The following is a 576,716-nucleotide window of genomic DNA, read 5'->3' on the forward strand; positions in this document are numbered from 1 at the left end:
GCTTCAGGGAATTCCTGCAGTGCATCTTCTGGACGGTTCACATTGCTGTCACTGTGTGTCCGTGGTGGATAGAGTGAATGTTTATGGATGGTGTGCTAATCAAGAGGACAGATTTGACCTGGTTGATGTCAAACGTCTTATTTGCCATTGGAGCTGCACTCATTCAGCCAAGTGAGGAGTATTCCATCACTCTTCTTGTAGATGGTGGACAGGCTTTTGTGAGTTAGGTGGTGAGTTACTCGCCCCAGGATGTCTAGCCTCTAACCTGCACTTGTAACCACAATATTTATATGTCTAATCGAGTTCAGTTTGGGTTCAATGGTTACCCCCAGGATGTTGAAGGAGGGACATTCAGTGATTGTCATGCCAATTCAATGTAAAGGTGCAATGTTTGGTCTCCCTCATGTTGCAGATCATCATTGTGTGACACTACTGTGACGCGAATGTTATTTGCCAGTTGTAAGCTCAAGCATGGGTATTGTCCAGGCCTTGTTGCATTTGGGCATGGACTCCTTCTCTCGTGTGGATAAGATAAAATGCATTCAGCAGTTGTCTGAGCGAACCAACTGTTTTTGGACCTATTAAACAACTTCCCATTGTGGTGATGGTGGTGGTGGGGGTGGGGTGGGGGGTTCGGGTGGCAGTTCCAATAGTGCATTTCATGAAAAAACAGTATCTGAGGCCTTACCCCGGCATTCACTCTATACCCACTGCTGGAGTACTGAGGCACAGCTCGGTGTCTCAGGGTGGAAGTTCAGCACAGAAAATACTGAGCAACAAACACACAAAGGGTGATAGTTGGATTACATTTGGTGGAATAAACTCGATAGCATATTTCAGGCTGAACACTTTCAGCTTTCAGGGGATGTGCTGCAACCTTTAATCAGACGTGTCTGAAAGATTCAAGCCGGAGATTAACATTGAAACACAATGTACCTTTCAGCGGATGATATCGAAGAGACCCCTGTACACAAATAGCAGGTGTACGGCTCACTGGCCGGTCATGCAGAGTGCGATTTTCAATGGGCAGGCCATTCCGCAACTGGCAGTATACCCATATGCCCGGTGTGAAACTTACCCCCTTGTCCCAGCAATAATCTGTCCATCTCACTAAAGGAAATTGGCTGTTCAATAGGAGGCCGACAAAGTATACCCTGGAATGGAGAGATGACTGACCCATATACAGTGGAATCTTGAAGAAAGGTCAAACTGACTCGAAATGCCAACTCTGTTTCTTTCTCCACAGATGAGTTTCTCAAGCATTTTTGTTTTTATTTCAGGTTTCCAGCATCAGCAACATTTTGCTTTTATCTTGTGTCTCCCAGTTAGCATTGTGGCTGTCAGCGTGGGGGAGATGAACGATGATGCATGGAGGAGGGTGTAGTGTTGGGTTTAGGGGTGTGGTGGGTGAGGGGATGTTGGTGGCTGGGGGTGGTAGGAAAGAGGGGTTGGGGTGGGGTCTATGAGGGGCTTTTGCTGGTTTGGGGTGTCGGGATGAGGGCCTTGTAGGTCGGGCCAGTGATGTGGTGTTGTTGCAGAGCAAGGAGAAGTAGGTGGGTGTGATGTGGGTGGGCATGTTTTTGTGGATGGTGGTGGTAAGTAGGACGGGATGAGGTGGGGTGGGCGTAGGGTTATTGGTGTGTGCGGTGTGCAGGGATCAAGCAGGATTGTTGGAGGGTTGGGGCAGGGAGATCGGAGTGGGTGAAGGCGTGTGAGGTTGATTTGGTGGGTTGGAGGGATATAGAGGAGGGCATCGGGGTGAGGTGCTTGAGGGGCCGTTGGTGGTTTGGGGTCAAGGAGGGTGGTGTGACTGGCGGTTTCTGGTGGGCGGGGTGCGTGGATAGTGGGGCTTTGGTAGATGTTGGAGGGTTGGCGAGGCAGCCTATAGGGGGTGGATTGTGTTGGGCACTTTTGCTTGGTGGGGGTTAGGAAGGTGAGTGTGTCTGTTCTCGGTTTGAAAGTTGTTAAAAAAATACTCTCGAAAAAACCACGAATAAATATCACTTTAGAAAATTGATTTCAACCATCGCAAACATTAGAAAATTAAGTTTTAATGTTCTGTGGTTGAAATCCAAATGATATTTAATCAGAACAGTCGTATCTTTTACAGGATTTTTTTCTGAACACCAATGTTCTTTTTAGATTCACACATGGGATGTGTGTGTCGCTGCCAAGGTCAGCATTTATTGCCAAATACAACTTATCCCTTGTTCATATGACACATAAGAGTCTAACCCATTGCAGTGGAACTGGATTCACACGTACACAAGATGAGGTAAGAACGTCAGACTTACTTCCCGAAAGGGGAGTAGGAAACCATTTTTCTTTTTTCGTAAATGGGCAGATGTTTCATGGTGATCATGAGGCTTTAAATTCAAATTTGTGTATCTGTCCTGCTATGCCGGATCCCAGGACATTACACTGTAATATTAGTTAGGGGAGATATCACTCTGCCACCTGTGTTGGGGGCTGGTGGGCGTGGGCAGCGAAGTGTTATTTCTACTGGCTACATGGGTGTGGTTGTGACGGGGTGCGGGTGCGGCTGTGGGGAACTTCCACTGTGCAGACTCATTATGATCCTTGAACTTTTGGATTACGCAGTTCATCTACAGTTTTGCAGTTTTCATTTCAGTGGGCTATCTCTTAATTTATCTTTTTTTTAAATTTAGATTATTTGCTTGTGATGGGGTTTGCAGGACAATACAGTATAGAGGAGAGGTTCCTTTGGGATTGATGCACAGCCAAATACAGAAGAGAAACAAATTCATACTGGAAAGCAGAGAAAACATAGATCACTTAAAGCACATAGGAGTAATGCATGACTGAATTGCATCTATTTTAACGCCAGGAGTCTTACAAGTAAAGTAGAAGAGTTAAGGGCATTGATTAAGATATGGGAATGTGATATTGTTGTTATCACAGAAACATGCTTGGGGGAAGTGCAGGACTGGCAACTCAATATTCAAGGTCATAGAATCTTCAGGTATGAAGGTCGGAGGTGGGGGAGGGCGGGGGGTGGATGTAAAGGGATAGGTGCTTTTCATTATTGACCAAGGGCTCAATTATTGCAGTAAGGAGGGATGGCAATTTAAAAGGTTCATCAAATGTGATCATAGGAGCAGAACCTAAAAGCAGAAAAGGGCCAATCACTTTCCTCGGAGTGCGTATTAGGGGTTCAAAAGTGTCTGTGTGAGATAGAGGAGCAGGTATCTAGGCACATCTCAGAGAACTGTATAAATAATAGGGTAATAGTAGTAAGGGATTTCAAATTACCCAATTTTAACTGGAATAGTCGTAGTGTGAAAAGCTTAGTGAGGGCTGAATGCTCAAAGTGCATCCAGGAGAGTTTTTTGAGCCAGCACGTAGAATCTCCTACAACAGAAGGGTTGGTGCTCCATCTAATCTTAGGAATAAAGGCAGGAATGTGGTAGAAGTTTCAATGCGGGAGCATTTCGGAGATAGTGACGATAACTCTGTAAGTTTTCATGTAACTTTGGAAAAGGACAATTATGGACCAGAGGAAAATCCCCTGAATTGTGGGAAGGCCGGTTAGAATATGACATGAAATGTTCAGGCCAAAGTGGACTGCGAGTAGCTGCTTGCGGGAAATTCTACGTCTGACCTGTGGGAGCCTCATTCAAAAAGACGTAGTGAGACTTCTGGGCCTAAAAGTTCTTGTAAAGATGAAAGAAAGGACCAACATGTCCAACGAAACATGGATGTAAAGGATTTGGCAAGGAAAGGAAGGAGGTCTAAAAACACATCCACAGTGAAGCAATGACTTTACATATAACATAATTGCAAAACCAAAGTATATCAAATTGGAAAGGTCAGTGGCAGTCTGGAATAGATGGATATATTTAAACATCAACAAAGTGTTACTGAAAAAAAAAAAAATAGCAAAGGTAATGTATGAAAGAAAACTTGGGCCAAGTGTAAAACTGATAGCAAAAGCTTCTACAAGTATATAAAAGGAAAGAGTAGAAAAAAAGTGAATTTTGTCCCTTGGAGAATGAGACTGGGGAGTTAATAGTGGGGAATGCAGAAATGACAAAGACGCTTACTCAATATTTGCTTTAGTTTTCACATTGGAGGACTTCAGAACCATCACAAAAGAAAGAGGAGTCAACAGGGAATAGAGAAGTAGGAAATTAGAACAATCACCAGCACTGCAAAAAAGGGCCGAGGAAATGATTCATATTAAAATGTGGAAGGTCCCCAAGACCTGATGGCCTACATCCCAGGGTGTTAAAGGATGTGGCAGTGGAGATCGTGAATGCATTAGGTATAACATTTTAAAAATCACTGGATTCTGAAAAGGTTCTGGTGGATTGGAAGCAATTAAATATCTCGCCCTTATTCAAAAAATGGGGGAGACAGATTGTAGGAAGCTATAGACCAGTTAGCTTAACGACTGTTGGGAAATTGTTGGAATCCATGATAAGGAATTAATAATGGGGCATTTGGAAATTCAACATGCAATCCATTCGAGTCAGCATGGTTTGATGAAGAGTAATTCATGATCGACTAATTTGCTACTGTTCCTTGAAGACTTTACAAGCAAAGCGGATAATTGAGATCCTGTAGATGTCATTTTTATGTACTTCCAGAAGGCATTTGATAGGGTGCCATATTAATTGGTGATACACAGTATTAAATTACTTGGAATTTTGGGTAATCTATTAGCTTGGATAGAGGAATGCCTAACCAAGAGAAAGCAGAGAGCTGGGAAAAGTCAGCATTTTTCAGGATGGCACACTGGATCTGGAAGGCTGTACAGGGTTTGGTTCTTGTGACCCAACGATTTTCACTCAATATCAATGTTTTGGGTTAACCAATAGAAGGTGTCATAGATAACTATGCAGCTGACAACTAAATAGGTGCGAAAGTAATTTGAAATGAAGAAATATGAAACTTACACATGGATATGGGCAATTTAGTTGAATGGGCTAAAATGTGACAGGTGGTTTTTAAAGTGGATTAATGGCAGGTTATCCATTTTGGTCAGAAGAATAAAAAGGTGACTTATTATTTAAATGAATAGAAACTTCATAATAATTCAGTGCAGAGGGACCTGGGTATCCTGGTGCATGAATCGCTGATAGCTAGAAAGCAGGTGCAGCATATAATAAGGAAGGCAAATAGAATATTAGCATTTATTGCTCAAAGAATAAGCTTAAAATTAGGGAAGTGTTATTGTAACTGTGCACCGCATTGGCAAAACGAAACCTGGAGCACTGTGCACAGTTTAGGTCCACTTACTTGAGGAAGGCTGAAGTTGCATTGGAGGCGCGTCAGAGGAGATTCACTAGATTGATTCCAGAGATGTATGTCTTGTCTTATGAGAAATGATTGAGCAGTTTAGGGCTAGCCTGGCTGGATATTGAAGGATGAGAGGATATTTAATTGAGGTGCATATGATGCTAAAAGGGGTATAAAAAGTAGATATGGATCAGATGTTTCCCCTTGTGGGGCATTCTAGAACAAAAGGCCAAAATGTTGAGGCTGAGGGGTACTAATTTTAAATGGAGATGAGGATGAGTTACTTTTCTCAAAGATACGTGACCCTTTGGAATTCACTACCTCAGAGTTCAGTCGATGCCCGGACGCTGAATACATTTAAGCAGAAAAATGACAGATTTTAAAATTGTAACGGGAAGAAAGGTTGTGGAGAGAGGGCAGGAAATTAAAGTTGAGGCCGAAATGAGAACAGCCATGATCGTATTTAATGGCGGGTCATGTTCGAGCAGCAGAATTGCCAACTCCTACTCCCACTTCTTATGTCCTTATACTTTTATTGTTAGGGCTCTGATTCTAATTCCCAAATCTTTTCTGGTGCAAGACGACTGGAGGACAGTGTATGCAGAACCAATAATCACCGAGTGGTGTATTGATGCAGAAGGCAATTGCATAGCAGTGAGTCAAACAACAGTGGTAGGGAAACTTGGAAAAATCTTTCTTTCTGAATGCAGCTCACCGCCGCCTTGCGACTTGCGCTAGCCTTATCCCATACAAGGCTGTTTCTTTTCCTAACTTTGCCCAAGCAGAAATCGAAGTCCCCAACCAGGCATGGGGGGATTTGAATTTCCTTCCTAGAGATTATGAATGGAGGACAACTGGTTACTAAGCAGTGATTTTTCTTTTTATCCCTGCAGATTCTGATCATATTGGCGTGTCTGAATAATTACATTCTTCACCAAACAACAAATTGTTAACACGACTATGAATCCTATGTAAACACACAGTCTAAACTGTTCTTCCCAAGCCTGTTATGCTACCCTTGGAGGCGAAACGGACAGCTTGAACTCTGGAGATTGTATTATAACTGGTTATGTGTCTGGGCCCATAATGATCTGTAACAGAAGATGCTTCATCGATGTCTCCTTTTATAATCACGCGGTGAATCCATCCACTGACTGGTCAAATGTCTTTTTAAATCCTGCCGGAGTTTAGATTATCAATGTCCTGGCACAGATACAGCCAAGGCGCGTTTTTTCTGTGCCGTTAATTTATAAAATAGACTGTGAAATAAATGTGCAATAGTGTCAACAGAACAAAAAGTCTGCTTCTGCGCTGTGTGTTTCTTGGGTTAGCCTCAACTGGCTGCTACCTTCGAGTTGTGGACTTTGCAATCTGGATTTTTTTTGGCAAATAATTTCATGAATGTGAGGGAGAGAGGATGGGGCTGGGAGGATGTTCAATATCTTACAAGCTGCTCTCATCTTCACTCTCTGGAATGAAAGAAGCACAGTTTTCTAAAATAACTGGCTGTGGTTATGGTTGCCTTTGAGAACGTGCGGAAAGTATTGCAATGCACAGGTCTAACCCAGGTAAAGTTTGTTTTTGGCAGAAGTCGATGCGTCAGGCATGCATTGCCAACTAGTATCTAATCCAAGATGGCCCGATTAACACATCATAGGTAGAGGGGCGAATATGAAAACAAGAAGCAACTGAGCAAAATTGGCTGTCTCTTGCAGTCATATACACTAGTTGGAAAAATATAGCTGTACAGGTGCATTTTCAACGTTATTCCCCCAGAATAAATATGAGTCATTATTATGAGCAGCAAACATCAAGACGAAAACTGCAGTCTGCTGTTAGCAGCAGAGTGATGAGAACACATTCAACTCTTGTTATTTTCTTTATGTAGTGTACAATGCTCAGCCACGATGCAGTTTTTTTTTTCAAGTTTTAGTTAGGATATGGGGCGGGCTAGTTTTCCCTGTCGCACTCTGCAGTTTCCCAGCAGAAAAATACTTGGTGCGCAAGGTGTGCCTGGAATTCGTGCCCTAAACTTAAGCAAAGGCGAATTCTAGACTAGTTCATGCAAATAGCGTTGTCTAATGTGACTATAGTCAACATGTAATCTTTAGAGAAGGATTGGCCGCCACTTAAAGAGATATATCACAACTTTGAGCAAGAAAATGTTGTACTGAGGAAGAAAGTCTCTTCGAGAGGGATTCGTTTTCCATTTGGTAAGGCAGGAGATTATGGATGACATCTCATTGAAATTAAAAATAATTGTAAAATGCTGCAAGAATTAATGGGAAACCAGAGGTCTTGAAAGTTAAGCAGCAATTGAGACAAATTACCAGGTAGAAATCGGGTTATGAAATTAAAAAGAACAGCGAGAAATATGAAACATGAACAATGGTGAAAAATTAAACATTTCAGCGCTTTTTGTATTGCATTCAGAAAAGGCACTTGACCACCATTTCAAAGGAGGGTGAAATAACAACTAATACTAATATAAAACAGACAGTGGAAGCGCCTGCAAGTATACATAAACAGAAAAGAGCAGCGTTGTTGAGCACTGGCAGTGCAGAGTGTGAGACTGGCGTGTTAAGGACGGGAAATGGCAGAGACTGAAACAATATTTGGTTTCTGTCTTCACGACGGTAGACATACAAACCATCCCAAGAAATAGAAGCGAGCAAGTGGAAAGAGAGAGGGAGGAATTTAAATATATCACTACAAATAGAGGAAATTTTACTAAGAAAACTGATGTAACTTAAGGCTTGCAGTTTCACTGTAAGTGATAATTTATATTCTGCGGTCTTTCAGAGAGTGTCTGCTGAGACAATGGTTCAATATGTTGCAAACTTCCAGAATCGCCTAACATTTACACATTTCCCAGGGATTTGGAAAGACGCAAAAATACCGACACTATTGAAAATAAAAAGGAGACTGAAAGCAGGAAACAAAAGGACAGTTAAGCAATTATCTCTGATTGGGTAAATGCTAGCACGCATTGTTATGGAGGTACTAGCAGGACATATACAAAAATTATATCAAAACCCGGCAGAGTCAACATGGATTGGTGAAGGGACAATCATGTTTGCGAAGTTTATTGAAGGACTTTGATGATATAACAAACATGCTGGATAAGGGGAAATGTGCTAATGCCGTGCATTTTCCTGATAATAAGATTTCCATTAAGTTACCAACTGAAAGGAACTATAGAAGATAAGAGCTAATGGTGTTAACATGGATTGAGTATAGTCCAACTGTGAGAAAACAGAATCGTAATAAATGGGTCATTTACATGGTGGCAAGCTGACACAAGAGATAGGCTGCCAGGTTCAGTGCTAGATATTCAGTTCTGCAGGATCTATGTCAATGACCTCCACGAAGCTGTCATGTAAATAATTATTCTGATTATATGAAGATAGCCAGGAAACAAAGATGTGAAGAAGATACAAGGATTCTGCAAAGGGATAGAATTGCATTAAGCGAATAGTCAGGAATTTTCCAGATGGATTATGGTGTGGAAACATAAGACTTTGGACACTGGCTGATAAAGAAAACTGAGTATACTGTTTCTATGGAGAGATTTTGCAGAATACTTTATTGATGTGGGACCTGGCTGCCCATTGTGCATGAATGTGCAGTACTTGGAGACTGTGGTGAACGTGTTTTGAACTGCCCGTCGATTTCGCACATTTCATGGGGTTTTGGGACTGTTTCTGAAGTTCATGTTTGTGTGTTGGGTGGCGGTAGACTGAACTGGATGGTGGTGAATTTCGCCGCCGAGACCTTGTGTAAGCGGGGCTGCCGAGGCTGGGCAAGACCGTGTTGTGGTAAAGTACAGCTATACATGGAAGGGTGAGGATGCTGAGGCCGGAAGGGTGAATGAAGCTACGTCCCCCTCCCCCGCCCTCGATTTACACCATGTCCGACTTGCCATGTCTTGCTTGGGTTTGCACGAACCAGTGCCTTGCAAGTGAAACCCATCGACCTAACTGTGTGAGAGTACCCCATCTCGGTTTTCAAGCGGCCTCACTGCAGAAGGGGAAGGAGATGGCTTGATAACGGAAGGGGTAGATGTACATGGACGACTGAGCATCTCGATATTTCGGCCAAAGGTGCCTTAGTTCAGTGGGAGAAGGAAATGTGTTAGGGGAGGGTATTAGACAGTGAGGGAAAAGGACACGGCAGCACATTACAAATTGTAATATGTTCAGCTATCATCCTTTGCAACGTGCGCGCAGTGAGCAATTAAACTAATGAGACTCGTACTTGTACAGCATTTTTGGCAGGATCCAGGGAGACGAGTCTGTTCTGCCTCAGCTGAAAGCTGGTGAAAATTGGACAACAAAGAGAGTGCAATTAACATTTATGGATATGGTCCATTTACACTGTCTACATTCATAACTGCCACAAATATGTCCTCTGGTGGATGCTGGCTAAATTTTACCGTGAATAACTTTGTTGATAGCACTTTAATGTTAAGAAATGCATTTGCCTCGCTAACCTGCCAACATGGAGGAGAGGTGGCAGGAGTTGATTGATGAAATACTCCATGAATTGCCTGCTCGCTGTTCACGTTCACCAAAGATGCTGTTAGCTGACACAGAGCTCTGTGACTTGACAGTGAAGGACTCTCTCAGTGATGTTCTGTGTTCGGACAAAGACAGTTGAGTGAAAAGACACTGGTCCCATGATTTGCTCTATCACTTTTTCTTAAAAATCTCTTCTTCAACCAGAGATTTTCGATTCAGGTCACAACGTGGTGTATCCCCTTTCTATATTTCGATCAAATAAGGTGGTTACATAATGTTTTTGCCACGGGACTGACATTCCAGAGACCGAGTGTAATACTCTGGGGAAGCGCGTTCGAATCCCTCCATGGCAGGTGGTGAAATTTGAAATAAGTAAAAATATGGAATATAAAAAATGTCTAATTATTACCAAGAAACCATTGTCCATTGTTGTGAAAACCAACCTGGTTCAGTGATTTCGATTAGTGAGGGAAATCTACCGTCCTTACACCTTCTGGTTTACATGTAACACCAAACACACAACAACGTGGTTGACTTCCAATATGGAGAAATTTTCACTTGGGCCTTGGCACATTCTGATCACTATGGCGTTAACAGCCCATTCCTGAACGCCCAACCTTCCCTTCGAATGCAGATCTGCCACTTGTGTACCACAGGCTTTCAGGTACCATGCGCTTCAAGGTGGAGCTCAAATTGGAAAGTTCACCAAATTGTTTTAAGGGCAGCCCAATGCATATTCAGATATTTTCTCTGATTACTGCATATGGTCAGGCAAATGTATTCAATGCATTTCACATCCTAAATTGTAAGTAACAAGTTGACTTTTGCCAAAAAAAGAGGCACGTTGAACCTTTCATCTTGTACTCATCAGATCACTTTGCAAGGCAACCAACTGGCCTGATGAGTGCAAGACGCAAAGTTTTAATATGTCCCTTTTTTCAGCAACACTCCAATTCTGTCCTACAAAATACTTCAAAGCATTTTTTGTTCCATGTAACAATTTGAGTCAACCAAATAAACTAAATTAACCAAATTAGTGACATCGTTAAAGGCTAGCCACATAAATTGGAACTGAAGAAACAAAGACAAAGTTTAAAGGCACGTTATAAACGTTAAAACAAAATATGATTAACAGGGTAAATAAAACACCCCAGTCCACGCGGTGCCCAACCGAGCGTGGAAGGCCTCCATAGAGCTGGCAGACAACGCATGCTTCTTCTCCAGGGATGCCAGGGCTAGCGGAATAGGGGCAGATAGTCGTGCAGCCGACACCCACGTTCGCCCATTGCCTGGACTTCTTAATGCCCAGCATAGATGTTGACGACGATTTTCCGTATTGACCTTTTTACACTGAAATGCCAAGTTGTACTTGAGCTGAGTTGTGCTCCTGCGCAGTTTACATATTGAATGCAGGGACAAAGTTTCAAATATTGTACTTCTGTTCAAAAGATATAACCGATTATTTATTTTTTTGTTTCGACTGACCTGTCGGCTCTTGTTTAACTGCTAAATACTTTTATGTCTCATCAGGTTGGTTTGTCACGTCAGGTTTTGCTGACACTCCATGCTTGATGCACCATTGCGTTTGTAAATTTGGATTAGAGAATGAATCCATTTGCCTGTAAATCTGTGTTCTGTTTTGCAAACAGAAGGAACACTGCCCATCAAGTTACTTTTAACAACTGATTATTCAATCTGCTTTCAACATAGTGGACACTTAGAACACAGGTGTCTTGATATGTGTTTAACATGAACAAGTTAATAATTTTCACATTGATACGGGTTATTTTATGTTAATTCTATAGACAGTGTAGCGTCCTCGATGAATAATGACAAGTGCATTAAATGGAAGCGATTGCAAGAAACACCATGACCTTCAAAACCCCTCCAATTACTCACCGTCCTGACTTGGAAGTACATCACAGTTCCGTCACTCTTGTTGCATCACAAATCTGCAGCTCCCTTTCTAACAGCAATGTGGGTGAACCTAGACTGCAGGAACTGCAGCAGTTCAATAATGCGGCTCACCACTACCATCTCAAGGGCAACAAGCGAGGGCCAATAAATGCCTACCCAACCAGGGACGCCCACATCTCGCAAAGCAGCAAAAAAAAACTACACCACGGTAAACTGGATTTTTAATGCAAAAACACACCCAGTACACTATTGAAACGTTGAATGTCGTCAGTAATGTAACACAAACACACTACTGTGCTTTGGATTATAAATCGTGTAATATAGTGACTATACCACTGTAGTCTATGCTACATGTCTAATAAAATAATCCGTACAGTACTGCACACTGGTTTATTAGTCCAGTAAAAATGTTCCCTACACTGTTGTACCCCGAATTATTAATCCAGTAACATAACCTTGCACTACAGTGAAATTGATTATATTTCCAGTAACATAACCCCAATACTACAGTTCCTGTGCTATTAATCCAGCAAAAGAATCCCTACACTACTATAGCCTGGATTATTAGCCCAATAGCATAATCCTTAAACGACTTTGCTTTTGATTATTAGTACAGCAACACAATGCCTACAATGCTGTACCCTGGATTGTTTTTGCACTAACACAAAACCAATACTACTGTAAGCTGGATTTTAAGTCCAGCACAATAACTTCTACACTACTGTATCCTGGATTATTAGACAATGACATAACCCAAATATTACTGTACCATGAATAATTTGCCCAGTAGCCTAATATCCAAACAACTCTATCCTGGATTATTGGTCAAGTAACATAACCTCTACGCTAATCTACCATGGACTATAATTCCAGCAGCATAAATCCCTACAATACTGCACTTTAGATTATTAGCCCTGTAACAGAGGCCCTACACTCCTGCAAACTAGATAATTAGTCCAATGACATAACCCCTGTACTCCTATACTCTGGGTTATCAGTCCACTGACATAACCTCCACACTATTTTCCCCTGGGTTATTACTTCAGCAACATAAAACCTAAACTCCTGTACCCTGGTTATTAGTCCAGTTACATAACCCCTAAACTACTGTGCCCTGGATTATTAGTCCAGTAACATAACTCTTAAACTAGTGTACCCTTGAATATTTGCTTAGTAATATAACCCCTATCCAACTGTACATTGGAGTATGAATCCTGTAATATAATACCTACTCTATTGCAGCCTGGATTGAAATCTAGTAAAATAAACCCTGAACCATTGCACCATATAAACTACTGCGTATCTTCCAGTCAAAATATTTCGGGAAAAATGTTCCTTCCTATGATGTTGTGTTTTGTGAGAATGTATGCCTTGACGTAGGAATTGTGCAATAAATAAACAAAACAATGGAACCTTGCCTTTCACGAAATATAATACGCCAAAAATAAGATACCGATATTGAATGATTTTTTTTTATGAAGTATTTATTCTTCTATAATGGGAAACATTTCTTCCAAGTTGCAAATATAATCCGTTGAGTGAAAGCAATTTTCTAAAGAATGATGGGGTTGAAGGAGGTTATAGGGATAGTGTGGCGCGAGGGTGGGGGGCGGTGTGTTTGTTTTCTTTTAGGATTGGCGGAGGTTACAGAGAGAAGAATGATTATGGGGTTTAGAGGAGGTTACAGAGATAGGGCGGGTTGTAGTGACATGATAATTTTACGGAATTTTGGAGGTTTGTAATGGATCAAGCAGGATACAGAGTTATTGGTTGTTGCAGGGGCTGGAGGATGTCATAGAAATAGGGAGCATTGCAGAAGCTGGAGGCATTTACAGAAAAAAAGAGATCTGTAGGGGTTTCAGGGGGTTGCAGAGATACAGAATGTTGTAGGGGATTTACAGTTAGGAATGTTTGTGGGGACTGAAGGAGGTTGCAGAGATAGGGGTGTTGTGTGGGTTTGAGATCTTTGCAGAGAAAGGGAGGTTTGCAGGGTTTAGAGCCGATTACCGAGATGGGAAAATGTATGGGTTGGAGGACGTTATAGAGATTGGGGCGCTGTAGGAGCAGTAGGACGTTACAGTGATATGAAGGGTTGCAGGAGATAGAGGGGGTAAGTTAGATAGGGAGGGTTATAGGCATTGTAGGGGTTTTGCAGAGATATTAATAGCTATGGGGCTGCAGGAGTTTACAGCGATAGAAGGGGAGATAGTTGCTGGAGGGCGATACTGAGTTACAGAATATTGAAGTGGCAGCTTAAGGTTTGAAGCAGTGGGATAGTTGTAGTGACTGGTGGAGGACACAGAGATTATTGGTCATTTTATGGAATGGAGGAGGTTACAGAAGCAGGACCTGTTGTAGGGCTAGAAAAAGTTACAAGCATTGGGAGAGCTGTAGCATTTGCAAAACAGTTCAGTGATACAGTGCCTTTTATGCGCTCTCTGAGGTTACAGAGATAAGGAGGTTATTAATGTGTGGCAGCTCTCATTGAGATCGGAAGTATTGTAGAGGCTAAATGACTATAAGTTAAAAGGCAAGGTTTTAATGCCCGAATAGGTTTCAAGAGATATGAAGGGCTTACGGATTTTAAAGTGGTAGGGATGGTTGTAGTTGCTGGAGGAGGTTAAAGTCATGTGATTTTTCTTGTGGCTGAGGTACTTTACACAGATAGGAAGGTTTTCAGCATTTGGGAGAGGTTTGGCGAAATGTTTGTTCGTATGGGCTTGAAAGGTGTACAAAGGTTGGGCCTGGGAGTGTGTACAATAGGGCAACGAGGCTAAATGAGGCTACAGACGCCGTGTGGGTTGTAGGAGCTGGAGGATTATACAGTGATGGAGAGGGTCGGAGGTGCTAGAGTTATTAAAAATGAGATAGACATAAATTTCTACCCTTGCATTTCATAGCCGCATCAAACTCTTCTCTTTGGTTCGAATTAATTATCTTCATTCACGTCAGAAACTTCTCTTTTTGGAAAAGAACGTCTGAAACTTTTGGGATGTTTTGCAATGTCTCTGAGGACCTGCTCAAAACTTGTACTTTTGTAAAAGACAGCAGAGGCAAGTGAATTCATATTCCAACATTGGACATTAAATTCCAATATGCCATCAGAAATTCAGCCTGTGTCTAGGGCTTAATAGCTCAGTGACAAAAAGACTGCTGTCTTGTGGCAACAGAAGCTTAAGCAATAGGATCATGGGTATGGACATGTCACCCATACAGCTCACTCTGCCATTCATGGCTCATCGAATTGTGGCCTTAACTCCACTTCCTGCCTGTTGAAGAGCCCGTATCCTTCCAAGATTAATGTATGATTACAACCAACATTAGGAAACCAAAACACAACAAGAACTCAGAGCAGCCCTGTTGCTGAGCATCCAAAATTCCTTGTCATCATTTAATGCAGGAAGGGGGTGTGGAGGGGTGGTGTGGGGGACGGGATATTCGATGTCACATGAAACCCCTCTCTCAGTGCAACAGGGACATTCTCAATTCCTAGCAATGGGTGCATCCAGAAAATATAAAATATCATCACTTTAACAGATTTAAATTTAGATTAGATTCCCTGTCAAATGCTAAAACATTGATCGAGTTTGCATGATAACAGCTCTCGTTATTTAATATTCTGAGGACAAGCTGAGTTAAAGAATTTATGGCATGGCATTACTCTCCTACCTGTCAAGTGGATCAATGCTGTTCATCTCATAATGGCTTTTTCTACAGTGAACAAGCCCTTATTTAATAAAGGAGTGGGCTACTGGGTCTGAAATTTAAAATGCACATCCAAGATATGACAGTGATCAAAATTAGGAACATCTTATTGCATCCAAATTACATTTGCCATAAGCAAAGTTTAAAAATGTATAGTCAGATGGTAGGTAGAAAGCGTGCGAAGATATTTCAACAGCAGTCTGGTAATTTCACCGCTATTTTTTCAATTTTGAAATCACAAACATGGATTGTTCCCGTTTCTGCCAAAGGAAAAGAGGGCGATGAGGATGGGCTGCTATTTAAATTGTGAAGGTGAGGCGAAATACCAGCTGCTGAAGGTCGAGGAACATTGGGAAGAATTAAGAATGTTCAGAGATAGGTGGCGAACTGAATAGCGTGGACCTGCTGTGTGACGAACAGTGAGTCCGAGTTCATCTGGACCTTCCATATCTGTGAGAGTGTTGCCGGAAGGCTAGTGTCAGTGAGCGTGGCCAGCTGGACGTAGGGGGCATGCCTTGGTGATTGATACCTGAGGTGCTCGGCGAATGGAGGTGGTGGAGTTGGGGCCTTCCTTGAAGGGAGGCTGTCACCGCAGTGTTCTGTGACCCAGTGCCACAGGCTGCAGCTTTCCTACAAGGAAGATTGTAAGCACAGACATATAACCTACAGAATTACTTGTGTAATAACTACAAATCCCCCATTTAATCTGACTTTCATCGACACAAACGGTGAGGCAAGTATTGCCAATGAAAACGCTGGAAGAACTGGCCACATTAACGTAGAGAGAAACAGAGTTAGCCTTTCTTGTCCCTTTGACTGTTCTTCATAGGGGAAGACACATCGATTTAACAGAATCCTGGCAAAGCACACCTTGGAAATTCGCATTCAAAGTCAGTTCTTTTTAGCTCTGGGCTCTTGCAGGCTGGCTTCAGTCTCACAGTCAACGCACCGACCATCATATTAAAACACTAGTACTCTGCAGACTGAGCTATCTGGGCTTTGATTAGGTGCTTTCACACAGCGCTATTCAGTGTTTCAAAACAGGCATTACATTTTTTTTACTTGTCGTTCAATTACAAACAAATCCGCACCCTGCAGAAGATTTCCAGCACCAGCGTTCCGAATCCCTCGCTTTGCCTTTGCTTCATCAATCCTCTAACTACCAGCGACTACTCACTATTTCAAAGTCTCCTAAGACATGACCACTCTCACACACCCACCATGAGTTTCTGCACCTGGTTCTGAATATGTTGAAAATTATGTTAATTAAGGAGCATGCACTGAGTTATAGAAATGACAGTGCCAGGATCCAAATTGATGCGGATGGGTTTGGAGTTTAAGCAATGATGTAATTTGCTCATGGCGATGGGAATGTTTGATATCACCCACTTTGAAAGTGAGAATGCCGATTTGGTTTAAATGACATCAATTTCTGTAGCCAAAATTCCAACTCCATATTCCTTTTGTGGAATGTGTCGTACATTTCCATCGAGCTAGTTTGTGTAAGAAGTGCATCCTCTCAAAAGTTTTAAAATGTTTTGTGTATCAATCTCCTCCCTTTCTTCTTAACTCTATATAATATATAATAAAAAAGTGGAATGCTCGAAATGCTCAGCGCGTTAGGCGTTATTTGTGGTGATAGAAGATGACTTTAATTGTCACCTCCCTGGCCCTTTCATTACCATAGTGTCAGGCACTCATGTACAGGGAGTGCAAAATATAACTTAGGATGACAGGGCATTAAGGGGTCTTAACTGGCGCAGCAGGGCGCGGTTTTGTCAATCCAGGAACGTGCCATTAAAAAAAATACCTGTTTGCAATTTTGAATGTCATACAATTGGTGGAATTGCGCATGATCCACTCTGTTGGCGGTGAATTGATCAGTTTTTGTGTGTGAGCTCCAATGCTTATTCCAATCATTCGTGTCATGAAGCTATTAATATATATTATTAGAAACTATTATTATTATTTTTAAATAGATGGTTATTCTGTCGGTGTGACTCAATTGGCTGAAAGCGAGCTCGTCTTTGGGCTTTGGCGTATACTAGTTTTGAGATATAAGAGAAGAAAAGTGCATTTCCATTTTGTTGCATATAGCATTGAAGACGGTGAGTTAAACATGGCATCTAGCTAGCAGAGAGCAAGCAATATGTTTATATTTCTAATAAAATTGGTGCTATGAAAGGGAATTTAATGTTAGGCATCGTGGCGTTCAAGGGGACTTGTAATACAATGAGAATTTACATTCAATGCGCTGGCTATAACAGACAATAATTTTGTGTCTGCAGGGCAGTGGCAAATCAAGATCAAAATCTGTAAGCCTGCCACTGTGCCTGCAAAGGAACCAATTTTAATAGAACTCATTTTGAATATGTAAGCTGAATATGCTTTCCTGGTGTCTGCTCAAAGCCAATGGGTTGCTGTTGCATTAATCGAGGTTAGTTTGGGAATTTCTTAAATGTTATGACAGCCGTAATTTGTTACCATGTATCCTTGTTTAATCTGTTGTAACTTAATGAAATGGTTCACTCAGTTTAGTATAAAAATCTCTCAAAAACTGATGTTCCGATTTCTCAACTTAGAGCAACCTCTCAAACATACCACATAAAATATAAGTTGTGACAGTTGTTTAAAGTTTCCCTCTGGGCGTTTAAATAACTCAGCTTTATTAACTGCTAAGACATATCATGCGCACTGCTAGAAAGCCCTCACCATGCGTCAACAATTCTAAGTGATGCATGTAGGAAAATTCGCTGATGCAATTTAGAGGATTGGATTTAAAAGTATCTCAGTGCTGTGAGCGCAGTGACTTAGTTGATTGAAGTGCTGGTTCACTAAACAGGAAATCGTAATTCTCAAAATATAAAAATCTATGTTCTCCAAGTGCCTCTCATTTGGGTCAAAATTATTTAAGATATTTTGCCCTTTTTACCTGTGAAACCGTTGCAAGTTCTGAAAATTCCTTGTCACTTCTAAACTTCCCTTTGAAAACCAGCAGCTGAAAAACCAAGTCTCCACTTATCTCATTAAATAAATGTTAAATCCAGCGTATTCATTTTTAAATCCAGACAGTCATAATAAATGCATGCACCGAACCATTTATGACGCCATCTTCACAGTCAAGTTGTTTTTACTAACCTCCCCCAATTTAATTAATCATGATTAAACACAAGCACAAACACACACACATCCTTCTGTACAGACTACCACCATATTTCCAAAATAACATTTACACAAAATCACACCCATCATCACAGCAGAGAAACTGTTTCCTCTGGTGCGAAGAATGGGAATATCTAGGCCAATCAAGAGCCAAGTCAGGAAACTTTGTAAAAAAAAAATCAAAAAGTCCATCTAGAAATATATTCTGAAAAATATAAGATTGAATGGAAGAAAATTTCCGCAAGATGCGATAATTCCGAAACTGAAAGTCAGGGCCAGTTGAAGTTTGCATTTATCAGCCGTCTCGCTGACCAACTGCTCGATATGTCACAGTGGTGGCGTGTAACGTGGCAACTGTTACAAATATTTGTTCGTGGGGTGTTGGCTGTAACTGTCTAGGCCTGCACTTATAGCCTACCCTTGTACAGGCTCCATCTTCACGAGTGAACCATATTTCGATCGTTAGTCTGGTCTCCACGCAGGGCAGAAAAGGTGAAGACAGCAGATTTGCTTCCTTAATGGGCATTAGTGCACCAGGTGGGTTATGGTGACAATGCCTTCATGGACATCGTTAGATTTTTAAGTCCTGCCATTCATTGAGTTGAAACTGCAGCATCTACTGTAGCCGGATTCGAAACCGGTTCCCCTGGGTTGGTGGATTATTGGTTTTCAGTCACAATGCGACAAGACCAGTGAAACCGCAGAATGCTCCACTGGGCCCTCAATGTTTGAAGGCGGACGTTCCTTCAGGAGCGACACAGATCAAGAATTGACTGCGGAAAGTTCCAAATCGAATGGGGTGTGGGGTGCATTTCGGGTGAAGACAACGAGTCAATTGCTCTTGGTGGCGAGAAATTGTGATTTCACCGACGTTTAAAGCAAGGAGATTAATTGGGTGTCACTCAATAAGTTGTGGCAATGAGATATTAAAGGGCAGTTAATCGATTTGGAAATACAAAGCCTCCATTTATTATCGCTCCCCCAAGCCTTTCCTGCCGGGTGTGCACCCAGACTGATCATTCAGTCCTTCCTTGTCGGGGGTTCACAGTTCCCGCCGCAATCTGCTCGTTCAATATAACTCCTTACACCTGAACATACGGAAGAATATTAAGCGTTTTTTTATTCACTCACGGGATGTTGGTTTCGCTGGCTGGACCAGCATTTATTACCCAACACTTGTTGCTTTTGAGAGGGTTGTGATGAGTTGCTTTCATGAACCACTATAGTCCACCTTGAGCGCTGGATTTTATAATGGGCCACTTTGATTTTTTACTTCTCTGCACTGAACGCACTGTCTTGAAGACTTCTTTCAGGTGAAACATTTCACTTTAACGACTGATACATTCCCCCTTGCTGGGACGTTGGAACTAATCAACAGGAGATAAATTGAAGGGCAGTTCTCGGCACTCCTGGCACTTTAACCAACTGATCCAGGTGGCTAACGTTGGGCTGAAGAATCTGAAAGTAATTTCATGCATTGTAGCATTTGATTTTTCTACACCAATCGTGGGGTGGAGAGGGGCGGGGTAGCAAGAGGGGTGGAGTTTGGGTGTGTTGGACGGGGAGGCGAAGAGGGGTAGAGGGGAAAGGGACTGGGGGAGTAGGAGGGTTGGAGATGTAGTTGATATGTATTTCAGCAAAGCCTTTGAAACGTCCCGCATGGGAAATTTATAAAGAGGACAATTCCACATGGGTACTGGTCAATTTGATAAGGTGGATTGAAAATTTGCTGAGTTGAAAGAGACAGAGTGTGACGACAGAATGATGCTTTAATGACTGCCAGACAGTGTCCAGTGACACACCTCAGGTATCAGCACTGGGTCTCCTATTATTCTTTGTTGATATATACGACATAGATGGCTATGTGGAGGGTAGATTTAGGTAAATTTGCAGATAATACAAAGATTGGCCAGTTGGTTCACATTGATGTTCAGTGTCTTGAGCTGGAGGAAGATAAAGACGCAATGATCAGGTAGCAAGGTAAGTGGCAGATGGAAATTAACTCTCAAAAGTCTGAGCTGTTTCACTTTGGAAGAAGTAATTTGTAAAGGAAGTTTTCAAAGAATGGCATACGCTATGAAGTTCTGAGGAACAAAGGCACGTTTGGGTGTGTGCCCATAGATCAATGAAGGCGGAGGGCATGTTAGTTGGGTCGTGAAAAAGGCTTATGGGGCACTGCTCTTTATTATTTGAGGCATAGGTTGGAAAAGCAGAGTGTTCCTTTGGGAGTTGTATCAAAATTTGGTGTAGCCACAGCTAGAGTACTGTTGTCGCAGAAATCGGAGTGAACACTCAGACCCAGGAGGTTTGTCTCGGAAGCCTTATACTAAAAAGTGATATCACGGAGAGCCCAGAAGCTTACAGTGGAGCTAGCTGACACTCTGGAGAAGTATCAGAGTACACAAATAGTTATAGTAAAAGTTGTACACATCAACGAGCCTGAAGGTGACAAAACTGTCTAACCTGCAATGATTAATTACAATGAGAATCATTGCTTACGGCACGCAGTATACAATCGATCTATTCTAGATTATGACTACCCAGGATCTTAGGAGGAGACCATCTGGTGATAAGAAGTGAGACAGAGAATAGATAACCTTGCTTGACCTTATCTATAGTGCTATGGGGTGAATATGCTACAACACAAACGACCATTGCTTGATTCTGTCCCTTTGTTTTGGGGCAGACATCCCACCCCTGCATCAAGGATTCCAGGCAGCTTGTTTACGATACTCCTTTCCTCCTTTCCTGCTCAATTAGCTGGCAGCTGCAGGTGTGCCTGAGGGAACAAAATTGAGAACTGTGCTGTAGTATTCCACTATGATTTTAACCGTTTAACCCTTAGTTGTCCTGTAGATGTATCTTATTCTTCCAAAACTGTGTGCAGTTCTGGTCGCCACATTAAGTGAAGAATGTGATTGCAGTGGAGATGGTGAAGTGGGGATTCACTAAGATGTTGCCTGGGATGATATATTTAAGTTTTGAAGAGATGTTGTTAAGTCTTCGGTTGTTTTCCTCGGAGGAGTGAAGACTGAAGAGCAACCTGATCAGGGTGTACAAGGTTATGAGTGGCATGGACAGCCTGGATAGTGAGCAGCTTTTCCACTTTGTCTAAGGGCTGTTCACAAGGGGAAACACGGTCAAGTTGAGGGGCAGTAGTTTTAGGGGGAATGTGAGGAAAACCTTTATTAACCAGAGTGTGGTGACGGTCTGGAATGCGCTGCCTGGGAAGGTGGAGTAGGCAGATTGACCCAATTCCTTTAAAAAGTACATGGATGAGCATTTGGCATGTCATAACATTCAAGGATATCGGCCAGTTGCTGGTAAATGGGATTAGGTAGGTAGGTCAGGGGTTTCTCATGTGTCGGTGCAGATTCAATTAGTCGAAGGGCCTCTTCTGCACTCTATGATTCTGTGAGGAGAAAGAGAGGAGAGGCGGTAGAGTAAGAGTGGGACGAGGCTGGGGGAGGGGGAAATTGAGGCGACAGGAGAAGGAAGAGGGAAGTGGGGTAGGGATGGGATGGAAGAAGGTGGGAGCAGTATTGAAGGAGGAGAGGCGAAGGAGAGGAGGAAGAGGGGAGGACATTTGCTCAATGACAATGTGAATTAGAACTTCGATTGAAGGAAGCTGTCCGAGTGTATAAATGCCTGTGAATCATTTGAATTCTGGATACAGGTGGACAGTAGTTGCCGGCAAAGTGTATTCAAGATTGAGAGCGATAATTGGTAGGGGCCTGTGAGAATCAAGGTATATAAGGACTATTCAGGAAATTGTGAGTCAGGTAGGAAATAAACTGCAGGCCCATTGATCATTGGAGCTGCTGAGATGGTCACAACCTGCTGCATCTGCCCCTGTTATTCAGACAGGCATCCTCCAGAATTATATATACCTCCGAGAGTCAGCAGGAACATATTAATTAGCGAGGTTCTGCGCTCCGAATGTTTAAATAGTGTAACATGTGAACACTGTGGCTCCCATTCTGTTCCCAGGCTTCATCAGATTTTATCCCCCACCCCATGCTCTCCATGATCTCAAAACAAATCCCTCGCCTCCTTATTTCCCCCAGTCATAATTCGCCCTCAATAGATCATTGCCAACACAAGCTAGTCCGACTGCCTCCCAGTATCTTGTCTTGCTCCCAGCCAACGACTGGCTCCTTAACAGCAACGTGAAATGTGAAAACCACTGTTTCTCCCACGTTATTGTTTGGGCCTCCAGAATATTGAAGACGATGTGAATCACGGGACGACATTAATGTTAGTGCGTGGGAAATCAGTGCCGTTACTGAGATTTTAGTTGGTTGTGATAAAGTTTGTTCCTGTCTCCCTGAAATTATGAAAGGGAATTCTGAGTAAATTACTAAATTGTGAAAACTGTAAGCTTTTTGATAAGATGTAGAATGGACACGGCAATGTGTATAATAAAAGGCTCGAATTTGTCCCATTCCCCGCACTTTCTTGAGCAGCGTGTTTAACAATATTGATCATTGAATGCTTCCACGTGGGAGCTCGCTCTCGCAGACCAATGTGATGCATTGAACCTGTTGGCCAGGAACAACATTAACCGACCAGGAGCACTCTGACACATGGGCTGAACGGCAGGTCAGACCTTCCTGTGGTTTGGTTTTTCCCTGTTTATCCGTAAATCGTTTTCACTGATTTGTGAATGGAAGAGACTGCTGCAGACTGCCTGGTGTTCAGAACACTGCTGGTTTAGAATGAAGCCCTCGGTGGGATATGTGGAAAAAGGCGCTACAGCAATTGGATTTTGGAGCCTGAATTGGATTGACAGACGCTGGTAAACCATGAACTCTAAATGTCACCCATGCTGAGGATCGGCCAGGTGCATTGTGGGAGCACATGCAAAGGAATGGCACAGGTGCTGGTTTATTTTTGCCTATGTATATAATTGAAGCAGCCGTTGATGAACACGGTCATTTAATGACAAAAAAGAAAGAAAGTTAAGCTTTGGATTCTAGGGAGACACGGTCAACTCAAAAGGGAAAAGAGAGGTCAGGAGGAATATGATATTCATTAGCATACCGCCCCCCAAGGCCTCATGACGTTGGAGATCCATTTACAGTGAGGGCCGGAGTTTGAAACACGTGCGGAGCAAGGACTTGATAGAGAAATGTGGGCAGATGGGTGAAGTGAAGAAAGAGTGGGAGGGGCGGGGTTAACGAGAGGTTTCCCCTGATATCATGTACCCTGGGTGTGGTTGGTACGAAGCAGTTTCTGCCAAGTGGCCTTCGCCAGAGTTTTGATGTATTTTTCGAACAAACCTCGTTTTAAAGTTGCAACACTTGAGAATTCGAACACGAGGATCAATGAAAGGCCGTGCGGAGGATGGGCCTCTGAGTCTGAGAAAGATGTAACAATGATGACAGGTGAAGACAAGCGGGTTCGGGGCTATACAGCCGCACTGGGCACCTGGGAGGGGAGGCATGTAAGTGCTAGATGGGAGAAAATGAAGAAGTGCTGAAAGGTATTATTGGAAATATATCACTGATTATTGAGATGTCAAGGTGGAGGAGGGGAGAATAAGAAGGTAAGAGGAGCGGTATGTACACTTGGGATAAGAGTGAAAGGGAAAGTGAGAAAACATTTATATACGGTTTGATAAACTGGCGAAAGGTGGTTCAATATTAGCCTCCAAATGTGCATTGATGAAATACTTGAGGACTTATGGGAAAATATCATGGGAACACTGATTAATTGTAGAGATCTTTCAAAGCGCCAGCGCAATAAGGATAACCTCATTCTTTCCTTTCAGATTCAGTTGGTCAGTTCCCCCATGTCTCTTTATTCTATTTATCACCCAAATTTCAGTCAGAAACGTGCATTCTTGGGCATTAAAGGCAACTGCAGTCATGGACTCTACTCGTTCGCGTAGGCGACAGATTTCCTCCCGCTGAACCTCCTGCTGTGCTAATGAACAATGGAGTAGAGCAGTGCAGGAGGTATCACATTGCGACATCTGGGCCCTAGAGTATGGCCCTTTGAGAGCCAATGTCCTGAAGAGTGAACTCATTAGGCAGCTGTGAATGAAAGTAGAATTGATGTCAGAGCATTGCATAAATGAGTCATTGAGTCACATAGGACAGACACAGTTCCTTTGGCCCATCGTGTGCGTGCCCATGACCAAGTACTTATTATCCTAATTCCATTTCCCAGCACTCATCCCATATGACTGTGTGCTATAACATTTCAAACGTGCATCTGAACACTTCTTCAATGTTGTGTGGGTTCCAGCCTCAACAGCACCGGTACCCCCCTCTCAAGCAGAGTTCCAGGTACTCCCGTCCTCTGGGTGAAATAAAAGGCCTAGTCTAAGCCCACTGACCCTTACCTTTAATCTATGCTCCCTGTTTATTAACACTTTTGCTCAGGGGAAACGTTTCTATCTGCCCTATTTATTCCGCTCACAACTTGGTATGTATCTATCAGTTCCCCCCTCAGCCTTCTCTGCTCTAAAGAAGATAACATCAGCCTATCTAGTGTCTCTTCAGAGCTGAAATGCTCCAGCTCTGCCAATACTCTATTGATTCTCCTCTGCACATTTTGGATTGCGATCACATCATTTCTGCAGTGTAGTGACCAGAATTGCATACAGATATCCAGATGGGGCCTAACTAGCGTTTTATACAGCTTCAACACAGCACCCCTGCCCTCAAACTCCAAGCCACGGCCAATGAAGGCAAGCATCCCATTTGCCTTCTTAATCAGCTTACCTTCCGGTGCTGCTGTCTTCAGGGATCTATGTGCACGTACACAGAGACCCCTCTGATCCCCTGTGCTTCCTAGGTGCAAAAAAAGGAAAATCACTCAAATGCTCATGATTTATTTTAAATTGGAATGGAATTTCGCAAAGCTTATTATTTCAGCCAGTTATATACTTGCCCCTATGAATATATATAATATATAGATATATGAAATCACATATCTATGTATCTATCTATCTCTCTCTATATATATATATATACATGCACTTTTCAGAATAGTAATTTTATATTGTCCTGCCGTATTCACCTTTCCAAGCATAATACTTACAAGGATTCAGGTCCATCTACAACGCCTCTTCCCATGTTGCTATTCTGTCTATGCCATCTTGAGTCACCAACCTCAGTCACCAATATGCACCAAATGACAAATTGTGTTTCAGCCACGACCTTTATCATGGTTTTTCCCTAGCCCAGCCTTTTGTTTGTTTATAGAAGTTAGGAAAGTGTATTTGATCTAAGAATGACCCTTGTGGAACGCTCTGGCATCTGAAAAGTATGCATCCTCTACAGCCATCCACAGATTCATGTCACGGAGACATTTCCATACCAAGTTATCACTTCTGCCTGCATTTCATGGATTTGATTATACAGACATGCAGAGAAGGAGCAGGAGTCGTCCAATCGGCCCCACGAACCTGCTGCACCATTCAATAAGTTCATGGCTGATTTGAATATAAACCCAAATCCACATTCCCACTGACACCCGATACCCTTTCAGTCCCCAGTTAATCAAGAAAGTATCTACCTCAGCCTTAAAAATGTTCAATAAACTGCTTTCACTACCTTTTGACGAATGGAATACCAAAGGCTTTCCACCCTCTGAGGGGAAATACTGCCACTTAGCTCTGTCCTAATGGGCGACCCCTTAATTTTAAGCAGTGGCCCTAATTCTAGATTCCCCGCAAGAAGGAACATACTCTCCACGTACACCCTATCAAGACATCTCAGACTCTACTACTTTTAAAATAAGTTTAAAATAAGACTTCTACATTCCATTGTATACAACCAAAACTGTCCAGCCTTTCCTCATAAGCAAACGTGCCATTCATGGTATTAATCTTGCAAACATTCTTTGAATTACTTCTAAAGCTTTTACATCTTACTTAACTAAGGGGACCAGCTCTGAATACAAAACTCCACCAGTGGCCTGTAGAACTGAAGCATACTATCCCTACTTCTGTATTCAATTCCTCTAACAATAAATGATAACATTATATTAGCTTTCCTAATTATTTGCTGCACTGCACAATAGCCTTTTGTGATTCATTAACTTGGACATCCAGATCCCTCTTAATTTTAGAGCTCTTGACGAAAACACACGTACATAAGCTAGTCATAATCAGACTGCTATTGATAAGACACTCCTTGAAAGAAGCTTTCTAATGTTCAGAAATGGTGCAGGGTACATTCCAGTCACTTGTTTCTCTTGAGATCAACACTGAATATTAACTGTTCCCATGTAAGTATTTACATTATTGACTTGTTTCTTCGAATTGCTGCACAGCGCCTCACATACGAAAGTGGAAACAGCGATTGATGTGGATATCTCCAACACTGCTAGGATACAGAGGACGACTCGGGGCTCGAAAGGAAATTCCTGTGCATCGGTGGCAAGAACATTTTAAGTGCAATCGATAATAAGCAGAAAGATCTCCGAATACGAAGATACTTGTGCCCACTGTGACAGCACAATTCATAGAGAAAATTAAAGTAGTGTATTGGGCAGAGAATTTAGTTACACATGGGGAAAGTAAACAGATCGGATGTAGCATTGTACTGAGCAACACTGTTTTTGGAGAGAGCTCTCGCCAGTTGCCATCGAATAGACCTCCATGTAAATTTAAATGTATGGGCGTTGTTTTGCTCGTACTATCTCATACTCTCAGGTGGCGGGATATTCTCGGGTACCTTTGGCAATGAGTGGACAGGATAGCGGATAAATAAAAAGTCAAGCAGCAGATGGGACGGGCTTTAAAAGCATCAGGCGGCTGACTGTGATCTATTTACACCAATGCCAAAGTCATCCATATATTCGGTTTACTTCGTAAAAAAATCATGAATGAATTGACCTCCAACAGCTAGTTCGAACAAGTTGGTTTCTGGAATTGCGAAGAAGGTGTTTGACAATGCATACAAGTGCGTAGGCTGGGGCCTTTCAACTAGAAAACAGAAGTCTGAGCAGTGAATATGGGAGGGATATTTCCAAATAAATAGAGATTTCAGCAGGTAGGCGCAGGGCAATTCATTCTCCACTTATTCAGTTAGTACAAAACGATAAATATGAGGTTGTCACGAGTCAAAGGCTGTTAAATGTCACGAGTGGAGGAGGGGGGAGGGGTGAGGAGGTGTTGTGACGGCGGTGGCACATCAGACTTATGGTGCTTAACATGTCCAATTTCTGTCTGTGTGCTTTTGAGTGGCAACTAGGTAGGTGGACATGAAAATTCTTATCAGTAACTGGTGTCTCGAGGTTCAACTATACTAATTCTCTCAGGACCCGCCTGCTCGATTTCATTCTTCCCTAAATTTCATTTCAAACAAAACACAGCTGCCCATTTGCCATATTGCACCAGTCAGCTCAGCAGCCATGCTCCCTAAGGTGCTCCTCAAGCCCATTTTTTTTAACACGTTTTTGGCTTCCTTGGCTTATGCCACCATTTGTTTCTGGGTGTGAGGTTGGTAAAACTTCTAAGAAGGACCTGAGTTTATCTGTGATAGGCAAACGCAAATTATTTTTCTTGCAAAGGAGGTTGGTATGGGACAGTAACACTGAGTGAGCCCCTTCTGTACTGCCCATTCTCAATAAGCCTATACCAAATAAAGCAAACAAATGCTGGAGCTGCCTTTGTCGATTTGCATAATTCGGCCGTGTGTGAATATTTTACTGTGTACTCACAGACAAGGCACAACGACCTGCTACACTTCCGAAAGCAGATAATTTTGTCCAAATGCCGATGTCGACGTGCAACACGAGCAAATCGAAGGCCAGCACACAGACACTGGTCAAATTCGCAACCAGACAGACCCACAGCTTCTGAGAGATAGCGGTAATTCATTTTCAGTTCTGTCCACCATGATATTTCACACACAGCCATTGAATGCTAGGCTGAAAATACATTTGGCGCACCCAGCCAAAGATATAGAAGTTCCAATCAACACGAATTGCAATTATTTTATTTCAAAACAACAACAGTTTGATTTGTCTGCAAGACATATCACAAAATGTGGCCCTTTATGTACTTGGGGAATAATCTGGAATGGAAATATGAGATCCCCTGTCAGCCTTGGGATCAGTTTCTCTGATGCCTCTATACATTTCTGCCCAGAACTATGAGCACGGATTCCAACTCTGGTTCTATCTACATTTAAACTGAATCTCTGATTTTGATGCTGTTCCTTTTGTGATACGAAATTGGAGAAATGTAACATGGTTTGCCAGTTCGCTATTGTTGCTTTTATACTATAAGACACGTAGCTGTTCTACCCCGTCATCTGAGGTACCACATGGCTTTACAATTTGGCATGAAGTTTTTTTTTTTTCGAATCCGCCCTAAACTGGCTAGTTACAAAAATAAACATTAAAGCAAAGTCCCTGGAATTAAAAATTTTTGATTCATCAAATTTCAATATTGATATACTCACAAGGCGTGCATTCCGTTCCTTTCCCAAAAAGTACCACGGGCTCCCACAAAACATAAACTGGAACAAAAAGTGAAAATATCCATTTCACTTGGTAGAGCATGTTTATAAGATAACAACTGCCATAAATTGTGAATATTTTTTATTTTCTTCTGCTTGATCATTCACTTGCTTTGATCAGAGTTGTCTCCTACTGATGTGTGTTGTGGTGACTGTTTTTGCCGGCATTTGGTGAAGGTTAGATGAAGGAATAGGGAGTCATACATACAAGTGCTCTGTCTTAGGTAAATGATGGGTGCAATGAGCAATGTGGACGAGAGATGAAAGTAGCAAAAAGCAAGAAGCAACTTGAGATCATATCATGCACTTAACACAGCAATATGTTCCAATGCAGCATGAGCAACCGGGTGAGACTTTAACATATGGAATTCACTGTTTGTCATTTGAGGGGACATTTATCCCGGATCTGAAAAGATGCAACACAACATCTTCCAGCCAGTTGCAAGCCCGAGAAGGTGTGGAAAAGAACGATTTAGGAATCGTTGTAAGGTTATCAATGAAATGTATTGGCGAGGTAACAAATTATCTCTGAAAATGAGATCAACGATTTGCACGTGTCACATTAGAGACCCTGTGGATGAATAGAAATTTGTGTTCATATTTAACATGGAAGCAGATTGCGGCAGAAATACAGGAAAGTAGTAATATACCTGAAAATCCGGTTTACAAATTAATTGCAGTTCAGTTTTGTGGGAAGTGGTACATTCTGGTCTGTGGAATAAGACTGTCACCAATATCCTAATAAGTTTACCGAGTGTAGAAATTCACATGTGATTGAAAGTAGCTATGAAGATTAACGAAATCCTAGAAGTGCAAACCAAATATTGGTGTTAATTTCTGGCGGACTGACATTGAAAGTCAAGCAGTTATGCTGTGGTGCATGAAAGGACGCACATTGTTCAACATTCTAACATGTTCAATTCGAACCCTCCGATTCCAACTCACAATAACTGCTCCACACCTCGACCTGAAACTTACCGATGTGCCGCTCAACCAGTGTGTTCTGTATATTCTTGATAAGGGCACTGGGCTGGATGCTATCGTTGTCCAATACAGAATAATCTAATAGGGAATGGACAGCGCTCCCAAGATAATCTGAATGACCTAAAAATAAAGCAAATACCACAGAGTTCACACAGCCAAAACATAACTCCAAGTGAGAGAGAGAGAACGAGGGAGACTGACAGAAATATAGAGACAAAGAGGGAGCTAGAGATAGACAGACAGTGGGATATGGCGGTGGTAGGAGAGATAGAGATGGAGGGAAAGAGTGGGAGAAGGAGATAGCTGGGGTAGGGTCGGTAGGAGAGAGAGAGAGAAAGCGGGAGTTGGCAGTGGGTGGGATAGATAGTGATGGATGGAGATACAGATAGGGAGACAGCAAGGCTTTGTGTGGGGAGGAGGGAGAGAGAGAAAGAGAGCGGGAGTTGGCGGTGTGTGGGAGAGATAAAGCTGGAGACAGTGAGAGCGACAAAGGAAGGATTTTGGTGGGGGGGGGAATGTGGAGAGAGAGAGGGACAGGGAGATGGCAGTGAGTGGGAGAGATAGAGATGCAGAGGTAGAGAGGGAGAGAGAGAGACAAACAGTGAGCAAGAGAAGGAAAGTGAGAGAAAGAGCTGGGAGAGAACGTGAGAAATATGTGGAAGGGAGAGATAGGGATAGAGGGCGAAATAGAGAGAGGGAGAGCAGGGGGAGGGAGGGGTAGCAGGGATGGAGATGGAGAAAGGGAGAGGTGGACAGAAGGGGTTGCCGATGGCTGGGAGTGATAGAGAGCAAGCACGGGACCTAGCGGTGGGTGGGAGATATGGAGATGGGGATGGAGAAGGAGAAAGGGAGAGCTGTGTGGGGGATTTGATAGATAGGGAGAAAGAAAACATGGGAGGCGAGGTTGGAGAGAAGGGGGACACGACAGAGGAGATAGAAGGGGAGAGAGGGAGAAAGAAATAAAAATATGTGGAGCAGGAGAAAAAAGAAAAGAGATTTGGGAAAAAATCGCATAAAACATCATGAACGTATTCATTAACAGAGATAGAGAGAGTAAAGAGGATGTTGGGGAGATACGTAGCTAGAGGAACTGACAGAGAGAGGGGTAGAGAGCAGTGGAGTTGGTCGGTAGAGGGAGGGAAATGAGGTAGTGAAGGGTAAGAATTGTAAGGAGAGGAAGAAGAGGGGGGAGTTAGGGAACAAATCTTGTAAAATATCCTTAGTTAGTCATTAATACATAGAGTTGTGACCGTTCAAACTATTACCCCTCCACCGCTGGTGGAATGTAGGATGCAGTGGGCTCCATCTGAGGATAAAATCTGTGAAGCCATCGAAGCATTTTGGACAGCACCTAAAAAACCCGCCAGAAGTACCAGCGAGGAGACTGTAGGAGTGTTAGCATCTCCAAAAGCCCATATAAATCAAACAACATTCTCACCTGTAAATAAGTGATCCTTCCCTCACATTCACTGGCTCAAAATCCTCCACTACTTCGCACTAACATTCTGGGAGCATCATCGCCACAGAGCCTGTGGCAGATCGAAACCAAAGACCAACACAGTGTTGTCAAGGTGAGAACTTTAAGTGAATATCAAATACAGAGCTTGTCAAGAATGCCCACAACCCGAGACTCACTTAAAAAAGTAAAGGTTCGAAATAGAATTGCACATTTGTTGAATTGTATTCCTATTGAAAGTATACACGCATTATTACTGTGGAGAAAGAAGGGAGCTAATGTTAACATCTATTTCATGCTGTTCTTACAGATAACCGCGAGGACCATTTTGCTCATTGTATATTGACTGTGCAACACGACCTGTTAAACTTTTAACCCATGTGAATATGTTGACTAAGATTAGAGTTTGAAAAGTGATTTAATCTTACACCCAGAGCTATTGGATGTTCCAGCGCAATCACTCGCTGGTTACTTCTCCGGTTATTGAATTAATCTGGCAGCCTCTGTGAGTCACCGGGTCTTCCGCTGGACCAGATTGTGTGTGTAAATGGTGACCGGTCGGCCCGGTTTCATTGCTGAGTGATTCAGCCATGTTTTACTTCAGGGAACAGCATATACCCTAAGTGAAAAAGTAATATTTCCGCAGAGATTAACTTGCGAGCATTTCACTTAGTAACGGCTGAACAATAATACTTCGCACATAATATGTTTCCTCACGGAATGTTTTGAGATTATAAATGGTATGGCGCCGAATGCATATATATATATATAATTTTTACCAGTTAACCAAGTTCGAATGTTGTGAAGCCAACATTTATGTCACGTGGGTGATGTTTGTGTTAATTTCAATCACTTTTTCGCGAACCAAAGTCTTGAATGTTTTGATAACTGAGCTCAATAGAACCCAAGACATTGCACCTCCAACGGGAACTTCCTTTCCCTGCTGAAGGAATCGATTTAGTGTCAATCGAAAGGTTTTCTTTATTCATTCATGCCCGAACTACTTTTTCTTCACTTGTCTGACAAGCGTCCTGAAATTGGAGGAATCTGCTATCTCCAATTAGAGTTTTGCTGCAATTGTCAACAGAACTAAAGTTCCCAGGACAGACCAATTTATTCGACCCATGCAGGCCATTGTAAATACTTAAACGGAAATTTATTTCTGTGCGTAATAATGATGATGGCAAGAATAATCATAATCATACAATCGTAAGGAGTATGGCTATTAAATTTGACGTTTCACTGTCCATTCTAGAAGAAAACATACAAATATATGCACGGATGGAACCTTGGCGCCTAATTTCATTCGACACTATACAGGATTAAATATTGTCCTAAATCAGTACTCTGTTAACTGCGAATATAATATCAATTGAAGTTACCTCCTTTGTTTCATAATGATGATGCTAATAGTAATCATAATAAAACAGTTATAACGGGTATAGTGATTTAATTTGACGTTGCCGTGGCCATTATAGAAAATAGAAAAATAATTGCACTGATGGAATTGTCATGTCTAATTTCATTTCAATATATTTGGGTTTAGATAGTGTCCTTCATCTGCATTCTGTTAACTGTAAATATAATAACCAGTTGCTGGAATTAATCTGAGAGGCAAGGCCCTATTTTTCGTGGAGCACGCAGAGATTTTCCTGAAATTTATTTTCCTTCCTTTATTTATTTCATAAATGGTCCCCTCACATCGCTCTATTTAAAGTAACAAATTGAGTGATAAACAGTCCGATTTCCTTTTGCAACTGATGCAACACGGGAATAAACGGCTGACATGTTGCAAATCAGTCACCAATTTACAACGAAGAACTGAATTAAAAAAAAATTTGCTTATCTGCTAGGCAACAATAAGGACTTTCCGTTCCAATATGTTCCAAAAAAAAAAATCCAAGCCGGGGCTATCTGCTCTAAAGCGGCCTGGATACTGAATAAAGTAAAAGGGATTCAAAAGGAATCCGCTCTCCCAAAACATGTTTTCCGTGCTGATTGTTTGAACCTGTTAAACTGCTGACAAATTCATTTTTTTGGGTATCATAAGGACACATAGAATCTCGATTGCCTTATAGCACCTATTGCCATCCCTAACCCCCATTAAAGGCGTCCCTCATAGTCATCTTTTCCCTCAGGCATTCCTGATTCTCCCGTGTGACATACGGAGGTGGACACATCTTCTGCAGAAAAGATAAATTACAGGCAACCGCACTCTGAGGAGCTGGTGAGAGAATGGACACTAACAGGCCAGGCTATGAAGAGGAGATTTAGTTTTCGGACAGTGTGTCGACCATGTAAATGTTATACATGTGACTTGGCTTGGAATGGAGAAGGGAAGTCAACATAACAGGTTAATTGTTGCTGTCTCGACACACATCGGCCTGAAGAATTTGCCTTGAAAATCCTGAAAATAAAATATTATCCGTCGATGTTATGACCTAAGTAAGAATAAAGCAATACCACACGTGTCTGCAACATACCTGCACCCGATTTTTTTGTTTACAACTGAGCCGCTGACTTGGTTTCTCTTCTTGTTGGTGCTGGGTAAGGGAGCGTCCCTCTCACTGGATCGTCGCTTCGATTGCGTTGTAACCTAATATGGCTGCTAGTGACGCACCACTGCTCTGACCAGTGCAGTGTCAAACATCCACATGAATACGGGTCACGTACCCTTCGTGAATAACAAGGCACTTTCACAGATGGCAACATGTCAACTTTTCGGTTCATTCCAAACGAGCCCGGCTCTATATGATAATATAGCTCAGTATTGCAATTTGAGACTTTATAAGCGAGTTACCACCACATCCACAATTATGTTATTTTTGGCCTGACTTTTATCCCTTTCAAAGCACATTTAAATGTAACGCTTTCCTGTCATTGAAACACACATCTTTCTCCAATGGTGGCCCGAAGACATAAGAAGGGAGGCTCTGGTGGCATTTTGTTAATGTTCCTGTTTAGTAAGAATGGAGTAACAGAATAATTATCACCGTGATATGGTTTAGAATCCCAATAATTGAATTGGAATTCGAATTCAATGATTAAAAATCAAAACTTTAGCTGCAATCGCACTGATGACCACGAAACCGTTAGGGAATCAATCTACTTACCTCTTCTGGCCGACAGAGCTGACTTTGAACAAGTACAATTAGGCATGAGCCTAATTGCTGACCTAGCCCACGTTCCATGAACGATTTTTTTTCCCCAAAAGTACCCTCCAATCCATCAGTATCTTATTTCATTGGCGACCTCCTGCATTCAATTTGACATTAGTCCGTTAATCTCAAACCCCTTTGTTTTTAATGTACGTTTCAATAAATCTATCAGCATGGTTAATGTGTCCGGTGGTTTATTTAACTTTACATTCCATCATATCGTCAGGAAAATCTCGCTCCTTAAGTTAAATCCAATTTGCTTTTATAAGAATGACTATTTAACATTATGAATGGATGCTGTTATACAACACATTGCATTAAATGAAATAGTTCCCCTTTGAACAATTCTGGATTATGTCGCTTGAATACCGAGATCGGAAGATATTTTTCGAATTTTACATTGTGTTACACGCAAGTTGACGAATCTGTATATTAGCTAAACTAGACTGGTTGTGCTCTCTCGCTTTGCAGAAAAGACACAGATGAACGTGCAAATAGCTCCACACATCTGAGTTACAAAACAGCGGATTAGCATCAAACATAAATTCAATTCGGACATGAAATACGCCATCATTGAGCAACCAGCAATAGGAAAATGAATTCACATTTTTCTTCTATTTATTCACTGGGTTTGTGTTTCGTTGGAATCTTTGCCTAACCCTGATTGCCCCTTGAGAAGGTGGTGGTGATCTGCCTTCTTAAACCGCTGCAGCACATGTAGTGGTAGAACACCCGCACTGCTCTTAGGAAAGGAGTTTCTGGATTTTCTCCAAACAACAATGATGGAATGGCCGATAGATTTCCAAGTTAGGATGGTGAGTGACTCGGAGGCGCACTTCCAGATGATGGTTTTCCAATCCATCTGCTGCTTTTGTTCGTCTATATGGTAGTTGTTGTGGGTTGAAGGCTGCTGCCTAAGGAGCCTCTTCTGGATAGTGTACACTGCTGTTACTATGTCTCGGTGATAGAGGGAGCGAACGGTTATGGATGTGATGCCATTCAAACCGGCTGATTTGACCTGGTTGGTGTCAAACGTCTTGTGTGTTGAGGGAGCTGCACTCTTTCAAGCAAGTGAGGAGTATTGCATCACACTCATTGTTGATGGTGGACAGGCTTTGGGGAATCAGGAGGTGAGTTACTCGCTGGAGGATTTTTAGCCTCTAACCTGCTCTTGAAACCAAATATTTATATGGCTAATCGAGTTCAGTTTGTGGAAAATTGTAACCCCCAGTATGTTGATGGTGAGGGATTCAGTGATGGTCATGCACTTCAATATAAAGGGGCGATGGTTGGACTCTGTCAGGTTGCAGATTTTCATCACGTGACACTTGTGTGGCGTGAATGACATTTGCTATTTTTTAGCTCAACCATGGGTATTGTTCAGGTCCTGCTGCATTTGGGCATGGGCTGCTTCTCTTGCGTGGAGAAGATTAATTGCATTCAGCAGATCAGTGAGCGAAACAACTGTTGTTGGGCATATTAACAAACCTCCCATGGTGTTGCGTTGGGTGGGGGGGGGGGGGGGTTGTTGGGGTGTGAAAAACTGATAGTGTATTATTTATGAAAGCAGTATCTGATGCCTTTCCCCAGGTTTCAGTACATACACACTTCTGGAGTATAGGGGCGCAGCTTGGAATCTCAGTGCGGAGATTCAGCACAGAAAATGCTGAGCAACCAAAACACACAGGGTCAGAGTTGGAATACAGTTGGTGGCATAAAATAGATTGTATATTTCATGCTGAAGACTTTGAGCAACCAGACGAGGTGCTGCAACATTTAATCACGTGTGTTTATCATATTCTATCCGGCTATTAACTTTGAAACACAATGTACCTCTCGGCGGGCGATAACAAATGGAGTCCTGTATGCACTCGGCAGGTGTTTGGGTCACTGGCAGTTCGTCCAGTTTGCGATGCTAAATTGACAGGTCATTCCCCAAACAGTCATGTACACAAATGCCCAGTGTGAAAATAATCTCCTTGGCCTCAGCAACAATCTCTCCATCTCTCTAATGGAAATTGGCTGTTTAATATAAGGCCAGCAACGTGTACCCGGATCGGAGAGATGACTGATCCGGACACTCTGACACCATGGAATCTCGCAGAAAGGTTAAATGGACACACAATTCCAAATCAGTTTCTCTCTCCTCAGAAGAGTTTCGCCAGCATTTTTTGCTTTTATTTCAGATTACCAGCATTTGCAGCATTTTTATTTTCTCTTCTGTCTTCCGGTTGACATTGTGGCTTCAAGAGTGGGGGTGGTGGACATTGTTGCATGGAGCAGGGGTGGGGTAGGGGGTGGTATGTATGAGGGCATGTTGGTGGTTTGGGGGTTTTAAGAATGAAGGGCTGGGATGTCGGGGGGGTGAGGTGGTGTTGTTGCTGAGCAGGCAGAAGGAGGTGGGTGTGATGTGAGTGGGGGTCATTTTGTTGGTGCAGGTTTTAGGTAAGAGGGGATGGGTGTAGTGAAGGGGTGGGGTTGTTGGTGTGTGTGTTGTGGATGGCCTTTGGGGGACTGTTGATGGGTTGGGGTCTGGGAGATGGGGGTTGGGGATGGCGGGTCTGGTCGATTTGGTGGGTTGGAATGATATGGAGGATGGTATCTGGGTACGGCCATTGTTGAGTCGGGGGGAAGGTGGGTGGTGAGGCTGTGGGTGGCTGGTGGGCGGGGTGGGTCGGAAGCAGGGATTGGTTGTGGAGTGTGTAGGTGGAACTTGGAGGTTTGGGGAAGGCAGGTTATATTGGAGGGACTGTGCTGGGAGATTATGATTGGTGTGGGTCAGGAATTTGAGTTTGTGCGTGGGGGGTTAGTTTTGGGGGTTGTTTTCTTTTGTGTGTGCAAAGAGATGGGGTTGGGTTGGGGTAGATGTGGCCTGGCTTTGGTTGGTGCTGGTGGTTTTGGTATATAATGGAAATATGCGACTGATTAGTGTCCCTCTTCTGTCCTATCCAAGAAATGTAGCCTCACTAGTCAGACTGGCCTGCTTAAATGCAGGGTTCTTTTGGATGACAATTATCTAAATTAGTGAGAATAATCGCTATATCCTCCCTGGAGCTCACCTGTCAATTTAATACAGCGGAGAACAACTGATATTTGAGATAAATATCGCGGCGAATCAGACTTGTTATATGAGTGCGGAAATTAGAATTAGCCCAACCACAACCCCTCCCTGTTCACTCTGTTTCTCTGTCCACACATACTGCCAGACCTGTTGAGTTTTACCAGTACTTCTGTTTACAATCCAAGGGCAGAATTTGAAAACCACACTAAAATCGGAAAACACATTTTCATATAAATGAGCCGAGATAAAAGCAGTGCTATTATGAGACTCGAAACCTTAAGTCTTCTTCTCTCCCCAGCGAAGCTATTAGAACTGCTGAGTGTTTCCAGTTTTTGTTTTGTTTTGTTTTAGATTTCCAGCTTTCGCAGGATTTTGCTTTTATTGTATAAATTAGGTTGGTGTTCACCACCTACTGTGTTCATTACTGCACTGCCTGTGACTCCATAAGGGCCTTATTACTCGATCATTTATTCAGTTAAAAGCATAAGGTTAAAAAAATCTCCAAAAAGCCCCGATAATTATCACTTTAAAAATGATTTTAAAAATTTCGATTTCAACGATTACACTCCATTAGAACATTAAGTTTTAATGTTCTGTGGTTAAAATCCAAATGATAGTTAATCAGTAAGTTGGCATTTTAAAGCTTTTGTTTCTGAATACACAGGTTATTTTATACTTGTGCATGGGATGTGGGCTCAGGTCAGCATTTATTGCCGAATACTCATTATCCATTGTTCCTTGGAGAGTTAAGGGTCTAACGCATTGCAATGTGCCTCGAGTCACTTGCAGAAAAGAGCAGGTAAGAACGTAAGATTTTTTTTTTCCTAAAGTATTTTAGGGAACCAAATGTTTTTTTTTCGAAAATAGGCAGCTGTTTCATGGTAATTGGGAGGCTTTGAACTCAAATTTCAATATCTGTCCTGGTATCCCGGTCCCCAAGTTATTACACTGTAATTTTAGTCAGGAGAGACAGCGCTCTGCCGCATATGTTGGTGGGTGCTGGGCGGGGAGGCGCCGAAGTGATAGTTTTTGCAGGCTGCATGGGATTGGTTGTGGCGGGGGTGGGTGTGGCCGTGGGGAATTCCACTGGTAGACTCAAACTGCTCCCTGATCTTTCTGATTACCCAGTTCATCGGCAGTGTTTCTAGTTTTCCTTTCAGTGGGCTGCCTTTTAAATTTTCTGAAGTTTTGCTGGTGTAAATTATTTGCTTGTGATGGGTTTTGCAGGGCGATGGGATACAGAGGAGAGGAGAGATCGGGGTTAATACACAGCCAATATAGAAGAGAAAAAAATAAGTCATACTAGAGGGCAGAGCAAGTATAGACTTGTTAAAGAAAAGGCAATAATGCAATGCTGTATTTAATCTATTTTAACACCAGGAGGATTACAAGGAAAATAGATGAATTGAGGGCATTGATTAACATAGGGGAATATGATATTGTTATAACAGAGACATGCGTGAGGAAAGTGGAGGACTGGCAGCTCAATATTCCAGTGCATAGAATTGTCAGAAAAGTAGTGGGGAGGTGGGCGGGGGTGTAAAATAATACTTGAATTTGCTTCATTGACTAAGGAGTCAATTATATCAGTTAGGAGGGATGGAAATTTAAAAGGTTCCTCAAAAGTGGTCATGTGAGTAGAACTTAGAAACAAAAAAAAGGGTCAATCACTTTCCTCGGAGTGTGCTATAGGGCTCCAAAGAGTCAGTGAGAGATAAAGAAGCAGGTACGTAGTCAAATCTCAAGAGAAGTATATAAAAAGATAGGGTATTTGCAGTAGGGGATTTCAACTTACCCAATATTAACTGGGATAGTCGTAGTCAGAAAACATTAGTGAGGGCCGAATTCTTAGATTGCACCCTTGACAGTTTTTTTAGCCAGCACGTAGAAAGTCCTACAAGAGACGGGATAGTGCTCTCCCTAAATTTGAGGATGAAGACAGGAAAGTGGTAGAAGTGTCATTGCTGGAACATTTCATAGATAGTGACCATAACTGTGCAAAACTTAAAGTCAATCCGGAAAAGGACACAGAGGATCCAGAGGTAAAGGCATTGAATTGTGAGAAGGCCGGTTAGAATATGAAGTGAAATGATCTGGCTAAAGTGGACTGTGAGTAGCTGCTTGTGGGAAATTCTATGTCAGACCTGTGGAAGCCACATTCAAAAGGACGTAATGAGACTTCAGGGCCAACAAGTTCCCGTAAAGATGAAGGGAAGGACCAACAGGTCCAGGGAAGCATGGCAAGGAAAGAATGGAGGTGGAAAAATGCATCCACGGTGAAGCAAAGAAATTAAAGTTATCATAACGCAAAACTAATGTAAACCTAATTGGCAGTGGCAGGCTGGATGATTGAGATACGATTAACGATCAACAAAGGGTTTCTAAAACAAATAAAAGGAGCAAAGGTCATTTATGAAAGAAAATGTGCTCAAAAGCCTCGACCAGTATATGAAAGGAAAGAATAGTTAGAGTGAATATTGATCCGTTGGAGGAGGAGACTGGGGAGTTAATAGTGTGGAACTCAAAAATGACAGAGCCGTTAAATCAATATTTTGCTTTAGTTTTCAAGGTGGATGCCTTCAGTACCATGGCAATAGAAATAGGAGTCAGCAGGGTTTGGAGAGTAGGGATCTTAGAACAATTACCATCACTACAAAAAATGTACTGAGCAAACATTGGAATTAAAATGTGAAAAGTCTGCAGGACTTGATGGCCTACAACCAATGTTCTAAAAGGATGTGGCAGTGGATATCGTGAATGCATTAACTGTAATATTCCAAAAATAACTGTATGCTGAAAGGGTTCTAGTGGATTGGAAAAAAGGTAATATAACACAGTTATTCAAAAATTGGGGAAACAGAATGTATGAAGCTATCCACCAGTTTGCTAAACGTCTGTAATGAAATTGTTGGAATCCATTATTAAGGAAGTAGGGGTGAGGCATTTGGAAAGTCAAAATGCAATCCTTTAGAATCAGAATGGTTTTATGAAGGTTAATTTGTGTTTGACTAATTTGCTACAGTTCATTGAAGCTGTGACAAGCAAATCGGATGATGGGGATCCCGTAGTTGTAGTATATCTGGACTTGCAGAAGACGTTTTTAAGGGTGCCACATTAATTGTTAATATACAATATTAAATTACACATAATTAGGGGTAATATATTAGTTTGGATAGTGGATTGGCTAACGACCAGAAAGAAGAGAGTCACGATAAGTCAGTATTTTTCTGGATGGCAAGCTGGAACTGGTGGGCTGCACAGGGTTCGTTCCTTTTGGTCCAACTATTTTCAATCTATGTTTATGATTTGGATTTACCAATAGAAGGTACCATCGCAGAATTTGCAGATGACACCAAAATTGTTTGGAAATAAGTTGCAATGAATAAATAAGAAATTTACAAATCGATATGGGCAATTTTGCTGAAAGGGCCAAGATTTGGCAGTTGGGGTTTAACGTGGATAAGTGTGAGGTTCTCCATTTTGAACGGAAGAATAAAAAGGCGACTAATTATTTAAATGGAGAGAAACTTGAGAATAATTCAGCACAGAGGGATTTGGGTATCCTCGTGCATGAGTCACTGAAAGCTAGCAAGCAGGTCCAGCATGTAGTAAAGAAAGCAAATGGAAATTTGGCATTTATTCCTAAAGGAATAAGCACAAATATAGGGACGTGTTGTTGCAACTATACGACGCATTGGGGAAAAGTTACCAGGAGCACTGTGCAAAGATTTGATCCACTTACTTGTGGAAGGATATAGTTGCATTGTAGGCAGTTCAGTGGAGGTGCACTTGATTGATTCCAGAGACGCAGGTCTTGTCTTTTGAGAAGGGATTTAACAGTATAGGTCTATACTCGCTGGAGTTCGTAAAGATGAGTGGATATCTAAGTGAGGCACATATGACGCTAAGAGGGAAGAAAAAGTAAGCATGGATCTTCCCATTGTGGTGCATTCTAGAACAAAAGGCCACAGTTTTGGGCTGAGGAGACGCTAGGCTTATATAAGAGAAGAGGAGGAAATACTTTTTCTCAAAGGGTCGTGAACATTTGGAATTCATTCCCTTAGAGTGCAGTGGATGCCAAGACGCTGAGTAAATTTAAAGAGGAGATAAACAGATTTGTAAATAGTAACCGGTAGAAATGTTGTGGGGTTTAGTGGGAAATAAGAGTTGACCCCAAATGAGATCAGCCCTAATCGGATTGAATGGTGGGTCAGGTTCGAGCGGCTGAATTGCCAACTCCTGCTCCCACTTCTTATGTTCTTACATTCTTATCATAGGCGTTCTGACACTAATTCACAAATCCTCTCTGGTGCCAGCTGAATCGAAGACAGCGTCTGTGGAACCATTATTCACGTAGGGGGTTCGGGATAAAGAAGGTAATTGAAGACCAGTGAGTCGATCAACAGTGGTAGTGAAACTTGGAAAAAGCTTTGTTTCTGAATGCAGCTCACCGCCGGCTTGCGCCTTGCCCTACCCTTATCCCAGAAAAGGCTGCCTCTTTTCCTTTAGACATGCAGAAATAAAAGTTCCCAACCAGGCGTGGGGGGATTTGAAATTCCTTCCTAGAGATTATGATGGTGGGCAGTTGGTTACTAAAAAGTTTTTTTCCCCCTGCAGAATGTGGTCAAATCGGCGGGTCTGAATTGTTGCATTCTTCCCGAAATAATAAAGCTCGTGGCCAACATCTGCCACGACTCTGAATCCTTTGTAAACACAAATTATAAACCTGTTCTTCAGAAGCCTGTTCTCGTATCCCTGGGGGCGAAAGGGGCAGCGTGAACTCTGCAAATTGTATTATAACTGGTTATGTATCAGGGCCTATAATGATCTGGAAAAGAAACTGGTTCTTCTTAATGTCTCCATTTATAATCGCGCGGGGAATCCATCAACTGACTGGCCTTTTGCACTCTAACTAATACCGGAATTCAGGTGATCAATATACCGGCACAGATACTGGAAAGGCGTGTTCATATCGTGCCGTTAATTTATGAAAAACTGTTATATTAGTGTGAGCACGGGGTCAACGGACCAAAAAGTTTACTTTTGTGCTGTGTGTTTCTTGGGTTAGAGTCAGCTGGCTTCTAGCTTCGAGCTGTGGATTTAGCAATCTGGATATTGATGGCAAATAATTTCACGAATGCGAGGGACAGAGTGTGGGAATGGGGGTGGGGGGTTGGTGATGTTCATTACCTAAAAAACTGTTCTCATTAACACTCCCTCGAATGAAAGATGTGATTTTTTCTAACATATCTGGGTGTTGTTATGGTTGTTATTGAGAGCGTGCGGACAGTATTGCAATACACAGGTCTAATCCAGGTAACGATATTTTTTTTTGCAGAAGTGGATGTCTCATGCTCGCATTGCCGTTTAGTCTCTTTAACCGAGATGGTCCCATTGACTCATCATAGCTGCAGGGACGAATGTGAAAACAGGAAGCAAAAGATGAACATTGGCTCTCTCTTGCAGTCATGGACGTTGCATAGAAAAAAATATACCTGCTCCCGTGCACTTACAATGTAATTCCCCCAGGATAAATATGAGTCTTTGTTATGAGCAGCAAACAGAAACGCGAAAACCACAACCTGCTGCCAACATCAGAGTGCTTAAAACCGTTTCAACTCTTGTTACTGACTTTCTGCAGAGAACAATACTCAGCCACGATGCAGTTCTTTTTCCCACCCTTGAGTTAATGTATGGGACGGGCTAGTTTTCCCTGTCGCACTCTGCGGCTTCCCAGTAGAAAAATACTTGGAGAGAAAGTTGTGTCTGGAATTAGTGCCTTAAATTAAGCGAACACAATTACTAGTTGATGAAAATAGATTTGTCTAAAGTGACTAAAGTCAAAATGTGAGACATCAGAGAAGGAATGGCCGCCATTTAAGAAGATATATGACAACTTTCAGTAAGAATATGTTGCACTGATGAAAAAAATGCTCTTCGATAGGGATTCACCATCCATGGGTAAGGCAGTACATTATCGATGACAGCTTTTTGAAATTAAAAATAAATCTAAGTGCTGTAATCATTAGTATTAGGATAGAGGGTTGGAAAGGTAAGCAGCAAAGGAGACAAATGACCTGTTAGAAATTGGGTTACAAGATAAAAATAAATACACTGCGAGAAATATGGAACATGAGCATTGATTTAAAAAAATGGACATTTCAAAGCTTTTTGTCTTGCACTCATCGGGGCACTGGCAACCATTTCAAATGAAGGGAAAACAACAACTACTACTATTTAAAACAGGCAGTGAAAGCTTCTGCAAGCGTATATAAAAGGGAAAGAGCAGCGATTGTGACTGCTGGCCCTACAGAGAGTGAGACTGCAGTGTTAATAAGGGAAAATGGCAGAGTCTTTGAGAAGATATTTCCTTTCTGTTTTCATGGCGGAGGAAGTACCAATCACCACGAGAAAAAACAAAGAGGCTGGGGGAAAGAGGAATTTAAATATATCACTATAATTAGAGGAAATAATACGAAGAAAACTGATGGGACTTCATGGCTAGCAGCTTCACTGGATCTGAGAGTTTGTATTCTAGGGTCTTTCGATGAGTGGCTGCTGAGACAGTGGTTAAATGTTTTGCACTGTTCCAGAATCCCCTAACATTTACAAATATCCCAGCGATTTGAGAAGCCGCAAAAAAATAACGCCACTAATGAAAACAAAAAGGAGACTGAAAGTGCGAAACAAAAGGACGGTTAGGCAAATATCTCTCATTGGGATAATGCTAGGAAAGATTATTATGGAGGTACTAGCCGGGCATATGCAATCATTATGTCAAAACCTGGCAAATCCAGCATGGCTTGATGAAGGGAAAATCGTGTTTGGGAATTTTATTAGAGCCCTTTGATGATATAACAAACAGGTTGGATAAAGAAGAATGTGCTGATGTCGAACATTTGCCCGATAAAAATACTTCCATTAACTTGCCGACTAAAAGGAACTGCACAAGATAAGAGCTCATTCTGTTAACAGGGATTGAGGATAGTCCAACTGTAAGGAACAGACAATCGGAATAAATGGGTAATTAACAGGGTGGTAAACTGAAACAAGAGATAGGCTGCCAGTGCTAGATATTAAGCTCTGTAGGATCTATGTCAATCACCAGCATGAAGGGACCGGTTGTCATGTTTTTACGTATTTTGATTATACATAGTTAGGTAGGAAACAAAAGTGAGGAGGATACAATGATTCGGCTAAGTGACAGAATTGGCTTATGCAATTCGCAAAAAATTACCAGATGGTGTATAATGTTGATAAATAAAAGTTTGGCAACTTTGGCTGGAAAATAAAACTCAAAATACTGTTTGCTTGGATAGACGCTGCTAAAGTTGCCATGATTTTGGATGTGTCTGCCCTCGTGCATTAATGTACAGAACTTGGAGACGTTTGCGACATGTAATTTGCACTGCCCGTCGATTTCCCCTATTTATTGGGGTTTTGGGACTGTTTCTAAAGTTCATGGTTGTGTGTGGGATGGCGGGAGGACCAGACTGATCAGCAGTGAACGTCATTGCTGAAGCCTAAGGGAAGCGGAGCTGCCAAGGCTGGGTAAGACAATTTTGGGGCAAACTACAGCTAGACGGGGGAAGGGTGAGGCTGCGGAGGCCGGCGGGTAATTGAAGCTACGCCCTACCCCCGCCCCCGTATTACACTATGTCCGTCTTGCCATGTGTTGCTTGGGTTTGCGCCAACAAGCTCCGTGAAAGTGAAACTCGTCGACTTGCCGGTGCGAAAGTTGCTGAAGTCGGTGTCCAAGCGGCCTCACTGCAGACGGGGAAGGAGATAGCAAGAGAACAGAAGGGGGCGACGGACATCGACAAAGCGCTACTCGATATTTGGTCCGAAGTGGCCTTAGTTCAAGTGGAAAAGGAAAGGGGGTAGGGAAAGGCCTTAGAGATTGAGGGAAAAGGAGACAGCAGCTCATTGCGAAGTGTAATAGCCCCACTGATTACACTTAGCAATGTGCGGACTGTGAGCAAGTAAACTAATGAGACTTGAAATTGCACAGGATGTGTGTCAGGATTCAGAGAGGCAAGTGTGCTCTGCTTCAGCTGAAGTCTGGCGAAATTCGGACATCCCAGAGAGCGCAATTAACACTTATGCATTTGTTCTTTTTCGCCAGACTAGGTTTCGATACTCCACAGATTCATTTCCAGGTGTATGCTGGAGAAATATTAAGGTGAATAGACTTTGATGAAAACACGGTAATGTTAAGAAACGCATTTGCCTCGCTAACGTGCCAATACGGAGGAGAAGCAGAGGGGGTTGATGATGAAACTGTCCATGAATTGCCTGCTCCCTCTCCACATTCACCAAACATGTTCTTAGCTGACACAAACCACTGAAACTTGGCCTTGAAGGACACTCTAAGGAACTTTCTGTGTTTGCACAAAGCCACTTCATTGAAAAGGCACTGGGCCCATGTTTTTTGCTCTATCACTGAATCTTAGAAGTCTCTACTTTAACTAGAGATAGGAGATTCCGATCACAGTGTGGTGTATCTACTCCCTAAAATTGTGCTGCATAATCACTATACTACTGTACTCTGGATTACTAACCCAGTAAAATAGGCCGCATAATAGTACACACTGGATTATTTGTCCAGTAAAAAATATCCCTACATTATTGTAACCTAGTTGTTTTGTCCAATAACTAGTGCACTACAGTACCCTTGATATTAGTCCAGCAACATAACCCCAAAACTACTTTACACTGGGTTATTAGTCCAGTAAAATAATCCTAACACTATTCTACCCTTTATTATTAGTCCAGTAGTTTAACCAATAAAACACTGTACCCTGGATTATTAGTTCAGCCAATTTACCACTATAATATTGTACCCTGGATTATATGTCCATAACATAACCATGAAACAACGTTGCCATTGATTATTAGTACAGTAACAACATCACTACAATGCTGTACCCTGCATTATTGTGGTAACACAAACCCAATACGACTGTATCCTAGAACAGTAGCCCAAAGTATAACCTCTACAATACTGTATCCAGGATTATTAGTCCAGTAACATGAAACCCAATGCTACTATGCCATGGATTATTAGCCCAGTAACATAACATCTACACAACTTTACCCAGGATTATTAGTGCATCAACACAATCTCTAGACAACTTTACTCTGGATTACTATCCCAGTAACATAGGACCTATGCTCCAGTAATGTGGATACATGCCCAACGACATAATCCCTGCATTCATATACCCTTCGTTATTAGTTAAGCAACATAGCCTCCACACTCCTGTACCCTGGATTATTTGCACAATAACATAACCCCTAAACTACAGTATCTTGGATTTTTAGTTCAGTAACATAGCCCTTAAACAACTGTACCCTGGAATATTCTCACAGCAACATAACCCCAACACTCCTGTACTTTGGATTATTAGTCCTCTTACACAATCCCTTCACTATTGAGACCTGAATTATTAGTCCAGTAACATAACCCCTAAACAATTGTGCCTTACTGACTACTGCATATCGTCCAATCTAAATAATTGTGGAAAAATGCTCCTTCCTGTGATTTTGTGTTTTGTGAGAACTTATGCCTTGAGGGAGCAATGGTGCAATAAATAAGGGAAAATTGCATTTTCACAAAATATAATATACCATAAATAAGATACCACAACTGATGACTTTTATACAAAAATGTCGTCAGTATTGTAATATGAAAACGTTACAGCAAAGTTGCATGTAGCATCCTTTCAGTAAAAGCCAATGTGTAATGAATGAGTAGTTGATGTAGGTTACAGTGTTAAGGGGGGGCTAAAGGGGCAGGAGGAGGTAACAGAGATAAGAAGGTTTGTGGGTGCTACAGGAGGTTTTAGAGATATTGAGGGATGTTGGAGCTTTATTAGGTTACGGAGCCAGGAAAGGTTGTAGTCACTGGAGATAATTGAAGAGATAGGGAGGGTTGCAGTATCTGAAGGAGGTTGCATAGGTCAGGACGTTTGGAGAGGCTGGAGGATATTACAGAAATAAGGGGGTTTTGGAGGAGCGTGCACAGATTGGGAGTGTCCTTTGGGATGGACGAACTTACAGAGACAGGAAGGGTTGTGGGGGGGGGGGGCGTAGCTGGATGCTACAGAGTTCTGGAGCATTGTTGGAGCTGTACGAGGTTACAGAGATAGAGATAATTGTGGGGGCAGAAGGTGCTTACAGGGATAGAGGGATTGTGGGGGCTACAGGTGGTAACAGAGAGAGGGAGGATTGCAGGGGCTGCAGGAGATAGAGAACTAGAGTATGATTATGAGGGGGATTACAGCGATAGGGGCGTTGTAGGAACTATAGGATGTTATCGAGATAGGTAGCGTTGCATGAACTGGAGGTGGTAAATTATTTAGAGTGGAATATAGCGGGTGGTGGGATTTGATTTACAGAAATATTCATGGTTAGGGGCTGATGGAGGTCACAGAACCAGTAAGGTGGTCGTTGCTGGATGACATCATCGAATTATGGAGAATCGTATTGGCAGCTGAATTTTTAACATGGAGGAGCAGTTGCAAGTGCTGTAGGAGGTTACAGAGATAAATGGGCACTTTAGGGATTGGAGGAGGTTACAGAGGCAGAAAGTGTTGTCGGGCTAGAAGATGTTACAGGCATTGGGGGCGCTGCAGCAGTTGGGGAGCGATTCATATTTAGGGAGGATTTTTTGTGCTGCAGGTGGTTACAACAATAGGGATTATCCATTATTGTCTGGGGGATATTATAGACTTAGGAAGCATTGTACAGGCTGAATGACTATGCTGTTATAGATCAGATTTTTGGAACTGTACCAGTTTCAAGAGATAGGGAGGGGATAACTGTTTTTTAAAGCAGTAGGGGAGTTTGGAGGTGCGAGTGGAAGTTAAGGACATAGTGAAGGTTTTTGGGTTGGTTGATGTTAAAGAGATAAGAAGGGTTTCAGCATTTGGGAGATTCTTGAGGAAAAGTCTGTTTATATGGCTTTGATCAGTATGCAAATGTAGCGCCTGGGAGGTTTCACCATTGGCTGTTGTGGCTAAATAAAGGCACCAGCAGGTTTGTGGGCTGCAGGAGTTGGAGGAATTTATAGACAGAGAGAGGATTGCAGGGGCTATAGGAGTTGAAAAGGAGATGGAAATCAAATTCTGTCCGTGCTTGTCATACCTTCATTAAACTCAGCTTTTATTTAGAATTGATTGTCTTCTTTCAATTAAGAAGGAATTATTTTTGAATAACATTATTTTTGAATGTTTTTGGATGTTTTGCTTTGTTTCATAGAACTAGATCAAAATTTATACTATTGCACCAGGCAGCATAAGCAAGTTTATTGAAATTCCACTGCCTGCCATTAAATTCCACCATAACCCCAGACAATGAGCCTGGGTCTCTGGATTACGAGTTCAGTGACATCAACATCACACCACCATCGTATGGAAAAAAAAGATTTAGCAATATGACCAGGCGTAAGGGCATTTGACCCATGGAGCCCGCTCTGCAACTCATGGCTGACCTGATTGTGGCCTGAAATCCCACTTTGCTGCCTGTTCAAAAGCCCTCATCCCTCCAACCTGAATCAGTGCTTATTAACAACAGCATGGAACCAAAAGGCAACATGAACTCCAAGCGCCCCGTTGCTGATTGTCTGAATTTCCTTCTCATCAATTAATGCAGGCAGGGCGGATAACTGCAAATTCGAGGTAACCTGAAACCCCTCTCTCAGTGCAATAGGCTCATTCTCAATTTGTAGCAGCGCGGTGGTCCGGAAAATATAAAATGTCATCATTGTAACCGATTTAAAGTTAAAGTAGTTTTTCTCGCAAATGCTAATAAATTGATCTACTTTTCAAGATAACAGTAATCTAATTAACATTCTGTGGACAACCTGAATTAAAGATATAATGGCATGACATTGCTCCCCAGCTGTCAGGTGGATCAATCCAATTCCTCTCATGCTGTCTGTTCTACTGTAAACAATCTCTTCTTTAGTTGAGGAGGTAGCTACTGGGTGTGAAACTTAAAATGCACATCTAAAATACGAAAGTCATCCAAATTTACAGAATCGTATTTTATCCAAATTAAATTTCAAGTAATCCATATTTAAAATGGTGTAAGTAGATGATAGAGAGAATGCGTGTGAAAAGATTGCAACAGCACTTTGTTAATTGCACACCTATTGTATTTAATGGTGGAATACACAAGCATGGCCTGTTCTATTTTCCTTTGGGAATGACGGGGAATTTGAGGAGCTACTATTTAAATTGTGTGCGTAAGGTGAAGCATGATCTTCTGATGTAGAAGGAACATTTGTAACAATGAACAAAGTTCGGACATAGGCTGCAATTGAAAATCACTGAGTTGCTAATTGTTGAATGGGTGACTCTGAGTTCATCAAGACCCCCTATCTCTCTCACGGTGTTGCCACAATGGTTGCGTTAGTGGGCCGGGTCGGCTGAGGGGCGGGTCTTGTTGATTGACACCCCAGGTACTGCCTGTGTTGTTGGGCGAAAGGCATTCGCGGAGGTATGATCTCCGGGGAAGTGAGGTTGTCATTGCAGCGTTCTGCAATGCCCTCATGCTGCGGCCTTCCACAGTGGAGAGTGAAATAATTGAGCAGCACTGATGGCGAGAGGACCCGGGTGGTCGTGGTGGAAGGGAAGGAACAGCTTGTGGGGCGAGGTGGACAGACCATCCCTCACCTACCCCAGCCTCACACTGTTGCTTCAGGCAAACTCCAAGGTTGACCTTTCACCGCACACTGCTCCCCTTCCCCACATGTCTCCTTTGGGACGTATTGTGGTGGCGGAGGGGTAGAAGCGCCGTAGATTTGATAGAGAAGAGGGCCAGGGCTCTGTGTACAATATTGGTCAACATATTTAAGGAAGTTTGTAAAAGCGTTGGGAGCATTTCAACAAGGTTTTATCAGACTAACATTTGTAATGGATGGGTTCTCTTAAGAAGAATGATTTGGCAGGTTTGTGTCCACTAGAGTTTAGAAGAGTAAGAGACGACTTTATTGAGGTGCTGAATATTACTTCAACATCGCCCATTATACCTGCACATCAAGAAGTAAGCCAGCGGCATTCAGGCCTGGGTGCCAAAAGGCAAATTTGACACTCGTGTGTCGGGACCACTTTTGTGAAGGTTTGTAAACATTGAGAACATAACTGTCTGAGGACACAATCTTACTCAGGAGTTTTAAACACGCCAACTTGTGAAAAGTGTTAAGTTTGAAGATGAGTCATGGAGTTACGTAGGGCTATAAACCGATAGGTTCTAAGTCTTTTATAATTCTTTTATGTTGGCATCGCTGGCTAGGCAAGCATTTATTGCACATCCAAAATTGTCCATTGAGAAGGTGGTGGAGCTGCCTTGTTGAACCGATATGGTTCTTGTGGTGCAGGTACACCCACAAGGAGGTTAGGGAGAGACTTCCGGTTTTTGTCCCAGTGACAGTGAATGAACGGCCAATATATTTACAGGTCAGCATGGTGAAAGGCTTGGACGGGCAATTATCAGTGATGGCTTTCCCAAGTATCTGCTACCCTTATCCTTCTAGGTGGACGTGATCTTGGGTTTGGAATGTGCTGCTGAATTCCTGCCATTGCCTCAATTCCTCATATTCCTAGCCCATGAATGACAAGTGGCTGAAAGGTCTCTTTCTCTGCAACCAAAACACGAGTTCAGGAAACTCGGTGGAAGATGGTAAAAAGTCCAATGTTTGAAGGAAGATCGCCACCTGTTAAAGTCTCATAACTGCTCGCAAATGATGTGATTCGTTACACTGACAACGAGTTGCTTTCAAAGTGAGTGATATCGGACTTTCCCAGGACCAACAACACTTTACATCGTTTTATTGGCCCTAATCACATAATCTGTCAATTTGTAACGTCGGGGCTCCCCCTTCTGCAACGTCTTGGTCTCTCAGTTAACTTCATCTTTAAAATATTTAGGGCACCAGAGAGCAACATTGGGAAAAAGCATTTGCTAGATCACATAGCAGCGTGTAAGATTGAGATTTGCGGACAGAAAGAATATCTCTGATGAGAAGGGTTTGGGTCTGCGTGTGCTGGAGATGACTTTTTGAGGGAAGATTTTTAGGAATAACATGCATTATATGGGGAGGATGTGATATCTTTCGAGGCAACGAATCTCAGTGCCTCGGCAAAATGATGGCTTGCTTTCTGGAGGATTCGAATTTACATTTGAGTGTTCTGGGTTCAAAATGCTTTCTGATTGACTCATGAAGCTCCAGTATTCAAGTCGTTGAATCGCAGCAGTGTAAGTGGTGGTCGCCGTGTTTTTTGCTGTCTGCTTGAAATAGGCTGTGATGTGTTTCAGAAAGTATTTAAAAGTGCATATATCCACCAAGCCTTCATAGCTTTGATCATTTTTTAGAGAATCGTATTGAATATTTCCGTAGCATCTTTCTGTCAGATGGAATTGCATCCTGGCTTGGCCAATGATTGGCCTAGATCTTCCCATTCTTCAGGACATACGAATTAGGAACAGGAGTAGAGCTATCTGCCCCATGAGCCTGCTCCACCATTCCATACAATCATGGCTCTGATGGGCTTGTGCTTTGAGTTCCACAATCTCATCTACCCTGGCGTCTTCCTCATAACTGTTGATTTCCTTCCTCACAAGAGCCTATCTGCTTAGGAGAAGAGTCATACGGAGTCAAAACTTTAACTTTTTTTTCCTCTAAGGTGCTCTTAGATCTGCTGGGTTTGTCCAGCAATTTGTGTTATTGTTTCCAATTTCAGCATCTGCAGTGCTTTGCTTTTATGCAATCATCTATCTATATCCCTCTGCCATAAAAAATATTCAGTGACCCCCCACTTCAAGCGCCTTCTGAGGCATAGTGTTCCATGGTTGCATAACCCTCAAAGAGAAAAAATAATCCTACTCAGCTCTGTCTTTAAATGGGCGACCCCAAATTTCACCAAACTGAAATAGTGTCTCCATGTTTAAAGGTCTCAACAATATGGATATCTCCATCGGCCTACCCTTCATTTTGAGATACTGGGGACAACAGCAGGCCACGTTTTGCTAACTGTATGGCGAATTGACAGAATACCCAGCGGAAAGTTGCTTCTGAACATAACTTCCTTCCACGCGAGCTCAACATAATCCCACATTTTGCTCTGACGAGTGCCTATAAGTATATCAGAAGTTGGAGCAGCAGTAGAAGTTCCTGGTCTTCAGGACTACCCTCACATTCAATAGGTTCATGAATCACCCTCTCAGTCAATTTCGCCTCCTTGATCAGTATTCATATCCCTCTGTTCTGACAGACACTCGGGAAATACCCTAACTGACTTGAATATAAATAAACTCACCCCCACAGTTCTCCTGTGCCCTGAAATCAGAAGCTTCAGCGCCTTCAGAATGTAGACTGGATAGCTCAGTCGGTAGAGCATCAGACTTTTCGTCTGAGGGTCCAGTGTTCAAGTTCCCATTCGGTTGATGTTTCACCTCAGTTGTTTGCTGGAGCCCGAAGAAGCTGATTCTGGTGTTTCCTACAGCCTCAACGTGCGTGCTTGTGTGTCCACCAAATATTGGCCGAACTGTTTCTGCCATTAATGTATTTCTGGTGAATTCACAGCGAGATTTTATTGTAAACACTGCACCTTGTTTGGAGTAGAACTTTCTGTCCGACAGGACAGGCTGAATAAGTTTATCCCCACATCACAACTTTAAAACCAAAGACATCGCCATTGGTCCACTCATACTTTTAACACATTAACGAACATCGGAGCTAGCGGTTTGCAAATTGAATTCCGGATTCAGCCATTAAAATTTTGAATTTGCTCTCCTTCCTTTCTGAGGTCAATGTCACCTGTGCGTTATTCTGGCCCGTGTCTGTAAGAATTTCAGCAATAGAAGCAGTAGCAGCATCTACTGCCAAAACAGGACCACTCCAAAATTTAATATGGTCATAGTGCATCTGCCATCCAATGTGACCTTCCTCAACTTTCCTTTTGTCCCTTTTGTTCTGACAGAAGACCAGGAATTATCGACATCAGCTTCAATTGTAATCAGCGAGCATGTGCAGTTCTCCCCTGTCCAGAATTCAGAAGGTTCACAAGACTACGAATGAAAACATTTCCTCCTCTCGGTGATAATGGCTGACGCCTTGTTCTGATAATCTGACAGTCAGCACTACAGTCTCCAGCGACTGTACTTTCATTATCGTACCATCCAAAGTCATTTTATCTAAGGGCTTTTGTAGATTTTGAATTTCAAACACAGGGCGACTGCGCTTATTGTATTCAGGACAGGTTTGGATATTTCTCTGTGTTCTAGCAGAAGGAAGGGACTTAGCTACAGCTCAGGAAGGTAGCCTTTAGAAACAAGATGAGCCATGACCATCTGGAACGTTGGAAAAGTCCCTTAAGCCAGTGGATGTTGCTGGTGCCCCTGTTCGTGACCTTCTAAAAGACAGTCAACAGAGAAACACCAATATTTTATTGGCCTGGGGTGGAAGCTGCTTCAATCATATTTTTAATGGTTAATAAAGAGCACAATTCGCATCATTCCTTCTCCTATTGCCTTTACCGCAAGGGGATGATGATTGGACGTATCGCAGTCATTTTATTACATTAAAGGTTATATATGAAGAAAGCTCCCTTTCTCGAGCCTGAAAAATCAGAATATCTCGGCCAATCAAGAGCCAAGCATAACAGCAGTAAAAAAAATGCTAGTGGGAAATGTGGAACAACATTCTGAATTCAGGGTCAGGGTCAGGAAGAAAACTCGGCGGCAATGATTTGCTTTTCAGCATCTCACGGGTGGCAGGAACTTTGGCCAATTATTATGGCACAGCCGATGGTAAACGCTGAGTTCCTCAAGCACAGAGGAAAACTTGAATCTAATGTCATAATATGTATTTTTATTTTTTTTTTGTAACTTCAAGATACATGCTTTCATTTCAGAGATAATAAGAAAACCCGGTCTCAAGAGGTTTTTATTCAAGTTAAATCAAACATCTATTGCCATGAGAAAGATTGTAAACGGTTATAATCCTCTACAAGATTACTATTGTGATAACTACAAACACCACCTACTTAATCTGAATCTTATCTACACCCTGGGTAGGACAGCAATAAAGCACATAGCCAAAGAAAACACTGGAGAAACTGATCAGGTCTGGTGACAGCTGCGGAGAGAGAAAGATGGTTAACGTTTTGAATCCCTGTGACCGTTCTTCAGAGCAGAAGACACCTAAATTTTACAAATGTCTGGCAAGTCACACACTATACAGGTGCAGTCAAGGTGAGTCCATTTCAGCTCCGAATTCTTTCGATAGAGTTGACGTTCGGGACGAATCAGCAATGCCTGAGCCTGCACTTGAATCCTGGACTCTCAAATTAAAAGCCTGAAGCATTACCGGCAGACCTATTCGGTCTCCGAAAGTTTGCTTTCACACAGCTCTCTTCAAAGTCTCACAACAGATATTGGAGCCTCTTTCCTTTATTTTTCATTCCATTGCAAAGAAATCCGCCCTCTAGAGAACATTTCCAACACCCGCTGGCCGTAATCCTCACTATGCCTCCTCCTCATCAATCTTCTCACTGCCAACAACCACTCGCTATTTTGCAGTGTCATAAGATGTAACCACTCTCCATTTTGTCAGCACGGAAATGTGCCATTAAAAATGATACCCGTGTCCAGTTTGGAAAGGTATCCAATTGGCGGCACTGCGCGCGCTCTGTCCTGAGGCGCTGAAATGAATAGATTTTGTGTGTGGTCTCAGCCGCTGTTTTGAATCATTCATGTTATGAAGGTATTAATTTATATAACTGGAAATTATTTTATTTAAATGAAAGCTTAGACTGTGGGTGTGCCTGAATTGGATTCAAGCAGGTTAGTTTGGGTTCTTTGATGTGCAATAGTTTTGCGATTTAAGACCGTTAGAGTGCATTTGCATTTTGTTGAACAGAGCATTCAAGGAGAGTGAAATCTGCATATAGCTACAAGATACCAAGCAATATGCTTCTATTGCTTGATGTATTTGATTTTTCTGATCTTTTCATTGAAAACTGTCGGCGTGGCATTATTCATCTCAATCTCTCTGCTGCACTCGCCCACTCTAAGCCTGCCTCTCTCTGAAATTGCTGCAATCCGTTCTGTCAGGTGCAACCCTGAAGTTGTCATCCAACCTGCTGACAAGTGCGGTGCTGTTGTTGTCTGGCGCAATGACCTCTACTTCGCTGAGGCTGAGCACCAACTCGCAGACATTTCCTACTACTACCCCCCCTGGACCATGTTCCGCCAGTGAACATCAAGCCATTGTTTCCAGGACAGTTACTAACCTCATGTCCTCTGGAGATCTTCCTTCCACAGCTTCAAACCTTATAGTCTCCCAGCCTCGGATGGCCCGCTTCTATCTCCTACCCAAAATCCACAAAAAGGACTGTGCTGGAAGGCCGATCGTGTCAGGCTGTTCCCAATGGAACACATTTCCTGCTATCTTGATTCCCTTCACTGTCCCCATTGCATCTTCGAATCCCAGCCTAGGCCGGGTATTCACAATAACCCCCTGGACACCCGTTCTCTGATGCTGGAAGTTCAGTGTTCAGCAAAGGAATCAGTTTCAAATCTATTAGCCCTCATCTCAATGAATTTCGGGCTCGGCAGAATGCTGAGCACTTCTTCCACCACCTTCGTCTCTGTGCTCACTTCTTTGGGCAGGAGTCCTCTCACCATTTACCAGATGCTTTTACCCGCCTCCAATATTCTCCCCCAACCTGGGCCGCTCACTCTGGAATCTTACCTTCTCTTGATCATATTATTGAGAATTGTCGAAGTGACAACAGTGGTCTCAATTACTCTGCTTATCTCACCCTCTCTACCATGTCTCTCTCCGAACTTGCTGCACTCCGCTCTCTCAGTTCAACCCTGACATTGTCATCAAACATGCTGACAAGGTTATTGCCTAGCGCATTGGCCTAACCTCTCAGAGGCTGAGCGTCAAGTCACAGACACTTCCTCCTACCTTCCCCTGGACCATGACCCAACCAATGAACAACAAGCCATTGTTTAAAGGACTGTAACTGACCTCATATCCTCTGGAGATCTTCCTTCCACAGGTTCCAACGTCATTATCTCCCAACTTGGACAGCCCACTTCTAACTCCTACCCAATATCCACATATAAGACTGTCCAGGCAGCCAGTTTGTGTCAGCATGTTGCTGTCCCACGGAACACATATCTTGCTTTCATGACTCCCTTCTCTCTCTGCTTGTCCATGCCTTGCCAAATAAATCTGTGATTCCTCTGACACACTACAACATATCAACAATTTCCATGTCCTTGTCCCCAACCACCCCCTCTTCACCATGGACGTCCAATCCCTCTACACCTCCATTCCCCACCAGGATGATCAGAGAGCTCTATGAATCTCCATCGAACAGAGGCCCGAACAATCTTCATCCATCACTACTTTCCTCCACTCCGTGTGCCAGAATTTGTTCACTCTGTGAAATTTTTTTCCTTAATCTCCTCTCACGTCCTCCTAAGAAATTATGTGGCTACGGATACCCACATGGGTCGCAGTTATGCCTTGTCTATTATGGGGTATGTGGCTCATGCCTTCTACAGTGCAACTCTGGACCCCTCCCTGAACTCTTTCTCCGATACATCAATGACTGCTTCGATGCACCCTCTTGCTCTCGCCTGGACCTGGAAAAAAATATGAATTTTGCTTCTAATTATTATCCCTCTAAAATTTGCACATGGCACATCGCTGACGCTTTCCTTCACTTCTTTGCCCTCTCCGTCTCAATTTCTGGTGATAGACTGTCAACCAATATATAGTTACAAGTCTACCGACACCCACAGTTATCTTGCGTACAGCTCCATAAACCTTGCTTCCTGTAAGGTCTCCATTCCTTTCTCTCATTTCCTTCACCTCTGTTGCATCTGTTCCGATGATTCCACTTTCAACAACAGTTTCACTGACATGTCTTCCTTCTTCCTTAACAGAGTTTTTCCGTCCTTGGTGGTTGACTAAGCCCTCAACCGTGTCCAGCCCATCTCCAGCGCATCCAGCCTCACACCTTCCTCTCCCTCCCAGAAGCATGATAGGGTCCCACTTGCCCTTACTTATCACCCCAACAAACTCTGCAGTCAAAGCAACATTCTCCACTATTTCTGCCAACTCCAGCATGATGCCAACATGAAACACATCTACGCTTATGCAGCTCTGGAGTCATTCCACAGGGATCGTCCCTCTGGCACACCCTGGTCCCATCCTGCATCACCCACTAAACATCAACCCCCTAACATGGCACATTCAGATTCAACCGCAGAAGGTGCAACACCTATCCCTTTAATTCCTCTCTCCTCACCATCCAAGGCCCCAAATACTGCTTTCAAGTGAAGCAGCATTTCCCTTGCACTTCCTTCAATTTAGTCTACTGCATTCATTGCTCCGACAGCGGTTTCCACTACGTTGGAGAGACCAAAAGCAGATTGGTTGACTGTTTTGCTGAACACCTTTGGTCTGTCCACAAGCATGACCCAGGCCTCCCTGTCGCTTGCCACTTCCACACTCCACCCTGCTGTCATGCCCACATATCCGTCCTTGGCTTGCTTCAATGTTCCTGTGAAGCTCAAAGGAAACTGGGCAAACAGCACTTCCTCTTCCGACTAGGCACTTTACAGCATTCCATACTGAATATTGAGTTCACCTCCTCTCAACTGAATGGGCTATTTAACCAATTGAGCCGAGGGCGCTAACATCGGGCTGGAGCATCTGAATATAACCTCATCCAACGTATCCATGAATTTCACTGCACAGACCGTGGGGTGAGGTGGCAAGGTGGAGGGTTTGTTTGGGAAGAGGAAGGAGGAGGAGAGTTGCAGAGTGGGAGGGGAAGGTGAGAGGAGTAAATTGGAATGGAAAGTGGAGAGAGGGGTAACATGGAAAGGGAGTGGGAGAGGGAAGTGCAGAGTGACAGAGGGAGGGGAGGGGTGAGAAGGGTAGGGGAGGAGGAACGGTTGAGGGAGTGTGCTCAATGACAATGTAAATGAGAATTTTGATTTGAGGTGGCTGTTCCAGCACACAGATGCCTCTGAGTCGTTTGATATCTGGATAAGGGAGGATGGTGTACTGGAGGTGGAGACTGATAATTTCTCGGGTTCCTGTGATAATCAAGGTGCATGAGGAAAATTCAGGTATTTGCGAATCAGGTGTGAAATGAACTGTGGAGTCACTGAGCCTTTGAGCAGCAGAGATGGTCACTACATGCTACACCTGTCCCTGTTATTCCGATGGATACCAGTCAGTACACTATCCAGAATTATATTTAACTCCGGGAGTCAACAGGAACAGATTAACGAGGCAGCTTCTGCGTTCCAGTGCTCTTTAAGTAGAGTAAAATGTGAATACTGTGGCCCTCAATCTGTTGAGTGTAGAAGGTGGGAATGGTATTCTGATTGGTGTATCTATGGTCTTTTATCTATTGAGTTTGTTACAGGAGGAATATTTTAGACTGGCATGTGCCAATCTCAGCCTTTGCTGAAGGAGCAGAAAATGCACCAGGAACTGTGTCTAATCTTATCTTAGGCGGTGGAAAAAGCAGAACCCTTGCCCTAAACTCTCAGATGCAATGTCAGTAAAAGGTAGCGACTCAGCTACCCTGGGCCCGCTCGGATTGCTTACCCCTCTGCATTCTCCAGGGTCTCAAAATAGACCCCACAACCCACTGATTTACTCCAGTCAGAAGCCGCCCTCTACAGATCATTAACCTCATAAGCAGCCCGAATCCGCCCTCTATCTGGTCTTGCTCCCAACCAAAGACTTGATACATCACTTCAGCGTGAATTGTGCTACCTAGTGTTTATGTTTAGGCTGCTAGAATATTGAAGGCGATGTGAATCACGGAAAGGCATTAAGTTAGCGAGGGGGTAATCAATATCATTTTTTGTTCTTCGTTTGTTGTGAGAAAGTGTGTTTCAGTCTCCCTGAAAGGATGAAAGTGAACCCCTGTAGATCTCTACATTGTGAGAGCTGTAAACTTCTGAGTGATAAACAGAACAACGTGTCTATTAAAAGGTTCAATATTGTCCCCTTCCTGCGCTTTCCAGGGCAGCGTGTTTAATAATATTAGTCATTCAATCTATTCATGTGGAAGCTTGCTGTCACAGCCCAGTGTAGTTTCTGGGGCCAGTAGGTTAGGGTCAAGCTTAAATACCCCACGAGCAGTCAGATAAATGGGCTGAAAGGTAGCTAAGAAATTCCTGCGGTTTGCATTTTTCCAATTTGGCTGGACTTCATTTTCTCTGATTTCTGAATGGAAGCAATTGAGCCAGACTGCCTTGTGTTCAGAGCTCTGGTGTTTCAGATTGAAGTACTGGCTGGGATTAGGGGTAAAGGCCTGGCAGAGATTGCTTTTTGGATTGTCAGGCGCATTTAACCGAAGAACTCTAAATATCACCTATGGCGATGTTGGCAGAGGCGCATTGAGGGAGAAGATGGAAGGAAACAATTCAAGGGAGAAATGGCACAGGTGCCAGTTTATTTTACCCATATAAAGAATTGATGTGTTTGTGGATGCACAGGGTAGTTTTAATCACAGAAAATGATGGAAGCCAAGCTATGTATTCCATTTCAATTCAAAGGGGAAACGAGAAGTCAGCAGCAATATCATTTTCATTAACATGTCGCTTTCCACGTCCTCACGGTGTTGTAGAAAATTATACAGTGAAGGGTGAGTTTAAAACACGGGCGAATCGTGGAATTTATAGAAAAATGAGGGCAGATGGGGCAAGGAATGAGAACCTGAGAGGGAGAGGGGTGTGCAAGGGGTTCTCCCCTGTTCCTATGTACCTTGGGCGTGGTTGGTATCGATCAGTTTCTTTGAAGTGGCCTTTCCCAGAGTGTTGATGTATGTTTCTAACAATCCTCATTTTAAAATTGCAGCACGTGGAAATTACAACATCAATGAAAGACCGTGCGGTTGATGGGTTTATGGGAGCGAGCAAATGGGAGGGTAACAATGGGAAGATTTGATGACAAGTCGGTGCATGGCTAGACACTGGCATTGAAACAGGATGGAAAGATAAACATAACAAATTAGAATTACCTGGAAAAACTCAGCAGGTCAGGCAGCATCAGCGGAGAAGAAAAGAGTTGATGTTTCGAGTCCTCATGAACCTTCAACAGAACTAGGTGAATCCAAGGAAGGGGTGAAATATAAGCTGCTTTAAGGTGTTTGGGGGGGAGGGGGCGGGGAGGATGTTGGGGGTGGGGAGAGAAGTGGAGGGGGGGTTGTGTGATTGTAGGGACAAGCAAGCAGTGATAGAAGCAGATCATCAAAAGATGTAACAGACAAAAGAACAAAAGGACACATAGGTGTTGAAGTTGGAATATTATCTAAACGAATGTGCTAAATAAGAATGGATGGTAGGGCACTCAAGGTATAGCTCTAGTGGGGGTGGGGGGAGCATAAAAGATTTAAGATATTTAAAAATAATGGCAATAGGTGGGAAAAGAATAATCTATATAATTTATTAGAAAAAACAAAAAAAGGGTGAAGAAACAGAAAGGGGGTGGGGATGGAGGAGGGAGTTGAAGACCTAAAGTTGTTGAATTCAATATTCAGTCTGGAAGGCTGTGAAGTGCCTAGTCGAAAGAAGAGGTGCTGTTCCTCCAGTTTGCATTGGGCTTCACTGTAACAATGCAGCAAGCCAAGGACAGACATGTGGGCAAGAGAGTAGGGTGGAGTGTTAAAATGGCAAGCGACTGGGAGGTTTGGGTCATTCTTGTGAACAGACCGCAGCTGTTCTGCAAAACCCATGTCTTCTTTTGTTCTTTTGTCTCTGACATCCTTTGATGATCTGCTTCTATCACTGCTTGCTTGTCCCTACAACCACACAACCCCCCCTCCACTTCTCTCCCCACCCCCAACATCCTTGCCCGCCGCCCCCCCCCCCCCCGCCCCCCCCGCCGCCCCCACCCCCACCTCCTTAAATGAGCTTATATTTCACCCCTTCCTTGTATTCACCTAGTTCTGTTGATGGGTCATAAGGACTCGAAACATCAACTCTGTTCTTCTCCACCAATGCTGCCAGACCTGCTGAGTTTTTCCAGGTAATTCTGTTTTTTGTTTTGGATTTCCAGCATCTGCAGATTTTTGTTTTTATCTGGAAAGATAAACATGTTAGCGATAGATGGGAGAAAATGAAGGAGAGCAGGAAGCCATTATTGGAAATACGTCAATGTTTAGAGAGGTGGAAAGGCGCAGGAGGGTAGAATGAAATAGGAGAGGGGTGGGATGTCCACTTGGGATACAAGTCAAACGAGTAGTGGGCAAACTTTCTATATGGTTTGAAATACTGGCGGAAGAAGGCTCAATATTTAATTTCAAATGTGCATTGATTAAACCGTTCATTGGCTATCAGAAACTAACTTGGGAACACTGATTAATTGTAGAGATCATTCAAAGAACCAACACAATAATGCAGGGAGTAATAGCCTCATACTATCCTTTTAGGTTCGGTTGGTCAGTTCCCTTACTTCTCTTTATTGTGTTTATCACTTTGCTTTAGTTCAGTCAGCAACATGCATTCTTGGACAATAAAAGCAACGTCAGTCATGGATTGGACTCGTTCATGACGGCATCAGATTTCCTCCGGTCGCTCTCCTGCTGTGCCAATGAACAGCAGATTGGAGCAGTTCTGGTGGCGGCACATCGCGACAGGCACGGCCCTGGCGTACGGGCGTTTGAGAGCTGATGTCCCGAAGAGTGGATTGTTAGGGCGGCTGTGAAAAGAAAACAGATTTGACGTCAAAACAGTAAACAGAAAAAAACATAGAACCATAGAGTTATAAAGCAAGAAAAGGCGATTTGGCTCATCATGTCCTTGCCAGCCATCAAACACCTATCTATTCTAATCCCATATCCCAGCACTTGGCCAGTAGCCCTGTGTGCTATGACATTTCAAGTGCTCATCTAAATACTTCTTAAATGCCGTGAGCGTTCCTGCCTCTACCACCCCCTCAGCCAGTGATTTAAGTGTAGCCACCACATGCCAGCCCAATCTGGTTAAAAAAATAATCCTCAAATCTCCTCTAAGACTCCTCCCTCTTACCTTCAATGAATACCCGCTGGTTACTGATGCCTCCGCTATGGTGAAAATCTTTTTTCCCACCTGCCCTATCTATCTCCCTCATAATTTTTATTACATCAATCACGTCCCCTCCAAGGCTTCTCTGCTCTAAGGAATTCCAAATCAGCCGGTCCAGTCTCAATTCAAAGCTGAAATGCTCCAGCACAGACAAGATCCCGGTGAATGTCCTCTGCACCCTGAAGGGTCCAGTCACTTCCTTTCTAAATGGACGCGACGAAAACTGCAAACAGTACACCAGATGCGGCCCAACTGAATTTCCACATGACTCCAACATAACCCCCCTGCTCTTATAATATATGCCTCGGCTAAGAAAGGCAAGTATCTCATATTCCGTCATAACCACTAAATGGAGCTGTGCTGCTGCATTCTTGGATCTATGGATATGCACACCATGTCCTTCTGGTCCATTTTACATCCTAGTTGCAAACAAGGAAAGTCATTTAGATAAAAACAAAAAAACTGCGGATGCTGGAAATCCAAAACAAAAACAGAATTACCTGGAAAAACTCAGCAGGTCTGGCAGCATCGGCGGAGAAGAAAAGAGTTGACATTTCGAGTCCTCATGACCCTTCGACAGAGCTTGAGTTCGAGTCCAGGAAAGAGCTGAAATATAAGCTGGTTTAAGGTGTGTGTGGGGGGGGCAGAGAGATAGAGAGACAGAGAGGTGGGGGGGGGGGTGGTGTGGTTGTAGGGACAAACAAGCAGTGATAGAAGCAGATCATCAAAAGATGTCAACGACAATAGTACAATAGAACACATAGGTGTTGAAGTTAAAGTTGGCGATTTTATCTAAACGAATGTGCTAATTAAGAATGGATGGTAGGGCACTCAAGGTATAGCTCTAGTGGGTTTTTTTTATATAATGGAAATAGGTGGGAAAAGGAAAATCTTTATAATTTATTGGAAAAAAAAGGAAGGGGGAAACAGAAAGGGGGTGGGGATGGGGGAGGGAGCTCATGACCTAAAGTTGTTGAATTCAGTATTCAGTCCAGAAGGCTGTAAAGTCCCTAGTCGGAAGATGAGGTGCTGTTCCTCCAGTTTGCGTTGGGCCTCACTGGAACAATGCAGCAAGCCAAGGACAGACATGTGGGCAAGAGAGCAGGGTGGAGTGTTAAAAGGGCAAGCGACAGGGAGGTTTGGGTCATTCTTGCAGACAGACCGCAGGTGTTCTGCAAAGCGGTCGCCCAGTTTACGTTTGGTCTCTCCAATGTAGAGGAGACCACATTGGGAGCAACAAATGCAGTAGAGTAAGTTGGGGGAAATGCAAGTGAAATGCTGCTTCACTTGAAAGGAGTGTTTGGGTCCTTGGACGGTGAGGAGAGAGGAAGTGAAGGGGCAGGTGTTGCATCTTTTGCGTGGGCATGGGGTTGTGCCATAGGAGGGGGTTGAGGAGTGGGGGGTGATGGAGGAGTGGACCAGGGTGTCCTGGAGGGAGCGATCCCTACGGAATGCCGATAAGGGGGGTGAAGGGAAGATGTGTTTGGTGGTGACATCATGCTGGAGTTGGCGGAAATGGCGGAGGATGATCCTTTGAATGCGGAGGCTGGTGGGGTGATAAGTGAGGACAAGGGGGACCCTATCATGTTTCTGGGAGGGAGGAGAAGGCGTGAGGGCGGATGCGCGGGAGATGGGCCGGACACGGTTGAGGGCCCTGTCAACGACCGTGGGTGGAAAACCTCGGTTAAGGAAGAAGGAGGACATGTCAGAGGAACTGTTTTTGAATGTAGCATCATCGGAACAGATGCGACGGAGGCGAAGGAACTGAGAGAATGGGATGGAGTCCCTACAGGAAGCGGGGTGTGAGGAGATGTTGTCTTGATAGCTGTGGGAGTCGGTGGGTTTGTAATGGATATTGGTGGACAGTCTATCACCCGAGATTGAGACAGAGAGGTCAAGGAAGGGCAGGGAAGTGTCAGAGATGGACCACGTGAAAATGATGGAGGGGTGGAGATTGGAAGCAAAATTAATAATTTTTTCCAAGTCCTGATGAGAGCATGAAGCGGCACCGAAGTAATCATCGATGTACCGGAGAAAGAGTTGTGGAAGGGGGCCGGAGTAGGACTGCAACAAAGAATGTTCCACATACCCCATAAAGAGACAGGCATAGCTGGGGCCCATGCGGGTACCCATAGCCACACCTTTTATTTGGAGGAAGTGAGAGGAGTTGAAGGAGAAATTGTTCAGCGTGAGAACAAGTTCAGCCAGATGGAGGAGAGTAGTGGTGGATGGGATTGTTCGGGCCTCTGTTCGAGGAAGAAGCTAAGGGCCCTCAGGCCATCCTGGTGGGGGATGGAGGTGTAGAGTGATTGGACGTCCATGGTGAAGAGGAAGCGGTAGGGGCCAGGGAACTGGAAATTCTTGATGTGACGTAAGGTGTCAGAGGAATCACGGATGTAGGTGGGAAGGGACTGGACAAGGGGAGAGAGAAGGGAGTCAAGATAACGAGAATTGAGTTCTGTGGGGCAGGAGCAAGCTGAGACGATCGGTCTACCGGGGCAGTTCTGTTTGTGGATTTTGGGTAGGAGATAGAAGCGGGCCCGAGGTTGGGCGACTATCAGGTTGGAAGCTGTGTCATTTAGATGGTAGTGATTTATTTTGAGAATGGATGGAATAGCTGGAAAATTATTAATTCAACGAGTTTTTGTACAATATATGTATTTATGTGCCTACGATCTTATAGGTATGAATCCATCTATATATGACATTCTGTTAGAGAAGTGAACACCATTTTCTCAAATTTGGTCATAAACGTAAGGTGCTGGTAGCCAACTCGTCCTGAGTCAGAAAGTAAGCAAAACTCAATAAATTAGTAAAGACTATGCAAAATCCTGAGCCCAGAAGTAGACGTTCCACACACTGGTTAATTTATTTTAAAAAAGACTACCAAAGTAGTAATTTTATTATAAACAGCAATAAAATTGTCATAATATGAATAGTTAGCGATTATATCTCCTGTCTAGCCTGAAATTGAGCTGACCGGAGCCGAAATTTATGCAAAAATCTGGGTGTCTCGAGGATCCACTTCCTCTCCCCGCCAATAACACTGGCTACCAGATGTCTCATGACGCAATGGTGCTGTGACCGAATGACATTCAGCCTTCTATTGGCCTGGAAAGTACACTATTGTCCTCTACCTGCTGCTATCCGTGCGTGTCTGGCTTCTATATTGACAGCACATCTGCCCATCCTCTGCATGCTGGCCTGTTGAAGCAGCACAGCGATGCTATGTCCTACATCTGCTCCCCAACCTTTAGCTTCGGAAGCCTGTAAATTTTTGATTCTCAACGAGCTGCCCTATTTCCATGTAAAATTATTCCTGTAAGCAATTTCCAGAAACTCTTTTCTTCTTATTCAGGTACAACGTCCCAGATTCAGACAACTTTGTGTGAATTTAATGAGCTTTATTTTCTTCCAAGCTAAAAGCAATAATGTTAAATCTATGCCCATTGGTTGTCCGCACAGTTGCCAGAGGGAGTGCCGTTCCCTGTCTCATCAATTAAATCCTCCCAGCAACTTCAAAAGCATTATTAAGTCACCTCCAAAATATATTTTTTTTTGCGAATTAGTAGCGACTTCGCCATAATTTAACCTCTCCTTATAGCTGAGATCTATTTGCTGTTTAACAAGCCTGGACACTTCACCCGTACCACTTTTCAAGTTCGAAGTGTACTGTGTGATGAATTGTCCAGAAAACCTCCAAATGACTCAGAACCAGGTATTTATAAAGTTGCCGCACATTAGGCTGATTTCAGGCTGTATAACTCCATTTAGGGGTGGTGGAATAGTGGTATTGTCACTGACTAGTATTCCAAAGACCCAGGGCAATGTTCTGCGTAGCTGAATTCTGCACGGCAGATGGTGAAATACAAATTCAATTAAAGTCAGGAATTAAAATACTGCTCATGAGAATGGGACAATCATAGCCAATTGTTTTAAAACCCCATATAATTCACTAATGCCATTTAGGGAAGGAATTATGCCATCCTCGCCTGGTCTGGCCTACATGTGGCTATCTCTTAAAATCCACCTGACCAATAGTTTGGAAACAAATATTGGCTCCAAGCCAACGTCCACCACATCCCATGAACGGAGAAAAAAAGTTATGATTGATCTGTGTGAACAGGAAGCATTCTTCTCACCTGCTCTTTTCAGAATGGTAATCAAACTTTGTCCTGCCATATTCGCTTTTTCAAACATTCTACATGTCAGAATTCAGCACCATCTACCAAGCTCCTGCCCATTTCCCTATTCTGTCTATGCCATTAAAAGTCAACCACTGCACTCACCAATACGTACCAAATTATGAAGCTGTGTTCCGGTCGCAAACTTTATCATGTTGGTTCTTGCACCATACCCTAGTTCTTTTATAAAAGTTAGGAGAGAGTAATTGATGCAAAAATGACACTTGGGAACACGTTAGCATTTGAAAAGCATTCATCCTTCACTTCCACCCACAGCTTCACATCACAGCGACCATTCTTTAACAAGTTAACACTTTACTCTTGTATTCGTTTGCTTGACCGTACGAACAGACGACCTAGGAGCAGGAGTACAGCCCCTCGAGCCTCTTCCTCCATTCAACATGACCATGGCTGATTTGAATGCTACCTCAGTTCCACATTTCCAAGGACCCCCGATATCATTTGACACCCTTTTTAATCAGGAATATAACTACCTCTGCCTTAAACATATTTAAAGAACCTGTTTCAACTATGTTTTCACAAATGGGTTTCCAAAGTCGCACCACTCCCCGATGGAAAGTTATTCCCCTGAGCTCTGCCTCAAAGGAGTGACCCCGTTATTTTAATCATTGACTACTAGTTCTAGGTTTTCCCACAGGAAGAAACATGATCTCCTCATGCAACCTATCAATATCCCTCAGGCTCATATATGTTACAAAACAGTAATCTCTTTATGTTCTACATTCCAATGGATCCTACCCTTATCTGCCCAACCTTTCCTTGTAAGATAACCAGTCCATTCCTGAAGTTTGTCTTGTAAATCTTTTCGGAACTGCTTCTAATACTTTTATATCTTCCTTCATTAAGGGTACCAGTACCGTATTCAAAACTCAAGATGTGTTCTCTACAGTGCCCTGTACAATTGAAGCATAATCTCCCTACGTTTGTATTCAATTCCCCTCACTATAAATTATAACATTCTATTAATTTTCCTAATCACTTGCTGTACCTGCACACTAGACTTTTGTGATTCATGCACTGCGCCAACCAGATCACTCTGAATCTCAGAACTCTTGACCAACACCCACGAAATATCAGTTAGCCATCGTTATATTCCTATTGAGAGGAGACTATTTCTCTCCCTGTAAGACACTTTCTAATGGTCAGAAAATGTGCGTTGGAGATGCAAGTATCGTGTTTCTCTTCAGATAAACACCTACTATTATCTGGTCCCGTTGAATTAATTAAATTATGAACATGTATCTTCGAATTGCTGCCCTGCGCCTCCATTATGCAAAGGGAAACAGCTATTGATATGGATATCTCCAACAGCACTAGGAACCGGAGGACGACTAGGAATTTGAAAGGGTATCCCTGTTCATCAGTGGCAAGAATATCTTAAGGACAATCTGAAATAAGCAAAATGACTTCTGGCCACGAGGATGCTTGCGCCCTCTTTAAAAGCACAATTCAAAAAGGAACTTAATCCAGAGAATTGGGCAGAGAACCTGAAGAAAGCAAACTGATGGGATGGGGCATTGTTGTGGGGCAACAATATATTTTTTGGAGACAGCTCTCGCCATTTCCCATCCAATGGGCCTCAATGGAAAGTTAAATATATGGGCCTTATTTGTCTCACTATCTCAGATGGCGGGATATTTGATTGTCCTGTTGGCAATGTGTGGACAGATGAGTGGATAAATGAAAAGTCATACAACAGATAAATCGAGCTTTCAACCCATCAGGCGTCTGGCTGGGATCTATTTACACCCACCCCGAAATAATCCATGTATACACTACCTTGCCTGGAAAAAAAAAGCACAAACGAGTTGGCCTCCAACAGGCACATCAACAAAGCTGCTTTAGGGGATTCTGAAGAAGGGGGTTGACAGTCCATACAGGTGAGCAGTCTGGGGCCTTTCCACTAGAAAACCAGAGTCTGAGTGGTGAATACGAGAAGATGTTTACAGATGAGTAGAGACTGCAGCAGGTAGACGCAGGGCAAAAAATTCCCACGTATTGGTTCAATCCATAACGAGAAATATGCAGTTGTCGTGAGCAAAAGGCTGTGAAATATCCAGGAGGGAGGTGGCGGGAAGCAAGCGTTGACGTGGGGTTGGCTCTTTAGGCTTGGAGTTCTTAGCATTTCCAATGTGTTTCCATAGGCCTTTGAGTGACAATTAGGCAGCTGGATGGGAATAGACTCTTCAGTACCAGGCTTCCGGAGTCTCGACTATTCCCATGCTAACTTACTCCACCTGCTAGATTTCACTCTTCGCTAAAATTGAAGAAAAACAAAACACCGCTGCCAACATGCTATCTTGCACCAGTCTGCTTAGCAGCCATGAACCCTAAGGTGCTCCTCCCAACTATGTTAACACCTTTTTTTTTGCTTTGTAAACTTCTACCGCCCCCTATGTCTAGGTGTGAATTTTGGCTTGTAACCCTCCTGTGAAGCAGCGGAGAATGTTTAACGAGGTTATGAGTGTCAGACAAAAGCAAGTTGCTTTTCTTCGTTCGCTAGACTTAGGTGGTAAGGTGGAAATCGTTTGGTGTGGGACAGTAACACGGGGGCAAGCCCCGTTAGAATTGTCCATTTTCAACAGGTCTATATAAAATAAAGTTAACAGGTGCTGGAGCTGCTTCTTTGGTTTTGCATAATTCGACCATATGTGAAGAATTTATTCTGTACTGACAGGTTCTGTACAATGAACTCCAACGCTTCCGGAAGAACATGATCTTGGTCAGGGCAAGTGTCAATGTCAGAATGAATCACGAACACATCCACCACCACCACAAAGACACTGGTCAATTTCGCCACCAGAGAGGCCCACAACTTCGGAGAGAAAGCAGTAATTCATTTTGATATCTGTCCGTCGTGAAATTTTACACAAAGCCATTGGTGCCTGGCCGATAGTACATTCGAGGCACCCAGCCAAATACATACAAAATTCCATTCAATGCAATTTGCAATCATTTTCTTCTAAATAATTTGTTTAATTTGTGTGCAGGGTTTTGGGCAAACTTTGGTCGTTTATATACTTGGTAGTGAATCTATAATCGAAAAATTAGTTACCCTGTCAGTCTTGGATCACTTTCCCCGATGCCTCTATACAATCCTGCACATAACTGTGCACAGAGACTTCAATTGTGGTTCCATCTATATTTAACCTGCATATCTGCTTTTGACTGTTTTGCTTTATTGATATGAATTTGGAGAAGTGTTAAACGTGTTTGCCAGTTCACAATCATTTATTTTACACAATAACAGAGTACAGGGACTAACCCATCACCAGAGCTACCTTGTGAGTGAACATTGTAGCATCAAGGCTACTTGCCAAATCCACACCAAATCGGCTGGTAGTAGAATTTAATGTAAAAACATTTTTCCTGCAATTGAATTTTTTTTGCTTCAACGAATTCAAGTATGGATATACTCACTAGACGTGAATCTGGCAGCGATCCTAAAAAGTACCAGAGGGTCCCACAAAAGATAAACGGGAAACAATGTGGAAATACCTTTTTCACTTGATAAGTCATGTTTTTAATGATAATAACTTTAAACTACGACGTTCTTCTTTTTCCTCTGTTGAATTAATCACGTGCATTGACCATAGTTGTCTCCCGCCAATCTATGTTGGGATATCACCTTTCCCCAGCGTTTGTCGAGGGTTAGACGAAGGGCTAGGGTGCCATATGTACAAGTTTCCTGGCTACAGTATGTTACAGGCACAATGAGAAATGTGGATGAGAACTGAATGTTGCAAACAGCAAACAAACATCTGCAGCTGGTATCGCGCCCGCAACACAGCAACACATTCCAAAGCAGCATGATTGTTTGGTTGAGACAGTGATAGGTGGCATTCAGTTCCTTTCATCTTAGAGGACGTTCATTCCGTACCTAAAATGATGCAACAAACTATCTTCCAGTCAGTGGGAAGCCAATGGCCATGCGGAGCAGAGCGATTTATCATGTCATGTAAGGGAACCAGTGAAATATACTGGTGAGGTACAGGATTTACTCTGACAATGACAGAAACGATTTGGTCATGGCCCATTGGAAGTTTCAGAGATTGTGAATGAATAAAAATTAGGGATTGCATTTAAAACTGAGGGAGACTGTGGCAGAAATACAGAAAGGCAGAAACACATCTGAACACCCGTTTTGTAAATTTATTTGTGCAGTTTTGTGGCATGGTCTGTGGGATAGGAAGATCGCTATTTTCCTTCTACGTTGACCGACGGGTGCATATTCACATGTGCTTCAAGGTACCTACGGAGATTAATAGATTTGTAGAAGTACAGGCATAATTTCTGATCGGATGACATTGAACATCATTCAGTTATTCGTTGGTGCAAGAAAACACTAACATTATTCAACCGTCTAATATTTTCAACTCTAATTATTACACTCTTTATCGCACCAGACCTCAATTTGAAACTTATCCACAGACCACTAACCCAGTCTGTTCTGCTTGTTCTTGAAAAATGTGTTCGTAGCTATTGTTCTCCAATAGAGAATAATACGATTGAGAATAAAAATCCTGCCAAAGACAATCTGAGTGACACAAATATAATATATTCCACAATGTGCACAAAGGGAAAACAGAGCAAAACACATAAAACATAACTGCATGTTAGAGAGAGAGCTAGACAGCGAGAGAGACAGGGGCAAGCAGAGAATGAGAGGAATAAAGAGAATGTGCGGTAGATGGTGGTGGTGCGACAGATAGTGTTGAAGAGAGAGAGAAGGATGGGTTGATAGCTAGGGGATTTATGGGTAGGAAGTGAAGAAATAGAGAGTTGGAGGGGGATAGGCATGGAGAGCAAGGGAGACGGAGAGATATACAAGCACAGTGAGAGACAGAAAGAGAGAGAGGGAGAGAAAGATAGACCGGGAGATGGCTTTGGGTGCGAGATATCAGGAAGGAGAGAGTGTGAGAGAGAGGGAGAGGGCAGGGCGAGTGGTTGGGTGCTAGAGACAGAAATGGGCAGAATTGAAAAGCAATGGTTGGGGGTGCTTGAGAGAAATAGAGAGTAAGAGCGGGAGGTGGCGGGGGGTGGGGGAGATAAGTAGATGGCGATCCTGCGAGGGAGAGAGAAGGAGAGACCTTGGAGGAGGATGTAACAGATAGGGACAAAGAGTGAATAGAAGAGAGAGGGGGTTGGGGGCAGGTTGCAGAGAAGGGGAGACAATGGAGATAGATGGGGAGATGGAAGATATATGTTGAAGTAGAGGAAGAGCATAAAAGAAAGAATGGTTGATTAAGGAACAGCTCGCATAAAACGCCCTGGTTTAATTAATTAACGAAGAGACAGAGAGAGAGAGAGAGAGAGAGAGAGAGAGGGAAGCAGTGTCAAAGCGTAATACAGAGGGAGTGACCGAGAAAGCAGTAGTGGTTGGGAAAGAGGGAGAGGGAGGTGAAAGAGAGAGAGGGAGAAGCAGTGCAAGAGGAGGAAGAAAGAGGGGGCGGATTCAGGGAACAAATCTCATAAAACATCCTGAGTTACGTCATTATCATCTACTGACGTGAACACTTCAAACAGTCCCTCATCCAGCACCGCTGGACTATAAAATACATTGGGCTCCGCCGTGAAGGGTTCACTCTGGGAAGCCATCGATGCATTGTTGTCAGCACGTACCAAACCCGCATCTTTTATGCCGAGAAGGGCAAAGGGCAGCCTGTCTGGGAGTTTCATAACCTCAAGGGCCCATGTACATCACCCAAGAGCCTCACTTGTCAATAAATGCTCCTTCCCTCAGCCTCACTGGGCTCTAAATCATCCGCTCCTTCTCCACTAACAGTCTGGGAGCATCATCACCACAGAGCCTGTGATGGTTATCAAAGTGTAAATTTTAAATGAACATTAAATACATAGCTTGTCAGGGACGCCCACGCATCGTGACAGACCTTAAAAAAAACTTTGAAATATAATCACATGTTTGTTGAATTGTATTTCTACTGGAATTATACACGTGATATTACCGTGAATAACGAAGCAAACTAAAGTTAGGATTATTTCATGCTCTTCTTACAGATACCTGTGAGCACCATTTTGCTCATTGATTATCGGCTGTGCAACATTATCTTTTAAAAGTTGAAACCAGTTGAAAAGGATTAAATTTTTAATTTAAAAAAATGAATTAATTTTCCACCCAGAACGTTCGATTGTTCCAGCGTAATTACACAGCTGGTTAATCCTCTGTCTGCTGAATGAATCATGGAGTCTCAGTAACTCACCAGGTCTTCTGCTGTAGCGGATTGTGAATTTATCTGGCGAAAGGAGGGTCCGGTTTCAGTGCTCAGTGGTTCAGCCATGTTTCAAATCATGGATCAACAAAATACCGTAAATGAAAATAGGAGAGTTCAAAGAGTTTAGCATTTGAACATTTCGCTTGGTAACAACTCAGCAATATTTCGTATGATATGTTAGGTTGCTAATGGAATTTTGTGAGCCTCTCAACGAGATAGCACCAAAACCACAAATATAATTTGTGGCAGTTAAATAAGTTCGAACGTTGTGAATCCGACAGTTAAGTCATGTGGGTAATATTTGTGCTTGTTTCAGTCACTTTTTCACGAATCAGGTGTTGAAGCTTTTGATAATTCAGTACAATAGAACCCAGGACACTACACCTCCAAAGGAAATGGTCTTTCCCAGTCGGAGGAATCGATTTGGCGTGAAGAGAGAGCTTTTTTAAATTCATTCATTTCCGAAGTGCTTTTTCTTCATTTGCCTGTCATGCGTCCTAAAGTTGGAGGAATCTGATATCATCATTCTGATGTTTTACTCAATAGTCAACAGAAATAAATTTTCCAGGACAGTTCAAATTATTCTACCAATGCAGCCCAGTAAATGTTCCACCGGAAGTTGTATTATTTCTTTCATAATGGTGATGGCAAGAATCATCATACTAATCCAATCTTAAACAGTATGGCTATTCAATTTGACGTTGCACTCTGCGTTGCAAAGGAAAGACAAATAATTGCAATGAAATAAATGTTGAAGTCTAATTTCGTTTGAAATCATAGAGGATATGATATTATCCCAAATCTGCATTCTGTTAGTATTCAGCTCCTGGAAATAATCACAGCAGGCAAGCTCCTAATGTCTGTCGAGCACATAGAATTTTCCCTGCAAATAGCTTTCCTCCCTTAATTTATTTCGTAACTGCTCCCCTCAATCGTTCTGCTGTATGCACGAAATGTATTCATGAGCTGCATGATTTCCTTTTGCAACTCATGCAACAAGCTTTAATGGAATAACCTTCTGACTTGTTGTAAAACGATCACCGAACATTGAGATGCAGCAATATGAACGTGTAGATTATCTGCTGTGTACCAGTAAGGATTCCCTGTTCCAGCATGTAGGCACAAGAGTTCCAAGCAGTGGTTAACTGCTCTAAACTGGCCTGGATACTGAATATAGGTAAGAGGGTTTGAAAGGGAGCCCGCTCTCCCAAGACATGCTTCCAGTTCTGATTGCCTGGTCTTTTTAAACCGTGATAAATTCATCATATTTTCACTACCATAAGGACACATGAAATCTCTATTGCCTTATAACACCTATTGTCATACCTAAAGCCCCATTACAAGCAGCTCTATCAATGCATCTTTTCACTCAGGCATTACGAGGTCTTCCTTGGTATATGGAGATGGACACAATTTCTGCATAAAATATAACTTTATCACATGTACCTGGAGGAACAGAATTCGGAACCATTTGATAAAAAAATAGTGAAGCTGAAAATGTGCTGATGACCACAAAAACTTTAATAAACCTAACCATTTACTACTCCTGGCCTGCATATTACTCCATGTCCCCAGTAATGGCTGATCCTTAAATGCCTTTTGAACAAGATCAGTTAAGGCGGAGCAATGCATGTTGAGCTATCCTACGTTCCATGAACAATTTCTCTTTATTTTTTAACAAAAATACCCTCAAATCGATTAGTATCTTATTTTTTTTCTGATCTTCTTCTATCAGAATGACATTCGTCCGCTAATATGATGGCCATTTGTTTTGAAGGTACATTTCAGTACATCTATTAGCATAGTTAATATGTGCCATGGTTTATTTAACTTCACCTTTCATCACATCTTCATTGAAATATCTCACCTTAAGTTAAATTCCATTTGCCTTAATAACGTTGTGGTCATGAGTTTGGGTGATGCTGCATAAGGGGCCTTATAAATACCTGCAGTGCATGTTAAGGATGGTACATACTGCTGCTGCAGTGTGTCGGTAGTGGAGGGAGTGAATGTTTGTGGATGGTGTGCCAATCAAGCGAGCTGAATTATTAGGTTTGTTGGCATTCTTCTGGGTTGTTTTGGGACCTGCACTCTTTCAGGCTTCACCGGATTATTCCATCACACTCCCGACTTGTGCCTTGTAGATGGAGGACAGACTCTGGGGAGTCAGTCGGTGAGTTAGACGCCGCGTGTTGCCTATCCTCTGACCAGCCCTTGTAGCCACAATATCGACACGGCTAGTAGAATTCACCTTCTGGTCAATGGAATCCACAGCATATTGATAGTCTGGGATTAATTGATAGTAATGCCATTGAAAGTCAAGGGGCAATGGTTGTATTATCAGTTGTTGGAGACTGTCATTGCCTGACACTTGAGTGGCACGAATGTTTATTGCCACTTTTCAGCCAAAGCATGGGAAATGTCTGCGTATTGCTGCATTTGGACATGGATTGCTTCTCTCATGTGGAGATGATCAATTGCATCCAGTAGTTCACTGTGCAAAGCCAATTTTGCTGGACCTCTTAACCGATCTCCAATTGGCGGAAATGTACAGATATTTCACGTTGTATGAAATCAGGATCTGAAACCGATCCCCAGGAGTCAGTCTATGGCCACTGTTGGAGTATTGAGGCAGAGCGGGAAGTCTCAGTTTGGAAGTTCAGAACAGAAAATACTGAGCAACACATCCACACGGGAGGTATTCATGGTAGGATTACATTTGGTGGCATGAACACGATTGAAACTTTCAGGCTGAACACTTCCAGCAATTGGAGGAGTTACTAAAACATTTAAGCGCATTTATTCATCACATTCAGTTAGGTTTTTTACTTTGAAAGACTATGTGCCTTTCAGTAGACAAAATCAAAGAAAGCCCTGTCCGCACACGGTAGGTGTTTGGGTCAGTAGAAGGTCAGATAGGCTATGATGTTGTTTGGACAGCTCATTCCAAAACCAGCAGCTTTCACAAATTCCCGGTGTGAAAATTTGTCCCTTGGCCCAAACAAGAATCTGTCGACATCAATAAAGAGAATTGATTCTTTAATGGGAAGCCCCTAATTATTCCCTGGATTAGAGAGATGACTGATCCGTACACAGTAGAACATAGAAGAACGGTCATATGGGCTAGAAAAGTCAACACTGCTTCCCTTTCCACATATGCAGCTGGACCTGCTGATGATTTTCAGCACTTACTGACTTTTTTTTTCAGATTTTCATCATCTGCAGCATTTTCCTTTTCTATTGGGCCTAACGTCTGATGTTGAGTGTGGGGGCTTGGGGGAGCTGACTTATGTGTATGGAGAAGTGGGTGAGGGTAGTATGGGGATTGTGAGGGGATGTTGGACGATTGGGGGTGGTAGGATCGGCGGTGTTGGAGGTGGGGTGGGTGAGTTGGTGTTGATAGGGGGAAGGCAAATGGAGGTGGGCGTCGGGTGGTTCGGGGTGTGTTGATGGGCGAGTGTGGTAAAGAAGAGGAAATGTGGAATGGCTACAAGGGGGGATGTTCGTGGGTGACTTGTGTACTGAGCAGGGTCTGCGTATGAGGTGCCTGGGTGTTGATGGTGGTTGGGGCGGATGGGGGGCGTGTAATTGGTTATTATGGGTTTGGTCGGCAGGAAGAATTGGGTGGGTGTGGAGTGGGTGAGTGCGATTAGATGAGTTGGCGAGGCAGTGAGGAGGGATTGGACTGTGTGAGTGGGTTGTTTCTAGGCCCAGTGGGCAGGGAGGAGAGGCTGGGTGTCTAGTGAGTGAGGTGGTGTTGGTGAGCTGGCCAGCCAGGGATTAGGAGGTGGGCTGGTTAGAGATGTTGACAGGTGATGCATAGATAGGATGGGATGGGTTTGGGGTAGGTGTTGTGTTGTTGGCGTGCTTGGGAAGGCAGGGAGGGGTGGATTGTGGTGGGTAGGGGTTGGTGTTGGTGGGTGGGCGTCTGTTGTTGGTGAAGTGGGCAGGGCACTTAATGGAAATAAGCAACTGTCTAGTGACCCTGTTCTCTCCTGTGCACTTATGTGGCCTCGTTGGACAGGCTGTCCTGCTTTAATGCAGGGTTCTGTTGAGTGAATTGTTGAGCCCAATCGCTGTTTCCGCTTTGGAGCTCATCTGTTAGTTGCATCCAGTGAAGAACAATCGATGTTTCAAAGAAATATTGTGGCGACTGTGCCCCGTAATGTGAGTGGCAAAATGATTGCTGCCAAACCATTACCCCGCCTCCGACTCTTCTGGAGAAGCACTTTGTTGTGTTGACATTTTATGCGGAGTTCAACCAACTCAAATATTATAGGACAGGCTCGGGGTACAGGGCTATCGATTAACTGAACACGTGATCTGACTCCTCTCAACCTTCCCGCTGAAATATAGCCTCATGAGCTTCATGATACTAGGATCAGGATTAATTTCTTCAAAGATTATAGACCTTCAAGTGTAGAGTCCTTGGGTTTTGAAACATTCACTCCATTTCTCTGTTCGCACATGCTGTCAAGCGTACTGAGATTTACCAGCACTATCTGTTTTCCCTTCAAGAGTAGAATTTGACGCTCGGACTAAAATTGGGGGATTCATTTTCATATAAGTGAATGAAGAGAAACACAGGGTTATCGTCGCCCTTAACTTTATTTTTCACTCTGCCGATGCTGTAAGACTGCTGTTTGTTTCCAGAATTTTGTGCTTTTGTTTCAGGTTTCCAGCTTCTACAGCATTTTGCGTTTTTCTTATAAATGGGTCTGGGGTTCACCCCCGATTGCCTGAGTAACAGCACTGGCTGTTTCGTTTTTTTTCTGCTCGTGATTGCGTGATGGAGCACAGGTTGATCGGATACTTGGGCAGTTACAGCAGGCGTTGAGGCACAGCCAAACATAGAAGAAAAATTATGTCAGTCTGGACAGCATAGTAAATATAGACCCGTTAAGTCACCAGGGAATAATGCAAGGATGGATTTCAACTATTTTAACGCAATGAGCCTTACCAGTAAATCAGAAGAATTGAGAGCGTTGATTAACGTATGGAAATATGGAATTTTTGTCATCAAAGAGACAGGGTGGAGGGAAGGGCAGGACCGGAAGCTCAATATTCCAGAGCATTGGATCTTCAGAAGTGAAGGTGCAAGGGCTGGGGTGTGTAAAAGACTAGGTATCCTTACATTAATGATAAAGGAGTCATTTACAGCAGTAAAGGGCGAAGGTACCATTTAAGTTTCATCAAATGAGGCCATTTCAGTAGTAATTCAAAACAAAATTGGGGTAATCACTTTGCTGGGATTGTTCGATAGGACAGTCAGTGGGATATAGAGGAGCAGTTGTTTAGGCAAATCTCAGAGAAGTATAAAAATTATAGTGTAGTAAGAGTAGAGAATATCATCTTCACCAATATTAACTTGTCTTAGATTGAAAGGCTTAGAGAGACCCGAATACTTCATGTCCTTCGAGGATTGCTTTTGAGCAATGACCTAGAAAATCCTACAAGAGAAGGGTCGGCACTCTGCCAAATCTGAGGGAATAAAGAAAGGAAAATGTTAGAAGTGTCAATAGGGTATCATTTTGGGTATAGTGACGAAAACTCTGAAAGATTAAAAGTCATTATGGGAAAGGATAAAGAAAGACCAGAAATAAAGGTTCTGAATTGAGGGAAGGCCGATTTCAATATGTTAAGGCAGGATCTGCCCAAAGTGGTTTGTGGGTAGCTACTTGCAGGAAAGTCCACATCAGGCCAGTGGGCGAGTGATTCAAAATGACATAGTGAGGCTTCAAGTGCCTGTAAAGGTGAAGGGAATGACCAACAAATGCAGGGAACACTGGATGTCAAGGATTGAGCGTGCAATGAAAGGAAGCTTATGGTCGGGTCTCAGACACTAATTTTCATATCCTCTCTGGCAACAGCAGAGGTGCTAGAGGACTGGGGTCAGTCTATGTGAAACCATTATTCAAGGAGGGTAGAAGGGATAAAGGAGGTAATTACAGGCCAGTGAGTCAAACATCTGCGGTATGAAAAATAATTGCAAGAGGCTGTTCCTGAAATCACCGTAGCCTTGTGCTTTGCTGTATCCATATCACATAAAAAGGTATTTAAGTTCCAAACATTTTCACAAACATAAATTGAAATAACCAACCAGCCATGGGGGTATTTGAATTTCCGTCCTAGACCTTATGAATGCCGGGGAACTCATTATTAATCGAAAGATTTATACACCTTTAGTGTTTGGCCAAATGGGGGGTCTGACTTAATACATTTTTCATGAAACAACAAAGCACGTGGCCAATTTTTGCCACGTCTATGAACCCTCTTTAAACACAAACTCTAAACTTGTTCTTCAAAAACATGTTTTTGGTTCCCTAAAGGTATAATCTGGCAGCATATATTCTGGAGATTGTAATATAACTTACTAAGTGCCTGGGCCCATAATGATCTGGAGCAGAAGCTGATTGTTCGGAGTCTCCATTTCGAAGTGCACAGGCAACTTATCTCCCAGTTGGACGCCGAATGCCTTGTAACTAATGCCGGAGTTCCGTTGATCAGCAGCTGGGAGCCAATGCAGCAATGGCGCGTCTATTTTGCGCACTAAGTTTGTAACAAACTGTGAGATTAATGCGGACACAGGGTCTCGGACTAAATGTTATGCTTCTGTGCTGTCTATTTCTAGAATTAGCCTCAACTGGTTCCAGCCTTCGAGCTATGGACTTTGCAATCTGGGTATTTATGGCAAATTATTATTGTGCGAAAGGGAGACAGATGGTAGGTGTGTCTGCAAAGCAAATTGGCAGAAATTTGGAAGATGGAGTATAAAGTGGGGATATACAAGTTCGATCACTTTGGCTTTAAAAAAATAGTAAACTATTCATATAGAGAGAGGCTGCGGAATGCTGCATGGAAGACGGATCTGGCTGCCGTTGTACCTGAATAAACAGCCCTAAGGAGATCGTGATGCCACGGGTTTTGCACTACTCATTGCTTTCGCCTCATTCTTGGGATCTTGGGACTGTTTCTGAAGTTCATTGTTGTGTGTGCGGCGGCGAGAGTGGGCGGTGGTGAACTTTGCTACCGAGGCGTTGGGGAAGCGGGGCTGCCAAGGCTGGAGAGCACCAGTGGTGCGGCTAATAATAACTAAGCGTGGTAGGGCGAGAACGCGCGAGGCCGGGGGTGATTGAAATTGCAACACATATCCCCCCAGCGCATTACACCATATCTGCCTTGCCATGCTTTGCATTGACTTGCGCCCACCAACGCCTTGCAAGTGAAATTCGTCGATCTGCCAGTGCAGGAGGAGCCCATCTCGGTTTCCAAGTGGCTTCAATGCAAGTGGGGTAAGAAATGGGAAGTGATCAGAAGGAGGCGACGTTCATAGACAAGGGTCGAATCGACAATTGGGCCTCAGTTGAGGTGGAGAAGAAAAGTGGGGTAAGGTTTATTCGGCGAGGGAAAAGGAGGTCAGCGCCCATCACGTCCAGTCATTGCTCTTAGCAACATGCGGTCAGTCAGCAAGTAAACTGATGAGACTCAACCTTGCACAGAATTTTTGGAAGGATTCAGGGAGTCGAGTGTGCTCTTCCTCTACCGAATGTAGGCAAAATTCTGACATCCCAGAGAGCGCAATTAATATGTATGCATTTGATCTATTTCACCAGACAAGAATCCAGCTGCTACAAATACTTCAGCCAGGCGGGTGCTGCAGATTAATGCACGTGGGTGAACTTTAGTTAAAGAATTTTAAATTTAAGAAACGCAATTTCCTTGCTAACATTTATCTACTGTACATGCCTCCCAGCCCCTTCCTCCCTACCCTGCGAACTTAAATACGCACACATTATTCTGATTTATGTTCCATTGGGTGCAAATGCAGGGGTGAAGCGTCGGGTGTTGATCATGAATGGTCCAAGAATTGCCTGCCCCCTCTCCACGTTCAACACTGAGTTGACATGAATTACTGTGACTTGGCTTTGAAAGAGATCCTCTGTAACTCAATGTGTTTGAACAGGCCAACTTGCTGGAAAAGGCAATAAGTCCACTCTTTGCTCTGTCGCTGATGCTTACGAGTCCCTGCTTCAACCAGAGATCGGAGTTTGAGATCAGTGTGCAATACCTCCTCGCCAAATATCGAAAACACTAAAACCTAAAACTTCAAAGCCTCTCAGGAAAGTGGTTAAAGTTTGGGATTATATGAAATTTAACCATCTGCAAACTTCAATTAACAACGCGAGTTGAGATATTTTTAAGGAGTTTGTAGTCATTAATACGAGAGCAGATATTTAGTGGGAAGGGGAATTGAGATTGTGGAAGATGTGGCTTTGGGTACGACTGTAGGTTCGTTGGTGTGCAAGTTGTGATGGGGGCAGAAGGGATCTGCAAGTGGGTACAGACAATTTGGCTGAGTTGGCAAGAATGTGTCATGCGGAGTTTAACGTAGGAAATCGTGATATCATGCAGTTTGGAAGGAAGAATCAAAAGGCAGAATATTATATATGTTTAGTGACACTACGAAAAAGGGCTGCAAAGAGGGAGCTGGGTGTTCTTGTTCATGCAACACAAAAAGTTAGCAAGCAGGTGCAGCAATTAAATACGAAGGCTAATGAAATGTTGGCCTGTATTGCTAGGTGGTTGGAGTTTAGTAATAAGTAAGACTTGTTTCAACTCTACAGGGGCTTGGTGAGGCCGCACCAGGAGTACTGTGCACAGTTTTTGTCCCCGTATTTAAGAGAGGATATGCTGGCATTGGAGGCTGTTGATAAGAGATTCAATCGGCTAATTCTTGGGATGAAGGAGTTGACATATCAAGAAAGGCTAAACAGGTTAGGCCTTTTTCGTTAGCCTTTAGAAGAATGATGTGTCAACATATTGAAACCTACAAGGTTTTGAAGGGTTGTTACAGGTAGATGTTGAGAAGATGTTGCCATTGGTGGGGGAATCTTGAACAAGGGGTCACATTTACAGCATAAGGGGACACTCATTTAAAACTGAGAATCTAGTAAATGTCTGGAATTCTCTTCCTTCGAGGGTTGTGGAGGCTAGATCACAAAGTATTCAAACAGAAGGTAGATAGGCTTTTGAAATATCGGGGATTTGAGGGCTATTAGGGGCTGGCACAAAAGTGGAGCAGGTCAGCCACGATCTTATTTAATGTCGGGGCAGGCCTCAGGGCCTGAATGGCTTACGCCTGTTCTTATTTCTTATGTTATTACTGGCTTTAGAAAAAAAAAATCCCTGATGTGCATGGAAAAAAGAATCTAATTTGACTAATGTTCCATGTTTCCTCCATACTTGACAATGCTTGTGATGTGGCAAATTAAGCGAACTGTTTTTTTTTCAGCTGATTCAAAAGTATGAACTCAATGAATATTTGATTATGCATGAGGATTTACTTCCTGATTTAAAGTGGTTTTGTGTTCCAATCAATAAGTGGCCACTGGTTTAACGATTCAAGGGATTGAATCTGGAGAAAGTCTACAGCCTAGTTCAGTTCGCTAAACATATTCTGAAGATATCTGTTCAGCAGGAGGCAGCTTCTTTCCCTCTGCTCTTTCGGAAATCGTTTCCCTTAATTCATTCACGGGATGTGGGTTTCGCTGCCTTGGACAGCATTTATTGCCCAGCACTAATTGCCTCTTTAGAAGCTGGTGGTGAACTTCCTTCTTAAACCACTGCAGTCCATGTGGTTTGAGAACACCCACAGCGCTGTGTGGGAAGGAGTCCCAGGATTTTGACCGAGCGACAGTAAAGGAACAGCTGATATGTCTTTAAAATTGACTGGTCAGAGAGTTGGAGCGGCACATCCATGTGATGGTTTTCCAATATATCTGCTGCTCTGGTCCTTCTAGATGGCCGTGATCGGGGTATGGAAAGTGCTGTCTTAGTAGCTTTGGTGAATTCCTGATATGCATACTGTTTCTCAGTGCTGAAAATTAGGAATTCATCTTCTGGTGGTTCAGAATCCAAATACAGTGGACCTTAAAGATTTGCGAGCTGTAGCTCTTAAGCCAATATTCTGGTGTGTAACAAGTTGTGTCAAAGCGCCTTTCCGATCCTCTTGCTCCAAACAGTGAATAGTCACAGTTTGCTTATCACCCTCAGGAGTTGCTCTTGCCGCGATCCATTTGACTCAACTTCACATAGATACATAAGGCAACTTATAAAGCACAGTGCATTGTTTATACTTATATAGAGCATTCTCAACTTGCCATGTCATTTTCCACGATTTATGTATTTATGTTCCAAAGTATTTTCGCCCCATGCACATACCAACTGAAGGGGTCTTATTTGTTTTTAAGATTGAGTTGCATTCTCACGCTATTCTTGCCAAAGTGCACCTCTTTCCATTTGTCTGCATTAATTGTTTTCTGACGCTTGTCTCCCCAGCCCTCCAGTCTCCTGAACCTTGTTATACCATTTTCCTTCCGGACAATTTTGCTTCAAAATTACTTCTTATTTAAGCGTTCAAAAATGGATCCCTGTGCACACAGGCAAAAGTCGTAAATAAATACTCTAGAAGAAAAGGGGCCCTCGTAGATGGCCCAGGGACGTTCAGGATGCTGGCCTTGCCAGCGTCTGCCACACCCCATAAATGAATAAACACAAGCACACACGGAGTGAGTGCAATTGACCTGGGACAGGATAGCCAAGCGAGAGACCTCCTGCGTTAAATGAAGTGGAAGACCAAGAGTATACAACAACCAGTCACAAATGGCATTTTTTTTTTGCAAAAATATACTTTATTGCTAAAATATCTGAAAGTACATTACAAAATATTTCAAAATGGCCACCACAAAAAGTGCAATCATATTTTTTTCCACATAGACCATGTCACACTGTGAGGTGCTTCAGTACAATCAAGGAAAATTACAGCATTGATATTGGTCAAAACAGTTAGACCATGCAATGGTATTTATTTCTCTACCTGAATCTATCTGCTTTCTGAGGTGCTTCAGTAAAATTATGATAAATTTGGTATTCACTGCATATTCATTATGAACCATACAGCCAGAGGGGTCCATACAATTCCCAGCCCCTTGGTGCACTATGACAGAAATGTCTTAGACAATGGCCTTTCCCCATTGCACCATTCCGGCAGTGGCTGCAAGCTTAAGGGCATTCCCAGCACGTGGTTCTGGGATTTCTCATGTGCCAGTCAATAATACTCGTCCCCGTACAACTCTTTGCACTGCAAGACCAACAGATTTCTGTCAGAACGAAGAGCATCTTTCACCGAGTTGATTATCCACCAGCTGAAGTTGATGTTTATCTTGGTGTGCGCTTTGGGGAACAGACCCGAGGGCACAGAGTCCTATGTCATGGAGCTACTTGGGATAAATCTCGTCAAATAAAACCATGGCGCCTCTCTCCAGACCTTCTCTGCAAAACCACATTCCACAAGAAGGGGTCAATGGTTTCTTCCCCACCACATCCACCTCGAGGGCAACTTGAAGAGCGGGTGAAACCCTGGGTTCTGCCTGTTTAAACTCACATATCGAGTTTCAGCTCTAGCCTGTCAATCATTTGGTGTGACTAAAAGGGATTTGCAAGCTCACAGTACAGGTCACTTTTACTATGGTGTTCATTTCAGTTGGATTAAATGCTGATTCCCCCCTGGGTTGAACAGATGAAGAAATTCCAGTGTGGTAAAAGCGATTGGACTCACTACCTGAGATGCCAGTGACCCAGAGGTGTACAATGAAATCTGATTCGCTCCAAAGGTGAATGGAGACTAAAGCGACCCTGATGGCAAACAAATCGCCTTTCTATCCCAGCCACAATTGCTCAGGGAAACTGGCGTGGACAGCCGACTGGTTTGTTTTAAAGCATGGTTAGCTTTGATAATATGACAGAATGTTTACGGCACAGCGAGAAACTTTTTGTCCATCGCACCTGAATCCGGATCTGCAAATTAGCATTATTATCTAATTCCATTAAGCTCCCTTTTCCCCTAGAATCCTGCACATTGTCTCCGTTCAAGTAATCATTTAATGCCCCCTTGAATGCCTCGATTGTACACGCTTCCACCACAATTCAAGACAGGGCCTTCCAGCCCTGAACCATACGTTATGTAAAGAAAGATTCCTCAATCATATATGGGGAGGCAGTGGCATTCGACTAATGCAAGTGCATTGGGATCCCAGAGGCTAAATCACTGGGCACTGGGAACCCAGGTTCAAATCTTTTCGTGGCAAATGGTGAAATTTGAATTCAATACAAATCTCAAATAAAAATGAAGCCTAATGATGGCCATGCATCGAATTTTGATTATAAGCTCACCTGGTTCACGGATTCCCTTTTGGGCAGAATAGCTGCCGACCTTTCCTGGTCTGACCGACATGCGACTCAAGATCCAAAGCAATGTGCTTGACTCTGATCTGCCCTCTGAACAATAATATTTTGGGAGGGCAATAGATGCCGGCCTAGCCAGTGATGCCCACATCCCATTGAGCAAATTAGAAAAAAATATGCTGCATCTTGTGCAAATTATTTTGCAAATATTATGTACACAATTCTCAATATCTAAGAAGCGTGTGTCTTCTCGGGAACAAGGGGGCAATTGTCAGGTTGGGCGTTGGCGATATCTGATCACTACTGAGTTAACAGGCCATTCCTGGAAGCCCAGCCTTCCCATCCGGTGCAGACCTGGCGTTTGTGCACCACTACCTTTCTGATACCATGTCCTTTAATGTGGAGCACAAATTTATAAGCACACCACATTTTAGAAGAGCATCTTCAATGCGTATTCAGACATTATCTCTGATTGTTGGAAATGGCCAGCCCAACAATTTCAGTGATATTAAAGCCGAAAATGTAAGTAACAACTTGAGTGTTGCTGAGAAAAGAGACAAGTTGAAGCTTTTAATTTTGCACTTATCAGGTCACTTCACAAGACTACCAAAGAAGTGCAAGGCGAAAAGCTTGGACATGTCTCTTTTTTCAGCAGAACTCAAAGTCTCTGATACAAAATGACTGAAATAACAATTATTTACGTCTTTTTTTGTTCCATGTAACTCTTTTCAGTCAACCAAATAAAATAAACTAACAAAATTATGGACAATGTAACGGGGAGTCTCTTAAAGGGAAACTGGAAAATGAAGGCAGGCTTTAAGGTAAAGTTACAAATATTAAACCGAAATATGATTAACAGGGTCAATAAATAAAAAAAAAACAGTCCCCACAGTGCCGCTGATCAAGGAAGGCCTGGAAAATCCCTCTCCAGGTGCGTCTGTCAGCGAACATAGATGCGAAAGAGGTGCAGACAATCGGGTCAGACGATACCTTCGATCGCCCGCTGGCTGGACTTGTTAATGGCCAACTTGGGCCGTTGTTGAAGGTTTTCCGTGGTGTTGTGAAAATCCAAGTTGTACTTGAGGCAAGTTGTTCTCCAGCGCTGGTTACTTACTGAATGCAGGGACAATGTCTCAAATGTTGCACTTCTGTTCAAAATGTTTCTTCTTTTTGCTTCGACTGAGCGTTTGGCTTTAGCTTAACTGGTAAATAAGTTTATGTCTAATGAGGTTTGTAGATGATTGTCAGGTGTAGCTGAGTCTCTATGTTTGGTGCATCTTTGCGTTTGGAATTTAACTAAAAGGATCAATCAAATTACGAGGAAGTTGGTGTTCTGTTTGGCCAGCAGAAGGAATACAACCCATCAGGTAATGTTTAATAACTTATTATTCAATCTGCTTTTAATACAATTTAAAGCTTACAAATATTACTGCCTTGGTATGAGTTTATTATGAATATAAATTAATATTTTTCGTGTTGAAGAGGCTTCATTTATTTTAGTTAAATACACAGTGTAGCACCATTGATTAATGATGGCAAGTGGTTTAAATGTTAACGAAATGCAAGAAACACCATGCCCTGAAAGTTCCCCTCCAACCACTCACCAGCCTGACTTGGAAATTTATCGCTGATCCTTCGGTGTCGCTGGGTCAGTATCCTTGTCTTGCCTTTCTAATATCACTTTGAGTGCACATGCACTGCAGGGACTGCAGCCATTCATAAAAGCATATCACCACTACCTTCACAAGGTCGACTAAAGATGGAGAAAAATGCTGACCCAGCCAGCGATGCCCACATCCCGTAGGATTTTTTTTTTAAAAAGCAACAAACACTATTGTCAGGTGGACCATTAGTCCAGTAAGAGAGCCTTCACACTAAAGAATCTTGGATTATAAATCCAGGAAATAACAACCACACTACTGCACCCATGATTATTAGTCCAGTAACATAACCTCAACAGCACTGCAGCCTGGTTTATTAGTGCTGTAATTAATCCCTGAACAACTGTACCGTGGATTATTAGTCTAGTAAAATATTCCCCAAATTATTGCATTGTGCATTTTTAGTCCAGTAACATAAACTCAACTGCACTGTTCCCTGGATTATTAGTCCTAGAAAATAATCCCCGAACTACTGTAATCTGGATTATTAGTCCAGCAACACAACCCCGACACTGCTCTTCCCTCGATTATTAATCCAGTAACTTAAACTTTAAACCATTGTACTCTGGATTATTAGTGCAGTAACATAACCCTTAAACCACAGTACCCAGTATTATTTGGACAGTAGCATAACCTCTCTGTTCTGTACCCTGGATTGACAGTCCAGTAACATAAAACTGACACTACGGAACCCTGGATTATTAGCAGATTAACATAACACAAACAGTCCTGTACCCTGGATTTCGAGACGAGTAACATCATTCCTACACAAACGTACGCCGGATTATTAGTCCAAAAATATAAAAGCTACACTGCTGTTCCCTGGATTATTAATCCAGTAATTTAACCCCAACAGCCGTGTACCCAGGATTAGTAGTCCAGTGACATAATCCCTACGCTCCTGTACTCTGGATTTTTTGTTGCAGTTATATAATCACTTCGCAACTGTACCACGGGTAATTAGTTAAGTAACATAAAAACTATAAGAATCTTCATTGGATAATTAGTTCAGTAACATAACCCATGCACCACTGTCCCCTGGATTATTCATACAGCATCATAACCACTGAACCTCTGGACGTTGGATTATTAGCCCAGTAACATGGGCTAATTAGTGTACATAGTGCTGTCCAAATAACTGTGAAAAGTATTCCTCCAATTGGTTTTGTATTTTTTGAGAATCTCTGTTTTGAGGGATTAATTGTGCAACAGAAAAATAAGAAAAACTTGCATTTCATGAAATATAATATGCCAATAAATAAAATATCGATATTAATGACTTCTTCTAAAATAAAGTTATTGTTCAAATATAGAAAACGTTGCAGCCAAGTCACATTAAAAAAAAACTGCCACTAAAAGCATATTTGTAATGATTGACAAGTTTGAAGTTGTTTCCAGAGATGGGAAGGGTTGTAGGAACTGGAGGAGGTTACATAGATGGGGTGGATATATGAGCTGGAGAAGTCTACTGAGAACGGTACGGTTATAGGCACTGGAGGAGGTTACAGAGTTAGAAAGGATTGTAGGAGCTGGAGGACGCTGCATTTAGGGAGTGGAAAATAGGCTGGAGGAAGTTATAGAGATAGAGAGGGTTTGAGGAGCTTTAGCGGGTTACAGAGTGACGGAAAGCAGCAGGTTTTGGAAGAAGTTACAGAGTTCAGGAGGTGTACGATCTGGTGGATGTTACAGTGACAGGGAGGGCTGTAGGGGCTAGTGGAGGCTGCAGAGCTAGGGAGGGTTGAAGTGGCAGGAGGAGGTATGAGAGATGGGGGGGAGGTTAGGGGCTATAGGAGGTTGCACAGATAGGCAGTGTTGTATGCGCTGGAGTTGTCTGCACATTTAGGGAAGTTTGCAGTGGCTGGAGGAGATTATGAACAGAGGGAGAACTGTAGGATTTGGAGGAGGTTACGGACTTTGCGGAGCATAGGAGATGAACAAGGTGACAGAGATTGCGAGGGAATTAGGGCCTGGAGGAGTTTACAGAAACAGAGAATTTTGCATGGGTCGGACTTGATAACACGGATGGGGAGTGTTGTGGGACTATTCGATGTTACATTGGTAGGAGATGTTTTGGATAACGAAGGAAGTTACAGAGATGGAGACAGCTGTGGCGGCTGTAGGAGGGACAATGATATAGGTGTGTGGGCTTTAGGAAGTTAAACTGATAGGAGCTCTGTAGTTGACAGTTGACAGTGTTAGGACGGATTGGAGGAGCAAGAGGTGGGGAGGGATGTAGGGTCTGGAGGGGTTTACAGAGATAGAATATTTCCTGGGGCTGGAGGATGTAATAGATTGGAAGAATGGTAGTTGCTGTTGTAGATATACCGAGTTACGGAGAGTTGTATTGGCAGCAGACTTTTTCAGACAGCGGGACAGTTGTAGGAGATGGTGGAGGTGACAGAGTTATGGGCGTTGTAGGGGCTGGAGTAGGTTACATATATAGGGATGGTTGTAGGGGCTGGAGTAGGCCACAGATGTAGGAAGGATCGTAGCGGCTTGAGGAGGTGACAGAGATAAGAAGGGTTTATGAGGCTGAAGGAGATTCCAGAATTAAAAAATGTTTAATGGCTGGAGGAGTTTAGAGAGATACCGAATGTTCAATGCCAGGAGATTGTTACAGGGAATCATAGATCTTCAAGAGTTTGGATGAGTGGTATATAGGGTTTCAGGGTATGAAGGAGGTGACAGAGATAAGTGGTGTGGTAAGTGGATCAGTTTTCAGAGAATGCTCTGGTTAGAGGTGCTTTTGGTAGGTACAGAGATAGTGCTATTTTTAAGATGTGGATGAATTTACAAACAGTGATTGCTATGGAGGGCATTGCAGGTAACAGAGGTAGGGAGGTTATTTAGAACTGAAATGTATTAATTAGATGAGGAGTGTTGGAAGGTGCCGAAGAATTTACTGCGATAGGGAGGATTGGTGGAACTAGGAGAGATTACAGAGTTAGGGAGTGATGTAAGAGATCTGGAAGTCTAAAACTTTAAGGAAGTTGTGGGGCTGGAAAGATTACAGAGATGGTGAAATACAGTTTTAGGGCATCAGGGAATTGTAGGTTTGAAGGTGCTGGAGGAGCTTACAGAAATAACAAGACATTTTGAGAATGGAAGGGTTACAGAGACTGGTAGGGTTGATGTGCCAGCAGAAGTTATAGGCTTTGGGAGCGCGGTAGCAGCTGGAGATGATTCATAATTGTGGAAAATATTATGTGCTAGTGGAGGATACAGAGATAGGGAGGTTATTAGTAGCTGGAGGATGTTGTAGTCTATGAAGGATTGCGGAGGGTGAATTAATATAAGGTTAGAGGACTGATTTTAGGGCCTGAAGACGTTTCCAAAGATAAGGAGGAGTTGACGGATTGGAAAGCGGCAGGGAGGGTTGTAGCTGCTAGATGAAGCTCAAGGCATAAGGAGGGTTTTTGTGGCTCGGGGATTTATAGGGTGAGGAAGGAATTCAGCGCTTGGGAGAGGATTGCAGAAAGCCACATTTATACTAAGATAGGGCCTGGGAGTGTTTAAATAAATAGCGCAGGTTGCAGAGGCGAAATAAGTCTACAGCTGCATTGTGGGTGATAAGGCGTGGAAGATTTTACAGAGACAGGGAGGTTTGATTGTCTTCATTCACGTAAGAAGCGTTTATTTTTGAATAAGGACATTCTGAATCTTTGTAGTTTTGGGATGTTATGCGAAATCTCAAAGAACCAATCAAAATCAGAACTGCTGCACATGGCAGCATCGGCAACTGACTATAAATTCCACCGCAGGACATTCAATTCCACCATGTGCGCAATACATTAGCCTGGGTCTCGGCATTAATAGCTTAGCGACATTGGCACAAAACTGCTGCCCAATGGCAACAAAACCTTAAGCAATTGGAGCAGGGGTAAGGCTATTTGGCCCATCGATTATTGTCTGCAAATCATAGCTGATCTGATTGTGGGCTTAACTACACCTTCCTGCCTACTGAAGTGTCCCCATCCATCGAAGGTTAAAGTGTGATTATGACAAACATCATGGAACAAAAAGCCAACAATAACTCAGAGCTCCCTGTTGCTGAGTCTCTGAATAAACTTGTCATCAATTAATGCAGGGTGGGAGTGAGGAATTGATTGGGGAGGAGATATACTCCAACGTCACATGAAACCCCTCCCTCATGGCAACAGGGTCATTCTCAAATCATAGTTGCGGTGGGAGGGGAAGGGGCCGGGAGAATATACAAAATCATCTATGTATCCGCTTTATCCTCAAACTAGATTTTCTCGTAAATGATATTAAATTCGGTTTGATTTCATGATAACAACAATTACTTTTTAATATTACGTGGAAAACCTGAACTAAAGAGGCCTTAGCCTGGCATTGGTTCCCTACCTATCCGGTGAATCAGTCCAATTCATCTCCCAATGTTCCACTGTTAACCAATCCTTCTTTAATTGAGCAGGGGGTGACATTGTCATCAATTCAAAATGAACGCCTGAGATATAGTAGTGATCCAGATTGAGAGTGTCTCACTTTATCCAAATTAAAGTTGACGTAATATTGGTTAGAACAGGTTTTAGGAGATTACAGATCAAAAGCGTGTGAACAGATTGCAGCAATATTTTGGCAACTTTACCTCTATTACTTTAAATAGTGGAAACCACAAACGTGGACTGTTCCTTTTTCCGCCATGGGACAGAGGGGATTCTAATTAAATGTTATTAAAATTGCGAATATCTTGCGAAAGACGAGCTGCTGAATCTGGAAGAAAATTCGGTAGAATTAAGATTGCCAACTGGAAAGCTTTGAGTTGCTAATTGTTGAACGGGTCAGCCAGTGATCATCAAGGCACCTCATGGTGTTGTCGGTGTTCGTAGGCGATGCGGCCGACTGGGGTGGGGGGGGGGGGGTTGTGGGGGGGGGGGTGCTGTGGTGGTGGTGGGGGGGGGGGCGGGTCTTTGTGATTGACGGCCTGGGTACTGCATGAGTCACTGGGCAAGTGTCGGTGTCGAAGTTGGGATCTCTGTGGTAAAGGAGAGTAATACCAATGTGTTCCACAAATCCCCCAGCACCACCCCACCGCCCCCACCCCCCAATGGCTGCGGCTTTCCGCAGTTTAGAGAGGGGTTGGAGTGAAATAACAACCTCACGAATGGCGAGTGCACTGGTGTGGTGTTGATGGAAGAGAAGGAGGTGGGGCAGACGCTCCCTCACCTGCACGGTTCTCACTCCTGTTGATAGGGAAACCTCACTGGTTCACATTTCACCCAACCGGCTCCCCTCCCCTACTTGGCCTCTTTGAAAATTGTTTGTGGGGAGTGTTAAGGTTTACAGTTGACATTACAGGGAGGAGGGCATGGACCAGTTTAATCTATTGTTCACCTTATTTAAGACAAGATTAAAGTGCTTTGGGAACAGTTCAGTGAGGGTTTACCAGGCTAAAACCTGGATTGGGCCAGTTGTCTCCTGAGGAACGAATGGACAGGTTAGGCTTGCAGCCACTGAAGTTCAGAAGACAAAGATGCGACCTGATTGAAACCTGAAAGATCATGAGAGGCCTTGACAGGGTGGATGTCTAGAAGATGTTTCCTCTTCAGTGAGATTCTGAAACAAGGGTTTGCTCTTTTTTTTAACGAGTTGTTAACTGAAAATGGAGATGAGTCGATTTTATTTCTCAGAGAGTTCTGAGTTCATTGGAACTCTGTTACAGTAATGGCGGTGGCAGCAAAGTATTTGAATACTTTGAAGGCAATGGTGGATAGATTAATTGCAAGCAAGGGGATGAAGTGTTATCGGGGGTGGCCGCAGTACAGATTTGAGGTTCATATCAGGCCAGCCATGATCTAACTGAATATTGGAGGGGGCTCGAGCGGCAGAATGGAATACTCATGCTCGTTGTTTGTATGCTCATATGTCATGGTGGGGACAGCAGCACTTCCTACTGGTGCAGTTGGGGAGGAGGTGAACGGGTTCAGAAGTCTGTTCTCATACTCCCTGTTTGCTTCTCATATTTGGATTTTCACTTCCCCTTTGGACTTTCTGAATTCAGCCCTCTTCCTTGTCACAGTACTCAACTGACTGCTGACATAATCACACTTTCTCCAATTCTTCTCAATCTCTATCTCTTTTGCATAGAAACAAACTTTATGTTTATTAGACATGCCTTTCCCCTTCATGGGAATGTACCTTGATTGTGCTTGGAATATCTCATCCTTAAATGAAGACGATTGTTTTATTACCATTTGGACAAGTAATTGTTGATTTATATGTATCCGGGCAAACGACATTCTTACATCATATCAGTTGGCTTTCCCCCAGTGATTTAATAGTGCATCACATTGCTATTTGTCTCTTTCCATGGAGAACCTAAATGTTAAGAGGTCAGTATAGTTGCCCTCTGAATTATTAATTACTGTTTCTTGATCCATTTTGCTCATCTCAATCCCAAGATCGAGGCTGAGAATTCATCATTTACCATCAGACGATAAACAATAAAATTCTATCCCGAGTACATCCGAGGAGTTGTTGCCTCTCTCTGCCATTTTCACCAGTATTATCTCAGTGTATTTTAGGATAATTACATCATCTGTTGAAACTGCTTTGTAATTCTCATCTTCTCTATCGTTTCCTCTCAAAATTGGTTTCTACATTCTTTCCAATTTTTGCTGGCCTGTACACTACACTGGGACATGTCAGTGCTAATTTTTGTTCCCTAACTCTTGCTAAATAAAAACTGTCCTTAAAGACTCTGTTACATCCTTTATCTCCACCAGTGCAACGATCTCCTTATTGAGCACTGCCACCTGCCCTCGTTTCCTTATTTTCCTATCACCCAGAGTCATACAGTTAGTATCCCCAGGCATAGTAAATACCCTTCAAAAATCTAGCCTGTCAAGTTCCCTGAAATGTTATGCACTTCAGTGAGTTAACCTGTCATTCTGCTCAACTCTCTGTAATATCGAATTTGAAAGAGAAAATGGACGAATTACTCAGGCCGTGTGTCAGCTGCAGAGAGTAACTGAGGCCTTTAACTGAATTGGCATTCAGAATCTCGGAATAGAAGAAATAGGTGCACTGGCAGGAATTCACCAAGACTTATTCGACAGCATTTTACAAACCCACGAGCAATGCCATCTGCAAGGAGAAAGGCAGCAGATATATAAGGACACCACTCATGGTTCCCCCCTCCAATTAACTCAGCACACTGACTCTGAAGTATGGTGGCCGTGATGTCACTGTCGCTGGATCAAAATCATGAAACTCCCGTCCAAATAGCACTGTGGCTGTACCTACGCTTCAGCATAGGTTCAACAACACAGCTGAGCGCCACGTTCTCCCGGGTTAACTACGGATGGGCAACAAATGCTGGCGCAGCCAGCAGAGCCCACATCTCATAAGCGAATTGTAAAAGTGTGCAGAACCTATTGGTTTTGATTCGTACATCAAGATTCACAAACTTCGTGGCTCTTCTTCTAACGTTACATTCATCCCAGGGTGGACAGTTTTGAACCTCTTGAGTAAGGATCTGTCCCCTGACGGTTATCCTTTCGCTGTTTACGAAGATTTACGAATGAAGTCCTAACGAATGAGGATCTAACGTGCCTTTCTGCACCTTGGCCTTCATGCCGCTAGTTCATTCCTGATATTCAGGTACAATAGTTGATATTGAGCTACCATGTCGCGCTGTGACCTTAGAGCGAAATCCGCAAGCAAGGATGGAGTTATCTATAGGAGTTCAAGAAACGCGGGGCAAGATGGTAAAACTTGCAATGTTTGAAGGAAGATATCGCTCTGCTAAAATCTAATGACTGCCCTGAAATGATGTGATTCGCTCAAGTGACAAACGCTTTAAAAGTGAATGATATCGCACTTTCCCAGGCCTAACTACACATTATATTATTCACCAATTCTAAATACATCATCCGTCAGTTTCCAACGTCCCGGCTGAGCTTGTTGCAAATTCGTGCTATTTTAATGAACGTGATCTTCAAAAGATTGGGGGACCCATAACGGAAACTAGGGAGATAGCAGTTGTCACATCACGCGGCAGTGTGGAACAGCGAGGATTCGGGACAGGCAGAAAATATTTGTAGACGAATATGGGTCTGCGTGTGCTGGAATTGGTCAGTGGCGGGCGGATTTCTGGGAAGGAAATGCCATAGGTGGTGAAGATGTGATATCTTTTGACATACGTTGAAGCTCTGTGGCCGAGCTAAAAGACTGCTAGGTTGCGAAAGGATCCAAACCTACATTTGAGTGTTCTGGCTTCAAATTCATTTTGACTTATTCGTTCAGCTCCATGTATTCAACTCGTGTGAACCGCAGCAGTGGAAGCTGTAGACGCCGAAATTCTAGCTGTCTGAATGCAACAGATTGTCATTCGGTTCAGAATGTATTTAGAAGCGCTCATATCCGCCAAATCTTCAAACGTTTAACCCTTTTTTGGAGAATCGTATTGATTATTTCCAGCGAGCCTTTCTGCCAGATAAAGTACATCCTGACTTGGCGCTTGTTTGTCCTAGATCTTCCTATTCGTCCGGCCCCTCGAGCCTGCACCCACTTTCAAGACGTGCATGGCTCTGATCTGTTTGTGTTTTAAGTTCCACAATCACCTTTACCTTCGCAGCTCCCGTAACTATTGATTCCCTTCCGAACAAGAATCTCTACTCAGAAGAAGAGTTATACGGCCTCCAAACTTCAATTATTTTTTATCCTTCCACAGATGCCTTTTGGCCAGCTTACTTTTACAAGCATTTGCTGTTCTTGTTTCGGATTTCCAGCATCCGTAGCGTTTTGCTTTCCTACAAAGAACCACCTCCCTCCGCCATAAATATATTCAAAGACCCACCCACCACCACCCCCCGCCCCCCCCCCACCCGCCTCCGCCACCTGCTGAGGTAGAGTTCCAATGTTGCACAACCCTCAGAGAGAGGAAAACTCACTTCTCTGTTCTCATATGGGCGAAACCCAATTTTAAAAAAGCTGTTTTTTTTTCTATGTATAACAGTTTTAACACTGTGAGTATCTCCAACAGCCTACTCTTCATTCTAGCATACTGGAGACAACAGAAGGCCGCGGTTCGCAATCCGTACGACGAATTAACCGATTACAAAGCGGAAAGCTGCTAGTGAAACTGAACACCTACCACGCCAGCTCAACATAATGCAGCTTGACGCTCTGATGAGTGTCCCTAAGAATATCAGAAATGGGAGGACGAGTAGCTCCTCCCGGCCTTCACGACTGCTGCTCCATTCAATATCTTAGTCAATTATCGTCTCTCCCAATTGTACCTTCTTGATCAGTCTTGAAATCCCTCTGATCTCACAGAACCCAGGGAAATGCACTCACTGACTTGAATATAATCAAGGAGTACCGCATTTCACCTGCGACCTGAATTCAGATGATTTAGTAGCCTTTGCATATAGCCCGAATAGCTCATTGGACAGAGCTTTTAATCCGAGGTTCGAGTGTTCAAGTCCTTGTTCGGACGATAGTCCACCTCATTTAAAATAAGGAACTTTAAACAACTGATGCTGCATTTCCCTCTAGCCGCAAAGTGCCTTAATGCAGTAATCTTTAAAATGTCGGCCGAATGATGTTAAAGTATTTCTGCCGTTGATTAATTTCCACCAATTTATTGCAAATTTATAGCATGATTTTTTTTCTAAACACTGCGCTCTGAAAGGAGAATTGCATGTACTAGAACATTCTGTTCTACATCACAGGCTGAAGAGGTTTTTCCCGATTTCACAACTGTAAGACCAAATATATCTCCATCAGTCTGCTCTTAATTTAACACATTCGAAGGCCATTGGAACCTGCAGCTTGCAAATTGTATTCCCGAATAACTGATTAAAAAAAGGAATTTGCACACCTTCCGCTCGGAGGCAAACGTAACCTGCCTGTTGCTCTGATCCTTATCAGGAACAGAAGCATGATCTGCTGCCGTTCAGGAGTGCTCCAACGTTCAACATGGTCCTGGCTCATCTCCTATCTCAATGTCACCTTCCTGAACTGTCCTCATACCCCTTTGTTCTGCCAGGAGACCGGGAAATATCGACCTCAGTCCCGATTATAATCAGCGATCATGCACAGTTCTGCCCAGTTTAGAATTCAGAACATTCACAGGAATTGGATGAAAAACGTTTTCCTTGTTTTAGTGATAATGGTCGACGGCTTGTTCTGAGAATCTGACAGTCCTCAGCGACTGTCCATTCATCAAGTTACCTCTCAAAATCTCTTCAATTTCACGTTTTGAACTTTTGACACGGTGGAACTGCGCTCATACTAGTCAGGGCACGAAGACTAATCAGGAAGGTAACAATTACATACGAGATAAGCCCTGAACATATTGAATGCTGGGGCATTCATAACAGTGGGTGCTACTCCTGCCCCTGTTTATGATATTCTTGCAGACAGTCCTCAGAGCAGCACCTGTATTATTTTAAAATTAGGTTGAAGAATTGCAGATTCAACAGCATCTTTCCGCTTTTTATTTGGTTAATTAGGAGCAACATGTGCACAATGCTTCTTCCTGTTGACCTCAGACGGATTATTATTGGACGTACCACAGTCTTTTTAGTGTAAAACATCATAACATACTGAGAAAGCTCCATTCTCCCGAACCTGAAGAACTGGCATAACACGGCCAATCAAGAGCCAAGTCTAAAGGCAGTAAAATGGCGCAAGAGCGAAATGCCTTACAACATTCTGATAGAGAGAGAAAACCATTGAAGATGCTGATACTAAAACATGGTCTAAAGAATGTGACTCTGAAGCCACTTCTGATTCAGTTCAGGTCAGAAAGAAAACTCAGAGGGAAATATTTGGTTTTCAGCGTTTCACGTGCTTTCAAAACTTTCTCCAATTATTTTGACACAGCCGATGGAAAATACTGAGTTGTTCAAATCCCAGAGGGAATCTTCTAACAACTGTGACAATGCATTATTGCAATTTCGAGATACAGGCTTTCATTTCATTATTAATACGACCACGAAGACTCAAGAGTTTTTCTTCTATAAAACTAAGATTAAACATATTCCACCACTGGAATGATTGCAAGCTGAAATTTCTAGTATAATAACTACGATAATCCAGTAAAAAATCTGACCCTCAGTTACACCGCCGATGAGGCAAGAATAGCACTCATTCCAACCAAACAGAAAATGCTGGTAAAACTCAGCACGTCCAGCACTTATCTGCGGAGTGTGAAACAGAGTTAACAATTCGAGTTCCTGTGACCATTCGAAAGAGGGAAAAACAAATTATTTTAACAGGAGTCTGGTCAGAGCACACACTGGGAAGTCACATTCCTAATGAATTCCTTTCATCTCTGGGATATTTCCGACAGCCTTGAGGCTCACAGGTTAAGCAATGACTCCTGAGCAGGTCATTGAACCCAGGGCACTCATATCAAAAGTCTGATGCGCTACAGACTGACCTACCCGTGCTTTAGGTGCTGGTTTCCACGCAGTGTTCTTCATGGTCTAACAAAAGGCATTACAATCTCGGTGTCTTTTATTTTTCATTCCATTCCAAACAATTCTGCCCTCTGCAGAACTTCTGCAAACTCTGTAGCCCCATTCCCTCTCTTTGGCTTCTCGTTCATGAATTTTCTCGCTGCACCAATTACTCAATCTGTCATTGTTATCGCGTGTGATGTGGCAACTGATTTTAGGATTTGTTCCTGGGATGATAGCTAGCGCTGGCTAGGTCATCATTTAGAACATATACTTCTTCAGGAGGCATTTGTAAGAGTCAACAACATTTCTACTGTGAGCATGGAGACACTCGTAAGCCAGGCCAGATGAGGACAGCAGATTTATGTCCCTAAATGGCATCAGGGCACCAGCTGTGCCTTTTTGGCACTGGTTTCATGGTCACTAGCCGCGTAAGAATAGCATGAACCCAACGCCTCACCGGAATTTTGCGTTGGAGCCTTCATGTTTTGAACGTTGAGGTTAGATCAGGAGCGACATACATGTGCAGAATTAACATCGGGAAATTAGAAATCGGGGAGGGGTGAATTTCGGGTGAGGACAAATACGTCACTTGTTCTTGGTGGTGGGGAAGTGCAATGTCACCGACCTTTAAATTTAAAATGCTATTTGTGTGTCACTCTCTTAGTTGCAGCAATGACATGTTGCAAACCAGTTAACCGATTTGCAAATACGAGACCTTCACCTGTTATTGTTTCTACCCATCACCCTCCTGCCGAATTTTCCAAAGGTTATTTACTCATATTGACCAGTTCGTCCATCCTTTTGGGAGGTACGGTCTGAGTTCACGCCACCAACTTGTCATTCAATATAACTCCTCACATCTGTACATCAGGAACAATATTAAGTTTCTGTTATTCATTCACGGGATGTGGGCTTCGCTGGCTGAGCAAGCATTTATTGCCCATTTCTAGTCGCTCTTGAGAAGGTCGGTGGTGAGCTGCCTTATTGAACCATTGCAGGCAAACAGGTATATTGTGCGCAAAAATTTACTGTGGGTCATTTTTAGTTATTTCCTTGCACTGAACACACAGCCTTATAGGTTTCGCTCAGATGGAAGTTTACAGTTCAACTGCTGATGCTCTCCCGTTTGCAGGGATATTGAAAGCGATAAACCTGAGATAAGTTGAGCGGCAGTCACTCGCATCGCGTGTGTACTGAAAAGTCTCTTTAAAAAACTGATATATTGTATCCATCAATTTCGCTGCACTGAACGTGGGCTGGAGGGGGGGTGTGTTGGTGGTGGAGAGGAGCATTAAGGAGCAAGTGTTGGGTTTGGGAAGAGGGCGAGAGTGGTGGGGGCAGGGGATATTGTGAAAGGATGGGGGAGGGGGAGAGGTGGTGCTAGAAGTTGGAGATGGAGAGGAAGGGTGGATGGGCTGAGATGCATTGGGAGGTGGAGAGGTGGCCGTGGAGCAGGTTTGGAGGTTTTGGAGGGGGAGAGTGCAAGGAGGCGGTGGGTGAGGTCGGGTATTCAGAATGTGAAAGGGCGAGGGCTAGGAGAGGGGATGGTGGAGGGGAGGGTGCTGGGGTGGGGTAGAGTGTATATTGGGGGAGGGAAAGCGGAGGGGAGGGGATAGGACAAAGAGAGGAGGAGGCGTGCTCGATGACAATGTGAATGAGAAGTTTGATTCAAGTCGGATGTCCAAGCGCACAGGTGCCTGTGGATCATTTGAATTCTTAACAAGGGATGACAGTGAGTCCCGGCTCAGTTTATTCGGAATTGAGGCCAATAATTTCTCGGGATCATGTGAGAATCAACGGATATGTAGACAAGTAGGGAATGTGAGAGTCAAGTTGGAAATTAAAAGTGGTCTTAATGAACATTGGAAAAGCCGTGATGGCCAGCACCTGCTCCACGTGCATTTATTATTCTAATAAATATCAGTTAGTGCGCCCGTCAGATTGATATTTGCCTCCAATAGTCATCAGGATCAGTTTAACCAAGGGACATTCTGCGCTTATGAATAGACTAAAATGTGAATACTAGCACTCCCATTCTTTTGAGTGTAGAAGCAGGACTGATGCTGTCATCGAGGTACCTCTGGTATTTAAACGTTTTCTGAAGGGCGGATTCTTATAATGTGCCATGACTCAATCTCAGCCATTGTTTGGTGAACAGCAGAATGCAGCAGGAGATGCGTCCCATCGCCTCATGGGCAGTGCAAAGGCAGCACACAAACCCTGCATTATTAGATTCAATGTCAGATAATGTCTGACTAAGCTCCCTGAGGATCCCTCAGTTTCTCTCTGTCTGTGCTCTCCAGGGCCTCACAACAAAACCAGACGCCGTCCTCACTTTCTATAGTCACAATCCGCCCTCTACAAATCATTACCCTCCCACGCAGCCCGACTGCCTCCCTTTATCTTTCACCCAAAACACGGGTGGCACCATCATAGGAGCAAGATATGTGACAACTACTGTCTCTCTCACTTTCCTGATTTGAGCCTTTAGAATGTTGGAGATGATGTGAATCATGCAAATATTTTATGTTTAGTGAGTGGGAAAACTATGTCATTTTTTTGTTGTTAGTTGATTGTGAAAAAGTGTGTTCCCATCTCACTGAAAGGATGAAAGCGAATTCCGAGAAATTTTGTAAATTCTGAGAACTGTAAACTGTATAATAAATAGACTGCACAGGACAACATGTCCATTAAAAGGCTTGGCATTTTCCCCTTCCCCGCGCTTTGATGAGCAGTATGTTTAACATTATAAATCATTCATTCCTTCCATGTGGGGGCTCACTCACGCAGCCCAATGTGGTTCCTTGGGCCTGCAGGTCAGGAACAGGATTAAACAAACCAGTGGCATTTTGGCGCATTGGCTGAAAGATAACTCAGATATTCAAATTGTTTTTTTTTTCTGTTTGTCCATACCTCGTTTCAACTGTTCACTGAATGGAAGAGACTGCACCAGACTGCCTGGAGTTCTGAACATTGCTGGTTTAAAGCGAAGCTCATAATGAGATATGGGGATAGCGGACCGGTGGAGATTGGCTTTCAGTATCTCAATTGTGTCCACTGGCGCTTTTAATCCTTAAAATCTAAATGTCTCAAATGGCATGGTTCGGAGAGCTGCCTTGAGGGAGCAGATGGAATGATACAATTCAGTACAGAATTGGCACAGGTACGGGTTTATTTTTAAACGTGCAAAGAATTGACATGTTTGTTGTTGGATGCGGTGGTTTTAATCACTGAATTAGAATGGAAGCCAAACTCCAGTATTCCAGGGAGACGGGGTCAACTCAGAGGATTAAAGCGAGGTCAGTAGGAATATGATCTTCATTAACAGATTGCACCCCCCATGGCCTCACAACAATGGAGATCATTTACCGTGAATGACGTAGATTGATTCATGGGCATAGTGTGGAATTGATGGAGAAATGGGGGTACACGGTTAAAGAGGAGAGAACCTGCGAGGGGGAGAGTTGAGCAATGGGTTTCAACTGTTGCCAAGTATCCTGGGCGTGGTTGGTACGAAGCGGTTTCTGCCAAGTGTCCTCCCCCAGGGTTTTGATGTAGTTTTCTAACAAACCTCGATTTAAAAGTGAAACACGTGATAATTCGAACTCGAGAATGTCCTCGAGGAGGATGGGGATATAAATGTGCACAAGGAGGTGGGTAACAATGAGGAGAGGTGAAGACAAGCGAGTGCAGTGCTAGACACTGACATTGGCCAGATGATGGAAGGAGAGGCCTGTTAGTGATAGATGGGAGAAAATGAAAGACCACAGAATGGAATCTTTCGAAAAAGGGAGGGGAAATGAAAGAGGGGAGGGGAAGAATTTGCACTTTGGTTAAAAGTGAAATGGAAAACGGGAAAGCATTTTTAAATGGTTTGAAATGCTGGTGGAAGAAGTTTCAATATTACCCTTCAAAGCTGCATTGATTAAATATTTGAGGGGCTAAGGGAAAATACTTTGGGTGCAGTGTTCAATTGCAGAGATATTTTAAAGAGCCAGCACTGCAACGAAGGGAATGTTGACCTCCCCTTATCCTTTCATGTTCAGTTGCTGAGCTCCACTTTGTTTCTATATTCTGTTGGTCACGTTGCTTTAGTTTCAGTCAGCAACTTGCATTCTTGGACATTAAAAGCAACCTCAGCCATGAACTGGACTCGATCTCGACGGCGGCAAATTTCCTCGTGCTGGACCTCCTGCTGTGCTGATGAACAGCGGACTAGAGTAGTGCTGCTGGCGTCACATTGCAACTGACCGGGCCCTGGGGTACAGGTGTTTGAGAACTGATGTCCTGAAGAACGGACTCAATGGGTGGCTGTGAATGAAATCGGAACTGATGTCAAAATGGTGCACAAAAACTGTCATCGGGTCTTAGAATTATGCAGCACAGAACCTGGCACTTCGGCCCTTCACGAGCCGTCTTTCAAGCACCTGTCTATTCTAATCCCCTCTGCCAGCTCCAGGCCCGTAGCCCCGTGTGCAAACACATTTCCAGTTCTCAACTAAATACTTATTAAATTCTGTGAGAGTTCTTGCATCTACTATGCCCTCAGAAAGTGAGTTTCCAATAATCCCCACCTTCAAGGTTGAAAATAAATCCGCAAATCTACGCTAAACCTCCTGACCCTTACCATAAGTCTATGCCCCATGATATTGACACCTCTGCTAATGGGGAATGTTTTATCTTATCTAGGATATCTATGCCCCTCATAATTTTGTATAACTTGCTTAGGTTCCACCTCAGCCTTCTCTGCTCTAAGGAAGACAAGCAAAACCTTTCTAAGCTCCCTTCATGGTTGAAACTTTCCAGGCCAGGCAACATTCTGGTGAATATCATTTGCAACATCTCCAGTGCAATCACATCCTTCCTTTTGCGTGACGGCCAGAATAGCACACAGCAATCCACGTGGGGCTTAACTGGCGTTTGATACAGCTCCAACATACATTGCCTGCTGTGACATTCTATGCCTCAGACTATAAAGGAAAGTCAGCCCTCTGCTTTCTTCACCACCTTAACCACGTGTGCTGCTGCCTTCGGGGATCTATGCACATGTAAACTAAGGTAACTTTGATCCTCCGTTCTTCTGAGTAGCCAGGAAGGAAAGTCACTCAAATAATAGTGATTAATTACAGTATGAATGGAATTTCGCAAAAAAAATATTAATTGCACCAGTGTTTATATAAGATATGTGCGAATGTGTATCGGAGTATAATATAGATACATATGTATAAATCCATTTTAGAGAAGTGAATACCATGTTCAGAATTATGAAAGTATCTCTAGGATGTTGGTAAAAGTCTCACCCTGAGTAAGTAAATAAATGTAACCCATTTAACGAGTCAAGGTTTTGCAAAATCCCGAGTCCTGAAGATGACATTCCACACAAAAGGTTATTTTATTCATACGAGCATTGAAGTAAACTGAGTGGCCATTTTTTTTAACAAAAATGTCAGAATGTGAAAAGTAGGAAATTATATCACTTGTCTCGCCTGGATCACCAGCTGATGGGAGCCGGCATTCAAGCTGAAATGTGGGTGCACTTAGCAGCCGCAGCCAACCCCCGCCGCACTAATAATACTGGCTACCAGATCCCTCATTACCCCCTGGTGCTGTGTCCTAATGATATTCAACCTAGCCTTTGCCCGGGAAATATTCAAATACCTCTACCAGCTGCTACCTGTGCGTGCCTGGATCCGACATGGGCAGCATATCCGCCTTTCCTCCTTGTGCTAAACTCTTGAAGGAACAAAGTGATTGTGTGTCCCACATCTCCTGCTCATCCTTTTAATCTGTAAACCTGTCAGCTTTTCATTCTCGACGACCTGTCTTGTTCCCATTGAAAATAATTTCTGAAAGCAACTTCCAGATTCTCCTTTTTTCATTTGCAATGTCCCGGGATCAGAAACAAATGAGACTTATTTCCCCTCAACCTTCTTCCAAAGATGTTCAATCCATGCAACTTGTTTATCTGACTAGCTGCTAGAGGGAGCTGCCGTTCTCTGTCTCTTCCATAAAATCCACCCAGCACCACGTTAATAAATCTCCTCCAAATATTTTTCTACCAATTACAAGCATTTTCGCTATAATATAGCCTCTCCTTACAACTGAGGTCCATTGCCCACGAACAAGCCTGGACACTTCCCCTGGACCAGTTTTAATGCCATCCGGTATTTGAACAGCATTGTGTGCAATTGTCCACAAAAGCTGCAGCTGATACAGAGGCAGCTATTTATAAAGTTGTAGCACATTCAGCTGATTTCATACTGTATAACTCCATTTAGAGATGGTGCATTGTGGTATTGCCACTGATCAATATTCCAGAGAACCAAGCTGATGTTCTGGGGACACGGAATCTGCTCAGCAACTGGTGCAATTTGAATTCAATAAAAGTCTGGAATTAAAATTCTGATGCTGATGACATTGAATCCATTGCCGATTGTCGTAAACCTCAACCTGGTTCACTAGTGTCCTTCAGGGAAGGCAATCTGCCGTCCTTTCCTGGCCTGGCCTACATTTGGTTGACAATTTAATGCCCTTTGATCAAGGACGGGCCTTAAATATTGGCCCCGATCAGCACGACGCCAAGATCGAACAAAAATAAACATATGATTGACCAGTGTGGACAGGAAGACTTTTCTTCACACCTGGACTTTTAAAAATGGTAAATGTACATTGACCTGACATATTTGCCTTTTCAAGCGTTATACTTACCAGCATTCAGATCTATCCACCAAGTTTCAACTCATTTGCCTGTTCGGTCTATGCCATCTGGAGTCAACAACCCCGGTCACCCATATCTACCAAGTTATCAAGTTGTGTACTGGCCACAAATTTTATCAAGTTTCTCCCGAGACCATACTCTCGTTGGTTCATAGAACTTAGGAATGAGTAATTGACCCAGAATTGACACTTGGGGAACACATACCTATCTGAAAAACATTCAGCATCTGCCGACACTGCTTTGTATCACAGGGAACATTCCATACCAAGTTAACACTTTACACTTGATCTCATGGATTTGACCATAGGAACATATGAACAACGAATAGGAGTCGCCACGTGGCCCCAGCTTTCGGTTGCACCATTCAATAAGATCATGGCTGACCTGATTATAACCTCAAACGCAAATTAAAAACGATCCCGATAACCGTTAAGTCCATCCTTATTAAAGAATCAATCCAGCTCTACCTTCTAAAATGTTCAAAGATTCTGCTTTCACCACCTCTTGAGGAAAAGCGTGCCAAAGCCTCACAACCCTCTCAGCCATGTTTTACCCATCACTGTCCTAAATGAGCGAGGGCTTATTGTTAAACAGTGACCCCCGACTTCTAGATTATCCCACAATAGAAAACATCCGCTCCACATCTACTGTGTCAAGGCCCCTCAGTATCTTCAAGCTTTCAATCAACTTATGTCTCATTCTTACTGCATTCCAGTGGATTCAAGCCTAACCTGTCCAACCTTTCCACATGAGATAACGCATCCACTCCTGGCATTCGTCTTGCAAACCCTCTCTGAACTGCCTCTAATACATTTACATATTTCCTTAAATATGTTGACCAATGCTCTACCAAGTACCGCAGTTCTGGTCTCACCAATGCTTTGAATATCTGAAACATGTTTTTGTAATCAATTACCCGGGTAAAAAAAAATATCATTCTATTAGCTTTCCATTTTAATTGTTGTACCATTTGTGATTCATGCACGAGGACACCCTCTGAACCTCTGCACTCTTACCCAACAAACAGGAATTATCAGCTTGTGATAAACACGCTCCTATTAGTAGGTTAATGTTTTGTTCCATGTAAGGGCCTTTCTAATGGTCAGAAATGGTGCTGCGTAGATTCATGTCGCTTCCTTTTCTCCAGAACAAAGCTAAATATTAACAGGTCGCATATAATCACTGACCTGATAGACGTGAGTCTTTGAATTTCTGCCCAGAGCCGTCCAGCCAATAATGGAAACAGCGATTGCTATGAATATCTCCAACAGCACTAGGATCCAAAGGATGATTAGGAGCTCGTAAGGATACCCCTGGGCATCAATGGCAAGAACATGTTAATGACAGTCAGAAAGAAGGAAATGGACTTCGGTCACGAGATTTCTGGTGAACACTTCGAGGGCACAATTCACAAAGAAACTTAACACAGAGTATTGGACAGAGAATATAGTCACAATTGTGGAAAGTAAATAGATGGGATTGGGCATTGGCCTGGGGCAACACTGTATTGGGAGAGAGCTATTGCCATTTGCCATTCAATGGGCCTCCATGGGAAGTTAAATATATGGGCGTCATTTTACTAGTTTTGCCTCACTATTTGACAATGGGTGGATAGGGGAGCAGATACACACATGACAAGCGGAAAACATGTCTACTGTTCTAAACATCAGCCAGCTGACTGCTATCTATTTACACCGACGCCTATATCATCCATATATACAGACCCTCAGCGTAATAAATAAATCACGAAAGAATTGGCCTCCAACAGGCAATTCAACGAAGCAGGTTTTGAGCAATCCGAAGAAGATATTTAATAATGCATACAAGTGATTAGGCTGGTGCCTCTCCGCTAGACAACAGAAGTCTCAGCGGCGAATATAAGAGATATTTCCGAAATAGTCACGATTTCAGCAGGCAGATGCAGGGCAATGCATTTTGAACCTATTGGTTGAATCCAAAACGATAAATATGAGATTGTCACCGGTAAATGGCTGTGAAATGTTCTTGGGGCGCGGGATTTTGGGGACAGGTAGTGGTGGGAGTTATTTATGCTTGCAATGCTTCGCATGTCTAATTGGTATCTGTGTTTCTTTGACTGGCAACTATGTAGCTGGACGGGAAAAATCTCATCAGTGCCTCGTGTCTCGACTCTTGACTATTCCAATTGCCTCTTGGCCCGCCTGCTTGATTTCCCTCTTTACTAAATTTGAAACCGCTGACATATAGCAACTTGCAGCAAACTGCTCAGCAGCCATGCACCCGAAGGTGCTCCTCCAGTCCATTTACTTTTCCAATTGTTTGGATCCCTAAGCTTATAATGCTATCTGTGTACAGGTCTGAGCGTTGCCTGTTAACAGTCCTCTGTAGCAGCAGAGGATGCTTCACGAGGTTAAGCGTTTCAGGCAAACGGAAATTGCTTTTCTTCTATTGCCAGTTTCAGCTAGTTTGGTGGAAGGAGGTTGGTTTGGGACATTAACACGTGAGCGAGATCCCTCCGTACTGTCCATTCAGATTCGGTCTATATAAAATAACGCAACCACGTTCTGGACCTGCCTTTTGCCGATTCACATAATTCAGCCACGTTTGAGGATTTTATTCTGTAGTCACATGAACGGCACAATAAGGTCGAACACCTCCGGAAGTGTACAGTTTTAGTCCGGGCCAAATGCAGACATCGAAGTGTAACTGGTACAGATCCGCCGCCAAAACAAAGAAACTGGTCAAATTCGCCACCAAACAGGCCCAGAGCTTCGGGGAGTAAGCAGTAATTAATTTTGATATCTGTCCATGATATTTCACACAAAGCCATTGGACTGTTGGCCAAAAATACATTCGGTGCGCACAGCGAAAGACATGGAAATTCTAGTCAATGCGAATTGCACAGTGTTAAACATAAAACTTTGTGTTTTTCTTTGTGTTCACGGAATATGAAAAAATGTGACCATTTATATATTTTGGAAAAATATCTTGAAACGATAAATGATTTCCCGTATCAGCCTCCAAATCACTTCTCCGATGCCTCTATACATTTCCTCCCAGGCCTGTGCGCAGGGAATCAAATTGTGGTTTCATCTGCATTACAGAATTCAACATAAAAACAGTACTACTGGAGCTGAAAAGTTTTGATTCAGCGAATTACAATAAGTATATACTCACACGGCGTCTATTCATTTCCGCTCCAATAATGAACCGCACACTCCCACAAATCATAAACTGGAAGAAAAATTATAGTTATCCATTTTGCTTACTATATTGTGTTTATAATAATAACAAATTTCTTAAACCATCAATCCCTTTTTAATTATCCTGTTTGATTCTTCACGGGATTTGCCCTGATAGATCTCCAATTTATGTGCGATGATGTGTTGTCAGCTTGCTGCAGCATTTGTCGAGGGTGCGGTAATTGGATAGGACACCATATGTACAGGTTTTCTGACTGCGGTACGTTCCGGGTGCAAATGGGTAGTGTGGACGAGAGTTGAATGTTACAAACAGCAAGAAGCAACTTAGCTGATAGCTCGCACTTAACACCGCATGAACTCCTGGCTGAGACTGTGAAAGATGGAATTCACTGCCTGTCATGTGAGGGGACTTTAGTCCCGCATCGAAATTAATGGAACAGACCATTTCCAGTCAGTTGGAAGGCCGTGATAACGAGGAGGGTAGCTATTTAGGATTCCATGCAGGGAAATCACTGAAATGCGTTGGGGAGATATAGCGTCTGCTCTGAAAATTACAAAAAGGATTTGGATGTGGCCCGTCCGAAGCACAGTTTCAGAGCATGTGGTTTTTAAAAAAAAAACAGTGGTTATAGTTAACACTGGAGGAAACTGCGGCAGAAATACAGAAAGGATTTAGCACATCTTAAAATCCGGTTTGCAAGTTAATTTCTTTTCAGCTTTGTGGGAAATGGCGATTACTGGTCTGTGGGAAAAGAAAATCGCCATTATTCTTCTAAGTTGACCGATTGGTACAGGTTCACATGTGCTTCTAAGTAGCGATGGGGAATATCAACATCCTATGCTGCAAGCGAAAGATTGGCGTTAATTTCTGGAAGGATGACATTGAAAAACCATCGGTTAGGCTGTGCTACATGAATGCACGGTCACTATTCACCATTCTAATCTGCTCAATTCGAACCCTCCCATTCCTTCTCACATTGCCTGCTCCAGTCCTTAACCAGAAACTTACCGACAGGCCGCTCAGCCAATGTGTTCTGTATATTCTTGATAAGGGCACTGGGCTCGGAGCTATTGTTGTCCAAAAGATAAAAATCCGGTAGAGAATAAACAGCACTCCCAAGGCAATCTGAATCACCTAAAAGATAGTAAGTACCACACTGTGCACACAGATAAAACATATCAAATCTAGGAAAACATAACGGGAATGACGGAGAGAGAGGGAGAGGAAGAGAGGCAGGGAGAGAGAGAGAGAGAGAGGCAAGCAGAGAGCGAGAGATAGATAGAGAGAGAGAAGGAGTGGGCGGTGGTGGCAACGATAGAGATGGAAAGAGAGGGAGTGTGTGAAAGCAGTGCGCAGCGCTGGAAGGAGAGAGAGATGGAGAGGGATGGAGACAGTGAGCGAGCGACATACTGACAGTCAGAGAGGAAGAGAGACAGAGAGAGGGAGTCGGAAGTGAGTGGGAAGGTTTGGTACAAAGCTAGATAGACGGAGAGGGATAGAGAGAGAAATAGAAGGAACATGAGAGAGAAAGAGAGGGAGTGCGGGAGGAGTATGTGGGTGGGAGGGATACGGACAGAGATTGAGAGGCAGAGTCAGAGACAACTGGGGAAGGTGTCGGTGTTGGGAGAAGGGATTGAGAGAAAGAGGAGGAGGAGGCGCTGTGTGGGAGATATCGAGATGAGGAGCGAGAGAGAGCAAGGTAAAGATTTGTACGGGGGATGTGATAGATAGAGAGAAAGAAAGAGCAGGAGAGAGATTGGGGGGTTTGGGGTGGGGCGGGGGTGGGGCTGTTGAATTCCAGGGGACAGAGCGGGTAAGTAGATGGGGAGGGGGTAGAAAATATAAGAAGTATTGGAGGAAGATGGAAAAGGAAACAATGATTGATTAGGGATCAAATCAACTAAAGCATCCCAAATTAATTTATTAACACAAAGAGAGGGAGAGAGTGGAAGGGTGGGGAGAGGAGAGAGAAAGAGGGGTAGGAAGGTGCAGTGGAGACAGATGGGGGATCATGGAACCAATCTAATAAAATATTCTGAGTTATTGCATTAACACATCGATTCGGGATCAGTTCAAACAAAATCTCGTCCACCACGGTTGGACAGGAGAGCACAGTGGGCTCCGTCTGCAGGGTTCACTCTAGGAAGCCATCCATACATTATGGACAGCACCTAAAAAACACGCAAACTCTACCTCCGAGAAGATCTAGGGCAGCCTGTCTCTGCGATTGTGAGCATATGGAAGAGCCCATCCAAATCACACAACACCGTCACTTGTAAATAAAATATCTTTTCCCCACCTTCGCTGGCTCGAACTTCTCCACTCCATTCACGCTAATACTTTGGGAGCATCATTGCAGCGGAGCCTGTGACGGATCGGGATGGAAGCCCAGCTCAATGTTGTCAATGGGGGAAACTTTAAATGAACATTGAATACAAAGCTTGTCAGCCCTCGTCCCAAGACTGACTTAAGAAATAAAAACTTCGAAATATAATCGTATAATTGTCGTTTTGAATCCCTACTGAAATTATACACGTGATATTACTGTGTAGAACGAAGCGAACTAATGTTAACATCTATTTCATGATTCTTTTACAAGTAGCCGATGGCGCCATTTAATTCATTGTACATTGATGTGCAACATTATCTGTTAAAATTTTACCCCATCTGAATGGGATTAAATTTAGAATTATAAAATATATATCTTACGCAGAGAGTTTTCGTAAGATGCAACTTCATTCCTCGGCTGGTTACTTCTCTGACTGCTGAAAAAATCTGACAGCCTCGGTAACTCACCGGTTCTTCCGTTGTAGTGGACTGCGTGTGTATGTGGTGAATGGGTGGTCCGGATGCACTGCTCCTTAATTCAGCCATGTTTCAAATCATGGATAAACAATATATCCTAAGATATAAAAATATTTCCTCAAAGTTTAGCTTGTGAACGTTTCGCTTAATATTGATTGAGCAGTATTCCTTATGATATCATAGGTTCCTAACAGAATTTTGTGAGATTATAAACAATATGGCACCGAATGCATAAACATAATTGATAGCAGTTAACCAAGCTCGAGTGTTGTGAATCCGACATTTATCACAGACGGGCAATGTTTCTGTTGCTTTTAATCATTTTTCACGAATCACGTGTTGAAAGTTTTGATAGTTCAGTTCAACAGTATCCAAGACACGACACCTCCAACGGAAAAATTCCATTCCCAGTCGGGGGAATGGACTTGGTGACAATCAATATCTTATTTTTTTGGTGATTCATTTCCAAAAAGCTTTTTTTTTCACTTGTCTGACATGCGCCCTGAAATTGCAAGAATTTACTCTCTCCAATTAGAATTTTGCCGCAATTGTCAACAGAACAGCAGTTCCTACGGCAGCCAATTTATGCTAACAATGCAGCCCTGTGCAAATGTTCCACAGGAATTTGCATCCTATGTTTAATAATGATGATGGCAATATTAATTGTAATAATCTAATCCTAAGGAGTAATTTGATGTTGTGCGTTCCATTGATCTGAAAAAAAAGGCAAATAATTGTACTGATGAAATCTTGATGTCTAATATCGTTTGGAAATACGCTTGATAACATATTCTCCTCAATCTCTATTCTGTTAACTGAAATTGTAACGATCAGTTGAAGTTTCATTCTCTGTGTAATACCGATGATGGCAACAGTAATCATAATAATACTCCCTTATCTAGTATGGTTAGTCAATTTGTCATTGCACTGCACATTATAGGAAAAAAAACAAAAATAATTGTACTGATGCAGTTTTGTCGTCTAATTTCCTTTGAAACCTCACTGGATAAGGTATTGTCCTAAATTTGTTTTCTGCTAACTGCTTTTATACCAGTAAGTTGCTGGAAATAATCAGGCCAGGCAAGCTTCTCCGGTTCATCGAGCACATACAGCTTTCCGTTCGGCTGACTTTCTTCCCTCAATTTATTTCATAAACACTTTCCTCACATTATTCTCCTTAATATAAGAAATCGAGTTATAAGCTGCAGGATTTCATTTTGCAAATTTTGTAATAAGCATTCACTGAACCCCTGGCTTCTTGTAAAACAATCATCTAACAATGAGAAACAGACAAATAAATGTGTTGAATACATGCTGTGTGCGAGTACGGATTTCCTGTTCCAATATGTAGGCACAAAAATTCCAAGCCGTGGTTAACTGCTCTAAAGTGGCCTGGACACTGAATACAGATAAGTGGGTTTCAACAGGAGTAAGCTCTCCCAAAACATGCCTTCTGTCCTGATTGTTTGGATCTTTTAAAACTCTGATAAAGTAATCATCGTTTCAATATCACAAATACACATGAAAGACTCGTCTCATAACGCCTATTGCCAAACCAATCTCCCATTACAGGCGCACTTATTAATGCATCTTTTTCCCTGAGGCATGCCTGGTTCTCCCATAAGACACAGCTTCTACAGAAAATATAAAGTCCTGGCATCCGCACTCTGGGGATCCAGTGAGGGAATACAGAAAAGGCCCATCAGGCTGTGAAGAGAAGTTTTAGATATCTGACACTATTGTGACGATATAAAAATTAAACAAGTGATTTCACTCGGAATGGAGAGGGGAAGTCAATTTAAAGAGGGTGATTATTGATTCGCATACACACATCGACCAGGGCGATTTTCCTGGAGTATCCTGATTATAAAGTACTATCTGTTGAAATTGTGACTGAAGAAAGAATATAGCAATGAGGCAAGTGTCTGTAACTTACCTGTTTACATGTGAGTCCCTGACTTGGTTTCACTTATTATTAGTGATGGGTGTGGCAGCATCCCGTTCACTGGATCTTCACTTACACTGCGTCGTAGTCTAATTGAGGGGCTGATGATGCACCCCTGCTGTGACCAGTGCAGTGTCGAACATCGACATGAAGATGAGCCACGTCTCCATTACCAAATAATAAGGCACCTTCACAGATGTCTACATGGTAACATTTCGCTTAAATGTAAATGAGCCATGCTCTATCTTATAATGTAGCTCAGGATTGCAACTCATGAGGTTCTAAGCGAGTTAGCAACATATCCACAATGATTTTTTTTCCTGATTTTTGTAAAATCTATCTTATTTGCTTTGTGACCTCATAATTTCAGTTTGACATTCGACCGTGAATCTCAAGCACTTTTGTTGTGAAGGTTCATTTCAGTTCAACTATCAGAAAATTTAATGTTCCCCGGTGCGTATTTAACTTTATATTCCATAAGATCTTCATGAAAATCGCTCCCCATAATTTAAATTCCATTTGATGGAATACGAATTACGACTGAACATTATGAAAGGATGCTTTTACACATTTCATTGTATTAAATGAAAATGTTTCACTGTGAATATTTTGGGTTATTCTGTTTGAACACATTGAAGTCATGATATTGTTCGAATTTGGCATTGCTTTCCTAACAACTTGACTGATTAGTGCTTTAAGAAAAAAAAAACTTGGTGTGTTCCCTATCTTTGCGAAACAGTAAATAGCATGGTGCAAATAGTTCCACACAGCTGAGTTACAAAACAAGAGAACAGCAACAAACTTTCATGTCAGGTCACATCGGACTTGAAACACAAATATGATCGACATACCAGGGATAGAAATACAGGCTCATTTATTTTAAATGAAATCAATTATGGGATGTAGATTTAGCCGGCTGGGACGACATTTATTGCCAATCCCTCATTGCACATAGAGAAGGTGGTGGTGAGCTATTTTCGTGAACCGCTGCAGCCCATGTGGTGTAGGTTCACCACTGTGCTGTTAGGTAGCTAAATCCAGGATTTTACCCCAGCCACGGTGAAGGGACTGCCATTATATTTCCAAGTCAAGTGGAGAGTTATACTAGGTTGGGGTTGGGGTGTGGGGTGGGGGTTGCTCAAGGTAGTGGTTTGCCTAACTATCTGCTGCCCTTGTCCTTCTATATGGTAGTAGTTGTGTGATTGTAATGAGCTGTCGATGTAGACTTGGTGAATTCTGGATTATAGACTGCAGGTTGCTAATATGCTTCGGTCGTGGAGGCATTGGGCCTTTATGGATGGGGTGCCAATCAAGTTGCTGCTTTGACCAGGTTCGTATCAAGCGTCTTGTGCGTTGTGGGGTTTGCACCCTTCCAGTCAAATGGGGAGCATTCCATCGCACTCCTGGCTTCTGCCTTGTAGAGGGTGGACAGAGGAGTAAGGGCGTCGATTTTTCGCCACAGGATTCCTAGCCTCTGAACTGCTGTTGTAGCCATTGTGTTTATATGGGTAATCCAGTTCAGTTTCTGATCAATGGTAACCCCTGGGATGTTGATAATGGGGGATTCAGCGATGGTAATTTGTTTGAATGTCAAGGAGCGATGGTTGGATTATTGCCTGCGGAACATGGTTATTAACTGACACTTCTGTGGCACAAAAGTAATTTGCCACTTGTTAACCCAACCCCGGGTCTTTTCCAGATCTTTGCTACATTTGAACATGGACTGGCTCTCACTCGTGGAAAAGATAAAATGCGCTGAGCGAACCAGATGTTGCTGGAATACCTAACTGAACTCCTATTGGTAGGCAAAAAAACGATATTGCATTTTATACTAAAGCAGGAGCTGATAAATTTCCCCGACATTCTGTCTATGAGTGTTCATGGAGTATTGAGGCACAATGTGGAGACTCAGTGTGCACATTTAGCACATACATTAAAGAACAAACACAGACAGGGGATAGGCAAGTCAGAGTTGGATTTCAATTGGTGGCATGAAATCTATTCTGCATGAACAGCCTTTCAGGATGAACACCTTCAGCAACAGATGAGAAGTTGCAATACTTTCTCACATGCATTTACTGCATCCAAGTAGACTTTTAACTTTGAAAAACAAGTTACCTTTCAGCAGCGATATCAAGTAGAGTCCTGTATGCAGGCAGCAGACATTTGGGCCAATGGAACATCAGATATGGGGTGATGTTGAATGAACAGCTCATTCAACAACCAGCCACTTACACAGATGTGCGGTGAGAATCGTGCCCCCTTGGCCCCAACAAGAATCTCTCCACCTCACAAAAGGGAATTGACTGTTCACTAGGAAGTCCACAAAGTGTACCCCGGAGTAGAGAGATGACTGATCCTTACACTGCAGAAACTCGAAGAAAGGTCATACGGACTCGAAAAGTCAACTCTGTTTTATTACCTCCAAGATTTGCTGAGATTTTTCTGTTTTTAATTCAGATTTCCAGCATCCCCAATATTTTGCTTATTTTATATAAATGGTCCTGGGTTTCAGCCCCTATTGCCTAAATAACCGTGCTACTTGTTCTGCATGTGACTCCATACTTTCCCCATTATTGGATCATAAACATCGCAAAAGAGCACAAGTTAAAAAAAAATCCACAAAGAAACCTGAATAAATTTCACTTTAAAAATGTTTACACAATTATGAATTCAAGGGTTGCACGCCAATTCAACATTATGTTTTAGAGTCATGTTGTTTTGCAAACTTTCTGAATCCCTTCACAGTTAAAAACCAAATTATGCATAATTGCAAAAGTGATGACTTCTTCAGGTATTTAAAACTCACGATGAAATTTCCTAATTTGATGATGGGATGTGGGCGTCGCTGGCCAGGTCCAGCATTCATTGCCCATCGCTAATTGGCCCTTGTTCAAAAGGACAATTAGTAGTCAACGACATTGTTGTGGGTCTGGAACCACATGTAGACCAGGCCAGGTAAGGATGGAAGATTTCCTTCACTAAAGGGGAGTAGTTAACCAGATGGGCTTTCAACGAAAATCAACAATGGTTTACAGGTCAACATGTGAATATTTATTCAAGATTCACCATCTGTTCTGACTCCTGCGCCCTCAAGGCATTACACTGTTATATTGCACAGGTGTAGTTCTACTTTTCTAGCGGTGATGCGGGAGGGCGGCTTAGCGATATTTGCTTTGAGTTCATGGGATTGGATGGGGACGGGTGGAAGTGGTGGGAAAGTCCACTGCGCAGCCTCAGTTGGAGCACTGACTTTGGGGTTCCGCTGTTCATTTATAGTTTTGTAGTGTTCCTTTCAAGGGGATGACTTTTCCTTCATCCCTGGTTTTGTTAAATTAGATTATTTTCTTGTGACGTGGGATGCAGGATGATCGGATGTAGAGGTGAAATACAGGCGGGGGTCATGCACAGCCTCACATAGAAGAGGAACCAAGTCAGTCTGGAAGGCCAAATATCGACCCATTAATGCACAAGGAACGAATACAAGGCTGGATTGCATCTATTTGACAAAAGGCTTCCAACAAGTAAAGCAGAAGAATTGGGGACATTGATTAACATTTGGGAATATGATATTTTTGCTCAAACAGGAACGCTGATGAGGAAAGGGAAGGATAGGCTGGCTGATCAATTTCCCAAGACATAGAATCTTCAGATATGACGATGGGAGGGTTGTCCGGGGTGTAAAAGCATAGGTGACACTGTTCTATTGACCAAGGACGACAATTGCATCAGTGAGCGGAGCCGGTATCATACAAGGTTCCTCTATTGAGGCCTTATGTGTAGAACATCAAAATGCAAAGGGGGAATACATTTTGCTGGGCGTGTACAATAGGACTCCAAACAGTCAGTGAGAGTTGCAGGAGAAGGTACGTGGGCAAATCTCAGAGAAGTGTAATAATAATTGGACAATTATAGCAGGGTGTTTCAAGGTCCCCAAAATTAACAGGCATATTCTTATTGTGAAAGGCTTAGATGGGGCTGAATTCTAAAAGTGCATCCACAAAAATACCTTGAGCCAGCACGTAGAAAGAATGGGCGGTACTCTCCCTAATCATAGGGCATGAAGCCAGGTAAATGGTAGAAGAAGGTTTCTGGGGGGTGGGGGGAAGAGGTCTGTGGGTCTGGCATTTCGGCTATAGTCACCATAACAATTTAAGTTTCAAAGTAGTTATGGAAATGGACAGAGAAGGCCCGGAAATGAAGGTCTTGAATTGGGGAAAGGGCGCTTTCAATAAAATAAGACAAGATCTGTCCAAAGTTGATTGCGAACAGCTGTTTGATGGAATGTCTATATCAGACCAGTAGATAGGCATTCGAAAGTAATTAGTGAGAGTTGAGGAACAACAAGTGCATGTAAAGGTGAAGGGTAGGTCAAGCAAATCTAGGGATCCGTGGATGTCAAGGGATATGGAGGATCGGATGAGGCAAAAAAAAAAGCCGATGTTAGCAGTCCTGACACTAATTTTCAAATTCTGTCTGGCCACAGGAGATGTGCCACATGATTGGAGGACCGTGAGTTTGGAAACGTTATTCAAGGAAACAACAAGAGAACAAGCAGGCAATTTCAGGCCACTGATTCGAACTTCAGTGGTCGAGAAACTATTGTCAAAAGGTCTGAGGGACAGGATTAATCTCCACTTAGATAGTTAGGTATTACTCATGGATAGTCAGCATGGCTTGGTCAGGGGGAGATCATGGCTAAGAAATTTAATTGAATGATTCCAGGAGGTGACTAGGGATGTGCATGAGGGTAGTAACGTTCATGTAGTCCACGTAGACTTCAGCAAGTCTTCTGACAAGGTCACACAAGGGCGAATGTTCAAGAAGGGAGGGGCTCATTGGATATAAAACAGTGTTTCAAATTGGAGCAAAAATTGGCTTTGTTGAAGTAGGCAGAGGTTGATGCTCGAATCTTGATTTTACAGGTTGAAGCCTCTGATAAATGATGTCGCTAAGGGATCGGTGCTGGGACCCTTGCTGTTTGTAGTTTACATTAATGATTTAAACATGATTATAAGAGGTTCAATCAGTTAGTTCGCACATGACACGGGAATTGGTGTTGTCGCCAATGGTGAGTGGGAAAGCCTTAGAAAACAAAGCAATATAGATGGGATGGTAAGGTGGAAGGAGCAGTGCAAAATGGAATTCAATCTTGAGAAGTGTAAGGTGTTGCATTTTGGCAGCACTGACATGGAAAGGGCATACACGATGAATAGGGTGACAGAAGGAATTACAGAGGATCAGAAGGGTATGGTAGACACGTCCATAGATCGCTGAAGGTAGCCACACAGGTAGATAAAGTTCTTAAGAAATCCTATGGGATACTTGCCTTTATTTGCTGAGGCATAGAATTTAAGAGCAGCGAGATTATATTGGAGATCAATAAAATGCTCATTACGCCACAGCAAGATCACTGTATGCGGTTTTGGTTACCAATTCATTAGAAGGATGAGATTATACTGGAGAGAGTGCAGAGGAAATTCACTAGGATGATGCCTGGTCTTGAGCGTTTCAGCTTGGAAGGGAGACTGGGCAGATTGGCATTGTTTTTGTCAGAGCAGAGAAGGCTGAAAGGCGACCTCATAAATGTTTCCAAAGATATGAGCGATACAGATAGGATAAATGGGAAGAAAGTTTTCCCCTTAGCGGTGTTGTCAATAAATAGGGGCAATTGATTTAAATTAAGCGACAGGAGGTTTGGAGAGGATTTGAAGACAATCTCCCAGAGGATGGCAGGAAGCTGGAACACACTGTTTGTGGGGCTGGTAGAGGCAGGAACTTTCAGAACACAACGCGGATTTAGATGAGAACTTGAAAAGCCATAGCATCCAGGGCCACATGGCCAATTGCTGGAAACTGGGATGAGAGTATGTACAGGTTTGATGGCCAGCACTGACACAAGTGTCTGAATGTCCTTTTTGTGTGCTGAGTAACTCTATGACTCTACAGGTTAATTATTCCGGTCTTCCTGAATGTGTTGGCCTGTTTCATGGCTCTACTGATTGTAAAGCGGACACTTCTGGCTCCAAACGGCCATTAATTTCTTCATTCTCCTGCATTCATTTCATATTTGTCCTCCATGTTTTCTTGAGACAAGCAAAAGGCTCACCAGGACAGCATAGTGGAAAGCTAAAGTCAAGATGGCGCTGGTGTGCGACTGAAGTTTTATACCTGCCGCACCAGTTAAGGACAGGAGTGGCATGTGGTTAATAGTGACAAGCTAAAACCGTGATCTGTCCTCTATAAAGTGCCATTTTTTCTGGTGCATTCAAATCATTGCGTAGGTGACCCTGAGGCCATAGCAGAATGGCTTCCAATCTGATCATGGCAGCAGTTGGAATCCAGATTCAATGAATAAGCTCAGGGGTTAAAAAGTTCGTCTACAAGCTATTGATTGATGTTCGGAAAAGCAAAACCATCTGAATCAGTGATGCGCCATTTAGGGAAGGACATTCTGTTGCCTAACATTTCCTGGTCTCCATGTGAATCGAGCCATAAATGGCAATGTGCTTGGCTCTATTGTACCCTTTGAAATGGACCCACCGAAGCCCCAGCAGAACCATGGAGCATCTTATCCCGGTGCATGAGAGCGGATTCTGAATGCAGCTCACCGCCGCCTTGGTCCTTGTGGTACCCATGCCCCATAAAATGCTTTTCATTTTCATATCATTTCAGAAACAGAAGTCGAAATCTTCAAAGAGACGTGGGAGATTTGAATTTCCTTTCTAGAGATTATGAATGGCGGGCACCTGCTAAGTAATCCAGTGATTTTCTATCGCTGCAGAATCTGGTCAAATCGGGAGGTCTGACTTCTAATATGCTTCACGAAACAATAGAGCTCATGGCCAATCTTTGCCACGACCATGAAACCTGTGTAAACACAAGCTCTAAACCCGTTCCCCACAAGCTGGTTATAGGTCGCGAGGAGAAGTAAGGGGCAGCAAAATCTCTGGGGAATGTTTTACAACTTGTTATGTGCTTGGGCTCTTAATGATCTGGAGCAGAAGCCGATTGTTCGGAGTCTTCATTTACCATCGTGCGGTCAACCCATCAACCGACTTGTTGAATACCTAGTAACTAATTTAGGAGTTCGGATGATCAGCATTCCGGCACCAATACAGCAATGACACCTACATCTCGGGCCTTAAGTATCTAACAAACTGCGATGTTAATTGGGACACAAGGTCAACTGACATAAGGGTCTGCTCTTGTGATTTGTGTTTGTTGGATTAGCCTCAATTGTCGACAGGCTTCGAGCTGTGGCCTTTAAAATCTGGATATTTATGGCAAGTAATTTCATGAAAGCAAGGGAGAGAGCAGGGGTGGTGGTGGGGGTGGGGGTGGGGTGGGGGGTTGGGGGCTGGGGTTAATGTTCAATACCTCACAAATTGTTCTCATGTTCACTCTTTGCAAATTAATTTTTGCAGCTTCCTGGAAGTACTGGCTGTGGTTCGGTTGCTATTGACAACGTGCGGAAAGTATTGAAATGCAAATGTTTGGACCTGCTAACATATTTCTGCAGAAGTGCAAGCGCACCTATCCGATTCTACCTAAACCAAAATAGCCCTATTAACTCGTCAGAGGTACTGAGATGAATGGGAAAACAGGTAGCAACTGAGGAACATTGGCTCATAGTTGCGGTCATAAACATTAGTTAGAAAAATATAAATGTTCACGAGCATTTTGAACAGTACTTCCCCAAAATAAATATGAAACATTGTTATGAGCAGCAAACCACAACAACAAAAAAAAAAACTCCAGTCTGCTATCCGTGTCAGAGTGTTGAAAGCCGTTTGAACACTGGTTATTGTCTCTCTGCAGAGAACAATGCTCAGCCCGAATGCAGTATTTTAAAATAAGTTTTGGATCTGGTGTTGGGAGGGCCTGTTTTCTCTGTCGCCCACTTTGATTCCGCAGCAAACAATCCGTTTAAAGGTTTGAAAGTCATGCCTGGAATTAATGCATTAGACGTAAGTGAAGGCCATAACTAGGTTATGAAAACAGACTTGGCAAAAGAGACTAAAGTTAAAATGTAAGACATCAAAGAAGCAATGGCCGCCTTTTTAGCAGATATATTACCACCTTCAGCAAGAATATGTTGCATTGAGGAAAATGGGCTCTGCAGGAGGGATTCACCATCTGTGGGTAAGGCGGGACATCATGGATGGCATTTCACTAAATGTAAGATGCGGCAAAAATTAGTCATTGGAATGGTATTAGATAGGAGCAAAGGAGTCCAATGTCCAGCCAGAAATTGGGCTATGAGAAAAAATAACAGAGAGAAATATGAAAAATGAGCATTGCTGAAAAAGAGACATGTTGAAGCTTTTTGTCTTGCATTGCCCTGAGCACTTTGCAACAACAAAATAAGGGAAATGCAACAACGAATACTAATGTAAAACCGTCAGTGAAAGCTTCTGCAAGTATATATAAAAGGAAAAGAGCAGCGATGGTGATCGCTCTTCCGACAGACAGTGAGACTTAACATTTATAATTGGAAATGCCAGAGATTTAGAGACGGTATTTGGTTTATGTCTTCACTGTGCAGGACGTAAATTCATCCCAGTAAAATGAGAACAGCTTTGGGAAATAGGGTGAGTGAAACTTAGAAATAACACTTTAATTAGAGGAAGTAATACTATGAAAATCTTGGGAATAAATGCTGACATTTCCAAGCAACTGATCGTCTGCTTTCCAGGGTCTTTGAAGAAGTGGCTGCTGAGATAGTCGTTAAATTGGGTTGCAACCTTCCAGAATTCAATAACGTTTTGCAAATGTCCGACGGATTTGGGAAGCAGCAAACACAACGCCACTATGAGAAAAACAAGGTGACTGAAAGCTGGAAACTATAGGGCAGTTAATCCAATATCTATCATTGCGAAAATGCAGGAAACATTTTTAAAGAATTACTAGCAGGACATTGACAAAAATCGCATTGAAATCCGGCAGAGTCAAAGTTGTTTGGTGAAGGGAAAATCGTGCTTCAGAAGTTTATTCCAGTCTTTTGATGATAATGCAATAGGGCTTGATAAAGGGGAATGTGCAGATGTCGTGTATTTGCCTGATAAAAAGGCGTCCAGTAAGTTGTCATTTAAAAAGTGCTGCAGAAGGTAAGAGCTTAGGATGTTAACATGAATAGATGATGGTCTAACTCAAAGGAAACTGAGAATCGGTACAAATGGGTCATTTATAGGTTGACAAGCTGTAACTAGAGAAACGCTGCAAGGGTCAGTACTAGTTCTTAAACTCGACAGCACAGATATCAATGTCTTGCATGAAGGAATCGACTCTAATGTAGGCTAATTTGCTAATTATACAAAGAAAGAGGGGAACAATGGCGTGAGGAGGAGTCACATATGCTGAAAAGGGTTAGAAGTGGGTTAAGAGAATTGGCAGAAATTTGGCAAATGTGGGGGAATAAAAGTTTGTCACTTTTTTTTGAAGAATAAAAAATAGGCAGTGTACTATTTATATGGAGAGAAGTGTCAGAATGCTGCAGTGCAAGGAGATCTAACTGTTTTTGTACATGAATGGACAACCATAAGTATTTATGACGGCACGGATTCTGCAATGCTCATCGGTTTAGACTATTTATTTGGGTTTTTGGGCTGTTTCCGGGTTCATTTTTGTGTGTGGGGAGGCGAGAGGGCCCGGTGAGCGTCGCTGCCGAGGCCTGGGGGAAGCGGGGCTGCCGAGTCGGGACCACAGCGTGGCGTGGCAAATAACAACTACCCTGGATAGGGCGAGGCCGGGTGAGGCCGAGAGCTAATTTAAACTGCACCCTTCCCGCACCCCATTACACCATGTCTGACTTGCCATGTCTTTTTTGGGCTTGCACCAACCAAACCTTTGGAAGGGAAACTCTTCGACTTGCCAGTTCGAGTGGAGCCAAAATCGTTTCCAATTGGCCTCAATGAGCACCGGGACGAAGATGGCAAGCCTTAGAAACGTGTGGCCAGTTGGCAATTAAACTGATGATGGGAATTTTGTCAGAATTCAAGGAGGCGAGTTTGCTCTGCCTCATCCGATAGCTGGTGAAATTCAGACATCCCAGAGAGCCCAATTTTAATTTCTGGATTTGATCTGTTTCTCCACACTAGAACCCCAACTGCTAGAAATAAATCGCAAGGACGGTGCTGCAGATGATTTTAGGTAAATTGACGTTGATGAAAGCACTTTAAATTTAAGAAACACATTTGACTCTCTAACATTGACCTACTGTGCCTGGCTCCTTCACCCTTCCAAAATTTGAGCTGAATGAAGCACAAGTTGTTGTGATATACCTACCACTGACTGCCGATACGGGGGAGAGGCAGCGGGAGTTGATGATGAAGCAGTCATGGAAGATGGCTGCTCCCTTTCCACATTCACCAAATATGTTGTTCAATGACTTGAGCCACTGCGACTTGGCTGTGAAGGGCATTCTCTAACTCAATCTGTTTCGAGAGACCAACTGGCAGGAAAAGGCACTGTTTCCATGTTTTTGCTCTATCACTAATTCTTTCAAGCCTCTGCTTCAACCAGAGATTTGAGATTCAGTTCACAAAGCGGTGTATCTCCTCCCTTAATAGTGAGAAAAAAAAAAACCTGCAAAACCTGTCAAGAAAGTTTTTAAGTTTTGGGATTATATGACAATTCAGCATCTGCAAATATAATTTGACAAGACGAGTTGAGATATTTGTCAGGCAAATGAAGTCTTAAATTGAAGGAAATTATCTTAATGGATTATATTGCTGAGAAAAAAGTTTTTGATGAAGCTCCTTTTCCAGCAATACTCAATTTCTTTACTGCCAAAGAGCAAAAGGATGAGGGCATCTTCTGCGAACATATTATATCCAATTTAGAATGATCATAATAAGTCCAAGTGATCAACCCAGCATTAGAACTTAATTAAAAGTAACAGTGAAGGAAAAACCAATTGCTTTTATCATTTCAGACTCAGAAAAAAAAGATGGATCAAAAGCAAAGTGAGAAACGGAATTCAGCTGTTGAATGATACACCAATAGTGACAACTGCACATAAGTGGAGGGAGATGTTCTGATGAGGACTTAAGTAATCTGCAAGTGGGTAGAGACAGGTTGAGTCAGTTGTCAAAAAAATTGCAGATCGTGCTTAATGTAAGGAAGTGTGAGACCATGTGTTTTGGTAGGAAGAATCAAAAGGCAGACTACTATTTAAATGGCAAGAGGCTGCAAAAAATATGCAGCACAGAGGGACCTGGTTGTTCTTGTGCAGGAAACACAAAAATTTGCATGAAGGTGCAGCAATCAATTAAGGAGGCAAATGGACTTTTGGCCTGTATTGCCAGGGGGTTGCAGTTTAAAAAAAAAAGTGGAGCCTTATTACAACTGAATAGGGTGTTGGTGAGGCCACACCTGGAGTACATTGAACAGTTCAGGTCTCCGTATTTAAGAAAGCGTATAAAGGCATTAGTGGATGTTCAACAGAGGTTCACGCAGATGATTCCTGGGATGAAGGAGTTGACTTATCAAGAATGGCTAAGCAGATTAGGCCTTTATTTGTGAAAGTATGGAAGAATGTGGGCGATGTTATTGGGCCGTAAAATACCTTTAGTTGCCTTGAGAGGTAGGTGCTGAGGAGCTGTTGCCGTTATTGGGCGAAGCTTGAACAAAGGAACACAGTTACAGAATAAGGAGAGACTCATTGAAATTGCGGTGTAAATGAATTTCTTCTCTCAGAGGGCTGTGGATGTCTGGAATTCTCTTCCTTAGAAAGCGGTGGTGGCGATTTAAAGAGGATGTGGATAGGTTTTTGAAATGATAGGGAGTTGGGAGCCATGAGGGTCTGACATGATAGAGCAGTTCAGGCGTGGGGAAGATAAGCCATGATCTTATGAAATGGCGGGGCAGGATTGAGGGGCCGAATGACCCACTCCTGCTCCTAATTCTTATGTCCTTATAGTCTTAGGGCAGGTAATATATGAAGCGCATGCTTCACATCGGATAATAAATACATATTTGCCTAAAGATCCGTATTTGATCCACATTTGATCAGAGACAAAGCCTGTGATGTTGCTCATTACTCGAGCTGTTTTTTGTTTCTTTAGTTTATTTGTAAATGATGAATTATAGAAACATTTGAATGTGCATCTGGCTTTACTTCCTGATTTAAAGGGGTTTCGTGTTCCGATCAATAAATGGCCACTGGAGAAGCAATTCATGCGTTTGAGTCTGGAGAAATTTTGCTGTCGAGGTCAGGTCGGTTGATGCATTCTTAAGGAAAGTTCTCGTCATGACGCAGCTTATTTCCCTCTGTTCTTTCTCAAATCGTTTATTTTAAGCCATTAACGGCAAGTGGGCTTCGCTGGCTTGGCCAGCATTTATTGCCCATCCCTAATTGCCCTTTGAGAAGGTGGTGTTCAGCTACATTCTTATGTGGCTAAAAAGCTTGTAGTGTACAGTGCTGTACCCGCAGTGCTGTTATGGAGGTAGTTACAATATATTGAGACAGGGACGGTGAAGGAACAGTGATATATTCCCAAGTCAGGATGGTGAGTTACTTGGATCGGAATTCCCAGGTGCTGGTGTTCCATTCTATTAGTCGTATTGGTCCTTCAATATTCTAGTTATCGTTGATTTGAAAGGAACTCTCTAAGGGCCCTTGGTGAATTACTGACATGCATAATGTTCCTCATTGTTGGAAATCAGCCATTCTTGTTCCGGTTGCTCACAAGCCAAAGCCTGTGGATAAGAAATCATAGTGACCAGTTGTGCAAACACTAATATTCAGCTGTGTAACAAGTGGCCTCGAAATGCAATTTCCATCCCCTTGTTCCAGATAGTGATGAGATAGAGTTAGCTTCACACGCCAGGAGTCCATGCATGATGTTGCTATGATCTCGGTCCATTTGACCCGGCTAAGCATGTGTATATTAGGTAGTCTGTAAAGCACAATACCTAATTGTTTTTAAAGAGCTTTCACAAATTGACATGTTATTTTCTAGGATCAATGCCCAATGCCTTTCAGTCCCATTCACATTCCTTTGCAGACTTCTTATTTGGTTTGAAGTTTAAATTACATTTCCTTGTTATTCTTATCAAATCTCACCTCTTCCCACTTATCTGCGTGAAGTGTTTTCTGATTCTTGTCTCCACAGCTCAGGAGCCTCTTGAACCTGGTTATACATTTTTTGTTCCGGGCTATTTACTTCAAAATGTCTTATCATTTGAACATTTGAACATTTGAAAATGCAACCTGGGCACTCAGATCAAAGTCGTAAAAAATATTCTGAAGAAAATGGGCCCTCATACAAAGCCCAGTACATTTGTGGATGCTGACCAAAGCCAGCATCGCCCGCACACCGTAAATCATTAAAGAAAACAAGGGCACATGGAGGGAGTTCAATTGGCCAGGGTCGTGATGGCCAATTGAGTGACCTCCTACGTTTAATGGAACTGAATTCACAAGGCTACCAAACAGCCTAATGAGTGCATGTTGAAAAGCTTCGACATATCTCTTATTTCAGCAGCACTCAATTCTCCCCCAGTAAATGACTGAAATAAGATTTTCTTAACAGTTTTTTTTCCTGTTCCGTGTAAAATCTTCTGAGTCAATCAAATAAATTAAGTTAACAAAATTACACAAAAAGTAAAGCGCAGCCTCTTAAAGGCAAGCTGCAAAATCAAGACTTAAGTTAATGGAAAGGTACAAACGTTAAATCTAAATATGCTTAACAGGGTCAATAAAACACCCCAGTCCCCACGGTTCCCAGCAAGCAAGGAAGGCCTGGACAATGCCGGGAGACAGCGTGTGTTCCCTCACGAGGGACACCCGACCATGAACATAGCCATGAAGATGCGTAGACAGTGTGGTCAAACGACTCCCTCGATTGTCCGCTGCCTGAAATTGTTAATAGTCATCTTGGACTTTTGATGAGGGTTTTCTGTCCTGATGTTTCTACACTGAAAGGCTGATTTGTGCTTGAGGCAAATTATACTCCAGCGTTGGTTTTATACTAAATGCAGTGACATAATCTCAAATATTGTAATTCTGTTCAAATGTGTTTTTTTCTGCTTTGATTGAGCATTTGGCTGTAGTTTAACTGCTAAATGCCTTATGCCTAATCAGTTTGGTAGATGATTGTTGTTTGCCACTTAAGGTGTAACTGAATCTGCATGCTTGATGCGTCATTGTGTTTGAAATTTAAATAAAACCGGTGAATCTATTTGCATGATATTCTGTGTTCTGTTTGGCAATCTGATGGAACATAACCCATCAGGTTAATTTTAAGAACTGATTATTTAATCTGCGCTCAACACAATGATTGTATTAATATAACACGTACACTGCTGCTCCCTATAATACCTGTCCATGAACATTAAACTTACACGACTGTACCCTGGATTAATAGTCCAGCAACGTAACATTGACACCCCTGCAACCTGGATAATTAGTCAAATGACATAGTCCCTACGCTCCTGTTCACTGGATATTTGGTTTTGTGACATAACATCTATACACCCGCATCGTAGATTCTCAGTCCAGTAACATAACCCCTAAACTTCTGTACCCTGAAATAAATCGCCCAGTAACATAACCCCTAAACCATTGTCATACGTACAACTGGACATAGTGCAGTATAAATAATTGGAAAAAAATACTCATTCCAGTTATTTTATATTTTGTGAGCATTTATGTCTTGAGGGAGTAATTACACAACAGATATATTATATAAAATTACTTTTCGCGAATTATAACATGCCAATTGTAAAATAGCAATATTAAATTACTTCTATAAAAATCTTTTTATTGTTGTATTATCGAACACATTTCAGACAAGTTGCATTGAGAAAGTTGCTAGTAAAAGCATAGTTGTAATGATGCACAGAGTTAATCGAGGTTACAGAGTTGGGAGGATTGTAAGGGCTTGAGGAGGCACAGAGATGGGAAGGCTTGTGGGGCTGGAGGAGATTACAGAGATAGGGAGGATTTTTGGCTCCAGAGCAGCTTATAGAACTAGGGAGCGCTGCAGGGTTTTGAGGTTGTTACATATATAGAAATCGTAAGATGGGATGGAGGCCATTACAGATATAGAGGCAGATATATGTGCTGGAGAAGGCTGAAGAGATGGGGCTGGTTGTAGGCACTGCAGAAGGTTACAGAGTTAGAGAGTGTTGTAGGCGCTGGAGGTGGCAGCACAGGTAGGGACGTTTGCAGGGTCTGGAGGAGGTTCTGGAGATGGAGAGGTTTGCAAGGCTCAGGAGATTACACCAATAGGGATAACTGCAGAGATTGGAGGATGTTGAGGAGTCAGGGGGCTGTAGGATTTGAAGAAGGTCACAGGTATTGAGAGGCTTGTAGGGGTTGGAGGTAGTTACTGAAAAGGAAAGTGAAGTAGGAGCTGGAGGAGAATAGTGGAATAGGGATTGTTGTAGGACAGGAGGAAGTTACAGAGGTAAGGAGCATTGTCGGGCCGGGGGACGGAAGAGATAACAGTGATAAGCGTGCAGTGTGACCTGCAGGAAGTTACGGGATTGTGGGGTTGCAGGGTCTGGATGGAAGTACAGAGCTAGGAATTGTTATGAGGCTGGAGGATGTAACAGAGGTGGAAAGAGTGGTAGCTGTGAGAGGAGGTTTTGTGTTACGGGGAGTTGTAATGATTTCAGAAGTTTTCAGTCAGTGGAACAATGGTAGGAGCTGTTGGAGGTTCTGAGATAGGAGAGTTTTGTTGGGGCTGGAGAAGGTTACTGATAAAGGGAGTATTGTTGGTGCTGGAGAAGTTAACAGTCATAGGCAGGATTGATGAAGCTTGCGGGGATTCCATAGTTAAGAAGTGTCTTATGGCTGGAGGAGGTTACAGAGATAGGGAACATTGAAGGGCAGGAGATTGTTGCAGGGAGACAAAGTCGCATAAGGTGTTCAAAGAGTGGTAGAGATGGTTTAAGGGTCTAAATGAAATGCCCGAGATAGGCAGTGTGGTGACTTGGTCAGCTTTCAGAGAAGGCTGATTTTTATAGGGGCTTATGATTGGTTCAGAGATAGGTAGAGCAAAATGAATTTATTGATAAGGTGTTATATGACAGCGTTGAAAGTAACAGAGGTAGGGAGCTTATTAGGAAGTGAAAGATGTAAAAAAGAAACGGAGGGTTGGAAGGTGCTGCAGAAGGTTACTGAGATAGGGAGGTTTGTAGGGACAAAGGGATGTTATTGACATAGGGAGTGTTGTGAGAGATGGAGAAGTTTACCAATATAAGGAGGCTGTAGGGGCTGGAAAGGTTACAGAGATTTTGACAAAATGCCCCTGCTGATAAAGTGCAGGTTGATTTTTGCTTTCTTAACCAGTCTCAATTACACCTCCATATCTAGACCATAGCACATATACTGCCAGATCCCCCTGTTCGTGCAAACCCTTCAGGATTCCACCATTTGTTTTATATTGCTTCTCTACATTCTTCTGATCAAAATGAGTCACTTTACTCTTCTCTCAACAAACTTTGACCTGCCGCTAGTCTGGCCCTTTTGCCAACATGTCAACGTCCTCTGGAAGGGCTACAATATCCTGCGCGTGTTTCAACATTTTTCCAGTTGTCGCATCTTGTTCAAATTTTGAAATTGGGCCATGTCCAAATAGACCTATGTCTTTAACATATTTTGCAGAAGAACGAGCGTTCATGAGACCCATGCCTAAGAAATGCCAATGTAAACTTTCCTCCAGAAAACAATAAACATTCACCACTACTCTTTGTTTTCTTCCACTCAGCCAACTCCATATGTATGTTGCAGCTGGCCCTTTTCCTTCCATGAGCTCTAACTTTGCTCACAAGTCTATTGTGGACGACTTTATGAAATGCATTCCTTTTGGTTCATGTGCATGACATCAAGTTCATTAACCTTATTAAAGCTTTCTGTTACCTTTAAAAAAGTCAGGAAAGTTCTTTAAACAATTAAGTGTTTTCCTTATCAAATCTGAGTTGTTTTTCTCAAAAAAACCACATTTGCCACAGTGACATTTCATGTTGTCTCGAATTATCATTTCTAAAATCTTCCACGCAGCTGAGCTTAAACTGACTTGCCTGTAAATGCTGGGGCTGATCTAGGCGCCCAATTTTGAAAAGAAAACATGAGTAGCATTTGAAATTCTCGAGTCCTCTGGAACCACCACAGGGGGATTGCAAAATTCGGATCAGTGCCTTTGCAATTTCTAGTCTCGCTTCCTTCATTATCCTTGGATACAGCTCATCCTGTCCTCTTTCATTCAGAACTTTAGGTAGAGAAATTGTATTTAATGTCTCCTCTTTAAAAATGTCAAAATCTTTCCCTTCAAGTGTTTTAAACGCCCCTTTTTTCACAATACCTGGAAATAATCTTCTCCCTTGCTATAGAGTAATGCAAAGTATTCCTTGAAAACCTGTTATCCATGGCACTTTTTCTATGTATATATCAACAATTCGACGCCACTCGTTCATTTACTGACCTTTTCATCCCTATAAGCCTACAGTGGAATTTGAATTCAGATTTATGTTAGCTGCTACTCTCTTCTCATACTCCCTGTTTACTTCATGAATTTACTTCTTCAAATTCCCCTTGGAACCTCATGCATTCAGCTTGATTCCTGGACATGCTATCAACCTAACTGCTAACATAAGCACGATGTTTCTACTTCCTGTCAATCTCTCCATCTTTCACATTCAAGGAACGATAAGTATGTTTTCCCCCTCTTTCCTTTTGGTGGGAATGTGCTTTTATTGCAATTGGATTATCTCATCTTTAAAAGCAGACCATTGTTGAGTTGCCATTTGGCAGCTAATTGTTGGTTTCTATTTATCTGCGATATATCCATTCTTACCCCATTTCAGTTGGCTTTCTCCCAGTGATTTAATAATAATTTTGATTGGCCTTTCTCTCCCTTCGAAGCCAATCTAAGCCTTAAAGGGGGCAGAATCGTTGCCTCTGAATGATTACCTACTAATGCTGATCCACTTGACGCATCTCATTCTCCAGAAACAGGCTGCAAACTGCATCATTTGTCATTGGACAGTAAACATTTCGCAATAGATAACTACACTGTTTACATATTAGGAATTGTTTCCTCTCTCTGTCATTTAAACCACTATATCTCAATCTATGTTCGGGTAATTACACCCCCTATTATAAAAACTTGATAATTCTTCATCATGTCCATTATTTCACCGCAAAATTATTTTCCACATACTTTGCAGTGGTTGGTGGCCTTCAGGCGACACCGAAAATATGATTTTACATTTTCGTACCTTACCTCTGGCTAACAACATTCCACACTTGAAACGTCAGCCACATCCATCCTCTCCAACACTGCAATGAACTCTTTAGCAACACTGCCACCTGTCCTCCCTTTCTTCTTTTCCTATCACCCTGAATATGCAGTTAGAATCCCCAGGTACAGGGGGCATACTTCAAACATCAGCCCTGTCAAGTTCTTGAAATGCTATGTACTTCGATGCGATCACCTGTCACTCTTTTCAACTTTATGGAATAACAAATTGAAAGGAACAATGCAGGAACTATTCACGTTGGGTGTCAGTGGTAGAGCGAGAGAGAGAGGCCTTTAAGTGAATTGTCATTCAGGCGCTCTCAATAGGAGACATGGGGCACTGGCAGGTTTTCACCACGTCTCATTCGACAGCACCTTCCAAAAACATGACCACTACCATCCAGATGTATAATGGCAGCAGATAGACGGGAAAACCACGGCCAAGAAGTTCCCCTCCAAATCACGCACCACTCTGACTTGGAAATATATCGACCATTCCTTCTCTGTCGCTCGGTCCACATCCTGCAACTCTCTCCCTAACTGCACTGTGGGTTTTCTTATACCACATGGAAAGTAAAGGTACAAGAAGGGACGTGATACTGGAGACAACAGAAGGCCACAATTTGCAAACTATCCGGCGATTCAACCGATTACAAAGTGGAAAGTTGCTGAATCTGCACTCCTTCCACCCCAGCTGAACATCATCCGGCTTGTGGCTCTGATCAGTGCCTATAGTAATGTCAGAAATGTGGGCAGAAAAAAAACCTCTCCTGGCCTTCAGTACTGCTCCTACATTCAAAATCATCAGGAAATATCCTCTGTCTCAATTGTGCTTTCTGGATTAGTGTTAAAATCCCTCTGATCTGATAGAACCCCGGTAAATACCGTCACAGAATTGAACACTTTCAGCGAGCATCTGCAGTTCCCATGTGTCCAGCATTCAGAAAGGTTAGCAGTGGCTCTCGAAGCACTAGCTCAGTTGGTATGTCATCGGGTTTTTATTGTCCTGGATTCAAGTCCCTGTTTGGACTGTAATCTTTCTCATTTGAAAGACAGAACTCTAGCAACTTATGCTGGATTCCCCTACAGCCTCAAAATACATGAACGGAGTGTGCTTTAAAATGTCTACAGAATGGTGTCAATGTATTGCTTCCATTTATTTATTTCGGCGAATTGTTGTAAATATAGACCGATTTTTTTTTTTTGTTACTGGAGCCTTGATTGTGTTTAGAACTTCCTGTTCTACAGGGCAGGCTAAATAAGTTTCTTCTGATGTCACAACTTTAACACAAAATACATCTCCATCAGTCTACTTTTAATTTTAAGAAATTACATAAAATCGGAGCTCACAGTTTGCAAATTATTTTCCCGATGAACCGAACAAAAATCGGTATCTGCACTCCTTCCACTCCAAGGTCAATTTACACCTTCTTGTTGCTCTGATCCATGTATGTAATAACTTCAGAATCAGGAGCAAGAGCAGCATCGGTGCTGCCCTTCAGGACTGCTCCAACATTAATATGGTCATGCTTCTCCTCCTATTAAAATTTCAGCTTCTTCTGCTTTCCTTATATCTCTTTGCTCTGAAATATCAAAATCAGTCTCGATTATAAAAAGCGAGCATGCGCAGTTCTCCCCTGACTAGAATTCTGTAGGTTCACGAGAATTTGAAGACAGCCTTTTTCCTTGTCTCGGTGATAACATCCGACACCATGTTCTGAGACACTGACAGGCAGAGCTACAGTCCACAGCGACTGTCCATTCATCAACTTACATATTAAAATCAGTTCACGCAGTGGCTTTTGTAGATTTTGAATTCTAGTCAATGGCGGGGGCGGGGCGGGGGGGTGGGGGGGAAGGGGGGAGGGGGGGTTGGTGGGGGGGGGGGGGGTGCAACTGCACTGATCCTGTTCAATGCAGATTTAGATATTAACCACTTTTGTAACATATCCGGACGGTGACATTTAAAGTCAAGATGAGACATGACCATATTTAACGTTGAAACAGTCCTGAAGGCCATTGGAAGCTAACCCTGACCCTGTTTCTGATATTATTACAGACAGTCATCAGAGCAACATAAGGAGTATGTTGGCCTTGGGTGGTACAATTGCAGATTCAGTAGAACCACTCTGCTTTTTAATGGGTTAATACCGAGCGTAATTTTCAATAATGCATCTTCCTGTTGACCTCACGCGAATGGTGATTAGACCTATCATGTTACTTTTAGTATAATAAAGGTTAAATGCCGAGAAAGCTCCCTTTCTCCCAGCCTGAACAATTGAGATATCTCGGCCAGTCAAGAGCCAAGTCTAAAAACAGCACGAAATGCCCACAGAAAGGTCTGACAACATTATGAAAGAGAGAGAAATCCATTGAAGCTACTAAAACCAAGACAAGTTTTAAAGATTGTGACTCTGAAGACACTTCTCAATCAATTCGGGTCAGGAAGGGAACTCGGCGGGAAATGATTACTTTTCAGCTTCTCACGGGTGGCCAAAAGCTTGAACAATTATTTAAGCACAGGCAATGGTAAATGCTAAGTTGCTCAAATCCCAGAAAGAATAATGAAATAACTGTCATAATGCATTATGCAATTTTGAGATGCAGGTTTTCATTTTAATGGAAATAATACCACCGAACCTCAGTCGCTTTTTACTTTATAAAATTATATATATTTTACCACAAGAAAGGTAAAACTACCACTGTAATAAATAAAATAATCCCCAAACTAATCTGACTCTCAGTTACACCCCCGGTCAGGCTACGGTAAAACTCATAGCCAACAAAATCAGTAAATGTTGCTAAAACTCAGCCATTCTTGAACTTCATTGCAGAGAGAGGAACAGAGTTAACGTTTCAAATCCATGTGACTCTTCTTCAATGCCGAAAACTCATAGATTTAACATAACTGTGGCAACACATACAGTCACAGTAACAATCAGCTCCTTTCAGCTCTGGGGTCCTTTCAGACAGACTTGAGGATCAGAAGCAAAACAGTGACGCACAAACAGGGTGTTGAACCCTGGGCCCGCACATTAAAAGGCTGATGCTCTACCAACTGAGTTATCCAGGAATCCAATGCTTCCTTTCACAGAGCAGTCTTCAATGTCTTTTTTTTCTAATTTATCATTCCAATTCAAACAAATCCGCCCTCTATAGAACATTTCCAACACCCGCAGGCCGACTCCCTCACTTTGCCTCCTCTTCATCAATCTTCCCACTTCCTTCCAACTAATCTCTCTTTCGCAGTGTTGTATAACATCATCATTCCTCCCCACCCACTAGTTTCTGCATTGTGTCCTGAATATCTTTAAGATAATGCAAATTAATGAGCGTGCATTGAGTTGCAGAAATGGCAGTGGGAGGTTCCAATTTGATGGTGACGGATTTAGGCTTCAGGAAATGATCTTATCTGTTTCTGTTCTTGCGAAAGAGTGATGTCAACCATTTTGAAAGCAAGAATGCGGATTCGATGTAACTGACATCATTTTCTGTAGCCAAAAATGCAACTCCAGTTTATATTTGTGAATTGTGTTTTGCATTTCCAAGCGAGTATTTTTTTGTAAAAAGCGTATCCTCTCAGGCACCTGGAAATGTTATGCGTTTCATTCTCGTCTCATTCTTCTTACCCCAATGGAATGTACATTTTCAAAGGGAAATTACCAATATCTTCAGTGCAATAGGCGTCATTTATGGTAACAGAGGGTGACGTTACATGTCACTCTCTGGCCATTATTTGCCCGCTTATCAAGGGGGTACGCACTTGTGGTGGAGAATATCTGGGCAAGTGACTGGGCGTTGAGGGGTGTGAACTGGTGCAGCAGGGCTCCTTTTCCTCAATACCGAAATGTGCATTTAAAAATGATACCCGTGAGCAACTTTGAAAAGTGTTCATTTGGCGACACTGTGCATGCTCTGTCCTGGCAGAAGAAAATTGAATGGTTTTCTTGTGTTGTCATGGAAGCTATTTATGCATATCATTGTATTTTTTGTTTAAGTAAAGTGTTGGTCTATGGGTATATCTCAATTGGCCTAAAGCCAGCTAGCCTGGATGTGTTGATCTACACCAGTTATGAGATATAAGAGATGTTGAGTGAATTTGTGTTTTGTTCAAAAGAGCATTCAAGATTGGAAATGAAATATGGCACATAGCTAGCAGAGACCAAGAAAAATATTTAAAATACTAATAAAACAGAAAATATGAAACAGATTTTATTGTTAGAAGAGGTGGAATTCAAAGGTCAGGTGATGCAAAAATTATTTACGTTTATTGAAATGTGCTGGTTACAACAGGCAACAGTTTTGTGTGTGAAGGGCAGAGGCAACGTAAGCTTAAAGCCTGTAAGCCTACCAATTTGTCTGAAATGGAACCAAAATGTAGTACCCCTCATTTTGGATTTGTAAGGTGAAAATGCTTTGCCTGGTTTTGGCTTAAAGTCTAAGGGTTGCTGTTTCCTTAATGGAGATTGGTCTGGGATTTTTTAAAAAGTTCTAGCGGTAATTTGTAGCCATGGGTATGTGCTTAAATGTGTTGTTACTAAATAAGATGTTTCATTTGGTGTAATATAAAAAAAATCTCGACAACAGGTCGTCTGATTCCTGAATTTAAAGCTGCCTCTCAAACATAACACAAAGATATTAATTATGACATATTTTTCGTTTTCTACAATGGGATTTTAAATACTTCAGCAGTATAAACTGCTGGGACAAACCTTTGCAGTGTTACAAAGTCCTCACCATGTCTCAACAACTCCAATCGATGCGTGTAGGAAAATCCACAGGTGCAACTGACAGTATTGGATTTAGGAGTGCCTCTTTGCTGTCAATGCAGTGACTTAGTTCGTTAAAGTGTCTGTCTTCAAAACACAAAATCCCAATTTTGACAATATTAAAAGCTACGATCTCCACATGACTCAAAATAATTGAGTACAACTTCCTTTTTTTACATGTGAAATCTTTGCAAGTTCTAAAAGTTCCTTGTTAATTCTCAAATTCCCTTTGAAAGTCAGTAGCTGAATATACCACGTCTCCACTTATCTAATGAAGTATATTTTAAAGTCAACCTCATGACTTGTAAAACCAAATTCACCAGAATCTCTCATTACACATGCATGAAGAAAACCCCTTTAAACATTTATCCCTCTGTCCGCACAGACATGCTCTCTGTATTAATCTACCCCAGTTTATTTGATCATGGGCTGAGACCCACACTCACAGACGCACACACACACACACACACACAGCCTCCTTTACATAATGCCACCATTTTCCCAACATCATTTAAACAAAACAACACCCATCATCAGAACAGAGAAATGATTTCCCCACGCTCAAACAATGCGAATATCGAGGCAAATCAAGAACCACGTCCCAAAAACGGTTTTGTTTTAAATCAACAGCATAGCTGGAAATGTGCATGAACATTATTGAAGCAACTAAAGTTGTGGCAAGGCGATCTCGAAACTGAAAGGCAATCATGATGAGTTGGGCTCTGCGAGAAGGCTCATTACAAATGCCTTCCTCATCTGATGACACTGAGCGCCCGAGCACGGACATAAATTCTGGACCGTCAGATTCAAATTTGATGATCTACTGTCTGACGTGTACGGGTTTTGAAAATGCACTCTCACACAGCGATCTTCAAAGTCTTACAATAATATAGTCTTTATGTAATTTGTACTTTATAACTTGCTTTGTTAGTAATATGCTTTATTCATAAGATATCTGAAAGAACATTACAAATCATTTCAAATTGGCCATTAGAAAAATTGCGACCAAATTCCAGTTTTCTCCATAGATTATGAGTTGCTTCAACACAATTAATGAACATTACGGACATTTCACCATGGTCCTTATGGAAAGACAAACAGTTGAAAGGCATTTAATTTAACCACATGGATCAATTTGCACCCTGAGGTACTTCAAGGCATTTGTGATAAATGTAGAATTCACAGAATATTTTCAATTGAATAGTGATCTCCATACCCTGCCTTATAAATCCGCCCCCTACAGAATATTTAAGACAAAGACTGCCCCATTCACTCCCAATTGTCCACTTTCATAAATATTCTCGCTGCAACACTCGATTTGTCACAGTGGTAGCGTTTGATTTGGCAACTGTTTTTAAAATGTGTTCCTGTGATGTTAGCTGTCACTGGTTATGTCAGCACTTACAGCCCATTCTTGTTCAGGAGTCATTATTATGTGTTAACCACATTTGCATTGTGGGACTTGAGTCACATGTAGGATGGACCAGATGAGGACAGCAGACCTTCTTCCCTATAGGACATCAGTGAATCATATATGTGTTTTTGGTACTGGTTTGATGGTACTTAAAAGATTTTAATTTAAAGATTTTTAGTGAATTAAAATTCTGACATCTATGATGGTGGGGTTCGCACACGTGTCCCAAAAATCATCGATCTGGGTTGTCCGATTACCAGCCTAAAATCAAAAACACGTGAACACGGCCTCCCTGAAGTTTGGCATTCGGCCATCAACGTCTTCAAGGCTGACGTTGATTCAGGAGCGGTATTCAGCTGCAGAAATATCAGTGGAAAGTTACAAAACAACGGGGGAACATTTGTTGGTGAAGATACCGACTTACTTTGTTCTTGGAGGTGGGAAAGTCTGATGTCACCCACCTTGAAATCAAGAAGGCAAATTCGGTTACACTTTCTAACTTGTGGCAATGACATATTGTAGGGCAGTCAATCGATTTGGAAATACAAGACCTTCATTTCTTATCATTCCCTCGCACCGCACCCCCCCTGCCGCCGCATTTCCTGACAGGTCCACATTCATATTGATTATTCAGTTCTTACTTCTGCGGGGGTTCGTTCGCAGTTCCCGTCACAACCTGGTCGTTCAATATGACACCTTAGACATGTACATTAAGAAGACATAAGTTTTTGTATTCATTCACGGGATGTGGGCTAGGCTGCCTGGGTCAGCATTTATTGTTCATCCCCAGTTGCCCTTGAGAATGTGGTGGTGAGCTGACTTCTTGAACCGCTGCAGACCACCAGGTACATTTAGTGCAGAAATATGTCCTGGATCACTTTGAGTTTTTATTTTCCTGTGCTGACCACACAGTCTCGAAGTTTGCAATCGGGTGGAAATTTACACCTGAACTGCAAATACTTTCTCCATTGTTGGGACCTTGAAACCGATCATTCATTGATAAGTTGAGAGGCAGCTGTTGGCATCTCCAGTTGATGGAATTTGTTCGCTATGCAACTGAGACACGGGCGCTGGCGTGGGTTGAAGCTTCTGAAATTAATCTCTTTCATTCTATCCATGAATTTCGCTGCAACAATTGCGGAGTGGAGGGGGAGAGGGTGAGCAGCATAGTTGGAGGTTCAGAGCGGGAGTGGAATTGGTTGGAGAGAGGAACGGGACATTGTGAAAGGAAGGGATGAGGTTTGCAGGGGGAGCAGGAGATGTAGAGAGGGAGAGGGGAGTAGGGGGAGGTTGAGGGAAGGTATGCAGAAATGGAGAAGGGGAAGGGAGAGGGATGAGTGCCACTGAAGTTGAGACGGGGAGGGGACGGTGTTAGAGGGGAGGTGAGTGTGGGAAGAGGTGTGGAGGTGTGCTCGATGACAATGTCAATGAAAGTGCTGATTAAAGGGGGCTGTCCGAGGGCACAGATGCCTGTGAATCTTTTGAATTTTGAACACGGGCGGACGGTAGGAGCCAGCTCAGTATATTCGAGATCGAGGCCAATAACCTCTCAGGTTCCTACAGAATCAAGGGATATGAGGACAATTCAGGAAGGTGCGAGTCAGGTAGGAAATGAACTGTGGACTCTCTGAACAATTTAGCAACCGAGACGGTCACCACCTGCTCCACCTGCCACTGTTATTCTGCCGTATACAAGTCATTGCATCCTCCAGAATTATATCGACTTCCGAGAGCAGCAACAGTCGACCAGGGATGTTCCAGCTCCTGTGTGTTTAAATAGAGTAAAATGTGATTAGTGTGGCTCCCATTTTGATGAGTGCAGAAACAGGAATGGTGTTCTGATCGAGGTTTCTCTGGTTCTTAAACGGTTTGTTATGGGCGGAATATTTCAGCATGGCATGTCTCAATATCAGTCTTTGTTGAAGGAGCAGGAGAATGCAGCAGGAATTGTGTTTAATCATATAATGGGCAGCGGAAAAAAGCAGCGCCCGAACCTGAATTCTCAGATTCAATATCAGGTAATGTGTGTAATAAGCTATTCACCCCGCCCCTGCTCTCTCACAATAGATCCTACCACCCCCGTCACCTTGTCCAGACGGAATCCACCCTCGACAGATGATTCCCCTCCCACACACACCGACTGCTTTCCTTTATCCTGTCTTGCTCCCAATCTCGGACTGGCTCCGTCATAGCAGCGTGAGATGTGACAACGGTTTCTCTCATGTTCCTGCTTTGGGGCTTCAGATTATTGGCGATTATGTGAACCACAGGAAGACATTAAAGTTAGTGAATGGGAATTCACTGTCATTTTCAGATGTTAGTTGGTTGTGAGAAGGTGTGTTCCCGTCTCCCTGAAATGATGAAAACGAATTATGGGTAACTTCCTAAATTTTGAGAGTTTTAACCTTCTGGGTAATGAATAGAGTGGACAGGACAACGTGTCAATTAAAAGTTTCGACATTTTCCCCTTCCCCACGTTTTCCTGAGCAGTGCATTCAGTAATATTATTCATTCAATACTTCCATGTTGGAGCTCGCCCTCGCAGCCTGATATGCCTCCTTGGGCCTGTAGGTCACAGACAGGGTTAAACCCACCAAAGCATCTTGGCACATGGGCTGAATCTTAACTCAGGACGTCCTGCAGAGGTTTTTTTGCTATATGTCTGCACCTCGTTATCACTGGTTTCTGAATGGAAGATACTGCACCAGGATGCCTGGTGTTAGGAACATTGGCTTTTGAGTAAAACACTCGGTGTGAAATGGGGAAACGGATCTGCAGAGATTTGCTTTCAGGTCCTCAATTGAACTGACAGGCGCTTTCAAACCATGAACTCGAAATATCTCCCATGGCAAATTTGGGAGAGGTGCATTGAGGGAGCATATGGAAGGAAACAAGTCAAGAGAGAAATGGTAAAGTTACAGGTTTTATTTTTAACCGTGTTAGGAACTGACATGTTTGTGGATGAACACCGTGGTTTTAATCACAGAAAGATACAGGAAGTCATGCTGCTGTAGCCCAGGGAGGCGAGGCCTTTTCAACGCAGTAAAAGAGGTCTATAGGAATATGATCTTCATTAACACATTGCCCCACACGTCCTCACGATGTTGAAGAACCCTTAACCGTGAAGGTCGGAGATTCAAACACATGCGTGGTGTGTTATTGATAGAGAAATGAGGGCAGACGCAGTATGGGGTGAAAGCCTGCGAGGGGAAGGAGTAATTAAGGGTTTCTGCCTGCTCCCATGTATCCTGGGCGTGGTTGGTACAACGCAGTTTCTGCAAAGTTGGCTTCCCAAGTGGTTTGATGTGTTGTCCTCACGAGCCTTGTTTTAAAAGTGTAACGCGTGGGAATTCAAACACGAGAATCAATACAAGGCCGTGTGGAGGATGGGTCTGTGAGTGTGAGCAAGGGGTTGTGTAACAATGAGAAGAGGTGAAGACAAGAGTGGGCGGGGCAAGACACTGACAATAGGGAGAGGATGGAAAGATCGGCATGGGTGTAAATGCAGAAGCGCAGAAATACACTACTAATAATATATCAGTAATTAGAGAAATGGTAAGGCTGTGGAGGGGAGAATGAAAGAGGAAAAGGGAGGGATTTGCACTTTGGTTAAGAGTGAATCGAAAAGTGAGCAAACATTTATTTACGATTTGAAAAGGTGCCGAAGGATGCTCAATCTTAACTTCCAAATGTGCATTGCTATAGTACTTGAGGGGCGATTGGAAAATAACTTGGGAACTCTAATTTATTGTAGATATATTTCAAAGAGCCAGCACAATAACGAAGGCAGGAATCGCCGTCCCCTATTGTTTTAGTTTCAGTTGGTCAGTTCCCACATGCCTCTTTATTCCGTTTATCATTTTGATTTAGTTTCAGACAGAAAATTGTGTTCTTGTACCTAAAAGCATCCACCATCATGTACTGAACACATTGAGGATGGCAGCAGATTGGCTCCCACTGAAACTACTGCTGTGCAAATTAAGAGCGGACTAGAGCGGCGCTAGAGGTGGCACTTTGCGGCAGGTCTGGCCGTAGGATACGGGCGTTTGAGTGCTGATCTCTTGAAGAGCGAAATCATTGGGTGTCTGTGGAAGAAATCGGGATTGATGTCAAAACAGTGCACAATAACTTTCATAGGCCCTAGAGTACTACGGTACAGAAATAGGCCCTTCAGCCCATCATTTACATGTCAGCCATCAAGCCCCAATCGTTCCTTATCCCAATTCCCAGTCGGTGGCCCATTCCCAATCTTGCAAATGCAATTAAAATGTTCATGGAAATAGATATTAAATTGATTTGACGATACGAACATACCAACAAAGAGCACGAACCGGGCAATCGGCCCCACGAACCTGCTGCATGCATCAATAAGATCAAGGCTGATGTGAATGTAACATCAAACCCATATTCCCGCCTCCCCCCAATAACCTTTCACTCCCTTGTAAATCAAGAGTTTATCTGCCTCTGCCTTAAATATATTCAAAGAACCTGCTTCCACTGTTTTATGAGGAAGGCAGTACCAAAGACTCAACACCCCCGAGGAAAAATAATTCCACTAAACACTGTCCTAAATGTGTGAACGGTGAATTTTAAACAGGGACCCCTAGTTCTAGATTCTCCCACAAGAGAAAGCATTCTCTCCACAGTCAAACACTCAAAATCCCACAGTCTTTTATATGTTTCACTTAAGTTATCTATTTCTCTTCCACAGTCCATTGCATACAAGTGGCTAGAAGCCTATCCTGCCTAACCAGTCCTCATCAGGTGACCCGCCCATTCCTGGACCTGTAAAGCTTCTATGAACTGCTTCTAATGTTTTTACATCTTCCTTAACGAAGGGAACAAGCTATGTACACAAAACCCCTGAAGTGGTCCTGCCAGTACAACTGAAGCCTAATCCCTCCACTTTTTTAATTCAATTCCCCTCATAAGAAATGTTAACGTTATATTAGCTCCTCTCATTACTTGCTGTACCCGCACACTAGACTTTTTGTGATTCATGCACCAGGACACACAAATCCCTCTGATTTTTAGAGCTCATGGAGGACACACACGAAATGTCAGCTAGTCATAATCACACTCGCATTGATAGGACACAGTTTCTCTCCCCATAAGACGCACTGTAATGTTGAAAAAAGGTGCTGCGGACATTAAAGTTACTTGTTTCTCCTCAGAGGAACGCTAAATATTGACTGTCCCCATACAATTACTTAACTTATTTACTTATATCTTCGAATTTCTGCACAGCACCTCACTAATGTAAATGAAACAGCGAGAGATATGTGTACCTCCTACAGCATTATTATACAGGGGACGAAATGGAACTCCAAAGGAAATTCCTGTGCATCAGTGTCAATAACATGTTAAGTGCAATCGAAAATAATAAAAAATAAAATGAATTCTGGCCACGAGGCTTTTCCTGCCCACTATTACAGCACAACTCACAAATAAACTTAACCAAGAGTATTGGGCAGAGAATATAGCCACACCTGCTGAATGTAAACAGCTGGGATTGGTCATTGTTATTTGGCAAATCTGTACTGTAAGTAAGCTCTCGCTGTCTGCCATCTAATGCAACTCCATGGAAAGTTAAATATACTCCTCTCAATCTATCAGGTGGAGGAATATTCGAGGGTCGCGATGGCAATGAGTGGATAAGAGAGGGGGTAAGTGAAAGGTCTTGCAGTAAGTAACACGGGCTTTAAAACCATCACGCGGCTGACTGTGGCCTATTTACACCCAAGCCGATATCATCCGTATATACAGTCTCCTTCATAAAAAAAAAAATCACAAATGAATTTGCCTCCAACAGGCAGTTTAGCAAAGCTGGTTTCGGGGATACAAAAGATGTTATTTGACAATGTATACAGCGCATTAGGCTAGGGACTTTCTAATACAAAATATAAATCTCAGAGGTAAATATGAGAGATATTTGCAAAAAGTAAAGACTTCAGCAGGGCAATGCATTTCTCACATATTGGGTGAATCCAAAACGAGAAATTTGAGCTTGTCACGTGTAAAAATGCCGCGAAATATCCCGCGGGTAGAAGGGGGGAGGGAGGTGTTGTGGCGGCGGTAGCTCTTTCAGCCTGGAATGGTTAGTATGTCTAATGTAATTCTGTATACCTTGGAGTGGCATCTAGGTAGCTGGACAGGAAAACTCTTATCAGTTGCTGAAGTCTCGAGTCTAACATATCCAAATTATCTCATGGCTCGCCTGCTTGAATTCAATCTTCCCTAAATTTGAGGTCAAACAAAACGCTGCTGCCCATTTAACAAATTGCTGCAGTGTGCTCAGCAGCCATGCATCGTAAGGTGCTCCACAAGCCCGTCTCTTTTAATTCGTTTTTGGCTTCCTAAAATTATATCGCCCCCTGTGTCTCGGTGTGAGGTTTGGCTGGCAACACTCCTGTGAAGCAGCTGAGGATGTTTCACGAGGTTAAGACTTAAATGGAAAACCCAAGCTGTTTTTTTTTTCATTTGGTAGATTCCAGTGGTGAGGTGGAAGGAGGTTGGTGTGGGACAGTAACACGGGAGTGACCCTCTTCTGTACTGCCCATTCTCAGCAAGCCTATATGAAATAAAGCGAGCACGTGCTGGAGCTTCTTTGCAGATTTGCATAATTCGGCTGTATGTAAAGTATTTGCTCTGTACTCACAGAAGGGGCACAGCGACCTCCGACGCCTCTGGAAGCACATAATCCTCTTCTAGACCAAAAGACAACGTCAACATGCAACAATAGTGCATCCGCCCCGCCAGAAAGACGCTGGTCAAATTCGCCAACAGACAGGCCAATGTCCTCTGAGAGTAAGCAGTAAATTATTTTGATACCTGTCCATCATGACATTCCACACAAGAAAATTTGATTCTTCACCAATAATACATTTGTTGCACCCCACCAAAGATATAGACTTTCCATTCAATACGTATAGGAATTATTTTGTTTTTTTTTTAAAATGGCAGTTTTATTTGTGCATCTGGCATTTGACAAAACGTCGCCATTTTCCTCCTCGGGAAAAATCCCTGAATCGAAAAAAATAAAGCACCTATTAGCCTTCGATCCCTTTCCACGATGCCTCAATTGGTTTCTCACCAGAACTATGCGCAGGGATCCAATTTTAGTTCCATTTATATTTAAACGGCAACTCTGCTTTAGAATCTGTTTCTTTCACGATTTCAACTTGGAGAAATGTAGCAAGGTTTTTTTTAGTTCAAAACCATTGTTTTTATGTTATAACACGTGGACATTTTCTACGCCATCATTTTAGTTACCTTATAGCTGAACATTGTAGCATGAAGGTTCTTTGTCGAATTCGCGCTAAAAAAGCTAGTAGCAGAATTAAACCTTAACAAAATACTCCTGGAATTTAAAAAAAAAAATGATTCGATGAATTCCAATATGGATATACTCACAAGGCTTGTATTCGGTTAACTTCCTAGAATGTATCACAGGCTTCCACAAAAAATAAACTGGAACGAAAAGTGTAAATATCAATTTCACACGATATATCATGTTTATAATGATAACAACTGTCTTAAACTATGAATATTGTTTCCTCTTCTGTTTGATTATTCACATGCTTTGACCAGAGTTGTTTCCCAGCAATTTGCGTTTGGTGTTCCGTATTTATTGGAATTTGTTGAGGGTGAGATGAATGGATAGGCAGCCATATATCTTTTTTTTCTGAATACGGTAAGTTATGGGTGCAATGGGCAATGTGGACGAGAGCTTAATGTTGCAAACAGCAACAATCAATTGGAGCTGATACCACACCATGAAAACAGCAACGCAGTCCACCGCAGCATGAACATCTGGGTGAGACGGTGACAAAAGAAATTCACTGCTCGCCATGAGAGGGGACATTAAAACGATGCAACAGACCAACTTCCAGTCAGTGGGATGCCCATGACAAGGAGGAGTAGAGCGATTTTGGATTCAGTGTAAGGAAATCACTGACATCCAATGGCGAGGTAACGGACATACTCTGACAACTATAGATGTGAGTTAGTTACGGCCTGTCTGAAGCAGTTTCATAGAAGATGGATGAATAGAAATTAAGTTTACACAGAAGGAGATCGCTGCAGACATACATGAAAGTAGCATTACATCTGAAAATCCGGTTTGTAAATTAATTTCAGTGCAGTTTATTGGAAGGTGGCACATTCTGGTCTGTGGAATAAGAAGATCGCCATTATCCTTATCAGTTGACCGAGTGTAACTGATTCACCTGTACTTGAAAGTAACTATGGCGATGAAGAAAATCCTGGAAATGCAAGCGAAAGCTTGACGTTAATTTCTGGAGGGCTGGCACTGAAAATCAAGCAGTTATGCTGTGGAACACAAAAGCACAAACTTTATTCAACCGCCTAAGCTGTTCAAATCGAGCCCCCTCATTCTAACTCCTAAATACTGCTTCAGACCTTGACCTGAATCTCACCGAAAGACCGCTCATCCAGTGTCTTCTGCATATTCTTGATAAGGCACTGGGCTCGGTGCTATTCTTGTCCAATATAGAACAATCCGATCGAGAATAGACAGCACTCCCAAGACAATCTGAATGACGTAAAAGATAGCAAATACTGCAGTGTGCACATAGGTAAAACATATCAAATCAAACAAAACATAACGGTGTGTGAGACAGAGGGGGAGATAGACAGAGAAGGGAGGCAAAGAGATAGCGAGAGGAAGGTAAAGAGCGGGAGATGGTGGTGGTGGGAGGGACATAGATGGAGAGAGAGAGGGAGGGAGATACTGGGGGTAGGGTGTGTAGAAGAGAGAGAGTTAGAGAGTGAGAGGTGCCGGTGTTTGGAAGAGAAATGGATGGAGGGAGAGAGACAGAGTCAGAATCTAATAGAGACAGAGAGACAGATAAAGAGACAGGAAGAGAGCTGGAGGTGGCTGTGGGCAGGAGAGATACAGGTGAAAGGAGAGAGACAAAGAGAGAGATACGCAGGGAAAGAGAGGTACAGAGAAATAGAGAGAGAGTGAGAGATGGCTGTGGGTGTGATAGAGTGGTGGATAGAGAGAGAGAGAGAGAGAGATGTAGACAGCATGGGGAGGTAGTGGGTGGGAGAGACAGAGATGTAGAGAGAGGGAAGAAGACAACTGGGGGCAGATTGGATGGGATGGCAGAAGTGGAGAGAGGGAGGCAGCACAAGGCGGGGTTTGGGGGTAGAGAAAGAGAAATAGAGCGTAGGTGGCAGTGCATGGTAAATATAGGGATGGGAAGGGAGAGAGAGAGAGAAGGAGAGAGCTTGGTGAAGGATGTGATAGATGGAGAGAAAGAGAGCGTGGGTGGGAGCTTAGAGAGAAGGGGAGTGAGAGAGAGGAGATGGGTGGAGAGAGACGGGGAAAGAGATAACATTAATGGGAGCAAGAGGAAAAAGGAAAATAAGATTGATTAGCGAACAGCTCGCAAATCAACGTTATTCCCCCAGAATAAATGAGTCTTTGTTATGAGCAGCAAACAGCAACACAAAAACCGCTGTCTGCTGTCAGCATCAGAGTGATGAAAACTCTTTGAAGTCTTGTTACTGTCTTATGCAATTAGTAGGAATTTACCAGATGGAGTACAATGTGAAAACAATAAACATTTGGACACTTTGGCTGATAAAGAAAACTCAGTATACTGTTTATATGGAGTGAGACTGCAGAATGCTGCAGTGATTTTGGATCTGGCTGCCCTTGTGCATTAATATATAGAACTTGGAGATGATCGTGACATGTGTTTTGCACCGCCTGTCGATTTCGCCTATTTGTTGGGATTTAGGGACTGTTTCTGAAGTTCATAGTTGTGTGTAGGGTGGCGGGATTATCGGACTGGTCGGCAGTGAACGTCGTTGCCGAGACCTAAGGGAAGCTGAGCTGCCATGGCTGGGTAAGAAAAAGTTGTGGAAAGTTACAACTAGACAGGGAAGGGTGAGGCTGCCGAGGCTGGGGGGGTAATTGAAGCTACGTCCCCTACATGCCCCCGCATCACATCATCTCCGTCTTTCCATGTGTTGCCTTGGTTTGCACCAACCTGCTGAGTGCAAGTGAAACCCGTCGACTTGCCGGTGGGAGAGGAGCCGAACTCGTTGTCCAAATGGCCTCACTGCAGACACGGAAGGAGATGGCAAGAGAACAGAAGGGGGCGACACACATCGACAAGGTGCAACTCGATATTTTGTCTGAAGCGGCTTTCGTTCAAGCAGAAAAGGAAAGAGGGTGGAGGAAGGCCTTAGGTGGTGAGGGAAAAGGAGACAGCAGCACATTGTGAAGTGCAATAGCACCAGCTATTACACTTAGCAATGTGCAGACAGTGAGCAAGTAAACTAATGAGACTAGAACTTGCACAGGATATTTGTCAGTATTCAGGGAGGCGAGTGTACTCTGCCTCAGCAGAAGCCTGGCAAAATTCAGAAATCCCAGAGAGCGCAATTAACATTGATGCATTTGTTCTCTTTCGCCAGACTAGGTTTCTAACCGTCACAGATTAATCTACAGGTGCAAACGGGTGAAATATTAAGGTGAATAGACTTTGACGAAAGCACTTTAATTTCAAGAAACACATTTGCTTCACTAGCCTGCCAATATGGAGGAGAGGCAAAGGGGGTCGATGATGAAACATTCCATGAATTGGCTGCTGCCTCGCCACATGCACCAAACATGTTCTTAAATGACAAGACCCACTAAGACCTGGCCGTGAAGGACACTCTCAGTGACATTCTGTGCTCGCACAAACCTACTTAAGTGAAAAGGCACTGGGCCCATGTTTTTTCTCTATCACTGATTCATAGAAGGCTCTGCTTCTGCCAGAGATTGGAGATTCTGTTAACAGTGTGGTCTATTTCCTGGCTAAATATCGATGAAAGGAGGCTGTAGAATAGCATTTTTACCACTGGACTGGCATTGCAGAGACGCAGGGGATCCGTTTTCGATCCCTCCACGGCAGGTGGTGAAATTTGAATTAAGTAAAATCTTGAAGTAAAAAATAAGACTAATGATGACCATGAAACCATTATCGATTGTTGTAAAAACCCATATTATTCCCTGATGTCGTTTAGTGAAATAAATCTGCCTCCCTAACTTGGCCTGGCCTACAAGTGACTCCAGGCCCGCATCAATGTGGTTGACTTTCAATGACGGCCAATTTTCACGTTGAGCGGTGGCCCACTCTAATCACTATGAAGTTAAGGTCCATTCCTGGACGACTAACCTTCCCTTCTGGTGCACAGCTGCCACATGTGCACCACAGCCTTTCTGATACCATTCACTTTAAGGTGGTTCAAAGTTAAAAGGACATCAAATTGTTTTAAGTGCATCTCCATGAGTATTCAGATATTATCTCTAATTATTTAATATTTTCAGCCCAAATGTTTCAATGAAATTCACGTTCTAAATTGTAAGTCATCACTAGAGTGTTGCTGAAAAAATAGACATGTTGAAGCTCTTCATCTTGCACTCATCAGATTACTTCACAGGTCTACCAACTGGCCAGATGATTGCAAGACAAAAACTTTCAGCTTGTCTCTTTTTTCAGAAACACTCACGTTTTATCCTTCAAAATTACGTAAAAACAACTTAATGACGGCTTTTGTGTTCTGTGTAACGGCTTTGAGTCAACCAAATAAACTAAATTTTCAAATTAAGGGACAACACAAAGGTCATCCAATTTACATTGAAACTGTAAAATTGAGGACAAAATTTAAAGGCAAGTTACAAACATGAAACCAAAATGTGATTAACAAGGCCAGTAAAACACCCCAGCCCCCGCGGTGCCAAGCGAGCACAGAAGGATTCGACAATGCCAGCAGACACAGCATGCTCCCTCACCAAGGACATACGGCCGCGAACAGAGCCACGGAAGTGTGGCTGACAGTTCCGTCAGATGGCACCCTCCATTGCCCGTTGCCTCAAAATGTAAATTGCCAACTTAAGATCTTGATGAGGGCTTTTGATCTCGAAGTTTCTGCACTGAAAAGCCAAGTTTTATTTGAGCCAAGTTGTACCCCAGCGCTAGTTACGTACTGAATGCACTGACAAAGTATCATATAATGGACTTCTGTTCAAATTATACCACCAATTATTTATTTTATTTTATTTCGACTGACCATTCGGCTTTTTTTTAAATGTTACATACATTAATATTTAATCATGGTGGTCTATGATTGCTTTTTGTCAGGGCAGGTGTAGTTGACTCTCCATTCTTGACGCATCAATCGTTTGGAAATTTAAATAAAATGGTGAATCCGTTTGCATGGAAACCTTTGTTCTGTTTGGCAAACAGGAAGAAGACATCCCATCAGGATAGTTTTAAGAACTGCATATTCGATCTGCATTCGAGATAGTGAACACTGAGAGCACAATTGCAGTGTAATGTGTTTAACAAGAATAAGTTAATAATTCCCTTATTGATGCTGTTTAATTTTTAAAAAATCCATTAGACAGTGTAGCATTCTTGATCATTAATGGCAAGTACATTAAATAAAATGGATAGAAATAAAGACCATCACCAGGAAGATCCCCTTCAAGACATTCACCAAGCTAACTTGGAAATATATCACCATTCCTTCACAATTGTTGGGTCACAACTCTCCTGTTCCCCATCTAATAACAATATGGGGACACCTGAATGCAAGGACTTCAGTGGTTCACGAATGCAGCTCATCACTATCTTCCCAATGGCAAAAAGGGAGGGGCAAGAAATGTTGACACAGCCAGGATCGCCTTCATCCCATAAAGTAGGAAAAAAATCGACAGCACTGGATACTTAATCCAATAACACGACCAATATGCAGTTGAAAAATTGACTATTAGTCCAAAATTTAACGCACATACTACTGTAGAAACCGTGCAGTAGAACAAATACACTACTGTACTCTGGCTTACTAGCCCAGTAAAATACGCCGCAGAGTACTACACACTGGATTATTACTCTGGAAAAAAGTTCCCTGCACTATTATAACCTGGATTATTTGTCCAGTAATATAATCATTGCACTACTGTACCCTTGATATTATTCCAGTAACATAACCCCTAAGCTACTGTACCCTCTACCATTAGACCAGTACAATAATCCCTATACTGTTCTGCCCGCTATTATTAGTCCAGTACCATAACAGTTAAAATGCTGTACCCTGGAATATTACTTCAGTAAAATTACCAGTATAAGATTGTGCCCTGGATTATATGTTCAGTAACATAAGCCTTAACCAACTTTGCTTTGATTATTTGTACAGTAATTAGTGCACTATCATTACACTGCTGTACCCTGCATTATTATTCCAGTAACCAAAACCCAACACAATTTATGCTGAATTAGTAGACCAAAATATAACCTCTACAATACTGTCTCCAGGATTATTCGGCCAGTAACATAACCCGAATAAAACTATGCCATGGATTATTAGCCCAGTAACATAACATCTACACAACTTTATCTGGGATTATGAATGCAACAATGTAATCTCTAGAGTAATCTGTTCTCTATTATTAACCCAGTAACATAGGACCTATGCTCCTGTAACTTGGCTACATAGTCCAACGACATAACCCCTGCACTCCTATACCCTGGGTTATTAGTTAAGTAACATAGCCTCTACACTCCTGTACCCTGGATTATTGGTACAGCTTCATAACCCCTAAATTACAGTATCTTGGATTTTTAGTCCAGTAACATAACACTTAAATGACTGCACCCTGGAATATTTTTGCAGTGGCATAACCCCTGTCACTCCTGTACGTTGGATTATTAGCCCACTAACATAATCCTTAAACTATTGAGGCCTGGATTATTAGACCAGTAACATAACCCCTAAAACATTTTGCCTGACTTACTAGTGCATATCGTCCAAACTAAATAATTGGGGGGAAAAATGCTGCTTCCTGCAATTTTGTGTTTTATGAGAACTTATGCCTTGAGGGAGCAATGGTGCAATAAATAAATACGGGAAAATGGCATTTCACGAAATATAATACGACATAAACAAGATGCCGCTATTGCATAAAGTTTATAAAAATTGTTGTTACAATTGTAATATGAAAACTTTACAGCTAAGTTGCACGTAGCATATTTCCAGTAAAAGCAAATTGGTAAAGAATGAATGGTTGACGTAGGTTGCAGTGTTACCGAGGCTATAGGAGCAGGAGGTGCTTACACAGATACGAAGGGTAGTGGATGCTAGAGGAGTTTACAGAGATTGGGAGGGTCGTTGGATCTTTCTTAGGTTACGGAGCGAGGAAAGGTTGTAGTGGCTGGAGCAACTTGCAGAGATAGGGAGGGTTGCAGTGTCTGACGGAGGTTGCATACATAGAGAGGTCTGGAGAGGCTGGAGGATATTACAGAAAAAAGGAGATATGCAGGTGTTGGAGGAGCTTACACAGATAGGGATATCGTAGGGGTTGGACGAACTTACAGAGACAGGAAGTGTTGTGTGGTGTGGTTGGAGGATGCTACAGAGGTAGGGAGCATTGTAGTAGCTGGACGAGGTTACTGAGATAGAGGTAATTGTGGGGGCTGAAGAAGGTTACAGAGATAGAAGTGTTGTGGGGCTCTAGTTGGTAACAGAGATAGGAAGGGTTGCAGGGGCTGGAAGACATTACTGAGATAGGTCGAGCGTATGATTTGGAGGTAGGTTATAGAGACAGGGGCGTTGTAGGAGCTAGAGGAGGGTTTAGGAGTAGGTGGCGTTGCATGAACTGGAGGAGGTAAATTAGATAGTATGGGTTGTCGGGACTGGATGGATTTAGAGGGATATTCATGGTTATGGGGCTGATGGAGTTTACAGAGGCAGTAAGGGTGGTCGTTGCCTGATGATGTCACCAACGTACGGACAATTGTAGTGGCAGCTGAAGTTTTAACACAGAGGGACAGTTGCAGGTGCTGTAGGAGGTCACAGAAATAGTCGGACACTTTATGGATTGATGGAGGTTACAGAGGCAGGAGGTGGAGGATTTTATAGAGACAGAGAGTGTTGCAGGGGCTAGAGGAGTTCAGAAGGAGATGGGCATCAAATTCTGTCCTTGCTTGCCATACCCTCATTAAACTGGGCTTTTATTTAGAATTGAGTGTTTTCTTTCACATAGAAAGGAATTATTTTTGGATAAGAGTATCTGAATGTTTAGGGATGTTTTGTTGTGTCTCACAGAACTAGGCCAAAACTTGTACTATTGCAGCCGACAGCATACGCAAGTGTATTGAAATTCCACCGCCTGCCACTAAATTCCACCATGACTCCAGAACATTAGCCCAGGTCTCAGGATTACGAGTTCAGTGACATGAACACCACACCGCCATCGTGTGGAAATAAAAGCTTTAGAAATATGAGCAGGTGTAAGGGCATTCGGCCCATGGAGCCCGCTCTGCCACTCATGGCTGATCTGACTGTGGCCGAATCTCCAAGTTCCTGCCTGTTCAAGAGCTCTCATTCCTCGAAGCTGAATGTGTGCTTACTACCAACACCATGGAAGCAAAAGGCAACATGAATTTAGCGCGCCCCTTTTGTTCACTGTAAGATTAATGCAGGCTTGGGGGGGGGGTGGGGGGTGGGGTTGGTGACCGACAATAGGACATCACCTGAAACCCCTCTCTCAGTGTAACGGGCTCATTCTCAATTCGTAGCAGCGGGGTTGTCTGGAAAATATAAAATGTCATCATTGTAATCGATTTAAAATTAAACTAGATTTTCTACCAATTCCAATAAATTGATCTACTTTTCGTGATAACAGCTCTCATTGATTAATATTCTGTGGACAACCTGAATTAAAAATGTCATGGCATGACACTACTCCCCTACCTGTCAGGTGATCAATCCAATTCCTGTCATGCTGTCTATTCTACTGTGAAGGAACACTTCTTTATTTGAGGAAGTGGTTACTAGGTCTGAAATTTAAAATTCACATCTAAGATATGAAAGTCACCCAAATTTAGGGAATCGTAATTTATCTAAATTAAATTTGTCGTAATCCATTAAACATAGATTAAACAATTTTAAACAAAAGGTGAAAGCAGATGATAGAGAGAACAGATTGCAAAGGCACTTTGTTAATTTCACCCCTATTGTATTAAATATTGGATTATACAAGCACTGCCTGTTCCATTATCCGTCGTGGGAAAGAGGGGGAATTTGAGGGGCTGCTATTTAAATTACGAAGGTAAGGCGAATGACGAGCTGCTGAAGTAGGAGGAACATTTGGAACATTGAACAAAATTCGGACATAGGCATCAACTGAAAAGAGCTGAGCTGCTAATTGTTGAATGGGTGAGTCCGAGTTCATCAAGACCCCCTATCTCTCTCAGACAGTTGCCGCAATGCTTTTGCTCGTGGGCGGGGTCGGTCGGCCGGGGGGGAGGGGCTTGGTGATTGACACCACTGGTCTGCCTGAGTTGTTGTGTGAAAAGCGTTCACGGAGTTGGCAGCGTTCTGCAATGCCCTCATGCTGGGCTTTCCACAGTGCAGAAAGGAGGTGGAGTAACAACTGAGCCGCACTGACAGCGAGAGGACCAGTGTGGTTGTGGTAAACGGAAAGGAACAGGCTGTAGTGGGAGGGTGGACAGACCATCCCTCACCTGCCCCAGTCTCACACTGTGGGTAACCTACCTGTTTGACCTTTCACCGCACACTGCGCCCCTCCCCACGTGTCTACTTTGGGAGGTATTGTGGTGTGGGAGAGGGATGAAGCGCGGAACGTTTAATAATGTGGAGGGCCAGAGTCCAGTCACAATATTGGTCACCTTATTTAGGGAAGGATGGAAAGGCGTTAGGAACATTTGAACAAGATTTTATCAGACTAACATACGGAGTGGGTGGGTTCTCTTATGAATAAAGGTTGGACAGGCTTTAGACCACTGGAGTTCAGGAGTGTAAGATTCGACATGATTGAAACCTAAAGGATCCTGACTGATCCCGACAGGGTGGATGTGGAAAGGATGCTCCCTCTTCTCTAAGAATCCGGAAATAGGCGTCGCTGTTTTAAAATGAGAGGACGCTCATTTTAAACGGAGGTGAGGCAATTTTGTTTTTGTTTGGAACTCTCTTCTTGAAAAGTCGGTTGCAGCAGAGTATGTCAATATTTCTAAGGCAGGGGTGGATAGTTCATTGGCAAGCAAGGGGGTGATAAGTTAACGAAGCTAGGCTGGAGTGGCGAATAGAGGTTCCTACCAGGCCAGTCATGATATTAATGTATACTAGAGCTATCTCGAGGGGCAGAATGACCTAGTCCTGCTCCTTTTTTATATGTTCCTTTTTCAGGGTGGAAACTCCAACAGTTCCTGCTGGTGGAGTTGGGCAGGGGAATTAATAAAAGTTATAAAAAATGTCAGCATCTTCTTTAGCCAAGAAATTGAGTAGAAAATCCTGGGTGCTGAAGGGGAATTCACATCCTGTTTTCTAGCAAAATATTGTGTTTGGCAAAAGGAAACGCGTCCTGTTATTTTTTTTTCTAATATAAAAGCGAAACACTGCTGCTGGGAATCTGAAACAAAACAAGAAAATTATGGAAATGCGCCAGACGCCTGGCAGCACCCGTGGACAGAGAAAAAAAGTTAATCTTTCGAGCCAGCCTGACTCTTCTTCAGGATGGAATCCTTCATTATTGGAGTTATCTTCAAGCCAAAAGAAGTGAGCTATGTTTTTTTTAAATCTGAGAATATCTTGGATTTGAAAGTAGGGTCTCTGAATATTTCAGGTCACCGAAGATTGAGGGGAAGGAAATCTTGCATTTTCAGATTATTCTGGGTCTGGAAGGATTGAGCCTCTCTTTTATTTTTATGTATAGATACCGGGATCTGGAAGGAAAATCGTTTGGAGCTAATTCCATATTTTGCAAAAGCAATTCCCGATTTGTGAGGGAATCCTGGAATACGAGAGCCTTGATTTCTAGAGGGAGAAAGGGCAACTCTTCGGACATTTCTCTAGAGTTTACTTTCGTTTTGGGTGGGAAGGAAAGTGTCTGGGCTTCCAAACAGGTCACATGATGTGGGGACGGAGCTGGATGAGTGGCTGAGCTGTAGCAATTTATATTAAGACACGCCCAGACCAATTTGTGTTGCTGCATCGTCTCGGTGGTAAATCTCCAAAGATATTCATCAGCAAGAGCCAGAGCCTGGGTCCCAATTCGCTGCTGCATCCTCTCTCTTCCACACAGCGAAGGCTTGATTACTGAAGGTAGTTTCTCCATGTCCCAGCATGCCTTTTGGATCCTTGTGCCTTTCCTCCCAATCGTCGCTAAGTCCACTGGCTTTTCTGCATTGAACGAGTTTGGCTCTGTCTTCTGGGGTTTAACCTTGAGTATTAACAGTCATTTCTTCAGGAGGAAAAAAAAAATCAGAGCCAAACCTTTCTGGGATCATCCTGGGCACAAAGCTATGCGTCGTTGAAGGGGCTGGGCACATATACGGCAATGCAGTGAAGCTTTGGGTTAAGTCCAACAACAGTTATGGGATGGCACAAAAATTGGAGTGTTGACAAGTTGCGAGGATGACACCAAGAACCCACAGGGGGATACAGAAAGGTTAAGTGAATGGAGGAAATCTTGGCACAGGAAGACAATGTGGGACAGTGTGATTGTATACACTTTTAGAGGAAGAATGGCGGAGCTGAATATCACTTCATTTGAGAAAGACTGCAGAAATCTGCAGCACAGGCAGATTTGGGGGGACTCATGCATGAATCACAAAAAAATGCAGCGTATATGTTCAGCAGGTAATAGGTATGGCAAGTGAAATGCTGACCTTTATTTCAAACAGAATGCAATAATAAAAAGGGAAATATTGATAAATTTATTCAAGACACTATTTAGACTACACCTGGAATACTGTGAACTGTTTCGGCCCCCTTATCTAAGGGAATATACACTGTCATTGGAGGCTGTCCAGATAATGTTCACACAATTGATCCCGGGGTGGAGGGATTTTCTTATGGGGAGATCACGACTAGGCTGGGCCTGTGCTCCTTGGAGTTTAGAAAAATGAGGGCGACATTATTGAAGCATGTAAGCTTATTCGGCGGTCAGGAAGGGTAGATTCTGTGAAGCTGTTTCCGCTTGTGGAAGAATCTACTGAAATGGCATTATCTCAGAGTAAGGGGTGACCATTCAAAAAGAGATGAGGAGGAATTTGGCGTCCCAGTGGGCAGTCAGTGTGTGGACCTCTATACCGTGGAGGGATGTAGAGTTTGGGACTTTAAGTATGTTCAACGCTGAAATACACATATTTTTATTTGTTCAAGGAATCAAGGGTTATTGGGACAAAACAGGGAAATGGAATTGAGGATGATCAGACGAGCCATGTTCTGATTGATTGGCGGAGCAGACTCGATGGACTAATGGCCTACTTCTGCTCCTGTGCCTTAGGGCCTTAAATGAAAATGTGATTCCTGTGAATTTACTATTGGCATGAAGGTGAAATTGACCACTTGGAAGGAAGAATAAAAACAAAAGATGCTTATTATCTCTATGGCAAAACATTGCAGAGCCCTGAGATGCAGAGAGATCTGGATGTCCAAGTGAATAAATCACACATGACTAGTGTGCAGGTAAGGCAAGTAATTAGGGAAGCTAATACAATGTTATAATTTATTGCACGGGGAATTGATTACAAAAGTTAGGAGGCTATGCTTCAGTTATATGGGGCATAGGTGAGACCACACACAATAAAGTTTACAGTACTGATCGTCTTATTTAAGGATGGATGTAAATGCTTTAGAAGCAGTTAGAAGATGCGATTAAATAGGTTACTAAGAGGAATGGATGGGTTGTCTTATGAAGAATGGTCGGACAGTTTAGGCTTGTATCTGCTGGAAGTAAGAGTGTCATGGATTCATTGAGTCATAGCTGTCTAGAGGACAGAAAAACGCCCTTCAGCCCATTGAGCCTGCGATGGTCAGACAAGTGCCTAATTATTCTAATCCCATTTACCAGCACTAGGTCCATAGACTAGTATGTCATGGCATCGCAAGTGCACATGCAAATAATTTTTAAATGTAATGATGGTTTCTGCCTCCATGACCATTAAAAACAATCAGTTTTATATTCCCTCTACATTCTGGGTGCAAAATTTCTTCTCACGTCCATTCCCATCCACCTGCCCCTTACCTTAAATCTATACCCCTTGGTTATTGATCCTTCCATCAAGCTGAAAGGTACCTTCCTGCCTAACCTATCTATACCCCCATAATTGTATATACCTGAATCATTTCCACCCTCAATCCCCTCTGCTCCAGGGAAAATAACCCAAATCGATCCAATCTCTCCTCATAAATAGAACTATCCAGGCCCAGTCAACATCTTGGCAAATCTCTTGGGCACTCTCTCAAATGAAATCACATCCTTCCTGTAATGCAGAACTGACCTGCATAAAATACTATCGCTGTGGACTATCCAGTGTAATATACATTTCCAGTATAACATTTGTGCTCTTATATTATATGCCTCATTTTAAAAAAGGAAAGTATCCCATTTACATTCTTAACCACCTAATTTACCTGTCCTGCTACCTTAAGGGACTGGCGGACATTAACACCAAGGTCCCCCTGATCCTCCGTAGTTCCCAGGGTTCTACCATTCATCGTGTATTCCCGAACCTTGTTTGACCTCCAGCACCCCACACTTGTCCAGATTAAGTTCGTTACTCCAGCCCATCTGACCAGCCTGTCTATATCATCCTCTGATATAAGCTATCCTCCTCACTATTTAACATCCCTCAATTTACGTGTCACGCGCAAAATTATTGACCAACCCTGCTACATTCAGGTCTAACCATTTGTAATTACGACAAACAGTAGGGAAGCGAACACCAATCCTTTTTGGATCTTCACTGGACACAGGCATCCAGTCACAAAAACACCCCCAGCCAGTCACCTACTGGTTTCTTCCACTTAGCCAATTCTGGTTTCCAATTAGCCAATTATCAGTCCGATTTGCCAAATTCCCTTGATCCCAAGAGCTCTCACCTCGTTATCAGCCTCCCAAGCATGAACTTAACAAAAACCTTGCTGAAGTCCAAGCATTCTACATCAATTGCATTGCCGTCGTCGACACACATGGTCACCTCTTCGAAGAAGTCAATCAAATTGGTCAGTCATGGCACTTCTTAACAAAACCATGCCGAATATCCATGTTAATCCCTTCCTCCCTTCTTGAATAATGGTACCACATCTGTTGTCCTCCTGTCCTCTGGCTCCACTCCACAGGACGAATGTGGAGAGTATCTCTGGTCTTGCGGAAAAGCTAGAAGAGTGGGCCATTGTTTAGAAATAAGGGGTCGACTATTTCAGAGGGAGATGAAGTTAAATGTTTTCTCTCAAGGGATCGAAAAACCTTGGAATTCTGTACTTCAGAAGGCGGTTAAAGCAGAACATTTGAAGATTTTTACAGCAGAGGTAGATAGATTCTAGATTAATAGGGGGTCAAATTTTCTCGGAGGCCGGCAGGAATGTGGGGCTGAAGTTGCCTACAGATCAGCTATCATCTAAATGGATGATGTAACAGGATTGAGGGGCAGAGTGAACAGCACATTTCCCTAATTCGTATGATCCTGTGTCCAGGCACTCGAGCTGAAAACTTTTGGCTCGCTCCCCCAGTGCTAGTACAGTTGGAGTGCTGCACTGTTGAGACATGCAGTCTTTCAGAAAACCGATGCCCTGCAGCTACTCCTGGGTGTAAAAAGATCTGAAACGTGCAATTTTGAAGAAGAGCAAAGGAGCTCATCTCTCCCTCCCGCCACGCCCACCCAAATCGCCCTTCGTCATGGGGGCAAAGACGTTCCCTCATTCAACATAAACGAAACAGATTATCCAGCAGTTTTGTCAAGGATATTTGCATAAGGGCCATCACTTCTGAAAGTGACTGTGAAGCGCTTTGGGATGCCCCGCGATTGCGGGAGGCATTAGCCGAATGAAAAGCCCTTCTCTTGTGGAATGACATGGCATAGGGAAGAAATGTCCCACACATTGCCACTACCCCTTGCTTCTCAAACCCTGCGCAACTCCACCCCTATGCCCTGTAACTTATTTTGCCTTGCAGTATTTATCCAATTCTGTTTTGGAAGTTAAAACTGAACCCGCCCTTTCAGCCAGCATGTTATACAACTATTTGTGTAAAAGAAAATAAAAACCTCCTACATCACCTTGTTCCTGTCTTGCGGAATATCTGCAAGCTGGGTGCACAGCTCCACAATATTCCAGCCACTGCAAACACTCTCTCTCACCCTCTCCATCCTCAAAGAAAAACCCCTTCATCTTTCTGAAATGCTTGACTAAACCTTCTGTTTACCTTCTCTGGTCTAAGGAGAACATTCACATCTTCTCTAATCCTTCCAAATTCCCTGATCCATGATAACATGCTAGCCAAGTCTCTTTCCCACGCTCTCCAAAGTCCAGGCATCCTCCGAACGTGCAGATTTCAGGAATTGTACACAATTCTCGGGTTGATGTTGGAGTGTTGTGTATATTAGATTTAGTAATAGCTTCCTGTAAGCATCCATTTGTAAAGCCTGGGATCACTTGCTCCCCCATCAGGTCAATAAAATTGAGCACTAGTCCAGGTTGGAGCCTGGGACTAACCTGTACTCTGTGTCTGGGTGGATAGCACTCACTTTCCAACGCAGATCGGTCCTTTAGCTCTGCAAATGATGGGGGCTGGGGTGGGGGGGAGGGGTGTCAGCATCTGTCTTTCAAAAGATCTGCTTGCACGAGGTTCAGAACATTTGAAAGCTGTGATGAACAGATTACTCCTAATCTCCAGCGAATCAGAAACACAACATTTGCAATTTGAGAGGGTAAATGTTTTGGCTTTTTGTAACCTGCTGCTGAATTATAGTTGCCAGGGTCGCTCAGTGATGTTTACATTCAGTCCACTGTGGGAACACTTGCATTCATATACCGCCTCCTGTGATATTGTGAACACATTTCAGAGCTTTGAGGGTCATAGGGACTCGATACCTTCACACTGTTTCTCTCTCCACAGATTCTGTCAGAATTGCTCAGTTTTTCCACAATTTACTCTTTTTGTTTCAGACCCAATAAGGCTATTTCGAAATCTGGTCTCACTTGTAATGTAAGGAATGTGGCAGCAATTTGCCCTCTGTAAACGTCCACAGGCAGCAATCTGATAACGAGCAAATAATCATTAGATTGCAGACATGGTCATACTTTAAAGTCTGCTGCAAAAGGTAGCACCTCAGACATTGCAGCACTTCCCCTGTTCGGACCTCCCACCGGGGTGGCGCTCCACCTGCACCGAAACTCCGGCTGGGCGGCCCTCTCTCTGCACCGACCCCCCGACAGGGCGACACTCCCACTGCAGCCACAATCCAACAGGGCTTCCCTCCCGCGGCAAAGACCCTTCGACAGATCGGCATTCTCCCTGCATCAACTCTATGACAGCGCGATTCAACTCCTTCACTTTCCCTCCGACAGTGCCACACTGCACCACCCTCTGCACTGATTCTCTGCCCGTGTCACGGCGCTACTACTGATTGCAACTGTGACCCCATCGCCCAGTGTTGGCAATGGATTATCGTAAAAAAAAGTTCTGGCAAAAATCAGCAGGTCTGACACCTTGTGTGGAGAGGAATGCAGACATACGATTTCGAGTTCTCATTATGATTCATTAGAACTGGATTATCTTCGTTGGCAATGGGTGATCAGTGGATGTGGAGCAGAGATTACTTTCACGAGCTTCTGATTGGGAGTATTAGGATGGCTATTCACCGAAGTACCGGTAGCAGCTAATGTCCTGATGGAACAGAGACACTCAGATATTGTATAAATCCCCTGTGTGCCCGCTTTTCTGTCCAGATCACAATGGAATCTCTGCAGTTGGTGTTTCCGATCAATATGCTGAGGGATCTGAGCTTGGAACGGATCCTTGAGAAGTGAGAGAGCTTAGTGTTGAATAGCGAGGATTTGAGAAAGATTGTATTTGCTTACTAAATAATACCTATTCTCAGTTGGGTAAGATCTGTACCTTATCACACAACCTGCCATTGTCAACGTGATGCGGTGCTGACAGACCTTCACATTATATGTGGTAATACATTACGGGCATATGTATGCAATACAGACCCTCGAGCCTGTCCCTGACACAACATTCACATTGCTCATCTGCCTCAAATCTACTCTTCCAGCTTATCGTCCATACTGCAATTTGGCATCCACTTTAATCAGTAATAAAAGCAGTTTGAGGCTGTTCCGACCTTCGAACCCGCTCGGTGATTCAGTGAGATCAGAGCTGCCCACTTTGCTGCCCTTTACTTAATTCCCACATTTTCATGAAGAAACAACCATTGATCTCATGGCTTGGTTACAAAGTTGCAGTCTCTCAAATCCAGCTGTCCAGAAACCAATCGTATTTGGAATGGGGTGCGCAACAATTTTAATTGAGTAAATTGAAATATGTCAATAAACAGAATTAAAATGGATGTGCACTACATTCTGAATCCATCAGGTGAACCTTGGTTGAGCTCCATTTAAAACAAACATAACGCTTGCAGAGAACGAGAGAGAGAGAGGAACCGTGTTTGTGACTGAGTGTGCGATATATGTGTCTGTGTGGACCGTGTGTGTGTATTTGTGTATGTGTGTAAATCAAAATTTGTGGGTAGGGAGTTTTGAGCTGATGCCAATGGGCGCTGCTGTGTTGCAGGCTTGATGTGTTCAAGAGCAAAAGGAGGAATTGGAATTAGTCTAGCGCATGTTGCTGAGTATGATGCATCCCAAGAAATACTTATAATGTGTATTCACTGTATTCGAATGTTAGAAACACGGCAGGCAGTTTGCACACAAGATCTGACACTGAAACTGGCAGTCTGTTGTCTCGTGTCCATTGTAGAGCTAAACTGGCACCCAGGGGCGTGTTCCCCCACCAATTGGCTCACGGGATGCTGGAGTACTGTGCACTCTGCAGGTTTGGCCTTCTTATTTGCAGTTAAATTGTTAATTAAATGCCAAGCTTTACAGAGAAGTTTCACTGGACTCATTCCTCGCTTCAAAGGCATATCTTATGAAGGAAGGATGAGCAGTTTGGGCATCTGCCTAAAGGAATGTAAAAGACTGAGAGGTATTCCAATTGAAGCATACAAGGTGCTGAGGTAATTTATCGGAATCCGATATCAGGAAAATGTTTCTAATTGTCCAAGAGACTAGTCTTTTAATTCCAGTTGATTGTTTTAAATCAATTAATTAAAATCCCAACATCTTCCATGGCAGGACTCGAAATGTTGTCGCCAGAGATTTACTTTCATTTCCCGGGCTATTGCTCCAGCGATAATGACAATAAGCACGCCGTCTTCATGGACCATGACGCTAATGATATAATCAAGGATGCTTTAGGCTTTATTCAGCACTCTCCCAATTCCCCTTCCGTATCAAAATCTAAGCAAAGCCTTAAAAAATGTACATTTTTTCCATATTTCTTCTCTGCTTTATTGTGATCAGAATGAATCGCTTCACCTTCACTCAACTAATTTTTACATGCCAATTGTCCGCCCCTAAAGCCAACCTTTCCAGTGCTACCTCTTGAATTGCTATCATATTCTCCTCATTGTTTACCATATTTTCAAATGTAACACAATCTTTAATTTTTTGAAATTAGGCCTTGTACAAAAAGATCTAGGTCTTTAACATATACTGCAGAAGATCATTGGTTCGTGACACCCATGCCTCGGGAATTGCAATATAAACCTTCCTCCAGGAAAAAAAAACGAAACAAATGTCCATAACTACTCTTTGTTACATGCCAATCAGAAAAAAATCATATCAATATTGCAACTATCCCTTTTCCTCCATGAGCATGAACTTAGCTCACTACTCTGTTGTGCACTACATTATTAAATGCATTCCTTTGGTTCATGTGCACCACATCAACAGCATTACCCTTATAAATGCTCGCTGCTACCGTACCAAAAAAGGCAGGGTTATTGATCTCATGTCACACTGCCTCAAGTTTGTTCAGCATCACTCCTTACACCTGCACTTCAAGAAGAGAACTAGCAGCATACAGGCCCGGGTGCTGAAAGGGAAATTAGACACTCGTGTGTCTGGATCTCCTGGCTGAATGTTTGTGAACATCGACAATATAACTGGCTGAGGACACACTCTTACTTAGGAGCTTTAAAGGTACCAACATAGGAAGTGAGTAAAGTTTGAAGATGATTCACAAAGTTACGCAAATTTGGAGTAGGAGTGAAAACCAATTGGTTTTATGCCTTCTTAAATTCGTTTATGGGATGTGGGCTTCGCTGGCTGGGCCAACATTTGCTGCCCATCCCTAATTACCCGTTGCAAAGGTGGTGTATCTGCCTTGTTGAACCGATGCAGTTCTTCTGGTGTAGGTACAACCATAGTCATCTTTGTGAGAGAGATACGGTTTTTGTCCCAGTGACAGTGAATGAATGGCTGATATATTTCCAAGTCAGCATGTTGAGAGGCTTGGAGGGGGACTTCTCAGAGCTGGTTTTCCCATCCATCTGCAACCCTTATCCTTCTAGATGTACGTGTTCGTGGGTTTGGAATGTGCTGTCGAATGATAGTTGGCGAAATCCTGCCAGTGCCTCCTTTTCTCATATCCCTAGCCCCTGAATGTCAAGTGACTGAAAGGTATTTTCTCTTAACTGACACACGAATACAGGAAACTCGGTGAAACGTGGTAAAAAGTGCAATGTCTGAAGGGAGATCCCGCTCTGCTTAAGTCTCATAACTGCTCCCAAAGAATCTGAATCGCTACACTGACAACGAGTTGCTTTCAAAGTGAATGACATGGCACTTTCCCAGGGCCAACAACACGTTACATCGTTTTATCAACCGAAGAGACATAATCCGTCAATTACTAATGTCGGGGCTCCCCTTTCTGCAACTTCTTTGTCTCTCAATTAACTTGATCTTCAAAACATTGGGGGTACTATAGCGGAATTTTGGGAAAGAACAGGTGCACATCACATAGCAGTGTGTAAGACCGAAAATTGTGGACAGTAAGAATATTTCTGAAGAAAAGGGAATGGGTCTGCATGTGCTGGAAATGGCATGTGAAGGGAGGATTTTTCGGAATGAAAGGCATTATATGGGGAAGATGTGATATCTTTCGAGACATTGAAGCACAGCGCCCGATCAAAACGATTGCTCGCTTTCTGTTGGATTGGAATTTACATTTGAGTGTTCTGGATTCAAATCCCTTTCTGGTTAATTCGTTAAGCTCCATTGTTCAAAACGTGTGAATCGCAGCAGTGTAAGTGGTGGACGCCTAATTTCTTGCTGTCTGAATGCAGTATGCTATGTGTTTCAGAATGTATTTACAAACGCACATATTCGCTAAGTCTTCATAGTTTGGATCCTTTTTTTTGAGAATCGTATTGATTATTTCCAGCGTGCCTCTCTGTCACATAAATCTGCATCCTGACTTGCTCATTGATTGGCCTAAATCTTCCCATTCTTTAGGACATAAGAATTAGGAACACGAGTAGACCATTTGGCCTGGCGAGCCACCTCTCCCATTCAATACGATCGTGGCTATGATCCGCTTGTGCTTTGAGTTCCACAATCTCATCAACCCTGACATCTTCCCCGTAACCTTTGATCCCCTTCCTAACAAGAGCCGATCCACTCTGGAAATATTCATAGGGACTTGAAACTTTAACTGTTTTTCTCTCCAAAGATGCTGTTAGATCTGCTGACTTTTTCCAGCATTTTGTCTTTTGGTTTCCGATGTCAGCATCTGCCGTGTTTTGCTTGTATACAATCATTTATCTATATCCATCCGCCATAAAAAAACATTCAGTGACCCCCGCTTCCAGCGCCTTCTCAGGAAGAGAGTTACAAGGTTGTGCAGACCTCAGAGAGAAAAACAATCCTCCTCATCTCTGTTCTGAAATGGGTGACACTAAATTTAATCAAACGTCAATAATGTCTCCAGGATTAAACTTTTCAACACTATGGATATCTCTGTCAGCCTACTCTTCATTTTTACATACTGGAGACAACACAAGGCCGCGTTTTGTTAAGTGTATGGCGAATTAACAGGTTACCCAGCAGAAAGTTGCTTGTGAGCCTACATTCCTTGCACCCGAGCTCAACATAATCCTGCTTGTTGCGCTGACGTGTGTCTATCAGATTCTCAGAGGTTGGAGCAGCAGGAGCCTTTCCTGCCCTTCAGAACTGCCCCCACATTGAATATCTTCATCAAACACCCTGTCAATCAATTTCAGCTGAATGTCCCATCTTCATATCCCTCTGTTGTGACAGAAATCCTGGAAATACCCTAACCGACCTGAATACAATCAGCGATCATCCACAGTTCTCCCATGCCCTGAATTCAGAAGTTTCAGCTGCTCATGAATGGAGCCCGTATAGCTCAGTCGGTAGAACATCACGTTTGTCTTCTGAGTGTCCAGGATTCAAGTTCCTATTCGAGCGACATTTCACCTCAGTTGGTTGTTGGAGCCCGAAGAAGCTGATTCTGGATTTTCATACAGCCACAAATTGCACGCTTGGGTGTCCGCCAAATATCAGTCGAACTGTGTTGCCAATAAGTTATTTCCACTGATTTTATGTGAATTTACAGCGACATTTTTTCTAAGCATGGCGCCTTCTGAGAACAAGAACTTTCTAACCTACAGGACAGGCCGAATAAGTCCCTCCACAAATCACAACTTTAAAACCAAAGAAATCTCCATCCGTCCACTCGATATTTTAACACATTACCGACAATCAGAGCCCATGGTTTGCAAATTTCATTCCGAATTAAGCCATTATAAATCGGAATTGGCACTCCTTCCGCTTCGAGGTCAGTGTAACCTGCACGTTGCTCTGACCCATGTCTGCAGGAATTTCAGAAATAGAAGCAGTGGCTGCTTCTATTGCCCTTCAGGATCTCTCCAAAATTTAACATGGTCATAAATCATCTCCTATCTCAATGTGACCTTCCTGAACTGGCCTCCTGTCCCTTTTGTTCTGATAGGAGACCGGGAAATATCGACAAGAGCCTCGATTGTAATCAGCAAGCATGTGCAGCTCTCCTCTGTTTCGAATTCAGAAGGTTCACAAGACGTTGAATGAATACATTTCCTCGTCTCGATAATAATGGCTGACGCCTTGTTCTGAGAATCTGACAACCAGCGCTACAGGCCCCAGCGACTATATTTTCATTAACATACCTTCCAAAGTCATTTTATCCGAGGGCTTTTGCAGATGTTGAATTCTAGACATGGGGGAAATGCACTTATTGTATTCAGGACAGGTTTAGATATTTATCTGTGTCCTGTCGGAACGAAGGGCCATGAGAACAGTTCAGGAAGGGAATATTTAGACACAAGGGGTGCCATGACATACTGAACGTTGGAACAGTCCTTTAGGCCAGTGGGTGCTGTGCATGCCCCTAATTCTGATATCCCAAAAGATACAACACCTATATTTTATTGCCCTGGTGTGGATAAATTTCAGGTTCAGCTGCATCAATCCTATTTTAATGGGTTAATTAGGAGCACAATTTGCATAATATTTGCTACTATTGCCTTTACCTCAGGCGGATGATGATTGGACGTATCACGGGCTCTTTAGTGCATTAATGGTTAAATAAAAAGAAAGCTCCCTTTCCCCGAGCCGGAAGAATGGGAATATCTCGGCCAATCAGGAGCCAAGCCTAAAAGAAGTAATAAAAAAGGTCGCAGGAAATGTCGAACATCATTGTGAAAGAGAGAGAAAATGATTGGAGCTGCTCAAACTGAGACAAGTTGTAAAAATTCTGACCCTGGAGCCACGTCGGAATCAGATGTGGTCAGAAAGTAAACTTGGTGGCAACGATTTGTTTTTCAGAGTTACACTGGTGACAGAAAATTTTGCCAATTATTATGACACATCCGATGATAAATGCTGAGTTTCTCAAACACGGAGGGAAGCTTGAAACTACTTTGATAATACATTTTTTTGCAATTGTGAGATCAAGGCTTTAAATTCAGAAGAAATAAGACAACACAGTCTCAGGAAATTTTTAATTCAAGTTAAATTAATCATGTGTTACCATGAGAAAGATTATAAACTCTTATATATGTCAACAAAATTACTACTGTAATAATGGCAAAAAAATCCTACTTAATCTGAATCTCAGCTACACCCCGGGGAGGATAGCAGTAAAACTAATAGCCAAAGAAAACACGAGAAACTCATCACGTCTCGGGGCATCTGCAGAGAAAGAGAAATAGGGTCAACATTTCACGTCCCTGTGACCTTTCTTCAGAGTAGATGACTCGTAAACTTAACAGAGTTCTGGCAATTCGCGCACCGTACAGGTGCATTAAAGGTGAGTTCCCTTCAGCTCCATATCTTTTCGACAGAGTTGAAGTTTGGAGTTGAGACAGCAACGCCTGAGAATGGAATTGAACCCTGAACTCTGAAATTAACAGCCTGATGTTTTACTGACTGAGCTATTATGTCTCCAAAAGCTCGCATTCACATAGCACTTTTCAATGTCTCACAACAGACATCGGAGTCACCTTTTTCTTTACTGTTCATTCCGTTACAAAGAAATCTGCCCTCTACAGAGCATTTCCAACACCCGCTGGCCGTATCCCCCATTTTGCCTGCTCTTTATCAATCTTCTCACTGCCACCAAATACTCGCTATTTCGTGGCGTCGCAACATGTTACCAATCACCATTTCATCAATACGGAAATGTGCCATTAAAAATGGTACCCGTGACCGGTTTTGAAAGCTACCCAACTGGCTGCACTGCGCATTCTCTGTCATGTAGGCTCTGAAATGATTTGTTTTTGTGTGTGGGTTTGGACACTGCTTTCAATCATTCGTCTCATGAAGGTATTACGTTATATATATATTTTTTTTTAATAGAGGCATAGTCTGTGCGTGTGTCTCAATTGGTATAAAGCATGGAAGTTTGCGTGCTTTGATGTACAATTGTTTTGAAATTTAAGAGCTAAGACTGCATTTGCATTATGTTGAACAGAGATTTCAAGAAGGTGAGTGAAATATAGCATATTGCTACCAGAGACCAAGCAACATGCTTATATTGTTTAGACAAAAGCAAAAAATTGCGGATGCTGGAAATCCAAAACAGCAAAGTACCTGGAATACCTCAGCAGGTCTGGCAGCATCTGCGGAGAGCAAAGTTAATGTTTTGAGTCCGAATGACTATTCAACAGAACTAAGTAAAAATAGACGGAAGTGTGAAATACAAGCTGGTTTAAGGGTGGGTTAGGACAAGTAGAGCTGTATAGACGGCCAGTGATAGGTGAATATAACCAAAAGATGTCACAGACAAAAGGACAAAGAGGTGTTGAATGTGGTGACATTGTCTAAGGAATGTGCTAATTAAGGGTAGAAAACAGGACAAGCAAGTTACAGATAGCCAAAGTGGGGGTGGGGTGAAGAAATCCATAAAGGCTAAATGGTAGAGATAAAACAATGGAAATACATTAAATAATAATGGAAGTAGGTGGGAACATAAAAGTCCATACATATTATTGCAAAAAAAAGCAGGGGGTGGGGGAGGGAATCGGAAAGGAGATGTCGATGGGGATGGAGGAGACAGTTCATGACCTAAAATTGTTGAAAATATATTCAGTCCGGAAGGCTCTCAAGTGCCTAGTCGGATGAAGGGGTGCTCTTCCTCCAGTTTGCACTGAGCTTCACTGGAACAATGCAGCAAGCCAAGGACAGACATGTAGGCATGAGAGCAGGGTGGAGTGTTGAAATGGCAAGCGACAGGGAGGTCTGGGAAATGGTTGCAGACAGAACGAAGGTGTTCTGCACAGCGGTCACCCAGTCTGCGTTTGGTCTCTCCAAAATAGAGGAAACCGCATTGCGAACAACGAATGCAGTAGACTAAATTGAGGGAAGTGCAAGTGAAATGCTGCATCACTTGAAAGGAGTGTTTGGGCCTATGGATGGCGAGGAGAGGGGAAGTAAAGGGGCAGGAGTTGCACCTTCTGCAGTTGCATCGGAAGCTGCTGTGAGAGGGGGTTGAGGTGTAGTGAGTGATGGAGGAGTGGACCAGGTTGTCCCGGAGGGAATGATCACTGCGGAATGCCGCTGGGGGTTGGGGGTGAAGGCAAGATGTGTTTGATGGTGGCATCCCGCTGCAGCAGGCGGAAATGGCGGGGTATGATCCATTGATTTCAGAGGCTGATGTGATGATAAATGAGAACAAGGGGGACCCTATCAGGTTTCTGAGAGGGAGAAGAATGTGTGAGGGTGGATGTGCGGGTGATGGGCCCGACATATTTGAGGGCCCTGTGAACCACCGTGGGTGGAAACCTCGGTAAAGCAAGAAGGAGGACATGTTTCTGAAAGTGGCATCATCACAGCAGTGCGATGTTTGAGACCAAAAGCAGACTGTGTGATCACTTTGCAGAACACCTTCGGTCTGTCTGCAAGCATTACCTAGACCTCCGTGTCACTTGCCATTTCAACACTCCACCCTGCTCTCATGCCCACAAGCCCATCCTTGGCCTGCTGCATTGTTGCAGTGAAGCTCAACGCAAACTGGAGGAACAGCACCTCATCTTCTGACCAGGCATCTTACAGCCTTCCGGACTGAATATTGAGCTCATCAATTTTAGATCACGAACTCTCTACTGCTTCGCCATCCCCATCCCCTTTCCGATTTCAAACCCCTCTTTTTTTCAATAATTTATATAGATTTTTTCCTTTCCCACCTACTTCCATTATTTTAAAATAATATTTCCGTAGTTTTCACTCTACAGTTTAGCCTTTTTTGATTCCTTCACCCCACCCCACCTCCACTGGTGCTATCTGTGCCTTTTTTGTCCTGCTTACTACCCTTAATTAGCACATTCCTTATATAATATCACCATCTTCCACACCTCTTTGTCCTTATGTCTGTGACATCATTTGGTTATCTGCACCCATCACTAGCCCTCTATCCAGCTCAACTTGTCCCAACCTCCCTTAAACCAGCTTATATTTCCCATCTCTTCTAATTTTACTTAATTTTGTTGAAGGGTAATTCAGACTCTAAACGTTCACTATGTTCCTGTCCGCAGATGCTGCCAGAAAAGCTGCATTTTTTTTCCAGGTATTATTGTTTTTGTTTCGGATTTCCAGCATTGGCAGTTTATTGCCTTTGTCCTATTGTTTAATTGCCTGACATTTCTTTTCAAGGAATGCCTACCTTGAATAAGAATTGCTCTTTTCTCCATCAGCATTTTCGTATCTCTCATTTGCCTTGTTCACCTTCATTGCTTTCCATTTCTCTTCTGATGTTTGACAAGCTGTTTACTAAAACCCGCTTGCACAGACATATTTCCTTCCTCAGTGACTCTCTCCATCTGCGACATACCCCAAGTGGATTTCAACTGAAGTTCCATCCCTCATGCTTCGAACTCACCCCGGAATAGAGCTATCTCCAGGACATGCAACTCTCCTCGGACTGCTGTTCTCATCAAATTCTGAGATCCATATTCAGTGCCATGCGCCACCACATGAATACACTTGACCTCACCCTCCAGCAGCACCGTCGAACCCTTTTTCATAGCTGCGCCGGCCCCAGTTTCATTTTATTCTTTGTCTTATCAGACGCCTGAACAAGGAACTTTGTCTCCTTCTTTCAGTTGCAAAGGAACGCAAGCTCCAACAACTCATCAACACCAAAACCCATCCAGGACGCTCCACCCCTGCCTATCTCTCTGTCCCCATCCCGTCTTCCAATCCCAGCCCAGGCCATGTATTCACCATACCGCTTGACCTTCACTTCTCTGCTCTGAACGTTCCGTGCTCAGGAAAGGGTGTAGTGTCAAACCCAGACACCCTCATCTCAATTAATTTCAGTCTCAGCACGATGCTGAACTCTTCTTCCGCTGCCTTCATCTCCGTGCTCACTTCTCGGGGCAGGATGCCTCTCCCCATTCAATGGATCATTTTAACCACCGCCAAAATTCTCCCTCCATCTGGATTCTTACATCTCTTGAGAATTTCATTGAGAAATATTGGTGTGACATTAGTCGTCTCAATTTCTCTGCTCCTCTCAGCCACTCTAACCTCTCTCTCTCTGAAGTTGCTGCATAATGATCTCTCAGGTCCAACCCTAACATTGTCATCAAACCCCCTGACTGACAAGCGTGGTGCTGTTGTTGTCTGGCGCACTGACCTCTACCTCACACAGGCTGAGCGTCAACTCACAGACACTTCCTTCTAACTCCCCATGGAAAATCACCCCACCATTGAACATCACGCCATTGTTTCCAGGACAGTTGCTGACCTCATTGCCTCTGGAGAGCTTCCTTCCACAGTGTCCCACCTGATAATCTCCCAACCTCGTATTGCCCGCTTCTACCTCCTACCCAAAATTCACAAACAGGACTGCCCCGGCAGACTGATCATGTAAGCCTGTTACTGCCCCATGGAACTCATTTCTTGCTGTCTTGGCTCCATTCTCTCTCGCATTGTCCAGTCCTTTCCCACCTACATCCGTGATTCCTCTGACACACTACATCATGTCAACAATTTCCAGTAACCTAGCCACGACTTCCTCCTCTTAAGCATGGACGTCCAATCCCTCTGCACCTCTATCCCTTACCGCGATGTTCTGATGGCTCTCCACTTCTTCCTTGAACAGAGCCCCAGACAATCCCCATCCTCCGTCCGGCTGAACTTGTTCTCACACTCAACAATTTCTCCTGAAACTCCTCTCACCTTCTCCAAATAAAAGGTGTGGCTATAGGTACCGCATGGACACAAGATATGCCAGTCCCTTTATGGGGTATGTGAAACATTTCTTGTTCCAGCCCTACTCTGGCCCATTCCCACAACTCTTTCTCCAGTACATTGATGATTACTTTGTTGCTGCTTCATGCTCTCCTATGGACCTGAAAAAAAAAATATTATTTTTGCATCGAATTCCACCTCTGCATCAATTTCACATGGTCCATCTCTGACAGTTCCATTCCCTTCCTTGACCTCTCTGTCTCAATTTCTGGTGATAGACTGCGCAGCAATATCCATTTCAAGCCCACCGACTTCCAAAGGTACCTCGATTACAGATCCTCAAACCGTGCCTCCTATAAGGACTCCATTCCCTTCTCTGAGTTCCATCACCTCAATCGCATCTGTTCTGACGATGCCACTTTCAAAAACAGTTCCGCTGTCATGTCCTCCTGTTTCATTAGTGGAGGATTCCCACCCACTGTGGTTGACAGGGCCTTGAACCGTCTGTGGCCCATCTCCTGCTCATCCACCCTCCACGACTTAACCCTCCCTTTCTTCTCCCTCCCAGAAACATGATAGGGACTACCTTTTCCTCATTTATCTCCCCACCAGCCTCCACATTCAGAGGATCATTCCCCACCATTTCCGCCTACTCCAGCATGATGCCACGACCAAAAACATCTTCCATTCACCACCCCTGGCGGCATTCTTCAGGGATTGTTCCCTCTCTGACACTCCTCCAGCACCCCCTAGACATCATCCCCTCCCAGGACACCTTCCAATGCAACCGCAGTAGGTGTAGCACCTGCCATTTACTTCCCCTCTCCTCACTGCCCAAGGTTCCAAGTAGTCCATTCAAGTGAAGCAGCATTTCACTTGCTCTTCCCTCGATTTAATCTACTGCATTTGTTGCTCCCAATGCGGTTTCCTCTGCATTGGGGAGACAAAACGTAGAATGCGTGCTGGTATTCGGAACACTTTTGGTCTGTCCGCAAGTTTTACCTAGTACTCCCTGTCGCTTGCCTTTTCACGACTCCACCCTGCTCTCATGCCCACATTTCCATCATTGGCTTGCTGCAATATTCCATGACGTTCAATGCAAACTGGAGAACAACACCTTATCTTCCGATTAGACACTTTACAGCCATCTGGACTGAATATTGAGTTCAACAATTTTAGATCATGAACTCGCTCCTCCATCCCCATTTCCATCCCCACTCTGATTACGCCATTTTTTCTCCAATAATTTATAGAGAATTTTCTTCACCCTCATTCTTCCATTATTTTTAAATGCTGTTTCATTGTTTTATCTCTAAGTTTTATCTTTTTTCTGATTCCTTCACATCACACCTCCCCGACTAGGACTATTTATACCTTGCTCCTCCTGCTTTCGTCCCTTAATTAGTGTATTCCTTAGATAATATCACAACCTTCAACAACTCTTTGTCCTTTTGTCTGTGACATCTTTTGGTTATCTCCACCTATCACTGGCCCTCTATCCAGCTCTACTTGACCCAGCCCCCCTTTAAACAGCATATATTTCACCACTTTTCTATTTATAATTAGTTCTGTTGAAGGGTCAATTGGACATGAAACATTAACTGTGCTCCTCTCCGCAGATGCTGCCTGACCTGCAGAGTTTTTCCAGTTGTTTTAATTTTTGTTTTGCTGATATTACTTGATATTTTTGATCTTTTGATCTTTTCATTGAGAACTGTCGGTGTGACATCAGTCGTCTCAATCTCTCAGCTCCTCTCACCCCCTCTAAACCTGTCTCTCTCTAAACTTGCTGCACTCCTTTCTCTCAGGTCTAGCCCTGTCATTGTCATCAAACCTGCTGACAAGTGCAGTGCTGTTGTTGTCTGGCGCACTGTCCTCTACCTTGCAGAATCTGTGCAGCAATGCGCAGGCACTTCCTCTTACCTCATCCCGGACCATGAGCCCACCACTGAACAACAAGCCATTGTTTAAAATACTGTTACTGACGTCATCTCCTCTGCAGATCTTCCTTCCACAGCGTCCAACCTCATAGTCTTCCAACTCAGACGGCCAGCTTCTACCTCCTGCCCTAAATCCACAAACCAGACTGTCCAGGCAGATCTATCATGTCAGGCTGTTCCTGCCCCACGGAACTCATTTCTTGCTATCGTGACTCCATTCTATCTCCACTTGTCCACCCCCTTCACACCTGCGTCAGAGATTCCTCTTACACCCTCCTTCTCATCAACAATTTCCAGTTCCTTGTCCCCAACTGCCTCCTCTTTATCGTGGACTTAGAATTCCTCTACACCACCATCCCCATCCAGGATGATCAGATGGCTCTCCACTTCTCCCATGAACAGAGGCCCGTGCAATACCCATCCAGGTCTAGTCTCCTCCGCCTGTCAGAATTTCTTTACTGTCCGAACAGTTTCTCCTTCAACCCCTCTCAATTCCTCCTAATAAAAGGTCTGGCTGTGGGCTCCTGCATGGTCCCCAGTTATGTTTCTCTATTTATGGGGTAGGGTGAACATTCCTTCTTCCAGTCCTACTCCGGTCCCCTCCCACAACTCGTTCTCCTTTACATTAAAGACTGCTTCGACGCTGCTTCTTGTTCTCACCTGGACCTGGAAAAACTAATGAATTTTTCTTCCAATTTCCACCACTCAGTCATTTTCACATGGCCCATCTCTGACACTTCCCTTCCCTTATTTGACCTCTCTGTCTCAATTTAAGGTGATGGACTGTCAACCAATATTGATTACAAGCCAACCGACTCCCACAGCTACCTTGAACACAGCTGCTCAAAACCTACTTTCTGTAAGGACTCCATCCCATTCTCTCAGTTCCTTCGCCTCTGTTGCATCTTTACTGTTGGTGCCACTTTCAAAAACAGTTCCTTTTTCATTAATGTAAGTTTTCCACACACGGTTGTTGATTAGGCCCTCAACCGTGTCCAGCCCATCTCCAGCCCATCCGCCCTCATGCATTCCTCTCCCTCCCAGAACCATGATAGAGTCTCACTTGTCCTCACTGGTCACTCCAACAGGTCCACATTCAAAGGATCATCCTCTGCCATTTCCGCCAACACCAGCATGATGTCATCACCAAGCACATCTACACTTAACGACCGCTGGCGACATTCCACAGTGATTTTTCCCTCCTGGACACCCTGGTCCACTCCTGTATCACCCGCTACAATTCAAACCACTCCCATGGCACGTTTGGTTGCAACCGTAGAAGGGGCAACAACTCCCCCTTTACTTCCCCTCTCCTCACCGTCCAAGAGCTCAAACACTCCTTTCAAGTGAAGCAGCATTTCAGCTGCACTTCCCTCGATTTAGTCTACAGCATTGGCTGCTACCAATTCGGTTTCCATTAGATTGGAGAGACCAAAGGCAGACTGGGTGACTGCTTTGCAGGACAACTTAGGTCTGTGCACAAGCATTGCCATTTCCACACTCTACCCTGCTCTCAGGCCCAGATATCCATCCTTGGCATATTACAATGTTCTTGTGAAGATCAACGCAAAGTGGAGTAATAGCAACTCATCTTCCAACTAGGCAGTTTACAGCCATCCGTACTGAATATTGAGTTCAATAACATTAGATCATGAAATGTTTCATTCAATCGCACCGACTTTCCGAGTCCACTTTTTCCAATAGTATATATAGATTTTTCCTTTCTCTCCTATATACATTTATGATAATGTATTTTGATTAATTGTTTATCTCTACCTTTTAGCCTATTTCGATCTCTTCCTCCCACATGACCCCGACTAGGTTTATCTGTGTCTTACTCGTCCTGCTTTCTACCCGTAATGTCACGTTTTAGAGCATTTCTTAGGTTATGTTACCACCATCAACATCTCTTTGTCCTTTTGTCTATGACATACATTGTGAATCTCCACCTATCACTGACCCTCTATCCGGCTCGACTTGTCCAAACCCCTCCCCACCCCCCAATTAAAGCAGCTTATATTTCCCCTCTTCTATTTGTTGTTAGTTCTGTAAGGATCATACGGACTCGAAACATTAACTGTATTCTCTCCACAGATGCTTTCAGACTTGCTGAGTTTTTCGAGGAATTTTTATTTTTGTTTTTGTTTTGGATTTCCAGCATCTGCTGTGTGTTGCTCTTTTCCTTATTTTACTAATATAACTGGTGCCATGAAATGGGTTTTTCAGTTAGAAGAGGGGGTTCAAAGAGGCTGTTGCTGAAATGACAATTTACAGTCGATGAGATGTGCTGGTTATAACAGACAGCAGTTTTGTGTTTGCAGGACAGATGCAATGCAAGGTGAAAGCCTATAAGGCTGGCAGTGTGTCTGCAAAGGATTCAAAGTCTCATAAACCTCATTTTGAATTTTTATGGTGAAAATTCTTTGGCTGGCGTGTGCTTAAAGCCTATGATTTGCTGTTACCTTAATGGAGATTAATTTGGGAATGTATTATTAGTTATGATAGTAGCAATTTGTAGCCATGAGTATGATTTTAAATGCGTTTAACATATAAGATGTTTGATTTATTTTAATCTTAAAACATCTCAGGAAATGGTGGTCTGATTCCTGATTTTAGAGTTGCCTCTCAATAATACCATTTAAGAATGTAGGTGATGACAGTTATTTCACGTTTCCCACTGGGGTTTTGAATAACTCAGCTGTATTAACTGCTGGGTATTAACACTGGGAAAGTCCTCACCATGTGTCAACAATTGCCACTGATGCTTGTTGGAAAATTAAATGATGAAAATGATAAGGTTCATTTTAGAAGTCTCCTGGGGCTGTCAGTGCTGTGCCTTCATTGGATAAATTGCTTGTCTACTAAATAGGAAATACTAATTCTCCAAATATAAAACCTATGTTCTCCTAATGCCTCTACTTTGTGTCACAATAATTCCACATAACTTCCCCCTTTTTTATGTATGAAATCTCTGCAAGTTCTAATGTTCCCTGTCACTTCTAAACTTCCCTTTGAATATCAGCAGCAGAAAAAACAAGCCTCCACGTATCCTATCAAGTATATTTTAAATACAACCTATACAATTTCAAATCCAACCTCACCAGAACTTCGAACTACAAATGCATGAAAATATAGCGCTTTACAATTTTATCCCTCAGTCCTCACAAACGAGCTATCTTTATTATCTTCCAAAGCTTAATAATAATGGGGATGCACGCGCGCAGGCACTCATGTACAGGCTTCTTTATAGAATGCCAACAAATTCCAAGAAGATCTAAACAAAATAACACCCATCATCGTAACAGAGAAACTATTTCCTCTGGCCCGCAGAAGGGGATTATTTGTACCAATCAAGAGCCAAGTATGAAAGCGTTTTTTTTTAAACAAAAGAAAAGTATAACAAAGTTCTGAAAAAAAAGATTGAAGCATAGAACATGTGGCGATTTTTAAATTTAAGGGAGATCAATATAATTGAGTTTTGCGAGAGTGCCTACTATCAACACCTTCAACCACTCAGGGCAGTATTAAAAATTCAACATCCGAATAGGGACTTGATCCCTGGGCTGGCACATTAAAAGTCGCTTGACCGATTTTTCCAGCCTTTGAAAACCTGATTTCCCACAACGATTTTCAATATCTTATAACATATTTGAGCTGTATATAATTTAGCATTTATTACTTACTATATTACCAATGTACTTATTTCATAAAATACATGAAAGTACTTTACAAAACGTTTCATGATGGCCAAAACAAAAAGTGCAATCAAATTCCAGTTTCCAACATAAATCATGCAGTTATTTGTGCTTAGTGGTGGGAAGGTGTGAGGTTACCACGCGTGTAAACAAGAATGCAAATACTGTGACTCTCTAAGTTGTGCCAATGACATATTGTAGAGCATTGAATAGATTTGGAAACACAAGAACTTAAGGTATTATCATTTCTGACCCCTGCCTTTCTTGACACATGTGCAATCAGTTCACCACCTCGTTGCTCAATATAGCTTCTGATGCCTGCACATCAGGAAGATGCTGAAGTTTTTTTTTTAATTCATTCACGGGATGAGGGCTTCGCTGGCTGTGCCATCATTTATTGCCCATCCCTAGGTGCCCTTGAGACTGTAGTGGAGAGTTAGGTTCTTGAACCACAGCAGCCCTCCAGTTACATTTAGCGCTGAAATTTACATTGGACAATTTGAGTTTTTACTTCCCTGTACTGATCACGGCCTCGAGGTTTTCTATCAGATTGAAATTTGCACATCAACTGCTGATAATTTCCCATTTGCTGGGATGTTGAAAAGGTCCAACTGGAGATAAGTTAAGAGGCAGCTCTGGGCATCTCCTCTCTACTGAACGGGCTTTTTAATCAACTGAGCCATGGGCGCTAATGTTGGGCTGAAGCATCTGAATATAATCTCGTCCACTGTATCAATGAATTTCACTCCACAGACCCTGATGTGAAGTGGGCAGAGGGAGGGGTGGAGAGGGGGTGTGGTGTAGGGGTTGATTGGGCAGAAGAAGGGGAAGGGCAGGTGCAGAGTGGGAATGAAAGTGGAGAGGGGTATTGTTGAATATAGAGGGGAGAGTGAGGAGACAAGAGAAGGGAGAGGGGGAGGGGACTGCAGAGGGACAGAGGGAGGGGAGTTGGGAGAAGGTTAGGGAAGGTGGAATGGGGAGGGAGTGTGCTCAATGACAATGTGAATGAGAATTTTGATTTGAGGCGGCTGTTGGAGGCCACAAATGCCTCTGGATCATTTGAAATCTGGATACCGGAGGATGGTATATTTGAGGTCGAGAATAATAATTTCTCGGGTTCCTGTGAGGATCAAAGTATATGATGAAAGTTTAGGAATTTGCGAGTCTGTTAGGAAATGAACTGTGGTCTCATTAAAATTTGGTGCTGCGGAGAGGGTGACTGCATCCTACCCCTGCCCTTGCTTTTCCAATGGACACCAGTTAGGACACTATCCAGTATTATTCTTACCTCCAAGAGTCAACAGGAACAGATTAACCAGGGAGGTTCCGCGCTCCTGTACTCTTCAACTAGAGTAAAATGTGAATACTGTGGCTCCCATTCTATTGAGTGTCGAAGTTGGGAATAGTATTCTGACTGGGATATCTATGGTGTTTTATCAGTTTGTTATGGACGGACTATTTCAGCCTAGCATGTCCCAACCTCAGCCTTTGTTGAAGGAGCAGGAGATTGCAACAGGAATTGTGTTTAATCTTCTCATAGGCGGTGGAAAAAGCAAAAGCCGAGCACTGAACTCTCAGATTCAATGTCAGCTAAATGTAACTACTCAGCAACTCTTGGCCCCCTGGGATTCCCTACCCCTCTGCGCTCTGCAGGGTCTCTAAACAGACCTCACAGCACCCGTCATTTTCTCCAGTCAGAAGCCACCCTCTACAGTTAATTCCCCTCACACGCAGCCCGAATCTGCCCTTTAACTGGTATTGCGCCCAAACAATGACTTGATCGATTATTGCAGCATCATATTTCGCAACTCTTTTTTTTTAATCTTTAAGCCTTTAGAATATTGAAGGTGATGCGAATCACGGAAAGGCTTTATGTAAGTGAGAGGGAAATCAATACGATGTTTCTGTTCTTAGCTGGTTGTGAGAACGTGTTTTCCCGTCTCCTTGAAATGATGAAAGTGAATCCGTGTAGATATCTAAATTGTGAGAGCTGTAAACTTCTGAATAATAAACAGACTGCACAGTACAACGTGTCTATTAAAAACTCAGTGTTGTCCCCTTCCCTGCACTTTCCTCAATAGCGTGTTTAATAATATTAGTCATTCAATGCTTTCATGTGGAAGCTTGCTCTCGCAGCCAAGTGTATTTCCTGGGGCCTGTAGGTTAGGGTCAAGATTAAGTCCCCTCGTAGAATTTAGGCAAATGTGTTGAAAGGTAACTCAGAAATTACTGCGTTGCTTTTTCCAATTTGTCCGTACCTCGTTTTCTCTGATTTCTGAATGGAAGAGATTGAGCCAGACTGCCTGGTGTTCAGAGTAATGGCATTTCAGACTGAAGCTCTGGGTTGGATATGGGGAAAACGGCCCATTGGAGATTGATTTGCGGGGCCTCAATTGAATTGTCAGTTGTATTTAAACCATAAACTCCTAATATCTCCCATGGCGAGGTTGGCAAATGCGCAATAATATAGCAGATGGAAAGCAACAATTCAAGGGAGAAGCGGCACAGGTGCTCTTTTATTTTAACAGTGTTAAGAATAGACGTGTTTGTGGATGTTAACGGTGGTTTTAATTACAGAAAGAGATGGGAGCCAAGCTGCTGTATTCTATCTCAAATCAAAAGGGAAAGGAAAATTCAGCAGCAATATCATTTTCATTAACATGTCACCTCCCACGTCCTCATGGTGCCGGAGAACATCTTACGGTGAAGGGCAGTGTTTAAAACACCGGCGAATTATGGAATTGGTAGAAAAAAGAGGGCAGGCGGGGGAAAGAGTGAAAACCTCCGAGGGGGACTGGTGAGCAAGGACTTTTCCACGGTTCCCATGTACCTTGGTCATGGTTGGAATGAATCAGTTTCTGCCATCCCCAGAGTGTTGATGTATTTTTTAACAAACCTCGTTTTAAAAGTGCAACACGTGGGAATTCGTACATGAATGAAAGGCTGAGCGGAGGATGGATCTATGAGAGCGAGCAAAGAGGTGTGTAACAATGGGAAAACGTGAAGACACGTGGGTACCGTGCGAGACACCGGCATTGGGACAGGATGGAAAGAGAAACATGTTAGTGATAGATGGGAGAAAATAAAGGAGAGCAGAAAGGTATTATTGGAAATGTATCAGTGTTTCGAGAAGTGGCAAGGTGGAAAAGAGGTGAATGAAAGGGAAGAGGGGAGGGATCTTCACTTTGGATAAGAGTCAAACGGAAATTGGGCAAACATTATATACGATTTGAAACAGTGACAGAAGAAAGCTCAATATAAAGTTTTAAATGTGCATTGATTAAACATTTGAGTGGCTATCGGAAAATAAAAGGGGAACACTGATTAATTGTACAGGTTTTACAAATATCCAGCACAATAACGAAGGGAGGAAAGTCCTCCTCTTGTCTGTTTCGATTCAGTTGGTCCTTCCCCCTCGTCCCTTTCTTCTGTTTATCACTTTGCTTTTGTTCAGTCAGCAACATGCGTTCTTGGACACTTAAAGGAACCTGAGTCATGGACCTGACTCGTTGAGAGGGCGGCAGGTTTACTCCCGCTGAATCTCCAGCACTGTCATGCAGAGCGGATTAGAGTGGTGCTTGAAGCCGCACATTGCGACCGGCACGGCCGTGGTATATGGCGCTTGGGAGCAGATGTCCTGTAGAGTGAACATATTGGGCGGCTCTGAAAGAGAACGGATTTGAAATCAAAATAGTGAACAGAAACAGTCGTGGAAGCATAGAGTAACACAGCACAGAAAAAGGCCATGTGGCCCATTGTTCCCTTGCAGGCCATCAAGAACCTATCTATTCTAATATCATATCCAAGCACTTGGCCAGCAGCCCTGTGCGCTGTGACATTTCAAGTGCTCCACTAAACACATATTAAATAGTGTGAGCGTCCCTAACACTACCACCCCCTGAGGCAGTGAGTTCCGTCTAGCAGCCACCCCCTCCCCCTCCCCCCCACACACACCCGCCCCACCCCACTCTGGGTCAAAAACCTAATCTGCAAATCTCCTCTAAAACTCCTGCCACTTACTTTAAATCAATGCCCATAGTTTATTGTTGCCTCTGCTAAGGGGAAAAGATTTTTCCCATCTGCCCTGCCTAAGTCCCTCATAATTTTGATGAACTCTTTCAGGTCTCCCTCTCTCAGCCTTCTCTGCTCTAAGGAATTTCAACTCAGCCGGTACAGTCTCACTTCATAGCTGAAATACTCCAGCCCAGACAACATCCTGATGAATCTCCTCTGCACCCTGCAGAGTGCAATCACATCCTTCCTATATTGTGACGATGAGAACTGCACACAGTACACAAGATGCGGCCCAATTAGCATTGCACAAAACTCGAACATAACCTCCCTGCTCTTATAACCTATGCCTTGGCGAATAAAGGCAAGTTTCTCTTATGCCATCAAAAATGCCTAATGTACCCCTGATGCTGCCTTCAAGGATCAATGGATATGTACACCTAGTTCCTTCTGGTCCCCATTAAATCCTAGCTGCAAACAAGAGAAATTGTTCAGATGGTTGGGATTTATTTTGAGAATGAAAGAAATTTCTGAAAAATTATTAGTTTAACGAGTATTTATATAATATGTGCCTGTATGTGTCTATGATATTATATGTGTGAATCCATCTATATATGACATTCTCTTAGAGAAGTGAACACCATTTTCCCAAATATTCGAATAAACCAAGTGTGCTGCTAGCCGTCTCGACCTGAGTCAGAAAATAAATGTAACTCAATAAACTAGTGAAGGCTATACAGACTCCCGAGCCCATATGTAGACCTTGCACACACTAGTTATTTTATTTAAACTGACATTGATGCTAGCAAAGTGGTATTTTTTTCTATAAACTACAAAAAAGCCTCATAATGTAAATAGTAAGCGATTATATCACCTGCCTAGACTGACATCGATCTGACTGGAGCTGGAGTTTAGGCAGAAATGTGGGTGTCCCAGACAGCAACTTCCTCTCCCCACAAATAACACTGGCTAGCAGATGTTTCATGACCCAATGGTGCTATGACCTAATGTCATTCAGCCTGGAATTGGCCCGGAAAGAAACCTGTTGTCCGCTACCTGCTGCTATCCATGCAAATCTGGCTCCTAGATCAACAGCACATCTGCCCATCCTCCGTGTGCTGTCCTGTTGATGGAGCACAGTGATGCTGTGTCCCACGTCTGGCCCCCACCACCCCACCCCCCCCCCCCCCCCACCCCACCCCCTCCCCCCACCTCCCAATCTTTATCTTCGGAAGCTTGTCAATTTTTCATTCTCAATGAGCTGCCATATTTCCGTTTAAAATTATTTCTGTAAGCAATTTCCACTCTTTTTTTTCTTATTCACGTATGACGTCCCATATTCAGACGACTGTGTTAGAAAGTAATGAACTTTATTTCCTCTCAAGCTAATTCTCTGCCCCTTGGCTGAAAACGCAGTCGCTAGAGGGAGCTACAGTTCCCTGTCTCTTCGATCAAATCCTCCCAGCAACTTCATAAACTTTAGTAAGTCACCTCAGAAACATTGTTGTGCCATTTAGGAGCGACTTTGCTATAATTTAACATTTCCTTACAGCTGAGGTCCATTCTGTGTAACAGGCCTAGACACTTCCCCTGCACCGCTTTTAAAGCCATTAAATATTCGAAGAGTATCATGTGAGGAATTGTTCACAAATGCTCTAGTTGACTAAACCTGTGATGTATAAAGTTGGCGCATATTTAGCTGATTTCAGGATGTAAAACTCTATTTAGAGGCCGTGGCTTAGTGGTATTGGCACTGACTATTATGCCAAAGACCCAGGGTAATGCTCTGTGTGCCCGGATTCTGCAAGTCAGATAGTGAAATACGAATTCAAGAAACGTTAGAAATTAAAATTCTGCTGATGAGGATGGCACAATCATTGCTGCTTATTTCTAAGCCCCATATGATTCACTAATGTCCTTTAGGGCAGGAAATTAGTCTGGCCTAAATGTTGTTGTTTCTTTGAAATACCCTCTGACCAAGAGGTTGGAAACAAATACTGGCCACAAGCAGGCGACGAACACATCCCATGAATTAACAAAAAAAACGATTGGCCAGTGTAAACAGGAAGACTGCTCTTCACACCTGCTCTTTTCAGAATCGTAATTGAACATTGTCCTGCCATATTCACCTTTTCAAACGTTATACATGACAGCATTCAACTCCATCTACGAAGCTCCTGCCCATTTCGTTATTTTATCCATGCCATCTGGACTCAACAACCTCACTCACCAATATGTACCAAATTACTAATTTGCGTTCCGGTCACAAACTTTATCATGTTGCTTCTTGCACCATTACCTAGTTTGTTTATAGAAGTTAGGAGAGAGTAATTGATCTAAACGTGACTCTTGGGAACACGCTAGCATCTGAAAAGCATACATCCTCCATCTCCTCCCAACTGCTTCATATCACAGCGACAATTCCATAACAAGATAACACTTAACTCTTGTTTTCATCAGTTTGACCATATAAACATATGAATAACGATCAGGAGTCGGCCGGCCGGTCCCTGGAGCCTGATCCTCCATTTAAAAAGACCATGGCTGATTTGAATGCTACCTCAGTCCCACATTCCGGCCGACTCTCGATCACATTTTACACCCTTATTAATCAAGATTATATCTACCCCTGCCTTAAAAATATTGAAATAACCTGCGTCAACCACCTTTATAGGAAGGGGTCTGCAAAGTCTCAACACTCCCTGAGGGAAGGTATTTCCCCTCTGCTCTGTCTCAAAGGGGCGAACCCTTTATTTTAAGCAGTGACCCCATTTTTTAGATTTTCCCACAAGATAAACATCAGCCCCACATACAAAATATCAATATGCCTCAGGCTCATATGTGTTTCAATAATGTTATGTCATTCTGTTCTGCATTCCAATGGATACTAGCCTAATCTGTCCATCCTTTCCTCGTAAGATAATCTCTCCATTCCTGATGTTAGTCTTCTAAACAATTTTTGAATTGATTCTAATACTTTTCCACTTCCATAATTTCCGGTACCAGTATTGTACTCAAAAATCCAAATGTGGTCTCAGTAGTGCCTTGTCCAACTGAAGCATAATCTTCCCACTTTTGTATTGAATTCCCCTCACAATAAATTAGCACATTCTATTAGTTTTCCTAATCACTTGCTGTACCTGCACACTAGTCTTTTGTGATTCATGCACTTCAAAACCCAGATCACTCAGAATCTCAGAGCTCTTGACCAACAGCCACAAAATATCAGTTAGCCATAGTCACATTCTTGTTGATAGGATACCATTTCCTACCATGTAAGATGCATCCTGATGGTCACAAAAGGTGCTGCAAAGATTCAGTTCACCTGCTTCGCTTTAGATCAACAATAAATATTATATGGTCCCCTATAATTACTTACCTTATGAAATTGTATCTTCGAATTGCTGGCCATCAAAAGGAAACAGCGAATTATATGGATATCTCCAACAGCACTAGGAACTAGAGGTCGACTAGGAACTTGAAAGCGTATTCCTGATCAGCCGTGGCAAGAATATATTAAGGACAATCGGAAATAAGTAAAAGGACCTCTGGCCACGAGGATGATCGCGCCCAGTGTGACACCCCAATTCATAAAGGAACTTAACCCAGAGCATTGGGCAGAGAACCTGAAGAAAGTAAACAGATGGGACGTGGAATTGTTCTGTGGCAACATTGTATTGGGATACAGCTCTCGCCATTTCCCATCCAATGGGCCTCCATGGAAATTTAAATATACAGGCGTCATTTTACTCATGTTTCTCAGTATCTCAGATGGCGGGATATCTGATGGTTGCGTTGGCAATGGGTGGACAGGAGAGTGGATAAAATAAAAGTCACATAACAGATAAGACGAGCTTTCAAACCATCATGCGTCTGAGTGTGATCTATGTACACCCACGCCGATATCATCCATATAAACAGACCCCTTCATGGAAAAAAATAATAACAAATGAGTTGCCCTCCAACAGGCCGTTCAACCCAACTGCTTTTGGGGATTCTGAAGAAGGAATTTGAAAGTGCAAACAGGTGAGAGGTCTGGGGCCTTTCCACTAGAAAACCAAAGTCTCAGCGGTGAATATGAGAGAAATGTTTTAGGTAAGTAGAGACTTCAGCAGGTAGCCGCAGGGAAATGCATTTCCCACTGATTGGGTCAATACAGCACGAGAAATACGTGGTAGTCACGGGAAAAAGGCTGTGAAATATTCCGGGGGGAGGAGGGAGGTAGCAGGCATTGTCACGTGTTTGGCTCTTTAGGCTTGGTGCGCTTAGCATGTCCAATTTGTTTCTGTGGCTATTGAGTTGCAATTACGTAGCTGGAGGCAATAGTTCCACCAGAACATGGCTTCTGGAGTCTCCACTATTCCCATGTTCTTTTGTTCCGCCTGCCATATTTCAATCTTCCCTAAATTTGAAGTCAAACAAAACACTGCTGACAACATGCTATATTGCACCAATGTGCTCAGCAGCCATGCACCCTAAGGTGTTCCTCCAAAGCATTTTTTAACACTTTTTTTGTATCCTAATTTTCTATCGCCCCCTATGTCTAGGTGTGAGTTTTGGCTGGGAACACTGCTTGTGAAGCAGCTGAGGATGATTCACGAGGATAAGTGTGTCAGACAAACGCAAAATGTCTTTCTTCGATCGCTAAATTTAGTTGGTTTGGTGGAATTAGTTTGGTGTGGGAGAGTGACAAGGTAGCAAGGCCCTTCAGTATTTTCCATTCTCAGCAAGTCTATATAAAATAAAGCAAACAGGTGCTGGATCTGCCTTTTCGGCTTTGCATAATTTGGCCGCATGTGAAGAATTTCTTCTGTACTCACAGGTACTGTACAATGACCTCTGCAGATTCCGGAAGCACATAATCTTGGACCGGGCCAAGTGCCAACATCGAAATGAAACAGGAACACATCCGCCACTACCAAAAAGACACTGGTCAAATTCGCCACCAGAGAGGGTCACAGCTTCGGAGAGGAAGCAGTAATTCATTTTGATATATGTGCGTCCTGATATTCCACACAAAGCCATTGGATTCTTGGTCGGTAACACATTCGGGACACCCAGCCAAAGACATACAAAATTCCATCCAGTGCATTTTGCAATCATTTTCTTCTAAAGAAGCAGGTTAATTTGTGGGCACGACATTGGACAAACTTTGACTTTTATATACTTGGTCATAAATCTTGAATCGGAACATTGGTTCACCTGTCAGCCTTGAGATTACTTTCTCTGATGGCTCTATACAATCCTGCCCATAACTCTGCGAAAAGAATTCAATTGTGTTTCCATCCATATTTAACCTATGCCTCTGCCTTTGACTGTGTTCCTTTATGGTATGAAATTGGACAAGTGTTAAACAGGTTTGCCAGTTCACTATCATTTATTTTACATGATAACACAGTACAGGGTCTAGCCCATCACCAGAGCTACCTTGTGGGAAACATTGTAGCATCAAGGCTACTAGTCTATTCCACGCTAAATTGGCTGGCTACAGAATTTAAATTTAAAACAGTGATCATTCAATTGAATTTTTTTGTTCCACGAATTCCAGTATGATTTAATCACAAGACAGGGATTTGGCTGCGATCCTAGAAAGTACCAGAGGCGCCCACAAGAGATAAACTGGAACGAAAAGTGTTAATATGCATTTAACTTGGTACGTCATGTTTATAATGATAACATCTCTCTTTATCTATGATTGTCTTCTTTTTATTCTGTTGAATTAACCACGTGCTTTGACCACAGTTATCTCCCACCAATCTGTGTTGGGATGTCAGCTTCTCCAGGCGTTTTTCGAGGGTTAGATGAAGGGTTAGGGTGCCATATATACAAGTTTCCTGACTACAGTAAGTTATGGGTGCAATGATAAATGTGAACGAGAGCTGAATGCTGCAAACAGCAAAAAAAAACATCTGGAGCTGATATCGCGCCTTCAACACAGCAACACGTTCCAATTTAGCACGATTGTCTGCGTGAGACATCAATAGGTGGAACTCACTGCTTGTCATGTGAGGGGACATTCATTCCATATCGAAAATGATGCAGTCGGTGGGAAGCCAGTGGCAATGAGGAGCAGAGCTATTTATGATACCATGTAACGGACCTATATTGGCGAGGTACAGGATTTACTCTGACAATGATAGAAACGATTTGGACGTGGTCCATTGGAAGCACACTTTCAGAGACTGTGGATGAATAAAAAATAGTGATTGCAGTTAAAACTGAGGGAAACTTTGGCAGAAATACAGAAAGGCAGCAATACATCTGAACACCCGTTTTGTAAATTAATCTCAGTGGAGTTTTAAGGGGTAGTCTGTGAGATAAGAAAATCGCCATTTTCCTTCTAAGTTGACCGAGTGGTGTATATTCACATGGGCTTCAGATTACCTACGGGGATTGACAAATTCTAGAAGAGGAGGCAAAAGATTGGCGATAATTTCTGAATGGATGACATTGAAAATCATTCAGTTATCCTTTTGTGCAAGAAAACACAAACACTATTCAACTGTCTAACATGCTCAAATCTAACCATCTCATTCTTTCTCCAGACCTCAACCTGAAACTTACCCACAGAACGCTCACCCAGCTTGTTCTGCATATTCTAGATAAGTGTGCTGTGTTCGGAGCTATTGTTGTCCAATAGAGAATAATCCGATAGAGAATAAACAACACTCCCAAAACAATCTGAGTGACCAAAAAATAATATATGACACAATGTGCACAAGGAAAAACGTATCAAACCAAATAAAACATAGCTGCTTGTTAGAGAGAGAGGCAGTCAGGGAGACAGACCGAGCAGAGAACGAGAGAGTGAAAGAAAGCGAGCGGGAGATGGCGATGGTGGGACAGATAGAGGTGGAGAGAGAGAGAAGGAGGGGTAGATAGCAGGGGGTAACGTGGGCACGAGAGAAAGTGACAGAGAGAGTTGGAGGGTGGATAGGGATGGAGAGGCAGGAAGATGGAGAGATAGACGAGCCGACATTGAGAGACAGAAAAAGAGTGAGAGAGAGAAAGACAGAGTGGTAGGTGGCTTTGGGTGGGAGATATCATGAAGGCGAGAGAGAAAGGGAGAGGGCAGGGGGAGAGTAGCATGGTAGAGACAATGATGGGCAGACGGGAAAAGCTGTGGTTGGGGGTGGGTGGTAGAGATAGAGAGTAAGAGCGGGAGGTTGCGGTGGGTGGGGTAGATAAAGAGTTGAGGCATGTGTGAGGGAGAGAGAAGGAGAGACCTCTGAGAGGGATGTGAAAGATAGGGACAAAGAGTGAATGGAAGAGAGAGTGGGTTGTAGACAATTTGGAGAGAAGGAGTGAGAGTGAAGATGGACGGTGAGACGGGGAGGAAGATATTAGGAGAATTACCTGGAAAAACTCAGCAGGTCTGGCAGCATTGGCGGAGAAGAAAAGAGTTGACATTTCGAGTCCTCATGACCCTTCGACAGAACTTGAGTTCGAGTCCAAGAAAGAGTTGAAATATAAGCTGGTTTAAGGTGTGTGTGTCGGGCCGGAGAGATAGAGAGAGAGAGAGGTGGGGGGGGTGGTGTGGTTGTAGGGACAAACAAGCAGTGATAGAAGCAGATCATCAAAAGATGTCAACGACAATAATACAATAGAACACATGGGTGATAAAGTTAAAGTTGGTGATATTATGTAAATGAATGTGCTAATTAAGAATGGATGGTAGGGCACTCAAGGTATAGCTCTAGTGTTTTCTTTTATATAATGGAAAAAGGTGGGAAAAGGAAAATCTTTATAATTTATTGGAAAAAAAGGAAGGGGGAAACAGAAAGTGGGTGGGCATGGGGGAGGGAGCTCACGACCTAAAGTTGTTGAATTCAATATCCAGTCCGGAAGGCTGTAAATTCCCTAGTCGGAAGATGAGATGTTGTTCCTCCAGTTTACGTTGGGCTTCACTGAAACAATGCAGCAAGCCAAGGACAGACATGTGGGCAAGAGAGCAGCGTAGAGTGTTAAAATGTCAAGCCCCGGTAGACTGATCGTCTCAGCTTGCTCCTGCCCCACAGAACTCATTTCTCGTTATCCTGACTCCCTTCTCTCTCCCCTTGTCCAGTCCCTTCCCACCTACATCCGTGATTCCTCTGACACCTTACATCACATCAACAATTTCCAGTTCCCTGGACCCAACCGCTTCTTCTTCACCATGGACGTCCAATCACTCTACACCTCCATCCCCCACCAGGATGGTCTGAGGGCCCTTAGCTTCTTCCTCGAACTGAGGCCTGAACAATCCCCATCCACCACTACTCTCCTCCGTCTGGCTGAACTTGTTCTCATGCTGAACAATTTCTCCTTCAACTCCTCTCACTTCCTCCAAATAAATGGGTACCCACATGGGCCCCAGCTATGCCTGTCTCTTTATGGGGTATGTGGAACATCCTCCGGCCCCCTTCCACAACTCTTTCTCCGGTACATCGATGATTACTTCGGTGCTGCTTCATGCTCTAGTCAGGACTTGGAAAAATTTATTAATTTTGCTTCCAATCTCCACCGCTCCATCATTTTCACGTGGTCCATCTCTGACACTTCCCTTCCCTTCCTTGACCTCTCTGTCTCAATCTCTGGTGATAGACTGTCCAGCAATATCCAGTACAAACCCACCGACTCCCACAGCTATCTCGACTACAGCTCCTTACACCCCGCTTCCTGTAAGGACTCCATCCCATTATCTCAGTTCCTTCGCCTCCGTAGCATCTGTTCCGATGATGCTACCTTCAAAAACAGTTCCTCTGACATGTCCTCCTTCTTCCTTAACCGAGGTTTTCCACCCACGGTCATTGACAGGGCCCTCAACCGTGTCCGGCCCATCTCCCGCGCATCCACCCTCACGCCTTCTCCTCCCTCCCAGAAACATGATAGGGTGCCCCTTCTCCTCACTTATCACCCCACCAGCCTCCGCATTCAAAGGATCATCCTCTGCCATTTCCACCAACTCCAGCATGATGCCACCACCAAACAATTCTTCCTTTCACCACCCTTATCGGCATTCCGTAGGGATCGCTCCCTCCGGGTTCACCCTGGTCCACTCCTCCATCACCCCCTAATCCTCAACCCCCTCCTATGGCACCACCCCATGCCCACGCAAAAGATGCAACACCTGCCCCTTCACTTCCTCTCTCCTCACCATCCAAGGACCCAAATACTCCTTTCAAGTGAAGCAGCATTTCACTTGCATTTCCCCCAACATAGTCTACTGCATTCGTTGCTCCCAATGTGCTCTCCTCTACATTGGAGAGACCAAACGTAAACTGGGCGACCGCTTTGCAGAACACCTGCAGTCTGTCCGCAAGAATGACCCAAACCTCCCTGTCGCTTGCCATTTTAACATTCCACCCTGCTCTCTTGCCCACGTGTCTGTCCTTGGCTTGCTGCATTGTTTCAGTGAAGCCCAAAGTAAACTGGAGGAACAACACCTCATCCTCCGACTAGGGAACTTACAGCCTTCCGGACTGAATATTGAATTCAACAACTTTAGGTCGTGAGATCCCTCCCCCATCCCCACCCACTTTCTGTTTCCCCCTTCCTTTTTTTTCCAATAAATTATAAAGATTTTCCTTTTCCCACCTATTTCCATTATATAAAAAAAACCCACTAGAGCTATACCTTGAGTGCCCTACCATCCATTCTTAATTAGCACATTCGTTTAGATAATATCACCAACTTTAACTTTAACACCTATGTGTTCTATTGTACTATTGTCGTTGACATCTTTTGATGATCTGCTTCTATCACTGTTTGTTTGTCCCTACAAACACACACCCCACCCCCACCAACTCTCTCTCTCTCTATCTCTCCGCCCCCCACACACACACCTTAAACCACCTTATATTTCAACTCTTTCTTGGACTCGAACTCAAGTTCTGTCGAAGGGTCATGAGGACTCGAAACGTCAACTCTTTACTCTTTTCTTCTCCGCCGATGCTGCCAGACCTGCTGAGTTTTTCCAGGTAGTTCTGTTTTTGTTTTGGATTTCCAGCATCCGCATTTTTTTTGTTTTGATTAAGATATTAGGAGAAGTGGAAGAAGAGGAAAAAATAAAGGAATGTTGATTCGAGAACAGCTGCCATCAAAGGCCCTGGATTAATACATTAAAAAAAACGGCAGAGATAGTGAGAGAGAGAGAGAGAGAGAGAAGGGTTGTCAAAGCGTAATACAGAGGGAGTGACCGAGAGAAGGATTGCAGTTGGGGGAGAGGGAGAGAGAGCAGGTGGAGAGAGAGGGAGAAGAAGTGGAAGAGGAGGAAGAGGGTGGAATTCATGGATCAATTCTCAAACCACATTTTGAGGTACGTCATTAAACCTGAGTCTCGGGATCTAGTCAAATAATCCCTCTTCCACCACTGGTGGACTGTAAAATGCCCTGGGCTTTGCCTTGCAGGGTTAATTCTGGGAAGCCATCGATGCAGTGTTGTCAGCACCTACCCAAACCCTCAACTTTTACCGCCGCGAAGGGCAAGGGGCAGCCTATCTGGGAATGTGACAACCTCAAGAGCACATCTACTTCACACAAGATCCTCAATTGTAAAGTAATGTTCCTTTCCTGAGCCTCACTGACACTAAATCATCCATTCCTTCTCCACTAACAGTCTGGGAGCATCATTGCCACAGAGCCTTCAACAGTTTGTGATGGAAGCCCAACTCATTGTTGTCAAGAGGGAAATTTCAAATGAACATTAAATGCAGTGCTTGTCAGGCCCGCGACAGAACTTAAAAAAAAAATCTGAAATATAATTATCTCATTGTTGAACTGTATTCCAACTGGAATTTTATATGCAATATTACTGTGAATAACAAAGCGAGCTAAAGTTAACACTATTTCATGCTGTTCTTATAAATATCAGCGAGCACCATTTTTCTCATTGTACGTTGACTTTGCAACATTACCTTTTATAATTTTAAACCATTTGAAAAGGATTAAAATTTGAATTTTTAAAAAATGAATTAATCTTACGCCTGGAACTTTTGTTTATTCCAGCATAATTACTTGGCTGGTTACTTCTCTGTCTGCTGGATTTATCATGGAGCCTCGGTAACTCTCTGGGTCTTCCACTGTAGCGAATTGTAAGTGTATCTAGTGAATGGCGGGTCCGGTTTCAGTGCTCAGTGGTTCAGCCATGATTCAATTCTTGGATCAAAAATATACCTTAAGTGAAAAAAGGTGAGTTCAAAGAGCTTAGCTTACGTGTGTTTCCCTAGTAATGACTTAGCAACATTGCATATGATATCATAGGCTGCTAAAGGAATTTTGTGAGCTCATAAACAATATGGTACAAAAATCACAAATATAACTTCTGGCACTAAAGCAAGTTCGAACATTGTGAACCCGACATTTATGTCAGGTGAGTAATGCTTGTGATTCTTTCAATCACATTTTCACGAATCAGGTGTGGATGTTTTTGATACTTCAGTACATTAGAACCCAAGACATACAGTTCCAAAAGAAATGGTCTTTCCCAGTCGGAGGAACGGATCTTTTGCGAATCGATAACTTTTATTTTATTCATTAATTTCCGAAGTGCTTTTTGTTCACTCGCCTGACATGCGTCCTGAAATTGGATGAATTCGATATCTCTATACTGATTTTTTACTCAGTAGTAAAGAGAAGTAAAGTTTCTAGGACAGTCCAATTTATTCTACCAAAGCTGTTCAGTAAATGTTCTGCCAGAAGTTGCACCATTTGCATAATAATAGTGGTGGCAAGAGTCACCATACTAATCCAATCTTAAGGATTATGGCTATTCAACTTGACATTGCACTTTGCATTGTAGAAGAAACACAAATAATTGCAATGATGGACTGATGAAGTGTAATTTCGTTTGAAATTATAGATGATAGGATATTGTCCTAAATATGCATTCTGTTAATATTCTGTTCCTGGAAATAACTAGACCGGCAAGCTCATACTGCTCGTCGAGCAATTTTCTTTGCAAACCGTGGGATTTACTGAGATGGACTGAACTTCTGCATCAAATATAGTTTTGGCACATGCACCTTGAGGAACATTTGAGAGAATTGAGACAAGGCCAACCACGCTGTGAAGATTAGTTTTACATCTCGGACAGTGTGTCGAAGATCTTCGAATTATACATGTGATTTGTCTCGGAATGGAGAGGGGAAGTGAACCTAAGAGGGAAATTGTTGTTCCTAGACGCAACGGCCATATGAACTTGTCTGGTTTATCCTGAAAATCATGAATTTTCTGTTGAAATTGTGACCGAAGGAAGAATAAAACAATAAGGCAGGTCTCTGTAACATACCTGCACTCGGATTTTCGATTTATATCTGAATATCTGACTTGGTTTCTCTTCTTATTGATGATGACTGTGATAACCTTCCTTTCACTGGACCTTTGTGTCGACTGCATTGTTGGAAAGTTAGGGCCTGGTGACGCAACCCCTTCTGTGACAAGAGCAGTGTCCAACATCCACATGAAGATGGGTCACTTCCCCTTCGCAAATCACAATAAACTTTCATAGATGTAAGCGTGCCAGCTGCTCATTTAGTTTTTAACAAGCCACCCTCTGCATGGTAACCTATCTCAGGATTGCAATTTGTGATGTCGTAAGCTCGTTACCTCCACATTCATAATGATGCTATTTTTGGGCTGACTTTTAGAATGTTAGAATTTAAATGTGATGTTTTCCTGTAACTGAAAGAAAAATAGTTCCTCACTCTTGGCCGTAAGACAAAAGAAAGAGAGGTTGTGGCGTCATAATGGTTTTGTCTGTGGCTTGTTAGAATGGAGTACAAGAATGAATGTGCTGGTGACATAGTATCAACTCCCACTCTAGACAGTAATGCAATTAGAATGTCTAGCCAGTGGTTAAAAAAATAGTGGAGCTCAAAGTGTGCTGATGACCACGAAAAATTTAGTTAACCCAACTATTTATCTCTTTTGGCCTACGTGTTACTCCAGGGCCCCAGTAATTGCTGATCCTTAAATGCCCTTTGAACAAGGTCAATTAAAGATGGTTTGGGAGTTGCTGCCACAGGGACTTTGGTAATTTCCTGCAGTGCATCTTATGGATCGTACACACTGCTGCTACAGTGCGTCAGTGGTGGAGGGAGTGAATGTTTGTGGATGATGTGCCAATCAAACGAGCTGTTTTAATACATTTGGTGTCATTCTTCTTTAGTGTTCTGGGAGATGCACTCATCCCGGCTTGACGGGAGTATTCCATCACCCTGCTGACTTGTGCTTTGTAGATGGAGGATAAACTCTGGGGAGTCAGTAGGTAATTTACAAGCCACGGGTTGCCTAGCCTCTGACCTGCTCCTGTAGCCACAATATTGAAACTGAGTGTAGAAGTCACTTTCCAGACAATGGAACCCCCAGCATGTTGATTGTCGGTGAATCAGTGATGGTAATGCCATTAAATGTTAAGGGGCGATTGTTGGATTAATATTTGTTGGAGGTTGTCATTGCCTGACAATCGTGTGGCTCGAATATATTTGCCACTTGACATCCCAAAGCTGGGTAATGTCCGTGTATTTCTGCATTTGGACATGGACAGCTTCTCTCACGTGGAGATGATCAAGTGCATCTAGCAGTTCAGTGCGCAAATCAAATGTTGCTGAACCCTTAACCGATTTCCCATGGGGGGGAAAATACCAATAGTTTATTTTGTATGAAAGCACGATCTGAAAATTATCACTTGTACTCAGTCTATGGCCGCTGCTGGAGAAATGAGGCAAAGCTAGGAGCCTCAGTCTGGAAGTTCAGAACAGAAAATAGTGAGCAATACACCCAGATGGGAGATAAGTCAGAGTTGGATTAGGTTTTGTGGCAAAATTCGATTGAACCTTTCAGGGTGAAGACTTTCAGCAATCAAGGGAGGTGCTGCAACATTTAAGTCCTTTTATTCATCACATTCAGGTAGCTATTTTTTACTTTGAAAGACAATGAACCTTTCAGCGGGCAAAATCAAAGACAGTCCTATCCGCATCCAGTTGGTGTTCTGGTCACTAGGAGGTCAGATAGGGTGAGATGTTGGATGGACAGCTCATTCCACAACCAGCAACTTTCACAAATGCCCATTGTGAAACTTAACCCCTCGGGCCCAACAAGAATCTACCACGTCATAAAAGGAAATTGGCTGTTTAATGGGAAACCCACAAATTATACCCCGTATTAGAGAGATGACTGATCTGTACTGAGTAGAACATCGAAGCAGGGTCATAAAGACTCGAAAATTCAACACGGTTTTCCTCTTCACAGATGCTGCCGGATCTGCTGATTGTTTCAAGCATTTTCTGATTGTTTTTTCAATTTCCATCATCAGCAGCATTTTGCTTTTACTTTGGTCCTAAGAGGTGGCGTTGGCTGTGGGGGCGTTGGGGCGGTGGGTGAGGTGGTATGGAGAAGGGGATGGGGAAGATTTGTGAGCGGATGTTGGAGGTTTAGGGTTGTATGGTGGAGGGTTTGGGAGGTGGAATGGGTGAGGTGGTGCTGATAGGGTGCAGGGAGAATGGTGTGGGCATCGGGCGGTTGGGGTGTGTTGATGGGTGGGTGTGGTAACGAGGAGTAGTTGAGGATGTGGCGGCTCGGGGGATGTTGGTGGGTGAAATATGTATGGAGGAACGGCCGGGGTTACGTGGTTGGTGGTTCGTTGGTGGGTGGGGCGGGTAGGCACTTATGATGTGTTGTGGGGGCAGGGAGAAGCGGGTGGGTGAGGTGGATTTGGTGGGTTGGGGAGGCAGGGAGGATCAACAGGGTGTAGAGTATATGGCTGCTTGTTTGTGTTTTTGGTAGGCAGGTATAAGGAGTTGGGCTGAGTGGGGATGTTGACGGGTGTGGGTTGGATGGAGGGGTTGGGTGAGGGGTATGTTCGAAGGTTTTTGCTGATTTGGGGAGGCAGAGAGGAGGGGATGGATTACCATGGCTGAGGGCTGGTGTCGGTGGGTGGGTGGCTGGTTTTGGTGGGGTGAGTGGGCATTTAATGGAAATAAGCAACTGATTAGTGATCCTGTTCTCGTGGGGCAGAGTGCACTGATTTAATGCACGGTGCTGTTGAGTGACTAATATCTCAATCTTTAAGCCCAATTGCTGTTTCCACTTTGGACATCATTTGTCAGTTGAAACCAGTTAAGAACAACCGATATTTTAAGGAAATATCACGGCGACTGTGACCTGTAATGGGCGTGGCAAAATTATAGCTTCCATACCACCACCCCACCGCCAGCTCCTCTGGAGAAGGGCTGACATTGTAAGCGGCTCGCAAACAAATCAAGTGTTATAGAACAGGCCTGGTGTTCCGAGCTATCGAGTAGGTAAACTCAGGATCTGAACCCTATCAACCTTCCTGCTGAAATATAACTTCATGAGCTTCATGATATTAGGATCAGGATTAATTTCTTCAAAGAGCATAGAACTTCAAGGATAGGATCATTGGAACTCAGAATGTACACTCGGTTTTTCTGTTCACGCATGTTTTCAAACGTGCTGAGATTCGGCAGCACTGTCTGTTGTCACTTCAAGTGTAGAATTTGACCCCCAGACTAAAATTTAAGAACGCATTTTCATATAAATGAGTGTAGAGAGAAACAGAGTTATCGTGGGCCTTAACTTTATTTTTCTCTCAGCCAATGCTGTTAGGTTCCTGAGTGTTTCCAGCATTTTGTGTTTTTGTTTCAGATTTTCAGCTTCCACGGCGTTTTGCTTCTTTCAGAACAATGGGCCTGGGATTCACCCCTTATTGCCTGAGTAATGGCGCTGCCTGTACTGCATGCAATTCAATCTTGATCTCATTACTGGAAAATTAACATCAGTAAAAAATGCAAGCTTAAATAAAATCTCAAAAAAACACCAAAATAAATATCACTATAAAAGGTTTTAAAAATTATGAATTCAAGGATTGCACTCAATTGGAGCCTTAGGTTTTAAAGCCCGGTTGTTTCACAAATGTTCTGAATGCCATCGTTGTAAAAATCCAAATGATACTGAGGAGGAAAAGGGACAATATTAGCGCTTTTTTTTTCATGAACGGCGATGTTATTTTTTAATTCCCTCATGGAATGTGGTAGTCACTGGCCAGGCCAGCATTCATTGCCCATAACTAATTGTCCATTGTTCACAGGACGCTTAGGAATCCGTCTGGATTCACATCTAGTCCAGTCCAGGTAATAACGACAGATTACTTCCCCTGTAGGGGATTAATAAATCAAATGGGATTTTTTTTCGAAAATCAGCAAGATTTCATGGTCATCATTAGATTCAGAGTTCAAGTTTCAACATCTGCCCTGGTACCGCTGTCCTCAAGACATTACACTGCAACATTAGTTAGGGGAAATATCACTAAGCCACCTGTGATGGGGTTGGGAGTGTGTCCAATTGCCATTTTCGCTGCCTTCGTGGGATTGTCTGCGGGTTAGTGGGGTGGTGTGGCGAGAAATTGCAGACCACATGCTCTGTCTGAACCCTGAACTTTGTGATTTCCCTGTTCATCCACATAGAGAAACTAAGTCAGCCTGGAAAGCATAGCAAATACAGACTCCGTAAAGCACAAGGGAAAAATGCAAGGATGGATTGCAACTATTTTAACGCAATGAATTTCACAAGTAAATCAGAAGAATTGAGGGTGTTGATTAACATACGATTATATGGTATAATTGTTATCATTGAGACATGGTTGAGGGAAGGGCAGGACTGCCAGCTCAATATTCCAGGGCCTTTAATCTTCAGAAGTGACGGCGCAAGGTGTGGGTGGTGTTGAAGTATAGTTGTTATTGCATTTATGATCAAGGAGCCATTTACTGCAGAACGATGGTACCATTAAATGTTCATGAAATGAGGCCATGTTTGTAGTACTTAAAAACAAAAATTGGTCAATAACTTTGTTGGAATTGTTCGATAGGACTCCAAACTCTCAGAGGGATATAGAGGATCAGTTGTTCAGGCAGATCTCAGAGAAGTATATAAATAATAGTCTACTAAGAGCAGGGGAATGCATCTGCCCCAATATTAACTGGTCTAAGTGTGAAAGGCTTAGAGGAGGCGGAATTATTAATGTCCTTCGACGATAGATTTTGAGCAAGCACGTGGAAAGTCCGACAAGGGAACTGGGCAGTACTGTACCTAATCTGAGGGATTAAAAGCAGGCAAATGACAGAATTGTCATGGGGGTTCATTTAGGCGGTTGTGACCAAAACTCTGAAAAATCAAAGTCGTTATGGGAAAGGAACAAGAAGGACCAGAAATAAAGCTTCTGAATTGGGGGAAGGCCGATTTCAATTTGGAGAGACAGGATCTGGCCAAAGTGGAATGCGGGTAGCTACTTGCAGGATAGTCTACATCAGGCCAGTGGGCGAGAGATTCAAAAGGACATAATGACGCTGGAGGGCCGACAATTCCCCATAAAGGTTAAGGGAAGGATCAATAATTCCATGGAAGACTGGATGTCAATGATTCGGCAAGCTTCAGGGCCAACAAGTGCCTGTAAAGGTTAAAGGAAGGACCAACAATTCATTCGAAGACTGGATGTCAAGGATTCGGCAAGCAGAGAAAGGAAGCTTATGGTCAGGTCTCTGACACATTTTTTAATACCCTGTCTGGCAACAGGAGAGGTGCCAGAGAACTGAGGGAGAGCCTATGTGAAACCATTATTCAAGGAATGTAGCAGGGATAAAGCGGCTAATCACAGGCCAGTGAGTCAAAAAACAGTCGTTGGGAAACTATTGGGAAAATACGGTTCCTAAAAGAAGCTCGTCGTGGCTTTGTGCCTTGCAGTACCCATAACACATAAAAAGGCATTTCATTTCTATAAATATTCACAAACAGAAATCGAAATAACCAACCAGCAGTGGATGGATTTGAATTTCCGTCCTAGAGATTATGAACGTCGGGAACCTTGGTTAATAATCAAATGATTTATACCCCTTCAGAGTGGGGGCAAATGGGGGCTCTGATTTATTACATTCTTCACGAAACAACAAATCTAGTGGCCACTTTTTGCCATGTCTATGAACCCTGTGTAAACACAAACTCTGAACATTTCCTTTAAAAGCCTGTTATAGGTTCTGAGAAGGCATAAGGTTGCAGCATCTACTCTGGAGATTGGATTATAACGGACTATGTACCTGGATGCATAATAATCGGGAGCAGAAGCTGATTGATCGCAGGCTCCATTGATAATCGGCCGTCAAAGCCATCTCCCGATTGGCCAAAAACCTTGTCACTAATACCGGAGTTCTGATAATCAGCACCCTGGCACCAATACAACAATACGCTGTCTATTTTGTGCACTTAGTTTATAACAAACTATGAGATTAATGCGGACACAGGGTCAATGGACCAAATGCTCTGCATATGCGCTGCATACTTTTTGGATTAGCCTCAAATGTCGAAAAGCTATGAGCTGGGGAATTTAAAATCTGGATATTTATGGCAAAAAATTTCATGAATGTGAGGGAGAGAGCCGGGGTGGTGGGTGGTGGGGGTTGGGGGAGCGGGAATTTTCATTACCTCACAACCGTTTCTCATGTTCATTCCCTGCAAAGAAAGATATGCAACTTTCTGAAAGAACTGGCTGTGCTTCTGTTGCTATTGACAACGTGAGTAAAGTATTGCAATGCACAGGTATGGGCCTATTAACATATTTCTGCAAAAGGGCAGGCGCACATTGCCGATTCGTATCAACCGAGATAGCCCTATTAACTCGTCAGAGATACAGAGATGAATGTGAAAACAGGAAGCAACTGAGAAACATTGGCTCTCTATTGCAGTCATAAATATTTGGTTAGAAAATTAGATATGTTCTCATGCATTTTCAACATTACTTCCCGAGAAGAAATAGAAAACATTGTTATGAGAAGCAAATCACAAGCCTAAAACTGGAGCCTACTAACCATATTAGAGTGTTGACAGCCCTTTGACCTCTTGTTATTGTTTTTCTGCAGAGAACAATGCTCATCCCGGGTGCAATTTGTTTCAAAAGTTTTGGTTCCGGTGTTGGGAGGGCCTTTTTTCTCATGTTGCCTTCGGTGATTCCCCAACAAACATCCGATTAAAGGCTTGAATGTTGTGCCTGGAATTAATGCCTTAGCCGTCAGTGAAGGCCATTACTAGTTTATGAAAACAGACTTGGTAAAAGTGACTAAAGTTAAAATGAAAGACTTCAGAGAAGAAATGGCCGCCATTTTAGTAGATACATCACAAGCATCAGCAAAAATATATGTCATTGAGGAAGAAAGACTCTACGGGATGGATTCGCCATCCGTGGGTAAAGCGGATATTATGGATGGCATCTCACTAAATGTAAGATGCTGCAAAAATTGGTGATAGTCAAGAGAGTTGGAAAGGGGTTAGATAGGAGAAAAGGAGCCTAATGGCCATGAAAAATTGGATTATGAGAAATAAAAAAAACTGCAAGAAATATGAAACATGAGCATTGCTGAAAAAAGAGAGATGTCGAAGCTTTTTGTCTTGCTCTCAGCTGAGCACTTTGCAACGATACCAAGTAAGGGAAAAGCAACAACGAATATCAATGTAAAACAGATATTGAAGGCTTCAAAGTATATATGAAAGGAAAACAGCTGCGATGGTTATCTTTGTTCATTCAGAGAGTGAAACTGATTAGTAAATAAATGGAAATGGCAGAGACTTATTGCCGGTATTTGGTTTATGTCTTCACTGTGCAGGACGTACAATCAAACCAGAAAAATAAGAACACTGGAAGGGGGAAGAGTTTGGGAGGAACTTAGAAATATCATTTTAAATAGAGGAAATAATATTATGAAATTAATGAGACTAAAGGCTAACATTTCCTTGGAACTTTAAGGCTGCATTCTAGGGTCTTTGAAGAAGTGGCTTTTGAGGTAGTCGGTAAATTAGTTGCAGCCTTCCAGAATTCACAAACATTTGCAAATGTCCCAGCGATTTGCGAAGCTGCAAACTTAACTCCACTATTAGAAAAAAAAATACTGAAAGCAGGAAAATATAAGGCAGTTAGTACAATATCTGTCATTGCGAAAATGCATGAAACATTATTAAGGAATTATTGGCATGTTATTGACAAAAATCGCATTCCAATTCGGCAGAGTCAACATCGCTTGGTGAAGGGAAAATCGTGTTTGAAAAGTTTGTTACAGTCTTTTCATAATAGTGCAATAGGATTGCTAAAGGGGAATGTGCAGATTTCGTGTATTTGCCTGATAAAAAAGGCATCCAGTAATTTGTCACATAAAGGGTGCTGGATAAGATAAGAGCGTAAGAATGAATAAGGACGGTCTAACTGAAAAAAAAATGAAAGTTTATATACATGGATGATTCACAGGGTGGCAAGCTGTAACTAGAGAAACGCTGCAAGGGTCAGTGCTAGTTCTTCAAATCGACAGTATCAATATCAACGACTTGCATGAAGGCACCGAATCTAATGTAGGCAAATGTTCTTATTATACAAAGATAGAGGGCAAACAATGTTGTGAGGACGAATCATATATTCTGCAAAGGTTGAAAATTTAGTTAAGCGAATTGGCAGAAAGTTGGCAGATGTTGGGAAATAAAAGTTAGGCACTTTGGTTGAAGAATAGAAAAAAGGCAGTATACTATTGATTTGGAGAGAGGCTTCAGAATGCTGCAGTGCAGGGAGATCTGACTACACTTGTACATGAGTGTAAAGCGCTAGGTATTTTGTGGAGACACGCATTTTGCACTGCTCATCGCTTTCGACTATTTCTTTGTGTTTCGGAGCTGTTTCTGGATTCCTTGTTGAGCGTGGGCTGGCGAGAGGGTCCAACTGGGCGCCAGTGAGCGTCGCTGCCCAGGTCTGGAGGAAGCGGGACTTCCAAGTTGGGACCAAACCGTGGTGTGGCAAATTACAACTACCCGGTAAAGGGCGCGGCCGGGCGAGGCAAGGGGGTGATTAAAACTGCACCCATCCCGCCCTCATTACACAATGTCTGACTTGCCATGTCTTGTCTGAGCTTGCACCAACTAGCGCTTTTGAAATTAAACTTTTCCACTTGCCCGTGTGCAAGGAGAAAATCGGTTTCCAAGCTGCCTCAATGATGACCGGGAAGCAGATGGCAACCCTTAGAAACGTGAGGTCAGTGAGTAATTAAACAGATGAGAATCCCTGTTAGGATACAGGGAGGCGTGTGTTCTCTGGCTTGGCCTAAATAGCCAAGTGGTTATGGTACTGGGTTTGTTAACCCCAAGATCAAGAGTTCAAATCTCACAATGGCAAACTATGAAACAATGTAATTTCATCTGAAACAGATGGAAATGGGTTTGTACTCAAAAGAGTTACAGGGAGGCGTGTGTGCTCTGCTTCAGCTGAAAGCTGGAGAAATTCAGACATCATAGAGAGCAAAATTGTCATTTATGAATTTGATCTGCTTCGCCAGATTAGAACACTGGCTGCTCGAAATAAATCGCCAGGAGGGTGCTGGAGATGATTGTTTGTAAACTGAGGTCGATGAAAGCACTTCAAAGTTAAAAAAAAAACATTTGCCTCGCAAACGTTTGCCTACTGAGCCTGGCTCCCAGCCCCATGCTAACTGCTCGTCGAGTTGAATCAAGCACACAATATTGTGACATTTATTCCACTGAATGACAATATGGCGTGGGGGGTTGGGGGGCAGTGGGAGTTTATGATGAACCAGTGAAGGAAATTGGCTGCTCCATCTCCACACTCACCAAAGATATCCTCCGATGACAAGCGCCACTGTGACTTGGTTCTGAAGGACACTCTATGTAACTCACTGTCTTTGGGCAGAACAACTGGCAGTAAAAGTCACTGCGTCCATGTGTTTGCTCTATCAGTGGTTCTTTCAAGCCTCTGCTTCTACCCGAGATTTGGGATTCACATCACAAGGCGGTGTGTCTCCTCCCTTAATACCGAGCAAAATAAAATAAAATAAAATAAAAAAAACTGCAAACCTCTCAAGAAATGGTTTAAAGTTTGGGATAATATGGCAATTCACCATCTGCAAACACAATTCGACAACAGGAGTTGACGTAATATTCAGGAGAATGGAGGCATAAATTAACGCCAGTTATTTTAAAGGATTATATTGCTGAAAAATATAGTTTCTGGTGAAGCTCCAGCAATACTCAGATTCTTTACTTTCAAAGGGGAAATAATTAGAAAATCTTCTGCGAACATTCCATATCGAATATAAAACAATCATAAAAGTCTAAATGATCGACCCAGCATTAAAAGGTAATTAAATGCAACATTGAAGGAAACGACTAATTGATTTTATTATTTCAGACTCAGGAAAACTTGATGGACAAAAAGCAAAGTGAGAAACGGAATTCAGCTTGTGAAAGATATGTGAATAGAGACAACTGCACATAAGTTGAAGGGCTTTTTCTGATGAGGACTTAAGGAATCTGCAAGTTTGTAGAGACAGGTTGAGTTCGTTGTCAAAAACCTTGCAGATGAAGCTTAATGAAGGAAAGTGTGAGGCCATGTGCTCAGGTAGGAAAAATCAAAAGGCAGACTATTATTTAAATGGAGAGAGGCTCCAAAAAACGGGCAGCACAGAGGGACCTGGCTGTTTTTGTGCAGGAAACATTAGAAATGAAGGTGCATCAGGCAATTAAGGTGGTGAATTGAATTTTGGCCTGTATTGCTAGGGGACTGGAGTATAAAATTAGCTAAGCCTTGTTACAACTGAATAGGGTGTTGGTGAGGCGGCACCTGGAGTACTGTGTACAGTTTAAGTTTCCACACTTGATAAAGCATGTGAAGACATTAGAGGAAGTTCAACAGAGATTCACTGAGATGATTCCTGGGAAGAAGGTGTTGACTTAACAAGAACGGCTAAACAGTTTAGGACTTTATCCGTTAGAGTATGGACGCATGAGGGGCGAACTTATTGAGGCATAAAATATCTTTAGGGGCCTTGACAGGTGGGTACTGAGAAAATGTTGCCATCAGTGGGCGAAGCTTGAACTTCGGAACACAGTTACAGAATAAAGAGCCACTCATTGAAACTGTATTGCAAAGGAATTTCGTCTCTCAGAGTGCAGTGAATGTCTGGAATTCTCTTCCTTAGAAAGTGATGGAGGCCAGTTAAAGAGGATATAGCTAGGTTTTAGAAATGATGGGGAGTTGGGGGCCATGAGGGCCTGACACGATAGAGGAGCTGAGGCGTGGGGCAGATCAGCCATGATCTTATGAAATGGTGGGGCAAGTTTGAGGGGCCTAATGGCCCACTCATTCTCCTATTTCTTATGTCATTATGGTCATAGGACAAATAATTCATGAGGTGCACGCTGCACATCGGATAATAGATGCATATTGGACAAATGTTCCATATTTGATGCACATTTTATCACAGATATTTCCTATCAGGTTGTGAATTATTTGAACTGTTATTTTAATTGATTTGAAAATGTTGAATTATAGAAACATTTGAATGTACATTATTCTTAACTTCCTGATTTAAAGGGCTTTTGTGTTCCGATCAATAAATGGCATCTGGAGAAGCAATTCAAGGGATTGAGTCCAGAGAAAGTTTCCGGCCCAGGTAAGGTTGGTGGACAAATGCTTATGAAAGGGCTCGTCATGAGGCAGCTTTTGTCCCTCTGTCTTTTCGGAAATTGTTTATTTTAATTCATTAACAGGATATTGGCTTCGCTGGCTTGCGCAGCTGTCATTGCCATGCCGAATTGCCCTTTCAGAAGGTGGTGGTCAGCTACCTTCTTGTGAGCTACAGCACCTGTGGTGTACAGTGCTGCACCCAAAGTGCTGTTAGGCAGGGATTTCCAGGATATTGAGCTATGGAAGGGCAATATATTCCCAAGTCAGAATTGTGAATTAATTGGATGGGAATTCTCAGGTGCTGGGGTTCCCATCTATCCGTTGGACTGGCCCTTCTTGACTGTAGTTATCATTGGTTTGAAGTTGCTGTCTAAGGGACCTTGGTGAATTCTGTCAAGCATAATGTTCTTCATTGTTGGAAATCAGCCATTCATCTTCTGGTTGTTCAGAATCCAAAGCCTGTGGATCAGAAAAATCAACAACCAGTTGTGCTTTCAGTAATATTCAGCTGTGTAACAAGTGGTGTCAATGCGCATTTTCCATCCCCTTGTTCCACGTAGTGATGACTCACAGTTAGCTTCACATCTCAGGAGTAAGTGCATGCTGTTGCTCTCATCTTGATGCATTTGACCCGGCTAAACATAGGTAAATTAGGCAGTCTATAAAGCACAATACATAGTTGTTTTTAACATGCTTTCTCAAATTGACATGCCATTTTCTCGGATGAATGTCCTTATTTCCCAATGCCTTTCATTTCCATTCACATTCCCTTGCTAACTTCTTATTTGTTCTTCAATTTAAGTTACATTTCCTCGTTATTCTGGTCAAAGAACACCTCTTCTCTTTTTTCAGCGTGAAATGTTTTCTGACTCTTGTCTCTCCACTCCTCCAGCCTCCTGACTCTGGTTATACCATTTTTCTGCCTCTCAATTTTAATTCCAACTGTCTTAGCGTTTGAACGTTTGAAAATGCAGACCGGGGCGCTCAGATCAAAGTCGTAATTAAAATTATGGGAGAAAACGGGCCCTCCCCCAAAGCCCGGTCTGTTTCAGGATTGTTGCCGTGGCAGCATCGCCCACACCCCGGAAACTATTAAGCAAAACAAGAGCACAAGAGGGAGTGAAATTGGTCAGGTTTGTGATGGCCTATCGAGTGAGCTCCTGCGTTTAATGGAATGGAATGCCAACAGCATCCGACAAACTGTCAAAAACTGTTATTTTTTTTCTTGCAGAAATATACCTTCTTGATAAAATAACTGAAAGTACTTTGCAAAACGTTTCAAAATGGCCATCACAAAAAGTGCAATCATATTCAAGATTCCCACATGGACCATGTCACAACCTGAGCTGCTTCAACACTTTGAAGGAACATTACAACATTCATTATGGGCATAACCGACAGTCAGTGCAATGGTTTTTAATTTCTCGACATCGATCATGTTGTGTTCTGGGGTGCTTCAGTACAATTATGATACAAGTACTATTCAGTGTATACATTCAAGGTGAGTCATGCAGTTGAAGGAGTCTATGCTTTTCTAAGATCTTCGGTGCACTCTAGAAGAACGACTTTAGAGATTGATATTTCCCCATTGCACCATTGTGGCAGCTGTTTCAAGCTTTAGGGCATCCCTCAGCACATAGCCCTGGGCCTTGTAATGTGCCAGTCTACAATACTCCGCCGTTGGAAACAGGTTGCTCTTGAAGACCAACACGTTTCGAGCAGACCAAAGAGGTCCTCTCACCGAGCTGATGATCCTCCAGCTGCAGCTGATGGTAATCTTGTTTGTGTCCCTCTCTTACAGAGCTGCTCAGAGGAATCTCAACCAAAAAAAAAACCGACTATACCTCTCTCCAGAAATTCCTTGCACAGAAAGATTCCACAAAGAGGTGGACAACCGTCTCTTGCCACCCACAGCCACCTTAATGGCAACTTGAAGAGAGGGTGAAACTTTTGGAACTGCCCGTTATAACTCCCATAGCTAATTTCAGCTCTGACGTGTCTCTCATTTGGTGTGACTAAGTCTGATTTGTAAGCTCACAGGCAAGGTCACTTTTTCTGCGGTATTTACTTCAGATGAACTAAATGCTTGTTCACCCATGTGTTGAACAGCAGAGGTTAAAGCGATTGGACGAACCATTTGAAATGCCAGTGACCCTGTGAAGTCCAACATGCTACAAACGTGAATGGAGTCCAAAGCATCCCAAAATACTGTCCAATGGCTTACTTGTGTTTCTCCCCTGGCCAGCATTAGTCACGGTGCCTGGTGTAGACGTCTGACTGCTGTTTTGTAATGCCTGGTATGTTTTGATGATGTCACAGAATTTTTACAGGATAGGAGGAGAATTTCTGACTATTGCATCTGTTACCGACTCTGCAAATGAACATTAGCACCTCCCGCCTTTGCATTGCCATTCACCCCGATCCCTGCACATTGTTTCTATTCAAAAAATCATCTAATGTCCTCATGAATGCCTCAATTCTACCTTCCTCCAACACAATTCCAGGCAGTGCATTCCAGAGTCGAAGCACACTTGTGTGATAAATTTCCTGAAGGCACGTATAGGGAGACGGTGACATTGAGCTTTTGCCACCAGATTGGTATTCCAGATAGCCAAGCAAATCCTGTTGGGTCCCAGCTCGTATCCTTCCATGGCAGGTGGTGAAATTTGCATTCAACAGAAATCTGGAATTAAAATAAAGTTTGAAGTTGGCCATGAACCATTGTCGATTGTTTATAAAAGTTACCTGGATCACTAATTTTCTTTAGGGAAGTAAATCTGCCACCTTTCTTGGCGTGACGGACATATGACTCCAGACCCAACGCAATATGGTTGACTCTTAACCGCCTTCTGAACAAGTACAATTAGAGATGGGCTATAAATGGTGGACAAGCCAGCGACGCCCATATTCCATTGAAAAAATAGAAGAAAAAGCATTTGCATCTTGTGCAAATCTTTTTGCAAACATTACATACACTATTCCCATAACCAGAGGGTCATGTCCCGTCTCGGGAGCAATGGGGAAATTGTCCTGTCGGGCGTTGGTTAATTTTGATTACTACGGAGTCAACAGTCTATTCCTGGATGTCCAACGTTCCTTTCCAGGGCAGAACTGTGCTTGTAAACCACAGCCTTTAGGATACCATGCACTTTAATGTGGAGCACAACGTTAAATGCACAAAAAAATTTATACGTAAATCACCGTGGCCATTCAGAAATGATCTCTGATTGTTGGGTTTGGTCAGCCCAAAGATTTCGGTGAAATTCACTTCCGAAATTGTAAGTAACAACTTGAGTGTTAATGAAAATAGCGACATGTTGAAAAATTTAATTTTCCACTCATCAGGTCACTTCGCAAGGCCACCGAGCGCTAGGGGAAAAGCTTCGACATGTCACTTTAATAAGCAACACTCAAATTCCCTCCTAAAAAAATGACTTACATTAATTTTTTTTACGTTTCTTTTTTCTGTTCCGTGTAAATCTTCAGAGTGAACCAATTAAACTACATTAACAAAATTAGGGACAAATTGAAAGGCAGCCCCTTAAAGGGAAACTGCAAATTCAAAACAAAATTTCAAGGGAAGTTACAAACATTAAATCAAAATGTGTTTAACAGGCTCAATAAAACACCACAGTCCACATGTTGACAACCGAGCTAGGAAGGCCTGGACAGTGCCGGGAGAAACTGCACGCTTCCTCTCCAGGTACGCCCAGCCACGATCATAGCCGCAAAAAAGTGTTGAGAGTCGTGTCAGACGACACCTTCAATCTCCACTGAATGGATGTGTTACTGGGCAACTTGGGCTGTTGATGATGGTTTTCTGTGTTGATGTTTCTTCGCTGATAAAGCAAGTTGTGCTTGAGGCAAATTATACTTCAGCGCTGGCTATAGACTGAATGCAGGGACAAAGTCTCAAATGTTATACTTCTGTTCAAAATGTTTTTTTTTCTGCTTCGACTGAGCATTTGGCTGTAGCTTTACTGATAACTACGTTATGTCTTATCAGGTTGGTGGATGACTGCTGTTTGTCCTGTCATGTGTAACTAAATCTGCAGGCCTGATGCACCATTGCATTTCGAGTTTAAATAAAAGGGAGAATCTATTTGCATGGAAATCCGTGTTCTGTTTGGCAAGCAGATGGAACACACCCAATCAGGTTACATTTAACAACTAATTATTTATTCTGTATTCAATACAATAATTGCCGTAAAATACCCCCTACACTGCTGTTCCCTCTATTACCAATCTAGTAACGTGATACTGTACCCTGAAATATTTGCCCAGAATTAAAACCACTAAACCAATGTGCCTTACTTACAACTGGACATAGTGCAGTCTACATAATTAAAAAAAATATATACTCCATCCAGTGATTTTGTGTTTTGTGTGAATTTGTGTCTTGAGAGACTGATTGCATAACAGATGTATAACAAAAACTTGCATTTCACGAAATCTGATATGAGAAACTTAAAATCGCGATATTGAATGACTTCTTTAAAATGTAGTTATTGTTATAATATAGAAAACATTACAGACTAGTTGCAGTAAGTAAGCTGCCATTAAAAGCTTAGTTCTAATGATTGACTGGATTGAAGTAGATTATAGAGTTTGGAGGGGTGTAAGGGCTGGAGGAGGTGCAGTGTTAGGAAGGGTTGTGGGGGCTGGAAGAGGTTCCACAGAAAGGGAGGATTGTACTGCCCGGAGCAGCTTACAGAAATATGTAGGGCTGTAGGGGTTGGAGGTTGTTACAGGGATAGGAATCAGGCTACGAGCTGGAGGAGATTACAGATATGAAGGCGGATGTGAGGACTGGAGAATGCTACAGAGATGGGGAGGGTTGTAGACACTGCAGGAGGTTACAGAGTTACAAAAGTTTGTAGAAGCGTGAGAAGGCTGCACAGATAAAGGCGTTTGCAGGGGCTGGAGGAGGCTCCAGAGATGGAGTTTTGCAGGGGCTCGAGGAGATTACAGAGATAGGGAGAACTGTAGAGTTTGGTGGTACTTATGGACTTAGGGGTTTGTAGGATTTGAAGAAGGGATTGGGGGGCTGTAAGAGTCGGACGTGGTTACTAAAATGGAGAGATGCAGGAGCTGGAGCAGGATACAGGACTATGAATTCTTGTGGGACTGGAAGGTGTTACCGAGATAGTGCCGGCTATGGTGCCCGCAAGAGGCTACAGTGATAAGGGTGTTGTGTGGCCTAGGAGGGGTTACAGTGATAGAGGGCTTGCAGGAGCTGGAGGTGTTAACAGAGATAGGAAATGTCATGAGCCTGGAGGATGGAACAGGGACAGGAAGCATGGTAGATGCGAGAGGATGTTCCCAAATAATGGCGAATTGTAGGGGCATCAGAAGGTTTCAGTCAGCGGGGCATTGATAGTAGCTGGTGGATGTTCCGAGGGAGGGGACTGTTGTAGGGACTGGAGAAGTTTACAGAGATAGGGAGGATTGCAGGGACTGGAGAAGGTTGCAGACATAGGGATGGTTGATGAGGCTGGAGGAGATTCCAGAGTTAAGAAGTGTTTTATGGCTGAAGGAGGTTACAGAGATAGCTAGCATTGAAGGACAGGTGATTGTCACAGCAAAATAAAGGTGTATGAGCGTTTCAATGAGTGGTACAGCACGTTTAAGGGGCTTAAAGATGTTACAGTGAAAGATGGTGTGTTGAGTTGGTTAGCTTTCAGAGATGGCTGAGGTTTAGATTGGCTTATGAAAGATGCAGAGTTAGGGAGAGTTTTATGAATGTACTGAAAGGGTTTTATAAGGAGTGCGTTGCAAGTATTAGAGGTAGGGAATTTATTAGGAACTGAAAGATGTTAAACAGAAACGGTGGATTGGAAGGATAGAGAAGTTTACTAAGATAAGGAGAATTTTAGGTACAAGCGGTTGTAACAGAGTTAGGGAGTGCTGTAGGTGATGGAGAAGTGTATAATTATGAGCTGATTGTCATTGCTGGAGGTTCATAGAAAGGTGACACCATGGTCCTACTGAAAAAGCTCAGGATGCTTTTCACTTTAATAAAAACTCTCTCAAATACACCTGCATATCTAAATCGAGGCACATATACAGACAGATCCATCTATTCCTGCAAACCCTCAGGATTGCACCATTTGTTTTATTTTGCTTCTCTACGTTCTTCCGATCAAAATGAATCACTTCACTCTTCTCTCAACAAACTTTCACCTGTCACTTGCCGGCCCTTATGCCAAACTGCCAACGTCCTCTTGAAATGCTAAAATATTCCCCTCATGGTTCACCATTTTTCAAATTGTTGGAACATCTTCAATTTCTGAAATTGAACGTAGTATAAAAATGTCTAGGCCTTTAACATATATTGTGTAAGACCAAGCGTTCCTGAAACCCATGCTGAGGAAATTCAAAAGTAAACCTTCCTCCAGAAATTAATAAATGTTCTCCATAGCTCTTTGTTTCTTTCCACTCAGAAAACTTTATATCCATGTTGCACCTGGAACATTACTTCCATGCACTCTAACTTTGCTCACAAGTTTATTGTGCACGACTTTATAAAATGCATTCTTTTGATTCATGTGCACTAGATCAACTTCATTGTCCTTGACAAAACTCTCTGTTACCTTCCCAAAAAAGTCAGAAAAGTTCGTTCAACAATTAAGTTTTGTTCTTAACAAATCTGTGTCGGTTTTCTCAGTGAAGCCGCATTTGCCCAAGTGACCCTTCATGTTGTCTCGAAATACCATTTCTAAACACTTCCACGCAGCTGAGCGTAAATTGACTGGCCTGTAAATGCCGGGCTGACTTACGCGTCCATTTTTGAAAAAAAAAGGTAGCATTTGAAATTCTTCAGTTCTCTGGCACCATAAGAGGGTGATTGCAAAGTTCAGATCAGTATCTCTGAGATTTCTCCTCTCACTTCCTTCATTTGCCTTCGATACAACTCATCATGCCATTTTTCATTCTGAGCTTTAAGTACAAACATGCTATTCAATGCCTCCTCTTTAAAAATGTCAAACCCTTTCCCTTCAGGTGTTTTACATGCCCCTTCTTACACAAGAACTGAACACCATCTTCTCCCTTGCTAAATAGTAATGCAAAGTGTCCATTGAATACCTGTTAGCGGTGGCGCATTTTCCAAGTATATATCACCGAATGGGCCCCACTCGTCTACTGAACAACTTTTACCTCTCTATATGGCTATAGTGGAATTTTGGATGCACCTTTTTGTTAGCTGCTCGTCTCTTCTCATACTCTCTGTTTGCTTCTGGTGTTTGCTTTTCAGTTTCTCTTTGAACTTTATGGATTCAGCTTGATTCCTGGTCACTGTGTCAACCTCAGTGCTGACATAAGAGCACTTTTTCTACTTCCCCTCAATATCTACCTCTTTTAAATTCAAGGAACTCTGAGTTCATTTTACCTGCCTTTCCTTGTTGTGGAACGTGCTGTTATTGTAATTGGATTAACTCATCTTTAAAAGCAGGCCATTGTTGAGTTGCCATTTGGCAGCTAATTGTTGTTTCCTCTTTATCTTGGCTACATCCGTTGTTACCTCATTTCAATTTGCTATCTCCCAGGCATTTAATTATAATTTCGATTACACTTCCCTGACTTCCATCGTCAAGCCAATCCTTAACGGGACCACAATCGTTGTCTCACAATAATTACTTCCTGATGCCGATCCACTTGACACTCATCATTCTCCAGAAACAAGCTATGAATTGCATCATTTCTTTTTGGACTGTTAACATCACACAATAGTTAACTACACCGACTACATATTAGGAATTGTTTCCTTTTCCAGCCATTGACACAACTATATCTCAGTCTATGATAGGGTTGTTGCTCCCGTATTAAAACAACTTAATAAGTATTCTTATTCTTCATAATTTCCCCAGAAAATTGTTTTCTACACCCCTCCCAGTAGTTCCTGGCCTGTAAGCTACACCGAAAAATGTGATGGTACATTTTTATTCCTTACCTCTGGCTAAATAGCTTCTGCCCTTGAAACCTCAGAAACATCCTTTCTGTTGAGCACTACAATTAACTCCTTAATCAACACTTCCACCTGTCCTACATTCCTTCCTTTCCTATCACCCTGACTATACAGTTAGAATCCCCAGGCATAATGGACATCCTTCAAAAATCTTCTCTGCCAAGCGCCTTGAAATATTGTGTGCCTCAATGAGATCACCTTTGTCACTCTTCTCAAATGTGGAGAATATAGAATTGAAAAGGGTAAATGCAAGAAATAGTCACATCGGTTGCCAGTTGTAGAGAGAGAGAGCGAGAGCCTTTAAGTGACTTGTCATTCTGGTGCTCGGAATAAGAGACACAGGGTCACTGGCAGGGGTTCAGGACTCCTCATTCGACAGCTCCTTCAAAAGACACCACCGCTACCATCCAAAAGGATAAGGGCAGCAGATAGCAGGGAAAACCATGACTGAGAAGTTCCCCTGCAAATCATTTACCATTCTGACTTGGAAATATATTGACCGTTACTTCTCTGTCGCTGGGCCCAGGTGTTGAAACTCTCTCCAGAACTGCACTGTGGGTGTACCTATGCCACGTGGGTTACTCGAAGATTCAGTAGCTTCATGGCTCATCTTGTTACTTTACACTCACCACAGGGTCCTGGTTCTGCACCTGCTGAATGGGAGTGTCTGCCCCCTGATGGATATATTTTGGTGGTTCAGAAACATTTATGAATAAGGTTCCAACACGCGAGGCTGTAACTTGCCTTTCAGCACATGGGCCACTTCACTGCTCGTTCACATCTTGATGATCAGTTGTAAAGGGCGAAATTCCACTACCATGTGGTGGGGTGGCCTGAGATCGAAATCCCACAAGCTTGGATTGGGTGATCGATACAAGTTCAGGAAACGTGGGGAATAATCGTAAAACTTGCAATGTCTGAAGGAAGATCTCGCTCTTAAAAACCTCATAACTGCCCCCAAAATAAGTGATTCGCTCAAGTGGCACTGAGTGCCTTTCAATGTGACTGGCATCGCAATTTCCCAGGACCAAAAACACATTACATCATTTTATCAAACCTGAATTCTTAATCCGTCAATCTCTAATGCCCGGGGAGCAGTTTTTGGAACATACTGGTCTCTCAATTAACTTGATCTTCAACAGATTGAGGGCGCAAGTGCAGAGACTTGGGAAAGAGCATTTGCCACATCACACGGCAGTATGATATAGTGAGGAATTTGGACAGGAAGAAGACTTCTGATGGGAAGGGATTGGGTATGCCTGTGATGGAAATTGACTTTGGAGGGCGGAATTCCAGGAATGAAATGCCATATATGGCAGGGATGGGATATTGTTTGACAGAGAGTGAAGCTCAGTGCCTGAGTAAAAATATTGCTAGTTTATAAAAAGATTCAAAAATAAATTTGAGTGTTGTGGGTTCAACTATCTTTTTGGGGTGACTTGTTCAGCTCAATGTATTCAACTCGCTTTGAGCCACAGCAGTGTAAGTGGTGGACGCCGAGTATTTTGCTCTCTGAATACGATAGGCTGAGATGTGCTTCTGAATATTTTAACATTCACACATATTCGTCAAGTCTTCATAGCTTTGATCTTTGTTTTGGGAATCTTGTTGATTATTTCTAGCAAGTCTTTCTGTCAGACAAAGGAGCATTCCGATTGGCGATTAATTGGCCTAGATTTTCCCATCTTTCAGGATATATGACATTGCACCAGAAGTAGGACACTCGGCCCCGTCGTACCTGCTTCCCCTTTCAATAAGATCATCGCTCTGATCTGTTTTGTTTTGTTTTTGTGTTTTGGGTTCTTCAATCCCATCTACTCTTCCTACTGTCCATTTGTTGCTGATACCCTTTCGAACAATAATCTATCTACACTATAGAAGAGTCATATGGAGTCGAAACTATAACTCTATTTTTGCACTCCACAGATACAATTAAAACTGCTGAGTTGATCCAGCATTTTCTGTGTTTGTTTCAGATTTCCAGTAACCCCAGCATAGGATTTTATACAAATTAGAACTCCCTCCTCCTTAATAATATTCTGTGACCCACACCTTATGAGGCAGAGATATCCAAATTTGCACAAATGTCAGAAAAAATAAATTCTCCTCTTCTCTGTTCTGAAATGTAAGAGCCCATATTTTAGCAAATTGAAATAGCTTTTCCATGTTTAACACTACAGATAGCTCTTACAGCCCACTTTTCATTATAACGTACTGAAGAAAGCGGCAGGTCTCTGTTTGCAAAATGTCTTGTGTATTGACCGATTACAAAACGGTAAACCGTTGCTGAATGTGCGCTCCTTCGACCCCAGATCAACATGATTCGCTTGTTGCTCTGATGAATGCCTCAAACAGTAACAAAAATGGGAACAGGATTAGCCTCTCCTGGCCTTCAGTACTGCTCCTACATTCAATATCGTCAGAAATCATCCTCTGTCTCAAATGTACTTTCTTGATGAAACCTCAAATCCCTCTGATCAGACAGATCCCAGGAAATACCCTCCCCAACTTGAACATAATCAGTGAACATCCGGAGTTTTCATTTGACCACCATGCAAACAATTCAGTGACTGCAATCGAAGCACTAGTGCAGTTGGTAAATCATTGGACTGATATTTTGTGCGTCTTGGTTTCTTGTCCGTGTTCGGGCGATAGTTTATGACATTTGAACAGCGGAACCTTAAGCAAATATATTTCCCTACAGCCACAAAACACACGAATGGGGCATCCATTCGGCAGAAGGGTGCGAAAGTGTTGCTGCCATTGATTTAGTTCGGCCAATTTATGGTAAATATAGAGCCACTTATTATTGGAACTAGAGAATTGATTGGGGTAGAACTTCCTCTTCTACAAGGCAGAGGTGAGTTGATGAAAGGTCAGTCTCTTCTGATGCCAGAGGTTTAACACCAAATACTCTCTACTCTTAATTTTAAGAAAATACATACAGTGGGAGCCCGTAAATTATATTCCCGATGAACTGAGTAAAAATCGGAATCTGAACTCTTTCCGCTCTATGGTCAATGTAATCCTGTTTGTACCTGTGATCCGTGCATGTAAGAACTTCAGAAACAGGAGCAGGACCAGCATCGGTTGCCCATCAACAATGCTCCAACATTTAGTAAGGTGAGGAATCTACTGCTATCTCAATGTCACCTTCCACAACTTTCCGAATATCCCTTTGCTCCAAAATATCGACCTCAGTCTCAAATATAAACAGCGAACATGCACAGTTCTCCCGTGACTAGAATTCAGAAGGTTCACAAGACTTTGAAGAAAAACATTTTCCAAGTCTTGGTGATAATGGCCGACTCATTGTTTCTGAGACCCACACAGCCAGCGCTACAGTCTGCAGCGACTGACCTTTCTTCAACTCACCTACCAAAATCACTTCACGCAAGGGCTTTTGCAGATTATGAATTCTAGGCACACGGGTACTGCGCTGATTTTATTCAGTACAGATTTAGATATTATCCGGTTTCCATTCAGGACACAGGAAAATGAGAAGAGGTCAGGAAGGTGAGATTAAGGACAAGATGAGACATGACCATATTGAAAGTTGAAACAGTCCTGAAGGCCAATGGATGCTCACCCTTCCTCTGTTTCTGATATTCTTACAGACACTCATCACAGCAACACAAGGATTGTATTGACCTGGGGTGGAAGAATTGCAGATTCAGCAGCACCGTTCCGCTTTTTAATGGTTAGTACCGAGCACAATTTGCTCAATGCTTCTTCCTATTGACCTCAGGCGGATGGTGACTGGACCTATCGCGGACTTTAGTTTGTATTAAAGGTTAAATTCCAAAAAGACTCCATATCCCCCAGCCTGAACAATTAAGATCTGTCGGCCAATCAAGATCCAAGTCTAAAAGCTGCAAAATACACCCGCGTAATTGTCGGACAACATTTTGAAAAGAGAGGAAAACATTGAAGCAACTGAAACCGAGGCAAGTTTTAAAGTTTGTGACTCTGAATCAAATTCTGAATCAGTTCGGGTCAGGAAGAAAACTCCGTTGGAAATAATTGCTTTTCAGATTCTCAGGGGTGGCTGAAACCTTGGCCAATTATTTTGACACAACCAATGCTAAATGCTGAGCTGTTCAAGTTCCAGAGGGAAACATGAAACAACTGTCATAATGCATTATTGCAATTTCGAGATGCAGGCTTTCATTTCAATGGGAATAAGACAACTAAGTCTCAAGTGTGTTTTCTTCTGTAAAATTAAATATCTCTTACCATACAAAAGATCGGAAACACAAAATGACTGATCTAAAAGCTACAATAATCCACAATTTATTCTGACTAAAGTTACACCAATAAAACTCATAGCCAACGCAAACAATAAATGCTATTAAAACTCAGCCGTTCTGGCACTTATCTGCAGAGAGAGGAACAGAATTAATGTTTCGATCCCTGTGACACTTCGTCAGAGCAGAAAACTCATATATTTAACATAACTCTGGCAAAGCATACAGTCACACAAACAATTATAGCCTTTCAGCTCTGGAGTCCTTTCAGAGAGATTTGAGGCTCAAAAACAACACAGTGATGACCAAACAGGGAGTTGAGTACTCAGCCCTCAGATGAAATGTCTGATGCTCTACCAACAGAGCTATCCAGGCTTCAGGAGTTCGATTTCACAGAGTGCACTCCATTGTCTCACAGCAGGAAATGCACTTTCCCTTTCTTTTACTTATCATTCCAAATCAAACAAATTCTTCCTCTACAGAATATTTCCAACACCCACAGGCCGACTCCGTCACTTTGCCTCCTCTTCATCAATCTTCTCACTACCTCACAGGTACTCTCTATTTCGCATTTTAGTATAATGTGGCAAATCATCCCAAACCCACTCTTTTCTGCATTGGGTCCTGAATATTTTGAAGATAATGCAAATCAAGGAACCTACACTGAGTTGCAATAATGACAGGAGGAGGTTCCAAATTGATGGGGGTGGATTTAGAGTTCAGAAAAGAATCTCTTCTATTCCTGGCGGTGGGAAAGAGTGATATCATTCATTTTGAAAGGAGGAATGCGGATTTGGTGTAACTGACATCATCTTCTGTAGCCAAAATTCATCTTCACTTAGTCTTTGTGTACTATGTTTTGCATTTACAAGTGAATTATTTTGGTAAGAATTACATCCTTTCAAGCGCTTGGAAATGTTATATGTTTCAATCCTCTCTCAATCATCCTACCCCAATGCAACTTACATTAAAAAAGAGAAACTTTCGACATGCTCAGAGCGTCAGGCTTCATTTGTGACAAACGAGGGTGACTTTAAGTGTCAGCACTTTGGCCTTTCATTGCCCGATTTACAAGTGGGCACGCACATGTGGTGGAGAATATGATGCCGGGTGACTGGGCGTTGAGAGATGTGAACTGGTGCAGCAGGGCACGTTTTCCTCAATACAGAAATGTGTCTTTGAAAATGATACCTGTGTGATTTTGAAAGGCGTCCAATTGTCCGTACTGCACATGCTTTGTTTTGGAGGCACTGAATTGAATAGATTTTGTGTTTGGTCTCAGATGCTGAATTCGATCATTCATGTTATCAAACTATTAAAGTATCTTATTTTTTTTTTAGTACAGAGTCGGTCTTTGTTTTTATACCAATTGGCTAAAAGCCAGCTAGCCTGATTGTTTTGATGTATACCAGTTATGAAATATAAGAGAGGTTGCGAGCACTTGCATTTGTTGTAAATAACTTTCAAGATGGCAAGTGAAACATGCCATCTTTGTAGCACAGACCAAGCAATGTGTTAATATTAGTAATAAAATTGGTAGTACGACAGGGGTTTTATTGTTAGAAGAGTGGGAGTTGAAAGTGGTTGGTGATGCAACTGGAATATAGATGCAATGAGAAGTGCTGGCTATAGCTGGCAGCAGTTTTGTGTGTGCAGGGCATAGGCAATAGCTGACCAAAGAGTGTAAGCCTACCTCTGTGTCTGCAATGGAACCAAAGTGTAATTAACCTCATTTTGAATGTGGAAGGTTAAAATGCTTTGCCTGGTGTCTGCTTAAAGTCCATGGGTTGCTGTTTCCGCAATAGAGATTAGTTTGAAAATTTGTTAAAGGTTATAGCGGTATTTTGTAGCCATGTGGATGTGCTTAAATGTGTTGTAACTTAATAAGATGTTTCTTTTGGTTTCATGTAAAAACTTCACGAGAACTTGTGGTCTGATTCCTGAATTTAGAGCTGCCTCTCAAACCTAACACATAAAATATAAGTTATGGCATTTGATTATTTTCCCCTCTGGGATTTTAAATAATTCAACTGTATTAACTTTTGGGTCTTAACATTCCGACTGCTAAAATGTCCTCACCATGTCTCAACAACTCCAATTGATGTGTGTAGGAAAATCCAGTAGTGCAAATTACAAGATTGGATTTAGACGTGTTTCGATGCTCCCATATATCCGTGGTTGGTATGCAGCAGTTTTGGCCAAGTGGCCTTCCCAAGTGGTTTGATGTATGTTCCTGACAAGCCTCTTTTTGAAACTGTAACACGTATGAATTTGAACACTTGAATCAATGAAAGGCCGTGGAGAGTATGAGTCTATGAGTGTGAGCAAGGGGGTGGGTAACAATGAGGAGAGGTGAAGACAAGCAGTTGCGGAGCTAGAAACAGATGTTGGGCAGAAGATGAAAAGGGGCATGTTAATAATAGATGGAATAAAACGAAGTGTCGCAGAAAGACATTATTGGCAATATATCAGTAATTAGAGAGATGGCAAGGTGGAGGAGGGGAGAACGAAAGCGGCAGGGGACGGATGTGCACTTTGGATAAGAGTGAATCCAAAAGTGAGCAATCATTTATTTACAGTTTGAAAAACTGGCGGAAAAATGTGCAAACTTAAGTGCCAAATATGCATTGATTTAATGTTTGAGAAGTGAGCAGAAAATTACTTGGGAACACTACTTAATTGTACAGATATTTCAAAGAGCCACACATAATAACGAAGGGAGAAATCGCTTCCCCTTTTCCTTTTAGGTTCAGTTGGTCAGTTCCCCCATTCTCTTTTTATTGGTTTATCTCTTTGCTTTAGATTCAGTCATCAGGAACGTGCGTTTTTGGACCGTTAAAACATCCGCCATCATGGAATTCACTCGTTCATGACAGTGGCAGATTTGCTCGCGCAGAACATCCTGCTTTGACAATGAAGAGCGGACTAGACCAGCGCTGGAGGTGGCACATTGGGACATACCCGGTCCTGAAATACGGGTGTGAAAGAGCTGCTGTCCTGAAGAGTGAACTCATTGGGCAGCTGTGAAAGAAAACGGAATTGTTGTCAAAACGATGAACAAGATCCGTCATTGGGGCCTACAGGAATACGGCACAGAAACAGGTTCTTCGGCCCATCATGTACATGCCAACCACCAATCCCTGATTGATAATTATCCAATTTCCCAGTGCCTGGCCCGGAGCCCGCTTTGCAAATGTGTTTCAAATGCTCGTTCAAATATGTATTAAATGATGTGAGCATTCCTGCCTCTCCCAGCCTATCAGGCTGTGAGTTCAAGATACCCCCCACCTTCAGTATGAATAAAAAATCCTCAAATATACTTTAAACCTCCAGACCTTTACATTAAGACTTTGCTCCCTACTTATTGACACTGACAAGAAGGGGAAAGGTTTCTACCTATCAAGCCAATCTATGGCCTTCATAACTTTGCACAACTCTGTCAGGTCCCCCCATCAGCCTTCTCTGCTCTAAGGCAGACAACCGCAGCCTATCCAATTTCTCTTCATGGCTGAAGCACTACTGGCCAGGGCAACATCCTGGTGAATCTGCTCTCCCCCTCTCCAATGCATTCACATCCATCCTTTCTTGTGGCGACCAAAACTGTTCACAGCGCTCCAAATGGGGACCAACGAGTGTTTTAAACAGCTCCAATATGGTCTCACTGCTCTTATATTCTATGCCTCGGCCTATAAATACAAATATCCCATAACCCTTCGTAACCCCATTATCCAACTGTCTTCCTGCCTTCAGGGATCTGTAGACATGCACACCAAGGCCCCTCTGATCTTCTGTACTTCCGAGGTGCTAACAGTAAGGTCACTCAAATGGGCGTGATTTATTTTGAGTATTAATGCCTTCTCCAAAAAAATTAATAATTCAACAAAGCTTTAGATAGTATATGTACGTATGTATCTCGATAAATATTTATGAATATCTATATCTATACCTATATCTTGCAGTGTTTTCGGGAAGTGAGCACCACGTTCAGAATTATTTCAATCACTGTAGGGTGTTGGTAACCGTCTCACCCTGAGCCAGAAAACAAACGTAACTCAATAACCGAGTGAAGGCTGTGCAAAAGCCTTAGTCCTGAAGATGGCATTCACCTGAATAGCACAAATGGCTAGTTTATTTATACGAACATAGATGGTGACTGATTGGTCATTTTATTAAAAACAACATTAAAAGTGTCAGAATGTCAATTGTATGTAATTACATACCCTGCCCAGCCTGGAGCATGAGATGATTGGAGTCGGATTCCCAGCGGAAATCTGAATGTCCTGGGCAGCTGAAGCCGCCCCCACAAATAACACTGGCTCCCAGACCTCTCATTACCACCTCGTTATGTGACTAAATTACATTCAGCCTAGCCTTGGTCCAAAAGCATTCCACTGCCCTCTAACTGCTGCGCGGCAGGCTCCCAAATCGATAGCACAACCACACATCCTCCTTTTCCTGACTTCTTGAAGGAGCACAGTGATTCTGTGTCACATATATCCACCCCATTTTTTTTTCTGTAAACCTGTCAACTTTTCATTCTCAATGACCTGTCCTATTCTGCTTTAAAATTATTTCTGTAAGCTATTTTCAGACTCTCTTTCGGGTAGAACGTGCCACATTCAGAAATAAATGAGCCATATTTCCCCTTAAATTACGTCCAATGTTCAATCCGTTCTCCTTGGCTATCCCGCAATCGCTAGAGGGCGCTTCCATCCTCTACCTCCTATCAAATCCTTAAAAGACATAAATAAGTGAAGACGAAAACATTTTTGTGCCAATTAGAAGTGACCTCGCTTTAACTTAACCTGTCCTTACAACCGATGTTTTTTGCTCGTATAACAAGCCTTTATCAGTTTTAATGCAATTAGGTATTTGAAGATTATTGAGTAATGGAATTGTCCACAAACACTCCAGCTGATGCAGAACCAGCTATTTATAAAGTTGAATCACATTCAGGTGATTTTATACTATATAACTCCATTTAGAGGCGGTGCATAGAGGTTTTGTTACTAACTAGCATTCCAGAGACAAAGGGTAATGCTGTGGGAACCCGGATTCTCCACAGCAGACAGTGAAATTTGAATGCCATAAAAATTTGGAATTAAAAGTCTGAGGATGATGAAGGTGAAACTATTGCTGAATGTCTTAAGGCCGAAGTTGGTCCAATAATGTCCTTAATACAATTTAATCTGTCCTCCTTAACTGGACTGGCCTAAATGTGTTTGACTCTTAAATACTCTTTGAACAATGGTGGCCCATAAATGCTGACCACAAGCCAGCGAAGCCCACATCCCATGAATGACTACAAATAAAAATATGATGGTGTGTGTGGACAGGAAGACTGTTCTTTCCACCTGCGCATTTCAGAATGGTAATTGTACATTGGCCTGCCAACTTCACCTTTTGAAACATTATATTTACTGGCATTGAGCTCCATCTACCACCCATTTTGTCAATCCTCAATGCCATCTGGAGTCAACAATCACAATCACCAAAATGTACCAAATTACAAAGTTGTGTATTGGCTGTAACCTTTATCTCATTTGTCCCTGCACCAGACACCAGACACCCCTTCACGTATTGAAGTTAGGAAAGAATAACTGGTCAAAGATTGACCCTTGGGGAACATGCCAACAGCTGAAAAGCATTCATCCTCCGCTGCCACCCACTGCTTTATGTCACAGCGACCATTCCATAATTATTATACACTTCACACTTGATTTCATGGATTTGACGATACGCAAATATTAAGAAAGAGTAGGAGCTGGCCAATAGGCCCCACGAACCTGCTGCACCAATCAATAAGATTATGGCTGTTGTGAATGTAACCCCAACCCCACATTCCCACCTTTGTCGCAATTACCCCGATACCCTTTCACTCCCTTGTTAATCAAGAGTATATCTACATCTGCCTTAAAAATACTCAAATAACCTGCTTCCACTGACTTTTGAGAAAGGCAGTACCAATGGCTCACCAGCCTCGAGGAAAAGTAATTACACTCAACACTGTCCTAAATGGATGAACCGTAAATTTTAAACAGTGACCCCTAGTTCTGGATTCTCTCACAAGGGAAAACATCCTCTCCACGTTCAACCAATGAAAACCCCTCAGGCTCCTGTATGTTTCAATCAAGGTATCTCTTTCTCTTCCACGTTCCATTGGATACAAGTGGCTAGAAGTCTATCCTGTCCAAGCCGTCCTCATCAGGTGACTGAACCATTACTGATCTTGTAAAGCTTCTCCTAACTGCTTCTAATGCTTTTACATCTTACTTAACGAAGGGGACCAGAACTGTACAGAATATCCTAGATGTGTTCTCACCAGTGCCCGGTATAAGTGAAGCATGATCACTCCACTTTTTTTATTCAATTCCCCTCACAATAAATTCTAAAATTATATTAGCTTCCCTCATTTTCTGCAGTACCCGCACACCAGGCTTTTTTGTGATTCATGCACTAGGACACACAGATCCCTCTGAATTTCAGAGCACTTGACGAACACACACAAAATATCAGCTAGCCATAATCATATTTGTATTGATAGTACACTGTTTCTCTACCCGTAAGAGGCATTGTAATGGTCAGAAAAGGTGCTGCCAATATTCAATTCAATAGTTTTTCTTCACAGCAACACTAAATATTCACTGTTCCCGTATAATTACTTAACTTATTTACTTGTATCTTCGAATTTCTGCACATCTCCTCATATAGGGAAATGGAAACATCGATTGATATGAGGATCTCCAACAGCAGTAGGATAAAGGGGACGACTAGGAACTCCCAAAGCAATTCCTGTGCATAAGTGTCAAGAACATGTTAAGTACAATCAAAAAATTAAAAATAAAGATGATTTCTGGCCATGAGGTTACTCCTGCCCACTGTTACAGCAAAATTCACAAAGAAACTTAAACAAGAATATTGGGCAGAGAATATAGTCATAACTGTTGAAAGTAAACAGATGGGATTGGGCATTGGTCAGTGGCAAAACTTGACAGGAAGAAAGATTTCGCTCTCTACCATCTAATGGAACTCCATCAAAAGCTCAATATATGGAGGTCGTTTTACTCGTATTGTCTTACTCTCTCAGGTAGTGGAAGATTCAAGGGTCGCGTTGCCAATGAGATGGAAAGGAGAGTAGATAACTTAAAGTTCATGTTGCAGATAAGACGGGCTTTTAACCTGTCATGCAGCTTTCTGTGACCTACATACACCCACGCCGATATCATCCATATATACAATCCCATTCTTAAAAAAAAGTAACAAATAAATTTGCCAAGCTGGTTTCTGGAATTCTGAAGAAGGTATTTGACAATGCATACAGGGCAGTAGGCTGGGGACTTTCCACTAGAAAACAGAAATCTCAGTGGTAAATATGAAAGATATTTCCAAAATAGAGAGGTTTCAGTAGGTAGACGCTGGGCAATGCATTTCCCAATTATTGCGTGAAACCAAAATGAGAAATTTGAGCTTGTCACACGTAAAAAGGCTGTGAAATATCCTGCGGGTATAAGGGCGGTCTCGGCGGTAGCTCTTTCAGCCTCGAGTGCTTAGTATGTCCAATTTGTTTCTTTATGCTTTTGCGTGGCAACTCGGTAGCTGAACAGAAAGCTCCTATCAGTGCCGGTTGTCTCGAGTCTCGACTTAACCAATTCACTCTTGTCCCACCTGTTTGATTTCAATCTTCCCTAAATTTGAGGTCAATCAAAACACTGCTGCCTGTACAACAACTTATGCCAGTCTGCTTAGCAGCCAGCAATCCTAATGTGCTCCACAACCCTGTCTCTTTTACCAAGTTTTGACTTCCTAAGTTTCTATTGCACCATGTGAGTGGGTTTGTGGTTTGGCTGGTAACACTCCTGTTAAGCAGCTGAGGATGTTTCACGAGGTTAAGAGTTTCTGCCAAACCCAACTTGTTTATCTTCTATCGCTAGATTCAGGTGGTGAGCTGGAAGCAGTTTCATGTGGGACCATAGCAAGGGAAAAAGCCCCTTCTGTAGTGCACATTTTCAGCAACACTGTATGAAATAAATCGAGCACGTGCAGTAGTTGCTTTGCAGATTCGCATAATTCATCCGTGTGTAAAGAATTTGCTCTGTACTCACAGGTATAGCACAATGACCTCCAATGCTTCCGGAAGCACATAATTCTGTTTTGGGCCAAATGGCAACGTCGACCTGCAACAATAGTGCATCCACCGCCGCGACTAAGACACCGGTCAAATTGGCCACCAGACAGCACAACATCCTCTGAGAGAAAGCAGGAATTTATTTTGATACCTGTCTATCATGACATTTTACACAAAGCCATTGAATTCTTGACCAATAATACATTTGGTGCACATCGCCAAAGATATAGACTTTCCGTTCAATATGTATTGCAATTATTTTGTATCAAAACAGGCAGTTTTATTTGCATGCACATCATTTGACAAAACGTGGCCGTTAACCTGCTCGGGAAAAAAAAAAAATCCCTGAACCGAAAATAATAGTTCCCCTCTTAGCCTAGGGATCCATTTCCACGACATTTCAAATGATTTGTAACTATAACTCTGTGGAGTGATCGAATTATGGTTCCATCTACATTTAAACAGCAACTCAGCTTCTCACACTGTTCCTTTTACGCTTTGAAATTGGAGAAATGTAGCATTTTTTGCCAGTCCACTACCATTTGTTTTATGCTATAACACGCGGACAGATTCTACTTCGTCATCTGAGTTATCAAATAGCTGAACATTGTAGCATGAAAGTTCTTTGTCAAATCCATGCTAAAATGGCTAGTTGCAGAATAAAACCTCAAAAAATACCCCCAGAATTCAAAGAATTTGATTAGACTATTTCCAATATGCATATACTCACAAGGCGTGTATGCAGTTCACTTCCTAGAATGTACCACAGGCTCCCACAAAAAATAAACTGGAAAGAAAAATGGAAATATCCATTTCACTCGATAGATCAATATCATAATGTTAATTGTCTTAAACTATGGATCATTTTTTTTTCTCTCTTCTGTTTGCTTATTCACTAAGCATTGACCAGAGTTGTTTCCCAGCGATCTATGTTTGGGGTTCAGAATTTACCGGCCTTTGTCGAGGGTTAGAAGAAGTGATAGGAAGCCATTTATATTTTTTTCTGATTACGGTAAGACTACGGTAAGTTACGGGTGCAATGAGCAATGTGGACGACAGCTGAATGTTGCAAACAGCAACAAGCAATTGGAGCTGATGTCATGCCCTTAACACAGGAACAAATCCCACCACAGCATGAACCTCTGGGTGAGACTGTAACACATGGAATTTGCTGCTTGCCATGAGAGGAGACATTGATCACGGATCTAAAATGATGCAGCAGACCATCTTCCAGTCAATGGGATGCCCATGACCTTGAGGAGCAGAGCAATTTAGATTTCAATGTAAGGAAATCACTGAAATCCAATGGCATGTTAACATTCTTATTCTGATAACTGTGTATGTGATTTAGACATGGCCCGTCCGAAGCACAGTTTAAGAGAAGGTGGATGAATAATAATTAGGATTTATAGTTAACACTGAAGGAGACTGCAGCAGGTATATGCGTAGGTAGCATTACATCTGAAAATTCGGTTTGTCAATTCATTTCAGTGCAGTGATGTGGAGGTGGCAAATTCTGGTCTGTGGAATAAAACGATCGCCATTATCCTTATAAGCTGACCGAGTGGAACAGATACACCAGTGCTTGAAAGTAGCTACGGGGATCAGCAAAATCCTGGAAGTGCAAGCGAAAGCTTGGTATTAATTTCTGGAGGACTCGCATTGAAAATCAATCAGTTATTCTGTGGTGCACGAAAGCACAAACACTATTCAACAAGCTAATATGTTCAAGTTGCATCGACTCATGCCAACTCACATCCACTGCGCCATACCTTGATCTGAAACTCACCGAAAGACCGCTCATCCAATGTGTCCTGCATATTCTTGATAATGGCACTGAGCTCGGATCTATTTTTGTCCAATAGAGAATAATCCGATATAGAATAGACAGCACTCCCAAGACAATCTGAATGACCTAAAAGATAGCAAATATCATAGTATGCACATAGGTAAAACATATCAATTCAAAGAAAACATAACGGCTTGTGAAAGAGAGAGGGGAGGATAGCCAGAGAAGAGAGACAAACAGAAGAAGGCAAAAAGCTTGTGATGGCGGTGCTGGGGGGTATAGGGATGGAAAGAAAAAGAGGCAGAGGGAGACAGCAGGGGTAGAGTGGGTAGGAGAGAGACAGGGAGAGACCTGGAGTTGGTTGTGGACGGGACAGATAGGGATGAAGGGAGAGAGACAGAGAGAGAGAGATAAGCAGGGACAGAGAGAGACAGAGAAAAAGAGAGAGAGAGAGAGATAGTTGTGAGTATGAGAGATAGAGGTGGAGAGAGAGAGAGAGAGTTGGAGACTGCAGGGGGACGTAGTGGTTGGAGAGACAGAGATAAAGAGGTGCAAGGCAGCAGGGGGCCGGTTGGATGGGATGACAGATGTGGATAGAGGGAGGCAGCAGAAGGTAGGGTTTGGGCGGAGAGTAAGAGAGCTAGAGCGGGTGATGACAGTGCGTATGAGATATAGAGATAGGGAGGGAGAGAGAGTGAGAAGGAGAGAGCTGGGTGAAGGTTGTGATGGATAGGGAGAAAGAGAGCGTGGGTGGGGGGAGGGTGGAGAGAAAGGGAGCGACAGAGAATATATAGGTGGAGAGAGACTGGGAAAGAGATAAGATGAAGTGGTTCAAGAGGAAAATGGAAAATATGATTGATTAGCTACCAGCTCGCAAAAAATGATCCTTGAATTAATTCAGTAACAAACAGATTGACAAAGGGTTAGAGGAAGTCGGTGAGAAATAGATGAAGAGAGAGTGAAAGAGAGTGGGTGAAGCGGGTGAATGGGTGGGGGACATGGAGAGAGTGGAGATAGAGAGAGAGAGTGATAGATAAGATGTGGAAGAGGAGGAAGAAGAGAGCCGATCAGGGAACAAATCTGATAAAATATCCTGTGTTTGGCCATAAACACATAGAATCAGTATCAGTTCAAATAATCATTCCTCCCCCACTGGTGGACTGTAGAATGCAGTGGACTCCGTCACCAGGAGACATGCTGGGAAGCCATCAATACATTGTGGGTAGCGCGTATCAAACCAAAATCTTCTACCACCAAGAAGGGCAATGGGAAGCCAGTCTGTGGGGGTGTGACCATCTCCAATAGCCCATCTAAATCATCCGACATCCTCAGTTTTAAATAAAGTTTCCTACCCTCAGCCTCGTTGGCTCGAAATCCTGCACTCCATCCACACTAATATTTTGGGAGCATCATCGCCACAGAAGCTGTAGTGGTTTGAGATGGAAGCCCAACTCAGTGTAGTCAAGGGGGAACATTTAAATGAAATTAAATACAGGGATGCTCAGGTCCCAAGGCTGACTTAAGGAAAACAAACTTCGAAGTATAATCATATATATGTTAACGTGAATTATTATTGAGATTGTATTAGAGATATTGCTGTGGAGAGGGAAGCAAACTAATGTTAACATCTATTTCATGCTGTTCTAACAGATAACCGCGAACACCATTTTGCTCATTGTATACTGACTATGTAACATTAACTGTTAACATTTCAACCTATCTAAATAGGTATAATTCAGAAGTTTAAAAAAATATTTAATCTTACACCCAGAGCTTTTGGCTGTCCCAGTTGTCTCTCTCGGCAGCATAGTTGACTGCCGGCTGATTGAATCTGGTAGCCTCGGTAACTCACAGGGTCCTCTGCTTTACTGGATTCAGTGTGTGTAAGGTGAATGGCGGGTCTTCGTTCATTGCGCATTGATTCAGCCATGTTTAAAATCAATGTTGAACAATTTTCCCTAAGTGAAAAAAAGAGTTCAACAGAGATTAGCTTGCGAACTTTTCTTAATAACGACTGAGCAATATTCCTTACGACATCATAGGCTGTTAACAGAATTTTCTGAGATTATAAAGAATATGGCACAGAAAGTATAATTATCAGTTAACCAAGTTCTAAAATTGTGAATCCGACATTTATGTCATGTTAGTAAGGTTTGTGCTTCTTTCAATTACTTTTTCATGAATCAGGTGTTGAAGCATTTGATAGCTCAGTTCAATGGAATCCAAGACACTAAACAACCAAAGGAAATTACCTTTCCCTACAGGACGAATCGTTCTGGTGTCAATCAATTGCTTTTTAAAAAATTCATTCATTTCCCAAGTGCTTTTTCGTCACATTTCTGACATGCACCCTGACATTGAATGAATCTGTCATCTCCAATTAGAAATTTTGCCGCAAATGCCAATAGAACTAAAGTTTCCAGGACAGTTCAAAATTTCTACCAATGCAGCCCCGTGCAGATATTCCAGCGGAAGTTGCATCCTTTGCATAATAGTGGTAATGGCAATGGTAATCATCATAAAACAATCTTAAGGAGTATGGCTATTCAATTTGAGGTTGCACTGTCCAATGTAGAACAAACACAAATAATTGCATCGATGGAACTTTGGCGCCTAATTTTGTTGGAAATTATACAGGGTAAGATATTTTACTAAACCTGTATTTTCTTAACTGCGATTATAATAATCAGTTGAAATTGCATCCTTTGTTTCATAATGATATCACAATAGTAATAATAATAAAATAATTTTAAGTGTTTGGTTATTCAATTTGACGTTGCACTGTCTCTTGTAGAAACAGTAGACAAATAATTTCACTGCTGGATTGTTTATAGATGTTCTCAATAAGATAGTGTCCTAAATCTGTATTATTTTAACTCAATTAAAAATATTAAGTTGCTGGAAATAATCTGCCTTGGCATGCTCCTACTGTTCGTCGATCACATAGAGATTTCCCGACAAACATTTTCCTCTCTTAATTTATTTCAAAAATGCTCCCCTCACTTCGCTCTCCTTTATGTAGGAAAATGCATGATAAGCTACAGGATCCCGTTTTGAAACTGAGGAACAAGCATCAATGATATAAAATGCTGATGTGTTATGTAAAAGCACCTAACAATGAAAAAAAAAACTATAAATCTGTTGGATATCTGATGTGTGCCGATACGGGTTTCCTGTTCCAATATGTAGGCACAAAAATTCCAAGCCGTGGCTACCTGATCTAAAGCAGCCTGGATACCGAATTTAGGTTAGAGGGTTTCAAAAGGCCTACGCTCTCACAAAACATGTTTTCTGTTCTGATTGCTTGGAACTTTCAAACGGCTTATAAAATCATCATCTTTTCAGTAACTTAAGGAGACTTGAAACCTTTATCGCCTTCTTGTGCCTATTGCCATACCAAACCCCCAATACAGGTGCACCTATTTAGAGCATCCCTTCCCTCAGGAACTATCAGTGCTCACATGAAGTAAAGCTGGAAGGACTAATCTTCGCCATAATATAAAGTTTTGGCACACGCCCTCTGAGGAACTGGTGAAAGAATACAGACAGTGAACAGCAGTTTGTGAAGTGTTTATTTACATTTCCGACAGTGTGTGGACGATATAAGAATCATACCTGTTATTTTGAGAACTTAAGAGGGTAATTGTTGATGTCTCTACACGCATCAGCTTGAAGAATATGCCTGGAGTATCCTGAAAATAAAATGCTATCTGATGAAACTGTGAGCGAAGGAAGAATAAAGCAATAAGACACGCGGATGTAACTTACCTGCACCGGATTTTCCTTTTTTATCTGAGTCCCCGACTCGGTTTTTCTTCTGGCTGATGATGGTTATGGGAGCCTCCCTCTCACTGGACCTTTTTTCAAATGCGTTGTAAGCTAATATGGGGGTTGGTGACGTACCTCTCCCGTGACAAATGCATTGTCAAACATTCACATAGAGACGGGTCCCGTCCCCTTCGCGATTAACAAGGCACTTTCACAGATGTCAACTTTTCGTTCAATTGTAATCGAACCCCGGTCTATATGATAACATAGATCCGTATTTTAAGCTGTGACTTTCTAAGCGAGTGACCGCGACATTTACAATGATGTTATTGTTAGCCTGATTTTTACCCCTTTCTTTGAAGATTTATATGTAATGCTTTCCTGTCACTGAAACAAACAACCTTCTCCCATCTTGGCCTTAAGAGAGAAGAAAGGGAGGCCCTGGCGGCATATTGTTATTGTTCCTGGGTTGTAGCATTGGAGTACCAGAATACAGATGGTGGTGATATGGTTTAGAGTCCCACAGAAACGAGTAATGAATTGGAATTCGAATTCAATCGTAAGAAAAACAAAACAGTAGCTGCAAATGTGCTAGTCACCACGAAACTGTTAGTGAACAAATCCATTCACCTCTTCTGACTGACGTGGCTGACGCTAAATGTCCTTTGAATAAGGGCAATTAGGCATGAGCAATATATGCTGACCTAGCCCACGTTCCATGAGCGATGTATTTTTTCCAAAAATTCCCTCCAATCGATCAGTATCTTATTTCCTTCGTGACCATCAGCTTTCAATTTGACATTCATCCGATAATCTTAAACCCCTTCGTTGTAAAGGTACATTTCAGTACATCGATCAGCACAGTTAATGTGTCCTGCATTTTGTTTAATTTTCCATTCAATTAGATCCTCATGAAAGTCTCTCTACTAAGTTAAATTCCATTTGCTTTAAGAAGAATGAGACTTCATATTACGACTGAATGCTGTTACACAACACAGTGAATTAAATGAAATCTTTTCCCTGTGAACAATTTTGGATTATGTCGCTTGAACACCGAGAATGGAAGATATTGTTCTAATTTTACATTGCGTTACATGCAAGTTGACGAATGAGTACTGTTAGAAAAAATGACTGGATGTTTCCCTTCTCTTTAGGGAAAAGACCAAGATAATGGTGCAAACAGTTCCACACATCTGAGTTACAAAACAAGAGATCAGCATCAGTCATGCAGATAAATTAAATTCGTAATTGAAACAATCAATCATCGAGCAACCAGGGATAGGAAAATAAATTCACATTTTACTTTAATTCATTAATGGGATGTGTGCTTCCCCAGCTGTGCCAGCAATTACTCCCCATCCCATATTGCCCCTTGAGAAGGTCGTGGTGACCTGCCTTCTTGAACCGCTGCAGCCCATGTGGTCTAAGAACACCCTGACTGCTCTTAGGGAAGGAGTTCCTGGAATTTTACACAGCAAAATTTGTGGAATTGCAGGTCAGGCTGTTGAGTGGATTGCATGGGAGCTTCCAGGTGGATTTCCCATCTATCTGCTGCCTGTGTTCTTCTATATGGTAATCGTAGTGGGCTTGGAGGTTGCTGCCTAAGGTGCCTCAGTGAATTCCTTCTGTGCCTTTTCTGGATTGTGGACAATGTTGTTACAGTGTGCCAGGGGGTGGAGGGTGTGGCAGTTTATGGATGGGGTGACTATCAAGTGGACTGATTTGTCCTGGGTTGTGTCAGACATCTTCAGTGATGAGTGAGCTGCATTCATTCAGGCAAGTGAAGATTATTCCATCACGCAAATTGTAGTGTTGGGGAGTCAGGAGGTGGGTTACACGCTGCAGGATGTCTAGCCTCTAACCTACTCTTTTAAGACATTTTAATATAGCAAAACGAGTCGTTTGCGGTCAATTTTAACACACAGGATGTTGATGGTGGGCTCTTCATTTATCGTGTTGCCATTCAATGTAAAGGGGCTATGGTTAGACTCTGTAATGTTGCAGATGGTCATCGCCTGACATTTGTGTGGCGTGAACGTTATTTGCCATTTGTTAGCTCAAGCATGCATATTGTTATTACTGCATTTGGTCATAGACTGCTTCTCTCACGTGAATAAGATAAAATACATCCAGCAATTCACTGAGCGAACCAACTGTTGCTGAGCCTATTAAGTAACCTCCCAAGGGGAGCAAAAATACGATAGTGTATTTTATAAAAAAGCATTATCTAAGGCCATTCCCACGCATTATTCCTATACACGCTGCTGGAGTATTGAGGCACAGCTTGGAGTCACAGTGTGGAATTTCAGTACAGAAAAACTGAGCAAAAAACACACACAGGGTCAGAGTTGGATTACATTTGGTAGCATGAACTCGATTGCATATTTCAGACTGAACACCTTCAGCAACGAGTGGAGGTACCACAACATTTAATCACTTGTGTTTATCAGATTCAAGCCGGCTACTAAATTTGAAATAAAATGCACATTTCAGCAGGCAATATCACTTCGATTCCTGTACACACACGGCAATTTTTCGAGTCACTGGCAGATCATGCAGGGTGCGATGTTGAATGGACAGGACATTCCGCATCCAGCAGTATACACAAATGCCCGGGTTGAAAGTTACCACCATAGGCCCAGCATTAATCTCTCCATTTCACTAAAGGAAATTGGCTGTTTAATAGAAGGCCCACCAGTAAAACCCGGATTGGAGAGATGACTGGTCAGTGCCATGGAATTTTGAAGAAGGTTCAAACGGACACGAAATGCAGACTATGTTACTCTCTCTGCAGATGAGTTTCTCCAGCATTTAAAAAAAAATATTTCAGATTTCCAGCATCGGCAGCATTTTGATTTTCTCTTGCGCCACCCGGTTGGCATTGTGGGTTCGAGCGTAGGGGAGATGGACATTGTTGCATGCAGGAGGTGGTGGTGGGGTAGGTGAATGGTTGTTGGTGGTTGGGAGTGGTAGGGCGGAGTGGTTGGGGATAGGGTCTGTCAGGGGCTGTTGGTGCGTTGTTTGTAGGAATGAGGGGCTCGGAGGTCGGGCAGGCAATGTGGTGTTGTTGCAGGCCAGGGAGAAGGAGATGGAAGTGATGCGTGTTGTGGTGTTTTTGTGAGTGCGGGTGGTAATTTGGAGGGGGCTATTGGGGTAGGACTGGATGGGTGGGGGATTGTTGGAGGGTTTGGGGCAGGGAGATGTGGTTGGGGGAAGATGGGTGAGGTTGTATTGGTGTTTTAGAATGATAAGGTGGGTGCTATCGGGGTGAAGTGGTTGAGGGGCCGTTGGTGGCTTGGGGGGCAGTAAACGTGGTCTGGCTAGGGGCTGCAGGTTGTCGGGGTTGGTCGGTAGGTGGGTTTGGGTGTGGACTTGGTGGGTGGATGTTTGGTCGTTTGAGAGGCAGATAATAAGGAGTGGACTGGGTTGGTGGGGGGATTCGTTGATGCTGGTTAGTAAGATGAGTTTGTGTGCGGTCAGTTTGGGTTTTCTTTTGTATTTTGTGTGTAAAGAGGTGGAGTGGGTTGAGGTAGATGAGGGCTGGCGTTGGTGGGTGGTGTGCTTGTGCTGGGGGTGGGGCGAATTAATGGAAATATGTGACTGCTTAGTGGCCCTGTTTTGGCCTCTCCATTTATGTAGCCTCGTTAGGCAGACTGGCCTTCTTTAATGCAGGGTTCCGTTGTGTGACCAGTATCTCAATTTGTGAGCATAATCGCTGTATCCTCTCTTGAGCTGAACTGTCAATTGAATACGACGTAGTACAACTGATTTTTGAGAGAAATATCTTGGCCAATGTGACCTGGAATGCATTTGGGGAACTTATAATTAGACGCACAACCACCCCTCCACGCTCGCTCTGTTTCTCTGTCCACACATACAGCGAGAACTTTTGATATTTACTAGCAGTTTTGGTTTACACTTCAAGGGCAGAATTTGAATCCCACACTAAAATTGGAGAACTCATTTCCATATAAATAAGTGGAAATAGAAACAGAGATATGGTGAGAATTGAAACCTTAAGTCTCATTCTCTCTCCAGCGATGCTGTTAGTCCTGCTGAGTGTTTGCACCATTTTCTTTTTTTTTGTTTCTGATTTCCAGCTTCTGCAGGATTTTGCTTTCTTTGTATAAAGTCGAGTGGCGTTCACCACCTATTATGTGTATTACGGCACAGCCAGTGTCTCCAAATTGGCCTCATTATTGGATCATTTACATCGGTTACAAGCACAAGGTTAAAAACAAAACCTCCAAAAAAGCACGAATAAATATGGCTTTAAAAAAGGTTCAAAAATTTTGAATTCAACGATTGCACTCCATTAGAACATTAAGTTTTAATGTTCTGTGGTTAAAATCCAAATGATACTTAATCAGAAAAGGTCGAACTTTTACAGGTTTTTATTTTTACTGAGCAGCCATGTTCTTTTTAAATTCACGCATGGGATTTGAGCATCACTGCCCAGGTGAGCAATCATTGCCGAATCCTAATTGCCCCGTGTTCATTGGACACAGAAAAGTCTAATACTTTGCAGAGGGCCTGGAGTCACATGTAGGCAAAGCCAGGAAAGCATGTCAGATTTTCTTCCCTAAAGGGGATTGGGAAACCACATGAGCTTTTTTAGAAAATGGGCACCTGTTTCATGGTTATCCTGAGGCTATGCATTGAAATTTCAATATCTGTCCTGGTATTCCAGTCCCAAATGCATTATACATTCATATTAGTCAGGGGAGATATCACTCTGCCAACCGTGCTGGGGGATGGTGGGCGAGGGGGCGGGGGTCCGGGGCGGAGAAGAGATAACTTCACTGGCTTCCTAGGATTCGTTGTGGCGGTGTGCGGGGTGTGGCCGTGGGGAAATCCACTGTGCAGAATCAGTCTGATCCCTGAACTTTAAGATTACCCAGTTCATCGACAGTTTTACAGTTTTCCTTTCGGTTTTCTGTCTTTTAGTTTTTTTCTTGTTTTTGTTAATTTAGTTTATTTACTTGTGATGGGTTTTGCTCGCAAATGGGTAACAGAGGAGATGTTCCTTCGGGATTGATGCACAGCCAAATATAGATTAGAAAGCAAATCATACTGGAACGCAGAGCCAATATAGACAGGTTAAAAAACAAGAGAATAATACCAGGCTGTATTGCATTTATTTTAACGTCAGAAGTCTTACAAGTAATGAAAATGAATTGACAGTATTGATTAACATATTGGAATGCAACGTTTTTTTAATCAAAGAGACATGCTTGAGGGAAGTGCAGGAACAGCAGCTCAACATTCCAGGGCATAGAACCTACAGACATGAAGTGGGGAGGTGTACAGGTGTTGTGAACGAACAGGTCGCATTGCATTATTGACTAAGGAGTCAGTTATCGCAGTAAGGAGGCATGACATTTTAAAAGGTTTCTCTAATGTGGCTATATGAAGAGAACTTAAAAACAAAATAAGGGACAATCACGTTCCTTGGAGTGGCAAAAGACCTCGAAATAGTCAGCGTGAATTAGAGGAGCAGGTATGTGGGCAATTCTCAAGAGAAGTGTATAAATAATAGCATAATAGTCGTAGGTGACGTCTACTTACCCAATATTAACCGGGATTGTTAAAGTATGAAAAGCTTAGTGAGGGTGGAATTCTTAGATTGCATCCAGGAGAGTTTTTTTACCCAGCACGCAGAAAGTCCTACAAGTGATGGGTTGGTGCTGTACATAAACTTAGGAATGAAGCCAGGACAGTGGTAGAAGTGTGACTGGGGGAGCATTTCTGAGATAGTGATAATAACTCTGCAAGTTTTCAAAAAATTATGGAAAAAGACAAAGAGGGAATACAGTTAAAGGCACTGAATTGTGGGAAGGCCGATTACAATATGATAAGAAATGATCTGGCCAAAGTGGACTGCAAGTACCTGCTTGTGGATAACTCTACGTCAGACTTGTGGGAGACTCATTGAAAAGGACATAGCGAGAATTCAGGGCCAAAAGGTTCCTGGAAAGATGAAGGGAAGAACCAACTGGTCCAGGGAAGCATGGATGTCAAGCATATGGCAAGGAAAGAAACGAGGTGGAAAAATGCATCCACGGTGAAGCAAGGATATTAAAGGTAACATATTGGCAAAATCAAGGTACACCAAATTGCAAAGTTCAGTTGCAGGCTGCTTAATATCAACAAAGTGTTACTAAAAAAATAAAGGAACAAAGGTAATTTGTGAAAGAAAATTTTTGCAACGTGTAAAACTGACAGAAACTGCTACTGCTTATATAAAAAAAGGAAACATTTGCTAAAGTGAATGTTGATCCCTTGAAGGATGAAACTGGGGAGTTACTAGAGGGGAACGCATAATTGGTAGAGGTGCTTAATCAATATTTTGCATTAGTTTTCACGGTGGAGGACTTCAGTACCACCACAATAGAAACAGGAGTCAACAGGTAATACTGATGGAGGAACTTAGAACAATCACCATCACTACAATAAATGAGCAAACAATTTAATCACGACTGCGATTAAAAGGTGAAAGATCCGCAAGACCTGATGGCCTACATACAAAGGCCTTAAAGGTTGTGGTAGTGGAGAGTGTGAATGCATTAGCTATAATATTCCAAAAATAACTGGATTCTGAAAAGGTTCTAGTGGATATAAAAAATGCTAATATAATGGCCTTATTCAAAAAAATGCGGGAAAAGGCTGCAGGAAGGTGCAAACCAGTTAGGTTAACGTTTGCTGGGAAATTGTTGGAAGGTAGTATTAGGGAAGTAGTGAAAGGTCATATGGAAAGTCAAAATGCAATCCTTTAAAGTCAGCATAGTTGTATGAAGAGTAATTTGTGTTCGACTAATTTCCTACGTTCTTTGAAGATGTGGCAGGCAAATCACATAATGGGGATCCTGTAGTGGTAGTATATCTGCACTTGCAGAAGCATTTCATAGGGTGCCGCATTAATCATTAATACTCAATACTAAATTAGAAAGAATAAGGGGTAATATATTAGCTTGGATGGAGGATTGGGTTACCAACAGTAAGCATAGTGTCAGGATAAGTTGTTATTTTCCTGGATGGCAAGCTGGAAATGATGGCCTGCACAGTTTTCTGTCCTTGTGGCTCAGATATTATCACTCAATGTTAATGATTTGGATTGACTGATAGAAGGTAACAAATCTAAATTTACAAGTGACACCAAAATAGGTTGGAAAGTAAGTTGCATTGACGAAATAAGAAATTTACAAACGGATATCGGCAGTTTAGCTGAAAGGGCTAAAATTTGGCACATTGTGTTTACCGTGAATAAGTATGAGGTTCTCCATTTTGGTCGGAAGAATAAAATGGCGACTTATTATAGAAATGGAAAGAAAGTTCAGAATAATTCAATGCGGATGAACCTGCGTATTGTCCTGCATGGATCGCTGAAAGCTAGCAAGCAGGTGCAGCATATAATAAGGAAGGCAAATGGAATGTTGGCATTTTTTGCTCAAGGATTAAGCATACATATAGTGAAATGTTGTTGCAACTGTACGCCGCATTGGCGAAAACGCACCTGGAGCACTGTGCACAGTTTTGGTCCACTTTCTTGAGGAAGGATGTAGCTGCATTGTAGGCGGTTCAGAGGGGTTTAACCAGATTGATTCCAGAGATGTGGATATTGTATTATGAGAAGATATTGAGTAGTTTATACCTGTACTTGCTGTAGGTTATAAGGATGTCTAATTGAGGCACATATGATACTAAAGAAGTAGACAAATTGGACGTGGATCAGATGTTTCCCCTTGTGGGGCATTCGTGAACGAAAGGCCACAGATTTATGTTGAGGGGTGCTAGTTGTCAGACATGAGAAGGAATTAATTTTCTCAAAGGTCGTGAACCTGTGGAATGCACTACCTCAGAGTTCAGTGGATGCCCTTACGCTGAATTAGTTTAAGGAGTAGACAGACAGATTTTAAAATAGTAACCGATAGAAGGGAAGTGGGGAAATGGTGGGAAATTGGAGTTGAAGACGAAATAAGATCAGCCATGATAGTCTTTAATGGCGGGTCAGATTCAAGGGGCTGAATTGCCAATTCTGCTCCAAATTGTTATCTTCTTATCTTCTTAAAATAGGGGCACTTACACTAATTCTCAAATCCTCTCTGGTGCCAGACGACTGCTGGACAGCATACGCGGAACCATTATTCATGGAGTGGTGTCGGGATAAAGACAGTAATTGCATACCAGTGAGTCGATCACCAGTTGTAGTGAAACGTGTCAAAAAATTTGATTCTGAATGCAGCTCAGCGCCGGCTTGCATCTTGCACCACCTTTATCCCAAAAAAGTCTATTTATTTTCCTTAAGTTTGCACATGCAGAAATCGAAGTCCCACACCAGGCATCAGCGGGTTTGGAATTCCTTCCCAGAAATTATGAATGGAGGGCAAACGCTTACTAACCAGTGCATTTTTATCCCTGCAGAATCTGTTCAAATCGGCGAGTTGGAATTATTACACTCTTCAGCAAAGAACAAAGCTCGTGGCCAATTGTGGCCACGACTATGAACGCTATGTAAATACAAACTCTAAATCTGTTCCTCAGAAGCCTGTTCCAGTATCCATGGCGGCGAAAGGGGCAGCATGAACTCTGCAGGTTATATTATAACTGATTATGTATCGGGGCCCAAAATGATCTGGAAGAGAATCTAATTCTTCAGAGTCTCCATTTATAATGGCGAGGGGAATTAATCCCCCGAATGGTTGCATGTCTTGTAACTAATGCCGGAGTTTGCATGATCAGTATTCCAACACAAATAGTGCAAAGGCGCATTCATTTCATGCCGTTAATTCATAACAAACTGTGATATCAATGTGGGCACAGGGTCAATGTGCCAAACAGTCTAATTCTGTGCTGTTTGTTTCTTGGGTTAGCCTCAACTGGCTGCATCGAGCTGAGGACTTTGCAATCTTGACATTGATGGCAAATAATTTCTTGAATCCGAGTGAGAAAGGGTTCGTGTAGTGGGGCTGATGTTCATTACCTTATAACCTGTTCTCATCTTCACTCCCTGGAATGGAAGATGTGCAGTTTCCTAAAAAAAACTGGGTGCAGCTATTGTTGCTGTTGACAACGTGCGGAAAGTATTGCAATGCCAAGGTCTAACTCAGCTAACGTTTTTTTTTTGCACAAGTGAGTGTCTCATGCGTGCATTGCCGATTAGTTTCTAAACCGAGATAGCCCGATTAATTCGTCATAGGTACAGGGGCGAATGTGAAAACAGGAAGCAACTGAGGAACATTGGCTCTCTCTTGCGGTCATGGACCTTGTATAGAAAAATATAAGTGCATTTTCAATGTTATTCCCCCAGAATAAATATGTGTCTTTGTTATGGGCAGCAAACTGCAAGACGAAAACCGCAGTCTGCTGTCAGCATGAGAGTATTGCAAATCCTTTGAACTCATGTTATTGTCTTTCTGCAGAGAGCAATGCTCAGCCCAGATGCAGTTATTTTTACAAGTATCAGTTAGGGTATGGGGAGGGCTATTTTTCCCTGTCACACTCTGCAGTTTCCCAGCAGAAAAATGCGTGGTGTGAAAGTTATGTCAGGATTTAGTGCCTTAAAGTTAAGCGAAAATAATTACTAGTTCATGGAAATACAGTTGTCTAAAGTAGCTAAAGTCAAAATATGAGCCATCAGAGAAGGAATGGCCGCGATTTAAGTAGATATATCACAAATGTCAGCAAAAATATGTTGCACTGCGGAAGAAAGTCTTTTCGAGAGGGATTCATCATTTTTTTCATAAGGCAGGACAATATCAATGGCATCTCATTGAAATTAAAAATAAATGTAAGATGCTGCAAGTTTTAGTGTTAAGCCAGAGGGGTAGAAAGTTAAACAGTAATAAAGACAAATGACCTGGTAGAAATTGGGTTATCAGTTAAGAATTAAAAAAAAAACTCCGAGATATATGAAACCTAAGCATTGATGAAAAATTAGACATGTCCAAGGTTTTTGTCATGCCCTCATCAGGGCACTTGGCAACTTTTTCAAATGAGGGAAAAACAAGAACTACTACTATTAACTGGCAGTGAAAGCATCTGCAAGTGTATATAAAATGAAAAGAGCAGTGATTGTGAGCGCTGGCCCTACAGAAAGTGAGACTGCAGTGTTAATAAAGGGAAATGACAGTTTTTGAGACAGTATTTCGTTTCTGTTTTCACCGTGGAGGTGATACAAATCGCCACAAGAAAAACAAGGAAGCAGGGTGAAAGGGTAGGAGAGGAATTTAATAAATCACTATAATTGGAGGTAATAACACTAAGAAAACTGATGGGACTTAAGGCTGGCAGCTTATTTGGAACTGATAGTTTGTATTTTGTGGTCTTTCAATGAGTGGCTGCTGGGAAAGTGGTTAAATATGTTGCAACGTTCCAGAATCCCCTAACATTTACAAATGTCCCAGGGATTTGAAAAGCCACAAAAAATAACGCCACTATTGAAAACAAAAAGGAGACTGAAAGCACGAAATGAAAGGACAGTTACGCAAATATATTTTATTGGGAAAATACTAGGAAACATTATTATAGATTTAATAGCCGGGAATATACAAAAATTATGTTACAAACCGGCAGAGCCAACATGGCTTGGTAAAGGGATAATCCTGTTTGTGAAGTTTATTAGAGCCCTTTGATGATATAACAAACAGACTGGATAAAGCGAATCGTACTGCTGTTGTGCATTTGCCCGATATAAAGACGTCCAGTAAGTTTCCAAATAAAAGGAACTGCAGAAGATAAGAGCTCATTGTGTTTACATGGATTGAGGATAGTGCAACTGTGAGGAAACAGAGAATCGTAATAAATGAGTCATTTACAGGGTGGTAAGCTGAAACAAAGATAGGCTGCCAGGTTTAGTGCTAGACATTCAGCTCTACAGGATCTATGTCAATGACCAGCATGATGGGACCGGTAGTCATGTTACTAAGTATTCTGATTAAAGAAAGAAAGGTAGGAAACTAGAAGGTGAGGAGGATACAATGATTTTGCAAAGGAATAGCATTGGGTTATGCGATTGGCAGGAATTTGCCAGAAGGAGTATAATGTTGAAAAATAAAAGTTTGGACACTTTTGCTGAAAAAGAAAAGCCAGTACACTGTTTATATGGAGAGAGGCTGCAGAATGCATCAGTGATTTTGGATGTGGCTGCCCTTGTGCCTTAATATACAGAACATGGAGATGTTGAAACATGTGTTTTGCAATGCCCATCGATTTTGCCTATTCTTGGGGTTGAGGGAATGTTTCTGAAGTTCAAGGTTGTGTGTGTGGAGGGGAGGAACGAACTGGTCGGCAGTGAACGTCGTTGCCGAGGCCATAGGGAAGCGGAGCTGCTGAGGCTGGGAAAGACAATGTTGTGGGAAAGTACAACTAGATGTGGAAAGGTGAGTCTGCCGACACAGGGGGGTAATTGAAGCTAAGTTTCCACCGCACCCCCCCCCCCCCACCCCCGCCACACACACTTAACACCATGTTCGTCTTGCCATGTGTTGCTTGGCATTGCACGAACTTGCGCCGGACAACTGAAAGCCGACTTGACAGTGCAACAGGAGGTGAACGTGGTGTCCAAGCGGCCTCACTGCAAACGGGGAAGTAGATGGCAACCGAACAGAAGGGGTCGACGTACATTGAAAAGGTGCAATTCGAAATTATGTCCGATGTGGCCTTAGTTCAACTGGAAAAGGAAAGTTCGTGGGGGAAGGCCTTATACTGTCAGGGAAAAGGCGATGGCAGCATATTGCGAAGTGTAATGGATCCAGCTATTACCATTAACAATGTGACGACAGTGATCAAGTAATCTAATGAGACTTGAACTTGCACAGGATGTTTGTCAGGGTTCAGGGAGGCGAGTGTGATCTGCCTCAGCCGAAGGCTGACAAAAATCGATCAACCCGGAGAGTGCAAATAACATTTACAAATCTGTTATCTTTCGCCAGGCTAGGTTTCTAACCGCCACAGATTCGTCTCCAGTTAGATGCTGGAGAAATATTAAGGTGAATATACTTTGATGAAAGCAATTTAGTGTTAAGAAATGCATTTGCATCGCTAACCTGCCAAAGCAGAGGAGAGGCGTGGGGATTGCTGATGAAACAGTCAATGAATTGGCTGCTCCCTCTACACATTTACCAAACATGTCATTAAATACTATGAACGACTGAGACTTGTGAAGGACACTCTCAGTGATTTATTGTGTTTGCACAAACCCACTTGAGTGAACAGGCGTTGGGCCCATATTTGTTGCTCTATAACTGATTCTTAGAAGTCCCTGCTTCAACCAGAGGTTGGAGATTCAGATCATAGTGTGGTCTCTCTCCTTCAGAAACGTCGATCAGAGAGCGTTTCTGCGACTTGACTGCCATTTCAGACAGCTAGGGGAGCCGGGTTAGATCCCTTTATGTCAGGTGGTGAAATTTGATTTAAGTAAAAATCTGTCATTTTAAAAAAGGCTAATGATGACCATGAAACCATTATTGATTTTTGTAAAAACCCATCTTGTTCCCTGATGTTCTTTGTGTAAGGAAATCTGCCGTCCTTACCTGGCCTGGCCTACCTGTGATTCAAGGCCCGCATCAATGTCTTTGACTTCCAGTGTGGGAAAATTGTCACGTTGGGTGTTGGCCTGCTCTAATTACTGCAAAGTTAACACTCCATCTCTCGACGCCCAAACCTCCCTGCCAGTGCAAAACTGCCACGTGTGCACAACAGGCTTTCTGTTACCATGCGCTTTAATGTGGAGTTCAAAGTTAAAACGACACCAAATTGTTATAACTGCATCTCCATGTTTATTCAGATATTATCTCTGATTGTTTAATATTTTCAATTCAAAGTTTTCAATGAAACTCACGTCCTAAATTGTAATTAATCACAAGAGTGTTGCTGAAAAAAGGGAAATTTTGAAGCTTTTCATCTTGCACTCATCAGATTACTTCACAAGTGTACCAACTGGCCAGATGAGTGCAAGACAAAAACTTTGGCATGTCTCCTTTTTTCAGAAAAACTCAGGTTCTCTCCTTCAAGATGATTTGAAAAACAATTAATTGACAGCTTTTGTGCTCTGTAACCCAATTTTCAAATTAAGGAACAACATAAAGGTCAGCCACTTAAATTGAAACGGTAAAAACGAAGACAAAATTTAAAGGCAAGTTACAAAAATGGTACCAAAATGTGCCAAAATGTGATTAACAAGGTCAATAAAACAGCCCAGCCCCAGCGATACCCAGCGAGCATGGAAGGATTCAACAATGCCTGCAGACACTGCGTGCTCCATCTCCATTTAAAAGCCAAGTTTTATTTGAGCCAAGCTGTACCCCAGCGCTGTTTACATAATTAATGCAGAGACAAAGTATCAGATATTGGATGTCTGTTCAAAATATACGAGCGATTGTTAATTTATTTTTTTGTTTCAACTGACCAGTTGGCTGTTTTCTTAATGCTAATTACGTTAATGTTTAATCATGAAGATAAAAACAAAAAACTGTGGATGCTGCAAATTCAAAACAAGAACAGGAATACATGGAAAAACTCATTAGCTGTGTCAGCATTGGCGGACAATAACAAAGTTGATGCTTCGAGTCCTCATGACCCTTCAACAGAACTAAATAGAAACAGGAAAGGGGTGAAATATAAGCTGGTTTAAGGGGGGATGGGGGCGGGTGGTTCTTGGGACAAGCAAGCAGTGATAGGAGGAGGTAACCAAAAGATGTCACACACAAAAGAACACAGAGGTGTTGAAGGTGGGGATTTGTGTAAAAGGATGTGCTAATTAAGTTTGGAGAGCAGGACAAACAGTTGGGGTGAAATAAACCATGGGTGGGAATACATTTTAAAATAATGGAAATAGATGGGAAAAGAGAAATATATATAAATTATTGGGGAAAAAAAACGGACGGGAGGGGGAAGAAACGGAAAAAGGGGTGGGGGTGGAGGAGGAGTTCAAGCTCTAAAGTTGTTGAGATCAATATTGAGTCCCTCAGGCACTGAAGTGCCAAGTCGGAAGATCAGCTGCAGTTCCTCCAGTTTGCGTTGAGCTTCACTGGAACAATGCAGCAAGCCAAGGACAGACATGTCGGCAAGACAGCAGGGTGGAGTGTTAAAATGGCAAGCGACAGGGAGGTGTAGGTCATTCTTGCAGACAGATAGAAGGTGTTCTGCAAAGCGGTCGCCTAGTCCGCATTTGGTCTCTCCAAAGTAGAGGAAACTGCTTTGGGAGCAACGAATGCAGTAGACAAAGTTGGGGGAAATGCTAGTGAAATGCTGCTTCACTTGAAAGGAATATTTGGTCCCTTCGACGGTGAGGAGAGAGGAAGTGAAGGGGCAGTTGTTGCAAATGTTGCGTTTGCAAGGGGTGGTTATCATAGGTGGGGGTCAAGGAGTAGGGGGTGATGGAGGAGTCGAACAGGGTGTCACGGAGTGAGACATCCCCACGGACTGCCTCCAAGGCATGTGAAGGGAAGATGGGTTTTGTGGTGGCTTCATGCTGGAATTAGCGGAAATGGCGGAGGAAGATCCTTTGAAAGCGGAGGTTGTTGGTATGATAAGTGAGGACAAGGGGGACCTTATCATGTTTCTGGGAGAGAGGAGAGGGTGTGAGGGTGGGTACACGGGAGATGGTCCGGACATGGTTGAGGTCCCTGTCAACTATTATGGGTGCAAAGCCTCGGTTAAGGAAGAAGGAGGACATGTCAGAGGAACTGTTTTTGAAGATAGCTTCATCAGAACAGAGGCGACGGAGGTGAAGGATCTGAGAGAATGGGATGGAGTCCTTACAGGAAGCTGTGTGTGAGGAGCTGTAGTGGAGGTAGCTATCGAAGTTGATAGGCTTGCAATGGATATTGGTGGTCATTCTATCACTAGAAATTAAGACAGAGAGTTTAAGAAAGGGAATGGAATTGTCAGGATTGGACCATGTGAAAATGATGGAGGGGTGGAGATTGGAAGCAAAACTAATAATTTTTTCCAGCTGTCAATGAGGGCATGAAGCCGCACCGAAGTAATCATCGATGTACCGGAGAAAGAGCTGTGGGAGGGGACCGGAGGAGGACTGGAACAAGGAATGTTCCACATACCCCATAAAGTGACAGCCATAGCTGGGGCCCATGCGGTTACCCATAGCCACACCTTTTATTTGGAGGAAGTGAGATAAGTTAAAGGAGAAATTGTTCAGTGTGAGAACAAGTTCAGACATATGGAGGAGAGTAGTGGTGGATGGGGATTGTTCAGGCCTTTGTTCGAACTTCTTTCGGAAAATATAAAATCTGATCATTGTAACCGATTTAAAGTTAAACTAGATTTTCTCACAAATTCTAATAAATTGATTTACTTTTCATGATAACAGCACTCATTAATTAATATTCTATGGACAACCTGAACAAAAGAGGTCATGGCATGACATTACTCCAATACCTCTCAGATGGATCAGTCCAATTCCTCTCATGCTGTCTTTCGACTGTGAACAATCTCTCCTTCAATTGAGCAGGTGGTTACTGGGTCTAAAAATTAAAATGCACATCAATGATATGAAAGTGATTTAAATTTAGAGAATCGTATTTTATCCAAATTTAATTTGTTGTAATAAATGTTTAAAAAGGTTTAAGCAGATGATAGAGAGAATGTATGTGAAAAGTTTAAAACATCAGTTTGGTAATTATGTCTCTATTGTATTTAATGGTGAAAAAAACAAGCACGGCCTGTTCCATTTTCCGCTGTGGCAAAGAGCGGGAATCTGAGGGTCTGCTACTTAAATTGTGAACATAAGGTGAAAGACGAGCTGCTGAAGTAGGAGGAACATTTGGAACAATGTAAAAAGTTCGGATATAGGCTGCCAACTGAAAGGAGCTGGGTTGCAAATTGTTGAACGGGTTACTCCGAGTTCATCAGGACTCCCTACCTCTCTCAGGGTGGTGCTGGAATTGTTGTGTTCGTGGGCGGCGCCAGTCGGCCAGAGTGCCATGGCTCGATGTTTGACACCTCTGCTACTACCTGAGTTGTTGGGCGAAATGTGGTCGCAAAGGTGGGATCTCCGGGGAAAGGATGATGTCACCACAGCGTTCCACAATGCCTTCATGCTGTTGCTTTCCACTGCACAGAGAGGGGGAGGAGTGATGATTCAGCCGCACTGATGACGAGATGACCTGAATGGTTGTGGTGGAATGGAAGGATCAGGTTGTGGGCGAGGGGGGACAGACCATCCTCCACCTGCCCCAGTCTCACACCTTTACTGGGGGCAAACTCCCGGGTTGACTTCTCACCGCACACCGCTCCCCTCCCCCATGTGCCTCCTTTGGGAAGTATTGTGGTGTGGGAGGGTGAAGAAACGCACTAGATTTGACAGGGAGGAGGGCAGTGTACAATGAACAAAATTGGTTTCCTTATTTGAGGAAGGATGTAAATGCATTGGGAGCATTTCAACAAGGTTTTATCAGGCTAACATATGGGATGAGTTTGTTTTCTTAAGAAGAAAGGTAGGGCAGGCTTGACTCCTTTGAAGTTTAGAAGAATAAGAGGCGACTTGATTGAAACCTAAAAGATCCTCAGTATTCCTGACAGGGTGGGTGTGGAGCGGATGCTTCCTGTTCTCTGAGAATCCGGAACTAGGGGTCGTTGTTTATAAATGAGAGGTCGCTGACTTTAAACCGCGGTGAGGGAAATTTCATCATTTAGATCTCGCTTCTTGAAAAGGCGGTTGCAGCTGAGTCTTTGAATATTTTTAAGACAGAGTTGGATAGTTGATTGGCAAGCGAGGGGGTGAATGCTTAATGGGGGTAGGCCCGACTGCCGAATTTAGGTTCCTATCAGACCAGTCATGAGCATCTTGAATACTAGAGCGGGCTCGAGGAGCAGAATGACCTAGTCCTGTTCCTTTTTGTTTGTTCCTTTTTCACGGTGGGGACTCCAGCACTTCCTGCTGGTGGAGTTGGGCGGGGGAATTGATAAACCTATTAAAAATTTCAGTATCTTCTTTACCCAAGAAAGACTGGAGAAAATCCTGGGACATAAAGGGAATTCAAATCCTGTTTTCCTGCAAAATATATTGTATTCAAAAGGAAACATGTCCTGATTTTTCTAATCTCAAAGTGAAACACTGAATGCTGGGAATCTGGAACAAAACCAGAAAATTCTAGAAACTCGCCTGAGGCCAGGCAGCACCTATGGACTGAGAAACAAAGTTAATCTTTCGAATCAGTCTGACTGTTCTTCAGGAGGCAATTTTTCATTTTTGGCTTCATCTTGTAGCCAAAAGAACTGAACTTTGACTCTAAAACAATTTCTGAGAATATCTTGGAATTGAAAGTAGCGGATCTGAGTCTTTGAGGTCGCCGAAGATTGACAGGAAGAAAAGCTTGCTTTTTCAGATCATCCTAGGTCTGGAGGGACTAAGTCCCTAATAATTTTTTATGAATGGATTCCAGAATTTGGAAGGAAACTCGTTTGTAGCTAATTATGGTTTTTGCGACAGCAATTCCAGTTTTGTGAGGTTATCATGGAACACGAGAGCCCTGATTTCTAGAGGGAGAAAGGCTGACTCTTCGTACATTTCTGCCGGGTTTACTTTCCTTTTAAGCGGAAAAGAAAATGAGTGGGCTTCGAAACAGATCGGATTGTGTGGGGATGGATCTGGACCAGTGGCTGAGTTTTAGGGGTTTATTTTAAGAAATGCACAGACCAATCTGTGTTGCTGCGTCTTCTCGGTGGTAAATCTCCCAACATATCCATCAGCAAGAGCCAGAATCTGGGTCCCATTTCGCTGATGCATCACTCTCTTCTGTACAACGAAGGCTTGATTACTGAAGGTAGCGTCTTCCTATCCCAGCTCGCCTTCTGGGTCCTTGTGCTTTTCCACCCAACCATCGCTAACTCCACTGGCTTTTCTACATTGAAGGAGTTGGGCTCTGTCTTCTGGGATTTGACATTGAGTATTAACGGTCAATTTTTCAGGGGCGAAGTCGGAGTGAAAACTTTGAGGGATCGTCCTCGGCACAAGGCTATGCGTCTTTGAGGGGGGTAGGCACACATGCGGCAATGCAGCGAGGTTGTGCATTCAGTCCAATAGCAGGTATGGTATGGCACAAAAATAGGAGGGTTGACACGTGGCGATGTTGACACCAAGACCCCACAGGGTTATAGAAAGCATAAGTGAATGGAAGAAATCGTGGCAGTGCGAAGACAATGTGGGAAAGTCTGAGTTCATAAACTTTTGAAGGAAGAATGGAGGAGCTGAATATTACATCAATGGAGAAAGACTGCAGCAAGCTGCAGCGCAGGCGAATTTGGGGGTTCTCATGCATGAATCCCAACAATCTAGCGTATAAGTTCAGCAGGTAATCGGTAAGGCAAGTGAAATGTTGAACTTTAGTTCAAACAGAATGCAATAATAAATAAAGAAGCATTGCTAGGTTAGATTACACCTTCAATACTGAGAACAGTTTTGGCCCCATACCTAAGGGAATATATACTGCCATTGGAGGCTGTCCAGAGAAGCTTCACATAGTTGATCCCGGGTGGAGAGATTTTCTTATGAGGAGATCTTGAGTGTGCTGGGCTTGTGCCCATTGGAGTTTAGAACAATGAGGAATTGCCTTATTGAAGCATATAAGGTACTTAGGGCGCCTGACTGGTTAGATGCTGAGAGGCTGTTTCCACTTGTGGTAGAATCTAGGGCAACAGGGCATAATCTCAGGTTAAGGGGACACCATTGAAACAGAGATGTTGAGGAATTTAGGCTCTCAGTGGGCCGTCAATCTGTGAATTGTACACCGCAGTGGGCTGTATAGTTTGGGTCTTTAAATATGTTCAACGCTGAAATAAAGAGATTTCTTATTTATTCAGAGAATCAAGGGTAATGGGAACAAGACCGCGAAATGGAATTGCATATTATCAGACCAGCCATGATTTGATTGATTGGCCGAGCAGAGTCGATGTCCTAATGACCTACTTCTGCTCCTGCAACATATCGCCTTAAATGAAAATATGATTCCTGTGAACATTCCATTGGCATGATTGTAAAATTGACCACTTGGAAGGAAGAATAAAAAAAAAGGAAGCTTATTGTCTGTATGGCAAAAGATTGCAGAGCTCTGAGTTGCAGAGGGATCTGGATGTCTAAATGAATGAATCACAAATGGCTAGTATGCCGATAGTCAAGTAGCTAGGGAAGCTAACAGAATGTTATAATTTATTGCACGGGGAATTGATTACACAAATTTCCTATGCTGCAGTTATATAGTGCATTGGTGCGACCACATGCAGTACTGTGTACGGCATTGGTCATCTTATTTAAGTATGAATATAAATGCTTCAGAAGCAGTTAGAAGTGACGATTAACTAGATTACTACCAGCAATGAATAGGTTGTCTAATGAAGAAAGGTTCGACAAGCGACGCTTATAACCACAAAAATTTAGTAAAGTGAGTGGATCATAGATTCATGGAATCATAGAGGTCTAGAGTACAGAAAAACGTTGTTCGGCCATTCGAGCCTGCGAATGGTCAAACAATTGCCTAATTAATTATTCCCATTTTCCAGTACTAGATCTATAGACTTGTATGCCATTGCACCGCAAATGCCCATAGAAATATTTCTTAAATATTATGAGGGCTTCTGCCTCTTGCACCCTGAATGGCAGCCAGTTCCATATCCCCACTAGACTCTTGGTGCAAAATTACTTGTCACATTCGTTCTCAACTTCCTGCTCCTTAACTTACATCTTTGCCCCCTGGTTAGTGATCCTTCCTCCATGGGGAAAAGCACCTTCCTCTCTATCCTATCTATACCCTCATAATTTTATGCACCTCCAGCATCTCCCCCCAACAATCTCCTCACTCCAGAGAAAATAACCCCAGTCACTCCAATATCTCCTCATAACTAAAACTCCCTCGCCTTGGAAACATCCTGGTGAATCTCCTCTGCACTCTCGCTAGTGCAATCAAATCCTTCCTGTAATGCAGATCCCAGAACTGCACACAATAATCTCGCTGTGCCCTATCTATTGTATAACACAGCTTCAGCATAACAACCGTGCTCTTATATTCTATGCCACGTTTAAAAAAGGCAAAATATCACATTTGCCTTCTTAACCACCTCATCTACCTGTCCAGCTACCTTAAGCTTACGACGGACATACACACCAATGTCCCCCTTATCCCCGGTAATTCCAGAGGCCCTACCATTCATCGTGCATTCCCTAGCCTTGTTTGACCTGCATCACTCCATACCTGTCTGGATTAAGTTGCATTTGCCATGGTTCAGCCAATCTGACCAGCCTGTCGATATCTTCCTCTAGTCTAAGCTATCCTCCTCCTTTTTTACCACCCCACCAATTCTCGTGTCACCTGAGAACTTATTGATCAACCCTGCTACATTCATTTGTATACCGCTTATACATATCAAAAACAGCAGGTGATCGATCACCGATCCCTGTTGAACTTCACTGGAAACAGGCATCCAGTCACAAAAACACCCCTTTACAATCACCTACCGCTTTCCTCCACTTAGCCAATTCTGGGTCCGATTTGCCCAATTCCCTTGGAACCCATGGGCTCTTACTTTTGATATAAGTCTCCCACGTGGGACCTTATAAAGAGTCTTGCTGAAGTCCAATTAGTCTAGATTTGCCCTCATCGACACACTTGGTCATCTCTTCGAAGCATTCAGTTAAAGTGGTCAGACATGACCTCCACTTAACAAAACCATGCTTAATCCCTTCCTCCCTCCTGGAATAACGGTAGCACATGTGCTGTCCTCCTGTCATCTGGAAGCTCTCAATAGTATGAAAATAGAGAGCATCTCTTGTCTTGGTGGAGAAAGTCGAAATGTGGGCCATTGTTTACAAATAAGGGATCAACCATTTAAGACAGACAGGAAAATGATTATTCTTCACTCTGAGCATCGAGAGACCATGTAATTCTCTTCCTCAAAAGGCGGTGGAAGCAGAGCATTCGAATATTTTTATGGCAGAGCTGGATACATTCTTGATTTAAATGGGGGTGATTTTTTCCCGGGGCCTGCAGGAGTGTGGGGCTGAAGTTACATGCAGATCAGCTATGATCTTACTGAATGATGTAACAGGCTTGAGGGGCAGAGTGGCCTACTACTGTCCCTAATTTGTATGGTACTGTGTCCAGAGACTCGAGCTGAAAACATTTGGCTCACTCCCCCAGTGCAGCAGCGTTGGAGTACTGCACAGTTGGGTGGTGCAGTCGTTCCGATGAGTTAAAAACGAGACCCTTCAGCTGCTCCTGGGTGTACAAAGATCGTACAGGCGCAATTGTTAAGAGGAGCCAAGGAGATCAGGTCTCCCTCCTGCCCCGCCCTCCTAAATCGCCCCTGGTCGAAGGGCAAAAAATGATACCTCATTCAGCATTACTGAAACAGATTATCTGGCATTTCTGTCAAGGATGTGTGTGGAATCTTGCTCTGGCCAGTGCTTTTCCTACATTGCATAAGTGACAGCAGTTCTGAAAATGGCTTTGGAGCGTTTCCAGATGCCCCGCAATTGTGGTGGCGTTGGACGAACAAAAAACCCGCCTTCTCGTGGAATAACATGCCACGGGGATGAAGTGCCACTACCCCTTGCTCTTCATCCCCCCCACTCCTCCACCCCTCAGCGCTTTCAATTTTATCGCCTTCAAGTATTTATCAAATTCTCTTTTGGAATTAAAACTGATAATGCCCTTTCAGCCAGTATGCTCACAGATCTTTGCATAAAAGAAAATATGAACTCCTACAACCGCTTCTGCCTCTATTGCAGATTTTCTCCAAGCTGGATTCACTTTTCCCCAAACCTCCAGCCACTGCAAACACTCTCCCTCTCCCTCTTCAAAGAAAAAAAAACCTTCATTATTCTGAACACCACTATTAAATCTCCTGTTCACCTTCTCTGGTCACAGGAGAACATTCACAGATTCTCTAATCCTCCCAATTTCCCTGATCCTTGATACCATCCTAATCAAAACTCTTCCCCAGCATCTCCAAAGTCCGGATACCCTCCTAAAAGTGCAGAGTCTTGGAATTGGACACAATTCCAGGAGTGATGTTGGTGTCTTGTATATATAAGATTTAGCAATAGCATCCTTAACTCTCGAATTGTAAAGCCCAGGATCACTAGCTCCCCCATCAGGACAGTGAAATTGAACACAAGGCCAGTTTGAAGCCTCGGCCTTTCCTGCTCTCTGTGTTTGGGTGGACAGGACCCAGTTTGCATTGCAGCTCGGTCATTTAGCTCTGTCATTGCTGGAGGTTCAGAGGTTGTCTTTCAATAAATCCGTTTGCACCAGGTTCTGAAAATGTGAATGCTGTGTTAGAGAGATTATCTGAATCACCAGCCAATTAGAAACACAACGTTTGCAATTTGGACAGTTTTGAATGAAGCCCCTTGAATCCAGTGCAAATCTTTTGGTTTATTGTATCCTGCTAATGAATTCTAGTTGCTATGGTCTCTCGGCAATGTTAACGTACTTCTGTACTGGGGGAACATGTGCATTGATGTACCACCTTCTGTCATAACGCAAAGACATTTCGGAGCCAAGAGAGTCAAGTGAAGTTTAAACATTCACGCTGTTTCTCTCTTCACACAATCTGGTCTACATGCTCAGTTTTTCCAGCAATTACCATTTTTGTTTTAGAGCCAATGAGGTTCTTTCAGACTGTGGTCACAGTTGTGATGTAGAGAATGTAGCAAGCAATTTGCGCAGTACAGACTTCCAAGACAGCAATTTGATAAAAACTGAATAATCATGAGAGAGCAGAAATGGTCATAGTTTAATGTCTTCTGCAAAAGTAGCACCTCGAACTGTGCAGCACTCCCCCTGCACCGACATTCCACCAGGGTTGAACTCCGCCTGCACTGACCCTCCGGAAGGGTGGCGCTCCTGCAGCCCCGAGCTCCCGACAGAACGTCGCTCCCACTGCAGCCATCCGCCAATCTTGCGGAGATCCATCTGCAGTGACATTCCGACAGGGCTTCGCTCGTGCTGCAGCGAACGTCCGACAGGGCGGCATTACTCCTGCACCAACCCTAGGACAGAGCGACGCTGTCCCTTCACGGACCCCCTGACAGTGTGGCACCACACATTCCTCTGTGCTGATGCTTTGCCTGTGAAATGAGCCCCATTATTGTTTGTACATGTACCTCCTTCGCCCTTCTCTGCATTGGTTTATCGTTAAAACAAAATGCTTGAAAAGTTCAGCATGTCTGAAGGCTTCTGTGTAGAGGAAGGCAGAGATAACATTTTGAGTCTTCATGACACTTCATTAGAACTGGATTATTTTAGTGGATAATGGGTGATTGGCCGATGCGAAGTGGAGCTTAATTTCGTGAGCTTCTGATGCAGAGATTTAGGATACCTACCCGCTGAAGTACTGATAGCAGCTAATGCCCTGAGGAAACAGAGAGGCCAAGATACTATATGACTGCTCATTGTGCCTTCTCTTCCTTCCAGATCCCAATGGAATCTCCCACACCGGTGTTTCTGATCAAAATGCAGAGCGATCAGAGCTAGGAATAGCTCCTTGAGAAGCGATGGAGTTTAGTATTGAACAGCGAGTGTGTGAGAAAGATTGTATTTGCTAAATAAAAAATATCTATTCTCAATTGGGGAAGATCTGTATCTTATCACACAACCTGCCATTGTCACCGTGATACGCTGCTGACAGTCCTTCTCATTGTATGTCGCATTACATTGGGTGCATATGTAGGCCTTACGGCCCCTCGAGCCTTTCTCTGTCCCACCATTCACTTGACTCATCTGCCTCAAGTCTTCTCTTGTAGCGTATTGACCGTGCTGCACAGTGGCGCTCACTGAATAGATTATCAGTAATCAAAGCAGTTTGAGGCTGTTCTGCCGCTGAAACCTGCTCTGTGATACATTAAGTTCAGAGCTGCCCACTTTCCTGCCCTGTCCTTAATTCCCATATTTTCATGAAGAAACCACCGTGGAAAAGATAGCTTAGTTAAACAGGTGCATTCTCTCAAATCTGGTTGTACAACAGGACGGATTTGGAATTGAGTGAAATGAAAAATGTCAATTTACAGAATTAAAATGGATGCGAACCACAATCTAAATCCATCAGGTGAACATCGGTTTAGCTCCCTTTAAAAAAAATATAAACCCTGCAGAGGGAGAGAAAGCAAGAGAGAGAGAGTGTTGGTGGGTGATATTGGGAATTGTGTGTGTCACTGTGCATGCCGACTGTCTGTTTGTGTTTGTGGGGCGATGTGTATTGGACTGTGTGTGTGTGTGTGTGTGTGTGTGTGTGTGTGTGTGTGTGTGTGTGTGTGTGTGTGTGTGTGTGTGTGTGTGTGTGTCAGTCACAATGTGGGGTTGTTTGGGGAGGTTTGGGCTGATGCCAATGGGCGCTGCTCTGAAGCAGGGTTGATGTGTTCAAAAGCCAAAGGATGAATTGAAATTTCTCTAGCGTATGTCACTGAGTGTGATGCAGCCCATGAAATGCTTGTAATCCGTGTTCACTGTGTTGAGATGTAAGAAACACGGCCGCCAGTTTTCACAAAGCAAAATCCCAGAGTGAAGCTGGTAGTATGTCTTCTCGAGTCCGTTGAGGAGCTAATATTGCACCCAGAGGAGTTCTCCCTTGCCAATTGGGTCATGGGATTCTGGAGTACTGTGCACTGTGCAGGCCTGGACTTCTTATTTTCAAATAAAGAGATAATTAGATTCGAAGCTGTACAGAGAAGTTTCCCTCAACTCATTCCTCGGTTCAAGGGGTCATCTTATGAAGGAAGGCTCAACTGGTAGGATCAGTGCCTATTGGAGTTTAGAAGACCGATACGAGTTCCGATTGAAATATAAAAGATTGTGAGGGATTTGTTGGGGATCCGATATCAGGAAGATGTTTCCAATTGTCCGAGAGAGAGGAATTTTAATTCCAAATGGTTTTTTTTTCATTGAGTTCAAATTCCGACATCTCGCGTTGCAGGAGTCAAATCGTGGTCTCCAGGGACTTACTCTGAGTGCCCTGTTTATTAGTCCAGCCGTAATACCATTAAGCCCCTTGGCTTCATAGATGATGCCCCTAATGAAATAGCTCCAGATGATTTACGCTTAATTAATGATTCTCCCAATTCCCTTGCCATATCTCGATCTATGCACAGCCACATGCCACTGCTCCTGGAACCCCTTCAGAATTATATCCTTTGTTTTGTATTGTTTCTCTGCATTATTCTGATCAGATAAAATTGTTTCATACTTCAGTCAACTAATTTTGACCTGCCACGTGTGTGCCCCTGATGCCAACATTTCTATGTTGTTTTGAATTGCTGTAATATTCTCCACATGATTCACCAAATTTACAAATGTAGCAACAGCTACAAATTTTGAAATTAGGTCCTGTACAAAAAAAATCTAGATCTTTAACATATATATTTCAGAAGATCATTAGTTCCTCACACCCATGCCTAGGGAATTACAATACAAACCTTGCTCCAGAAAAAAAAGAATAAACTTTCGTAACTACCCTTTGTTATCTGACACTCAGAAAAAATATCATATCCATATTTCAACTGTCGTTTTTCTTTGATGAGCTCTAACTTTTCTCACAATTCTGTTGTGCACCACGTTATTAAATTAATTCCTTTGGTTCATGTGCACCACATCAACAGCATTACCCTTATCAATGCCCTCTGTTACCATACCAAAAACGTCAGGATTATTGATCTTAGGTCACACTGCCTCAAGATAGTTAAAAATCGCCTCTTACACCTGCGCATCAAGAATTGAAGCAGGACCATTCAGGCTCGGGTGCCGAAAGGCAAGTCAGACACTCGTGTGTTGGATCCTCATTCATGAAGTTTCATAAACATCAAACACATAAATGTCTGGGGACACACTCTTACTCTGGAGGTTTAAACCCACCAACATCGGATGGGTGTATAGTTTGAAGTTGAATCACAAAGTTATATATCTTTTGATTAGGAGTAAAAACCCAAAGGTTCTTTGCCTTTTTTAAATCGTTTATGGGTTGTGCGCTTCGCTGGCTGGACCAGCATTTGTTGCCTATCCCTAATTGCCAGTTGAGAAGATGGTGGAGATGCCTTGTTGATCCAATGCGGTGCCTGTGGTCAGGGTACACCCACAGTGATGTTAGAAAGGGAGTTTTGGGTTTTCTCCCAGTGACAGTGAATGAACAGCCGATATATTTCCAAGTCAGCATAGTGAGAGCCTTGGAGGGCAATTTCCTGGAGATGGTTTTACAATCAATCTGCTACCCATATCCTTCTAGATGGTCGTGATCATGGGTTTGGAATGTGCTGTTGAATGCGCGTTGAAGAATTCCTGCCAGTGACTCCATTTCTCATATTCCTAGCACGTGAATGACAAGCGACTGAAAGGTCTATTTCTCTATAACTGACATTCGAGTTCAGGAAACTCGGCGGAAGATGGTAAAACATGCAATCTTTGAAGGAAGATCTCGCTCTGCTAAAATCTCATAACTCCTCCCAAATTATATGGTCCACTCCAGTGACAACGAGTTGCTTTCAAAATGAATGACCTCGCACTTCCCCAGAGTCAGCAACACATTACATCGTTTTACCAGCCCTTGACATGTAAGCCGTCAATGTGAAGGATCCGGGTTGCCTTTTCTGCAACTTATTGGTCTCTCAATTAACTTAATCTTCAAAATATTAGGGGCCCCATTTCGGACAACTGGAATCAGCAGTTGCCATATCACATGACAGAGTCTAAGATCGAGAGTTGGGGATACGAAGAATATTTCTGAAGAGAAGGGAGTGGTCTGCATCTCCTGGAAAAGGCCTGTGAAGGGCGGACTTTTAGGAACGAAATGCCTGATATGGGGAGGATGTGATATATTTCGAGAGAGAGTGAAGCTCAGATCCCGAGCAAAACGATTGATCGCTTTCTTGAGGATTCCTCTTCCATGCCATCTTCCCCATAAACATTGATTCCCTTCCTAACAAGAGTCTATCCACTATTGGGAAGTTTGATCCGGAGTCGAAACTTTACCTGTTTTTCTCCCCAAACGAAGCTGTTAGATCTGTGAGTTATTCCAACATTTTGTGTTTTTATTTCCGATTTCAGCATCTGACATGTTTTTCTTTTATACAATCATCTATCTATCTCCCTCCGCCAGAAAAACATTCACTGACCCCTGCATCCAGCACCTTCTGAGGCAGTGAGTTCCATGGTCACATATCCCTCAGAGAGAAAAATAATCCTCTTAATTTCTGTCCTGAAATGGGCGAACCCAAATTTAATCAAACTAAAATAGTGTCTCCATGTTTCAAGTTTTCAACACTATGGATATCTCCATCAGCCTACTCTTCATTTTAACAGACTGGAGACAACAGCAGGCCGCGTTTTGCTAACAGTACGGCGAATTAACCGAATACCAAGTGGAAAGGTGCCTCTGAATCTACATTCCTTCCACCCTTGCTCAACATAATCCCACTTGTTGCATTGTCGAGTTCTCAAGAATATCAGAAGTTCGAGCAGCAGTCTCCCTTCCTGGCTTTCAGATCTCCTCAACATCCAATATCTTCATGACTCATCCTGTCAATCAATTTCGCCTTCTTGATCAGTCTTCATATCCCTCTGTTCTGACAGAACTTCGGGAAATACCATCACTGACTTGAATATAATCAGCGCACATCCACAGTACTCCCATGCCCCGAATTCAGAAATTTCAGATGCTTTAGAATGGAGCCCGGATAGCTCAGTCAGTAGAGTAATATCATTTTAAACTGACGATCCAGGACTCAAGTCCCTGTTCATTTGACAGTTCACTTCAGTTGATTGACATAACTGGAAGAAGCTGATTCTAGATTTCCCTACAGCCTCAAAGTGCACGTTTTGGGTGTCAGTCAAAATATCAGCCTGACTGTTTTTGCAATTATTTTTTTTCCACCTAGTCCTTGTGAATTTACAGCGAGATGCTTTAGTAATCAATGCGCCTTGTTTGGACTATAACTTTCTGTCCAACAGGGCAGGCCGAATAAGTTTCTCCCCACATCACAACTTTAATACCAAAGACATCTCCATCCATCCTTCAATAATTTTAACACATTACTGAAAATCGGATCCCGTGGTTTGCAAATTGTGTTCCTGATTAAGCCATTAAAAATTGGAATTTGCGCTCCTTCCGCTTCGAGGTCAATGTAACCTGCGTTTTGCTCTGACACGTGTCTTATGAATTTCAAAATTAGGAGCACGAGCAGCATCTACAGCCCTCCAGGACCCCTGTAAAATTTGATATGGTCATAGTGTATCTCTATCTCAATTTGACCTTCCTGAACCGTCCTCATGTCCCTTTCGTTCTGACAGAAGACCGGGAATTATCAACATCAGCCTCGATTGTAATCAGCGAGCTTGCACAGTTCTCCCCTGTCTAAAATTCAAAAGGTTCACAAGTCTTTGGATGAAAACATTTCCTCGGCTCTATAATAATGATCGATGCCTTGTTCTGAGATTCTGACAGCCAGCGCTACAGTCCCCAACGACTGTCCTTTCATTAATGTACCTTACAAAAACTTCTCATCAAAGGGCTTTTGCAGATTTTGAATTCCAGACACAGGGGAATTGCACTGATTGTATTCAGGACAGGTTTGGATATTTTTCTGTGTCCTGTCAGAACGAAAGGACATGGGAACATTTCAGGAACGTGGTATTTGGACACAAGATCAGCCCTGACCATATGGAACATTGTAACAGTCTTATAGGCCACTGGATGCTGCTCGTGCCCCTGTTTCTGACATAGTAAATGAAACTAAACAGAGCAACACCAATAATTTATTGGCATGGGGTGGAAGAATTGCAGGTTCAGCTGCATCAATCCTATTTTTAATGGGTTAATTTGGAGCACAATTCACATAATTCTTGCTCCTATTGCCTTTATCTCAGGCGGATGATGATTGTATATATCACGGTCTCCTTAGTGCATTGAATGTTAAATATCAATAAATCTCCCTTTCCCTGAGCCTAAGGAATGGGAATATCTCGACCAATCAAGAGCGAAGCCTAAAAGCAGTAAAAAAAAACGTGAGTGTGAAATATCGAACAACATTCTGATAAACAGGGAAAACGATTGAAGCTGCTCAAACTGAGACAAGGTGTAAAGTTCCTGACTCTGGAGTCACTTCTGAATCAGAGAAGGTCAGGGAGAAAATTCAACGGCAAGGATTTGCTTTTCAGCATCTCACGGGTGGCTGAAACTTTGGCCAATTATTATGAAACAGCCAATGCTGAGTTGCTCAAAGCCAGAGGGAAACTTGAAACTACTGTCATAACACATTTTTGCAATTTCAAGATGCATGCTTTCATTTCAGAAGTAATTAGCTAACCCAGTTTCAAGAGGATTTTATTCAAATTAAATTATACATTTATTTTGCATGAGAAAGATTGCAAACGCTTATAAACTTCAACAAAATTGCTACTGTGATAACTACAAATACCCACTATTAATCTCAATCCTAGCTACACTCCGGGTAGGGAAGCAGTAAAACTCATAGCGAAAGAAAATGCTGGAGAAACTCATGAGGTCTGGTGCAGCTGCAGGGAGGAGAAACAGGGTTAACGTTTCGAATCCCCGTGGCTCTTCTTCAGAGTAGAAGACTCCTAAATTTAACAGAGGTCTGGCAAGCCACATACTGGACAGGCGCATTCAAGGTGAGTTCCCTTCACCTCCGAATGCTTTCGACAGAGTTGAAGCTCATAGTGGAGACAGGAACGCCTGAGCATGGACTTGAACCCTCATCTCTCAAATTAAAAGTCTGATGCTTTAACGACAGACCTATTCGGTCTCCAAAAGCCTGCTTTCATAAAGCGCTTCTCAATGTCTCACAAGAGACATTGGAGTCACCCTTTCCTTTATTTTTCGTTTCATTTCAAAGAAATCCGCCCCCTACTGAACATTTCCAAGAGCGATTGGCAGTATCCCTCACTTTGCCTCCTCTTCATCAATCTTCTCACTGCCACCAAATACTCGCTGTTTCGCAGTGTCATAAGATGTAACCTCTCTCCATTTCATCAATACAGAAATGTACCATTAAAAATGATAACCGTGTCCGGTATTGAAAGCTCTCCAATTGGCAGCACTGCGCATACTCTGTCCTGTAGGCGCTGAAATAAATAGTTTTGGTGTGTGCGCTCAGACGCTCTTTTGAATCATTCATTTCACAAAGGTATTAATGTATATAATTGGAATTTATTTTTTAAACAGAGGATTAGTCTGTGGGTGTGCCTCAAATGGCATAAAACATGTTCGTTTGAGTGCTTTGATGTACAATACTTTTGAGATCTGAGAGCGATAGAGTGCTTTTGCATTTTGTTGAAAAGAGCATTCAAGAAGGCAACTGAAATATGGGATATTGCTGGCAGAGATCAAGCAATATGCTAATGTTACTTGAAATTTTTGAGTTTCTGATCATTTCATTGAGAACTGTCGGTGTTGCATTAGTGTCTCAATCTATCTGCTCCTCTCCCCCACTCTAAACCTGTCTCTGTCTGAACTTGCTGCATTCCGTTCTCTCAGGTCCAACTCTGACATTGTCATCAAACCTGCTGACATGCGCAGTGCTGTTGGCATCTGGTGCACTGACCTCTACCTCGCAGACGTTGAGCACGAATTCGCAGCCACTTCCTCCTACCACCCCCCAGACCATGGCGACACCAATGAACACCGAGCCATTGTTGCCAGGACTGTACCTGACCTCACTTGCTTTGGAGATCTTCCTTCCACAGCTTCAAACCTCGTAGTCTCCCAATCTCAGAAGTCCCGCTTCTAACTCCTATCTAAAATTTACAAAAAGGACTATGCCAGAAGAATGATAGTTTCAGGCTTTTCCTGCCCCAAGGATCTACGTTTTTTCGATCTTTTCTCCATTCTCTGTCCCTCTGCCGTCTTCCAAACCCAGCCTTGGACTTGTATTCACCATACCCCCTGACATTCCCCTTTCTGACGCTGATCGTTCAGTGCTCAGCAAATTACCCAGTTTCATACATATTAGCCCTCATCTCAATGAATTTCGGCTCGGCATGATGCTGACATCTTCTTCCACCGTCTTCTTCTCCATGCTCACTTCTTTGGGCAGGAGTCCTCTCCCCATTTACTGGATCCTGTTAGTCGCCACAAATATTCTTCCTCAACCTGGAACCTTCCCTCTGGCATCTTGTATCCTCTTGCTCTTTTCATTGAGAACTGTCAGAGGTACATCAGTGCTCTCAATATCTATGCTCCTCCGACCCTCACTAACCTGTCTCTCTCTGCAATTTCTGCACACCGTTCTCTCAGATCCAACCTTGTCACCAAACATGCTGACAGGTTTGTTGTCTGTCTCACTGACCTCAACCTCGCAGAGACTGAGGGTCAACTCATAGACACATCCTCGTACTTCACCCAGGACCATAACCACACCAGTGAACAACAAGCCATTGTTTACAGGACTGTGGCTGATATCCTCTCCTCTAGAGATCTTCCTTTCTCAGCTTCCAAGCTCATAGTCTACAAAATCAGACGGACCACTTCCACCTCCAATCCAAAATCCCCTAACTTGATTGTCCGGGCAGACCAATCCTGTCAGCCTTTCTCTGGCCCATGAAGCTCATTTCTTGTTATCTTGACTCCATTCTCTCTACCCTTGTCCAGTCCTTTCCCACTTATATCCGTGATTACTCTGACACCTTTCATCATGTCAACAATTTACAGTTCCTTGCTCCCAATCGCCTCCTCTTCTCGATGGACGTCCAATGCAACTAGATCTCCATTCCCCACCGGGATGATCAGACGGCTCTTCGCTTCTCCCTCGAACAGAGGCCCAAACAATCCCCATCCACAACTACTCTGCTGCATCTGCCAGAATTTGTTCACTCTCTGAACAATTTCTCTTTAAACTCTTCTCAATTTCTCTTAATAAACGGCATGGCTATGGGTACCCGCATGGGCCCCAGTTATGCCTGGCTATTTATGGGGTATGTGGAACAATCCTGGTCCCAAACCTACTCCGGCCCCCTCCCACAACTCTTTCCCAGATACATTGATGAGTCCTTCGAAGCTGCTTCATGCTTTCGTCTGGACCTGGAAACATTTAGTATTTTTTCTACTTTCCACACCTCCATCATTTTCTCTTGGCCCATCTCTGACACTTCCCTTCCCTTCTTTGACTTCTCTGTCTCAATTCCTAGTGATCAACTGTCAACCAACATTGATTACAAGCCTACCAACTCCACAGCTACCTTGACTACAGCTCCTCATCTATTGCTTCCTGTAAGGACTCCATCCCATTCTCTCAGTGTTTTCACCTCCGTCACACCTATTCTGATGATGCCACTTTCAAAAACAGTTCCTCTGACTTGTCTTTCTTCTTCCTTAATGGAGCTTTTCCTCCGACGGTGGTTGACTTGGGCCTCAACCATGTCCGGCTCATTCACAGCGCATCCGCGGTCATAACTTCATCTCCCTCCCAGAAACATGATAGGGTCTCACTATTCCCCACTGATCACCCCACCAGACTCCGCATTCAAAGTCATCCTCGGCCATTTCTACCAACTCCAGCATGATGCCAGCGAAAAACATATCTAACCTTAAACACCTCTGGCGTCATTCCACGGGGATCTTTCCTTCTGGGAAACCGTGGTCCACTCTTGCTTTACCCCCTACACTTCAAGCCCCTCCCACAGCACCTTCCATTGAAACCGCTGAAGGGGCAACAACTGCCCCTTTCCTTCCCCTCTCCTCACTGTCCAACGGCCAAAATATGGCTTTCAAGTGAAGCAGCATTTCACTTGCACTTCCCTCAATTTAGTCTGCTGCATTCACTGCTCCCATTCACTGCGGTTTCGACTACATTGGAGAGACCAAACGCAGACTGGGTGACCGGTTTGCTGAAATCCTTCGATCTCTGTGCAAGCATGACCCAGGCCTCCCTGTCGCTTGCCATTTCAACACTCCACCCTGCTCTCATGCCCACATATCCATCCTTGGCCTACTCCAATGTTCCTGTGAAGCTCAACGCAAACTGGAGGAACCACATCTCATCTTCCGACTAAGCACTTTGCAGCTTTCCGTACTGAATTTTCAATGCAACAGCTTTAGATCATGAACTCTCTCCTCCATTATCACCAGCTTTCCAATTCCCTTTTTTCTCCAATAAAATATATAGATATTTACCTTCCTTCCTATTTCCATTACCTTTAAAGTGCATTTCCATTCATAGTTTATCTTTATCTTTTAGCCATTCTCAATCTCTTCCTCCCATCCCACCCCACCCCCATCTGTTTCTTACGCCTCCTGCTTTCTACCCATAATATCACCTATTAGCACATTTCTTAGCATATACCACCACCGTCAACACCTCTTTGTCCTTTTGTCTACGACATATTTTGACAAACTCCACCTCATTGACACTCTATCCAGCTCTATTTGTCCCAACACCTCCCCCTCCCACTCCTTAAAACAGCTTGTATTTCACCTCTTCTATTTTTCCTTAGTCTGCTTAAGAGTCATACAGACTGGAAATGTTAACTGCATTACTCTCTGCAGACACTGTCAGACCTGTTTATTTTTCGAGTTATTTTTATTTTTATTTTTGTTTTGGATTTCCAGTATCCTCGGTTTTTTGCTTTTTGCTGATATTATTAATATAATTGGTGCTATGAACTAGGTTTTATAGTTAGAAGAGGTGGAGTTCAAAGGGGCTGGTGATGAAATAACAATTTACATTCATTGAGAAGTGCTGGTTATAACAGATGGCAGATCTGTGAGTGCAGGGCAGAGCCAATGCAAGATGAAAGCCTATAAGCCTGGCACTGTGTCTGCAAAGGATCCAAACTGTCAGAAACTTAATTTTGAATTTTTAAGATAGAAATGATTTGCCTGATGTCTGCCTATAGCGTGTGGTTTGCTCATACCTCAATTGAGATTAGTTTGGGAATTTATTAAGAATTATGAGAGTAGCAATTTATAGCCCTGTGTATGTTTTTAAATGTGTTTTTACATATAAGATGTTCCATTTATTTTAATATAAAAACCTCTCGAGAACTGGCTTTCTGATTCCTGAATTTAGATTTGCCTCTCAAACATACCAGTTATAAATATAGGTTATTGCGGTTATTTCAGGTTTCCCACTGGGCTTTTAAATAACTCAGTTTTATTAACTTCTAGTTCATTCCAGTTGGAAAGACTTCACCACGTGTCAACAATTCCAAGTCATGCATGTAGGAAAATTCACTGATGCAAATTTAAAGATTGGATTTTTAAGTATCTTGGTGCTGTCCGTGCTCTGGCTCTGTTTGTTAAATTGCCTGTCTGCTAAACAAGAAATCCTAAGTCTCCAAACATTAAAATCTGTGTTCTCCTAATGTCTCTACCTTATGTTAAAATACTTCCATATAACGTCCCCTTTGTTACCTGTGAAACCTTTGCAAGTTCTACAGTTGCTTGGCACTTCTAAACTTTCCTTTGAAAGTCAAGAGCTGAAAAACCAACCCTCCACGTATCTCATCAAGTAGATTTTAAATCCAATCTATGCACTTGTAAATGCAACCTCAACAGAAATTCTAATTAAAAATGCATGAATCTGTAACCCCTTTACAATTTTATCCCTCAGTCCTCACAGATAAGCTGCCTTTATTAATGTCCCCCCCCCCTTAATAAACATGGGCACACACGTGCACAGAGACACTCACATACAGTCTTCTTTCGAGGATGCCACCATATTCCCAAGAACATCTAAACAAAATAACACCCATCATCACGACAGATAAACTATTTCTTGTAGCCCGTAGAATGGGAACAGGTGGACAAATCAAGAGCCAAGTATGGAAGCCTTTTATAAACAAAAGAGAAGTATAACAATCTTCTAAAAAAAAAGATTGAAGCAAAGAATATGTGGCGATTTTGAATCTTAAGGGAGATGCATATCAATTGAGTTCTGCGAGAGAACCCACTATCTACCACTTCCATCTCTCAGGCCACTGTTAAACATTCAGCCTTGGAATAGGGACTTGAACCCTGGAAAGTCAGATTGAAAACCTAATGTTATATCGACGGATTTATCCAAGCTTTGAAAGCCTGGTTTCCCACAACGATTTTCAATATCTTATAACATCGATAAATAGTCTATAATTTATCCTTTATTACTTACTATAGTACTTATATTATATGTACTTGTTTTATAAAATACATGAAAGAACTTTACAAAACGTTTCAAAATGGCCATTACAAAAAGTGCAATCAGATTCCACTTTTCCACATAGACCATGAGGTTCTTCAATAGTCAGTGAAAATAATAGATATTTCAACATGGTCATTTCCGATAGTGCAATGGTATTCAAGTTATTGACATGGATCAAATTGCCCTCTGAAGTGCTTCACAGTACAATTGTCATACATGCAGTATTCGGTGCACAATTCCACTCTGAGTCGCAATCTCAATTTCCTGCCCACCCTCGAGAGATCATTTCCAATGGCAGCAGCCCCACTCCCAACTTTTAGCTTCTCTTTTCTCAAACTTCTTGCTGCACCAATTAATCGGTCTGTCACAATGGTAGCGTGTGATGTCACAATTCTTCATTACATAGGTTGGGCATGTTGACTGTCAATGGCTGGGTCAGCATTTATAGCCCATTCTTTTTCAGGGGGCATTTTAAGTACTTAACCGCATTTCTAAAGTGGGACTGGAGTCACATGTGTGCAAACCAAGTAAGGAGAGCAGATTATTTTCCCGAAAGATAACCAGCTAAAGGGTTTTTATGACAGTAGATTTCAGATATTTATAAAACCCAAATTCTCATATCTGATGTGGCAGAATTTGTACATGGGTCCCTAAATGAGTACCCTGGGCCGTTGGATTATGAGACCTGTTGCAGTACCACGAGAACACCATCTCGCAAAAAATCTGCACAGAGCCCATAATGTGTTGAATGCAGACGGTCCTGCAGGTGCATCACCTAGTTGCAGAAATGCCATTGGGAAGTTATAATCGAAGGTGGGTGAAGGATGTTTGGTGAAGACAACGACTTTATTTGTTCTTAGTGGCGGGAAGGTGTGAGGTCACCCATCGTGAAAATAAGAAGGCTAATTCTGTGTCACTCTCTAAGTTGTGGCAACGACATATTGAAGGGCATTGAATTGTTTTGGAAACATAATAACTTCATGTATTATCATTCCTGCCCCCTGCCTTTCCTGCCACGTGTACACTCAATTTTGAGAACCACACCATCGCTCAATATAACTGTGATGCATGTACATCAGTAAGATGATTAAGATTTTTTTTCAAAATTCATTCACAGTGTGTGGGCTTCGCAGGCTGGGCCAATATTTATTGTCCGTTCCTAGGTGCCATTTAGAAGGTAGTGGTGAGCAATGTTCTTGAGCCACTGCAGCCCACCAGCTATATTTAGCTCTGAAATTTACACTGGACCATTTGAGTTTGTATTTCCCTGTACTGATCACGGCCTCGAGCATTTTTATCATATAGAAATTTGCACCTGGATGGCTGATAATTTCAACTTTGATGGGATGTTGAAACCGTAAAATCTGCAATATGTTAAGAGGCATCTCTGTGCATCCCCTCTCTACTGAACGGGCTCTTTAACCAGCTGAGCCACAGGCGCTGTTGTTGCGCTGAAACGTCTGAATATAATCTCGTCCATTGTTTCCATGAATTTCACTGCACATACCGTGGGGTGGGGTGGGGAGGCGGACGTGGGGAGAACGGGTGTGTTGGAGCAGTTGAGGGGAAATAGTAAGGTGAAGGGGAGGTGCATAGTGGGGGTTGAAGGGGAGGGGGCAGGGTGGAATGAAGAGGGGAGAGAACGAAAACGTGAGAAGAGAGAGGGGGATGGGAGTACACAGTGACAGAGAGAGGGGAGGGGGGAAGAGTAGGGGAGGGGGAAGAGGTGAGGGAGTGTGCTCGATAACAATATGAATGAGAATTTTGATTTGAGGTGGCTCTCCGAGAACAAAGACGCCTGTGAATCTTTTGATATCTGGATATGGGAGGATGGTACATTTGAGTTTGAGGCTGATAATTTCTCGTATTCTAGTCAGGATCAAGGTGTATGAGGAAAATTCAATAATTTGCCAGTCAGGTAGGCAATGAACTGTGGACTCACGGAACTTTGGGGCAGCCGAGAGGAATACTGCATGGTACATAGGATCCTGTTTTTACGGTGGACACCAGTCAGAACACTATCCAGAATTATATTTACCTCCGAGAGTCAACAATGGCAGGATAACTAGTTTTCGCGCACCTACACTCTTTAATCAGAGTAAAATGTGAATACTGTGCTTCCCATTCTGTTGAATGTTCAAGCAGGGAATGGCATTGTGATTGGAGTAACTTTGTTATTTTATCACGTTGTACCGGGCTAGTTCTTTCAGCCTGGCATGTCCTAATCACAGCCTTTGTTGAAGGAGCAGGGGAATGCAAGAGGAATTGTATTTAATCTTCTGATAGGCGGTGGAAAAGGCAGAACCCGAGCACTGAACTCTCAGATTCAACGTCAGTTAAATGTAGCGACTCAGCTACCCTGGGTCCCCTCGATTCCCTCCCCCTCTGCACTCTCAATGGTCTCAAAACAGCTCCCACAGCACCAATTAATTTCTGCAGTCGGAAGCCACCCTCTACACATAATTCCCGTCATACGCAGCCTGAATCCTGCCCTTTTTCTGGTTTTGCTCCCAACCAAAGCCCTGATGCATCACAGCTGCGTGAGATATGGCTAGAACTGTTTATCTTTCGGCCTTTACAATATTGAAGGTGATGGGAATCTGGAAAGGCATTATGCTAGTGAGAGGGACATTGGTATCTTTTTTTGTTCTTAGTTGGTTTTGATAAAGTGTGTTCCAGTCTCCCTGAAAGGATGAAATCGAATCTGTGTAGATCTCTAAAATGTGAGAGCTGTAAACTTCTGAGTAATAAACAGACTGGACAGTACAACGTGCCTATTAAAAACTCAATGTTGTCCCCTTACCTGTACTTTCCTGAGCAGCATGTTTAATAATATTAGTCATTCCATCCTTTTGTGTGGAAGCTTCCTGTCACAGCCCAATGTACTTCCTGGGGCCTTCAGGTTAGGGTCAAGATAAAATCCCCCTTTATCATTTCAGTACATGGGCTCAAAGGTAACTCAAAAATTCCGGCGGATTGTTTTATTTTTTCCAATTTGTCAGTACCTCGTTTTCCCTGATTTCTGAATGGAAGGGATTGAGCCAGACTGCCTGGTGTTCAGAACACTGGTGTTCCAGAGCGAAGCGTTGTGTGGAATATGGAAAAAATGGCCCATCGCAGATTTGTTTTCGGAGACTCAATTGGATTGTTAGAAGCAGTTAAACCATGAACTCTAATAAAACTCTTTTGAAAAGTGCAACACATGAAAATTCTAACACAAAAATCAATGAAAGGCAGGGTGGAGGATGGGTCTTTAAGAGTGAGCAAAGGGGTTGGTAACAATGAGAAGAGGTGAAGGCAAGTGCTTGCGGGGCCAGACACCGGCATTGGGCAGAGGATGGAAAGAGAAACAGGCTAGTAATGGATAGGAGAAATAGAAGGAGAGCAGAAAGGTATTATTGGAAATATATTAATGTTTAGTGGTGTGGCAAGGTGCAGGAGGGCAGTATGAAATGGGAGAGGGCCGTGATGTGCAATTGGGATATCAGTCAAACGGGTAGTGGGCAAACTTTATAGATGGTTTGAAATACTGGCAGAAGAAGGCTCAATATTTTATTTAAATGGTGATTTGATTAAACAGTTGTTTGGGTATCAGAAAGTAATTTGTGAACACTGATTACCTGTAGAGATATTTCAAAAACCACACAATAATGAAGGGATGAATGGCCTCATACTGTCCTTTTAGGTTCAGTTGATCAGTCACCAATGAATGTTTATTCTGGTTATCACTGCTTTATTTTAGTCAGAAAAGGGCATTCTTGGACAGTAAAAGCAAACTCAGTCATGGGCTGGACTCGTTCACGATGGCGGCAGATTTACTTGCACTGACTCTCCTGCTGCACCAATCAACAGCAGACTAGAGCAGTGCTGGAGGTGGCACATTGCGACAGACTGGGCCATGGGGTACGGGCGTTTGGGAGCTGAAGTCTGAGGTGCTGATTCATTTGGCGGCTGTGAAAGGGGAAGGATTTGATGTCAAAACAGTGAACATAAACAGTCATAGAACCATATATTTATACAGCACAGAATAAGGCCATTTGAAAAATTATGCTTTTGCTGGCCATCAAGCAACTATCTATTCTAATCCCATAATGCAGCACTTGGCGAGTAGCCCTGTGTGTTATGGCATTTCAAGTGCTCATCGAAACACTTCTTAAATTGTGTGAGCGTTCCTGTCTCACCACCCTTCAGGCAGTGCGTTCAATGTACTCCACATCGCCTCCCCCCCTCCCCTCCCCCCACCCCCCCCACCCCCACCTCTCCACCCCATTCTGGGTGAAAAAAAAATGCTAAAATCTCCTTTAAAACTCCTGCCTCTTACCTTAAAATGATACCCGCTGGTTATTGAAACCTCCACTAATGGGAAATGTTTTTTTTTTTTCCCATCTTCCCTACCTATGTCTCTCATAATATTGATTACCAATTTTAGGTGCCCTCTCAGTCTTCTCTGCTCTAAGGAGTTGAAACTCAGCCTTTCCAGTCTCACTTCATAGCTGACATTCTGCGGCTTGGACAACATCTCTGTGAGTCTCCTCTGCATCCTGGAGAGTGCAATCACATCTTTCCTATACTATGGTGAAGGGAACTGCACACTGTACACCAGATGGGGCCCAACTAGCGTTCCACACGACTCCAACATAACTTGCCTGCTGTTATTCTCCCTGCCTCATCTAATAAGGGCAAGCATATCATATGCTGTGTTAACCGCCATTTGTACCTCTGCTGCTCCCTTCAAGGACCTATGGATATGTAGAGCCAAGTCCTTCTCACCCTCGTTACATACTAGTTGCAAACAATGGAAATCATTCAGATGCTAGTCATTTTTTACGAGAATGAATGTAATTTTTGAAAAACTATTAATTCAACGAGTATTTGCCTAATATATGTTTGTATGTATCTATGATGTCATATGTATGAATCCATCTATATATGACATTGTCTTACAGAAGGGACCACCATTTTCAGAAATATTGAAATAAACCTAGGGAGCTGGCATCCTTCTCACCCTATGTCAGAAAATAAACATAACTCAATAAACTAGTGAGGACTATGCAAAGTTGTGAGCCCAGAAGTAGACGTTCCACACACTAGCTAATTTATGTAAATGAAAATTGATGCTAACAAAGTGGTAATTTTAATATAAACTACAATAAATGGGTCATAATGTGAATAGTAAGTGAATATATCTAATGGAAACCCTGAAATCCAGCTGACAAGAGCCGGAATTTAGGCTGAAATCTAGATGTCCTGGGCAGCCACATCCTCTCCCCGCAAATATCACTGCATGCCAGATGTCTCATGACCCAATGGTGCTGTGAACTAATGGCATTCAGACTTGTTTTGGCCCGGAAAGTACTCTGTGGTCATGTACCTGCAGCTATCTGTGCGGGTCCGGCTCCTACATCACCAGCACATCTGCCCATCCTCCACGTGCTGTCCTGTTGAAGGAGCACAGTTATGCTCTGTTCCACATCTGACCAACCGACCTCCCCCCGCCCCCCCCAATCTTAATCTTCGGAAGCCAGTCAATTTTTCATTTTCAACGAACTGCCCAATTTCCACTTAAATTTTTTTCTGTAACCAATTTCCAGACACACTGTTCTTCTTATTCATGTGCAACGTCACAGATTCAGGCAACCATGTGAGAAATTAATGAGCTTGATTTCTTCTCAAGCTACTTGCAAGGATTTTTATTTTATGCCCCTTGGCTGTCCACCCAATAGAGGGAGCTGCATTTTCCTGTCACTTAGATTAAATCCTTCCAGCAACTTCAAAAGCTTTACTAAGTCGCCTCTGAAACATTTTTTATGCCAATTAGGAGAGACTTCGCTATCATTTACCTCTCCTTACAGCAATTGTCCAGTTCCCGTGTAACAACCTGGACAATTCCCCACTACTGCTTTTAAAATCATTAAATATTGGAAGAGTATCATGTGAGGAATTGTCCACAAAGCTCCAGCTGACTCAACCAGCGATTTATAAATTTGGCACACATTCAGCCGATTTCAGACTGTATAACTCCATTTAGAGGAGGTGGCATAGTGGTATTGTTGCTGACTATTATTCCAAGGACCCAGGGTAATGCACTGTGTACCCGGATTCTGCATGGTGGATGCTGAAATTCGAATTCGATAAAAGTGAGGAATTAAAATTCTGCTGTTCAGGATGATGCAACCATTGCCGATTGTTCTGAAACTCCGTATGATTCACCACTGTCCTTTGGGGAAGGAGCTATGCCATCCTTACCTGGTCTTGCTTACATGTAGTTGTCTCTTAACTACCCTCTGACCAAGAGTGTGGAAACGAATACTGACCCCAAGGCAGAGACAAGCACATCCCATGAATGAATATCAAAAAAATTATGATTGGTCTGTGTGAAGAGGAAGACCGATCTTCTCACGTCCTCTTTTCAGAATGTTAATATAAATTTGTCCTACCATATTCGCCTTTTCAAACGTTATACATGACAGCACTCAGCTCCATCAACGAAGCTCCTGCCCTTTTCGCTATTCTATCTATGCATCTGGAGTCAACAACCCCATTCACCTATATGTACCGAATTACCAAGTTGAGTTCCGGTCGCAAACTTTATCATTTTGCTTCTTGCACCATTCGCTAGTTGGTTTATAGAAGTTAGGAGAGAGTAATTGAACCAGTAGTGACCCTTGGCAACACGCAAACATCTGAAAAACATTCATCCTCCACCTTCTCCCACAGCTTCATATCAAAGCGGCCATTCCATAGCTAGTTAACATTTTACTCTAGCTTTCGTGTGTTTGAGCATACGAACTGACGAACAAGGAGCAGGAGTCGGCCAGCCACCCCATCAAGCCTGCTCCTCCATTCAACAAAACCATAGCTGATTTGAATAATACCTCAGTCCCACATTCCCGCCGACTCCTGATAAAATGTTACACCCTTGTAAAGCAAGAATATATCAATCTCTGCCTTAAAAATATTCAAAGAACCTTCTTCCACTACCTTTTCATTAAAGAGGTTCCATAGTCTCACCACTCACTGAGGGAAATTATACACCTCAGCTCTGACTGAAAGGAGCGATCCCTTTATTTTAAACAGTGACCTCTAGTTCTAGATTCTCCCACAAGAGGAAACCTCATCTCCACATGCAATCTATCAATATCCCTCAGCCACACATATGTTTCAATAAAGTTATCTCTTTCTGTTCTACATTCCATTGGATACTAGCGTAATCATTCCAACCTTTCTTCATAAGATAATGCATCCATTCCTAATGTTAGTCTTGTAAATCTTTTCTGAACTGCTTCTAATTATTTTACATCTTCTTTAATTAAGGGGACAAGTACAGTACTCAAAACTCAAGATGTGTTCTCAAAAGTGCCTGTACAACTGAAGCATAATTTCCCTATTTCGTATTCAATACTCCTCACAATAAATTATAATATTCAATTAGATTTCCTAATTACTTGATGTACCTGCACACTAGACTTTTGTGATTCCTATATTGTGACACCCAGATCCCTCTGAATCTCAGAGCTCTTGACCAACACCCAGGAAATATCAGCTAGCCATACACACATTCCTATTGAGAGGAAACTATTTATCTCCTTGTAAGACGCTTTCTAATGATCAGAAAATGTGCTGTGGAGATTCAAGTCACTTGTTTCTCTTCAGATTAACACCTATAAAATCTGGTCCCGTGTAATTACTTACCTTATGAACTTTAATTTTCGAATTGCTGCCCCGCACCTCCCATGCATAAATGGAAACAAAGATTGACATCAATATCGACAACAGCACTATGAACCAGAGGAACACTAGGAACTTGGAATGATATCCCTGTTCATCAGTGGCAAGAATATGTTAAGGACAATTGGAAATAAGCCAAAGGACTTCTGGCTACGAGGAACTCGTGTCCACCGTGACAGCACAATTCATGAAGAAACTTATCTCAGAGTATCAGGAAGAGAATATAGTCAGGGTTGGGAAAAGTAACCAGATGGGCCGGGGCATTGATCTGGGGCAACACTCTATTGGAAGGCATCTTTTGCCATTTGTCATAGAATGGAAATCCATAGAAAATTAAATGTATGGGCGTTGTTTTACTCGTATTCTCTCACTATCTCAGAAAACGGGAGTTCCGAAAGTCGCGTTGGCAATGAGTGGACAGGCGAGTGGATAAAATAAGAGGCATATAACAGATAAGTTGAGCTTTCAACTCATCAGGCATTTGATTGTGATCTATTTACACCCAGGCCTTAACATCCATATGTACAGTCCACTTCGTGGAAAAAAATTCACGAATGAATTGACCTCCAACAGGTAGTTCAACCAAACTGGTTTTGGGGATTCTGAAGAAGGGATTTAACAGTGCAAACAGGTGAGCAGTCTTGGGCCTTTCCACTAGAAAACAGAAGCCTGAGCGGTGAATATGAGAGAGATGTTTACCGATAAGTAAAGGCTTCAGCAGGTAGAAGCAGGGTACTGCATTTCCCACTTATTGCGTGAATACAAAATGAAAAATATACGGTTGTCATGATCCAAAGGCTGTGAAATATCCCGTTGGAGGAGGGGGTAAGCAGTCATTTTCGTGGGGTTGGCTCCTTAGGCTTTGTGTGCTTTGCATGTCCAATTTGGTTCTCTAGCCTTTTGAGTGGCAATTAGGTAGCTGGACCAGAATAGTCTCCTCAGTACCTTGGACTCTACCTTCTCGACTATACCCTTTCTCTCTTGCCCCCCTTCATAGAATTCACTCTTCCCTAAATTTGAAGTAAAAATAACCACCGCTGCCAACATGCAATATTGCACCAGTCTGCTCAGCAGCCATGCACCCTAATGTGCTCCTCCAACCCATTTTAAAACGTTTTTTGCTTCCTAAGATGCTATCGCCCCCTATGTCTAGATGTGTGATTTGGGTGGTAACGCTCCTGTGAAGCAGCTGAGGAAGTTTCACGAGGTTAATAGTATCAGACAAAAGCAAATTGTTTTTCTTCCATCGCTAGATTTAGTTGGTTAGGTGGATGTAGTTTGGTGTGGGACTGTAACATGGCAGCAAGTCCTTTCCGTTTTGTCCATTCTCAGCAAGTCTATATCCAATAAAGGAAACTGGTGTTAGTGCTGCATTTTTGGCTTCGTATAATTCGGCCGTAAGTGAAGAATTTATTCTGTCCTCACAGGTACTGTAGAATGACCTCTGACGCTTTCGGAAGCACATAATCTTGGTCCAGGCCAAGTGCCAATGTCGAAATGAAATAGGAACACATCCGTCGCTACCACAAAGACAGTGGTCAAGTTCGTCACCAGAGAGGCGCACAGCATGGGAGACAAAGCAATAATTCATCTTTATATCTGTCCGCCGTGCTATTTCACAGAAAGTCGTTGGATGCTTGGTCGATAATATATTCAGGGCACACAGCCAAAGACATACAAAATTTCATTCATTGCAATTCGCAAATATTTTCTTCTAAAGAAGCAACTTAATTTGTGTGCACGGCATTGCTCAATCTTTGGCCTTTTAAGTACTTGGAAATAAATTTTGAATCGAAATATTATTTCCCCTGTCATCCTGGCGATCACTTTCCCCAATGCCTATTTACAATCCTGATCAAAACTGTGCTCAGATAATTCAACTGTGATTCCATCTATCTTTAACCTGCTCCTCTGCTTTTGAATGTGTTCCTTTATTGATATGAAATTGGAGAAGTGTTAAACGGGTCTGCAAGTTCACTATCATTTGTTTTACACGATAACACAGTGCAGGGTCTACCCCATCACCAGAGCTACTTGATGAGTGAATATTGCAGCATCAAGGCTAATTGTCGATTCCAAGCTAAATCAGCTCGGTACAGAATTTAACGTTAAAACAGTGCTCCTGCAATTAATTCTTTTTTTGGTTCCAACGAAATGCGAGTTGGACTAACTCACAAGACGTGAATTTGGATGCGATACTAGAAAGTACAAGATGCTCCCACAAAAGATAAACTGGAACAAAAAGTGTAAATATCCATTTCAGTTGATAGGTCATGTTCATAATGATAACAACTCTCTTTATCTGTGACTGTCTTCTTTTTCTTCTGTTGGATTATTTACGTGCTTTGACAATAGCTATATCCCACCAATCCATTTTGGGATATCAGCTTCTCCCAGCATTTGTCGAGTGCTAGATGAAGGGCTAGGGTGCCATACATACCAATTTCCTGACTACTTTAAGTTATGGGCGCAATGAGAATTGTGGGCGAGAGCTGAGTGCTGCAAAGAGCAAAAACATCTTGAGCTGATATGGCGCTCTCTACAAGACAACACATTCCAGCGCAGCATGATTGTCTGGGTGACACTGCTGTAGGTGGCTTTCATTGCTTGTTATTTGAGGCAACATTCATTCCGGATCTAAAATTATGCAACACACTATCTTCCAGTCAGTGGGAAGCCAGTGGCAATGAGGAGCAGAGCGATTTATGATACCATGTAAGGGAACCAGTGAAATATATTGGCGAGGTACAGGATATACTCTGACAAAGACAGAAACAGTTTGGATGTGGCCCATTGGAACATCACTTTCAGAGACTGTGGATGAATAAAAATTAGTGATTGCAGTTAAAACTGAGGGAGACTGTGGCAGAAATACAGAAAGGCAGGAATACATTTGAACACCCGTTTTGTAAATTAATTTCAGTGCAGGTTTATAGGATGGTCTGTGGGATAAGAAAATTGCCATTTTCCTTCTAAGTTGACCGAGTTGTGTATATTCACATGTGCTCCAAAGTACCTACGGGGATTAACAAGATTCTGAAAGTGCAGGCCAAATATTTGCGATAATTTCTGACTGGATGACATTGAAAATCAATCAGTTGTCCTTTGCTGCAAGAAAGCACGAATGTTATTCAACCATCTAATATGTTCAAATCTAACCATCTCATTCTTTCTGCAGACCTTAACCAGAAACTTACCGACAGACCGCTCCCCCACTCTGTTCTGCATATTCTTGATAAGGGCACTGTGTTCGGAGCTATTGTTGTCCAATAGAGAATAATCCAATAGAGAATACACAACATTCCCAAGACAATCTGAGTGACCTAATAATAGTTTATAACACAATGTGTTCAAAGGAAAAACATATCAAACAAAATAAAATATAACTGCTTGTTCGAGAGAGAAGTAGACAGACAGGGAGACAAAGGCAAGCAGAGAGCGAGAATGAGAAAGAGAGTGTTTGGGAGATGGCGGCTGTGGGATAGAGAGAGGTGGAGATAGAGGGAAAGAGGGGTAGATAGCAGGGAGTTGGGTGGGTAGGAGAGAAAGTAACTAATAGAGTTGCAGGGGAGGATAGGAATGGAGAGGTAGGGAGATGGAGAGATAGACAAGCAGAGAGCAAGAGACAAAAGAGGGTGAGAGAAAGAAAGAGAGAGTGGGAGGTGGCTTTGGTTGGGAGATATCGGGAAGAGAGTGTGAGAGGGCAGGGGGAGGGGTTGTGTGGTAGAGACCGAGATGGGCCGATCAGAAAAGCAATGGGTGGGGTGAGTGGGAGAGATAGAGAGTAAGAGCGGGAGATGGCGGTGGGTGGGGGAGATATGGAGATAGGGAGTGCGTGAGGGAGTTAGGGGGAGAGACCTGTGAGGGGAATATAACAGATCGGGACAAAGAATGTGTAGAAGAGAGAGTGGTTTGGGGGCAGGTTGGGGAGAAGGGGAGAGAGTGGAGATGGATGGGGAGACGGGGAGGAAGATATAAGGAGAAGTGGAGGAAGAGTAAAAAATAAAGGAAGGTTGATTAGGGAACAGCTTGCATAATAAACCTTGGAATAATTCATTAAGAGAGTGACAGACAGAGAGAGAAAGAGCCAGAGGGAGAGAGAGAGTGAGAAGGGCTGTCGAAGCCTAATACAGAGGGAGTGACATAGAAAGGGGTAGGGGTTGGGGGAGAGGGTGAGATAGAAGATAGAGAGAGAAGGGGAAGAGGTGGAAGAGGAGGAAGAGGGGGGTGGTGGATTCATGGATCAAATCTCATAAAGCATCCTGAGTTATGTCGTCGAAACCTAGAGTCGGGATCCATTCCAACAATCCCTCCTCCACAACTGGTGGACTGTAAAATGCTCTGGGTTCCGCCTTTCAGGGTTCACTCTGGGAAGCCGTCGATGCATTGTTGTCAGCACTTAACAAACCCGCAACTTTTACCACCGAACAGCGCAAGGGGCAGCCTGTCTGTGAGAGTGACAACCTCACGAGCACTTCCACAACACACAAGATCCTCACTTGTAAATAAATGTTCCTTCCCTCAGCCTCAGTGGCTCGAAATCATCTGTTCCGTCTCCACTAATGGTCTCGGAGCAACGTCGCCACAGAGCCCTTGACGGCTCATGCTGGAAGCACAACTCAGTGTTGTCAAGGGGGAAATTTTAAATGAACCTTAAATACAGAGCTTTCAGGGTCGCCCACGGCCCGTGACAGACCTTAAAAAAAAGTCTGAAATATAATTATATAATTGTTGAATTGTATTCCGATTGGAATTATGCCTGCGATATTACTGTGAATAATGAAGCGAATGAAAGTTGGCACTACTTCATCCTGTTCTTACAGATAGCCGTGAGCACCATTTTGCTCATTGTATATTGACTGTGCAACATTACCTTTTAAAATTTTGACCCTTTTGAAAAGGATTAATTTTGAATTTAAAAAAATGAATTACTCTTACACCCAGAACTTTTGTTTGTTCCAGCATAATTCCTCGGCTATTTACTCCTCGATCTGCTGAATGAATCCGGGAGCCTTGGTAACTCACCGGGTCTTCCACTGTAGCAGATTGTGAGTGTATCTGGTTTAGCGGGTCCGGTTTCAGGGCTAAGTGGTTCAGCCATGTTTCAAATCTTGGATCAAAAATATACCTTAAATGAAAATAGGAGAGATCAAAGAGTTTAGCTTAAGAACATTTCGCTCAGTAAAGACTCAGCAATATTTCGTATGATATGATAGGTTGCTAATGGAATTTTGTGAGCTTTTAAGCGAAATAGTAACGAAAGCACAGATGTAATGTTTGGCAGTTAAGCAAATTTGAACGTTGTGAATCCGAGATGTATGTCATGAGTGTAATGTTTGAGCTTCTTTCAATCATTTTTTTCATGAATCACGTGTGGATGTTTTGGATAGGTTAGTACAATAGAACCCAAGTTATGACACCTCCAAAAGAAAGGGTCTTTCCCAGTTGGAGGAATCGACTTTTTGTGAATCGATAGCTTTTATTTTACTCAATAATTTCCGTAGTGCTTTTTGTTCACTTGACTTACATGCTTCCTGAAATTAGAGGAATCTGATATCTCCATTCTGATTTTTTACTCAGTAGTCAACAGAACTAAAGTTTCCAGGACATTCCAATGTTTTTTTTACCAATGCGGCCCGGTAAATGTTCAATCGGAAGTTGCAAACTTTGCATAATAATGTTGATAGCAAGAGTGATCATACAAATCGAATCTGAAGGATTATGGCTATTTATTTTGACGTTGCATTGTGCATTGTTGAAGAAACACAAATAATTGCAATGTTGGACTGTTGAAGTCAAATTTCGGTTGCAATTATAGAGGATAAGCTATTGTCCTTAATTTGCATTCTGTTAATATTCAGTTCCGGGAAATAATGAGATCGGGCAAGCTCATACTGTGGTTCGAGCACATACAATTTTCCCTGCAAGTAGCTTTCCTGCCTTAATTTATTTCATAAATGCTCTCCTCACATCGTTCTGCATAATGTAAGTAATGCATTGATAAGCTGCAGAATTTCCTTGTTCAACTGATGCAATATGCATTAATGGAATAAACTTCCGAAGTGTTGTAAAACGATCACCGAACAGTGAGATGCAGCAATATAAAAGTGTAGTTTATCTGCTGTGTAACAGTAAGGATACCCTGTTCTAGCATGTAGGCACAAGAATTCCAAGCCGTGGTTAACTGCTCGAAACCCGCCTGGTTACTGAATATAGTTAAGAGGGTTGCAAGACGAGCACGCTTTCCTAATATATGCTTTCTGTCTGATTGCTTGGTCTTTTCAATCAGCTAGTAAATTCATCATCTTTTCAATATCATAAGGACACATGAAATCTCTATCGCCTTATAACACCTATTGCCATACCAAACACACATTACAGGTGCCCCTATTAGTGTATCGTTTCACTCAGGCATTATTAGTTCTTCAGTGGGATATACTGAGATGGACAGCTGCATAAAATATATTTTTGGCACATGCACCTTGACGAGCATCTGAGAGAATCGAGACAAGGCCAACCACGCTGTGAAGAGAAATTTTACATCACGGAAACAGCGTTAACGATATTCGAATTATACATTTGATTTGGCTCGGAATGCAGAGGGGAAGTGAACTTACGAGGGTAAGTGTTGATGTCCCTAGATGCATCGGCCATATGAACTAGCCAGGAGTATGCTGAAAATAAAGCATTATTTGATGGAATTGTTACCGATGGAAGAATAAAACAGTAAGACCCTTGTCTGTAACATATCTTACTTGGATTTTCGGTTTTCATCTGAGTCCCTGACATTTTTTCTCTTCTTGTTGATGGTCACTGTGGGAACCAGCCTCTCACTGGACTTTTGCGTTGACTGCCTTGTATGAAAAATTAGTCGCAACCCCTTCTGTGACCAGGGCAGTGACCAACATCCACATGAAGATGGGTCACGTCCCCTTAGCGAATCACAAGGACCTTTCACAGATGTAAAAATGTCAACAGTTCGTTTAATTGAAAATAAGCCAGGCTCTGTATAGTAACACAGCTCAGATTGCAATTTCTGACATATTAAGTTCGTTACCTCCACATCCACAATGATGTTATTTTTGGCTTGACTTTTAGAATTTTCGCTGAAAATTTAAATGTGATGCTTTCCTCTAACTGAAAGAAACATCCTTCCTCACTCTTGGCCATAAGAGAAAAGAAAGAGAGACAACATCATGGTTTTGTCCGTGGGTTCATAGAATGGATGAATATCCTGGTGACATAGTATCAAATCCCTCACTAGTGAGTAATGCAATTAGAATTCGAAGCCAGTGGTTATAAAATAGTGTATCTCAAAGTTTGCTGAAGACAACGAAAACTTAAGTAAACACAGCTCATTACCTCTTCTGGCCTACATGTTACTCCAGGTCCCCAGTAATGTTTGATCCTTAAATGCCCTTTGAACAAGGTCTGTTATGGATGAGCAATACATTTGGACCCGACCTAGGTTCCGTGAATGAAGTTTTTTTTTACAAAATATTCCCTCCAATCGATCAGTATCTTGTAACCTTTGTGACCATCTGCTATCAGCTTGACATTCCTCTGCTAATCTCAAGGCCATTTTTTTTGAAGGCACATTTCAGCACAACTATCAGCATAGCTAATGTGTCACGTGGTTTATTTATTTTCACCTTTTCTCACATGGTCATTGAAATATCTCTCCTTAAGTTACATTCCTTTTGCCTTAATATGGATGTCGACTTTACTTTATGAATGGAAGCTGTTACACATCACTTTGAATTAAATAATATCCTTTCACTCTGCAAAATTTGGATTATGTGGCTTGAAAACGAGAATGGAAAATATTGTTCGAATTTTACATTGCGTTACAGGCAAGTTGATGAATCAGTAAATAAAGAAATAAGATTGGATGTGTTCCTTCTCTTTGCGAAACATAGACAGATGACATTGGAAATAGTTCTGCACGTCTGAGTTACAAAACAAGAGATCAGCATCACACATGTGGATAAATTATTTTCGAACGTGAAACACACCATTCATGGAAAAACTAGGGATAGGAGAATAATGTTACTTTTTTAAAAAAATCAATAATGAGATGTGGGCTTCACTGGCCATGCCAGCTTCTATTGCTCAATCGTAATTGCCTTTCAAGAAAATGGCGGTGACCTGACTTCTTGAACCGCTGCAGACCATGTGGTGCCGGAACACCCACATTGCTCTTAAGAAAGAAGTTCCGGGATATTGATCCAGCAAACGTGATGGAACGGCCGATTTATTTCCAAGTCAGGATGAGGATGGACTTGAGGGGAGCTTCCAAATGGTGGTGTTCTCATCTACCTGATGCATTTGTCCTTCTATATTTTTGTGGACTTGTGTTTTGGAGTTGCTGCCTAAGTGGTCTTGATGAATTCCTGCAGTGCATCTTCTGGATGGTACACACTGCTGCTACCGTGCATCGGTGGTGGAGGGAATGAAGGTTTGTGGATGGTGTGCCAATCAAGCGAGCTGATTTGATATGACTGGTCTTATTCTTCTTGTGTCTTGTGGGAGCTGCACCCATCCTGGCTTGATGGGAGTATTCCATCAAACACCTGACCTGTGCCTTGTAGATGGAGGACAGAATCTGGGGAGTCAGGGGCTGAGTTACACGCCGCAGGTTGCCTCGCCTCTGACCTGCTCTTGTACCCTCAATATTGACACTTCTAGTGGAATTCACTTTCAGGTCAATGGAACCCCTAGCACGTTGATTTTTGGGGATTCCGTGATTGTAATGCCAATGAATCTCAAGGGCCGATAGTTGTATTATCACTTGTTGGAAGTTGTCAGTGACTGACAGTTGTCTGGCACGAATGTAATTTTCCACTTGTCAGTCCAAGCCAGGGAATTGTCCGCATATTGCTGCATTTGGACATGGCCTGCTTCTCTCACATGGAAATGATCAATTGCACCCAAAAGCTCACTGTGCCAACCAAATGCTGCTGGACCCCCTAACTGATCTCCCATTGGGGGTATAATACTGATAGTTCATTTTATATGAAAGCAGGAACTGAAACATATCCCCGGTACTCAGTCTATGGCCACTGCTGGAATATTGAGGCGCAGCTGGGAGTGTGGGTCGGGAAGTTCAGAACAGAAAATAAATGCGCAACACATCCACACGGGATATAAATCAGGGTTAAGTTGCATTTGCTAGCAAGAACTCGATTGAACCTTTCAGGCTGAACACTTTCAGTTATCAGAGGAGGTGTTGCAACATTTAAGCGCTTTTTTCATCACATTCAGGTAGTTTTTTTTTTATTTTGAAAGACAATGTACATTGCAGAGGGCGAAGTCAAAGAGCGCCCTGTCCACACATGGTAGGTGTTCGGGTAACGACAAGGTCAGATAGGGTGTGATGTTGAATGGACAGCTCATTCCACAACCAGCAGCTTTCACAAATGCCCGTTGTGAAACACAGCCCCTTTGCCCCAACAAGTATCTATACTGGTCACTAAAGGGAATTGGCTGTTTAAAAGGAAGCCCACAAATTATACCCCGGATTAGTGAGATGACTAATCCGTACACACTAGAACATCAAGGAAGGTTGATACGGACTAGAAAATTCAACACAGTTTCCCTCTTCACAGATGCTATCCGACCTGCTGACGGTTTGAAGAATTTTCTGAATAGTTTTTTTTTTCAATTTCCATCATCCGCAGCATTTTGCTTTTATTTGGGCCTAACGGGTGGCGTTGGTTGTTGGGCATGGGGGATGTGGGTGATATGGTATGGAGAAGGGAATTGGGGTTGGTCGATGAGAGGATGTTGGAGGGTTGGGGTGGTATGTTGGAGGGGTTGGGAGGTTGGGTGGGTTAAGTGGTGTTGATAGGGTGCAGGGAGAAGGAGGTGGACATTGGGTGGTTGGGTTATGTTGGTGGCTGGGTGTGGTAAACCGCAGATGAAGTTGTGGCATCTGGGGGGATGTTGCTGGTTGAGTTGCCTATGCACGAGGGGCGGGGTTGAAATGGTCGAGCGTTTGTTGTTGGGTAGGGCGGGTAGGGCGCATGGGGCAAGGAGAGGAAAATGTAGGGCTGTGGATGCAGGGAGAAGGCGGTGGGTAGGTGGATTTGGTGGGTTGTGGAGGCAGGGAGGAGTGACATGGTGTGCAGATGCTCTGTGATTGTTTGTGCTTTGGGTAGGCAGGGATTAGCAGTTGGGCTGAGTGTGGATGTTGACGGGTTGAGGGGTAGGAAGGAGGAGGTGGGTGCGGGATAGGTGTGGAGATTTTTGCTCTGTTTTAGGAGGCAGAGAGGAGGGGGAGTATTGGAATGTTTGAGGGCTGATGTTGGTGGATGGCCAGCTGGTTGTGGTGGGGTGAATGGGTCCTTAACGGAAATCAAAAACTGACTAGTGACCCTGTTCTCTCTTGTCCACTTATGTAATCTCATTGGGTAGAGTGGCCTACTTTAATGCAGGGTTCTCTTGAATGACCAGGATTTCAACCATTAAGCCCAATCGCTGTTTTCGGTCTGGAGCTAATCAGTCAGTTGAAACCAGCGAAGAACAAGCGATATTTGAAAGAAATATTGCAGTGATTGTGCCCTGTAATGTGACTGATGAAATGATAACTGCCACACCACCACTTCTCTTCCGACTCCTCCGGAGATGATGTGACATTGTAAGCGGAGCTCAGACAATTCAAATATAATAGGACAGGATTAGGTTTCAGATTGATCGATTAACTGAACTCAGTATCTGATGCCTATCAACCTTCCTGCTGAAATATAACTTTAAGAGCTTCATGATATTAGGATCAGGATTAATTTCTTCAAAGATTATGGACCTTCAAGGATAGAGTTATTGGAACTCGAAACGTTCGCTCAGTTTCTCTGTTCAAGCTTGCTGTCAAACGTGCTGAGATTTACCAGCACTATCTGTTTTCACATCAAGGGTAGAATTTTATCCCAGGACTAAACTTTGAGAACGAATTTTCATAAAAATTAGTGAAGGGAAAAACCATTATCGGGGGCCTTAACCTTATTTTTCTCTTCAGCGATGCTGTTAGAATGCTGAGCGGTTACGTGTTTCAATCAATAAATGGCTGCTGAAGAAGCAATTAACACGATTGGGTCTCGAATGATGTTACGGTCCAGGTCAGGTTGGTGGACACATTTTAAAGGAAATTGCTTGTCACGAGGCAGGTTCTTTCCCTCTGTCCTTTCTGAAATCGCTTCTATTAAGCCATTAACGGGATGTGGGCTTCGCTGGCTTGGGCAGCATTTATTGCCCATCCCTATTTGCCCTTCGAGAAGTATTAGCCAACACCATTCTTGAGCCGCTATAAACCTTGTAGTTTACAGTGCTGTACCCACAGTGCTGTTAGGGAGGGAGTTCCAGGATTTTGAGCCGGGAATGTGAAGGAACGGTGATATATTCCCGAATCAGGGTTGTGAGTAACTTGGATGTGAATTCCCTGGTGCTGGTGTTCCCATCAATCTGTTGAAATGGTCCTTCTAGATTGAGTTATTGTTGGTTTGAATGGTGCTGCCTAAGGGCCCTTGCTGATTTTGTGCCATGCATAATGTTCCTCATTTTTGGAAATCAGCCATTCTGGTTCTGTTTGCTTACAATCCAAAGCCTGTGGAATAGAAAGATTAGCATCCAGTTGTGCTTACAGTGATATTCAGCTGTGTTAAAAGTGGCGTAAAAGCGCATTTTCCAACCGCTTGTTCCACATAATGATGAGTCATCGTTAGCTCCACACCTCAGGGGTCAGTGCATGATGTTGTTCTGATCTCGATACATTTGACCCAGTTAAATATGGGTACATTAGGCACTCTATAACGCACAATACGTAGTTGTTTTTAGAGCTTTTACAAATTGACATGTTATTTTCTAGGATGACTGTACTTATGCCCCAATGCCTTTCAGTCCCATTCACATTCCCTTGCAGACTTCTTATTTGTTTTGAATTTGAAGTTACATTTCCGAATTCTTGTCAAATCACACCTCTTCCCATTTATCTGCGTGAAGTGTTTTCTGCATCTTGTCCTTCCAGACCACCACCCTCCTGAACTTGGTTGTACCATTTTTCTTCCAGGCAATTTTACTTCAAAATGTCTTATGATTTGAATGTTTAAAAATGCAGCTCTGGCTGCTCAGATTTAATAAATATTAGGGAAGAAAGGGGGCCCTCGTACAATGCCCAGTCAATTTCCAGATGTTGGCAGAGCCAGCATCGCCACACCGTGTAAATTAATAAACCAAACAAGCGCTAATGCAGGGAGTGCAATTGACCTGGGCCGTGATGGCAATCGAGTGACCTCCTGCGTTTAATGGAGGGGAATACCAAGAGCATCCGACAACCTGTCAAAAATGCCATTTTTTTTTTTGAAAAAAATATACTTTACTGATAGGGTACCTGAAAGTGCTTTAAAAAACATTTCAAAATGGTCATCTCAAAATCTGCAATCACTTTCAAATTTCCTACAAGGACCATTTCACACTCTGAGTTACTTCAATTCTATGAAGGAACATTATAGCATTGACAATAGTAATAATCGGTCGTCATTGCACTGTTTTGTAATTTATCTACCTTGATCATGTAGCGTTCTGAGGAGCTTCAGTACAATTATGATACATTTAGTATTCACTGCATACATTCAATATGTTTTATGCAATTCGAGGGATCTATAACATTCTAGGACCCTCCATGCACTAAAGCTGAAATACTTTAGGGAGCGGCCTTTCCCCATAGCACCAGTGCAGCAGGCGACCCAACCTTTAGTGCATCCCTCATCACATAGCATTTGGATTTGTTTTGTGCCAGTATACAATACTTGGCCAGGGGCAACACTTTGCACTGAAAGACCAATACGTTCCGGTAATTAGAAGAGTTCATTTCACCCAGCTGATCATCCTCCAGCTGCATTTGATGTTTATCTCGTTGTGCATCTCTGTGGGAACAGCCCATAAGGCACAGATCACTGTGTCACGGAGCTGCTCGGGAGGAATCTCGACAAAAGGATAAAACTCTGTACCTCTCTCCAGAAGTCTTTGCACAGCACATTCCAGAAGCAGTTGGGCAATGGTCTGTTGCCAACCACGGCCTCCTCGAGGGAAACTTAAAGAGGGGGTGAATCTCTTGGAACTGCCCCTCTAAAAAAACATGCCTACTTTCAGCTCTGGCTTGTCTATCATTTGGTGTGACTAAGTGTGATTTGCAGGCTCACAGTAGAGGTTACTTTTATTGTGGTATTTACTTCAGAAGAACCAGATGTTTGCTCGCCCATGTGTTGAACAGCACAGGTTAAAGATATTGGAAGCACCATTTCAAAAGCCAGTGACCCCTTGATGCACAATGAAGTTCGACATGCTACAAAGTTGAATGGAGCCCAAAGTGCCCCCAAATGCAGTCCAAATGCTTACTTTCATTTCTCCCCTGGCCAGTATTACTCATGTGCCTGGTGTAGACGGCCTACTGCTGTTCTGTAAAGCCTGCTAAGATTAAATTATGTCACAGAATTTTTACAGCACAGCAGGAGAATTTCTGCCCTTCGCATCCGACACTGACTCTGAAAATGAACATTATCACTTATTGCCATTGCCCTACATTTTCCCCCGACGCCTGAACATTGCTTATATTCAAATAATCATCTTATGGCCTCTTGAAAGCCCCGATTGTAGCTCCCTCCAACATAATTCCAGGCAGTGCATACCATACCCAAAGCCCGTGTATGAAAAAAAATTCCTCAAGACACATATAAGGAGGCGGCAAAACATTACGTTTGCCACAAGATTTGTATTCCGGAGAACCAGGCTAATGCACTCTTGGCCCAGTTTGAATCCTTCCAAAGCAGATGGCGAAATTAGCATTCAATAAATATCTGGAATTTAAATAAAGTTTAAAGGTATCCATGAAACCACTACTGAGTGTTATTAAAACTCACCTGGTTCACTAATGTTCTCGAGGGAGGTTAATCTGCCGCGTTTCTTTGCCTGACAGACATGTGGCTCCGGACCAAAGGCAAGGTGGTTGTCTCTTGACTGCCCTCTGAACAAAGACAATTGGAAATGGACAATAAATGATGGACAGGCCAGCGATGCCTACATTCCATTCAACAAATTAGTAAAAAAGAAACATTTGCATCTTGTGCAAATCTTTTTGCAAACATTGTCCACACAATTCCCCTAATCTAGGAGGCATATCCTTCTTGGGAGTGGGACGGAAATTGTCTCCTTGGGCTTTGGTGAATTATGATCACTATGGAGTTAAGAGTACATTTCTGGATACCCAATCATTCCTTCCAGTGCAGACCTGCCGTGTGTGCACCACAGCCTTTCTGATCCAATGCGCTTTAATTTGGAGCTCAAAGTTTAATGCGCGGCAAATTCATTAAGTGCATCACCATGGGCATTCAGAAATGATCCTTGATTGTTGGATATGGTCAGCCCAAAGATTTCAGTGACATTCACATCAAAAATTGTAATTATCAACTTGAGTATTGATGAAAAAGAGAAATGTTGAAACATTTCATCTTGTACTCATCAGGTCACTTGGCAAGGCTACCAAACGGCCCAATGAGTGCAAGGTGGAAAGGCTTGACATGTCTTTTTTGCAGCAGCACTCAAGTTCTCTGATACAAAATGACTGAAATAACATTTTTTTTTACAATCTTTTCTGTTCCGTTTAACTCTTCTGAGTCAACCAAATGAAACAAAATAACAAAATTAGGAACAAAGTAATGATCAGCCTCTTCAAGGGAAACTGCAAAATCAAGACAAAATTTAAAGGAAAGTAACAAACATTAAATCTAAATATGGTTAACAGAGTCAATGAAACACCCCAGTTCCCACGTTGCCCGCCGAACACAGATGGCCTGACCAGTGCCGGCAGAGACCACGTGCTACCTGTCAAGGGATGCCTGGCTGCAGAAATAGCCGGGAACAGGCGCAGACAGTTGGGTCATAAGACACCCTTGATCCTCCGCTGCCTAGACTTGTTAATGGTCAACTTGGGCTGTTGACCAGGGTTTTCTGTGTTGAAGTTTCTACACTGTAAAGCCAAGTTGTGCTTGACTCAAGTTGCACTCTAGCGATTGTTACGTACTGAATGGAGGGAGGAATGTCTCAAATGTTGCACTTCTGTTATTTTTTTTCTTCTTTGACTGCTAAATATGTGACGGCTAATCAGGTTGGTAATGGTTGTTGTGTGTCACATCAGGTGTATCTGAATCTGCATGCACGATGAGTCATTGTGTTTTGCATTTAAGTAGAAGGGTGAATCAATTTGCCTGGATATCTGTGTTCTGCTTGGCAAGCAGAAGGAATACATCCAATCAGGTCACATTTAACAACTAATTATTTAAAATGCGTTCAACACAATTATTGCAGAAACATGACCCCTACACTGCCATTATTACCAGCCCAGCAACATAAAACTGACACTACTGTTCCATGGATTATTAGTTCGGTACCTTACCATTTACACTCCTGTACTCTGGATTATTAGTCTAGTAAATAAACCCTACACTTCTGTATCCTTGAATATTTGCCCAGTAACATGAGCACAAACCACTGTGCCATAATTATAACAGGACATAGTGTAGTCTAAATAATTGAAGACAAAATAATCCATTCACTGAAATTGTGTCTTTTGTGAATGCATGTCATGAGTGAGTGATAGCAAAGCAGATGCATAACCAAAACCTGCATTTCACGAAATATAACATGCCAAATGTAAAATCGCGATATTGAATGACTTCTTTAAAAATGTAGTTATTGTTGTATTATAGAAAACGTTATAGACAGGTTGCATTAAGTAAGCTGCCAGTAAAAGCATAGTTGTAATGATTGACAGGTTTGAAGTAGGTAACAGAGTTGGAAGGTTTATAGGGGCTCGAGGAGGTGCAGAAAAAGGAAGAGCTGTGGGGACTGGAAGTGGTTACCATATTAGGGGTGATTGCAAGATCCAGAGCAGATTACAAAACTAGGGGGAGCTGTAATGGATGGAGACGTTTAGAGAGATAGGAAACGTTACACGGAGGTTATAGTCATAGAGATGGATGTAAGGGCTGGAGAATTCTGCTGAAATGGAGAGTTCTGTAGGTGCTGACAAAGGTTACAGAGTAACAAAGTGCTGTAGGTGCTGGAGGAGGCTGCAAAGATATGGACGTTTGAAGACGCTGGAGGAGGTTCCAGAGATGGAGAGGTTTGCAGGGGCTGGAGGGGATTACAGAGATAGGGAGAAATGTAGAGTTTCGAGGAGGTTATGGAATTAGGGGGTTGTAGGATTTGAAGGAGGTGACAGGGATTGGGTGGTTGTAGGGGCTGGAGGTGGTTACTAAAATGGAGACTGTTGTAGGAGCTAGAGGAGGATACAGTGAGATGAAGAGTTGTCGGACTGGATGATGTTACAGAGGTAGCGAGCATTGTCGGGCTGATGAATGTTACATAATTTGGGAGGGCTGTGGGCGCCGGTAGAGGTGAAACTGATAATGGTGTTTTATGGCCTGGAGAGCGTTACATAACCAGAGGGATTGCAGGGGCTGGAACAGATTACAGAGATAAGAATTGTTATATGGCTTGAGGATGTAACAGAGATTGGAAGAGTGATAGGTGTGAGAGGAGGCTCCCTAGTTAAGAAGAGTTGTTGTGGCATCAGAAGTTTTCAGTCAGCAAGAAAGTGGTAGGAGCTGGTGACGTTTCCGAGATAGGGGACTGTTGTAGGGGCTGAAGAATGTTACAGAGATCGTGGGATTGTAGGGGCTGGAGAATTTTACAGACATAGGGAGGACTGATGAGGACGGAGGAAATTCCAGAGGTAAGAAGTGTTTTATGTCTGGAAGAGGTTAAAGATATTCCAAGTGTTGAAGGGGAGGAGATAGTTACAGAGAAATGAAGGTGTATAAGGGGTTCGATGAGTGGTACAAAGGGTTTAAGTAGCTGAAGAAAGGTCCAGAGATAGGAGGTGTAGTAAGTTCGTCAGGTTTCATAGAAAGCTGAGGTTTATTGTGGCTTATGTTAAGTGCCGAGATAGGGACCGTTTTATGAATTTACTGAGAGGGTGTCAAATGGACGTAGTTGCAAGGAACAGAGGTATGTAGTTTATAAAGGAACTGCAAGATGTAAAGCAGAAATGGAGGGTTGGAAGGTGCTGCAGGCGTTTTCTGAGATAGGGAGGATTCTAGGGTCAAGTGGATGTTACAAACTAAGGAGTGCTGCATGGGATGGAGATGTTTCCTTATATAAGGACGATGTCGGGGCTGGAAAGGTACAGAAATGGTGACATCAAGCCCTTAATGTAAAGCTCAGGATGGTTTTTGCTTTCTTAACCACTCTCTCAATTGCACAACAATATCAAGATCGAGGCACATATACTGCCAGGACACTCTATTCCTGCAAACCCTTCAGGAATGCAGCGTTGATTTTATGCTACTTCTCTACGTTCTTTGGATCAAAATGAATCACTTCAGTCTTCTCTCAACAAATGTTCACCTGCCACTTGTCTGGCCTTTATGCCAACCTGTCAGCGGCCTCTTCAATTGTTACAATATTCTCCTTGTGGTTCAGCATTTTTCCAATTGTCGCATCATCTTCAAATTTTGAAATTCAGCCCTGTACAAAAATGTATAGGTCTTTAATACTTATTGTGGAAGGCCGAGGTTTTCTGACACCGTGCCTTGGAACTTCCAATGTAAACTTTCCGCAAGAAAGCAATAAACGTTCATCACGACTCTTTGTTTCCTTCCACTCTGCTGACTTCATATCAATGTTGCACCTGGAACTTTTCTTCCATGAGTTCTATTTTGCTCACAAGTCGATTGAGTATGACTTTATGAAATGCATTCCTTTGGTTCATGTGCACTACATCGGCTTCATTACCCTTATCAACGCTCTCTCTTACCTTGCCAAAAAGGCAGAACGTTTCTTTAAACAATTTAGTTTTGTCCTTAAAAAATTTGCGCTGGTTTTCTCAATTTACCCGCATTTGCCCATGTGACGTTTCATGTACCAAATTATCATTTCTAAAACCTCCACGCAGCTGATGTTTAAATGATTGGCCTGTAAATGCTGGGCTGATCTAAGCACCCATTGTTAAAAAAAACACATGGGTAGCTTTTGAAATTCTCGTGCTCTCTGCCACCACCACAGGGAGATTGCAAAATTCGGAACAGTGTCTCTGCAATTGATACTATAGCTTTATGCAATATGCTTGCATGCAACTAATCATGTCATTTTTAATTCTGAGCTTTTAGTACTGGCATGCTACCCAATGCCTCCTCTTTAATAATGTCAAGCCTTTTGCTTTCAAGTGTTTTAAATAGCCCCTTTTCGCAATATCTGTACACCATCTTCTCCCTTGCTAAAACTAATGCAAAACATTCATTGAATACTCATTAGCCATGGCTCTGTTTCCATGTCCATATCACCAAATCGACCCCACTCATCCATTAACCGATCTTTTCCTCTTTATATGTCTACAGTGGGAGTTTGGATTACCCTTTATATTAGCTGCTGGTTTGTTCTCATACTCTCTGTTTGCTACTTGTGTTTGCTTTTTCAGTTCCCCTTTTAAAAGTTCCGAATTTAGCTTTATTCCTGGTCACAGTATCAACCTCAGTGCTGACATAAGTAAGCTCTTTCTACTTCCTCTCAATCTCTACTTCTTTCACATTCAAAAAGCGGTGAGTTTATTTTACCTGCCTTTCCCTTTTTTGGGAATGTGCTTTTATTGTACGTGGATTATCTCATCTTTAAATACAGTTCATTGTTGAGTTATCATTTGGTAATTTATTTCAGTTTCATATTCATCTGGGCTACATGCATTCTTACCGTATTTCAGTTGGCTTTCACCCAGTGATTTAATGATAACTACAAAGGCCATTTGTCTCCTTTCACAGTCAATCTAAGCCTAAATGTGGCCACAATCGTCGCCTACTGCATGATTACATCCTTATGCTGATCCACCTGAAGCACCTCATTCTGCAGAAACAGGCTGAGAATTGCTTCATTTGTCATTGGACAGTAAACATTTTGTAATAGATAACTACACCGAATACATACAAGGAATTGTTGCCTCTCTCTGGCATTTGCAGCACTATATCTCCATCTATGTTAGGGTAAGTAAAACCTTTATTATAACAAATTTATAATTCTTCATCTTCTCCATAATTTTCCCCAAATATTGTTTTCAATACGCTTTCCAGTGGTTAGTGGCCTGTAGGCAAAGCCGGAAATGTGATTGTACATTTCCATTTGTTACATTTGGCTAAATAGATTCTGCCCTCCAAACCTTTGGAATATCCTTTCCCTCCACCACTGCAATGACCCCCTTAGTCAACGCTGTCACCTGTCCACCCCTCCTTCCTTCCTTACCACCCTGACTATACAGTTAGAATCCCCAGGCATAGGGAATGTCCTTCCAAAAATTGCCTGGCAAGCCCCTTGAAAGTTTAAGTGCATCATTGATATCATCTGTCACTCTTGTCAACTCTGGGTAATTTCAAATTGAAAAGGGAAAATACTGAAATACTAACGTTGGATGCCAGTGTAGACAGAGAGAGTGAGAGACCTTTAACTGATTTGCCATTTAGGTGCTCGGAATAAGACACATAGAGGCGCTTGCAGGGGTTCAATGCGTCTCCTTCGACAGCAGCTTCCAAAAACATGACTACTAACATCCAGAAGGATTCGGGCAGCAGATAGAGGGAAAAAAAACACTGTGGAGAATCTACCTCCAGATCACTCAGCATTCTGACTTCGAAACATATCTACCGTTCCTTCTCAGTAGCAGGGCCCATATCCTGCAACTCTCACCCAAATAGCACTGTGGGTGTACGTATACCACATGGTCTGCTGCAGTACAATAATTCAGCCCACCACCACCTTCTCAAGGGGCAATTATGGTTGTGTAACAAATGCTGGTCCAGCCAGTGAAGTCTGCGGGCCAAGGATGAAAAAAAAAACAAGGCACAGAAACTGAGTTTTCATTCTTACTCCAAAATTCAGTAACTGCATTGCACATCTTGTAACTTTACACTCACCCCAGAGTGGTGGGTTTAGACCCCCTGAATAAGGGTATGTCCCCTGACGGTTATACTTGTGCTCTCTAAATACATTTAAGAATGAGGTCCCAACACACAAGGTTCTAACATGCCTTTCAGAACGTGCCAATACGCCGCTCGTTCAGTTCTTGATGATTAGTTGAAATGGGCGATATTCAACTACCACTGTGGTGGGGTGACCTGAGATCGAAATCCCACAAGCAAGGACAGTGTAATGGATACTCGTTCAGGAAATGCAGGTGAAGATCGTAAAATGTGCAATGCCTGGAGGAAGATCTCGCTCTGCTAAAACCTCACAACTGCCCCCACATGACATGATTCGCTGAAGTGACACCGATTTGCTTACAAAGTGAATGGCATCGCACATTCCCAGACCCAACAACACCTTGCATAATTTTGTCGACCCTGAGTAGATAATCCGTCAATTTCCAACGTTCGGGAAGCACTTTCTGCAACTTGCTCGTCTCTCAGTTTTGTTGATCTTGAACAGATTGGGGGCCGAAGGGCGGAAACTTGGGAAAGAGCAGTTGTCACATCACACAGCAGTGTGGAATAGCGAGGAATTTGCACAGGAAGAAGATTTCTCAATGGAAGGGAGTCGGTCTGCGTGTGATGGCATTAGTCTGCGGAGGGCAAATTTTCAGGAATAAAATGTTATGTATGGTGGATGGGATACCTTTTGATAAACAGTGAACCTCAGTGCCCGAGCAAAAATATTGTTCTCTTGCGAAAGGATTCGAAAATAAATTTGCATGCTTTGGGTTCAAATCTATTTTTTGGGTGATTTGTTCAGCTCCATGCATTCAACTCGTGTGAGCCACAGCAGTGTAAGTGGTGGACGCCAATTATTTTATATCTCAATGCAATAGACTGAGATGTGTTTCGGAATGTATTAACAATCGTACGTATTCTCCAAGCCTTCATAGCTTTGATCCTTTTTGGGGGAATCGTGTTGATTATTTCCAGCGAGCCTTTCTGACAGATAAAAGTGCATTCTGACTTGGCCATTTGTTGTCATAGATCTTCCATGCTTCAGGAAATATGAAAGAGGACAAGATGTAGGCTATACTGTTCCTTCGTGCCTGCAACCCCATTCAATACGATGATGGTTCTGATCTGTTTGTGTTTTGTGTTTCACAATCCCAGCTACCCTTCCAACTGCCCCGTACCCTCTTATTCCCTTCCGAACAAGAGTCATGCGGACTCGAAGATTTTACTCCAATTTTCTCTCCAAAGTTACGATTACAACTGCTGAGTTTATCCAGCATTTTCTCTGTTTGTTTCAGGTTTCCAGCATCCCCTCAGTTTGCAAATAGACAAAATCTAACTCCCTCCACCTTAATAATATTCAGCGAACCACGCCTTATGAGGCAGAAATATCCAAAGATTCACAACCCTCAGAGGAAAAAAAATCTCCTCTTCTCTGTTCTGTGATGAACAACTCTATGTTTTAACAAACTGAAACAGTTTATCCATGTTTACCCTGTTTAACACTATGGATATCTCCGACAGCCCATTTCAATTTCATTTTAACATACTGGAGAAAGCAGAAGACCACAGTTTGCAATCTGTCCGGCGAATTATACAATTACAAAGTGGAAAGCTGCTGAAATATCTGCACTCCTTGCACCCCAACTCAAAATCATCCAGTTTGTTGCTCGCATGAGTACCCCTAAGAATTTCAGAAAAGTCAACAGGAATAGCCTCTCCTGGCATTCAGTACTGCTCCTAAATTCAATACCTTCAGAAATCATCCTCTGCATCAATTGTACTTGCTTGATCAGTCCTCAATACCTCTGATCTGACAGTACCTATGGAAATATCCTTCCTTACTTGAACATAACCAGCGAGTATCCACAGTTCTCATGTGTCCAGTATTCAGACAATTCAGTGACTGCAGTCCAAGCACTAACACATTTGGCAAATCATTGTTTTTTTATTCTTCCGTTCGGGGGTTCAAGTCCCTGTTCTGGTGATAGTTTATCTCATTTGAAAGACAGAACTTTAAGCAAGTTATGTTGGATTTCCCTAAAGCATCAAAATAAACAAACCGGGCATGATTTAAAATGTCGGCAGAATGGTGTGAATGTTGGCTACCATTGATTTATTTCGGCTAATTTCTTGTAAATATATTGGGAGATATTTTTGTGACTGAAGCCTTGATTTGGCTAGAACTTCCTGTTAGACAAGGCAGGCTGAATAAGTTAGTTTGCACTGTCACAACTTTAACACAACTAACATCTCCATCTGTCTACTCTTAATTTTAAGAAACTACAGAAAATCGGAGCCTGCAGTTTGCAAATTATATTCCCGATGAACCGATTAAAACTCTGTATCTGCACTCGATCCGCTCCAGGGTCAATTTTGAACAGCTTGTTCCTCTGATCCATGTATGTAAGATCGTCAGAAACAGGAGCAGGAGCAGCATCTGCTGCCCTTCAGGACTGCTCCAACATTTTATATAGTCATGATGCTCTTCCTGTCACCTTCCTCAGATTTCTTCACATCCCTATGCTCTAAAATATCGAACTCAGTCTCGATTATAAAAAGCGAACATGCATAATTCTCCCCTGACTAGAATTCAGAAGGTTCACAAGACTATGAAGAAACACATTTTCCTTGTCTCATTGATAAAGGCCAACGGCTTGTTCAGAGACCTTGACAGGCAGTGCTACTGTCCCCAGGGACTGTCCTTTCATCAACTTACCAATTAAAATCATTTCATGCAATGGCTTTAGCAGATATTGAATACTAGACACTTGGAGACTGCGCTCATTTTCTTCAGCACAGATTTAGATATGAACCGGATTCCTTTCAGAACAAATGGACAGGAGAACAGGCAAGGAAGGTGACATTTAATGACAAGATGAGACATGGCCATATTGAACGTTGAAACAGTCCTTGAAGGCCAGTGAATGCTAACCCTGCCCAAGATTCTGATATTCTTACAGATACTCATCAGAGCAACAGAAGGAGTGTATTGGCCTGGGGTGGAAGAATTGCAGGTTCAGCAGCCCCACTTGGCATTTTAAGTGGTGAATACCGAGCACAATTTGCATAATACTCCTTCCTAGTGACCTCAGGCGGATGTTGATTGGACCAATCGCGGTATATTTAGTGTAATAAGGTTTTAATATCGAGAAAGCTCCCTTTCCCGGAGGCTGACCAATTGAGATATCTCCGCCAATCAAGAGCTAAGCATAAAAGCAAGAGACAAATGCTCGTGGAAATGTCTGACAACATTCTGAAAGAGAGAGAAATCCATTGAAGCTACTAAAACCGAGCAAAGTTTTAAAGATTGTGACTCTGAAGCCATTTCTGAATCAGTTCAGGTCAGGAAGAAACGTGTACGGCAAATATTTGCTTTTCAGCTTCTCACCGGTGGCCAAAGCCTTGGCCAATGATTATGACATCGCAGATGGTATGTGCTGAGTTGCTCAAATCCCAGAAGGAATCATGAAACGACTATCATAATGCATTATTGCAATTTAGCGATGCAGGCTTTCATTTCAGTGGGAATAAGACCACCAAGTCTCAAACGGATTTTCTTTTATAAAATTAAATATCTTTTACCACAAGAAAGATCTAAAACGCAAAATTACTACTGTAACAACATCAATAATCCTCAAATTAATCTGACTCTCACTTACATCGCCGGTCAGGCTACTGTTAAAGTAATGTCCAATGAAATAAGCAAATGCTGGTAAAATTCAGCCTTTCTGGCACTTATCTGTGGAGAGAGGAACAGAGTTAACGTTTCGAGTCCCTATGAAACGTCTTCAGTGCAGAAAACCCATAGATTTAACATAACTCGGGCAAAACATACACTGACACTTACAATGACCTTCTCTCAGCACATGGGTCCTTTTCAGACAGACTTGAGGCTCATGGTCAAGTAAGGGACAATTGAACTGGGAGTTGAACCCTGGGCCCCTCAGATTAAAAGTGTGATGTTCTACCGACTAATCTATCAGGGAATCTGTAGCGTGCTTTCAAAGAGCGCACTTCAATGTCTCACAGCAGGAAAAGCACTTTCCCCTTCTTTTATTTATCATTCCAAATCAAACAAATCCGCCCTCTACAGAATATTTCCAACACTCGCAGGCCGACTCCATTACTTTGCCTCCTCTTCATCAACCTTCTCACTTCCTCAAAACTCTCTTCATCGCAGTGTTTTATGATGTGGCTATTCCTCCTACCCCACTCGTTTGTGCACCAGGTCCTGAATATGTTGAAGATAATGTAAATTAAATAACCCTCTTTGATTTGCAGGAATGCCAGTCGGATGTTTCAAATTGATGGCGATGGTTTTAGGGTTCAGCAAACGATCCCATCTGTACCTGGCGGTGGGAAAGAGTGATGCCATCCATTTTGAAAGAAAGAATGCGGATTCGATGTAACTGACGTTATTTTCTGCAGCCAAAAATGCAACTCCAGTTTATATTTGTGAATTGTGTGTTGCATTTACAAGCGACTTTTTATTTATAAAAAGCATGTTCACTTAAGCACTTGGAAATGTGAGGTGTTTCAATCTCCTCTCATTCTTCTTTTCCCAATGTAAGGTGCTTTCTAAAAGATAAATTATCGACATGTTCAGCGCATCAGGCGCAATTCATGGCGAGAGAGAGTGACTTTACATGTCACCTTTCTGGCCATTAATTGCCCGAGTATCAAGGGGGACGCACATGTGGTGGAGAATTTGTGGCCAAATGAATGGGCGTTGAGGGGTGGGGACTGTTGCAGCAGGGCACATTTTCTTCACTACCAAAATGTGCCTTTAAAAATGATACCCATGTGCGATTTTGAAGGGATCCATTTGGTGGCACTGTGCATGCTCTTTCCTGGTGCAACTGAATTGAATGGTTTTCAGGTGCATTCTCGGACACTGTTTTCAATCATTCGTGCCTTGAAGCTATTTACGTGTATTATTGTTTTTTTTTTAAGTACAGTGTTGGTTTATAAGTATATCTCAATTGGCTTAAAGCCAACTACCCTGGATGCATTGATATATACCAGATATGCGATATAAGAGAGGTTGAATAAATTTGCTTTTTGTTCAAAACATCATTCAAGAATGGGAGTGACATATGGCAAGTAGCTAGAAGAGACTAAGCAATATCTTTATAACACTAATAAAACCGGAGCTATGAAAAGTATTTTATTGTTAGAAGATGTGTAGTTCAAAGGGGCAGGTGATGCAATCAGAATTTACGTTTATTGTGACGTGCTGGCTACAACAGGCAACAGTTTCCTGTATGAAGGGCAGAGGCAATGTAAGATTAAAGCCTGAGAGGCTACCGCTGTGCCTGCAAAGGAACCGAAGGGTATAAACCTAATTTAAGATTTGTAAGCTGAAAATGCTTTTGCTGGTGTCTGCTTATAGTCCATGTGTTGTTGCTTCCTTAAAGGAGATTATTCTGGGGTTTCCTTAATAGTTATAGCGGTAATTTGTAGCCATGTGTATGTGCTAAATGTGTTGCAACTTATTAAGATGTTTGATTTGGTTTAACATAAAAACCTCTCGAGAACAGATGGTCTGATTCCTGAATTTAGAGTTGCCTCTCAAACATGACGCATAAAAATATAAGTTATGACATATTCCTCTTTTCCCCACTTACATTTTAAATCATTTGGCTGTCTAAACTGCTAGGTCATAACGTTCGCAGAGTTACAAATTCCTCACAACTCCGATTGCTGTGTGCAGGAAATCCACTGGTGCAAATGAGAAGATTGGATCTAGTACTGTCTCGGTGCTTCACTGCCATGACTTAGTTGGTTAAAGTGCCTGTTTTCAAGACAGGAAATCCAAATTCTCCCAATACTAAAATCTATGATCTCCTTATGCCTCTACTTGAGGTCAAAATAATTTATTACAATTTCCATTTTATTTACCTTTGAAAACTTTGAAAGTTCTAAAAGTTCCTTCTCAGTTCCCAACTTCCCTTTGAAAGTTAGCAGCTGAATAATCAAGTCTCCACTTATCTACTGAAGTATATGTTAAATTCAATATCTTTACTTGTAAATCCAATTCACCAGAACCTCTCATTACACATGCATGAAGATAACCCCTTTAAACTGTTATCCTTCTGTCCTCGTGGACATACTGTCTGTATTAACCTGCCACAGTTTAATTGATCCTGAGCTCAGACCCACAAACACAGACGAACACACACAGACACATACACACGCACACACACACACAGTCTTCTTTACATAATGCCACCATATTCCCAAAGATGTTTTAACAAAATAACACCAATCATCGCAACCGAGAAACAATTTCCCTGTGCTCAAATAATGGGAATATCTAAGTAAATTAAGGTCCAAGTCAAGGAACCGTTCTTTTTTAAAATAAACAGCCTAGTGCAAATGTCCAAGAACAATATTTAAGCACAGAAATTTGCGGCAAGGGATCTTGAAGCTGAAAGGCAATCAAGATCCGTTGAGTTCTGCGAGATGGCTCATTAAAAATGCCTTCCTCATCTGAGGGCAGTTTTAAAGACAGAGCGCCTGAACAGAGACATAAATTCTGGACCGTCAGATTCAAATTTGATGCTCTACCGTCAGAGGTGTACGGGTTCCGAAAATGTGCTCTCACATAGCAATCTTCAATGTCTTACAATAGCTATAGTCTTTATATAATTTAAACTTAATAACTTGCTTTTTTAGTAATATGTTTTATTGATTGGATATCTGAAAGAACATTAAAAAAAACATTTCAAATTGGCCATTAGAAAATGTGCGACCAAATTCCAGCTTTTCACCTAGATCATGAGTAGCTTCAACACAATTTATGAACATTACAAGCATTTTAACATAGTCCTTACAGAAAGACAGACAGTTGAAAGGTGGTTGATTTATCCACACAGATCAAATTGCAACCTTAGGGGCTTCAAGACATTTGTGATAAATATAGCATTCACAGAATATTGTCCATTGAGTAGTGCTCTCCATACCCTGCTCTATGAATCCGCCCCCTACAGAACATTTATGACACAAGCAGCCCCATTCGCTCCTGATTATTTTCTTTCATCAATATTCTCGCTAAAACAATTACTCAACTATCAGAGTGATATAGTGTGAAGTGGCTCCTGATTAAAAATGCGCTCGTGGGATGTTAGCTATCCCTGGTTAGGTCAGCATTTACATCTCATTCTTGTTCATGGGTCTTTTTTAAGAGTTAACAACATTTCCATTGTGGGGCTGGGGTCACATGTAAGCTGGAGGACATGAGGACAGCAGAATTTCTTCCCTTAAGGGCATCAGTGAATCCGGCAGTTGATTTTGGCACTGGTTTCATGGTCATCATTAGATAATAATTTTTTAATCAATTCAAATTCCAGCATCTACGATGTCCCATGTCCCAAATATAATTGATCTGGGTAGTCCTATTACAAGCCTAGAAACAAAAACATGAGCAAGCGGCCTCCCCGAAGTTTGGCATTGAACCCTCAATGATTTCAAGGCTGACGTTAGTTCAGGAGCGACATTCAGTTTCAGAAATATCAGTGGGAAGTTACAAAACGACCGATGTCCAAATCTGTTTGAAGATAACGAGTTCATTTGTTCTTGGAGGCAGGGAAGTTTGATGTCACCCACCTTGAATCCTAGAAGGCGAATTCGATCAAACTTTCTAAGTTGTGGCAATGTCATATTTAAGGGCGCTCAGTCGATTTTGGAATACAAGATCTTCTCCTATTATCATTCCCTCCCACCCCCCTCCCGCTGTGTATCCTGATGTGTGTGCACTCATATTGATTATTCATTTCTTACTACTGACACGTTCGGTCTCAGTTCCTTCCAAAACCTGGTCGTTGAGAATGACTAATTAGACCTGTACCTCAAGAAGAATTAAGTTATTTGTATTCATTCACGAGATGTGGGCTTCGCTGCCTGGGTCAGCACTTATTCCTCATCTCCAGTTGCCCTTGAAAATTTGGTGGTGAACTGCCTTCTTGAATCTCTGCAGCCCACCAGGTAAACTTAGCGCAGAAATTTATCCTGGACCACTTTGAGTTTAATTTCCCTGTTATGGTCACACAGTCTCAAAGGTTTCAGACGGGTGGAAATTTATACCTCAACTGCTGATACTTTGGCCTTTGCTGGGACCTTGAATCCGATCATGCAGTGATAAGTTGAGAGGCTGCTCTCAGCATCTCCAGTCGACAGAATTGGTTCATTTAACAACTGAGCCAAGGACCTTGGCCTGCCCTGAAACTTCTGAGTCTAATCTCATTTATTATATCCATGCATTTCCCAGCACCAATCTTGCGGTAGAGGAGGAGATGGGGAGCAGGGTAGATGGAGTGTGTGAGCGGGAGTGGAAGTGGGGGAGGGAGGTAGGAGACAGTGTGAAAGGATGTGGTGACGGGTAGAGTTGGAGGAGGAGATGTAAAGAGGTAGGGGAGAGTGTGGAAAGCCGAGTGAGGGTTTTAGGGAAATGGGGAAGGTGAAGGGAGAGACATGAGAGGAGGGGAAGTAGAGAGGGGAAGCAGAGGGGGTTAGAGGGGACAGGAGATTGGGAAGAGGGGAGGATGTGTTTTCAAAGGCAATGTCAATGAGAATCTTGGTAGAAGGCGGCTGTCCGAGCCCACAGGTGCCTGTGAATATTTTGAGTTTTGAACACAGGAGGATGATACGTGCCGGCTCATTGTAATCGAGATCGAGTCCAATAATTTCTCGGGACCCAGAATGAATCAAGGGATATGAAAACACTTCGGGCAGGTGCAAGTCAGGTAGGGAAGTGAACTGTGGAGTTACTGAAAAATTGATCAGCTGAGATGGTCACTACCTGCTAAACCTGCAACTGTTATTCAGCCGGACACAAGTCGTTGCATACTCCAGAATTATATCGACCTCCAAGAGTCAGTAGGGACGTTTAAATAGCGTAAAATGTGAATACTCTGTCTAGCATTTTGTTTCGTGCAGAAACAGCAATGTTGATCTGATTGAGATATCTCTTGTGCTTAAACGGTTTTTTATGGGTGAACTATTTCAGCATGGTATGTCTCAATATCAGCCTTTGTTGAAAGAGCAGGAGAATGCAGCAGGAAACGTGTTTCATCATATCATGGGCAGTGGAAAAAGCAGCACCCGAAACATGAACTCCCAGATTCAATATCAGGTTATGTGCTGAATAAGCTACCGGGGCCCCCGCAGTTTCTCTCCCCTCCTGTTTGCTCTCACAACAGATCCTCCAGCCCCTGTCACATTGTCCAGTCAGAATCCGCCCTCGACAGATGATTCCTTTCCCACACAGTCCAACTGCTTCCCTTTATCTTTTCTTGCTCCCAACCTAGGACTGGCTCCATCTCAGCAGTGTGAGATGTGACAACAACTATTTCTCTCACGTTCATGATTTGTGTCTTTACATTATTGGAGACTATGTGAACCACGGAAAGATATTAAGATTAGTGAATGGGAATTCAATGTCATTTTTTTGTTGTTAGTTGGTTGTGAGAAAGAGTATTCCCGTCTCCCTGAAATGATGAAAATGAATTCGGTGTAACTTACTAAATTGTGAGAGCTGTAAACTTCTGGGTAATGAATAGACCAGAGAGGACACCGTGTCCATTAAAAGGTTTGACATTGTCCCCTTCCCCACATTCTCCTGAGCAATGCGTTCAGTAATATTAAGCATTCAATACTTCTGTGTTGGAGCGTGCCTTCGCAGACCAATGTGCCTCCTTGAGCCTATCGGTGAGAAAGAGGGTTAAACCCACCAAAGCATTGGGGCACATGGGCTGAAACATAACTCAGGACACCCTGCGGATTTTTTTTTCCTGTTTGTCCGTAGTTCGTTTTCACTTATTTCTGAAAGGAAGATACAGCGCCATGTTGCCTGGTGTTCAGAACATTGGTGGTTCATAGTGCTACCCTCAGTGGGAAAAAGGGGAAACGGCCCAGAGGAGATTGGCTGTAAGAACATCAATTGGAATAACAGGCGCATTCAAACCATGAACTTGAAATATCTCCCATACCAAGTTTGGCAGAGGCGCATTGAGGGAGCATATGGAAGGAAACAAGTCAAGATGGAAATCGCAAAGTTGCCAGTTTATTTTTAAACATTTAAAACATTGGCGTGTTTGTGGATGAACACGGTGGTTTTAGTCACAGAAAGAAAAATGAAGTCATGCTGCTGTATCCCAGGGAGACATGCCAATCCAAATGGGGAAAAGAGAGGTCTATAGGAATATGATCTTCATTAGCATATTGCCACCTCCCACGGCCTCACGATGTTGGACAACATTTTACCGTGTAGGGCGGAGTTTGAAGCACGGGTGCAGTTTGTTACTGATAGAGAAATGAGGGCAGACGGTGTATGGGGTGAGAAACTGCGAGAGGATGGAGTAAGCAAGGGTTTCCATCTGCTCCCAAATATCCTGGGCGTGATTGGTACGAAGCAGTTTCTGCAAAGTGGCCTTCCCAAGAGATTTGATGTATTTTCCTAAAAAGCCTCGTTTTAACAGTGTAACACGTGGGAATTCTAACACGAGAATCAATAAAAGGCCATTCGGAGGATGGGTCAGTGAGTGTGAGCCGGGTGTGGGTAACAATGAGGATAGCTGAAGACAAGCGGGTGCGGGACAAGACACTGACATTAGGCAGAGGATCGAAAGGGAGGCATGTTAATGATAGATGGGAGAAATTGAAGGGGAGCAGAAATATATTATTTGGTAATATAGCAGTAATTAGAGAGATGGAAAGGCTGTGGAGGGAGAATAAAGTGTGAGAAGCAAGGGATGTGGACTTAAGTTAAGAGTGAATTGAAAAGCGGGCAATCATGTCTTTACGGTTTGAAAAAATATGGAAGATTTCTAATCTTAACATCCAAATGTGCATTGATTTAATATTTATGGGGCATTTGCAAAATAATTTGGGAATGCTCATTTATTATCGAGATACTTCAAAGAGCCAGCTCAATAACAAAGGGAGGAATCGCCTCGCCCTGTCCTTTGAGATTCAGTTGGTCAGTTCTCCCATGTCTCTTTACGCTGTTTATCATTTTTTCTTTAGTTTCAGTCAGCAACGTGCATTCTTGGACCTTAAAATCATGCACCATCATGTACTGGATGCGTTAATGACAGCAACATATTTACTCCCGCTGAAACTCCTGCAGTGATAATGAAGAGCGAACTAGAGCGGCACTGGAGGCGGCACATTGTGAGAGACCCAACGCTTGGATACAGGCGTTTGGGAGCTGATGTCCTGAAGAGTGAAATCATTGGGCGGCTGTGAAAGAAAACAAAATTGATGTCAAAGCAGGGCACAAAAATGTCATTGGGCACTTGAGTAATATGGCACAGAAAAAGGCCATTCAGCCAATTTTGTACGTGTCAGCCATCAAGCCCCAATTTATTCCTATTTCATTTACCTGTCCCTTTCCCGTAGCCCTCTTTGCAAATGTATTTCAAATGCTCATCGAAATGCATATTAAATGCTGTGAGCTTTCCTGCATCTACCAGCCTATCAGGCTGTGAGTTCAAGATATCGCCCACCTTCAGTGTGAAGGACAAATCCTCAGATCTACTTTAAAGCCTTACCTTAATCCTATGCCCCCTAATTATTGACGCCTCCGCAAAGGGGACAAATTTCTTCCTATGAAACCAATATATGCCCCTCATAATTTTTTATACCTCGATCAGGTCCACCCCTCAGCCTTCTCTGCTCTAAGGCAGACAACCCCAGCCTATTCAATTACTCTTCATGGCTGGAGGGCTCCAGACCAGGTAACATCTGTGAATCTCCTCTTAATATTCTCCAGTGCATTCACATCCTTCCTTTCTTGTAAGGAATAGAACTGCACACAGCACGCCAGATGGGGCACAACTAGCATTTTAAACAGTACCAACAAAGTCCCGCTGCTCTTATAATCTATGCAGCGGCCTATAAATGCAAGTATCCCATAAGTGTTTGTAAACCCCTTAGCACCTGTCCTGCTGCCTTCAGAGATCTGGGGACATTTGCACCACGGTCCCTTTGATCCTCTGTACTTCCGATGTGCTAAAAGGTAATTCACTCAAATGGAAGTCATTTATTTTGAATGAATTACTTCTCCCAGAAAAAAAAAATATTAATACAACGAAGGTCCGTCCCGCCCTGAGCCAGAAAATAAACGTAACTCAATAAACGAGTGAAGGTTGTGCAAAATCCTAAGTCCTGAGGATGGCTTTCCACAGAATCGCACAAAAGGCTATTTTATTTAGATGAACAGTACGGTAACTGAGTGGTCATTTTATTATAAACAAGATTAACGGTGTTGGAATGTTAATGGCAAATATTTACATAACCTGAATAGCCCGGAGCATGAGCTGATCATATTCGGATTCACAGCTGAAATCTGAATTTCCAGGGCAGCCGGTGGTGCCCCCGCCCACCACATCCCCCCCCCCGCCCCCACCGTCCCCCAAAATAACACTTGCTAGCAGACGTCTCATTACCCCGTAGCGATGTCATCTAATGGCGTATTGCCTGGCCTTGATCCGGAAAGCAATCCACTGCCCTCTAACTGCTGTTGTCCCTGCGTGTCGGGCTCCTACATCGATAGTACATCCACCCATCCTCCGTGTGCTGACATCTTGAAGTAGCACAGTGATTCTGTGTCACACATCTCAAAGCTATCTTTTTCCTCCATAAAGCTGTCAAGTTTACATTCTCAAAGACCTGTCCTATTCTCCAAAAAAAATATTTCTGTAAGCTATTTCCAGACACGCCTTTTTCGGGTGGGACGTCCCACATTCAGAAATTTATTAGCCATATTTCCCCTTACGCTACTTCCAGTGATGTTCAATCCCTGCTTGTTGGCTACCCGCCCATTCGCTAGAGGGCGCTGCCGTTCGCGACCTCCTATGAAATCATCCCAGCAACTTGAAAATAATTTTTAAGTCACGTCGAAAACATTCTAGTGGCCATCAGAAACAATTTCGCTATAATTTAACCTCTCCTTACAGCTGAGTTACATTGCCCGTTTAACAAGCCTTTACCGGCTTTCATGCCCTGAGTTATTTGAAAATTATCGAGTGAGGAATTGCCCACAAACACTCCTGCTGATGCAGGACCAGCTATTTATATAGTTGAAGCACATCCATGAGATTTCATACTATATAAGTCCATTTAGATGCATTGCGTAGAGTTATTGTTGCTGACTAGTGTTCCAGAGACTAAGTTTAATGCTCTGTGTACCGGGATTTTCCACAGCAGATGGGGAAGTTTGAATTCCATAAAAATCTGGAATTAAAAGACTGCTAATGATCACGGTGAAACTACTGCCATATATCTTAAAGCCGAAATTGGTCCAATATTGTGCTTTATTGGAAGGGAAACTGCTGTCCTTAAATGGCCTGGCGTACATGTGCTTGACTTTTAAATACCCTTTGAAAAAGGGTGGCCCATAAATGCTGGCCCGAAGTCACTGAAGCCACATCCCATGACAAAAAAAATATGATGGTCTGTGTGGACAAGAACACCGTCCTTTCCACCTGCGCATTTCAAAATGGTAATTGTACATTGTCCTGCCATATTCACCTTTTAAAAGGTTATACCAAGCGGCGTTCAGCTCCATCTACCACGCTTCTGCCCATTTCACTATTCTCCCTGTGCCATCTGGAGTCAATGATCCCACTCACCAATATAATCAAATTGCCAAGTTGTGTATCGGCAGTAAATTTTATCATGTTCCTACCTACACAAGACTCTCTGTCATATATTGAAGTTAGGATAGAATAATTGATCAAATTTTGACCCTTGGAGAAAATGGCGGCAGCTGAAAATAATTCATCATCTGCCGCCACCCACTACTTTATCTCACAGCGACCAATCAATAACAAGGATACACTTCACACTTGATTTCATGGATTTGATGATACGAACAAACAAACAAAGGGCAGGAGCCGTCCAATCGGCCTCATGAACTTGCGCACCAATCAATAAGATCATCGCTGATGTTAATGTAACCTCAAAGCCACATTACCGCCTCCCCCTGATAACCCTTCACTACCTTGTTAATAAAGAGTATATCTACATCTGCCTTAAAAATATTCCAAGAACCTGCTTCTACTGACTTTTTGGAAGGCATTACCAAAGTCTCACCACCCCCGAGGGAAAATAATTCCACTAATCTCTGTCCAAAACGAGCGAAGCCTGAATTTTAAACAGCGACCCCTAGTTCTAGATTCTCCCACAAGGGAAAACATCCTCCCCATATTCAACTAATCAGAACCCCAAAAGCACATGTATGTTTCAATCAAGTTATCCCTTTCTCTTCCACATTCCATTGGATACAAGTGGCTAGAAGCCTATCCTGTCCAACCCATCCTCACCGGGTGACACGCCCATCCCTGGTTTTGTAAAGATTCTCTGAATTGTTTCTAATGCTTTTACATTTACTTAACGAAGGGTACCATAACTGTACACAAACCACCAGATGTGGTCTCACCAGTGCCCTGTACAACTGACGCTTAATCTTTCCACTTTTTTATGCAATTCCCCTCAAAATAAATGCTAACATTATATTAGCTTCCCTCATTACTTGCTGTACCTGCACACTAGGCTTTTTGTGATTCATGCACTAGTACACACATAGTCCTCTGAATTTTAGAGTTCTTGACGAACACACACGAAATATCAGCTAGTCATAATCACACGCGTTTTGATTGGTCACAGTTTCTCTCCCCATAAGACGCATTGTAATTTTCAGAAAAGGTGCTGTGGAGATTCAAGTCACGTGTTTATGTTAAGAACAACGGTAATTACTGAATGTTCCCGTATACTTACTTAACTTACTTACTTGTATCTTCGAATTTCTGCACAGCGCCTCACATACGAAAAAGGAAACATTGAGTGATATGGGTATGTTGAACAGCAGTAGGATATAGGGGACGCCCTGGAACTCCACAGGCTGTGCATCAGTGTCAGGAAGATGTTAAATGCAAACGAAAATTTGAAAAAAAAATGATGACTTCTGGCCAAGAGGTTACTCCTGTCCAATGTTACAACACAATTCACCAATAAACTTAACCAACAGTATTGAGCAGAGAGTATAGTCATACCTGGTGAAAGTAGCTGATAGGATTGGACATTAGTCTTTGGCAAAACTGTAGTGGAAGAGACCTCTATCTCTCTACCATCTAATGGAACTCCATGGAAAGTTAAATATATGGGCGTCATTTTAATCGTATTTTCTCATTCTCTCAGGTGGAGGAGTATTCTAGGGTAGCATTGGCAATGGGTGGACAGGAGAGCGTATAAATCAAAGGTCATGCAGCAGATAAGATGGGATTCAAACCAATCACGCAGCTGACTGCGACCTACTTACACCCACGCCAATATCATCCGTATATAGACTCCCCTTCGTAAAAGAAATCATAAAAAAATTGCCTCCAACAGGCAGCTCAGCCTAGCTGGTTTCGGGAATTCTGAAGAAGGTTTTTCATAATACATACAGGGCAACAGGCTGGGGACTTTCCACTAGAAAACAGAAATCTCAGAGATAAATATGAGAGATATTTCCAAAAAGTAGAGATTTCAGCAGGTAGAAGCAGAGCAATGCATTGGCGACTTACTGTTGAGGCCAAAACGAGAAATTTGACCTTGTCACGCGTTAAAAAGCTGCAAAATACCCCGCGGGTAGAAGGGGGGCGGGGGGAGGGGTGGGGGTGGGACGTGTTCTCCCGGCCGTAGCTCCTTCAGCCTGGAGTACTTACTATGTCCAATTTGTTTCTGTATGCCTTTGAGTGGCAACTAGGTAGCTGGACAGGAAACCTCTTATCAGTGCCTGAAGTCTCGAGTCTCGAAAATTCCAATTCTCTCTTAGCCCACCTGCTGGATATCAATTTCCCTAAATTTGGGGTCACACAAAACACGACAGCCCATATAACAACTTGCACCAGTCTGCTTAGCAGCCATGCATCCTAAGGTACTCCACAAGCCTAACTCTTTTTCCAGATTTTGGCTTCCCAATTTTATATCGTCCCTGTGTCTCGATGTGAGGTTTGGCTGGTAACACTCCTGTGAAGCAGCTGAGGATGTTTCACGAGGTTATGCGGTCCAGGCAAACTGAAATTGTTTTTCTTCTTTCGTTAGATTCAGGTGGTGAAATGGAAGGAAGTTAGTGTGGGACAGTAACACGGGAGCGACCCCCTTCTGTACTGCCCATTCTCAGCAAGCCTATTTGAAATAAAGCGAGCACATGCTGGAGTTGCTTTGTGGATTTGCATAATTTGACCGTGTGTAATGAATTTGCTCTGTACTTACAGATAAGGCACAACGACCTCCAATGCTTCCGGAATCACATAATTCTGTGCTGGGCCAAATGGCAACGTCGACATACAACAGCAATGCATCCGCTGCCGCCACAAACACACTGGTCAAATTCGCCACCAGACAGCCTAATGACCTCTGAGAGAAAGGAGTAAATTATATTGATATCTGCCCATCATGACATTTCACAAAAAGCCATTGGATTCGTGGCCGATAATACATTCAGTTCATCCCACCAAAAATATATACTTTCCACCCAATACATATTGCATGTAATTTGTTTCAAAAAAGGCAGGTTTATTTGCATGCCAGGCATTTGAATAAACGTGGCCATTTTCCTGCTCGGGAAAAATCCCTGAATCGAAAAAAAATAGTACTTTTATTGCAGTGGGGTTCATTTCCATGATGTCTCAATTGATTTCTGACCAGAGCTACGCGCACGGATGCAGTTTTACTTCCATCTACATTTAAGCGGGAACTTGGCTTTTGACACTGTTCCTTTCATGGTTTGAAATTGGAGACAGGTACCACGGTTTTCTTGTTCGCTACCATTTGTTTTATGCTTTAACACGGGAAAAAGGTTCTACTTCATTATCTGAGTTACCATGTAGCTGAATATTGTAGCATGAATGGTCTTTGTCGAATCCACGCTAAAATGGCTAGTTGCAGAATTAAACCTTAAAAAAATACCCCTGGAATTCAAAAAATTGATTCGACAAATTCCAAAATGGATATACTCACAAGGCGTGTATTCGGTTCACTTCCTAGAATGTACCACAAGCTCCCACAAAAAATAAACTGGAACGAAAAGTGTAAATGTCCATTTCACTGGATAGTTCAGGTTTATAATGGCAACAGCTGTTTTAAACTATGAATCACTTTTTTCTTTTCTGCTTGATTATTCGGAAAGCTTTGACCAGAATTGTTTCCCACCATTCTGTGTTTGGGGGTCTTTATTTACCGGCTTTTGTCGAGGTTTACAATAAGGGATATGCAGCTATATATACAATTTTTCTGACTATGGTAAGTTACGGGCATAATGAGCCATTTGGTCGAGAGCTGAATGTTGCAAACAGCAACAAGCTTTTCGTGCTGATATCGTGCCCTTAACACAGCAACACATTCCACCGCAGCATGAACATCTGAGTGAGACTGTGACAGATGTAATTCACTGCTTGTCATGTGAGGCGACATTAAGCCCAGAACGAAAACGATGCAACGGACCAGCTTCCAGTCAGTGGGATGCCCGTTATAATGAGGAGCAGAGCGATTTAGGATTCAGTGTAACGAAATCACAGATATCCAATAGCGAGGTAACGGGCTTACTCTCCTAACTAAAGATGCGATTTAGACATGGCCCGTCTGAAGAACAGTTTCAGCGAAGGTGGATGGATAAAAATTAGGGTTTATAGATAACACCGAAGCAGACTGCGGCAGCTATACAGGAAGGTAGCATTCCATCTGAAACTCCAGTTTGCAAATTAAATTCAGTGAGGTTTTGTGGAAGATGACACATTCTGGTCTGTGGGATAAGAAGATCGCCATTATCTTTATAAGCTGTCCGAGTAGAACAGATACACCTGTGCTTGAAAGTAGCTACGGGAATGAGCAAAATCCTGGAGGGACAAGTGGAAGCTTGACGTTATGTTCTGGAGGACTGGCATTGAAATTCGATCAGTTATACTGTGGTGCACAAAAGCACAAACATTATTGAACCGCCTAATATGTTCAATTCGAGCCCCCCACCCCCCATTCCAACTCACAAATAATGCTCCAGACCTAGAGCTGAAACTCACTGAAAGACCGCTCAACCAGTGTGTTCTGCATATTCTTGATAAGAGCACTTGGCTCGGTGCTATTCTTGTCCAATAGAGAATAATCCGATAGAGAATAGAAAGCAGTCCCAACACAATCTGAATGACCTAAAGATAGCAAACACCAGAGTAAGCACAAAGATAAGCAATATCTAATCAAAGAAAACATAATGGCGTATGTGTGAGAGAGAGGGAAATGGAGTAGAATGGCAAACACAGAGGGAGAGGAAGGAAAACTGCGGGACATGGCCGTGGTGAGAGGGACAAAGATGGAGAGAGAGAGGGGGAGAGGGAGACAGCGGGGGTTGGGTGGGTAGAAGAGAGAGAGAGGTAGAGAGTGGGAGGTGGCGGTGTTTGGGAGAGCTAGGGACGGACGGAGAGAGACAGAGGTAGAGACAAACAGAGAGAGAGAGAGAGACAGAGATTGAGTGGGAGGTGGCTGTGGGTGGGCCAGATAGGGATGGAGGGAGAGAGAAAAAAGAGAAATAAGCAGGGACAGAGAGAGAGAAATAGAGAGAGTGGGAGCGATGGCTGTCGGTGTGCGAGATAGGGGTGGGGAGAGAGAGAAAGACATGGAGACAGCAGCACGAGGTAGTGGGTGGGAGAAACAGAGATGGAGAGAGGGGGATGAAGACAGCAGGGGGTGGGTTAGATGGGATGACAGTGGTGGAGGGAAAGCGACATCAGGACGTGGGCTTCAGGGGAGAGAAAGAGAGATAGAGCAGGAGATGTCATTGCGAGGGTGATAAAGAGATGGGGAGGGAGAGAGAGAGAAGGAGAGAGCTGGCAGAAGGAAGTGATAGATGGAGAGAAAGAGAGCATGGGCGGGTGGGTAGTTGGAGACAAGCGGAGTGAGAGAGAGGAGATAGGTTGAGATAGAAAAGGAAAGAATTAAGATAAAGTAGAGCAAGAGGAATGAAGAAAATAAGTTTGATAAGTGGAACAGCTCGCAAAAAAAATCCTGAATTATTGAGCTAACACACAGAGGCAAATGGAGGGGAGGAGGCTCGGAGAGAAATAGCGGGACAGAGAGTGACAGAAACAGGGGGAGGTGATGGGGATGTTGTGGGGGGCAGGGAGAGGGAGGAGATAGAGAGAGAGGGATAAGATGTGGAAGAGGATAAAGAAGAATGGCGATCAGGGAACTAAACTGATAAAACATCCTGATTTATGTCATTAGGACATAGAATCTGTAACAGTTCAATCAATCACTCCTCCACCAGTAGTGGTTTGTAGAATGCAGTGGGCTCCATCAACAGGAGACACGCTGGTAAGTCATTGATACATTGTGGGCAGCTTGTAAAAAAAAACACTTCTTCTACCACCGAAAAGGGCAAGTGGCAGCCTATCAGTGGGAGTGTGTTCATCTCCAAGAGCCCATCTAAATCAGATGACATCCACAATTGTAAATAAAAGTTCCTTCTCTCAGACTCGTTGGCTCGAAATCCTCCACTCCTTCCACACTAATGTTCTGGGAGCATCATCACAACAGAAGCTGTGGTGGTTAGGGACGTCAAGGGAGAATCTTTAAATGAATATAAATGCAGAGCTTGTCAGGGACGCCCACGTCCCGAGACTGACTTTAAAAAGCCAAACTTCGAAGTATAATCATATATATTTTAAACTGTATTCCTATTGAGAATATATACGTGACATTACTGTGGGGAGCGAAGCAAACTAATGTTAAAATCTATTACATGGTCTTCTTATAGATAACCTCGAACACCATTGTGTTCATTGTATACTGACTATGTAACATTAACAGCTGAAATTTTAACCTATCTGAATAGGTATAATTCATAAGTTAAAAAAGATATATTAAATCTTACACCCAGAGCTTTCGGCTGTCCCAGTTTTATTCCTTGGCTGCTTAATTCACTGGCTGCTGAATTAATCTGTGAGTGTCGGTAACTCACAGGGTCTTCTGCTTTACCAGATTTGGTGTGTATATGGTGAATGGCTGGTCCTCGTTCATTGCTCAGTGATTCCGCCATGTTTCCTTTCATTGTTCAACAATTTTCCCTAATTGAAAATAAGAGAGTTCCACAGAGATAAGCTTGTGAACATGTTGCTTAATAACGACTGAGCAATATTCCTTATAACTTCATAGGTTACTAACGGAATTTTGTGAGACTATAAAGAATATGGTACAGAAAGCATAATGAAAAACTACACCAGTTAACCAAGTTCGAAAATTGTGAATCTGACATTTACTTCATGTTGGCAATGTTTGTGGTTCTTTCAATCACATTTTAATGAAACACATGTTGAAGGATTTGGTAGCTCAGTTCAATAGAACCCAAGACACTGCACGTCCAAAGTAAACTTCCTTTCCCTGCTGGAGGAATCGATTTGGTGTAAATCAATAACTTTTTTTAACTTCTTTCATTACTGAAGTGCTTTTTTTTCACTTGTCTCACATGCGCCCTGAAATTCGAGGAATCTGTTCTCTCCAATCAGATTGGTTGCCGGAATTGCCAACAGGACTACAGTTTGCAGGACAATTCAAATCATTCTACCAATGCAGCCCGGTTTAAATATGCAACCGGAAGTTGCATTCTTTGCATAATGATGATTATGGCAATAATAATCATAATAATACAATCTTAAGGAGAATGGATTTTCAGTTTGACCTTGCATTGTCCAATGTAGAACAAACACAAGTAATTGCACGGATGGAACTTTGGAGCCTAATTTCGTTGGAAATTATACAGGGTAAGATATTTTACTTAATTTGTATTCTTTTATCTACAATTATATTAATTAGTTGAAGTTACATAATTTGTTTCATAATGATGATGTCAGTAGTTATCACAATAAAACAATTTTAAGGGTTTGGGTTATTCAATTGACGTTGCACTGACCAATGTAGAAACTATAGACAAATAATTGCACCGATGGAATCTTGATGTCTAATTTCATTTGAAAATGGTCAGGATAAGATAGTGCCCTAAATCTGTATCCTTTTAACTGCAATTAGAATAATCAGTTGCTGGAAATAATCTGACGGGGCATCTTCCTCCTGTTCGTCGATCACACAGAGATTTCCCTGCAAATAGCTTCCTCTCTTAATTTCGTTCATCAATGATCCTCTCACTTCACTCTCCTTATCTAAGAAACTGAGTGATAAGCTGTGCAACTTGTGTAACACGCATTAATGGGATAAAATGCTGACACTTTGTGCAAAGATCACCTAACTATCACAAAAATAAATATAAATGTGTTCGATACTTACTGTGTACTGATACCTGCTTCCTCTTCCAATATATAGGCACAACAAGTCCAAGCTGGGGCTACCTGCTCTTACACGGCCTGGATAGTGAATATAGGTAAACGCGTTTCAAACGCAGTATGGTTTCTGTTCTCATTGTTTGCATTTTTCAAACCGCTTATATATTCATCATCCTTTCTTCTCATCGGGACACATGAAAACTCTATTGCGTTCTAGCGCCTACTGCCATACCAAAACTTCCATTACAGGTGCACCTTTTAGATCATTATTTCCCCCCGGCATGACCAGTTCTCCCATGAAATATACATGGAAAGATTAATCTTCACCATAAAATATAGCATTGGCACGCGCACTCTGAGGAGCTGGTGAGAGAATAGAGACAGGAAACACCAGGCTGTGAAGTGATGATATACCTTTCCTAAGGTTTGTCGACGTTATAAGAATGATATATGTAATTTGGGGAAGTAAACTTAAGTGGGTAATTGTTGATATCCCTAGACACAACGGCCTGAAGAATTTGCCTGGAGTATCCTCAAAATAAATTATTATCTGATGAAATTGTGACCGAGGAAAGAATAAAGCAATAAGACACGTGTCTAAAACTTACCTGCACCCGCATTTTCGACTTAACTCTGAGTCGCTGGCTTGGTTTCTCTTCTTGCTGATGATGGGTATGGGAGCTTTACTCTCACTGGACATTCGCTTTGACTGCGTTCTAAGCTAATATGGGGGTTGGTGACGTAACTCTCCTTTGACCAGTGCAGTGTCGAACATCCACGCGAAGATGAGTCCTGTCCCCTTTGCGAATAACAAGGCACTTTCAAAGAAGTCAACATGTCAACGTTTAGCTTAATTGTTAACGAGCCCCTCTCTATATGATAATATAGCTCAGTATTGCAATTTGCGACTTTCTAAGTGAGTTACTGCCACATACACAGTGATGTTAATTGTGGCCTAATTTTTATAATTTACATTGAAGACTTAAATGCAATGCTTTCTTGTCGTTGAATCAAACATCCTTCTCCAAGCATGGTCTTAAGATAGAAGAAGGAGAGGCACTGGTGGAATTGCGTTATTGTTGCTGGGTTGTAAGAATGGAGTACCAGAATAAATATAATGGTGATCTGGTTTAGAATCCCACAAAAGCGAGTCATTGAATAGGAAATCGAAATCAATCAGTACACATAGAAACCATAGCTGCAAATTAGCCGATGACAATGAAACCGTTAGTGAACCAATCTGGCTGACATGGCTGAATCTTAAATGTCCTTTGAACATGGACAATTAGGCATGAGCAAAGTATGCTGACCTAGAGCAGGTTCCATGAACGATTTTTTTTTCCAAAAATGCCCTCCAATCGATTAGTATCTTATTTCCTTTTTGACCTGCTGCTTTCAATTTGACTTTCGTCCGATAACCTCAAACCCCTTTGTTGTGAAGTTACATTCCAGTACATCAATTCTAAAAGGTAATGTGTCCCGAGGTATAGTTAACTTTACATTACTTCAGTTTCTCATGGAAATCTCTTTGCCTAATGTAAATTGCATTTGCTTTAATAAGAATGACTACTTTATATTTTGAATGGATGCTGTTGCAGAACACTTTGCAGTAAAGGAAATTGTTGCCCTGTGAACAATTTTGGTTCATGTTGCTTGAACACCGACAATGGAAGATGCTGTTTTAATTTTATATTGTGTTACACGCAAGTTGACGAATCTGTATTTTAATAAAAAAAAGACTGCATGTGTTCCCTCTGTGGAACAGACACAGATGATGGTGCAAATAGTTCAACACATCTGAGTTAACAAACAAGAGATCAGCATCAAACATGCGGATAAATTCAGTTCGGACCAGAAACACAACATCTCCGAGCTACCAGGGATAGGATAATGTATTCACATTTTATTTTAATTCATTCACGGTATCTGGTCTTCACTGGTTGTGTCAGCATCTATTGCCCATCCCTAATTACTATTTGAGAATGTGGTTGGTGACCTGCCTCCTTAAACTGCTGCAGCCCAATGGTGTAGGAGCACACCTAGTGCTCTTACGAAAGGAGTTCCGGGGTTTTTACCCAGCAACTGTGATGGAATGGCCGATATATTTCCAAGTCAGGATGGTGAGTGACCTAGAAGGGTGCTTCCACGTGGTGCCATTTCCATCTATCTGCTGCCTTTGTTCTTCTACAAAGTAGTTGTTGTGCACTTGGAATTTGCTGCCTGAGGAGCCTCAGTGAATTCCTGCAGTGCATCTTCTGGATAGTGCACATTGTTGTCACTGCGTGTTGGTGGTGCACAGAGTGAATGTTTATGGATGGGGTGCTAATCAATAGGGTTGATTTGACCTCGTTGGTGTCAAACGTCTTGTTTGTCATTGGAGCGACACACATTCAGCCAAATGAAGAGAATTCCATCACACTTCTTGTAGATAGTGGACAGGATTTTGTGAATCAGGAGGTGAGTTACTCGCCGCAGGATGTCTAGCGTCTAACCTGCTCTTGTAACCGCATTATCTATATGTCTAATCGAGTTCAGTTTGTGTTCAATGGTAACCCCAAGGATGTTGAAGATGGGGTTTCAGTGATGGTCATGGCATTCAATGTGAAGGGGCAATGGTTGGACTATCTCATGTTGCAGATGGTCATTGTGTGACACTTCTGTGGCACAAATGTTATTTGTCAGTTGTTAGCTCAAACATGGGTATTGTGCAGGTCTTGCTGCATTTGGGCATGGACTACTTCTCTCGCGTGGAGAAGATGAAATGCATCCAACAGTTGACTAAGCGAACCAACTGTTGCTGGACCTATTAAACATCCTCTCATTGTGGTGAGTTGGGGGTGGGGGACGGGTGGTAATTCCAATAGTTCATTTTATACGAAAGCAGTGTCTGAGGCCTTTTCCCGGAATCCAATCTATACCTGCTGCTGGAGTATTGAGGTACAGCTTGGAGTCTCAGTGTGGAAGTTCAGCACAGAATATACTGAGCCACAAACACACTCAGGGTCAGAGTTGGATTACATTTTGTGGCATGAACTCGATAGCATATTTCAGTCTGATGACTTTCAGCAGTCTGAGGAGCTGCTGCAACATTTAATCACTTGTGTTTATCAGATTCAAGCTGGGGACTAACATTGAAACACAATGTATCTTCCAATGGGCAATATCGAAGAGACTCCTGTACGCACATGGCAGGCTTACGGTTCACTGGCAGATCATGCATGTGTGATGTTTAATAGGCAGGCCGTTCCACAACCAGCAGTATACCCAAATGCCCAATGAGAAACTTACACTCTTGGCCACAGCAATAATCTGTGCTTCTCGCTAAAGGAAATTGGTTGTTTCATAGGAGGCCCACAAAGTATACCCCTGATTGGAGAGGTGACTGACCCTTACACAGTGGAATCTCGAAGAACGGACAAACTGACTCGATATGCCAACTCTGATTCGCACTCAACAAATGAGTTTCTGAGGCATTTCTGTTTTTATTTCAGGTTTGCAGCATCGGCAGCATTTTGCTTTTCTCTTGTGTCTCACAGTTAGCATTGGGGCTGTGAATGTGGGGGAGGTAGACAATGTTGCATGGAGGAGGGGGTGGGACTGATGTGGATGAGGGGATGTTGGTGGTTGGGGGTGGTAGGGTCAAGGGGTTGGGGTAGGGTCTATGAGGGGCTATTGGTGGGAATGAGGGGCTCGGAGGTTGGGCGGGTAGGGTGGTGTTGTTGCAGAGCAGGGAGAAGGAAGCTGGTGTGATGAGATTGGGCGTGTTTTTGAGGGTTGCGTGGTAAGTAGGAGATGATTGGGGGTGGGGTGGGCCTGGGGTTATTGGTGTGCGAGGTGTGCAGGGAGAGCGGGGGATTGTTGGTGGCTTTGTGCAGGGAGATCCGGGTGAGTGAAGGCGGGTGAGGTTGATTTGGTGGGTTAGAGGGACATAGAGGAAGGTATCCAGGTGAGGTGGTTAAAGGGCCGTTGGTGGGTTGGGGAGCAGGGAGGGTGATGTGGCTGGGGGTTGCTGGTGGGCGGGGTGCGTCACTAGGAGGGGTTGGCTGTATGTTGGAGGGTAGTCTATGTTGGATGGGAATTGATTGGTGGGTTTTAGGAAGGTGAGTCCGTGTGATGTGGGTTTGGGAAATGCTTTGTTCTCTGTGTGCAATGAGGTTGGGGTGGGTTGAGGTAGATGGGGCCTAGCGTTGCGGGTTGTGATGTAAGTAGGAGGGCATCGGGGGTGAGGTGGGCCTGGTGTTATTGGTGTGTGGGGTGTGTAGGGAGAGTGGGGGATTGTTGGTGGCTTCGTGCAGGGAGATATTGTGTTGTTGGGGAAGGGAAAATGAATGGAAATATGCGACTGATTTATGGCCCTGTTCTGTCCTATCCACTTATGTAGCCTCGCTAGGCAGACTGACCTGCATTAATTCAAGGTTCTGTTGGGTGACCAGTATCTCAATTGGTGAGCACAATCGCTATTTCTTCCCTGGAGCTCACCTGTCAACAGAATTCAGCGGAGAACAACTGACATTTGAGAGAAATGTCGCAGCGAATGTGACCTGTAAGGTGAGTGGGGCAACTATAATTAGTCCCACCAACACCCCTCCACGTTCACTCTGCTTCTCTGTCCACACATACTGCCAGACCCGCTGAGTTTTACCAGCACTTTCTGTGTACAATATAAGTGCAGAATTTGAATCCCGCACTGAAGCTGGAGAATGCAGTTTCATAAAAATGTGTGGAAAATAAAAACGGGGTTATCATGAGCCCCAAAACCTTAAGTCCCCTTCTCTCTCCAGCGTTGCTTTTAGACCTGTTGATTGTTTCCAGCATTTTCTTTTTATTGTTTCATATTCCAGCTGCCCCAGGATTTTTCTTTTTTCGTAAAAAATCGGGTGGGGTTCACTACATATTGTATGCATATCGGCAAGCCTGTGACTCCATGTTGGCCTCATTAGTGGATCATTTACGTCCGTAACAAGCACTAGGATAAAAAAAAAAACCTCTTGAAAAAACCCTGAATAAATATCACTTTAAAAAAGGTTTAACATATATTGAAATTGACGATTGCAAAGGTTAGAACATTAAGATTTAATGTTCTGTGGCTAAATTCCAACTGATCCTTAAAAGAAAAACTGGTAACTGTTAAAGGATTTTCCCCTGAACGCCAATGTTCTTTTTAGATTCTCACATGGGACTTGGGCGTCACTACCCAGGTTAGCATTTATTGCCAAATACTAATTATCCCTTATTCATAGGACACGTAAGAGTGGACCTGGAGTCACATACAGACAACACCAGGTCAGGACATCAGAGTTTCTTCCCAAAAGGGGAATAGGAAACCAAATGTTCTTTTTTTTCATTACTGGCCAGCTGTTTCATGGTTATCACGAGGCTTTGAATTCAAGTTTCTATGTCTGTCCTGTTATGCTGGTCCCCAAGATATTACACTGTAATATTAGTCAGGGGGGATATCACTCTGCAACCTGTGTTGGGGTGTGGTGGGCAGGGGTGGTGAAGTAACATTTTTGCTGGCTACATGTGATTCGTCCCGACGGTTTGGGAGTTGTGGCTGTAGGGAATTCCACTATGCAGACTCAGTTTGATCCATGAACATTTAGATTACCCAGTTCGTCGACAGTTTCGCAGTTTTCCTTTCAGTGAGCTGCCTCTTAATTTGTCATTGTTTTTTTTAGTTTAGTTTATTTGCTTGTGGTGGGGTGTGCAGGGCGGTGGGATACAGAGGTGAGGTTCCATTGGGATTGATGCACAGTCAAATATAGAAGAGAAACCAAGTCATACTGGAAGGCAGAGCAAATATAGATCGGTTAAAGCAGATAAGAGTAAAGCAATACTGAATTGCATCTAATTTAACAGAGGAGTCTTGCAAGTAAAGTAGAAGAATTGAGGGCAATGATGAACATATGGGAATAAACTATTGTTGTTATGACAGAATAATGCTTGAGGGAAGTGCAGGACTGGCAGTTCAATGTTGAAGGTCATAGAATCTTCAGATATGAAGGTCAGACCTGGGTGGGGGCGTGGGGGGGAGGGGGGGTGGATGTAAATAACATATGGCTTTGCATTATTCAACAAAGAGTCAATTATTGCAGTAAGGAGGAATGCCATTTTAAAAGTTTCCTCAAATGTGGTCATATGGATAGAACTTGAAAACAAAAGAGGGACAATCACTTTCCTCGGAGTGGGTATAGGTCTCCAAAGAGTCAGTGTGAGATGGAGGAGCAGGTATATAGTCAAATCCCAGAGAACTGTATAAATAACAGGTTAACAGTACTAAGATATTTCAACTTACCCAATATTAATTGCGACAGTCGTAGTGTGAAACGATTCGTGAGGGCAGAATTTTTTGACTGCATCCAGGAGAGTTTTTTCAGCCACCACGTAGAATGTCCTACAAGTGAAGGGTTGTTGCTCTACCTAAACTTGGGAATGAAGACAGGAATGTGGTAAAAGTTTCATTGGGGGAGTATTTCGGAGATAGTGACCATAACACTGTAAGAATTAAAGTTATTACGGAAAAGGACAAAGAAAGACCCGAGGTGAAGGCCCTTAATTGTGGGAAGGCCGGTTACAATAACAACTGAAATGATCTGGCCAAAGTGGACTGCGAGTAGCTGCTTGTGGGAAATGCTACGTCAGACCTGTGGGACCCTCATTCAAAACGACATTGTGAGACTTCAGGGCCAACAAGCTCCCGTAAACATGAAAGAAAGGACCAACATAACCAAGGAAGTATGGATGTCAAGGATTTGGCAAGGAAAGAAAGAAGGTGGAAAAATGCATCCACTTTGATGCAAGGAATTTCAATGTAACATTATTGCAAAATCAAAGTATACCAAATTGCTAAAGTCAGTGGCAGGTGGAAGAGAGGGATACATTTTAAGATCAACAAAGGGTTACTAAAAGAAAAAAAAAGTACATAGTGGGTTTATGAAGGAAAACCAATGCAAAATGTAAAACTGATAGCAAAAGCTTCTACAAGAATATAAAAGGAAAGAGTAGCTAAAGTCAATGTTGGTCCCTTGGAGTATGAGAATGTGGAGTTAATAGTGGGGAACGAAGACATGGCAGAGATGCTTAATCAATATTTTGTATTAGTTTTCAAGTTGGAGGACTTAAGTAGCACCACATAAGAAGCAGGAGTCAACAGGGATTAGAGAAGGAGCCACTTAGAGAATCATCAGCACTACAAAAAAATACCGAAAAAAAGATTGGGATTAAAAGGTGAAAGGTCCCCAGGGCCTGATGGCCTACATCACAGGGTATTAAAGTATCTGGCAGCACAGTTCGTGAATGCATTAAGTATAAATTTTAAAAATCACTGGATTCTGAAAAGGTTCCAATGGATTGGAAAAATATAACACCTTTATTTAAAAAAGTACGGGAGACAGAATGTCAGAAGCTTTGGTTCAGTTAGCTTAACGTCTGTTGGGAAATTGTTGGAATCATTGATAAGGAAGTAGTAATGGGGCATTTGGAAGTCAAAATGAAATCCATTAGAGTCAGCATGGTATGATGAAGATTAATTTGTGTTGGACTAATTTGTTACAGTTCCTTGAAGACTTGCCAAGCAAAGCGGATACTGGGGATCGTGTAAATGTCATGTATCTGGACTTACAAAAGGCCTTTAATAGGGTGCCATATTAATCGGTAATATACAATATTAAATTAAACAGAATTTGGGGTAATATATTAGCTTGGATAGAGGATTGGCTAACCAAGAGAAAGCAGAGAGCCAGGATAGGATAGTATTTTTCTGGATGGCAAGCTGGATCTGGAGTGCTGCACTGGGTTCGGTCCTTGTGGCCCAACTATTTTGATTCTGTATCAATGCTTTGGATTCACCAATAGAATGTACCATAGCTAAATTTGCAGGTGACACCGAAATAGCTGGGAAAGTAAGTTGCAAGGAAGCAATACGAAATTTACATATGGATATGGACAGTATAGGAGATTGGGCTTAGATTTGGCAGACAGGGTTTATCATGGTTAAGTGTCAGGTTATCCATTTTGGTCGGAAGAATGAAAAGATGACTTATTATTTAAATGGATAATAACTTCATAACAATTCAGTGCAGAGGGACTTGGTTATCCTCGTCCATGAATCGCTGAAAGATAGAAAGCAGGTGCCACATGTAATAAGGAAGGCAAACATAATTTTAGAATTTATTGCTCACAAAATAAGCATAAAAATAGGGAAGTGTTATTGTAACTGGACAACCCACTGGCGAAAGCAAACCTGGACCACTGTGCACGGTTTTGGTCGACATATTTGAGGAAGTTGCATTGGAGGCGGTTCAAAGGATATTCACTTGATTGACTTCAGAGATGCGGGTCTTGTCTTATGAGAAGTGATTGAGCAGTTTAGGCCTATGCTCGCTGGAATTTGTAAGGATGAGAGGATATCTAATTGAGGCGCATATGATGCTAAAGGGGTAGACAAAGTAGACGTGCAACAGATGTTACCCCTTGAGGGTCATTCTGGAACAAAAGGTCAAAGGTTTAGGTTGAGGGATGATCGATTTAAATCAAAGATGAGGAGGAATTACTTTCCTCGAAGAGTCGTGAACCTATGGAATTCACTACCTCAGATTTCAGTGGATGCCCGGACGCTGAATAAATTAAGGAAGATATTGACAGATTTAAAATTGTAACGTGTAGAAAGGTTGTGGAGAGAGGGCGGGAAATTAGAGTTGAGACCGAAATGAGATCAGCCATGATCATATTTAATGACGGGTCAGGTTCGAGCGGCTGAATTGCCAACTCCTGCTCCCACTTCTTATGTTCTTATATTCCTATCGTAGAGGCTCTGACACTAATTCCCAAATCCTCTCTGCTGCCAGACGACTGGAGGACAGCGTATGCGAAATCATTATTCATGGACTGGTATAGTGATGAAGAAGGTAACTGCATAGCAGTGAGTCGAACAACTGTCGTAGGGAAACTTGGAAAAATCTTTGTTTCTGAAAGCAGCTCACCGCTGCGTTGCGACTTGCGCTACCCGTATCCCATAAATGGCTGTTTCTTTTTCCAAACAATGCACAAGCAGAATTCGACGTTCCCAAACTGGCGTGGGGGGAATTGAATTTCCTTCCTATAGATTATGAATGGAGGGAAGCTGGTTACTAACTAGTGATTTTTTTTTTTATCCCTGCAGTTTCTCATGAAATCGGCGTGTCTGAATTATCGCATTCTTCACCAAACAAGAAATAGCGATGGCAATTGTTGCGACGACTATGAATCCTATGTAAACACAAACTCTAATCCTGTTCGTCCAAAGCCTGTTATACTATCCGTGGAGGCGAAAAGGACAGCATGATCGCTGGAGATTATGTTTTAACTGGTAATGTGTCAGGGCTCATAATGATCTGAAGCAAAAGATGATTCATCGTTGTTTCAATGTTTAATCCTTCCCCCGACTGGTCGAATGCTTTCTAACTCCCGCTGGAGTTCGGCTGATCAGTATCCCGGCACAGATACAGGAAAGGCTCGGTCATTTCGTGCCTTAAATTTATAACAAACTGTGATATTAATGCGGGCACACTGTCAAGGGAATAACAAGTTTGCTTCTTTGCTGTGGTTAGCTTGGGTTAGCCTCAACTGGCTCCTTCGAGCTGCGGACTTGCAATCTGGATTTTTTTTTGGCAAAAAAAAATGTTGAAAGCGAGGGAGAGAGGATGGGGGTGAGAAAATGTTCAGTATCTTATGACCAATTCTCATCTTCACTCCCTGGAATGAAAAATGTGCAGTTTTTTTTTTTTATAATTGGCTGTGGTTATGGTTGCCATTGACAACGTGCAGAAAGTACTGCAATGCACAGGTCTAACCCAGTTTTTTTTTTGGCAGAAGTTGGTGCGTCAGGTATGCTTTGCTGATTAACATCTAAACCGAGATGGCCTGATTAACACGTCATAGGTACAGAGGCGAATGTGAAAACAGGAAGCAACTGAGCAACATTGGCTGTCTCCTGCGGTCATATACATTAGTTAGAAAAATATAGCTGTACAGGTGCATTTTCAACGTTATTCCCCAGCATAAATTTGAGTCATTGTTATGAGCAGCAGACATCAACACGAAAACCTCAGTCTGCTATCAGCATCGGAGTGATGAGAACACTTTGAACTCTTGGTGTTGTCGTTCTGCAGAGAACAATGTTAATCCCTGATGCAGTTTTTTTTTTACAAATTTTAGTCAGGGTATAGGGAGGGCTATTTTTCCCTGTCGCACTCTGCAGTTTCCCAGCAGAAAAATACATGGTGCGCAAGTTGTGTCTGGAGTTGGTGCCTTAAACCTAAGCGAAGGCTAACTAGATTAGTTCAGAAAATAGAGTTGTCTAATGTGACTAACATCAAAATGTAAGACTTCAGAGAAGGAATGGTCACCATATAAGGAGATATACCACATCCTTGAGCACGAATATGTTGCACTGAGGAAGAAAGGCTCTTCGAGAGGGATTCGCCATCCATGGATAAGGCAGTTCATTATGGATGGCATCTCATTGAAAATAAAAATAAATGTAAGAGGCTGCAAGAATTAATGGTAGACCAGAGATTTGGAAGGTTAAGCAGCAAAGGAGAAAAATGACCAGGTAGAAATTAGGTTATGAGATAAAAAAAAAACAGCGAGAAATATGAAACATGAGCAATGGTGAAAGATTAGACACGTCAAACCTTTTTGTATTGCACTCATAAGTGCGCTTGGCAATCAATTCAAATGAGGGTAAAGCAACAACCAATACTATTATAAAACAGGCAGTGAATGCACCTGCATGTATATATACATGGAAAAGAGCAGCGTTGTGAGCGCTGGCAGTGCAGAGAGTGAGACTGGAGTGTTAATAACGGGAAATGGCAGAGACTTTGAAACAGTATTTAGTTTCTGTCTTCACGACGGTGGACGTAAAAATCATCCGAAGAAATACAAGGGATCAAGGGGAAAGAGGGAGGAAGGAATTTAAATATATCACTGTAATTAGATTGAATAATACTAAGAAAACTGATGTAACTTAAGGCTTGCAGATTCACTAGAAGTGATCAATTATACTCTAAGGTCATTCAGGGAGTGTCTTCTGAGACAGTGGTTAAATATATAAAAACAAAAAAACTGCGGATGCTGGAAATCCAAAACAAAAACAGAATTACTTGGAAAAACTCAGCAGGTCTGGCAGCATCGGTGGAGAAGAAAAGAGTTGATGTTTCGGGTCCTCATGACCCTTTGACAGAACTTGACAAAACCCACTTGAGTGAAAAGGCACTGGGCCCATGTTGTGCTCTGTCACGTTTTCTTACAAATCTCTTCTCCACCCAGAGATTGGCGATTCAGATCACAACGTGGTGTATCTCCTCTCTATATATCGATCAAAAGAGGCGGTTACATAATGTCTTTGCCACTGGACTGACATTCCGAGACCGAGTGTAATGTTCTGAGGAAGCGGTTTCGAATCCCTCCATGGCAGGTGGTGAAATTTGAAATAATTTTAAAATCTGGAATGTAAAAGAAATGTCTAATAATGACCAATAAACCATTGTCCATTGTTGTCAAAACCCACCTGGTTCAGTTCTCTACGAGGGAAATCTGCCATCCTTACACTGTCTGGTTTACATGTAACTCCAGACCCACAACAACGTGGTTGACTTCCAATGTGGGGCAATTTTCAAGTTGGGCGTTGGCGCATTCTGATCACTATGGAGTTAATAGTCTATTCCTGAACGTCCAACCTTCCTTCCTAGTGCTGATCTGCCGCTTGTGTACCACAGGCTTTCAGATACCATGCACTCTAAGGTGGAGCTCAAATTTGAAAGCACACCAAATTGTTATAAGGGCATCCCCATGACTATTCAGATATTATCACTGATTGTTGCATATGTTCAGGCAAATGTCTTCAATGAATTTAACGTCCTAAATAGTAAGTAACAGCTTTAGTGTTGCTGGAAAAAGAGGTATGTTGAAACTGTCATCTTGCACTCATCAGATCACTTCGCATGTCTACCAACTGGCATGCTGAGTGCAAGACGAAAACTTCGGAATTTATCTTTTTTTCAGCAACACTCAAGTTCTCCCCTACAAAATACTTCAAAGCATTTTTTGCTCCATGTAACTCTTTTGCGTCAAACAAATGAAAAAAAAAAGGGACATCTTAAAGGTTAGCTACTCAAATGCAAACTGTAGAAACAAAGTCAAAGTTTGATGGCACGTTATAAGCAGTAAAGCAAAATATGATTAACAGGATTCATAAAACACCCCAGTACTCGCAGTACCCACCGAGCATGGAAGGCCTCGACAAAGCTGGAAGACACCTATGCTCCCTCTCCAGGGATACGAGGGGCAGCGAACACTATAGCGGAGTAGGGGCAGACTTTGTGTCAGGCGGCACGCTCGTTTGCACGTTGCCTGGATAAGTCAATGGGCAATGCAGGATGTTGTCGAGGATTTTCTGTATTGACGTTTCTGTACTGAAAAACCAAGTTTTACTTGAGCCAAGTTGTGCTCCAGCGCGTCTTACATACTGAAGGCAGGGACAAAGTCTCAAATATTGTACTTCTGTTCCAAAGATATAATCGATTATTTTTTTTTTCGTTTCGACTCACATTTCGGCTGTTGTTAACTGTTAAATGCTTTTATGTCTCATCAGGTTGGTGGACGATTGTTGTTTTTAACGTCAGGTGTTACTGACTCTCCATGCTTGATGCATCTTTGCTTTTGTAAATTTGGCTAAAAGGGTGAATCTATTTGCATGCAAATCTTTGTTCTGTTTTGCAAACAGAGGGAGCACAACCCATCAGGTTACTTATAATAAGTGATTATTCAATCTGCTTTCAACATAGTGAACATTTCGAACACCTTTGTCTTGGTAAGTGTTTAATATGATAAAGTGAATAATTTTCACATTGATATAGCTTAGTTTATTTTAATTCTATAGACAGTGCAGCGTCCTCGATGAATAACGACAAGTGCTTTAAATGGAAGCGATTGCTAGAAAGACCATCACCTGGAAATTCCCCTCCAACCACTCACCATCCTGACTTGGAAATACATCACCGTGCCTTCAGTCCTGTTGCGTCACAAATCTGCAGCTTCCTCTCTAACAGCAATGTGGGTATTCTTGCACTTCAGGGACTGCAGCAGTTCAAGAATGTGGCTCACCCCTAGCATCTCAAGGGCAACAGGGAAGGGGCAATAAATGCTGACCCAGCCAGGGACGCCCATCTCCCGCAAAGAAGCAAAAAAAAAAAAACTCTGTATCACTGTACCCTGGATTTTTAATCCTAAAACACAACCACTACAACATTGAACATTTGAATATCGTCCAGTAATATAACACACACACTATTGTGCACTGGATTATAAATCGTGTAATAGAGCGACTATATTAATGTACTCTATATTTCAAGTTCAATAAAATAATACATACCGTACTGCACACTCGTTTATTACTTCAGTAAAAACGTTCCCTACACTATTGTACCCCGATTCATTAATGCAGTAACATAGCACCTGCACTACTGTACCCTGTATTTTTTTTCCTTTAACATAACCGCAATACTGTGGTTCCTGTGTTATCAATCCAGCAAAATAATCCCTCCAATACTGTACCCTGGATCATGAGCCCAGTAACATAATCCTTCAACGGCTTTAACATGGATTATTAATAGAGTAACACAACCCATACAGTGCTGTCCGCTGGATTATTATTCCAGTAACACAAACCCAATATTACTGTAAGCTGGATATTTAGTCCAGCACCATAACATCTACACTACTGTATCCTGGATTATTAGTCCATTGACATAACCCAAATACCAATGTAGCATGAATAATTATCCCAGTAACATAATATCTACTCAAATTTATCCTAGATCGTTGGTGTACTAACATAACCTCTACACTATTCTACTGTGGACTATTAGTCTAGTAGCATAAATCCCTACACTACGGCACACTAGATTATTAGCCCTGTAATATAGGCCCTACAGTCCTGTAACCTAGATAATTAGTCCAGTGACATAACCTCTGCATTCCTATGCCCTGTGTTATTAGCCCACTGACATAACCTCATACTATTGTACCCTGGATTATTACTTCAGCAACATAAAATTTACACTCCTGTACCCTGGATTATTAGTCCATATACATAACCCCTAAACTACTGTGCCCTGGAATATTATTCCAGTAACTTAACCCTTAAACTACTGGAATATTTGCCTAGTAACATAACCCCTACAGAAATGTAGATTGCCTATCAGTCCAATAATATGATCCCTACACTAATGTAGCCTGTATTGTTAGTCTAATGAAATAAACCATGAACCACTGCGACTAATGTACTACTGCATAGCTTTAGTTCTAAATAATTAGGGAAAATGCTCCTTCCTGCGATGTTGTGTTTTGTGAGAATGTATGCTTTGACGGAGGAATTGTGCAATAAATTATAAAAAAAATGGAACCTTGTATTTAACGAAATATAATACGCCAAATATAAGATACCGATATTGGATTACTTTTTAAAAATAAATGTAGTTACTCTTGTATTATGGAAAACATTCCTTCCAAGTTGCAAATAGAATCCATTCAATAAAAGCAAAGTTGTAATGAATGATGGGATTGATGTAGGTTATAGGGATAGTGTGGAGCGGGGGAAGGGAGGAGGCGGGGGTGGTTTTAAGTGTTGGAGGACGTTAAAGAGATAAGAAGGATTGTGGGGACAAAGAAGTTTACAGAGAAAGGGAGGCTGGTAGGGACTTGATAAGTTTACGGAAAGAGGGATGATTGTAAAGGTTAGAGCAGATTACAGAGATAGTGGCGGCTGCAGGGTCTGGGGGAAGTTATAGAAATAGGGAGCGTTCCAGAAGATGGAGTAGAGTACAGAAAAAAAGAGATCAGTAGAGGTTGGAGGGCGTTGCAGAGGTACGGAATGTTGAAGCGGCTGAAGGAGGTTTCATAGTTAGGAATGGTTGTGGGGACTAAAGGAGGTTACAGACTTAGGGGTGTCGTGTGGGTTTTAGATTGTAACAGAGATAGCGAAGGTTGCAGGGTTCAGAGCCGATTACAGAGTGATGAAAACAGCATGGGTTGGAGGACGTTACAGAGATTGGGCGCTGTAGGAGCAGTATGAAGTTAAAGTGATAGGAAGTGTTGCAGGTGATGGAGGAGGTAACTTAGATAGAGAATTTTATAGGAACTGTAGGGGTTTCTGGAGATATTAATTGTTATGGGGCTGCAGAAGTTTACAGCGATAGTAGGGGATGTAGTTGCTGGAAGGCGTTACCTAGTTACGGAAGTTTGTACTTGCAGGTTAAGTTTCAGGCAGTGGGACAGTTGTAGTGACTGGTGGAGTATACAGAGATTACTGGGCATTTTAGGGAATGGAGAAGTTTACAGAGGTAGAAAGGGTTGTAGCGCTAGAAGAAGTTACAGGCATTTGAAGAGCTGTAGCATTTCGAGAAATATTTAGAGATAGGGAGCATTTTATGTGCTCGATGAGGTTACTGAGATAGGGAGGGTATAAAAGTGTGTAAGATGTTATACAGATCGGAATTTTGTCGAGGCTAAATGACTATAGGGGCTGATTAGTTTTCAAGAGATGGGGAAGGGCTGACGGGTTGTAAAGCGATAGGGATGTTTGTAGGTGCTAGAAGAGCTTAAAGCCATATGGATGTTTTTTGTGGCTGAGGTAATTTACCGAGATAGGAAGGATTGCAGCAGTTGGGAAGAGTTTGAGGAGATGTTTGTTTGTATGGACTTGAAAGGTATACAAAGGTTGGGACTGGAAGTGTTTGCAGTGGGGTGTACGTTCTAAATGAGACTATGGACGCATTGTGGGTTGTGGGAGCTGGATGATTATGTAGAGAACAGGAGGGTTGCAGGTGCTAGAGTATTTGGAAATGTAATGGACATAAGGTTCTGCCCTTGCATTTCATACCCGCATCAAACTCTGCTCTTACTTTGAATTAATTATCTTCATTCATGTTCGAAGGGTTTATTTTTGGATATGAACATCTGAAAATTTTGTGATGTTTTGCGATGTTTCACAGGACCAGCTCAAAGCTTGTACTTTTGCAAAAGGCAGCAGAGGCAAGTGAATTTATTTTCCACCGTTGGATATTAAATTCCACCATGCAATCCGAACATGAGCCTGTGTCTCGGGATTGATAGCTCAGTAACAGTAACACTGCCATCTTGTGGCAACAGAAGCTTAAGCAATACGATCATGGGTAAGGGTATTTGGCCCATAGAGCCCACTCTGCCATACGTGGTTGATCTAATTAAGGCTTCAAATCCACTTCCCTGCCTTTCAAGAGCACTCATCTTTCCAAAATTACTTTGTGATTACTATGAGCATTAGGGAAGGAAAACACAACAAGAAGTCAGAGCATCCTTGTTGTTGAGCCTCCGAATTTGCTTGTCATCATTTAATGCAGGGTGGTTGCGGGGAGGGGTGGGGTGGGGGAGGGGGTATTCGACGTCACATGAAACCCCTTTCTCAGTGCAACAGAGTTATTCACAATTCTTAGCAGCGGGGCTGTCCAGAAAGTATAAAATATGATCATTTTAACCGATTTAAAGTTAGATTAGATTCCCTGTCAAATGCTAATGAATTCAGCGAATTTGCATGATAACAACTCTCATTATTTAACACTCTGTGGACAAACTGAATTAAACAGTTCATGGCATGGCATTATTCCACTAATTATTCATCACATGCTGGCCTGTTCTACAATAAACAAAGCCTTCTTTAATAGAACAGGGGGCTACTGAGTCTGAAATTTTAAATGCACATCTAAGATATGAAAGTGATCAAAATTTAGAGCATCTTATTGTATCCAAAGTACATTTCTAATAAACTAGGCTTAAAAATGTTTAGTCAGATGGTAGATAGAAAGCGTGTGAAGGAATTGCCAGTCTGGTAATTTCACCCTTTTTTAAAAAAAAATTGGAATCACAGACATGGACTGCTCCATTTTCCACCAAATGGAAAGAGGGGGATCTGATGGGAAGCTATGTAAATTGCGAAGGTGAGGCGAAAGCTGAGCTGCCCAAGTTCGAGGAACATGGGGAAGAATTAAGAATGTTTGGAGATAAGGCAGCCAACTGAATAACGTGGTGTTGCTAATTGACGAGCAGTGAGTTCGAGTTCATCAAGACCCCACATCTCTCTGAGAGGGTTGCCGGAAGGGTCATGTCATTGAGCGCGGCCAGCCGGACGTGGGGGCATGTCTTGGTGATTGACACCCCAGGTACTGCCTGAGGTGTTCGGCGTATTGCGATGGTGGAGGTGGGGTCTTCCTTGAAGAGAGGGTGTCACCACAGCTTTCTGCAATCCAGTGGCCCAGGCTGCGGGTTTTCACAGCGCAGCAAGTGGCTTAGTAGTCCTCGGGCCATTCTGACAATGAGCAGACCAGAGTAGTGGTCGTGGAAAGGAAGGAAGAGGTTCAGTGCGGAGTGGGACATTCCCTCCTCACCTCTCCAATTCTCAAAATTGTTGTGGGGCGGACCTTCCTGTTTGCCCTTTCACCCCAACCTGCTCCCCTCCCAGACTTGTCCTCTTTGGGATGTGTTGGTGGGGGAGGGGGATAAAACACAGCAGAGATGTCTGGGGCCAGGGTCTAGTCTACAATGTTTGTCACCTTATTTAAGGACATAAGTGCGTTGGGCGCAGTTCAGTGAGGGTTTTCCAGGATAATATCTGGATTGGGCGGGTTGTCTTATGAGGAATGTTTGGACATGCGAGGCTTGTATCCACTGGAGTTTACAAGAGTGCAACGCAATTTGATTGAAACCTCTAAGATCCTGAAGGGATAAGAGGCGGGTATAAAAGGTGTTTAAATGCTAATGGGGCAAGCTGGAATGCGGATTTGAAGCTGCAATCAGGCCAGCCATGACCTTAATGAAAACTGCAGACTGTTCCTGGCGCAGAACGGCACACTCGCTTCTATGTTCATTTGTCTCGGTGGAGCCTCCAGCACTTCCTGCTGGTGGAGTTGGGCGGGGGAAGCTGTAAGCTTCCGAAAAAGTTCAGCCTTTTTTTTACCCACTGACCAGGGGAGAAAATTGTTAGTCTTGATGGGAAATTCAAATACTATTTTCCCGGAAAATATTCTGCATGGCAAAAGGAAGTGAATCCTGATTTTTTAATATAAAAGCAAAATGCTGCAGATGCTGGAAATCTGACAGTACACAGAAAATTCTGGAAACACGCCGGATGTCTGGCTGCATCTGCGGAGAGAGAAACAGAGTTAATGTTTAGAATCCGTATGACCATTCCTCAGTAGGTAAACCTTAAATTCTGTCTTCATTTTGTCGCCGAAGGAAGTGAGCCATGACTTTTAAAAAAATAATCAAACCTTATTTTTGCTTTGGAAGTAGGGGACGCGAATCTTTGAGGCTCCCTAGATTGATGGGAAGAAAATATTCATTTGTCAGATCATCCCGGGTCTGGAGGGATTGAATCCGGATACGCTTTTTATATATAGTTTCCTGGATCGGAAATGAATCTCATTTGGAAGTAATCCTGGCTTTTGCAACAGCGATTCCAGAGTTGTGATGGTATCCTGGATTCCAAGAGCCTTGAATTCTAGAGGGTGAAAGGACGATTCTTCGGATATTTCTCTTGGGGTTACTTATGTTTGGTGGGGCAAGAAAATGTACATTCTTCCAAACTGATCACAATGTTACATGACAGGAGAAGGTGAAATATCGTCCTCAGTCGCCATTATAATCATCGAGCATGCGCAGTTCTCCGTTGCCTAGAATTCAGAAAGTCCATATGACTTTGATTAAGAACATTTTCCTCATCACAGCGATAATGGCCAAAGCCTTGGTCTGAGACTCAGCCAGCCAGTGGCAATGTCCCCAGCGACTGTCCATTCATCAACTTACCTTCAAAACCTTTTCATTTAAGGTTTTTTGCACATTTTGAATTTTAATTACAGGAAACTGCGCTGCTTCTATTCAGGGCAGATTTCAAAATTTATCTGTGTCTTGTCATAACAAAGGAACATGAAAACAGTTCAGGAAGGTGGCATTTAGGTATCACATTGTGCCATCACCAATGTGAACTTTGGAACAGTCGTAAAGGCCATTGGATGTTATCCTGCCCCTGTTTCTGATAATCTTACAGGCATTCCTCAGAGCAACGCCAGGACTGTATTGACCTGGGGTGGAAGAATTGCGGATTCAGCAGCACTATTCCATTTTTTAAAAGCTTCATTAGGAGAACAATTTGCCTAATGGTTGTTCCTAAATTTCTTGTTTTCAGGCTGATGATGCTTGGACCTATCGCAATCTCCTTAGTGCAATAAAACTTACATACCGAGAATGGTCCCTATTCCAGGGCCTGAGGGGTGGAAAATCTAGGCCAATCAGGAGACAAGTCTAAAAGCAGTAAAAAAAAAAGCGATTGGGAAATGTCGAACATTCTGCAGGAGAAAGAAAACGATTGAAGCTACTCAAACCGAGAAAAAGCGTAAAGATTATGACTCTGAAGCCACGTCTAAATTATTTCGTGCCAGGAATAAATTTCGGCCGAAATTAATGGCTTTTCATAGTCTCGCGAGTGGCCATGACCATGGCCAATTGTTATGTAACAGTAAATGTTAAGTTGTTTAAACTTAGATTGAAACTTGAACCAATTGTCAAAATGCATGTTTGCAATTTCGATGCAGGCTTTCTTTTCCGTTGAAATGAGGCCATCCAGTCTCAAGATGCATTTAAATAAATAAACCTAAACGTCTATTCCTACAAGGAAGATTGTAAACATAGACATACGCCTACAGAATTATTAGTGTAATAACTAAAAAATCCTAGATTTGATCTGAAATTCAGCTACACATATGGTGAGACAACTATTGCCAACGAATACGCTGGAAACACTGGACGCATTAACGTAGAAAGAAACAGAGCCTTTCTCGACCATTTGACCTTTCTTCAGAGGGGAAGACACTTAGATTTAACGTAATCCTGGCAAAGCACACATTGGAATGTCGCACTCAAAGTGATTTATTTTCAGCTCTGGGCCCTTTCAGAGAGGGTTCAGTCTCACAGTCAATGCCCGGACCCTCAGATCAAAACCCTGGTGCTCTGCAGCCTCAACTATCCAGGTTTCGATTAGGTGTATTCAGACAGCGCTATTCAGTGTTTCACAACAAACATTGCACTCTTTTATTTGTCATTCAGCTGCTGTGTCTGCAATGGAACCAGATTGTAACAGACCTCATACTGAATACGTAAGCTGAACGTACTTTGCCTGGTGTCTGTTCAAAGCCAATGGGTTGCTCTTCCATTAATAGAGGTTAGTTAGGGAATTTGTTAACTGTTAGGACAGTGGTATTTTGTAACCATGTAACTATGTTTTATCTGTTGTAACGTAATGATATGTTTCACTATGTTTAACATGAAAATCTTTCAAAAACTGGTGTGCTGATTCCTCAATTTGCAGCTGTGTCACAATCATACCATATAAACTATAGGTTGTGACAGTTGTTTAATGTTTCCCTCTGGGCTTTTAACTAACTCAACTTTAGTAACTGCAAGGTCATATCATTCACACTGCTAGAAAGCCCTCACCATGTGTCAACAATTCTAAGTGCTGCGTGTAGGAAATTTCTCTGATGCAATTCATAGGATTGGATCTGGAAGTGTCTCAGTGATATAAGCGCAATGACTTAGTTGGTTGAAATGCCTGTCTACTAAACAGGAAATCGTAATTCTCAAAATATAAAAATCTATGTTCTTTAAATGCCTCTCATTTGGGTCAAATTATTTAATATATCTTGCCCATTTTTTTCCTGTGAAAAATTTGCAAGTTCTAAAGTTCCTTGTCACTGCTAAACTTCCCTTTGAAAATCAGCAGCTGAAAAAAACAATTCTCAACTTATCTCATAAAATACATTTTAAATCCAACCTATTTATTTTTTCTTTCAAACAGTCGTAACAAATGCCTGCATGGAACGCTGTTCATCCAGCAGTCCTCACAGACAAGCTATTTTTACTAACCACCCCCAGTTTAATGATCAAACACAGGCACACAAATACACAAAAGCTTCTTTGCAGAATGCCAACATATTTCCAAAAAAACATTTACACAAAATAAAACCCATCATCATAGCAGAGAAACTGTTTCCTCTGGTCCAAAGAATGGGATTATCTAGGGCAATCAAGAACCAATTCAGGAAGCGTTTTAAAGAAAAAAATATAAAGTCCTTCTGGAGATGTATTCTGAAAAAAAAAACACTGAAGGAAAAAAAAAAAATTGGAAAGATGCGACAATTTCGAAACTGAAAGTGAGGACCAGTTGAAATCTGCGATAATGCTGATTACCAATATTTTCCTCAACACAGGACAACTGTCAACATTGAGCGCCAGAATGGGGGCTTGAACCCTAGACCCTCAGGTTAAAAACCTGCTGCTGTACTGACTTATCTGCTGGGGCTTCGAAAGTCTGATTTCAAACAAGGACCTTCAATGTCTCACAATAGATATTTCTTTCTCACTTTAATGTTAATACACTTTATATATAAAATACCTGGGGAAAAAAAAAACATTACAAAACGTTTCAAAGTGGCCATTAAAAAATTGAAATCAGGTTCCAGTTTCTCACATAGATCATGAGAAGTTTCAGTACAATCAATAAACATTACAGCCATTTCAACAAAGTCATTACAAACAGGGGAACGATTTTCAAGTTATCGACATAGATCCACTTTGTAATCTGAGGTACTTCATTCAATTATGATACATGTACTGCAAGCTTCCAATGTGGGTCGTAGTCAACATTTCGTGCCTTTCAAATCCGCCCGGTATAGAACATTTGCAATACTCGCAGCACCACACCCTCCCACTGGCTGGTCGTTTATCAACCTTCTTGCTGCCACCAACTGCTCGATATGTCACAGTGGTGGCGTATGATATGGCAACTGTTTTAATATCTGTTCGTGGGATGTTGGCTGTCACTGTCTAGGCCTGCATTCATAGACCACACTTGTCCAGGCGCCATTTTCAATAGTTAAGCATATTTCGATCGTGGGTCTGGTCTCCATGCAGACCAGACAAGGTGAAGACAGCAGATTGGTTTCCTTAATGGGCATTAGCGCTCCAGGTGGCTTATGGTGACAATGGCTGCATGGGCATCGTTAGATTTTTAATTCCTGTCATTCATTGAGTTCAAGTTGCAGCATCTATTATAGCAAGATTCGAAACCAGTACCCCTGGGTTAGTGGAACGTTAGTTTTCAGTCACAATGCCACAAGAGCAGCGAAACCACAGAATGTTCCACTGGGCCGTCAATGTTTTGAAGGCTAACGTTCGTTCAGGAGTGACATTCAGTTCCAGAGATGACTGCAGAATGTTACAAATTGAATGGGTTGGGGATGCAACTCGGGTGAAGACAATGTGTTCTTGGTGGCGATAAATTGTGATGTCACCGTTGTTTAAAGCAAGAAGATAAATTGGGTGTCAGTCAACCACTTGTGACAACCACATATTAAATGGCAGTTAATCGATTTGGAAATACAAGGCCTTCACGTATTATCGCTCCCCTCGCACCTTTCCTGACCGGTGTGGACCCAGAATGATCATTCAGTCCTTCCTTATCACGGGTTTGGCCACAGTTCCCGCCACCACCTGCTCGTTCAATATAACCCCTTGCAACTGAACATGAGGAAGACTATTAAGCACTTTATCTTTCATTCACGGGATGTTTGCTTCACTGGCTGGGCCAGTATTTATTACTCAACATTGTTGCCTTTGAGACAGTGGTGATGAGCTGCTTTCTTGAACCGCTGTAGTCCACCAGCTACACTGAGTGCTGAACTTTATAATGGACCACGTTGATGTTTTATTTCTCTGTACTGTACGTACTGCCTCGAAGACTTCTATAAGCTACAAATTTTCACTTTAACTGCTGATACATAGCCCCTTGCTGTGTTATTGGAACCGATCAACAGGAGATTAGTTGAGGGGCAGTGCTTGGCAAATCCTGGCTACAAAACGGTCTCTTTAACCAACTGATCCACGGTCGGTAACGTTGGGCTCAAGCATCTGAAATTAATTTCATGTATTGTATCCTTGAATTTAGCTGCTCCGTTCGCGGGGTGGAGGGGGAATTGGGTAGCAAGAGGGATGGAGTGTGTGAGGGTTGCAGGGGGAGGTGAAGAGGTTTAGAGGGGAAGTAGGAGGGGTGGAGATTTAATTGATATGGATTTCAGGAAAGCTTTGAAACGTCCCAGTTGGGATTCTTAAAAAGAAGTCTAATGCACATGGGATACACACAATTTGATTAGGTGGATTGAAAATTGGCTGAGTTGTAGGAATAGAGTGTGATAACAGAATGATGCTTTAGCGACTGTCAGACAGTGTCAGTTATCAGCCCTGGGTCTGCTATAGTTCTTTATTTATATAAACGACATAGATGACTATGTGGAGGGTAGGTTTAGGTAAAAATTCGGATGACACATTACTCGGAATGGAATTTCGCAAAAAATATTATTTCATCGAGTGATATATATATATATATATATTTGTGTTTGCCCCTATGAATATAGATCGGAAAACATATATCTGTATTATATATGTTTTTTACATATATATATATGCATGCGCTTTTCAGAATAGCAATTGTACATTGTCCTGCCATATTCGCCTTTTCAAGCATAATACTTACAAAGATTCAAGTCCATCTTCAATGCCTCTTCCCATGTCACTATTCTGTCTATGCTATATTGAGTCAAAAACCCCACTCACCAATATGCCCCAAATTACCAAGTTATGTTCCGGCCGCAACCTTTATCATGGTTTTCCCCTAGCCCAGGCTTTTGTTCATTAAAAGAAGTTAGGAAAGTGTATTTGATCCAAGAATGACCCTTGTGGAACGCTCTGTCATCTGAAAAACATTCATCATCTACCACCACCCACAGCGTCATGTCACAGTCACCTTTCCATACCAAGTTAGCGCTTCAGCTTGGTTTTCATGGATTTGACTATACGGACATATGGAGAAGGGGCAGGACTCGTCCAATCAGCTGCACAAACCTGCTGCACCATTCAATAAGATCATGGCTGATCTGAATATAACCTCAACTGCACATTTCACCGACACCCGATAGCCTTTCACGCTCCAGTTAATCAAGAAATTATCAACCTCTGTCTTAAAGATATTCAATAAACTGCTTTCACTACCTTTTGACAACAGGGGTCCCAAAGGCTTTTCACCTCCTGCGGGAAAATAATGCTCCTAAACTCTGTACTAATTGGCGACCCCTTAATTTTAAACAGTGCCCCCTAATTCTAGATTCCCCAGAAGAGAGAGCATCCCCTCCAGGTTCACCCTATCTAGACACCTCAGATTCCTATACTTTTAAAGTAAGTTTAACATAAGTCTTCTACATTCCATTGTATACAAGCCAAAACTGTCCAGCCTTTTCTCATAAGCAAACGTGCCCATTCATGGTATTAGTCTTGCAAACATTCTCTGAATTTCATCTAATGCTTTTTACATATTACTTAATAAAGGGGAACAGCTATTTATAAAAAAACTCCAGTTGTGGTCCCACCAGTGCCCTGTACAACTGAAGCATAATATCCCAGCTTCTGTATTAAATTCCCCTCACAATAAGTTCTAACATCATATTAGCTTTCCTAATTATTTGTTGCACTGCACACTAGCCTTTTGTGATTCATGCACTTGGACACCCAGATCCCGCTTAATTCTAGAGCTCTTGACCAAAACTAGTCATATATAAACTAGTCATAATCAGACTGCTATTGATAGGACACTGTTTCGCTCATTGTAGGACACTTTCTAATGGTCAGTAAACGTGCAGCGTACATTCCAGTCGCTTGTTTCTCTTGAGCTCAACACTGAGTATTAACTGTTCCCGTGTAAGTACTTACATTATTGACCTGTTTCTTCGAATCGCTGCACAGCGCCTCACATACAAAAGCGGAAACAGTGATTGATGTGGATATCTCCAAAACTACTAGGATAGAGAGGAGGACTCGGGGCTCCAAATGGAATTCCTGTGAATCGGTGGCAAGAACATTTTAAGTGCAATCGAAAATAAGCAGAAGGACCTCAGATCACAAAGATTCTCGTGCCCACTGTGACAGCACAATTCAAAGAGAAACATAAAACAGAGTGTTGGGCAAGGTAAACAGATTGGATGTAACATTGCTCTGAGCAACACTGCATTTGAAGAAAGCTCTCACCATTTGCCATCGAATAGAACTCCATGGAAAGTTAAATGTATGGGCGGTGTTTTGCTCGTACTATCTCATACTCTCTGGTGGTGGGATAATCGCAGGTCCCTTTGGCAATGAGTGTACAGGGAAGTGGATAAATAACAAGCCAAGCAACAGACAGGACTGGCTTTAAAGCTATCAGACGGCTGACTGTGATCTATTTACACCAATGCCAAAATCATCCATATATACGGACCCTTCGTAAAAAAAAAAATAAATTCATGAATGAATTGCCCTCCAAAAGATAGGTCAAACAAGCTGGTTTCTGGAATTTTGAAGAAGGTGTTTGGCACTGCATACAGGTGCGTACGCTGGGGCCTTTCCACGAGAAAACAGAATTCTGAGCGGTGAATATGAGAGAGATATTTCCAAATAAGTGGAGATTTCAGCAGGTAGGCGCAGGGCAATTCATTTTCTATTTATTCAGTTAACCCAAAAGGATAAATAGGAGATTGTCACGAGTCAAAGGCTGTTAAATGTGACGAGGCGAGGAGGGGGAGGCAGAGGTGAGGAGGTGTTGTGGCGGCAGTGGCACTTCTGACCTGGAGTGCTTAAAATTGTGTCTGTGAGCTTTTGAGTAGAAACTAGGTTTGTCGACTTGAAAACTCTTATCATTAACTGTTTTCTCGTGGCTCAACTATGCTAATTGTCTCAGGACCCACCTGCTCGATTTCACTCTTCTCTAAATTTCATTAAAAAAAAAACACAGCGGCCCATTTGCCATATTGCACCAAGCTGCTCAGCAGCCATGCTCCCTAACGTGCTCCTCAAGCCCATCTCTTTTAACACATTTTTGCCTTCCTAGGCTGAGGCCAACATTTGTTTCTGGGTATGAGGATTGGCTGGTAACACTACTAAGAAGGACATCAGTTTATCTGTGATAGGCAAAAGCAAATTTTTTCTCCTGCAAAGCCAGCTTCATGTTGTGCAGTGGGAGGAGGTTGGTGTGGGACAGTAACACTGAGTGAGCTCCTTCTGTACTGCCCATTTTCAATAAGTCTATATCAAATAAAGCAAACACATGCTGGAGCTGCCTTTGTCGATTCGCATAATTCAGCCATGTGTGAATATTTTACTCTGTACACACAGATAAGGCACAACGACCTCCTACACTTCGGAAAGTACATAATTTTGTCCAAATGCCAACGTCGACCTGCAACACGAACAAATCCAAGGCCAGCACAAAGACAGTGGTCAAATTTGCAATTAGACAGGGCCAGATCTTCTGAGAGATAGCAGTAATTCATTTTCAGTTCTGTTCACCATGATATTTCACACACACCCATTGAATACTTGGCCGAAAATGCACTGGCGCACCCAGCCAAAGATTAAGGAGTTCCAATCAATACGAATTGCAATTATTTTATTTCAAAACAAAAGCTATTTGATTTGTCTGCAAGATATTTCACAAAACGTGGCCCTTTATGTACTCGGGGAATAATCCTGAGTGGAAAAATTAGTTCCCCTGTCAGTCTTGGATTCAGTTCCCCGGTGCCTCTATACATTTCTGGCCAGAAATGAGCAGGAATTCCAATTCTGGTTCTATCTACATTTAAACTGAATCTCTGATTTTAACTCTGTTCTTTTTGTGATCTGAAATTGGAGAAATGTAACACGTTTTGCCAGTTCGCTATCATTTCTTTTACACTATAAGACACTATTCTACTCCATCATCTGAGATAACACATGGCTGTATAATTTGATTTGAGGTTTCTTTGTCGAATCTGCGCTAAACTGGCTGTTTACCGAAATAAACATTAAAGCAAAATCCCTGGAATTGAAAATTTTTGATTCAACAAATTCCAATATTGGTATACTCACAAGGCTTGCATTCTGTTCCTTTCCCAGAATGTACCACAGGCTCCCACAAGATATAAACTGAAACAAAAAGTGAAAATATCCATTTCACTTGCTAGGCCATGTTTATAAGATAACAACTGCCTTAAACTATGAATCTTTTTTTTATTTCCTTCTGTTTGATCATTCATTTGCTTTGATCAGAGTTTTCGCCTACCGTTCTGTGTTGGGGTGATGGTTTTTCCCGGAGTTTGGCGAGGGTTAGAAGAAGGAATAGGGAATCATATATATAAGTGCTCTGGCTACGGTAAGTTATGGGTGCAATGAGCAATGTGGACGAGAGATGAAAGTATCATAAAGCAAGAAGCAACTTGAGATCATATCACGTGCTTAACAAAGCAACATGTTCCAACGCAGCATGAGCATCTGGGTGAGGCAGGAACATATGTAATTCACTGTTTGTCATGTGAGGGGTCATTTATCCCGGATGTTAAAAAAAGCAACACAACACCTTCCAGCCAGTTGCAAGCCCGTGAAGATAGGGAGAAGAGCGATTTAGGAATCGTTGTAAGGTTATCAATGAAATGTAATGGCGAGGTAATGAATTCTCTCTGAAATTGAGAGCAACGATTTGCACGTGGCACATTATAGAGCCTGTGGATGAATAGAAATTAGTGTTCATATTTATCACTGAAGCAGATTCCGGTAGAAATACAGGAAGATAGCAATAGATCTGAAAATCCGGTTTGCAAATTAATTTCAGTTCATTTTTGTGGGTGGTGATACCTTTCTTGTCTGTGGGATACGGCTATCACCAACATCCTAATAAGTTGACGGAGTGTAGAAATTCATATGTGATTGAAAGTAGCTACGGGGATTAACAAAATCCTAGAAGTGCAAACGAAAAATTGGCGTTAATTTCTGGTGGGCTGACATTGAAAGTCAAGCGGTTATGCTGTGGTGCATGAAAGGACGCATACTATTCTACATTCTAACATGTTCAATTCGAACCCTCCGATTCCAACTCAGAATAACTACTCCACACCTCGACCTGAAACTTACCAATGCGCCGCTCAGCCAGCGCGTTTTGTATATTCTTGACAAGGGCAGTGGTCTCTGAGCTATCGTTGTGCAATACAGAATAATGTGTAGAGAATCGACACTGCTCCCAAGACAATCTGAATGACCTAAAAATAAAGCAAATACCATAGGGTTCATACAGCCAAAACATAACTCCGAGTGAGAAGGAGAGCGAGTGGGACAGACAGAAAGATAGAGACAAAGAGGGAGCGAGAGATGGACAGACAGCGGGATATGGCGGTGGTAGGAGAGATAAAGATGGAGAGAAAGAGAGGGAGAAGGAGATAGCGGAGATAGGATCGGTAGGAGCGAGAGAGAGAAAGCGGGATGTGGTTGGGGGTGGGAGAGATAGTGATAGAGGGAAAGACAGATAGGGAGGTAGCAAGACTTTGTGTGGGGAGGAGAGAAAGAGAGCAGGAGTTGATGGTGTGTGGGAGAGCTAAAGCTGGAGACAGTGAGAGTGAGACAGGAAGGATTTTGGTGGCAGGGGAAAGATGGAGGAGAGAGAGAGAGAGACCGGGAGATGGCAGTGAGTGGGAGAGATAGATATGGAGAGGTAGAGAGGGAGAGAGAGAGAGACAAACAGTTAGCAAGAGAGGTTAAAAAGAGCGAAAGAAAGAGCAGAGAGAGCACGTGAGGAATATGTGGATGGGAGAGAGAGGCATGGATGGGGGATGTGAGAGAGGGGGACAGCAGAGGAAGGGAGGGGTAGCAGGCATGGAGATGGAGAAATGGAGAGGTGGACAGAAGGGGTTGCAGATTGATGGGAGCAATAGAGAGAAAGCACGGGATGTAGCGGTGGGTGGGAGATATAGAGATGGGGAGGGTGAAGGAGGAAGGGAGACCTGTATGTTGGGTGTGATATATATGGAGAAAGAAATCATGGGAGGGGAGGTTGAAGAGAAGGGGGATGCCACAGAGTAGATAGATGTAGAGAGAGGGAAAAAGAGATAAAAATAAGTGGAGGAGGAGGGAAAAAGAAAAGAGATTTGGGAACAACTTGCATAAAACATCATGAACTTATTCATTAACACAGAGATCGAGAGAGTGGTGACGTTGTTGGAGAGATATGTAGCGAGAAGAACTGACAGAGAGCGGGGTAGAGAGCAGTGGAGTGAGTTGGAGAGAGGGAGGGAAATGAGATAGTGAAGGATAAAAATAGGAAGGGGAGGAAGAAGATGGGGGATGCAGGGAAAAAAAATCTTGTATATATCCTGAGTTAGTGACCCTTCAAACAATCATCCCTCCACCACTTGTGGAATGTAGAATGCAATTGACTCCTTCTGAAGATAGAATCTGTGAAGCCATCGAAGCATTTTGGACAGCACCTAACAAACCCATGACAACTAACGGCGAGAAGACTGTCAGAGTGTTAGCATCGCCAACAGCCCATGTAAATCAAACAGAATTCTCACTTGTAAATAAGTAATCCTTCCCTCGCCCTCGCTGGCTTGAAATCCTCCGCTACTTTGCACTAACATTCTGGGAGCTTCATCGCCACAGAGCCTGTGGCAGATGGAAACCGAAGACCAACTCATTGCTCTCAAGGTATGAACTTTAAGTGAATATCAAATACAGAGCTTGTCAGGAATGCCCACGTCCCGAGACTGACTTAAAAAAAAAACAAAGGTTCTAAATAGAATTGCACATTTGTTGAATTATATTCCTATTGAAATTAGAACACATTATTACAGTGGAGAAAGAAGGGAGCTAATGTTAACATCTATTTAATGTTGTTCTTACAGATAACCACAAGCACCATTTTGCTCATTGTATATTGACTGTGCAGCACGACTTGTTAAAACTTTCACCCATGTGAATATGTTGATTAAGTTTAGAGTTTAAAAAGTGATTTAAACTTACAACCAGAGCTTTTTGATGTTCCATCATAATCCCTCGGCTGGTTACTTCTCCGGTTATTGAATTAATCTGGGAGACTCTGTGACTCAGCGGGTCTTCCGCTGTACCAGATTGAGTGTGCAAATGATGAACGGTCGGCCCAGTTTCATTGCTCAGTGATTCAGCCATGTTTTATTTCATGGAACAACATATACCCTAAGTGAAAAAGGAATATTGCCACACAGATTAGCTTGCGAGCATTTCACTTAATAACAGCTGAACAATATTCCTTCGGAGATCATATATTTGCTCACGGAATGCTTTGAGATTTTAAACGATATGGCACAGAAAGCATATATATATATAGTTTTTACCGGTTAACCAAGTTTGAACGTTGCGAATCCAAATTTATGTCACGTGGGTAATGCTTGCGTTTATTTCAATCACTTTTTCGCAAAACATAGTGTTGAATGTTTTGATAACTGAGCTCAATAGAGCCCAAGACGTTGCACCTCCAAAAAAAACTTCCTTTCCCTGTTGAAGGAATTGATTTGGTGTCAATCAAAAGATTTTGTTTATTCATTCATTTCGGAACCACTTTTTCTTCACTTTTCTGACAAGCGTCCTGAAATTGCAGGAATCTGCTATCTCCAATTAGATTTTTGCCGCAATTGTCAACAGAACTAAAGTTTCCAGGACAGTCCAGTTTGTTCGACCAATGCAGACCTCTGTAAATATTTTAACTGAAGTTTCATCCTATTCCTAATAATGGTGGTGGCAAGAATAATCATAATCATAGAATCTTAAGGAGTATGGCTATTAAATTTGACGTTACACTGTCCATTCTAGAAAAAAAAAACAAAAATATTATCACGGATGGAACATTGCTGCCTTATTTCGTTCGAAATTATACAGGATTTTATAACGTCCAAAATCAGTACTCTGTTAACTGCGATTACAGTAATCAGATGAAGTTGTCTCCTTTGTTTCATAATGATGATGGTAACAATAATCATAATAAAACAGTTATAACCGGTATGGTAATTCAATTCGGCAATGCCGTGTCCATTATAGAAAATATAAAAGTAATTGCACTGATGAAATCTTCATGTATAATTTCGTTTGAATATATTTGGTATAAGATAGTGTCCTTAATCTACATTCTGTTAACTGTAATTATAATAACCAGTTGCTGGAATTAATCTGAGAGGCAAGCTCCTATTGTTCGTGGAGCACACAGAGATTTCCCTGAAACTGGATTTCCTACCTTAATTTATTGCCTAAATGCTCCCCTCACATCGCTCTATTGAATGTAAGAAATTAAGTGATAAACAGTCCGATTTCCTTTTGCAACTGATGTAACACGCCTTAAGGGAATAAACAGCTGACATGTTGGAAAACGATCACCAAACAACGAAAAACAGAAATATAAAAGGTTTGATTATCCGTTGGGCAACAATATGGATTTCCTGTTCCAATACGTTTATAAAAAAAAGCAAGCCCGGGCTATCTACTCTAAAACAGCCTCGATATTGAATAGAAGTAAAAGGGATTCAAAAGGACTCCGCTCTCCAAAAACATGTTTTCCATACCGATCGTTTGGATCTTTTAATCTGCTGATAAATGCATTTTTCGGTATCATAAGGACACATGGAATCTCGATTGCCTTATAGCACTTATTGACATACCTAACCCCCATTACAGGCGTCACTATTAGTGTATCTTTTCCCTCAGGCATTCCTAAATCTCCCCTGAGTTATACAGAGATGGACACATCTTCTGCAGAAAGGATAAAGTACTGACACCCGCACTCTGAGGAGCTGGTGATAGAATGGATACGAACAGGCCAGGCTGTAAGGAGAAAATTTTATTTTTCGTACAGTGTGTCGACGATATAAAAGTTAAACATGTGAATTGGCTTGGAATGGAGAGGGGAAGTCAACATAAGAGAGTAATTGTTGTTGTCCCTCCACTCATCGGCCTAAAGAATTTACGTTGAATATCGTGAAAATAAACTATTACCTGTCGAAATTATGACCTAAGTAAGAATAAAGCAATAACACACGTCTCTGCAACATACCTGCACCCGATTTTTTGATTTACAACTTAGCCGCTGACTTGGTTTCTCTTCTTGTTGGTTTTGGGGAAGGCAGAGTCCCTCTCCCTGGACATTTGCTTCGAATGCGTTGTACCCTAATATGCGTGCCAGTAATGCAGCTATGCTCTGACCAGTGCAGTGTCAAACATCCACACGAATACGGGTCACGTACCTTCCGTGAATAACAAGGCAATTTCACAGATGTCAACATGTCAAGTTTTCAGTTAATTGTAAATGAGCCATGCTCTATATGATAATATAGCTCAGTATTGCAATTTGTAAAGTTATAAGCGAGTTACCGACACATCCAAATGATGTTATTTTTGGCCTGAATTGTATCCCATTATATGCAGATTTAAATGTAATGCTTCCCTGTCATTGAAAGACAGATCCTTCTCCATTTGTTGTCTGAAGACAGAAGAAGGGGAGGCTCTGGCTGCATTTTGTTAATGTTCCTGGGTTGTAAGAATGGAGTAACAGAATAAATATCGTGGTGATATGGTTCAGAATCCCGTTAATTCAATTGGAATTCGAATTCAATCATTAAATATAAAAACTATAGCTGCAATTATGCTGATGACCACGAAACCGTTAGTGATCCAATCCACTTACCTCTTCTGGCCGAAATGGCAGACTCATAACTGCCCTTTGAACAAAGACAATTAGGCATGAGCAATATATGCTGACCAAGCCCACGTTCCATGAACGATTTATTTTTTTCCGAAAATACCCTCCAATCCATCAGTATCTTATTTTATATGTGACCTCCTGCTTTCAATTTGTCATTCGTCCGTTAATCTCAAATCCCTTTGTTGTGAATGTACGTTTCAGTACACCTATCAGCATAGTAAATGTGTCCCCTGGTTTATTTAACTTTACATTCGATCATATCCTGATGAAAATCTCGCTCCTTAAGTTAAATCCCATTTGCTTTCATAAGAATGACTACTTAACATTATGAATGGATGCTGTTACACAACACACTTAATTAAATAAAATCGTTTCCCTCTGAACAATTTTGGATTATGTTGTTTGAATAACAAGACCGGAAGATATTTTTCTATTTTTACAATGTGTTACACGCAAGTTGATGAATCAGAATCTTAACCATAATAGACTGGGTGTGCTCCCTCGCTTGGCGGAACAGATAGAGATGACGGTGCAAATAGTTCCACACATCTCAGTTACAAAACAGGGGATCAGCATCAAACATGCGGATAAGTTCAATTCGGACGTGGAGCACACCATCATCGAGCAACCAGGGACAGGGAAATAAATTCACATTTTTCTTTAATTCATTCACTGGGTGTGTGTTTCGCTGGCTGTGCCAGCATCTTTGCGCAACCTTGATTTCCCCTTGAGAAGGTGGTGGTGATCTGCCTTCTTGAACCGCTGCAGCCCATGTGGTATAGAAACACCTGCACTGCTCTTAGGAAAGGAATTTCTGGATTTTCTCTCAACAACAATGATGGAATGGCCAATATATTTCCAAGTCAGGATGGTGAGTGACTTGCAGGTGCTCTTCCAGGTGATGGCTTTCCCATCAATCTGCTGCCTTTGTTTGTCTATATGCTAGTCGTTATGGGTTGGAGGCTGCTGCCTAAGGAGCCTCAGTGAATTCCTCCAGTGCCTCTTCTGGATAGTGTACATTGCTGTTTTTGTGTCTCGGTGGCGGGGGGAACGAAATTTTATGGTTGGGGTGCCAATCAAACGGCTAATTTGACCTGGTTGGTGTCAAACCTCTTGTGCGTTGAGGGACCTGCAATCATTCAGGCAATTGAGGAGTATTCCATCACACTCATTGTTGATGGTGGATAAGCTTTGGAGAAGCAGGAGGTGAGTTACTCCCGGAGGATGTCTAGCCTCTAAACTGCTCTTGAAAACAAGTATTTATATGACTAATCGAGTTCAATGTTTTGACAATTGTAACCTCCAGTATGTTGATGGTGGGGGAATCAGTGGTCGTCATGCCCTTCAATGTAAAGGGGCGATGGGTTGACTCTCTCATGTTGCAGATTTGCATCGCCTGACACTTGTGTGGCGCGAATGATATTTTGCATTTGTTAGCTCAACAATGGGTATTGTCCAGGTCTTGTTGCATTTGGGCATGGTCTGTTTCTCTTGCATGGAGAAGATAAAATACATTCAGCAGATCAGTGAGCGAAACAACTGTTGTTGGGTCTATAAACCAACCTCCCATGGGGTTGGGGGGAAATACTGATAGTGTATTTTTTTATGAAAGTAGTATCTGAGGCCTTTCTGCAGCATTCAGTTCAGTCCATACACACTTTTGGAGTACCGAAGTACAGCTTGGATGCTTAATGCAGAAATTACTCACATAAAATACTGAGCAACAATAACACACAGGGTCAGAGTTGAAATAAATTTGGTGGCATGAAATTGATTGCATATTTCAGGCTGAGCAGTTTGAGCAATCAGAGGAGGTGCAGCAACATTTAATCACGTATGTGTATCATTTTCAAGCCGGCTATTAACTTTGAAACACAATGTACCTCTCGGCGGGCGATATCAAATGGAGTCCTGCACGCACATGGCAGGTGTTCGGGTCACTGGCAGTTCATGCAGGTTGCGATGCTGATTGGACAGGTCATTCCGTAAACAGGAGTATACACAAATGCAAGGTGTGAAAATAATGTCCTTGTCCCCAGCAATAATCTCTCCATCTCACTAAAAGAAATTGGCTGTTTAATATAAGGCCAACAACGTGTACCCCGGATCACAGAGATCACTGATCCGGACACCGTGGAATCTCGCACAAGGGTTAAATGGACACGAAATTCCAAATCTGTTCCTCTCTCCTCAGTAGAGTTTCTCCAGCAACTTTTGCTTTTATTTCAGATTATCAGCATTTGCAGCATTTTTCTTTTTTACTGTGCCTTCTGGTTGGTACTGTGGGTGCAAGAGTGGGGGTGGTGGAAAATGTTGCATGAAGGAGGGGGTGGGTGTGGTGGTGGTGTGTGTGAGGGTATGTTGGTGGATCGTGCTGGTATGGCGGAGGAGTTGGGGGTATGGTATTTGAGGGGCTATTGGTGGGTTGGGGGTTGTAGGAACGACGGGCTCGGAGGCCGGGCAGGTGAGGTGGTATTGCTGCTGTGCAGGGAGAAGGAAGTGGGCGGGATGCGAGTAGGGGTCATTTTCTGAGTGCGGGTGGTAAGCAAGAGGGGATGGGTGTGGTGTAGGGTTGGGGTTGTTGGTGTGTGGGGTGGGCAAGGAGGTTGGGGGATTGTTAGTGGGTTGGGGGCAGGGAGATGGGGGTGGGGGAAGTCGGGTGTGGTCGATTTGGTGGGTTGGAATTATATGGAGGATTGAATCTGGAGCCATAGTGATATTTCTGCTGGCTGCATGGGCTTGGATGCGGCGGGGGTGGTTGTGGCCATGAGGAATTCCAGTAGGCAGACTCAGTCTGATCCCTGATATTTTTGATTACCCAGTTCATCGGCAGCTTTTCCAGTTTTCCTTTTAGGGGGCTGCCTTTTAATGTGTCCTTGGTTTTGTTAATTTAGTTTATTTACTTATGCTGGGTTTTCCAGGGTGAAGGGATACAGAGGAGAAGTTCAGTCGGGATTGACATAGCCGAATATAGAAAAGGAAAAAAAGTCATACTAAAAGGCAGAGCAAATATAGACCAGTTAAAGAACAAGAGAATAATGCAAGGCTGTATTTAACCTATTTTAATGCCAGGAGGCTTATAAGGAATATAGATGAATTTAGGGCATTGATTAACATATGGGAATATGATATTGTTGTAACAGAAAAATGTTTGAGGCAAATGCAGGACTGGCTACTCAATATTCCAGTGCAAAGAATCTTCAAAAAATAAGTGGGGAGGTGGGCTGGGGGTGTAAAGTAATAGACGGTTTTGCTTTATTGACCAAAGGAATCAATTATCACAGTAAGGAGGGGTGGCATTTTAAAAGGTTCCTCAAATGTGGTCATATGCGTAGAACTTAAAAACAAAAAATGGCCAATCACTTTTGTCGCAGTGTACTATAACGCTCAAAAGGGTCAGTGTGAGATAGAGGAACAGGTACGAATGCAAATCTCAAGAGAAGTGGATAAATAATACGGTAATAGCACTAGGGTATTTCAACTTAACCAATATTAACTGTGATAGTTATTGTGTGAAAACATTAGAAAGGAGCGAATTATTAGATTGCACCCCAGGAGAGCTTTTGAGCCAGTGCATAGAAAGTCCTGCAAAAGAGAAGCGTTGGTGCTCTACATAAACTTGTGAATCAAGCCAGAAAAGCGGTAGAAGTGTCATTGGTGGAGCATTTCAGAGATAATGACCAAAACTCTGTCAGATTTAAAGTAAGTAAGAAAATTACACAGAGGGTCCCGAGGTAAAGGCCCTGAATTGTGAGAAGGCCAGTTAGAATATGAACTGAAATGATGTGGCCAAAGTGGACTGCAAGTAGCTGCTTGTGGAAAATTCTACGTCAACCTGTGGGAGACTCATTCAAAAGGACAGAGTGAGACTCCAGGGCCAACAGGTTCCCATAAAGATGAATGGAAGGACCAACAGGTCCAGGGAAGCATGGCAAAGAAAGAATGGAGGTGGAAAAACGCATGCACGGAGAAGCAAGTAATTTAAAGTAAACATAATGCAAAATTAACCTATACCAAATTGGCAGTGGCAGGCTGGATGACTGGGATACGATTAACGATCAACAAAGGGTTGCTAAAACAAATAAAAGGAGCAAAGGTTATTTATGAAATTTATGAAATTGTAAACTGACTGCAAAAGCTTCTATAAGCATATAAAATGAAAGGGTAGTTAAAGTGAATGTTGGTCACTTGGAGGATGAAACTGTTGATAGTTAATAGTGGGGAACTCAGAAATGGCAGAGCCGCTTAATCAACATTATGCATTAGTTCTCAAGATGCAGATCTTCAGTTCCACAACAATAGAAACAGGAGTCAAAACAGTATTGAGAATGAGGAACTTAAACCAATCACCATCACCACAAAAAATGTACTGAGCAAACGATTGGGATTAAAATGTGAAACGTCCACAGAACCTGATGGCCTGCATCCCAAATTCTAAAAGGATGTAGCAGTAGAGATCGTGAATGCATTAGCTATAATATTCTAAAAATAAATGTATTCTGAAAGGGTTCTAGTGGATTGGAAAAAAGCTAATATAACACACTTATTCAAAAATTGTGGAAACAGAATGTAGGAAGCTTTCGACCAGTTCGCTTAACGTTTGTAGGGAAATTGTTGGAATCCATTATTAAGGAAGTAGTGATGGGGCATTTGGAAATTCAAAATGAAATCCTTTAGAGTCAGAATGGTATTATGAAGAGTAATTTGTGTTTGACTAATTTGCTATAGTTCATTGAAGATGTGACAAGCAAAGCAGTTGATGGGGATCCTGTAGATGTAGTATATCTGGACTTGCAGAAGACCATTGATAGGGTACCGCATTAATCATTAATATTCAGTATTAAATTACACAGAATTAGGGGTAATATATTATCTTGCTAGAGGATTGGCTAACGAACAGCAAGAAGAGAGCCGCAATAAGTCGATATTTTTCTGGATGGCAAGCTACAACTGGTGGGCTGCAGATGGTTCAGTCCTTTTGGCGCAACTATTTTCAATCTATATTTATGACTTGGATTCACCAATGGAAGGTACCATCGCTAAATTTGCAGGTGACACCAAAATTGGTTGGAAAGTCAGTTGCAATGAAGAAATAAGAAATTTACAAATGGATATTGGCAGTTTAGCTGAATGGGCCAAGATTTGGCAGATGGGGTTTAACGTGGATAAGTGTGAGGTCCTCCATTTGGAATGGAAGGATAAAAAGGCGACTAATTATTTAAATGTTTATAGAAACTTCAGAATAATTCAGCACAGAGGGATCTGGGTATCCTTGTGCACGGATCGCTGAAAGATAGCAAGCAGGTGCAGCATGTAGTAAGGAAGGCAAATGGAATTTTGGCACTTATTGCGAAAGGAATAACCACAAATATAAGGACGTGTTGTTGCAAATGTACGACACATTGGGGAAAACGCACCTGGAGCAATGTGTACAGTTTTGGTCCACTTACTTGAGGAAGGATGTATTTGCATTTGAGGTGGTTCAGAGGAGGTGCACTTAATTGATTCCAGATATGCGTATCTTGTTTTATGATTAGCGATTGAACAGTATAGGCCTATACTCGCTGGAGTTTATAAGGATGAGAGGATATCTAATTGAGCCGCATATGAAGCTAAAGTGGTAAAAAAAGTAGGTGTGGATCAGAAGCTTTCATTGTGGGGCACTCTAGAACAAAAGGCCACAGTTTTAGGCTTAGGGGCACTAGGCTTATATCAGTGATAAGGAGGAGTTATTTTTCTCAAAGGGTCATGAAACATGGGAATTCATTACCTCAGAGTGCAGTGCATGCCCGGACGCTGAATAAATTTAAGGAGGAGATAGACAGATGTTAAAACAGTAACCAGTATAAAGATTGTGGGGAGATAGCGGGAAATTAGAGGTGACCCCGAAATTAGATCAGCCATGATCGTATTGAATGGCGGGTGAGGTTCTAGGACATTTTTGTGGTGATGGTGATTGGTTTAAGTTGAATTGCCAACTCCTGCTCCCACTTCCTATGCTCTTATATCCTTATCGTATGGGATCTGACACTAATTCTCAAATACTCTCTGGTGCCAGAGGACTCAAGGTCATCGTCTGTGGAACCATCATACATGAAGGGGGTAGGGATAAATAACGTAAATGCATACCAGTAAGTCGATCATCAGTGATATTGAAACTCGGAGAAAACTTTGTTTATGAATGCAGCTCACTGCTGCCTTGCGCCTTTATCCCAGAAAAAAAGCTGTTTCTATTCCTTAACTTTGCACATGAAGAATTCGAAGTTCCCAACAAGGCATGGGGAATTTGAAATTCCTTCCTAGAGATTATGAATGGCGGGCCATTGTTTGCTAAACACTGCTTTTGTATCCCTGAAGAATCTGGTCAAATCTGCGGGTCTGAATTGTTACATTCTTAACCAAACAACAGAGCTCGTGGCCAACCTTTGCCACGACTGAGAATCCTTTATAAACAGAAACTCTAAACCTGTTCTTAAGAAGCCTGTTCTCGTACCCATGGTGTCGAACAGGGCAGCATGAACTCTGAAGATTATATTATAAATGGTTGGGTATCTGGGCCCATAATGATCTGGAAGAGAAGCTGATTCTTCGTTGCCTCCATTTATAATCGTGGGGGAATCCATTAACCGAGTGCTCAAATGCTTTGTAACTAATGCCGGAATTTGGATGATCAGTATCCCGGCACAGATATTGCAAAGGCACGTTCATTTCCTGCCATTAATGTATAAAAAACCACTGTGATATAAACGTGGGCACAGGGTCAACGAGCCAAAATGTCTACTTCTGTGCTGTGTGTTTCTTGGGTGAGACTCAACTGGCTGCTACCTTCGAGCTGTGGACTTTGCAATTTGGATATTGATGGCAAATAATTCAATGAATGCGAGGGACAGAGTGTGGGGACGGGGGGTGGGGGGTTGGTGTTCATTACCTAATAACCTGTTCTCATCTGGAGTGAAAGATGTGAATTTTCCTAAAATCTCTGGCTGTGGTTATGGTTGTTATTGACAGCATGCGGAAAATATTGCAATGCACCGTTCTAACCCAGGTAACGATTATTTTTTTTTTGTGTGCAGGAGTCTATGTCTCACGTTCGCAATGTCGATTAGTATCTAAACTGAGATGGCCCTATTAAGTCGTCATATCTAGAGGGGTGAATGAAAATTGGAAGCAACTGATGAACATTGGCTCTCTCTTGCGGTCAATGACATTGCATTGAAAAGTATACCAGTACACGGGCATTTTCAACGTTATTACCCCAGAATAGATATGAATCTGTGTTATGAGCAGCAAACAGTAACACAAAAAGCCCAGTCTGCTGTCAAAGTCAGAATGTTGAAAATCGTTAGAACTGTTCTTATTGTCTTTCTGCAGAGAATAATGCTCAGCCCCGATGCAGTTTTCTTTCCGCGTTTGTGTTAGTGTATTGATAGGGCTAGTTTTCCCTGTCGCACTCTGCAGCTTCCCAGCAGAAAAGTAATTGGTGTGAAAGTCGTGTCGGGAATTAGTTCCTTAAGTTAACCGAACACTATTAATGGTTCATGAAAATAGAGCTGTCTAAAGTGACTAAAGTCAAAATGTAAGACAGCAGAGAAGGAAGGGCTGCATTTTCAGGAGATAAATCACAAATTTCAGCAAGAATATGTTGCATTGATGAAAAATGCTAGTCGTGAGGGATTTGCCATCCAGGAGTAAGACAATATATTATCGTTGACGTCTCATTGATATTAATAAAATAAATAAATGAATGTAAGTTGCTGCAAGGATTAGTTTTAGGTCAAAGGGCTGGAAAAGTAAACAGCAAAGGAGACAAATGACCTGGTAGAAAATGGGATACAAGGTAAAAAAAAAAAAATGCGAGAAATATGGAACATGAGCATTGATGAAAAATTAGACATTTTGACGCTTTTTGTCTTTCACTCAACAGGGCACTTGGCAACCATTTTAAATGAGGGGAAAGCAACAGCTCATAATATTAACAGGTAGTGAAAGTGTCTGCAAGTGTATATAAAAGTAAAAGAGCAGCAAATTTGCCCACTGGCCCTACAAAGAATGAGACTGCAGTGTTAATAAGGGGAAATGGCAAAGGCTTTGAGACGGTATTTCGTTTTGTTTTCATGGCGGAGGATGTACAAATCTCCCCATGAAAAACAAGGAGGCTGGGGGAAAGAGGGAGTGAGGAATTTAAATATATCACTATAATATGACGAAATAACACTAAGTAAACTGATGGGACATCAGGCTGGCAGCTTCACTGGAACTGAGAGTTTGTATTCTAGGGTCTTTCTATGACTGGCTGCTGAGACAGTGGTTAAATATTTTGCAATGTTCCAGAATCCCCAGCAGTTACAAATCTCACAGCGATTTGAAAAGCTGCAAGAAATAACGCCACTATTGAAAACAAAAAGGAGACTGACAGCACGAAACGAAAGGACAGTTAGGCAAATATCTCTCATTGGGAAAATGCTAGGAAACATTATTATGGAGGTACTAGCCTGGCATATTCAAAAATTATGTTACAACCCGGCAGAGCCAACATGGCTTGGTGAAGGGAAAATCGTGTTTGTGAAGTTTATTAGAGCCCTTTGATGATATAACAAACAGGCAGGATAAAGGAGAATGTGCTGATGTCGAGCAGTTGACTGATAAAAATACTTCCAGTAACTTGCCAACTAAAAGGAACCGCACAAGATAAGAGCTCAATGCGTTAACATGGATTGAGGATAGTCCAACTGTAAGGAACAGAGAATCGGAACAAATTTACAGAGTGGAAACCTGAAACAAGAGAAAGGCTGCCAGTGCTAGATATTGAGCTCTGCATGAACTATGGCAATCACCAGCATGAAGGGACCGGCTGTCATGTTACTAAGTATTCTGATTTTACAATGTTAGGTAGGAAACAAACATGTGAGTAGGATACAATGATTCTGCAAAGGGATAGAATTGGGTTATGCAATTTGCAGAAATGTATCAGATGGTGTCTAATGTGGAAAAATAAACGTTTGGATACTTTGGCTGAAAAAGGAAGCTCAGTCTACTGATTAAATGGAGAGAGGCTGCAGAATGCTGCAGTGATTTTGGATGTGGCTGCCCTTGTGCATTAATGTACAGAACGTGGAGTCGTTCGTGACATTTTTTTTTTTGCACTTCCCGTCCATACTGCCTATTTATTGGGGTTCAGGGACTGTTTCAGAAGTTCATGGTTGTGTGTGGGGTGGCGGGAGGCCCGAACTGGTCAGCAGTGAACATCGTTGCCGAGGCCTAAGGGAAGTGCAGCTGCCAAGGCTGGGTAAGACAATGTTGTGGGAAACGACACCTAGACGGGGAAGAATGAGGCTGCCGAGGCTGGGGGTAATTAAAGCTACGCCCACCTCACCACCCCCCCCCCACCCCCTCCCCCCCACGCCCTCGCATTACACCACGTCCATCTTGCCATGTGTTGCTTCGGCTTGCACCAACCTGTTCCATGGAAGTGAAACGCGTCAAATTGTCAGTGCAAGAGGAGCCGAACTCGGTGTCCAAGTGGCCTCACTGCAGGTGGAAACGGAGATAGCAAGAGGACAGAAGGGACCGACGGACAGCGACAAGGTGCAACACGATATTTTGTCTGAAGTGGCCTTAGTTCAAGTGGAGAAGGAAAGGGGGTGGGGGAAGACCTTAGACCGTGAGGGAAAAGGAGATGGCAACACAATGTGAAGTGTAACTGCTCCAGTGATTACCCTCAGCAATGTGCGGACATTGAGCAAATAACCTAATAAGACGTGAACTTGCACAGGATGTGTGTCAGGATTTAGGGAGGCGAGCATGCTCTGCCTCAGCCGAAGGCTGACGAAATTCGGACATCCCAGAGAGTGCAGTTAACATTTATGCATTTGTTCTCTTTCCGATTTTAGGATTCTAACCGCCACAGATTCATCTCCAGGTGGATGTTGGAAAAATATTAAGGTGAATATACTTTGATGAAAAAACTTTAATGTTAAGAAATGCAATTGCCTCCCCATCTGACAATACGAAGTAAAGGCAGGGGGGATCGAGGATGAAAAAGTCCATGAATTGTCTGTTCCCTCTCAACATTCACCAAAGATGTTCTTAGCTGACATGACCCACTGAGACCTGGCCGTGAAGGACACTCTCAGTGACCTTCTGTGTTCTCACAAACTCACTTGTGTGAAAAGGCACTGGGCCCATGTTTTTTGCTCTACCACTGATTCCTACAAGTCTCTACATCAGCCCGAGATTCATATCACAGTGTGGTCCATCTCCTCCCTAAATGTCGATCAAAGGAGGCTGTGGAATAGCGTGCTTGCCACTGGACTGGCATTCCAGAAACCCAGGGGAAACGGGTCCGATGCCTGCATAGCAGATGGTGACATTTGAATTAAGTAAAAATCCTGAATTAGAAAATGAGGCTAATTATAACCATGAGACCATTGTCGATTGTTGTAAAAACCCACCTTGTTCCCTGATGTCCTTTATGAGTGGAAATCAGCCACCATTACCTGCCCTGGCCTACATTTGATTCCAGGTCCGTACCAATGTGGTTGACTTCCAATGTGGGACAGCTGTCACGTTGGACGTTGACTCATTCTAATCACTATGAAGTTAGCAGTCCATTCCTCGATGCCCAACCTTCCCTTCCAGTGCAGACCTGCTGAGTGTGCACCACAGCCTTTCTGATACCATGCACTTTAAGGTGGAGTTGAAAGTTAAAAGGACACTAAACTGTTATAAGTGCATCTGCATGAGTATTCAGATATTATCTCTGATTGTTTAATATTTTAAGCCCAAAGGTTTCAATGAAATTCACGCCCTAACTTGTAAGTAATCACGAGAGTGTTGCAGAAAAAAAAAACAGACATGTTGAAGTCTTTCATCCTGCACTCATCAGATTACTTCACAAGTCTACCAACTGGCCAGATGAGTGCATGTCCGTCCTTGGCTTGCTATATTACTCCAGTGAAGCTCAACGTAAACTGGAGGAACAGCAACTCAGCTTCCGACAAGGCACTTTACAGCCTTCCGGACTGAATTGAGCTCATCAATTTTAGATCATGAACTCTCTCCTGCATCCCCATCGCCATCTCCTTTCCGATTTCACCCACCACTCCCGCAACACATTTTTTTTCAATAATTTATATAGATTTCCTTTTCCCACCTACTTCCATTATTTTGAAATGCTTTTCCATTGTGTTGTCTCTACATTTTAGCCTCTTTTCATTCCTTCACCCCACCACACCCCACTAGTGCTATCTGTACCCTGCTTGTCCTGCTTACAAACCTTAATTAGCACATTTCTTAGATAATATCAACATCTTCAACACCTCTTTATCCTTTTGTCTGTGACATCTTTTGGTTATCTCCACTTATCACTGGACCTCTAGCCAGCTCTACCTGTCCCAATCCCCCTTAAAGCAGCTTATATTTCACGTCTCTTCTATTTTTACTTAATTCTGTTGAGAGGGCATTCAGACTCTAAAAGTTCACTATGTTCCTCTCCGCAAATGCAGCTGGAAATGTTGAGTTTTTCCAGTTATTTTTGTTTTGTTTCGGATTTCCAGCATCCGCAGTTTTTTGCTTTTATCTTATTGTTTAATTGGCTGCCACTTGTTTTCAAGGAATGCCTAACTTGAAGAAGTATTGTCCTTCTCTCCATCAGGATTTTGTATCTATCTTTTGACTTGTTCACCTTCATTGCTTTCCATTTCTATCCTGGTGTTTGACAAGTGGTCTCCTAAAAGCTGTTTCACAGAGTTATTTCCTTCCTCAGTGACTGTCTCCATCTCTGAATTACCCCATGTGGATTTCAACTGATGTTCCATCCCTCATGTTACGAACCAACTCAGGATTAGATGTATCTCCGGGACATACAACGCTCATCGGAATGCTGTTCTCTTCACATTTTGAGATCCATACTCAGTGCCATGCGCCACCATATGAAAAGACTCGATCTCACCCACCAGCAGCACCGGTGCACACTTTTTCATAGCTGGACGCGCCGCCAGATTCAATTTATGTTTTGTCTTATCCAACACCTCAACAAAAACCTTTGTCCCTTTCTTTTAGTTGCAAAGGAACGCAAGCTCCACCAACCCATCAACACCCACACCCATCCACCCCTGCCTGTTTCTCTGTCCCCATCGTGTCTTGCACTCCCAGCCCCAGTCACGTATTCACCATACCACGTGACCTTCCCATCTCAGATGCTGAACGCTCAATGCTCAGTAAACAATTTAGTTTCATACCCCTACACACTCAACTCAATTAATTTCAGTCTCGGCATGACGCTGAACTCTTCATCTGCCGCCTAGGTGTCCATGCTCACTTCATTGGGCAGGTGTCCTCTCCCCGTTCAATGGATCATTTTATCCACCTCCAAAATTTTGCCTCCACCCGGACCCCTCCATCTGGATTCTGATATTCTCTTGATCTTTTCATTGAGAACAGTCGGCCTGACATTATTTGTCTCAATTTATCTGCTCCTCTGAAACACTCTAAACTCTCTTTCTCTCTCTGAACTTGCTGCACTCCGATCTCTTAGGTCCAACCCTGACATTGTCATCAAGCCCGCTGACTGACAAAGGTGCTGCTGTTGTTGTCTGACACACTGACCACTACCTCGCAGAGGCTGAGCTTCAACTTGCAGACACTTCTTCCTACTTCCCCCTAGACCATGACCCACCACTGAACATAAAGGCATTGTTCCCATGACTGCTACTGACCTCATCTCCTCTGGAGATCTTCCTGCCACATTGACCCACCTGATAATCTCCCAAACTCGGACGGCCCGCTTCTACCTCCTATCCAAAATCCACATACAGGACTGTCCCAGCATACCGATCATGTCAGCCTGTTCCTACCGCGTGGAACACATTTCTTGCTATCTTCTCTCCCCTTTTCCAGTTCCTTCCCACCTTCATCCGTGATTCCTCTGACACCCTATGTCATATCAACAATTTCCAGTTCCCTGGCCCCAACTGCCTCCTCTTCACCATGGACGTCCAAGTCCTCTACAGCTCCATCCCCTAACGGGATGTACTGATGGCTCTCGGCTTCTTCCTTGCACAGAGGCCGGAAAATCCCCACCCTCCACTAATCTCCTCCGTCTGGCTGAACTTGTTCTCACACGGAACAATTTCTCATTAAACTCCTCTCACTTCCACCAAATAAAAGGTGTGGCTCTAAGTATGCACATGGGCCCGAGGTCTGCCTCTCTTTATGAGATATGTGGAACATTCCTTGTTCCAGCGCTACTCTGGGCCTCTCCCACATCACTTTCTCCGGTACATAGATCATTACATCGGTGCTGCTTTCACCTGGAACTGGAAAAAAAAAATAATTTGACTCCGAATTTCGACCCCTCCATCATTTTCACATGATCCATCTGTGACACCTCCCTTCCCTTCCTTGAAGTCTCTGTCTCAATTCCTGGTGATAGACTAGGCAACAATATCCATTACAAGCCTTCCGACTCCCACAGCTACCTCATCTACAGCTCCTCACATCTTGCTTCCTATAAGGACTCAATCCCCATTCACTAAGGTCCATCGCCTCCGTTGCATCTGTTCTGATGATGCCACTTTCAAAAACATTTCCTCTGACAGGTCCGTGTTCTTCATTAACCGAGGATTTCCACCCACTGTGCTTGACAGTGGCCTCAACCGTGTGCCGCCCATCTCGCGCGCATCCGCCCTCCACACATTAACCATCCCCTTCTTCTACCTCCCAGAAATATGACAGGGTGCTCACTTAATACCCCACCAACTTCCGCATTGAAAACTCCTCCTCCGCCATGTCTGCCTAGTCCAGCATGATGCCACCACCAAAGACAGCTTCCCTTCACCCACCACCCCCCCACGGCAGCATTCCGTAGAGACCATTCCCTCATGGACACTTGGGTCCACTCCTCCATCAAGCCCTACACCACAACCCCTCCCACTTCATCTTTCCATGCAACCGCATTTGGTGCAACACCTGCCTCTTTACTTCCCCTCTCCTCACCGTCCAAGAGCCCAAGCACACCTTTCAAGTGAAACAGCATTGCACTTGCACTTACCTCAATTTAGTCTACTGCATTCGTTGCTCCCAATGCGGTTTCCTCTACATTGGAGAGACCAAACAGAGACTGTGTGACCACTTTGCAGAACACCTTCTGTCTCTTTGCAAGCATTACCCAGACCTCCCTGTCACTTGACGTTTCAACACTCCACCCTGATCTCATGCCCACATTTGCATCATTGGCTTGCAGTATTGTTTCAGTGAAGCTCAACGCAAACTGAAGAAACAGCACTTCATCTTCTGACTAGACACTTTACAGCCTTCCAGGCAGAATATTGAGTTCAACAATTTTAGATCATGAACTCTCTCCTCCATCCCCAACCCCATCCCCTTTCTGATTCCCCTCCCCCTTTTTTCTCCAATAATTTATAGATCTTTTGGTTATCTCCACCTATCACTGGCCCTCTATCCAGCTCTAATTGACAAGACCCCCCTTAAACCAACTTATATTTCACTGCTTTGCTATTTTTACGTAGTTCTGTTGAAGTGTTATTCGGACTCGAAATGTTAACTGTGGTCCTCTCCGCAGATGCTGTCTGACCTGCTGAGATTGTCCAGGTATTGTTGTTATTGTTTTGCTTATATTAATTGATATATTTGAAATTTTGATCTTTTCATTGAGAACTGTCAGCATGACATCAGTCGTCCCAATCTCTCAGCTCCTCTCGTCCACTCTAAACCTGTCTCTCTTTAAACTTGCTGCATTCCATTCTCTCAGATGCAACCCTATCATTGTCATCAAACATGCTGCCAAGCTAGCTGCTGTTGTTGTCTGGCACACTGACCTCTTCCTCGCAGAAGCTGAGCACCAACTTGCAGAAACTTCCTCCTAACTCCCCCTGGACCATGACCCCGCCATTGAAAATATAGCTATTGTTTCCAGGACTGTTAGGGACCTCATATACTCTGGATATCTTCATTCTACAGCTTCAAGCCTCATAGCCTCCCAACTTTGGACGGCCAGCTTCTACCTCTTATTCAAAATCCACAAACAGGACTTTGCCGGATGACCGATTGTGTCAGCCTTAGCCTGCCCCCGGAGATCATTTCTTGCTATCTTGACTCCATTCTCTGTCCCCAAAACGACTCCAAAAGTTAAGTTGAACACAGCTTCTCACGACTTGCTTCCTGAAAGGACTCCATCCCATTCTCTCTGTTCCTTCACCTCCGACGCATTGTTTCTGATGATGCCACTTCCAAAAACAATTCATTTTTCCTTAATGGAGGTTTTCTACCAACGGATGTTGACTTCACCCTCAACCATGCCCGGCCCATCTCCAGCCCTTCTGCCTTCACGCCTTCCTCTCCTTCCCAGAACCGGGATAGGATCTCACTTGACCTCACTTATCACCCCACCAGACTCTGCATTCAAATGATCATCCTCCAAATTTTCACTAACTCCAGCATGATGCCACCACCAGACACAACTGCACTTAACAACCCCTGGCGTCATTCCGCAGGGATCATTCCCTCAGGAAAACCATGGTCCAAACCTGCATCAACCCCTACATTTCAAACCACTCCCACGGCAACTTCCGTTGCAACCGCAGAGGGGGCCAACAAGTCACCTTTTACTTCGCCTCTCCTCACCGACCAAGGGCGCAAACACTCATTTCAAGTGAAGCAGCATTTCACTTGCACTTCCCTCAGTTATTCTACTGAATTCGCTGCTACCAATGCGGTTTTCACGAGATTGGAGGGACAAAATGGGGATTGGGTGACTGCTTTGCTGAAAACCTTCAGTCTGTGTGCAAGCATTACACTGTGCTCCCTGTCACTTGCCATTTCCAGACTCCACCCTGCTGTCATGCCCACATATCCGTCCATGGCCTACTGCAATGTTCCTGTGAAGCTCAACGCAAACTGGAGTAACAGCACCTCATCTTCCAACTAGGCAGTTTACAGCCTTCCGTACTGAATATTGAGTTGAATAACATTAGATCATGAATCTTTTCCTCCATCCCCATCCGCTTTCCAATCGCCCTTTTTCCAATAATATATATATAGATTTTTCCTTTCAATCCTATTTATATTATTTTTATAAATATATTTCCGTTCATTGTTTATCCCTACCTTTTAGCCTATTTCGATCTCTTCCACCCACATGACCCCGACATTGTGTATCTGTATCTTACACGTTCTGCTTTCTAACTGTAATGTCACCTATTAGCGCATTTCTTAGCTTATATTACAACCGTCTTTGTCCTTTTGTCTATGACATATTTTGTCATTCTCCACCTATCAATGACCCTTCTCCAACTTTACTTGTCCCAACCGCACCCACCTCTTTAAAACATCTTATATTTCCCGTCTTCTATTTTTTCTTAGTTCTTTTTAAGATCATAGAGACTCGAAATGTTAACTGTATTAATCTCTGCAGATGCTGTCAGACCTGCTGATTTTTTCGAGGAATTTTTATTTATTTTTTTTTTTATTTTGTAGTTCCAGCATCCGATGCATTTTGCTTATGTCACTAACATAATTGGTGCTATGAAAGGGATTTTATTCTTAGAAGAGGCGGATTTCAATGGGGCTGGTGCTGAAATAACGATTTACATTCAATGAGATATGCTCGTTATAAAAGACAGAAGCTTTGTTTGTGCAGGGCAGATGCAATGCAAGATGAAAGCCAGGAAGCCTGGCACTGTGTCTGCAAAGGATTCAATTTGTCAGTAAACTCACTTTGAATGTTTACAGGTGAAAATCCTTTGCCTGGTGTCTGCTTAAGGCCTGTGGTTGCAGTTAACTTAATGGAGATTAGTTTGGGAATTTATTAAAAGTTAGATAGTAGCAATGTGTAGCCATGTGCATGTTTTTAAATGTGTTTTAACATATAAGATGTTTCATTTACTTTAATGCAAAAACATCTCGAGAAATGGTGATCTGATTCCTGAGTTTAGAGTTATCTCTCAATAATATTAGTTAACAGTATTGGTTATGACAGTTATTTCACGTTTTCCACTGGGATTTTAAATAACTCAGCTGGATTAACTGCTGGCTCATAACAATTGGAAAGTCCTCACCATGTGCCAACAATTCCAAGTGATGCGTGTCAGAATATTCACTGATGCAAATTATAAGATTGGATTTAGAAGCATCCCGGTGCTCTCAGTGCTGTGACTTTGTTGGTTAAATGGCTTGTCTACTAAATAGGAAATACCAATTCTCCAAATATAAAAAAATCTATGTTCTCCTAATGCCTCTACTTTGTGTCAAAATAACTCCATATAACTTCCCCTTTTTTTACCTGTGAAATCTCTGCAAATTCTGAAGTTCCTTGTCACTTCTAAACTTCCCTTTGAAAGTCAGCAGCAGAAAAACCAAGCCTCCCACGTATCTCATCAAGTACATTTCAAATCCAACCTAAGCACTTTTAAATACAACCAGACCAGAACCACTCATTTCAAATGCATGAATGTGCCTACGATCAAACCCTTCCACCACTCAAGGCAGTGTTAAAAATTAATTGTCCGAATAGGGACTTGATCCCTGCACTTACAGAGTAGAAGCCTAAAGTTCTATCAACTGATTTATCCAGCCTTTTAAAGCCTGATTTTCCACAAAGATATGCAATATCTTCTAACATATTTAAGCTGTATATAATTTAGCATTAATTACTTATTATATTACTTCTGTACTTATTTCATAAAATACATGAAAGGACATTACAAAACGTTTCAAGATGGACATTACAAAAAGTGCATCAGTTTCCAGTTTTCCTAATAGATCATGCATTTATTTTTTCTTCGTGGCGGGAAGTTGTGAGGTTACCCACTATGAAAACAAGAATTCTGTGTCACTCTCTAAGTTGTGGCAATGACGTATTGTAGAGCACTGAATCGATTTGGAAACACAAGAACTTCACATATTATCATTCCCGCCCCCACCTTTCCTGCTGAGTGCACTCACAAGCTCATCATTCAATATACCTCCTGTCGCCTGTACATCTGGAAGATGATTAAGTGTATTTTAATTCATTCACGGGATGTGGGCTTTTCATGCTGTGTCAGGATTTATTGCCCATCCCTAGTTGCCCTTGAGAATGTAGTGCAGACCTCATTTCTTGAACCGCTGCAGCCTTCCAGGAACATTTATCAATGAAGTTTACACTGGACAATTTGAGTTTTTATTTCCCTGTACTGATCACGGCCACGAGGGTTACTATCAAATTGAAATTTGCACCTCAACAGCTGATACTTTCCTCTTTGCTGGCAAGTTGAAAACGTCCAACTGGTGATAAGTTAAGAGGCAGCTCTGGGCATCTCCTGTCTACTGAACGGGCTTTTTAATCAACTGAGACACGGGCGCTGATGTTGGGCTGAAGAATCTGAATATTATCTCATCCATTGTATCCATGAATTTCACTGGACAGACCGTGGGTTGAGGTGGGAGGAGGAGGGGTGGAGAGGGGATGTGGTGGAGGGGTTGAGTGGGTAGAGGAAGGGGGAGGGCAGGTGCAGAATGGGGAGGAAGTGGAGAGGGGGAGGGTGGAACATAGAGGGGAGTGTGAGGTGACATGAGAAGGGAGAGGGGGAGGGGAGTGTAGAGGCACTGACGGAGGGCAGTGGGGAGAAGGGTTAGGGAAGAGGAATAGCGGAGGGAGTGTGCTCGATGACAATGTGAATGAGAATTTTGATTTGTACCGTCTGTCCGGCCGCACAGTTGCCTCTGAATTTTTTCATATCTGGACACAGAACGGTGGTACATTCGAGTTTGAGAATGATAATTTCTTGGTTCCTGTGAGAATCAAGGTATATGAGGAAAATTTAGGAATTTGCTAGTCAGGTAGGAATTTAACTGTGGACTCAATGAACATTGAAGCTGAGGAAAAAGGACTACATGCTGCTCCTGCCCCAGTTTTTTTCCAATGGACACCAGTGAGGACACTATCCAGAATTATATTCACCTCCGAGATGCATAAGGAACAGAGTAACCAGCGAGGTTCTGCACACCAGTTCTCTGTAAATAGAGTAAAATGTGAGTACTGTGGCTCCCAATCTGTTGAGTGTAGAAGTTGGGAATGGTATTCTGATTGGGGTATCTATGGTGTTTTATCAGTATGTTACGGACATACTATTTCAACCTGGCATGTCCCAATCTCAGCCTTTGTTGATGGAGCAGGAGAATGCAGTAGGAATTGTGTTTAATCTTCTCAAATGCGGTGGAAAAAGTAGAACCCGAGCGTTGAATATCAGGATTCAACATCAGTTAAATGTAAGGACTCAGCTATCCTGATCCCCCTCGGATTCCCTCCCCCTCTGGGCTCTCCAGGGTCTCCAAACAGAACCCAAAACACCGCTCATTTTCTCCAGTCAGAAGCCGCCCCCCACAGGTCATTCCCCTCACATGCAGCCCGAATGCCGCCCTTTATCTGGTCTTGCTCCCAACCAACGACTTGATGCATCACTGCAGCGTGATACTTCGCAACTGCTGTTTATCTGTATGCCTTTAGAATATTGAAGGCAATGCAAATCACGGAAAGGCATTTAGTTAGTGAGAAGGAAACCAATATCATGTTTTTGTTCTTAGATGGATGTGAGAAAAGGTTTACCCGTCTCCCTGAAATGATGAAAGTGAACCCGTGTAGATTTCTAAATTATGAGAGCTTTAAGCTTCTGAGTAATAAACACACTGGAGAGTACAACATGCCTTTTAAAAGGCTGAACATTGTCCCCTTGCCCGCACTTTCCTGAGCAGCGTATTTAACAATATTAATCATTTAATCCTTTCATGTGGAAGCTTGCTCTCCCAGCCCAGTGTATTTCCTGGGGCCTCTAGGTTAGGGTCAAGATTAAATCCCCCAGTAACATTTAGGTACATGGGCTGAAAGGTGGCTCAGAAATTACTGCAGGTTTTATTTCCAATTTGTCCATAAATCGTTTTCTCTGATTACTGAATGAAAGCGATTGAGCCAGACTGCTTGGTGTTCAGAGAACTGGCGTTTCTGAGTGAAGCTCTGGGTTGGATATAGGGATAAGTGCCCGGTGCAGATTGGTTTGCGGGCCACAACTGGATTGTCAGGCACAATTAAACCATGAACTCTAAATATCTCCCATGGCGAGGTTGGCAAATGCGCATTGAGGTAGCAGATGGAAGGAACAATTCGATGGAGAAGTGACACAAGTGTCAGTTGATTTTAACATTGTAGAGAATTGACGTGTTTGTGGATGCTCACGGTGGTTTTAATCACAGAAAGAGATGGAAGCCATGCTGCTGTATTCCATGTCAAATTAAAGGGGCAAAGAGAATTCAGCAGCAATATAATTTTCATTATCATGTTGCCTCCCATGTCCTCATGGCGTCGGAAATACAAATCAGAGTGAAAGGCAAAGTGTAAAACACGGGTGAATCGTGGAATTGGTGGAAAAATGAGGGCAGACAGGGGAAGGAGTGAGAACTTGCGAGGGGGACTGTTGAGCAAGGGGTTTTCCCCAGTTCCCATGTACCCTGAGCGTGGTGGGAAAGAATCACTTTCTGCCAAGTGGCATTTCCCAGAGTTTTGATGTATTTTTTTAACATCCCTCATTTTAAAATTGCAACACATGGGAATTCGAACATCAATGAATGGCCGTGCGGAGGATGGGTCTATGAGAGCGAGCAAAGGGGTGGTTAACAATGGGAAGAGGTGAAGACAAGTGGGTGCGGTATTGGGAACAGGATGGAAAGAGACACATGTTAGTGATGGATGGGAGTAAATGAAGGAGAACAGAAAGGTATTATTGGAAACGTATCCATGTTTAGACATGTGGCAAGGTGTAGGAGGGGAGAATGAAACGGGAGAGGGGAGGGATGTAGACCTGGGAAAAGAGTAAAACGAATAGTGGGTAAACTTTATATATGGTTTGAAATACTGGTGGAAGAAAGCTCAATATTAAGTTTCAAATATGCTTTGATTAAATAGTTGAGTGGCTATCGGCAATTAAAATAGGGACACTGATTAATGGTAGAGATTTTTCAAAGAGCCAGCACAAGAACGAAGGGTGGAAAGTCCTCCTCCTTTCCTTTTGGTTTCTATTGGTCAGTTCCCGCTCTTCTCTTTATTCTCTTTATCACATTGCTTTTGTTCAGTCAGCAACATGCGTTCTTGGACATTAAAAGGAACATCAGTCATGGAGTGGACTCGTTGAGACGGCGGCAGATTTACTCCCACTGAATCTCCAGCTGTGCCAATAAAGAGCAGCTTAGAATAGTGCTGGTGGCGGCACATCGCGACATGCTCGGCCCTGGGGTACGGGCGTTTGAGAGCTGATGTCCTGAAGAGCAGACTCATTGTGCGGCTCTGAAGGAAAACGGATTTGACATCAAAGCAGTGAGCAGAAACAGTCTTTAGAACCATAGCGTTATACAGCACAGGAAAAGGGCAGTCGGCCCATTTTGTCCTTGCAGGCCATCATGAACCTATCTATTCTAATCTAATTTCCGAGCACTTGGCCAGTAGTCCTGTGTGCTGTGGCATTTCAATTGCTCATCGAAACATTTATTAAATGTTGCGAGCATTCCTGCCTCTATCACCCCCTCTGGCAGTGAATTCCCGTAGCAATTCCGCCCAACTCCATCTGGGTGAAAAAAAATCCTCAGTTCTTCTCTAAAACTCCTGCCCCTTAACGTAAAGCGGTGCCCGAGGGTAATTGTCGCCTCTGCTATGGGGAAAACATTTTTTTTCCCATCTGCCCTATGCCCTACCTAAGCCCCTCATAATATTGATGACCTCTTTCAGCTCCCCTCTCAGCCTTCTCTGCTCTATGCTATTCCAAGTCAGCCTGTCCTGTCTCACTTCATAGCTAAGATGCTCCAGCCCAGTCAACATCCCCGTGAATCTGTCCTGCACCCTGGAGAGTGCAAAAACATCCTTCCTATACTGTGGCGACGTGACTTGCACACAGTACACCAGATGCGGCCCAATTAGCATTCCAAACAATTCCAACATAACCCCTCTGCTCTTCTAATCTACGCCTCGTCTAATAAAGGCAATATCTCTTATGACGTCATAACTGACGAATGTATCTGTTCTGCTGCCTTCTAGGATCTATGGATATGTACACCTAGGCCCCTTAAGGTCCTCGTTACATCCAAGTTGAAAAAAGGGGAAGGCATTCAGGTGGCAGTGATTTATATTGAGAATGAATGCAATTTCTCAAAAATTTAACGAGTATTTATGCAATACATCTCCGTATGTGTCTATGATGTTATATGTATAAATCCATCTATATATGACATTCCCTTAGAGAAGCGAACAGCATTTTCCCTAATACTTAAAAAAAAAAACCCTAGGCTCCTGGCAGCCATCTCGAACTGCGTCAGAAAATAAACGTAACTCAATAAACTCGTGATGACTACGCAAAATTCTGAGCCAAAATATAAACGTTCCAAACACTAGTTAATTAATGTAAACTAACCTCGATGCTAACAAAGCGGTAATGTTATTATAAAATACAATAAAATGGTGTTAATGTGAATACTAAGTGATTATTTCACCTGTCTAGCCTGAAATCGAATTGACAGTACCCGGAATTTAGGCAGAAATCTGGGTGTCCCGGACAGCCACTGGTTCTGCCCACAAATAACACTGGCTGCCAGATGTCTCATGACCAATTGGTGCTGTGATCTAATGACATTCAGCCTTCTGTTGGCCCGGAAAGTATCCTATTGTATCCTATTGTCCTCTACCTGCTGATATTCAAGCAGGTCTGGCGCCTAGATCGACAGCACGTCTGCTTATCCTGTCGAAGGAGCACAGTGATACTGTGTCCCACATCTGCCCCCCAATCTTTATCTTCTGAAGCCCATCATTTTTTCATTCTCAACGAGCTCCCCGATTTCCGTTTAAAATTATTTCTGTAAGCAATTTCCAGACACTTTTAAAAAAATATTCAGGTACAACGTCCCAGGGTCAGACAACTGTGTGAGAAATTAATGAGCTCTATTCCCTCTCAAGCTACTTACAATGACCTTAATTCAGTGTCCCTTTCATTCTGTCTCTTAGCTCAAATCCTCCCAGCAACTTCAAAAGCTTTAGTAAGTTACCTCTGAAATATTTTTCTGCCAATTAGGAGCGACTTAGCAATAATTTAACCTTTCCTTACAGCTGAGGTGATTTCCCGTGTAACAAGCCTGGATACTTCCCCTGTACCGCTTTTAAAGACATTAAGTATTCGAAGATTCTCGTGTGAGGAATTGTCCGCAACCCTCCAGCTGACTCAAGCAGCAATTTGTAAAGCTGGCACACCTTCAGCTGATTTCAGACTGTATAATTCCATTTAGAGGTGGTGGCATAGTGTTATTGTCACTGACAATTATTCCAAAGACCGAGCGTAATGATCTGTGTACCCAAATTCTGCACGGCAGATGGTGAATTTTGAATTCAATAAAAGTCTGGAATTAAAATTCTGCTGATGAGGATCGCGTAATCATTGCCGATTGTTTTAAAGCCCCGTATGATTCATTAATATCTTTTCGGGAAGGAAATATGCAGTCCTTAACCAGTCTGCATTACCTGTATCTATCTCTTAAATACCCTCTGACCAAGAGTGTGGGAATAAATACTGGACCCAAGGCACCGACGGCCACATACCCGCAATGAATAAAAAAAAGTTATGATTGGTCTGTGTGAACAGGAAGACAGCTCTTCTTACCTCCTCTTTTCAGAATGTTAATTGAAATTTATCCTGCCATATTCGCCTTTGCAAAAGCTATACATGACAACATTCAGCTCCATCTACCAAGCTCCTGCCCATTTCGCTATTCTCCCTATGCCATCTGGAGTCAACAACCCCACTCACCAATATGCACACAATTACCAAGTTGTGTTCCGTTAACAAACTTTATCATGTTGCTTCTTGCAGTATACCCTAGTTCATATATAGAAGTTAGGAGAGAGTAATTAATCCAAAGGTGACCCTTGGGAACACGCTAGCATCTGAAAAGCATTCATTCTCCACCTCCCCCCACAGCTTCATATCAGAGCGGCCATTCGATAACAAGTTAACATTTTACTCTTACTTTCGTGTGATTGACCAGACAAACTTAAGAACAAGGAGCAAGAGTCGGCCAGCGAGCCCCTCGAGCCTGCTCTTCCATTGAACAAGACACCACGGCTGACTTAAATGATACCTCAGTCCCACTTTCCTGCCGACGCCCAATAACATTTTACACCATTGTTAATCAAGAATATATCTATCTCTGCCTTAAACATATTCAAAGAACCTTCTTCCACTACATTTTCAGGAAGGGGTATCCAATGTCTCACCACTCCCTGAGGGAAAGTGATTCCCCTCAGCTGTCTCAATGGAGCGTCCTCTTAATTTTTTAAAAAAGTGACCCCTAGGTCTACATTCTCCCACAAGTGGAAACATCATCTCCACATACAACCTATCAATATCCATCAGGCTGATATATGTTTCAATAAAATTATCACTTTCTGTCCTATATTCCATTGGATACAAGCCTAAACTATCCAACCTTTCCTTGTAAGATAGCCCATCCATTCCTGATGTTAATCTTGTAAATTTTTCAGAACTGCTTCTAATTCTTTTACATGTTCCTTAATTGAGGGTAACAGTACTGTACACAAAACTCCACATGTGTTCTCAACAGTGTCCTGTACAACTGAAACATAATCTCCCTACTTTTGTATTCAATTGCCTTCAGAATAAGTTATAACATTCTAACATTTTTTTCCTAATCTCTTGCTGTACCTGCACACTAGAAATTTGTGATTCTTGCACTTTGATAGCCAGATCCCTCTGAATCTCAGATCTCTTGACCAACACCCACGAAATATCAGCTAGCCAGTCTCACTTTTCTATTGATAGGATAGTACTTCTCTACTTTTACGACACTTTCGAATTGTCAGAAAAGGTCCTGCGGAGACTCAAGACATTTGCTTCTCTTCAGATCAAAACCTAGTATTATCTGGTCCCCTGCAATTACTTACCTTATGAACTTTAATCTTCGAATTTCTCCCCAGCGCCTCCCATGTGCAAAAGGAAACAGCGATTGATATGGATATCTCCAACATCACTAGGAACCAGGGGACGATTGGAAATTGAAAATAATTCTATGTTCATCACCGGCAAGTTAATGTTAAGGACAATTGGAAATAAGCAAAAGGACTTCTGGCCACAAGCAGCCTCATGCCCAGTCTGACATTAGAATTCATAAGGAAACTTGTCCCAGATTATCGGGCCGAGTCACATTTGTGGAAAGTAAACAGATGGGATGGGGCATTGATCTGTGGCATCACAGTTTTGGAAGGCAGATTTCGCCATTTGCATCGAATGGACCTGCTTTGAAAGTTACTTATGTGGGGATTGTTTTACTCATGTTGCCTCACTATCTCAGATGTCAAGATGTTTGATGGACGCTTTGGCAATGAATGGACATGAAAGTAGATAAATTAAAAGTCAAACAACAGATAAATCCAGCTTTCAACTCATCTGGTGGTTGACTGTGATCTATTTGCTTACCCACGCCAATATCATCCATATATACATTCCCCTTCGTAGAAAGAAACAATCACAAATGAGTTGGACTCCAACAGGCAGATCATCCAAGCTGCTTTTGGGAATTCTGAAGAAGCGATAAGACAATGTATACAGGTGAGCAGTCTGGAGCTTTTCCACTAGAATACAAAAGGTTGAGCAGTCAATACGAGAGAGATGTTTACAAATAAGTAGAGACTTCAGCAGGCAGACACATGGTAATGCATTTTCCACTTGTTGGGTGAATCCAGAACGATAACTATGCGGTTGTCATGAGCAAAAGGCTGTGAAATATCCCGGCGGGAGGGGGTGGGGGGGGGTCGGAGGCAGTTGCCACAGGGTTGTCTCTTTATGCTTGGTGTGCTTAGCACATCCAATTTGTTTCTGTAGCCCGTTGATTGACAATTAGGTAGCTGAACTGGAATAGATCCATCAGTACCTGGCTTCCGGAGTGTCAAATATTCCCATGTTCTCTTGCCCGCCAGCTAGATTTCACTCTTGAATAATATGTTTTCAAACAAAACACCGCTGCCAACATGCAATCTTGCAACAGTCTTCTCAGCAGCCAGGCACCCTAACGTGCTCCTACAACCCTTATTTAACACGTGTTTTGCTTCCTAAGCTAGGACTAGGTGTAAGTGTTGGCTGGTAACACTCCTATGAAGCATTTGCGGTTGCTTCACGAGGTTCAGAGTTTCAGAAAAGCGCAAAGTATTTCTCTTCGATCGCTATGTTTAGTTGGTTAGGTGGAAGTAGTTTGGTGTGGGGCAGTAACACGGGAGCAAGCCGCCTACGATTTGTCCAATCTAAGCAAGTCTATATAAAAAAAAGTAAACAGGTGCTGGAGCTGCCTTTTGAGCTTCGCATAAATCGGCCGTATGTGAAGAATTTATTCTGTATTTACATACTGGACAATGATCTCCGATGCTTCCAGAAGGAAATAATCTTGGTCGGGGCCATTTGCCAACGTCGAAATAAAACAGGAACACATCCACCGTCACCACAAATACCAATCTCTTATTAACCATTCTCCCATTGGGGGAAAAATACCGATAGAACATTTTGTACGAAAGCAGAATATGACACTTATTCCCGGTACTCAGACTACGGCCGCTGCTGGATTATTGAGGCGCAGCTTGGCGTCTCAGCTTGGAAGTTCAGAACAGAAAATACTGAGCAACACATCGACACGAGAGATAGATCAAACTTGGATTACATTTGGTGGCATGAATCCGATTGAACAATTCAGGCAGAACACTTTCAGCAAACAGAGGAGCTGCTGCAACATTTAAGTGCTTTTATTCATCACATTCAGCTAGGTTTGCTTTAATTTACACTATAATGTACCTTTCAGCGGGTGAAGGCACAGAGAGCCCTGTCCACACACGATAGATGTTCAGGTCACTAGAAGGTCAGATAGGGTGTGATGATGAATGGACAGCTCATTCCACAACCAGCAGCATTCACAAAAACACGGTGTGAAACTCACCCCCCTGGTCCCAACAAGAATCTATCCACGTCGCTGAAGAGTTTTGGCTGTTTGATGGGAAGCCTAAAAATGATACCCCAGATTAGAGGGAGATGACTGATCCATGCACAGTAGCGCATCGAAGAAGGGTCATATGGACTAAAAAAATCACACTGTATCCCTCTCCACAGATGCTGCCGGACCTGATGATGGTTTCCAGAATTTTGTGATTTTTTTTTTTTCAATTTCCATCATCTGCAGAATTTTGCTTTTAATTTGGGTCTAATGGGTGGCGTTGGGTGCGGGGTCATGGGGGAGCTGGTTGAGGTGGTATGGAGAAGAGGATGGGGGAGGGTTGTTGAGGGTATGTAGGATGGTTGCGGTGGTATGGTGGAGGGTTTTGGAGATGGGGTGGGTGAGTTGGTGCTGGTATGGTGCAGGGAGAAGGTAGTAGGCATCGAGCGATTGGGGTGTGTTTTAGTTGTGTGTGGTAAAGCGGAGGAGATGAGTTTGTGGCAGCTGGGGGGAAGTTGCTGGGTGAGTTGTGTATGGATGATTGGCGGGGGTGAAGTGGTTGGGCGTTTGTTGGGGGGCGGGGCGTGGGCCTGGTAGAGGCTTATGCTGGGTTGTGTGGGCGTGCAGACGGGGGTAGGTGACGTGGATTTGGTGGTTTGCGGAGGCAGGGAGGAGCAAATGGGTGTGGAGTGGGTGGTTGCTTGTTGGTGGTTTGGGTAGGCAGGGATTAGGAGTTTGTCTGAGTGAGGATGTTGACAGGTGAGGTGTAGGAAGGAGGGGGTGGGTGTGAGGTGGGGTTTTTTTTGTTGTGCTAGTCAAGGCAGGGAGGAGTGGGTGGATTGGAATGTGTAGGGCTGATGTTGGTGGGTGGGCGGCTGGTTTCGATAGGGTGGGTGGACACTTAACAGAAATAAGCAACTGACTAGTGACCCTGTTTTTTTCCTGTCCACGTACATAGCCTCGTAGGGCAGAGTGGCCTGCTTTAATGCAACAGCCTGTTGAGTGACCAGTATCTCAATCTTTAAGCCCAAACGCCATTTCCATTCTGCAGCTCATTTGTCAGTTGAAACCAGCGAAGAACAACCGATATTTGAAAGAAATATCATGGCGACTGTGACCTGTAATGTAGGTGGGAGTTGATACCTGCCACACCACCACCCCACCGCCGACTCCTCTGGAGAAGGGGTGACATTGTAAGCGGAGCTCAAACAATTCAAATGTAATAGGACCAGCTTGGGGTTCAGAGCTATCGATTAACTGAACTCAGGATCTGACTCCTCTCAACCTGCCCGCTGAAATATAACTTGACGAGCTGCATGATTTTAGGATCAGGATAAATTTGTTCAAAGATTATAGACGTTCAATGGTAGAGTCATTGGAACTCAAAACGTTCACTCGGTTTCTCTGTTCACACACGCTGTCAAACGTACTGAGATTTACCAGCACTACCTGTTTTCACTTCAAGGGTAGAATTTGACCCCCGGATGAAAATTGGAGAATGCATTTTCATTAAAAAATTAATGAAGAGAAAAGCAATGTTATTGTGGGCCTTAACTTTATTTTTTATCCACCGATGATGTTAACTGCTAAGCGTTTCTAGCATTTTGTGTTTTTGTTTCAGATTTACAGCTTCCAAGGCGTTTTGCTTATTTCGTATAAATGGGCCTAGGGTTTTCCCCTTATTGCCTGAGTAACGACACTGCTTGTTCTGCATGGGACTCCATAATGACCTCATTACTGGATCAATCACATCAGTAAAAAGCACAAGGTTAAATAAAATCTCAAAAAAAGCCGGTAATAAATAACACTTTAAGAAGTTTCCAAAAATTATGAATTCAAGGAATGCATTCCATTGGAGCATTACGTTTTAACACCGGTTGTTTTGCAAATTTTCTTAATGCCATCTTTGTTAAAATCCAAATTATGTTGAAGAGGAAATGGGGCAAATTATTCAGGTTCTTTTTTTATGAACGGTGATGTTACTTTTTCATTCCCTCATGGAATGTGGAGGTTGCTAGCCAGGCCAGCATTTATTCCCCATTACTATTTGCCCCTTGTTCACCGGACATTTAGGAGCCAATCTGGAGACAAATGGAGTCCAGGCTAGGTAATAAGGACAGATTCCCTCCCCGGCAGGCCATTAATGAATGAAATGGGCTTCTTACGAATATCAGCAAAGCTTTCATAGTCATCATTACACTTATCGTTCAAATTTCAACATCTGTCCTGGTCGCCCGATCCCCAAGACATTACACTGTCATATTAGTCAGGGGAAATATCACTGAGCCACCTGTGATGGGGGTGTCGGGTCCAGGTGATATTTTCCCTGCCTTCATGGGATGGTCTGCCGGGTGGTGGGGGGTGGTGCGATGAGAAATTGCACGCTCAGACTGAACGCTGAACTTTGCGATCTCCCTCTTCATCCACAGTTGTGTTTTCAAGTGGCTGCCTTTTAATGGTTTGTTCATTTAGTTCATTTTCTCATGATGGTGTGATGGGGCACGGAGTGAATGGATACAGAGGGCAGATACAGCAGGGGATGATGCACAGCCAAAAATAGAAGTGAAACTAAGTCAGCCTGGAAGGCATAGCAAATATACAACCGTCAAAACACAAGGGAATAATGCAGGGATGGATTGCAAATATTTTAACGCAATGTGTTTTAAAAGTAAATCAGAAGAATTGAGGGTGTTGATTAACATATGTTAATCAATGTTATTACAGAGATATGGTTGAGGGAACGACAAAGCGAACTGAAGGGGCAAGGGGTGGAGTGTTTTAAAGATTTGGTGTCATTGCATTAATAATCAAGGAGTCATTATGTTGCAATATGAAGCTAGTATTCAAGGAGGGCAGAAGTGGAAAGTAGGTAATTACAGGCCAGTGAGTTGAACATCAGTGCTTGGGAAACTAATGGAAGAACACTGTTCGTGAAAGCAGCTCACCGTGCCGTGTGCCTAGCGGTACACATATCCCATAAAAACATATTTAATTTCCAAAAATATTTACAAACAGAAATCAAATTACACAACCAGCCATGGGAGGATTTGAATTTCCGGCCTAGAGATTATGAATGTCGGGCACCTCCTTACTAATCAAATGATGTATATCCCTTCAGAATCTGGTCAAGTGGGGGGTCCAAACTTACAACATTCTTCACAAAACAATAAAGCTCGTGCACAATTTTTGCCACGTCAATGAAACCTGTGTAAAGCTCTAAACCTGTTATTCAAACGCCTGTTTTAGGGTCCCAGAAGGCATAGGGTTGCAGCATATACTCTGTAGACGGCATTAAAAAAGACTATCTGCCTGGGCCCATAATAATCTGGAGCACAAACTGATTGATCGGAGTCTCCATTTATAATCGTGCGGGCAACCCAGTTCCCGACTAGCCGAATACCTTGTAACTAATGCCTGAGTTAGGATGATCAGCACCCCGGCACTAATACAACAAATTCAAGTCCATTTCGTGTGCCAAGTTTATAACAAACTGTGAGATTAATGCGGACACAGTATCAATGGACTAAATGGTCTGCGTATGCGCTGTTTATTTCTTGGATAAGTCTCAAATGTCGAAATGCTTCTAGCTGTGGACATTAAAATCTGGATATTTATGGCAAATAATTTCATGAATGCGAGAGAGAGAGCCGGGTGATGGGTGGTGGGGGATGGGGACGGGTAACGTCCACTACGTCACAGCTGTTCTCATGTTCAATCCCTGCAAATAAAGATATGCAGTTTCCTGAAAGTACTGGCTGTGGTTCTGTTGCTATTGCCAACTTGTGGAATGTATTGTAATGTACATTTCTGGCCCGGGTAACATACTTCTACAGAAGTGCAGGCGCACATTGCTGATTCGTATCTATACAGAGATAGCCCTATTAACTCTTCAGAGGTACAGAGGTGACTGTGAAAACAGGAAGCAACTGAGGAACATTGGCTCTCTCTTGCGGTCAAAAACATTGGTTAGTAAGATGTACATGTTCACGTGCATTTATCAACATTAGTTCCCCAGAATAAATATGAAACATTGTAATGAGCAGCAAACCAGAACACTAAAACTGCAAGTCTGTGATCCATATCATGGTGTTGAAAGCCCTTTGAACTCTTGTTATTGCCTTTCTGCAGAGAACAATGCTCAGCCCGGACGCAGTTTTTTTTTTTTAATAAGTTTTGATTCTGGTGTTGGGAGGGCTTGTTTTCTCTGTTGCCCTCTGTGATTCCCCAACAAAAAAACGGTTTGAATGTTTGAAAATCGTGACTGGAATTAGTGCCTTAGACGTAAATGAAGGCCATTAATAGTTTATGAAAACAGACTTGGCAAAAGTGACTAAAGTTAAAATGAAAGCCTTCAGAGAAGCAACGGCCGCCATTTTAGTAGATATGCCACAAGCATCAGCAAGAATATATTGCATTGAGGAAGACAGGCTCTACAGGAGTGATTCACCATCCATGGGTAAGGCGGGACATTATGGATGCCAACTCACTAACAGTAAGCTGCTGTAAAAAATAGTGGAATTCCACAGAGTTGGGCAAATATTAGATAAGAGCAAAGGAGCCTAATGGCCAGGTTGAGTAATGCGAAGGAAAAAAAAAACAGCGAGAAATATGAAACATGAGCACTGCCGAAAAAAGAGACATGTTAAAGCTTTTTGTCTTGCACTCACCTGAGCTCTTTGCAACAAGAACAAATAAGAGAAATGCAACAACGATGACTAATGTAACAACGTCAGTGAAAGCTGCTGCAAGTATTCAAAAAAGGAAAAGAGTGGCGATGGTGATCGCTGTTCCTTCAAAGAGTGAGACTGAATAGTCAATAACTTTCAATGGCAGAGACTTAGAGACTGTATCTGCGTGATGTCATCACTGTGCAGGGCATAAAATCATCCCAGGAAAATGAGAACAGCAGGAGGGAAGAGGGTCAGAGGAACTTAGAAATATCACTTTAATTAGAGGAAATAATATTATGAAAATAATGGGACTAAAGGCAAACATTTCCATGGAACTGATAGACTGCATACTAGGGCATTTGAAGAAGTGGCTGTTGAGATAGTCCGTAAATTTGTTGCAACCTTCCAGAATTCACTAACATTTACTAATGTGCCTGGGAATTGGGAAGCTGCACATATAAAGCCAATATTAGAAAAAACTTTGACTGAAAGCAGGAAAGAATAAGGCAGTTGGTCCAATATCTATCATTGCGAAAATGCAGGAAACATTATTAAGGAATTACTAAGAGGACATTGACAAAAAACGTATTGAAATCCGCCAGAGTCAACATGGTTTGGTGAACGAAAAATCGTGTTTGAGCAGTTTATTACAGTCTTTTGATGATAATACAATAGAGCTTGCTAACGGGGAATGTGCAAATGCCGTGTATTTGACTGATAAAAAAAAAATCATCCAGTAATTTGTCACGTAAAATCTGCTGCAGAAGATAAGAGATTATGAGGTTAACATGAATAGAGGACGGTCTAAATGAAAGGAAACTGAGAATCGGTATAATGGGGGTCATTTGCAGGTAGGGAGGCTGTAACTAGAGAAACGCTGGAAGGGTCAGTGCTAGTTTTTCAACTCTACGGTATCGATATCAATGCCTTGCATGAAGGTACCGTCTCTAATGTACTGCAAATGGTTAGAAATGGGTTATGCGAATTGGCAGATATTTGGCAGATGTGGGGAATAAAAAGTTCGTCACTTTGATTGAAGTTTAAAAAAACAGTATACTATTTATAAGGGGAGAGGCGTCAGAATGCTGCAGTGCAGGGAGATCTGACTGCCTTTGTACATACGTGTACAGCGATAAGTATTTTGTGGCGGCAGGGGTTTCGCTCTGCTCGGCGGTTACGACTATTTTTTTTTATCTTTCGGCGTCCTTTCTGGGTTCATTTTTGTGTGTGGGGAGGCGCGAGGGCGCAATTGGGCGCCGGTGAGCGTCGCTGCCGAGGCCTGGGAGAAGCGGGGTTGCCGAGTCAGGACCAGACCGTTGTGTGGCAAATAACAACTACCCGTGAGAGGACAAGGCCGGGAGAGTCCGAGAGGTGATTAATTTTTCAACCATCCCGCCGCCCATTACAATATGTCTGACTTCCCATGTCTTGCTTAGGTTTGTAACAACCAGCGCTTTGGAAGTGAAAGTCTTCGGCTTGTCCGTGCGAGAGGGGCCAAAATCGTTTTCCAAGCGGCCTCAGTGAGGACCTGGAAGGAGATGGCATCCATGAGAAACGTGAGGTCAGTGAGCAATTAAACTTTTGAGAATCGAATTTGCACAGGATCTTTGTCAGAATTCAGGGAGGCGAGCGTGCTCTGCCTCAGCCGAAAGCAAGCGAAATTCAGACCTCCCAGAGAGCGCAATTAACATTTATGGATTTGATCGGTTTCGCCAGACATGAACCCTAACTGCTACAAAGAAATCGCCAGGGGCGTGCTGGAGATGATTGCATGTAAATTAACATGGCTTAAATCACTTTAAATTTAAGAAACACCTTTGTCTCGCTATCATGGACCTACCATGCCTGGCTCCTTGCCCCTTCCTACGTGCCCTTCGACTTGAATCAAGCACAGGTTGTTGTGACATACATTCCACTGAATGTCAATGCGGGGGAAAGGCAGCAGGAGTTGATGATAAACCAATCATGGTAATTGGCTGCTCCATAACCATATTCACCGAAGATGTCCTTCGATGATATGAGCCACTCTGACTAGGCTGTGAAGGACGCTCTCTGTTACTCACTGTTTATACAGACCAACTGGCTGAAAAAGGCACTGAGTCATTGCTTTTCTTTTTCTCTCTCTATCACTGATTCTTTCAAGCCTCTGCTTCATCAGAGATGTTAGGTTCAGTTCACAAGGCGTTGTATCTCTTCCCTTAATACCAATTAAAAAAAAAACAGCAAAACCTGTCAAGAAAGTGTTTAATGTTTGAGATAATATGACAATTCACCATCTGCAAATAATAATTTGACAACACGAGTTTAGATATTTGTCAGCAGAATGAAGGCATAAATTAAACGTAATAATGTTACAGGATTACATTGCTGAGAAAGGATAGATTTGATGAAGCTCCTTTTCCAGCAATACTCAAGTTCTTTAATGTCAAATGGCGAAAGGATTAGAACATCTTCTGTGAACATATTATATCCAATTTAGAACGATCACGATAAGTCCAGATGATCAACTCAGCATTAGAATGTAATTAAATATAACAATGAAGGTAAAACTAATTGCTATTATTAATTCAGACTCAGAAAATCTTGATGGACAAAAAGCAAAGTCAGAAACGGAATTCAACTTGTGAATGATGCGCCAATAGAGAGAATTGTACATAAGACGGGGGTTATGTTCTGATGAGGACTTAAGGAATCTGCAACTGGGTAGACACAGGTTTAGTCAATCATCAAAAACTTTGCAGATGCAGCTTAATTTAGAAAAGTGTGAAGCCATGAAAATTTGGTCGGAAGATTCAAAAGACAGGCTACTATTTAAATGGAGAGCTGCTCCAAAAGAAGGACAGCACAGAGGGAGCTGTTTTTCTCTTGTGCAGGAAAAACAAAAATTAGCATGAAGGTGCAACAGCCAATTGAGGAGGCAAATCGAATTTTAGCCTGCATTGCTAGCGGGTTGGAGTTTAAAAGAAAGTGAATCCTTTTCTCAACTCAGTAGGCTGTTGGTGCGGCCGTACCTGGAGTACTGTATACAGTTTAGGTCTCCTTATTTAAGAAAGCATATAAAGGCATTAGAGGACATTCAACAAAGATTGACTCAGATTATTCCTGGGGTGAAGGGGTTGACTTTTTAAGAACGGCTAAACAGTTTAGGCGTTTATTCGTTACAGCATGGGCGAATGAGGGTCGATCTTATTGAGACTTAACATACCTTTAGTGGCCTTGACAGGTAGATGCTGAGCAGATGTTGCAATTAGTGGGCGAAGCTTGAACTATGGAACAAAGTTACAGAATAAGGGGAGACTCATTGGAACTGCGGTGCAAAGAAATCTCTTCTCTCAGAGCGCTGTGAATGTCTGGAATTTTCTTCCTTAGGGAGTGGTGGTGGCCATTTAAAGAGGATGTAGATAGGTTTTTGAAATGACCGGGAGTTGGGGGCCACGAGGACCTGAAATGATAGAGGATTTCAGGCGTGGGGAAAATAAACGAAAATCTTAAGTAATGGTGGGGCAGGTTTGAGGGGCGGAATGGCCCACTCCTGCTCCTATATCTTATGACTTTATGGTCTTAGAGCAAATAATGTATGAAGTGCGAACTTCACATCGTATAATAAATCCATATTTCCCAAAAGTTCCGGATTTGATCCACATTTGATCACAAATAATTCCTCTCATTCTGCTAAGTAATCAAAGTGTTTTTTTTTTTCTTTAGTTGATTTGAAAACAATGAATTACCGAAACATTTGAATGTGCCTCAGGCTTTACGTCCTGATTTAAAGGGGTTTCGTGTTCCAATCAATGAATGGCCACTGGAGAAGCAATTCAAGCGACTGAGTCTGGAGAATGTGTTAGGCCCAGGTCAGGTCGGTGGACAGATTCTTCAGGAAAATACTCGTCACGAGGCAGCTTCTTTCCCTCTGTCCTTTCTGAAATCTGTTCTTTTAAGTCATTAGTAGGACGTTCCCTTCGCTGGCTTGGGCAGCATTTATTGCCCATCCCTAATGCCCCTTTGAAAAGGTGATGGTCAGCTCGATTCCTGAGCCGCTGCAGCACTTGTGGTGTACAGTGCTGTACCCACATTGCTGGTAGGGAGGGAGTTCCAGGATATTGAGCAAGGGATGGTGAAGGAAAGCCGATATATTCCCAAGTGAGGGTGGTGAGTCACTTGGATAGGAATTCCCAGGTGCTGGTCTTCCCATCTGTCTGTTGTACTGATCCTTCTAGATTTTATTTATCGTCAGTTTGAAAGGTGCAGTTTAAGGGGCCTTGGGGACTTATTGACATGCAAAGTGTTCCTCATTGTTGGAAATCTGCCGTCCTTATTCCGGTTGCTCACAATCCAAAGCCTGTGGATAAGAATGATTAGCGACCAGTTGTTCTTACACTGACATTCAGCTCTGTAACAAGTGGCGTCAAAGTGCATTTTCCATCCCCTTTTACCACATAGTGATGAGTCACAGTTAGCTTCAAACCTCAAGAGTCAGGGCATGATGTTGCTCTAATCTCGATCCATTTGACCCGGCTAAAAATAGATACATTAGGCAGTCTATAAAGCACAATATGTAGTTGTTTTTAAAGTGTTTTCACAAACTGACATGTTATTTTCTAGGATGAATGTACTTATGTCTCAATGCCTTACAGTGCCATTCACATTCCCTTGCAGACTTCTTGTATGTTTTTAAGTTGAAGTTACATTTCCCCGCTATTCTTGTCAAAGCACACCTCTTCCTATTTATCTGCGTGAATTGTTTTCTGAACCTTGTCTCCTCAGATCACCAGCCTCATGGGCCTTGTTACGCAATTTTTTTCTTCCAGGCAATTTAATTTCAAAATGTCTTATCATTTGAACCTTTGAAAATGCAGCCCAGGGCGCTTTGACTGAATTTGTAACAAATATTCTGGAAGAAAAGGGCCCTCGTACAAAGCCCGGTCTATTTCCGGAAGCTGGCCAAGTCAGCATTGTCACACACCGTAAATTAATAAACAAAACAAGGGCACATAGTGTGAATGCAATTGACCTGGGCTGCAATGGCCAATCGAGTGCCCTCCTGTGTTTAATGGAACGGAATACCAAAAGCATCCGACAACCTATCAAAAATAGCATTTTTTTTTTGCCAAAATATACTTTATTGATAAAATACCTGAAAGTACTTTGCAAAACATTTCAAATTGGCCATCATAAAAACTGCAATCATATTCAAGTTCCCCACATGGAACATGCGACACCCTGAGCTTCTTCACTACTATGAAATAATATTGCAGCATTGATAATGGTCATAACTTGCAGTCATTGCAATGGTTTTTAATTTGTCTACTTAGATCATGTAGCGTTCTGAGGTGCTTCACCACAATTATGATGCATATAGTATTCACTGTATACATTCACTGTGATTTATGTAGTTCGAGGGGTCTATACAATTCTAGGATACTCATTGCACTTTGGCTGAAAGCATTTAGAGAGCAACCTTTCCCCATTGCGCCAGTGCGGTTGCACTCCAAGCTTTAGTGCATCCCTCAGCACATAGTCTTGGGGTTTGTAATGTGCCAGTCTACATTAATTGGCATTGGGCAACACTTTGCACTGGAAGACCAACACGTTCCAGCAGACCAAAAAAATTCATTTCATCCAGTTGATCATCCTCCAGCTGCAGTTGATGTTTATCTCGTTGTGTGTCCCGGGGGGGATAGCCCCTAAGGCACAGAGTCCAGTGTCACGGACCTACTCTGTAGGAATCTCAACAAAAAAAAACACACTGTACCTCTCTCCAGACACTCTTTGCACAGCACATTCCACAAGGAATTGGACAATGGTCTGTGGCCAACCACGGCCACCTCGAGGGAAACTGGAAGAGGGGTTCAATCTCTTGGAACTGCCTCTTTAAACGTGCACACCTACTTTCAGCTCTGGCATGTGCCTCATTTGGTGTGACTAAGTGCGATTCGCAAGCTCACAGTAAAGGACACTTTTACTGTGGTGTTACTTCAGATGAACCAAATGATTCTTCGCCCATGTGTTGAATAGCACAGGTTAATGCAATTAGACTCATCATTTGAAAAGCCAGTGACCCCATGACGCACAATGAAGTACGACACACTACGAAGTTGAATGGAGCCCAAAGCATCCCCGAATGCTGTCCAAGCGCTTCCTTGCCTTTCTCCACTGGACAGCATTATTGGTGTAGACGGCCGACTGCTCTTCTCCCCAACCCCCCATCCCCACCTTAAACCAACTCATATTTCACCCCTCTTCTAATACTCAATCAGTTCTGTTGAAGGGTCATGAGGACTCGAATGGTCACTGCTTTTCTTCTCCGCCAATGCTGCCAGACCTGCTGATTTTTTCCAGGTAATTCTGTTTTTGTTTTGGATTTCCAGCTTCCACAGTTTTTTGTTTAGCTCTTTTGTCAGGCTTGGTAAGTTTTGATGATGTCACAGAATTTTTACAGCACAGCTGGAGAATATCTGCCCTTCGCATCAGACACCAACTCAGAAAATGAAGATTATCACCTAGTGCCATTGCCCTGCCCTTTCTCCCGAACCCTGCACATTATTTCAATTCAAATAATCATCGAATGTCCTCTTGGATGCCTAATTTGTACCTGCCTCCAAGACAATTTAAGCAGTGCATTCGAAATCCGAACCACGTGTGTGAAAAATGTCCTCAAGACACATATAGGGAGGCAGCAAAATATAGCTTTTGCCACTAGATTGGTATTCCAGAAAACCAGGCTAATGCTCTCAGGCACGGTTCGGTTCCCACCAAAGCAGCTGACGAAATTTGCATTCAATGAAAACCTGGAATTTAAATAAAGTCCAAAGATGTCCATGGAAACATTGTCGATTTTGTTTTAAAACCCACCTGGTTTACTAATGTCCTCTATAGAAGTTAATCTGCCGCCTTTCCTGGCTTGAAAGACATGTCACTCCAGACCCATAACAATGTGGTTGACTCGTAACTGCACTCTGAACAAAGACAATTAGAAATGGGCAATAAATGGTGGACAGGCCAGCGATTCCCACATTCCATTGAACAAATTAGGAACAAAAGAAAACATTTGCATCTTGTGCAAAGCTTTTTGCAAACAATATGCACAAAATTCATTTAATCTGATAGGCATGTCTCTTCTCAGGAGCAATGGGGCAATTGTCACCTTGGGCGTTGGTGAATTCTGATCACTATGGATATAACAGTATTTTCCTGCACGCCCAATTTTCCCTTCCAGTGCAGACCTGCCACGTGTGCACCACAGACTTTCTGATACCATGTGCTTTAATGTGGAGCACAAAGTTTAATGCGCACAAAACTCTCTACATGCATCACCATGGTCATTCAGAAATTATCCTTGATTGCTGGATATGGTCAGCCCAAATATTTCAGTGACATTCACTTCCGATATTGGAATTAGCAACTTGAGAGTTGATGAAGTAAGAGAAATATTGAAGCAGTTCAGCTTGCACTTATCAGGTCACTTCGAAAGGCTGCCAAATGACCTGATGAGTGTAAGGTGAAAAGGATTGACATGTCTCTTTTTTCAGCAGCACTGAAGTTCTCTGTTACAAAATGACTGAAATAACATGTTTATGGTATTTTCTGTTTCATTAAAGTCTTCTGTGTCAAACAAATAAAAATTAATTAACAAAATAAGGCACAAAGTAATGGGAAACCTGTTAAACGGAAACTGCAAAATCAAGACAAATTTAAAGGAAAGTAACAAACAATAAATCTAAATGTGGTTAACAGAGTCAATGAAACACCGCAGTCCCCTCGTTACCCGCCGAGGAAGGAAGGCCTGAACAGTGCCGGCAGAGACCGCGTGTTCCCTCTCGAGGGAGGCCCGGTCATGGAAATAGCAGTGAACAGCCGAAGACAGTAGGTTCAGACGACAGCCTCGCTCGTCCGCTGCCTAGATTGTTAATGGTCAACTTGGGCCGTTGATCAGGGTTTTCCATGTTCATGTTTCGACACTGTAAAGCGAAGTTGTGAGTGAGGCAAGTTGCACTCCAGAGATAGTTACGTACTGAATGGAGGGAGGGAAGTCTCAAATTGCACTTCTGTTCACTTTTTTTCCACTTCAACTGAGGATTTAGCTGTAGCTTAACTGCTAAATACGTTACATCAAACAAGTTGGTAGATGGTTGTTTTTGTCACGGCAGTTGTAACTGAATCTGCATGCCTGTTGAATCATTGCGGTTGGAATTTATATAAAAGGTTGAAGCAATTTGCATGGAAATCAGTGTTCTGTTTGGCAAGCTGAAGGAACACACCCAATCAGGTTACATTTTGCAATTGATTATATAATCTGCGTTCAACACAATTGTTGCAGTAACATAACATAATGCCGGTATTACCAGTCCAGTAACATAAAATTGACACTACTGTACCCTGGATTATTAATCCAGTAACATAGCATAGACACTCCTGTACTCTGGATAATTAGTCAAATGACATAATCCCTAAAATCCTGTTCCCTGGATTATTAGTTCTTTAACATAACAGCTACACGCCTGTAGTTTGGATTATTTGTCCAGTAAATAACCCCTACACTTCTGTACCACGGAATATTTGCCCATTAACATCAGCACAAACCACTGTACCATAATTAAAACTGGACATGGTGCAGTCGAACTAATTGAAAAACAAAACTTCATCCAGTGATTTTGTGTTTTATTTCAATGTATGCCTTGAGGGACTAATTGCAAAAGAAATGTATAACAAAAAACTTGCATTTCACGAAATATAAAGTGCCAAACATAAAATCGCGATATTGAATGACTTATTTAAATATGTAATTATTGTTGTAATATAGAAAATGTTGCAGACAAGTTGCATTGATTAAGCTGCCAGTAAAAGCATAATTGTAATGGTTGACAGGTTTGAAGTAGGTTACAGATTTGGGAGGGTTGTAGGGGCTCGAGGACGTTTAGAGAAAGGAAGGATTGTGTGGACTGGAGGAGATTACAGTGATAGGGACGATTGTAGGATCCGGAGAAGATTATAGAACTAGGGAAAGCTGTAGGAGATGCAGGTTTTCAGAGAGATGAGAATCGTTATACGGAGCTTACAGTCATAGAGGCGGATGTATGCGTTGGAGAATGCTGCAGAAATGGGGAGTGTTGTAGGCACTGCCAAACTTTATAGAGTAAGATAGTGTTGTAGGCTCTGGAGGAGGCTGTAAAGATAGGGACGCTTGTAGGAGCTAGAAGAGGTTCCAGAGGTGGAGAGATTTGCAGGGGTTGGAGGAGATTACCGAAATAGGGAGAACTGTAGAGTTTGGAGGAGGTTACCGAGTTGGGGGGTGTAAGATTTGAAGGAGGTAACAGGGATTGGGAGGTTTTAGGGGCTGGAGGTGATTACTAAAATGGAGAGATTCGTAGGAGCTGTAGGGTGATACAGGGGGGAGATTGTGGGACTGGAGGATGTTGCAGAGGTAGGGAGCATTGTCCGGCCAATGAATGTTACAGAGGTGGGGAGGGCTGTGGGAGCCGCTGGAGGTTAAAATGCTAAAGGTGTTGCATTGCCTGGAGAGGTTAACAGAGCTAGAGGGATTTCAGGGGCTGGAGCTGTTACAGAGATAGGAATTGTTATTTGCCTAGAGGAGTTAACAGAGGTAGGAAGAGCGGTAGGTGCAAGAGGAGGTTGCCTAGTTCAGGAGTCTTTTAATGGCATCAGAAGTTTTTAATCAGAGAGAAAGTGATAGGAAAAGGTGAAGGTTCCTAGATAAGGGAGTTTTGTAGGGGTTGGAGAAGGTTACAGAGGTAGGGACGATTGTAGGGGCTGGAGAATAATACAGACATAGGGACGGTTGATGAGGCTGGAGGAGACTCCAGATGTAAGGAGTGTTTTATGGCTGGAGGAGGTTACAGAGAATGCAAGCGATGAAGGGCAGATTGTTACAGTGAAATGAAGGTGTATAAGGGGTTTGATGAGTGGTTTAAGGGGCTGAAGGAGAATAGAGAGTTAGCCCATATGGTGCATTGGTCAGGTTTCAGAGAAAGCTGAGGTTTATAGTCACTTATTATAGGTGCAGTGATAGGGAGAGTTTTATGAATTTACTGAAAGGGTGTTATACAGAGTGCGTTGCACATAACAGAGATAGGGAGTTTATTAGGAACTGAAAGATGCAAAGAAGAAATGAAGGGTTGGAAGGTGCTGGAGAAGTTTACTAAGATATGAAGGATTCTTGGGACAAGTGGATGTTACAGACTTAGGGAGTGCTGTAGGGTTTGGAGAAGTTAACAAGTATAAGGAGGCTGTCGGGCTAGAAAGTTTACAGAGACAGTGACATCATACCCTTACTGATAAAGCTCAGGATGCTTCTCAATTTCTTAACCATTCTCTCAGTTACTCATCCATATCTAGATCGAAGCACATATACAAAGAAATCCTTCAGGATTGCACCGTTTATTTTATATTGCCTACTAGGTTCTTTGAATCAAAATGAATCACTTCACTCTTCTCTCTAGAAAGATTCACCTGCCAATTGTCCGGCCTGTACTCCAAACCTTTCAACATCCTCTTGAAGTGCTATAATATTCTCCTCCTGGTTTATTATTTTTTCCAATTGTTGCATCATCTTCAAGTTTTGAAATTGAGGCCTTTACAAAAAGGTCTAGGTCTTTAACACATATTGCGGTAGACCGAGCGTTCCTGACATCCATATCTAGGAAACCTCCTCAAGAAAACAATAAATGTTCACTACTACTTTTAGTTTCCTTCCACTCTGCCGACTTCTTAGCATCGTTGCACCTGGAGCTTTCATTCCATGAGCTCTAACATTGCTCACAATTCGATTGTGCATGACTTTATAAAATGCATTCCTTTGGTTCATGTGCACTACATCAGCTTCCTTACCCTTACTAACGCTCTCTTTTAACTTACCAAAAAGGCAGAGCATTTCTTGAAACAATTTAGGTTTGTCCTTAACAAATCTGCATTAGTTTTCTCAATTAGCCCACATTTGTACAAGTGAAGCTTCGTGTTCTAGCGAATTATCATTTCTAAAACCTCCACGCAGCTGAGATTAAACTGACTGGCCTGTAAATGCTGGCGCCCATTGTTGGACGACATGGCTAGCATTTGAAACTCTCGAGTTCTCTGGCACCACCACAGGGAGATTGCAAAGTTCGGATCAATGTCTCTGAGATATATACTATCACTTTTTTCATTATGCTTGGATACAACTCATCGTGTTTTTTTTTTTCATTCTGAGCTTTTACAACAGGCATGCTATCCAATGCCTCCTCTTTAATAATGCCAATCCCTTTGCCTTCAGGTGTTTTAATGTCCCTTTTTTTCACAATATCTGAACACTATCTTCTCCCTTGCTAAAGAGTAAGGCAAAGCATTCATTGAATACTTCTTAGCCATGGCTCTGTTTCCATGCATATATCACCAAATCAACCCCACTCGTCCATTAACAGACATTTTTCTCTTTATATGTCTACAGGGAGAGTTTGGATTCCCCATTATGGTAGCTGCTAGTTTCTTCTCATACTTTCTGTTTGCTACTAGTATTTGTTTTTTTTTTTCAGTTCCCCTTTAAACCTTCTGAATTCAGCTTGATTCCTGGTCACAGTATCCACCTCACTGCTCACATAAGTAAACTTTTTCTATTTCCTCTCAATTTCTACCTCGTTCACATTCAAGGAAATAAAAAAGTTTATTTTACCTGCCTGTTGCTTTTTTGGAAATGTGCTTTTATTGTACACAGATTATCTCAACTTTAAATACAAATCATTGTTGTGTTGCCATTTGGCAGGTAATTTTAATTTCATATTTATCTAGGGAACATCCATTCTTACCCCATTACAGTTGGCGTTCCCCCAGTAATTTAATGATAATTTTGAGGCCCCTTTGTCTCCTTCCCTAGTCAATCTAAGCCATAAAGGGGCCACAATCGTTGTCCTCTGCATGATTACTTACTTATGCTGATCCACTTGCAGCATCTCATTCTCCAGAAACAGGCTGAGAATTGCTTCATTTGTCATTGGACAGTAAACATTTCGTGATAGATAACTACACCAAATACATACTAGGAATCTATACCTCTCTCTGCCACTTACACCATTATATCTCCATCTACGTTAGGGTAATTACAACCACTATTATAACATATTTATAATTCTTCATATTCTCCATAATTTGCCACCACTATTGTTTTCAACACCCTTCTCAGTAGTTAATGGCCTGTAGGCTACTCCGAAAAATGTGATTGTACATTTTTATTTGTTACCTCCGGTTAAATATTTTCTGCCCTCAAAACCTCTCGAACATCCTTTCTCTCCACACTGCAATGATCTCCTTAGTCAACAGTGCCACCTATCCACCCTGAAATCCTCCCCTATTACACAAACTATACAGTTAGAAACACCATGCATAGGGAACATGCTTCCAAAAATCTGTCCTGTTAAATCCCTTGAAATGTTATTTGCTTCAGTGAGATCAGCTGTCACTCTTCTCAACTCTAGGCAATATCAAATTGAAAACGTAAAGTGCAGAAATATTCATGTCGGGTGCCAGTGTAGAGAGAGAGAGAGAGAGGCCTTTAAGTGAGTTGTCATTCAAGCGCTTCGAATAAGAGACATTGAGGTGTTGGCAGGGGTTCGCTTTGTCTCATTCAACAGCAGCTTCCAAAAATACATCCACTACCATCCAGAAAGGTAAGGGCAGCAGATAGACGGGAAAAACACTACGGAGAAGTTCCCTCTAGATCACTCACCATTCTGACTTGGAAACATATCAACCGTTCCTTCTCTGTCACAGAGTCCATGTCCTGCAACTTTCTGCCTAACGGCACTGTGGGCGTGTGTATACCACATGGCCTGCAGTGTTACAAGAAGTCAGCTCAGCACGACCTTTGCAAAGGGCAATTAATGTTTGCGTAACAAATACTGGCCCAGCCAGCGAAGCCCACGTGCCAATAATGAATAAAAGCAACGCGCAGAAACTGAGTTTTCATTCCTACTCCAAAATTCAGTAACTGCATTGCACATCTTGTAACGTTGCACTCCTCCCAGAGTTGTGGGTTTTGACCCGCTGAGTAAGGGCGTGTCCCCTGATGGTTATATTTTCGGTGTCTACAAACCTTCACGAATGAGGTCCCAACACGATTTTTTAACTTGCCTTTCAGCACGGGCCAGCAAGCTGCTCGTTCATTTCTTGATGATCAGGTCTAAAGTGAGAAATGCAACTATCACGTGGTGTGGTGAACTGTGATCGAAATCCCACAAGTAAGGACCTTGTGATGGATACTAGCGCAGGAAACGCAGGGAAAGATCATAAAACGTGCAATGCCCAAAGGAAAACCTCGTTCTGCTAAACGTCATAACTGCCCCCAAATGACGTGATTTGCTCAAGTGACACCAATTTGCTTTCAAAGTGAATGGTGTCGCACTTTCCCAGAGCCAACAAGAAATTACATAGTTTCATCAACCCTGAATACATAACCATTCAATTTCAAACGTCCGGGCAGCACTTTCTGCAACTTCTTGGTCTCTCAATTAACGTGATCTTCAACAGATCCGGGGCACAAGAGCAGAGACTTGGGAAAGCGCAATAGTCACATCACACAGCAATGTGGACTAGCGGGGAATTTGGACAGGAAGAAGATATTTGATGGGAAGGGAGTTTGTCTGCGTGTGATGGAATTGGTCTGTGGAGGGCAAATTTCCAGGAGTACAATGCTATGTATGCTGAGGATGTGATACATTTTGAGAGAGATTGAAGTTCCGTTTAGGAGCAAAATTATTACTCGGTTGTGAAAGGATTCAAAATTAAATTTGAGCTTTTTGGGTTCAAATCTATTTTTGGGGTGATTTGTTCAGCTCCATGTATTCAAATCACGTGAGCCACAGCAGCGAAAGTGGTGGACGCTGATTATTTTGCTTTTATGACTGCAATAGACTGAGATGTGCTTCGGAATGTATTAACAATCGAACCTATTTGCCAAGTCTTCATTGCTTTGATCCTTTTTTTGGGAATCGTGTTGATTATTTCCAGCGAGCCTTTCTGACAGATACAAGTGCATTCTGACTTGGCCGTTTGTTGTCGTAGATCTCCCATTCTTCACCAAATATGAAATATGAGCAGATGTAGTCTACTCTGCCCCTTCGTGCCTGCTCCCCCATTCAATACGATCATTGTTCTGAACTGTTTGTGTTTTGTGCTCCGCAATCCCGTTTATCCTTCCAACTGCCCCGTAACCTCGTATTCCCTTCTGAACAATAACACAGCTCTTCTGAAAAGAGTCGTATGGACTCAAAACCATTACTCTATTTTTCTCTCCACAGTTACGATGAAACATGCTTGGTTTATCCAGCATTTTCTGAGTTTGTTTCAGGTTTCCAGCATCCCCTGAATTTGCAATTAGACAAAATCTACCTCCCTCCACCTGAATAATATTCAGTGAAAAACGCCATATGAGGCAGAAATATCCTAAGATTTACAATCCTCAGAGAAAAACAAAATCTCATCTTCTCTGTTCTGAAATGAACAACCCCATGTTTTAGCAAACTGGAACAGTTTTTACATGTTTAACTCGTTTAACACTATGGTTATCGCTGACAGCCCACTTTTCATTTTAACACACTGGAGACAACAGAAGGCCAGGGTTTCCAAACTATCCAGCAAATTAACCAATCAGTATGTGGAAAGGTGCTGCTGTATGTGCACCCCTTCAACCCCAGCTCAACATCATCCCGCTTATTGATCTCTTGAGTGCCGCTAGGAATAACAGATAAGTGAGTAAGAATCCTGCCATCAGTACTGCTCCTACATTCAATATCTTCAGGAATCATCATCCGTATCAATTGTACTTTCTTCAGCAGTCTTCAAATAAGTCTGATCTGACAGAACCTCTGGAAATATCCTCCCTTACTTGAACATTATCAGCGAGCATCCACAGTTCTCATGTGCCCAGTATTCAGACAATTCAGTGACTGCTGCCAAAGCATTACCACATTCGGTAAGTCATTCGGTTTTTACTCTTCTGGTCCGGGGTTCAAGTCCCTGTTCTGATGATGGTATATCTCGTTTCAAAGAAGAACTTTAAGCAAGTGATACTGGATTTCCCTAAAGCCTCAAAATACCCAAACGGGGCATCCATTAAAATGTCAGCAGAACGGTGTCAATGTATTGCTACCATTTCTTGTAAATATAGTGCAAGATATTTTTTGTGACTGAAGCCTTGATTGGGCTAGAACTTCCTGTTCTACAAAGCAAGTTTGATAAGTTTTTTTCCGATGTCACAAATTTAACACCAAATACATCTCCATCAGTCTAATCTTAATTTTAAGAAACAAAAAGTCAATCGGAGCCTGCAGTTTGCAAATTATATTCCCGATGAACGACTTAAAAATCGGTATCTTCACTCCATCCACTCCAAGGTCAATCTAGCCCTGCTTGTTGCTCTGATCCGTGTATGTAAAATCGCAAGAAACAGGAGCAGGAGCAGCATCTGCTGCCATTCAGTACTGCTGCAACATTTAATATGGTCATGATTCTCCACCTATCACAATGTCACCCTCCGCAGGTTTCCTCATATCCCTTTGCTCTGAAATATCAACCTCGGACTCTATTATAAATAGCGAACATGCACAGTTCTCCCCTGATAGAATTCAAAAGGTTCACGAGACTATGAAGAAGCATATTTCCCTTTTCTCCGTGACAATTACCGAAGGCTTGTTCTGAGACCTTGACAGCCAGCGCTATAGTCCCCAGCGACTGTCCTTTCATCAACTTACCTATCAAAATCACTTCATGAAACGGCTTCAGCAAATTTTGAATTCTAGACATGGGGAGACTGCGTTGATCTTGTTCAACACATATTTAGATAAAAATCGGTTTCATTTCAGAACAAAGGGACTTGAGAACAGGTCAGGAAGGTGACATTTAACGACAAGATGAGACATGACCATATTTAACGTTGAAGCAGTCCTGAAGGCCTGAGAATGCTAATCCTATCCCAGTTTCTGGTATTCCTACAGATACTCATCAGAGCAACACAAGGAGTGTATCAGCCTGGTGTGGTAGAATTGCAAATTCAGCAGCAGCACTCCACTTTTTAATGGTTGAATGCCGAGGACAATTTGCATAATGGTTCTTGTTATTGACGTCAGGCAGATGATGATTGGACCTATCGCGGTATTTTTAGAGTAATAATGGTTAAATATCTAGAAAGCTCCCTTTCCCAGAGCCTGAACATTTGAGAAATCTCGGCCAATCAAGACCCAAGTCTAATTGCAGCAAAAAAAAAGCTCGCAGAAATGCCTGATAACATTCTGAAAGAGGGAGAACTCCATTGAAACTACTAAGAACGAGACATGTTTTAAAGGTTGTGATTCTGAAGCCACTACTGAATCAGTTCTGGTAAAGAAGAAAACTCTTCGGGAAATAATTGCTTTTCAGATTCTCAAGTGTGGCCGAAACCTTGGCCAATTATAATGACACAAACAATGGTATATGCTGTGTTCTTCAAATCCCAGAGGGAAACATGGAACAACTATCATGATGCCTTATTTCAATTTAGAGATGCAGGCTTTCATTTCAGTGGGAATAAGACCAACAAGTCTCAAACCGATTTTCTTTTATGAAATTAGATATGTTTTAACACATGAAAGTTTGAAGATGCAAAATTACTACTGTAATAACTACAATAATCCTCAAATTAATCTGACTCTCAGTTACACCCCTGGTCAGGCCACATTAAAAGTCATATCCAAACAAATCAGCAAATGCTGGTAAAAGTCAGCCGTTCTCGCACTTATCTGCGGAGAGAGAAACAGAGTTAACGTTTCGAGTCACTGTGACCATTCTTCAGTGCAGAAAACTCATAGATTTACCATAACAAGGGCAAAGCATACATTGATACCGACAATGAGCTCCTCTCATCTCAGGGGTCCATTCAAACTGACTTGAGGCTCACAGTCAAAAAAGTGACGCCCTAACAGGGAGTTGAACCCTGGGCCCTCAGATTAAAAGTCTGATACCTTATTGACTGAGCTACCATGGAATCTACAGCTGCAGTCCCCAGAGCGCAATTCAATGTCTCACAGCCGGAAATGCACTTTCCCTTTATTTTATTTATCGTTTGAAATCAAACAAATCCGCCCACTACAAAATACTTCTAACACCCACAGGCCGACTCCATCACTTTGCCTCCTCTTCATCAGTCTTCTCACTTCCTTACAAGTCTCTCTTTCGCAGTGTCATATAATGCGGCCACTCCTCCAACCCCACTAGCTTGTGCACCGGATCCTGAATAGGTTGAAGATAATGTAAATTAAGGAACGCCCAATGAGTTATAGAAATGAAAGTAGGAGGTTTCAAATTGATGGGGATGGATCTAGGGTTCAGAAAACGATCTCATCTGTTCCTGGCGTTGCGAGGGAGTGATGTCATACATTTTGAAAGAAAGAATGCGGCTTCGATGTAACTGACATCATTTTCTGTAGCCAAAAATGCAACTCCAGTTTTTATTTGTGAATTGTCTTTTGCATTTACAAGGGATTTTTTTTTTTGTAAAAAGCGTGTCCTCTAAAGTGCTTTGAAATGTGATGTTTTTCAATCTCCTCTCGTTCTTCTTACACCAATGTAATTTACATCATAAAAAGAGAAATTATCGACATGTTCAGCGCCTCAGGCGCCATTTATGGCGAGAGAGAGACTTCACGTGTTACCTCTTTGGCTATTAATTGCCCGAGGATCAAGAGGGCACGCACATGTCATGGAGAAATTGTCGGCCGATGACTGGACATTGAGGAGTGTGAACTGGTGCAGCAGGGCGTGCTTACCTAAATACCGAAATGTGCCTTTAAAAATGATACCCGTGTGTGATTTTGAAAGTGATCCATTTGTCGGCACTGTGCATGCTCTTTCCTGGAGCAACTGAATTGAATGGTTTTCATGTGCGGTCTCGGACGCTGTTTTCAATCATTTGTGTCATGAAGCTATTTATGTATCCTATTGGAATTTTCTTAAGTAATGTGTTGATCTATAGGTATATATCAATTGGCTTAAAGCCAGCTAGCTTGGATGCTTTGATGTACACCAGATATAAGATATAAGAGACGTTGAGTGAATTTGCTTTCTGTTCAAAAGGATATTCAAGAATGGGAGTGAAATAGGGCACGTAGCTAGCAGATACCAAGCAATATATTTATAATAGTAATAAAACTAGAACTATGAAACGGATTTTATTGTTAGAAGAGGTGGAGTTCAAAGTGGCATGAGATGCAATGAGAATTTACGTTCATTGAGTTGTGCTGGTTACAACAGGCAGCAGTTTTGTGTATGAAGAGCAGAGGCAATGTAAAATTAAACCCTGTAAGCCTACCACTCTGTCTGCAAAGGAGCTAAAGTGTATAAACCTCATTTTAGATTTGTAAGGTGAAAATGCTTTTGCTGGTGCCTGCTTAAAGTCCATGGGTTGCTGTTTCCTTAATGGACATTAGTGTGTGGTTTTCTTCAAAGTGATAGCTGTAATATGTAGCCATGAGTACGTGCTTAAATGTGTTTTAACTTAATAAGATGTTTCATTTGGTTTAATATAAAAACCTCTTGAACACAGGTAGTCTGATTCCTGAATTTGGAGTTGTCTCTCAAACATAACACATAAAAATATAAATTATTACATATTACTATTTATTCCCACTGGGATTTTAAATAATTCAGCTGTATAAACTACTGGGTCTTAACTTTCGCAGTGTTAGAAAAACCTCACCGTGTCCGAACAACTCCAATTAATGCGTGTAGGAAAATCAACTGGTGCAAATGACAAGATTGGATTTAGTGTTGTCTCGATACTGTCAGTGCCATGACTTAGTTGGTTAATGTGAATGTCTTCAAAACAGGAAATCCAAATTCTCCCACTAATAAAATATACGAGCTCATCATGGCTCTATTTCGGCTTAAAATAATTTAGTACAACTTCCTTTTTTTTTTACCTGTGAAAACTTTGCAAGTTCTAAAAGCTCATGTCACTTCTTAACTTCCCTTTGAAAGCTCGCACCTGAATAAACAAGTCTCCAGTGACCTAATGAAATATATTTTAAACTCAACCTCTCCACTTGTAAATCAACTGCACCACATTCTCCCTCATTACACATGCATGACGCTAACCCCCTTATACTTTTATCCCTCAGTCCTCACGGACAAGTTGTCTGTATTAACCTACCCCAGTTTAATTGACCATGGGCTCAGACACACACACACACACACACACACACACACACACACACACGCACACACACACACACACACACATACAGCTTTCTTTACATAATGCCACCATATTCCCAAAAAACATTTAAATGAAATAACACCCATCATCACAACAGAGAAACGATTTTTCCACGCTCGAAAGTGGGAATATCTAAGCAAATCAATGTCCAAGTGAGGAAAACGTTCTTTTTTTTAAATAAACAGCCTTGCTGGAAATGTGCAAGAACATTATTGAAGCAAATAAAGTTGTGGCAAGGTGGTCTCGAAGCTGAAAGACAATCAACATCAGTTGAGATCTATGAGAAGGTTCATTACAAATGCATTCCTCATCTGAGGACAGTTTTAATCACAGAGCGCCCGGACAGGGACATAAATTCTGTACCATCAGATTCAAATTTGATGCTCCACCTTCTGAGCTGTATGGGTTTCGAAAATGCGCTCTCACACAACAATCTTCAATGTCTTACGTTAGCTATAGTCTTTATCTAATTTACCATTTATATCTTGCTTTGTTAGTAATATGCTTTATTTATTAGATATCTGATTAGATCAGCATTTGCAGCCCATTCGGTATATTGGAGAACAAGGCCAATAATTTCTCAGGATCCTTTCAGAATCAAGGGATATGAGGACAAGTCAGGAAGCTGTGAATCAGGTAGGAAATGAACTGTGTAGTCACTGAACAAATTAGCAGACAATATGATCACCACATTCCCTTTTATTCTGCTGGAGACTAATCATGGCAGCTTCTAGAATTATATCTACCTCCAAGAGTCAGCAGGAATAGAGGAACCAGGGACATTTTGCGGACCTCTGCATTTAAATAGAGTAAAATGTGAATAGAGTGGCTCCCATTTTGTTGAGTGCAGAAACAGCAATGGTGATCTGACAGATGTTTCTCTGGTGCTTAAACGGTTTGTTACGGGTGCATTATTTCAGCATGGAATGTCTCAATATCAGTCTTTCTTGAAGGAGCAGGAGAATGCAGCAGGAATTGTGTTTCATCATATCATGGGCAGTGGAAAAAGCAGCACACGAATCCTGACCTCTCAGATTCAATATCAGGTAATGTGCTGAAAAAGCTTTCTGGGGCCCTGGCAGTTTATGTCCCCTTCACTGTGCTCTCACAACAGATCCTCCCGCCCACTCACATTGTCCAGTCGGAATCCACCCTCGACAGATGATTCCCCTCCCAAGCAATCCGACTGCTTCCCTGTATCTTGTCTTGCTCCCAATCTAGGACTGGCTCCATCACAACAGCGTGAGATGTGACAACTGTTTGACTCATGTTCCTGCTTTGGGGCTTTAGATGATTGGCTAAGTGAACCATGGAAAGACATTAAGGTTATTGAATGGGAATTTCGATTGAACTTTCTTGGCTGTGAGAAAGTGTGCTCCCATCTCCCTGAAATGATGAACGCGAATTCTGAGTAACTTCTTAAATTGTGAGAGCTGTAATCGTCTGTGTAAGGAATAGATTGGAGAGGACAACGTTTACATTAAAAGGTACGACATTATCCCCTTCCCCAAGTTTTCCTGAGCAGTGCATTTAGTAATATTATTCATTCAATACTTCCATGTTCGAACTCAGCCTCGCAGCCCATTGTGCCTTCTTGGACCTATAGGTCAGAGACAGGGTTAAACCCACCAAAGCATTTGGGCACATGTGCTGAAGGTTAGCTCACGACGCCCTGCAGAATATTTGTTTCCAGTTTTTCCATGCCTCGTTTTCACTGAGTTGTGAATGGAATATACTGCGCCTGGTTGCATGGTGTTCAGAACTTTGGTGGTTCACTGTGAAACCCTCGATGGGAAACAGGGAAACGGCACGGCGGAGATTGCCTTTCAGGTCCTCAATTGGACTGACAGGCGATTTCAAGCCATGAACTTGAAATATCTCCAATGGCAAGTTTGGAAGAGGTGCATTCAGGGAGCATATGGAAGGAAACAAGTCAAGTGATAAATGGCAAAGTTGACTGTTAATTTTTAACCGTGTAAAGAACTTACGTGTTTTTGGATGAACACGGTGGTTTTAATCAAGAAATTGAAAGAAAGTCATGCTGTTGTAAACCAGGTTGGTGTGGCCATCAAAATGGGCAAAAGAGAGGTCTGTAGGAATATGATTTTCATTAACATATTGCCCCCCCCCCACCCCCCCCACCCCCCCCCCCCCACCCCCCCCCCCCCCCCCCCCCCCCCCCCCACACACCCCCACCCCCCCACACCCCACACACATCCCCAGCACGAACTCACGACGCTGGAGAAGAATTTACGGTGAAGGGTGGAGTTTGAAAGTTTGAAACACGGGCGCAATATGTAATTGATAGAGAAATGAGGGCAGATGGGGTATGGCGTGAGAACCTGCGGGGGGAAGCAGTAAGCAATGGTTTCCACCTGCTCCCATGCATCCTGGGCTTGGTTGGTTCGAAGTAGTTTCTGCAAAATGGTCTTGCACAGAGGCTTGATGTATCTTCTTAACAAGCCTCGTTTTAAAACGTAACACTTGGGAATTCGGACACAAGAATCAATTAAATGCCTTGCGGAGCATGGGTCAGTGAGGGAAAGCAAGGGGGTGCGTGACAATGAAGAGAGGAGAAGACAAGCGGGTGCAGGACAAAACACTGAGATTAGGCAGAGTATGGAAAGTGAGACATGTTAATGATAGGTGGGGAAAAATGAAATAACGCAAAAATAAATTATTTCCAACATAGCAGTAACTAAAGAGATTGAAAGGCTGTGGATGGGAGAATACAAGCCGAGAAGCGAGGGATGTGTACCTGGGTTAAGAGTGAATATAAAAGTAGGCAATCATTTAATTATGGTTTCAAAAACTGGCAGAAGAATACTCAAGCTTAACTTCCAAATCTGCATTGATTTAATATTTAAGGGGCAAATGGAAAATAACATAGGAACACTCATTAATTTTAGAGATATTTCATAGAATCCGCACAAAGCGAAGGGAGGAATTGCCTCTCCCTGTCCTCTTAGGTTCAGTTAGTCAGTTGCCCCAAGTCTCTTCATTCTGTTTATCATTCTGATTTAGCTTCACACAGCAAAGGTGTTTTCTTGTACCCGAAAAGCATCTGCCATCATCTACTGGACGCATTCATGTCGGCGGCAGATTGGCTTCCACTGAAACTCCTGCTGTCCCAATGAAGCATGGACTAGAGCGGCGCTGGTGGCGGCACATCGCGACAGGCCCGGCCCAGGGTTACGGGCATTTGTGATCTGACCTCCAGAAGAGCAAAATCATTGGGCAGCTGTGAAAGAAAACGAAACTGATGTCAAAACGATGCACAAAAACTGCCATTGGGCCCTAGAGTAATATGGCACAGAAACAGGGACTTTGGCCCATCATGTATGTGTCAACCATCCAGCCTTGATCGATTTTTATCCCACTTACCAGTCCCTGGCCCGTAGCCCTCTTTGCAAATGTATTTCAAATGCTCATCGAAATGCGTATTAAATGATGTGAATGCTCCTGCCTCTGCCATCCTATCCGGCTGTGAGTTCAAGATAGCCCCCAGCTTCAGTGTAAAGCAAAAAACCTCAAATCTACTCTAAACCTCCTGACTCTACCTTAAGCCTATGCCCCCCAATTATTGACGCCTCTGCAAAGGGGAAAAGTATTTTCCTGTGAAACCAAAATATGCCCCTCATAATTTTCTATATCTCCATCAGTTCCCACTCCCCCACCCCCACTCAGCCTTCTGTGCTCTATGGCCGACAACCCCAGCCTATCCAATTTCTCTTCATAGCTGAAGGTCTCCAGGCCAAGCAACAAACAGTGATTTTCCTCTCAACCCTTTCCTTTGCATTCACATCCTTCCTTTCTTGTGGGGAACAGAACTGCACACAGCATTCCAGATGGGGCCCAATCAGAATGTTAAACAGCTCCAACATATTATCGCTGCTCTTATGTTCTATGCTTCGGCCTATAAATGCAAGTATCCCATAAGCCTCCATACCCACTAATCCATCTGTCTTGCTGCCTACAGGGATGTGTGGACATGTACACAAATTTCCCTCTGATCTTCTGTACTTCTGAAAGGTTAACAAGGAAAATCACTCAAACGGGGGTGAATTATTTTGAGTACGATTGACTTCTCGCAAAAAAATGTTAATTCATCGAAGTGTTAGATATATATATATGTATATGTATCGTGATAAACGATGTAACTCAATAAACCGGTGAAAGCTGTGCAAAAACCTAAAACCTGAGGATGGTATTCCAAAGAATAGCATAAAAGGCTATTTTATTTATAAGTGCATTGACAGGAACTGAGTGGTTATTTTATTAAAAACAAGATTAACAGTGTTAGAATGTGACTAGTAAGTAATTACATAGCCTTCCTACCCCGGAGCATGAGCTGATCCTATTCGGATTCCCATCCGAAATGTGAATTTCTTGGGCAGCCGGAGGCGCCCCCAAAAATAACTCTGGCTACCAGACCTCTCATTACCCCCTCCTGATGTGACCTAATGAAAGTCCGCCTGGCTTTGGTCTGGAAAACATTCCACTGCCCTCTACTGGCTACTATCCGTGCATGTTGGGCTCCTACATCGACAGCACATCTGCTGATCCTCTGTGTGCTGAGCTCTTGTAGGAGCACAGTGATTCTGTGTCACACATCTCCAAGCCATCCTTTTTCTCCCTAAAGCTGTCAAGTTTTCATTCTCAAAGAACTGTCCTATTCTCCTTTAAAATTATTTCCGTAAGCTATTTCCAGACACGTTTTTTTCGGGTAGAACGTCCCAAATTCAGAAATAAATTAGCCATATTTCCCCTTAAGCTACTTCCAATGATGTTCAATCCATGCTCGTTGGCTATCTGCCCAGTCGGTAGAAGGCGCTCTGGTTATGGACCTCCTATCAAATCCTCCCAACACCTTGAAAATATTTTTTTAAGTCACGTTGAAAGCATTATAGTGGCAATTAGAAGCGACCTCGTTAAAATTTAACATCTCCTTACAACTGATGTACATTGCCCGTGCAAGAAGCCTGTACCGGTTTTAATGCCATTGGTTATTTGAAAATTATCGAGTGAGGAATTGTCCACAAACACTCCCATTGATGCAGGACCAGCTAATTATAGTTGAAGCACCCTCAGGTAATATCATACTATATAACTCCATTTCGAGATGGTGCATTGAATTAGTGCACTGACTAGTATTCCACACACCAAGGCTAATGCTCTGGGAAACGTGATTTTCCAAAGCAGATAGGGAAGATTGAATTCCACATGAATGTAGAATTAAAAGTCTGATGATGATGACGGTGAAACTATTGCCAAATGTCTTATTGCCGACGTTGATCGAATATTATCCTTCCTGGAAGGTAATCTGCCGTCCTTAACTGGCCTGGCCGACATGTAATTGATTCTTAAATACCCTTTGAACAAGGGTGGTCAATAAATGCTGGCCCGAAGCCAGCGAAGCCCATATCCCATGAGCAAATAGCAATACAAATATGATGGTCTCTGTGGGCAGGAAGACCGTTCTTTCCAACTGTGCATTTCAGAATGGTAATTACACATTGTCCTGCCATATTCACCTTTTAAAACGTTGTACCTAGCGGCGCTCAGCTCCATCTACCACGCTTCAGCCCAATTCACTATTCCCTCTAGGCCAACTGGAGGCTACAATCACACTCACCAATATGTACCAAATTGCCAAGTTGTGTATAATCCGTAAATTTTATTTTGTTCCTCCCTGCACCAGACTCTCCTTCATTTATTGAAGTTAGGAAAGAATAATTGATCAATGATTGACCCTTGGGGAAAACGCTGGCAGTTGAAAAGCATTCATCCTCGGCCGCCACACACTATTTTATTTCACTGAGACCAATCAATGCCAAGTAAAAACTTCGCGTTTGATTTCATGGATTTGACATTACGAACATACGAGCAAAGAACAGGAGCCAGCCAGTCGGCCACACGAACCTGCTGCACCAATCAGTAAGATCATGGCTGATGTGAATGTAATCTCAACCCGACATCCCCGCCACCCCTGATAACCTTTCACTCCCTTGTTAATCAAGAATATATCTACTTCCACCTTAAAATTATTCAAAGAATCTGCTTCCACTGACTTATGAGGAAGGCAGTACCAAACGCTCACCACTCCGGAGGGAAAATAATTCGACTCAACTTTGTCCTAAATGGGCAAAATCTAAATTTTAAACAGTGGCCCCTAGTTCTAGATTCTCCAACAAGAGAAAACATCCTCTCCACGTACAACCAATCAAAGCCCCTCATGCTCATATATGTATCAATAAACATATCTCTTTCTCTTTCTCTTCCACACTCCATTGCATACAAGTGGCTAGAGGCCTCTCCTGTCCAACCCATCCTCATGAGCTAACCCGGCAATTGCCGGTCTTGAAGAGTTTCTAAACCTGAATGCTTTTACCCCTGAATTAACGAAGGGGACCAGCACTGTACACAAAACTCCAGATGTGTTCTCGCCAGTGCCCTGTACGAATGGTGCAAAATCTCTCCACTTTTTTATTCAATTCCCCTCCCATTAGATGCTAACGTTATATTAGCTTCCCTCATTATTTGCTGTACCGGCACACTAGGCGTTTTGTGATCCATCCACTAGGTCACACAAATCCTTCTGAATTTTAGAACTCTTGACGAACACACACAAAATATCAGCTAATCATAATCACAATCATATTGACAGGTCACAGTTTCTCTCTGCGAAAGATGCATTGTCATGATCAGAAAAGGTGCTGAGGAGATTCAAGTCAATTATTTATATCCAGAGCAAAGCTAAGTAATGACAGTTCCTGTATAATTACTTAACTTATTTACTTGTATCTTCGAATTTCTCCACAGCACCTCACATACGAAAATTGAAACAGCGAGTGATATGAATATGTCCAAAAGCAGTAGGATGCAAGGGATGACTACGAACTCCAAAGGCAATTCCTGTGCATCAGTGTCAAGAACATGTTAAGTGCAAGTAAAAAAACAAATGACTTCTGGCAAAGAGGTTTCTCCTGTCCACTCTTACAGCAAAATTCACAAAGAATCTTAACCAAGAGTATTGTGCACAGAATATAGTCAGAACTGGTGAAAGAAATCAGATGGGATTGAGCACTAGTCTATGGCAAAACTATACTGGAAGAAAGCTCTCACTCTCTGCCTTCTAATGGAACTCCATTGAAAGTTAAATATATGCGGGACATTTTACTCGTATTGTGTCACTCTATTTGGTGAAGGAATATTCGATGGTCGCGTTGGCAATGGGTGGACAGGAGAGCAGATAAATCAAAGGTCATGCAGCAGATAAGACTGGGTTTAAACCAATCACGGAGTTGACTCTGACATATATACACCCATGCCGATATCATCCGTATATCCAATCAGCTTCATAAAAAAAAAATCACAAATGAAATGGCCTCCAACAGGCGCTTCAGCCAAGCTGGTTTCGGGAAATCTGAAGAATGTATTTAACATTGATTACAGGGAATTAGACAAGGGACTTTCCACTAGAAAACTAAAATCTCAGAGGTAAATATGAGGGATATTTCCAAAAAGTAGAGGTTTTAGCACGTTGATGCAAGGCGATGCATTTCCCACTTATTGGGTAAATCCAAAACGAGAAATTTCACCTTGTCACACGGGAAAAGCTGCAAAATATCCCGCGGGTAGAAGAGGGGGGGGGACCTGTTCTCGCGGTGGTAGCGCTTTCAGCCTGGAATGCTTAGTATGTCCAATTTGTTTATGTATGCCTTTGAGTGGCAACAAGGTATGTGGACAGGAAATTCTTATCAGCTCCTGATGTCCCGAGTCTCGACTATTCAAATTCTCTCTTGGCCGACCTGATTGATTTCAAATTTCCCTAGTTTTGTGGTCAAACAAAATACCACTGCACATAAAACAACCTGTGCCAGTCTGCTCAGCAGCCATGCATCCTAAGGTGCTCCACAAAACCATCTCTTTTACCACATTTTGGCGTCCTAAGTATATATCGCCCTCTGTGTCTGGGTGTGAGTTTGGCTGGTAACACTACTGTGAAGCAACTGAGGATGTTTCCGAGGTTAAGAGTTTCAGGCAAACCCAAATTGTTTTTCTTCAATCGCTGGATTCAAGTGGAGAGGTGGAAGGAGGTTGGTGTGGGACAGTAACACGGGAGCGAGCCCCTTCTGTACTGCCCATATTCAGCAAGCCTATATGAAATAAAGTGCGCACATGCTGAAGTTGCTTTGCGGACTCACGTAATGCGTCCGAGTGTAAAGAATTTGCTCTGTACTCACATATATGGCACAGCGACCTCCAATGCTTCTGAAAGCACACATTTCTCTGCTGGGCCAAATAGCAACATCGTGGTACAACAGAAATACATGCGCCACCGCCAAAAAGACACTCATCAAATTCACTACCAGACAGGTCAATGTCCTCTGAGAGAAAGCAGTAATTTATTTTACTATGTGTCCATCATGACATTTCTCACAAAACCATTGGAATCTTGGCCGATGGTACATTTGGTGCACCCTGCCAAGGATATAAACGTTCCATTCAATACATATTGCAATGATTTTGTTTCCAAAAAAGCAATTTTATTTGCATTCCAAGCATTTGACAAAACACCATCGTTTATCAGCTCGAGAAAAATCCTTGAATCGAAAAACATAATTCCTTTTTAGGCCTTGGGATCCATTTCCACGATATCTCAATTTATTTCTGACAAGACCTATGTGCAGGGTTTTGGTTCCACCTACATTTAAGTGGCAACTTGGCTTTTGACTCTGTTCCTTTCACGATTTGAAATTGGAGAAATGTAGCACGGTTTGCCAGTTCACGGCCATTTGTTTTAGGCTATAACATGCGGACAGCTTTTACTTCACCACCTGAGTTACCAGGCAGCTGACCATTGTAGCATGAAGATTATTTGTCGAATCCGCGCTAAAACAGCTTTCTGTAGAATTAAACCTTAAAAAAATACCCCTGGATTTAAAAAAATTGATTTTACGAATTCCAATATGGATATACTCACAAGGCATGTATTTGGTTCACTTCCTAGAATGTACCACAGGCTTCCACAAAAAATACACTGGAACGAAAAGTGTAAATAGCTATTTCAGTCGATAGATCATGTTTATAATGGTAACAACTGTCTTAAAGTATGAATCTTTCTTTTTCCCTTCAGTTTGATTATTCACTAAGCCTTGACCAGAGTTGTTTTACATTGATGTATGTTTGGGAGTTGGTATTTACCGGCGTTTGTGGAGGGTTAGAAGAAGGGATCGGCAGTCGTATACACAATTTTTCTGACTATGGTAAGTTACACGTGCAATGAGCAATGTGGACAATAGCTGAATTTTGCAACAGCAGCCAGCAATTGGAGCTCATATCATGCTGTTAACACAACACCACATTCCACCGCAGCATGAATGTCTGGTTGCGCCTGTGAGAGATGCAATTCACTGCTTGCCATGTGAGGGGTCATTGATACTGGATCTAAAAGGATGCAACAGACCATCGTCCAGTCAGTGGGATGCCTGTGACAATGAGGAGCAGAGCAATTTAGGAGTCAATGTAAGGGAATCACTGAAATGCAAAGCCAAGTTAACAGATTTACTCTGATAACTATGGATGTGATTTAGTCATGGCACATCAGAAGCACAGTTTCAGAGAAGGTGGATAAATAAAAAAATAGGGTTTATAGTTAACACTAAAGGAGACTGTGGCAGATATACAGGAAGGTAGCATTATATCTGAAACCCAGTTTGTCAATTAATTTCAGTGCAGTAATGTGCAAGGGGGCAACATTCTGGTCTGTGGGATAAGAAGATCGCCAATATCTGTATGAGTTGACAGAGTGAAACAGAGACACCTGTGCTTGAAACTAGCTACGGGGGTCAACACAATCCTGGAAGTGCAAGCGAGGGCTTGGCGTTAATTTCTGCAGGGCTGGCATTGAAAGTCAAACAGTTATGCTGTGGTGCACGAAAGCACGAACACTACTCAACTGCCAAATATGTTCAAATCGAGTCCCCCAGTTCTAAATGACATCTACTGCTCCAGATCTTGACCTGAAACTCACCGAAAGGCCGCTCATCCAATGTGCTCTGCATATTCTTGCCAATGGCACTGGGCTCGGAGTCGTTTTTGTCCAATAGAGAATTATCCGATAGAGAATAGACAGCACTCCCAAGACAATCTGAATGACCTAAAAAATGGCAAATTCCACAGTGTGCACGTCAGTACAATATATCAAGGAAACATTACGGCATGTTAAAGAGAGAGAGGGAGATAGACAGAGAAGAAAGGCAAACAGATAGCGAGAGGAAGGTAAAGAGCGGGGGATGGCGGTGTTGGGAGGGATAGAGATGGAGAGAGAGATTGAGAGGGAGACAGCGGGGATAAGGTGGGTCAGAGAGAGACAGGGAGAGGGTGGGAGGGGCCGGTGAATGGGAGAGGTAGGCATGGGGAAGAGAGACAGAGAGAGAGAGATAAGCAGGGAGAGAGAGAGACAGAGTAAAATAAAGAGCAAGAAATAGCTGTGGGTGTGAGAGATGGGGGCGAGGGTAAGAGGATGAGAGAGAGAGGGAGAGAGGAAGATACAGCAGGGGGAGGTAGTGTTCGGGAGAGACAGAAATGGAGAGGTGCAAGACAGCAGCGGGCCGTTTGGATGGGATGACAGATGTGGATAGAGGGAGGCAGCAGGAGGTGGTGTTCGGGGGTAGAGTAACAGAAATAGACCGGGAGGTGGCAGTGTGTGGGAGTTTAAGAGTTCGGGAGGGAGAGAGAGTGCAGAAGAGAGCTGGGTGAAGTATGTGATAGATGGAGAGAAAGAGAGAGTGGGTGGGTGGGAGTTTGCAGAGAAGGGGTGCAAGAGAGAGAAGATAGGTAGAGAGAGACGGGGAAAGAGTTAAAAAGAATTGGACCTAGAGGGAAAATGAACACAAGATTGATTAGTGACCAGATCGCAAAAAAACATCATGAATGAATTGAGTAACGGACAGAGAGACAAAGGCTGGAGAGGTGCATCAGAGAGACATAGATGAAGAGAGAGTAACAGAGAGAGGGGGAGAACCGGGGGAGGTGGTGGGGGACAGGAAGAGAGAGGACATAGAGAGAGAGACAAGATACGTAAGAGGAGAAAGAAGAGGGGGTGATCAGGGAATAAATCTGATAAAACATTCTGAGTTTGGTAATTAACACATAGAGTTGTATCAGTTCAAACAATCAGTCCTCCGCCACTGGTCGACTGTAGAATGCAGTGGGCTCCGGCACCCGGAGAAAAGTTAAGAAGCCACCGATTCAATGTGGGCAGCACGTACTAAACGCATATCTTCTACTGCTGAGAAGGACAACGGCAGCCTGTCTGTGGGACTGTGATAATCCCCAATAGCCTATCTCAATCAGCCGACGTCCTCACTAATAAATAAAATTTCCTTCCCTCAGCCTCATTGGCACGAAATCTTCCATCCCTTCCACACTAAGATTCTGGGAGCCTTATCGCCACAGAAGCTGTGGTGGTTCGAGTTGGAAGCCCAACTCAGTGTAGTCAAAGTGGAATCTTCAAATGAAATTAAATACAGAGCTTGTCAGGGACGCCCACGTCCTGAGGCTGACTTGAAAAAGCCAAACTTTGAAGTATAATCATATATACGTTGAACTGCATTCCTATTGAGGTTATATATGCGAATATACTATGCAGAGCGAAGCAAAATAAAGTTAAATTCTATTTCATGCTGTTCTAACAGATAACCACGAGTGCCACTTTGTTCATTGTATATTGACTATATAACAGTTACTGTTAAATTGTTAACCTATTTAAGTAGGTATAATTCACTAGTTTAAATATATTTTTAATCTTACACCCAGAGCTTTCGGCTGTCCTAGTTGTATCTCTTGGCTGCGTAGTTGACTGGCTGCTGAATGAAACTTTGAGCCTTGATAACTCACAGGGTCTTCCGTTTTACTGGATTCGGTGTGCATATGGTGAAAAGCGGGTCCTCGTTCATTGCTCAGTGATTCAGCCATGTTTCAAATAATTGTTGATCAACTTTCCCTAAGTGAAAAAAGAGAGTTCCACCGAGATTAGCTAGCGAACATTTTGCTTAATAACGACTGAGCAATATTGCTTATGACATCATAGGTTGCTAACGGAATATTGTCAGAATAACAAAAAAGGCACAGACAGAGTAAAAAAAAAAAAATTACCAGTTAGCCCAGTTCGAAAATTGTGAATCTGACATTTTTGTCTTCTTGGTAATGTTTGTGCTTCTTTCAATCACTTTTTTTGAGGTTCACGTGTTAAAGGAATTGATACCTCAGTGCAATGAAACCCAAAACACTACACCTTCAAAAGAAACTTCCTTTTCCTGCTGGAGGAATCGATTTGTTGTCAATCAATAACTTTTTAAAAATTCATTCATTTCCAAAGTGCTTTTCCTTCACTTGTCTAGCATGCGCCCTGAAATTGGAGGAATCGATTATCCCCAATTAGATTTTTTTTCTGCAATAGCCAACAGAAGTAAAGTTTCCAGGACAGTTCAATTTATTCGACCAATATAGCCCCATGTAAATATACCACCAGAAGTTGCATGGTTTGGATAATAATGGTGATGGCAATAGCAATCATAATAATACAAGCTTAAGTAGTATGGCTATTCAATTTGAGGTTGAACAAGCACAAATAATTGCATGGATGGAACTTCGGCGCCTAATTTTGTTGGACATTATACAAGGTAAGATATTTTACAAAACCTATCTTCTGTTAACTGCGATTATAATAATCAGTTGAACTTGCATCCTTTGTTTCTTTATGATGATGGCATTAATAATCATTATAAAACAATTTTAAGCGTTATTGTTATTCAATTTAACGTTGTACTGTCCATTGTATAAGCAATAAACAAATTATTGCACTCATGGAATCTTGATGTCTCATTTTGTTTACAAATGTCCTGAATAAAATAGTGTTCTAATTTTGTATTTTTCTAACCGCATTTATATCAATCGTTTGCTGGAAATAATCTGGCTAGGCATGCTACTACTGTTTGTCGATCACATAGAGATTTCCCTACAAATAGATTCCTCTCTTAATTTACTTCAAAAATGCTCCTTTCACTTCGCTCTCCTTTATGTAAGAAACTGAGTGATAAGCTGCATGATACACTTCTGCAACTGATGTAACCAGCATTAAGTGTATAAACTGCAGACATTTTGTGCAAAGATCACCTGACAATGACAAACAGAAATATAAATGTGTAGGATATCTGCTGTCTACCGATAAGGGTTTCCTGTCCCAATATGTAGGCACAAAAATTCCAAGCCGTGACTACCTGCTCTAAAGTGGCCTGGTTACTGAATATACTTAAGAGGGTTACAAAATTATTACGCTCTCCCAAAACATGCTTTCTGTTCTGATTGCTTGGAACATTAAACCGCTTATATATTCATCATCTTTTCAGTATCATAAGGAGACTAGAAACCTCTATCGCATTCTAGCGCCAATTGCCTTACCAAACCCCCGTTACAGGTCAACCTGTTTAGAGCACCTTTCCCTCAGGTATTACCAGTTCTCCAATGAAATATACCAAGGAGGACGCATCTTCTTCATAAAATATATTCTTGGCACCCATACTCTGAGGAGCCCGTGGAAGAATAGAGACAGGAAACATCAGGCTGTGAAGTGATGATTTACATTTCCAAAAGTGTTTCAACGATATCAGAATTATACGTGTAATTCGGGGAAGCAAACTTAAGAGATAATTGTTGATGTCTCTACACACATCGGCCTGAAGTATTTGCCTGGAGTGTCCTGAAAATCTAATATTATCTGATGACCAAAGGAAGAATAAAGCAATAAGATACATGTCTGCAACTTACCTGCATCCGGATATTCGGTTTACATCTGAGTCCCACACTTAGTTTCTCTTCTTGCTGATGATAGGTATGGGAGCCTCCCTCTCACCGGACCTTCGCGTCGACTGCGTTGTAAGATAATATGGGGGTTGGTGACGTACCTCTGCCGCGAATACCAAGGCACTTTCGCAGATGACATGTCAACTTTGCATTCAATTGTAAACGAGCCCTGGTCCATATGTTAATAAGTCTCGGTATTGCCATTTGCGCCTTTCTAAGTGGTTACCGCCATATCCACAATGATGTTATTTTTGGCCTGATTTTTGTCCCGTTCATTGAAGATTTAAATGTAATGCTTTACTGTCACTGAAACAAACATCCTTCTCCAATCTTTGCCTTAAAACAGAAGAAGGGGAGGCACTGGCGGCATAGTGTTATGGTTCCTGGGCTGTAACATTGGAGTATCAGAATAACGATCATGGTGATATGGTTTAGCATCACGCAGAAGCGAGTAATTGATTTGGAACTCGAATCCAATTGTAAAAATAAATTAAAAAAAAAACAGGAGCTGAAAATATGCTGATGACCACGAAACCATTAGTGAACAAATACATTTACCTCTTCTGGTTGACATTGCTGACTATTAAATATCCTTTGAACAGACAATTAGGCATGAGCAATATATGCTAACCTAGCACCAGTTGCTTGAACAATTCTTCTTTTTCCAGAAATTCTCTCCAATCGATCAGTATCTTATTTCCTTTGTGAACTATTGCTTTCAATTTGACATTCGTCCGATAACCTGAAGGCCCTTTATTGTGAAGGTACGTTTCAGTACACCTATCAGGATAGTTAACGCATCCCGCTGTTTATTTAACTTTACTTTCCATCAGATCATCATGAAAAACTCTCTGCATCAGTTAAATTTCATGTGCTTTAATAAGAATATGTACGTTACAATCTGAATGAATGCTGGTACACAACACATTGCATTAAATGAAATCATTTGCCTCTGAACAATTTTGAATTACGACACTTGAGCACCGAGAATGGAAGATATTGTGCTAATTTTACATTATGTTACACGCAACTTGACGAATCAGTACTTGAAGAAAGAAATGACTGGATGTGTTGCCTCCTTTTGCGGAACAGACACAGATGATTTTGTAAAGAGCTCCACACATTGAGTTACACAACAAGAGAACAGCATCAGTCATGCAGATAAATTAAATTCGGAATTGAAACAATCAATCATCGCGCAACCAGGGATAGGAAAATAAATTCAGATTTTAATTTAATTCATTCATGGGATGTGGGCTTCGCAGGCTGTGCCAGCATCAATTGGCCATCCCATATTGCCCCTTGAGAAGGTGGTGGTGACCTGCCTTCTTGAAACGCTGCAGCCCATGTGGTATAAAAAAACTCCCACACTGCTCTTAGGGAAGGATTTTCTGGATTTTGACCCAGCTACAGTTGTGGAATGTCTGATATATTTCCAAGTCAAGATGATGGGTAACTTGGAGGGGGGTTTCCAGGTGGTGGCTTTCCCATTTATCTGCTGCCTCTGCTCTTCTATGTGGTAGTCGTATTGGACTTGGAGGTTGCTGCCTAAGGAGCTTTAGTGAATTCCTTTTGTGCATCTTCCAGATGGTGTACAATGTTGTTACTGTGTGTCGGTGGTGGAGGGAGTAATGGTTTATGGGTGGGGTGACTTATAAACGGACTGATTTTACGTGGGATGTGTCAAACGTCTTGATAGCTGTGTGAGCTGCTCTCATTCAGGCCAGTGAGGAGGATTCCATCACGCAAATTGTAGATGGTGGACAGGCTTTAAGGAGTTAGGAGGTGAGTTATTTGCTGCAGGACGTCTAGACTTGTAGCTCTTGTAACACACTATTTGTTACACACCACAAGTTGCTCTTATAACACACTACTTATATGACGAATCGAGGTCATTTTGTGGTCAATTGTAACACTATGGATGTTGATGGTGGGGTATTCCATGATAGCCATGCAATTCATTGTAAAGGGGCGTTGGTTGGACTCTCTCATGTTGCAGATGGTCATCGCCGGACACTTGTGTGGCGTGATTGTTATTTGCCAGTTGATGGCACAACCATGGGTATTGTCCAGGCCTTGCTACATTTGATCCTGGACTGCTTCTCTCATGTGAATATGTTAAAGTATGCCCAACAGTTCACTGACCGAACTAACTGTTGTTGTGCCTAATACGCATCCTCGCATTGGGAGGAAATATTCCGATAGTGCAATTTATATGAAAACAGTATCTGAGGCCATTCCCTGGCATTCAGTCTATACCCGCTGCTCGAGTATTGAGGCACAGCTTGGAGTCTCAGTGTGGACGTTCAGCACAGAAAATACTGAGCAACAAACACACACAGGATCAGAGTTGGATTACATTTGGTGGCATGAGCTCGATTGCTTATTTCAGGTTGAACACGTTCAGCAATCAGAGGAGCTGCTGCAACATTTAATCACCTGTTTTTATCAGATTCAAACCAGCAACAAACTTTGAGACAAAATGTACCTTTCAGTGGGCAATACCAAATGGAGTCCCTGTACGCACACAGCAGGTGTTCGGGTCACTGGCAGGACATGCAGGGTGCGATGTTGAACGGACAGGTCTTTCCACAACCAGCAGTAAACACAAAAGCTCAGCAATAATGTCTCCATCTCACTGAAAGAAATTGGCTGGTTAGCAGAAGGCCCACCAATATAGCCTGGATTGGAGAGATGACTGATCAGTACACTGTGAAATCTGGAAGAAGGTTCAAACAGACTCGAAAAGCCAACTCTTTTTCTCCTCCACAGATGAGTTTCTCCAACATGTTTTGTTCTATTTCTCAGATCTGCAGCATCAGCATCATTTTCATTCTTTTGTTTGTCTCCCGGGTCACATTGTGAGTTCGACCGTGGTCGAGTTGGACAATGTTGCATGGTGGAGGTGGTGGGGGTGGGGTAGTTGTGTGGTTGTTGGTGTTTGGGGTGGTATGGCAGAGCGGTTGGGTGTAGAGTCTGTGAGGGGCTATTGGTGGATTAGGGGTTGTAGGAATGAGGGGCTCGGACATCAGGCAGGTGAGGTGGTGCTGTTCCAGACCTGGGAGAAGGAGGTGGGCGTGATGCAGGTGGGGTTGTTTTTTTGACTTCGGGTGTTAATTAGGAAGGGGGTATCGGGGTAGGGCAGGGAGGGTGGGGATTTGTTGGAGAGGTTGGGGGACGGAGACCGGGGTTGGTGTAAGCAGGTCATGTTGGTTTGGTGGGCTGGAATGATATGGAGGGGGGTATCGTGGTGAATTAATTGAGGGGCCGTTGTTGGGTTGGGAATTCGGAGGGTTGTGTGACTGGGGTTTGCTGGTGGGCGGGGCTGGTCGGTAGGAGGCTTTGGGTGTGGAATGGGTGGGTGGATGTTAGATGGTTGGAGAGACAATTTATAAGGGTGGACTGGTTTGGAAAAAAACTTTGAAAAATTGGTGGGGGTTAGGAAGTTGAGTTTGTTTGCAGTGCATTTGTGGGTTGTTTTGTTTTGTGTGCACACGGAGGTGGAGGTGGGTTGCGGTGGACGGGGCCAGGAATTCCCTGGTAGTGTGCTGGTGTTTGGGGTGGGGGCAATTAATGGAAATATGCGATTGATTAGTAGTCCTGTTCTGTCCTCTCTACTTATGTAGCCTCGCTAGGCAGACTGGCCTGCTTTAATACAAGGTTTTGTTTTATGCCCGGTATCTCAATTTGTGAGCGTAATTGCTATATCCTCTCTTGAGGTCACCTGTAAGTTTAATACAGCGGAGAACAACTGATATCGGAGGGAAATATTGCAGCGAATGTGACCTGGAATTTGAGTGGGGAAATTATAATTACCCCACCTCAAACCCTCCGAATTTATTCTGTTTCTCTGTACACAAATATTGTCAAACGTAATGAGATTTAACAGCACTGCTGTTTAAACTGCAAGGCCAGAATTTGAACCCCACACTAAAATTGGAGAACACTTTTCCATATAAATGAATGGAGATAAAAATAGAATTATGGTGAGACTCGGAACCTTAAGTCTCCTTCTCTCTCCAGTGATGCTGTTAGACCTGCTGAGTATTTCCAGCATTTTCTTTTTTTTAATTTCAGATGTGCAGCTTCCACAGAACTTTGCTTTCTTCATATAAATTCAGCTTACGTTCACGCCCTATTGTGTGCATTATGGTGTCTCCACATTGGCCTGAATTCTGGATCATTTCCATCGGATCCAAGCACAAGGTAAAAAAAAAATTCCAAAAAAGCCCGAATAAATATCACTTTAAAAAAGGTTTAAACAATCTTGAACTCAATGAATGCAATCTATTAGAACATTAAATTATAATCTTCTGTGGTTAAGATCAAAATGATATTTAGTTAGAATTTTGTAAATTTTACAGGTTTTTTCTGAACACCCATGTTCTTTTTAAATTTGCGCATGGGATTTGGGCATCGCTGCCCAGGTCAGCATTTATTGCCGAATCCAATTTGCCCCTTGTACATTGGACACATGAGGGTCTAACACACTCCAGTGGGCCTGGAGTCACATGTAGACAACACCAGGAAAGAACTTCAGATTTCCTTCCCTAAAGGGGATCAGGAAACTAAATGGGTTTTATTTGAAAATGGACAGCTGTTTCATGGTGATCATCAGGATTTGACTTTAAATTTCAATATCTGTCTTGGTATTCCTGTCCCCAAGGCATTACACTGTGATATTAGTCAGGGGAGATATCACCCTGCCATCTGTGTTGGGGTGTGCTGGGCGTGGGGGTGGGGGGGAGGTGGGGTGGGGTTTGTTTGGTGAAGGGTGCGGGGGTGGAGAAGTGATACTTTCGCACGCTACATGGGATTGGTCGTGTCGGGGTGGAGGGTTAATCCGTGGGGAATTCCACTGCGCAGACTCACACTGATCCCTGATCGTTTGGATTGCCCAGTTCATCGACAGTTCTGCAGTTTTTTTTTCACTGGGCTGCCTTTTAATATGTCCTTGGTTTTGTTAATTTAGTTCATTTGCTTCTGGTGGGTTTTGCAGGGCAATGGGATTCAGAGGAGAGGTTCCTTTGGGTTTGATGCACAGCCAAATATAGCAGAGAAAAAAAAGTCATACTGGACGGCAGAGCAAATGTTAAAGCACAAGAGAATAATGCAAGGCTGTATTTCATCTACTTTAATGCCAGGAGACTTACATGTAAAGTAGTTAAATTGACAGCATTGATTAACATTTGGGAATATAATATTTTTGTTATCACATAAAAATGCTCGAGGGAAGTGTAGGACAGACAGCCCAATATTCCAGTGCATACAATCTTCAGACATGAAGGGTGGAGGTGGGATTGCAAAAGAATATTTGGCATTTCATTATTGACCAAGGAGTCAATTATTGCAGAAAAGAGGCATGGGAATTTTACAGGTTCCTCAACTGAGGCAATATGAGTACAACTTTAAAACAAAAAAGGGCCAATCACTTTCCTCAGAGTGGCCTATAGACCTCGAAACAGTCAGTTTCAGATAGAGGAGCAGGTATGTAGGCAAATCTCAGAGAAGTACATAAATAATAGTTTAATAGTAGAAGGCGATGTCCACTTCCCCAATATTAATTGAGATTGTCATAGTGTGAAAAGCTTAGTGAGTGCAGAATTCTTAGAGTGTATCCAGGAGAGTTTTTTGACCCAACACGTAGAGAGTCCAACAAGAGAAGGGTTGGTGCTCTACCTAAACTTGGGAATGAAACCAGGAAAGTGATAGAAGTGTCTTTGGGGGAGCCTTTCGGATATAGTGACCATAACTCTGTAAGATTTCAAGTAATTATGGAAAAAATACAAAGCGGGACCAGAGGTAAAGGCCCTGAATTGTGGCAAGGCCGATTACAATATGACAAGAAATGATCTGGCCAAAGTGGACTGCGAGTAGCATCTTGTGGGAAACTCTACGTAAGACCTGTGGGAGCCTTATTCAACAGGACATAGTGAGACTTCAGGGCTAACAAGATCACGTAAACCTGAAGGGAAGGATGAACATATCCAGGGAAGCATGAATGTCAAGGACATGGCAAGGAAAGAAAGGAGGTGGAAAAAGACATCCACAGTGAAGCAAGGATATTAAAGTTAACATAATGGCAAAACGAAGGTATACCAAATTGCAAAGTTCAGTTGCAGGTTGTTTAAAGATCAACAAAGGGTAGCTAAAATAAATTAAAAGAGCAAAAGGTAATTTATGAAAGAAAATATGTGCAAATTGTAAAACTGATAGCAACAGCTTCTACAAGTATAAAAAATGAAAGAGTAGCTAAAGTGAATGTTGGTCCTTGGAGGATAAGCCTGGGGAGTAAATATCGGGGAACACAGAAATGGCGGAGACGCTGAATCAGTATTTTGAATTAGTTTTCACGGTGGAGGACTTCAGAACCACCAAATAGAAAAAGGGGTAACAGGAAATAGAGAAGGAGGAACGTAGAACAAAAACATTCACTACAAAAATGTACTGAGCAAACTATTGGGATTAAAATCTGAAAGGTCCGTAAGAACTGACGGCTTACTTCCCAGGGTCTTAAAGGATGTGGCAGTGGAGATCGTGAATGCATTAGCTATAATGTTCCAAAAATAAGCGGATTCTGAAAAGCTTCTAGTGGATTGAAAAAAAAAAGTAAAATAACGTGCTCAATCAAAAATTGGGTAAACAGAATGCAGGAAGCTATAGACCAATTAGCTTAACATCTGTAGGGAAATTGTTGGAATCCATTATTCAGGGAGTAGTGATGGGGCATTTGGAAAGTCAAAAATGCAATCCTTTAGAGTCAGTATGGTTTTATGAAGATTAATTCCTGTTTGAATAATTTGCTACAGTTCTTTGAAGAAGTGACAAGTAAACTAGATATTGGGGATCCTATAGATGTAGCATATCTTGACTTGCAGAAGGTCTTTGATAGGGTGCCACATTAATCGTTAATACACAGTATTAAATTACACAGAATTTGGGCTTATATATTCGCTTGGATAGAGGATTGGCTAATCAACATGAAGCCGAGAGCCGAGATAAGTCAGTATTTTTCTGGATGGCAAGCTGGAACTGATGGGCTGCACAAGGTTTGCTCCTTGTGGCCAAACTATTTTCACTCTATATTAATTATTTGGATTCAGCGATAGAAGTTAACATACCTAAGTTTGCAGGTGACATCACAATAGTTTGGAAAGTAGGTTTCAATGAAGAAGCAAGAAATTTACAAATGGATATGGACAGTTTGGCTGAATGGGCTAAAATTTGGCAGATACAGTTTAACGTGAATAAGTGTGAGGTTCTCAATTTTGGTAGGAAGATTGAAAAGGCGACTTATTTTTTAAATGCATTGAAACTTCGGAATAATTCAGTGCAGACGGACTTGGGTATCCTTGTGCTTGAATTGCTGAAAACTCACAACAGGTGCAGCATGTAGTAAGGAAGGCAAATTAAATTGTGACATTCATTGCTTAATGAATAAGCATAAATATAAAGAAGTGTTGGTTCAACTCTACAACACATTGGCGAAAATGCACCTGGAGCACCGTGCACAGTTTTGGTCCACGTAATTGAGGAACAATGTAATTGGATTGGAGGTGATTCAGAGGAAGCTAACCAGGTTGATTCCAGAGGTGCGGGTCTTGTCTTATGAAAAGAGATTGAGCAGTTTAGGCCTATCTTCCCTGGAGTTTATAAGGATGAGAGGATATCTAATTGAGGCACATATGATGGTGAAGATGGTTGGCAAAGTAGACGTGGATCAGCTGTTTCCCCTTCAGGGGAATTCCTGAACAAAAAGTCCCAGTTTTTGACTGAGGGGTGCTAGGTTTATGTCAGTGATGAGAAGGAATTACTTTCCTCAAAGGTAGTGAACCTGTGGAATTCAGGATCTCAAGACTGGAGATGATGCCAGGATGCTGAATAAATTTAAGGAGGAGATAGGCAGATTTTAAAATAGTAACCCGTAGAAAGGTTGTGGGGAGATGGCGGGAAATTAGAATTGAGGCCGAAATGAGATCAGCCATGATTGTATTGAATGGCGGATCTTGTTCAAGGAGCTGAATTGGGAACTCCTGCTCCCATTTCTTTTGTTCTTATATTCTTATTGTAGGGGCTCTGACAATAATTCCCAAACCTTCTCTGGTGCCAGACGACTGGAGGGTTGCATATGCAGAACCATTATTCATGGAGTGCTGTCGGGATAAAGAAGGTAATTGCATACCAGTGAGTCGATCAACAGTCGTAGTGAAGCTTCGAAAAAACTTTGCTTCTGAATGTACCTTAGAGCTGCCTTGCGCCTGCACTACCTTTATCCAAGAAAAAGCTATTTATTTTCCATAACTTTGTACAAGCAGAAATCGAAGACCCAACCAGGTGTGTGGTGGGGTGGGTGTTGAAATTCCTTCCTGGAGATTATGAATGGAGGGCAATTGGTTACTAACCAATGCATTTATCGCTGCAGAAGCTTGGCAAAATGTTGGGTCTGAATTATTACATTCGTGACCAAAGAACAAAGCTCGTGGCAAATTGTTACCAGGACTACGAATCCTATGTAAACACAAGCTCTAAACTTGTTCTTCAAAATCCTGTTCTAGAATCCATGGTGGCAAAATGAACTGTGAAAATTACTTTATAACTGATTAGGTATCTGGACCCATAATGATCTAGAGGAGAAGCTGATTCTTCAGTGTCTGTAAATATATTTGCGCGGATAATTCATCCCCCGACTGGTCGAATGCCTTGCAACTAATGGCGGAGTTCCAATGATCAGTATCCCGGCACAGATACTGCAAATGGGCGTTAATTTCTTGCCGTGAATTTAAAACAAACTGTGATATTAAAGTAGGTACAGAGTCAATGAACCAAAACATCTACTTCTGTGCTGTTTGTTTCTTGGGTTAGCCTCAACGGGCTGCTATCTTTGAGCTTTGGACTTTGCAATCTGGATATTAATGGCAAATAATTTTATGAATGTGAGGGAGAGAGGGTGAGGATGGTGGGGGGAGTGGGAGGGTGGGGGTTGGTGTTGGGGGGGTGTTGTTCATTACCTAATAACCTGTTCTCATCTTCACTCCCTGGAATGAAATATGTGAAGTTTTCTAAAATAACTATATGTGGTTATTGTTGCTTTTGCAACGTGCAGAAAGTATTGCAATGCACAGGTCTAACCCAGGTACCTTTTTGTTTTTGCAGATGTGGGTTTCTCACACACGCATTGCCGATTAGCATCTAAACCAAAATGGTCTGATTGTTTTGTTATAGGTAAAGTGGCGAATGTGAAAACAGGAAGCAACTGATGAACATAGGCTCTCTGTTGCGGTCATGCGCATTGTATAGAAAGATATAGCTGTACAGGTGCATTTTCAATGCTATTCCTCAAGAAAATATATGGGCCTTTGTTATGAGCAGCAAACAGCAACATGAAAACTGCAGTCTGCTGTCAGCAGCAGATTGATGAGAAAGCTTTGAACTCTTGTTATTTTCTTTCTGCAGAGAACAATGCTCAGCCCCAATTCAGTTTTTTTTTACGTTTTAGTTAGGGTATGAGGAGGGCTAGTTATCCCTGTTGCACTCTTCTGTTTCCCAGCAGAAAAACAAGTGTTGTGAAAGTTGGTCTTGAATTAGGGCCATAAAGGTAAGCGAAGGCAATTACTAGTTCATGAAAAGAGAGTAATCTAAAGTAACTATAGTCAACATGTAGGCATCAGAGAAGGAATGGCCACGATTTATGGAGTTATATCACAAATGTCAGCAAGAATATGTTGCACTGAGGAAGAAAGGCTCTTCAAAGAGAGATTCGCCTCCATGTGTAAGGCAGGACATTATTGACGGCATCTCATTGAAATTCAAAATAGTTGTAAGATGCTGAAAGGTCCAGTTTTATGCCAGACGTTTGGAAAGGTAAGCAGCAAAGGAGACAAATGACGAGTAGAAATTGGGTTACAAGATAACAAAAAACTGTGAGAAATATGGAATATTAGCATTGATTAAAAATTGGACATGTCGAACCTTTTTGTCTTGCACTCATCATGGCACTTGGCAACCATTTCAAATGAGGGGAACAGAACAACTAATACTATTATGAAACAGGCAGTGAAAGCTTCTGTAACTGTGTATGAAAGGAAAAAAAACAGCGATTGTGAACGCTGGCCCTACAGAGAGTCAGACTGCAGTGTTAATAAGAGAGATTGGCAGAGGATTTGAGACGTTATTTCGTTTCTGTTTTCACGGAAGAGGACGTACAAATCACCCCACGAGAAACAAGGAAGCAGGGAGAAACAGGGAGAGAGGAGTTTAAATATATCATAATACTAGGAGGAAATAATGCTAGGTAAACTTATGGGAATTATGGCTGGCAGCGTCACTGGAACTGTAATTTGTATTCTGGGGTCTTTGGATGAGTGGCTGCTGAGGCAGTGGTTAAATATGTTTCAAAGTTCCAGAATCAACTAACTTTTACAAATGTCCGAGGGATTTGAAAAGCTACAAAAAATAACGCCACTATTGAAGACAAAAATGAGGCTGAAAGCATGAAACAAAATGACAGTTAGTCAAATAGCTGTCATTTAGAAATCCTAGGAAACATTATAATGGATGTACTAACCGGGCATATACAAAAATTATTTTACAACCCGGCAGAGCCAACATGGCTTTATGAAGGGAAAATCCTGTTTGTGAAGATAAGTAGAGCCCTTTGATGATGTAACAAAAAGGCTGGATTAAGGAGAATGTGCTGATGTCGTGCATTTGCCTGATAAAAAGACTTCCAGTAAGTTGCCAACTAAAAGGAAACTGCAGAACATAAGAACTCTTTTTTTTAACATGGATTGAGGGTAGTCCAACTGTAAGGAAACAGAAAATCGAAATAAGTTGGTAATTAACCGGTACTGAGCTGAAACAAGAGGTAGGCTGCCAGTGCTAGATATTTATCTCTGTAGGATCTATCTGAATGACCAGCATGAAAGGACCAGCTGTCATGTTATTAAGTTTTCTGATTATACAAAGTTAGGTAGGAAACAAAAATGTAAGGACGAAAAAATAAATTCTGCAAAGGCATAGAATTGTATTATGCGATTGGCAGAAATTTACCAGGTGGTGCCTAATTTGGAAAAATAAAAGTCTGGACACTTTTGCTGAAAATAAAGCTCATCATACTGTTTATATGGAGAGAGGCTGCAAAATGCTGCAGTGATTTTCGATGTGGCTGCCCTTGTGCACTAATGTACAGAACTTGGAGACCGCCGCGAAACGTGTTTTGCACTTCCCATCAATTTCACCTTTTCTTGGGGTTTAGGGACTGTTTCCAAATTTCATGTTTGTGCGTGGGCTGGTGGGAGGACCGAACTGGTCCGCAGTGAACGTCCTTGCTGAGGACTAAGGGAAGCTGAGCTGCTAAGGCTGGGTAAGACAATGTTGTGACAATCTACAACTAGACAGGGAAGTGTGAGTCTGCCGAGCCTGGGGGGCAATTGAAGCTACGTCCCCCCCGCATTACACCATGTCCGTCTTTCCATGTGTTGACTAAGTTTGCACGAACCTGCTCCGTGCAAGTGAAACCCGTCGACTTGCTGGTGTGAGAGAAGCTGAACTCGGTGTCCAAGCGGCTTCACTGGAGACGGGGAAGGAGATGGCAAGAGCATAGAAGGGGGCGACGTACATCGACAAGCTGCAACTTGATATTTTGTCTAAAGTGGCCGTGATTCAGGCGGAAAAGGAAAGGGGGTGGGGGAAGACTTTAGCCAGTGAGGCAAAAAGACACGGAGCACATTGCGAAGTGTAATAGCTCCAGCTATTACCCTTAGCAATGTGCTGTCAGTGAGCAGGTAAACAAATGAGACTTGAACTTGCACAGGACGGTTATCAGGATTAAGGGAGGCGAGTCTACTCTGCCTCAGCCGAAGGCTGTCGAAATTCGAACATCCCAGAAAGCGCAATTAACATTGATGCATTTGCTTTCTTTCACCAGACTATGTGTCTATCCAACACAGGTTCATCACCAGATGCATGATGCAGAAAAATGAAGATGACTAGACTTTGATCAAAGCATTTTAATTTTAAGAAATGCATTTGCATCGCTAACCTGCCAATACGGAGAGAGGCATATGGGGTTGATGATGAAACAGTCCATGAATTGTCTACTCTCTCTCCACATTCATGTTCTTAGCTGACACGAACTACTGAGACTTGGCCGTGAAGGACACTCTCAGTGACTTACTGTGTTCGCACAAACCCACCTGAGCGAACAGGCACTGGGCCCATGTTTTCTGCTCTATCACTGATTCTTAGAAGTCTCTGCTTCAACCAGAATTTGGAGATTCAGATCACAGTGTGTTCCATCTCCTCCATAGATGTCGATCAAAGGAGGATTTGGAATAGCGTTTTTGCCACTGGACTGGCATGTCAGAGATCGCTCTCTCTTTGGCATGTGGTGAAATTTGAATTAAGTAAAAATCTGGAATGAAAGGAAAGTCTAATGATGATCATGAAACCATTGTTGATTGTTTATAAAACCCCCTTTTTTTCCCTGATGTCCTTTAGGGAAGAAAATCTGCGGTCCTTAACTGACTTGCCTACATGTGATTCCAGGCCCGCATCAATGTAGTTGACTTCCGATGTGGGCCAATTGTCACGTTGGGCGTTGGCGCACTCTAATCACTATGAAGTTAACAGTCCATTCCTCGACGCCCAACCTTACCGCCCAGTGCAATCCTGCTGTGTGGGCACCACCACCTTTCTGATACTATGCGCTTTAAGGTGGACTTCAAAGTTAAAGGGACAGCAAATTGTTAAAAGTGCATCTCCATGAGTATTCAGATATTATCTCTGATTGTTTAGTATTTTCAGCCCAAAGGTTTCGTTGAAATTCACTTCCTAAATTGTAAGTACTCACCAGAGTGTTGCTGAAAAAAGAGACGTGTTGAAGCTTTTTATCCTGTACCCATCAGATTACTTCGCAAGTTCACCAACTGGCCAGATGAGTGCAAGACGAAAACATTCAGCATGTCTCTTTTTTTTTCAGAAACACTCAAGTTCTTTCCTTCAGAATCATAGAAAAAACAACTTATTGAAAGCTTTTGTGTTCTGTGTAACTGTTTTTAGTCAACCATATAAACTAAGTTTTCAAATTAAGGGACAACGTAAAGGTCAGCCACTTAAATTGAAACAGTAAAGACGAAGACAACATTTAAAGGCAAGTTACAAACATGAAACCAAAGTGTGTTTAACAATGTCAATAAAGCAGCCCAGCCCCCGCAGTTTCCAGCAAGCATGGAAGGATTCGACAATGCCAGCACACAATGAATGCTCCGTCTCCAGGGACACCCAGCCACGAACATTGCCATGGAAGAGCGTCAGACAGTTGCATCAGATGGCACTCTCGATTGCCCATTGCTTCGACATGTACATGGACAACTTAAGATGTTGATGAGGGTTTTCCATCTCGAAAGTTCTGAACTGAAAAGCCAAGTTTTATTTGCCCAAGTTGTATTCAGCGTTATTTATGTAATTAATGTAGTGACAAATTATCAGATATTGGACTTCTATTTAAAATATACAACCGATTATTTATTTATATATTTTCTTATTTCAACTGAACTTTCGGCTGTTGTCTAACTGTTAAATAGGTTAATGTTTAATCAGCTTGGTCGCTGATTGTTTTTTTTTGTCAGTTGAGGTGTAGCTGACTCCCTTTCTTGATGCATCATTCTTTGGAAATTTAAATAAAAGGGTGAATTTATTTGCATGGAAATCTTTGTTCTGTTTGGATAACAGGAGGAACACATCCCATCAGGTTACATTTAACAACTGATTACTCAATCCACATTCGACATAGTGAATACTTAGAACACCACTGCCTCGGTATGTGTTTAACATGAATAAGTTAATAATTCTCATATTTATGCTGTTTAGTTTTTTTTATTGCTGAAGACATTGTAGCGTTCTCTATCATTAGCAACACGTGCTTTAAATATACGGGATTGTTAGAAATACCATCACCTGGAAGATCCGCTTCAAGCCATTCACCAAGCTGTCTTGGAAATTTATCACCATTCCTCCTCAATTGCTGGGTCACAAATCTGCAGCTCCCCCTCTAACAGGAATATGGGAGAACATGCACTGCAGGGACTACAGCGGTTCAAGAATGTGGCTCAGCACTATCTTCTCAAGGGCAATAAGGAAGGGGCAATAAATGCTGACACAGCCAGGGTCGTCTTCAATCTGTAAAGTAGGAAAAATATCGACACCACTGTACCCTTGCTTTTAAATCCAATAGCACAACCAATTTACTGTTGAAAACTTGACCATTAGTCCAGTAATGTACCGCACATACTACTGTACTCTGGATTAGACATCGTGCAGTCTAACCACTACACTAATGTACTCTGGATTACTAGCCCAGTAAAAAACGCCGCAGAGTAGTACACACTGGATGATTATTGCAGTAAACAAGATCCCTGCACTATTGTACCCTGAATTATAAGTCCAGTAATAATGCCGAAACTACTTTAACCTGGATTATTTGTCCAGTAATATAACCATTGCACTACTGTACCCTTGATTTTAATGCCGTAACCTAACTCCAATACTAATGTAACCTGGGTTATTAGACTGGTAAAATAATCCCTGCACCACTCTACCCTCTATTATTAGTCCAGTAGCATAACCTTTAAAATGCTGTAACCTGGATTATTAGTTCTGTACAATTACTGCTATATAATATTATATTATATTTTCAGTAGCATAACCCTTAAACAACCTTTCCATTGATTATTCGTTAAGTAACACCACCACTACACTGCTGTACCCTGCATTATTATTCCAGTAATCCAAACCTAATACGACTGTATGCTGGATTTTTAGTCGAGTAACGTAACCCCAATAGTACTATGCCCAGTAACATAAGATCTACACACCTTTATCCGGAAATATTATTGCAGCAACATAATCTCTAGATAAATCTTCTCTGGATTATTAACCCAGTAACATAGGACCTACGCTTCTGTAACGTGGATAAATGGTCCAATGACATAGCCCCTTCACTCCTATACCCTGGTTTATTAGTCAAGCAACACAGCCTCTCCACTCCAGTACCCTAGTAGTAACATAACCCCTAAACTACAGTATCCTGGATCTTTAGTCCAGTAACATAATCCTTAAACGACTGTACCCTGGAATATTTTCCCAGCGGCATAACCCCTATTCTCCTGTACGTTGGATTATTAGTCCACTAACACAATCCCAACACTTTTGAGTCCTGAATTGTTAGTCCAGTAACATAACCCTTTAAAACATTTTGCCTTACTTACCACTGCATTTCGTCCAGTCTAAATAATTGTGGGGAAAAGCTCCTTCCTGCGTTTTGGTGTTTTGTGAGAACCTATGCCTTAGGGGAGCAATTGTTCAATAAATAAATAAGGGAAAATTGCATTTAACCAAATATAATACGCCAAACATAAGATACCGACATTGAATGACTTTTATAAAAATGTTATTAATACTGCAATATGGAAACGTTTCAGCCAAGTTGCATATACCATGCTTGCTGTGAAAGCAAATGTGTAATGAAAGAGTGTTTGACTTAGGTTACAGTGTTAGGGGTCTGTAGGGGAAGCAGGGGGTTACAGAGATAGGAAGGGTTGTGGAGGCCAGCGGAGGTTTCAGACATACGGAGGGATGTTGGAACTTCATTAAGTTACGGAGCAAGGAACGGTTGTAGTGGCTGGAGCAACTTGCAGAAATAGGGAGTGTTGCAGTGTCTGAAGCAGGTTGCAGAGATTGGGAGGTTTGGAGAGGCTGGAGGATATTACAGAAATAAGGAATATATAGGTGTTGGAGAAGCTTAGAAGATAGGGAGTGTCGTAGTGGTTGGACGAATTAACAGAGATAAAAAGGGTTGTGGAGGTGGGGGGGATGGCAAGAGGATGCTACAGATGTAGCGACCATTGCAGGGGCTGGACGAGTTTACAGAGATAGAGACAATTGTTGGGGCTGAAGAAGGTTACACAGTGAGAGGAGTTGTGAGGGCTACAGTTGTTAACAGAGATAGGAAAAGTTCAGGGGCTGCAGGAAATTACGGAGATAGGACGGGAGTATGTTTTGCAGGGAGGATACAGAGATATGGGCATTCTAGTAGCTATAGGATATTATAGAGTTAGGTAGCGTTGCAGGAATTGGAAGAGTTAAATTAGATAGGGTGGGTTGCAGGTACTGGAGGGATTTGCACGGATAATCATCGATATGTGGATGATGCAGGTTAAAGAGTCAATAAGGAGGGACGTTGCTGGATGACGTCGCCGAGTTACTGAGAATTGTAGTGACAGATGAAGTTTTAACGCAGAGGACCAGTTGCAGATGCTGTAGGAGGTTTCACAGTTAAGTTGGAACTTCAGGGATTGGAGGAGGTTACAGAGGCAGGAAGTGTTGTCGGGCTAGAATATGTTACAGGCATTGGGAGCGCTGTAGCAGTTGGGGAGTGATTCAGAGATAGGGAGGATTTTTTGTGCTGCAGAAGGTTACAGCGATAGGGATTATCCGTTAATGTCTGGAGGATATTATAGAGTTAGGAAATACTGTAGAGGCTGAATGATTTTGCGATTATTGGTCAGATTACCGGGCCTGAACAGGTTTCATGAGATAGGGAGCGGTGGACTGATTGTACTGTTATAGGGAATTTTGCAGGTGCTAGAGGTGGTTAAAAACATAGGGAATGTTTTTGTGGCTGGGGGTGGTTAAAGGGATAAGAATGTTTTCAGCATTTGGTAGAGGCTTGAGGAAAAGTTTGTTTGTATGGCTTTGAACAGCATACAAATAAAGGGCCTGGGAGTGTTTACAGTTGGCTGTTGCGGCTAAATCAGGCGCCTGACACAGTGGGAGTTGTAGGAGGAGGAGGATGTTATAGAGACAGGGAGGGTTGAAGGGACTAGAGGAGTTCAGAAGGAGATGGGCATCAAATTCTGTCCGTGCTTGTCATACCCTTATTAAACTCGGCTTTTATTTCGAATTGATTGTCTTCTTTCACATAAGTAGGCATTATTTTTGGATAAGAACATTTGAATGTTCTGGGATGTTTTTCTGTGTTTCACAGAAATAGATCAAAACTGGTACTATGGCAAAAGGCAGCATTGGCAATTGTATTCAAATTCCACAGACTGCCATTAAATTCCACCATGACCCCTGAACATCAGCCTGAATCTCGTGATTATGAGCTCACTGACATCAACACCACACCGCCATCGTCTGGCAACCAAAGCTTTAGCAATATGAGCAGGGGTAAGGCATTAGCCACATGTGCCCCCTCTTCCACTCAGAGCTGATCTGATTGTTTCCTAAATTCCACATTCCTGCTTGCTCAGGAGCCCTCATCCCTCCAAGCTGAATATATTTTTAAAACCAACAACCTGGAACCGAAAGGGAACACGAACACAGAGCGCCCCAGTTTCTGAGTGTCTGAATTTCCTTGTCGTCAATTAATGCAGGAAGGGCGGGTAACCGACAATACGACTTCAGGTGAAAATGCGCTCTCAGTGCAACGGGCTCATTCTAAATTCGTAGCAGCGGGGTTGTCCGGAAAATAAAAAATGTCATAATTGAAATCCATTTACAGTTAAATTAGATTTTCTAGCAAGTGCTAATAAATTGCCCAAACTTTCATGAAAATAGCTTTCATTAATTAATATTCTGTGGACAACCTGAATTAAAGACTGTCATGGCATGACATTACTCCCCTGTCAGTTGGATCACTCCAATTCCTCACATGCTGTCTGTTCTACTGGGAACAAACTCTTCTTTAATTAAGGAAGGGGGATACTGGGTCTGACATTTAAAATGCACATCTAAGATATGAAAGTGATTGAAATTTAGAGAATCCTATCTTCTCCAAATTAAATTATCTGTAATCTATGTTTGAAAGGTGTAAGTAGATGATAGAGAGAACGCCAGTGTAAAGATTGCAACAGCACTCTGGCAATTACACCCCTATTGTATTAAATGGTGGAATTCACAAGAACGGTCTGTTCCATTTTCGCCGTGGGAAAGAGGGGGATTCCGAGGGGCTGCTATTTCAATTGCGAACGTAAGGCGAGAGAGGAGCTGCTGAAGTAGGAGGAACATTTGGAACAATGAAATAAATTTCGGAGATAGGCCGCGAACTGAAAAGACCTGAGTAGCTAATTATTGAACGGGTAGTCCAAGTTCATCAAGACCCCCTATCTCTCTCAGGGTGTTGCCGGAATGGTTGTGTTCATGGGCGGGGCCAGTCGGCGGGGCGGGGCGGGGCTTGGTGATTGACATCCCGGGTACTGTCGAAGTTCTGTCGAAGGGTCACGAGGACTCGAAAAGTCAACTTTTTTCCTCTCCGCCGATGCTGCCAGACCTGCTGAGTTTTCCCAGGTAATTCTGTTTTTGTTTTTGTTATCCCGGGTACTGCCTGAGTTGTTGAGCGAAAGGTGGTCGCGGAGTTTGCCTCTCCCGGGAACGGAGGATGTCACCGCAGCGTTCCGCGATTCCCTCATGCTGCGGCTTTCAACAGCGCAGCGCTGACGGCGAGAGGACCGGGTGGTCGTGGTGGAAGGGAAGGAAAAGCTTGTGGGGGCTGGGGGGCAGACCCTATCTCACCTTCTCCAGTCCCAAACTGTTACTGGGAGCGACCTCCCTGGTTGACCTTACACAGCACACTGCTCCCCTCCCCCACGTGTCTCCTTTGGGATGTATTGTGGTGGGGGAGAGGGCAGAAGCTCAGTCGATTTGATAGGGAGGAGGGCCAGGGTCGAGTGTACAAAAATGGTCACCTTATTTAAGGAAGGATGTAAATGCGTTGGAAGCATTTTAACACGTTTTATCAGACTAACATCTGCAATGGGTGTGTTCTATTATGAAGAAAGGTTGGACAGGCTTTTGTCCACTGGAATTTAGAAGAGTAAGAGGCGAATTGATTGAAACCTAAAAGACCTGAGTGGTCCTGACAGGGTGGAGAGGACGCTTCCTCTGCTCTGAGAATCCGGAACTAGGTGTCGCTTTTGGAAATGAGAAGTCGCTCATTTTAAACGGAGGTGAAGCATTTTTTTTTTAACTCTCTTCTTGAAAATGCTTTTGCAGCAGAGTCTTTGAATATTTTTAAGGCAGAGTTGAATATTTGATTGCTAAGTCAGTGGGTGAAACGTTAATGGGGGTAGGCCTGACTGCCGAATTTAGGCTACTATCAGACCATTCATGATCTTATTGAATACTAGACCAGGTTCGAGGGGCAGAATGACCTAGTCCTGCTGCTTGTTTGTATTTTACTTTTTCACGGTGGAGACTGCAGCACTTCCTGCTGGTGGAGTTGGGCTGTTGAATTTGATGAACGTGATAAAATTTTCAGTCTCTTCTTTAGCCAAGAAAGAGGGGAGAAAATCCTATGTTGTGAAACGGAATTCAAATCCCGTTTTCTTGCAAAATATCGTGTATGGCAAAAGGAAACTTCTCCTGATTTTTCTAATATCAAAGTGAAAAACTGATGCTAGGAATCTGAAACCAAACGAGAAAATTCTGGAAATGCGCCAGAGGCCTGGCAGCACCTGTGGACAGACTAACAAAGTTAATCTTTCGAATCGGTCTGACTCTTCTTGACGAGGGGCAGAGTGGCATACAATCTACCTACTTCGTATGGTACTGTGTACAGCGACTCGAGCAGAAAACCTTTAGCTCACTCCCCAAGCACCAGCACCATTGGAGTGCTGAACTGTTGGGTGGTGCAGTCTTTACTATGAGATAAATCCAAGGCCCTACAGCTACTCGTGGGTGTAACGAGATCATACAGGTGCAATTGTTAAGAAGAGCCAACGAGCTCATATCTCCCTCCCACCCCGCCCATCCAAATCGCCCCTGGTCGAGGGGCCAAAAATTATCCCTCATTCAGCTTCAATGGATCAAATTATCTGGCAGTTTTACCAAGGATGTGTGTTGGATATTGCTTTGCAAGGCGCGGGCAGCACTTTTCCTACATTGCTTAAATGACAGCACTTCCAAAAGCAGCTTCAGAGCGCTTCGGGATGCCCCACAATTGCTAGTGGCAGTGGACAAAAGAAAAGCACACTTTCTCGTGGAATAACGTGGTGCAAGGAAGAAACGCCCCACAAAGTGCCACTACCCCTTGCTCTTCATCCCCCATGTGCTTCTGCCCCTCAGCCCTGTCAATTTTATCGCCTTCAAGTATTTATTCAATTCTGTTTTGTAAGTTAAAACTGAACCTTCCCTTTCAGCCAGTATGCTAACAATTCATTGTATAAAAGAAAACATAACTCCTACACCCCCTTCTGCCTCTATTGTGGATTATCTCCAAGCTGGACCCACTGCTCCCAAACCCTCCAGCCACTGAAAAACAATCTCCCTCGCCCTCTTGAAAGAAAAACCCCTTCATTATTCTGAATGCCTCGATTAAATCTCCTGTTCCTATTTTCTGGTCTAAGTTGAACATTCACAGATTCTCTAATCCTTCCACGTTCCACGATCCTTGATGCCATCCTGGTCAAAACTCTTCCGCAACATCTCCAAAGTCCGGCCATCCTCCTGAAAGTGCGGAATCTAGGAATTGGACACAATTCTCGGGGCGAGGTTGGAGTATTGTGTATATAAGATATAGCCATAGCATCCTGTAACTCTCCATTTGTAAAGCCCGGGGTCACTTGCTCCCCCATCAGGACAGTAAAATTGAGAACAAGGCCAGTTTGAAGCCTCGGCCTTTCCTGCTCTGTTTTTCTGGGCGGACAAAACTCATTGTCCATCGCAGCTCAGTCCTTTAGCTCGGTAATGGTGGAGTGTCAGGTGCTGTCTTTCAATAGATATGTTTGCACCAGGTTCAGAATATGTGAATGCTGTGATAGAGAGATTATCCTAATCTCCAGCTAATCAGAAACACGACGTTTGCAGTTTGGACAGTTTTGAATGAAGCCCCTTGAATCCAAGGTAAATATTTTGGCTTTTTGTATCCTGCTGCTGAATTCTGGTTGCCATGGGTGCTCGGCAATGTGTACATACAGCTGCACGGGGGGGAACACTCGCATCCATGTACCACCTTCTGTGATAGCGGGAAAACATTTCAGAGCTAAGAGAGTCATATGAACACGAAATGTTCCCGCCATTTCTCTCTTCACAGAATCTGTAACACTTGCTGAGTTTTCCAGCATTTATTATTTTTGTTTCAGAGCCTATGAGGTTCTTTCGGACTGTGGTCAAAGTTGTAATGTAGGGAATGTAGCAAGCAATTTGCACGTGCACACCTCCACAGAGAGCTATCTGATAACGAACGAATAATCATGAGACTGCAGTCATGGTCATAGTTTATAGTCTGCAGCAAAAGTAGCACCTCGGACAGTGCAGCACTTCCCCTGCAAAGACCTTCCTCCATGGTTGTGCTCCACTTGCACCGACCCACTGGCAGGGTGGCGCACCCCTTCACCAAACACCAGACAGTACGGCACTCACAATGCAGCTACCCTCCGATTGTATGGCGCTCCCACTGCAGTGAGACTCCATCAGGGCTTTGCTCCCGCTGCAGCTACCCTCCGACAGTGCGGCATTCACCCTTCACCAACCCTACAATACAGCAATGCTGTCCCTTCACACACCCTCCAACAGAGCAGTGGTGCACATCCTTCAGCGCTTATGCTCCGCCTGTGCAACAACCCCCATTACTCATTGCGTCTGTACCCCCTTCGCCCAGCAATGTCACTGGATTATCATTAAAAATAAAAATTGTGGAAAAACTCAGCTGTACTGAGAGCTTCTATGGAGAGGAAAGTAGAGATAACATTTTGGGTCTTTATGACTCTTCAATATAACTGGATTATATTAGTGGATAATGAATGATTAAAGGATGTGGAGCGGAGCTTAATTTCACGAGCTTCTGATGCGCAGATTTAGGATACCTACCCGCCGAACTACTGATACCAGCTATGGTTCTGAGGGAACAGAGAGGCCAAGATAATGTACGACTCCTCACTGTGCCTACTCCTCTTTCCAGATCCCAATGGAGTCTCCACAAGTCAGTGTTTCTGATCAATATGCAGAGGGACCTGTGCTAGGAAGAGCTCCTTGAGAAGCGAGAGAGTTTAGTGTTGAACTGCAAGCGTGTGAGAAAGATTGTATTTACTTAATCAATAATACCTATTCTCAGTTGGGGAAGATCTGTTCCTTTCACAGAACCTGCCATTGTCGCCGTGATGTGGTTGTGACAGGCTTTATCATTGTATGTTGCAATATATTGGCGGTGCATGTAGGCCTTACAGCCCCTTGAGCCTTTCCCTGCCACACCATTCACTTAACTCATCTTCCTCAACTCAACTCTTCTAGCGTATCGACCACGCTGCACAGTCGCGCCCACTGAATCGATTATCAGTAATAAAAACAATTTGAAGCTGTTCTGTCCCTCAAACCCGCTCGGTGATATAGCAAGTTCAGAACTGCGCACTTCCCTGACCTTTCCTTAATTCCCATATTTTCATGAAGAAACAACCGTCAATCTCATTGCTTGGTTCCACAGATGCATGACAAGTGACTGAAAGGTCTCTTTCTCCGTACCTGACACTCGAGTTCAGGAAACTCAGCAGAAGATGGTAAAATGTGTAATGTTTGAAGGAAGATCTCGCTCTGCTAAAGTCACATAACTGCTCCCAAATGATGTGATTCGCCCCAGTGACAACGAGCTGCTTTCAAAGTGAATTGCATCAAACCATCCCAGAGCTAACAACACATTACATCGTTTTTGTAGCCCTAGACACATAATCCGTCAATTTGTAACATCCGGCTGCCTTTTCTGCAACTTCTTGGTCTCTCATTTATACTTGATCTTCAAAACATTGGGGGCCCAATCTCGGAAAATTTGGAAAGAACAGTTGCCACATCACATGGCAGCACATAAGATAAAGAATTGGGGACACAAAGAATATTTCTGAAGAGAAGGAAGTGTGCCTGCCTATGCTGGAAAAGGCCTGTGAAGGGCTGATTTTTAGGAATAAAATGCATGATATTGGGATGATATGATATATTTCGAGAGACAGTGAAGCTCAGTGCCCGAGCAAAACTATTGATCACTTTCTGGAGGATTCATCTTCCCTGCCATCTTGCCCGTAACCTTTGATTCCCTTCCTAACAAGAGTATATCCACTATGGAGAAGTGTCATACGGAGTTGAAACTTTTGCTGTTTTTCTCCCCAAAGATGCTATTAGATCTGTTGTGTTTTCATTGCCGATTTCATCATTCACCATGTTTTGCTTTTATACAATCATCTATCCAAATCTCTCGTCTTAAAAACATTCACTGACCCCCACATCCAGCACGTTTTGAGGCTGAGAGTTCCATGGTTGGACAACCCTCAGAGAGAAAAATAATCCTCCTCATCTCTGTACTGAAATGGGCGACCCAAAACTTCATCAAAATGAAATAGTGTCTCCATGTTTAAAAGTTTCAACACGATGGATATCTCCGTCAGCCGACTCTTCATTTTAACATACTGGAGACAACAGCAGGCCGCGTTTGGCTAACTGTACGGCGAATTATCCAATTGCAAAGCGGAAATCTGCTTTTTGTTCGACATTCCTTCCACCGAGCTCAACAAAATCCTGTTTGTTGCTCTGTCGAGTGTCTCTACGAATATCAGAATTTGGAGCAGCAGTAGCCTCTCCTGGCTTTGAGTTCTTGCCCACATTCATTATCTTCATGAATCATCCTTTCAATTAATTTCGACTTCTTGATCAGTCTTCATATCCATCTGTTCCGAGAGAACCTCTGGAATTAATCTCACTGACTTGAAGAAAATCAGCGCACATCTGCAGTTCTCCCAAGCCTTGAATTCAGAAGTTTCAGCCGTTCGAGCGTGGAGTGCGGATAGCTCAGTCAATAGCGTATCAGACTTTTAATCTGAGGATCCAGGGCTCAAGCCCCTGTTCAGTCAATAATTCACCTCTATTATTTGACATATCCAGAAGCATCTGATTATAGATTTCCCTCGAGCCTCAACGTGCACACTTGGGGGGTGAATCAAAATATCAGCCGAGCTGCTTTTGCCATTATTTTATTTCCACCAATTTCTTATGAATTTACAACGATATTTTTTAGTAAACGCTGCGCCTTGCTTGGACTAGAACTTTCTGTCACACAGGGCAGGCCGAATAGGTTTCTCCCCACATCACAACTTTAACAACAAATACATCTCCAAACGTCCACTCGTCATCTTAATACAATACTGAAAATCGGAGCAAGTGGTTTGCAAACTGTATTCCGTACTAAGCCATTAAAAACCGGAATTTGCACCCCTTCTGCTCCGAGGTCATTGTAACCTGCGTGTTGCTCCGACCTGTGTCTGTAAGAATTTTCAGAAATAGGAGCAGGAGAAGCATCTACTGCCCGTCAGAACCACTCCAAAATTTGATAAAGTCATAGTGCATCTCCTATCTGAATGTGACCTTCCTGAACATTTCCTCGTGTCCCTTTTGTTCTGACAGGAGATCGGGAATTATGGACATTAGCCTCGATTATAATCAGCGAGCATGTGCAGTACACCCCTGTATAGAATTCAGAAGGTTCACAAACTTTGGAGGAAAACATTTCCTCGTCTCGATAATAATGGCCAATACCTTGTTTGAGAATCAGACAGCCAGCGCTACAGTCTCCAGTTACTGTCCTTTCAGTAACGTACCTTCCAAAATCTGTACATCAAGGGTTTTTGCAGATTTTGAATTCTAGACAAGGGGGAACTGTGCTGACTGTATTTATATTTGGATATTTGTCTGTGTCCTGTCCGAACGAAGAGACATGAGAACAGGTCAGGAAGTTCTGTGTCCTGTCAGAACGAAGGGACATGAGAACTGTCCAGGAAGTTCTTACTTAGACACAAGATGAGCCATGACCATATAGAACGTTGCAACAGTCATTCAGGCCACTTGATGCTGCTCTTGCCCCTGCTTCTGACATTCTAAAAGACACTCAACAGAGAAACACCAATATTTCATTGGCCTGGAGTGGAAGAATTGCTGGTTCAGCTACGTCAATCTTATTTTTAACATGTTAATTAGGAGCACAATTCTCATACTTACTGCTCCTTTTGCCATTAATTCACGTGGATGATAATTGGACATATCATGGTCTCTTTCTTGCATTAAAGATTAAATATCAAGAAAGCTCCCTTTCCTCGAGCATGAAGAATGGGAATATCCCGACCAATCAAGAGCAAAGCCGACAAGCAGTTAACAAAAAACGCTAGTGTGATTTGATGAACAACATTCTGAAAGAGAGAGAAAGCGATTAAAGCTGCTCAAACTGAGAAAAAGTGTAAAGACTCTGACTCTGGAGCCACTTCCGAATCAGATAGGTTCAGGAAGAAAACTCAGCGGCAAGCATTTGCTTTTCAGTGCTACACGGGTGGCAGAAACTTTGCCCAATTATAAGGACACAACTGATGGTAAATGCTGAGTTGCTCAAACCTAGAGGGAAACTGGAAACTACTGCAATAATACATTTTTTTGCAATTTCGAGATGCAGACTTTCATTTCAGAAGTAAGAAGACAACCTAGTCTCAAGAAGTTTTTATTCAGTTTAAATTAAACATCTATTGCTATGTGAAATATTGTAAACGCTTCTAAAAGTCTACAAAATTAGTACTGTAAATACTACAAAAAACCGCTACTTAATCTGCAGCTCAGCTACACCTCGGGTATGGCAGCAGTAAAACTAAGAGCCAAGGAAAACATTGGAGAAACTCATCACGTCTGGCGACATCTGTGGAGAGAGAAACAGCATTAACGTTTGAGTCCCTGTGTCCCTTTTCAGAGTAGAAGACTCCAAAATTTAGCAGAGCTCTTGCAAGTCACAAACTTTACAGGTGCATGCAAGGTGAGTTCTCTTCAGCTCCACATACTTTCGATAGAGTTGATGACTGGAGACGAGACAGCAATGCTTGAGCATAGACTTGAACCCTAACTGCTCAGCTTAAAAGCCTGATGTTTTGCAGACTTAGCTATTCGGTCTACAAAAGGTTGCATTCACACAGCTCTCTTCAATAACTCACAACAGACATTCGAATCTCCTTTTCCTTTATTGTCCATTCGATGACAAAGATATCCACCCTCTACAGTGCATTTCCAACACCCGCTCGCCATATCCCTCACTTAGCCTCCTCCTCATCAAACTACTCACTGTCACCAACTACTCGCTTTTTTGCATTGTTTTAACATGTAACCACTCTCCACTTCGTCAGAATGGAAATGGGTCATTAAAAATGATACACGTGTCCGGTTTTGAAAGGTATCCAATTGGCGGTACTGTGCATGCTGTATCCTGTAGGCGCGGAAATGAATTGTTTTTGTGTGTGGCTCAGGCGCTATTTTTAATCATTCATGCCATGAAGGTATTAAAGTAAATAAATGGAATTTATTTTTGGGTAGAAGCTTAGTCTGTGGGTGTGTCTCAATTGGCATAAAACAGGTTAGTTTGGGTGCTTTGATGTATACTAGTTTTGAGATATAAGAAGAGGTAGAGTGCAATTGCATTTTGTTGAATAGAGCTTTCAAGATGGCGAGTGATATATCCCATATAGAGAGCAGAGACCAAACTATATGCTTATAATAATTTTAATATTTTATTTTTTGATCTTTTCATTGAGAACTGTCGGCATGACATCAGTCGTCTCAATCTCTCTGCTCCTCTCGCCCACTCTAAATCTGTCTCTCTCTGAGCTTGCTGCATTCCATTCTTTCAGGTCCAACCCTGATGTTGTCATCAGACCTGCTGAGAAAAGCATTGCTGCTGTTGTCTGGCACACTGACCTCTACCTCGCAGAGGCTGAGCACCACTTGCCGACACTTCCTCCTACCTCCCCCAGGACCATGACCCTACCACTGAACACCCAGCCATTTGTTCCATAACTGTTACTGACCTCATCTGTTGTGGCGATCTTCCTTCCACAGCTTCAAAGCTCATAGTCTCCCAACTTCGGATGACCCGCTTCTATCTCCTTTCCAAAATCCACAAGCAGGACTATGCCGGAGGACCGATCATTTCAGCCTGTTCCTGCCCCGTGGAACTCGTTTCTTGCTATCTTGACTCTATTCTCGGTGCCCATCCCTCCTTACATTCCCTACCCCGGTCATGTATTCATCATACACCTTGACCTTCCCCTCTTTGATGCTGAATGTTTAGTGCTCAGCAATCAGTTTCACACATATTGGCCTCATCTAAATGAATGTCGGGTTTGGCATGATGCTGTATTTTACCACTACCTTTGTCTCCATGCTCACTTCCTTGGGCTGAAGACCGCTCCCCAGTTACGGGATCATTTTACCTGCCACCAATATTCTCCCTCAAGCTGGGCCCCTCCGTTTGGCTTCTTACCGTCTTTTGATCTGTTCATTGAGAACTGTCAGCGTGACATCAGTGGTCTAAATTTTACTGCTCCTCTCACCCTCCCTCATCTGGCTCTCTGTGATCTTGTGGCACTCCGTTCTCCCGGGTCCAAACTTGACATTGTCAGCAAACACGCTGACAATTTGTTTGTCTGGCGCAATGACCTGTACCGTGCAGAGGCTAAGTGTCAACTCAGAGACACTTCCTCCTACCTCCCCCTGGACAATGACACCACCACTGAACAACAGGCCATCATTTAGAGGAATGTTACTGACCTCATCTGCTCTGGAGATCTTCCTTCCACAGCTTCAAACCTCATAGTCTCCCAACGCCGATGGTAACGCTTCTACCTCCTACTCAAAATCCACGAACAAGACTATCCTGGGAGATCGATCGTGTCAGCCTGTACCTGCCCCAGGGAGCTCGTTTGTTGCTATCGTGACTCCATTCTCTTTCCCGTTGTCCAGTCCATTCCCACCTACATCCGTCATTCCTCTGACACCCTACATCATATCAACAATTTCCAGTTCCTAGTACCCAACCGCCTTTGCTTCACTATGGACGTCCAATCACTCTACACCTCCATTACCCACAGGCATGATCCGAGGGTTCTCTACTTCTCCCTCGAACAGAGCTCTGAACAATACCCTTCCATCACTACTCTGCTCCATCTGCCAGAATTTGTTCACTCTCTGATCAATTTTTCTTTAAACTCCTCTCACTTCCTCCTAATAAAATGTGTGGCTATTGGTACCCGCCTGGGCCCCAGTTATGTCTCTCTATTTACAGAGTATGTGGAATAGGTCTTGATCCAGTCCTACACCTGCTCCCTCGCACAACTCTTTCTCCGAAACGTCGAAGACTGCATCGATGCTGCTTCATGCTCTCGCCTGGAGCTGAAAAAAATTAAATATTTTGCTTTCAATTTCCATCCTTTCATAATTTTCACATGATCTCTCTCTGACACTTCCCTTCCCTTCATTGACCACTCTGTCTCAATTTCTGGTGATGGACTGTGAACCAGTATTGATTACAAATCTAATGTCTCCCACAGCTAACTTGACGACAGCTACTCACACCATGCTTCCTGCAAGGACTCCATCCAATTCTCTCAGTTCCTTCACCTCCGTCACATCTGTTCTGATGATGCCACTTTCAAAAATAGTTCCTCTGATATGTATTCCTTCTTTGTTAACTGAGGTTTTCGACACCCGGTGTTAGACTTGGCCCTCAACCATTTCTGGCCATCTCCAGTGCATCCAGCCTCACAATTCCCTCACCCTCCCAGAACCATTGTCGTCACTTATCACCCCACCAGACTCTGCTCTCTAAGGATCATTCTCTGCCATTTCTGCCAAATCCAACATGATGCCACCACAAAACACATCTAACGTTAACGACCCCTGGCGTAATTATGCAGGTATTGTTCCCCAGGGACACCCTGGTCCACTCCTGCATCAGCCACTACACCTTAGACCGCTCCCACGGCTTTTTCCAATGCAACTGCAGAAGGGACAACAGCTGCCCCTTTACTTCCCCTCTCCTCACAGTTCAAGGGCCCAAATAACGCTTCCAAGTGAAGCAGCATTTCACATGCAGTTCCCTCAATTTAGTCTACTGCATTCGCTGCTCCCAATTCAGTTTCCACCACACTGGAGAGACAAAACGCAGACTGGGTGACCGCTTTGCTGAACACCTTGCATCTGTCCGCAAGCATGACCCAGGCATCCCTGTCTCTTGCCATTTCAACATTCCATCCTGCTCTCATGATCACATATCCGTCCTTGGCCTACTTCAATGTTCCTGTGAAGCTCAACGCAAACTAAAGCAACAGCACATGCTTACACATTACAGCCTTCCGTACTGAGCTTTAGAGCATGAACTCTCTCCTCCATCAGCACGAGCTTTCCAATCCCCTTTTTTTCCAATAATATATATATATATTTCTCTTCCCTTCTATTTCCATTATTTTTTAAATATATTTCCATTCATAACTTATCTCTACCTTTCAGCTTATTTCGATTTCTACCTCCTACCCAACCCCCACTAGGTCTATCTGTATCTTAATCGCCCTGCTTTATAACCTTAATGTCACCTGTTAGCACATTTCTTAACTTATATCACCACCGTCAACACCTCTTTCTCCTTTTGTCTATGACATATTTTGGCAATCTCCACCTATCACTGACCTTCTATCGAGATTTAGTTGTCCCCACTCCACCCCCTTAAACCAGCTAATATTTCACCTCTTCTGTTTTTCCTATGTTCTGTTTAAGAGACTTATGGACTCGAAACATTAACTGTATTACCCTCCACAGAAGCCATCAGACTTGCTAGGTTTTTCTCCGAAATGTTATTTTTGTTTTTGTTTTGGGTTTCAGGCATCCGCAGTTTTTTTTTTTTGCTTTTTGCTTATATTACTAATACAATTGGTGCTATGAAGGGGTTTTATTGTTTGAAGAGTTGGAGTTCAAAGGGGCTGGTGATGAAACAACAATTTACATTGAATGAGATGTGCTGCTTATAACAGACAGCAGTTCTGTGTGTGCAGGGCGGAGGCAATGTAAGATGAAAACCTATAAGCCTGGCACTGTGTCTGCAATGGATCCAAAGTGTCAGTAACCTCATTTTGAATTTTTAAGGTGAAAATACTTTGCCTGGTGTCTTCTTCAAGCCTATGGTTGCTGTTACCTTAATGGAGATTAGTTTGGGAATTTATTAAAAGTTACAGTAGTAGCAATTTGTATCCATGTGTATGTGTTTAAATGTGTTTTATCATATAAGATATTCAATTTATTTTAATATAAAAACGTCTCGTGAACTGGTAGTCTGATTCCTGAATTTAGAGTTCCCACTCAAACATTCCAGTTAAAAGTGTAGGTTATGATAATTATTTCAAGCTTCCCACTTGAATTTTAAATAACTCAGATGTATTAAATTAGAAACTTCTCGTCATGTGTCAACATTTCCAAATGATGCATGCAGGAAAAATCACTGATGCAAATGATAAGATTGGAATTAGAATTGTCTTGGTGCTGTCAGTGCGGCGGCTTATTTGGTAAAAGTGTCTGTGCACTAAACAGGAAATCCTAAGTCTCCAAATATTAAAATCTATGTTTTCCTAATGCCTCCACTTTGTGTCAAAGTAATTCCATATAACTTCCCCTTTTTTTACCTGTGAAAACTTTGCAAATTCTAAAGTTACTTGTCACTTCTAAACTTCCCTTTGAAAGTCAACAGCTGAAAATCGAAGCCTCCATGGATCTCATCAAGTTTATTTTATATCCAACCTATGCACTTGTAAATCCAACCTCAGCAGAACTTCTCATTAGAAATGCATTAATCTATTCCCCTTTACAATTTTATCCCTCAGTCCTCTCAGACGAGCTGTATATACTAACCTCCCCAGCTTAATAATCATGGGCACACACACGCACAATGACAATCACATACAGGCTTCTTTATACGATGCCACGATATTCCCAAGAACATCTAAATAAAAAGCATTCATCATCATGATAGAAAATCTATTTCCTCTGGCCCGAAGAACTGGAATATGTGGACCAATCAAGAGCCAAGTATGGAAGTGTTCTTTTTGAAACAAAAGAAAAATATAACAGCGTTCTGAAAAAAAAGGGTGAATCAAAGAACATGTGGCGATTTTAAAACTTAAGGGAGATCAATATCAATTGACATCTTCAAGAGCACCCACTATCAGCGCCTTCCATCTCTCAGGCCACTGTTAAAAACTCAGCGTCCAAATAGTGACTTGATCCCTGGACTGTCAGATTAAAAGACTAACTTTCTATCCATAGATGTATCCAGCTTTTGAAAACCTGGTTTCCCAAAACGATCTTCAGTATAGTATAACATTTTTAAGCTGTACATCATTTATCTTTTATAACTTACTATATTACTAATGTACATATGTCATAAAATACATGAAAGAACTTTACAAAACGTTTCAAAATGACCATTACAAAAATCCGATTCAAGTTTTCCACATAGATCATTATGATATTTTTTAATAGTGGCGGGAAGGTGTGAGCTCACCCACCGTGAGAACAAGAAGGCAAATTCTGTGTGACACTCTAATTTCTGGTAAGGACATAGGGCATTTGATTGATTTGGAAACACAAGCATTTCACCTATTACCATTCTCTACCCCTGCCGTTCCTTCCACCTGTGCAATCAGTTTCCTCCACCTCCTCGTCATTCTATATAATTCCTGAAGCCTGTATATTAGGAAGATGCTTCAGTTTTGTTTAATTCATTCACGGGATGTGGGCTTCGCTGGCTGTGGCAGGATTTATTGCCCATCCCTAGGTGTCCTTGGAAAGGTAGTGGAGAGCTATGTTCTTGAAACGCTGCAGCACACGAGGTACATTCAGTGCTGAAATTTGCACTGGACTATTTGAGTTTTTATTTCCCTGTACAGATCACGGCCTCGAGGCTATGTATCAAATAGAAATTTGCACGTCAACTGCTGATACATTACCTTTTTTTGGGATGTTGAAACCGACCAACCTGTGATAAATTAAAAGGCAGCTCTGGGCATCTCCTCTCTCATGAATGGGCTCTTTAAACAATAGAGCCATGGGTGCTGATGTTGGGCCGAAGCATCTGACTTTTAATCTCATCTATTGTATGCAAGAATTTCACTGCACAGACCGTGGGGTAAGGTGTGGAGGGGTGGAGAGGGGGTGTGGTGGAGGGGTTGAGTGGGACGAGAGAGGGGGAGGGGAGTTGCAGAGTGGGAGGGCAAGGGGAGAGGTGGAAGGTGGAATGGAGAGGGAAGAGAGAGGAAACATGAGAATAGAAAGGGGGAGCAGAGTGTAGAGGGACAGAGGCAGGGGACGGGGTTAAAAGGTCGGGGAGTGGGAAGAGGGGAGGGAGTGTGCTAGATGACAATGTAAATGAGAATTTTGATTTGAGCCGGCTGTTCCAGTGCACAGATGCTTCTGAATTGTTTGATATTTGGATGCGGGAGGATGGTGTATTCGAGGTCGAGTCTGATAATTTCTTGGGGTCCTGCGAGAATTAACATATATGAGGAAAAGTCAGGAATTTTCAAATCAAGTAGGATATGAACTGGGTACTCACTGAACTTTTGAGCAGCCCAGATGGTCACTACATGCTACACCTCCCTGTTTTTTTCCGATTGTCACGAATGAGCACAATATCCAGAATTATATGTGCCTTTGTGAGTCAACAGGAACAGATTAACCAGGGAGGTTCCACGCTCCAGTACACTTTCAATAGAGAAAGATATGAATATTGTAGCTCCCAGTCTGTTGAGCGTAGAAGTTGGGAGTGGTATTCTGATTGGGTTATCTATGGTGTTTTATCAGTTTGTTACGGGTGAACTATTTCTGCTTGGCATGTCCCAAACTCAGCCTTTGTTGAAGGAGCAGGAGAATCCATCAGGATTTGTGCTTAATCTTCTCCTAGGCAGTGGAAGAAGCAGAGCCCGAGACGTGAACTCTCAGATTCAATGCCAGGTAAATGTTGCAACTCAGCTACTCTGGGCCCCCTCAGATTCTGTCCCGCTCTGCCTTTCCAGGGTCTCCAAAAGGACCCCACAGCACCCCACAATTTTTCCAGTCAGAAGCCGCTCTCTACAGATCATTCCCCTCACAAACAGCACGAATGCTGCCCTTTATCTGGTCTTGCTCCCAACCAATGCCTTGATCCACCACTGCAGCGTGAGATGTGCCCCCTGCTGTTTATATTTAGGCCTTTAGAGTATTGAAGGCGATGCGAATCATGGAAAGGTATTAGGCTAGTGAGAGGGAAATCAATATTTTTTTTTGTCCTTAGTTCGTTGTGAGAAAGTGTGTTCCCATCTCCCTGAAAGGCTGAAATCGAATCCGTATACATTTCTAAGTTGTGAGAGCTGTAAACTTCTGAGTAATACACAGACTGGACAGTACAACGTTTTTATTAAAGGCACAGCATTGCCCCCTTTACTGCGCTTTCCTGAGCAGTGTGTTTAGGAATGTTAGTCAATCAATCCTTACATAAGGAAGCTTGCTCTCGCAGCCCAGTGTAGTTTGCGGGTCCTGTAGGTTAGGGTCCAGATTAAATCCACCAGTATTTAGGTACATGGGCTGAAAGTTAACTCAGAATATCCTGCAATTTTTTTTTGTTTTTTCCAATTTGTCCGTATCCTGTTTTCTCTGATTTCAGATTGTAAGAGATTGAGCCAAATTGCCTGGTGTTCAGAGCATTAGCGTTCCAGAGTGAAGCTCTGGTTGGGATATGGGGATAACGGCTCAGCAGAGATTGATTTTTGGGTCCTCAGTTGGATTGTCAGGCGCGTTTAAACCATGAACTCTAAATTTCTCTCATGGCTAGGTTGGCAGAGACGCATTCAGGTAGCAGATGGAAGGCAACAATTCAAGGGAGAAGTGGCACAGCTGCCTGTTTATTTAAACTGTGGAAAGAATTGGCGTGTTTGTGGATGGACATGGTGGTTTTAATCACAGAAAGAGATGGAAGCCAAGCTGTTGTGTTCCATGTGAACTCAAATGGGAAAACAGATGTCAGCAGCACTAACATTTTCATTAACATGTCGTCTCCCACGTGCTCACGGCGTCAGAGAACATTTTACAGTGAAGGGGCACTGTTTAAAACACAGGCCAATCGTGGAATTGATAGAGAAAATGGGGGTAATCGGGGGAAGGAGTGAGAACCAGCTAGGGGGAGGGGTTGAGCAAGAGGTTTTCCCCTGTTCCCATGTACCCTAGGCGTGGTTGTTATGAATCAGTTTCTGCCAAGTGACCTTTCCCAAAGTCTTGATATATTTTTCTAAACAACCTCGTTTTAAGAGGGCAAGACATGGGAATTCAAACATCAATGAAAGGCAGTGCAGAGGATGAGTCTATGAGTGCGAGCAAGGAGGTCGGTAACCATGAGAAGAGGTGATGGCAAGTGGGTGCGGGGTAAGACATCGGCACTGGGCAGAGGATGGCAAGAGAAACATGTCAGTGATAGATGGGAGAAAATGAAGGAGAGCAGAAAGGAATTATTGAAAATATATCTATGTTTAGAGAGGTAGCAAGATGGAGGAGGGGAGAATGAAAGGTGAGAGAAGAGGGACGTGCATTTGGGATAAGAGTCAAATAGAAAGTGGGCAAACATTATATACAGTTTGAAATCCTGGCGGATGGAAGCTCAATGTTAAGTTTCAAATCTGCATTGAAAAAACATTTGAATGGCTATCGGAAAATAAAATTGGAACACTGATTAATTCTAGAAATATTTCAAAGATCCAGCACAATAAAGAAGTGAGGAATGGCCTCGTCCTGTCCATTTAATTTCAATTGGTTAGTTCCCTCTTGTCTGTTTATTCTGTTTATCAGTTTGCTTTTTCTCATTTAGCAACGAGCATTCTGGGACACTAAAATAATCCTCACTCATGGAAAGGACTCATTCACAACAGCGGTAGACTTACTCGGGCTGAATCTACAGCAGTGCTAATGAACAACGGACTACAGCAGAGCTGGTATCGGCACATCGTGGCAGGCCCAGCTCTGGGGTACAGGTGTTTGAGAGTTGATGTCCTGTAGAGTGGACTCATTGAGCGGCTGTGAAAGAAAACATATTTGACATCAAAACAGTGAACAGAATCATTCATAGAGCCATAGAGTTATACAGGACAGAAAAAGTCAATTTGGCCCATCATGTCCTTGCAGGCCATCAAGCATCTATCTATTCTAATCCCAAAAAAACAACAGTTAGCCAGTAGTACTGAGAGCTATGGCATTTCAAATGCTTATTTAAACACTTATTAAATATTGTGAGCGTTCCTACCTCTACCACCCCCTCAGGCAGTGAGTGCAGTGTAGCCCCCTCCCCCCCACCCGCCCCACCCCACTCAGGATGAAAAAAAATATTCTCAAATCTCCTCTAAAACCCCTGCCTCTGAGATTACATCAATGCCCGAATGTTATTGTCACCTCCGCTAAGGGGAAAGGCTTTTTCCCATCAGCCCTACCTATGCCCCTCATAATTTTCATGACCTCTTTCAGGTCCCCTCTCAGTCTTCTCTGCTCTAAGGAATTCCAACTCAGCCTGTTCAGTCTCACTTCATAGCTGAAATGCTCCCACCCAGACAACATCCCGGTGAATATCTGCTGCACACTGGAGAGCATAATCACATCCTTCCTATACTGTGGTGACGAGAATTGCACACAGTACGCCAGCTGCAGCCCAATTGGCGTTCCACACAACTCCAACATAATACTGTTATAATCAATGCCTCGTCAATAAAAGCAAGTATCTCATTTGCCGTCATAATTGCCTAATGTACCATTGCTGCTCGCCTTCAAGGATCTATGGATATATACACCTAGGTCCGTCTGGTCCGCTTACTTCCTATTTGCGAACAAGGGAAGTCATTCAAATGGTGGTGATTTATTTTGAGAATGAAAGGATTTTCTGAAAATTTATTAATTTAGCGAGTATTTATATAATATATGTCTGTATGTGCCTATGATGTTATATATATGAATCCATCTATATATGATATTCTCTTAGAGAAGTGAACACCATTTTCCCAAATATTGGAATGAACCAAAGGTGCTGGTAGCTATCCGACCTAAGTCAAAAAATAAACGTAACTCAATAAACTAGTGAAGACTATGCAACATCCCGAGCCCAGATGTAAACGTTCCACATACTAGTTAATTTATTTAAACTAACATTGATGCTAACAAAGTGGGAATTTTATTATAAACTAAAATAAAAGGGTCATAATGTGAATAAGAAGCAGTCATATCACCTGCCTAGCCTGAAATCGAACTGACCAGAGCCGGAATTTAGGTGGAAATCTAGGTGACCCAGGCAGACACTACTTCTCCCCACAAATAACACTGGCTACCAGATCTCTCATGACACAATGGTACTGTTAAGAAATGACATAAAGCCTTGTATTGGCCCGGAAATTACACTATTGTCCTCTACCTACTGCTATACGTGTGGGTCTGGCTGCAAGATCGACAGTACATCTGCCCATCCTCCACGTGCTGTTCTGTTGAAGGAGCACAGTGATGCTGTGTCTCAAATCTGACCCCCAACCTTTATCTTCGGAAGCCTGGCAATTTTTCATTCTCAACGAGTTGCCCGATTTCTGTTTAAAATTATTTCTCTAAGCAATTTCCCGATACACTTTTTTGTCTTATTCAAGTACAACGTCCCAGATTAAGGCAACCGTGTGAGAAATTAATGAGCTTTATTTCCTCTCAAACTACTTGCAATGAATTTAATTCTCTGCCCCTTGGCTGTCCGCCCAGTCGCTAGAGGGAGCTGCCGTTCCCTGTCTCATATCATATCCTCTCAGCAACTTCAAAAACTTTAGTAATTCACTTCGGAAACATTCTTCTGCCAATTAGGAGCGACTTTGCAATAAATTAACCTCTCCTTACAGCTGATTTCAATTTCCTGTGTAAAAGCCTGGATTCTTCCCCTGTACCACGTTTAAAGCTATTATATATTCAAAGAGTATCGTGTGAGGAATTGTCCACAAACACTCCAGCTGACCCAACCAGCGATTTATAAAATTCGCGCACATTCAGCTGATTTCAGACTGTGTAACTCCATTTAGAGGCAGTGGCATTGTGGTATTGTCAATGATTATTATTACAAAGACCCAGGATAATGCTCTGTGTACCCGGATTCTGCATGGCAGATGGTTAAATTCGAATTCAGTGAAAGTCAGGAATTAAAATTCTGCTGATGAGGATGGCACAACCATTGCTGATTTTTTTTAAAGCCCCGTATGATTCACTAATGTCCTTTAGGGAAGGAAATATGCCGTCATTTCCTGGTCTGGCCTCCATGTGGTTGTCTCTTAAACACTCTCTGACCAAGAGTGTGAAAACAAATACTGACCCCAAACCAGGGACGACTACATCCCATGAACGAATAAAAAATATATGATTGGTCTGTGTGAACAGAAAGACCGTTCTTCTCAACTCTTCTGCTCAGAATGTAAATTCAAGTTGTTCCTGCCATATTCGCCTTTTCAAGCATTATTCATGCCAGCATTCAGCTCCATCTACCAAGCTTCTCCCCATTTCGATATTCTCCCTATGAAATCTGGAGTCAACAACCCCACTGACCAATATGTACTGACTTAGCATGTTTTATTCCATTCGCAAACTTTATCATGTTTCGCATTGCACCATTACCTAGTTTGTTTATAGAAGTTAGGAGAGAGTAATTGATCCAAACGTGACCCTTGGGAGCACGTTAGCATCTGAAAAGCATTCATCCCCGAACTCCACCCACAGCTTCATATCACAGCGACCATTCCATAACTAGTTAACACTTTAATCTTGCTTTTGTGTTTTTGACATTGCAAACATACAAACAAGGAGGAGGAGTCGGCCAGCCGGAACCTCAAGCCTGTTTCTCCATTCAACAAGACCATGGCTAATTTGACTGATACGTCAGTCCCACTCGCCGACGCCTGATAACATTTACACCATTGTTAATGAAGAATATATCTACCTCTGCCTTACAAATATTCAAAGAACCTGCTTCCACTACCTTTTCAGGACGGGGGTTCTGAAATATCGCCACTCTCTGACTCAAAGGAGTGACCCCTTTATTTTAAATACTGACACTTAGTATTAGATTCTTCCACAAGAGGTAACGTCACCTCTGCCTACATCCTATCCATATCCGTCAGGATCACATATGTTTCATAAAGTTACCTCTTTCTGTTCTACATTCCATTGGATACTAGTCTAATCGATCCAACCTTTCCTTTTAAAATAACTTGCCCATTATTGATGGTAGTCATGTAAATCTTTTCTGAACTCATTCTAATCCTTTTACATCTTCCTTGATTAAAGGTGCCAGTACTGTACTCAAAATGTGTTCTCAACAGTGCACTGTAGAAGTGAAGCATAATCTCACTGCTTTTGTATTCAATCCCCCTCACAATAATTTACAACATTCTATTAGTTTTCCTAATCACTTGCTGTACCTGCACACCATAATTGTGTGATTCCTGCTCTGTAACACCAAATTCCCTCTGAATCTCAGATCTGTTGACCAACACCCACGAAATATCAGCTAGCGATACTCACATTGCTATTGTAAAGAGACTATTTCTCTCCTTGTAAGTCGTTTTCCCATGGTCAGAAAAGGTGCTGAGGAGATTCAATTCACTTTTATCTCTTCAGATCAACCCCTCGAATTAACTGGTCCGTGTAATTACTTACTTTATGAACTTTAATTTTCAAATTGCTGCCCAGCACCTCCCATACGCAAAACGAAACAGCGATTGATATGGATATTACCAACAGCACTAGAAACCAGAGGACGACTAGGAACTTAAAATAATATCCATGTCCATCAGTGGCAACAACATGTTAAGCACAACTGGAAATAAGCAGAAGGACTTCTGGCCACGAGGAGTATCCTGCCCAGTGTGACAGCACAATTCATAATGAGACTGCTCCCGGATTATCGGGCAGAGAATATAGTCACACTTGGGGAAAGTAAGCAGATGGGATGGGGAATTGATCTGTGGCAACAAAGTATTGGAAGGCAACTTTCGCCACTTGCTATCGAATGGACCTCCATGGAAATTCAGATATAAGGGGGTCATTTTCTCGTGCTCCCTCAGTGTCTCAGATGGCGGGATACTTGATGGTCGCATCGGCAATGAGCGGACAGGAGAGTAGATAAATTAAAACTAATACAGTGGATAAGTCGAGCTTCCAACCCAGCAGTCGTCTGACAGTGCTCTATTTACACCCACGCTGATATCATCCATATATAAAGTCCCCTTGGTGGAAAAGAAAAATCACAAAGTTCAACCAAGCTTGTTTTGGGGATTCTAAAGACGGGATTTGACAGTGCATACAGGTGAGAAGTCGTGGGCCTTTCCACTAGAAAATCAAAGTCTGAGCTGTGAATATGAGAAAGATACAGATAAGAGAGAATATCAGAGAGATACAGATGCAGATAAGTAGTGATTTTAGCAGGTAGACGCTGGGCAATGCATTTTCCACTTGTTGGGTGAATCCAAAACGAGGAATATGCGGTTATCATGAGCAAAAGGGGGCAGGGAGCAGCGTTGTCGCGGGGCTGGCTCTTTAGGCTTGGAGTGCTTGGCAAGTCCAATTTGTTTCTGTAGGAATTTTAGTGACGATTAGGTAGCTGGGCAGGAATAGTCTGGGCAGGTTCTGTAGTCTCGACAATTCCCATGCTCGCTTGCCTCGCCTGCTAGATTTCACGCTTCCCTACATTTGAATTAAAAAAAAACACCGCTGCCAACAGGTTATGTTGCACCAGTCTGCTCAGTAGCCACGCACACTAAGCTGCTCCTCCAACCCATTTAAAAAAGTTTTTTTTCTTCCTAACTTCTATCACCTCCTTTGTCTAGCTGTGAGTTTTGGCTGGTAACACTCCTGTGAAGCAGCTGCGGATGTTCCACGAGGTTCTGAGTGTCAAACAAAAGCAAAATGTTTTGCATCCATCGCTAGATTTAGTTGGTTTGGTGGAAGAAGTTTAGTGTGGGAAAGTAACACGGGAACAATCTCTTTCCGTAGTGTCCAGTCTCACCAAGTCTATATAAAATAAAGCAAACAGCCACTGGAGCTGCTTTTTTTAAGCTTCGCATAATTCGGCCGTATGTGAAGATTTCATTCTGTACTCACAGGTACTGTGCAATGACGTCTGACGCTTCTGGAAGCACATAATCTGGGTCTGGGCAAAGACGTAATGAAATGGGAACACAAAGACACTCGTTAAGTTCGCCACCAGAGAGGCCCATAGTTTTGGAGAGAAAGCAGTAATTCATTTTGATATCCGTCCGTCGTGATATTTCACACAAAGCCATTGGATGCTTGGCTGATGATACATTCGGGGCTCTCAGCCAAAGACATATAAAATTCCAATCAATGCAATTTGCAATCATTTTCTTCTAAAGAAGCAGTTTAATTTGTGTGCACGGCATTGGACAAACTTTGGCCGTTTAAATACTTGGTAATAAATCTTGAATCGAAAAATTAGTTCCCCTGTCAGCCTTGGGATCACTTGCCCCGATGCCTCTATACACTCCTGCCCATAACTGTATGCAAAGAATTCAATTGTGGTTCCATCGATATTTAACCTGCACCTCTGCTTTTGACTGTGCACCTTTATTGATATGAAATTGAAGAAGTGTTAAACGGGGTTGCCAGTTCACTATCACTTATTTTACAGGATAACGCAATATAGGGTCTAGCCCATCACCAGAGCAACCTTCTCCGTGAACATTGTAGCATCAAGGCTACTTGTCGATTCTGCTCTAAATCGGTTGGTAGAGAACTTAACGTTAAAACAGTGCTCCTGCAATTGAAATTTTTTGTTTCAACGAATTCCTATATGGATATACTCACAAGATGTGAATTTGGCTGCTAGCCAAGAAAGTACCCGAGGCTCCCACAAAAGATAAACGGGAAAGAAAAGTGTGAATATCCATTTAACTTGATACGTCATGTTTATAATGATACCAATCTCTTAAACTATGACTCCCTTCTTTATCTTCTGTTGGATTATTCACGTGCTTTGACCATAGTTATCTCCGACCAAACTGTGTTGGGATGCCAGCTTCTCCAAGCGTTTTTCGAGGCTTAGTTCAAGGGTTAGGGTGCCATATATACAAGTTTCCTGACTTTGGGGTAGGTTATGGGAGCAATGAGAAATGTGTACGAGAGCTGAATGCTGCAAGCAGCAAAAAACATCTTGAGCTGGTATTGTGCCCTCAACACAGCAACACCTTTCAACGCAGCATGATCATCTAGATGAGAATACGATATGGGGTATTCACTGCTTGTCATGGGAGGGGACTTTCATTCCGGATCTAAAATGATTCAACAAACATTTTCCAGCCAGTGGGAAGTCAGTAGCAATGAGGAACAGAGAGATTTCTGATACCATGTAAGGGAACCAGTGAAATATATTTGCAAGGTGCAGGATTTACTCTGACAATGACAGAATCAATTTGGACGTGGCCCCTTGGAAGCACAGTTTCATAGACTATGGATGAATAAAAATTAGGGATTGCATTTGAAACTGAGGGAGACTGTGGCAGAAATACAGAAAGGCAGGTTTACATATGAACTCCCGTATTGTAAATTAATTTCCGTGCAGTTTTGTAGGATGGCATATGGTATATGAAGAGTGCCATGTTCCTTTTAAGTTGACCGAGTGGTGTATATTCAAATGTCCTTCAAAGTACCAACGGGGATTAACAAAATTCTAGAAGTGCAGGCGAAAGATTGGCGATAACTTCTGAATGAACAGCATTGAAAATCAATCAGTTATCCTTTGTTGCAAGAAAACAAGAAAGCTATTCAACTATCTCATATGTTCAACTCTATCCATCTCTTTCTTTCTAGAGAGCTTAACCTGAAACTTACTGACGGACTACACACTCAGTGTTTTCTGCACATTCTAGATAAGGGCACTGTGTTCAGATCTACTGTTGTGCAATAGAGAATAATCCAATAGAGAATAAACAACATTCCCAGGACCATCTGAGTGACTTAAAAATAGGATATTCCACAATGTGCACAATGGAAAAAACATATCAAACCAAATAAAACATAACTGCTTGTTAGAGAGAGAGGGAGACAGACTGGGAGAATGAGGGAAGCAGAGTGCCAGATAGAGAAAGAGAGCGAGTGGGAGATTGCGGTGGTCGGAGAGATAGAGGTGGAGAGAGAGAGAAGGAGGGGTAGATAGCAGGGGGTTTGGTCGATAGGAGAGAAAGAGATAGAGAGGGTTGGTGAGGGCTATATGGATATAGAGAGAGTGAAGCGGAGAGATAGCCAAGCAGACAGCGAGAGACAGAAAGAGAGAGAGCGAGAGAATGAGATAGCGGGTGGTGGCTTTTGGTGGTAGATATTAGGAAGAAGAGACAGAGAGGGAGAGGGCAGGGGGAGGGATTGGGTGGTAGAGAGTGTGGTGGGCAGATGGGAAAAGGAATGGGTGGGGAGCTGGGAGAGATAGAACGTCATAGTGGGAGCTGGCAGTGCGTGGGGGAGATAAGGAAATTAGGAGATTATGAGGGAGAGAGAGGGAGAGACCTGGGAGTGGGATATAGCAGATAGGGATACAGAGTGAGTGGGTTGTGGGTAGGTTGGAGAGAAGGGGAGAGAATGGAGATAGATGGGGAATGCGGAGGAAGATATAAGAAGTGGAGGAAGAGGAAAAAATGGAAAATAAAAGGTTGATTAGGGAACAGCTCGCATAAAACGCCCTGGATTAATACACTAAAAGAAAGACAGAGAGAGAGAAAGAGAACGAGAGAGAGAGAAAGAAGATGCATTGAAACGTAATACCGAGGGAGTGACAGAAAGAGTGGTAGGGATTGGGGGAGATGGAGAGAGTAGATAGAGAGTGAGGGAGAAGAAGTGGAAGAGCACGTAGAAGGGGCGGCGGGGTGAGTGGCCTTCATGGATCAAATCCCCAAAAAATCCTGAGTTACATCATTCACACCTCGAGTCGGGATCTGTTCAAACAATCCCTCCTCCAACACTGGTGGACTGTAAAATGCTATGGGCTCCGCCTTGCAAGGTTCACACTGGAAAGCCATCAATGCATTGTTGTCAGCATCTACCAAACCCTCAACATTTACCACGGAGAAGGGCAAGGGGCAGCCTGTCTCGGAGTGTGACAACCTCACAAGCCCATTTATATCACACAAGACCTTCACTTGTAAATAAATGTTCCTTCCCTCAGCTTCGCTCGCTCGGAATCATCCACTCCTTCTCCACTAACAGTTTAGGAGCATCATCGCCACGGACCATGTGACGGTTCGAGATGGAAGCCCAAGTCAGTGATGTCAAAGGGAAATTTTTAATGAACATTAAATACAGCGCTTGTTAGGGATGCCCACGGCCCGTGACAGACCTGAAAAAAAGCTGTGAAATATAATTATATAATTCTTGAATTGTATTCAAATTGGAATTATACACGCAATATTACTGTGGATAATGAAGTGAACTAAAGTTAGCGCTACTTCGTGCTGTTCTTACAGATAACCACGAGCTCAATTTTGCTCATTGTATATTGAATGTGCAACATTATATTTTAAAATTTTGACCCATTTGAAAAGGATTAAATTTTGAATTTAAGAAAATGAATTAATCTTACACGCAGAACATTTGTGTGTTCCTGCGTAATGCCTCGGCTGGGTACTTCTCTGTCTGCTGAATGAATCCTGGAGCCGCGGTAACTCACCAGGTCTGCCACCGTAGCGGATTGTGAGTGTATCTGGTGAATGTCCCATTCGGTTTCAGTGCTCAGCGGTTCAGCCATGTTTCAAATCTTGGATCAAAATATACTTTAAATGAAAATAGGAGAGTTCAAAGATTTTAGCTTACGAACATTTCACTTAGTAACGACATATGAACATTTCGTATGATATCATAGGTTGCTAAAGGAATTTTGTGAATTACAAACGATATGTTACTGAAAGCACTGATATAATTTGTGGCAGTTAAGCAAGTTGTAACGTTGTGAATCCGACATTTATGTCATGTGAGTAATGTTTGCGCTTCCTTCAATCACTGTTTCACGAATCACGTGTGTATGTTTTTGATAGTTCAGTACAATAGAACCCAAGACATGACACCTCCAAAAGAAATGGTCTTTCCCAGTCGGAAGAATGGATTTCTTGTGAATCCATCGCTTTTATTTTATTCATCCATTTCCGAATTGCTTTTGGTTCACTTGCCTGACATGCGTCCTGATCTTGGACGAACCTGATATCAAGATTCTGATGTTTTACTCAGTAGTCAACAGAACTAAATTTTCCAGGAGAGTCCAATTTATACTATCAATGCAGCCCAGTAAATGTTCCATTGGAGGTTGCACCCTTTGCCTAATAATGGTAATGACAATATTCATCATACTAATCCAATCATAAGCAGTACGGCTATTCAATTTGACTTTGCACTGTGCATTGTAGAAGAAACACAAATAATTGCAATGATGGACTTCTGATGTCTAATTTCATTTGATATTATAGAAGTTAACATATGTCCTAAATCTGCTTCTGTTAATGTTCAATTCTGGGAAATAATCAGAGCAGGCAAGCTCATACTGTTCGTCGAGCACATTGATTTTTCTCTGCAAATGGCTTTCCTCCCTTAATATATTTCATAAATGCACTCCTCTCATTGTTCTGCTTTATGTAAGAAATGTATTGATAAGCTGCAGGATTTCCTTTTGCAACTGATGCAGCAATCATTGATACAAAAAACTTCCCACGTGTTGTAAAATGATCACCAAACAATGAGATATAGCAAAATAAATGTGTAGATTATCTGCTGTGTTGCAGTAAGGATTTCCTCTTCCAGCATGTAGCTACAAAAAATCCATTCCGTGGTAAACTGCTCTAAATCAGCCTGGTTACTAACTGTAGGTAAGAGGGTTTCAAAAGGAACACGCCCTCCCAACACATGTATTATGATCTGATTGCTTGGCTTTTTAAACGGCTGATAAATTCATCATCTTTTCAGTATCATAAGGACACAAGAAATCTCTATTGACTTACAACACCTATTGCCATAACTAACCCCCATTAGAGGCGGCCCTATTAGAGCATCTTTTCACTTAGGCATTAATAGTTCTTCCGTGGGATTTACTGAGATGGACAGAACTTCTGCATAAAATATAGTTTTGACACATGCACCTTGAGGAACAGGTGAATAAATTGAGACAAGGCCAACCACGCTGTGAAGAGAAGTTTTACATCTCGGATAGAGTGTCAACGATTTCCGAATTATATATTTAATTTGCCTCGGAAGGTGAGGTGAGGTGAATTTAAGAGGGTACTTGTTGATGTCCCTTAAAGCATTGACCATATGAACTTGCCTGGAGTATCCTGCAAATAAAGCATTACCGGGTGAAATTGTGACTGATGGAAGAGTAAAACGATAAGATACATGTCTGTAACATACCTGCACTCGGATTTTCGGTTTACATCTGAGTCCCTGAGTTCGTTTCCCTTCTTGTTGATGACGACTGTGGGAACCTCCCTCTCACTGGACCTTCACGTTCACTGCCTTGTAGGAAAATATATGGGCTGGTGATGGAACGCTTTCTGTGACCAGGGCAGTGTCCATAATCCACATGAAGACCGGCCACGTCCCCTTCGCAAATCACAAGGCCCTTTCACAGATGTAAACATGCTAACTGTTCATTTAATTGTAAACAAGCCACGCTCTGTATGGTAGCCTTGCTCATGATGGCAATTTGTGACTGTATAAGCTAGTTACCTCCACAAACACACATGATGTTATTTTTGGCCTGACTATTACAATTTTCGTTGATGCTTCCCTGTAACTGAAATAAACATCCTGACTCACTCTTGGCCGTAAGACAGAAAAAAGAGAGATCGTAGTGGCATAGTGGTTTTGTCCGTGGGTTTGTACAAGCAAAAATATCCTGGTGATATAGTATCAAATCCTGCACTAGTGAGTAATGCAATTCGAATTCGAAGTTAGTGGTTAAAAAATAGTGGAGCTCAAAGTGTGCTGGTGACCACGAAAACTTAAGTAAACCCTGTTATTTACCTCTTCTGGCCTACATGTTACTCCAGGTCCCCAAAACGGCTGATCCTTAAATGCCCTTTGAACAAGGTCAATAAGAGATGAGCAATACATATTGACCTAGCCTATGTTGCGTGAACGATTTACTTTAACAAAAATGCCTTCCAATCGATTAGCATCTTGTTTACTTTGTGACCATCTGCTATCAGCTTGACATTTGTCCGCTAATCCCAAGGTCCTTTGTTTTGAAGGTACATTTCAGCACAAGTATCAGGATAGCTAATGTGTCCCGTGGTTTATTTAACTTCACATTACATCACATCTTCATTGAAATATCTCTTCTTAAGTTAAATTCCATTTGCCTTAATATGAATGTCGAATTTGCTTTATGAAGGGATGCCTTACACAGCACATTGGATTAAGTGAAGAACTTTCACTCTGCAAAATTTGGATTATGTCGCTTCAACAACGTGAATCGAAGATATTGTTTGAATTTTACATTGCATTACATGCAAGTTGATGGGTCAGTAAATAAAGAAATAAGATTGGATATGGTCCTTCTCTTTGCGAAACAGAGACAGATAATGGTGGAAATGGTTCCACACATCTGAGTTACAAAACAAGAGATCAGCATCAAACATGTGGATAAATGAACTTTGAACGTGAAACACACGAGTCATCGAACAACCAGGGACAGGAGAATGTGCTCATCTTTTTTTTTTAATTCATTCATGGGATGTGGGCATCGCTGGCTGTGCCAGCAGCTATTGCCCATCCCTAATTGCCCCTTCGGAATGTGGTGGTGGCCTGCCTTCTTGAACCGCTGCAGCCCATATGGAGCAGGAACAACCGCACTGCCCTTAGGAAATAAATCCAACAACGGTTATGGAACGGCAGTAATATTTCCATGTCAGGATGGAGAGTGACGTTGAGGGGAGCTTACAGGTGGTAGTGTTCCCATCTGCGTGCTGCCTTTGTCCATCTGTAGAGTTGTGGTCGTGGGTTGGGCTGCCTAAGGGGCCTTGGTGAATTCCTGCAATGCAAATTCTGAATGGTATACAATGCTGCTGTAGTGCGTCGGTGTGGAGGGAGTGAATTTTGGTGGATGGGGTGCCAATCAAGCGACCAGATTTGATATGTTTGGCGTCATTCTTCTTGTGTGTTGCAGGAGCTGCACTCATCCCGGCTTGACGGGAGTATTGCATTACGCTCCTCACTTGTGCGTTTTATATGAAGGAAAGTCTCTGGGGAGTAGGCAAGTGAGTTACATGCTGCGGACTGCCTAGCCTCTGACCTGTCTTGTAGCCACAATATTTATACGGCTAGTAGAATTCACTTTGAGGACAATGGAACCTCCAGCATGTTGATTGTCACGAATTTAGTGATGGTAATACCATTGAATGTCAAGGAGCGATGGTTGGATTATCACTTGTTGGAGGTCGACTCTTGTGAGGCAGGAATGTTATTTGCCACTTGTCAGCCGAATCCTGGGAAATGTCCGTGCATTGCTGCATTTGGACATGAACTGCTTCTCTCACGGGGATATGATCAATTGCATCCAGAAGTTCACTGTGCGAACCAAATGCTGCTGGACCCCTTAACCGATTTCCCATTGGGGGAAAATACTGATGGTTCATTTTTTATGAAAGCAGGATCTGATACTTATCCCCGGTACACAGTCGATGGCCGCTGCTGGAGTATGGAAGCACAGCTGGGAGTCTCAGTCTGGAAGTTCAGTAAAGAAAATACTGAGCAACACATCCACACGGGAGATAAGTTAGGGTTGGATTATATTTGGTGGCATGAACTCGATTGAACCTTTCAGGCTCAACACTTTCTACAATCAGAGGCGGTGCTGCAAGAAGTGCTTTTATTTATCACATTCAGTTAGATTGTTTTTACTTTCAAAAACAATGTACCTTTCTGTGGGCGAAATCAAGGAGAGCCCTGTCCACACATGGTAGGTGTTTGGATCACTAGAAGGTCAGATAGATTGTGATGTTGAACAGACAGCTCACTCTTCAACCAGCAGCTCTCATAACAGCCCGTTGTGAAAGTTATCCCGTTGGCCTCAACAAGAATCTGTCAACGTTGCAAAAGGGAACTGGCTGTTTAGTGGGAAGCCCTCAAACAATACCACAGATTAGAGAGATGACAGATACATACACCGTAGAACATCGAAGAAGGATGATATGGACTAGAAAATTCAACACTGTTTGACTCTCCACAGATTCTACCGGAACTGCAGATTGTTTCCAGCATTTTCTGTTTTTATTTTTTTTCAATTTCCATCATGCGCAGCATTTTGCTTTTACCTTGGGTCTAACGGGTGGCGTTGGGTGTGGGGGTGTGGTAGAGGTTGATGAGGTGGTATGGAGAAGGGGATGGTGGTGGGTTGATAAGAGGATGTTGGAGGGTTGTGGGTCTTATGGTGGAGAGGTTGGGAGGTCGGTTGGGTGAGGTGGTGTTGATAGGGTGCAGGGGGAAGATGGTGGACATTGGGCAGTTGGGGTGTGTTGATGGGCGGGTATAGAAAAGTGGAGGGGATGAGGTTGTTGCGGCTGGGGAAATGTTGCTGGGTGCGTTGTGTATGAAGGAGGGGTGGGGGTGAGCTGGTTGGGGGTTTGTTGCTGGGTGCTGCGGGCAAGGAGTGTGGGGAATGTAGGAGCTTATGGTACATTTGGAGACAGGGGGAATGGTGGGTGAGGTGGATTTGGTGGGTTGGGAAGGCAGGGATGAGCGACTGGGTGTGCAGTGGGTAGGTGCTTGTTGATGGTTTTGTTAGGCAAGGGTTAGGTGTTTAGCTGAGTGGGGATGTTGACGTGTGTGTTGTAGGAAGGAGGGGGTGGGTGCAGGATTTGTGAGGAGGTTTTTGGTGTGATTGGGGTGGCCTGGAGGAGGGGTGGATTGGATTGGGTGAGGGCGGGTGTTGGTGGGTGGGTGGCTGGTTTTGGTGTGGTGACAGGGCACTTAGCAGAAATCAGCAACTGACTAGTGACCCTGTTCTGTACTGTCCACTTATGTAGCCTCGTTGGGCAGAGTGGCCTTCTTTATTGCAGGGTCCTGTTGAGTAACCAGTATCTCAAAGCCAAATCTCAATCCAAATCGCTGTTTCCGCTCTTCAGTTCATCTGTCAGATGAAACCAGCGAAGAACAACCAATATTTGAAAGAAATGTCACGGCGACTGTGATCTGTCATGTGAGTGGCAAAATGATACCTGCTACATACCACACCACCGCCGACTCCTCCGGAGAAGGGCTGACATCGTTATTGGAGCTCAATTGAAATGTTATAGGAGAGGCTTGGGTTCAGAGCTATCGATTAACTGAACTCAGGATCTGACCCCTATCAACCTTACTGCTGAAATATAACTGCACTATCTTCCTGATATTAGGATCAGGATTAATTTATAATTATAATTCAAAGATTATAGACCTTCCAAGATAGAGTCATTGAAGTTCGACTCGTTCACTTGATATCTCTGTACACACATGATGTCAAAAGTGCTGAGTTTCAGCAGCACTATCTTTTTCACTTCAAGTGTAGAATTTGATCCATGGACTAAAATTGGAGAAGGCATTTTCATATAATTGACTGTAGAGAAAAGCAAAGTTATCGTGGGCCTTAATTTTGTTTTTCTCACTACAGATGCTGTTAGGCTGCTGAGTGTTTCCAGCATTTTGTGTTTTTGTTTAAGATTTCCAGCTTCCACAGCATTTTGTTTTTTTTTTGTATAAATGGGCCTGGGGTTCACCCTTGATTGCCTGAGTAACGGGGCTTCCTGTTCAGCATGCGAAAACATATTGACCTCAATAATGTAACATTAGCATCGGTAAAAAGCTCAAGGTTAAGGAATATCACCAAAAAACCCGGAATAAATATCACATTATAATTTTTATTTCAAAATTCTGAATTCAAGGATTGCACTCCATTGGAGCACAATGTTTTAATACCTGGTTGTTTCGCAAATTCTCTGAATGCCATCGTTGTTAAAATCCAAATTATAATGACTAGGAAAAGTGGCATTTGTCAGGTTTTCCTTTATGAAAGGCGATGTTACTTTTTAATTCCCTCATGGAATGTAGATGCGGCTGGCCAGGCCAGCATTCATTGCCCATTATTAATTGCCCCTGGTTCACAGGAAACTTAGGAGTCTGTCTGGAGTCACACGTGGTCCAGGCCTGGCTATAACGACATTTTCCATCCTCTAAAGGGGATTAGGGAATCAAATGGCATTTTCTGAAAATCAGCAATGCTTTAATTGTCATCATTAGAATTAGAGTCAGATTTCAACATCTGTCCTGGTACCCCGGTCCCCAGGACATTACACTGCAATATTAGTTAGGGGAAATATCACTAAGCCACTTGTAACGGGGGTGGGAGGACCAAGTGATAGATTTGCTGCCTTCATGGGGTGGTGGGGAATGGTGCGGTGAGAAATTGCACTGTGCATGCTCAGTCTGAACCCTGAACTTTGCCATTTCCCTATTCACCAAAGTTGTCTTTTCAAGTGGCTGCCTTTTACTTTGTCCCTGGTTTGTTAATATAGATTATTTTCTTCTGATGAGGTGATGGGGCACAGACTGATGGGATACAGAGGAGAGTAACAGCAGGGGTTGATACACTGCCAAACATAGAAGAGGAACTAAGTCAGTCTGGAGAGCATAGCAAATATAGACACATAAGGGACAATGGAATAATGCAAGGATGGATTGCAAATATTTTAACAAAATGAGTACAAATAGTACTCAGAAGAATTGAGAGCGTTGAGTAACATATGGATATATCGTGTTGTTGTTATCACAGACACATGGTTGGGGGAAGGGCATGACTGTCAGCTCAATATTCCAAGGCATTGAATCTTCATAAGTGACGGTGCAAGGGGTGGGGTATGTTAAAGGAAAGGTGTCCATTAATGATCAATGAGTCATTTACTGCAGGAAAGAGTGATGGTACTGTTGAAGTTTCTACAAATTAGTCCATATCGTTAGTACTTAAAAGCTAATTGGGGCAGTCACTTTGCTGGGAGTGTTCAAAATGACTTTCAACTGACAGTGGGATATAGAGGAGCAGTTCTTTAGGCAAATCTCAGAGATGTATATAAATAACAGTGTACTAAGAACAGAGGATATCATCTTCCCCAATGTTAACTGGTCTTATTGTGAAAAGCTTCGAGGGGGCAGAATTCTTGATGTCCTTCGAGGATTGCTTTTGAAGCAGCATGTAGACAGTCCTACAAGAGAAGGGGCGGTACTCTACTTAATCTGAGGGAATGAAGGCAGGAAAATGGTAGAAGTCTCAATGAGGTACCATTTAGGGAAGAGCGATGAAAACACTGTAAGATTCAAAGTTGTTATGGGAAAGGACAATTAAGGACCATAAATAATGGTTCTGAATTGGGGAGATGTCGATTTCAATATGTTAAGATATGATCTGGCCAAAGAGGACACCGGGTAGCTACTTGAAGGAACGTCTACATCAGGCCAGTGGGCGAGTGATTCAAAAGGACAAAGGGAGGCTTCAGGGCCAAAAAGAGCCCACAAAAGTGAAGGGGAGGACCAAAAAATCCAGCGATACTGGATGTCAAGGATTGGGCAAGGAAAGTAAGGAAACTTATTTTCGGAACTCTGACACTAATTTTCATACCCCATGTGGAATAAGAGAGGTGCCAAAGGACTGGGGAACAGCCTATGTGAAATCATTATTCAAGAAGGGTAGAATGGATAAAGCAGGTAATTACAGGCCAGTGAGTCGAACACATGTGGTTGGGAAACTAATGGGAAAATATTGTTCCTGAATGAAGTTCAATGTGGCCTTGTGCCTTGCGGTACCCATATCTCATAAAAAGGCATTTCATGCCCAAAGATTTTCACAAACAAAAATCGAAATACACAACCAGCCGTGGGGGGATTTGAATTCCGTCCTTGAGATTAGGAATTTTGGGCACCTCGTTACTAATCGAATGATTTATACGCCTTCAGAATCGGGTCAAATGTGGCGTCTGGCTTATAACATTCGTTACGAAACAACAAAGTTATTGGCCACTTTTTGTCATGACTATGAACCCTGTGTAAACACAAACTCTAAACCTGTTCTTCAAAAGCTTGTGATAGGTTTTGAGAAGGCATAAGGTTGCAGCATATAATCTGGAGTTTGTATTATAACAGACTATGTGCCTGGGCACATAATGATCTGGAGCGGAAGCTGATTGATTGGTGTCTCCATTTATATTCGCGTGGGCAGCCCATGTCCTGAATGGTCAAATACCTTGTAACTAATGCCGGTGTTCAGATGATCAGCACCCGGGAACCAATGCAGCAAAGGCGCGTCCATTTTGTGCGCTAATTATTGTGTGATTAATGCAGACACAGGATCAATGGACCAAATCGTTTGTTTCTGGGCTGTGTACTTCTTGAATTAGCCAGAACTGCCTCAAGCCTACGAGCTGTGGACTTTGCAAACTGGGTATTTATGGCAAATAATTTCATGATTGCGAAAGGGAGAGAGATGGTGGGGGGCGGGGGAGGTGTGGAGAATTTTCAGTATTTTGCAACCTGTCCTCATGTTAAATCACTGGAATGAAAGATATGCAGCTTTTTGAATGAACTGGCTGTTTTTCTGGTTGCCATTGAAGACGTGCATAAATTATTGCAATGCAGAGGCCTTGGACAGGCAACTTTTTTTTTTTTGCAGCAGTGGGTACCTCAGACACACATTGCTGATTCGTACCCAAATCGAGATGAACGACCTAACTCTTCACAGGTGCAGAGGTGAATGTGAAACAGGAAGCAACTGAGGGCAATTGGATCTCTCTTGTGGTCACAGATATTGGTTAAAAAAACAATACCAGTGTACGTTTTGAACATTACTTCCCCAGTATAATTAGAAAACATTGTTATGAGCAGCAAACCACAACACTAAAACAGCAGTCTGCTATCCGTATCAGATTGCTTAAAACCTTTTGATCTCTTATAATTTCTTTCTGCAGAGAAAAATGCTCTGCACAGTTGCAGTTTTTGTTTTAACAAGTATTATTTCTGGTATGGGGAGGGGTTGTATTCTGTGTCGCACTCTGTGAACTTCCCAGCAAACGACCCGTTTGGTGGTTTGAAAGTTGTGTCCATAACTAGTGCCTTGAAACTAAGTGAAGGCAATTATTAGTTCATGAAACTAGAATTTGGAAAAGGACTATAAATAAAATGTAAGACATCAGAGAGTCAATGACAGCCATTCAAGGAGATCTATAACAATTTGCTGCAAAAATATGTTGCACTGTGTAAGAAAGACTATATGAGAGGTATTCGCCATTCGTGTGTAAGGAGAACATTATGGGTGGCTTCTCATTTAAAAAAAATATATAAAAGTAAGACGCTGCAATAATTATTGGTGGGCCAGAGGGTTGGAAAAGCATTAGATAGTAGCAAATGAGATTAAATGACCAGGTAGAAATTAGGTTATGAGAGAGAGAAAAAGCAGCGAGAAATATGAAACCTGAGTATTGGTGAAAAAAGTGACATATTGAAGCTTTTTGTCTTCCACTCATCAGGACAATAATAGTGAATATGGGGAAAACATCAACGAGTACTACTATAAAACAGGGAATTGAAAGCCGCTGCAAGTAGGTATAAAAGGAAAAGAGCAGTGATGGTTAGCGCTGCTCATTCGGGGGTTGAGTGTGGAGAGTAAATAATGTAAAGGACCAAGACCTTGAGACTCTATTTCGTCTCTGTCTTCATGTTGGAGGACACAAAATCAGCTCATGAAAATCAGAAAAGCAGAGGGTAAAGATGGAGAGAGGAACATAAAAATACCACTCTGGTTACAGGAAATCATGTTAAGAAAACGAATGGAACCCACGGCTGCCAGCTCTGCTGCAACAGAAAATCTGCATGCTGGAGTCTTTGAAGAAGAGACGGTCGGGAAAGTGGTTAAAGTGTTTGCAATCTTTCAGAATTTTCTATCATTTGCAAATGTCCCAGTGATTTGGAAGGCCACAATAATAACGCCATTATTGAACAAAAAGAAGACAGAATGCTTGAAACAATAGGAGAGTTCGTCCACCACCTGTCATTGGGAAAATTCTTGGAAACATTATTAAAGAGATACCAGCAGGACATTGACAAAATCATATTACAATCCGGCAGAGTCACTATGTTTTGGTGAACGGAAAATCGAGCTTGAGAAAATTATTAGGTCCTTTGATGATGCAACAAATGCTGTTTAAATGGGAATGTGCAGATATCGTGTACTTGCCTCATAAAAGGACATGCAGTAAGGTGCAACACAAATGGGACTAGAGAAAATTAGAGTCCACGCTGTTAATGTGGAGTTTAGAAGGATGAGGGTGGAGTTGATTGAAACTTACAGTATAGTTATAGGCCTGGATAGAGTGAACGTGGGAAAGATCCTCCCATTAGTAGGGCAGACTGGGACCTTGGGGCATAACATCTGAGTAAAGGGAATGCCTTTTAAAACAGAATTGAAGAGAAACTTCTTTAGCCAGAGAGTGGTGAAACTTTGAAATTAATTGCCACAGAAGACTGTGGAGGACAGGTCATTGAGTGTATTTAATACCGAGATAGATTGGTTCTTGATTGGTAAAGGGATCAAAGGTTAAGAGGAGAAGGCAGGGGAATGGGGTTGAGAAAGGTATCAGCCAGGATTGAATTGTGGAGCATGCTCGATAGGCCGATTGGCCAAATATCTGCTCCTATGTCTTATGGTCTTATGGAAAATAGTCAAACTGAAAGGAAAAACAGATTCGGGATAAACTGAACATTTACAGGGTGGCCGGCTGTAAATAAAGAAACGCTCAAAGGATCAGTGCTAAATCTTAAACTCTACCCTATCGACATCAATGGCTTGAATGAAGGCAACGGCTCTAAAGTTGGTAATTTTTCTAATTATATAAAGATAGCGGGGAAGTAATATTGTGAGGAGGATACAGAGATTTTGCAAAGGCATTGAATTTGGTTAAGCGAATTGGCAGAAATTTGGAAGATGGAGTATAATATGGGCAGATAAAAGCTCGATCACTTTCACTTAAAACATGCAGCAAACTATTACTAAAGAGAGAGGATGCAGAATTCTGCAGTACAGGCGGGTCTGGCTGCCGTTCTACCTGAATATAGTGCTCTAAGGAGATTGTGGTGAAACGAGTTTTGCACTGTTCATTGCTTTCGCCTATTTCTTGGGATTTTGGGATTGTTTCTGAAGTTCATTGTTGTTTGTAATGGGGCGGGACTGTCCGACTGGGTGGTGGTGAGCTTCGCTGCCAGGGCTGGGGGAAGCGGGGCTGCCGAGGCCGGGCAGCAACAGTGGTGCGGCAAGAAGCAACTACCTGGTGTAGGGTGAGTCTGTGCGAGGACGGTGGTAATTGAAATTGTGACCCCCATCCACCCACCAACTTACACCATATCCGACTTGCCAATTCTTGCATTAGCTTGTACCGACTTGCGCCTTTCAAGTTAAACTCATTGAATTGCCAGTGCGAGAGGTGCTGCACTCGGTGTCCAAGTGGCTTCAATGCAAGCGGGGCAGGACATTTCAAGGGATCAGAAGGAGGCGACATTCATAGACAAGGGGCAACACGACATTTGGGCCTCAGTTGAGGTGGAGAAGGAAAGGATGGTATGGGTAAGACGGTGAGCAAAAGGAGAGGGCAGCGCCCATCATCTGCAGCCACTGCGCTTAGCAACGTTAGGTCAGTGAGGAGTTAAATTTTTTGAGACTCGGACTTGCGCAGGACTTTTCTCCTGGAGTGTGCTCTGCCTCAGCCGAAAGCTGGCGAAATTCGGACCTCCCAGAGAGTGCAATTAACATTTATGCTTTTAATCTATTTCGCCAGACTAGAATCCATTTTCTACAAACACTTCTCTGGGCGGGCATTGTGGAATAATCTACGTGAATGAACGTTGATGAAAGCTTTTTAAAGTTAAGAAAGACATTTTCTTCGCTAACATTGACGTACTCTGCGTGACTCCCAAACCCTTCCTGCCTGCCCTGCGAACTGAATCAATCCCACATTATTCTTGCATCTATTCCTCTGCATGCCAGTACGGGGGGTGAAGTGGCGGGTGTTGATCATGAATAGTCCAAGAATTGGCTACTCCCTGTCTACATTCACGACTGAGTTGAAAAGAATATCTGAGACCTGGCTTTGAAAGACATCCTCTGTAACTCATAGTGTTTGGACAGGGCAACTTGCGCGAAAAGGCACTGAGTCAATTTATTTGCTCTGTCACTCATTCTTACAAGTCCCAGCTTCAATTAGAGTTCGGAGATTGAGATCACAATGTGGTGTATCACCTCGCTAAATATCGAAAACAAAATAAAAAAAGTAAACGGCAAAGCCTTTCAGGAAAGTTGTAAAAGTTTGGGATTAGACGGAAATTAACCATCTGCAAATTTAATTTGACAACACGAGTTGGGATATTTTTAAGGAGGATGACGACTTAAATAAGAGTGCAGATATTTTAGTGGAAAAGGGGAATTATGATTGTGAAACATGCGTCTGTAGATACGATTATATCTTCTTGGGTCAGCAGGTTGTGATGAGGGCAGTAGGAGTCTGCAAGCGGGTATAGAAAGTTTGACTGAGTCAGCAAGAGTTTCTCAGCTGGAGTTTGATGTAGAAAATTGTGATGTCATGCAATTTGGTAGAAAGAATCAAAAGGCAGACTATTATATAAATGTAGTGACACTACGAAAAAGTGCAGCAAAACGGGACCTGCGTGTTCTTGTGCATGCAACGCAAAAAGTTAACAAGCAGGTGCAGCGGTTAATTAAGAAGACAAATGTAACGTTGGCGTGTATTGCTAGGTGGTAGAAGTATAATAATAGTAAGACTTGTTGCAACTCTACAGTGTCTTTGTGAGGCCGCACCTGGAGTACTGTGCACAATCTTCGTTTCCGTATATAAGAAATAATATGCTGGCATTGGAGGCTGTTCATATCAGATTCACTCGGCTTATTCCTGGGGTGAAGGGGTTGACTTATCAAGAACGGCTAAACAGGTTAGCCCTTTAGTCGTTAGAGTTAAGAAGAATGACTTGTGATCATATTGAAACAGAAAATTCTGAGAGCTTTTTGCAGGTAGATGTTGAGAAAGTGTTGACAGTTCTAGGGGAATCTTGAACTAGTGGACACATTTACAGCATAAGGAGACCATTTTTAAAAACTGTGAAGGTAGTGAATGCTTGGAATTATCTTCCTTCGGGGGTTGTGGCGGCTAGATCAGAAATTATTTGAAGAGAAGGTAGATAGGTTTTTGAAATATTGGGGAGTTGAGGGCTATGAGGAGTTGGCACATAAGTGGAGTTGAGGCATGGGGCAGGTCTGCCATGATCTTATTGAAAGGCCGTGCAGCTTTAGGGTCGAGATGGCCTAGTCCTGCTCTTATTTCTTATGCTTTATGGTTTTAGGACAAATAATCCCCGATGGGACTGAAAAAGAGCACCAAATTCGACAAATCTTCCATATTTCATCCATACTTGATCAAAGAAAATGCTTGTGATGTGGCAAATGAATCGAAATGTTTTTTTTTAGCTGATTCAAACATGATGAACTCAAGAAACATTTGCATATGCATGAGGCTTTACTTCCTAACATAAAGGAGTTTCTTGTTCCGAGCAATAAATGGCCACTGGAGAAGAGATTCAAGCGTTTGTGTCTCGTCAAAGGGTCCGGCCCAGGTCATATTCTGAAGATACGTGCACGTCCCGAGGCAGCTTCTTTCCCTCTGTTCTTTCTGAAATCGCATCGCTTAATTCATTCACGGAATGTGGGCTATGCCCCCTGGGGGCAGCATTTATTGCCCAGCCCTAATTGCCACTTTTGAAGATGGTGAGGAACTGCCTAATGAAACCGCTGCAGTCCATGTGGTGTGAGGAAATCCACAGTGCTGTTAAGGAGGGAGTTCCAGGATTTTGACCGAGCGACAGTAAAGGAACAGCCGATATATTTCCAAATAAGTGTGGTAAGTGCCTTTGGTTGGAAATTCCTGGAGGTGGTTTTCCCATCCATCTTTTGCTCTGGTCCTGTGAATGTCCGTGATCGGGAGTTTGGAAGGTGCTGTTTTTGGAACTTTCGTGAAATCCTGACATACATCCTGTTCCTCGGTGCTGGAATTCAACCATTACTCTTCCGGGTTGTTCAGAATCCAAAGCCAGTGGTTCTGAAAGATTAGCGAGCAGTTGTTTTTAAGCCAATATTCTGGTGTGTGACAAGTTGTGTCAAAGCGCCTTTCCGATCCCCTTCTACATCATAGTGATCAGTCACAGTTTGGTTATCAACCTCAGGAGTCATTGCATGATGTTGTTCTGGCCTAGATCCATTTGACCCGACTGCACATGGGTACATTAGGCAATTTATAAAGCACAGGGCATATTTTATTTCTATCTGGAGCTTTCTCACTTGCCATGTCATTTTCCACGATTTACCTACTTATGTCCAATGATTTTCAGCCCCATGCAAATCCCAATTGAAGGGGTCTTATTTGATTATCAGATTAAGTTGCATTTTCTTGCTATTCTTATCAAAGTGCACCTCTTCCCATTTTAATGCATGAACTTTTTTCTGACGCTTGTCTCCCCAGCCTTCCAGCCTCCTGGTTATATCATTTAACTTTCGGACAATTTTATTTCAAAATAGCTTCTCATTTAAACGTTTCGAAATGGAGCCCTCTGCTCTCAGGTAAAAGTCATAAATAAATATTGTGGAAGAAAAGCGGATCTCGTACAGGGCACGGCTCGTTCCAGATGCTGGCCCTGCCGGCGTCTGCCACACCACATAAATAAATGAACACAAGCACGCAAGGAGTGAGTGCAGTTGACAGGGGCCGGGATGGCCAATCGAGTGACATTTTACGTTACATTAAGTGGAAAACCAAGAGTATCCAACAACCGGTCACAAATTGCATTTTTTTTTTTGTTGCAAAAATATACTTTATTGTTAAAATACCTGAAAGTACATTACAAAATATTTCAAAACGGCCACCACAAAAAGTGCAATCATATTCAATGTTTCCACATAGACCATGTCACACCGTAAGGTGCTTCAGTACAATCATGAAAACTTACAGCCTTGATAAAGGTCAAAACAGTCAGACCTGGCAATGGAATTTAACTTGTCTACCTGAATATTTTTGCATTCTGCCGTGCTTCAGTAAAAGTATGATAAATTTGGTATTCACTGCACATTCAGTATGAGCCACACAGCCCGAGCGGTCCATACAATTCCCAGCCCCTCGGTGCACCATGGCAGAAATGTTCTGAGATAATGATTTTTCCCCATTGCACCATGAGGCAAGCTTCAGTGCATACACGTGGTTCTGGGATATGTCATGTGCCAGTCAATAATACTCGTCCACGGACAACTCTCTGCTCTGGAAGGCCAACATTTTTCGGTCCGACCAAAGTGCGTCTTTCATCGAGTTGATTATATACCAGCTGCAGTTGATGTTTATCTCGATGTGCGCTTCTGGGAAACAGACCCGAGGGTACAGAGTCCAATGTTACGGAGCTGCTCGGGATAAATGTCGTTAAAAAAAAACCATGGCGCCTCTCTCCAGACCCTCTCTGCAAAGGCACATTCCAAAAGGAGTGGGTCAATGGCTTCTTCCCCACCACATCCACCTCGAGGGCAACTTGAACAGCGGGTGAAACCCTGGGTTTTGCCTGTTTAAATTCGCATATCGAGTTTCAGCTCCGGCCCGTCAATCATTTGGTGTTACTAAAATGGATTTACAAGCTCACAGTACAGGTCACTTTTACAATGGTGTTTATTTCAGGTGGATTAAATGCCGGTTCCCCCATGGGTTGAGAAGACGAAGAAAGTTCCAGCATGGTAAAAGGATTGGACTCACTATTTGGGATGTCAATGTCCCAGAACCGTACAATGAAATCCGAATCGCTGCAAAGGTGAATGGAGCCCAAAGCACACGGTACCTGGTGTGGACGGCCGACTGGTGTGTTTTCAAGCCTGGAAAGCTTTGATAATATGACAGAATGTTTACAGCAGAGCAGGAAACTTTTTGCCCATTGCACCTGAAACGGGCTCGGAAATTAGCATTGTCACCTAGTGCCATTAAGCTCAGTTTTCCCCCAGAACCTTGCACATTCTCTCCATTCCAATAATCATTTAAAGCCCCCTTGAACGCCTCAATTTTATGCGCCTCCACCACAATTCAAGGCAAGGCATTGCAGCCCTGAACCATACGTTATGTAAAACAGTTTCCTCAATTGCATATGGGGAGGTGGTGGCGTTCGATTAGTGCCCCTGCTTTGGCATCCCAGAGGTTAAAGGACATCCTCTGGGAGCCCAGGTTCAATTCCCTTCATGGCAAATAGTGAAATTTGAAATCAATACAAATGTGAAGTAAAAATAAAGCCTAATGATGACCATGATTCTATTGTTGATTAAAAACTCATCTGGTTCATGAATTCTCTTTTGGGAAGGAAATCTGCAGACCTTTCCTGATCTGACCGACATGCGACTGCAGATCCAAAGCAATGTGCTTGACTCTGAACTGCCCTCTGAACAAAAATATTTTGGGATGGGCAATTATTGCCGGCCTAGCCAGTGACGGCAACATCCCATTGAGCAAATTAGAAAATAAATAGTTGCTTCTTGTTCAAATTATTTTGCAAATATTTTGTACACCATTCTCATTTTCTAAGAAGAATGTCTCTTCGCGGGAACAATGGGGTAATTGTCACGTTGGGCGTTGGCACATTCTGATCACTATGGAGTTAACAGCCGTTCCTGGATGCCCAGCCTTCCCATCCATTGCAGACCTGCCATGTGTGCACCACCACCTTTCTGATACCATGCCCTTTCATGTGGAGCACAAATTTAAAAGCACACCACATTTTATAAAAGCATCTCCAATGCCTATTCAGACATTATCTCTGATTGTTGGATATGGCCAGCCCAAAGATTTCTCTGACATTCAAGCCAAAATTACAAGTAACAGCTTGAGTGTTTCTGAGAAAAGAGACATGTTGAAGTTTTTAATTTTGCACTTTTCAGGTCACTTCGCAAGACTACCAAAGAAGTGCAAGGCAAAAAGCTTGGACATGTCTCTTTTTTTCAGCAGCACGTAAGATCTCTGATACAAAATGACTGAAATAACAATTATTTGTGTCTTTTTTTGTTCCGTGTAACTGTTTTGAGTCAACCAAATAAACTAGATTAACAAAATTATGGACAATATAACGCGGAGTCTCTTAAAGGGAAACTGGAAAATGAAGACACGTTTTAAGGTAAAGTTACAAACATTAAAGCGAAATATGATTAACAGTTTCAATTAAAAACCGCAGTCCCCACGGTGCTGCCAAGCAAGGAAGACCTGCAGAATTTCTGGCAGTCACTGCGTGCTCCCTCTCCAGGGGCGGCCGGCAGCTAACATAGCCGCGGAAGAGGCACAGACAACCTGGTCAGACAATACCCTCGATCGCCTGCTGGCTGGACTTGTTAATGGCCAACTTGCATTGTTGTTGAAGGTTTTCCGTGGTGGTGTTTCTATACTGAAAATCCTAGTTGTATTTGAGGCAACTCCAGTGCTGGTTACATACTGAACGCAGGGACAATGTCTCAAATGTTGCACGTCTGTTCAAAATAGTCCTTTTTTTTATTCTTCGACTGAGCATTTGGCTTTAGATTAACTGATAAATACGTTTATGTCTAATGAGGCTTGCAGATGATTTTTGTTTGTCACGTCCGTTGTAGCTGACTCTCCATGCTTGATGCATCTTTGCATTTGGAATTTAAATAAATGGGTCAATCAAATTACGAGGAAACCTGTGTTCTGTGTGGCCAGCAGAAGGAAGACAACTCATCAGGTTATTTTTAATAATTTATTATTCAATCTGCTTTTAACACAATGAAAGCTTACGAACATCATTGCCTTGATATGTGTTTAATATGAATATTTTTTTTTTCACATTGATAAGGCTTCGTTTATTTTAATTAAATACACAGGGTAGCACCATTGATCAATAATGGCAAGTGGTTTAAATGTTAACGAAATGCAAGAAACACCACTCCCTGGATGTTTCCCTCCAAACGCTCACCAGCCTGACTTGGAAATATATCGCTCATCCTTCCGTGTCGCTGGGTCAGTATCCTTCTCCTGCCTTTCTAATATCACTGCGAGTGCACCTGCACTTCAGGGAAGGCAGCCGTTCATAAAAGTGTATCACCACTATCTTCACAAGAGCAGCTAGAGATGGACCAAAATGCAGACCTAGCCAGCTATGCCCACATCCCGTAGGACTTTTTTAAAAAGCAAGAACACTATTGTCAGGTAGACGATTAGTCCAGTAATAGCGCCCTCAAACTAATATATTTTGGATTATAAATCCAGGAAATAACAATCACACTATTGTACCCATGATTATTAGTCCAGTAACATAACCTCAACGGCACTACTGCCTGGGTTATTAGTGCTGCAAAATAATCACTGAACAACTGTACCGTGGATTATTAGTCTAGTAAAACTATTCCCCAAAATGTTGCGCTGTGGATTATTAGTCCAGTGACATAAACCCAACTGGACTGTTCCCTGGATTATTAGTCCTATAAATAATCCGTGAACAAAAGTAATCTGGATTATTAGTCCCGCAGCATAACCCCTACACTGCTTCGCCCTGGATTATTAATCTACTAACATAACCTTTAAACCACTGTATCCTGGATTATTAGTGCGGTAACATAATCCTTAAACCACTGTACCCAGTATTATTTGTACAGTAACATAATTTCTGCACTTCTGTACCCTGGATTGATAGTCCAGTAACATAAAACTGACACTTCAGAACCCTTGGTTATTAGACGATTAACATAACAACAACAGTCCTGTACCCTGGATTAGTAGTCCAGTGACATAATTCCTATGATCTTGTACACTATATTATTAACCAGTAACAAAATATCTACAAAAATGTACACTGGATTTCTAGTCCAATAACATCCCCACACAAACATACCCCGGATTATTAGCTCAATACCATAAAAGCTACACCCATGTTCCCTGGCTTATTTGCCCAGTAACATAATCCCAACAACCCGGTACACTGGATTAGTAGTCCAGTGACATAACCTAAACTGTACTGTTCCCTGGATTATAAATCCTATAAAAATAATCCCTGAATTACTGTAACATGGATTATAAATCCAGCAGCATAACCCCTACTCTGCTGCGCCATGGATGATTAGTCCAATAACATAACTGGTAAACCACTGTACCCTGGAGTATTAGTGCAGTAACATAACCCTTAAACCAAAGTACCCAGTATTATTTTTACAGTAACATAACATCTGCACTTCTTTATCCTGGATTGATAGTCCAGTAACATGAAACTGACACTACGGAACCCTGTATTATTAGCCGATTAATATAACACCAACATTCCTATATCCTGGATTCGTATTCCAGTGATATAATTCCTACGATCCTGTATCCAGCATTATTAGTCCAGTAACAAAATACCTACACTCTTGAACAATGGATTATTCATCCAGTAACATAATCCCAACAAAACTGTATCCTGGATTTCTAGTCCAGTAAAATCATCCCTACACAAACATACTCCGGACTATTAGTCCAATAATATAAAAGCTACACTACTGTTCCCTGGATTATTAGTTCAGTAATTTAACCACAACAGCCCGGTACCCTGGATTAGTAGTGCAGTGACATAATACCTACGCTCCTGTAACCTGGATTTTTTGTTGCAGTAATATAATCACTTTGCAAATGTACCACGGCTAATTAGTTAAATAACATAAAAAAACTACACGAATCTTCCTGGGATAATTAGTTCAGTAACATAACACGTGAACTACAGTCCCCTGGATTATTAGTACAGTAACATAACCCCTGAACCTCTGGACGCTGGATTCTTAGCCCAGTAACATGAAACCTAAACCTCCTTGTCCTATTTAGTGAACATAGTGCTGTCCAAATAACTGTGAAAAGTACTCCTTCCATTGGTTTTGTATTTTGCGGGAATCACTGTTTTGAGGGACTAATGACGCAACAGATAAATAAGAAAAATTGCATTTCATGAAGTACAATATGCCAAAAATAAAATAGCGATATTTAATCACTTCTTTTAAAATAAAGTTATTGTTGAAATATAGAAAACGTTGCAGCCAAGTTGCATAAAAAAAGCTGCCACTAAAAGCATATTTGTAATGATTGACAGGTTTAAAGTATTTTCCAGAGATAGGAAGGGTTGTGGGAGCTGGGGGCTGTTACAGAGATAGGTACAGTTATACGAGCTGGAGGAGGTTACAGAGGTGGGATGGATGTTTGGGCTGGAGAAGTCTACTGAGGAGGGTACAGTTTTAGGCACTGGAGGAGGTTACAGAGTTAGAATGGGTTGTAGGAGCTGGAGGAGGCTGCACAGGTAGGGAGGCGTGCATTAGCTGGAGGAAGTTACAGAGATAGAGAGGGTTTGAGGGTTAAGGTGTTACAGAGTGACGGAAAGCAGCAGGTTTTGGATGAAGTTACGGAGTTCGGGAGGTGTATGAATTGCAGGATGTTACAGTTTTTGTGAGGGTTGTAGGGGCTAGGGGAGGTTGTAGAGATAGGGAGGGTTGAAGCTGCTAGAGGATGCTGCACAGATAGGCAGGGATGTATGCGTTGGAGTTGGCTGAACATTTAGGGAGGGTTGCAGTGGCTGGAGGAGATTAAAAACAGAGGGTGAACTGTAGGATTTGGAGAAGGTTACAGACTTTGGTGTGCATAGGAGATGAACAAGGTGACATAGATTGGGAGGGAATTAGGGCATGGAGTAGTTTACAGAAACAGAGAGTTTTGCAGGGGCCGGACTTGATTACACGGATGGGGAGTGTTGTGGGACTACTGGATGTTACATTGGTAGGAGGGGTTGTCGCTGTCGAAGGATGTTACAGAGATGGAGATGGCTGTGGGGGCTGGAGGAGGGACAATGATATAGGTGTTGTGTGGGCTTTAGGAAGTTAAACTGATAGGAAGTTCTGTCAGCGATGGAGCAGTTGGCAGAGTTAGGATGGGTTGGAGGAGCAAGACGTGGTAACTTAGAATGGGAGGGATGTAGGGTCTGGAGTGGTTTACAAAGATAGAATATTTCCTGGGGCTGGAGGACATAATAGAAGGAAAAATGGTAGTTGCTGGACTAGATTTACCGAGTTACAGATATTTATATTGGCGGCAGAGTATTTCAGACAGTGGAACATTTGCAGGGGATGGTGGAGGTGACATTTTGGGGCGTTGTAGGGGCTGGAGGAGGTTACATATATAGGGATGGTTGGAGGGGCTGGAGTAGACCACAGATGTAGGGAGGATTGTAGCGGCAGGAGGAGGTTACAGAGGTAAGGAGGGTTTATGAGGCTGAGGGAGAGTCCAGACTTAAAAAAGTGTTTAATGGCTGGGGGAGGTTACAGAGATACCGAACGTTGAACGCCAGGAGATTCTTACAAGGAATTATAGTTCTACAAGCGTTTGGATGAGTAGTATAGAGGGTTTAAGGGTCTGAAGGAGGTCACAGAGATAGGCGGTGTGGTAAGTGGATCAGTTTTCAGAGAATGCTCGGGTTATAGGGGCTTTTGGTAGCTACAGAAATAGTGCTATTTTTAAGATCTGGATGAATTTACAGACAGTGATTGTTATGGAGGGCCTTGCAGGTAACAGACGTAGGTAGGTTATTTGAAACTAAAATAAATTAATTATATAAGGAGTGTTGGAAGGTGGTGGAGAACTTTCTGCGATAGGGAAGATTGCTGGGACTAGGGGAGATTACAGAGGTAGGCAGTGATGTAAGAGATGGGGAAGTTTACAACTATAAGGAAGCTGTGGGGCTGGAAATGTTACAAAGATGGTGTGATAGAGTTTTAGGGCATGAGGCAATTGCAGGTTTGTAGGTGCTGGAGGAGTTTACAGAAATAAGAGGACATTTTGAGAATGGAAGGGGTTACAGAGACTGTTAGGGTTGACTTGCCAGCAGAAGTTACCGGCATTGGGAGCGCTGTAGCAGCTGGAGAAGGATTCAGATTTGTGCAGAACATTATGTGCTAGTGGATGTTACAGAGATAGGGACGATATTAGTTGCTCAAGGATGTTGTAGTGTACGCAAGATTGTGGAGGTGAATTAATATAAGGTTAGAGCACTGATTTTAGGGCCTGAAGCCATTTCCAAAGATAGGGCGGTGTTGACGGATTGTAAAGCGGTTGGCAGGGTTGCAGCAGCTAGTGAAGGTTCAAGGCATATGGACGTTTTTTGTAGCTCGGGGATTTACAGGGGAGGAAGGAATTCAGTGCTTGGGAGAGTTTTGAGGAAAGCCACATTTATACAAAGAGAGGGCCTAGGAGTGTTTCAAGAAATAGCGCAGGTTGCAGAGGCTAATTAAGTCTACCAACGTATTGTGGGAGGTAAGGCTTGGAGGATTGTATACAGAAAGGGAGGTTTGATAGTCTTAATTCACGTAAGAAGGGTTTACTTTTGAATAAGGTCATTCTGAATCTTTTTAATTTTGGGATGTTATGCGATATTTCAAAGAACCAATCAAAACCAATACTGTTCCATAGGCAGCCTTGGCAACTGACTATAAATTCCACCGCAGGACATTAAATTCCACCATGTCCCCCGTACATTAGCCTGGGTCTCGGCATTAATAGCTCAGCGACATTGGCACGAAACCGCCGTCTAATGGCAACAAAACCTTAAGCAATTGGAGCAGGGGTAAGGCCATTTGGCCCATCGAGTCCACTCTGCAAATCATGGCTGATCTGATTGTGGGCTTAACTCCACCTTCCTGCCTATTGAAGAGTCCCCATCCTTCGATTGTTAAAGTGTGATTATGACCAGCATCATAGAACAAAAAGCCAACAATAACTCAGAGCTCCCTGTTGCTGAGTCTCTGAATAAACTTGTCATCAATTAATGCAGGATGGGAGTGGGGGAGGGCTGCGGATTGCGGATTGGGGATGAGATATACTCCAACGTCACCTGAAACCCCTCCCTCCCGCAACAGGGTTATTATCAAATCATAGCTGCGGTGGGAGGGGAGGGGCGGCGGGACAATCTACAAAATCATCTTTGTATTGGCTTTATCCTCAATCTAGATTTTCCGTAAATGCTATTAAATTCAGTACGATTTCATGATAACAACTATTACTTTTTATTATTACGTGGAAAACCTGAATTAAAGAGGTCTTAGCCTGGCATTGGTTCCCTGCCTATCAGGTGATTCCGTCCAGTTGATCTCCCACTGGCCTGTTCCACTGTTAACCAATCCTTCTTTAATTGAGCAGGGGTTCACATTGTCATCAACGCAAAATGAACACCTGAGATATTGAGGCAATCCAGATTGAGAGTATCTTACTTTATCCAAATTAAATTTGACGTAATATTGGTTAGAACAGGTTTTAGGAGATTACAGATTAAAAGCGTGTGAAAATATTGCAGCAATAACTGTACCCCTATTACTTTAAATAGTGGAAACCACAAACGTGGATTGTTCCATTTTCTGCCATGGGACAGATGGGATTCTGATTAAATTTTATTTAAATTGAGAATATCGTGCAAAAGACGAGCTGCTGAATCTGGAAGAAAATTCAGTAGAATTAAGATTGCCAACTGGAAAGCTATGAGTTGCTGATTGTCGAACGGGTGAGCCAGTGATCATCAAGGCACCCCAACTCCCTCATAGTGTTGTCGGTGTTCGTGGGCAATGCGGCCGCCCGGGAGGCGGGCTTGGTGATTTACGGCCTGGGTACAACCTGAGTCATTGGGCAATTGCTGGTGTCAAAGGTGGGATCTCTGTAGGAAGGAGAGTAATACCACAGCGTTGCGCAACACCACCACCCCCCACCCACCCCCGCTGCAGCTTTCTACAGCTTAGAGAGGGGATGCAGTAAAATAACAACCTCACTGACAGCGAACGGATTGGTTTGTTGGTGGTGGAAGAGAAGGAATGCGTTGTTCGTGGAGGTGGGGCCGACCCACCCTCACCTGCCCTGAACTCACTCCTATTGCTGGGGAAATCTCACTGGTTCACATTTCACCCAGCCTTTTCCCCTCCCCTGCTTGGCCTCTTTGGAATTTGTTTGCGGGGAGGGGTAAGATTTACAGCTGACATTACAGGGAGGAGTGCGGGGGCCAGTTTACACTATTGTTCACCCTATTTAAGGAAAGATGAAAGTGCTTTGGGAACAGTTCAGTGTGGGTTTACCAGGCTAACACCTGGATTGGACCGATTGTCTCATGAGGAACGAATGGACAGGTTAGGCTTGCAGCCGCTGAGGTTCAAAAGACAAATGTGCGACCTGATTGAAACCTGAAAGATCCTGAGAGGTCTTAACAGGGTGGATGTCTAGAAGATGTTTCCTCTTCTGTGAGATTCTGAAACAAGGGTTTGCTGTTTTTATTATGGAGTTTTTAATTGAAAACGGACATGAGTCGATTTTTTTTTTCTCGGAGAGTTCGGGGTCTTTGGAGCTCTGTTCCTGTAATGGCGGTGGCAGCATAGTGTTTGAATACTTTGAAGGCAATGGCGGATAGAGTAATTGCAAGCAAGGGGATTAAATATTATCGGGGGTAGGCCGTAGTGCAGATTTGAGGCTCGTATCAGGCCAGTCATGATCTTACTGAACACTGGAGCGGGCTCGAGAGGCAGAATGGACTACTCATGCTCGTTGATTGTATGGTCATATGTCATGGTGGGGACAGCAGCACTTCCTACTGGTGCAGTTGGGGAGGAGGTGAATGGGTTCAGAAGTCTCTTCTCACACTCCCTGTTTGCTTCTCATATTTGGTTTTTCAGTTCCCCTTTGAACCTTCTGAATTCAGCCCTCTTCCTTGTCGCAGTATTCAACTGACTGCCGACATAATCACACTTTATCCACTTCCTCTCAATCTCTATCTCTTTCGCATAGAAAAAAAAACTTTATGTTTATTAGACCTGCCTTTCCCCTTCATGGGAATGTACCTTGATTGTGCTTGGGATATCTCATCCTTAAATGAAGACGATTGTTTTATTACCATTTGGCCAGGTAATTGTTGATTTTTATGTATTAGAGCCAAATACATTCTTACATAATATCAGTTGGCTTTCCCCCAGTGATTTAATGGTATATTGCGTTGCCAGTTATCTTTTTCCGTAGACAACCTAAATGTTAAGAGGTCAATACATTTGCCCTCCGAATTATTAATTACTGTTTCTTGATCCATTTTATTCATCTCAATCCTAAGAACGAGGCTGAGAATTCTTCATTTGCCATTGGACAATAAACGATAGCATTCTATCCCGAATACATCCGAGGAATTGTTGCCTCTCTCTGCCATTTTCACCAGTATTATCTCAGTCTATATTAGGATAATTACATCTCCTGATGAAAGAGCTTTGTAATTCTCATCTTCTCTATTGTTTCCACTCAAAATTGGTTTCTACATTCTTTCCAATAGTTGGTGGCATGTACACTACACCGGGACATGTCAGTGTAGTTTTTTGTTCCTTAACTCTGGCTAAATAAATACAGTCCTTAAACACTCTGTTACTTTCTTTACCTCCACCACTGCAATGATCTCCTAATTCAATACTGCCACCTGTCCTCGTTTCTTTATTTTCCTATTACCCAGAGTCATACAGTTAGTATCCCCAGGCATAGGGAACGCCCTTCAAAAATCTATCCTGTCAAATTCCTTGAAATGTTGTGCGCTTCAGTGAGATCACCTCTCACAATTCTCAACTCTCTGTAATATCGAATTGGAAAGGGATAATGCAGGAATTATTCACGCCGTGTGTCAGCTGCAGAGAGTATATGAGGCTTTTAATTGAATTGTCATTCAGATGCTCGGAACAGAAGAAATAAGTGCACAGGCAGGAATTCACCAAGGCTTATTCAACAGCATTTTAAAAACCCACGAGCAGTGCCATCTGCAAGGAGAAAGGCAGCAGGTATATGGGGACACCTCCACCTGGACGACCCACCCTCCAACTCACTCAACACGCTGACTCTGAAGTATGGTGGCCGTAATTTCACTGTGGCTGGGTCAAAATGATGAAGCCCCCCTCCAAACAGCACTGTGGTTGTACCGACGCCACAGCAACGTGCAGCCACACAGCTAAGCGCCACGTTATCCCGGGTTAATTACGGAAGGGCAACAAATGCTGGCCGAGCCAGCGGTGCCCACATCCAATAACTGAATTTTAAAAGTGTGCAGAACCTATTCGTTTGCAATCGTACTCCAAAAATCACAAACTTCGTGGCTCTTCTTTTAACTTTACATTCATCCCAGGGTAGTCAGTTTTGTACCTCTTGAGTAAGGGTCTGTCACCTGACGGTTATCCTTTCGCTGTTTACGAAGCTTTACGAATGAAGTCCTAACAAATGAGGATCTAACTTGCCTTTCTGCACCTTGGCCTTCATGCCGCGAGTTCATTTCCTGATGTTCAGGTACAATAGGCGATATTGAGCTACCATGTCGCTGTTTCCTTAGAGCGAAATCCGCAAGCAAGGATTGAGTAATCGATAGGATTTCAGGAAACGCGGGGGAAGTTGGTAAAACTTGCAATATTTGAAGGAAGATATCACTCTGCTAAAATCTAATGACTGCACCGAAATGATGTGATTCGCTCAAGTGACAATGAGACGCTTTAAAAGTGAAGGACATCGCACGTTCCCAGGCCTAACAACACATTACATTATTCACCAACTGTAAATACATCATCCGTCAATTTCTAACGTTCCGGCCTGAGCTTGCTGCAAATTCGCGGTATTTTAATGAACGTGATCTTCAAAATATTGGGAGACCCATAACGGAAACTAGGGAAATAACCGTTGTCACATTGCGCGGCAGTGTGGAACAGCGAGGATTCGGGACAGGCAGAAGATCTTTGTGGAGGAGCGAGTGGGTCTGCGTGTGCTGCAAATGGTCTGTGGCGGGCGGATTTCTGGGAATGAAATGCAATATATGGGGAAGATGTGATATCTTTTGACAGACATTGAAGCTCTTTGACCGTGCTAAAAGATTGCTGGGTTGCAAGAGGATTCAAACCTACATTTGAGTGTTCTGGGTTCAAATTAATTTTTGGCTTATTCGTTCAGCTCCATGTATTCAACTTGTGTGAACCGCGGTAGTGTATGCGGTAGACTCCGAAACTGCCGCTGTCTGAATGCAACAGATTGTCATTAGCTTCAGAATGTATTAAGAAGCGCTCATATCCGTCAAATCTTCAAAAGTTTGACCCTTTTTTTTGAGAATCGTGTTGATTATTTCCAGCGAGCCTTTCTGCCAGATAAAGTATATCCTGACTTGCCGCTTGATTGTCCTAGATCTTCCTATTCTACCGGCCCCTTCGAGCCTGCTCCCCCTTTCAAGACGTCCATGACTCTGATCTGTTTGTGTTTTGAGTTCCACAATCACATTTAGCGTCACAGCTCCCCGTAACATCGATTCCCTTCCGAACAAGAATCTAAACTCTGACGAAGAGTTATACGGACTCGAAACTTTAACTCTTTTTTATCCTTCCACAGATGCCTTTTGGCCAGCTGAGTTTTACAAGCATTTTCTGTTTTTGTTTCAGATTTCCGGCATCCGCAGCTGGAATTTTTGGCTTTCGTACAAAGAGCCATCTCCCTCCGACATGAATATATTCAGTGACGCCCACACCACCCCGCCTCCGCCACCTGTTGAAGTAGAGTTCCAATGTTGCACAACCCTCAGTGAGAGAAAAACTCTCCTCTTCTCTGTTCTCATATGGGCGAAACCTAATTTTAAAAAGCAGATTTTTTTCTATGTATAACAGTTTTAACACTGTGAGTATCTCCAACAGCCTACTCTTAATTTTAGCATACTGGAGACAACAGAAGGCCGCGGTTCGCAATCCGTACAACGAATTAACCGCTTACAAGGCGGAAAGATGCTACTGAAACTGAACTCCTACCACGCCAGCTCAACATAATCCAGCTTGACGCTCTGATGAGTGTCCCTTAGAGTATCAGGAATGGGAGCACGAGTAGCTTCTCCCGGCCTTCACGACTTCTTCTCCAATCAATATCTTAGTCAACTATTGTCTCTCCCAATTGTACCTTCTTGATCAGTCTTCAAATCCCTCTGATCTCACAGGACCCAGGGAAATGCCCTCATTGACGTTAATATAATCATGGAGTACCGCATTTCACCTGCGACCTGAATTCAGATGATTCAGCAACCTTTTGCATGAAGCCCGAATAGCTCATTGGGTAGAGCTTTTATTCCGAGGTTCGAGTGCTCAAGTCCTTGTTCCGGCGATAGTCCACCTCTTTTAAAATAAGGAACTTTAAACAACTGATCCTGGATTTCCCTCTAGCCGCAAAATGCATTAATGCGGTAATCTTTAAAATGTCGGCCGAATGGTGTTAAAGTATGTCTGCCATTGATTAATTTCCACCAAATTCTTGCAAATTTACAGCACGATTTTCTTTCTAAACACTGCGCGCTGAATAGAGCGTTGAATGTATTAGACCTTTCTGTTCTACAAGACAGGCTGAAGAGGTTTCTCCTGATTTCACAACTGTAACACCAAATATATCTCCTTCAGTCTGCTCTTAATTTTAACAAATTTGAAGGCAATCGGAACCCGCGGCTTGAAAATTGTATTCCCGATTAACTGATTTAAAAAAAAAAGAATTTGCAAACCTTCCGCACTGAGGCAAATGTAAGATGCTTGTTCCTCTAATCTGTATCAGGAACAGAAGCAGGATCTGCTGATGTTCAGCAGTACTCCAACATTCAACATGGTCCTGGCTCATCTCCTATCTCAATGTCAACTTCCTGAACTGTCCTCAGGCCTCTTTGTTCTGCCAGGAGAACGGGAAATATCGATCGCAGTCCCGATTATAATCAGCGAGCATGCGCAGTTCTCCCCAGTTTAGAATTCAGAACGTTCACAAGAATTTGAAGAAAAACATTTTCCTTGTTTCAGTGATAATGACTGACGCCTTGTTCTGGGAATCTGACAGTCCCAAACGACTGTCCATCCATCAACTAACCTCTCAAAATCTCTTCATTTACATATTTTGAACTTTAGACATGGTGGAACTGCGCTCATTTTAGTCAGGGCAGTTTTCAATATTGATGTGTGTCCTGTCCGGGAAAGGGTCACGAAAAATATTCAGGAAGGTGACAATTATATACCAGATAAGCCCTGACCATATTGAACGCTGGAGCAGTCATAACAGTGGGTGCTACTCTTGCTCCTGTTTATGAAATTCTTGCGGACACTCCTCAGAGCAACACCTGTATTGTATTAATTTTAGGTTGAAGAACTGCAGATTCAGCAGCAGCTTTCCGCTTTTTATTTGGTTAATTGGGAGCAACATTTGCGTAATGCTTCTTCCTGTTGACCTCAGACGGATTATTATCGGACGTATCGCAGTCTCTTTAGTGTATAACATGGTTACATAGTGACAAATCTCCCTTTTCCCGAGCCTGAAGAATTGGCATACGACGGCCAATCAAGAGTCAAGTCTAAATCAGTAAAATGGTGCGAGAGCGAAATGAAATGCCTAACAACATTCTGATAGAGAGAGAAAACCATTGAAGCTGCTGACACTAACACATGGTATAAAGAATGTGACTCTGACGCCACTTCTGAATCAGTTCGGGTCAGGAAGAAACCTCGGTGGGAAATATTTTCCTTTCAGCATTTAACGGGTTGTCGAAACCTTCGCCAATTATTATGACACAGTCGATGGAAAATGCTGAGTTGTTCAAATCCCAGAGAGAATCTTGAAAAAACTGTGACAGTGCATTATTGCAATTTCCAGACACAGGCTTTCATTTCAGTATTAATAAGACCACCGAGACTCAGGAGTCTTTCTTCTATAAAACTAAAATTAAACATATTTTAGCTCTAGAATGATTGAAAGCTCAAATTACTACTATAATAACTACGATAATCCACTAACAAATCTGACTCTCAGCTACACGGCCGATGAGCCAACAATAAAACTCATTCCAATCAAACAGAAAATGCTGGTAAAACTCAGCACGTCTAGCAGTTATCTGCGGAGTGTGAAACAGAGTTAACGTTTCGAGTCCCTGTGATCATTCGAAAGAGGGAAAAAAACAAATTGCTTTAACAGGACTCTGGCAGAGCACACACTGGGCAGTCACATTCCTAATGAACAATTTCATCTCTGGGATATTTCAGACAGACTTGAGGATCGCAGGTTAAGCAATGACTCCCGAACAGATGTTTGAACCCAAGCCACGCAGATCAAATGTCTGATGCTCTACAGACTGACCTATCCAGGCTTTAGGTGCTGGTCTTCACACAACGTTCTTCAAGGTCTAACAAAAGGCATTACAATTTCTGTGTATTTTATTTTTCATTCAATTCAAACAATTCCGCAATCTGCAGAACTTCTGCCAAATCCGAAGCCCCATTCACTCCCTTTGGCTTCTCGTTCATGAATTTTCTCGCTGCTCCAATTACTTGATCTGTCACTGTGGTCACGTGTGATGTGGCAATTGATTTTAAAATTTGTTCGTGTGATGATAGCTAGCAATGGCTAGGTCAGCATTTAGAGCATATACTTATTCAGGAGACATTTCTAAGAGTCAACGACATTTCTATTGTGAGCATGGAGACACTCGTAGGCCAGACCAGATGAGGACAGCAGATTTTTATCCCTAAAAGGCATCAGAGCACCAGCTACGCCTTTGTGGCACTGGATTCATTGTCATCATTAGGTTTTTAATTCTAGATATTTATTGAGTACAATGTTAGCCATCTGCTATGGTCGGATTCAACAACGTTTCCCCCAAAAAATGTTCTGCATTGTTATGTTACCAGTCTAGTGAGAATACCACGATCCCGACGCCTCGCCGGAATTTTGGGTTGGGCCCTCCATGTTTTGAAGGTTGATGTTAGATATGGAGCAACATAGGTTTGCAGAATTAACGTCAGGAAATTTGAAATCGGGGAGGGGTGAATTTCGGGTGAGGACAAATACGTCAATTGTTCTTGGTGTTGGGAAAGTGTGATATCACTGACCTTGAAATTTAAAATGCTATTCGTGTGCCACTTTCTAAGTTGCAGCAGGACATGTTGTAGAGCAGTTAATTGATTTTCAAAGACAAAACATTCACCTTTTATTGTTTCTCCCCACTGCCCTCCTGCTGCATTTTCCGAAGGTTATTTACTCCTGTTGACCATTTGTCCATCCTTATGGGAGGTTTGTTTTCAGTTCGTGCCACCAACTGGTCGTTCAATATAACTCCTCACATCTGTACCTCAGGAATACTATTACGTTTCTATTATTCATCCACGGGATGTGGGCTTCACTGGCTGAGCAAGCATTTATTGCCCATTCCTAGTCGCTCTGGAGAAGGTCGGTGGTGAGCTGCCTTATTGAAACATTGCAAGCCAACTGGTATATTGCGTGTAGAAATTTACAGTGGGCTATTTTTAGTTATTTCCCTGCACTGAACCCACAGCCTTATAGATTTCTCTCAGATGGAAGTTTACATTTCAACTGCTGATGCTCTCTTGTTTGCGGGGATATCGAAACCAAACAACCTGAGATAAGTGAGAAGCAGTCTCTTGGCATCGCCTGTGTAAAGAAAAGTCTCTCTAACAAACTGATCCATTGTATCCATATCCATCAATTTCGTTGCACTGAACGTGGGCCGGAGGTGGGGGGGGGTGGGGGGGGGGTGTGCGGTGGGCGAAGTGGAGCAAGAAGGGTGCAGCAGGTGTTGGGTTTGGAAAGAGGGCGAGAGTGTGGGGGGCAGTTGATAGCGTGAAAGGATGGGGGCGAGAGGTGATGCAGGGAAGATGGAGATGGAGAGGAAGGGGTGGAATGGGGTGAGATGGATTGGGAGGTGGAGAGGTGGTCGTGGAGCAGGTGCGTGTGCTTTGGGGGAGAGTGCAGCGAGGCGGAGGGTGCGTTTGGCAAATCAGAATGTAGAAGGGTGAGGGGTAGGGGAGGGGAAGTTGGAGGGTAGGGTGGTGGCGGGTGATGTGGAGTGTATATTGGGGGAGGGGAAGTGGAGGGGAGGGGAGAGGGGGAAGAGGGGAGGAGGCATGCTCGATGACAATGTGAATGAGAACTTTGATTCAATCTGATGTCCGAGCGCATGGGTGCCTGTGGATCATTTGCATTCTTAACATGGGAGAACGGTGAGTCATGGCTCAGTATATTCGGAATCGAGGCCGATAATTTCTCGGGATCCTGTGAGAAACAGCGGATATGTAGCTAAGTAAGGAATGTGCGAGTCACATTGTAAATTAAAAGTGGCAAAATGAACTTTGGCAGAACCATAATGGCCACCACATGCTCCAGCTGCATCTGTTATTCTGACCTATATCAGTCAGCGTGCCCGTCAGAATGATATTTGCCTTCGATAGTCAGCAGGATCAGATTAAACAAGGGATGTTCTGTGCTTGTAAACAGATTAAAATGTGAATACTATGGATCCCATCCTGTTGCATGTAGAAGCACGGAATGATGCTGTGATCGAGGTATCTCTGGTGTTTAAATGGTTTCTGATGGGTGGATTATTATAGTGTGGCACGGCACAATCTCAGCCATTGTTCAAGGAACAGGAGAACGCAGCAGGGAATGTGTTCTATCGCCTCATGGGCAGTGGAAAATCAGCACCCAAACCCAACACTTTCAGATTCAAAACAAAAACAGAATTACCTGGAAAAACTCAGCAGGTCTGGCAGCATCGGCGGAGAAGAAAAGAGTTGACGTTTCGAGTCCTCATGACCCTTCGACAGAACTTGAGTTCGAGTCCAAGAAAGAGTTGAAATATAAGCTGGTTTAAGGTGTGTGTGTGGGGAGCGGAAAGATAGAGAGAGAGAGAGGTGGAGGGGGGGGGTGATGTGGTTGTAGGGACAAACAAGCAGTGATAGAAGCAGATCATCAAAAGATGTCAATGACAATAGTACAATAGAACACATAGGTGTTAAAGTTAAAGTTGGTGATATTATCTAAACGAATGGCTAATTAAGAATGGGCGGTAGGGCACTCAAGGTATAGCTCTAGTGTTTTTTTTTATAATGGAAATAGGTGGGAAAAGGAACATCTTTATAATTTATTGGAAAAAAAAGGAAGGGGGAAACAGAAAGGGGTGGGGATGGGGGAGGGAGCTCACGACCTAAAGTGCTTGAATTCAATATTCAGTCCGGAAGGCTGTAAAGTGCTTAGTCGGAAGATGAGGTGTTGTTCCTCCAGTTTGCGTTGGGCTTCACTGGAACAATGCAGCAAGCCAAGGACAGACATGTGGGCAAGAGAGCAGGGTGGAGTGTTAAAATGGCAAGCGACAGGGAGGTTTGGGTCATTCTTGCGGACAGACCACAGGTCTTCTGCAAAGCGGTCGCCCAGTTTACGTTTGGTCTCTCCAATGTAGAGGAGACCACATTGGGAGCAACGAATGCAGTAGACTAATGTGGGGGAAATGCAAGTGAAATGCTGCTTCACTTGAAAGGTGAGTTTGGGTCCTTGGACGGTGAGGAGAGAGGAAGTGAAGGGGCAGGTGTTGCATCTTTTGCGTGGGCATGGGGTGGTGCCATAGGCAGGGTTTGAGGAATTGGGGGTGATGGAGGAGTGGACCAGGGTGTCCCGGAGGGAGCGATCCCTACGGAATGCCGATAGGGGGGGTGAAGGGAAGATGTGTTTGGTGGTGGCATCATGCTGGAGTTGGTGGAAATGGCGGAGGATGATCCTTTGAATGCGGAGGCTGGTGGGGTGATAAGTGAGGACAAGGGGGACCCTATCATGTTTCTAGGAGGGAGGAGAATGCGTGAGGGCGGATGCGCGGGAGATCGGCCGGACACGGTTGAGCGCCCTGTCAACGACCGTGGGTGGAAAACCTCGGTTAAGGAAGAAGGAGGACATGTCAGAGGAACTGTTTTTGAATGTAGCATCATCGGAACAGATGCGACGGAGGCGATGGATCTGAGAGAATGGGATGGAGTCCTTACAGGAAGCGGGGTGTGAGGAGCTGTAGTCGAGATAGCTGTGGGAGTCGGTAGGTTGGTAATGGATATTGGTGGACAGTCTATCACCAGAGATTGAGACAGAGAGGTCAAGGAAGGGAAGGGAAGTGTCAGAGATGGACCACGTGAAAATGATGGAGGGGTGGAGATTGGAAGCAAAATTAATACATTTTTCCAAGTCCCGACGAGAGCATGAAGCGGCACCGAAGTAATCATCGATGTACCGGAGAAAGAGTTGTGGAAGGGGGCCGGAGTAGGACTGCAAAAAGGAATCTTCCACATACCCCATAAAGAGACAGGCATAGCTGGGGCCTATGCTGGTACCCATAGCCACACCTTTTATTTGGAGGAAGTGATAGGAGTTGAAGGAGAAATTGTTCAACGTGAGAACAAGTTCAGCCAGACGGAGGAGAGTTGTGGTTCATGGGGACTGTTCGGGCCTCTGTTCGTGGAAGAAGCCCGAACAATCCCCATCCACCACTACTCTCCTCCGTCTGGGTGAACTTGTTCTCACGCTGAACAATTTCTCCTTCAACTCCTCTCACTTCCTCCAAATATCAGGTGTGGCTATGTGTACCCGCATAGGCCCCAGCTATGCCTGTCTCTTTATGGGGTATGTGGAACATTCCTTGTTGCAGTCCTACTCCGGCCCCCTTCCACAACTTTTTCTCTGGTACATCGATGATTACTTCGGTGCCGCTTCATGCTCTCGTCGGGGCTTGGAAAAATGTATTAATTTTGCTTCCAATCTCCACCCCTCCATCATTTCCACGTGGTCCATCTCTGACACTTCCCTTCCCTTCCTTGACCTCTCTGTCTCAATCTCTGGTGATAGACTGTCCACCAATATCCATTACAAACCCACCGACTCCCACAGCTACCTCGACTACAGCTCCTCACACCCCGCTTCCTGTAAGGACTCCATCCCATTCTCTCAGTTCCTTCGCCTCCGTCGCATCTGTTCCGATGATGCTACCTTCAAAAACAGTTCCTCTGACATGTCCTCCTTCTTCCTTAACTGAGGTTTTCCACCCACGGTCGTTGACAGGGTCCTCAACCGTGTCCGGCCCATCTACCACGCATCCACCCTCACGCCTTCTCCTCCCTCCCAGAAACATGATAGGGTCCCCCTTGTCCTCACTTATCATCCCACCAGCATCCGCATTCAAAGGATCATCCTCCGCCATTTCCGCCAACTCCAGCATGATGCCACCACCAAACACATCTTCCCTTCACCCCCCTTATCGGCATTCCGTAGGGATCGCTCCCTCCGGGACACCCTGGTACACTCCTCCATCACCCCCTACTTCTCAAACCCCTCCTATGACACCACCCCATGCCCAAGCAAAAGATGCAACACCTGCCCCTTCACTTCCTCTCCCCTCACCGTCCAAGGGCCCAAACACTCCTTTCAAGTGAAGCAGCATTTCACTTGCATTTCCCCCAACTTAGTCTACTGCATTCGTTGCTCCCATTGTGGTCTCCTCTACATTGGAGAGACCAAACGTAAACTGGGCGACAGCTTTGCAGAAGACCTGTGGTCTGTCTTCAAGAATGACCCAAACCTCCCTGTCGCTTGCCATTTTAACACTCCACCCTGCTCTCTTGCCCACATGTCTGTCCTTGGCTTGCTGCATTGTTCCAGTGAAGCCCAACGCAAACTGGAGGAACAACACCTCATCTTCCGACTAGGCACCTTACACGTTTCCGGAATGAATATTGAATTCAACAACTTTAGGTCGTGAGCTCCCTCCCCCATCCCCACCCCCTTTCTGTTTCCCCCTTCCTTTTTTTGTTCCCAATAAATTATAAAGATTTTCCTTTTCCCACCTATTTCCATTATTAAAAAAAAAACACTAGAGCTATACCTTGAGTGCCCTACGATCCATTCTTAATTAGCACATTCGTTTAGATAATATCACCATCTTTAACTTTAACACCTATGTGTTCTATTGTACTATTGTCGTTGACATCTTTTGATGATCTGCTTCTATCACTGCTTGTTTGTCCCTACAACCACACACCCCCCCCCCTCCACCTCTCTCTCTCTCCGCCCCCCACACACACACCTTAAACAAGCTTATATTTCATCTCTTTCTTGGACTCGAACTCAAGTTCTGTTGAAGGGTCATGAAGACTCGAAACGTCAACTCTTTTCTTCTCCGCCGATGCTGCCAGACCTGCTGAGTTTTTCCAGGTAATTCTGTTTTTGTTTTGAATTTCCAGCATCCGCAGTTTTTTTGTTTTTATTACTTTCAGATTCAATGTCAGGTATTGTAGTGACTAAGCTACCTGGGGATCCCACAGTTTTTCTCCTACTGCCTCTGTGTCCTCCAGGGTCTCACAACAAAACCACTTGCCGTCCTCACTTTCTACAGTCGCATTCCACCCTCTACAGATCATTCCCCTCCCACGCAGCCCAATTGCCTCCCTTTATCTCGTCTTTGACCAAAAACATGAGTGCCTCCATTACAGGAGCATGATATGTGACAATTACTGTCTCTTTCACTTTCTTGCTTTGGGCCTTGAATTTTGGAGATGATGTGAATCATGCAAATACATTATGGTTACTGAGTGGGAAAACAACGTCATTTTTTGTAGTTATTTGATTGTAAGAAAGTGTGTTCTCGTCTCACTGAAAGGATGAAAGCGAATTCCGAGAAAGTTTGTAAATTCTGAGAACTGTAACCTGTGTAATAAATAGACTGCATAGGACAACGTATCCAGTAAAAGGCTGGACATTTTCCCCTTCCCCGCACGTTCATGAGCTGCATGCTTAATAATATAAATCATTCATTCCTTCCATGTGGGGGCTCACTCAAGCAGTCCAATGTGGTTCCTTGGGCCTGCAGGTCAGGAACAGAATGAAGCAAACCAGTGGCATTTTGGCGCATTGGCTGAAAGGTAACTCAGATGTTCATATCGTTTGTTTTTTTTTTCTGTTTGCCATACCTCGTTTCCACTGATTACTGAATGGAAGAGACTCCGCCAGACTGCCTGGAGTTCTGAACATTGCCGTTTCAGACCGAAGCTCTTAGTGATATATGGGGATAGCGGATTAGTGGAGATTGCCTTTCGGTATCTCAATTGTGTTGCCTGGTGCTTTTAATCATTAAAATCTAAATGTCTCCCATGGCGTGGTTCAGAGAGGTGCATTGAGGGAGAAGATGGAATGACACAATTCATGAGAGAATTGGCACAGGTACGGGTTTATTTTTAAACGTGCAAAGAATTCACATGTTTGTTGATAGACGCGGTGGTTTTGATCACTGAAAGAGAATGGAAGCCATACTGCTGTATCCCAGGGAGATGGGGTCAAATCAGAGGATAAAAGTGAGGTCAGTAGCAATATGATCTTCATTAACAGATCACACCCCACATGGCCTTACGACAAGGGAGATCATTTACTGTGAAGAGCGTAGATTGATATACGGGCATTGTGTGGAATTGATGGAGAAATAGGGGTACACAGTTAAAGAAGAGAGAACCTGCGAGGGGGAGGGTTAAGCAAGGGTTTCACCTGTTTCTATATATTCGAGACGTGATTGGTACGAAGCAGTTTCTGCCACGTGTCCTCCAGAATTTTGATGTAGTTATCTGACAAAACTCGTTTTAAAAGTGCAACACGTGATAACTCGAACTCATGAATGTTGTCGTGGAGGATGGGTATAAGAATGTGCACAAGAGGGTGGGTAACAATGAGCAGAGGTGAAGACAAGTGAGTGCCGTGCTAGACACCGGCATTCGCCAGAGGATGGAAGGAGAGCCCTATTAGTGATAGATGGGAGAAAATGAAGGAGCGCAGAATGGAATTTTCAGGAATATATCATTGATTAGAGAGATGGCAAGGTGGAGGAGGGGAGAATTAAAGGAGAGAGGTGAAGAATTTGCACTTTGGTTAAATGTGAAATGGAAAATGGGAAAACATTTTTAGACGGTTTGAAAAGCTGGCACAAGATGTTTCAATATTTCCCTTCAAATCTGCATTGATTAAATATTTGAGGGGCTAAGGGAAAATATCTTGGGAACACTGTTCAATTGTAGAGATATGTCAAAGAGCTAGCACTGTAATGAATGGAATGATGGCCTCCTCTTATCCTTTTATGTTCAGTTGATGAGCTCCACTTACTCTCTTTATTCTGTTGGTCACGTTGCTTTAGTTTCAGTCAGCAACTTGCATTCTTGGACAATAAAAGCAACCTCAGCCATGAACTTGACTCGATCTCGATGGCAGCAAATATCCTGACGCTGGACCTCCTGCTGTGCCAATGAAGAGCGGACTAGAGTGGTGCTGCCGGCGTCACATTGCGACTGACCAGGCCCTGTGGTACGGGTTTTTTGAGAACTGATGTCCTGAAGAGCGGACTCATTGGGTGTCTGTGAATGAAATCGGAATTGATGTCAAAATAGTGCACAAAAACTCTCATCGGTTCTTAGAATTATGAAGCACAGAACCTGGCACTTCGGCCCTTGACGGCAGTGCTGTCCTTCAAGCACATGTCTAATCTAATCCCCTCTGCCATCTCCAGGCCCGTAGCCCCGTGTGCAAACCCATTTCTAGTGCTCATCTAAATACTTATTAAATTCTGTGAGAGTTCTTGTGTCTACCATCCGCTCAGAAAGTGAGTTTCCGATAATTCCCACCTTCCATGTTTAAAATAAATCCTCCAATCTACTCTAACCCCCCTGACCCTTAACATAAGTCTATGCCCATTGATTATTAAAATCTCTGCTAATGGGGAATGTTTTATCTTATCTACCATATCAATGCCCCTCATAATTGTGTATACCTCTTTTAGGTTCCCCCTCAGCCTTCTGTGCTCTAATGAAGACAAGCAAAACCCATCTAAGCTCCCTTCATGGATGAAACTTTCCAGGCCAGGCAACATCGTGGTGAAGCTCATCTGAACCGTCTCCAGTGCAATCACATCCTTCATTTCTCGTGACGGCCAGAACAGCACACAGAAATCCACATAGGGCTTAACTAGCGATTGTTACAGCTCCAACATACACTGCCTGCTCTGATATTCTATGCCTCAGACTCTAAAGGCTATCAGCCATCTGCGTTCTTCTCCACCTGATCCACTTGTACTGTTGTCTTCAGTGAACTATGCACATGTACACCAAGGCAACTTTGATCCTCTGTTCTTTTTAGTAGCCAGCAAGGAAAGTCACTCATATAATATTTAGAGTATGGATGGAATTTCACAATTAAATAGTAACTCAACCAGTGTTTATACAAGGCATGGATGAATGGGCATCAGAATATAATATAGATACATATGTTTAAATCCATTTTAGAGAAGTGAACACAATGTTCAGAATTATCGCAGTATCTCTAGAATACTGGTAGCCACCTCGCCCTGAGTCAGAAAATAAACGTAACTCAGTCAACAAGTCAGGTTTTCGCAAAATCCCGAGACCAGAGGATGGAATTCCACACTAAAGTTTATTTTATTCATACGAGCATTGCAATAAACTGAGTGGACATTTTTTTTAAAGCAATGTCAGAATGTCAAAAGTAATAGGTTATATGACCTGTCTCGCCTGGATCACCAGCTGCTGGGAGCCGGCATTCAAGCTGAAATTTGGGTGCCCTAGGCAGCCGTAGCAATCCCCCACTCCTTTAATAATACTGGCTACAAGATCGCTCATTACCCGCTGGTGCTGTGACCTATGACATTCAGCCTAGCCTTGGCCCGCGAATTTGGTTCCGATATGGGCAGCAGATCCACCTACACTCTGTGTGCTGAACACATAAGGAACAAAGTGACTGTGTGTCCCACGTCTCCTGCCCATCCTTTTTATCTGTAAACCTGTAAGGTTTTCATTCTCGACGACCTATCTACTTCCCATTGAAAATTATTTCTGTAAGCAATTTCCAGACTCTCTTTTTCTCAGTTACAACGTCCCAGATTCAGACAATCGTGTTCGAAATAAATGAGACTTATTTCCCCTCAAGCTAATTCCAATAATGTTCAATCCATGCAGCTTGTCTATCTGACTAGTCTCTAGAGGGAGCTGTCGTTCTCTATCTCTTCCACAAAATCAGCCCAGCAACTTGAATATCTTTAATAAATCAACTCCAAATGTTTTTCCACCAATTACAAGCGTCTTCGCTATAATAGAGTCTCTCCTTACAACTGAGGTCCATTGCCCATGAAGAAGCCTGGACAGTTCCCCTGTACCTATTTTAATACCAATAGGTATTTGAATGGCATTGTGAGGAATTGTCCACAAAAGCTTCAGCTGATGCAGAAGCAGCTATTTATAAAGTTTTAGCACATTCAGCTGATTTCATACCGTATAACTCCATTTAGAGACGGTGCATTGTGGTATTGCCACTGACCACTATTCCAGAGAGCCAGGGTAATGCTCTGGATACACGGATTCCGCTCGGAAATGGTGAAATTTGAATTGAATTAAAATCTGGACTTAAAATTCTGATGCTGATGACAGTGAATCTATTCCCGATTGTCTTAAAGCTCAACCTGGTTCACTAATGTCCTTCAGGGAAGGCAATCAGCCGTCCTTTCCTGGCCTGGCCTACATTTGGTTGACACGTAAATGCCCCTTGATCAAGGAAGGGCCTTAAATATTGACCCTGATCGCACGATGCCCAGATCCCAAGAACAAACAAAAATAAATATAAGAATGACCTGTGTGGACAGGAAGACCTTTCTTCACACCTTCGCTTTTAAGAATGGTAAATGTATATTGCCATGACATATTTGCCTTTTCAAGCGTTATACTTACCAGCATTCAGATCCATCTACCAAGCTTCAACCCATTTGTCTATTCTTTCAAAACAAAACAAAAGCAGTATTAATGGAACAACTCAGCAGATCTGGCACCATCGGCGGAGAAGAAAAGAGTTGACGTTTCGAGTCCTCATGACCCTTCGAACTCAGACCTGCTGAGTTTTTCCAGTTAATTCTGTTTTTGCTTTGTTTTGTTTTGGTTTTCCAGCATCCGCAGTTTTTTTGTTTTTATGTGTATTCTGTCTATGCCATCTGGAGTCAACAACACAGTTTGCCCATATCTACCAAGTTATCACATTTTGTACCAGCTGCAAATTTCATCAAGTTTCTCCAGGCACGATACTCTCGTTCGTTTACTGAACTTAGGAAAGAGTAATTGAACCAAAACTGACACTTGGGGAACACAGTCTTATCTGAAAAGCACTCATTGTCTGCCGACATGCACTGCTTTATATTACAGGGAGCATTTCTTGTCAAATTAACACTTTACTCTTGATCTCATGGATTTGACCATAGGAACATATGAAGAAGGAATAGCAATTGGCCACTCGGTCCCACCTTTTGGCTGCACCATTAAATAAGATCATGACTTACCTGAATTTAACCTCAAACTCAAAGTAAAACTGATCCTGATAACCATTAAGCAGCTCCTTAATAAAGAATCAATCAAGCTCTACCTTCTAAAATGTTCAAAAACTATGCATTCACCACATTTTGAGGAAGAGCATGCCAAAGCCTCACCACCTTCTCAGACATATTTTACCAATCACTGTCTTAAATGGGCGACGCTTTATAGTTAAACAGTGACCTCCTAGATCTAGATTATCCCACAATAGAAAGCAACCTCTCCACATCCACAGTGTCAAGGGCCCTCAGTATCGTCAAGCTTTCAATCAAGTTATGTCTCACTCTTCCTGCATTCCAGTGGATAGAAGCCTAACCTTCCCAACCTTTCCACATGAGATAACGCATCCACTCCTGGTATTCGTCTAGCAAAACAATCTCTGGACTGCATCTGATGCATATACATATATCCTTACATAAGTTGACCAATACTGTACAGAGTACCGCAGGTTTGGTCTCACCAACGCTATGTACAACTGAAGCATATTTTTGTAATCAATTACCCTGGTAAAAAATTATAACATTCAATTAGCTATCCAACTTATTTGCTGTACCATTTGTTATTCATGCACACCTCTGAACCTCCGAGGTCTTAAACAACACACACGAATTATCAGCTTGTGATAATCACACTCCTATTAGTAGGGTACTGTTTTGTTCCATTTCAGGGCCTTTCTAATGGCAAGAAAAGGTGCTCCGTAGATTCATGTTGCTTCCTTTTCTTCAGAACAAAGCTAAAATTTAACAGTTCCCATGTAATCACTAACCTTATAGACGTGAGTCTTCGAATTTCTGCCCAGCGCCGTCCAGCCAATAATGGAAACAGCAATTGCTATCAATATATCCAGCAGCACTAGGATCCAAAGGATGATTAGGAGCTCGTAAGGATACCCCTGGGCATCAGTGGCAAGAACATGTTACTGACAGTCGGAAATAAGGAAATTGACTGCAGGTCACGAGATTTCTCATGAACACTGCGACAGCAAACTTCACAAAGACACTTAACACAGAGTATTGGGCAGAGAATGTAGTCACAATTGAGGAAAGTAAAGAGATGGGATTGGGCATTGGCCTGAAGCAACAATGTGTTGGGAGAGAGCTCTCGCCATTTGCCATCCAATGGGCCTCCATGGGAAGTAAAATATATGGGTGCCATTTCACTAGTTTGGCCTCACTATCTGACAATGGGTGGACTGGGGAGCAGATAAACAAATGTCGTGCGGCAAACCAGTCAACCGTTCTAAGCATCAGCCAGCTGATGGTGATCTATTTACACAGAAGCCTATATCATCCAGATATAGAGACCCTCCTTGTGAAAAAAAACATTCACGAATGAATTGTCCTCCAACAGGCAATTCAACTAAGTTGGTTTTGAGCATTCCGAAGAAGATATTTGATAATGCCTACAAGTGATTAGGCCGGTGCCTTTTCACTAGACAATATAAATCTGAGTATCGACAATAAGAGGTATCTACGAAATATTCAAGATTTCAGCAGGTGGACGCAGGTCAATGAAATTCGGAACTATTAGTTGAATCCAAAAGAATAAATATGAGCTTGTCACTGGTAAACGGCTGTGAAATGTTCCGGTGGCGCAGGGTGTTGGGGATAGGTTGTAGTGGGAGTTATTTAGGCTTGGTGTGCTTAACATGTCCAATTGTTTTCTGTGTGTCTTTGAGTGGCAACTATGTAGCTGGACGGGAAAAAATCTCATCAGTGCCTTGTGTCTCGAGTCTTGACTATTCCAATGGCCTCTTGGCCTGCCTGCTTGATTTCCCTCTTTACTAAATTTGAAACAGAACAGAACACTGCTGCCCATATAGCAAGTGCAGCAGCCTGCTCAGCAGCCATGCACCCGAAGGTGCTTCTCCTGTCCATTTATTTTTAAAATTTCTTGGCTTTCTAAGCATATATCGCTATCTGTGTACAGGTCTGAACGTTGGCTATTAACAGTCATCTTTAGCAGCAGAGGATGCTTCACGTATTTGAGGATGTCAGGCAAATGGAAATTGCTTTTCTTCTATCACCAGGTTCAGGGAGTTTGGTGGAAGGAGGTTGGTTTGGGACAGTAACAAGAGAGTGAGCCCCCTCCAGACTGGCCATTCTCATTCAGTCTATATCAAATAAAGCAAACACGTGCTGGACCTGCCTTTGCCAATTAGCATAATTCAGCCGCGTTTGAGGATTTTATTCTGTACTCACACGAACCGCACAATGACGTTGAACACCTCCGGGAGCATATGATTTTGCTCCAGGCCAAATGCAGACATCGAAGTGTAACAGGTACAGATCCACCGCCAGAACAAAGACACTGGTCAAATTCGCCACCAGACAGGCACACAGCTTCGGAGAGTAAGCAGCAATTAATTTTGATATCTGTCCATGATATTTCACACAAAGCCATTTCATTTTTGGCCCAAAAACTTCTGGTACACACAGCAAAAAAACATGGAAATTACGGTAAATGTGAAATCCAATGTTGTAAAAATAAAACAGTTTTATATGTGTTCACGGAATTTTACCGAATGTGTCCGTTTATATGCGTGGGAAAAGTCATGAAATGAGAAATGATTTCCCTTGTCACCCTTTGAATCACATTTCCTATGCCACTATGCATTGCTGCGCAGTCCTGTGTGCAAGGAAGCAAATTGTGGTTTAAGCTGCATTACAGAATTTAACATGAAAACAGGACTCCTGGAGCTGAAATTTATTGATTCACCATATTACAATAAGGTTATACTCACACGACGTCTATTTGTTTCCACTCCTATAATGAACCGTACACTCCCACAAAAAATGAACTGGAATGAAATGTATAAATATCCATTTCAACTGATAGATCGTGTTTATAATGATAACAACTTTCTCAAACCATGAATCCCTTTTCAATTCTCCTGTTTGATTCTTCACGTGATTTACCCTGATATATCACTAACTTACCTGTGATGAGTTGTCAGCTTGTGGCAGCATTGGTCGCGGGTGCGATGGAGGGCTAGGAAGCCATATATACAAGTTTTCTGACTATGGTAAGTTCCGGCCGCAAATGGGCAATGTGGACGACAGCTGAATGTTGCAAACAGCAAGAAGCATCTTGAGCTGGTAGCGTGCACTGAACACAGCAACACGTTCCAAAGCAGCATGAACACCTGTGTGAGACTGTGAAAGATTGAACTCACTGCTTGTCATGTGAGGGGATATTCGTCCCGGATCTAAATAGGGTAATCACTGAAATGTCTTCTGGAGATACAGGGTCTGATCTGAAAAATTACAGAAATGATTTGGACGTGGCCCGTCCGAAGCAGAGTTTCAGAGCATGTGGATGTAAAAATGTATAGTTTATAGTTAAAACTTTTGGAGACCTGAGCAGAAATACAGAAAGTGACTATTGCATCTGAAATTCTGGTTTGTAAATTATTTTCTTCGCAGCTTTGTGGGAGATGACGATTACTGGATGGTGGGATAAGAAAATCGCCATTATTTATCAATGTTGACCGAGTGGAACAGGTTCATATGTTCTTCAAAGTAACTATGGGGATTTTCAACATCTTAGTGTTGCAAGCCAAAGATTGGTGTTAATTTCTGGAATGATGACATTGAAAAACAATCGGTTATGCTGTGCTGCATGAAAGCGCGGAAACAATTCACCATTCTAATCTGCTCAATTCGAACCCTCCCATTCCTTATAACATTGATTGCTCCAGTCCTTGACCTGAAACTTACCGGTAGGCCGCTCAGCCAGTCCATTCGGTATACTCTTGATAAGGGCACTGGGCTCGGTGCTATTGTTGTGCAATTGATAAAAATCCGGTAGAGAAAACACAGCACTCCCAGGGCAATCTGAATTACCTAAAATAGAAAGTACCATAGTGTGCACCCAGTTAAAACATATCAAAACTAATAAAACATAACGGTGAATGAGGGTGAGAGAGAGAGAGAGAGAGAGGAAGAGAGGCAGAAAGAGAAAGAGATAGAGAGAGGCAAGCAGATAGAGAGAGAGAGATAGAAAGAGAGGGGGTGGGCTTTGGTGGCAGTGATAGAGATGGAAAAAGAGGGAGAGTATGATAGCCGTGTTCAGTGTCGGAAGGAGAGAGAGAGATGGAGAGCGAAGGAGACAGAGCGGTATAGAGAGGGAGAGAGAGAGGTGGCTATGAGTGGGGAAAAATTTGGATAAAGATATACAGAGGGAGAGGGAAAGAGAGAGAAAAAGGCAGGTGAGTGAAAAAAGAGAGTGAATGCAGCAGGTGTCTGTGTGTGGGAGGGATACGGACAGAGATTGAGAAAGTGTGCAGGGGAGGGGGTGGGGGTCGTGAGAAGGGATAGAGAGAATGAGTGGGAGGTGGGGCTTTGTGGGAGATATAGAGAAGAGGATTGAGAAAGAGCGAGGTAGAGAGTTTGGTGGGGGATGTGATAGATGGAGAGAAAGAGAGAGCAGGAAAGAGATTGGGGCAGGTGAGTTGGGCGGGGGGGCGGTTGGATAGCAGTGGAGAGAGTGTAGAGGGAGATAGGCCGGGGGTAAATATAAGAAGAATTGGAGGAAGATGAAAAAGGAAATGATGATTGATAAGGGATCAACTCGCATAGAACATCCTGAAATAATCCATTAACACAGAGAGAGGGAGAGAGAGCGAGGGGTGGCGAGAAGAGATGGAAAGAGGGGTAAAAAGTGGAAGAAGAGGAAGATGGGGGATCATGGAACAAATCTCGTAAAATATACAGTGTTAGGGCATTATCACATACATTCGGGATCAGATCAAACAAAATCTCGTCTATCATGGTTGGACTGGAGAACGCAGTGGGCTCCGTCTGCCGGATTCACTCTGGGAAGCCATCCATACATTGTGGACAGCACGTACAAAACCGGCAAATTCTACCTCCGAGAAGATAAAGGGCAACCTGTCTGTGGGAGTGTGATCATATCCAAGAGCCCATCTAAATCACACAACACCGTCACTTGTAAATAAATCATATTTTCCCGAGCCACGCTGGCTCGAGGTTTACCACTCCATCCGCGCTAATATTTTGGGAGCATCCTCGCCACAAAGCCTGTGGGGTATCGAGACTGAAGCCCAGCTCAGTGTTGTCAGGGGGGAAACTTTAAATGTACTTAAAATACACAGCTTGTCAGCGTACGTCCCGAGACTAACTTAAGAAAGCCAAAGTTCGAAATATAATCATATCATTGTCGATTTGAAACCCTATTGAAATTCTACTTGCGTTATTATGGTGTAGAATGAAGCAATCTAATATTAACGTCTATTTCGTGATACTTGTACAGATAACCGACGGCGCCATTTAATTCAACATATCTTGACTGTGTAACATTATCTGTTAAACTTTTAACCCATCTGAATGGGAATAAATTTGGAATTAAAATAAAAGATTCATCTTACACAGAGAGTTTTCGTTCGAAGCAACTTAATCTCTTGGCTGCTAACTTCTCTGGATGCTGAAAGAATCTGCAAGCCTCGATAACTCGCCGGGTGTTCTGCTGTAGTGGATATGGTGAATGGAGGGTCCGAATGCAGTGCTCCTTGATTCAGCCGTGTTTCAAATCATGGATCAACAATACACCCTAAGAGATAAAATATTTCCTCACAGTTTAGCTTGTGAAAGTTAGCTTAATAACGATCGAGCAGTATTCCTCATGATATCATACGTTCCTAATAGAATTTTTTGGGATTATAAACAATAATGCACCGAATGCATAAAGATATTTTTTACCAGTTAGCCAAACTCGAGTGTTGTGAATCCGACATTTATGCCATGTGGGTAATGCTTCTGTTGCTTTGAATCATTTCTTCACGAATCATGTGTTGAAAGTATTGATAGTTCAGTTGAACAGGACCCAACACACGACCCCTCCAAAGGAAACTTCCTTTTCCAGTCTGTTGAAGCGACTTGGTGACAATCTTTGGCTTATTTTTTAGTCATTTATTTCTGAAATGCTTTTTTTTCACCTGTCTGACATGGGTACTGAAATTGCAGGAACCTAGTTTCTCCAAGTAGAATTTTGCCGTAATATTCAACAGAACTGCAGTTTCCACGGCAGGCAATTTATGCTACGAATGAAGCCCCGTGCAAATGTTCCACTTGAATTGGCATCCTTTTTTAAAGAATGATGATGGCAATATTAATCGTAATAATCTCATCTTAAGGAGTAATTTGACATTGTGCTTCCCATTGTTGAGTAAAAAAGGCAAATAATTGCACTTAAGGAATCTTAACGTCTAATTTTGTTTGAAAATACGCTTGATAACCTATTCTTCTAAATTTGTATTCTGTTTACTTAAATTATACAAGTCAGTTGAAATTTCATTCTCTGTGTAATAATGCTGATGGCAACAGTAATCATAATAAAACACCCTTAAGGAGTATGGTTAGTTAATGTGTCAATGCACTGCTCATTGTAGAAAAAAAAACATATAATTGCCCTGATGCAGTCTTGGTATCTAATTTGGTTTGCAAACTCAATGGATAAGATATTGTCCTAAATTTGTATTCTGCTAACTGCTTTTATACCAGTAAGTTGCTGGAAATAATTTGGCAAGGCAAGCTCCTACGGTCCATCGAGCACATGCAAATTTATCTGCAGGTGAATTCCCTCCCTGAATTTATTTCATGAATGCTTTCCTCACATCACTCACCTTAAGGTAAGAAATCGAGTGATAAACTGCAGGAATTCCTTTTGCACATGTTGTAATGAGTATTAACGGAATAAACCCCTGCCTTGTTGTACAACAATCATCCAGCATTGAAGGAAAGAGATATAAATGTTTAGAATAACTGCTGTGCGCAAGAAAAAATTTCCTCTTCAATTATGTAGGCACAACAATTCCAAGCGGTAGTTTACTGCTCTAAAGTGGCCTGAACGCTGAATACAGATAACTGGGTTTCAAAAGGACTGCGCTCTCCCAAAACATGCCTTCTGTTCTTGTTGCTTGGAACTTTTAAACCGCTAATAAAGTAATCATCGTTTCAATATCATAAATGCACATTAAAGCTCTTGTCTCATAACGCCTATTGCCAAACCAATCACACCTTACATGCGCCCTTATGAGTTCATCTTTTCCCTGAGGCATGATTGGTTCTGCATAAGATAAACTGGCATGGAGACAACTTCTGCAGAAAATACAAAGTCCTGGCAAGCGTACTCTGAGGATCTGGTGAGGGAATACGGAGGAGGCCGGTCAGGCTGTGAAGAGAAATTTTACATTTCCGACAGTATTTCGACAATGTAAGAATTATACAAGTGATTTCGCTCGGAATGGAGAGGGGAATTCAACTTAAGAGGGCAATTATTGATTCCCATACACACATCGACCGGGAGGAGCTTCCTGGAGTATCCTGAATATAAAATTCTATCTGTTCAAATTGTGACAGGAGGAAGAATGTGGCGATAAGGCACGCGTCTGTAACTTACCTGCTTTCATGTGAGTCCTTGACTTGGTTTCTCTTTTTTTTAGTGATGGGTTTGGGAGCATAACTTACACTGGACGTTTGCTTCCACTGCACTATAGACTAATTGAGGGGCTGATGACGCACCCCTGCAGTGACCAGTGTAGTGTTGAACATCCATTTGAAGACGCACCAAGTCCCCTTCCTGAATAATATGACACCTTCACAGTTGTCAATATGCTAACATTTCACTTAAAAGTAAACGAGCCACGGTCTATCTTACATTATAGCTCAGGGTTTCAAGCTGTAAAGTTCTAAGTGGGTTAGCAACAAATCCACATTGGTGTTCTTTTTTTCCTGATTTTTGTAAATTTCATTGAAATTTCCTGTCACTGAAACAAATATCCTTTCCCAATGTTGGTCTTAAGACAGATTGACGGGAGGTGGTAAAATACAACTAGGATCCAGAGTTAATGTCATGGGAACCAGTCTTCCAATAGCAAATACTGGATTTCGATTGCAAAATCAAAAAGCTAGACCCAATCATGTGCTGCTGACCACGAAACCGTCCGTGAACAAATCCCTCTACACTATTCTGGCCTACATGTGAATTCAGATGAACAGCAATAGCTAACACTCAAATGCCCTTTGAACAACAGTAATTAGGGATTGACAATAAATGCTGGCCTAGCCCACAATTTATGAACGATTTTTTAAAAGATGCTCTCCAATTGATCACCATCTTATTTGCTTTGTGACCTCTTGCATTCAGTTTGACATTCGTCCGAGAATCTCAAGTCCCTTTGCTGTGAATGTTCATTTCTGTTAAACTATCAGAACAGTTCATGTTCCCCAGGGTGTATTTAAGTTTACATTCCATCAAATCCTCATGAATTTCTCTCCCCTTAAATTAAATTGCATTTGCTGCAATTAGAATTACGACTGAACATTTTGAATGCACACTATTATATGGCGCATTGTATTAAATGAAAACTTTACACGGTGAATATTTTAGGTTATTCTGTTTGAACACATTGAAGTGATGATATTGCTCGAATTTCACATTGCTTTCCACGCAAGTTGACCGATTAGTGCTTTAAGAAAAAAAAAGAATGGGAGAGTTTCCTATCTTTGCGAAACAGAAAAACAAATATGGTGCTAATAGTTCCACACATCTGAGTAACAAAACAAGAGATCAGCAACAAACAAGCGGATCAGTTCACATCGGACTTGAAACACAGATATGATCGAACTACCAGGGATAGAAATACAGACACATTTTTTTTTTAAATCATTCACGTGTTGTAGGCTAAGCTGGTTGGGCCAGCATTTATTGCTGATCAGTCATTACCCCTTGAGAAGGTGAAGGTGAGCTACCTTCATGAAGAGCTGCAGCCCAACTGGTGTAGGTACACCCACAGTGCTGTTAGGGAGGGAGCTCCAGGATTTTGACCCAAACATAGTGAAGGGGCTGCCAATTATTTTCCAATTCAAGGTGGTGATTTCCCAGGGATGGGGGGGGTGGGGGGGGGGGGTGGTGGTTGGGTGGGGGGGGGGGGGGGTGGTTGCGTGAATGTGTGGGGTTGTCTTCCAGGTAGTGGTGTGCAAAACTATCTGCTGCATTGTCCTTCTATCTGGTAGTGCTTGTGGGATTGTAAGGTGCTGTCGATGGAGCCTTGGTAAATTCTGGATTGTACACTGCTGGCTGCTAATATGCGTCGGTCATGGAGGGAGTCTGTGTTTATTGTTGGGGTGCCAATCAAGTTTCTGCTTTAACCTGGTTGGTGTCAATCCTTTTGTGAGTTGTGAGAAATGCATCCCACCAGGCAAGTGGGGAGCATTCCATCGCCGTCCTGACTTGTGCCTTGTAGATAGTGGGCAGGGGAGTCAGGGGGTGGATTTCTCGCCACAGGATTTCTAGCCTCTGAACTGCACTAGTGACCACTCTGTTTATATGGTTCGTGCAGGTCATTTTCTGATCAATGGTAACCCCCAGAATGCTGATAATGAGGGATTCAGCGAAAGTAATGTGATTGAATGTCAAGGGGCGATGTTTGGATTATCTCTTGCTAGAGATGGTTATTACCTGATACATGTCTGGTGCGAAAGTTATTTGCCACTTGTTTACCCAGCCACGGGTGTTGTCCAGGTCTTTGCTGTATTTCAACATGGACTGCTTCTCTCTCGTGAAAAAGATATAATGCCTTATACGAACCAGATGCTAGTGGACTCCATAACCGAAAACACATTGTTAGCCAAAAAAACCAATGCGTGCATTTTATACTGTAGCAGGAGCTGATAACTTTCCCTGGCATTCATTCTATGACTGTTGTTGGAGTAATGAGGCACAACGTGGAGGCTCAGTGTGCACATTTATCAAGTAAATTACTGAACAACAAACACACACCGGGGATAGGCATATCAGAGTTGGATTTGAATTGGTGGCATGAAATCTATTCTGCATGAAAATATTTCATTTTGAACACCTTCACCAGCAGATGAGAAATTTCAATACCTTCTCACCTGAATTTATCGCATTCAAGTAGACTTTGAACTTTGAAAAACAAGTTATATTTCAGCAGCGATACCAAATATTGTCCTGTATCCACACAGCAAACGTTCAGGCCAATGGAACACCAGATATGTCGTGATGATCAGATAGGTAAACTCTGTTTTATTCTCCAGCGATGCTGTTTGACCTGCTGAGATTTTTCAGCATTTTCTCTTTTTGTTTCAGATTTCCAACATCCACTTTATTTTGTTTATTTTATATAAATGATCCTGGGTTTCACCCCCTATTTTCTGAATAAGCGCGCTACCAGTTCTGTATGCAGCTCCATATTGGCCCCATTCTCGGATAATTAACCACGCAAAAGAGCACAAGTTAAAAAAAGAAAAATCTTCAAAGAAACCCAAATAAATATCACTTCAAAGATGATAATACAACTATCAATTCAAGGATTGCACTCCAATAGAACGTTAAGTTTTAGGGCAATGTTATTTTGCAAATTGTCTGAATCCCACTGTGGTTAAAGCCAAATTACACTTAATCAGAAAAGTGACGACTTTTTCAGCTATTTAAAACTCACGATGATCTTTTCTAATTTGATCATGGGACATGAGTGTCACTGGGCAGGCCAGCACTCAGTGCCCATCCCTAATTGCCCCTTCTTCAGAGGACAATTAGTAGTCAACCACATGGTTGTGGGTCTGGAATCACATGTAGGCCACACCAGGGAAGGACGGAAGATTTCCTTCCCTAATGTAGATTGGTGAATCAGATGGGCTTTCAATGAAAATCGGCCATGGCTTCATGGTCATCATGAGATATTTATTAAAGTTACACCATCTGTTCTGACTCCAGAGCCCCCAAAGCATTACACTGCTACATTACTCAAGCGTTGTACCACTTTGCTACCAGTGATGGGGGTTGGCGGCTTATCAATATTTGCACTGAGTTCATGGGATTGGATGGGGACAGGGGGAGGAGGCGGGAAATTCCACTGCACAGCCTCAGTTGCAGCAATGGCAGTTGGTGTTCCCCTGTTCATCTATATTTAGCTGTTTTCCATCAAGAGGACGCCTTTTACTTCTTCCATGTATTTGCTAATTTAGATTAGTTCTGGCGACATGGGATGCAGGATTATGGGATGCAGATGGGAAGTACAGTCGGAGGTCAGGCACAGCCTCACATAGAGGAAGAACCAAGTCAATTTGGAAGGTCAAATATAGACCCAGTAAGGCACAAGGGACTAATGCAAGGCCGGATTGCATCTATTTTAACACAAGGCTTCTTACAAGGAAAGCAAATTAATTGGGGGCCCTGATTAACATTTGGGAATATGGTATTTTAGCTCTCACAGGGCCGTTGATAAGGAAAGGGCAGGACTGGCTGGCAGCTCAATTTTCAAGGACATAGAATCTTCAGATGTGACGGTGGGAATGGAGTGCTGGGTGTAAAAGAATAGTTGGCATTGTGTTATTGACCTTGGAGACAATTGCTTTAGTGAAGCGGGCTGGTATCAGAGAAGTTTCCTCTAATCATGTCACATGTGCAGAAATTAAAAACGTAAAAGAGGGAAAATATTTTGCTGTGAATGTGCGTTAGGCCTCTGAACAGTCAGTGAGAGATAGAGGAGTAGTTAAGTAGGCAAATCTCACAGAGGTGTAATGATAATTGGATAATAATAGCAAGGTGTTTCAAGGTCCCCAATATTAACTCGGAAACTCTTATTTTGAAAGGCTTATCAGAGGGGGTGGAATTCTTAAAGTGCATCCACAAAAGTGTCTTGAACCAACACGTAGAAAGGCCTACAAGAGAAGGGGCGAGTACTCTACCTAATCATAGGGCATGAAGCCAAGCAAATGGTAGTAGATGTTTTCAGAAGGGAGGGGGGAAGCGGATTGGGGGTTGGAATTTCGGCGATAGTCACCATAACAAATTAAGATTCAAAGTAGTTATGGAAAAGGACAAAGAAGGGTGAGAAATGAATGTCCTGTATAGGGGAAAGGCCGATTTAAAAAAGATAAGACAGGATCTGGCCAAACTGGACTGTGAGCAGCTACTTGTCCGAATGCCTTTCTCAGAACAGTAGGAGAGGCATTCAAAAGGAAATAGTGAGAGTTCAGGAACAACAAGTGCACATAAAGGTGAAGGGTAGAGACAGCAACTCTGGGGATCCCTGGATGTCAAGGGATAAGGGTTGGATAAGGGAAAATACGTAAGCTGATGGTAGGGGCCCTGACACTAATTTTAAAATCCTTTCTGACTACAGGAGAGTTGCCACATGACTGAAGGACAGCGAGGGTGGAACCAGTATTCCAGGAGGCTAGACGGCATAGGCATATAATTGCAGGCGAGTTAGTCGAACATCTGTGTTCAAGAAACTATTGTTCAAAAATGTTGAGTGACAGAATTAATCTCCACTTATATAGGTAGGGCTTAATTATGGGTCGTCATAATGGCTTTGTTAGGGGGATATCATGTCCAACAAATTTTCTTGAATGCTTCCAGGAGCCGACTAGGTGAGTCCATTATGGTGGCAGCGTTGATGAAGTCCACATGGACTTCAGTAAGACTGTTGACAATGACCCACATGGCAGAATGGTCAAGAAGGTAAGAGCCTATTGGATCAAGGACAACCTTTCAAATTGGATACAAATTTGGCTGTGTGGCAGAAGGCAGAGGGTGATGTTGAAAGGTAGTTTTTTGCAGATTTAAGATGTGATGAATGATGTTCATAAGGGATCGGTGCCGGGACAATTGCTTTTTGTAGTTTACTTCAATGATTTAGACATGAATATAAGAGGTATGATCAGTAGGTTCGCCCGTCACACGAGAATTGGTGCTGGAAAAAATGTGAGTGGGAAAGTTTTAGGACATACGGCAATATAGATGGGATGGTAAGGTGAATGGAGCAGTGGAAAATGGAATTTAATCCTGAGAAGTGTAAGGTGATGTATTTTGGCAGAACTAACATGACAAGCGAATGCAAAATAAATAGTAGGACCCTAGGATGTACACAGTATCAGACGAATACGGTAGACAAGTCCATAGTTCACTGACAGCAGCCGCACAGTTAACAAAGCATCTTAACAAAGCTTATGGGATACTTGAATTTATTAGCCGAGGCATAGAATATAAGAGCAGAAAGATTATATTGGAGCAGTATAAAGTGCAAGTTAGGCCACAGCAAGAGTACTGTGTGCAGCTTTGGTTACGACATAATTGGAAGGATGAGATTACACTGGATGCAGAGGAAATTCCCTAGGATGTTGCCTGAGATTCAGAGTTTCAGATTAGAAGAAAGACTGGGCAGGCTGCTCTTCGAGCAGAGAAGGCTGAATTGCGGCCTGATAGAGGTATATCAAGTTATGAGCGTTACAGTTAGGGTAAATAAGAAGAAAGATTTCCCATTGGCTTTGTAGTCAATAAATAAGGGACATAGTTTTAAAATAATAGGCCGCAGGTTTGGAAGGGATTTGAAGAAGAGCACCAAGAGGGTTGTGGGTCTCTGAAACCCACTGCTTGAAGGGGTAGTAGAGGCATGGACTTTCAGTACATTTAAGATGTATTTAGATGAGAACTTGGAACGCCATAACATACAGGGACACATGCCCAATTGCTTGGTAATGGGATTAGAGTGTATAGACATGTGATGACCGACACGAACACGAGCGTCAGAAGGGCCTTATTCTGTGCTGAATAACTCTATGACTCCACAAATCATTTCTCCAGGAATTTCTGCATGTGTTGGCCTGTTTCAGGGCTGCACTGATTGCAAAGCGGACAGTTCTGGCTGCAAGCATCCAATAATTTATTCATCCTCCTGCATTCATTTCATGATAGTCCTTCCATGTTTTCTTGAGTCAAGGACAACGCCCGCTGGGACAGATCAGGGGAAGCCTAAATCAAGAAGGTGCTGTTGTAGGACTGAAGTTGTATATCCGCCAGACCATTTAAGGACTGAAGTGGCATGTGGTGAATAGTGAAAAGAAAAATCCATGACTTGCCCTCCATAGAGTGCCATCTTTTCTGGGGTGTTCAAGTCACTGCCCTGGTAACCCTAAATTGCCCGCAGAATGGCTTGCAACTCCAGCAAGGAAGCAGGTGCAATCTAAATTCAGTGAATAAGCCAAGGGGTTAAAAAGTTCGTCTAAAAGCCTTTGATTGAATTTAGGAAAAAAAAAATCATCTAATTCAATGATGCATTATTGAGGGAATGAAATTCTGTCACCTGACCTGGCCTGGCTCCATGTGAATATAGGCACACATGGCAATATGGTTGGCACTTCGATACCCGTTGAAATGGACCCAGTGAAGCCCGAGCAGAACCGTGGAACGCCACATCTTGGTGCATGAGAGCAGATTCAGAGCCAAACACACCTCCACCTTGGTCGCTGCGGTGCCCATATGCCATAACATGCTTTTCATTTTCATAACATTTCAGAAGCAGTAATTGAAATCCCCAACGAGCCATGGGGGGATTTCAATTTCCATGCGAGAATTTATGAAAGGCGTGGACCTTCTTAGTAATCTAGTGATTTTCTATTCCTGCAGATTCTGATCAAAATGGGGGGTCTGACTTATTACATTCTTCACCAAACAAAAAAGCTTACGGCCAATCTTTGCCACGAATATGAACCCTGTGTAAACACAAACTCTAAGCACAATCTGGTTATAGATCCCGAGGAGAAGTAAGGGAGAGCAAAAATTCTGAGAATGTAATTATAACTTGTTATGTGCCCGGAGCCATAATATCTGAAGCAGAAGCTGATTGTTCGGAGTCTCCACTTATAATCGTGCGGGCAACCCATCCCACAATTGGTTGAAAACCTTGTAAATAATTCCGGAGTTCCGGTGATCAGCACCCCGGCACCAATACAGCAAAGGCGTGTACATTTCGGGCCTTAATTATGTAACAAACTGTGATGTTAATCTGGACACAGGATTAACTGAACTAATGGTCTGCTCCTGTGCTGTTTTTTTTTCTTGGATTACCCTCAAATGCCGTCAGGCTTCGAGCTGTGGACTTTAAAATCTGGATATTTATGTTAATTAATTTAATGAATGCTACAGAGAGAGCAGGGGTGGTGTGGAGATAGGGGGTTAATGTTCAATGCCTCACAACCTAGTCTCATGTTCACTCCCTGCAAAGAAAGATGTGCAGCTTTTTGAAAGTACTGGCTGTGGTTTTGTTGCCATTGTCAAGGTGCGGAAAGTATTCTAATGCTAAGGAATGGACCTGCTAACATATTTCTGCTGACGTGCAGACGCATATTGCTGAATCATATCTAAACCGAGATAGCCCCATTGACTCGTCAAATGTGCAGAGGTGAATGTGAAAACAGGAAGCAACTGAGGAACATTTGCTCTCTCTTGCGGTCTTAAACATTGGTTAGAATAATAAACATGTCCATGTGCAATTTCAACTTTACTTCCCTAGAATTAATATGAAAAAATGTTATGAGTAGCAAACCACAACACTAAAACTGTAGTGTGCCATCCGTATCAGAGTGTTGAAAGCCTTTTGAACTCTTGTTATTGTCTTTCTGCAGAGAAAAATGCTCAGCCCGGATGCATTTCTTTTTTTTTAACAAGTTTTGTTTCTGATGTTGGGAGGTCCTGTTTTCTCTGTCGCCCCCTGTAATTCCCCAATAAAGAATCCATTTAAACGTTTGAAGGTCCTCCCTCCAATTAGTGCCTTAGACATAAGTGAGGGCCATTATTAGTTTATGAAAACAGACTTTGCAAAAATGACTAAAATTTAAATGTAATACATCAGAGAAGAAATGGCTGCATTTAAATAGATTTATCACAACCTTTATCAGGAGCATATTGCATTGAGGAATAAAGGCTCTACGCGCGTGTTTTGCCACCCTTGGGTAAGGTGGGACGTTATGGATGGCATCCACTAAATGTAAGATGCTGCAAAAATTAGTGGAAGTCCAGAGAGTTGGAACGGTATTAGGTAGGAGCGAAGGAGCCTAATGGACAGGTAGAAATTGGGTTTTGAGAAATAAAGAAAACAACGAGAAATATGAAACAAGAGGATTGCCGGAAAAATAGACATGTCGAATCTGTTTTTCTTGCTCTCACCTGAGCACTTTGCATCAATATCAAATACGGGCAATGCAATAACGAATGATAATGTAAAATAGTCACCAAAAGCTTCTGCAAGTATATATAAAAGGAAAACAGCAGCAATGTTGAGCGCTGTTCCTTCAGAGAGTGAGACTGCAGAGTTAATAAGTGGAAATGGCAGAGACTTAGAGACGTTATTTCGTTTATGTCTTCTCTGTAAAGTCAGCCCAGGAAAATGAGAACAGCAGGGGGAATGAGGGTGAGAGGAATGTAGAAATATCAGCTGAAATAGATTAAATAATACTATGAAAATAATGGGACTACAGGCTGAAATTTCCACGGAAGTGATAGCCTGCATACGGGGGTCTTTGAAGAAGTGGCTGCTGAGAGAGTCGGTAAATTCTTTGCAGCCTTGGAGAATTCACCAATATTTGCAAATGTCTGAGGGTTTTGTGAAGCTGCAAACAGAACGCCACTATTAGAAAAAACAATCAGACTGAAAGCAGGAAATTATAGGGCAGTTAATCTAAAATCAGACATTGCGAAAATGAAGGAAATTTTTTTAGTAATTGCTAGCAGGAAATTGAGAAAAATCACATTGCAGTCCGGCAAAGTCAACATGGTTTGATGAAGGGAAAATCGTGTTTCAGAAGATTATTACAGCCTTTTGATGATAATACAATAGGGCTTGCTAAAGGGGTATGTGCAGATGTTGTTCATTTGCCTGATAAAATGGCATCCAGTAAGTTGTCACATAAAAGGTGCTGCAGAATGTATGAGCTATTGAGGTTAACATGTATTGAGGATGGTCTAACTGAAAGGAAAGTGAGCATCGACATAAATGGGTCAATTACAGATTGGCAACCTGTAACTAGAGAAACACTGCAAGGGTCACTGCTAGATCTCCAACTCTACAGTATCGATGTCAATGACTTGCATGAGGGTACCGACTCTCATCGAGGCAAATTTTCTGATTGTACAAAGATAGAGCAGAAGCAATGCCGTGAGTAGGAATCAGATATTCTGCAAAGGGTTAGAACGGGGTTAACCAAATTGGAAGAAATTTGGAAGATATGGGGAAATAATGGTTTGGCACTTTGGTTGAAGAAAATAAAAAAAGTGTAATATTTATATGGAGAGAGGTGTCAGAATGCTGCCATGCAGGGAGGTCTGAGTGCCTTTGTACCTAACTCTACAGCGCTAAGTATTTTCTGGCGTCACGGGTTTTGCACTGCTCGTCGATTAGGACTATTTATTTTGGTTTCGGGGCTGTTTCTGGATTCATTTGTCTGTGTGGGGAGTCGAGAGGGCCCAGGTGGGCGCCGGTGAGCGTCGCTACCGAGGCCTGGGGGAAGCGGTCTGCTGAGTCAGGATCACACCGTGGAATGGCAAAAAAACTGCCCGGGATAGGACGAGGCCGGGTGAGGCCGAGAGATGATTAAAACTGCACCCTTCCCGCCGCCATTTCACCAAGTTTGACTTGCCATGTCTTGTTTGGATTTGCACAAGCCAATGCTTTGGACGTAAAACTCTTCGACTTCCCTTGCAAGAGGGGCCAAAATTGGTTTCCAAGCAGACACAATGAGGACCAGGAAGGCGATGGAAAACCTTAGAAACGTGACAATTAAACTGATGAGAATCGAACTTGCGCAGGATATTTGTCAGAATTCAGGGAGGCAAGTGTGCACTGCCTCAGCCAAAAGCTGGCGAAATTCAGAGATCCCGGAGAACGAAATTATCATTTATGGAATGGATCTGTTTCGCCAGACTAGAATCTTAACTGCTACAAATACATCGCCAGGATGGTGCTGGAGACGATTGTCTTTAATTTAACGTCGATGAAAGTACTTTAAATTTAAGAAACAATTTTTTCTCGCTAACATGGACCTACTGTTCTTGTCTGCTTGCCCCTTCCTACCTGCCCTTCGATTTGAATCAAATGCAGGTTATTGTGACATATATTCCACTGAATGCCAGTACGGGGGAGAGGCAGCCGGAGTTGATAATAAACCAGTCATGGAAATTGGCTGCTCCCTCACCACATTCACCAAAGATTTCTTTCGATGACATGAGCCATTGTGACTTGGCTGTGAAGGACATTATCTTTAATTCACTGTGTTTCGACAGATCAACTGGCGGGAAAATGCATTGGGCCCAGGTTTTTGCTCTATACTGATTTTTTCAAGCCTCTGCTTCAACCAGAGATTTTAGATTCAGTTCACAATTCGTTGTATCTCCTCTATTAAAATCGAAGAAAACAACTGCAAAAATTTTCAAGAAAGTGCTTAATGTTTGGGCTATTATGAAAATTCACCTTCTGCAAACATAATATGACAACACGAGTTGAGATATTTGTCAGGAATATTAAGGCATACATTAAAGGTAGTTACCTTAAAGGGTTATATTAATGCAAAAAGATAGTTTTTTTTTTAAATGAAGCTCCTTTTCCATCAATACTCTACTTCTTTACTGTGAAAGGGTGAAATGATTAGAACTCTTCTCTGAACATATTCTATCCAATTTAGCATGATCATAAGTCCAGATGATCAACCCAATATTAGAATGTTATTAAATATAGAAATGGAGGAAAAACTAATTGCTTTTATTATTTCAGACTCAGAAAACATTGATGACAAAGAGTAACATGAAAAACGGAATTCAGCTTGTGAATGATACGCCAAAAGAGACAACAGTAGGTCAGTAGAGGTGCATGTTCCGATGAGTACTTTAGGAATCTGCACGTGGGTATAGACAGGTTGAGTCAATTGTCAAAAACTTTGCAGAGGGAGCTTATGGTTGCAAAGTTTGAGACCATGTGCGTTGGTAGGAAGAATCCACAGACAGAGTACTATTTAAGTGAAGAGAGGCTCCAAAAAAGTGCAGCCCGGAGGGATTTGTTTTTTCTTGTGCAGGAAAAACAAAAAATAGCATGACGGTGCAGCAGGCAATTAAGAAGGCAAATGGAATTTTGCCCTGTATTGCTAGGAGGTTGGAGTTTATAAAAAAAGTGAAGCCTTGTCACAACTTAATGTGGTATTGGTGAGGCCGCACCTGGAGTGCTGCATCGAGTTTAGATCTCTCTATATAAGAAAGCATATAAGGATATTAGAGGAAGTTCAGCAGAGATTCACGCAGTTGATTCCTCGGATGATGGGGATGACATATTCAGAACGGCTAAGAGGTTTAGGCCGTTATTCGTTAGAGTATTGTAGAATGACAGGCAAACTCACTGAGACGTAAAATACATTTAGTGGCTTAAACAGGTAGGTGCTGAGGAGATGTTGCCATTAGTGGGCGAAGCTTGAACGACGGAACGCAGTTTCAGAATAAGGGGAAACTCATTGAAACTGCGATGTAAAGGAATCACTTCTCTCAGAGGGCTGTGAATGTCTGCAATTATCCTCCTTAGTAAGTGGTGGAGGCCATTGAAAGAGGATGTAGATAGGTTTTTGAAAAGACAGGGATTTGGGGTTCATGAGGACCCGACACGATAGAGGAGCTGAGGCATGGGACAGGTAAGACATTGTCTTATGGAATGGCGGGGCAGGTTTGAGGGGCCGAATGGCCAACTCCTGTTCCCATTTCTTATGTCCTTATGGTCTTAGGGCAAATAATACAGCACCTGTACGCTTCACATCGAATAATAGATCCATAATTGCCAAAAGTGCCATATTTGATCAACATTTTATCACAGATAATTCATCTCATGTTGCTAAATAATCAAACTGTTTTTTCCTTTACTTGATTTACAAATTATGCATTGAAGAAACATTTGAATGTCCATTAGGCCTTACTACCTTATTTTGAATGGGTGTTGTGTTCTGATCAATAAATGGCCATTGGAGAAGCAATTCAAGCAATTGAGTCTAGAGAAAGTTTGTGGTCCAGGTCAAGTCGGTGGACACATTCTTAAGAAATGTACTCGTCGTGAGGGGACTTCTTTCCCTCTCTCCTTTCTGAAATCATTTCTTGTAAGTCATTAACGGGAAGTGGGCTTCGCTGGCTTGGACAGAATTTATTGCCCATCCCTATTTGCCCTTTGACTAGGTGGAGGTAAGTTGCATTCTTGAGCCGCTACAGCATTTTAATGAAGAGTGCTGTACCTACAGTGCTGTTAGGGAGGGAGTTCTAGGATATTGAGCCAGTGACGGTGAAGGAACGGCGATATATTCCCAAGTCAGGGTGGTGAGTGACTTGGATGGAAATTCCCAGGTGCTGGCGTTCACTTCTATCTGTTGAACTGGTCCTTCTAGATTGTAGTTGTCGTTCGTTTGAAAGGTGCTGTCTAAGGACCCTTGATGAACCTTTGATATTCATACTGTTCCTCATTGTTGGAAATCCGCCATTCTTGTTTCAGTTGCTTACAATCCAAAGCCTGTGGGTAAGATAGATTAGCGACCAGTTGTGCTTACAATAATATTCAGCTATATAACAAGAGGGGTCAATTTGCATTTTCCTTCCACTTATTCCACATAGTCATGAGTCACGGTTAGCTTCACACCGCAGGAGACAGTGCATGATGTTGCTCTGATCTCGATCCATTTGACCCCGATAAACATGGGTACATTAGGCTGTTTATAAAGCACAATACGTAATTGTTTTTAAAGAGGTTTCACAAATTAACGAGTTATTTTCTAGGATGAATGTATTTATGTCCCAATGCCTTTCAGTCCCATTCACATTCGCTTGCAGACTTCTTACTTGTTTTGAAGCTGAAGTTACATTTCTGTGTTATTCTTGTCAAAGCTCACCTCTTCCCATTTTTCTTCATGAAGTGTTTTCTGAAACTTGTCTCGCCAGACCACCTGCCTCCTGAACCTAGTTATACAAGTTTTCTTCCGGGCGACTTTACTTCAAATTGTCTTATTATTTGAACATTTGAAAATACAGCCCTGGGCGCTCAGATTAAAATCGTAAATTAATATTATGGAAGAAAAGGGGCTCTGATACGGAGCCAGAATCGCCCACACCCCGCAATTCATAAGCAAAACAAGGGCTCATAGAGGGAGTGCAATTGACCTGGGCTGTGAGCGCCAATCGAGTGAACTCATGCGTTTATTGGAACAGAATACAAACAGCATCCAACAACCTTTCAAAAATGGCATTCTGGTTTTTTGCGCAAATATACTTTATTGATAAAGTACATGAAAGTTCTTTGCAAAACATTTCAAAATGTCCATCGCAAAAAAAAATTCAATCATATTCAAGTTTCCTAAATGGCCCATGTCACACCTTGAGCTGCTTCAATACTATGAAAAAAACATTGCAGCATTGATAATGTTCATACCAGGCAGTCATTACAATAGTTTTTAATTTGGCTAAACCATATCATGTAACGTTCTGAGTTGCTTTAGAGCAATTATGATGCATGTAGCATTCACTGCATACATTCAACGTGATTTCTGCAGTCCGAGGTGTGTGTACCATTCTAGAACGCTCAGTTATGCTCTACATGAAAGAACTTATAGAGCGGACCTTTCACCAATGCACCAGTGCGGCAGGTACTCCAACCTTTGGTGCATCCCTCAGCACATAATCTTGGGATTTGTAATGTGCCCGTCTACAATGCTTTACTGGAGGCAACAATTTGCATGGAAGACCAACACGTTACGGTGAGACCAAAGAGTTGCTTTCACCCAGTTGGTGATCCTCTAGCTGCAGTTGATGTTTATCTCGTTGAGCACCCCTTGGGGAACAGCTCATTATGCCCAGAGTCCTGTTTCACGGAGCTAGTCGGGAGGAATCTCGACAAAAAAAAAACACTCTACTTCTCTCCTGACAGTCTTTGCACAGGCACATTCTACAAGGAGTTGGACAATGGTGTTTTGCCAAATATGGTCACCTCGAGGGAAACTATAAGAGTGGTTGAATCTCTTGGAACTGCTTCTTTAAACGTGCATAGCTGCTCTAAGCTGCTGCGTGTCTCTCATTTGGCCTTCGTAAGTGTGATTTGCAAGCTCACAGTAAAGGTCAAATTTACTGCGGTATTTACTTCATATTCACCAAATGTTGGTTCGCCCATGTCTTGAAGAGCAGAGGTTTAATTGATTGGACTCAGCATTTGAAATGACAGGGACCCCATAATGCACTATTACGTCCGACACACAACAAAGGTGAATGGAGCACAAAGCGTCTCCGAACGCTGTCCAGTCGCTTGCTTGTGTTTCTCCCTTCGACAGATTTACTGGTGTAGATGGCCGACTGTTTTTTTGATGATGTCACAAACATTTTACGGCACAGCAGGAGAATTTCTGCCCATCGCATCTGACACTGACTCTGAAAATGAACATTACCACCTAATGCCATTGCCCAGCCTTTTCCCCCGAACCCTGCACATTGTGTCTATTCAAAATATCATCTAAAGTCCTGTTGAATGCCCCGATTGTACCTCCCTCCAACACAATTCCAGGCAGTGCATTCCAGACCCGAAGCACTCGTAGGAAAATATCCCTCAAGTCACACAAAGGGAGGCGGCGAAATATAGCTTTAGCCTCTAGACTGGTATTCCAGCGAACCAGGCTAATGCTCTCTGTGTCCGCTTAAAATCCCTCCAAAGCAGATGACAAAATTTGCATTCAATAAAAATCTTGAATTTAAATGAAGTCTAAAGATGGTCATGAAACCATTTGCGATTGTTATTACAACTCAGCTGGTTCACTAATGTTCTCTTGGGAAGTAAATCTGCCGAATTTCCTGGCCTGACAGACATGTGACTCGGGACCCAAGGCAATGTGGTTGACTCTTAACTGCCCGCTGAACAAAGCCAATTAGAGTTGGGCAATAAATAGTGGACAGGCCAGGGACGCCCACATTTCAATGAACAAATTAGTGAAAAAAACATTTGCATCTTGTGCAAATCTTTTTACAATCATGATGCACACAATTCCCGTAATCTAAGATGCATGTCTCTTGGGAGCAATGGGGAAATTGTCACGTTGGGCGTTGGCGAATTCTGATCACTATGGAGTTAAGAGTCAATTTCTGGACTCCCAACCTTCCCTTCCAGTACAGACCTTCTGCTTGTGCAGCACAGCGTTTCTGTTACCAAGCACTTTAATGTTGAACACAAAGTTTAATGTGCACCAAATTCTCTAAGTGCATCACCATGGGCATTCAGAAATTATCCCTGATTGTTGGATATGGTCAGCCCAAAGATTTCAGTGACATTGTCGTCCGAAATTGTAAGTAACAACTTGAGTGTCGATGGAAAAAGAGACATGTTGAAACTTTTCATCTTGCGCACATCAGGTCACTTTGGAAGGCTACCAAACGGCCTGATGATTGCAAGGTGAAAACTTTGAACATGTCTCTTTTTCAGCAGCACACTCAAGTTCCCTGATACAAAATGACTGAAATAACATTTTTTAATAACTTTTTTTTCTGTTCCGTTTAACGCTTCTGAGTCAATGAAATAAGATAAATTAACAAAATTAGGGACAAAGTAAAGGATCGCCTCTTAAAGGGAAACTGCAAAATCAAGACAAAATTTAAAGGAATGTAACGAACATTAGATCTATATGCTGTTAACAGAGTCAATGAACCACCCCAATCCCCACGTTGCCCGCTGAGAAAGGAAGGCCTGAACAGTGCCAACAGAGACCGCGTGCTCCCTATTGAGGGATGCCCGGCCGCGGAAATAGCTGCAAACAGGTGCAGACTTTATGGTCAGACAACACCCTTGATCGTCTGCTGTGTCGACTTGTTAATGGTCAACTTGGGCTGTTGATCAGGTTTTTCTGTGTTGATGTTTCTACACTGTAAAGTCAGGTTGTACTTGAGGCAAGTTGCACTCCAGCAATGGTTACATACTGAATGGAGGGAGGAGAATCTAAATGTTGCACTTCTGTTCATTTTTTTTTTTCTCATTCGACTGCGGATTTGGCTGTAGCTTAACCGCTAAATATGTCCTGTCTAAGCAGGTTGGTAGATGGTTGTTGTTTGTCACCTCAGGTGTAACTGAATCTGCATGCCTGATGAGTCATTACGTTTAGAATTTAAATAAAAGGGTGAATCAATTTGCGTGGAAATCTGTGTTCTGTTTGGCATGCGGAAGGATCACACCCAATCAGGCTACATTGAACAACTGATTATTTAATCTCCATTCAACACAGTTATTGCACTAACATATCCATTGTATGCAGTAACTTACATACACTGCTGTTCCCGGTATTACAAGTCCAGTAACATAAAACTGACACTACAGTACCCTGGATTATTAGTCCAGTAACATAACATTGATAGTCCTGTACCCTGGCTAATTAGTCATGTGACATAATCCCTACGATCCTGTTCCCTTGATTATTAGTCCTGCGACATAACCTCTACACTCCTGTACTTTGGATTATTGGTCCAGTAAATAACCCTTACACTTCTGTACCCTAGAATATTTTCCCAGTAATATAACCACAAACCATTGTGCCAAAATTACAACTGGACATTGTGCAGATTTAAAAATGGAAAAAAAATAAATACTCCATCCAGTGATGTTGTAATGTGTGTGAATTTATGCCTTTTGGGAGCAGTTGCACAACAGATATATAACAGAAACTTGCATTTTATGGAATATAACATGCCAAACGCAAAATCGCGATATTGAATGACTTCTTTAAAAATGTTGTTATTGTAATATAGAAAACCCTATAGACAAGTTGCATTGAGTAAGCTGCCAGTGAAAGAATTGTTGTAATGATTAACATGGCTTAAGTAGGTTACAGAGTTGGGAGGGTTGTAGGGGTTGGAGGAGGTGCAGAGAAAGGAAGGGTTGAGGGGGTTGGAGGCGGTTACAGTGATAGGGAGGATTGTAGGATCTGGAGCAGATTACAGAACTGGGGAGAACTGTCGGGGATGGAGGTTTTTTCGAGAGATAGGAGTCGTTACACGAAAGTTACACTCATAGAGGCTGATTTAAGGGCTGGGGAATGCTGCAGAAATGGGGTGCGTTGTTGGCACTGCCAAAGGTTACAGAGTAAGATAGTATTGTAGGCGCTGGAGGAGGCGGCACATATAGGGACGTTTGAAGGGACTGAAGGAGTTGCCAGAGATGGAGAGTTTTGCAGGGGCTGGAGGAGATTACAGAGATAGGGAGAACTGTAGAGTGTGGAGGAAGTTCCTGAATTGGGGGGTGGGGTACGATTTGAAGGAGGTGACAGGGATTTGGAGGTTTTAGGGTTTAGATGCGGTTACTAAAATGGAGAGGGTGTAGGAGCTGGATGAGGATTCAGGCAGATGAATAGTTGTTGGACTGGAGGATGTTACAGAGGTAGTGAGCATTGTTGGACCGATGGATGTTACAGAGTTCATGAGGGCAGTGGTGGCCGGTGGAGGTTAAAATGATAATAGTGTTGCATGGCTTGGAGGGGCTTACAGAGCTAGAGGGATTGCAGGGGCTGGAGCAGATTCCAGAGATAGGAATTGTTATGTGCCTGGAGGATGTAACAGACATGTGCAGATTGGGAGATGCAAGAGGAGGTTCCTTAGTTAGGGAGAGTTTCAGTGGCATCAGGAGTTTTAAGGCAGCGGGAAAGAGATAGGATCTAGAGCAGGTTAAGAGATATTGGAGTGTTGTAGGGGCTGGAGAAGGTTACAGAGATAGGGAGGACTGTTGGAGCTGGAGAATGTTACAGACATAGGGAGTGTTGATGAGGCTGGAGGAGATTCCAGAGTTAAGAAGTTTTTTTAATGGCTGGAGGAAGTTACAGAGAAAGCGAGCGTTGAAGTGCAGGAGATTATTAGAGGGCAATTACCGTGTATAAGGGTTTTGATGAGTGGTACAGAGGGTTTAAGGGGCTGAAGGAAGTTACAGGGATAGGCTGTGGGGTGAATTGGTCATTTTCCAGAGAAGCTGAGGTTTATAGGGGATTATAATAGGTTGCAGAGATAGGGAGAGTTTTATGAATTTACTGATAGGGTGTTATATGGAGGGTGGTGCAAGTAACAAAGATATGGAGATTATTTGGAACTGAAAGATTAAAAGCACACACAGAGTGTTGGAAGTTGCTGGTGAAGTTTACTGAGTTAGGGTGGATTCTAGGGACAAGCGGATGTTCCAGACGTAGGGAGTGCTGTGGGGGATGGAGAAGTTTACTTATATAATTAGGATGTCGGGGGCTAGAAAGGTTACAGAGATGGTGACACCATGCCCTTACTGGAAAGGCTCAGGATAGTTTTCACTTTCTTAACCAGTCTCTCAATTGCACCTCCATATCTAGATCGAGGCAGTTGTACAGCCAGGTCTATCTATTCCTGCAAACCCTTCAAGATTGCACCGTTTATTTTTTTTTTTAGCTTCTCTCCATTCTTTGTATCAAAATGCATCACTTCACACTTCACTCAACAAATTTTCACCTGCCACTTGTCCAGCCCTTACGCCAACCTGTCAACGTTCTCATGGTGATACAATATTCTCCTCGTGGTTCACCATTTTCCAATTGTCGCCTTATCTTCAAATTTTGAAATTGGTCCCTGAGAAAAGAGGTGCAGGTCTTTAACTTATATTGTGGAGGACCGAGGGTTCTTGAAACACATGCCTCAGAACTTCCAATGTAAACCTTCCTCAAGACAATAATAAAAGTTCACCATTACTCTCTTTTTCCTTCTACTCTTCCGACTTCATATCAATGCTGCAGCTGGAGCTTTTCTTCCATGAGCTCTAACTTTGCTCACAAGTGGATTTTGCACGACTTTATAAAATGCATTGTTTGTTTCATTTGCACGACATCAGCTTCATTTCGCTTATAGAACACTGTCTCTTTCCTAAACAAAAAGGCAGAACATTTCTTTAAACAAATTAGTTTTGTCCTTAACAAATCTCTGTTGGTTTTCTCAATTAACCCGCATTTGCACAAGTGACTCTTCAAGTTGTATCGAATTATCATTTCTAAAACCTCAACGCAGCTGAGGATAAGCTGACTGGTCTTTAAATGCTGGGCTGATCTACGCTCCACTTGTTAAAAAAAAAACAAGGGTAGCATTTGAAATTCCCGAACTCTCTGGCACAACAACAGGGAGATTGCAAAATTCGGATCAGTGTCCCTGTGATTTCTGCTATTGCTTTGTTCATTATGCTTGGATACAACTCTTCATGTCCTTTTTTGATCCTGAGCTTTTAGTACAGGCATGCTATCCAATGCCTCTTTAATAATGTCAAACTGTTTGCCTTCAAATGTTTTAAATGCCGCTTTTTCACAATATCTGAACACCATCTTTCTCCCTTGCTAAAGCATAATGCAAAGCATTCATTAAATACTTATTTGCCATGGCTCTGTTTCCATGAATACATCACCTAATTGACCCCACTAGTCCATTAACCGATCTTTTCATCTTTATATGGGTACAGTGGGTGTTTGGATTCCCCTTTATGTTAGCTGCTAGTTTCTTCTCATACTCTCTCTTTGCTTCTTGTATTTGTTGTTTTTTTTTTAGTTCCCCTTTGAACCTCTGAATTCAGCTTGATTACAGGTTACAATATCAACCTGACTGCTGACAAAAGTAAACGTTTTCTACTTCCTCTCAATCTCTACCTCTTTCCCATTCAAGAAACTCTGAGTTTATTTTACTTCCCTTTTGCGGGAATGTGGTTTTATTATACGCGGATTATCTCATTTTAAATGCAGATCATTATTGAATTGTCATTTGGCTGTTAATTTTAGTTTCCTAATTATCTCAGCTACTTCCATTCTTTACCGTTTCAGTTGGCTCTCCCCCAGTGATTTAATGATAATTTCGATGGCACTTTCTCTCCTTCTCTAGTCAATCTAAGCCCTTAAGGTGGCAACAATCTTTGCCCTCTGCAGGATTGCATACTTATGCTGATCCACTTGAGGCACCTCATTCTCCAGAAACAGGCTGAGCATTGCCTCATCTGTCATTGGACAGTAAGCATTTCGTAGTGGATAACTACACCGAATATATACTGGGAATTGTTGCTCTCTCTTTGCCATTTACACCACTATATCTCCATCTATGTTGGGCTAATTACAACCCGTATTATAACAGATTAATAATTATTCATCTTCTCCATAATTTGCCCCCAGTACAGTTTTCAACACCCTTCCCAGTAGTTAATGGCCTCTAGGCTATGCCGAAAAATGTGATTGTACATTTTTATTCGTTACCTCTGGCTAAATGGATTCTGCACTTGAAACCTCTTGAAATTCCTTTCGGTCCACCACTGCAATGACCTCGTTAGTCAACTCTTCCAACTGTCCACCCTTCCTTCCTTCCCTATTACCCTGACTATAGAATTAGAAGCCCCAGGCATAGGGAACATCCTTCCAAAAATCTGTCCTGTCGAGCACCTTGAAATGGTATGTGCTTCAATGAGATCAATTGTCACTCTTGTCAACTCATGGGAATACCGATTTGAAAAGAGAAAATGTACAAATACTCACGTCGGGTGCCAATGTAGAGCGAGTCAGCGAGAGGCCTTTAAGTGATTTGTCATTCAGGTGCTTGGAATAAGAGACATAGAAGCGCTGGCAGGGTTTTGTCGCGTCTCATTCGAAAGCAGCTTCCAAAAATAGGTCCAATACCATCCAGAAGGATCTGGGCAGCAGATAGAAGGGAAAAACACTACGGAGAAATTCCCTCCACATCACTCACCATTCTGATTTGGAAACATATCGAACGTTCCTTCTCTGTCTCATGATCCATGTCCTCCAACTCCCTCCCTATCTGCACTGTGTGTCTACGTATACCACATGGACTGCAGCAGTACAAGAAGTCAGCTGACTCCCACCTTTGTGAGGGTTAATTATGCTTCCATAACAAATGCCGGCCCAGCCAGCGAAGCCCACATGCTATAAAAGAATAAAAACAAGGCGCAGAAACTTCATTACTACTCCAAAATTCAGTAAATGCATTGCAGATCTTGTAATTTTACACTCATCGCAGAGTTTTGGTTTTAGACCACTGAGTAAGGGTGTGTCCCCTCATGTTGATATTTTCACTGTCTACAACCTTTGCAAATGAGGTCCCAACACGCGAGTTTCTAACTTGCCTTTCAGAACATGGGCCAGAAGCTCGTTCACCTCTTGATGATCAGGTGTAAAGGGTGATTTTTAACTACTACGTGGTGGGGTGATCTGAGATCGAAATCCCACAAGCCAAGTCCATGTGATGGATACTAATTCAGGAAATGCGGTGAAGATCGTAAAATGTGCAATGCATGAAGGAAGATCTCGCTCTGCTAAAAAATCATACCTGCTCCTAAATGACGTGATTCGCTCAAGTGACGCCGATTTGCTTTCAAAAGTGAATGGCATCACACTTTCCCAGAGCCAACAACACATTGCTTTATTTTATCAACCCTGAATACATAATCTTTTGATTTCTAACGTCTGGGCAGCAATTTCTGCAACTTCTTGGTCTCTCAATTAACTTGATCTTCAACAGATTGGGGGCTCAAGAGCGGAGACTTGGGAAAGAGCCATTGTCACGTCACACAGTTGTGCAGAATAGCGAGGAATTTTAACAGGAAGAAGATTTCTGAAGGGAAGGGAGTGGGTCTGCGTGTGATAGATTTGTCTGTGGAGGGCCAATTTCCAGGAATAAAATGCTACATATGTCGAGGATGGGATACCTTTTGACAGAGAGTGAAGCTCAGTGCCCGAGCAAAACTATTGCTCGTTTGCAAAATGATTCGTAAATAAATTTGATTGTTCTGGGTTCAAATCTCTTTTAGGTGTTTTTTTTGTTCAGTTCCATGTATTCAACTCACGTGAGCTGCAGCAGTGTAAGTGGGGGACGCTGATTATTTTGCTTTTGAATGCAATAGACTGACATGTGCTTAGGAATGTATTAACAATCGCACATATTCGCCAAGTTTTCATAGCTTTGATCCTTTTTGGGGGAATCGTGTTAATTATTTCCAGAGAGCTTTTCTGACAGATAAAAGTGCATTCTGAATTGGCCTTGTGTTATCATGGATCTCCCATTCTTCAGGATATAGGAAATAGGAGCAGATGTAGGCTATTTGGTCCCTTCATGCCTGCTCCCCCATTCATTACGATCATGGTTCTATTCTGTTCGTGTATTGTGTTCCACAATTCCATCTACCCTTCCAACTGCCCCATAACCCATTATGCCCTTCCGAACAGTACCCCATCTATGCTGAAGAAGGGTCCTAGATGCTCAAAACTTTAACTCTATATTTCTCTCCACGGCTATGATTAATCCTGCTGAGCTTATCCGGCATTTTGCATGTTTGTTTCAGGTTCCCAGCATCCCCTGAGTTTGCAATTAGGCAAAATCTAACTCCCTCCGCCTTAATAATATTCAGTTAATGACGCCCTATGAGGCAGAAATATCCAAAGTTTCACAATACTCGGAGAGAAAAAAAATCTCGTCTTCTCTGTTCTGAACTGAACAACCCCATGTTTTAGCAAACTGAAACAATTTTTCCATGTTTACCCTGTTTAACACTATGGATATCTCCGACAGCCCAATATTAATTTTAACATACTGGAGACTACAGAAGGCCATGGTTTGGAAACAGTTCGGTGAACTAACCAGTTCCAAAGCGGAAAGCTGCTGCTGCTGCTGTATCTGCACTGCTTCCACCCCAGCTCAACATCATCCCGCTTGGTGCTCTGATAATTGCCCCCAAGAATTACAGAAAAATTAGCAGGAATATCGTCTCCAGGCCTTCAGTGCTGCTCCTACATTCAATATCTTCAGAATCATCCTCTGTATCAATTGTACTTTCTTGATAAGTCTTCAAATTCCTCTGATCTGTCAGATTCATTGGAAATATTCTCCCTCACTTGAACATAATCACCGAGCATCCGCTGTTCTCATGTGCCCAGCAGTCAGAAAATTCAGTGGCTGCAATCGAAACAGAAACATATTCGGTAAATAATTGGGTTTTTCTTCTTCCGGTCCGGGGTTCAAGTCCCTATTCTGGTGATAGTTCATCTCATTTCAAAGAGAAAACTTTAAGCAAGTGATGCAGGATTTCCCTAAAGCCTCAAAATACACGAATTGGGCATCGATTAAAATGTCAGCACAACGGGGACAATGTATTGCTGCCATTGATTTATTTAGGCCAATTTCTTGTAAATATAGTGCCAGATGTTTTGTGACTGAAGCATTGACTGGGTTAGAACTACCTGTTCAACAAGGCAGTCTGAATAAGTTTCTTCCGATGGCACAACTTTAACACCAAATAGATCTCCATCGGTCTACTCTTAATTTAAAGAATGTACAGGCAATCGGAGCGTGCTGTTTGCAAATTATATTCCCAATGAACCGATTAAAAACCGGTATCTGCACTCCACTGCTCCAAATCATTTTAGCCCTGCTTGTTGTGCTCATCCCTGTATGTAAGAACGTCAGAAATAGTAGCAGGAGCAGCATCTGCTGCCCTTCAGGACTGCTTCAACATTTAACATGGTCATGATTCTCCTCCAATCACTATGTCACTGCCTCAGGTTTCCTCATATCCCTTTGCTCTGAAATATCGACCTCAGTCTCGATTATAAAAAGCGAACATGCACAGTCCTCCACTGACTAGAATTAAGAAGGTTCACAAGACGATGAAGAAACCCAATTTCCTATTCTGGGTGATAATGGCCGATGGCTTGCGCTGAAACATTGAAAGCCATTGCTATATTCCCCAGCGACTGTCCATTCATCAACTTACCTATCAAAATCACTTCATGTAATGGCTTTTACAGATTTTGAATTCTAGACACGGGGAGACTGCGCTGATTTTGTTCAGCACAGATTTAGATATTAACCGGTTTCCTTTCAGAACAAAGGGACATGAGAACAGGTCAGGAATGTGACATTTAAGGATAAGATGAGGCATGATCATATTGAACGTTGAAACAGTCCTGAAGGCCCGTGGATTGTAATCCTGCCCCTGTTTCTGATATTCTTACAAACACTCATCAGAGCCACACAAGGAAGAATTGCAGATTCAGCAGCACCACTCTGATTTTAAACGGGAATACTGAGCAAAATTTGCATAATACTTCTTGCTATTGACCTCAGGCAGATGGTGATTGGCCCTATCACAGTATTTTTCGTGCAATGAGGTTTAAATATCGTGAATGCTCCCTTTCCCCGAGCCTGAACAATTGAGTTATCTCGGACAATCAAGAGTGAAGTCTAAAAGCAGCAAAAAACCCTCGCGGAAATGAGTGATAACATTCTGAAAATGAGAGAAAACCATTGAAGCTACTAAAACCGAGACAAGTTTTAAAGATTGTGACTCTGAAGCCACTTCTGAATCTGTTCGGGTCAGGAAGAAAACTCGCCGGGAAATAATTCCTTTACAGCTTCTCACCGTTGGCCGAAACCTTGGACAATTATTATGACACAGACGATGGTATATGCTAACTTGTCCAAATCCCAAAGGGAAACATGAAACAACTGTCATAATCCATTATTGCAATTTAGAGATGCACGCTTTCATTTCAGTGGGAAAGCATGCAGAATAATTCTCAAACGGATTTTATTTCATAAAATTAAATACCTTTTACCAGAAGAAAGGCCGAAGACGCAAAATTACAACTGTAATAACTGCAATAATCCTCAAATTAATCTGACTCTCAGTTATACCCTCGGTCAGGCCACAGTAAAACTCATATACAATGAAATCAGCAAACGCTGGTAAAACTCATCCCTTCTGCATAGAGAGGAACTGAGTTAACGTTTCGAGTCCCTGTGACCCTTCTTCAGTGCTGAAAACTCAGATATTTAACAGAACTCGGGTAAAGCATACAGTGAAACTAACAATGAGGTCCTCTCAGCACTGGGGTCCTTTCGGACGGAGTTGAGGCTAACAGTGAAAAAAGTGACGAACCAAAAGGGAGTTGATCACTAGGCATTCAGACTAAAAGTCTGATGTTCTGCCGACTGAGGTATAAGTGCATCTGTAGCTCGATTTCACAGAGTGCACTTCAATGTCTCACAGCAGGAAATGCAATTACTTCTATTTATGATTCCAAATTAAACAAATCCGTTCTCTACTGAACATTTCCAACACGCACAGGCGGACGGCATCACTTTGCCTCCTCTTCATCAATCTTCTCTCTTCCTCCCAACTCTCTCTCTCTGTCGTATAATGTGACTATTCCTCCCACCCCACTAGTTTCTGCACCGTGTCCTGAATATGTTGAAGATTATATGAATTAAGGTATCCCCATTTAGTTTCAGAAATGACAAGGGGAGGTCTAAAATTGATGGGGATGAATTTAGGATTCACAAAACGATCTCTTATGTTCCTGGCGGTGGGACAGAGTGATGTCATCCATTTTGAAAGCAGGCCTGCGGATTCGATGTAACTGATATGAAAGTCTGTAGCCAAAAATGGAACTCCAGTTTATATTTGTGAATTGTGTTTTGCATTTCCAAGCCAGTTTTTTTTTGTATAAAGCGTATCCACTAAAGCACTTGGAAATGTGATGTGTTTCAATCTCCTCTAATTCTTCTTAACCCAATATAATGTACATTATCAAAGATAAATTTTCCACATGTTCAGAGCATCAGGCGCCATTTATAGCGAGAGAGGGTGACTTTCTGTGTCACCTCTCTGGCTATAAATTGCTCGAGTTTCAGGGGGGCACGCACATGTGTTGGAGAATGTGTCGCCGAGTGACTGGGCGATGAGGGGTCTGAACTGGTGCAGCAGGGCGCATTTTCATCAATAAGGAAATGCACCTTTAAAAATGATACACGTGTTCGAATTTGAAAGGTATCCATTTGGCATGATCTTTCCTGGATGAACTGATTTGAACGTTTTTCGTGTGTGATCTTGGACACTGTTTTCAATCATTTCTGTCATGAAGCTATTTATGTATATTTTTGGATTGTTTTTTTAAGTGCAGTGTTGTGCTATGGGTATATCTCAATTAGGTTAAAGCCAGGTAGCCTCGATGCGTTGATGCATACCAGTTCGGAGATGTAAGAGAGGCTGAGTGACTTTGTATTTTGTCCAAACGATCATTCAAGAATGTGAGTGAAATATGGCACGAAGCTAATAGAGAGCATGCAATATATTTGTAATACTAATACAATGGAACCATAAAACGGATTTTATTGTTAAAATAGGTGGAGTTCGTAGGGGCAGGTGATTCAATGTGAATGTACTTTCATTGAGATGTGCGGGCTATAACAGGAAACAGTTTTGTGTATGAAGGGCAGAGGCAGTGTAAAATTAAAGCCTGTAAGCCTACCACTGTGTCTGCAATGGAACCAGAGTGTATAAACTTCATTTTAGATTTGTAAGTTGAAAATGATTTTGCTGGTGTCTGCTTAAAATCTGTGGGTTGCTATTTCCTTAATGGAATCTGGGATTTTCTTAAAAGCCATGTGTCTGTGTTTAAATATGTTGCAACATAGTAAGATGCTTCATTTGGTGTAATATAATAACCTCTCGAGAACAGGTGGTCTAATTCCTGAACTTAGAGTTGCCTCCCGAACAAAGCACATAAAAATATAAGTTATGACTTATTCCTATTTTTTCCCATTGGGATTTTAAATAATTCAACTGCATAAACTGTTGGGTGATAACATTCGCCGTGTTATAAAGTCATCACCGTTTCTCAAAAACACCAATTGATATTTTAAGGAAAATCCACTGCTGCAAATGACGAAATTGGATTTCATAGTGTCTCGCTGTTGTCAGTGCTGTGACTTAGTTGGTTAAAGTGCATGTCTTTAAAACAGGAAATCCCAATTCTCCAAATATTAAAATCGATGATCTCCTCAAGCCTCTACTTGGGGTCGTTATAATTTAGTACAACCTCCATTATTTTTACCTGTGAAAACTTTGCAAGATCTAAAAGCTCCTTGTCACTTCTCAACTTCGCTTTGAAAGTCAGCAGCTGAATAACCAAGTCTCCAGTTATCTAATGAAGTATATTTTAAATTCAACCTCTTTACTTGTAAATCCAACGTCACCAGAACCTTTCATTTACACATGCATGAAGCTAAGCACTTTAAGCTTTAATTCCTCAGTCCTGGCGGACAAGCTGTCTGTACTCACCTACCCCAGTTTATTTGATCATGGTCTCAGACCCACATACACAGACGAACACACACACACGTACACAAACGAACACACACACAGAAACACATAACCTTCTTTAAATAATGCCATCAAATTCCCAAAAAACATTAAAAAAAACACCTGTCATCAAAACAGAGAAACAATTTCCCCAGGCTCGAACCATGGGATTACCTTAGCAAACCAAGGTCCAAGTCATGAGACCGTTTATTTTTTTTTAATAAACAGAAATGTGCAAGAACATTATTGAAGCAAAGAAATTTGTGGCAACTCGATCTCGAAGCTGAAAGGCAATCTAGATCAGGTGAGTTCTGCGAGAAGGCTCATTAAAAATGCTTACCTCATCTGAGGACAGTTTTAAACATTGAGCTCCTGAACAGGGACATAAATTCTGGACAATCAGATTCAAATTTGATGCTCTACCATCTGTGGTGTATTGGTTTCGAAGATGAGCTCTCACACAGCGATCTTCAATGTCTTACAATAGATATAGTCTTTATATAATTTAGACTTTACAACTTGCTTTGTTAGTAATATCCTTTATTTATTAGATACCTGAAAGAACATTTTATAAGTTTTGAAATTGGCCATTAGAAAAAGTGCGACCAAATTTCAGTTTTCCACATAGATCATGAGCTGCTGCAACACAATCAATAAACATTTAAGACTTTTCACCGTGGCCCTGACAGAAAGACAGAAAGTTGAAAGGTGTTTAATATATCCACAAATATCAAGTTGCACCCTGAGGTGCTTCAATGCATTTGTGATAAATGTAGCATTCACAGAATATTTTCAATTGAGTAGTGCTCTCCATAACCTGCCTTATAAATTCACCAACTACAGAACATTTACATCACAAGCAGCCCCATTCGCTCCCGATTGTTGGCTTTCATCAATATTCTCGCTGCAACAATTACTCGATCTGTCACAGTGGTAGCTTGTGATGCGGCAACTGTTTAAAAATGTGTTCCTGGGATGTTAGCTGCCATTGGTTATGCCAGCCTTTACAGCCCATTCTTGTTTAGGGTTCATTTTTAAGAGTTAACAACATTTCCGTTGGTGGCCTGGAGTCACATTTAGGCCGGACTAAACGAGGTCAGCAGACTTTATTCCCAAAAGGGCATCAGTGAATCAGATAGCTGATTTTGGCACTGGTTTCATGGTCATCATTAGATTTTAAATTCCAGATTTTTATTGAATTCAAATTCCACCATCTACGATGATTCGATTTGAAACCATGTCCCAAAGGTCATTGATCTGGGCTGCCCGATTACCAGCCTAGAAACAAACACACGTGCACAAGGCCTCCCCGAAGTTTGGCGTTGGGCCCTCAATGTTTTCAAGGTTGACATTAGTTCAGGAGCGACATTCAGTTGCAAAAATATCAGCGGGATGTTACAAAACAACTGGGGTCCAATTGCAGGTGAAGATACCGACTTCATTTTTTTCTTGGAGGCAGGGAAGTGTGACGTCACCCACCTTGAAATCAAGAAGGTGAATTCCGTCACACTTTCTGCGTTGTTGCAATGGCATATTTTAGTGCAGCCAATCGATTTGGGAATACAAGCCCTTCATGTATTATATTTCCCTCCCACCCCCCTATTGCCACGTTTCCGGATGGGTGTGCACTCATTTTGATTATTTGGTTCTTACTACTGACCGGTTCAGTCTCAGTTCCCGCCACGACCTGATCATTCAGAATGACTCATGAGACCTGTACATCAAGAAGAACTAAGTTCTTTGTATTCACTCACGAGATGTGGGCTTCACTGCCTGGGTCAGCACTTACTGCGCATCCCCAGTTGGTGGCGAGTGCCTTTTTGGACTGCTGCAACCCACCAGGCACATTGAGCGTAGAAATTTACCCTGGACCACTTTGAGTTTCTATTTCAATGTACTGACCACACGGTCTAGACGGTTTCAATCGGGTGGAAGTTTACACCACAACTGCTGATACTTTCCCCTTTGTAGGTACCTTGAATCCGATCATTCGGTGATAAGTTGAGAGGCAGCTCTCGGCATCTCCAGTCAATGGAATTGGTTCATTAAGCAACTAAGCCACGGGCGTTGGCGTGGGCTGAAGATTCTGAATCTAGTCAAATTCATTGTATCCATGAATTTCGCTGCACTGATCTTGTGGTGGAGATGGAGTGGGAGTGCAAGATAGATGGAGGGTTTCAGGGGCAGTGGAAGTGGGTGGAGGGAGGCAGGGGACAGAGCAAAATGAAGGGGTGAGGGGTAGAGTGGGAGCAGGGGACATAGAGAGGTTGGGGAGAGTAGGAGGAAGTCGACTGAGGGTTTGGGGAAATGGGGAAGGGAGATGGACGAGAGGAGGAGAAGAGGACATGGGGATGGGACGGGGTTAGAGGGGAGGGGATATTGGGAAGAGGGGAGGAGGTGTGCTCGATGAAAAAGTCAATGAGAACCTTGATTGAAGGCAGCTGTCCGAGTGCACAGGTGCCTGTGAATCTTTTGAATTTTGAATACGGGAGGATGGCAGGTTCCAGCTCAGTGTAATCGAGAACAAGACCAATAATTTCTCCGGAAAAGGCAGAATCAAGGGATGTGAAGGACAATTCAGGAGCATGCGAGTCAGGTAGGAAATGAACTGTGGGCTCGCTGAACTATTTAGCAGCCGAGACAGTCACCACCGGAAACACATGCCTTTGTAATTCTGCCGGACACAAGTCGCTGCATCCACCAGAATTATATCTACCTTCGAGTGTCAGTAGGAACAGAGGAACAAGGGATGTTCCGCACTCCTGTGCATGTAAATAGAGGGAAAGGTGAATAGTGTGGCCCCCATTTTGTTGAGTGCACAAACAGCATTGGTGATCTGATTGAGGTTTCTCTGGTGCTTAAATAGTTTGTTATGGGCGGACTATTTCAGCATGGTATGTCTCAGTATCAGTCCTTGTTGAAGGAGCAGGAAAATGCAGCAGGAATTGTGTTTCATCATATCATGGGCCGTGGAAAAAGCAGCACCCGTACACTGACCTCCCAGATTCAATATTAGGTAGTGTGCTGAATAAGCCACCTGGGGCCCCTGAAGTTTCTCTCCCCACCTATGCGGCCTCACAACAGGTCCTCGCGCTCCCGTCACATTGTCCAGTAGGAATAGACCCTCGACAAATGATTCCCCCCCACGCAATCCGACTGCTTCCCTTTATCTCATCTTGCTCCCAATCTAGTACTGGCTCCATCACAGCAGCGTGAGATGTGACAACAACTGTTTTTTTTTTCTCAAGTTCCTCCTTTGGGGCTTTAGATTATTGGAGACCATGTGAACCAAGGAAAGACATTAAGGTTAGCGAATGGGAATTCAATGGCACTTTTTTGATGTTAGTTGGTTGTGAAAAAGTGTGTTCTCGTCTCCCAGAAACTAAGAAAACGAACTCCGAAAACTTCCTAAGTTGTGTGACCTGTAAACTTCTGGTTACTGAATAGAATGAACAGGACAACGTGTCCATGAAAAGGTTGGTCATTGTCCCCTTCCCCACTTTTTCCTGAAAAGTGCATTTAGTAATACTGATCATTCAATACTTCCGTGTTGGAGCTCGCCCTCGCAGCCCAATGTTCCCCCTTAGGCTTGTAGGTCAGAAACAGGGTTAAACTCACCAAAGCATTTCGGCACATGGGCTGTAGCTTAACTCAGGATGCCCCGCATATTGCTTTTCCTGTTTGTCCGTGCCTGCTTTTCACTGATTTCTGAATGGAAGATACTGTGCCAGAGTGCCTGCTGTTCAGAATATTGGCAGTTCATAGTGAACCCCTCGGTGGGAAAAAGGGAAATGGCCTGGCGGAGATTAGCTTTCAGGTCCTCAATTGGACTGACAGGCACTTTCAAACAATGAATGTGAAATATCGCCCATGCCGATTTTTGGAGAGGCGCATTGAGGGAGCATCTGGAAGGAAACAAGTCAAGAGATAAATGGCAAAGTTGAGTATTTTTTTTAACTATGCAAAGTAATGACATTTTTGTTGATGAATACGGTGGTTTTAATCATAGAAAGAGAAAGGAAGTCATGCTGCTGTATCCCAGGGAGATGCGGCCATGGAATTGTAGAAAAGTGAACTCTGTAGGAACATGATATGCATTAACATATTGCCCCCCCCCCCCCCCCCCCCCCCCCCCCCCCCCCCCCCACCACCACCAACGGCTTCACGACTTTGGAGAATCTTTTACGGTGAAGAGCGGTGTTTGAAACATGGAAGCAGTGTCTATTTGACAGACAAATGATGGCAGGCGGGGTATGGGGTGAGAAACTTCGAGGGGAAAGAGCAATTAAGATTTTCCACCTGCTCCCATGCATCTTGGGCATGTTTGTTTCGAAGAAGTTTCTGCAAAGTGGCCTTCCCAAGAGGTTTGATGTATTTTCCTAACAAGCCTCGTTTTAAAAGTGTAAAACGTGGGAATTAGAACACGAGAATCAATAAAAGATCGTGTGGAGGGTGGGTCCTTCAGTGAGAGCAAGGGGGTGGGTAACAATGAGGACACTTGAAGTCAAGCCAGTGCAGGACAAGACACTGACATTACGCAGAGGATGGAAAGCGCGGCATGCTAATGGTTGATGAGAGAAAATGAAGGAGCGCATAATTACATTATTGGTAATATAGCAGTAATTAAAGAGATGGCAAGGCTGTGAAGCAGAGAATGAAAGGGGAGAAGTGAGGGATGTGCACCTGGGTAAAGAGTGAATCGAAAAGTGGGCAATCATTTTTTAACGGTTTGAAAAACTGACAGAAGAATACTCAATCTTAACTTCCAAATGTGCATTGATTTAATATTTGATGAGCGATTGGAAAATAACTTGGGAGCCATCATTAATTGTAGAGATATTTCAAAGAGCCAGCACAATAACGAAGCAGGAAATCACCTCCCACTTTCCTTTTAGGTTCTGTCGGTCAGTTCCCCCATGTCTCTTTATTCTGTTTAAAATTGTCCTTTAACTTCAGTCAGTAATGTGCATTCTTAGACCGTAAAAGCATCGGCTGGAATGTACTTGATGCATTCACGTTGGCGGCAGATTGGCTCCCACTGAAACTCCTGCGGTACCAATCAAGTGCGGACTAGAATGGTGCTGGAAGCGGTACATTGCGACTTGCCCAGCGCTGTGATACAGGTGTTTGAGAGCTGACGTCCTGAAGAACAAAATCATTGGGTGGCTGTGAATGTAAACAGAACTGAGGTCAAAACATTGAACAAAAACTATCATTGGGGCCTAGAGTAATGCAGCAAAGAAATAAGCACTTCGGCCCATCACGTACGTGTCAGCTATCAAGCCCCAATCAATTCTTATCCCATTTCCCATTCCCTGGCCCTCTTTGCAAATGTATGACAAATGCTCATCGAAATGCGTATTAAATGCTGCAAGCGTTGATGCCTCTACCACCCTATCAGGCTGTGAGTTCAAGATACCCTCCAACTTCAGTGTGAAGAAAAAATCCTTAATTCTACTCTAAGCCTCCTGACCCTTACCTTAAGCCTATGCCCCCTAATTATTGACACCTCCTTGAAGTGGAAAAGTTTCTTCCTATCAAAACAATTTATGCCCCTCATAATTTTGTATTCTCTATCAGGTCCCCCCTCAGCCCTCTGTGCTCTAGGGCAGACAACACAAGCTAGACAATTTCTCTTCATGGCTGAAGGTCTCCAGGCCACTCAACATCCCGTGAATCTCCTCTCCACCGTTTCCAGTGCATTTACATCCTTCTCTACTTGTAGGGAACAGAACTGCACACAGCACTCCAGATGGGGCCCAACTAGCATTTTAAACTGCTCCAACATAGTCTCGTTGCTCTTATGTTCTATGTCTCGTCCTATAAATTCTTGTATACCATAAGCCTTCGTAGCCCCCTTATCCACCTGTCCTGCTGCTTTCAGTTATCTGTGGACATGTACAACAAGGTCGCTCTGATGTTCTTTACTTCCGAGGTGCCAACAAGTAAAGTCACTTAAATGGGAGTGATTTATTTCGAGTAGGAATGACTTCTCACAAAGAAATGTAATTCAAATATGCTTTAGTTATTATATGTGCGTATGCATATTGATATGAATATATATATATTATATATTATATATATATAGCTTCAATGTAAATGAGTGGTCATTTCATTAAAACAAGATTAACAGTGTTAGAATGTCAATAGTATGTAATTAAATGACCTGCCTATCCCGGAGCATGAGTTGATCGTAGTTGGATTCCCAGTGGAAATCTGAATACCCTGAGCAGCCGGAGCCACACCCACAAATAACGGTGGCCACCAAACCACTCACTACCCCCTCGTGATGTGACCTAATGACATTAATTCTGGCCTTGATGCGGAAAGCATTCCACTGCCCTCTACCTGCTGCTATCTGTGCGTGTCGGGCTCCTACATCGACAGCACATCCACCCATCATCCGTGTGCTGACCTCTTGAAGGAGCACAGTGATACTGTGTCACACGTCCCCAAGCCATCGTTTTTCTCCGTAAACCTGTCAAGTTTTCATTCTCAAAGACCTCTCCCATTCTCCTTTAAAATTATTTCTGTAAGCTATTTCCAGACTCTCTTTTTTTCGGATAGAACATCCCATATTCAGAAATAAATTAGCCATATTTCGCCTAAAGTTACTTCCAATGAGGTTCAAGCAATTCGACCAGTCGCTAGAGGGCGCTGCCGTTCTCGATTTCCTATCAAATCCTCCCAGCACCTTGAAAAGAATTTTTAAGTCACATCTTAAACAATCTAGATGCAATTAGAAGCGACCACGCTATAATTTAACCTGCCCTCAAAACTGATGTGCTTTGCCAGTGTAACAAGCATGTATTGGTTTAAATGCCATTAGTTATTTGAAAATTATCGAGTGTAGAATTGTCCACAAACACTACAGAAGATGCAGAACCAGCTATTAACATAGTTGAATCACATTCAGGTGATTTTATACCATATAAATCCATTTAGTGGTTGTGTATAGATGTATTGCCACTGAATAGTATTCCAGAGACCAATCGTAATGCTGTGGGAACCGGGAATTTCCACGGCAGATGGTGAAATTAGAAATCCATAAAAATCTGGAATTAAAAGTCTGATGATGATGATGGTGAAACTATTGCCAAATGTCTTAATGCCGAAATTGGTCCAATATTCTCCTTCATGGAAGGAAATCTGCCCTTCCTTAACTGGCCAGGCCTACATGTGGTTGACTCTTAATTACCCATTGAACAAGGCTGGCCCTTAAATGCTGGTCCGAAGCCAGTGAAGCCCACATCCCAAGAACAAATACCAATAAAAATATAATAGTGTGTGTGGACAGTAAGACTTTTCTTTCCATTTGCACATTTCAGACTGGTAATTGTATATTGTCCTGCCATACTTACCTTTTAAAACATTATACCTAGCGGTGTCCAACTCCACCTACTATGCTTCTGCCCATTTTGCTATTCTCTCCATCACATCTTGAGTCACAAATCCCACTAACGAACTTGTAACAAATTGCCAAGTTGTGTATCGGCCATAAACATTATCATATTCCTCCTTGCACCAGACTCTCCTTCATTTATTGAAGTTAGGAAAGTATAATTGATCATTGATTGACCCTTGGGGAAAACACCGGCAGCTGAAAAGCATTCATCCTCCGCCGTCACCCACTGCTTTATGCCACAGCGACCATTCCATACCAGGTATGCTCTTCACGCTTGATTTCATGGATTTGAAAATACGAAGATACGAACAAAGAGCAGGAGCCAGCCAATCAGCACCACGAACTGGTGCACCAAACAATAAGATCATGGCTGATGGGAATGTAACCTCAACCCCACATTCCCGCCTGCCGCTGATACCCTTTCAATCCCTTCTTAATCAAGAGTATATCTACCTCTCTCTTAAAAATATTCGAAGGACCTGCTTCCACTGACTTTTGAAAGAGGCAGTACCAAATGCTCACCACCCTTGAGAGGAAATAATTCCACTCATCTCTGTCCTAAATGGGTGAACCCTGAATTTTAAACAGTGGCCCCTACTTCTAGATTCTCCCACAAGAGAAAACATCCTCAGACAAGAGAAAACCTCTCAGGCTCATATTTATTTCAAAAAAAGTTATCTGTTTCTCTTCCATATTCCATTGGATACAATTGGTTAGAAGCTTATCCTATCCAAGCCGTCCTCATCAGATGACCCGCCAATTCCTGGTCTTGTATAGCTTCTCTGAACTGCTTCTAATGCTTTTACATCTTACTTAACGAAGGGGACCAGCACTGTACACAAACCTCCAGATGTGGTCTCACCAGTGTCCTGTACAACTGAAGCATAACCTCTCCACTATTATATTCAATTCCCCTCATAATAAATGCTAACATTATATTAGCTTCCCTCATTACTTGCTGTACCGGAACAATAGGCTTTTAGTGCTTCATGCACTAGGAAAAGCAGATCCGTCTGAAACTTAGAGCTCTTGACGAACAGACACGAAATGTCAGCTAGTGAAAATCATACTCGGATTGATAGGACACAGTTTCTCTGTTTCATTTTAATGGTCAGAAAAGATGCTGTGGAGATTCAATTTATTTGTTTTTCTGCAGAGCAACGCTAAGTATTGACTGTTCCCGTATAAGTATTTAACTTATTTACTTGTATCTTTGAATTTCCGCACAGCACCTCATATATGGAAATGGATACATCGAGTCAAATTGGTATCTCCAACAGCAGTAGGATACAGGGGACGACTAGGAAATCCAAAGGCAATTCCTGCGCATCAATGACAAGTAACATGTTAAGTGCAATAGGTAACAAAAAAAAAATGACTTCTGGCCACAAGATTTCTCCTGCCCACAATTGTAACACAATTCACAAATAAGCTTATCCAAGAGTATTGAGCACAGATTATAGTCACACCTGGTGAAAGTAAACAAATGAAATTGGGCATTGGTCTGTGGCAAAACGGTAATGGAAGACAGTTCTCGCACTCTGCCATCTCATCAACCACCAAAGAACGTTAAATATACGGCAGTCGTTTTACTTGAATTGTCTCACTCTCTCAGGTGAAGGAATATTCAAAGGTCGCGTTGGCAATGGTTGGACAGGAGAGCAGATAAATCAAAGGACATGCAGCATGTAAGAGGGGCTTTAAATGCATCATGCGGCTGACTGTTACCTATTTATACCAACGCCGATATGCTCCATATATACAGTCCCCTTCATAAAAAAAAATCACGGAAGAATTTGCCTCCAGCAGGGAGTTCAGCCAAGCTGATTTCGGCAATTCTGAAGAATGCATTTGACAATGAATACAGGAAATAGGTTGGGGACTTTCCACTAGAAAACAGAAATCTGAAAGGTCATTTATGAGAGATACTTCCAAAGAGTAGAGATTTCAGCAGGTAAACGCAGGTCAATACGTTTTCCCACTTATTGGGTGATTCCAAAACGAGAAATGTGAGCTTCTCACGTGTAAGAAGGCTGCAAAATATCCCGAGGGTAGAAGGGAGAAGGGAGGTGTTGTTGCGGCGGTAGCTCTTTCAGCCTGGAGTGCTTAGTATGCCCAATTAGTATATGTATGCCTTTGAGTGCTAAGTAGGTAGATGGACTGGAAAAGTCTTTATCAGTGCCTGATGTCTCGAGTCTCGACTATTCCAATTCTCCCTTGGACCCTACTGCTTGATTTCAATCTTCCCTAAATTTGAGGTCAGACCAAATACCGCTGTCCATATAATAACTTACACCAGTGTGCTAAGCAGCCTTGCATCCTAATGTGCTCCACAAGCCCATCTCTTTTGCCACATTTTGACGTCCTAGGTTTATATCGGCCCCTGTTTCTGGGTGCGAGGTTTGGCTGGTAACACTCCTATGAAGCAGCTGAGGATGTTTCACGAGTTTAAGATTTTCAGACAAACCCAAATTGTTTTTCTTCCATCGCTAGAATCAGGTGGTGAGGTGGAACGAGGATGGTGTGGAACAGTAACACGGGAGTGAGCCCTTCTGTACTGCCCATTTTCAGCAAGCCTATATGAAGTAAAGCGGGCACGTGCTGGGGTTGCTTTGCGGATACCAATAATGCGGCTGTGTGTAAAGAATTTGCTCTGTACTCACAGATACGGCAGAACGACTTCCAATGCTTCTGGAAGCACATTATTCTGTTCTGGGCCAAATGCCAATGTCGACGGACAACAGAAATGCATCCGCCATCGCCACAAAGACACTGGTCAAATTCCCCACCAGACAGGCCAACGTCCGCTGAGAAAAAGCAATAATTTATTTTGATATGTGTCCATCATAACATTTCACACAACGCAATGGGATTCTTGGCCGATAGTACATTTGATGCACCCCGCCAAAGATATAGACTTTCCATTCAATACGTATTGCAATTACTTTGTCTCCAAAAAGGGAGATTTATTTGTGTGCTTGGCATTTGACAAAACCTTGCCATTTACCTGCTCGGGAAAAATCCCTGAATCGAAAAAAATAGTTCCCCTATTAGACTTGGGATCAATTTCCACAAGCTCTTAATTGACTACTGACGAGAACTATGGACAGGGATTCAATTTTGGTTCCATCTACATTTAAGCAGTAACTCAGCTTTTGACTATGTTCTTTAATGATTTGAAATTTGAGAAATGTAGCATGGTTTGCCAATGCACTACCATCTGTTTTATGCTATAAAACACGGACAGGTTCTACTTCATCATCTGAGTCACCATGTAGCTGAACATTGTAGCATGAAGGTTCTTTGCCAAAGCCACACTAAAATGGCTAGTTGCAGAATTAAACCTTAAAAAAATACCCCTCGAATTCAAAACAATTCATTTAACGAATTCCTATATGGATATACTCACAAGGTGTGTATTTGGTTTACTTCCTAGAATGCACCACAGGCTCCCACAAAAAATAAACTGGAACGAAAAGTGTAGATATCCATTTTACTCAATAGATCATGTCTATAATGGTAACAACTATCTTAAACTATCAATCATTTTATTTCCTCTTTTGTTTGATTGTTCACTAAGCTTTGACCAGAGTTGTTTCTCAGTGATCTCTGTTAGGGGGTCAGCATTTACCGGAGTTTGTTGAGGGTTAGACGAAGGGATAGGCAGCCATATATACAATTTTGCTGACTGGAAGTTATGGGCGCTATGAGCAACGTGGACGAGAGCTGAATGTTGCAAACAGAACAAGCAATTGGAGCTGATATCATGCCCTTAACACAGCAACACATTCCACCGCTGCATGAACGCCTGGCTGAGACAGTGACAGATGGAATTCACTGCTTCCCATGTGAGGGGCCATTGATCACAGATCTGAATCGAAGCAATAGACCATCTTCCAGTCAGTGGGATGCCCGTGACAATGAGGAGCAGAACAATTTAGGATTCAATCTAAGGAAATCACTGAAATCCAATGGCAATTAAGCGGAAGTACTCTGACAACTTTAGTTGTCATTTAAATATGCCCCATCCGAAGTACAGTTTCAGAGAATGTGGATGAATAAAAATTAAGGTTTATAGTTAACACTGAAGAACACTGCGGCAGGCATACAGGAAGGTAGCATTACATCTGAAAATCCGGTTTGTCAATCAATTTTAGTGCAGTTTTGTGGAAGGTGGCACATTCTGATCTGTGTGATAAGAAGATCCTTGTAAGTTGACTGAGTGGAACAGAATCAACTGTGCTCGAAACTCGCTACAGGGATCAAGAAAATCCTGGATGTGGAAGCAAAAGCTTGGCGTTAATTTCTGGAGGGCTGGAATTGAAATTCAATCACTTATGCAGTGGTGCACGAAAGCACGAATACTATTCAAACTCCAAATATGTTCAATTTGAATCCCTGCATTCCAACTCACATCTACTGCTCCAGACCTTGACCTAAATCTCACCAAAAGTCCCCTCATACAATGTGTTCTGCATATTCTTGATAATGGCACTGGGCTCGGTGCTATTTTTGTCCAATAGAGAATAATCCGATAGAGAATAGACAGCGCTCCAAAGAAATTCCGAATGACCTAAAAGATAGCAAATACCAAAGTGTGTACATAGGTAAAACATATCAAATCAAAGAAAACATAACTGCGTGCGAAAGAGAGAGAGGCAGATAGAAAAGGGAGGCAAACCGAGAGTGACAGGAAGGTAAAGAGCAGGAGATGGTGGTGGTGGGAGGGATAGGGATAGAGACAGTGAGAGAGGGAGGGAGAGGGATTGAGCGGGGTAGGGTGGATAGGTGGGATACATTTAGAGAGCAGTGGGTGAAGGTGGTTGGGAGAGGTAGGGATAGAGGGTGAGAGACAGAGGTAGAGAGAAACAGAGAGGGAGAGACAGAAAGATACAGAAAGTAAGTAGGAGGTGGCTGAGGCAGGACAGATAGGGATGGAGGGAGAGAGACAGAGAGAGAGATAAGGGAGAGAGCGAGGGACAGAGAAAAAGAGAGAGATGGCTATGGGTGTGAGAGATAAGCATTGAGAGAGAGAGAGAGAGATAGAGAGAGAGAGAGAGATGGTGACAGCGGGGGTAGGTAGTGGGTGTAAGAGAGAGAGATGGAGAGATGGAAGACAGAAGGGGGCCGTTTGGTTGGGATGACAGGTGTGCATAGAGGGAGGTAGCAGGAAGTGGGTTTCTGGTGGAGAGTAATGGAGATAGAACGGGAGATTGCAGTGCGTGGGAGATATAGAGATGGGGAGGGAGAGAGAGAAGAGGAGAGATGTGTGAAGGATGTGATAGACGGAGAGAAAGAGAACGTAGGTGGGTGGGAGGTTGGAGAGAAGGGGAGTAAGAGAGAGGAGATAGATGGACAGAGACAGTGGAAGGTGATTAGATGAAGTGGAGCATGAGGAAAAAGGAAATTAAGATTGATTAGCTAACAGCTCGCAAAGAAACATCCCCAATTAATTCAGTAACACAGAGAGAGGCAAAGGGTGGAGACGAGGATCGGATAGAAATAGAGGGAGAGAGAGTGACAGAGACAGGGGGAGAAGCGGGGAAGGTGGTGGGGGACAGGGAGAGAGAGGAGATAGAGAGAGAGTGACAGAGGTTGTGGAATAGGAAAAAGAAGAGAGGCGATCAGGCAGCAAATCTGATAAAACATACTGAGTTCGGTCATTAACATTTAGAGTCTGTATCAATTCAAACAATCACTCCTCCACCACAGGTGGACAGTAAAATGCTGTGGGCTCCGTCTCCAGGAGACATGCTGGGAAGCCATCAATACATTGCGGCAGCGGGTAACAAACCCACATCTTCTACCACCGAGAAGGCCAAAGGGCAGCCTGTCTGTGGGAGTTTGATCATCTCCCATGCCCCAGCTACGTCAGCCGATAACCTCACTTGTAAATAAAATTTCCTTCCCTCAGCCTCGGTGACTCGAAATCCTCCACTCCTCACTCACTAACATTCTTGCAGCATCATCACCACTGAAGTGGTGGTAATTCGAGACGGAAGCACAACTCACTGCAGTGAAGGGGGAATCTTTAAATGAAATTATATACAGAGCTTGGCAGGGACGCCCACGTCCCGAGGCTGACTTAAAAAAGCCAAACTTTGAAACATAATCATACATATGTTGCAATGTATTCCTATTGAGATTATATACACAAAATTACTGTGGAAGGCAAAGCAAACTAATGTTAACATCTGCTTACTGCTTTTCTAACAGATAACCATGAAAAACATTTTGTTCATTGTATACAGAGTATGTAACATTAATTGTTCAAATTTTAACCTATCTAAATAGGTATAGTTTGGAACTTTAAAAAGAAATAATCTTACACCCAGAGCTTTCGGCTGTCCCAGTTGCATGGTTAGGCTGCTTAATTCACCGGCAGCTGAATGAATGTGGGAGCATTGGTAACTCACAGGGTCTTCTGCTTTACTAGATTCTTTGGTTATATGGTGAATGGCGGGTCCTCGTTCATTGCTCACTGATTCAGCCATGTTTCCATTCATTGCTGAACAATTTTCCCTAAGTGAAAAAAAGAGAGCTCCCAAAGATTAGCGTGTGAACATTTCACTTAGAACTGACTGAGCAATATTCCTTATGACATTATAGGTTGCTAACGGAATCTTCTGAGATTATAAAGAATATGGCACAGAAAGCATAATGATACATTTTACCCGGTAACCAATTTCAAAAACTGTGAACCGACATTTATGTCATGTTGGTAATGTTTGTGCTTCTATCAATCACTTTTTCACGTATCACGTGTTGAAGGATTTGATAGCTCAGTTCAAAGGAACCCAAGACACTACCCTCCAAATGAAATTTCCTTTCCTTGCCAGACAAATCGATTTGGTGCCAATCAATAAGTTTATTAAATTCATTCATTTCCGAAGTGCTTTCTCTTCACTTGTCTGACATGCACCCTAAAATTAGGTGCATCTGTTATCTCCAATTAGAATTTTTGCCACAATTGTCAACAGAACTAAAGTTTCCAGGACAGTTCAAACTATTCCACCAATGCAGCCCCGTGTATATATTCAAACACAAGTTGCATCCTTTGCCTAATAATGGTGATGCCAAGTGTAATCATAATAATACAATGTTAAGGAGTATGGATCTTCAATTTGAGGTTGATCTATCCTACGTATAACAAACGAAAATAATTGAACGGTTGGAACTTTGGAACCTAATTTCGTTGGAAATTATATAGGGTAAGATATTTGACTAAACCTGTATTTTCTTAACTGTGACTATAATAATCAGTTGAAGTTTCATCCTTTGTTTCATAATGATGATGGCAATAGTAATCATAATAAAACAATTTTAAGTGTTATGGTTATTCAATTTGATGTTGCATTGTCTATTGTAGAAACAATAGATAAATAATTGAACTGATGAAATCTTTATGTCTTATTTTGCTTAGAAATGTTGTGAGTAAGGGAGTGTCTTAAACCTGTATTCTTATAAAAGCAATTATATCAATCAGTTGCTGGAAATCATCTGGCTGGGAATACTCCTACTGTTCGTCGATCCCATAGAGATTTATCGACAAATAGCTTCCCCTCTTAATTTATTTCAAAAATGCTCCCCTCACTTCCCTCTCCTTTATGTAAGAAAGTCATTGATAGGCTGCAGGATTCCCTTTTCAAACTGAGGAACAAGCATTAATACCAGAAAATGCTGATGTGTTGTGCAAAATCACCTAACAATGACAAACAGAACTATAAATGTGTTGGATATCTGCTCTGTACCGATACGGGTTTCCTTTCCCAATATGTAGGCACAAAAATTCCAAGCCTTGGCTATCTGCTCTAAAGCGGCCTGGATATTGAATTTAAGTAAGAGGTTTTCAAAAGGAGTATGCTCTCCCAAAACAGGCTTTCTGTTCTCATTGCTTCTAACTTCCAAACCGCTTATATATTCATCACATTTTTAGTAACATAAGGAGACTTGAAACCTCTATGGCCATAACAAACCCCCATTTCAGGTGCCCGTATTTAGAGCATCCTTTCTCTCAGGCATTACCATTCCTCCCATGAAATATACCTAGAAGGACTAATCTTCGCCATAAATTATAGCTTTGGCACCCGTACTCTGAGGAGTTTTTGAGAGAATAGAGACACGAAACGCCAGTCTGTGAAGTGTTTATTTACATTTCCGACACTGTGTCCACGATATAAGAATTTTACATGTAATTTGGGGAAGTAAACCTAAGGGTAATTGTTGATGTCCCTACACGCACGGCCTGAAGACTTTCCTTGGGAATCCAGAAAATAAAATGTTATCTGATGAAGGAAGAATAAAGCAATAAGACACGTGTATGTAACTTACCTGAATCCGGATTTCCGATTTATATCTGAGTCCCTGACTTGGTATTTCTGATGATGGGTATGGGAACCTCCGTCTCACTGGACCTTTATTCTGATGATGGGTATGGGAACCTCCGTCTCACTGGACCTAGCGTTGTAAGCTAATATGGGGTTTGGTGACGTACCTCTGCTGTGACGAGTGCAGTGTCGAACATCCACATTGAGACGGGTCCCGTCCCCTTTGCGAATAACAAGGCACTTTCACAGATGACAACAAGTCACCTTTTCGTTCAATTGTAAACGAGCCCCGCTCTATATGATAATATAGCTCAGTATTGGAATTTGTGACTTCCTAAGCGAGTTACCGCCACATCCACTATGATGTTATTTTTGGCCTGATGTTTGCCCCTTTCATTGATGATTTAAATGTAATGCTTTCCTGTCACTGAAACAAATATCCTTCTCCAATCTTGGCCGTAAGACAGAAGAAGGGAAGGCACTGGTGGAATAATGTTTTTGTTCCTGGGTTGTAACATTGGAGTACCAGAATAAAAATTGTGGTGATATGGGTAAAAGTCCGCAGAAGCGAATAATTGAATTGGAATTCGAATCCAATTGTAAAAAAAAAACAGAAGCTGCAAGTGTGCTGGCGACCATGAAACCATTAGTGAACAAATCCATTCACCCCTTATGGCTGACATGGCTGACTTTTAAATGTCCTTTTACAAGGACAAATAGGAATGAACGATATATGCTGACCTAGCCCATGTTCCATGAACGATTTCTTTTTTCCAAAAATTGCCTCCAATCGATCAGTATCTTATTTCATTTGTGAACTTCTGCTTTCAATTTGACATTCGTCTGATAATCTTAAGCCCCTTTGTTGTGAAGGTACGTTTCAGTATATCTATCAGCATAGTTAATGTGTCCCGCGGTTTATTTAACTTTACATACCATTAGATCATCATGAAAATCTCTCTACATAAGTTAAATTCCATTTGCTTTAATAAGTATGACGACTTTGCATTACGAATGGATGTTGTTACACAAAAAAGTTAATTAAATTAAATCTTTTCCCTGTGAATAATTTTGGATTATGTCCCTTGAGCACTGAGAATGGAAGATATTGTTCTATTTTTACATTGCCTTACACGCAAGTTGACGAATCAGTACATTAAGAAAAAACGACCAGATCATTCCCTTCTCTTTGTGGAACAGAGACAAATAATGGTGCAAATAGTTCCACATATCTGTGTTACAACACAAGAGATCAGCATCAATCATGCAGATAAATTAAATTCGGAATTGAAACACACCAATTATCGAGCAACCAGGGAGAGAAAAATAAATTCACATTTTACTTTAATTCATTCATGGGATGTGGGCTTCGCAGGCTTTGGCAGCATCTATTCCCCATCCCATATTGCCCCTTGAGAAGGTGGTGGTAAACCGCTGCAGCCCATGTGGTGTAAGGACACCAACACTGCTTTAGGGAAGGAGTTCCTGGAATTTTACCCAGCAGAGGTTGTGGAATGGTCGATATATTTATAATTCAGTATGTTGAGTGATTTGGAGGGGGACTTCCAGGTGGCTTTCCCATCTATCTGCTGCCTGTGTTCTTCTATATGCTTTTCTAAAAGGGATTGGAGATTGCTGCCTAAGGAGCCTCAGTGCATTACTTCTGTGCCTCTTCTGGATGGTGGACAATGTTGTTACAGTGTGCCTGGGGGTGGAGGGAGTGACGGTTTATGGATGGGGTGACTATCAAGTGGACTGATTTGTCTTGGTTTGTGTCAGACGTCTTGAGCGCTGTGTGAGCTGCACTCATTCAGGCAAGTGAGGACTATTCCATCACGCAAATTGTAGATAGTGGACAGGCTTTGCGGAGTCTAGAGGTGAGTTACTCGCTGCAGGATGTCTAGCCTCTAACCTGCTCTTTTAAGACCCTATTTATATGGCAAATCGAGTTCTGCTTGTGGTCAATTGTAACACCCAGGATGTTGATGGTGGGATATTCAGTGATGGTCATGGCATTCAATGTAAAGGGGCAAAGGTTGGACTCACTTGTGTTGCAGATGGTCATCGCCTGACACTTGTGCGACGCGAATGTTTTTTTACCAGTTGCTAGCTCAAGCATGCGTATTGTCGAGGCCTTGCAGCATTTAGTCATGGACTGCTTCTCTCGCATAGATAAGATAGAATAAATCCAGCAGTTCACTGAACTAACCAACTGTTGCTGAGCCCAGTAAGCAACCTCCCATGGGGTGGAAAAATACCGATAGTGCATTTTACATGAAAGCAGCATCTGAGGGCATCCCTCAGCATTAAGTCTATACCCGCTGCTAGAGTATTGAGGCACAGCTTGGATTCTCAGTGTGGAAGTTCAGCACAGAAAATACTGTGCAACAAACACATACAGGGTCAGAGTTGGATTACTTTTGGTAGCATGAACGCGATTGCATATTTCAGGCTGAACACTTTCAGCAATCAGTGGAGGTGCTGCAACATTTAATCACTTGTGTTTATCAGATTCAAGCCGGCTACAAACTTAGAAACAAAATGTACCTTTCAGCGGAAGATATCAATTGGAGTCTTGTATGCACGCAGCAGGTGTTCGGGTCACTGGCAGGTCATGCAGGTTGCAATGTTGAATGAACAGGTCATTCCGCAACCAGCAGTAAAAACAAATGCACAGTTTGAAATTAACCCCCTTGGTCCCAGCAATAATCTCTCCATCTCACTAAATGAAATTGGCTCTTTATTAGAAGGCCCACCAATATACCGTGGACTGGAGAGATGACTGATCAGTACACCGTGGAATCTCGAAGAAGGTTCAAACAGACTCGAAATGCCAAGTATGCTTCTCTCTCCAGAGATGAGTTTCTGCAGCATTTTTTGATTTTATTTCAGATTTCCAGCATCTGTTGCATTTTGCTTTTCTCTTGTGCCTCCCGGTTGGCATTGTGGGTTCAGGAGTGGGGGAGGTGGACATTATTACATGCAGGAGGTGGTGGGAGTGGTGGTGGGGTAGGTAAGGGGTGGTAGGGCGGAGGAGTTGGGAGTAGGGTCTGTGAGATGCTGTTGCTGTGTTAGGGGTTGTAGGAATGAGGGTCTCGGAGGTTGGTCAGGTGAGGTGGTGTTGTTGCAGGGCAGGGACAAGGAGAGGGTGTGATGCGGGTGTGTGTGTTTTTGTGGATTCAGGTGGTAGGTCAGAGGGGGCTATCGGGGTAGGGCAGGGTGGGTGGGGGATTTTTGGATGGTTTGGGGCAAGGAGATGCAGGTGAGGGAAGGCGGGCAATGTTCATTTGGTGTGTTAGAATGATATGGAGGGTGGTATCGTGTTGAAGTGGTTGAGGGGCCATTGGTGGGTTGGGGGGCAGGGATGGTGGTGTGGCTGGGGGTTGCTGTTCTCTGGGTTGGTCGGTTTGCAGTGCTGGGTGTGGAGTGGGTGGGTAGATGTTGGATGCTTGGGGCAGCAGGTTACAGGGGGTGGACTGGGTCAGAGGGTTTTCCATTGGTGGGGTTTATTAAGATGAGTTTGTGTGGGGTGCGCTTGGGGTTTGTTTTGTTTTTTTGTTTGCAGGGTGGTGGAGGTGGATTGGGGTAGATGGGTGCTGGCGTTGGTGGATGGTGTGCTTGTGTTGGGGGTGGTGGGGCCTAATGGAAATATGTGACTGATTAGTGTCCCTGTTTTCTCCTACCCTCTTATGTAGCCTTGCTATGCACACTGGCATTCTTGAATGCAGGGTTTTGTTGTGTGACCAGTATTTCAATTTGTGAGCATAATCACTATATTCTCTCTTCAGCTATACTGTCAATTGAATATAGCATAGGAAAACTGATATTTGAGAGCAATATCGCGTCGAATGTGACCTGGAATGTTAGTGGGCAATTATAATTAGCCCCACAACGACCCCTCCACATTCACTTTGTTTCTCTGTCCACACATACAGCTAGATCTGTTGAGATTTACCAGCACTTTCTGTTTACTTCAAGGACAGAATTTGAATCCCGCGCTAAAACTGGAGAATGCATTTCCATATAAATGAGTGGAGATAAAAATAGAGTTATGGTGAAACCCGCAACTTTAAGTCTCCTTCTCTCTCCAGCGATGCTGTTAGACTTGCTGAGTGTTTCCAGCAGTTTATTATTTTTTTTTTGTTTCTGATTTCCAGCTTCCGCAGGATTTTGCTTTCTTTGTATAAAATCACCTGGCGTTCGCCCCCTATTATGTGCATTACGACCCAGCCAGTGATATCATATTGGCCTCATTATTGGATCATTTGCATTGGCTACAAGACCAAGGTTAAAAAAAAAACTACAAAAAAGCCCGCATAAAAATCGCTTGTAAAAATGTTTACAGAATCCTCTAATGTCTCACCGATTTGAAAACACACAAAAAATAACGCCACTATTGAAAACAAAAAGGGGACTGAAAGCCCGAAAGAAAAGAACAGTTAGGCAAATACCTCTCATTGGGAAAATGCTAGAAAACATTATTATGGATTTAATAGCCAGGAATATACAAAAATTATGTTACAAACCAGCAGAACAAACATGGCGTGGTGAAGGGAAAACCGTGTTTGCAAAGTTCATTAGAGCCCTTTGATGATATAACACACAGGCTGGATAACGGGGAGTGTACTGATGTCGTGCACTTGCCTGATAAAACGACTTCCAATAAGTTTCCAACGAAAAGGAACTGCAGAAGATAAGAGAAGATAAGAGCTCATTGTGTTTACATGGATTGAGGAGAGTCCAACTGTGAGGAAACAGAGTACCGTAATAAATGGGTCATTTACAGGATGGTAAGCTGAAACATGAGATAGGCTGCCAGTTTCAGTGCTAGATATTCAGCTGTGCAGGAACTACGTCAATGACCAGCATGAATGGCCCGGCTGTCATGTTACTAAATATTCTGATTATAGGAAGATAGGTAGGAAACTAAAATGTGAGGAGGATACAATGATTCTGGAAAGGGATAGAATTGCTTATGCGATTGGCAGGGATTTGCCACTTGGAGTACAATGTTGAAAAGTAAAGGTTTGGACAAATTAGCTGAAAAGGAAAACCCGTTATACTGTTTATATGCAGAGAGGCTGCCGAATGCTGCAATGTTTTTGGATGTGGTTGCTCTTCTGCATTAATATTCAGCACTTGGAGATGGTCAAGAGATGTGTTTTGCACTGCCTGTCGATTTCACCTATTTCCTGGGATTAAGGGGCTGTTTCTGAAGTTCGAGGTTGTTTTTGGGATGGAAGAGGATGGAACGTGTCGGCAGTGTACGCCGTTGCCAAGGCCTAAGCGAAGCAGAGCTGCCGAGGCTGGGTAAGACAATGTTGTGGCTAACTACAACTAGATATGGAACGGTGAGGCTACCGAGGGTTACTTGAAGCTATGGCCTCACCGTGATCCCGCATTACACCATGTCCATCTTGCCATGTTTTGCTTGGAATTGCAGCAACATGCTCCTTGCAAGAGAAAGCCATTGAATTGCCAGTGTGAGAGGAGCTGAACCTGGTTTCCAAGCAGCCTCACTCCAGATGGGGAATGAGATGGCAAGAGAAGAGAAGGGGGCGACATACATCGAAAAGGTTCAACTCGATATTATGTCTGAAGTGGCCTTAGTTCAGGCGAAAAATGAAAGGGGGTATGGGAAGGCCTTAGACGGTGATGGAAAAGGAGACGGCAGCAAATTGTGAAGTGTAATAGATCCAGATTTTACTCTCAGCAACTTGGGGACAGTGAGCAAGTAAACTAATGAGACGTGGACTGGCACAGGATGTTTGCAAGTATTCAGTGAGGCTAGTGCGCTCTGCCTCAGCCGAAGGCTGGTGATATTTGGTCATCCCAGAGAGTGCAATTAACATTTTTGAATTTGTTTACTTTTGCCAGGCTAGGTTTCTAACTGCCACAGATTCATCTCCAGGTGGATGCTGGAGAACTATTAAGGTAAATAGACTTTGATGAAAGCAATTTAATTTTGAGAAACGCAGTTGCGTTGATAACCTTCCAAAATGGAGAAGAGGTAGCGTGGGTTGATGATGAAACTGTCCATGAATTGGTTGCTCCCTCGCAACACTCACCAATCATCTTCTTAAATAACACAAACCAAGGAGACTTGTCTGTGAAGGACATTCTCAGTGACTTACTGTGTTTGTACAAACCCACTTGAGTGAAAAGGCACTGGGCCATTTTTGTTTGCTCTATAACTGATTCTTAGAAGTCTCTGCTTCAACCAGAGGTTGCAAATTCAGCTCACAGTGTGGTCTCTCTGCTTCATGAATGTCGACCAAAGGAGGTTGTGAAATACCGTTTCTGCGACTGGACTGCCATTCCAGAGACACAGGGGAGCCGGGTTGATCCCATTATTTCAGAATGGTGAAACTTGAATTAAGTAAAAATCTGCTATTTTAAAAAATGCTTATCATGGCCATGAAATCATTGTCAATTTTTGGAAAAAACAACCATCTTGTTCACTGATGTACTTTACGTAAGGAAATCTGCCATCCTTACCTGGCCTGGCCTCCATGTGATTCCAGGCCCGCATCAATGTGATTGCCTTCCATTGTGGGAAAATTGTCACGCTGGGCGTTGGCTGACTCCAACCATTAAGAAGTTAACAGTCCATTCCTGGATGCCCAGCCTTCCCTTCCAGTTCAACAATGTCAGCTGTGCACTACAGACTTTCTGATACCATATGCTTTAATGTGGATTTCAAAGTTAAAAGGACACCGAATTTTTATAAGTGCATCTCCATGAGTATTCAAATGTTATTTCTGATTGTTTAATATTTTCAGCCCAAACGTTTCAATGAAATTCACGTCCAAAATTGTTGGTAATCACTGGAGTGTTGCTGAAAAAAGAGACATGTTGAAGCTTGTCATCTTGCACTCATCAGATTACTTCAGCAGTCTATCAACTGGCCAGATGAGTGTAAGACGAAAACTTTTGGCATGGCTCTTTTTTCACAAAAAACTCAGATTACCTCTTTCAAAATGACTTTAAAAACAACTTATTGATGGCTTTTGTGTTCTCTAACTAAATTTTCAAGTTAAGGGACAACGTAAATGTCAGCCACATAAATTGAAACTGTAAAAACGAAGACAAATTGTAAAGGCAAGAAACAAATATGAAACCAAATGGGACTAACAAGGTCAGTAAAACAGCCCAGGCCCCGTGGTGCCCAATGAACACAGATGTATTCGACAATGCCTGCAGACATTGCGTACTCTCTCTCTTTCTCCAGGGACACCCAGCCATGAACCTAGCCGCGGAATGCTGGCAGAGAGTCGCGTCAGATGGCATCCTCGACCGCCCGCTTTGACTTGTAAATGGCCAACTTAAGATGTTGATGAGGGTTTTCCATCTCGAAGTTTCTGCACTGAAAAGCCAAGTTTTATTTAAGACAAGTTGTAATCCAGCGGTGGTTACATACTTAATGCAGTGACAAAGAATTAGATATTGGACGTCTGTGCAAAATATACAAGCGATTATTTATTTATATTTTGTTTTAACTGACCATTCGGCTGTTATTTTAATGTTAAATATGTTAATGTTTAATCATAAAGATAAAAACAAAGAAACGCTGATGCTGGAAATCCAAAATAAAAACAGAAATACCTGGAAAAAGTTAGCAGGTCTGGAAGCATCAGCGGAGAAGAACAAAGTTGACGTTTCGAATCCTCGTGACCCTTCAACAGCACTAAGTAGAAATAGGGAAGTGTTGAAATGTTAGCTGGTTTAAGGGGGGTGTAGGGGGGTGGCGTGGTTCTTGGGACAAGCAAGCAGTGATAGGAGGAGATAACAAACATATGTCACAGACAAAAGAACAAAGAGGTGTTGAAGGTGATGATATTATCTAAAATAATGTGATAATTAAGATTGGAGAGCAGAACGAGCAAGGTAGCTCTAGTAGGTGTGGGGTGAAATAATCCATGGGTGGAATACATTTAAAAATAATGGAAATATGTATGAAAAGAAAAATATATATAAATTATTGGGAAGAAATGGAGGGGGGAAGAAACGGAAAGGGGGTGGGGATGGAGGATGGCGTTCAAGATTTAAAGTTGTTGAACACAATTTTCAGTACGGAAGGCTCTAAAGTGCCTAGTCGGATGATGAGGATCTGTTCCTCCAGCTTGCGTTCAGCTTCACTGGCACAATGCAACAAGCCAAGGTGAGACATATGGGCAAGAGAGCAGAGTGGAGTGTTAGAAATGGCAAGTGACAGGGAAGTCTGTGTCATTCTTGCAGACAGACCAAAGGTGTTCTGCAAAACGGTCGCCCGGTCTGCGTTTGGTCTCTCCAATGTAGAGGAACCCACAATGGGAACAACGATTGCAATAGACTAAGTTGGGGGAAATGCAAGTGAAATGCTGCTTCACTTGAAATGAATGTTTGGGCACTTGGATGGTGAGGAGAGAAGAAGTGAAGAGGCAGGTGTTGCATATGTTTCATTTGCATGGGGACGTGCCGTAGGTGGGGGTTGAGGATTACGGCATGATGGAGGAGTGGACCAAAGTTTCACTGAGGGAATGATCCCTATGGAAAGCCGCTGGGGAGGTGAGGGGAAGATGCGTTTGGTGGTGGCTTCATGCTAGAGTTGGCAGAAATGATGGAGGATGATCCTTTGAACTTGGAGGCTGGTGGGGTGACAAGTGAGAACAATGAGGTCCATATCATATTTCTGGGAAGGAGGAGAAGGCATGAGGGCAGAAGCTAGGAAGATGGTCCAGACACGGTTGAGGGCCCTGTCAACTACTATCGGTGGAAAACCTCGGTTAAGGAAGAAGGAGGTCTTGTCAGAGGAACTGTTTTTAAAGGTAGCTTCATCAGAAAATATGCGACAGAAGTGAAGGCACTGAGAGAATGGTCTGGAGCCCTTACAGAAAGCGGGGTGTGTGGAGCTGTAGTCAAGGTAATTGTGGGAGTTGGTCGGCTTGTAATGGATATTGGTGGACAGTCTATCCCCAGAAAATGAGACTGCGAGGTCAAGGAAGGAAAGCGAAATGTCAAAGTTGGACAATGTGAAAATGATATAGGGGTGGAGAATGGAAGCAAAATTAATACATTTTTCCAGGTCCCAACGAGAGCATGAAACAGCACCGAAGTAATCATCGATGTAGCAGAAAAAGACTTGTGGGAGGGGACCGGAGTAGGACTAGAGCAAGGAATGTTCCACATACCCCATAAAGAGACAGGCACAGCTGGAGCCCATGTGGTTATTCATTGCCACACCTTTCATTTGGACGAAGTGAGAGGAGTTGAAGGAGAAATTGTTCAGTGTGACAGTTCAGCCAGACAGAGCAGAGTTGTGGTGGATGGGGATTGTTCAGGCCTCTATTAGAGCTTCTTCCTCGTAATTATACACATGAATAAGTTAATCATTCTCATATTGATGCTGCTTATTTTTTTTCTTTAAATCCTATAGACAGTGTAGCATTCTCGATCATTAGCGGCAAGTGCTTTAAATGTATGGGATTGTTAGAAAGACCATCAACTGGAAGATTCCCTCAAGCCATTCACCAAGTCGATTTAGAAATATATCACTGTTCCTTCACAATTGCTGAGTCACAAATCTGCAGCTCTCCCTCTAACAGAAATATGGATGCACTTGCACTGTAGGGACTGCAGCGGTTCACCATTAACTTCTCAATGGCAACAAGGCAGGGGCAAGAAATGATGACAAAGCCAGGGTCGCCTTCATCCACTGAAGTAGGAAAAAAATAGACACCACTGTACCCTGGATTTTTAATCCAATGACATAAGCAATATACTGTTGATATATTGACTATTAGTCCAGTAATGTATTGCACATACTACTGTGTTCTGGATTAGAAATTGTGCACTATAACCACTAGACTACTGTACTCTGGATTACTAGCCCAGTAAACTATGCCACAGAGTACTATAAAATGGACTATTAGTCCACTAAAAAAATATCACTACACTATCGTACCCTGAATTATTAGTCCAGTAACATAACCCCTATACTACTGTAACCTGGATTATTTGTCGAGTAATATAATGATTGCACTACTGTAACCTTGATGTTTGTCCAGTAACATAACCTCAATACTACTGTACCCTGTGTTATTAGTCCAGTAACATAATCCCGATACTACTTTACCCGTTATTATTAGTCCAATAGCATAACCGTCAAAACGATGCACCCTTTGATTATTAGTTGCGTAGAATTACAGCTATATTTTTTGTGCTCTGGATTTCATGTTCAGTAACGTAACCCTTAAAGAACTTTGCCATTGATTATTAGTACAGTAACACAACCACTACACTGCTGTAGCCTGTATTATTGTTCCAGTAACCCAATCCCAATACGACTGTATATTGGATTAGTAACCCGAAATATAACCTCTACAATACTGTATCCTGGATTATTAGTCCTTTAACATAACCCTAATACTAAAATGTCATGGATTATTAGCCCAGCAACATAACGTCTACACAACTTTATTCAGGATTATTAGTGCAGGAACATAATCTCTAAACAAATGTACTCTGGATTATTAACCCAGTAACATAGGACCTACGCTCTGTAACGTGGATACATAGTCCAACGATATAACCCCTGCAATCCTGCACCCTGGGTTATTAATCAAGTAACATAGCCTCTACGCTCCTGTACCCTGGATTATTAGTCCATTAACATAAACACTAAACTACAGTATCCTGGATTTGAGGCCAGTAACATCACCATTAAACGACTGTACCCTGGAATATTTTCCCAGCAGCATAACACCTACACTCCTGTATATTGGATTATTGGTCCACTTACATAATCCCTACACTATTGAGACCTGAATTGTTAGTCCAGTAACATAACCCCTATACCATTGCGCCTTACTTACTGCTGCATATCGTCCAGTGTAAATAATTGAGGGAAAAAGTCCCTTCCTGAGATATTGTGTTTTGTGAGAACTCATGCCTGGAGGGAGCAATTGTGCAATAAATAAATAAGGGAAAGTTGCATTTCATCAAATATAATAAGCCAAAAATAACATAGCGATATTGAATGACATTCATAAAAAAACGTTGTTACTATTGCAATATGAAAACAAAACAGTCAAGTTGCATATAGCCTCCTTCCATTAGAAGCAAATTTGCAAAGAATGAGAGGTTGACTATTTGGGGGGCTGTAGGGGCAGGAGGAAGTTGCAGAGAAAGGAAGTGTTGTGGGGACTTTAGGAGGTTACAGAGATAAGGAGGGAGTTGGAGCTTTATTATGTTACAGAGCGAGGAAAGGTTGTTGTGGCTGCAGTATCTTGCAGAGATAAGGAGGGTTGCAGTAACTGGAGGTGGCTGCAGAGATAGGGAGGTTTGGAGAGGCTGGAGAATATTACAGAAGTAAGGAGATATGTAGATTTTGGAGAAGCTTACGCAGATAGGAAGTTTCGTAGATTTTGGCAAAGGTTACAGAGATAGGAATGGTTGTAGTGGGTGGCTAGAGGATGCTACAGAAGTAAGGAGCATTTTGGGGGCTGGACGAGATTACAGAGATAGAGATACATTTGGGACTGAAGAAGATTAGAGAAATAAAGGGGTTGTGGGGGCTACAGTTGGTAACAGAGATAGGGAGTTACAGAGAATTGCAGTGGCAGCTGAAGTTTCAACACAGAGAGACAGCTGTAGGTACTGTAGGAGGTTTCAGAGATAAGTGCGAGCACCATGGATTGGAGGAGGTTACAGAGGCAGGAATTGTTGTCAGGCTAGAATATAGTACAATCATTGGGAGCGCTGTAGCAGTTGGAGAGTTATTCAGAAATAGGGAGGATATTTTGGGCTGCAAGAGATTAAAACGATAGTGATTATCTGTTATTGCCTGGAGGATAATATAGAGAGAGGAAATATTGTAGAGGCTGAATGACTATGCGGTTATAGATTAGGTTTCAGGGCCTGAACAGGTTTTAAGAGATTGGGAGGGATTGACTGATTGTAAAGCGGTAGGAAGTTTGTAGGTGCAAGAGGAGGTTCAAGAATTAGGGAAGGTTTTGGTGGCTGGGCGACGTTAAAGGGATAAGAAGGGTTTCAGCAATTGGGAGAGGCTTGAAGAAAGTTCGTTTGTATGTCTTTGAACACTATACAAACAAAAGGCCTGGGAGTGTTTTACAGTAGGCTGTTGGGGCTAAATGATGCACCAGACGCAGTGTGGGCTATAAGAGGTGGAGGATTTTATAGCGGCAGGGAGGGTTGCAGTGGCTAGAGGAGTTCAAAAGGTGGTGTTCATAAGATTCTGTCCATGCATGTCATACCCTCATTAAACTCGGCAGTTATTTAGGAATTGGTTGTCTTCTTTCACATAAGAAGGAATTGTTTTTGGATGAGAGCATTTGAATGTTTTGGGATATTTTGCTGTGTCTCACAGAACTGGATCAATTCTGGTACTATTACATGAGGCAGCATTGGCAAGTGTATTCAAAGTCCACCTCCTGCCATTAAATTCCACGATGACCCGAGAGCATGATCCCGGGTCTCGGGATTACGAGTTCAGTGACATGAACACCACACCGCCATCGTTTGTCAACAAAGGCTTTAGCAATATGAGCAGGGGTAAGGGCATTAGGCCCATGGAGCCCGCGCTGCCCCTCATGGATGATCTGATTGCGGCCTAAACCCAACTTTCCTGCCAGTTCAAGAATCCTCATCCTTCCAAGCTGAATGCGTGCTTATTACCAGCACTATGGAACCAAAAGGCAACACGATCTCAGAGCGCCTCTGTTGCTGAGTGTTTGAAATTCCTTCTCATCAATTAATGCAGGAAGAGCGGGTGACCAACAAAACGACGTCACCTGAAACCCTCTCTCAGTGCAACAGGCGCATTGTCAATTCCTAGCAGCGGGATTGTCCGGAAAATATAAAATCTTATCAGTGTAACTGATTTAAAGGTTAACAACTTTTCTCGTAATTACTAATAAATTGATGTAAGTTTCATGATAACAGCTCTCATTAATTAATATTCTGTGGACAACCTGAATTAAAGAGCTCATGTCATGGCATTACTCCCCTAACTGTCAGGTGGATCAATCCAGTTCTTCTTAAGCTATCTGTTCTAATGTGAACAAATTATTATTTAATTGAGGAGGTGGTTACTGGATCTGATATTGGAAATGCACATCAAAGATACGAAAGTGGTTTCAATTTAGAGAATCGTATTTTATCCATGTTAAATTCGTCATAATCTATGTTTAAAAAGGTTTAAGCAGATGATAGAGAGAACATATTTGAATGGATTGCAAAAGCACTTTGGTAATTACACCCCTATTGTATTAATTGGTGGAATCAACTAGCACAGCCTGTTACATTTTCCGCAGTGGGAAAGAGGGGGAATCTGAGCGGCTGCTATTTAAATTGCGAACGTAAGGCAAAAGATGATCTGCTGAAGTAGGAGGAACTTTGGAACAATCAACAAAGTTTGGAGATAGGCTGCCAACTGAAAAGAGCTGGTTTGCAAATTGTAGAATGGGTTAGTCCAAGTTCATCAAGACCGCTTATCTCTCTCAGGTTGTTGCTGGAATTGTGTTCGTGGGCAGGGCCAGTCGGCCACAGGGCCGGGGCTTGGTGATTGACACCCCGGGTACTGCCTGAGTTGTTGGGCGAAAGGTGGTCACGGTGCTGGGATCTCTGGGGAAGGGAATATGTCACTGCATCGTTCCACAATGCCCTCATGCTGCGGCTTTCTAGAGCACAGAGAGGGGGTGGAGTAATAATTCAGCCGCACTTATGGTGAGAGGACCTGGGTGGTCATGGTGGAGGGGAAGGAACAGGTTGTGGGGTGGGGGGGACAGAGAGTCGCCCACATGTCCCAGTCTCACACTGTTACTGTGCGCATCCTCCCTTGTTTACCTTCACCACATAATGCTCTCCTCCCACACGTGCCTCCTTTGGGAGATATTGTTTTGGGAGAGGGTGAAGAAGCGTAGTAGGTTTGATAGGGAGGAGGGCCAGGTCCAGTGTACAATATTGGTTTCCTTGTTTAAGGAAAGATATAAATTCGTTGGGAGCATTTCAACAACGTTTTATTTGGCTAATATCTGGAATGGTTGGGTTTTCTTAGAAGAAATGTTGGACACGCTTGTATCCACTGGAGTTTAGCAGAGTAAGAGGAGACTTGACTGAAACCTAAAAGATCCTGAGTATTCCTGATAGGGTTAGTGTGAAGAGGATGCCTTCTGTTCTCTAAGAATGCTGAACTAGGGGTGGCTGTTTGTAAATGAGAGGTCACTGTTTTTAAACGGAGGTGACAGATTTTTTTTTTTTGAACTCTCTTCTTGAAAAGGCATTTGCAGCAGAGCCTTTGAATAATTTTTAAGTCAGATGTGGATAGCTGATTGGCAAGCAAGGGAGTGAATGTTCAATGGGGGTAGCCCAGAGTGCCGCATTGAGGTTCCTATCAGGCCAGTCGTGATCTCATTGAATATTGGAGCAGGCTTGAAGGGCAGAATGACCTCCTGCTCCTTGTTTGTATGTTCCTTTTTCACGGTGGAGACCCCACCACTACCTGTTGGTGGAGCTGTGCGGGGGAATTGATAAATGTTTTAAAAATGTCAGTCTCTTCTTTACCCAAAAAAGAGGGGAGAAAATCCTGGGACGTAAACGGTATTCAAATCCTGTTTTCCTTTAAAATATCTTCTATGGAAAAAAGAAACGTGTTCTGATTTTTCTAATATCAAAGTGAAACACTGAATGCTAGGAATCTGAAACCATGCCAGAACATTCTGGAAATGCACCGGATCCCTGTCTGCACCTGTGGGCAGAGAAACAAAGTTAATCTTTCGAGTCAGTCTGACCGTTGATCAGGAAGGAAACCTTCATTTTTGGCTTCATCTCATAGCCGAATGAAGTGAGCCATGACTCTAAAACAATTTCTGAGATTATCTTGGAATTGAAAGTAGGGGATCTGAATATTTGACGTCACCCAAAACTGACCAGAAGGAAAGCTTGCTTTCTCAGCTCATCCTGGGTCTTGAGAGTTGAGTCCCTAACTTATTTTTATGTATAGATCCCTGAATCGGGAAGAAATGTCGTTTGGAGCTAAATCCGGATTTTGCAAGAGCAATTAGAGATTTGTGGGGGAATCCTGGAACACGAGGGCCCTAATTTCTACAGGGAGAGAGGGTGACTCTTTCTGACATTTCTGTCGGGTTTACTTTGATTTTGGGTGGAAAATAAAATGTGTGGTCTTCGATACAGATCACGATGTGTTGGGGCGGAGCTGGATGAGAGGCTGAGCTGTAGGGCTTTAATTTAAGAAATGCACACGTCAGTTTTGTTGCTGCATCCTCTCTGTGGTAATTCTCCGAACATATTCATCAACAGGAGCCAGAGTCTGGTTACCATTTTGGTGCTGCATCCTCTCTCTTCCATACAGCGAAGGCTTGGTTACTGAAGGTAGCTTCTTCTGATCCCAGCTCGCCTTCTGGATCTTTGTGACTTTCCACCCAAGCGTCGCTAAGTCCACTGGCTATTCTGCATTGAAGGAGTTGGGCTCTTGTTGGATTTAACGTTGAGTATTAGCTGTCGTTTCCTCAGCGGGAAAAAATTGGAGCCACACCTTTCTGGGATCGTCCTGGGCACGAGACAATGCGCCTTTGAGGGGACTAAGCGCAAATACAGCAATGCAGCGAGGCTGTGCGTTCAGTCCAACAGCAGGTATGGTACGGTTCAAAAATAGGAGGGTTGGCAAGTGCCGAGGATGACACCAAGACCCCACAGGGGGTTATGGAAAGCGTAAGTGAATGGAAGAAATCGGGGCAGGGGGAAGACAATGTGGGAAAATGTGAGTTCATAAACTTTTGAAGGAAGAATGGAGGAGCTGAATATTACATCAATGGAGAAAGACTGCAGAAATCTTCAGCACAGGCGGATATGGGCTTTCTCATGCATGAATCCCAAAAATCTAGCGTATAAGTTCAGCAGGTAATAGGTAAGGCAAGTGAAATGTTGACCTTTAGTTGAAAGAGATGCAATAATAAATATGGAAGCATTGCTAAGTTTATACAAGATACTAGTTAGGTTTCACCTGGAATACTGTGAACAGTTTTGGCCCCCTTCCCTACGGGAATATATACTGTCATTAGAAGTTGTCCAGAGAAGTTTCAGAAAGTTGATCCCAGGGTGCAGGGATTTTCTTATGAGGAGATCTTGTGTTGGCTTGGCCTGTGCTATTTGGAATTTAGAAGAATGCGGAATGACCTTATTGAAGCAGATAAGGTTCTTAGCGGTCCTGACAGGTTAGATGCGGAGAGGCTGTTTCGGCTTGTGGTAGAATCTATGGCCACAGGGCATAATCTCAGAGTCAGTGGGCCATTGAAAAAGAGATGAGGAGGAATTTAGGCTCTCAGTGGACCGTCAATCTGTGGAATTCGATACCACAGAGGGCTGTAGATCTTGATCCTTTAAGTGTGTTCAGCGTTGAAATAGAGAGATTTCTTATTTGTTCAGGGAATCAGGGCTATGGTGACAAGACAGGGAATTGGAATTGAGTATTATCAGACCAGCCATGATTTGATGACCTACTTCTGCTCCTGTGCCTTATCACCTTCAATGGAAATACTATTCCTGTGAATTTTACATTGGAATGTTTGTGAAATTGACCACTTGGAAGGAGGGATAAAGAAAAGATGCTTATTATCTGTATGGCAAAAAGATTGCAGAGCTCTGGGAAGCAGAGGGATCTGGATGACCAAGTGAATGAAATACAAATGGCTAGTATGCAGGTCGGGCAAGTAATTAGGAAAGCTAAAGGAATGTTACAATTTATTGCACGGGGAATTGATTGTAATAATTGGGAGGCTATGCTTCAGTTATATGGGGCAACGATGCGACCACATGCAGTACCGTGCACAGAATTGGTCATCTTATTTAAGTATGGATGCAAATGCTTTAGAAGCAGTTAAAAGTGACGATTAACTAGATTACTACCAGCAATTAATGGATTGTCTTATGCAGAAAGGTTGGACAAGCTACGCTTGTATCCACAAGAATCTAGTAGAGTAAGTGGGTCATAGATTCATGGAATCATAGTGGTCTAGAGCACAGAAAAACATCCTTCGGCCCATCAAGCCTGCAAACGGTCATACAATTGTCTAATTAATTGTTCCCATTTTGCAGCACTAGATCCATAGACTTGTATGCCATGGCATTGCAAGTGCCCATAGAAATACTTCTTAAATGTTGTGAGGGTTTCTGCCTCTGCCACCCTGAATGGCAGCCAGTTCCATATCCCCACTACACTCTGGTGGAAAATTTCTTGTCATATCCGTTCTCAACCTCCTGCCCCTTACCTTATATCTATGCCCCCTGTTTGTGATCCTTCCACCAAAGGGATAAGCAACTTCCTCTCTACCCTATCTGTACCCTCATAATTTTATACACCTCAAGCATGACCCCCAAAATCCCCTCGCCCCAGCGAAAATACCTCCAGTCAATCCAATATCTCATTATATCTAAAACTCTCCAGCCCTGGCAACATCGGGGTAAATCTCCTCTGCAGTCTCTCTAGTGCAATCACATCCTTCCTGTAATGCAGATCCTAGAACTGCACTCAATACTCTTGCTGTGCCCTAATCATTTATATTACAGTGTCAGCATATCATCCATTCTCTTATATTCTATGCCTCATTTTAAAAAGGCAAATATCCCATTGTTTTGGGGGGAAAGTAGAATTGGGGTCATTGTTTTCAAATAAGGGATCGACCACTTAAGACAGAGATCAAAGTAATTATTTTCCTCTCTGAGGATCGATTGACCTCAGAATTCTCTTTCTCAAAAGGCAATGGAAGCAGAGCATTTGAATATTTTTATGGCAGAGCTAGATAGATTCTTGATTAAAAGGGGAGTGAAATTTCCTCGGGGGCCTGTAGGAATGTGGGGTTGAGGTTACGTGCAGATCTGCTATGATCTTATTGAATGATTTAACAGGCTTGAGGGGCAGAGTGGCTTACTACTGTCCCTACTTTGTATCGCACTGTGTCCAGAGACTGAAACTGAAAACATTTGGCTCACTCCCACAGTGCTTGCACCATTGGACTTCTGCACTCTTGGGTGGTGCAGTCTTTCCGATGAGACAAAACCGAAGCCCTGCAGCTGCTCGTGGGTGTAAAAAGATCCTACAGGCGCAATTGTGAAGAAGAGTCAAGGAGCTCATGTCTCCCTCATGCCCCGCCCACCAAAATCCCCGCTGGTCAAGGGGCTAATAATGATCCCTCATTGAGCATCACTGAAACAGATCATCTGGCAGTTCTGTCAAGGATGTGTGTGCAACATTGCTATGCACGGATGTGCCGGTGGTTTTCATACATTGCATATGTGACACAAGTTCTGAAAGTGGCTGCAGAGCATTTTGGGATACCCTGCAATTACGGGTGGCGTTGGACAAATGAAGAGCCGGACTTCTCATGGAATGATGTGGCGCAGGGATGGATGCCCCACGAAGTGCCAGAAACGTTTGTTCTTCAACCCCTACGCTCCACTGCACTTCAACCCTGTCAATTTTATCTCCTTCAAATATTTATCAAATTCTGTCTCGGAAGTTAAAAATGAACGTGCCCTTTCAGCCAGTATGCTAACAGGTCTTTGTATTCAAGAAAAAATAAACTCCTACACTCCCTTCTGCCTCTTTTGCAGATTATCTCCAAACAGGACCCCCTGTTCCCCAACCATCCAGCCGCTGCAAACACTCTCCCTCTCCATGTTCAAAGAAAAAAAACCTTCATTATTCTGAACGCCTCGATTAAATCTCCTCTTCACCTTCTCTGGTCTAAGGGGAACATTCACAGAATATCTAATCCTTCCACGTTCCCTGATCCTTGATACCATTCTCGTGAAAACTCTTCCCCACCATCTCCAAAGTCCAGAGATCCTCCTGAAAGAGCCGAGCCTAGCATTTGGACACAATTCCCGGGTTGTGGTTGGAGTCTTGTAAAGATAAATTTAGCAATATCATCCTTAACTCTCCAATTGTAAGCCCGGGGTCACTAGCTCCACCATCAGGACAATGAAATTGAGCACAAGGCCGGTTTGGAGCCAAGGCCTTTCCTGCTCCCTGTGATTGGGTGAAAAGGGCTGTGTCCACCATAGTTTGGTCATTTAGCTCTGTAAATGGTGGAGGGTCAGAGGTTGCCTTGCAATAAATCTGTTTGCACGAGGTTCAGAATATGTGAATGCTGTGATAGAGAGATTATCCTAATCAGCAGCCATTCAGAAACACAACGTTTGCAATTTGGACAATTTTCAATGAAGCCCCTTGAATCCAGGGTAAATGGATTCTATTTGCTATGGTCCCTTGGCGATGTGTACGCACTGCTGTACTGGGGGAACACTTGGATTGATGTACCAACTTCTGTAATAGCGGGAAAACATTTCAGAGATAAGAGAGTGATATGAACTCCAAACGTTCACACCGTTTCTCTCTTCACATAATCTGACATAACTGATGAGTTTTTCCAGCATTTACCATTTTTGTTTTCAGAACCAATGAGGTTCTTTCAGACTGTGGTCACAGTTGTGATGTAGAGAATGTAACAAGCAATTTGCACAGTGCAGACTTCCAAGACAGCATCTGATAACGAGCGAATAATCATGAGAGTGCAGAAATGGTCAAAGTTTAAAGTCTGCTGCAAAGATAGCAGCTCGGACAGTGCAGCACTCCCCCTGCACAGATCTTCTGCCAGGGTTGTGCTCCACCTTCACTGACGCTTTGGCAGGGCAGCGCTCCCATAGCCCCAAGCCCCCAACAGCACAGCGCTCCCACTGCAGCTACCCTCCGAAGTTGCAGCGCTCCCACTACAGTAACAGACCTATCGGTCTTCGCTCCCACTGCAACGACCCTTCAAAACGGCGGCATTCCCCCTTTATGAACCCTACGACAGAATAATGCTGTCCTTCACAGAGCCTCCAACAATGTGGCGCCACACATCCATCTGCGCTGATGCTCCACCTGTGCAACGACCCCCTTCACTGATTTTACCTATACCCACTTCGCCCAGCCCTTCACTGGATTATCATTTAAAAAAATGCTGGAAAATCTCAGCAAGTCTGACAGCTTCTGTGTAGCGGAAGGCAGAGATAACATTCCTAGCCTTCATGACACTTCCTTTGACCTGGATTATTTTAGTGGACAATGGGTGATTGGTCGATATAGAGCAGAGCTTAATTTCGTGGTCTTCTGCTGTGGAGATTTAGTATACAAACCCGCCGAAGTTCTGCTAGCAGCTAATGTCCTGAGGGAACAGAGACGCCAAGATAATGTATGACTCCTTACTGTGCCCACTGTTCTTTCCAGATTCCAATGGATTCTCCCAAGCCACTGTTTCTGATCAATATGCAGAGGGATCTGGGCTAGGAACAGCTCCTTGAGAAGCGAGGGAGTTTATTGTTGAACAGCGAATGTGTGAGAAAGATAATATTTGCTTAATAAATAATACCTATTTTCAGTTGGGGAAGATCTGTATCTTATCACAGAACCTGCCATGGTCACCATAATGCGGTGCAGAAAGGCCTTCTCATTATATGTGGCAATACATTAGGTGTGTAAGTAGGATTTACAGCCCCTCGAACCTTTCCCTGTCCCACCATTCACTTGACTCATGTGCCTCAAATCTACTCTTCTAGCGTATCGACCATGCTGCACAGTGGCGCCCACAGAACGGATTATCAGTAATAAAAGCAGTTTGAGGTTGTTCTGCCCCTCAAATGCTCTCTGTGGTAGAGTAAGTTCAGAGCAGCCCACTTTTCTGCCCTTTCCTTCATTCCCACATTTTCCTGAAGTCGATCTGATGGCTTGGTTGCACAGGTGCAGTCTGTCAAATCCGGCTGTCCAAAAACCAGACGTATTTGGAATGGTGCGAAATGAAAAATGTCAAATTACAGAATTAAAATGCATGTGTACCACATTCTAAATTCATCAGCTTACCCTCGGTTGAGCTCCGTTTAAAACAAACAGAACGCCTGCAGAGGGAGAGAGAGAGAGAGAGTGCGTTTGTGAGTGTGTGTGGATTGTGTGTGTGTGTGTGTGTGGACTATCTATGAGTGTGTGTGTTTGTGTTTGTGTGTGTGTATGTGTGTGTGTGTGTGTGCGTTTGTGTGTGTCAGTCACAATATGTGGGTGTTTGGGGAGTATTGATCTGATGCCACTGGGCGCTGCCCTGAAGCAGGTTTCATGTGTTCAAAAGGCAAAAGATGAATTAGATTTTCTCTAGCGCATGTCGCTAAGTGTGATGCAGCCCATGAAATGCTTTTAATGCGTGTTCACTGTGTTTTGGATGTAAGAAACATGGCAGCCAATTTTCACAAAGCTAGATCCCATAGTGAAGCTGGCAGTATGTCGTCTCCTGTCCGTTGAGGAGCTAATATTGCACACGGGGGAGTGCCTGCCTGCCAATTGGCTCATGGGATGTTGGAGTACTGTGCACTGTGCAGGTTTGGACTTCTTTTTTACAAATAAAGAGATAATTAGATTCGTGGCTGAACAGAAAAGTTTGACTCGACTCATTCCTCAGTTCAAGGGATTATCTTATGAAGGAAGGCTGAGCCAATTGGGCCGGTGCTTATTAGAGTTTAGAAGACCAAGAGGAGTTCCGATTGAAGCATAAAAGTTTCTGAGGGATTTCTTGGGGATCCGATATCAGGAGGATGTTCCCAATTGTCCGAGAAACTGGACTTTTAATACCAGTTGTTTTTTTTTCATTGAATTGGAATTCCAACAACTTCCGTGGCAGGTGTCGAATCGTGGTCTTCAGAGATTTACTTTGAGTGCCGACGTTATTAGTCCAGCGTAAATACCATTAGGACACTTGTCTTCATAGACCATGCCCCTAATGATATAGCTCAGGAGGATTTACGCTTTATTAACCACTGTCCATATTCCCCTGCCAAATCGAGATCTAGGTACAGCCAGGGCCACTGCTCCTGCAAACCCTTCAGAATTATAGCCTTTGTTTAATATTGCATCTCTGCGTTATTCAGATAAGAATGAATTATTTCATACTTCACTCAACTAATTTTGACCAGCCACTAGTCCGCCCCAAATGCCAACCGTTTTATGTTCTCTTGAATTTCTACATTATTCTCCTCATCATTAGCCATATTTACAAATATAACAACATCTGCTAGTTTTCAAATTAGGTCCTGTACAAAAAGATCCAAGTCTTTTACATATATTTCAGAAAACAATTGGTTCCTTACAAACATGCCTAGAGAATTCCATTATAAAACCTTCCTCCAGAAAGAAAAAAACGAACGTTCATAACGACTCTTTGTTATGTGTCACTCAGAAAAACATCATATCCATTTTGCAATGTCCATTTTCTTCAATGAGCTATAACTTTGCTCACAATTCTGTTATGCACCACGTTAATAAATGCATTCCTTCGGTTCATGTGCACCACATTAACAGCATTACCCTTATCAATGCCCTCTGTTCACACAGCATTACCCTTATCAATGCCCTCTGTTCCCGTACCAAAAAAGTCAGTGATGTTGATCTCAGCAAACACTGCCTTAAGGTAGTTAAAAATTGCCCCTTACATCTGCACATCGAGAAGTGAACAAGCGCCATTCAGGCCCAGATGCTGAAAGGCAATTCAGACACTCGTGTGTTGGAAACTCATTTGTTAAAGTTCATAAACATCGAAAAGATAACTATCTCAGGACACACTCTTACTCAGGAGGTTTAACCCCAACAACCTCGGATGAGTGTATAGTTTGAAGATGAATCACGAACTTACAGAACTTTAGATAAGGAGTGAAAAGCAATAGGTTTTAAGCCTTTCTTATTCGTTTATGGGATGTAGGATCCGCTGGCTGTGCCAACATTTGTTGCCCATCCCTAATTGCCATTTGAGATGGTGGTGGAGCTGCCTTGGTGAACCTATGCGGTCGCTGTGGTGAGAGTGCACCCACAGTGATGTTAGGCAGGGAGTTTCAGCATTGTGAGAGGCTTGGAGGGGAACTTCCCGGAGATTGTTTTCCCAATGAACCTGCTACCATTATCCTTCTGGATCGTTGTGATCATGTGTTTGGATGGTGCTGTCGAATTTGTGTTGACGAATTCCTGCCAGTGCCTCCATTTCTCATATTCCTAGCACTTGAATGACAATTTACTGATACGTCTCTTTCTCTATAACTGACACACGAGTTCAGGAAACTCGGCTGACGATTGTCAATCGTGCAATGTTTGACGGAAGAACTCGGTCTGCTAAATTCTCATAACTGCTTCCATAAGATGTGATTCGCTCCAGCGACAATGATTGCTTTCAAAATGAATGACATTGCACTTTCCCATAGCCAACAACACATTAAATTGTGTTATTAGCCCTAGACACATAATCCACCAATTTGTCAGTTCCAGGCTGGCTTTTTTTCAACTTCCTGGTCTCTCAATTAACTTGATTTTCAAAACATTGAGGGCCCCAGCTCGGAAGATTGGGTAAGAGCAGTTGCCACATCACACGGCAATGTGTAAGATTGAAAACTGGGGACACAAAGAATATTATTGATCAGAAGGGAGTGGGTCTTCGTATTTTGGAAAAGGTCTGTGAAGGGCTGATTTTGGTGAACGAAATGCATGATATAGGGAGGATGGGATATCTTTCGAGAGACAGTGAAGCTCAGTGGCAGAGCGAAACAATGGAACGTTTTCTGAAGGATACTTCTTCCCTGCCATCTTCCCCATAACCTTTGATTCCTTTCCTAACAGGAGTCTATACACTATGGAGCAGAGTCATACGGAGTCAAAACTTCACCTGTTTTTCTCCCCAAAGATGCTGTTAGATCTGCTGAGTTATTCCAACATTTTGTGTTTATATTTACAAATTCAGCATCTGCCGTGTTTTGTTTTATACAGTCATCTATCTATCTCCCTCCACCATAAAAACAATCACTGAACCCCGCATCCCACACCTTTTGAGGCATAGCATTCCATGGTTGCATAATCCTTAGAGTGAAAAATAATCCTCATTTCTGTCCTTAAATGGGCGACACCAAATTTCATCAACCTGAAATTGTGTATCTATGCTTAAACGTTTCAACACTATGGATATATCAAGCCTACTCTTCATTTTAACACACAGGAAACAACAGCAGGCATTCTGCTAACTGTAGAGTGAATTAACCGATTACCAAGCGGAAATCTGCTTCTGAATCTCCATTCCTTCCAATCGAGCTCAACATAATCCCACTTGTTACTCTGATGAGTGTCTCTAAGAATTTCAGAAGTTGGAACAGCAGTCGCCTCTCTTGGCCTTCAGATCCTACCCCACAATCAACATCTTCATGAATCATCCTCTCAATCAATTTTGCCTTCTTGATCAGTCTTCATATCCCTCTGTTCTGACTGAACCTCGGAAATACCCTTACAGTGTTGAATGTAATCAGCACGCATCTGCAGTTCTGCTGTGCCCTGAATTCATAAGTTTCAGCTGCTGTGACTGGAGCCTGGATAGCTCAGTCAGTAGACTATCAAGCTTTTAATCTGAGAATCCAGGGTTCAAATCCCTGTTTGGACAACAGATCAATTTAGTTGATTGACATAACCAGCAAAAGTTGATTCTGGATTTCCCTACAGCCTCAAAGTGCACACTTGGGGTGTCCGTCAAAATATCAGCCGAACTGTTTTTGCCATTAATTTATTTCCACCAATGTCTTGTGAATTTACAGCAAGATATTTTTGGAAACACTACGCCCTGTTTGGACTAGAACTTTCTGTCCTACAAGGCAGGCCGAATAATTTTCTCCCCACATCACAAATTTAACACCAAAGATACCAAAGAGGTCTCCATACATTCACTCATCATTTTAACACGTTACTGAAATTCAGAGCCGTGATTTGCAAATTGCATTCCGTATTAAGCCATTAAAAATCGCAATTTGCACTCCTTCTGTTGCAAGGTCAATGTAACCTTTGTGTTGCTCTCACCCGTGTCTGTAAGAATTTCAGAAATAGGAGCACAGCAGCATCTACAGTCCTTCATGCCCACTCCTAAATTTGATAATGTCATAATGCATCTCCCATGTCAATGTTACAGGAGACCGGGAATTATCGACATCAGCCTCGATTGTAATCAGCGAGCATGTGCAGTACTCCCCTGTCTTGAATTTAGAAGGTTCACAAGTCATTGGATGAAAAAATTTCCTTGTCTCGATAAAAATGGCAGACCCCTTGGTCTGAGAATCTGACAGCCGGTGCTGCAGTCCCCCGCGACTGTCCTTTTAGTAACGTAACTTCCGAAAGCTGTTCATCCAAGGACTTTTGCAGATTTTGAATTCTAGACAAGGGGCAACTATTCAGATTGTATGCAGGATAGATTTGTATATTTCTCGGCGTTCTGTCAGAACGAAGGGACATGAGAACATTTCAAGAAGTTCTGTGTCCTGTCAGAACGAAGGGACATGAGAAAAGTTCAGGAAGTTGGTATTTAGACACAAGATGAGCCATGACCATACTGAACGTTGAAACAGTCCTTTAAGCCAGTGGATGATGCTCATGCCCCTGTTTCTGACATTCTGATAGACACTCAACAGAGCAACACCAATATTTTATTGGCCTGGGGTGGAGTAATTGCCAGTTCAGCTGCATCAATCCTATTTGCAAATTAGGTGCACAATTCGCATATTTCTTGCTCCTATTGCCTTTACATCAGTCGGATGATGATTGGACATATCACGGTCTCTTTTGTGCATTAATGGTTAAACATCAAGAAAGCTCCCTTTCCCCAAGCCTGAAGAATGGGAATGTCTCGACCAATCAAAGGCAAGCCTAAAAGCAGTAAAAAAAACGCTAGCGGGAAATGTCGAACCACATTCTGAAAGACAGAGGGAAGGATTGAAGCTGCTCACACTGAGATAAGGTGTATAATTCTGACTCTGGAGCCACTTCTCGGTCAGCTTGGGTCTGGAGGAAAACTCGGCGGCAAGGATTTGCTTTTCAGCATTACAAGGGTGGCGAAAACTTTGGTCAATTATTAGGACACAGCCGATGGTAAATGCTCAGTTGCTCAAACTGAGAAGGAAACATGAAATTACTGTCGTAATATTTTTTTTTGCAATTTCGAGATGCAGGCTTTCATTTCAGAAGTAACAAGACAACCCATTCTCAGGAGGTTTTTATTCAAGTTAAATTAAACTTCTATTGCCATGAGAAAGAATGTAATACGCTTATAAACGTCTACACAATTACTACTGTAATAAGTATAAATAACCTCTACTTAATCTGACTCTCAGCTACACCCCGGGTAGGGCAGCAATAAAACTCACAGCCAAGGAAAACGCTGGAGTAACTCATCAGGTCTGGTGGCATCTGCGGAGAGAGAAACGGTGTTAATGTTTCGAGTCCCTGTGACCCTTCTTCAGAGTATAAGGCTCCTCACTTTAACAGAGCTCTGGCAAATCACACACTGTACAGGCGCATTCAAGGTGAGTTCCCTATCGCTCCGTATCCTTTCGACAAAGTTGAAGGTTAGAGACGAGACAGCGATGCTTGAGCATGGACTTGAACAATGAACTCTGAAATTAAAAGCCTGATATTTTACCGACTGAGGTATTACGTCTCCGAAAGCCCGCATTCACAGGGCTCTCTTCAATGACTCAAAAGAGACATTACATTCTCCCGTTCATTATTTGTTCATTCTATAACAAAGATATCCGCCCTCTACAGAGCATTTCCAACACCCGCTGGCCGTATCCCTCACTTTGCCTCTCTTCATCAATGTTCTCACTGCCAACAACTACTCGCTATTTTGCAATGTTGTAACATGTAACCACTCTCCATTTCGTTAATACATAAATGTGCCATTAAAAATGATACCCGTGTCTGGTTTTGAAAGGTATTCATTTGGCGGCACTGTGCATGCTCTGTCCTGTAGGGGCTGAAATGAATTGTTTCCGTGTGTGGGCTCGGACGCTGTTTCAATCATTTGTGTCATGAAGGTATTAATGTATATAAATGGAATTATTTTTTTTAACTAGAGGCTTAGACTGTGGGTCTGCCTTAATTGGCACAAAGCAGGGTATTTTGGGTGCTTTGATGTATACTAGTTTTGAGATATCAGAAGAGTTAGAGAGCATTTGCATTTTGATGAATATAGGTTTCAAGAAGGAGAGAAAATTCTGGTTTATAGCTGGCAGAGACCAAGCAATATGCTTATGTTACTTGATATATTTGACCTTTTGATCTTTTCATTGAGAACTGTTGGCGTGACATCAGTCGTCTCAATTTCTCTGCTCCGCTCGCCCACTCTAAACACGTTTCTCTCTGAACTTGCTGCATTCCATTCTCTCAGGACCAAACGTGATCTTGTAGTCAATCCTGCTGACTAGCACGGTGCTGTTGTTGTCTGGCACACTGACCTCTACCTTGCAGAGGCTGAGAACCAACTCACAGACGCATCCTCCTACCTGCCCCTGGACCATCACCCAACTACTGAACATCCAGCCATTGTTTGCACAATTGTTACTGACCTCATCTCCAGTGGAGATCATCTTTCCACGGCTTCAAACCTCATAGTCTCCCAACCTCGGACGGCCCAATTGTACCTCCTACCCAAAACCCACAAACAGGACTGTGTTCGAAGACCGTTTGTGTCAGCCTTTTCCTGCCCAACGGAAATAATTTCCTTCTATAATGACTCCATTTTCTGTCCCCATCCTGTCTTCCAATCCAGCCTTGGCCGTGAATTCACAATGTCCCTGACCTTCCCCTCT

Source organism: Carcharodon carcharias, chromosome 24, assembly GCF_017639515.1.
Source record: "Carcharodon carcharias isolate sCarCar2 chromosome 24, sCarCar2.pri, whole genome shotgun sequence".
NCBI lineage: Eukaryota > Metazoa > Chordata > Chondrichthyes > Lamniformes > Lamnidae > Carcharodon > Carcharodon carcharias.